Genomic DNA, 548,032 nt, shown 5'->3' on the forward strand with positions numbered 1-548,032 from the left:
GTTTACTCAAGATGACGACGAATATGATGCGTTTCAGCCGGTTGCAGCTCGTGGCTCTAAATTTCGCGGGTAGATTGCGTCATCAACATGCATTATCGCGATAGTGCAATAGAATTAAAATCTCTATCGTAGGCCAATTTTGTATCGTTTATATCGCCCATTACTACACTTTCTTTACATTATCACATAACTCATCAAAATATATAATGTCATAATTTACCCGTTTGTCTGCTTTTTTCAAGTTTGGAGATGTGATTATTAAATCAAACTTAATTTTGACCATTTTTTAATAATACATTTTCTCTATAATTTATTGTGTGTAGGTGTGTAAAAGTAACTAATCCAATTAGCTGTTTTATTTTGCAGTACGAGTCACTGATCTGATAATCTCTTGAGACTGCGCTCTACTAATCCCCTTTAGTCAGTCTATCTCTCTCTCTCTCTACTCCCTCTCTCTCTCTACTCCCTCTCTCTCTCCACTCCCTCTCTCTCTCTCCACTCCCTGAGTATTCACCTACCTCTAGCTTATGTTTATTTATGAATGGGGAATGAACAGAACTGATTCCTCTTTTCTCCATCCTTTCATTTGAAGAAGGACCATTGAATCTCTGTCTTCGTATAGTATCTTTCTGTGTTCCCGCTTCAAAGCCGTCCTCCTCCTGGCCTCGTTCAGTTACTCTGGCTTGGCTTGTTTGTTGTCTGGGGTGACGCTGTTGCTGGGGACGATGTCAGAACACATTCAGCTCTCTATAGCCCTGTGTAGGATTGGCTTTTATACGGTAAGCCAAGCACACGTCTCCATAATTTGTCGTACATTTTATGCATGCACATGTTTGTGCATTTTCTATGATTTTAGTTATTTGGATGTTTGTCCAAACTTATTTTGGTGGAATTATGTTCTGTTATAATATCTTACAGGCTACCTGAAGCTACAGGTGGCATTCTCAACAAAATACACAATCTGAACGCTGCAATAGTTCTCCCATGTAGATCTGCATATGATTACAATAGCTGGAAGCATAGTCTGTGTCTGACAGCTTTCATGAGCTGGTAGCAAATAAAAAATGATTAAACTGTGGTGAATATAGCGCCTGTTCATCCCCAGTGAGTAGTGTGGCAGGTGTTTTTGATAGAAGTCACAGTGTAACCTTATACAGTAGGAAACAAAGCTGTAATCCTATTGTAACGTGTTCTTTGTTATGACTCTGGGTATTTTTCTTATTTACTCATCCAGTTTAACAGTTACTATTGAGATATGCTGTTTTGTTTCAATATTAGAAATGTAAAAATAACTTTTGTTGGATTTACCGGTAGTACCTGGAGGAAACATCATAGTATTATTGTTGCCATAGTTCCACAAACCTTTCCTCCATTGCCTAATTACACCTAGCAGCACCAATATAATTGCCTCTCTCGTTTCGCCACGTTTGAAAGCTGTGTATGGAAGAGCCTCTGTTCTCTTATTGGTCAACTTCACATTTGTGATGTGACTGTCGTGGAGGACCGATTTTTTTTTTTAAACAAGCATGTTTTTTTAAACATGCTGTCGTGACCTTGTGAAGAGTTGCGGACACTGTGTTGGCTTTCATCCACTATAACACAGCTATACAAGATTAAATGATTGATTCCTGTGTCCCGATATTGGACACTAATATTGGAAAATATGATTACTATTTAAAATATATGTATTTTAAATTCTAATTTGGGATGCAAATTATCGATTAATTCATTAATCATTAATTGATTGACCTTATCGATCGATTAACGATTAACTGATAAGCGGCTATTTTCCTGAGAATGTACATTTCTCACGGTATCAATAGTGTCTTTAACATAAAAAGCAAAATATTGCTTATATACTGAACAAAAATGCAAGTTATATTGCTCAAATGATGTTTTATAGTAACAGTTGGGATACGGTACAGAATGGCATTTATGTAGTTTAACAAAATAAATTATGCACAGAAAATTAAAATACATAAAAAATAATTGTGCACTGGCTCACCTGTAGCAAACATTAAGCAACATAAAATAAATGTTAAATAAAAATAATAAAGTAGATTAAGTCTACATATAATAATCTATCTGGTAAACTAGGCTATACTGAAAAACTTGAAACATTAGCAGCAGCACTTATTGATGCTTGGTCTGAGAAAGGTAACAGTAAGATTACTAGACCTGGAAACTTCAAATATAGAACTGAAGGGATGTCAATTTTCACAAATTCCCATGATCGATCGTAATTTAAATTAACGATCAATTATGCGTCTGCTGCAGCAGCAGTGCATATGGCCAGCATGACAGGGTTTGCTCAAAACGATATTTTACTCACCAAATGAATGAGAATGGCTTTTAATCCAAATAAAGGGCTAGTAGGATTGTAAAATGTTCCGATGTGAATGATAATTAAATTAAATTAATTATTTAATAATCAAATATAGCGACTAATAATACGTGTCACCAACGCCACCTCAGATGCGTGTGCTTGCAGACGTGCACTGAAAGCGACAATTAAACCCAATGAATTCACAACGATTTAATAAAATAGTGTTCTGATGTTATGTAATATGACAGTCCCAAATTAATCATCGTTATTATTAGTCGTGAATTGCTGCTTGAGCGGCGCGCGCTGAATGAATAACTGTTGAGCACTTTGCTAGCGCGTTATTTAACTCAAAGAAGCGCAACCTATATGAGATTAGTCAGATATATACAAAATAAACATGATATTACAAATTATATCTGTACAAAATGACGTGAATGCACAAGTGAACTTGAGTTGCGTGCCATGCCATTCAGAATGACTCATGTTGTGGACGCGCTCTTCCTGGAACAACGCGACACGGTAACTAAACCCAAATACTTCACAATGTTTTATTACACTATTGTTCTCTTTATAATGTTATGTAATATGACAGTCCCAATAGTCATTATTAGTCGTGCATTGCCGTTTGAGCTGCGCGCGCTAAAGATCACGCTTCAACCATTCTTAACCAAATACATCCAATATGAGATAAATCAGATATAGATAGGCGTACACATAATAACTATTACAACTTACATTTGCACAAAACAAAAGGCTGCGAATGCACACGAAAACTTAGTCATGATAAAGGTGTAAAATAGTCCTGAACATAACTCCGGCGCGCTCGCTTGTGTTTCGCGGTTGAGCAGCACGCACGCGCATGAACCTGCTTAATCGATGATCGATAAGTTTGATCGATTAATGTATTATCGACAATTAATCGATAGTCGATTAATCGTTTGCATCCCTAATTCTAATTTATTCCTGTGATGGCAAAGCTGAATTTTCAGCATAATTACTCCAGTCTTCAGTGTCACATGATCCTTTATAAATTATTATTTCTAATATGCTGATTTGCAGCTCAAGAAATTACCAATTTTGACATTTGTTCTGCCTAATTTTTTTTCTTAGGATTCTTTGAAAAATAAATCTTATGTAACATTTTGAATGTTTTTACTGTAATTTCAGTGTCCTTGCTCAATAAATTAAAATAATAATAATAATTTGAGAACAATGTTTTGAAAGGTTGTGTATATTGTAGATTTTTGTCAATATCCTATCAGTGTTAGTTTGTTTTAATGTTTGTTATATATTGTAAATCTTTCATTTTCAGGAGAGTCGGCACAATAAGAAATTGAAGGCAACAGGTGTGTGGCCCAGTGTGAATGTGGTGCACAGGCTGTGCGAGTGAAGGTCTTATTGCGTCTCATTAGTTTTCTGTAGGACCTTCATTGAGATGGCAATGGAGGGGAAAATCACATGCCTTCCATTTTAGCTGTGGTCTAAAATTGTGGCACGTGGCTAACGGTTGTCAGGTCTCTGGCTCTAAACGCCCCTCCCTCATTCTCAGTTTTCCGTATACTATACGTGCGTTTGCATGCGACTGCATGTGTGTTTACTCCGTTCTAATGTCAGTCTGACGTACTTATTTACACAAAACTGTTAATGATAGAACTCTACTGCTTTTGCATTTTTCTGGTGTTCATGAGATGGTAAACCTTTGTTCATTGTTATTAGGAGCACAGTTTTCCTGTACAGAATACCAATGAGATGTGTGTTAACTGCCTGTTTGTTCTAATTCAGGTGGTCTTTGTGCTAATAGTTTGACTGAAAGTAACAAAGTTTGCATTCATTAGGTTCGCTGAATAATGTTTTTAGGATTTTTTTTGGTTCTGATTGCTCAAAAACACACAGTGGTGATTATTAGGCAGTATATTTCAGGATGGTAACCCTTACGAAAAAAAAAGTAGGCCTATACTTCAAATTAATTTAATTGAGTATACTTAAGTAAAGTTTGACGTACATTCACATCACGTTAACGAAGAGGTGGAGTTACACTCACGGGATACTGCAATTCACATAAGTTCTAGGGCTGTAATCAACCAAAGACAATCTTGGTTGACTGAAGTCCTGAAATTTAGACTAAAAATCGACAACAAAAAAAGTTTTTTTTTTTTTTTAAAGAAATGTAAACAATAAATACTGTTTTGTAGCTCTTTAATGTGTCTGACAGATCGCCTCAGTTGAAGCTGCTCTTGAACCGATCATCTCTTCCTTCTAATTAATTTATAGCATCAAATAAACATGAATGAACATAAGAAGGAATGTTCACGAGTTCACACTCACAAATAAGTCAGATGGAATAAATGGTATGCATATTTGGCGTGCTGTCCGAGGAGAGGGCTCCGGGCTCGGTATTCGGCCCGAACCCAGAGTACTCCCCCCGTATTCCTGGCTGTAAAAGAGAGCCAAGGGTGAGGAGTCGGGGTGGTGGAGGGATGCTGGAAACTGTCAAGGAATGTTAGGTGAGTTGACAGAATGGATATATATATATGCTTCTTGTCATGCTGATTAGGGTAGACGTAATTGTTTGATGACAAGTAATTGGATTGGTTATCTGATCGTGCTCCTCCCGAACTTTGTTTATAAAACATCATTTGTTTTAACCGCGGAAAGGCGTCCGTACACTCCGCTTTTCAAGTTCAAATCCTCCCATGTTAATCTCTGTCTATGGTTAATCTACTAACTCTCCTGACTGCTTTGTCGGACAAAATGGCGGATGGCGAAGTATGATTGGGCAAATCGCCTGTCAATCAAGCTCCCTGCGAAGGGTCAATTGCGCTCCAGGTGGTTGGGCTAATCCCAAAAAAGTGAAAACTCCTTAACCAAAACAATCCGACTGACCCCACTGTCCTGCAGCGCCTCCCAAAGCTCCCACCTGTGCATGAGCTTGATGACCCTCCCAGGTTCTCGGAAGTCCTGGCAGCAGTACGAAGCCTCAAGGACAATAAGTCTGCTGATCCTGATGGAATCCCTGCAGAGGCTCTAAAGAAAGGTGGGTTTCTGCTCACCAAAAATCTCCACCACCTTATCCAGATAATATGGGCACAAAAAACTGTTCCATAAGGCTGGAAAGACTCAGGCCTCATCCACACTACTGCGTTTTAGTTTAGAAACGGAGAATTAAAACGAATACGATCTCCGTCCACACCAGCGTTTTAGCTGCGTATTAGAATTGATCTCCGTCCACATTAAAACGACTAAAAACGCGGATCACGTGACCATTCACCAACACTGGGCATGCGCGTGCCGGTGTAAACAGGCGCATGTAGGCAGTTGTAGCATTGTAAAATGCATTATTTACTTGCACAACAGCTGCTAGAAAAGACATCAACGTCAGTAACGCTTGTAATTCGTTATCCATGTTGCAGTCACTAACGGTACGTAGTCCAGGCTGTTTTTGTATGTTTTCTTCCCGGGGACGGGTCATGAAAGCCTGGGTGTCTGAAGAATCAGGGAAGGATACGTCATGACTGATGACACCCATTCATAGAGCCGAGCGCGAGCCTCTGCGTCATCGTTTCTAATGTCCTCCGTTTTGACCATCTTCACTAAAACGCCCTCCGGAGATGCAAAACGGGGTCGGAGCGTTTCTAAACTTCTCCGTTTTAGGTCTTCGTTTTTTCCGTTGTAGTCTGGACGGGAGGTGCAAACGTAGCAAAAGGTCTCCGTTTCTAAATGAAAACGCATATCCTCAAGTCGACCCTGAAAAGCTGTGGCATCAACCCTGGAGTCCTGGAAACAACAGCTGCCAACCGCCAGGCATGGGGCTCTGCATGTGGTCTGGGGGCCCAACAGATCGAATCACAGCGCGCCCAACACAGAACTGTGCTACGTCAGCGTAGACACCAACACGTCCAGCCACTACTGCACATATCCTCAGAGTCAGCACTGTGTGGCACGAATTTCATCCCGAGCCGGCGGCAATCACACGGCGCTAAACACAGAGACCGGAGCTTTCAATGTTGCAGGCAATAGCTTCCGGTAGAAAAATGACAGATGTGTGTGCAAATGATTTGTTGAAAAGCAGAGAACAGTAGCCATTCCTTTCAACATAAAAACAAGAGAGAGCTGCCACTGAGGTATAGCACCATCGATCTAGCCTGTGACATGATGTATGATTTGGCAACAGCCTATATACGCTGGTGAAAATTGGACCGACTCACGAATTTTTTAAAAGTTCAAGTTCAAGTTCAAGTTCCATTTATTTATAGAGCACATTTACTACCAGCTGACAACCGACCAAAGTGCTGTACAAAGATTGCAATAAAATATACAATAAAACAAACAATGATCACTTAGGATCAGTGAGTACAACATCCAATTACATATTAAAAGCTGAATAAAACAGATGAGTTTTCAGAGCAGATTTAAACTCAGATAAGGAGGAGGCCATTTTAATTTGGATTGGGAGTTTGTTCCACAACGTGGGGCCCGCTACTTCAAACATGTTTAAAAATTGTCGGGAGGTGCTCGTAAAGTGCTCGGCTCGTAATTCCTCTCACACGCTGCGAGCCGCAACCATGCGAGCATTACCGATTTCCAATCGATTTCTCCCGAGTTAAAAAATCGCCTGCGAGCTCGTAACAATAGCAAAAATCGCACCGTGTATTCCCGCCTTAAGTGAAATTGTTTTTCCTCCTGTAGCTAAACTAGTGTTTTTGTAGGTAGTTTTAAAAGACTATTTAGCAGACTTGGGCCAGTATTGGTTATTTCTCAGATTTAGTTTTAAGCTTTTGGTTTACCTTAAAATAATTGTGTAAATACAGTAAAACAATAGGCCTGCTGATGCTGACATTGAGAGCTCCATGCTTTCCTATGGCTCTGTAACATTAGGTTAATGTTTGCCTCCAGCTACTGTTTAAATTAATATATAGATTTTTTTTATTATACATTTCAAATTTTGCTCTGGACAATTTTTTTATGTTTGTATTCAACATAATACTTTATTATCTCAATTAAATTTACTGAAATTAATGTATATGTGACACAAAAAGGCTGTGTATTATTTTGGCTGGTAAAAAATCTGCTTGGCTGGTGGATTTTTTCATCTACCAGTCCCTGTGGCAGGTGTGACAAAAAGTTAATTTCGGACCCTGCACCTAGGGCTGGGCGATAAATCGATTTTATCGAATAACTTGAATGTGTAGTGTACGTCGATATGTTTGAATGAAAATCATTTTTCTCTATAATATCCGCAGACGCTCCCCTCTGGGCTCCCGTAGTTCCGGACGCGCTCGGCGCGTTTGCCATAGAGCTACACAAACAACATGGCATGAACAAGACCGCGGCTGCACAAGCACACCCGCCAAAAACATTTGCAAACTGAATCTGCAGTGCTGCCAACTCTCACGCATTCATCGTGAGACTCCGTTGTAGTTCAGACTCAACTGCTCAGCCGCAGTTGTCACTTTTCACACGCTCTCAAGCCACACATCCATTTTCTCGCGCAAAGAAAATCGCGAAGCAAAGAGGACACTGACACCGACAGAGAAGGTTACGGTACTATTAATATAAAACAAATTCTCAGCTCTCAGATTCTGTAAATTTAATTACAAAATTCATACAATAAACACCGTTTTGGCGCTTGTAAATGTGATGTGACAGAAGCTCCTGTGTGAACATAAATCCCACCTACTTTGATTTGATTGGTCATCTCAAATATTCTGTCATTGATGAGCAGTGACAGACCAATGAGGCTCGGACACACACACACACACACACACACACACACACTCACACACACACACCCCCGTCCTCTGTTTCTGACATGTGCTCTGTTCAGCGCCGCTGCGGATTGAAGATGAAGAACGCACTGAATCTGATTATAACAAGACTGAAGCGAACACTATTTCAGATTAGGTTAGGCATTTTGGTAGACCGACTGGAAAAAACAATAGCCCCGGGCTAGCGATTTTGCGAGCCCTGGGCCCTACGCAACTTGCGTAGTGTGCGTATAGGGCTGATCGGCTCTGTATACTGAAATTACCTTTTCCCTTGTCTGTTCAGACATGTCCTTTTAACCATTGAACAATATGCTTGTAAAATTTCTGATGCTTAAAGGGTGTGAATGCCCCTTTTTACAATATAAAAAATAAGTCTCTGTTGTCCATAGAGTGTGTATGTGAAGTTTTAGATCAAAATACCCCACATATATTTTTTTACAGCTTGTTAAAATTGTCTCTTTGAGGGTCAGTAAAAATGCGTTGTTTCGTGTGTCCCTTTAAATGCAAATGAGCTGCTGCTCCCGGCACAGAGGGCGGAGCTTCAAGAGCTTGAGTGTGTATTAGCAGCTCTGATTACCTCACACAGACAAGCACTAAGGCCCCGTTTACACGATGGGAAAACGCAGATATTTCTCTGCGTTTTGGCCTGTCATTTACACGAAATGCCGTTTTTATCCCAGAAAACGATCATTTCTAAAAACTCCGGCCAAAGTGGAGATTTCTGAAAACGCCGGTTATATGTTGTCGTGTCAACTGGGAGAAACGGGGTTTTAGGTTCTCTCTTGTCGATTCCGAGGATTCTGATTGGCTTGCATGGCTTTATCCTTCTCCCTACACTGCCGCCCATAGGTTTAGCATAGTTATAAAGGCGCTCGACGGCGTATTTATGCGGGTTGTGTGCACGATGTTATTATTGAAAACGGAGGGGGAGAAATATTCGTTTCTTTAAATACCCGGCTATGTGTAAATGTGGCCTGAAATGTCAGAAACTGTTCTGCCTTTTATGTTTAAACTGGAGTCGGACAATGATGGAGAGACTCAAGAAAAAGTGACAACACGTAGAATGCAACAGGACGCTTCTGAATGGTTAGTTGATGAATTTATGTAGCTGATGTGGAGTTAACTATCTTCAAGTCTTTGATTAGCATATTCTGTCATGATAATCTATAAAATCGCTCATGTGGGAACTGTTGTATGATGAGTGACATGCTATTTCATTTGTTTTGCGTACTGTATTGCATGTGAAAAGACGAATGCGACAGCTTGAGCAGACTCACAAATGTGCTCTACTACAACAACACTTCCTCTTCTCAACATTGACTGCGTGTTCACGAGGGCGGGGTTTATGTACATTTTAGGGTTAGTGACGTCACTAACCCAGGAGGAATGCCGTGTAGTCCCTACCAGCCGTTTGTTGCAGTCCTTAAAAAACGATTTCTTAAAAAGCAAACATCTGACTTTGCTTTGAACTTTGAGCATTGTAACTTTGCAGATGTTGTTTATGCTCAAACAACAACATTACACACTAACTAAAGTTAGAATCATAATCAACCAGCCCTTTAAGAGTACAAACATGCTTGGTTTAGTAAACCTGTAAGTTTTATGTTGGTATTCTCAGCATCACTGAACCTTGAATCTAGATTTAATCACAGTATAAACCAATTAATATAATATAGGCATTATACCTAATGCCAGCTGCCCCAATATTACTCAACTGTGATTGATTCAAAATGTCTATTATAACTTTATATAATTATAATGTCTTATTAGAACCCCAAATACTTGCTTGAACCACTTGATGGTGCCATTTAATTAATATGACCCAAAATATCATGCACTGCAATCGTTTCTGCTCATTTCAATACAGATGATTTGCTATCCTTGTTATTCTCTAACTTTTTTTTATTTAATTTTTTTATGAAATTGGTCAAACATTTTAGTCCAATTCCATTTTACTGGAAGAGAAACACTATACATTTTTAAATGCATATATATGCTATAAGTAAATTTAGTCAGCTTTTATAAGTGCACTGCTACATTTCTAACACACAAGGACTAAAAGCCTCAAAACACTCTAATAGATTTATTAGGGGCTTAAACGGGTTCATCAAATGTTTTTTCTAAAACATGTTCCATTCTTTTTTTATTGACGACTAAGGGTAATAAGTGTATCGGTTTAATCATATATACTTTTAATGTAAAGTTTTCTATTGCTTGTCTTTTTTTTTTCTGTTAATTGCCTGCCATTTGTTTTTCTAATTTCTGGCATTGCACATTCTTGTGTCCTTTCATCACATCTTTTTTTAAACAGCTTTTCGTCACATATTCTTTTCCTTGAATCCAAGAATGCAAGGATGCCATATGATGGAGGAATTTAAGCAATTTGATAAATTATTTCTTCAAAATAGCTTGAATGTAACTCTACACCCTTACTTCATACATTGGACCATGAATATGCAATTAGTCCCCACCAATGTTCACTCAAATTGTTTTTCTTGCTGAGACATTTTAGCCACCTGAGCAAAAACATTTTTTTATACCAGACCTGTATGGCGCACGTTCACAAAAAGTCGTTATATAATGAACTGAATATGAAATCAAATGTTTAAACCAATATAATATTACAATATCAGTTTAAAGCTGTAGTCCGGCACTTTTTTGGGTTTAAAAATATCAAAAAAGACATTTTTGAAAAAAAACGTAACCAGCCAGTGTTCAAAACGATCTGCTTGCCTTGCCTCGATTCAAAACGGTAAGCTTGTAATAATGATTTTAATTCCAGTGGTACTGGTGGATTTCCGCGGGAATTTCGAGCATGTCTTTGCGTCATTACGTCACTTCTGTACACATAGAGAAGGAGTCCCCGGCTAGCGTGTGTGGATGATGGTGGAGATTTAGCTTAGCACTTGGTATGGCGGATCCCGAAAGTTTAAAGCGACAATCACCAGTGACAACTGGAGATTCACCAGTTGTAAAACCCAAAGACTTAAAAATATATATATATTTCACGTTTTGACGTGATATAAGCAATCGTTAGATTTAATCAGCATGATATAGCTACTGCAATGCTTCCCCCCACCCCCCGAATTTGGTCAGAACAAAAGTGAATGTTACTTACTTGTTCAGATGACATTTTCCGATGAAAATTCTAATGTTGACACTTTCAAAAAGTATACTCTGAGATTGCTGATGACAGTACAGTATCCACAGCGACGCGGCAGCCTCAATACATTGTGTTCATCCACGCTGTTTCATGCCGATTTACTACCCACGCACAGTTAATAATTCCGCGAATAACTGCAATTGCAGATTTCTAACAGAGATGGCGACAAAGAGGAAAAACGACGGACTGCAGCTTTAAATGCTTCAATTTGTTTTAATATTAGGCTTTATTATTACTATGATATGATTGATTATATATAACAAACTGAAGCATTTAAACCGATCTAATAGCTAAATATTTTTTAAATAAATGTGAACGTGAATTATTTTAGTTATCCCAACATCCCTGAGCCCCCCCTTCCCACACACAAAAATCAATTTAAACTGATGCAACTGAGTTTGCATGATTCACCTGGTGTGTGTGCAATTGTAAATGTCTCTGAGTTTTGTTATAGTGCTGTCCCCATCAGCCTCTGGTATTGAGCTATTTGGTCCGCAAAAATTAAAGTGCAGCGACTTATTTGGCTCACTGCTGCTCCCACTCGCTCACATAATTCTCTTTCTATGAAACCTGTAAACTGCATTCATCAGTTCTAACCGTAGACTGTAAAAAAATATATACGTAGTGTCCGTGACGTCACCCGTAAGTTTCTGAAGAGGATTTTTGAAACCCAAAGTAGGCGGAGCCGACCTTCGCCATCTTGGCAGCGGATCACTCCCGGATAACTGAAAATGGGGTGGGATTAGTTGAGGTCACGTGATAGCTAACAGACAGCAGACAAACGCTTAATATAATTAAAACAGATGAGATAGAAAAAAATTCACATGAAGTTGTCATGAAGGGCAAAATTATCTATATAGACCAAAACCACTTTTTGTACCAGGCTGTAAACATTTATTTCTGCTGTAAAGTTGGGCATATTAACATGGGGGGTCTATGGAATTGACTCTCTTTTGGAGCCTGTGTTTAGCGGCCAGTCAGTTTAAGTCACTTCCGTGTTGGATTCAAGAGAGAGACTGGAAGGTTCTAACTCTATAGTGGTTGACCAGAGCACTGCAATTATTTCTAATTTAGTTCACAATTAAATGGATTTCCCCACAAAGTTCGTGTCTGCGTGGTTGAGACATCAGAAGTGCACGACCACGCACATGGGCAGCTTAGAGGGAATATTGGTCCCCACAGCCACTCAAATCACACCAGCTCGCACTACCCGATCCACTCGGTCAACTGTTGTAAACATTACACAATGGCAAGTGGAAATATTAGTTTAATTCAGCCATATATATGTTTAAAACAGAAATGTATTCAGAAGAGGATTAGCCTTTAGCTTGACTACAAAAAGCTAATAATGTGTTGCTAATGTTACAAAAATAAATCAAATTAACTAATTGCACATTTTTCTGTAATTAATCGAGATTAATAGCACTTAACATTTTAAAGTTTTTTATGGACCAATAAGTTCAATAAGTCGCAGGACCAATAAGTTCAAACCTTATAGCCTATTATAAATAGAAGTTAGTCCACATAAGTCAGCACGTTAATGTAGTATTGTTCGTAATCACAGCAACCACTTGCGTGTCCAGGTTTGAACGTGGACCTTGTGTATGAAAGTATCTGTAACATGACAAGCTGAAATAATCGCAAGATATCCTTAACGTGTACTGACAACTATCCTTTATTTAACCATATGTTCTTCATTTGGATGTTGATATAGCACCTGTAAAGTAACTTTCATTCATAATATTTCTCCTTAAAATATAAATAAATATCAGTATCTGATATAAAATTTCATACCATATTGTCCCTCATAACTGGTAGCATAATAAGCCTAAGCAAGCTTAATTGTTATACTAGTCCAAAAACAGGCCACGGTCATACACAAGCAAACAACAACAGAGTTCAGGGCTGAGGCAAACAGAGAAATCAAATTGAACATGGAGAGATTCAAAAAACCAAGACCCAACAAAACCAGGATACCAAGGCTCAGAAATGCTGTTAAGACACAAACAAGACGACTACTTCTATTTTTAAATGGCGGTTGACCACTATTTGTTGCATTACCGCCACCGCTGGACTGGAGTGTAGAACAGGAGTTACATTTTATCTATAAAATTAAATTATTTTTAAAAGCCCTGCATTCTTTAAAAAAAGAAAATTAAAAAATTAAAAATCTTCCCATCACTTCTTTGTAAAATATTTCTATATTCAAAGATAATTTCATTGGCCTCTACTTGAGCAATAAGCCTCTGCCTATCTTGATGATGATATTTCTGACAATGAATCAATACATGCTCTACTGTTTCTGGGCTACGCCTGAGACAATGCTCACAGTTACCATCAACATCGGGGGTGGGGGGAGGGGGTTTAGAGAGAATCTATTTAAATCGTAAATTTCCAGGTATGACTATGTATTAAAAATGTGCTTTTGACTTTCATTTATATTTGGATTATATATATATATATATATATATATATATATATTTATTTTGTCCTCGCATTCTTTCTTGTGTGACACACCTGAATGAAAGGTTCATTATGCAAGCTCATTATGCGGGCCATTGTCTTAGGTGTGAACCACTTACTATACATAATGGTGTTGGATCAGTCACGCCCCTGCGCATATTGCCTTCCCAAACAAAAAGTCCCCCATAGGGTTAAAAACTCAACCAGAACTTCTGAGTCCGTAGCGATTTTTAAGAAACTGCTGCAGACGTATCTTTTTCGGCAGCACTTTATCCAGTAATACTAACACTTTCTCCTCTATTCTTGTCACGACACACACAATGGAGAGACAGCAGATCCAAGTGCAGTTAGATATATTTATTTGGGGTAATCCGTAAAGCGTAATCCAGTCCAGGCAAGGGTCAAATACCATGTAAGCAATCCAACTAGAAACCAACCAGGAAGTGTGAGGACATCTAACAGGGACTCGACAACTAACACAGAAACAGCCAGGGTATATACACAGATCTAACAAGGTGATGGGAAACAGCTGAGTGTAATGAAATGATGAGTGACAGACAGAATGCTGGGAATTGAAGTCAAATGTGAAAGACACCGTGAGAACGAGGACCTCTAGTGACAACCCAGGGGAACACAACCAGACACTGTGACAATTCTATCTAGATTCTATCTATCTATCTAGATTTTATAGACAATTCTATAAAAGAGTCTGCTAAATGAATAAATGTAAATGTAAATATTATAGAGAAAACCGATTTTCATTCAAACATATCAACGTACACTACACATTCGAGTTAATCGATAAAATCGATTTATCGCCCAGCCCTAGGGGTGTGCGATATTGCGATTTTTGATCGTGGACGATTAAAGTGTCTCCACGATCTGCTTTTGAAGAAATATCGTAGGATCGTGCATTTTATCAGTTTGCATTTCTGGCGCCTCCGCCTCAACATACAATGTACAGCGCGACGAATATCCACATGAAATGCAGAGGAACGGGACACTGTAGTTCATAAAAAATTATTATTTGCATGTGCTTTAAAGCCTTGCCGGTTAAACATGTCATTCGCTGCTGATGCGCTGTTCTAACGGGCGCTTATCTGAGCGCAATACACCCGGCGCGCACATGCACTAAAAGCCTGTCTAACAGCGTCTGGTTACTGGACTAAGTTATCTTTCGAGTCTTATTGCGCTAATACTGTCAAATACACACAAGGTTTACATAAACAAAGTTGGTTATCTACAGTGAAAGAACAATAGAAAAAATTAAGAAAAAAATCTGCTTGTCAAATGCGTGTAGACTCGTCGCGGGCAGATCTTAAAGTGACAGTAGCCCTAATAGTAAACATGCTGCCGCTTGTCCTTAAAGTTACAGTTACCCAAAAATAAAAATTTTGTCATTATTTACTCATTATTTACTCACTCTCTAATGTTGTTCCAAACCTGTATTAATTTATTTCTTGTGCTGAACACAAAAGAAGATATTTGGAGGAGTGTGGCTAACCGGGCGGTTGCTGGTCCCCATTGACTACCATAGCAGGACAAAACTATTATGGAAGTCTCTGGGGTACATCAACTGTTTGGTTACCCACATTCCTCCAAATAACTTTTATTTTCAACAGAAGAGGGAGACTTATTCGGGTTTAAAACGGCTTGAGAGAATTAAAATTTTTGGGAGAACTATCCCTGTTAATAAAACAACAAAATACAAAGAGCAAATCCCTCACTCTTGATTGAGAACTTTAATAGTAGCTTTAATAAGAAGCAATGTAAAATTTATACAGTGAAGTCTATGTTGTGTTTTATTTTCATATTTGTTCATTTAGGCTAATTACTTTCTTCAATGCTGTTAAATACACCTGTAGCTGAAAAAATAAAGCACTGTTTATTTAATTTGTATATTAAGTTGTGTATGTGTATCTTTGTTCTTAATTTTTAATAACAAAGAAAATGACAAAGATTTTTTATCTTCGCCACTTTGGCCTAAATGTCTGGCATTCATTTTTTTATTTTATATTTTGTTACCTAAGGCTTTGTTTTTAAAATAGGGACATTAGTTTGTCTGTGATGCTCAGTCACTTGCAAAATAGTAAAACCAACATGAAAAGGAATTGTGATAAAATCGTGAATCGTGATTTTCCTGAAAAAAATCGTGATATGATATTTTTGCCATATCGCCCACCCCTACCCAGACCTGTTATGAACACTTTGGGCTATACGCTACTAATTGCCTCCAACAGGATAGTACAGCTATTTCATTTGTTTTATCCCTCCAGCATTCATATAAACTCCTTTATGCATGTACTCCTCAGTTTTGGAGGACAGGTGGGGCAAATGTATCAATAATCAGGTAACAAGGTGTGCGGGGTTAGACAATTGACAGGAGAGCACATGGCACAAGGAAATGCATGACAAGCCATGTGCTCACAACAAACAGGACTAGAACACAAGCACATGGCCAGTAAAACCAATCAACAGCCATGTGCTCACACAAAACGAGGCATGAACACGCAGCTAATGAAAACACTCATAAGCTACGTGTTCACACAAAACATGACATCATGAAAGCACACAGCCAGTGTAAAACACAGGCTGTGTGCTACACAGCACAAGACAAAACATGACATGAAAGCACACGTGGTCGATGTAAACACGAACCGCGTGCTACACAGGACACCAAAATAACACGCAGACGGAAGAGCGCGCGGCTCGAGCAAACTCGAAACCGCGCACTCATGTGACGAGACAGAGTGCACGAGAACGAGCGAAAGCTCATTCCGTGCGCTCACAACAGAAAACAAACACGCGGAGCATGGATGTCTGAATCCCGACACAGAACCGAAACCAAACTAGACAGACAGACGTGTCCAAACACCGTGCCCCGCACATATAACAAGGCACATAGACAAGTGAGTGCACGCCTCGAGCACGCTCAAAACCGCGCACTCAGACAAAGACGAGACAAAACCGGGAGTATCAGAGCTCTGTCACAAAACCAAGAAATGAACTAGACCGAAGTGACAGAACCCTGACAGTTATATGTGTTAAAGGTGACAAATAAGTGGCAGAATGGCCCTGCTGCTATAGAGCCAACTGTTTATTCAGGTCAGTGCAGTTCAAGAAATTATTAAATCAGACCAAATACTTCCTGAGACATTTATGAATTGCAGATTTGAAATCTCCTGTTTGAACCATGCACTGAAAACAGCTGTTCCTATTCTTCAACCAAACTGTCTGAATATGTGTCTTAATGCTGAGGGAAAGGCATGATTTTCAGTTTGAAATGGGTGGGCTTGGCAGTGAGGTCCCTGAATATGGTTTGAGTTTAATATTACATAAGCGTTGAGATTGAGCATTGTTTTTGAGACCACGGGTCCAAAAAAAGCAAGAAAAATAAAACAAAGGGGCTCCAGAAACTAATGTGGTGTGCAAACAACACGGGTCTTTTTATGATTAGCTTCTCTCTGCAGAGAGTGTAGAATTCTCTGTAGACATTAAATGGGTCCGCAGAAATACAGGACCCTGTTTTTTGAGGCCCATGTTCCGCAGTAATATTAACACTTGCTTAAAGGAATAGTTTGTTTACCCAAAGCTGATTATTTTGTCATCATTTACTCAACCCAACTCAATGTACCTTTTAAACTTTTTTATTTTTATTGTTGGTCAAAAGGTGAATTTTTGAAGACTGTCTTGGTCACTCTTATAATGAGAGTAATTGAGGACATGGCCTGTCAAGCTTAACCCTCTGGGGCCCTGTAGTAGTGCTGGACAGTATACCGGTTCATACCGAATACAGTTTTTTTTTTTTTTTTTTCGGTTATGTAAAGTTTTTTTTTTAATGATATTAATTTTTATACCGCAATACCAGTGCATGTCGCTTTAACAACGTCCGGAACGCAGCACGACAAGAGTTGCACTGGTGAGGGCAGAGCTGTATGGTACTGTATGGGTTATGGGTTTGAGCAGATATCCACAAACACCGTATTTAACAGTAAACACTGGTCTAGACCAGTGGTTCCCAACCTTTTTCCTTGGGGCCCCCCCTATGTACATATTTAACAATCCGTGGACCCCCCCCCCCCCCCCCCCCCCCCCCCCATATGTGTGTATATATATATATATATATATATATATATATTAGTGCTGGGAAAAAAATTAATCGCATCCAAAATAAAAGTTTGTGTATATATGTGCATAATTATTTTGTATATATAAATACACACATATGCATGTATATATTTAATATTTTTATTTATATATAAATTATTTATATTTATATATAATATAAATTATGTATAAATGTATATACTGTATATACATGCAAAAAAAATTAATTAATACATGCATATGCGTGTATTTATATACAAAATAATTATACACAGTTCACACATATATTATGCAAACTCAAACTTTTATTTTGGATGCAATTAATTTTTTTCCCAGCACTAATCCAAGGTTTATTTTATTTCAGATGATTAACATTTGAGGGCAGCAATTGTATTCATAATGTAAAAATAAAACCGACGTAATTTTACTTGAAGGCATTATAGCCTACTATTCCTGCCAAACTTTCATGGTTGCAGTTAGTGTTACTACAGTAAATCCATGGTGAATGTTGCAGATCTGGACACTGGATAGTTCATTCACGGCACAATGTTTCTTCCTGGTTTCCATGCGCTGTTTGATCCGTTAATAACGGAGAAATGTGAATGTTTCTCTCTAGATCTCGCAGCGATGTTATTACTTCTGTGGCAAATTCAAATGCTTTCTTTACTGGATCTCTTATTAGCGCTGTGTAGTAACAGCGTCGCATGATCACGATCGGCTCGCGCTGCACTGGTCCAAACTGATAAACGGTCCGTCAACCACACAATAACGAGCAGTTTCGTTCCGCTTGCATTATGTTTGCCATTTGATGTTGGGCGCTGTTGTGGTCGCGCCGGCGTCTCTTACATTAGGAGCACGCTTGCCACGCGCAACGCGCCTACATTTGAAATAACGAAATTGTAATTGAAATCGGCATTGTTAGCATATGATTTTTTTTAAACTTTGAAAAAATATTTTTATATAAAATTATTAGTAGAACATTTTATGCATCTTTATTCACCTCAAAGCATCCGCTCCCGCGCCCCCCCTGTGAACTCTGGCGCCCCCCTGAGGGGGGCGCGGACCCCAGGTTGGGAACCAATGGTCTAGACATTAGAATATTCACCATATTGGAGTAAACGCGCATACTAGCCTGCTTTTATACATTTACATTTATTCATTAAGCAGACTCTTTTAGCTCTCTTGCAACCTCGCACAAAGAATGACTGCATTTAAAAAACAATGGCTTTTTGGGATTTATTTTACAACACATCATAATCCAAATACAAAAAAGGACAAAAAAAGCACATTATTGAACACACTGATCACACCTTTGTGCCATTCCTGAAACATAGGTGTCATACATACCTGTCATTTCTTCATTTTACATTTTTTTCATTTTACCATGTAGGCCTACATGTACAAAGAATCATGTGAATGTAAAGTCAGCAGGACTCCATCAGTGGTCTCTCATCTGGTCCTTGTAAAAAACAAAACAAAACAAAAAACAAAACAACTGTGAACATGGGGATATCAAGATAAAATATAGGGCTGCATGATTCTGGGAATACATTTTTAGATTTTTAAAATTGCGATTTAAAAAAAATTTTTTTTAATGAACACCTTGTTGTGCCTTGTAGGCATACACGTGCAGTGCTGCATACAATAATAATAACAAGCCTATAGCAGCTAGGCAGCCTATACATCGTTAAACTCTTCAGTAACACTACACTAGAGTAAAAATATAATTGATTATCATTACTTCAAATGTTTACAATTGTTATGAGATTGGAGTAAAAACATGCGTTTTGCTTTTCAAACAGACAGCGCGACTGACTCAGTCACAGCGCGTGCAGAGAACATTTATTGAAGCGATGGAGCCGCTGAATGTGAAGTTTATGCATCAATAACACTCATTAATATAATTCAGAATTATTTCTTACCTTAAAATCTTTGTCTTCAAATCGCGTTCTTCTTCGGATGTAAATCCAATAAGCTCGCATGCCACTTCCAAACTCGACAAACAGCAGAGGACTGATGAGGTTAGGTGCTTTGTGTTTGAGGTAATGAGCACGATTTGCATGTCTATATCTTTTGCGCGTGTGGGTGTGGTCACATTAAAACTAGGGATGTAAATTTCACACATTCCCATGATCGATCGTCGTTTAAATTAACGATCAATTAATCGATTAATCGTTGGCCTTAATATTGCATATGCGTCTGCTGCAGCGGTCGGCAAATCCTGCTCAAAACGTGATGTTCCTCACCAAATGAATGAGAATGGTTTTTAATCTAAATAGAGGGCTAGTTGGATTGTAAAATGTTTCGATGTGATTATTAAATAATTAATTTAATTAAATTATCAATCAAAATTACTACTCTAATACAACGCGTCACCACCGCCGCCTCAGATGCGTGCAGAATGTGCGACTGTGGACGTGCTCTCCCTGAACACCGCACTGAAGACGGCAACTAAACCCAATGTATTCCCAATGATTTAATACAATAGTGTTCTTATGTTATGTAATACGTCAGTCCCAAATTATTCATCGTTATTATTAGTCGTGCATTTCTGTTTGAGCTGCGCGCGCTGAATGAATAGGCTACCGTTAGTTTGCTAGCGCGTTATTTAACCACATCCTATATGAGATTAATCAGATATTCAAAATAAACATAATATTACAAATTATAGACTTCCGGTTATGGCGGTACGGTGAGCAGACGCGTTCTCCTCGTGCTCAATTGCTTTTCAATAAATCCTGCATAATATTCCAGAAAGAGGTCATATAAAGAGACAAATTTGTAAGCGTAAGAGTAAACCACTTCAAACATGCCAAAAAAGGCGGCTAAGGAAAAGAAAACGTTGGAGAGCTGTGAGGATGCAGGCCAAGAGTTAGTTGAAGGGGAGCCATGCTCATCGGAGCAGACGCACGCTGATGTTTCCGCGGACGCCGAACAAGTCATAAACATGGATAATCCTTCAACAAAGGACCTCATGCTTGCCATAACCTCATTCAAACAAGACTTTAATACAAAAATTGACGGTGTACTGACGGAAATAAGAATTGTCCAAACGGACATTAAAGACTGTAGTGGACGTATCATGGAGGCCGAAATGCGGATATCTACGGCAGAAGACGAGATACAAAACCTGAAAGAAACTATCGAAAAACTTGAGAGCAAGACAAAAAACCTCAATAACAAAGTCGAAGACTTAGAAGGGAGGAGTAGACGTAACAATCTTCGTGTACTGGGCATACCCGAGAAAGTAGAAGGCAATGATACCTGCTCCTTTATGGAAAAGTGGATAGCGGATACTCTGAAGATAACGCCACCGGTTTTGGAGAGAGCGCACCGGATAACAGCGAGCCAAAGCTCCACCAAGTATCCGAGAACCATCATCATCAAGTGTTTAAACTACAAGGACAGAGAAAATATCCTGAAAGCTGCGCGGATACAGAAAGAGGTGATGTACCAAAACAACAAAATACGATTTCTTCCTGACCTGCCAACGGAGGTGTATAAGCAACAGAGGAGTTACGACGGCGTGAGGAAGCGGCTACGTGAAATCGGTCTGGACAAACACCGGATAATATACCCTGCGCGGCTCCTGTTGACCAATGATGACCGTACTGTCGTCTTCAATACTCCAGCGGACGTCAACAAGTACATCAATAAACTGGAGACAGTGACTGAGGATGACTAAATTAAGTATTGATGAAAACACTTATTAAACTTACAATCTCTTTAGATGTGGCAGCAAAAGAGGTATGTAGGGCCTAATTCTGCTGGAAACTATACATCGAACAACTTACAGACTTGGTTATTTTAAAACACTAACATACTGTATTAATAAGCCCTGTTTAAAGATTTATTTTATTTTGTTCTTCTTGGTTTCGTTTTAAAGGGCAATTATAGGTGCTTCTTAAGTGAGTGCTGTAAAGTGCGTGTAGCCTATAGGGGAAAATTTTATTTTCAGTTGATAGATAAACTATTTTATCTGGATTATTTTTTGTATATAGACAAGCAATTGAGCTGAGTTTCGATTTATAGGAGGAGAATAGTTCCTCAGTATAGCGTGGACCTATTCTCGATAATGGAGGGAAGTTATTTAGGGGTTTGGGGGAGCCTGTATGTTCTAGTGAGGCAGGCCTGGGGGCGGGGGGGTTGCTCTCTTCCTTTTCTTTTTGGGTTTTATTCCAATGGTACCCTTTATAGGTTTTTATTTAATTTTTTGCTATTCTTGCACTAAGGTTATTTACATCTTTTCATAGTAAACATGACATTAGAACAAATGACAGATGTTTTGGTTGAATGTGTATCTTGGAACTGTAGAGGCTTACGTAAACTTACTAAAATAAAACAAGTAATTGGCAGAATAAAACAGCTAAGAGCCAAAATTGTGTTCCTGCAGGAAACACACATGCTAGATCATGAGACAATCAAAATTAAGCGTAGATGGCCAGGTCAGGTACTGTCTTCAGCTTACTATTCTAATTCCAGAGGGGTTATAATTATGGTGCACAAGTCTGTTCCTTTGCGTATTGATAAAATAACTAAAGACCCCAAAGGTAGATTTTTGATTGTACAGGGAAATATTCTATCAACTCGGATTAATCTGGTTAATGTATATGGACCTAATGATGATAACGCAGATTTTTATAATGATCTATTTTTGAGAATTTCCACAATGTCCGGAAAACACATTGTGGCAGGTGATTTCAATTGCGTGTTGCAGCCCAGTAAGGACCGGTCATCTGGGATTGATAACACCCATGTAAGGTCTAGGAAAGTTTTACAACATTTTATAAAGGAACTCAACCTGGTGGACATATGGAGGACGCAAAACCCAATAAAAAGGGAATATTCATGTTGGTCGAGTACTTCTAAAGGATACTCAAGAATAGATTACTTTCTGATATCAGCTGAACTAATTTCATGTATCAGAGATTGTCAATACAGTAGTATTCTTATATCAGATCACGCTCTGGTATCCTTGACATACGTTGAACCAATGTTGAAGCATAATCGTACTAAATGGAGATTTCAAATATACTGGATGAAAGACAAAAGATTTCTTGAGTTCTTAGGGGAACAAATTGATTATTATTTTGAACATAACACCAACCAAACCTCAGCTATAATCAGATGGGAAGCCTTTAAGGCCTTTATACGAGGACAAATTATAAGCTATACGAGTAGGAAGACAAAAGAGAAACAGGAGAAAATTAAAACACTTGAAACAAAAATTCGCATACTTGAGGAAAAAAGTTTACAAGCAGGCCAAAATACTGATAATGTTTTAAAAGAACTACTATTGTTAAGAACCCAATATAACGAAAAAACACATGAAAAAGCAGCGGCCAATTTATTAAGATTAAAGCAACAATTTTACGATCAGGGAGAAAAACCAGGCAGACTTCTTGCTTGGCGTATAAAACAACAGGAATCAGAAAGAGCAATTACTAGTATTGAGGATGACAATGGAAATATGACTGTAGATCCGGTGGAAATTAATAAAACGTTTAGAAAGTTCTACGAAAAGCTATATTGCTCTGACTATAAGGCCACGAATGATGACCACTCCACGTTTTTTGATAATCTCAACATTCCTAAAATATCAGAGGAACTAAAAATTAAATTAGATAGTGAGCTTACTGCAGCTGAAATTATGGAGGCTATAAATGCATTAAAAGGTGGTAAAACAGCAGGACCGGATGGCCTGCCCATTGACATATATAAATATTTCAGTGATAAAATGGTTAGGCCACTCCATGATATGTATATAGAATGTTATAATAGTGGCTGTCTTCCTACTTCTATGAGAGAGGCTTTGATCATTCTTTTACCAAAACCAGGAAAGCCGAACACAAAGTGTGGAAATATGCGACCTATAAGCCTAATAAACACAGACACCAAAATAATATGTAAAGTCTTGGCAAAAAGGTTAGAGAATGTCCTGCCGGGCATTGTGGATGATGATCAAAGCGGGTTCATTAAGAACAGACAGGGATTTCATAACGTAAGACGTGTTTTAAATATTTTGCATTGTCAAAAAGAGGAAAAGGATACTGCTCTTCTCTCGCTCGACGCGGAGAAGGCTTTCGATAGAATCGAATGGGCTTATCTCTTTGACGTTATCGTAAAATTCGGATTTGGAAGTTCATTTTTACATTGGATCAAATTATTACATTCCAACCCCGTGGCTGAAGTTTTAACCAATGAGGTGATTTCTGAGCCATTTAATATTACAAGAGGATGCCCTCAAGGCTCACCATTGTCCCCACTTTTATTCATTTTGGCTATAGAACCGCTAGCAATAGCTGTAAGATCTAACAATCACATACAAGGGTTTACAATGGGGGGCAAGGAGCATAAAATAGCTTTATTCGCTGACGATGTAGTGCTATTCCTAAAACAATTAAACGTCTCTCTACCAGCACTTTTAGGTCTGATCAATCAATTCGGAAATATATCTGGATATAAAGTGAACACATCAAAGTCATCGTTAATGTTGCTTAATAAAGATAGTTGTCCAAATACATCACATTTATTTTCCTTGAAAATAGCACCTAGTTTTACATATCTGGGTATCAAAATTGTTCCCCAATTAGAAAAAATTATATCTACAAATTATAATGCTATTATGGAATCAACATCTAAAGATCTAGAAAGATGGTTATCTCTACCAATTTCATTGATAGGAAGGATAAATATATTGAAGATGAATATTTTGCCTAAATTCATGTATTTATTCCAAAATATCCCCTTGGCGCCACCAGCTGGAGTGTTCTCAAAGATTAACTCATTATTCAGGAAATTTATTTGGAACAAGAAATGCCCGCGAGTTCGTCTCTCTCTTCTATATCTTCCATTTGACACTGGAGGGTTAAAATGTCCCAACCTGTACTGGTACTATTTAGCTGCACAATTAAGAACAATAATGTTTTATTTTTCCTCTGGAAATAAACCATCCTGGGTGGATATGGAGTCATGTGGTTTTGCGTTGCCATTAAACCTGTATATGTACTCCGATAAATTTAAACATTTGAAAACAGTCACCACGCACCCCATTGTTTGTAATATGATTAGAGTATGGTATGAAGTTAGAGAGTACATGAAAATAGCTGACTCTTTATCCCAGTTTAGCCCAATTTGGGGTAACACACTATTCAAACCAGGGGTGAGGGACTCAGGATTCCGACTGTGGGTTGAAAAAGGTTTAAGCAAAATTGGTGATCTTTTTGAGGAGGGAACGTTGTTGTCGTTTGAGCAGTTATATACTAAGCATAACATTCCAAGAAAACATTTCTTTAAATACTTACAGATAAGGAGTTTTGTTCTTTCTAAGCAGAAACAATCATTAAACTTGCCAGTACTTTCTTCTTTGGAGGAATTAATGACCAAGAAATGCTATAATAAAGGATTAATATCAGTTTTTTACAACTGGCTTGCATCAGGGTCTACTGAATCAACAATCGCAAAACTTGAATTATGGAAGGTGGGACTGAATGAGGATATATCTGAGGATGAATGGAGACAAGCTTGTAAAAATTCTCAGAAACAGTCAAGTAACGTTAGCTTAAAACGACTTCAATATAATTGGTTGATGCAGACCTACATAACTCCCGTCAAACTGAATCGGTTTAATAATAATATTCCTGACACTTGCTTTAAATGCAGAGAGGCTCAGGGATCATTTGTACATTGTGTTTGGGAGTGCAACATTATTAGAGACTTTTGGGTGGAAGTGATTAATATTACTAAGATAATTTTAGCCTTGAATATTCCTCTAGATGCAAAAATGATATTGCTACATTTATATCCAAAGAATATTAAAATAAATCTGCAGCAGCGTAAATTTATAGATTTTGCTATATTACAAGCTAAAAGAATGATAGCTCTTAGCTGGAAAAGGTCTGATCCACCAGTTATTGGAGCTTGGATTAATGCCATGGCACAGTGTATGGCCCTGGAAAAAATAACATATTTTATTCAAAACAAAATGGGTGTACACGAAGAAATATGGAAGCCGTTTAATTACTACATTAACAACAATAATATTGGTCATTTATTACAGGAGGTGTAACTATGTATTAGTGTGTTTTGTGTTTTAGCTGGAAAATGTAACTTTTATGTGTAAAGTACAGTAATGTATATTTGTTTTTTGGGTACCGTGCAATAACTGTTTTGCAATTAGACTGATTCTTGTTTGAGACTGTTGTGTATTTCTATAAGGGAGAAGAGTGAGATGTGTTCTATGGTTGGGGTGGGGAAAATAAGGACGAATTGGAAAAGTGTTTCTCCATTATATGTCTTGTATAATCAAAAATAATAAACACAGTGTTCAAAAAAAAAAAAAAAATATTACAAATTATTTCTGCACAAAATGACATGAATGCACAAGTGAACTTGAACTAAGTTACGTGCCATTCATTCAAAATGACTCATGTTGTGGACGCGCTCTTCCTGGAGCAACGCGACACGGCAACTAAACTCAAATAATGCACATGTGAATGTTTCTCACTAGATCTCGCAGCGATGTTATTACTTCAGTGGCGAATTCAAATGCTTTCTTTACTGGATCTCGCTGTGTAGTAACAGTGCTGCTTGATCAAGATCGGCTCGCACTGCATTGGTCCAAACTGATAAACGGTCCGTCAACCACACAATAACGAGTAGCTCAGTTTCGTTCCACTTGCATTACATTTGCCATTTGATGTTGGGCAATGTTGTAGTCGCGCCAGTGTCTCTTACATTATGAGCGCGCTTGCCACGCACAACGCGCCTACATTTGAAGAAATACAATTTTGGTCGGCAGGAAAAATGGTCCAACCATTTTTGGTTGAAAATGCGTACCGAAAAACCGAACCGAAAGCTTCGTACCGAACGGTTCAATACGAATACGTGAATCGTTACACCCCTAATATCGATTCTTCTAAATGAGAATCAAATACAATTAGGAAATCAATATTTTTAACCCATCTTTACCCAACATGCATTTTTCAACAAGCAATTTGCACGTACAGTTTTTAATACAGTGTTTAATACCTAAAATGATTTGAAAACAAAATGACATAAAGACATTTTTTTTACTTTTGATTTAGATCTTTCCTTGATATTTGTACAGTTTAATGCTCTAAACATTTTAATTTTTAGTACCAACAAAATAGAATGAATAGAATGAGGCATTTATATAGCGCTTTCATATGTAAAGCGCTTTACAATCATATCAGGGGATCTCCTTAACCACCACCAGTGTGCAGCATCCACTTGGATGATGCAACGGCAGCCACAGTACAACGGCGCCAGTGCGCTCACCACACACCAGCTATAGTGGAGAGAGGAGAGAGAGTGATAGAGCCAATTCAATGGATGGTGATTATTAGGAGACCATGATTAGTAAGGGCCGATGGGTGGAATGTGGCCAGGATGATACCGGGGTTACACCCCTACTCTTTACGAGAAATGCCATGGGATTTTTAATGACCACAGAGAGTCAGGACCTCAGTTATACGTCTCATCCGAAGGATGGTGCTCTTTGACAGTATAGTGTCCCCGTCACTATACTGGGGCGTTAGGACCCACACAGACCACCCTGCTCACCCCCTGCTGGCCTCACTAACACCTCTTCCAGCAGCAACCTGGTTTTCTTAGGAGGTCTCCCATCCAGGTACAGTGGGCAACCAGTCTTGGGCTATAGGGTGATATGGCTGCTGAATAAATACAACAACAATGACTTAACTAATTATTTTCAGGGAGGAAGGAAGTTGACCTCCATCCATTTGTCAAATCTCTGCATACTATATGTAATATTTATTTATTCATGTGCATGCCCATTCAAAAGTAATTTTGAAACCTATGAGATAAGTCTGTGCTGAAAGAACTTAGAAAGCTTTTTGAGTTTAAGTTGTATGAAGCCATATGTTTTTTTTCTATATATTATTTTTCATCTAACCTACTATTTTTTTAAAGATATCACACCATTGTAAACAGATTCACAATATTATAAATCCACGATAGATAGATAGATAGATAGATAGATAGATACTTTATTAATCCTTTGCAGGAAATTAGATTTGTTAGAGTAGCAGCAACCACATTCAGTCCTCGCACACAGACAACATTGACCTATCTACCTGACAACATTCCTAAAACAAAACTTCAAGGGAAACTGAAACGAAATAGGAAGTAAAGGTGATATAACGGATGTGTTATCATTGTAGGACACTTAAAACTGCTGAAGTTGTTACAAGGGGGGAAAACCGTGATATTAGTTTGTTGTTTTGTTACTAGGGAGCTGCCATCTTGAACTTCAATGGTCCGTGACGTCACTGACATGGTAGGCTACCTTGACCGCTCCAGCAAAATGGCATCTCAAGAGCATGTTAAAAAATTGTGATCTGTCCAACAAGCGAATATAACACCTCCGATGCCATCAAGGACCGAATAACCTGTTTGCAAAATTTTTGCAAAATCCTGTAAACAAGTTCCACTCACCCCTTAGTTGTTATCGCGATGTTCACCTTCACTGTAGATCACCTTGCTAAATTAATCCGACATCGAGGATGCTATCCAGTATAATCAATATCCATTGACGACACCCGCAAGATTCTTGTTAGTGTGATTTCAGCCGCTTTCAAACGGTGTATGAGAGATGACGCGACGCTCCTTGCCAGTTTAAATTTGACAAGTGCAAACGCCTAAACGCAATGCACAGACAGCCAGCTGTCGCAGCGCGTGCACTAAACTAAATTCATCGTTTTATTGCATTTAAAGTGTCAAAAACACAAGGTTTACATAAACAGTTGGTTTTGTCTTAAGTTAATGTAAACATCCGTAAGAAATCGTGTATGAGTATCAGTATATTCTATCCCTGCATTACTGTAACGTTAGTTCTTAAAGTGACAGCAGTCTATATAACGGGTCAGCAACCTTTTTGTCATGAAGTGCCATTTTTAAGTTTCTGAGTTTATCACTGTGCCATAACCCCACCCCAATATGTATAGATACACATACACATTTTAAATATTCATAATGGCTAACATAGAAATTGTGCAGAACTTTAAATAGGCCTATTTATGAAGCAATTTTTAATTAAATGTTTTACTTTTGTCAAAATCCTTTAGTTTCATTGTTTTCAGTTTTAAATTACACTTTGAATAACAGATTTCCAATGGGTCTGTTTACGCCTGGTCATTCATGCGTTTTAAATGATCAGATAGGCTAGCTATCCGTTTTGTTAAAACTGTTCCATTTACACTGGGCAACGTAACTGTCTCTGTAAAACGAATATAAATCTAATCTTTAATTCCTGCACTATATGCAAATTTAACAGTGTTCACGTCAAAGAAAGCAAGATCAAAATCAAAGCGCGTCGGCTTGCTGAAGAGATGTTCAGCTACTTCTTTGCTGTGCTGCGTGCTGCGTGCTGCGGTAGCTCTGTTATCTGGGTACCGGGAGCCGTTATAAAACGCTCTTGCATGTTTCGTTTTTACCATTTTAGGAGTAAAATTTACATTTGTGGCTTCAACAACCAGATGCAATCTGTCCAGTTTTATCTGGAATGCGAATGGAGCGTCTGGCGCGAGTGATTTCAATGTTAAGTCAATTTAAAGACGCGTTTGAGGCGTTTAGCGCGGTGCGGTAGACGGGAATTCGCCTCATTCGCACGGCAATTTCGCTTTGGATGCGCGAATGGATTAAAAATGTTCAAGCGTCCAACTAGACGCAATAGACACGAATTTGACGCTCTATTCGCGTTTGGTGTGAACGCAGCATAAGCTGTCAGTTGTGTGCACGTGATGCGCAGTGATCGCACCAATGGTTTGTCAGACCTGCACGCTCTAATTCTAACACTTTAATAGTATGTATGACTCCTACCTTAATATAACAAGCTGTGTTACTATGATGAATGATCTCCTCAAAATGTAGATCTGTATGCAGGTACGAGGTACTTTATCTGAATGAAATGCATACATCTCTCTCACTTTTGCTCGCGTGCCAGCGATTAGTGCCATAGGTTGCCTACCCCTGCTATATAAGAATTAGTATACGTTTCATTCATTCAGTGAAGAATATGCAGTTTTATTATTTCATTTGATGATTCAATTTCTTACTCAAATGCTGTTTTTAGTGTTAACTTGTACAGTTCCCTGTCCATACTGTTAAAAATCAGTCAGTTCAGTTCAGTCAGAGTAGCAGTAGAGTAGTATGACATAGCCTAACGTTAGTAGCCTACAGTGGTACCTTGCCAGTGACGTCATCGAACACGGCTGCGCTCTGATAACAACAAATGTAAATTTCAGTATTGGGAAAAACTTCCTATATGTTTTGTTTTTAATATTATTTTTGCATTCATTTGTTTACAGTTTTAATAACCAACATGTTATCGAATTATATTTTGTTCGTTTCAGTTCCCCTTTAAAACGCACTGTACCACTTTATAGTGGAAGTGAAAAGAATAACTCCGTGTAACAGTTTGACAGATAAACTCTGACAGATTAGAAAAGAAAGGTGAGAACTGTGTTCCTGTGAATTCTCATTATCTTTGTGGCCTTTGAAATAAGCGCAGACAGCTGATGCCTGATGGTGAGGCCTGTCGTTACCATCACTGAAACAATGACAAGATTGGTTTTCATGCATTTTTTCCTAATTGACTGTTTTAGTGCGGGGTCCCTCAGATGAGTTCAGACCATCAGCTCTCCATGAGGATGGTGGGGGCACTTATAGTGGGTATTCAACTGCACCCAGCAAGAGTCTTCCGGAGGGCCTTTGATGGAAAAAGGCTGTTTGGAGCCTAGAGGCCACAATGGCTACCATTATAGAACCACCCCCACCCACCCACCCTCACATAACAGTCGATTTGGCATTTGGAAAGACTTAGAATAAGCACATTGAGTAGGATTTGTATGAGGGGTGTATGTTAAATTTGTACAGTGTTTGGGCTGTTTTTGTGGGATGGCAATGAAGGGTGAAGGGAGCTCGCCAGAACCTGCCAGTCCATGAAGGGGTTATGGCCATTTGCATAATTAACTGTTGATGCAAACTCCTCTTAATGAAGGTCCATTCAAGTCGCCGACCCCTGCACATTGAAGTCCATGGGAATGAGCATGCTCTTGTGTCGTAGAGGTTAAAATATTAGGCCTGAAACTGTCAGGGGCTTTTGATTTGCTTTCAAACTTTAAAGAAGTGGATGTGCCATATGAGGTTGCAGTAGAAGGCTGCAAACCGACCTTTGGCCAGATGTAAGTTTGGCGCTCTGCACTGCAATAACAACCTTTATTTAAACTAGAATTACACTGAAATCCAATCCCATTTTCATTTGAAGCTAATTTGAAAATGGACATGGGTATTGAGTTTTAATATTAGATTAAGATTCAAGATTGTATTTGCTTTACCAAATGCATTTTCATGATAATGTGTTCCTAGAGGCTTGAATATTTTCTTATTTTTCATTCAAATTCTGGGTCATCTAAGGATAGACTGGGAAAGATTTGGCTTGCTGAACAATAGCAAAAAATGGGCCATCCCTGAACTACTGAACATCACACAATAAAGAGCATTTTTTCCCCCCTTCAGAGTACACAAGAGGTTTTTTTCAATACTGTTTTTAATATTTTATGGAGAACCATTTAATTCTATGAAATTAGGGATGTGCCGAACAACCAATTTCATTATTGTTTAAACTAAAAATGTTCAACCTACTAGTCTACCTCCACAATCCACACCACATGACCTGCCTGGAACCACTTTAGCCGTGCGTTTCCCTGAAAATAATTGCACACCTTAGAACTTTGTCAGCCAATCAGATTCAAGCATTCAACAGCCCGTGGTATAGAGAGCCTAAGTCCCTCTCCTCTGCTTCCGGCTCATGGGACCTTATTTCTGTAAAAATATGTATGGTAGTCAATGGCGAGAGACAACTTATCTTTTTATTCCGTCTGAACTGTGCCCTGAATTACACATATGATGTTTGTCAATTTAAAAGATAATTATGAAAGTCAAGAAAGTTGCAGTTAGTCATAAAACAGAAGAGTAACATTTAGTTTTATGTGAAAATCGCTCAATGAACTACATCTCTCGTCTCGCACTATGTACGTCACCGTTGCTCGTATGCGTGCAGTCTGGTACAAAACACATGGCGTAACGTTGCGATTATAACGCAAGACTATAGAAAAAATTACAGACGTTAGCTTCAGAAAAGTTAGCTTTAGTAAAATTAGCTTCATTCATTGAGAAAAAAGGTATGACGTCACATGTGCACCTTTTGGGTTTGTAGTCTTGGTAATTAAGTATTTTCACAGTCTTATACCTCAACCGTTTTACATCAAACTGCAACTTTCTTGACTTTAAAATGTATCTTTTAAATTGACAAACATCATGTGTGTAATTCAGGGCACAATTCAAACGAGATCAAAATATTTGTTGTCACTCGCCATTGACTATCATACAATATTTTTTCCGAAATAAGGTCCCATGGTGGTCCACCAGACGGGGAGGGACTTAGGCTCTCTATAACATGCCCTTTAAGCAAGCTTAATGTCATATTTTTGTAATAAAATATCCAAAAATCACTTGCACAGTGTGAAATATTTCCTGCAGTTGTGTACTTACAATATCCCAAAAGTTCCCAAAGATCTTTAATTTCAGAGAAATTCCCATTTTAAATAATGGCTAGTCCCTGACTCCCTGTTCACTTGTCACCTGTCAATGTCCTAATATCCATGTTATCCCTGGTTTCCGGTCGTACAGCCATAGTAACCATGGCGACGTGGACAACTGCGTATCGCTCACGTTGTTTCGTTCAAACATTATGGACCATGGCAAGCAGACTTTGGGACAAAGGGAGAACTAAACTGAGGATCAATATCAGCGTGGCGGTTTCGAGATGCCGAGAGCTCCTCAACCATAAAAACTTAGACTTGACAGAGACGCCACGCTTGTATGTACCGTATATACCCGAATATAAGACGACCCCCCCCATTTCCAGACTTATTTTTGTGGAAAAAATCTGTTTTTCAACAGAAAATAATTTTATTTGAAAATTGCACTGATAATTCATTCTCTCTCTTCCAGCACGCGCGCGCACCTTTCTCTCTCTCTCTCGCTCGCTCGCTCTGTGTCTCGTGCGGCAGAGAGGACCAGCGTTTTAATTCAGTTAAACACAGATATAATGTTGCAAGTATAGCCGAAACAGCACAGATATTGTTTTTATCTTATGTGTATTTGATTTCATCAGACGACGGCTCGATTATCAGGATTTTTGTGCAGATTAACATCTTGGAAGGGAACATCCTGGTTTTGTCTTAATGGGTCGCGTTTCAGTCACTATTTCATATTAATTTGTTCTTTCTCCCTTTCCCCCCGTGATTTTGTCTATATCGCGAATATAAGACGACCCCCCATTAAAACCTCGTCTTATATTCGGGTATATGCGGTACTTTATTAGACAGGTAAGCAAATGTACATAAAACTAATCAATATTATATTCATGCAATGTTAGAATATGATCTGTATGTTAGTCTAATGTTGATCTAGCTTACTGCTCTTCTCATACAGACAAACTAACACATAGAATAACATTATAACTTTCACCTCACTCAAATGCAGTTTAGTGCGCTGCGCACACATTCAAAGCGCACTCACAGAAAAATTTATTTTAATGTGATTTTTAAACCCTTCAAGCGCGAGATGACTCGCGTGGTTTTATGTGCTGCACACACGTCCAAAACGTGTGCAGTGTGCACAGAAAAAGTGATTTTAATGTGATTTTAAAACATTCAAGCGTGAGACGTCTCACACGCTGTTTTCAGTGCTGCGGGCATGTGTAAATGTATTGGGCAACTCTTAAAGTGACAGCAGCTGCTGTCTCTAAAATAACAGTCAAGAACAAGAGAATTTTGTTGTTTGATCAGTAATTATTTGTAATGTGTATATTATTTATAAAGTGCAGTGCTATTTTATATTTGATAGCATTTTATGTACCTGAAAATCTAAAACACTGTTTATTTTAATCTTATATTTGTTCAGTTGTATCTATTTGTTGCGATTGCTAGTTTTTTATTTGTTCTTTAATTACGTTTACTTGTCTTTAATAAGGCTTGAAATTTAGATTAGTTAGGCTTGTTGTTTTTTCTATGGTATTTTTAAACAGGCAAAAGTTCCTTGTGTAAGTGTTCTTCAGCCTGTTGATTTTAGTTCATGATATTCAGCAATTAAATTCTTTTTCTTTCTTTCTTTCTTTCTTTCTTTCTTTCTTTCTTTCTTTCTTTCTTTCTTTCTTTCTTTCTTTCTTTCTTTCTTTCTTTCTTAATAAACAAAACATCACATCACTAGGGCTGCAACAACGAATCGCTAAAATTTGATTATTAAAAGAATTGGCAGCGAATTTCATTATCAATTTGTTGTGTTGCGCGACTATTACGCCACTCAGTCGCGGAGATGTTTGAGTAATAAATAAAAAAAGTTGAGTTAAGTGCGGAGCAGAGCTATAAGGCGCCGGACTGGACAAAAGCGAAGCGAACTCCGCAAGCGACACTGCGCGAGAGAGACCGAGTGTGTCCAAGAGCACGCGATAGAGACCGAGTGTGTCTGCGCGCGAGCGACAGTGCGACAGAGACCGAGTGTGTCTGAGCATTAGTAAATTGGTACATAGTAATATATGATTACTACAGTATATAAGAGGCATGTATGACGGCAAATCAATGCCAATAATAACCGAGCGCACATCGGATGCTGGCGTGCACAGTAAATGTCTTCCACGAGAGGATAACAGATCTACACGCGAGGAAACGGGAACTCGCAAGCTCATTCAAATCCTGCGTGCATGCATAACATCTCCTCTGCATGCAATACAAGCCCTAAATTTGCAATGCTAATAACCATGGAAATGCGTCATTACAGTCTGTAAATATCTCTTAACAACACCATGCAATCACTAGTAAGACTTCCTGTTTCTGGTAAGAATCTATTCTATATTATTAATGCATTAAATCACATTTCAATAAACAAAACAAATTAAGTGATGTCTCATGTCTCAAGTCAAGTGAATTATATATACGAGTAATTGGACAGGCGTCCAATCACAATTGACTTCAGGAAAAGGGGAAGTAACCAATGACATTTGAGGTTATTAAAACAGTAAGTCCCGCCCCTCGACTGCCAAAAATAAGTGTTCGAGCGAGCAAAAGCAGCAGGCGAGAGCAGATCAAGCGCGAGAGCGTGGGGAATGATCATGCGCGGGGTTTGAATGAGCTCGCGAGTTCCCGTTTCCTCGCGTGTAGATCTGTTATCCTCTCGCGGAATTCCTTTACTGTGCGCACCAGCATCAGTTGTGCGCTCGGTTATTTTAGTCATTGATTTGTCGGCATATGCATGGAAGTTCGATAAATGGACAACAATATAAAGAAAAACAATTATTAAATTCTTACCACTGAATTGGCATACTGTGATTTGAATCAGATAGACAGAAGATGAAAACACTTTCTTGTCTGTCCCAAGTAGGCCTACCACTACAATGGGAATATTTTTTCCACAATTTGCAGCACTTAATTATTTCATGTGTTTTGCTCAATATTAATATAGGGGAAAGATCTGTTAGTGTTTAATGTTCAATTATTTTGTAATTTAAAAGGTTTTCTGGTACATGTGAATTTTTTTGGGTACCTTTGTGCTGAAAAGTAGAGCCTGTGGTTAGTTTGATGATTGGCCAAACACCATTAAAGTCGGCATGAAATCAAAATTGACCCTATTTACTTTGTTAGCTGATATTACTAGTCTTGTGGTGAACAATTAATCCGTGCAAGTTAATACACGGAAAAAAATTGTTTGCCGAAGTTATCTTTAATCAAAGTCTGAAAAGTTACTTCCGGGTCTGGAATGGGTCTTTTTCTGATGACATAGGCTTGACAACTTGGGTTGGTTAATCGCTTAACCACTCCCCTCAAACCGTTACTCTGCTATGAGCAGAGATGGAGAGGAGGAGCGCTGAAGTAAAACCCTGCCCTCTGTTCAATATTCCGTTTCACTCGGAAATGCGTCACAACACTTGAGAAAATCGTTTGCAACTTCCGGTTCACGCGGACTTTAAGACAAAGTTACTACTCAGTGGCGGGCCGTGCATTTCACACCTAGGCCTTCAGTGATGTCCAACCTGAATTTATAGTGTAGCAGTGCATGGACATACTTTATTATAGTTAAATTCCTGTTTTTATTTTGCCCCGGCAGTTGTCAGTAACCAAACAGTAGTCTGTACCCATTGACTTCCATAGTAGGAAAAAAAAATACTATGGAAGTCAATGGGTACAGACTACTGTTTGGTTACTGCCATTCTTCAAAATATCTTTCTTTGTGTTCAGCAGAAGAAATAAATTAATACAGGTTTGAAACAACTTGAGGGTGAGTAAATGATGACAGAATTTTAATTTTAAAGTGAACTATCCCTTTAATGCGGTGAGTTCGGGAAAGGCTGGGTAGAGAGAAACGAGCGAGTGAGTTCGGCTTTTGTGTTAGTGTACAGTGGTTCTTTCGTTACGATTATAAATTCAGAATCGGATCCTCCCTTGTCTTATCCTTTAATGGTTACAATAGTGTTAATGTTTGAAAAAATAAGTTTTTTCGATCATAAATTTACAAGTAAAATTAGGAAGAAAATCGTATTCACCACGGACAGAAATGGGGGCAAAAAATTCATTATTCTCTCCAAAACTACTAATTATTTTTTGCACAAAAATTCATCCTAATTTCTTTCCTCAAAAAGACTTAAATTACTTGGTTGTACAGGTTGTCTGTGCGTTTCAGTCCCAACAACCTTTTCTATTGCCATCAAGGCTAACTAATGTGCTGAAAGTCGAGTCTGTCCCATCGTATTTCTGGCACAAGTTTTAATTCGCTTTAGTGCTGAGAGTGTCTGCTCGACAGAAGCAGTAAACAGGGAAAACACTGCAAAACATGACGATGTATAACGTTACAGCTGACACAAGCTCTCACACAGATTTTTGAACGATATCAATGAGATCAGCGGGACTTGATCAGGGGCAGAGATGGCAAGTTCAGCAGCTGGAATTTGCTGAGGTGAAGTGACGGCTAACAGCAGACAAACGGCTAGCATTGACATAAGCGGCAATCCACCTGTCACTCAAGTGGCCACGCCCTTAATTATGCAGACCTTCAAGGTTTAATATAATTTAAACGGATGAGTTATTAAAAAAAATCACCCCCCTCACAGTTTTCATGAAGGGAAAAATTAGCTGTATAGACCAAAACCACTTCGAGTCCCAGGCTGTGAACATGTTTTTTTCTGCTGTAAAGTTGGGCATTTCAACATGGGGGAGATGCAGACTTGACTCACTTTTGACCCCAGCCTCAAGCGGCCAGTTGATGAATTGCCGTTTAATTCCCTTCCGTGTTGGTTTCAAGAGAGAAACCGGGAGGTTGCAGCTTGGTTTTTACCCGGGGCAGATCGATAGAGTTCCATGACTCTCTCGATGACTCCCTTATTCAGCTTACATGACTCGTAAGCTGAATAAGGGATTTTTTTTCGGTAGGTTTGAACCTGCTGGTGGTCGAGGAAGGAAAGAAACATTCATTTGTGGGTTGAAAACTATTAAATCTACAGGTATATATTTTAGTTTACACAGTTTGCTACAGATGCGGTTAGCTAGCTCTGACTACCAGTAACAATAGTACACGCTCTGACCATCCAATCAAAGGGCGTGAAAATGCTTACGTTATTGTATGCCTTCTAGATGGCCCTGGTGCAGTCAACTTGAAATCTTATTGGCTGATTAAATCTGACTAATTATCTGATTGGTTAAAGCAATAGTTTCATTGCCATTCATTTTAAGCTACAGGCGCCCGCACTATCGATTCTGAAGGCCTCGAGGCAGATATATTAGACCCTGGCAACACATGATGGCTGAAATATGATTGGATAAAAGCGCTAAAATAAATATACACTACTGGAAGCAGCGCAACCAAGAGGAAAGCTATAAAATTACGAGAATGGACTATTGGGAATAATTTAATACTCATTCATAAAAAAAAAGATATTAAAGTGTAAGTCAGTGATTCTGATAGTGCTTAGCCCAGCAGAGAAGGCCTTGCTGACCCTGACGGCCCACCACTGTTGCTACTGTATATTTATAAAGTAGGCCTAATGGCTGTGCACTCTTCAGCACAGTGATAATCACACCAGCTTGTATAAAAGCATTTAGCAAAGAGACTGAGTTATTGTAAACTAGCTTGAAAATATGAAACAATTATAATGTAAATAATTATAAAATATAAGAAATGTATATTACATTATATTAGGGGTGTAACGGTACATGGATTCGTACCGGACCGTTTCGGTACAGGACTTTCGGTACGGTGCACATGTGCTGTGACAACGAAACACATGTAAGTGCGCCTGTGTTAAGAGCGCTGATGCGCTCATCTGTGGACATTTCCGAATGCCTTTCTGTTAAAAGCGGGCTTTCCACACAAACAAACGTACACGTGTCATTAGTATGAGAAAAAAAAAATTGGACTTTAACTCTCGGGTCGGGCTCGGACATAAATATTGCATAAATAAAGATCACCACATACACGGCACACTCGCTTTAGCCCAGCCTCTAGCTAGCTAGCATATTGGTTTGAGAGTATTTTATTTAGTGGAGAACTTTGCAGCAGTATTTTATTTCTTATTCTTTTTTTATTTTATATCTTTTTTATTTATTAGCCTAACGTTATATTTTATTAAAAAGTGTGTTTAAAAAAGTGTAAACAAATTGTTAAAAATTTTTTTATAGTAAACAACCAGCAGTTTAATGTTTTGCATTTCTTTCCCTTACTGTACCGAAAATTAACCGAACCGTGACTTTAAAACCGAGGTATGTACCGAACCGTGATTTTTGCGTACCGTTACACCCCTACATTATATATTTCTCTAGCCTACTGTATGTGTTTATACTGCATGAGTAAATATAGCCTATATGCAATACATTTATACACATTACCATATCTTATCACGTACATCTATATATTATTAATTGTATTACTTAATATATTTACTAATATATCATATGGTATGTAATTTTATGTTGTCACATATTTATATATATATGAAAAGCGGCAATTCCTTATGTATCATTCAATATATTGTAATATATTAACACAATATATTATTCTGGATATTTTTAAATATACTGTTAAATCATTATATCGATCATTCATAGGGAATAATTTTATTTGCATAAGGGAAGATGGGTATGCAGTTAACCCTCTGGAGTCTAAGGTGTTTTTGGGGTCCTTGAGATGTTTTGACATGACCTGATATTTGTATTTTTTTCAGTTGCTTATAAACATATTAATGGCAAAGGTATAATTACACTCTATTTAGCACGAACATGGCTATCATAATATGTGAGCAATATGTATGTACATGTTTGCTTTTTTGAGAGAATATTATTTATGCGTGGTTATTCAAAAAACTCAATCTTAAATTGTCTGATATAAGACCACAAACGGCCAACTTCACATATTTCCACAATACTTTTGACTAATGGATGTTGTCGGCTAGAGTATTTACTTTAAAATGATCTGAAAATCATCCGGGCTAATCGTTCACATTAAACAATAGATTGATTTAAATTTTGTAAGACACTTTTTGTTTGGAAAGGCAATATGCAGGTGGGCGTGAATGATCCAACAAGGTCATGAATAATGTCCTCATTCACACCTGAGAGAAGACAAAGACCCACTAATGCTGCATACTAATGAGCTTTCATTCAGGTGTCACTGAGCCACAAGATAGAATGCAAAGACAACACACACACACACACACACACATATATATACATACACACACACATATATATATACACACACACATACATACATACATGTATATAAATAACTACAGAATTGGTTCAGAGTTGGAAACATCTTGAAAAAAAGTGAATTTTTCCACAAACTGTATGCTTGCAAATTGTATAATATCCAAGGTAAACATTTCTAGTAATTGTGCAGTTAATTCTCATTTGTATTTTCAGAAAGTTTTGGATGTAGGCTATCCTCTCCCCAAATTTGTCACTAATAAAAAACAAAAATAATTTAAAGAGAAGGTTTATATTGATCTTTTAAGATTTTGTTTGCACCTTGTAAATTAGGTTTTGATGTGGCAGTAAAAACTTTATAATCTATCCAAAACTAAATGTTGTCTTTCATATTTCGTCTGTAACATATTGTCTTTTATAGGCTAATATATTAGGGCATAAATGTTAATTTGAAGTTTAATATGTTGCTTATACAAAGACATTTTATTTCAACGTATTCAGTCGATTTTTACTCATCTCAGTAGGCAATATTGATAGTTTCATTCACACACAGACACGCGCGAGCTGTAGTAGCTAAACAACAACAACATGCGTCTGTGCCGTTCATTCATTCAAACACAGAAACGCTGGAGTAAACAACAGCATGTGCCGTTCATTCATTCAAACACAGAAACGCGCGAGCTGGAGTTACAACAGCATGTGCCGTTCATTCATTCAAACACAGAAACGCGCTAGCTGGAGGAAACAACAGCATGTGCCGTTCATTCATTCAAACACAGAAACGCGCGAGCTGGAGTTACAACAGCATGTGCCGTTCATTCATTCAAACACAGAAACGCGCGAGCTGGAGTAAACAACAGCATGTGCCGTTCATTCATTCAAACACAGAAACGCGCTAGCTGGAGGAAACAACAGCATGTGCCGTTCATTCATTCAAACACAGAAACGCGCGAGCTGGAGTTACAACAGCATGTGCCGTTCATTCATTCAAACACAGAAACGCGTGAGCTGGAGTAAACAACAGCATGTGCCGTTCATTAATTCAAACACAGAAACGCGCGAGCTGGAGTTACAACAGCATGTGCCGTTCATTCATTCATTCAAACACAGAAACGCGCTAGCTGGAGTAAACAACAGCATGTGCCGTTCATTAATTCAAACACAGAAACGCGCGAGCTGGAGTAAACAACAGCATGTGCCGTTCATTAATTCAAACACAGAAACGCGCGAGCTGGAGTTACAACAGCATGTGCCGTTCATTCATTCAAACACAGAAACGCGCGAGCTGGAGTAAACAACAGCATGTGCCGTTCATTCATTCAAACGCGCGAGCTGGAGTAAACAACAGCATGTGCCGTTCATTCATTCAAACACAGAAACGCGCTAGCTGGAGTAAACAACAGCATGTGCCGTTCATTCATTCAAACACAGAAACGCGCGAGCTGGAGTAAACAACAGCATGTGCCGTTCATTCATTCAAACACAGAAACGCGCGAGCTGGAGTAAACAACAGCATGTGCCGTTCATTAATTCAAACACAGAAACGCGCGAGCTGGAGTTACAACAGCATGTGCCGTTCATTCATTCAAACACAGAAACGCGCGAGCTGGAGTAAACAACAGCATGTGCCGTTCATTAATTCAAACACAGAAACGGGCGAGCTGGAGTTACAACAGCATGTGCCGTTCATTCATTCAAACACAGAAACGCGCGAGCTGGAGTAAACAACAGCATGTGCCGTTCATTCATTCAAACACAGAAACGCGCTAGCTGGAGTAAACAACAGCATGTGCCGTTCATTAATTCAAACACAGAAACGCGCGAGCTGGAGTTACAACAGCATGTGCCGTTCATTCATTCAAACACAGAAACGCGCGAGCTGGAGTAAACAACAGCATGTGCCGTTCATTCATTCAAACACAGAAACGCGATTCAAATTTAAACAGTCTTTTGCGGTTTACAGACACCATTTCATATCGCGATTAGAACAAAGCACTTACTGATGATCTACAGCTGGATCCGTTGTTAGGCTACTCCAGCACGTTTGAGGTAAAATTTCCAGGATTATCACAATATTATTATTCCTCACAGCGAGTGTGTTGTCCAGCTGTTGTGGGCGTTGACTGGTTTGCATGTGTTGCTTCAGATAATCTGCGTTTGAATAGCAGCGCGCTCTCGATGGGCGTGTCACATTAGCAGAGTAATGAGGTGAGAGAACGATAATGAGCACGGCTGATCTCTCGCTCTTTATATATAGATTACATAAACAGAGAATATTTGTTTTAGTTTTGAATTAGATAATTTAAAACTACACACTTAAATGATTACAGAGATATATAGCTCATGTCTGAGTGAATAGTATTCGCTGAGTTTTGTTTGAGTTTAGAGATGTGCTTCAGAAAAAAAGTTCAAGGAGACGGAGAGGCAGAAAGCACTCCCTGTTTACTTTCTTTATTTTACAAAAGCACAATGTTTTATTTTGATTGTAAGTGGACACATAAAAAACAGACATTTAACAGCTTATTTTTTCATATTTCTTAAGGCTGTATGACCAAAACTGACGGAGTATTTTAGGTCTATTTGGCTGCTATGTAAAAAAAAAAGAGCAAAACGCGCCCGCGCGTTTGCCGACCTCAGGGGGTTAACCCTCTGGGGTCTGAGGGGTGTTCTGGGTCCTGGACGTGTTCTGACATGCTCCTAACATTTGTCTTATTACACTGCATTCAGCACAAACTCTGCTACAATAATATGTCAGCAGCATGTATGTAAAAGTTTGTAGTTTTGAGATAATAACATTTATGCGTGGTTTGTGAAAATGACAATAAAAATGTCACTGAAATAAGGTCAAGAAACCCAAACTGATTATTTCTTCACATGACTTTTGAAAATTGTATCACATAGCCTAGAATATTTGCTCCAAAACTATGTGAAAATCATCCTGAATACTCGCACATTTTAAATCAATATATTGTCTTATCTGAATATGACATGTCTTGTGTAAGAAAGCTTTATGCGAGTAGGTGTTAACCGTCATGAATATTGAGTGTTTCACACCTGAGAAAGACAAAGACCCTCCCATAATGGCCCTATTAGGAGCTCTCAGGCATTATCATTACATTACCTTGCACAAAGAATGAGGAGATTTAAAAAAGAATGGCTTTTTGATTGTTTGGATTTATTTACAACACAACATAATCCAAAGATACACAACAAATGGCATAAAAAGCACATTATTTAACACACTGAACTAAAGACAGAGACTTAACCAGTCACACACCTTTGCCATTCCTGAAACATAGTATATACCTTTCATTTCCAAGGTGTTTGATTTTTCACTTTACCTCCTCATTCTCATGTTGAAGTCAGCAGGACGGGTACCTAAAAAAAAAATATATATATGTAAAAAACCTGTGAACATGCTGATATCAAGAGAAACTAAGGGCTGCATGATTTTGGGAATAGATTTTAGATTTCTGGTGAAAATTCCTTTTAAAAATTTACAAAATACACAAACACACACACATATATATATATATATTTATATATATATATATATATATATATATATATATATATATATATACATTTGTTGTGCCTTGTAGGCATATACCAGGGCTGAATAAAATAATAATAACAATAGTATAGCAGGCATCGTTAAAAAGGAACACTTCAGTAACACTACACTAGAGAAAAACATATTGATTATGTTACTTCAAATGTTTACAATCGATATGACGTTATGAAATGAGATTGGAGCAAAATCATGGTGCGTTTTGCTTTTCAAACGCACGTCGCGCGACTGACTCAAACTCTCACAGCGCGTGCAGGGAACATTTACTGAAGCATTGAGCAACAGTTCAATGGCAATGTGAAGTTTATGCAACAATAACACCAACTAATATAATTCAGAATGATTTCTTACCTTAAAATCTTTCTTGTCTTCAAATCGCGTTCTTCTTCTGATGTAAATCCAATAATCTCACAGCGTGTCTTCCAAACTCGACGAACAGCAGAGGACTGATAAAGTTCAGTGGCGCTTTGTTTTTGAGGTAATGGGCGCGTTCGCGCGACGCATGGACGATTTGTATCTCTATATGTTTTGCGCTTGTGGGTGTGGTCACATTAAAACTAATGAGCAAGGGTTAGAGAAACTGGATATCTTGTTGGTTTTATACAAATTACTTGAACAGAGAATACTTGTTTTCGTTTTAAATCAGATCATTTAAAACTACACACTTAAATGATTATAAATATATAGAGCTCATAAATGTGTGACAAGTATTCGCTGAGTTTTGTTTGTTTACAAACGTGCTCAAGAAAAAAAAGTTCACGAGACGGAGAGGCAGAAAGCGCACAACGTTTTGTTTTGATTGTAAGTGGACACATACAAAAGTAGACATCTCACAGATTATTTTTTCATATTTCTTTAGTCTGTATGACCATACATGACGGAGTATTTTAAGTCTATGTTGCTGCTATGTAAAAAAAAACCCAGCAAAACGTGCCCGCGCGTTTGCCGACCCCAGAGTAACCGGTTAATAGAGGTCCCTTCTCTATACACTCTACATACTGTAGCATTCTTCATGGCCATCGATGCAGCAATTGTTCAGCTACACAATGCTATGGTGGTATTTGAAAAATACATATTGTAATAAATACAAAATTAAAACAACCCAGCACTAATATCTATCCTAAAAATGTATTCTAAAGAAGGAAATCAAAAATAAGACAAAAGGATGTTTTTTCTTCCCATTTATCAGTTTGATTCATCAAGACAACTTGGTGGTGGTTGAGGAGATTCCCCCTTCCATGTATAACGATTAAGTTGGATTTGCAGTATAAATGTAATTTTAGGTTTGCGTCAATGCGAAATGAATGTCCTGTTTAGTGATAGACTGAACTTTGTGAACACACAGAGGCTGTTACTACATTGTAAATGCTGACATATGTTTTCATTTATTACATATTTGTGAAACTTTAAAAAAAATAATTTTAATGCCACTTGTTATTTAGTGTTAGGTTTTTGAAAAAAAAATTATCATAACTGAACATATGCTTAATGCTCTAGGCTAACACTTGTTTTTTGTATACATTCCATTATTAACGATTACAGTGGCCCATGAGCTTAAATTGTCACGAGGGATGGTCTCTATGAAGAAATCAAAGCGACCATTTTCTGCCAAAAGGACTTTGAATTGCAAATGGTCTTGAGTGCATTCTGTTATGTCAACCTAATTCTCCAATGTCACACAATGTATAAACACAGATTTATTATTCAGGGTTTCCCCATCGTTTTGTCTCAAAGGGGCCTAGAGATGCTCATTAAGGAGGAGTTTGATGCAAATGCATTAATGGAGGATCTTTCCCACACTCACCAGGGCCCATAGATTTGTTTCTATAAAAAATTGAGCACATCTCAGATAAATAGATGCTTTTTGAAAATGTCTGATTACTGATGTTAGAAACGGGCAAGTACCCTCCTCCACACAGCCCTGTTTTTGGGGTACCCCCAACCCCCTTGGCCCTCACACATTAGCTGCAGCACATTCAAAAGGGGGCCCTCTGGCTTTGATCCTCTAGATCAGTGCGGAAAACATCTTTTTGCTTACATTGTGTTGTGGAGACCAAAGTTTTCACCGCCTTATGCTAATACAGCCAAGCTAATCACCCTTCCCAATTACAAAATGCATATAGCCAAATGCTTCCCAAATGCCCAGCCCCTTCTCTTCTGCTACCATTGCTCCATTTCCCCCCCACCCCCCGCGTTGGGAAGGCCCCAATTGTCCATGAATGTGTCCTTGGTTTGTGAGGAACACGAAAAACACTAATCTGAACTGCTTACTTCCCTGTAATAAGATTTGACTATGTCATGGAATTTAATTTGTTCTTGAGTGAACCTCAGATAGATAAGAATACATTTTTTGTTAGATCAGGACGAAATGATGCAGCACCTGTCTTTTTTACCTTAAACAGCCTTTTGCTTGCAGAACATATTATATCTGTATAAATAAAGACCGTTTTAGATAAAGTCTCAGATTCAAACATTTGACATGAATGAGTTGATTTTAGTTTATAAGTTCAATCATATTTTTGATCTTGATATCATATCGATCCCCGCACAACAATACATGAGTGTTAGGGCTGTCAAAACCAAGAATAAACCAGACTGAAGTGACAGAACCGTGACAGTCAGTGCTGGTGAGAATATCAGCGCTGTTTCATCTGGCTTTAAACTAGTTTAAATCACGAGGCATTTAATTTGTGGTGTAAATGGAAGAACTCGAACGCTTTTCATTGAATCTCACAGCGCTGTTTAGTGGTCGCATTTGCAGTTTAATATTTCTCATACGCAACAGACATGGCAGTTATTAGATATTGGCTCCAGTGCAATGGTTTGCAACACACACATGCAGCATTATTTGCATAGTGCACATTTTATCAACACTTGTCAAACTTTTGTTATAATTGAGGAAAATGACAATGTGATAATTATCTTAATCGTTTTATCGTCCAGCCCTACCTGTATGACTGACTCTTCTGTGGAACACAAAACAAGATATTTTGAAGAATGTACTGGTAGTTTATTTTATTTATTTATTTATTTTATTAAAAGTACGTAAAAGAACTATGGTGTATTTCTGAATTCATACAATATTCTGAAGTCATACAGTACCTTTGCTTGGGGAATAGACAAATATTTTTGTCTTATTCATTGATAATCCTCCCCTGTTAAGCAGTGTAACTAAGTCACAGAGTTGAACCTCGTTAATTGTATCAGTTTGATTCATGAAATACAAAAGAAAAAAAAGACTCAAACATGGTTACTTCTCTTATTAACGAGACAAGGAGTGCTAGAGTGGATGTCAGTGAATCTTGACTTAATTTGGGTCTGTTCCTCATCAAATCATCAACTTTTTATATATTTATGATACTTTTGTTTACTTTTTTCAAAGCTTGAAAGTCAGTCTCCTTTTTTGTAATTGTACTGGTTTTATTCTATGCATTCTTTAAAATGTCTCCTTTTGTGCTACAAAGAGGAAAGAAAGTTATGCAGGTTTCAAATGACACGAGGGTGAGTAAATAATGACAACATTTACATTTTAAAGTGACTATTCTTTTAGTTCACATCACTGTTTCCACATCAGTGTGTATATCAAGGCAATTTCCAATCGATTCTGTGCATGGCGATTTCTTGAAAAACGGCCTCGTTGAAAATAACTGTACATGTGTATTTAAAGGTGAGCTGGGGAATGTACCCATCACAATTGCAAAGATCCACTGTGATCGGTGTGTGAACTGTGCCGCTTGCCTCTTATTGCTATATCCAGATGGTCCTGGTGGGGGAACAAAAAGTTCCCCTTGCCATAGGATCTCTCAATAGGCCGTCTAGACCAGCCTGAGCCCAGACAGATACAGCCTCCCATCAAATTAGCGTTTGTCAGATTTATGGTAATGGTCCGCAACAGCCTTCCCGTCGGTGACATCAAGATTTACAGCTGCGTACAACATACCCCCCCACCCCCCCACACATTGGCCTTATGCAGACATAGGGGGCTACAGCCCAAAGAAATGGCCCATTAAAAGAGAGCTTTCTGGTGAAGCTGAGCCACCCAAGGTAGGTCAGAACAATGGCTGCACAGGGTTTGATAATCCCTTGTGATGAGGCTGAAGTGTTTGTGGTGCATGTGGAGCGCAGCTCCAGTGGGGTGGGGTGGGGTGGGGTGGGGGGTGGTGGTGGTGGTGGGGGGGGGGGGGGGGGGACGGGGCTGTCGTGGGCCATGACAGTAGTTACTACCGCTCCATTGTCTAGGGGTTTCTCCTATTTTGGATGAAGGGCCACGGGGGCTAGGTTGAGGGCTTGAAGGGGAACTGAAGACACCCATGTATGTAGGTTACTTGGGTTCTTTCATGTGGCCAGCCACAAGTAACCTGATATCAACAAGAGGATCACCTACTGAGAAATATTTTGCCTGTCCTCAGTTCAGTCCAAATGTTTTCCAGGGCTTTTTTTAACCTCTGTCAGAAGACTTGTGTTAGGAAAGGGCTTGACGACGCTACATATGACACGTATATAATAGAAATGATCCAGCTCCATTGTTGTTGTTGTTATTTTTGTTATTTATTGGGGTGGTTAGGTAACACGTAATTTTACTGTATTATGTTCTTGCTTTTTAAGTATGCATTTGTTTAGGAACTTTGTTTCTTATACTGTATGTAAACTGCATAATTAGAAGCACAGAGTTTAAGCAGAAAAGTTTTGTCAGAGTAGCATTGCAAATTAAAGGAATTTTTTTTAAGGAGAGAAAATGGATCCGGACACTGTGGACTCGCAGCTATGTAGTTTCATGAAGCATTGTCCCAAAATGTGATGGAAACTGTACAGAAGCCTTGGCTTCTAATTTTGACATTAAGAAAGCATTGCTGCGTCTTTAACCTTTCATGTCGGTGAGGTAGCCTATTCAATTCAGAACATATCATTAATGAGGTAAATTATGGTCAGTTTGTGATGGATAACAGCAGGTCTTATCAGAGCCAAGTACATACAGTGGTAGCTAGGGGGAGTTGTAGCCCTACATAGTGAACATCAGCGAAGTGGTTCATGAAGTGTGGAAGGTATTTAGTGGCACAGGTTGCAAGTATGAAAACATACATTATCAGGATAAACATGTTGCAAAGTACTACAAAAGACAATGTCAACAGAAATTATAAATTCTTGTTGTCACACCATCAGAAAAAGTTGCAAAAAAAATGTATCTTTAAGTGGGCAACTGCTTGTCGCTGGGGCATTACCCTTAAAGGGACAACTTTGTACCCCATCTACCCTTGAATGGTTCATATTTATACTTTAGAATAGTAATACAGTATGTACCCTTAAGATATGCACCTTATTTACCCCTGCAAGGTTCAAAATTGTCCCTTTAAGGTTACTGCCCCAGTGACAGGCAGTTGTACCTCTAAAAGTAAAACATGTTTATGAAACTGTAGAAGTTTCTTCAGATCATTCATTCAGACAAATCATTTGGAGAATAGATTTCTGAGGAAGGAAAGTGTTAAACTTTTATCTATAAATGTATAGATTTATATACATTATATAATTTAAAATCTGTAATATAGGAAACATTGTCCATTTTTATTTTAAGTAGCACAGCGAACTTGATACTCTGAGTTTCAAAAGTAGTTGCCCTCCAGATTTACCCATCAGACACTGCAGTAAACAGCCTTTGATTTGTATGGAGACAGCAAGGTGTGGACACAGTCTCACTGGCAATTATTTTCCACCTTCCTCCATGGTGCGGCACTACATTGGCACAAACTCTTGCTCCATCATGGTCCGTATAACTGCTCCCCCCACCTCCGTCCCTGTGCTTGCCAACCCTCCGTAAGCCACAAACATCAACATTAAGAGTAACGGGATGAATGAAGGTAACCCCCCCCCAATCACCCCAGACAGCCACGGACTCTCACTATGAGCTGGAGTGTAGTCAGAGCCGTGTTATGACTGGTGTGTGTTACACTGCTGCTCCATCTGGGCATTCATATAAAGTACTGTCAATTCAAAGGTCACCTCTGAGCCCTGCAGACAAGTGTTGCTAGCGGGTGTCTGGGCAAGGAAGGGTCGTCGGCTGGGATGATAGTGAGGTCTGTTTGGGAATGCCAGGCTCAGACTGGTCTGCCTGGGTCTGTGTCTGCGTCTGGTGTCGATCCCAACCGCCCCTCCCCCACTTGCAAGCTCATTGGCCCTTACTGTAGTCTGTTTTGGATGCAATAAAAACAAACCTGACTGACCCCAAAACACCCTGAAAATGCATCAACGTTGTAATTAATGCAGTAAATGCTTTGCATAACTGGAGATTATGTGTACGTTTCAAAACTATTCGAGCACTTTTTGCAGTCTGAGAGACCCCAAGGTCCTGGTAATGCTTTAGATTTACACTTTGACTTCTTTTCAGAATTGGTTATAAACCAAATTTTAACCTGATAGCTCCTCCATAAAGTATTATATTACGGTACTTTTGTTTGTGTTCCAGATATGAATCAGGAATAAATGCAATAGTCTAAATGTCACTTGCTAAGATTTTCTGATTCCTGTTAAAATGCGAAGGGAAAATAATAATAGTTTTATTATTTGTACATACAAAGCACTGGGGTCTCTTTTATGGAACCCTGTTACCAAGTAAAATATAAAACTGGTAATTGTGACTGTTTAAAAATAAAAACAAAACTGCAGCTTAATTTTATTTTAATTATATTTTTTTAACTATAATTTTTTAATGCATTAGTGACAGTCACAAATAAACAAGTAGAAATAATTTTGCAATATAAAGTCACAATTCCGAGGAAGTCAATTCTGTGATTATAAGGTCACAATTACAAGGTAGGAGAGTCGCAACTAAAATAATTATGAGAAATACTCCATAATATAGAGAAATAAAGAGAAATAAAGTCACCTTTATGAGAAATAAAGTCACAATTACTTTTATTCTGAAGTGAAAACAAGCTTCCGTATTCTTGGACCCAGACAGTGATTCTCCACACATCATGAGGGTTGTGCTATTGGTGTTGCTTTTTAGTTGCTTTAGCTAAATGCCATATGAAGATAAATAACAATGTTTCTTAAGGCAGCTTTTGGATGGCATTGTCATAGCATCTGAGTGAAATATGATGTCCTTAAGTGAGTGTGTGGACCTGCACAAATTTTACTGCAATATTTTCCACTCTGCAGTGCTATTTTTATCAGATGTTGTTCATTATGGACTTGTCTTGGCATGACCTAAAGCTGCTTGGCTCTTTGCTGTGATCGATTATAGCTAGGCATTTTTATATTTGTTGGTCATTGCTGGCACAATTTTCTGCTAATAATTTTCCAATGTGCCGTTAAATCTAGAGCAGGTTACCTCCACACTTAAATTAATAGCAAGATGGAATACGCTGATCAGGCAAAGAGCGGCTGGCTTCAGCGTGCCATCTATTGAATGCGGGGAGATGATCTATGTCTTCACTTCCAGAGACACACCCTCCCGATCAGTGAAAGATGAACCTGATGCATGTGGCTTTAGAAAGGAGATTCATGTTGAGACTCAAGTTTGTGCTGAATTCGGTACCGCAGCCCAAATTACATACTCACATTTCACTTCGAAACATGTGAAACATTACTGCTGGTAATACTAGTTACAGATATTCTCGTCATGAACAAGTCAGATGCATTTTATTCATTACAGAACTCATAATGATAGGAAATGTGAATCTTGTGTGCTTTACATTTGTGCTGTAGTCCAAGTCGATAGTTTTATGCAAAAAAAGATTAGGGATGCGTTAATATAGAAATTCTGTCTGATACTGATACTGTAAGCAGATCATTATTTTTACGTTATAGATGATACTGACAAAAGCCTGATATTGAAATTCTATATTTTGTCTAAATTCATTAAATTCATATAATTTGAATTGCTACAAAATAAATTAGGCATAATGTACAGTATGAACAATAGGGGCCTAGATGTTCATTTTGAGATTTGAAAAAGATTACATTTATTATTGGTTATTAAAATATTTATTTTAAAATGTTAAATTCAAATTACATTTGGATGATGGCAAAGGTAATCTAAATGCACAATCCAATATAAGCTGATATGTATCCCATAAATGAAAAATAAATAATAAAAAAGTTTGTTTCTAATATCACCCAATAACCAATATAGTATCGATTTATTGTGTTTTCCAATATTTAAGTTGATATTTTCTAATAATCTTTCCCTTTGGTGTAGCTCATAAATCATTATTGTTTAGTCTATTAAATGAAAAACAATAATTTCCAGCCTATTAAATGAAAAACAAGAATTTTCAATGTTATGGATATTCAACATTTTTTATTAAAAAAAAAACATTGTGAAGATTCTTTCAAATGATTGTTGTTTTGTATTGCATGGTCCAAAATAACTACTGCTTTGTAATGACGTGAGGGTGATTAAATAACACAATTGCCATTTTTAGTGGTGCAGGAATGCAGCAATCCTTTGAGGTGCCAAAGTGTCACTGTCAAAGCCATGGCGATGGGCGATGCTTAGAGGTGCAGTTGGGGAAAACAGGATGGCATCGCTGCCTGACGCTCCAATGGCAGACGTCTGCTCTGTCTCCACACTCTCAGAGGGCAAATGAGTGAAATGTGAGCCCTGTTTGTCTGCGTGGTGCTTCCCTCGCTCTCGCCCCCTCATTTATTGGCTCTAAAAATACAAAGCTGTCATTTAAAATAGAGCAGACAAGTGAGCAACGGCTGGCCATCGCATGTCTGGGGGACAGACGGACCCTCAGACCCCCCTCCCCACCCAGCCAACAGTATCTCTATACAGTATGTGTCTGTAAGGATTAAGTCTTTCGCCAATAACCCCGCCGAGCGATCACTGTTGTCTTTGCCGAGTGCAAAGCGTGTTACTTTTCTCATGATGGAAGTCAGACGACTGTTTTTCTTTATAGGACAGAGCAGACAGGGTCCCCTTCACTCAGTCGAGGGGTCCATTCAGGAGAAGTTGGCAGGCAGGGAGTTGTTTTTGCAGTGGTGTATTGTTCAGCGTTGCTTCCATAAGGGCTGAAGATTCAATATTGTTGCAATACTGAGTGGATTTGGCCCAGCTGTGTTCTCCTGTCTGCTGTGCTGGAGGATTCTAGCGCTGTCGTATCTTTGTTTTGGTGCCAGGACCTGGATCTCTGCCAGGCCTTTTAATTATATCAGCCGTTTGATGTCTTTGACATCTTTTTTTTTAAAATAGAAAGCTGGGTGGGATAAGGGGGCCTGAGAGAATTTTTATTTATTTATTTTTTTGCGCACCTTTTAGCGAAACATTTCATCTGAAAATGTGCCACAGTCGTGTCACAGCTGTTGTCAGGCTGGAATATTTATACCTTTTAACGTCTTAATTTACATAAAAAGCAGTTAATCAGCTTTTACAACTGCCCCAACATCGGTGAGGTAATGTCTCGAAGCGCTCGAACAATTAAACGTGTCCTATATGAATGACTAGAGCCAAAAGAATCAATCAAGAGTTAGTATTTCTCAACATATAGAAACCTTTTTGGCAGCCTTAGTTCCAACCTGCCTTACCGGCACGAGAAAAATCCTGTCCAAACAGTTGTTTGAAATGCGACTTCTCGGACACCTGGGAAATCTTTTACTCTGCTCTACTGCGACAACATGGGGCACTGAAGTGTGTGGCCCTGTGCTCCTGTGGGCCGTGGGGTCAATGCTCCAGGACGTGCCTTCAGCAACTGATGTAAATTTATCATCCCATCTGAGCACTGTAAGTGAAGGTGGGGTGAATAGGGTAAATTCATCAGCCTCTTACAGAGCCAGATGTCCAGGTTGCTGTGTGACAAAGCAGAAGCATGTGCGGCCGACCGACTATGTAGGACGGCCTCTCTGTGGCAGTTCCTGTGAAGGAGGGCCTGTGAAAGCAATTTAGGCTTTTTACTGATGGAAGAACACCAGAGCAAATGACACATTTGTTTGCCTACAAGCCTTTCTCTGTAAGGATTCAGGAAGAATGACATAATACATGAGTGAGCTGTAATAATAGAAGACTGATCTTTGTGGCAGAATTTAGATGTTTTGGCCAACAACACTTTTGCTGTAGGCTACACAAACTCATGCAGCAAAAGATTTTCAGATATATTTTAAATGTATTCCAAAAAAGACCAAAAACATATTGCTCTTTTGTTTTTGTTTTTTGTTTTTTTAGGAATTTGCATGCATATAATTGATTTTGAACTTTTTTTTGTCATTTGTAATACACTTTTTTTCTATCTAAATATATTTATGTATAGTCCAAAATACATTTTAAATGTATTTTAAGTTTGGACATGTATTTTCTTGTCCCTTGATGTATATTTTGCTTTATTTTGGCATTTGGAGATTTAAAAGAAATATACTTTAAAATTGGACAAATATATTTCCAAAATCCACACTCTAATATTTATCATATATTTAAAATATAATTTGTCTAGATATAATTTTGTCTTATGGGAATTCAGAACATTTACATTCACATTCCAAGTGAACATTCTTCTAAAGTAGTATTTGTCTGTTTAAAAAGAAACTGCTCTTCATAAAGAGACTACAACGGGTTTCCATGTGGAATGAAATAATCCAGAGGTCAAGGCTAGAATCAGGTCCTGCCTAGCCTAGGCTAGTTCTGTCCTGCTATTAAAAGATATCTCTTTTTAGTTCTGTATACTGATCTCTCCACACCGGCTTTAACTGTCCCATTCACGGTTCACACTGCATTTGCCTCCTAATGTCTCCCAGCAGGCCTCCAGTCAGAGACAGTTATTCATAAAGTGACTGGTCTGTCTGCTTCCATGAGGACACACTCTTTCAGAATCCTGCCTCTCTCTCTCTCTTTTCCACACCCTCCTCCTTAAACAGACACAGACTGCGTTAGACTGTCTTGTAACAATCTATTTGACATGTTAGGGCAAGCAAATTCTACAATAAAGCCTGCTCTATCAAGCAATAGGAAAGGAGGTCTCAGCCACAATAGTTCACGAGTGTCAGTAAATCATCTAGTGTGTTTATATGCATGATTTTACACCAGTTATGCTTAATAACCTCAACACAACCTGTAAGGTAAACATCTTAAACATTATTCTTTTAAGGTAAAGGTCATAAATGGTTTAAGCAAAACTCATTTGGCCCTCTGAGATTTTTGCCCATTACCACAGTTTCGCTCCATATTTAAACACCTTTTCTGCCGTTCTGGTGGCTTATTCAACATGCGCATGTCTGTTTACAGAGGAAAAATATTATTTTTAAAACTAGCTATATTTTAATAATTTCATCTAAAGCATGTTCTTCACTGATACTGTAGTCTCCTTGGTAAACAAGCACACTTACCTTTGAAAGGCAGTCACAATTGTAAATAATTTTTGAAAAATGTGATTTCACACAATTTATATATATATAATTTTTTAATGTGCATTTTCGTATTCAAAGATTGCTAATCTGGACATGGGACAAGAGTTAAATGATAAAATCTGCACAAAAAATAATTATGTAAAAAAACAAAAAAATGTTTTTCCTAAAATGTTTTCTTGTCATCTTCATATATAACAAAAGATTAGAAATATTAAAACCGGTTAGTTTTAATAAAAACGCTGGGACATAAAAATGACCCGAGCTCAAGGAACACCGGTAAACGCAGTCACTGACAGAGCAATAGAGCTGTGTGGTAAATTTCATGTCCCATTTTGTCAATTAAGTCATTTCATTGTGAGTTCTGGAGGTCTCCTCCAGATGTGTTGCTTTCAAATCACCACATTAGTTCATCTTTCTCTGGTACTTCATTAGCATTTGTCAGCTCGTGTTCCTCAGTTTATTTTCAGACTGTCTGTTTTGGCAAACATATGCTTAAATTGTTCATTTTAGCCTTATCAGCACGCTAATGAAAAGTGCACCACTCATAGTCACTAACCATGTTTGTCTTTTCTTTGTTTTTGTATTATTAGTGTATCCAGAAATTGTGCTGTAAGGCCCCCCCTCCAGCTAGACCGGAGTATGATGTAGTATGCATTGGACTGAGCGGTGCCGGCAAGACCAGTCTGCTATCTCGCTTGTGCAATGAGATCAGTGATGGCACAATACCAACCACAGGTAATATAAAATGTCTCTGCAGCTTTGTACTGCAGCATTTTTTAAACCAACAAAACATGCTTTTAAATGGGACAAAAATAAGAAATAATTATATAATTAGCCGTGAGACCTAAAAAGACCAATCATTTACAAGTAATACAAGCCTCAGCTTCTGTTTCTCAAACAAATGTGACAAATCGTTCCAACAAATCGACTTAGCGCACTATTTTTGCAGTGCATTTACCTAAACCTCCACATTTGTACTCTGTACATATATCATATCTTCGACACTATGCTTTTTCAGTGCTCTGGAACGTCTGCAAAATCTCTTCATTGTCACCATGTGTGCTTCAGCCTATTTGACCGCTGAAATATGTTTAACGTTATTGCTGCAGGTTACCTCAGAGCCTGCCTTTGAACACTACGTTACTTTACCAAAGAAAGAGCACACTTGCGGAGGAGCTCTTGGTGCGTATGTGTGTCTGTTTTTGAAAACATCTGGGTTTTGTCACGCAGACTTTCTTCCTTGTGAAAAGACTGTTGATTTAATTTGAGCTCTTGGCGACAGGCTGGTGTATTCATGAATATCTTCACCTCTCGAGATGGACGACATCACTTCCGTTTTTACCAACAACACAAATGGTTATTTTTACAAGAGAAGACACAATTGTGTCAGGCTTTCTTCGGCACGTCTTAACAGTCGGAGTGTGATGTATACAGCACGCTAGACTGTACACAAACCCAGAATGTGCATCCAATAATGATTGCCCTTTGTCTTTGGAGCAAACACACCTGTCTCTATCTGTCTAGTGAAGCAGTAATTAGAATATAGTGAAGTGTTATTTGGAAGCTCTTGTGGAAATATGGTTATGGTTAGATTAAGTCTAGCTATGGTCAGAGCCACTGGTCTGCACTAGCAGACCTAGATGGAGCTTCTCACCTGTTCATAGTGTATTTACTCTCGCCTGCTGAGCATTTGATGAAACTTGTCTTATGAAACTTAGCTTTAAATGAGTGGTGGGCTTCAGAGGTTCAGTTTCACATGTTTTAGTTGCGCTAATCATTAACAAGGAGGCAGCCATTTGGTAAGAAACATTTTTATCAATATTATCTATCAATGTTGAAAGAATTTTTTTTAATTATCATTGTTCAAAACCGTTTTTGTTGCTTAATTTTTGTGGAAACAATGGTACCATTCAAATGTTTGCGGTCATATTAAAATAGTTTTTAATTAAAATATTTTTTTAATTATTTTATTCATCAAGGATGCATTAAATTGCTCAAAGGTGACAGTAAAGACATGTATAATGCTACAAAAGATTTATATTTAATAAATGTAATAAATGCAAATAAACGCTGTTCATTGAACTTTCTATTCATCAAAAAATCCTGAAAAAAGTATCACCTTTTCCACAAAAATGTTAAGCAGCACCACTGTTTTTAACATTGATAACAATATTACTACTACTACTACTACTACTAATAATAATACATGTTTCTTGAGCACCAAATCAGCATATTAAATTGATTTCTTAAGGATCATGTGACACTGAAGACTGGAGTAATAATGCTGTAAATTTTGAGATCTTTTCCATCACTGGAATAAATTACATTAATAGAATATAATTTTTAATAATATTTAGCAATACTGTTTTAACTGTATTTTTTTTTTTTAAATAAATGTAGCCTTGGTGAGCATAAGAGACTTCTTTTAAAAACATAATAAAAAAAAAATGTTTCCAAACTTTTGACAGGTACTATATATACAGTATATAACTCAATTCGGAAAGCCGCTTCTCAGATAGCGCACGAGTACTGAACTGAGTTCTCTTTCACGTCGTCTTGTTCTTAAATTAACAAATTCACACAAAATGATGTCAAAATGCCTGTCTCCGCAAGTTGCCTCGTTAAGACAGTCGGTTATGTCTTAAGTGAAAGTAAACGGGGATTATGCACGTCAGCGGGGACATGCATAATCCAATTTGTCCTAAACATGGCCAATTTGTCCTAGACATGCTTTATATAAAGGGCTTTAAAATAACTGGTAAGATATAGCACGTAGCCTATAGTAGTGGCTTGCCCCGTCAGATGCTCTGACAGATACATGTGCTGACATAGATACTTGTGCTGTTTAATGCGTTAAGATGTGGTGTTTTCCTCAGTGTATAACTTACATTTTCACAGGTATATTCTACATCTGAAAATGTTAGAAATGCAAATATTTCCATTTTGCTGTCAGAAATAGACGAGCATTCTGCAAGCAAGTCTCCGCTAAACTTCGCATACTGCTGTGAATGAGCGCCAACACGTGCCTATGCGCCAAACAGACGGAGCGCAATAGAATAGGAGCACTAATTCTAACTAGAATATTCATTTTGATAAACTATTTGTTGTTGGGCAATAAATGTGCCATACGAATATGCCATTATAGAATTTTAAACCTACAAGTAAGTGTATTTTCATGATAGCATAATTCGTAAGTGACTATTGCAGTCTTTGCTTTTGTTTTTATTTTAATTTTTTGTGAATTTTTGTTTCAAAGCTAGAGATTTTAACCCCCTTTTTTGCACATTATATATTGCATTGCCTACATTACATTCAATATAAATTAAATTTCTAGATGGTGCAGGTTAAAAGGTCCTTAACTCAATTTGTTAATGATCACAGCGTTATCTACATAGCGCAACTGATTGGTTGCTGTGGCATCAGTGGCCAATGAGCTTGCTGCTCAAATTTCAAATACTTGGCTTTGTTTGCTATTAGTCGTTTGCAGCATGCTTTCAGAAACCCTCCACCTTCCCCAGCTCCACCTCTGCTACAGGGGTTATTTCGTTATGTAATATGTGCACAGCAGCATGTCTGTGAATGTATTGGCTGTACTTGCTCTGTAGCAGCAGCAGCAGCAATAATCAACCGCAGAACCAATGGCAGCGTAGCAGATATTTTCCGCCAAGACCAGATACATTACATTGCCATATCCATTACCATGCCAATCTCACGAGAGTTGTCATGACAGAACTATATTTGTTTTCATAGCCTTCAATATTAACATTGTTTGTTGGACATTACTGGGCAGGATGGGAAATAAAAGATTTTTCTTTTATCCAAACAGATAAATGTAGAAAATACCTAGATATACAGTGCTGGTCAGAATTATTTGCCCCTTGGTAAATGTGATCAAAGATGGCTGTAAAAAATAAATCTGCATTGTTAATCCTTTTGATATTATATTTTAAAAATTTGCAAAAATCGAACCTTTCATTAAAATAAAATAATTGTAAGTTGGGGGAAAATCACATTATGAAATAAATGTGTTTCTCCAAAACACGCTGGGAACAATTATTTGCCCCCTTTCATTAAATATGTTTTCAACCTCCTATTCCCAAGATAACAGCTCTGAGTTTTCTCCTACAATGCCTGATGAGTTTGGAGAACACCTGACAAGAAATCAGAGACCATTCCTCCATACAGAATCTCTCCAGATCCTCCAGATTCCCAGATCCATGTTGGTGCTTCTTCTCTTCAGTTCAGCCCACTCATTTTGTATAGGTTTCAGGTCAGGGACTGGGATGGCCATTGCAGATGCTTGGTTTTGTGCTCAGTGACCCATTTTTGTTTTGATTCATAATGTGATTTTCCCCCAACGTACAATTATTTGATTTTAATGAAAGGTTAGATTTTTGCAATTTTTTAAAATATAATATCAAAAGGATTAACAATTCAGATTTATTTTTTACAGCCATCTTTGATCATATTTATTCTGACCAGCACTGTATACCGTATATCCCCTAACTGTAAGACCTTACTCAAAAACTTAAATCGATGTTTATTTAATTTGTGCTATTGCTTGTAAATTTTTATTAGTTCTTATTGTATTGCTGACTGTTCACTTGTCTTTAATAATGTTTGAACTTATATTAGTCAGGCTAGTAACTTTTTCTGTGGGAATGTAAATTGTGAAATTTATAGTGAAGTTTGTGCAAATTTTAAAATCATGTTTTCTTCCACAGGTTTCAGCATCAAGGCAGTGCCATTCAAAAATGCGATACTGAATGTGAAGGAACTAGGAGGTAATACAAACAAATAGACTAAGATTCATCATCTCCTCTCCAAGTACTGGAGAATAAACTGTTGCCATGCTAATCCAGTAGTCTCAGGGACAGATCTCTTAGTTTAGCCACCTGCACTCTAAGAAGTGGTGCTTACCTCAGTGTCTCCTACCTAGGGGTGTAATGGTTCAAATTGCTCACGGTTTGGTTTGTATCACGGTTGTATCTACTGTCAAATAAAAATTAAGAACATAAGTACAAATAATCTAACTAGAAGCAACAGCACAGATAAATACAATAAAGCAAAGATACACATAAAATATACAGTGCTTTTCAGGTATGTCTAACATTCATTTTCAGGTACAGAAATTTAATATAGTAATCAAATGTAAAATAAAATAACATTGCATATTTAACTGTATAAATGAAAGATTAATCCTTATTAAAGTTACAAGAGCTATTCAATCAAGAGCAGTGAGTGATTTCCTTGTATTTAGATTGATTACCAACACAGACAGCAGGAATATTATTGTGCTGTCCCTTTAAGATATAATGCACAGATCCAAAGTACTGATACTGTTACATATGCATTATTTCTCGACTGTATAAGTTAACTTGAGGCATAACAGACTGTCTGCTTGGATACTCATCAAGACGGGCATGTTGACATAATTTTTGTGTGAATTTGTCCATTCAAGCGCAAGACTTGAAAGAGAACTCAATATTTGCGCGGTGTCTGAGCATGTATGTGCTTCGGATAAGTACATCATCTCACAGTGTGCGCAATTTCTCTTTTGCGTCTTGCTCTCAAATGTTTAAATTGGTAAGACTTAAATGAGTTTAGTTTAAACTGAGATGGCAACGTGTGCGTGCTATGAACACCGGGTGATGACTACATAAATTATTATAGAAGCGCCATCAGATTTGAGGTGAACCGAGGTGCAAATGCGTGCCGAACTGCGTGTGGAAGTTCGATTCAAATTTTTTTTTTTACCGAGAACCGTTACATTACTACTCTTACCTCCCAGTAAAAAAATTATTTTAAAAAACTTAATTCAAGATATATTCTATACAAAAAAGAAGAAAAATGAAATTCCACAAATCTATTTTTAAAATGCATCTTATTAAACTTGTGAACGATTTATCCCTGCATGGTTAATTTAATTTAATTTTTTTGATGTTGTGTTTTATTCAAAATGTAATAACTTGATCTAGTGAAACAACACTTCTTTCTGATGACGTATAGTCTTTTTCCAAGCTTGCATTCATCTGCCTCCATTTTTGAGTGCAACACTCACATCTAAAAATCCAGTCAACAACCAATAGGCAGAAACAAGCCCTGCCCAATATTTACGCTCAAATGTATCATAATATGAAAGAAAAGATCTTTCACTACTTCCATTTCATTGTGATTAATATTTAAAGCAGTTTTGCTCAAATTTCGAACTTGAGTTCATTCATTCATTCATTCATTCATTCATTCATTCATTCATTCATTCATTCATTCATTCATTCATTCATTCATTCATTCATTCATTCATTCATTCATTCATTCAGATTTGAGTGCAGAGAAAAGCGCTGTATAAATGTAATGTAGACAAGACAAATGTGACCAAGACAAATTACAAAGTGTAGAAAATATAAGATATAGAAAATATGTATTTTTGTTTATTATAAATCATTTTTATTATATGCACGATACAAAATATTCTTCTGTCATAATTACGTAGCTGTCTCATCTCCATCGATTTCATAATCTGTTTTATTTTTTTTGAAAGACAAAAAAGAGTTCTGTTTTTTTTTTTTACTAGACAAAAATGCTGAATTAGACATTTCTGTACAATATAGTTAAAGAAGTTGTTTTAGTTTCGGTTTTTCACGCTTGTGAATAGCATAACACATTATTCATGTTAGACATCCATAGACAACTCCATAGAGTTTATCTTTACCTAATATACATTTAATATTTAAATTGTCAATCAAAATCTCAGTCTCCTTCAACCTCTCTATACACGGGTTTCTGTGCAACGTCATCACACAGATGCGCGCGCATCTAAGAGGCAGAAAGCAACAGTCTTTACGGCTATATCCAGCAGAAGCAGAGATGACGCGGAGCTGTTGTGCTGTAAACTAGCTTAAATGCATAGGGTATGTCATGTTTTTATTATTCGCAAACTTAGTTGGACAATTTCATTCTAGTCAACTAACTAACGTTTTACATAATGTTATATTAATATGCAAATGAAACACAAGCAAACAGATCCAACTCTGAAATTGCAGTTTATTATTGAGTCAACAAGAATTTACAAACAATGCGAAATCTACGTTAATTACAATGTTCTTTTACAGAACTCGGCATAACATATAGCGGTCTTGCCTCTTGGATGCGCGCGCATCCGGTATTGTTTGTATACAAGAAACCTGTGTATTTTACACATACGATAACCAATCTGACAGGATGGTTCATTTGGACCGGATACAAGGCCACAGGTACAATTTTGGAAGATGCTTGTTGTTGTAGTAGGACTGCTGAACAGAAAGAGGTCTGTGGAGAGAGAAATAAATCAGAGCCCGACTCTGTTTATGAGAATGTTAGGGGAGCTGCTCTTTGAAGTGATTTATATGTTTTGCGGGACGCGGGGGACATTACAGGTGCACTCTGTATCATGACAAGTGGCCCTACCGATGCAACAGAATCAAGAGCTCACTTAAAGAAAAACAACAGGGATAGAGAACACTGTAAACCATGGGGAGGCCTGACTAAATCTGAAATGCATATGGAGGGCCGTGAAATGAAGCTTCTCCAGTAGGTGAGGTCAGAGCCCACAGGGATGTTTTTAATGGATTGCGGCCTCCAGTGTTCTTTAAGATGAGGCTGATGTATCACCTGGAGCAGGACACATCTGCTCTGACTGAAAGTTTGCAGAGTACCTGAAAGGGAATACAGCTGTTAAAGATGTGTTGTGCATGTGTTTTTATGCTGCCCCATGAACTGCCGTCCTTTGGTCATTGATGCATATAACCTAGTGAGATGTCTCCATTCTTGGTGAAACTATTATTCTTAGGCTGTGCATCTAGATCAGTGGTTCTCAACCTTTTTGAAACTAAGGCCCAAAATATTTCTTCATTTAGATTTTAATATATTTATAAAAATAAAACAATTATTAAGACCGTTATTTGGTCCTTAGTTGGCAGTGCAAGAAGCAGTGCTGAAGAATGACATGAAAATACTGTACCGGATTGTTAAAGAACTGACTTGAACAAGGAGCAACGTTAATGCACCCATCAGTGATAAGAACGAGAAAATGCTGCTGACAAAAGAAGAGCAAGACCAGCGCTGGGTGGAGCATTTCCGAGAGACTTTGAACCAGCCTGCCCTGAGCCAAAAGAGCACTTTTGTTTCTGACCCCAGGGATTTCTCTCCAGAACTGCAATTGAAAACAGACACAATCACAGTTAATGAGGTACAGCAAGCACTAAAAAAATTTTGAAGAGCAGCAATGCAGTAGGTCAAGACCAGATTCCTGTAGAACTTCTAAAAACATGGCGGAACTAGTGTTGGACAGCAACTGACAAGCACACCTGACGAATAAATGTTGGGAAGAAGAAAATGTACCAGATGAGTGGTGCCAAGGCATGATTGTGAAGTTTCTGAAGAACGGAAACATCACTTACCGTAGTAACTGGCGTGGTATCACGCTACTGTCAGTGCCAGGAAAGGCCTTTTGCACTGTCCTGCTAGTAAGGCTCTGAGACACGGTTGATGCTTAAAGGGGACCTATTATGCCCCTTTTCACAAGATGTCAAATAAATCTCTGATGTCCCCAGAGTGTGTATGTGAAGTTTTAGCTTAAAAATACCAAAATATAATTTTTTACAGCATGTTTAAATTGTCACTTTTTGTGGCTCAGAAATGATGGCTAAAAATATACTGATGAGTTTAATAAAGTTTATTGTACATCACACAGAAGATGAAGCGTCAGTTTTACTCCAGAAAATCTCTGTAAGAACGGAGTAAACACAGTATAAGAAGTGTGTAAGTACATAAACGAATTTCGGTAGAGTTGAGGGAGCATTTTCTTTAAAAACAAAATGAATCCACCTCGTCTTCAGCAGCTGGCTCAGATTTCGGGCTATGTGGATTAATACATCCAGCCACACAACATCTATAACGCTTTGGAGACATTCTCGTCAGTGCAGCAATGGCGGATGTGTATAACTCGCTGTGAACTCGATCAGGGTGGTTCTATGTTAAAACGGCAGTGTATGTCTACATTCGTGGGCGGGGCCTGTGGCTGTTGTGATGTCACACCAGCCCCATGGCTGAAAACAGGTCGTTGGGAGACACTGCTTATGATTTATGGGGATTAAAAAAAAAGGAGTGAGTGGATTTTTATCACTATAGGGCACACACTGCCAACACACATTTATGTCCAAACACCATGCAAAAGTGAATTTGGCATAATAGGTCCCCTTTAATTGTGAGAAGATCTTGCAGGATTCCTGCATGGCCGGTCCTGCACAGAACAAATATTGAACTGTGAAACATCATTGAACAGTGTGTTGATTTTCAACATCCTCTCGTTGTTAATGTCATTCACTTCAAGAAAGCATTCGACAGCGTTCACCACTCTGGAAAGTCTTGAACATCTATCATAACTCAAAGTGTTGCTTGCAAACCAACACGGGAACATCTGAGATCTTTTACGTCGTGACGGGTGTCAGGCAAGGGAGCATTTTGTCACCCCTGCTGTTCCTGCTCGCCGTAGACTGTCATGCGGAGCACAACAAGTGGAAATGACTGCTGCATTTCATGGACAGACCCAGACAAAGTTGGCCGATCTGGACTTTTCAGATTATATTGCTCTACTAGCAGAGTCTCGGGTAAAGCTACAGCAAATTATCACTAGGTTACAAAGATTTGCACTTGAGATCGGTCTGCAACATCAAAAACACCCAAGTTTTGCACATGAGCGGGGAAGACGAAGATCTACTTATGCCAATTACAATTGCCAACCAGCTGCTCACTGATATAGACCGGTTTACATACTTGGTGTACAGCGTGATCACACAGGACGGTGACGCAGAGCCGGACGTAAACCAACGCATTGAAAAGGCAGCCAATTTGTTCCAACGGATGCACAACATCTGGATATCACCCAGCATTAGCACGCCACTCAAGATCCACCTCTATCCTCTATTCCTGATGAGCCGGTTTAGATTATGAGAGGCACTTCCGGTTTGGAAAAGTTCTACTGATAAAGACTGAAATCATAATCCTTACATACAATTCTTATCCGTCCGTTTGACTGAATGAGCTGGAAAATTTCCTTCATGTTCGATTTTCAGACGTCAGGAGACTAATGTAACGCTTAGTATTTTAATGTGATATGGTATAACAAGAATATCTATGGCAAGAGCTCTTTTTCATACTGCTACAGTGGAATACAAAGGAAATTAGAGAAAATAATCAAAAGGAAAAAATGCAGTGAAGGAAAAGGACAACCTATGCTGAGCATGTGTGGACTGCTCTCCTGATTAAATTTACGATATATCCCATGAATAATTTACTGGAATGCACTAAGGGTACATTGACACAACAACAATGTACTAAAAACTGAAAGGTTTTCCTTGACGTTTTTCGTGTACAGACGACAATGTTGTCTAAGCGATCCCTGTTCACACGTATCTGCGAAAACGATTAAAACGCTGTATTATACGGTACATGCCTGGCCAGTAGTTGGCGAGATTACTTTGTAAAGAAAAACTACGCACTTATAGACTGAACATGTGACATCACCGTTTTCAAAAAATTTTTTTTTGTAGTTTACACAGAAACAATGGTTCTCATTCACTAATAATTGCCTGTATTTGTAACTTCACACGAAAAATATCCGCCTAGTTCACAACACGTTTATACGCACATGAATTTTTCTTAACATCGTTCGGATGTTAGTGAATTTTGAGTATTCTAAATGAGTGGCTGCGTGCACGAGGTTAGTCATTTGCATAAAACACAGTCAAACTGTCAAATCTCCATATAAGGGCTTTCCACATACACTTTCCTTACAGCCTTTCATCACTGTCATCAAACATGCTGCTGTTTGCAGACGTGCTCTTGCCCTATCCTCGACAAGGCCAAGCGTGCCATTCTCACCAGTTCTCACAAAAAACACCTTTCATACAGACCCAGAAAAATAATATGACTCAAGTAAGAGTAAATAAGTAGTTTGCTGAAAAACTACTCAATTTACAACGTTACTACTATTACATAGTATTATTTTTCTGTTTTTAGTATTCAATCATCTCTGCCCTTTTTGATCCACTTTAAGCAACTGTAGTGACTAAGTGGCTATAGCAAGTCAAAGAACATGATAAATGTCATCTGCTGGTCTAGACTGCACTTGAATTTAAGCAGCAAGAGAGAGGAAATTTGATATACCCTCATAATGTATTTTTGTGGATGTGCAATATATCGGTACTATATCAGTATTTGTTTTAATTAATCATTTTTGGTTGATATTTAATTGTGCATGCTCATTTCCCTTATTTTTTATGTTTAGATTACATTTACTGTCATTTAACACTCATTTTAAGATATTTTTACTAACACTGTTAAATTCAATCTTATGCAAATCTCTAAATGAATATTGATTTGTTGTAGTGCCTAATTTCACTTGTAGCATTTAAAAGTACCGGTGCTGATTTTTTTTTTATTGTGTAGGCTGTGTTTTTTATTTAGGATTTTCTTTTACAGAATTTAGCCATATGAAAATTTTTATATCTACATCACTAGATATTGATACATATAGACCATTTTTTAAGACTTCCCACATTAATTCTGTAGATTTGATTGCATGTAGTTTTTCAAAGTAAACTAGGTGCAGGTGCAGTCTACTGTCCCTCCATTCACCCAGTGTTTCGGAAGGAAACATCCCATTGGACCTGGCACAGACACTTACTTAACCTAAACTACATCTGCAAAGCTAACTTAGTTGTGGAGCGGAAAAGGCAGAGGAGGCTGACTCACTATTATGACTGTGTGTTTCCGCTGCTAAATTGAGTAATGCATTTTTTAACACCCTCCCATGTGTCCGCAAAGCTTACAACTGTCAAGCCCTTCCCTTCTCTCTCAAGAGCCAGGAAAACTATATTCTGACACCATATCTGACTTGCACCAGGCTCTCAAACCCACTCATTATAGTAATCATATAGTATTTCATGTGTTGTGTAATTAATGTACACTACCGTTTGGGGTTTTTACGTTTAAAAAAATATAGATTTTGAAAGAAACCTCTTATGCTCACCAAGGCTACATTTATTTGATAAAAAAATCCAGTAAAAAAGTAATATTGTGAAATATTTTTACATAAAATATATATATGCTAACATAGTAAATGTCTTTACTGTCACTTATGATCAACTCAACTTAATGCTTCCTTTCTGAGTAAAATTACTAATTTCTATTTTTAGACTACTTGGTTTGAAAACCTTGTCTTTTGTGGCAAGACCCTGCAGTCTTTATTTAGCAACTATTATAAAAGTCTCAGCCCTTAGAGTTAAAAAGAAAAAGAAAAATGTAATGACAAGGTAATTGCAATCTCTGTTTGGAGCAGAGGCTAATGCTTGAAAAGATGGAAAAATGTCTCACTCCATATGTTGTGGTGTTAGTGAAACTCCTTTCTTAACTAGTAAATGTATAGTCAGCATTCACAATTAAAATGTAATTATCCAATTTACTTCATCCATAATTCTTTAATTGACCTTTGGTCGTCAAAAAAAAATCAAGTTTTCCCACTTGTGTCAGTATTCATCCCATTAATATTATCACATCGACATGATTTGCAGGCGGCATGAGAATGAACACATCTCTAAAGATTGGTGCAGTATAAACTGTGGAATGACAGGATGGATGAATGTGAATGTGAGCGTTCTGAATGTGAACAGTGAGAATTTGCCATAGTGACATGTCGGCAGTTTGTCACACAGATCGTGGCCTAAAGTCTGTTATCCTGCTGCGGTTAACAAACTGCTTCCCTCATCCGTGTAATAATCCGCCCTGATGGCAAGAGGCAATCCGTGTCGGTTACCCCTTTGACACAAAGGCCAGCGATGCACGGTGTGTGTTAGCAGTATGTCCGTTAGGTGTGAGGCATGACTGGCACAGTGAAGAGGCATCTGTTAATGGAGTCTGTGAATGTGCCCTCTCCAGTGACATTGACGTCAAACGAGATTAGACGTGACTTTATGTGTGATGATAGCCCTTGCTGTGAATGTCAGACAATGTTATTCATTTCCTTACCACTTCATTTTTAGGCACAGACCGAACAGTGTCCTGATTGTTTTTTGTTTTTTTTTACTAAACTCTTAATGTCAATGACTGAATCAGCATGCGTATTTCAGTGTGTGAGTAGTTATTAGAGCCATCTGTGTTATCACCCTTCTTGTACTTGAGTATCTTACAGTCAGGTGACCACTTAGATTTGGAAAGCATGAATTTTCATACCATCTGGATAAAAAGGAAATTGCAGTGCTTTGCATTCTATCTAAATAAAATAATGTTTTGAATGATGTTTTTCTTATTTTATTTTGTTCTACACATTTAGGGAAACAAATCACAGTACAGTGGGGTCCAAAAGTCTGACCACTTTTGAAAATGTTTCTATTTTGCATTTTTATTATGTTTATTTTATTCATATTATAATAAAAAAAACTGCTTGAAACTTTCAGTCATTTCAGTTCTCTTGGATTTTACTCTTGGAGCTAATGTACTTTATGAGTGTTAGTCTTACTAGCTTTTAGCTAAAATGTTAAGCTTAAATGTTATATTGTATAATTTTTGCTGTTCTGCCACTCCTGCCAGCTCTTGTGTTAGTTTTATGAAGTTCTACCAGAAAGACTCGGGAGGCAAAATGACGTAACAAAGCATACATTTATTATCAGCCCAGCAAGCAAGTATTGTGATATAAAGTTCTTTGGCGTAGGCCCCGTCCGTAACTCTCAATCCGATGGTAACGGATTCTGCATTTCCTGCCTGAAGGGCGAAGGCAGGGGCGCAGCCGACCCCCTGGGAGGTATGGGAAGGGACCATCCTGGTGGTGGTGGGGAGGATGGAGGCGAATGTTGGCGTCAGCATCTGCAAACTCAGACATGTGTAAGGACCGATCTTTTATACTACGAGTATTAGAATATGATTGCTTAGATGAGAAAGTAATAAGTGACGTAACAATTGAGTCTTCCAGGCAGAACTTGCGCTAAAGCTTCCATTTCATGGAGTTAATGGAAAACAGGTGCTCTGTAACTGTCATTATTCTCTCTCTCTCTCTCTCTCTCTCTCTCTCTCTCTCTCTCTGTCTGTCTGTCTGTCTGTCTGTCTGTCTGTCTGTCTGTCAGTCAGTCATTAAATAAATACTTGGAGAGGCTGAAGTTTTGAGGAAGATGTTTCAAATTCAGATAAATTTAGATTTGTCGGTTATCTATTTTCTTCTGTTCTGCACATCTGAAGAAGGATGTACCATTTAGAACCCTAAAATGGGTATAAAGGAAATTATCCCAGGTTTTCAATGTAGTCGCAGACGTTTGGACTGCACTGTACTTTTTTTTTAGGATGTCCTGCCAGGGTTGAATTGCTTCTGCCAAACCAAATTAGTCTGTAGTCAGTGGTTTTGTCCATTATTCTTAAATATTGAGTGCTACAACTAGTAGTTTGCAATGGCACATACTGCTGTCAGGGTTTTTTTATGATTACACACTAATGCAACGCTAATGACTAAATGCAATATGTGGCTACTGTTATTCTATTGTTATTTGGTTTCCACAAAATTCCATTAGATAGCAATGGTGATGATGACATGAGGGATGTCGATATGTCTCGCATTTTCAGAGGGAAGGTCACTCTTTCTAAACCAGCTGGACAGCAGATGAAAAGTAGAGTAAAAATAGATTTCTCATTCTCTTAATCATTCTCTGTTTATGAAGAGTAGGCTTTGCTGTCTTATCCTATCCCCCTGCAGAATCATATTGCCAACCATTTCATTGGATGACAATTTTGAATGGGTGCTCCATTTATTTAATTCATTTATGCATCCATTTATTCATGTTAAAATATCGTATAGTGTTAACTGTAAAGAAAAGCTCTTCTGATTAGCTGGAACAAGATATCACAATAACATTTTTGATCCGGCATTGAGGAGGGGGTTGGGACAGCATTTTCAAATGTGATTGGTCAATTGGTTTGCATCACTCGTCCATGTTTTCTATCTTTCCAGTGTTCCAGAGCAGAACAGAAATCTCAGTCAATTTGCACCACTCATAAACACTATTACAGTCTCTGTTGCATGAAACATTGGCTTTCTCTTTTTTTCTCCGCCAACCAAAAAATGTGAACTGACCAAATTTAGTCTGAAACCCAAGTTACTTTATAATAACTTCTTGTTAATAAGATTTAAATGCAATGAAAACATAATTTTGTGAAATATTATTATAATTTAATAGAACTGTTTTCTATTTTAGTATATTTTCAAATGTTATAAGAATTTTACTCATTTATATTTAAAGGTGACATATTATTATGCCCCCTTTCAAAGTAGCTTGTCAAATTTGCCCCTTTTTGGGTGTGAGCAAAAACGTGCCACTTTTGTGTCTGTCCCTTTAAATGCAAATGAGCTGCCGCTCCCCGCCCCATTCAGAAGATGGCCGATCTTTTAAACGAGCTTCAGATACTGCGGCAATAACAAAACACGCAAATAATCGTACTCATCCAAAATCTCAGAAATAACCATTAGCGGAATGCAGCCTTACAGAGTGACTGCACCTGGACGTTTCTGAATGGTTAGTGGATAAATTTAAGTTGTTACATTGATTCATCTCATTGACTTTCATGCACCGTCATGTTGAACTTTTACACAAGACAGTTCCCTGAGGTCTTTATTAGACCGCTCATCTGTGACAGTTTTGGTCAAATAGTGTTCTGTGCTTGTCCGCGCAGCCAAAGACCGAACAATTTGCATGCTTTGCTCGAACATTTGCCATTACGTTAGAACTGGTTACACTGTTGTCGCTTGCGAAAACCAAATGGTGGCGCCGTGGGTGGATATACTATATCCAGATTAAGGGCACATTAAGGGATGGTAATAATATAATCTTAATAATTATAAGATCCCCTTCCTACGTCAGAAGGGGAGCGAAATCTGATATGCTTATTTTTTGACATGCTTGCTGAGAAAGGCTTACATAAACAAAGTTACTTGTCACTTTTCACGTTTTCTGGGTTGGTAGATGCACTGGGGACCCGGTTATAGCACTTAAATACGGAAGAAGTCCGATTTTCATGATATGTCCCCTTTAAAGAGAAAAGAAACCCAAGACTCTGTTATGCTTGGTTGTTTGTATTGTCTGCTGCCTGTGGTTAGATGGTTTCGAGCTAAATACCATAACCTGGATCTGAGCTGTGGAAAGGCATTTCGAAACTCAAGCTTTCTGATGTGAACCAGACTGAAATGATTGACATTTAATGAGTTAAGATGAAACACTATACCATGGAGATGTGGACAGACAAAGCAGCCAAGACAGACAGTTTCAACATATCTGCATCTTTTTTGGCAGGTCAAGATAACAGGTCCTGGGAGAAGTAGATTGTTTTTGCTAAATTTCATTTTTAGTCTCACATATGTCTTACATAATGGTGCCCTGCAACATCATGTATAGCGTGTACCCCTTTATTCTGTACTGAAGAAACCAGAATATGTCTTGAGATGCTTCACTGAAACATCAAGGACTGGTTTTCTGAGTATGTTTCCCCATCAAATTTACATTTGACTTTCTGACAGAGCCATTGACCAATAGGTGGCAGAAGATGTCAGTATGATGATAGATGGGTATGGGACATGTGCACAGATCCAAACAGATGACCAGGTCTATTTGCTATCTTCACCCACTCAACACAACAGAAAACTCCTCAGAATGTACATATTTCCAGATAATTTTGTTTATCAAGAATTTGTCTTATTTGACTATGATTTCATCTAGCAGTAACTTAAGTGTAGTGTACAGCTTTGTTGAACATTTCTCCATGTTTAAATCCATTTAGAAGAATTTGACTGATTTGCCCCAAAATCAGTGCTGAAAAAGGAGAAGTCATCAGATGCTGCCTGAGATTATATTTGGCAGACACTTCTACTTACTTTCACACTATGCAGTCAGCTTGTGTGTACTTTGTTGCTGTTATTCCAAGTGTGTTTTGGGAAACAGCAAATGTCGTGAATCATCTGGACGAAGTCTGAAATGAGGTTCTTACAGTATGTACTTGATGTACACTATAGTTCAAAAGTTTGGGATCAGTAAGATTTTTTTTATGTCTTTGGTTACCTAGGCTACATTTATTTTATAAAAAATACAGTAAAACTTGTAATATATTCAAATAGAAAACCGTTATTTTTTAAAAAGTAATTTATTCCTGTGACTGAGCCATTACTCCAGTCTTCAGGGTCACTTGATGCTTCAGAAATCATTCTAATAAACTGGTTTGGTGCTCGAGAACCATTTCTTATTATTATGTTGAAAACAATAGAACGTATTCACAGCAGCACTATCTTTGATTGTTAATGGGAATAAAAGCGAGGCTGTGAGGGATAGACATCTCTTCAGTGGGTTGTACTATTTTTATGTAATGTGTTTTTTAATTGTTCTGCTGACGAAACACTGCAAACATATCTTTTCAGTAGATTTCAGTAGACAAAAACTCCAGACTTGATGTAATCTAGAAATTATGATTAATCCAGAAGTTTTATGCAGCTTTTTACAGCGGATGCCATTGAAAACACGGTCTATCCGTCTCAGCCTCGCTTTCATAACTGTCATGGCGCTGCTCTGAATAAGGCCTATTGTGATACTTGAAATTTCTGTGGAAATATATTATGTTTTTCAGGATTATTTGATGAATAGAAAAGCATTTGCTTGAAATATAAATCTTTTTTTAACATTATAAATATCTTTACTGTCCCCTTTGATACATTTTATGCATCCCTGCTGAATAAAATTAGTTTCTTTAAAAAAAAAAAAGCTTTATGCCCTCAAACCTATGAGGTTTTGTGTAAATGAAGACGAGAGATTAGTGGATGATTCACCTTGTGAGCATGTTTCTGTAGGACTCATTCACAGTGATCTTGCACCCAAGGCGTAACTACAGTAAGAGGATCATTATTTCACAATAAGCCCTGATATGGTTTTCCCATTACGATTGTCTGTCTGTATTATCCTGCTTATTACATGGCTATTTGCCAAATAAATAAATGAATTGACATATGTGTTGAAATTATTTTGTGATGTGAAAGAATTAGGCAGTGCAGCGCTGCAATGTACAGCTGTGGGAATCGGTTGTCCGACAACGATCAAATATACAGTTTAGCAGTCATTCTACATAAGCATTCGACTGCAGAATGTCAAAATCAGAATCAAGTGTTCCAGAGTCATGTAATAAAAACAGCTACTGTGCCATGTAAAGATATGCACATCAATTTATAGCACTAAAAAATAACCATATGCGGACTCTAAACCAGCAAAACATTTGAGTTGGCAACCAAGAGAAACCCAGATACATTGTGTAGTTCCTAAAAAGTCCTGTGCATTTACTCAATAGAGAAACTTGCTGCAGAACCTTGTCTTTCTGATGATAGACTGACTGTTTATTTCTAACTCTATTCAGTCTCTTCGAAATATATGTAGGTAAATTAAGCAGACATTTCTGTGATAATACAAACAGGTTTGTACATGTTTGTCATACATGTGATGACACCGATTTGTCTCGACAATTAATTATATGTAATCATTAAATCGCTTATTATATAATGGAAATACATTTTCTCATTTCATTATCTACATCTGTACTGTATTCATTTGCACTTATTTTAACTGTATTTAATTGTGTTTAATTGTAGTTTAATTTCATTAGTGTTTAATAGTATATTTTTGTGAATTCTGTGTTTGTGTTGTTAATGTGGCATGTGTTTTTAAGCATTAATGTGAATGTTATTTGTCACCAGTGTCAAAGACCAGTGTTCAACTCAAACTCTAAATCGGTTGCTGAATTACTAGAATCTTGTTGCAGACGCATGAGATGGCAGAACCAAATCATTGAGATATTTGAACTGAACTGTTTGAAAACACAGCAAATGACCATACTGTCGTTTCACATCTCCCCAGGAGACTTGTGTGCTGTTATTTTACACTATTGCAAGTCAAACAAAATTCTTATTTTCTGATGAGTGTGATTTAGTTCTTGCAGTTTCCGCTAAACAATGTTGTTTTGAGACTTCAAGAACACTTTTTTTTCTACAAACTTGCGTCAAGATCTCACCAGATTTGTTTACAGTTACATGACTTGACTTGTGGTCTGATGATTATTGTGACTGAATAATGCTTGATGATTTATGTCCTTTTTTTCCCCTTTCATATTTATTTTGGCTCCAATCAGACAAAGTTTAGTATCCTAACCATAAGGGATTCGTTTTGAAAGATTTGAAAACTTTCGAAATCAAGAGGAGCACTGTAACAACATAATATGATTTATGTCATAGACTTTTTTTTTGAAAAAAAAATAAAATAAATTTATTACATGATCTGTTCAGTGAGACCGCCATGTACATAAATATTTCAGATTTGTGCAAGACCAAATCTATGAATGTGAACCTACTAGCATCAGAAATGAAAGACTTGTAATGTCTTTAAACCAGGGTTGTGTGCCATAAAGTTAGAATGCATTTTTAAATTCCAATTCAATTCCTCAGTTTGAATTGAATTTTAATCCAGGTAGCAAACAGGATACAGAATTGCAATTTGAATGCAAGGAAGTGAAATAAAAATGAATAACTTTTTAAGTGAGAGATCAAAGTTTTTCCATACAAACTATTTAACATGTTTGCAAATAAAGGGAAGCAAGGCTTAAAAGCCTTGAAGAATGGATGTTGGATGGAAGGATACCACCTATAATTATTTTTTATTAAATTCATAAATTTCTTCATATTTTTTAAGTTAACTTTTGTGGACCACAGTTTTTTACAGAATGCATTATCTGTGTTTTCTTTTCATTCTTCCTGTCGTTTTGAATTAAAATTTCAATTCATCTTCCTGTAGGGCGTAGCTAATTCAATTCAAAATAAATAGAAAGGGAGCCAATATTTCACTTTTGATTGTTGCTTACTTATCATCGTATATGAACAGAGGGTCACATGGTACATCATTACTATTTCCCATTTTTTTAGGAGCTGAGACCGTCAAGAAATACTGGAGCCGATATTATCAAGGTTCCCAAGGTGTAGTGTTTGTCCTCAATAGTGCTGCATCAGATGAAGAGATGGAGGCTGCCCGGTCTGAGCTCCACTTGGCCATGCAGCATCCTCAGCTGTGCACCCTTCCTTTCCTCATTCTCGCCAACCACCAGGATTCACCAGCTGCCCGCTCTGTGTCGGAGGTATGGTAACTTTCCACACCAAATATAGCTCTATGTTAAGTGCTGACCATCTTCTCTGTGATTCGCTGCTGTTGAGGGTTGCTGGCCTCTGTTTGTACACACTCTCTGAAGTGTTTGGACTGAGCAATGGGAAGCGTGGTTTTTGGAAAGCGTCCTGTTGCCATGTAATAAGAGCTGATGTTTATGGTCAGTTTTGGAAGATGACTGACCAGGGCTGGGATAGGATGTTGTGTGGAGCTCCCCCTCCCAACTGCATCACAGATCCAGAGCTGATGGTGTAAACATGCTGTGACGTGGGCTGCCTGACTAATAGTCTTTTTCCACACGCTGAGAAAACCCGGTAAAGTTTGTTCTCCTCAGGAGGAAGTATGCTGCAGGAGGCACTTGAAGTTGTCCAAGTATGTATTAAATCTAGACATGGACATAAGTATGACAGTTTGGTGCTGGAGCTATGCATCCGAGACAGGAAATTATCAATCTATGTACATACCATGAGTACACATTTTTACAGGTTACCAGAATTTAAACTTTGACGTCACATTTAAGTTCAACATGCTAGGCTGAATATTTGGAACAAGAAGTAATATTTGTAGTCAATCACTGATAAATTATTAATATAATTAATAAATAAGATGAAAATAAATAATATATATATATTTTTATGTGTCAGCAGTGGTATAAAACAAAGTGCTGTTTAAAACCCACTAGTGTCACATTCATTTCATGGATTAATTGTATAACATTTTTGCTTATTAAACTACGGTAAATAAATTGTGGATGGTACCTGTTTTTTTTTTTTATTCTCCTGAAAACTGCCTAATCCTAAAATCCTAAATCATATTGATAATTTCCCTAAAATCCCTTTAAACCAGTCATAATGTAAACATTTGGAATGTCTCAATAAACTGTGCTGGGGTATACAAATTAAAGCGAGAGAAAAAGTGCTTTTTTATGTGAAGGAAAGACAAGGCATTGTCAGCCCAACTGATTCCCATCGTTTTTGTGAAAATCACATTTTGTTAGCTTTTTTGTTTATTCTTGATTATACTGATAGTTTCCGTTAATCTCGCATTTGGTACATTTTAGCCAGCACAGAAGCTGTTGTCTGTGATTCAATTCAAGAAACCAAACAAATGCCTGCTGCTAACTACAGATTATATCACTGGTTGATAAATGTGACTCATAATTGGAAAATGAAGGCCTGGAAAGCACATTTATTTCGCTGTTCTTATATGTATATACAGCATGTTGCCTCAAAGCACAGGGGGCTGCAAGGGAGTGCTATTGTGTCTGCTGTAAATTTTAAATGAAATGACATTTAAATAAATATGTTAAAATTCTAAAAGTTTGTCGGAGCCGATAGCCTTGTGTGCAGCACTCCGACATATAGCACGGTTGTGCTTCGGGCAAGCCAAATTCGAGTCCCGGGCTCTCTCTCCTGACGAGTCTATTCTGTCCCATCACAATAAAGGCAAACATGCCAAAAACTTTTCAGATTAAAAAGGTTTTTAAAAAATTCACCAAAATTGGCATTACAGTTTATTACAGTTTCTTTCTACTGCCTAAACAGAAATCATGAAATTAATCAAAATTATTTTATAACATTGACAGACATAGTTTTATGTTTCTTTTCAGGCTTATGGTGCGTTCACACCAGACGCGAATAGCAAAGACGCGTTACGCGCGTAAAAAAAATCCTGCGGCGCAAATGAGGTGTAGAGTGCATGAATGGCGCGAATTGAGCGTCTGGCGCGTTACGCGCAAATGATTTTATAGTGCTTTTTGTGCATTTCCGCGTTTGACGCCTGCCGCCGGAGTTGAAAAATCTGAACTTCTGCGTCAATTCGCGCCAACCGGAGCCTGCTTGCTGTTGTCACGTGGTGAAGTGACGTTATAACGAGTCATTAATGTATTTTAACTTATATGTTTCATATAATAGAGCCGAAGCTATAGATTGTGAATTTAAACATTTCTCGTTTACCAGCAGCAAACATCAGGACGACTAGCCGAGTTAAGGCTGTTCCAGGCGGGTTACATGAGCGCCCGGTGATCGCCTGGGTCTCACAACTCCGAAACGTCAGATCAAATTTTTTAAATAGGCGCTATCTTTATAAATAAACCACAGATTTGAGCTTTAAACAACTACATTCTCGACTGAACAACTCTTAAAACTACATTTCGTGACACAATAACAGTAGTATTTTTACATGTCGCCGCCTTTCTTGCAAACAGACCACTGCCTAGCACTTGCCTCTCCCACAAGAAGCGGATTTCGCCTCGGACGCGCGTCAATTTTGCTTCAAACGCTTGCTTTTTACGCATTTAAAATGCATTCAAAATGTTCAAGCGTCAAACTAGACGCGATAGACGCGAATTTGACGCTCTATTCGTGTTTGGTGTGAACGCAGCATAATACACCTACGTAACAGCTCCCTTAATGGTGGGTGGAATTAAGAAGGTAATATTTTCCAGATAACATTTTACACCCATTTATAATATTTGTATTTGTCACACTGCAAATGGGTCTTTATTTGTGGAAAATAAAACATAGATACATAATAAAAAGACACTTTAGACCTATGTATCACCTCAATATTTTGCAATATTGGTTTGTTGTTTTTAATAGAATAATCTATTGTTTGAAAAAAAGTCACCAATGTCAGGCTTGACACAAGTTCCGCATATAAAGACTACTTTGGGGTTTGGGTGCAGATTCAGGTATAGTAGTTCTCAATAACTCACTCCTAAAAAACATTACATCATGTAATTTGTAAATAAAAGCTTTAGCGTAAGTTCTGCCGGGAAGACTCAATCGTTACGTAACCGATTACCTTCTCGCTATTCAATAATGCTCTAAATACTTGTAGTATAAAAGATCGGTACTTACACATGTCTGAGTTCGCAGATGCTGACGCCTTTATTCACCTCCATCCTCCCCACCACCACCACCAACATGGTCCCTTCCCTTCCCCTCCATCCTCCCCACCACCGCCAGGTTGGTCCCTTCCTATACCTCCCTGGCTGCGCCCCTGCCTTCGTCTTCAGCCAGGAAATGCAGATTCCGTACCTTCGGAATGAGAGCTACGGACGGGGCCTACGCCAAACAACTTTATATCATAATTGTGCTTGCTGAGCAGTTAATAAATGCATACTTGTTTCAGTATATATCGGCAATATGTCAAATGTCGCATTGAAGCTTTGCTTACAGTTCACGCTGCTTATGCATGCGCTGTGAAACTGGCTTAAGTAAAGGGAAGAGCATTTACTCACTGTGGTTGCATGTGAAAGTGACACCTGCCATCTTCCAGTGTGGTTGTGTTCGGTGTGGGATGTTTTGGCTAGCTACCTCCACTTTCTACTTGTGTTTCACTGCTAGACTCTCTCAACTGAAGAGGCATGTATTGTGGTCGTAGTGAGAACTCAATTGGCAGTGAGAGAAGGAGCCTGCAAAGTATTTCAGACAAGCCTGTTGCCAACTCTTGACATAAGGAAATATGCTGGAGAGATTTTTGAAAGCTTAGGCCCTGACGATGGAAATGAGTATCACACTATACTCGAGTGTGCATTGTTGTGCAACAGGCATAAAGTAATTACAAACATTGTCTGGTGGAATGCATGAGAGGATTTTACTGACAACTACTAATGAAAAATAACAAAGACTTAGACGCTGGTTCCCTTTGATTTGTGTAGTGTATAAGCCTATAGGGTTGTGTGCTCACCCGGTCAGCAGATACCCTGATATTGACTAACAGCACGCGTGACATGTACTGTGTGAGTGCATGTTGAGGAAACTCTTGTATTTGGTGTTGACTTCACTCAGTTGGTGGTCAACCAAGAGAGACCACACAGACCCCTCTTTTGTTTAAGCTCATAAATGTGGTCAGTTGCATCTGATCAGCGCAAACCACATTACTGGGGAGTTTGCCATGTGTTGGTCTATTTTTAGAAGTTGAAGTCACAGCGCTTGACCTCTTTTAGCTGTTTGCAAACACTTCCAGAGCCACGTGAGTTTGGCTTAGAGAGGCAGTGAGCTCTGCCACAGGCCTTTTATTTGCTTGCAATGTCATCTCTATTCCTGTTGTAGGCATACTGTGTGTCCTGTCACAGTGAGTCCCACAGGTCGATCCTCACTTATCTCTGACATACTTGGCAATCGCATTGAATGGGATATGACCTGACTTAGTTTACATCTGTGTGTGGAAGAGAGTGTCCTTTAACTGTCCTAGATATCTGAGAGAGGTGCAGTGTTTGATTTGTCACCTCTTTTTGTTTCGTGATTTTTGTTTTTTGTCTTTAATTAATGCATTAAATTGTATCTTTGAAGTCAAACATGCAAAGATTGAAAGCATTAATTTCAACTTTCATGCTGTGTGTGTGTGTGTGTGTGGTGTGTGGTGTGTGTGGTGTGTGTGTGTGGCAAGAGAGAAAGAGTGTGGTTGTGATTGACCCATCAAAGCAGAGAGGCGGAATAGCAGAGCAGGATATCCGAGACTGGTTTGATCCCTGAGAGGGGAACTGGCATTTGAGTTGCATTTCTCGCTTCCTTCTTCCTCACCTCTTTTTGCCCCACACACTCCTTTCATTTAAAAGATATTTAAATGTTTACATGTTTTATTTTGGATCTTGTTCCACATATATTTGAAGCAGAAGTGCTTCACATTCTCTTGGAGGTTTTGAAATGCTTGCACCTGAACATTTCAAGATTTGCCACAATAAAAAGCTTCAGATAGTTGAATCTTAGTTCAAACAAACCTTTCAAGCATTACATGCCATCATAAATAATCCAGATGTCTTGTTGAGGTGCTTTCGTGCAGAACTTGCATACTTAATATTAAATGAAAGATACTAAATGTCTCTCAGTGCGTGTACAAACAAATTGTTTGCTTAACTCTTCATGTGAGAAAAGGGTTAGATAAAGATGGACAAGCTAAGTAAGAATATTCATTTTTGTAGATTAATTAAACTTTCTTAATTGCTGTGCACCATGAAATCTGATTTCATTATAATAATCAAATTCTTCTCAGGCGTATTTGGGGTTGTAAGATGTCCTCTGTTTTTGTATAGCAGGTGTTATTGTGAATTTGTGGTTAAAAGAACATGATCCAAACTCATGAGGTTTACCGCAAAGGCTCAGTCACCTGCCCAGTGAGCTGCAGAGACTAAACACCCTTCAAACTCTGAGTCATGATGTATAATCAGCAGGTCATCACTGCCCACTGAGCAGCTACACAACTGACTCTGATTCTTTACTCAGAAGTGCCACTGCCATCTGTCACAACTGACCGGATTTGAGCTTTCATCATAAAGTCGAAGGCTAAAATTACAATTGAACGTTGTGACGTTAGCATCTTAAGCCGTTGAGAAACTTTTCTGGACTGTGGTTGATTCACGTCACACTAAATGCATTTTACAGACAGACTGGTTTAGATGTTTTGTACATTGAAATAATTTTTATGCTGATATGTAACAGGTATTATTTTGTTTCTGGTAAATAGTTTTAAAGATAAGTTGTGTTTAGGTTTTAGCAGCATAGCAGCACCCAGTGTGTACACTCTGCATTCTGTGTTGTTGCAAGCTAGTTATTAGTGCTGCCCGGTATCGTTTTATGGCATAATGTTGGCGACTTCTCATTTTTACATTGCCGCAGTGAAGTTTAAAAGACTCGTTGGACCTGTAAAGTCCTCACTAGGGCCCTGTGTGCAACTTTTTTTTCAGGAGGGAAATATTCATGGGACGGAATTCCTTGTTGACACCAACCTCCTGCTGTTGGGGCCCAAGGAGGAAGTGAGCAGAGAGAGGGGCGTCATATGTTGATACAACACCTCAACAAAGCACGCTGTGTGGATGTTTTCCCCCAATGCACTGTTTCTTGTTTTTATGAAGGTTCCCTGCATGAATGCGCAAATGTTGGGCTGAGGAACTGATCTTAGGATAGAGAAGACATCGTATTATCAACTGTGAGGAAATCAACCGTAGTTCCACACAGAGTCTGTGCTGATGTTCTAGAGGTTACATCACAGGTCTGACAACATCAACCTGTAAGCCTCCAGATCAATTTTGGATGATCTGATCTAGTGGTCAGCTGATATCAGATGATATTTAATTTTTTTTTAAATCATCTGCATCTCCCGATAAGTGATGGAAGCTGGGCTTTTACAGTGGCTATGTTTACATGCACAAATTTTGTTTCAATCAGAGTTAATTCATTCCGATTGATGAATCTGAATGTAATGTTTACATGAACTCTAAAGTGATCGGGTTGATGTTCGCGTTTGTCACAAGCATAAAATAGTAATTGAGTTTTTGACATTTGCACACTGCATGAATTTACAGAATTTCCCGCTGTTTGCACATATCTCCTACATACTTTTCAATTACTGGTCTTAATTAGGAGACAATGAGCATATGAACCTTTGTGCCGTGCTGATTTATTTATCACGCAGTAAAAATGCCCCTACCCGTGCCCAAAAGTAAAACCAGCCGTCTGTGGATGAGAGTATGAAACAAGGACTGATGGTACGTTGTCCTGCTCCACTTCACAGATGATGAGTGGTAGAGGAATTTTAGTATGACACAACAGTCATTTATGACACTTCATTCAACAACAACAACAGCTTGTTCCACGCACCATACGTCATTATGCCATTTCTACGTCATTGCACATGCGCGGTACTTTCCTTTTTCGGTTTTCAATCCAATCAAGTGTTTACATGTCCTATTGATCGGATTAGAAAAGAAATATAAACCAACCCTTCCAATCCGATCGAGCTCAGTCGGATCGATTAAGGCGTTTACATGAGAGAACCCATTCTGTCTTCATTAGTTTACTGTCTGTTTATAGTTCTGTCTAATGAATTAGCAGCAAACAAAGAAATTAAAAGGTGTGTGAAAGTATTATAGTGTTTGCTTTTCTATTATTAGTAAAAGAAGGGGTAAATACATTTCATGTTTTTTTTTTTTTTTTCAAATATTCAATCAGTTATTACATAAAGTGAGTATTTTAAAGCTGCATGTAACTGCAAAAGTTTAAAACTTTCCCTACATTCAAATATATACACTTCTCTAAAATAAAGCAGCACATCATATGAGTAGTATGTTTAAATTTTCAATATACTGTCTGTATGAAATTCAAAAAAGGCTACAGGTACCAAGAAAGTTGTTCCTCATGGTCAGTAAATTATTTTCTTGATTGGTCTGGGAATGTACGATTCAAAGGACAATGTAGTATGTACAAGGAATTGATATTACTCATCTGTATTTCTTCAGAACATACTTCATCAACGGTCAAAAAGTGCTTTCTTAGTTGAAAACAGTGCATAAGTATGTGGCTTCGGACACAGCACTTCTTTAAGCACAGTAAGTGATAGACTAGTATCTATTGCTATTGATAGTAATTGATAGCAAGTAGGTAGTCTGTTGATGTTCTGTGGGTTAGGTTGGATTAGCATTTAGGCTACCAATATCATATAATCACTTGCATTTTCATCTGTCTGTGAATGTGGTTCGAGTAATCACTGATTACTAATCAGATCACTAATCATTTTGGACCCTGTTTACACCTGTATTCAGTGCTTTCGATCGGATCACCCAAGATGAATATTAATACCAAGTGTAAACAGTCCAGATGACTGTACAAAATACTCTCTGTAAGGAGTGAATTAGTTCACATCTGGTTTCAGTAAACCAAATTTATAACTCATGTTGCTTACCAATTGAATTTGTGACAAAGTAAAGCAACTGTGCCATCAAGCTGCATTCAAGCTCTACCTTTTGGGACTTTTATGTGCTGTAACTTTCAGCCAAAATATGTGTTTGTTTACAGAATGTGTTGTCTACTTTTCATACTAGAAAAAGCCTCACGACACAACTATTCAACAGTTCAGTTTACAGACCCCGATTCTCTCCCACCTCACGCACCCACTGCCTCAAACACATAATTAATCATAAAGATCTGCTGTGTTTGACATTCATGTTCCCTGAGCAACCAAGTGTGTGTCATTTGTTTCCAAAAGATTTGTGTGGATGTGGAGATTGCATGAATCCAGCTCTTTCCGTGTGTGTTAGCTTTCTATTCTGGAAACTTCAAGTCAGAAAAGTCTTTGTTTTTCTGCACATCTTGACTAGTGTGGACAGGATTTCATTCCAAGTCTGAAACATCTCTTCATTTGTTAATCAGATGTGGATAGTGTGATTCCATTGGCACATGCAGAAGAATATTTCCTGTCCTATCGGGTCTTCTAGCAGATGTTTTTTTTTTTTTGTAGAGTACAGTCCTGGGTGGTAGTGTTGAAGTGAAGCCATATTTTACTCACGCTATGGTACAACCCTTTTTAGAAAGTCGATATTCATTGTTTATCACTTGTTTGTGTATTTATATCTGCACAGGTTTATTATGTGTGTGTGTGTGTGTGTGTGTGTGTGTGTGTGTATACTAGGGGTGTAACAGTTTCAATTTCCCACGTTTTGGTTTCCATCTTAGTTCTGTGCTTTGAGTTTGGTTCAGTAAATATCTGGTGCATTATTTTTAGTGAAAGATTTCTGAAAATTTCTGCAGACAATGTAGACCTAGCAATAAAGACTCTTATTAGTCACCAATGGTTTAATTTAGTATTCTTTAAATATTTTTAATTAAAAAAATAATACTTTAAGTCTCTAAAAATGGTATCATTATGACATTTTCAGAGATTTGTTGTCATTATCTGCTTCTTTTTGATGATTTTTGATTGTCCATCAGTTCCACATGTAGAGCAGATTGAGACATCCTGACATGGTGGGAGTCACTAATGATTTTAGTCAAAAACCTTTTATTCTATGGCCCTTAGAAGAAACAATGAGTAAATACCACATTTTCTGTTTTTGTGTTACAGATTGATACACTATATTCTTTAACAAGGGGTCTTTCTCCTCTTTTGATCATTGATCTTTTTGACCCTGTCTGAAGAGTTGGATTTTTTTTGTTTTAATCTCTGTTGACCTGAACTGATTTGGCAGTGGGATACACCAGACGGAACTGTCTGGTTTTCCACTTGAATGAAGAAAGGGTTAGAAGCTTTAATGGTGGTCTGGTTGACTACAAACTGGCTAGTTGACCCATCTAATGAGGTAGTCTAGACTAGAGCAACATCCCCTCTCATATGGTAGTGAAATGGTCTAACTTTTATGATATGAAGTAATTTGATAAATACAAAACTGTAGTAAATGGTTTAGGTCATTTCATCCCTGTTATAACTGACTTGGAGTTGGTGTAGAATTAATTTATAAAGATGAATTATTATTCTCATGGTTTCACACTGACATGTGATGATGAAGTGAGGGTCAGTCCAATACATTTGATTTAATAATGCACTTTTCATTTGGGAACAAATCTCAAAGTTCTACAGAGTACACATGGCAAAAGTAAGAACAAATAAAAATAAGAATAAGAAAACATAAAAACAGTTAAAAAATATCATTGGTTGTAGCTTTTTTTTTTAAAGAAAAGTATTTAGGCCTTTTTTAAAGGCGTCAACTGCCTGTGGAGCCCTCAGTTGAGTTCCACAGACGAGGGGCAGCAGAGGAGAAAGCACGGTCTCCCATGGTCCAAAGCTTGGTTCTGGGTGGACGGAGGAGATTGCCATTTTGTGAACGGAGGTTTCTGGTTGATGTTTGCTGGGTGAGAAGTTCCTTGAGGTAGAGTGGAGCATTTCCATGGATGCACTGGTGGGCGAGGAGAGTGATTTTGTAGTAAATCCTGGCGGAGATGGGGAGCCAGTGAAGTGCATGAAGGATGGGGGTTATGTGGTAATATTTGCGCACTCTCATCAGGATCCTAGCAGCACTTTTCTGTATGTGTTGGAGTTTCTGCAGACTCTTGCCAGGGATCCCGATGAGAAGTGCGTTGCAGTAGTCCATGTTTATAAAACATGTTTAGTAAAGCCAATACACAGAGCAAAAAATATGTAAATGGTCACACAACATTCATTGGATCACTTGAGATGGATTAACCTATGAGTCTCTGAGTAATGCATAATAGTCTGGTTCACATTTTCACCTTTCAGTGTAACAAATGGCTCAAGTCCTTTCCAGTATCTAAGGTCTTTTACATGAACCTCAACAATAATTGTACACATGAAAACAAAATATGTTCCCTCCAATATTTAAACCAAACCTGTTAATAATAATTATAATAATAATATAACAATGAACAATTATTATAATGTTATATTCACTAGTATTACCATTTCCATATTTTTAAGTGGGTGGTCTTAGTTAACTATTTTGGATCCCTGCTCAGTATCATCCTCCCACAGGGTTACATTTCTTAAATTCACCAGATGTTGAAGGACAGTTGGTTTCATTGAGCTATTTTGTCATTGTCGATTCACGTGTGGGGAAATGGATGTCACAGGTCAAACCTTCATCTCTGTAACTCTTCTTATGGAGATCTAAGAGTCTGTTGACACCTATTCACCCAGATCCGTGCCAAATTTTAACCTTCTGACGTGAGCATAAATCCTTAGCCGTGTATACAATATATGCAGCTGTGCCTTTTGCGTGTTGATTCTTTTTTTCTTTTTTTAAGATAACATCAGATAAGTGGGGGCTGGTGCGTATCAGCTGCAAAAATCCTGATCGGATAATCCCTAACGTATGCAGAAAGACAATATAAATATAATTTCACTAATAGCCTATCACTTCCAATCCATCCTTCTGTCCTTTTAAATGTCTTTTTTTAAAGAGCACGTTCGGCCGTTTATTAAAGCATATATCCAACATGGGTCTTCCGTCATTTTTAATTTGTAGCTGCTGTTAGAATGGTAGCTTGGTAAATTTTTTGGCGATCAAATATTCAATATCTCTATCTCTTCACGGAGTGGATGCGGCAAAAACTAAAATGATCAGCTGGATTTATTTGCAAGCAGTTTCTTTAATGAACACAAACTTAAATTAACACTTCTCAGGTAATCAGGGAACAAAAACACGGTAAACAGAACCACTATTATGAGACGAGATCTGACAAAGAATGTAACAAACACAGGACTGTAAATGCAAAAGAAGTAGGGACTAATCAAGATCATTAGATGTTTAGATACAGGTGTAATGAGGGCAGATCAAAAACCATGGCAACTAATGAACTGAGACAAAGGAAATAAGAACTATAGGGCTGTACTATATGTCGTTTTAGCATCGATATCACAATGTGCGCATCTGCAATAGTCGCATCGCAGGATTGGCGACGTCAAGTGTAGGGATCGTAGTTGATCTATGGTCAGCTGCCCCCCGATTCGAAACGCATGTGATTCACGGATTACTTGCAAAGTTTAACCGTCATAGAGTGAAAGTTTGTCATTTGAAAGTTTATCATTTGTATGTGCCTTTTAAGGCTATGTTTACACGGAAACAATCTAAAGAGAAAACGCAAAAGTGGCGTTGCGTTATCACTTTTTATTCTGTTTAGATGAGCGTTATGGGGGGGAAATCTGCGTGCATATGGTGACGCAAAAGTGTTTGAAATTCGATGTAGTATGCACTCCAGGCGGCTAGGTGGCAATGTGAAGCACTGAAAGTGAAAGAGACGCTGACACAGTTTTTCATGTTTAAATACGGTAAACTATTAAGCCCCAAAAACGTTGTCGCCGTGTAAACGAAAGGCACATCCGATAAAATATTTCTACGTTTTCACCCGCGAGCGTTCTCGTGTAAACAGGGCCTAAGTCCTGCCAGTTTAAACATCAAGCGCAGACCAATGTGCTACATTTCTCTTCAATACGGTATGGAAATTAAATTTAATGGGAGTGGAGGATTTTAACTGTAACAAGATGATAGACAGGGCAGTTTAAATGGTGACAGGACGCACATAACTAAGCTACTGAGCTGTTTGTTAAAGACGCAATTATGATGATGTCCCAAAGCTTGCCTAATCTTCTGCTACACACTCAAAAGAATGTACTTTTTCTTCACAGAAAGATTACTTTAGTTTAGGGCATAGTATAAGTAGGCGAATTGTGATGCAGCATTAGTCGGATTTGGTAGCACTTATTGAGCCAGGAGTAATGCAAAATATCATCAGGTGTGGTCCTCAGACAAGTGGTCATTTATGATGACTAATGCACAGTTGTTCTCTTTATACCCAATTCTTTTTTATGCTTTATTCTTCATTCAATTGTTCCTCATTTAGAACCTCGACAATACCACAAATTAATCCCTATTATTTGATGAAAAGTAAAAAGCAAAATTATGTATATTGCCGGAAATTGTTGTTCAAGTGATTGTTTTTCTTTCTGTGGTGATAAATAATTCAAGAGCTGTTATCATGATTTTCTAGGAAGTTTTGTTTGATTAGATTGATTAATGTTGGATTTAGTTTTGCATGACTTCATCAGGGGACTAATTCGTTTCTAACTCTGGAAAAGTCGTCAGTGGTTTTAAGTGTACCACAATTTTTGCAGCATTGTTCAGGTGCTTAGAAATAATACGTCAGTGGTTTTGAGTTTGCTGCAAGAGTTTGATTCATGATTTGGTCTATTTCCAGGCCCTCAATGAGAAGTTGACACATAAAGTGATTGCTTTACTAGACCTAAAAGTTGTGTGAATATATTTCAACTGCAGTTTGATCTGGTGGTCCAGATATTATTGCAAAAATACAGAGAATAAAAAATGAGAAAATTAGGGCTGAATTGACATGTTGTAACAATGGCAGGAAATGAACCATTTTAGTTTATTTGGTTTATTTAAGATTAAACAAATGTGGTTCATCTTTAATTGATGTTTAGATATAATTCCTGCATAAATATATAATGCAGAATTGTGTAAATAACTCAGCTTCATAATGTGTTTTGTATATCTCAACCTTACCTCACTGCAATGTAGATCAAGTCAAAAATATTTGTTTTGATGCTTTCCTGTAGTAATTAACAAAGTGTTGATAAGATGCATCATCTAGATCACTCATTTTTATTCTTTCATGTTCAGGATGTGGCATCTCCCTTAACCACACATGAACTGCAGAAACAAGATGTGAGGGCTTCCTCGAAGTGCTTTCTCATTTGGCATTCATAATTATATTCTCGGCTTGTCTCCACTTTCCACAAGTCATCCAGATGCAAAAGGCTTTATCAAGATGAGGTGTTTCGCCAGAACATGCCGGCCTGCGACCGCTGCGTCTAGACTGTGCTTTTCGCATCAACAAAACTGGGATATTTTTTGTGTGTTTTTTTTTTTTTTACACTGGAGGATTGGGGATACATGCTGCATGTAGTGAGAATGTTGAATTCCATATTCTATAGTTCACATACCTGTGAAAAAGTGATGTTGAAAGAAAAGTTGCAGGTTACAAGTGGTGCTTTTTTAAGCATGTTTAATTTGATTATTGATGAAAAGGGCTTGTAATGGTCAGCTTATTGGAGATGCTTTTGTATATTTGTTCACATACTGTCACATACTTTTTTACTTCTTTTTTTTCCACTTTTTTTTCCTCCTGTCACTCCCTTGCAGCCCCCTGGGGGTCCCCAGACCCCAGTTTGAAACCCCCCAGATCTAGATTAATCCTTATGGCTCAAATTCTTAAGATCTTAACAAATTCATATTATTGCAAAAAAGTTTGTGTATGTTTTGAGAAAAGGAAAAAAAAAATAAGAATATTGTAGCCTAGGTTGAGCTTTTTGTATAATGTGTTTGTATAATTGCATGACTTTTTTAAAGTTTGACTATAAAGACCAGGTTGAATTGCATTTATTGGCATTTATATCATATTTCATTTTATAAGTTTGAAATAATTTATGAAATAAGTAGGTTATGGTGCTTTGCAGTAGATTGCAGATAAGTTCTGCATTTTTGCTAAGTCTGTCCTAAAATACACTTGTTTACATGCTCATAGAGTACTACTTTACTGCTCTAGAATGCTTCCACTGCACATTTTCCAGGGTTGGTTTAGGCCTGTTTCTGGCAGACCTCCCGCGTGGTCATCATTGATCTGCCATGCTGTCAGGTACCATCAAGCCAAAGCAGGTGCCATGTGACATATCAGGGCAGCTTGCCAAAAGCTAATTGACTCTGATCTGCACTAATTGCAAACATGAATCCTATAACAGAGCTTTGGGGAAGAGCCACCGGCACTGATGAAAGCACCTGGCTTTGCTGTGTCAAGGGCTGGCCAGTAATCAGTGCGTCCGGTGACCCGGGATGAGCAAGGGCAGGGCTGTAGCTGTGTCTCTCCTGCCAGACCTGGTCTACTGATCTTCTATACAAACCTTTCCAACACCGCCGCATCCTTTACACTGACCTAATCGGGCAGTCAATTGAGTGGCTTTACATTGTGTCCTTAGAGATGCAAAAGGTCATAGGAAAAGTGATACACTAATTTCTCAAAGCTGACACCTATATTTTATCGATTAAGGAAGCTGAAACATAAGGCTAGTCCTGTAAATGGCCAGTTGACACAATATGTACATACTGTAAGCTTAAATCACAATTCTAAATTAAATTTAGAAATTAAGGACAATTTTTATATTTTAGGTGTTGTGACTCGTGTCGCTGCCTGTGCCGATTATTTTAAATAGTTCTGCTGTGTGAAAAATACATTTTTGAAAGTAAAAAAAAAATCTATCTCTTTTTTGATATGAGGTTATAAATGTTGCATGCATAACTTACCTTTTTATATATTTTATAATCTTATTTTATTTTATATTTTATGATTGTTACTTAAAAAAAATTACAAAAAGGTGTACATTTGTAATTCATGCAAACACTTCTGTCTTTGCCTGTTGTGTATGGAAGCATATGGGTAGCAATATTCAATTTGAAATGTAATATGCAAAATGACAATGCAATAGGCTATGTAAAATGACAATGCATTTCTGTATTTAAATTTTCCATTACATTTGTGCAACGTTTGGTGCAAAAATATCTAATTTACATTTGCCATTTCATACACTAGTTTTAATATGTAAATTGAATAAATTTAACACTTTATAAGTTGCAAAATTAAAATATTACAGAAATTATTAGATATGTTTAATATGTTCAAGCAAAAACTGTAGCAAAATTATCATTTAAATGTTATTTTTCTTAATTGCATTTACACTCACAGTTAAGTTACTTGCGACTGCATTTTCATTAAATGTCCTGCAGTGAATGTAGCAGAATTCAATGTGCAAATTGAGAATGCATTCCGAGCCGATAACGTTCCCACCCCCTCCCACCCTGTCAATCACTGCGTAAAGTTTGCGCCGCTTCAGCCTAATGCAAAACGTTGGCAAAATAGGCTCAATCGTTTTTATTTAGTTTGCGATGGTTTGTGCTGTACCTTTTTTTGTTTGTGCTGCTTCGGTTTTTTAGATATTAAAATAATATTTATAGGTCATTCTAAGGTCACCCAGCCCCCCTCATTCTCCAAATAGTCTTGTTCGTTTGTGCCGGTCAAAGTTTTGTTTGTGCTGCTTCGGTTTTTAAGATATTAGACATTTAATTACAGGTGAAGACGTCACCAACCCCCTGACCTGCTCCACATTCACCCAAAATAGTCTCGTTTGTTTGTGCTTCGTTTGTGCCGGTAAAAGTTTTGTTGGTTCTGCTTCGGTTTTTTAAATATTAGAACGAATTATAGACGTATATGACGTCACCACCACATTGAGAATGTTTTATACAAAAAAAAAAACATCATTAACACAGTCCAGCATCAGACAACAACAGCGCAGCATAATGTTGCTACCAAACGGGTGTCTGCGCCTGATAAGGCAGAAAATGATCCCAGACGTTCCAACATCGTACTGGTTCTATCACCTGAGTTTACTGTTTTAAAGTCTTATATGATGTCTACTTCTCACAAAAAATCATCTTTGAGGGTTTTTTGTCTACTAGATATCAGGCGATGAACAAGACGGCAGGGGTAATTGTGGTGAATGCACCTTTATTTCAGACGGTAGAAAATATACAGGAGAAACGCAATAACAGTCTTCAGTCCACAATAACAAAACACAATACCAAAACTCCTTTAGGAGATGAAGAAGATATCACACAAAGCATGTAGGTCAAACTCTAATGAGACAAGACAACGAGAATGGATAGAGGATGTTTATGAATGGTCCATAATTTACGTGGTGAAAAGGGACAGGGGATAGTCTTTAGAATTCTGGTGAATGGGACTGCTTTGGAGGTGCAGAACCAGGCGGAGGCGTGACAGTACCCCCACTCCTCACAGACCGCTCCCGAGGTCCAAGACCCCCGATACCATGGCCGGCCTCTTCCACACGGTGCAGGATGATCAGGATGAGCAGTGTGAAAGGTAGTTGTTAAGGCCAGATCCAGAATGTTTTCTCGAGCCACCCAAGATCTTTCCTCCGGTCCAAATCCTTCCCAATCCACCTGGTACTTGAGACAACTGATGTCCTTAACCTTATAAATTGAGTCCCCAGGAGTGGGTTTCACCATCACCGCCTGGCTCTGTAAAGGAAGGACAGCTGTGAAAGGACTTAAGCAAAAAAACATCAAAAGTAGGATGGATCTTATACTGTGCTGGAATTTGTAGTTTGTATGTGACAGGATTGATTTTATTAGTGATGAGGAATGGACCAGTAAACCGGGGACTTAACTTCTTTGATGGGAGCCGCAGCCATATGTCTCTTTTTGAAAGACCTTCTGCCTGGGTTGATATTTAGACCCGTAATCTACGTGCTGCCTCTGCAAAAACGAGATCCGAGCCACTATAGATTCTGTATTGCAATGCAGACCTTAAATATACGCGCTGCCTCGGCAACGCGAGATCCCAGCCACAGAATCTTTATTGCACAGTAGAACTGTTATCTACACGCTGCCTCTGCAAACGCTACACAGTCACCACACAGTCAATGTGTCAGTGGTCTCCAACTTGATTCATCAGGGGGTTCTGAGATTGCGCCCTCTATCCAGATTGGCGCATCAGATCCTCCTGTGGTCCCATGGGAAACTTTTATCTCTCAGAGCAATGCACGTCCCAGGGGACCAGAATCAGAGCGCAGACATCCTGTCGAGGCAGGGGCTGAGGGCCCGGGTAATGGAGACTTCCCACCGAGGTGGTGAAGCCGATATGCGAGAGGTTCGGCCCAGTGGAAGTGAATTTGTTCGCATCTTGAAGGACGTCCCACTGTCCACTGTGGTTTTCTCTCACCCATCCAGCCCCATTGGGGTTGGATGCCATGGTACAGAAAGGCAGAGGCTACGCCTGTACGCTTTACCCCCGATCGCTCTGCTCCCAGGAGTTCTGGAGAGAGTCTGTCGAGACGGGATCAGCCTACTTCTAGTAGCCCCGTACTGGCCGTACTGGCCGAGTATGGTTTTCAGACATCATAGCACTCCTGGCAGGACAGCCTTTGCAGATCCCTCTGAGGAGGGACCTGCTTCCACAGGCCGATGGCTCAATATTCACCCTGACCAGGCCTGTGGAAACTTTGGGCATTCTGCAGGCTTTTCATCCTCCATTTCACGTGACGGCGGATGAAGAAATACTTAATTTGCTCTGCCCTGTCAAAGCTCTCAAGATTTATTTGCAGAGGTCTTCTTAATGGCGGAAGTCAGACCAGTTGCTGGTCTGCTTCGGGTCGCCCAAGAAGGGGCTCAGAAAGTGGGCTCACCAAGGCTGCATTTTTGTTTTTTTTTGTTTTACATATACATATATTTATTTAAATACAGTAAAAAGCATACTATTGAAGTATTATTACAACTTAAATAACACATTTTTTAAATGTAATTTATTTATTTGATGGCAAAGCTGAATTTTCAACAACCATTACTCAGGGTCTTCAGTGTCATGATCATGCTGATTTACTGCTCAATAAACATTTCTTCTTCTTATTATTATTATTATTATTATTACCCCTCTGGGGTCTTTGGTGTTTTCTGGGTCCTGGAGGTGTTCTGACATTTGCGCATATTTGTGTTACTTGTGACATTTTCATGGCTAAAGTCTTATTACACTGTATTCAGAACAAACTCTGCTACAATAATATGTCAGCAGCATGTATGTACAAGTTTGTAGTTTTGAGATAATGACGTTGTAACAAGTTTGGATGTTATGGGAAGAAGGAGGCGGGAACCGGCGAACATTCAACAACTTTTAATAAATAAATAAACAAATACAAAATGAAAGTATAAGCCAGCAGTCCCTCGCGGACGACTGCTGGCTACAGAAACAAAACACAACACAAACACAGGCCTGTCCTCTCTCGTTCTTCACTGTCGTCGCTCCTCCTATATGCCCCCGCTCCTCCGTGAGAGATACGAGACCGGTGCGTCGCGCAGGTGTTGCTCATCAGTAATCACGCCACCGGTCTCGCGCCGCTCTCACGTCCCTCGACCTCGTCCTGCTCGCCACAGACGTTTATGCGTGGTTTGTGAAAAAACAAAAAAAGATTGTCACTGAAATAAGGTCAAGAAACCCAAACTGATTATTTCTTCACAAGACTTTTGAAAATTGTATCACGTAGCCTAGAATATTTGCTCCAAAACTATGTGAAAATCATCCTGAATACTCATTCAGATAAGACAATATATTGATTTAAAATGTGTATGATATGTCTTGTGTAAGAAAGCTTTATGCGAGTAGGCGTTAACCACCATGAATATTGAGTGTTTCACACCTGAGAAAGACAAAGACCCTCCCATAATGGCCCTATTAGGAGCTCTCAGAGGTATTCATTACATTACCTTGCACAAAGAATGAGGAGATTTAAAAAAGAATGGCTTTTTGATTGTTTGGATTTATTTACAACACAACATAATCCAAACATACACAACAAATGGCAAAAAAAGCACATTATTTAACACACTGAACTAAAGACAGAGACAACCAGTCACACACCTTTGCCGTTCCTGAAACATAGTACATACCTGTCATTTCCAAGGTGTTTGATTTTTCACTTTACCTCCTCATGCTCATGTTGAAGTCAGCAGGACTGGTACCTAAAAAAAAAATATAAAAAACCTGCGAACATGCTGATATCAAGAGAAACTAGGGCTGCATGATTTTGGGAATACATTTTAGATTTGTTCTGGTTAAAATTCCTTTTTAAAATTAACAAAATACACACACACACACACAGACATATATATATATATATATATATATATATATATATATATATATATATATATATATATATATATTTGGCGGCGCTTTGTTTTTGAGGTAATGGGCGCCTTCGCGCGACGCATGGACGATTTGCATCTCTATATGTTTTGCGCGTGTGGGTGTGGTCACATTAAAACTAATGAGCAAGGGTTAGAGAAACTGAATATCTTGTTGGTTTTATACAAATTACTTAAACAGAGAATATTTGTTTTCGTTTTGAATCAGATCATTTAAAACCACACACTTAAACGATTATAAAGATATAGAGCTCATAAATGTGTGACAAGTATTCGCTGAGTTTTGTTTATGTTTAGGGACGTGCTCAGAAAGCACACCCTGTTTAATTTCTTTATTTTACAAAAAAAAAAAACTTTTATTCAAATTTGTTTAAACGGTCTTTATATACCAATACATAATTAAAATGCAAGTACTCTGAAATAGAGAGTATAAAAAACTGAGTGACTCTAGTGTATTTAATCTTCGATAAACACAGCTCATTAATTCCATTCACTCCCACCTAAAAACGTGGGCAGAGCCAGTAATAGTGGCGGTAGTCATGGCGACGGAGAGTGACAGTCGCGCAAGCCAATCACTTGTTTCGTCCCGGTAGGAATTAATGAGCTGTGTTTTTTGAAGATTAAATACACTATAGTCATTTAATTTTTATACTCTCTTTTTCAAAGTATTTACATTTTAATTATGTATTGGTATATAAAGACAGTTTAAGCCAATTTGAAAAAAAGTGCTTTAGACAATTCTTACCTACCCAACCTTTAATGAAACTTCATTGAATTCCATAAATCATCTTCAGCTGTCTCATAATTAAGTCTCTCCTGTGTAGTGCTCCACCATATCATGTGGGAATTAGTTCAGGCGTGTTCATGGCAAACAAATGTCATCTCACCTACATTCAGCAGTTGTGACCAGACACTCATGAAAGGATTAGTCCTCACTCTTCTAACCTTGTGGCCTAGATTTTTAGGTAAGGTTGAAGCAAGGTACTTTCACATACGTGATTACGTACAAGAGCTCAAGTCGACTTATTCTAGGACTTGCCTGCATGAGATTGAGTGTAGTTTGGCCTATAAATCCAAACCATCCGTCTCTAGTGTTACTCAGCCAAATGATAGGTGTGTCAACAGTATTATCAACGTGAGGTAACTGCCAAGGTATAATATACATTGTACATGTTAAGTTAATAGCAAAAAGCAATGAGCTCATCCCAAGGGTAAGAAATACTCGGGTTGTATTGAAAGTTAAAGGAATATGATACTCTTGGCTTCTTTAAGTTGCAACATGGTCATCATTGTTAAAGTGTAAGATTATATGTATTAAATATAATTATTACATAATATGCCTATTAATTAAATAAAATTATTTGCAATAAATTGCGACTTTGCTGAATAATATCCCTCAAAAATATACTTTTTGTGGCAGACCAGTAAAGCACTGAACTAACAACATAAATGGCTTTAAAAGTCGAAATATTGTTTTATTTCAAAATCATTAAACATATAGGTGCTGACACGTTAGCTATAGTTCAGCAAAATGACATGAGCAAAATAGGTCCATTGTCTGTTGTCAATAGTGGAGCGATACTTGAAGCACAGCTCATACAGAAGTCACTTTCAAACCTAACTGATTTTTGATGGTAAACATGGCAAATCCTGTGACCAAATTGTATGTTGCAAAATCTGTGTGGGGAAATCTTTCACCCTCACGCAAAATTCCTGTATCTCTGGATTCATGTTGAAATTACTGGAATTAGATTCCACTCTCAGTCCACAATGTAATGTAAACATAGATTGTATGATTACATTTTTTTTTATCTAACTCACCTTGAATGTTATTAAGACTGTGTCAAGTTAAAACAGTTCAAAAAAGTTTTAAAAGGATGTCAGAATCTTATGTTATGCAAGTTTTTTGTTGTTGCATGGGTCAGGGATTCATCGTTTTTTATTACATTAATTAAGTATATTTAATTAATAATCTGACAGCCATACTTTAGACGGTTTGCGTGAGTGGCATGGTTTAAACATTGAAAGGGTTAAGTAAGAGTGTGAAGGTGTAATGAATGCACAAATTCTTGGCAAAGCTTTTTTTTCGTAGGTGTAGCTACATGAACAAGTAAACTGTCTGAGTTTTGTAGACATGGCCACAGGGCAGGAGGAATTACACTGTCATGCAGAGGATATAGAGGTGCTGTGATATTCAGTCTGTCACATATTTGAAATCCTTCCAGGTGGAAAGAGGTATGCTATGTGGGATGGAGAAGGTAATCACTTCACAAAACACTTTAATATAAACAGTCTGATTTCTGAAAAATGCCTTCAACAGACTACATGCATTTTTATGCTTTCACGAGTAATTACTGAATGACTGCTGAAGGACAGGCTTTGAATCTGTCCAGCAATCTAGAGAAGGTTGAGGTACCATGGGTGCCACTCTCCCCTTTAACTATGATGAGGTGCTTCATTCATCAAACTTTCCAAAGAAGGCTTAGTAAATTTTCACACACACAAAAAATTAAATAAAGCAGGTACTGCATCATGCTAGCTTAATGGAGAGAAAAAATAAGTAAATCGGTGGACAAATTCACGCAGGGCGCATTTCAATATGAACATATTCATGGTCCTTAATCTAAAACATTTCTACAAGCTATTTGATTTTTCTAAAAATAAATTACAGTTGATTTTGTGCTGTTGCAATTTGACAAATGTTTTAGTAAGTAGCTAAAGCTATTTTAAAAAATGAAATAGGGTAAAGCCATTTAAAAATGTTTAGCTAATTTTAAGTCATGTCATGAAATCAAACTAGTTATACTTTTCAAACAAAGGCTTAACTCTAGCGCCGCAGGGTGATTTGTACTGTCTTTGTTCATCATGATTTAGTATTTCCTCAGCGGTTTCCAGGAACCTATCTATGTTTTTTGCCATTATAAATGTGACCAGAGCGGTACTTTCTGTATGGTTAGACTCAGATGACAATGACTACACCAGCCTGGGATTTTCAATTCACATTTATTTGTATAGCGCTTTTCACAATTTACAGTCGTTTCAAAGCAGCTTTACAGAAAATGCATTAATCCACATTACAATTTAGAGTGATCTGTTATCAGAGGTAACCGTCTAATTTATGTATTTTAGAAATGTACATATACAAAATCAAACAATTTAAACATCTGAAGTCTTCATAAAAGGCTGGATCCAAACTGAAGCTGACATACTCTCTTACCTCAGGATAAGCATCCCAAGATAAAACAGAGAAGCAGATAGAAAATAATTAGCTTAGCTGCTGTTCATAACATTAAACAAAGGATAATCATGTGCATTTGATCTGATACAACTGTATAAGGTTAGGAGATGCATTATATGAATGCTAGGCTAAAGAGATGCGTCTTTCGTCTATATTTAAACTTGGAGACGGAGTCTGAGCTTAAAAAAAAAAAAAAAAAAAACTCAAACCAAGAAATATCCAAATAAAAACACAATCATAATATCATTTAAGGTACAATATTTAAGAATTTTGTAATAAAATCACTTGCACAGTGTGATATACTTACAATATCCCAGAAGTTCCTAAAGATTTTTAATTTCAGAGAAATTCCAATTTTAAATAATTTTGCCGTCCCGGAATCCCTGTTTACTTGTCGCCTGTCAATGATGTAATATCCGTGTTATCCCTAGTTTCCGCTCGTAGTACTGCCATAGCGACAAGCATGGACAACTGCGTAGTGCGTAATGTCTAGCTGCATGCTGTTCTTGTTTCGTTCAATCATTATGGACCATGGCAAGGAGACTTTGGGACAAATGGAGAACTAAAACGAGGACCAATATCAGCGTGGCGTTTTCGAGACGCCGAGAGCTCCACGTCCTTGACAAACTTTGACTTGACAGAGCTTTTATGTGTACTTTATTAGACAGGTGAGCAAATGTACATAAAACTAATCAATGTTATATAGTTCAACATGATGAAATGTTAGAATATGATCTGTATGTTATTCTAATGTTGATCTAGCTTACTGCTAGTCTCATACAGACAAACTAACACATAGAATAACATTATAACTTTCAACACACTCAAATGCTGTTTAGTGTGATAGTCTTAGACCATGTGTAACAGCACTGCGTTACCTCACAAGTTTCATTCGTCTAATAAACTGACCTGTGTGAGTAGCAGGGGTTGCACGGCTACTGATTTCTGCTAGTCGATTTTTTATCAAAACATGCTACTATAAATGAAAATACATGAAATTATTAATTCATAGCCTAATGCAACAATTACATAAGTAAACTCTCAAAACATTATAATTATGACATTACATATTTAAATTTTCATGTAACAGAGTAAAGCCAAATAAATAGCCGTTCTTGCCTTTCATTTCAGACGCAATGTCCGCTTTTAGGGGACGTTCACATATCGCATCTTTTCTTTATTTCTTTATTTCAAATGTAGGCGCTCGGCAAGCGCGGTCATGGAGAGCGCAGTTCATGGTTGCATAGCAATGACAGACGGCATGGGAGCGCAAGCACTTGTGGAAAGGAGAAAGCGGTGCTTTCCACACGTTTTTAGACGCAATATGTGAACGGCCCCTTACAGAGTTGGCAAATTACGATATTTTTATCATCCTTGATTAAATACTTCCACTCATCTGATGTGTAGTGTATGTTGGTGACGTTCGCCATTTTTAATTAATTTATGGTTAATGCATGCTCCAGTAGTCGATTGATTCCCGACAGCGCCGACTAGTGGTTGAACTAATAGATCTCTCAACTACTCCACTAGTCTATACAAGCCCTAGTGAGTAGTAATTCCGCACTTGCGGGTAGTCCGGTAGAATGAAATGTCCTTATTCCTTTATATCCGCGGGATTTGCTTGTGGCGCTGATATCTGTCTCTTATTAGCAATCGCACCCTGCTTCATAACCACAGTCATGATAAAAACATAAGCAACAACCACCTTCCTCAACTACCGTAACACTGGAAACCGTAAGAGGGGCAGGTATGACAGAGCTTTTCGTTCCAGATGCTAATTATCCCAATCGCTTACTCCCATAACGAGGTAGTAACCAGGCAAAGGGGAAAACCAATCCCACACTACTACATAAAGAACAGTATGTGCATTAACATTTAAAATGTGCAAAAAGAGATCTATATTTTTAAATGAATTGCCACCCCAGATTGTAATTAGTTACTTTCATTAGCATCTTTGTAACTGTAACACATACTGTACCTGTACATATACAGTAATGATCATGTTTTAGAATCAAAAGTTTGCTCTTTCTATATAATAATGCCTAATTTATTTTGATTCATTAAAGATATATCAGTTTTAGGCTAATCTCTCGACTTTTCCTATGGTTAAAGACTTTAGGCATTCAGAATATTTACTTTTACTATTACAAAATTGCTGTTTGAAATCAGATGCAAATATATCCACTGTTGTGCGATTACTGAGCAACCCAAATAACACAGACTTCCCAAATGCTCCCTATAAATGCTTGATTAATTGAATCTTTGTGAGCAATAACATCTACCGACAGCGTCAAACAAGTCCATGCTAACCCCTTGTTGTGTACCAACAAGTCAGTCAAGCTGTTTCCTATTTATAGTTTTAAGTGGAGCAATGTAGATTACTCAAGTGTGAAAAGATACTACTTCAATGCCAATATAATTAATGACTGGGGCAGACACATTCACTGTGAAGATAACTGGATAAGACGCAACAGTTTCTCTTAGCTTGTTTGTTTGTTTGTCTTTGCCCATCTTTTGTCACTGACACTCTGTAGCCCCCACTCTCACCTTTCACTATGATGCTTTTTAGGACTGTTATCACTGCTGTGATGAAAGCCACTGTTGATGCTCACGTCCCTCTCGTGCGGCAGACAGGAGATCCTGACAACGGACAGGTCAAGACTGCTGTTCAGAGGGAATTAGAAACATCTGTAAACTGACCTTGCCTTGAAAATAATTTTCATGTTTTTTCCCCCTTTCTTTTCAAAAGTGGCAAAAGAGTAATGTATGTGTTGTGTGAGATTTTGCATTTTGGTGGATCATTGAAGTCAAAGAGTCTGTGTATTTTCCATCAACACCTCATTGCACAGCACCTCTCTCTTTCCTTTTGTAAATTGAAAGACAAAAGATGTGACGAGCCATCTAAGTTCTCCAAGTGTCTTTATATTAGTTTACAGAGGTTCTCCATTCACCGTAACTTTAAAACTTTAAGGGAGAATTCATCACTGGTAAGATGGGCTTTTAGTAAAGCTTGAATGTTATAAATTTTTTTCTTTTTTTAAACGTGGCTAGATGACTAGAGAAAACATAAAAAAGGGTTGTGGTATTCCTATTTGCTAAAAACAGGAATGTACTTTTGATATTGGCACCACACCTTGGTCGATACAACTGTTTGTAGTTGGCGGGAATACATAAATGTCGAAGTTCGATCTGCAGTTATAACAAACGCTGTCAAAAAATCTGCCGCATGCCGCAAAATTATGTTTTTCGTCCTCCCGACGGACTTTTTCTCTCAGATAATCTTATCCTTTTAATATAAAATTAACAATGCAAATTTTAAGGAAAATGTGCACTAAAACAAAAACCAGGATGGATTTGCCATAGTAATATTACCATTATTAATATAAATTTATTCTAGGCTCTCTCCCAGCCACTTTGGTGGCACTTTTCTTGATCTCATTTGCACTCTTTCATCCCTACTCCATTTTTTTGGACTGAGACACTTATGTTTAAGAATCTATGGCCCTTAGCAGTGAAAACAGAGCCTGGGAGGACCGGCGGAGAGGCATGGAATGCTTCAGGCGAGTAGAGAGCATTAAAAGTTTGTCATCTTTGTTGTCTGGTACATTACCTCTGAATGAGGCCCATGGGAGTCTAGGGGCACAGGGAGAATGCACTCTGCCCTCAGAGACACAAAGGCCGACATGGTCCTCCACTTCTGTACTCACACACTCAGTGTCTTCACCTCTGCTTTGGGTTCTTCTCTTTCTCACCAAAGCACAGAGCAAACTTTACTTATATAGGCAACTTGAACTTCCTGACTCCTGTCTTATATGTTGGGGGTGATGAAGTAATTACATCCTTATGAGGAGATCTGTTTCTCTTAAAAGGGTTCATGCTTGTCTAGTTTAGTTGTGGAGTTTATTTAATGTCAAAACTGAATTCATTGCCTTTGTAGTGATTAATTTGATTCCAATTTCATCACTACATCAACCTTTGAATGGTTTTATATCAATACAAACAATTGATAAATGTGTACAAAAAATAAATAAATATATATATATATATCTACACGCAACTGTTAAAACTTTGGGTTCGGTGCCGCAGTCTTTGTTGTAAAAAGGTTGTAAAAACAGTAGGTAATATTGATTTCTTATTATTACCAACGTTGAAAACAGGTGTGCTTTTTTTGTGAAAACTGATTTTTTTTTTCAGGATTCTGTGATGAATTGACAGTTCAAAAGAACAGCATTCATTTGAAATAGAAATCTTTTGTAACATTACTGAATAAAAAATACTGAATAAAAGTACTCACTGACCCAAAATATTCATAGTAACAGAAAATGTTTTATATATATATATATATATATAGAGAGAGAGAGAGAGAGAGAGAGAGAGAGAGAGAGAGAGAGAGAGAGGGGGGGGGGAGGGATTTCTTCTCTATTATTTTTTTTGTACGTATGTATTCGATTATTCGAATGAATTATGGATGTTATTCTTTGTTTTTAGTTGTTGTTTTTCTTTTAGTTTTTGCCCTATTATTGCTTGCAAAGATGATATAGAATATATTATGTATAGCTTCTTTTTGTTACTTTCTTGAATTTTTGTTAAGGCATTTGTATAATTATCCAAGACTAGTTTTATCCAGTATAACTAAACAGGAAGACAAATCCCTCCCCCTCAACACCCCCGACCTCTTGAGGTTGTCATCAGTACAAGAGCAATGTAATACACCCAAGTAATGGCTTGGCCCCTTTCTCAAGTGTTGTCGAAGCAATGCAGTCTGTCACTCTCTCAGTAACCCCTTAAGTTCCTGCTCATGTCAGTGAGTAAACATTGAGACGCACTGGCAACGTGATATGAGCACTTCACTCCCAGAATTAAGTCACAGCGTTCTGTGGCAGTGCCCAGGAGATGTGTCTGGGCTTGTCCTTGCGACTAGACTTCTCCGTGTTGGAAACATCTTCTGGAAAGTCAGACACCGTCTTATACAAGGGCCATGTTTCAGGTTTCTAGACTCAATATTCCTTTTAGCTTTAGCTAATATTTTAAACATAAAGGCCTACCATAAACATAGCAGGCCATTATCAGTACTGTATTACATTATTCATATATGAAAGCTTGGTGTTCTAGGATGTATATATATATATATATATATATATATATATGTGTGTGTGTGTGTGTGTGTGTATAAGTTTTATTTAACATTGCTCATTAAATACTACATAAATTTAATAATTAAATGTAAAAATAAAACACTGTAGTCTTCATTGTATGAATTAAATATAAATTGAATCATAATAAAGATACAAAAGTGATTCAGTCAAAAGCAGTGAGTGATTTTCTGATTTTTCTTGTTCTTTCCATTCCGTGCGCGTTGTTTCTCTCTTGCTAAAGAAGCTAAAGCACCACATTAAGAGCTGCAGATGATGTGGTTATTCTAACATTTTTAATCTGTCATACATAAATGGCTCGGACCGTTCAAACCAGGATTGTGACAACGTTTTTTCATCTACAACTTAAGGTTTGAATCAGCTACATTTAAGAAATGTAACACTTTAGAACATCAATTTTTGGACATTTGTGAGTCGATGCAAATCGGCACGAATCCATCCATCCATCCCAAATGCATACATGTAAAAAAAAATTAAACATCAACACCTATCAATCAAAACAGATTTGTTTAACAGAAGGATCCATCTTTTATCTCCACTACACAATGTGCAGCTTAAAGCATTGTTATCATCCTTAGGGATGTGTTGAGTGGTGGAAACCCATTGTCTTCTGCTTCAGTCTGACAACTCTTTCAATGATGTAGTCACATGCTTTTAAAAGTAATGGTATCCTCCGCTTTGAAACCTTCCTACTGTAAATGCCTCTAATTCTTTAAGACAAGTGTTTTCTTGATCACATTTATTTCTCTGAAAGACTGTTGTTGGAAAAACTACTACATTAACCCACCTCTGCAATAACCTGTGTGTTACATCAATGCCATATATCCAAAGCAGATGCCAGTAAACAAGCGCTATCAGTAAGCCTGGCTCTGGGCGCATACCTGATTACATGGTTGAATGTGATGACTTCTTTAGTAAGATAAATAGATGCCTGGAGGCCCACACCTGAATCCCTGTACAACGATTTACAAACACACATACCTGGGAAGAGATGTTATGTTGAACAAATGTTTGGAAGTCCCACTAAAAGTTTTGCAAAGTTTATCCTTCAGATCATTCATGAACATCTGAAATCCTTGTGCTAAAGATGCTTTCTGCATTCACATGTAATTGTAAAAATTCTGTGCGTTTGGAGGACCCATTCCTTTGCTAATCGAGTACTGACTTAGATTGGCTAGTCTTGATTCATCGCTCAAGGATTGCTCGGATTGGGGTTTCTCTCACCAGTGAGTAGCGGGAAATGGAAAACCAGAAGTGGAGTTGGAACTGAGTGATTTCAGACGATGAGAAATACGTCGCTCCACTCCACTTTTACGTGGGATTTCAGATTGTTTGTTGCTTGACGACACCCAAAGCTTGGTGCTTTGGTTTCTTTTGACTTTGTGTGGAGGAGAAGAACTAACTGACCAATTTTGTCTTAAATGTAAGTTACTCAATATTAACTTGTTCATGTTCTTGCTGCTTGTTATTTCAAGAAGTAGTAGTAGCAGTTGTCGTAGTGGAAGTAGAAATGTGTGAGGTTAAAATACTGCTCAGATGTTACTATAGTTTTGTACAAAGTCTGGTTATGTATATCGACCAATTGATTTATGATCCATTCAGGTTTGTCAGTGATTGCCATTTCCATTCTGCTATTTGTATTCATCCAGTTCCCTGTTGTGTTTGTTTGGGTATGCTCAGCATGTCATTAGCCACTTAGGTTAATACAATAGCCACAAATAATAAAATTATATACTATTATTTTCCGTCCTTACTTTATAAAAGAAAGGAAAGAAGACAAATCTGGAAAGAAAATCTGAGAACTGAATACAAGGTATTACCAGAGCAGGGTCACTTTAGTGTCTTAAATATGTGGATTATGAAAAATTATTGAACCCAAAGAGTGTTGATTATTTGTGTTTTAATTGTCGACTTGAAGTTAGTTTGTCCTTTTAGAATGGGCTTTTATTTTTTTGTCTTTTGAAGTTGGAACAGAGCCTCTCCTCAGCCTGAACTAAACTGAGTTCCTCTTCTTGTCAATCAAGACTTCAGCCCATTGGCCACATCTCCTTTTTAGCATCCAAATTGCTGTCAACCTATAGAGATAATTTCTCTCATGCTGCTACTCTGTTTGGATTTCTATAATAGCTATCAGTAGATACCAGAGTTAAGTTCAACACACTGTCTGTAGACTTTAACCCTGCCCTGATACTAGTCTTTAATCAAACTATATAACTAGACTAGACACTCCACCTTGTTCCTCTCTGAACTCTCACTCATGCAGGTTAAAGAACATTTCTACTTACCTCACTCATTTCGTCTTCAGTGATTCATCATTTATTTTATATTTTATTTCCCCAGATTGTTCATAAATAACACGAGGAATGAAAATGTAACAGGTACGTAAGAAAGTAAACTGGATATTTAAAGCTCAAGTAAAGCACCTGAAATTGAATTGTTACTTCCTGTTGTGATAATTGCCACTTATGCATTGTGAATGTTTTTGGAAGTCAATTTGTTCAAAGAACACAACAGCATAAGTTTACTTTAACTAATAGTTCTCTAACATAAATGCTTTGTAAATCATATTGTATGAATAATATTGTAAGTTTTTAGTTCTAATCTGGCTTATGATTATACAAAACTATATATATACATATAAAATCCTTAATCTTACACAAAAGAAAGAAATAAACATTTCACAAAGTTTAGTGTGCATGACTACATTTTTCTTTTTTTTTCTTTCTTTTTTTAAGCTTTAGTTATACAGTCACAAAAGGATTGATATTTCAAAAAGACACCAATGTTTTTTTTTCTGTCAACAAAGCAACTATCCTTGTATATGCTCAGATTGTGCCATCCATAAATTTAGTTTTTGTTAATTAATTAATTGCTAATTTTTAATATATTTAGGTTGGCTGTGATAGGCATTAACTTCAACACTTCCTGGATCATTGTTAACTAATTATAACTAAATTAAATGTTAACTAAGATTAAAATGAAAACTGAAGATATACAAGTTAATGCTAATTCAAATACTATATAAATAATAACAGTATATGAATAATACTAAAATAACACTGTGACTGTTCTGGACCTGCTATCTGTGACACATTTGTTGAACATCCTGTTTGTGATGCTGGTCTACTTAAGGGGGTCAATTTTTGTCTGGTTAGCCACTGCTGGTAGAAAAATGCAAAAACTTTACCATCTGGTTCATACTAGAATATGTTTTTGATGACCCCCTGCTGTTTTCTCAGTAGTGGGTCAGCCTACTTTACACATTCTTTCTTTGATTTTTCTTTATAGTGTGAAAAATGTGTAGCATGTTGATCGGAATGCCATATTTCTGGTGCTTGGCTGAGTTTGGATTGTACCAAGTAACATTTGTACCCAGACAGACCACCCAGACACAAAGGTGACGTCCACCACCAGCTCTATGTTTCAGCTGATGTGGCCAGATTAGATTAGACTGAATCAGCAGCCATTATTACCCACAGTGAAGAGCCACAGGTCTATGTTTGTATGCTTCTGAGAGCCAAAGACTGTTGAAATACAGCGTGTGTTCAAGCATTTTCCGATTTGTTCTTTGTTCAGTGTAAGCTTTGTGTTTCGTACAGGCTGCCCATGACACATGCTTTCTGGGGCAGAGCATATGCATTCCAGGTGCTCTCACTCAAAGGAAAGTTGAGTTTCCTTTCCACAATAGTTCTTGTAATATTATACATCCTGGTAATTGTCTGTTTTTCAGAAAATTTAAGATGTTATGACCGCTTGTAATTCAGGTACAGTGCAAGCAATACAAGGGGGTTGAAGGCTGCCATTGTGCAATAAAGGATGTTCTGACATTGTACCCTGCAGGCCAATTATTTGATAAAGCTAACCAACATATCACTCAGCTACACCTTTGGAGGCAGCGTTTCAGAGCAGTCAAGCTATTGATGCCAGTATCGTTGTGTCTCCATCCTTTTTTCTCTCTTTCTAATCACTGTAACTAGGCCACAGGACACTTTGTATCCCTTCCTGCAATTAAAAGCGTCTGAACATGTCCAACAAAAGCCAAAAGTCATGGATTTTCTTTGTATCAAATTAAAAGTCTTTGCAAAGGTAAAAGCAGACACTTATCAGTGCTTTTTAGCAAACTTGCTTGAGCCATCTTGCTTTTTAATGTACATTTAGATCATATACACTACTTGTGTACTCCTCGTGGCATTTGCTACATTGAAGTAATTGAGATGATTGTCCTTTGACTAAGCATTTTCTCTTTTATCCTGTAAGAGACATGTTTTCTGTTGTCTGCCATACACTTTAGTGTAGGATTACCTGTAATTGGAATCGCTTTTTCTCTGGGGCATATATAATGTTCTTTCTTTTTTTTTTAGTCTGTAAGAAAAAAGCCACTTTAAGAACCGCAGATGATATTACCGGCAGGATGTTGTCCTCATATGCTGAGCACAGTATTATCTAGCAGTGGCGTGAGTTTCATTTGAACGTTGGTGTGAGATTGTCTAGGAGTAGAACATTTTTTAGTTTAGGCTAATTTCTGTTAGATGTCTGGCTGTTTGTCACATGTGTATGATTTATGAATTTCAATAGTAACACTTAACAATAAGGTTTCATTTGTTAACATAAGTTAATGTGTTAACATGAACTAACTATGATCAATACATTACAGTATTTATTAATCATTTAAAAAAAACACAGCTGTTCATTGTTTGTACATGTTAGTTCACAGTGCATTAACTAATGTTAACAAATGCAACTTTTGATTTTAATAATGTATTAATAAATGTTGAAATTAACATTAATAAAGATTATTAAATGCTGTAGAAGTACAGTTCATTATTAATGTTAACTAATGTAGTTAACTAATGAAACCTTATTGTATAGTGTTACCAATAAAATCAATATTTTCTTTTACTTTCCTCTATTGCTCATAGATTTTAGTGTTTGATTTTGTGTGTACTGACTTAATAATTGCAATAATGTTTGTATTTGCTTGTCACATAAATATGCTGTGATTAGAGTTTATTACAGGGATAGTATACCCAAAAATTTTAATTAATTTACTCACCCTCATGCCATTCATGTTCATGTTTTGTGCGGGTGTGTGTTGTTTTGGACCCCACTGACTTACACACAGTTAAACCATTCCTTAAAATAGCTATTGTTCTGCAGAAGAAAAAAGGACATACAGGTTTGGAATGACATGACGGTAGGTAAATTATGACATTTTAATTTTTTATCATACAAAGTGGATACAAGGTGCTTTATGTGATGTGATACAATTCAGGTACTTGAATGACTCAAAATAAATAAATAAATGGGCTGTGTGCTCTTATTCAGCAAGTATGAATTTGAATGACTTTTACATTGTTTGAAAAAGGTTCTGTATAAAATAAATGCTGTTTATTTGAACTTTCTATTCATCAAATAATCCTGAATAAAGTATCACGTTTTCCACAAAAACATTGCTCAGCAACTTTGTTGTGGCCAATTAGTTTTTACGCACCTTTTACGTTATTTTCAGTGTTTATAAACACTGCATAATTGATGTGGACAATTCACTTTTTGTCTACACTATAAAACATTTTATTTTTCATGTCTAGCAAAAAACAATAATTATTATTGTGTAAATGTACATAGTTAAGCCTTCACAGATATGGATGTCTGCTAGTCAAGCTCTTGCTTTCTTTTTGCAAATTTGTCTTAATAAACTGTCTGAATTAGTGATGCCCATAATTAACCGTTAACCGACAGTAAGAATTTTGACCGATTAATACTATCAGTTAAACGATTTAAAATGTAATTAAAGTCATTTTAAAGAGATTTTTCAAGAAATTTTGAAATGCTTCACTGCATGGTTAAAAAATACGCTACACGTATAAATGAGAGAGAAAACCAGATAAGTCACATTTTATTAGGCTATTACATTCAGAAATAATGTATACCAGTAAATAAAGCAAAATGTTTACAAACATTTGGAACACTATAAACATACCATAGCTATAGGCTATTTTAGTTCCTCTCACTCCACAACAAATCTTTTACATTTGATGGTATTCATAAAAATTATAGCTATATAAACGAACGTCGGGCTAGAACAAATTCAATTAAAGCGAAACTGAAACAGTAACTGGCGTTGGGCTCACTCTTATTCGCAACTAATTTTAATTTGCAACGAAGCCAAATGTTGCCATATTCACAATGTATTTGGATGCTTATTATGTAAACTAGCCTTTGTACTTTACTCGTGTTCCAATATCGACGTAAAACATCCTTCACATGCACAGAAATATGCTTGGCATAACACCACAGAGGGGCGGAACATCACAGATTTTACTACAGACTATATACAATGAGCAGTGTACCTTTTCATATATTTGGTTTTCTGTATTTTATTTTGATAACGAACAGGCTGTGATGTCAAGTTAGCGATATGTTGTGGGTGTATGTGAAGCATCTGCGTGATCACCCTGTCATTTATAGTCATATACAGTGCTCGAAGTGGGCCTGTACACACCGGTACACTGTACCGACACTTATGTATTTTAATCTTAAGTGTACATTAACTTTTCTTGCGTACCACCACTTCTCACGTATTGTTGGTGCTTACCACTCAGTCAAAGCGAGAGTACCGGCACTTTTTTTCCACTTCAAGCACTGGACAGATTAGAGTGAGACACAATTTGATTTTTATTTGTGTACACTCACAATTAAAACAAACCATTCTGCTTTTGTAAAATTATTTAAGTAAAATATATTTTGCAGATTTATTCCTTATATAGAAAGGATTCAATTCTGTTTTTCTCCGTTCACAGAAGCGCTGCAGGTGCGTGATGTGATGAAAAATGTACATGTTCTGTTTATGCTGCTATTTTTCATGTAAAACTAAACTAGTCCATTCTAATTTAACATCTTGTTGGTTAACTGTAAATGATCGGTTAACAAGCTTCAGTTGTCGGTTAGGGGATAAAAAACTAAATGAACATTCCTAGTCTGAAGAGATTGTTATTCTGAAATTCTTCTGCCATTGATATGTTTCTGCAACGGGGGGGTTAAATCCTGTTTTACCACCTCTTAACACATTCATACACACTCAGTGGGGAACATTTAGTGCAACATGCATCCGGGCCTCAGGGTTTCTCCATTTTCCCAACAACTAAAATGTTCCTTTTTTAAGTTTCAATGTTCATCTTCAGGGCAGGAAAATACCTTTTTGAGATGAATGCAGCCAAATCAGATGGCTTGGTTCCATCTGTGTCACCCTGGCCTCCAGCCCTCGTAGGTTATCCTTTTCTCATCCCAGGCCTGCGTAAACAGGCCCTTTTGTCGAAGCCATTTTGAGTGTGAATAAATGGCAGGCAGCTCTAATATTCGTAGCATGAATCAGATCCACAAAGTTTTTTTGCACTGATAGGCTTCTTTTTTTATGTTGAAGATGTGAATGACCACAATGACCATAGAAAGGGTGCTTCCTAAAATTAATTTAGCTCTTTCTTCCTTCTCTAATGGTGACAGTGATAAATTAATTTAGCCTCATGTTAGTTACATATGTAGTCGCTTACACTAGGGGTTTTCAACCTTTACAGACCCAGGGACCACCAGCCAGACTCTCAGCCAACCCAGATGCATCCAGTATTTTAAAAGTAAGTTTTTAAAAAAAACATATGTTAATCTTTAAGAACATCATAATATAATATGTTGAATGTTGAAAAGATCATGTACAGAGTCAGAAATAAGTTAGAAATGCCAAGATTTATGTTTCATGTAGAGTATTTTATGTGATTTTTTTTTTTTGCCGCTTACATTTGCTAATTATGGTTGAATAAATTCCAATCGGATATGCACAAAAATTGGATTTTGACTGACATTCTGAACGAGGCTTCTGACTTGTTCTTGTGTTGAGCGTATGGCTTTGGGGTTGTTCTCTGGGCTGTGTGCCCTTATGTCTGTGTTCGGGCATGGTGTCTGGAAAAGACACCATGCCCCTCAAAGGCTTTAATTAATTAAAATAAACAAAATACATCTTAAATAAACAAAATACAACTTAAACCTTCCCAAATGGGGGGAAAATACAGTCCAGGAAAGTAGCAGCAGGACTGGAGCAAGGCTCGACAAACGGGCAAGACGGGCACAGGACAGAGAACAAAATGAGAATAAATGAGGAAGGTAAGGCAGGTAATAAGGGAGGATAGGTGGGGCAAATAAACCAATGACCAGGTAACAAGGGAATGGGGCAGAGAACTAGAGACTGACAGAAGATCACATGGCACACAGACACAAACAAAAAGCCATCAGACATAACAAACCTCACAGAAACCATGCATTCACACAAAACCGCACACAGGACAAAAGAGCACTTGGCAGACAAACACCACATCCGTCATGTGCCCAAACGCTTATTTTATATTACCTTTAACCGGTTAATAACGTTATTTTATCGTTCGGTTTAATTTCTTTCTTTTTTTGTCAGTCAACCAATCACAAATTAAAATAGAATGGCCTATGTAAATGTGATCCGACATGAGTGAAATGCCCACACACATATATGCTGGCATTAGATTTTGGATCTCAGGAGTTTTTTCGAGGATATGTCACCAATCGTTAATAAAGTATCATGAAAATGAATGGCAGGTAATATCGAGAGTGGTGTGTGTTTTCAAACCAGCGAAAATTGCAGGTTAGTGTTGAACGGTTACTATGCAGGTTTTTCACCAGGTAATGTCGGAGATTTGTTTTGTCAGCCATTAACGGTTGCATCTGAGGCAGTAAGTTCAGCATTACGTTTTCATCAACTTACAAGTTACATATTCATTGTTTATTGTTGCTATGTGGGCGCTATGTGTGCATTTTTCCTGTAGTTTAATACAATTGGTCAAAATATTGTTATAAAATATGGAGTGCTATTGACAGGCTGTATTTACACTCACAACACAGACATAAGAGCGCACGGCCCAGAGAACAACCCCAAAGCCATACACTCACACAAGGACAAGACAGACACATCAGTATACGGTTCCTGTCACCAAACTAACCAAGCAAGGTGACAGGACCCTGACAGTTTTTATTTATTTATTTAAATACATTTTAAAATGCAATTTATTCCTGTGATTCCATTACTCCAGTCTTCAGTATCACAGGATCCTTCAGAAATCGTTCCAATATGCTGATTTGGTGCTCAAGAAACGTATTATCAATGGTGAAAACAGCTGTGCTGCTTAATATTTTTGTGGAAATTGTGATACATTTTTTTCTGGTTTCTTTGATAAATAGAAAGTTCAAGCAAAACATTTATTTGGAATAGAATAATTAAACAAAATCTTAAATATCAAGAAATGGCATCTAATACATTCTCAAGTTATATCAAGATACAATAATAGAATCTTGGGAACAGCTTGTTTAGACTGGTTGTCATTTAGTCATTTATTTCTGTTTGTACATTGTGAACCGTTGAGTCTTGTAGTGTGAGGTGATGTTCAGTTACTCATCGTACACAGATTCCAAAAAAGCCATCAATGCTCCGTCAGTCGTCTCGCACGTTGTGTATGTCAGTGTCAGATGTGACGCTAGTGGTCCGCACTGACTCTATGGGTGGGAGGGATGTGTTGGACATCAGGCAGGTAGGGGTCCGAAAATTCTGTCCAACACTGGCATGGATTCATTCTTTGAAATGCTGGCTTTTGTCTCTATAATAATAGATTGTTTAATGAACTCTTACAATCTAGGTAAGTCAATGCAATATAAAAAGATTTATACTTTCAAATACATTTTTAATTATTTTGTAGTATTTCATTATTGGAGAAAATATTATTTTACTTGGTTGACACTAAAACAAATTTAATTTGAATTATTTTAATTACTGTTTTGTAATGATTAGTAGCACAATTTTTATTATATTGTTTTCGCCATTTAATTCAGAGATGATATTTGAATTAAGTGTTCTAAACAATAGTAGTTAGCAGAACTACTAATTTAAACATTTCATAATTTTGATTATGGTTCAACTATGATTCAAAATTATGAAAAGCAGTAAAACATTGTTATTATCTTTGTTCAAAAGGAGAAGTGAACACTGTAAAGAGAGCCACTTTCTGATCATTTGGTTTCAATTTGGATTAGTCAATTTGTTAGGAATTATTATTTCAAAGTCTAACTGCAGTGAGAGGGATCTTAGAAGGTTCTGTTGGATATGCAAACCAAGTGATTATACAAGAAAACATTAGCAGTTTACTGTGTTGATGTAATCTTAAGACCAATCGCTAGGTGTATAGACAAAGTTTTCTCTTACCTAATTTATTTATATATGAGTTATATGTGTTTGTGAGCAAAAGCAAAAAGTACCTAAATAAAATTATATATTATGTAAGAATGTGATTTGGGAGGTTAAGCCTATATAACAGTCATAGAACACAGAGAAGTCATTACTTAAATGGGTTTATTTTCTTCAACAAGTTTCCATCATTTGCCTTTTACTTGTGACTTTATTTCTTTTGTGACTTTTTGACCTTAAAGACATTTGAAATGCATTTTAAAGCCCTTTTTGTTGTTGTTGCTATTGCTGCCCTTAGTGCCCTGCGTACGTTTGTATCGTAAAGTATCATTGTATGGACATTACTTGATGAAACTGTTTGTCTCACTAGGGAAGACATAAGACGAGAAAAGAAGAGCATAAACAAACCGCTTCTCAACAGGCTACTCGGTATGAATGTGTCTCTCAGGGATGGTCCAAAGCATGGTGGGCTACAGCCGTTATCTTCTCCAGATTGTTCTATTTTTACAGATTATTTTTGAGGGAAGGAAAGTGCTGTGATTTTGTTGGTGTCCTGAGAAGAGCGGCTGGCCAGCTTTGATTCTCTATAAACATTGAGATTGTGCAATCATCGCTGCTGTTCAACACCAGCGACTATTTTCCTCATCTCGGTCCTGTTCTATAAATATGCACATGATAGAACCATGAGGAGTATGTTGTGATTTTTATCAGGGTAAATCTATGAAATTTAGTCAGCACTGTCGTAGTTTCAAAGAGCTGGAGCGTGCTGCCAGATTTCAAGTTATTTAGAGTAATTCAGCAGATGTCAGTATGCTGAGAGCCCTTTTGCATTGAGTCGTGCGCTAAGATGAGCACAGAGCCAAGTAAGTCTCTCTCTGTAATTAAGATATTTTCCAAAAAGGTATTTTGGCAGCCATTTTCGAATGAGGTCATTGTTCAATAATAAAAAAACTCTCAAATAGGTCGGGCCTCAGCCAATGGAAATACGGGAAATAGTGCATTACGTAATCCAGTCAATCATGTCTATCATACCATTACCATTAACACCACATCCACATTAAAAGCAACATTCAATGTTGTTTGCTACCACTGCCAAATGCCTATAACAAAGCTAATCACGTTTTCTTGTGTGTTTTCCTCTGTAGTTTTGTCACATTCAAAAGATGTCCTTTTGTTGACTCGTGTTAAAAAGCTGCAAAGTAGAAGTGTCATCTAAAGGTAGACAAAGGTGTCGAAGCTCATCAGAGTATAAAAAATAGAAAGGTAATGTTGACTTTATTTCTTGTAATTGCAACTATATCTCACAATTGTGAATTTAATTCAGGGGTGTGCACGAATGGTCGAATATTTGTTGTTTTGCTGGCCGTAAATGCAGTGAATCCATGATAAATCCTAAGCAAGCAAACTAAATGCATTGGGTGGAGCTGTGGAGCATGTAAACAAGTTGATTGTATTTTATCAAAGAATAAATTTGTCGTCTGCCTTTAGTTTGGAATTACTTTGATCAAAATGATCTTACAAAATGGAATTACTTTTGATCAAATAGGAATAGATCTGCTACGGTGCTGCTGCTGCTGCAGAGCTAGTACGGAGACTTGCTAGTGCCAATACAATCACAGACATTGCTGTCAGAATTTAAGACATGTTGCTGCTGCACATGTAACATAAACGAAATGACCCCCATAGCAGATCTATACAGGTGGAGCTGGGGAAGGTGGAGGGTTTCTGACTGCTAACAGCAACACTACAAGTATTTGAATGTTGAGCTGCAGCTCGTTGGCCTCTGATGAAACAGCAACCAATCAGCTACGCTTTGTAGATAATGATGTGATCGCTACCAAATGAGTTAAGGACCTATCAGCCTGCGCCATCTAGAGTTTCATACCAGGACTAGGTATAACCCCGAGTAGACGTGCGTATTCGGTAATGCGATAAATCGCGGTAATGGATATGCACGATATTGTTATCGCGGGCACTTCTAAATACCGTGAAAAATAATAGATCCGAATTTAGATTTTTAGAAAGCGCACGCATTAGCTTATTTTTCATCAACCGCTTAAAAAAAACACTGCGTATATGCGCAAAACACGTGGCACTCTGATGTAAACAATCCCCACAAAGCAGAAGCACTGTGTGCATGCTGTGCAGTTCGCAGCTGCGCGCTCTAGTCTAATGTAAACAATCCTCACATGGAGAAGAAGAATGGTGGAAGGAGGAATGGTGCCGAGGATTTGTCCCCCGTCTAAAAGGGTAAAGTCAGAGATTTATTCGCCAAAAATAGTTTTTGCGTGTCTGATACGCACTGCAAACCGCTTGGGTAGGATTAGGGGTGTGGAGTGCGTGTGTATTACACGCCATAATAAAGTGCATATCATATGCAGGCGAAAACTGTGTATCATATGCACGCAAAAAATATTTTTGGCGTAAATGGCACGAGAAATAAAATTCGTGCTATAGGTACACAGCAGTTGGTCCGAAATTGTAGGATGAGCAAGCCAACCTTTGATATGTTGTCAACGTGTGTCCACATTCCTCTCCTACGATGACACGACGTTTCGTCTGGCCATTCTGTCCCTTTGCAGATGCGCGTCAGCCCGTCTGGGTTTCTCTCGTCATTAAACCGCGGAGACATAGCCTAATGCCTCAGAAAATCCGGCCTGTTTACATGACAGTCGCATTATGAACGAGACCTTTAACCGATTTCGAAATATCCGAAAACATGCATTTTTTTCCTGTTTACACTGTCATAGGACACATCCGATCTGTGTCACATATATAAGCAAAAAAATCGGAATTGGGTCACATTTCACTGACAGTGTAAACGAGGCCATAGAGGCATTCCAGCATCAGGCAAGGAAATCAATGTTGTTCATTTGCAGTTTGCACATTATTCTCTTTGATATAATTGCTCCGTTTACTTTTATATTGTGTATTGTTTTATTTATATTTATTTGCATTTAAATGTTTGAGGTAATTTTTGTTATTTAAAAAGTTATTAAAGTTGTTATAGAATCATTCATTGTTGATTTTTTGCTCTTAAATCTACTTAAAAATAAATAACAAAAGTAGTTATTTTGCAGTTTGCACTTTCTGTTTGATACAGTTAATCCCTCTATACATTTGTATTGTTTTATTGATATTTATTTGTATTTAAAATTTTTAGGTACTTTTTGCTATTTAAAAAGTTATTGAGTGGACAACACTGAAGTTAGGTTATCTTTTTAACCTCTTTCTCTTGTGCAATTAAAATATTGTGATAATACCGTATACCGTGATAAAAAATCAATCAATTAATCGCAGCATAAAAATCGATACCGGTACATGCCTATCCCCGAGCGAGCCGAGAAGATAACTTCTCCGATAGCAAAATTACCTTGAGACAAATGCTTCCTTTAAGTTATGTTCAAGGAGACAGGTTTACGAACAGAAACACAAAGCGATGTAAGAAACATCTAGGTTACTAATGTAGCCCTAGTTCCCTGAGGGAGAGAACAAAGACGTTACGTCAGAACGACTGATAAATTGGGATCTCACCTGAGGGCCTCCTTCAGGGAACGGGGGTTACAGTAATAACCTAGACGTTCTCTATCAGTCAGTCACGTTTGACGTTACGTCAGAACAACTGACAAATTGGGATCCCTACCAAAATGCTGCAATTGCTACCACTTCCAGCACCCAACGTAAGCCGGCTAATCCTCCCGCACCTGCTGGGGTGGAGAAAGAACAGGGCTTTAACGCGGAGAGTCGATCACTACTGTTCCTAAAGGTCCTGAAGCTCTGCATGTGGTCCACGTACAAGCGCAAAGTGCGAACAGGACAGAGCAGAACGAGGGCTGGGTCTATCTCCTCCAGGGCCAGCACTTGCAGGTTTACCACCTGATCTCTGAAGGAGGTGGTAGGAACCTTGGGCACATATCCAGGCTGGGATCTCAGGATCACGTGAGAGTTGTCAGCCCGAATTACAGGCACGGTTCGTCTACCGAAAGTGCCTGCTGGTCCCCTACCTTCTTGACAGAAGCACACGCAGTCTGAAGCTCTACTGACTGCAGCGACTCGAAGGGCGTTCTCTGCAAAGCTGACAAGACAAGGGAGAGGTCCCCGGAGGGTACAAGGTGAGGGCGGGGAGGATTTAGCCTCCTCTCGCCATTCAGGAACCTGATGATCAGGTCGTGCTTTCCTACAGACTTAACAACTACTGCATAGTGAAGTGCATTGATATCCACGACATACACTTTCAGATTGGAGGGAGACAGCACTTCCGGAGGTCTTCTTGGTGAGAACACAATTCGACGAACCGTTTCCACTTTAAAGCATTAAGCCCTCCGTGTCCCATCCAGAGACCACACGTAAAGGTTCCAGAGGTCTGGACACAGCAGCCATAAGGAAAGCAGGTCCTTCCTCAAAGAAATTTGCCAGGGAGGGCCTGTCGGGCATGCCCTTTGCCCTTGGCACCCCAGCCAGTTGTGAAGGCATCTGTTGAGACTGGAAACTTTTTCTAGGGACTTTTTAAATCGTCTAATCATAAGCTTGTTCAGAAATGGTGACAGAAGTAATGATTAAAAAATAATGTCTTTCTCATTAAAGTTAATTTAAATAAATGATTAATCGTTTCTATGAGCCCAAATATTCGAATATTTATGAGCCCAAATATGCCCATCTCTACTTTAAATCTCACGAACTGCAACTTCATATCTCAGTTGCAATGTTTACAGTTATCTTGCAATTGCAATCTTATAGCTTGGTTAAAACATTTCGTTAACACTTTAAAAAAATGTCTCATTTGTTTAATTTAGTTAATTAGTTATATTAACTAACATGAACTAACCATAAGCAATTCAATTGTTACTGTATTTGTTAATCTTTGTTAACGTTATTTATTAAAAATACAGACATTGTTTGTACATGTTAGTTCACAGTGCATTAACTATCCATCCATCCATCTTCCGCTTATCCGGGGCCGGGTCGGGGGGGCAGCAATCTAAGCAGAGATGCCCAGACTTCCCTCTCCCTAGCCACTTCCTCTAGAACTTCCGGGGGGGACCGAGGCGTTCCCAGGCCAGCCGGGAGACATAGTCTGTCCAGCGTGTCCAAGGTCTTCCCCAGGGTCTCCTCCCGGTGGGACGCGCCCGGAACACCTTCCCGGGAAGGCATCCAGGAGGCATCTGGAACAGATGCCTGAGCCACCTCAGCTGACCCCTCTCGATGTAGAGGAGCAGCGGATCTACTCTGAGCTCCTCCCGAGTGACCGAGCTTCTCATCCTATCTCTAAGGGATCGCCCAGCCACCCTGCGGAGAAAGCTCATTTCGGCCACCTGTATCCGGGATCTTGTCCTTTCGGTTATGACCCAAAGCTCATGACCATAGGTGAGAGTAGGAACGTAGATTGACCGGTAAATCTTTCTTCTCCACGACAGACTGGTACAGTTAGGTCCATATATATTTGGACACAGGCACAATTTTCATACTTTTGGTTCTGTATACCACCAGAATAAAATTAAAATGAAACAATCAATATGAATTTGAAGTGCAGACTTTCAGCTTTAATTAAAGGGGTTGAACAAAAATATCAAGTAAACATTTTAAGAACTGCAACCATTTTTATACACAGTACCCCTATTTTCAGGGGCTCAAATGTAATTGGACAAATTAATATAATCATAAATAAAATGTTCATTTTTAATATTTTGTTGAGAATCCTTTGCAGGCAATGACTGCCTGAAGTCTGGAACTCATGGACATCACCAAAGACTGGGTTTCCTGCTTTGTGATGCTTTGCCAGGCCTTAACTGCAGCTGTCTTCAGCTGTTGTTTGTTTGTAGGTCTTTCTGCCTTTAGTTTTACCTTCAGCAAGTGAAATGCATGCTCGATCGGGTTGAGATCAGGTGATTGACTCGGCCATTGCAGAATATTCCACTTCTTTTCCTTAAAAAACTCCTGGGTTGCTTTTGCAGTGTGTTTTGGATCATTGTCCATCTGTACTGTGAAGCGCCGTCCAACCAACTTTGCTGCATTTGGCTTAATCTGGGCAGACAGTATATTCCTATACACTTCAGAATTCATCCGGCTGCTTCTGTCTTCTGTTACATCATCAATAAACACCAGTGATCCAGTGCCACTGGAAGCCATGCATGCCCATGCCATCACACTGCCTCCACCATGTTTAACAGAAGATGTTGTATTCTTTGGATCATGAGCTGTTCCAAGCTTTCTCCATACTTTTTTCTTCCCGTCATTTTGGTACATGTTGATTTTAGTTTCATCCGTCCAAAGAATGCTTTTCCAGAACTGGTCAGGCTTTTTTAGATGCTTTTTGGCAAAGTCTAATCTGGCCTTTCTATTCTTGATGCTTACGAATGGTTTGCACCTTGTGGTGAACCCTCTGTATTTGTTCTCGTGAAGTCTTCTCTTGATTGTAGACTTTGACAATGACACGCCTACCTCCTGGAGAGTGTCCTTCACTTGGCTGGATGTTGTGAATGGGTTTTTCTTTACCATGGAGAGGATCCTGCGATCATCTACCACTGTTGTCTTCCGTGGACGTCCAGGCCTTTTTATGTTGCTGAGCTCACCAGTGGATTCTTTTTTTCTCAGATTGTACCAAACTGTTGATTTGGCCACTCCTAATATTCCTGCTATCTCTCGGATGGATTTATTTTGTTTTTGAAGCCTAATGATGGCCTGTTTTACTTGCATGGAGAGCTCCTTTGAACGCATGATGTAGGTTCACAGCAATATATTCCAAATGCAAATACTACACTTAGAATCAACTCCAGACCTTTTACCTGTTTAATTAATGAATAAATAACGAAGGAATAGCCCACACCTGTCCATGAAATCACTTTTGATTCAATTGTCCAATTACTTTTGGTCCCTTGAAAAAGGGGGGGTGGCTCTCCCAAGAGCTGTAATTCCTAAACCCTTCCTCCAATTTGGATGTAAATACCCTCAAATTAAACCTGAGAGTGTGCACTTTCAGCCCATATCCATTAAATAACTATAGCTTGAATATGTGTTGGTAAATACCTGAAAAAAAGAAAAATTGTGCCTGTGTCCAAATACATATGGACCTAACTGTACATCGACCGCATTACTGCAGAAGCTGCACCGATCCGTCTGTCAGTCTCCCGTTCCATCCTTCTGTCACTCGTGAACAAAACCCCAAGATACTTAAACTCCTCCACTTGAGGCAGGAACTCTCCACCAACCTGAAGTAGGCAAGCCACTTTTTTCCGACTGAGGACCATGGCCTCGGATTTGAAGGTGCTGATTCTCATCCCAGCCGCTTCACACTCGGCTGCAAACCGTCCTAGTGCATGATGAAGTTCCTGGAAGGGGCCAACACGACAACATCATCTGCAAAGAGCAGAGACGAAATCGTGTTGTTCCCAAACCAGACACCCTCCGGCCCCTGGCTGCGCCTAGAAATTCTGTCCATAAAAATTATGAACAGAACCGGCGACAAAGGGCAGCCCTGCCGGAGTCCAACATGCACCGGGAAGAAGTCTGACTTACTGCCGGCAATGCGAACCAAGCTTCTGCTTCGGTCGTACAGGACCGGACAGCCCTTAGCAAAGGACCCCGGACCCCATACTCCCAGAGCACCCTAGACAGGCTGCCACGAGGGACACAGTTGGATGACTTCTCCAAATCCACAAAGCACATGTGGATTGGTTGGGCAAACTCCCATGAACCCTCCAGCACCCTGTAGAGGGTATAGAGCTGGTCCAGTGTTCCACGGCCTGGACGAAAACCGCACTGTTCCTCCTGAATCCGAGGTTCTACTATTGGCCGTATTCTCCTCTCCAGTACCCTGGCATAGACTTTCTTAGGGAGTCTGAGAAGTGTGATCCCCCTGTAGTTGGAACACACCCTCCGGTCCCCCTTCTTAAAAAGAGGGACCACCACCCCGGTCTGCCATCCCAGAGGCACTGTCCCCGACTGCCACGCGATGCTGCAGAGGCGTGTCAGCCAAGACAGCCCCACAACATCCAGAGACTTTAGGTACTCAGGGCGGATCTCATCCACCCCCGGTGCCTTGCCACCGAGGAGTTTCTTGACTACCTTGGTGACTTCAGCTTGGGTGATGGACGAGTCCACCTCTGAGCCCTCAGCCTCTGCTACCTCAAAGGAAGACGTGATGGCGGGATTGAGGAGATCCTCGAAGTATTCCTTCCACTGTCCGACGATATCCCCAGTTGAGGTCAACAGCTGCCCACCTCCAGTGTAGACAGCGGTGGTAGGGCACTGATTCCCTCTCCTGAGGCGCCGGACGGTTTGCCAGAATCTCTTCGAGGCCAGCCGATAGTCCTTTTCCATGGCCTCACCGAACTCCTCCCAGGTACGAGTTTTTGCCTCCACAACGACCCGGGCTGCAGTTAGCTAGGCCTGCCGGTGCCCGTCAGCTGCCTCAGGAGTCCCACAAGCCAACCAGGCCCGATAGGACTCCTCCTTCAGCTTGACGGCATCCTTTACTTCCGGTGTCCACCACCGGGTTCGGGGATTGCCGTCTTGACAGGCACCGGAGACCTTACGGCCACAGCTCCGAGCGGCCGATTCGACAATGGAGGTGGAGAACATGGTCCACTCGGACTCAATATCTCCAGCCTCCCTCGGGATCCGGTCGAAGCTCCGCCGGAGACTCGGCCAAACGTTCCCAGCAGACCCTTACAGTACGCTTGGGTCTGCCGAGTCTCTCCAGCTTCCTCCTCCGCCATCGGATCCAACTCACCACCAGGTGGTGATCAGTTGACAGCTCCGCCCCTCTCTTTACCCGAGTGTCCAAGACATACGGCCGCAGGTCAAATGAAACGACCACAAAGTCGATCATCGACCTACGGCCTAGGATGTCCTGGTGCCACGTGTACTGATGGACACCCTTATGCTTGAACATAGTGTTCGTTATGGACAAACTGTAACTAGCACAGAAGTCCAAGGTAACACTGTCATTGCCCACGTGGGCGTTGAAGTCCCCCAGTAGAACGACGGAGTCTCCAGTCGGAGCACTTTCCAGCACCCCCCCCAGAGACTCCAAGAAGGCCGGGTACTCTGCACTGCCGTTTGGCCCGTAGGCACACACGACAGTGAGAGACCTATACCCGACCCGTAGGCGCAGGGAAACGACCCTCTCGTTCACTGGGGTAAACTCCAACACATGGTGGCTGAGTTGGGGGGCTATAAACAAACCCACATCAGCCCGCCGCCTCTCACCATGGGCAACTCCAGAGTGGTGAAGAGACCATCCTCTCTCAAGGAGTGTGGTTCCAGAGCCCAAGCCGTGCGTAGAGGTGATTCCAACTATCTCTAGTTGGAACCTCTCAACCTCACGCACAATCTCAGGCTCCTTCCCCGCCAGGGAGGTGACGTTCCACTTCCCTAGAGCTAGTTTCCGTGTCCAGGGATCGGGTTGTCGAGGCCCCCGCCTTCGACTGCCGTCCGATCCTCTCAGCACCGACCCATTACGGTCCCTCCTGTAGGTGGTGGGTGGTGTAAACCTTTACAGTTTGTAATTTTTTTAAAGGTTACTTTCATCAGTTTTCTTGGATCCTGTACCCAGTTTATTAGATATATTTATGAGTATATTGAAAAAACATTCACATGCACATACAAGAGCAAATTTCCTGTTTTAGCCACTTCAGATGTTTGTATGTTTTAATAAGGTGTTAGACTCTTAAATGGGTAAGGTCTATTACCAACATGACTGCATGCAGTTTAAGCTATCGCAGAACTGTTTGATGTCTTTTATAGGAACCTTTGTGGCAGTTCAACATGACATTCATTTTGACATACTCACTCAGCAGTTCTATGCATGAATTTTAGAAATTTTCCATTTAATTCCATTTTGTGTTTGACTCAACAAAGGTGCTGCTCGTCACTCAAAGATCAGATGAGAGTGATTTCAGATCAGATGAGAGTGATCAGATGAGCCTATTTCACAACGTTTTTGGCAGAAGTGATGTGATTAAAGAGGCATACGGGTTAAAAGTGCCATTAAGACTATGTCTAAGTCCCAGCTGGTTGTTCATTAAATGTGACGTTCATATGTGTTTGCTTGCATCTAAAACATTACTTGTTTGAGGGGAAGTAGTGGTTTTAAGAGGTGTCTTAACACATTAATTTAAAGGTACTGTACATGTTGTGCCCATAAGAACAAAGGGTGTAAACAGGCAGGTTCTGGCAAGTGTCCTAGTCTTACACATGGCAGATACTTCCTCTAAATACAGGATAACAGCTCTACTGTAGATACAAATATAGTGTGTGATGACATACACATAATATGGCCATGCACACCCTCAATTCATGCTCAGAGTCAAGTGCCTATTAAACACCATTTGCTTCCCCAGAATACAATAACATCTTAAGAAAGAACCACAACAGCCCCTGTTGGGTGTGAGAACAGGCATTTTGCGTGTAGACTGATGGGTCTGTACTTCCTTTTTGAAACTGGGACATCCAGAAATCCACCGTCTCGTGTGTTTCTCAGTCAACACAAGAGGAGACACTAATGCAAGCATTTGGGGTTGGGCCTTTCGCAAACTAAACAGTCATGGATAGCCAAGTTGCGTTAGTTATACATTGTCTTCTAGTGGGTTAACTTACATCCACTAGAAGACAATGGGCCCTATCTTGCACCCAGCGCAATTGACTTTGAACACCGACGCATGTATCATTCCTATTTTGCACCCGCGCACAGCGGACTTTTCCCTCCACAGACGCACGTCGGTAAATTAGGGAATGAACTTGCGCTCGCGGGGGCGGTTCAGCGCAAAGAGAAGGCGTGTTCCGGCGCAAAACTTCCATGGTGCTATTTTCCAGTTTTAGAAAGCAATTGCGCCATTGACCAGGGAAAAAACAGTCTAAAGACAGTGGCGCGTTGCGTGTTAGTGATATGGTATTTTAAGGGCGCGTGTTTGGCCATAATGTTAACGCGCATCCACTTTGATTCTCTAATAGGCTATAAACAGATGCAGCAGTTTTCATTTTTGCAAATCATACATTGTTACAAGGAAAAATATTAACACACGAGGGAAATCATTGTTGTGTCCGTGAAGATGTGAAAAAGATCTATCTAGAATAGGCTAGATTAAAAAAAAATCTAGATTAGGCTAGCTACACATTTACTACCCAAATTATATGCCTGTTTAACCGAACCTAATTTGGGTGGGTTTCTCCCATCATCCCCAATGTCACTTCTCTGTGTTTTACAGCCCTGACGAGAACGTCGGTTTCATCGGCTGTGAACTGCTCCTGTCGTGCGCTGGCAAATCCGCCGTTATAATAGCAATCCGCCATGGATCAAGCGCACTTGCTCTTAAAGGGAATGTGAGAGGACGCTCTGATTGGTTTATTTCACGTTACGCCCAAACCACACCTATGAATAATGAAGCTACTTCAGACCAACCCCTTTTAGATTTGCGTCGGGCGCAAGAGTCATTTATCCCGCTGGGAAAATAGCAACAGCGCCGGGATCCGCCCACAAAGTTACTTGCGCTTTGCACTTTGACACTTGCGTTTCAGATCGTTAAAATAGGGCCCAATGTCTCTTATGTTTGCCAATGCTGCATTAATTTGACCAAAATACAGTAAAACCCCTATTGTGAAATTGTTTTACAATTTAAAATTATTTTCTATTTAAATGTTTTTACAAAAATAATTAAATTTCTATGATTTTCAGCAGCCATTCCACTGGTCTTCAATGTCACATGATCCTTCAGAAGTCATTCTAGCATGCTGATTTGCTGCTCAAATTTTTTTTTCTTATTAATACAGTTGAAAACATCTGTGCTGCTTAATATTTTTGTAGAAACTGATGCTTTTTATCTTACTGACCTCAAACTTTTGAACGGTAGATTACATCACTAATTATAGACATGCTAACCAGAACAATATAATGGCAAAAACACTACTTCATCAAGACTTCAGTAAATCCCACATTTTTTTTAATTAGGTATAAACAGTTGACAGTGTGCTTTACATTGGATGAAAGGATGGAGAACATTTGACACAAATAGGTCTTTCTTAGATCTTTATTGTACATCCTTTTTTATACCATGCAGATTTAAACATTTGTTTTTCTGTGAATTATTATTCAATGTTTTTGCAAGTTCTGCTTATTTATCATCAAGATAATGTTATCTAAGATTTTGCATGAGCAAGGATGTAGGGGTGTAACTTCCTGTCATGATTCAATAAAATGTACGATACTGAACTCATGATACGATACTATAACATTATACAATTACTATAAGACATGTGGTAATAAGACATGTGGTAATAATTTAACAAAATGTACTTTAACATAATGGGTCAGATGCTTTCTTAACTTCTGTTTTCTCACTGCTGTCGTTTTTGTTGTGCGTTTATTTTGTGACAGAGGAAAGTGTGCAGCACATATTCACATATTGATCTAAATGCCACTCTCAGCAGCGTGGATGGCATCAGGGTGTTCGCTATATCGCTGCAAAGGTATTTTAACTTCTTATTACCGCTAAGCAAAGAGCGAAAAAGAACTTCACTGGGAGTATTTCGGGGCATTTAAACCTGTATAGATTTAAACCTGTATAGGAAGGTGTCCTTCAAAATGTATAGCGTTGCTTTCTACATTTGAAGACCTGGGGGCGTATTACAGAAACGTTCTGTCTAAGATCTGACAAGATAATTTAGGATTTTTACAGAAGCAAATCTTAAGTTTATTTAGGATTCTTATCCTATCTTACAAAATCTTACAAAATCTCATCTTATCTGTAATTAGGAAATCTTAAACCCCTCCATCGAGTTCAGTAATCAATCAGGTCTGTTACCAAGCAACCTACGATGTACAAAGAGCTGCTGTGAAGTAAAACGGAAAAACTCTAGATATTAAAATGAAGAAACAAAATAAGTGGTTGTAAACGAAGTGGGAAGGAGGCGGGAACCGGCGAACATTTAACAATTTTAATAATCATAAAATAATAAACACAAAACTAAAGTAAAGGCATCAACCCCTCACAGCCGAATGCCGCCACATATAAACAAAACAAAACATAACATAAATAGGCCAGGCCTGGTCCTCTTTCGTCGCTCCTCCTTTTATGCTTCCGCATCCTCCGTGAGAGATACGAGACCGGTGCAGTGCGCAGGTGTAGCTCATCATCAATCACACCACCGGCCTCATCCTGCTTGCCACAGTGGTGCTTTTCATTAAGGCCATGTCCACACACTATATTTTTCTCTCCGTTTTGGCCTTCCGTGCACACTGAGATGGTGTTTTAAGTCAACGAAAACTTAGCTTTTGGAATACGCTCTCAAAAGCGGATGAATTTGAAAACGCCGTTTTCGCGTTGTAGTGTGGACTGTGAAGCCGGAGGTATTTGAAAACGATGACGTAAGTTTAGTCGTGATCCATGTTGTACCAATAGATAGTCATGAAAGTAGATAGTCATTCACTTTTACACTGTTGCTAAAATGTTACTTTGCACACATCACTTTGCATTTTCATATCACATTAGGCTACTGCAAAGATGACAGAAAATGTAGGCCTACTCGCATTTGTTGTCCTGCGGCATACAGGAGAGCAGTTTTAGACAAAACATATGGTGACTGAGTGTGACCTGGATGCATCAGTGAATGGTGAGATATTTTGCTAAATAAAATGATCCTGTTAGAAGAATTGCGCGATAATTTTATTATTTATTTTTCCATCTGTATCATCTCAGAGATCTTTTGTGGGTTTTTACGCATGCGCAGTAAAGGTGAATTTAGCGTTTTCAGGCGGTTTTTTTTCAAAAGTTTCTCATCCACACTGAAACGTCCGAAGCGCCTGAAAACGCTAGTGTGGACGGAGAGCGTTTATAAACGAAACCACCGTTTTCAAATGTCTCTGGATTAATGTAGATGTAGCCTAAATTAAGTTTTTATAAGCTTGGTAGAAAAGGCTAAGTCTAATCCTTTTATTTCATAGGAGTCTGTAATTATTTGTCAGAGTTTTGTCATTAAAGTGCAGCACATCATTTGGGTGTTCACCATCACCTTTCCACCATCAAACATCACTGTTCTTCATCTTGTATCATTAATAAATGTGACCTCATTCTCAGACAGGGCTATTATTATGTGATTTTTACAACTGGCTTTCAAATTATTTTGAAGTTAGGACACCATTGGTTGTCCTAAAGTCAAGACAGTTTTTTGTGGAGTTCGGATGCTTCTGTAATACCCCAAATTTCCTATCAATAGTTAGGATAAGATTATGCACTTAAGAAATGTCATTTTATAATTTAGCTTTTGTCCTAAATGAGGTCCTAACTGAAATTGCCATGGTTACCAAACAGATAAGATAGGATTCTAAAGTTAGGATCTTTCTGTAATGCGCCCCCTGATGTGTAAATTGACTCTTAAGTCTAGGCTATATTTTTGCAGGTATTTAGTTGCTTGTCAGTCTACCTCTGGGTTAGGACTTAATGTGGAGGGCACCGGGCAAGCTGTGTGGGCATCTTGCTTTGCTGTTCCCACACGTCTCTGCCGGACACGGATGAACCTTGACCCCTCAAGGTCCTCACCATGGCGGGAAGAAACTCCATTCAGTCACCAATTTCTATTCAGTGTCGCGCCTGTATTTAAAAGCCTGACTCACATTGTGGTCAACGCCTCTCCATTGTCTAGCCAGCAGGCGAGGTCAGAAGACTGGCTGCTACAGGCTAGAGCAAGACTTCCGAAAGCCCATTCACATCTGACCTGACCCCCTATTCAGTGCTGAGTCATAGGGATAAAACGCTGGGAATCTGGCTTCTCTCTCCCAGATCTTTTTTCCATTGGTGTTTTTCTGTTTGAAGAGCAACCAAAGTGACAAATTATATTCTTAAGAGAAGCATTTGTTTCTGCTCGGGCATGGGGATGTTTAAGATGCAAATGCTTTTTTTTTTGAGAGAGAGAGAGAGAGTGAATGGTTTACCGTTTCAAAAGGCATCGCCATGACTGTTTTGTGTAATGCTAAATGGCTGGATAAGACTGACTAAGGCTAAAGAGGATGTTTGTGATACATTTAATGGTTACATGTACGTGTCAAATTAATTAAATAAATTCTTTACACTACACAATGTATGTAACTGTTTTTTTTTTTTCAAAATTAACTAAATTTAAATAATACATCAATACATCATCAATCATCTTTCCAAAACATGTTTTGTCTCACCCTGATTTACTATGGTACTGTAAGCTTATTATAAGTGTTTATATTTTAGATCTGACGGAATGGTTTTCTCAGGAAATAGCACATGTGTCACTCTCGCCTGTGCATGTCTCGTCATGTCCATAAATAGAGAAAAGACGCTCTGGCTACTTTAATGCGTGTATGGTGTGGGAGAGGAATAGGTTAGTTGTTACAACGAGCGAGAAAGGTTGACAAGGAGCACGATAAATCTCCAACCTCTGAGGCGTCACCCATTTAAAAAAAAAACGCAGAACAGAGGGGAGTCTGCTGGCAAAAATAGTTAGTTCATGTTAGTTAATACATAGACTAATGTTAACAAGTGAGACCTTATTGTAAAGTGATATCCAATGTCCTTCTGCAAAATGCATTCCGTTTTTGTTTTTTAACTGCTACAGGGCCAAAGGTTAGATAATGTACCTTTACGTTAACTCTTATGATTTGAGGGCTGGTAGTTGCATGTTTTAACTTAAATCAGGATTTACAGGCCCACACAGTCTGCTTCTGTGTTTTTATTTGTCCATTTATGATATGTAATATCTTGGTCTGTCTATCTATCGGAACTGCGTACCTTCTAGTGAATCCACCAGTCTCAATAGCTTGGTATATGCTGACTCTGTGTTTTTTTACTGGTGCACAGACATAACAATTTAAAGAAATCATGTACACTCTGTTTAAGAAATCTGCACAGATGCAAGTTTAATTTGATACATTTGGTTTAGGGATATAGAGTAGATGAAGTGACTAATATATTCTGGAAAACAATATGAACAGGTTGTGATACTTCTGTACTGTGGTAATATCTGTCCTAGATGATAAAATATGAACCCCATCAGATATGATTTGAGCCACTGAGAAAAATAATAATTCTTCATTACTTTCTTTTGTTCTTGGACTCTTATTCCCTGCTCCATCAATATCCATGGGCTCACTCGCTATGTTTTCAATTTACTGAAAACAGTCACCCCATATCCCCCTCCCCACGTCCCAATTCTTGACTTTGTCATGCTTAAGCTGTTGACAAGACTACAGTGAGGTAAGGGCACACAAAAAATAGAGAGAGAGAAAAAAAAACAGCATGCAAGCCCAGATTTCAGATTGAGGTCCCAAGATACTAGGTACAGGAAAGGGGTTGGGGCTTCACCTCAGAGTGTTTTAAATCATCTTGAGAGGATCTCTTTGATTTTCTACATGCTGTGTGTGTTGAGAGACGCTCTGTTGCGCTTCTCTCCTGTGGTTCACCTGTCAGTGCTGGGAAAGTAAAAAGTAGTTGGCCAGCGAAGGGAATAGGAGAGGGTGGTTGGTGTTTTATCTCCTTTCACAGGCCCCCTGAGCCCCATTGTGTGGTCTGCTGTGCCACCACCCAGACCTCCTCCAACCGCTAGAGAGGGGCTGTTCGGGGCTGGGCTGGTCTGGAGAGGGTGCACACAGATGGATTCTGGATGTGATGGCTTAAGGAGGCTGCCAGCTCTCCCATTTAAAACCGCGCAGCGCAGATGTTAGCTATTGGGGTGATTTTCCCAGTTTGTAATGAATGAGTCACTGTAAATCTGTACTAAGTCCAGACAAGCAGTGTCACAGCCTCTGCTTCCCCATAAATGGTGCTGGGGTTGCCGGCAGCGCAGGGGTTGAGACCCAGTCATTGACCCTGCCAATTATTTACTAATCCAGGCAAAGAGGGTTTTCCATTATACACACAGAGCATGTTTGCACTGCCTTATTTCACTTTTATAACAGTTTAGCTGCAGTGACAACAGATCACAGGCTGACACTGGATGTGGATATCCATAATTTAAAAAGTAATAAACTGCCCCTGATAGTTGCACAGATGTAGTGGATGTGGCATTTGCCTGGGAATTCAAAGTGCCCTTCAGACTTTTGAGCAGATATTGAAGTAGTATTCATGCTTGTGCGTAGTTTTTTATGTTTAAATGTATGTTTAAAAAAATATGTACATTACTGTCAAAAGTTTGGATCAGTAAGGTTGTTTAATGTTTTTGAAAGAAGTCTCTCAGAGAAGGCTGCATGTATTTAATCAACATTAACTGTTTAAAAATATATATATATTTTGAAATGTAATTTATTCCTTTAATGGCAAAGCTGAAATTTCATAGCCATTAATACAGTCTTTGGTATCAAACAATACTTCAGAAATCATTCTAATATGCTGATTTGCTGCTCAAGAAAGATTTCTAATTATTATCAATGTTGCAAACAGTTGTTTCATTTTCAATTTAATGCATCCTTGCTGAATAAATGTAATTAATTAAAATCTGGTATAAAAATAAAGTAAATAAAGGTTTTTTAAAAATGTAAAAATGCAGAAAGCTTTAGGGGTAGGTTTCGTGTAAGGGGAGAGAATATACAGTTTGTACAGTATAAAAACTATTACGTCTATGGAATCTCCCCATTTAGATAGCTAAGTAAACATTATAACCTTTTAATGCCATGTGCCGTTTTAAATTCAAAATGTTGCTTAAATGATTAGTGCAGAACTGATGCGGTTGCTTGTGAAAAATATTACAAACGGTTAATTTGTCAACCGTATATACAGTACGTGTATATACAGTATATATATATATATATATATTTATATATATTAATGTATAATATATAATAATGATAATTTTATAATATAATTATAATATAATAATATTAATTAATTAATCATAAAACAGCCCCTGATTCACAAAACACTGGTGCAATTTACCGTCACCCAAAATATGTGACACTCAGAACCTAGGATGGAGTTTAAAATGTACATAAGTTGCATTATATATGATTTGGCAGTGCAGAAGTGTCACTGGTGCTTCCTCAAAAATGTTGGGTATATGACATCCCTCAATGGAATTGTATTGTTTTATGGACAGTATGGCACTCATATGTTTCACCTACCACATCATGGTGGTCTCCCATATATTTTTGGAACAAGTTAAATCTGGTAGTTCACTAAAACAACAGCCAGTGGCTTTGGTAATCATTCAATCCCAGTGAAAATAGAGGGGGGAAAAAAGCATAAATACAAACATTGGGGATTGTAAAAATAAAGAAAGAAAGGTCAAGCTCTTCTCTGTCCAAAAGGGAATATATCTGAGACATCTTTTATATGCATTTGTAGTCGCTGCTTATATGGAAAGTACATTATCACAGTCCCTGGGCCTTAAGTGCAATAGCATTGTTCTGAAGCCTTGGAAAGGACCACGGTAAGTGTCCCTGTGCCGTCTGGATTTATGATCCTCTGGAGGACAGCTCTGCTCTGGCACTGGTCATTTGGCTTTTAGAAGAGTGAAGAGAGAATCGGGTCTGCTTTGAACTTTCACAAGGCTGCGCTTTTTGGGGAGCTGCTCTCCCACATGAGCGGCACTGCTCTCCCATATGAGCGGCACAAGACAGTAAATCTCTAGCCTGTGCGGCACAGCACTGCTTAAAGTCTTCATTTGTTGCCCCGCAAGACCTTGGCGGTGTTCCAGTGAAGCATTGGGCTTATTGATCTTGGCTAGGGCTGCTCACTCTCCTCACTGGGATTTTGGGACCTACCTTAGCATCAATGCAAATTTATAGGGACTCTCACTTCACCGCTCACGGCCAACCTCTTGGCCATTTCAACAGTTGCGCACACCGTATATTTTATTGTGCAAGTCCATTTTTTTTACTAACCTCCCAGAAACAATGAATTCCCCTTAATTCAATTAATTCAAAAACAATGAATTCCCCTTTGACAATAGAATGTCAAATGAGTAGTGTACCCAAATATGCAGTCTTAGGGAGAGTTTTAAAGAGCAAAAAATACCCAGATGACCTTCTCCATTCTCCAGGATTCTAAAGTGTGCATTTGATAGACACTTTACTATCCCACAAGGCTACAGGAGAGGAGTCGTGATATACGAGAGTCACTGGTCATATGACAATGCCCAGATGTACTATGTGCAAATTCTATTCATACTACGCAAATCCACACTATATAGAAAATACATTTTAAGCTTTTTTATCATATTTATTTTGAACTTTCTATTTATCAGAGAATCCTGGATAAACGTCTAGGTTATGACTGTAACCTCTTTTCCCCGAGAACAGGGAATTCGCACTGCTCGATTGACGCTTTGGGGAACGCCTCAGGTGTGACAGCTGTCTGAAATCACTATCAAACCACGGCAATCCTATTGACCGGCAACAGCCCATGACATCATCACTGTGCGACCCGGGAGTATAAAAGGGGCGCCTTGCAAACATGACTTTCACCTTATCGTCTGAAGGGACTGTTTGGTAGGCAGGCCCCGAGACATGGCCAAAAGACGCAGTGTCTCGTTCGCTGTTCTCAGGGAACAGAGGTTACAGTCATAACTTGGACGTTCCCTTGCATTGCACTTGCACACGACTCGCACTGCATAGATTGACGCTTTGGGGAACAATATACCAACGCCACCATGCTAAGGGGAGTGCCAGAGCCACTCACCATCAGGTCACACTGGGCTGTCAGTGACAGCATTCCCTACGGTCATAGCCCAATCTATAGGCTTCACAGGAAAACCACCATACACTTTGTTAAATGAAAGGCCTTGGACCACAGGTTCAAATTAGAAGGGGTCCCTTCTAGGGAATGTGGCTAGGGAACCCTAAGGAGCCCCAGCCAATCACTATGCAGGGGAACATACTTACCCGAAATGCCACCAGGAAAGCCTAACCTGGCGTCACTAACATTGGACACTTCAGTCTGGCCAACTTCCTGTCTGTCCGAAGACAGAGCCTCTGGACATTTGTCTTTTGATAAGTCTTTTGGGACTGCGAAGCTTACAGTGAACCACTCGGCCCGGATCTCAGAGACGGGGTATCCAGGAGAGCATGACTCAGCATGGCGCTTACAACCCTTGCCAGTGAGGGGAGTTTCTCTGCTCGATCCACAGATCTATCCAGCGCTTGTGTTTCAAAGCACAGAGGAGCCCTGGAAAGGCCTGAGGACTGATTTAACTTGGAGGACTCACGAGAGGCCTATGACCGTCTGACCAGACTCAGGAGGCAGAGTACTCATAGTGACCCTCAGTGAGGGGAGCACATGGCCTGACTGGTAGGCAAACCAGGCTGTTGGCTAAAAAAGAGATTCCGAGAGGGAACCAGTTGCAGAAAGTGAACACTTTAATCGTGCTAGGGCGCAAGCTCGCCTTCAGAAGCTGCCTGCTAAGGCCAGCTGAACTGATAGCAAGCGGCCACTAGCTGCCAGAACCCAGTATCGCTGGGAAACTACTTACAGGGAGGCCTGGTGAGGCCTACTACCTGATAACCAGTAGGCTGGCTACCTAGTGCCCATACTTGGCCATGTAAGCCGTACTACCTGATAGCCAGTCAGGCTAGCTGTCCAGTTTCCCATATGTGGGAACTCGCCTTCAAGGAGGCCTGGAGAGGCCTACTAGCTGATAGCAAGTCTATTCTGCTACGAACACAACACCATTGGGAACCATACTACACCAACTCAAATATTGGGGCCACCCACAGGAAGCCTCTTGAGGCTGGCTACCTGTTCGGAGCTTTAATGTATTTCCCACAACGTTGGGACTCTCTTCCGAGGAGGCATGTTAAGGCCTACTACCCGTCAGTGAGTCTACTGCCCAAACTACTAAGAGGCAAGCTGGCCTAAAGAGCCCTTTTGGGGGAGGAGATCCATCACTAACGCCAGAGACAATTTATATAAGAGACATGCCACTTCCTCAATTCTCAATACAACTATATAAGGAAAACCCGTGACGGCAAAGATGGCGGTTGTATACACATGTCCTGCCCCTCCCGCTGGAAAGCCAATCATCTGCTTTTAACAGTCAAGCTGGGAAACATTTAAGCCTATCGTCTGACGCATGCGCACAGTTGAGGTTTTGCCTGTTGGTGTCGTGAACCCTTGCGCATGCGTAGTAAAAGTATAATCTGTGGGGAAAAAGGCGTTTTAAACCTTATTTTGGGGCAAAGTCATCAAACTTTTTCAGCGATTTTTATTATATTTTACTTCTGTTTCTATACATGCAGTTTTTATGTCCCGGTGACCAGTGAAAGTGCAGTTCTGACTCTCTGCCCATTCATTTAGACAGGAGCCTGGTCTTGTTAGTACGAAATAGCTGCCCGGAGGCGTTGCCAAGATGACGGCCGAGTGGCACGACTTGCCTAAAAGGACTTTGCTAACGCTGTTTGCGTTTGTGCTGGATCACCTCCCTCAGATCCCTCTTCTTGCGGGAGTCCCGCCTCTTTTGTGACCTACACACCGCGATGGGCCAGGCCCTCCGCCTGTCTGGGTGTGGGCACGGATCTCAGCGGTATACAGGTTTTAAACCCCGCTGAGCACGCCTTTGCCTCACTGAATTTCGAAAAGTTCAGAGGGCGAAACCGGTGAATCGAGGAGAAAGCCCTTCTCTTTCTCCCCGATGTCGGCCAGGTTAAGCCACAGATGTCTCTCCGTGGCCGCCACCGAATGTCCGATCGCGGCATCAGTTTGTTTAGTGGCCCGGAGAGATAGATCTGTGGTGCGGCACAGCTCAGCAACCGCCTCAGGGGACATCCCTGCCCCCTGATCGAGATCCCCCAGCAGATCGGCCTGGTACGCCTGCAACACTACCATAGTGTGCAGGGAAGCACTGCCCTGACCCGCTGCCATGTATGCTCTGCCATTCAAACGCGATGTTGCTTTCAAAGGTTTGGATGGCAGGGTTGGAGCTCTGTGTCGATGCCCGCCCGGATGCAAGATAGTCTGCAAACATCTCGTCAATGGGCGGCATATGAAGATCGGGAAGGAATGGAAGGCTCACCTGAGCTGGTGGTTTATGGCCGGGGGGAACCTGACACCTGTCACGCCTGAGGCGTTCCCCAAAGCGTCAATCGACGCAGTGTGAGTTCCCTTTCGAAAGGGAATGTCAGTTTACACAAAAAATATTAAGCAGCACAACTGTTTTTGACATTAATAAAGAATTGGTTCTTGAGCATCAAATCAGCATATTAGAACGATTTTTGAAGGATCACACATATGACTGTTTCTTGTGTTACCTTTCAGTTTAGTCTTGTTAATCCCCTAGTTAGTTTCTTTGTTTACTCATTAGTCACACCTTTGTCTTTTTTAGTTCCCTGTGTATATTTACTGCCTGTTTTTGTCCAGTTATTTGTCGGTTATCGTCTTTGATTGATGTATGGTTTGATGTAGATATTTCTCCTACATGTTTTATTTGTTCATTTAAGACGGTTTAATGATATTGCTTTCTTTGTGTGTGTTGATTACCACAACATGCGTGACAGTTATTTTTAAATGTAATAATATTTAACAATATTACTGTTTTACTGTATTTTTGCCTTGGTGAGACTTCTTTCAAAATCTTACCAACCCCAAACTTTTGAACAGTACTGTATAGTATACGTATAGTATACATTCTCCACTGCAACAAAAATATATTTCATATTGATGACACTGTTCATTTAGAGTATTTTAGAGCAGGATGTTTGAATTGCTCCTCTCAATTTGCCTCATTGTGAGCCCCAAAATCAACAGAAGAGCAAGATGATAAAAAAAGATGGCAAATTCTAACTGACTTCTGTTTTAGCATTAGCAACACTCCTGATCAAGCATGTTTATGTAGAAGTAACTATTACAGGAAAGCAGGTTGTTATTGGAAAGTATATTACTTACATCCATAGACAATGAAGAGTGTAGAAAGGGGGGACTGTTTGTATTATCTTCTTGCTTAAATTTAGTTTTTACATGTTCACCTCACCATGCTTCACATGCTGCTTGACTGAGGAAACTGAAGAAATTAACCTGTACATTTTTATAATTCCATTGACCAAGTTGATCTCTGTTTCAAAATTGTTCTTAAAAGATTGTACCTTCCCAGTCTGCGACCCACCTCCAAATCTAGGTGTTTGCTTCTTTTTAAATGTGTCCAAAGCATTAGATATTGTCTGTAAGTGATATTTTATGGGGCCTCTTTGAAAGCCATGTGCCTTGCTAAGCACATAACTGCAGGCTCTTTAGACATAGAAAAAAAAAAAAAAGTGAGACCAGCTCAATTTCATGGTAAGTGCATCTGGCGATATCTAGACATTTCTTTCAAATGTGTTCTCCACAGCTGACTGATATCTTCAGGGAGAAACTTGTCACATAGAGTAATTGGCTTTCTGATATCTGAGAACACAATTATATGCCCAAGGTAAAGGCCTGGAGATGTTCTTCAGTTGTTCTTTTGAGCTCATTTAAACACAAACCTAATGAATATTGCAATTGAACATGAGAATCCAGACAGTTTTTTTGAGTCGTACTCTGACATATTGATTATTCATTTTCCTTTTTCAAACGAATAAACCATGAGTTTAACAGATATTTATTTCCCTCTGGAAGTTATGCAGCCCAGCCATATAATTCAGATCTACAGTACTATGCACCACTATCCAAACACACCTCAACATATGAACTCATTTATGTTCATTTAACTCTGACTGGTGCTATGAAATGGTCTAGTGGCTGTTTGCTTGGGCAAGTAACCAGAGAGTTTTGTGGTTTCCAAACCCACATGGAATTTATCCATCGCACCCAAGAGAATGACATGAAACCTGAATTGCCTTGGTAAAACCCCAAACCTCAAGAATGGAAATGAAAAGACATTCATATCTGCAGCTGACTGTGAAAAACATAAATAATGGTGAGAACTCCAGAGAAGGACTGGATCCATTGCAGCTCGCTTTGGCTAGAGAGCAACAAGAGGAATTACAATTTGGCTTCTGGCCACTGGCCTATTTGTGCAGGCCAGACTCCCCATTCAGCTCATTCCATGTCTGGCCCCTTTGGACAGCCCCTCACATGACCGTGGTGGATTATGTCATCTCATCCTATAGACGGGTCAGAAAATTCTAGCTTGTATAAATGGTTGATACAAAATATTTATGCCACCTTGCACTCACTGTATAAATGTGCATTTGCTCTTTTGTTTTGTGCAATGAAGAATGACAATTCCCTATTTGTGTTTTCTGAAGAAAAAGACGTGACACCTGTTAAGACACTGATTCTCTCTGCTCTTCTCTTGAAAGCATCAAATGTAATAGTAATCTCTGCAGGCCAAAAAGCAGCAGGGCACACTCTGCCCCCTATGTAGTTATCAGTCAAATGTGGGCCAGTCTTAGTTATCAACCACCCTTGGACACATGACAAATTAGCATTTTGTTGTATCAGCTGGCTTTAAAACAACATGTCATGTTGATTTTTTTTTAATGATTGATTTTTCTTTCATATCACTCCCTCTCTGTCTCAGTGTGATTGTGTGGTGCCTTTGTAACACCGTTGAGTGTCATTTTAAAATGTATTTGCTAAATTTGAATTGAGGGAGCAAACATTGTTTATTTGTGTTTTTTCATTCGTTGTTTTTTTATATCAAAAGAACGGTAGATCTTTTTTCTGTTTATCCATTTGCTACGCCTGAACTTTTTATTTTTAAAAAGCAGCCTAATTTTTGTCCACTCGCCCAATGCATTTTTCTCTGCTACAACCTGATCAAAAGAAACCCATGCCCATTCTGGCGCCTGTGTTTTGATCAAGAGATTCAGTACTCTTTCAGAAGATGTGTAATAGCACCCGTTATCGTATAACAGTGAAAATCCGGAAAGCCGGACATTACCGGCAATGGCGGGAAAGCGTTTTCTCACAAATTACGTAAGTTTTCGTCAATGGTGGAGAAAGAGTTAAAATGCATTCTAAAAAACTAAGTAATTCGTAATAGATATTTACTCACGGTATTTTGAAGTACCCACGATAACAAGTTTGTGCATGTTCATTATCGTGATATATCGTATTACCGTATACCGTCTAATGTACAGTTCCGCATTTGGTGCAAAGGAAAATGTACAAATATAATCAACTGATATTCAATTCAAACAAACTTTGAATGTTGGCTTGACAAACTTGTTTGAGAGTTTTGTGGAATTTTTTTTAAAATAACTTGAAGATTGAACTTTTATAGTCCAGGTAGATAAAAACGGTTATCGGGATAGTACAATTACAATGTACAATGTTGTTTTCCTCTTGTTGTTCCTCCACTCTGCCTATTCTGATTTTAAGAGACATTTAATGGCAGTAGACAACTTTTCAAAGCTGTAAGCTGCTCTCTGCTCTCTCCTGGAGGCTTGACTGTATGACCCAGTGGTCATCCCTCCCAACAGCCATCTGCCACCATGACGCAAGGCTTACCATGTCCACATTGTCACGCAACTTCAAACCAATGTGAGCTCAGCTAAAGGAAACTGTTCTATGTTCTGTCACAGTTTACACTTAATATTATTCATTTATGAGAAAGAAAGACATCCTTGTGTGTTTGTTTAAATGGCCTAAGAGATCCAGTGCAAACCTTGTGTTCACCAGAAGGGGGCCTGCCTCAGACAGACATGCAGTCGGACAGACGGACTGGTAAGCCAGCAGGCCCGGGGCAGCTCCTTTTACCAAGACGGATTTGTTAACACTGTTTGGGTCGGTCGAGCCCCGGGCTGAAGTGACCTAATCTGTCATTAAACTCCTGTTACACTATGAGCGAGGCACAGCTCAGTGCCCCCTAAAGACTCTGCTGGAGGAAAGATGAGACACAATCTTCTGACTCACTGAAGTAGGCTGTCATGAAAACAGCAGACACTAATAAAACTCAACATGGCAGAGTTAGACGCCTGCGCTGCATTGCAAAACCAAGTGCTACATTTGTGATTCTTTTCGAATAGAATTCAGTTACAGTACTTTGGACAAAAGACTCATCACACTGAACAGTTTTGTTTGGTTTTTCAGGTCTTTCTGTCTGTTATGAATAGATTAGCAGCGAGTGTCCATCATGCTTGCCAATTGCGAAATGATAGACGTAGTTGCATCTGTTTGTTGTAGCAACTTATCCTCTTACTTTATGTGACCATTAACTGTATTTCCTTGTGCTTTTATCTGCCAAAACATTGCAGGTTATCTCATTTGGTTAGGGACATCTGATGCTGTATCTCTTTTGTGTTGAGGAAGGTAGATGGTTGATAACAGATTATGATCTCTGTGTATCTCAATGTCTATGGATATCATGGTTTCACCACGTCTCCTATATTGTTATCTCAAATGTTCAAACAGATTTTTTTTACACTTAAATATGCACTGCTATTCAAAAGTTTAGGGTCGGTAAGATTTTGTAAAATGTTTTTGAAAGTTATTTATGCTCAAGGCTGCATTTATTTAGTTAAAACAGACTCATTATGAAATATAATTACAATTTAAAATAACTGTATTTTTATTTTAACATTTTAAAATGTCATTCATTTCTGTGATGACAGCTGAATTTTCAGCATCATTAATCCAGTCTTTAGTGTCTCATGCTGAAATCATGCTAATAAGCTGATTTGCTGCTCAAGAAACATTTCTTATTATTATCAATGTTCAAAACAGGTCTCCTGCTCAATATCGAAACTGTGATCTTTTTTTTTTAGGATTTTTTGATGAATAGAAAGTAATACAAGAACTGCAATACATTATAAATGGAATTTTTTGTGACATTATAAATGTCTTTACTTTAACTTTTGATCTATTTAATACTTCTATACTGATTTTTTTTAAATAGACCACAAACTTTGAAAGGTAGTTCCCTTTCGAGGGAACTCGCGATGCGTCGATGTCGCTTTGGGAACGCCTACAGCGTGAACGTATCTGAAGCAGCTGTGTCAACTTAGTCCAAAGGAATGAATGAATGAGCGCCACGTGCGGGTGACGTCATGACCAGGAAGATACAAAAGCGAATCCGGTGAAACCGGCACTTCAGCTTTTTTGCCTCAGCAAACAAATCTGTGTACTGACTGTCTGTCTATTTACTGTTGTCTGTGATTTATATATATATATATATATATATATATATATATATATATATATATATATATATATATATATATATATATATATATATCTTAGGAATATGGCGAAACAATTATACAGGCTGTGTGCTTCTCCCTGCCCGCGTTATTTAACGGGTGGGGACACACACGAGCTGTGTGTAATGTGTTTGGGAGTGGAGCATGCGGTGTCAGCCTTCGAGGGGGCTGACTGCCAGCATTGTGAGATGCTTCCGCTTCGCATGCTCCGCTCCCGTCTGTCACTCTTCGAGGAGAGTGGTCAGGCTCGCGATCCCCAGGGTGCAGGACCCGCTGTTGCCGAGGCAACACGGAGAATGCATTCCTGGGGATCGCAAAAGGATCTCTCAGAAGGGTTGGAGACGGGTCCGAGGACCTTATCTCCTTCCTGTCCTGGGAGATCCAGCGCTCTCTCTCCGGTGTCGGAAGCTCCCTCTGCGGCTTCTTCTGCCCGGGTAGAGAGCACAATGCTTCAGTGCTCTAGCTCCGAGGAGGTAGATGTACTAAGCATTGGCAGTGACACAATCACTGGAGAAGGGGACTCGCCATCCTCTTCTCCAGCATATGAGGAGCTGGTGGAAGTGATAACTCGTGCTGTGGATAAATTACATATTGAATGGCCAGCCGAGAAAAGGGGCGCGCGTCCGAAAAGCAAATTAGACGAGCGTTTCTTATCTTCTAATATTTCGCTTCCACCACGAGGTCTTCCATTTTTTCCTGATCTTCACAGTGAGCTGTCTAGATTGTGGGATAAACCGTATTCTTCTCGGCTCTTTAGTCCTCAAGTTCATATTTATTCGGGGATTAGAGGGCTGAGAGAGCATGGTTACGAGTCGATGCCTCGGGCTGAACAGACGCTCGCGAGTTATCTGTCACCCGGTTCAGCATCGTCTCTGGAGACCTCGGCTTTGCCCACTAAGCCATTAAAAACGACATCTACATTAGTGGGCAAAGCATATACGGCAGCAGGTCAGGCTGGAGCGTGTCTGCACACTATGGCACTGCTCCAGGCATATCAGGCTGATCTGCTGGGGGATTTGGATAAAAGCTCGGTTGGTCCCGAGGAGGTTTGAGAACTTCGTCGGGCCACAGATTTATCTCTCAGGGCTACTAAGGAGACCGCCAGAGCAATTGGGCGGTCTATGGCAGCCCTTGTAGCCACTGAGAGGCACCTCTGGCTGAATCTGGCAGATTTAAAAGACAAAGACTGTGCTTTTCTGCTGGATGCTCCTGTCGAGCCTTCTGGTCTCTTCGGCGACTCCGTCAATTCGGTCGTCGATAAATTCCAGGAGGCTAAGAAGCAGTCAGAGGCGTTTAAAAAATTTCTCCCTCGCCGAACCCAACCCCCTGGGGCTGCTGTGCGTGAGCAGTCCCAGCCGTCAGGCTCCTCATATAGAGGTCAGCAAAAGGAAAGTGTTGCGTCTCGTGCACCTCCGCAAAAATACTGGAAGCAGACGCAACACTCTCAGTCGAAGTCTTCAAAGCCGAAACCGGATCTGAGGACCGTTCTTCAGGCTAAGAAGGCTCAAAAGAAAGGGTCCTGATGCCAATGGCGTCAGACCAGTGAGGGCAGCCCCACCCGGGGGTGCAGCGGGTCACACCTCAGTATACGGTGTCCGTTCCACCTCGGTGTCCTCAGGGGACCAGTCTGCCAACCCCGCCACCCTTGGTGCTTCGGGGCGCAGTGGTTCCCAGCGAATGTCTGGCGTCGGACATGAACCTTCTGAGGGGGGTTAAAAAAAACAAAAAAAAAAACAGTCAGTTCGGGTAGTTCCTGCCGGTATGTTTCCCCCGAGGGGCTGGTTCCCTTAGTAGAATTTCTGTCAGAGTGAAAGATCCTGCCAAATATTTCTCAATGGGTCCTGCATATAGTAGAGAAAGGATATAGAACCCGTCCCGAGCAGGCTCTGGTGATGGAGCAAGAGGTGAAAGCTCTGTTAGCCAGGGAGGCTATAGAGCAGGTGTATCCACCCGACAGGGAATCGGGTTTTTACAGCCGCTATTTCATTGTTCCGAAAAGGATGGGGGGTTGCGTCCCATTTTAGATTTGTGACTCAAATCAGATCCGAGGACTGGTTTGTTACAATAGATCTGAAAGACGCTTACTTCCATATCTCCATCCTCCCTCAGCATAGGAAGTTCCTGAGGTTTTCTTTCGGGGGCAAAGAATACCAGTATCGGGTACTTCCGTTCGGTCTAGCACTATCATCCCGCAAGTTCACGAAATGCCCCGCCCCGCCAGGCTGCAGGGTACCTATTCTGAACTACATAGACGACTGGCTGATTCTAGCGGAATCAGAGCAGTTAGCGGTTCGGCACCGAGGTGTTGTTCTCGCTTATATGCGGTGGGGTTGGGGCTCAAACGCCAAGAAGAGTGTGCTGTCTCCATTTCAGAGGACCACTTTTCTTGGTGTGGTATGGGATTCAGTCACGATGCGGGCCGTTCTATCGCCCGCTTGTGTAGCTGCTATCCTTACAGCCATGAAAGAGCTAAAGCTAGGCCAGTCACGCACTGTAAAACAGTTCGAGAGACTGTTGGGTGGTGCTCCGTGCCTTGGTTATGTGGAGGAAACATTGGTTCCTGTCCCGGGGCCGGTGTTGGGAGCTCTTTGTCATCGAGTTGTATCTCGACAGATGCTTCCCTCACTGGTTGGGGAGCGGTAATGGAAGGCTGCTCAGCTCAGGGTCTGTGGAGGAGTCATCATCTCTCTTGGCACATAAATTGCCTGGAGATGATGGCCGTTTTCAATGCGTTGAGGCACTTCCTCCCAGACCTGAGGACCTTGTGCTTGCCGGAATTATGCTCTCTGAGGGCAGTGTATATTCCGGGGGTACATAATATTGGAGCAGACGTCCTGTCGAGGCAGGAGCTGAGGCCAGGGGATTGAAGTCTCCACCCTGAGGCGGTGGAGAAGATATGGGAGTTTTATGGCCAGGCTCAAGTGGACCTGTTTGCGTCTCATCACACGACGCACTGTCCACTTTGGTTCTCCCTTACTCACCCAGCCCCCCTGTGGCTGGATGCTATGGTACAGACGTGGCTGAGGCTACGGCTGTACGCCTTTCCCCCTGTTGCTCTGCTCCCAGGAGTTCTGGAGGAATCTGGTTTGCGGACCTGATTCATCTCCTAGACGGTTCTCCCTTGGAGATCCTGATCAGGAGAGACCTTCTGTCTCAGGCCGGGGGCACAATATTTCACCCCCGACCAGAGATTTGGAAACTATGGGTTTGGCCTCTGAGGGGGCCCAATTCGTAGAGAGTGGTCTCTCAACCGAGGTTGTTGAGACCATTCTAAGCTCCAGAGCTCCCGCTACAAGGAATTTGTACACTTTAAAGTGGAGATTTTTCACTTCTTGGTGTCACCAGTGTCAGTGGGATCCGGTTTCCTGTTCAGTAAACACAGTACTGGAGTTCCTGCAGGAGCGCTTTGCGTCAGGTTTATGTCCGTCCACCTTGTAGGTTTTGTGGCGGCTATTGCGGCTTTCCACACCCCGGTGGGTGGTACATCTTTGGGTCGAGACCCCCTGATTACTCATTTCCTTCGTGGCACCCTGAGGCTAAGGCCTGCAACTTGCACTAGGATGCCGGCTTGGGATTTGGCTTTGGTTTTAGAAGGCCTATCTGGGGCTCCGTTGAGCCCCTAGATTCGGTCTCAGAAAAATTTCTTACTTTAAGACTATTTTCCTCCTAGCCATTTCGTCCCTTAAGAGAGTCGGAGATCTTCAGTGCCCCTTGTTGGTCAGGGCTCATTCTACTAGAAGTATGGCGCCTCTAAAGCCTTAATTTCTGGGGTTTCTCTCCAAGACGTTTGTGATGCGGCGGGCTGTCCTCCCCGCTTACATTCGTCAGATTTTATAGCCTGGACCTGGATGCTGCCCCAGGGTCCCATGTTCTTAGTGCTTAGTGTTTTCTGGATGACAGTATTACACTCAGGCATTTGGAACTATGGCGGTTTGGGTATTCTCGTTCCCAAAGCGTCATCGACGCATCGCGAGTTCCCTCGAAAGGGAACGTCTCAGGTTACGTATGTAACCATAGTTCCCTGAGAAAGGGAACGAGACGATGCGTCGCACTGCCATACTTCCTGCTTTCCTGTGATTGTCTTGCTTCGGCAATTTTATGCTGAAGTGCCGGTTTCACCGGATTCGCTTTTGTATCTTCCTGGTCATGACGTCACCCGCACGTGGCGCTCATTCATTCATTCCTTTGGACCAAGTTGACACAGCTGCTTCAGATACGTTCACGCTGTAGGCGTTCCCAAAGCGTCATCGACGCATCGTCTCGTTCCCTTTCTCAGGGAACTATGGTTACATACGTAACCTGAGACGTTTTTTTTCTGTACTGCTGTGTGTTATTGAATTTTCTGTGGATACAAGATTGATAGTACAATAAGGTGTAATTGTCATTTTGCTCATATGCAATTTGGTTCATGTTTAAATGTATAGTGATTCTTACAATTAGGGATGCACCGATGTGAATATTGTGGCCGATACCGATAACCGATATTAATATTGCTGTTATGGCCGATACCGATATTTACCGATGTCGATATCTCTGTATAGAAAACACATTTTTATGATAATCAAATAAAGAGCTATTTTCCAAAACACTTTTTTTTTTTTACTTTTGTAATTTATTTTCAGAAATGACTGATATTGGGCACCTTTACCTGTGTGTACCAATATCAGTCATTAATAATTTGTATGTCCACTCTAGCCGCGACGCGACTGCGAGTTGCATACAAATCAATCAAAACCCAGAGCCAATCAGAACGGCGTGTGGGCGGGCTCTCGTGTCAAGTGCACAGCACCAGAGAGTAATCTTGACGGCAATCGCAAGAAAATGGATAAGTAGCTACATAATCAAATTCACAAATATTACACCATTTAAACAGTATTCAAATACATAGGCTACTGAGTTACTAAAACAATCTTTGTCAAATAATACATTTGTTTCTTCAGTTTGAACGTTCTTGTTTCCATTTGTTTAATTTCAAGATCTGAGGTGAATTATCCATTGTTGCTTTTACAGCTACAAAGCTGGAGCACTAAATGATATTCAAAGTCACATTACACGCTTTTAACATTAAATAAAGCACATAAACAGTGCCTGAGATTATCATTGCCACACGTTGTGTTTGTTGTTCCAGCGCGACGTCGCAGAAAAATAGAAACAGTTTCTAAAATAGAATCGTCGCGTGTCGCCGTCGCGGCTGGTTAGGACATAAAGCTCTGATTAACATTGAAAATATACCTTTTATCGCGTGTCGCGGCATCGCGTGTAGTTAGGACACGGTGTAATGACTAGTTCGCGCGCCCACAATGAAGTGCTCGCCCCTACACACAAACCCGGGTTCAAACCTCGCCCCGTCCAGCACGGGAGATATAACAAATGTTGATCGTGTGCCGGGTGGTAGGGATGGCTGACGCGAAACAGTCGTTCCGAAGCTTTGCGAGATCCCGAAGCGCAGATGATTCGAAACACTGATCCGAAGCGTGATTCAAAACACCCATGTCACGTGACTATGGCCAAACGAAGCCTCGAAGTGTTTCACTAAGTGTTTCATCAGGTGTGATCCGCCGAATCAGCGTTTGATTGACAGGGTCGGGAACAGACCACACAAGCGCACATCTGTATAAAAGTGAAATCAACGCATATTGACCTCGTGGGTTTTTGTGAGAGTAGTTTGATTTTGAGATAGCGGATTTTTGGTGATATAGTGACATTTATAGTGCGATTTGTTTAGTTATATTTAGGCTTACATTTAAATTTACACAACACATTGACTGATAGGCTAGAGGCACAGAGTATACATATAGTGACACATTAATAGATACATAGATATAAATATATATAGACAGCTAGATTAATAGATAGATAGATACATATCTAGATAGATTTGGATAGATAGATAAAATGGAGGCTCCCCAGAAGAGATGCCGTACATCTGTGGTGTGGGAGCATTTCCATTTAGAAACCCCAAATAAAGTGAGATGTGTGTATTGTGATCGGCAGCTTGCCTACTGCAACAATACATCATCCATGATGCGCCATTTGAGGAGCTGATGCCACAGTGGAAGTGAAAAAATACATCAACGATGCGTATTTGCCCAGAACTCATGATCCACTAACTTACTGGAAAGAGAGAGCAGTAATCTTTCCTCATTTGTATGTCCTGGCTAAAAAATGTCTTTGCATACCAGCAACAAGTGTCTCTTGTGAGGATTTTTTCAAAGGCTGGAGAAATTATCTGTAAAAAAAGAAGTAGGCTAAGTCCTTCCACAGCAGAGAAATTAATATTTTTGAATAAAAATATCTAAAAAAGTGAGACATTGTGGCTTGATTTATTTTATTAATATTCATTTTGCAGGACCAAAATAACATTATGCACAGTGATGAGCCTAGGTTACAAGCTTCACATATTAGAAAAATACAATAATAAAAAAACAACACATTTTTTTTAATGGCTCGTCAAGGTTGTTTCAGGATCAACACCTGCAAGTGACCACTAGGTGTCACCGTGGAGACGGGTGTCGGATTGATTCGAAGCCTCGAAACAATATGAACCATTTGGTTCAACTGTTTCATTGCTTCACGAAGCCTCGATCTGCCCATCACTACCGGGTGGTGCCCACTATAAAGTACGCACCACTACACATAAAAACTGTTCCCACAGTATCAGTTATTCCCCTCGCTCTGACGAGAGACGTGATAAAGGGTGCACCCTCTGTAAAGCGCGCGCCCCTTCACACGAGCGCTGTTCACAGCTGAAATGCGCTCGTGCAAAAACAAACATCCCCGCCCCCACACGCACGTCAAATACACAGGAATGATAATCGGCCTGTTCACATCGGCCATATTTTGACATCGGAACGATACCGATGTGTAAAACAATGACCATATCGGCCGATATTATATCGGCGGCCGATATATCGTGCACCCCTACTTACAATATATATTGTTTCAAAGCAGCTTTACAGAAAACGCATGTTTCAATGATGTCACTAGATTCTAATGAACGGGGAATTTAGGATTAAATCAAGGCCCTAGTGAGCAGCCAGGCACAGTTGAAAGTTCAGAAAAAAAACCCAGTAGTTGTGATCATCTGTAGCAACAAAATAATGTAATATAACATTAAAATATTATACAGGCCTGCAAATCTGTATGCATTTTGTGTAGCAGGTTGCCTTTTGACCTCCAGGTACGATTTGTCACTAAACTGAGCAAAAAGCTAGTGACGTCTTTCAATTTGCATTATGATTGATGTTGATATAGATCTTGAATAGCTTGATGATACGGTAGTGAGTAATGATGTATGTGTGTAATGTGAAGCAAAGCATTACACTATTGTGGTACTGGCAACGCTAAGGCAGTAAATACAGGTTGTGATTGTAACCATTGCAATAAGGATCATGTAAGTCCATCCGTTATTGGCATTATCTGCTGTCAAGTGAGGCTGGGTCCAAACTCGGGCTGGTAATGTCTTTAGTTACCTTGGGATGGGCATCCTGCGGTAGAAAACTGCTGTTCAAATTTCAGAAAGATGATCATTTGCATTTAACATTTCATCAGAAATGACTGAAATAGTAGGTTATAAGATGCATTTTGTAAAAGTTCAGCTAAAGAGAGGTTTTTAATCTAGATTAAACCTGAGTGTCTGAGCCCTGACCATTATCAGAAAGGCTGTTCCTGAATTTTGGAGGCAAACGCAAAAAAGCTTTACACCCTTTGGTGGACTTTGATATAGGCACTGTCAATAGTCCAGACTTTTGTGACCTTAAATAGCCTGATAGTTGTTGTGTTAAGTAAAAAGGACATCTAATGTTTTTCTTCATTAAATGTGATTTTTATTATATGAATCCTGCAAAACTGACAATGTCCTTGACTCCTTGCTATAACTTAGTCTTGTTGTGACTTTTGAGCATAGGCTGCATGATATTCCTTGACTTGATCAAATTTAACAGATGGTTCTGATCTGCTAGTGCTATAATGAAGTGCTGACATAAAAGTATAATCAGGAAAGCTTTGACAGAGCACAACGATTTGACATATGGTCCTTTTAATCAGCTGTTGCTATCAGTTTTGTATATACCAATACATATTAACCAAATCTGCATAGTTTCCCTGCTGCACATGAACCTCACATTACACCGCCTGGACACAAACACATTTCTGCTGTTCTGTGAGGAATGTTTTGACCTAATAAGTAGATACCAAGCTTTTTACCTTTTTACCTTTAAAGGTGAACTATGCAGGTTTTTTACCTTTACTGAACAGCTTCGGAGTCATTGAAATGGTTCTTTTTTTCGGGTTGAATGGTGGTCGTCTCGCACCCCCCTATCGTCTGTGAGCGGAAAAACCACCCTTGCAACTTTGGGCCGCCGTCCGCAGCGTCAGGAAGTAGGCCTATCGCGTGATATCAGGTCTCGCGATGTAACAAATTGCTTTACGGCAAAAAAATCTGCTAAAATTCTGTCATTATTGCGCTCCCTCACGCTGTTCGAACCCGAATGAAGAAGACGTTGTAAAGAATGTCCCGTCTGCTTTGATGTCGCTGATACTAGCTCAGGTATCTGAGAGTCGCCAACAAGTTTTTCGACAGTGTTGTCAAATATCTATTCTGAAGCTGTAGGGGGAGCTCTATAGAGAAACGTGCGAGCAAAAAGCCAGAATACAGCGAAGAAATTCCTGAAACTGCATAGCCCTGCTTTAACTATTTAGAGATTATTAGAGGATTTGTTCCGAGAAAAGAAGTCTTATTGTTATAGTAAAATATCCCTCATATTATGTTTTAGGGTCTCAGAAACAAGGCCATTTTAATAGCTTGAATATCTCGACTTGACAACACACTTCAAAGATCCTCCATAAAGGATTTGACTACATACTGTATGTTTGGGGTCTTGACCGTCTTGTGACTTCTGATGTAAAACATGATTAAATGCAATGCATTTTCACATTATAATTATTCTATTAAGTGTTTTTTGCTGGGGTCAAATATTAACCCCAAACAGAAATAACATCATAAGAATGGATACTGATCACCTGCAAGACAAGTGCATGCATACTTTAAGATACAACATAGATACTGGCTATATTATTATTACTACACACTGTGTAGTAATAATAATATAGCCTTAATGGTATCTGTTTCCTGGGTTCTAATACGTTTAGAGGAACCTGAAGAATTTGAAGGCAAAATGAAAGATTAATTTCTATCCCAAACATAAAAACAGTCAAATAAATCTCCTTTCAATTTTCGGTTATTTTTTTAAACAGCATTTCATTTTGAATTTGAGTTATTGCCTGCTGGATTCTCACCAAATCTGCACAATCATTTTAGGTATTTTGGGAAGACAAGCCAAAATTCTCTTGGTGCTATTTTTGGAGAGCAGTCATAATTAAATATTTATTTATTTATTTATTTTTCAGATACAGAAGTACTTTGAATTGCAGCCGCTGAACCGAGGGAAGCGATGGATTCTTGCAGGCACCACAACGAACAACATGGAGGCTGTGAGGGAGAGTTTCAGTCAACTCATCAGCCTTTTGGAAGAAAAGGAGGTGCTACCTAGCAGGATATGATTCAATCAAACTTCAAAGTGGAGAGTGGGTTTGAAGTGTTGCTTGCTAGAAGGAATTTTTTGGACCTCTCCTTCGTCGTTGTTTTATAACCCACTGGAGACATAGATGCAAAAAGCCACATGTTTTGATGAGCTGACTGACATATTTGTCACCCTTAGGTCAAGGGCCACACATATGCTGATTTAGTAGCAGGTGAACCAAAGTCCTTTAAAGAGATACGATTTTCACCATTATTTGTAAAATAATGTAATAAGCTATCTGATAAGCTATATGTTGTTTATTAGTTGGTTTGTCATGTGCTATGTGTGTGGAATTTATGTAAATAATATATATACACACAATATGATGTATGGACCAATCCATATTTCTTATAATGGCTCAAAATCAGAGCATTCATTCCGCAACTTTATGGAAAAAACTTTATTATATTTTATATTATATTATTGTATTTTTATTATTATTATTATTATAGAAAATCTAGTGTTCCTTGAACTCTTTATTCTTTCTTCTTTTTAGAGAATGTTAGAAGGGCTTCAGACAAAATGAGTTTTACGTTCTTTTTTGTTGTTCGAAAATAAGTCACACCCATTTACTTGGCACTGGTTTGAGCTGGAATACAAACTCTATCAATCAGTGTCCGCAACAGCTGCATTTGACAAGTCCCTGTCCGCCAGGCTTAAGCCCTCCAACTATCTGTGGAGACTCCTCCCCGTCTGCCACCTCACTCTTTGCCCAGCCACGCTCTGCGGCCTCACCCCCTGCTTCCTGCTGGTATTATCCAAATTCCTCTCCACAAATTTAGATTCCTGACTGCGCACCTCTCTGATGTGCATTTTGTCTCCGGACTTGTTTCAGAGTATAGTTTAGGACTCACACATGCTGTGTTTCTGTATATTTATAGTCTTAACCTGTGTATGTTTTGCCCGCCAATTGCCACTTGATGTCTTATTTTTGGGGTAAACCATTTGTACTGCTTTTAAATCAATTTGAGCACATGTACCAGTTAGATATATCACGTGTTCCTTAGTATACCCTCAACCTACAATCCTCACGGCAACAGTTTACTTCAAGGTTAAATATATTATCATTAGTTAATCTATAAGGTGTGAACTGCACATTAGACTGTTTTTAGAGCATTTATTAATCTAGGTTAATGTTTGGTTAAATAGATACTATTGTTAATTTTATGCTTGTTAATAATATATGTTAAAAATGTATTGTTGAAATTAACATTTTTATTAAATATAAAATTATTATAAACTATTTGCATTTATTAAATGCTGTAAACTTGTAAAAATTGTTTGATGTTAGTTTATTCTAGCTATGACATTCATGTTAACCTTATTTTAAATGATCACAATCTCACATTTGAATCTGAGTGTTGTCTTCAATACTATAAATATCAAATTATTTGGAATTATTTATTATGTGGAATTGTTTATTATTACTGACAAGAGCATTTAAGTGTAAAGTACATCTGATATGCTGCTGGTTATTTTTAAGCCATTGGCTTCTCAATAGCTAAATCAAAGCAACCCAGTAAAATAATCAGACTGTCCATCGTATCATTGCTTCCCCATCTAATCTCTGTCTCAAACACAAATTTCATGCGCTTGTGGTCTGATTTAGATAAAAAAAAAGGGGAAGTTAACGTTTCTCAGACTGGGTTCCTGATCCAGCCAGGTTGATTTTTTTTTCTCCCCCTCTTTTCAAACTATACACGTTGCTTTGATACAATGTCTGTCACGCAGGTTGCCCCTGCGATTCTTTGATCTGCTCTTCCTCTGTCTGCGGCTGACGCTCTTCTCTAGTCTGCTGCTCTTGTCTATCCGCTCTCAGAGAAAGCCCTTTGCCCCTTCTTTCTCTGGGCGCTCTGCTTCCCTTTGGTCACGCTAATGGAGCCCACCCTCAAAGCAGAAACGCTGCAGAAAACCAGTTTGGCCTGTTAGAATTGGCTTGTCTCTCCGAAGAAGAGGCCCACAGACAGATTGCACAGGCCCTAAGGCCAGGAACTTATTAAATGCCCCATTCCTATGCTCCGTGCGACACTATCTGAATGTCAATAATGTAATTAGATACACACCGTGACACCTTGCAGGTACTGAGACAAACGCATCCCAGCTTTTTTGTTTTTGTTTTGTTTTTTGGCTTCAGTCTTGCTCTTTATCCCACCGAGCGCTCTTAAAACCCTCCCACATGGGATGTCTTTTATAATTCCAGTCTTAACTCTATTTGCATATCATTTTTCTCGCTTGGCTCAGTTTCACACTTGCTGTGTCTAGACAGAGATTATTTTTAGTTCCTTAGCAGGAATTCACCAGCAACTGACAAAGACTTGGAACAGAGCGTGGTGATCTTTGTTAGGATGACTTTTGAGAAGGAGGGGAAATGCTTTTGCTCGCTCTCCTCTTAAAAGTCTTTTCCCAGTTGTGTTTGCTCGCCTCATCATTTAAGTCCTCTCAGTCAGAAATGGTAATGCGTGACTCGCCGAGGAACCTTTTTGTTTACAAGGAAAACAAAGCGTGTTCGTTGGTGTTTTCTCAAACGGCGAATGTTTTGCTCTCCCTCAGTCTAAACAGCCGAGTAATCTCAAGCTTTCACAACCTGTTGAAGGGGCTTGCCCCTGTGGAAACGCAACAGATGTTCCCTTGACATCCATCTGGTCCTCGTGATCCAGTGCCGTGCCACACTGTGAAGGGTTTTTCTTTTTGAACAGTTTCAGCTTGTCCCCAGTCAGGGGGCCGATCTCCCATGTCTTATGCATGACCGGGATACAGTGCCACCGGTGACTTTACTCAAAGCCCCAGGATTAAAAATAAACACAGTAGTCTCTCCCACCCTGAGTCGGTCTTGACAACGGGACTCGGAACAAAAGCCAGCTAGCGAGATCTTGTTTGTGTTCCCGTATTTGTGTTTTGAAGAGAGGAGGAAATTGACATACGGCCAGGGTTAATTTAAAGTTGTTTTCCCATGCATGTCAGGGTTCTCAGCATGGCACCACACACCTTCTCACTAAAGCAAACAACATGTGTGAGCTATCAGTGATATCAGCTGTAGTGGGAAACCCAGATAAGAGCCAAATATTGTAGGATTCGTTCACACTAAAATGTAAATCATGTCACTTGCGCATCCTCCAGTTTGTTCTAATCTCATATGACTTTTTATTTATTTGTGGACCATAAAGGGTGAAGCTTTTGTGCTAATTAATAAAAAAAATACATTAAAATGCAATTCACACTTGGAATGAAAAAACATCCCACATATTATAGTGGCACTCCCCAAAATAAATTAATAATTTATTATATTTGTTAAAATAATAATTTTACTTTGAATTTTTACCTTCATTTCTTTATTCATTTATTTTTTAGAAACCAAAGATTAAGATATGTATACATAATAATAATAATCATTTTACAGTAATTTTTTGTATTTTAGAAAATAAAGATTAAGATGTGTTCACTTTTTCAAGGTGTAAAGAATATATATGTTATCTTACCTGACTTGATGGATGACATCACATGACATTTTGTGATTAAATTCAAAACATTTCTCGAAAACGTTTTTTTTAAAAATCATATAAAAGAGATGTTTTCACAAATGTTTTTCCTTTATCACACTTATTCAGTAAATTACTTCTCAGCTTTGAATCTTATTTCATCACAAAGTCATGTGCAGTTTAAATTTTTTACTTAAAAGCCACAATTTCAGACACTTGAAATGCCTGGTCATTGTTTACAGTTAGTTTAAAAAATACTAAAACTGAGGAAGAAAAAAAAGAGAAAAGATGAAGTAAGTGGACTAGTTATGATGACATAATATTCTGATTCTTCTACCGCGGCCCATGTTTTGTTATAACCAATGCCGTTTACTCTGAGTAGGAGTTTGAAAGATAACTTCACTTGCTTGCGACACTGGAGTGTCTGTGAGCTGCTCTTTTTGGTTCATTTGCAAGAGACAATCTAATGACACAGACAAGAGGTTTGGTCACTTGGCTGAACAGTCTCCATTGAGCTTGTCATTCAAGCTTCTGTTTGTGCTCCTTTGGAGGATTTCTTTCTCCTCCGTCCTCCTCTCATCTCCTCTCTTCCCATCTTATTTTCTCTCTCATCTTTTGGCGCGATGATGGAGATGTGTGTCCCAGGTGGCCCACTCATCAAAACACAAGGGATCTGGCTCCTTATTTCAGACAAAAACATCACACTCTTTGTTGTCCAAAGGAAAAGATGTGGATGAGGATTTACCCTGGAGAATCTGCCCTCCCCATTGCCCACCAAAAGCTGTCTCCGCCCCCTGCTGTCAAAGAGAAATGTCAATCAAACGAGGGCATGAGGTCTGTTGAAAAGGTCATCGAGTGGTGGTCATTGCAGCCATTGTGTTCCTTGCATGAATGGAAAGGACAATCCAGGTTATCCAACTGACCTCACTTTGGACTAACTCCCCCTTCAGATATACTGAGAGGAAGATTTAGACGTCCAGACGCAGCGCCTTAATAGTTCATGTAGCAGATCATGGTGTCCTAAAGAAGATAAGCATGTCATCATTTTTGAGCAAGTCTTTGAGGTTTTTAGATATCCATATGGCACATTCCATGAATACACATAGTAGCTATCCCTTTTTTTACCTTTTATATATTCAGTATAAATTAAGTAATACTTTATATCCCACCTTAGATTAACCCTTTCGTCTGTATCTAATAATTAAAATAATTTGAAGTGTTAGGCTATAACATTTCTTAAAATTGTGACACCCAAAAAATAAGATTATTGGATCCTTTCTTCAGTATGTCAGGGAAAACAACTATTGTAATTATATATATATATATATATATATATAATTTCTATATAACTTCCCTTTTTTGTTGTTGATGTAATTGATTTAATGTGTACTAAATACAATTCACAAAATCACACACAATGTTCAAATGTTTTTAAACTATATTTATATGACTATATACCCTATAGTTTGAAGACACGCATATATTTTGGTAGGCCTAACATAAAAAAAACTTTTTTTTAAAAAACTAAACTAAATTTCTAAACTTTTAAAGTTGGCAGTCAACTTTTCCTGAATGTGAATTACCTTCTTTCACCGACTATATGTTGCAAAAAAACTTTGGGGTCTATTTTTTACCTTATTAGTGGTAATTAGCTTATATTCACTATACAAAAACTGGGGTCAGTAAGAAATGTATTATTTTATTCATCAATGACACATTAATATGTTCGAATGTGACAGAAAATGTAATATATATATCATAGTTTAGTATTACAGAGCACAACTTTTCAACATTTATAATAAGTAATAATAAAATGTATTAAAATAGAAAACAGTTATTTAAAATTTTTAATAATATTTCACAATATTACAGTTTTTACTATATTTTTTATCAAATCAATGCAGCCTTGAGCATAAAAGACTTCTTTCAAAAACATTGAAAATACTGACCCCAAACTTTTGAACGATATGGTGTTTGTTTCAGTAAACAAAATTCAGTAAATGCTTTCCTCTGTACACTCACTAGACTTTTATTTACACACCAAGCAGTTTATTTATCTTCCTATAATGTGTGTTCAAGTAATTATTTCTCACTAATTACTTAATTGTTAAAGCCAAATGTCATCCCATATGGAAACATTTAACATGGCATGAGACCTCCGGTGACATGGATTCCTTTGAAGAGACAAATAATCCCCATTCAAAGAAGCACCGAATGTAAATCATACCATGGGACACTCAATTAATCGTTTTTGTCTTGTAAATATTTGATTACTCTATTGGATTTCCTCTAGGGCTGTGCTCCAAGCGCTGTAGGTGGATTATTTCATTTTGTCCAAACAGTTTACACCAGGCCACAGCTTCACTTACGACACTATGTGGGCAGCTACAGCTCAGAAATACACGAAACTGAGGTTTAAAAGAAAGAGCAACTTCTTCGTCATCACAAACTAGTAAACACACAGTTTCCCAGGATGCAGGACACCTGGGCTTTACTAATTAAACTGAGACTATGACGCTGTTTAGAGTACATCAGGTGAACAACAAGTCACAATTTTGCAATGACGCCTCAGTGGACAGGAAGTGGACTTTCTCAAAACATGTTTTCAAATGCAGGCTGAAGGAGCCACAGCAGGTGTGAGGAGATTAAACGTAGGATAAGAGAAAGGAGGCAAAATACAGTGATGCTTTACTGTCGCTCTGAAGGCGAGCGAGGGGATAGATAATGAGAAAACGCTCAGGGTGACAGACAGAAAGTGGGTTTTAAGGGGGAGAGGATTAGGGTTAAAAGTCACAAAGGTCACACAAGAAACCAGTTCACATCCACTCTGCTGATGTCTAAAATACTAATTGAAGGCACGGGAAAAGATGTCTAATTAACAGCAGAAACATTTATTCCCACGTCTCATCGAAAGTGATTTCCTCATCTCTTGCTGAAATAGAAAGACGGCTATAATGTTGAACTTTTAGCCCAATTAAACAGAATTACTCATTCACTGAAACTAAGAAGTGCAGACTATACTTTTCCCACAATTACTGATTACAGCATCAAATGTATCAGAATATATTGAGTAATATATCTCTACACAAGGATACCGTTTTGTGGCAATCCTAGTTGTTTTTTTAGGATTTACCCTGCAGCCACAGGACGACAGGCTGGCAGACTATTCTCCAGAGAATTGAGCTTCTCAGATCAGTAATCTGTCTGGGAATCCCTTCTCACCATAACACAACTGGGTAACAAGCTGTGCTTTAGTTTTTACATACACCACACCGTTCAAACGTTTGGGGTCAGTGAGATAAAACAAAATTAAATAATAATTAATATGTTCCTTCACCAAGGATATTGATCCAAAGTTTGGGGTCAGTAAAATTTTAAAATAAACAAATGTATATGTTCATTCAGCAAGGATACATTAAATTGATCCAAACTGAAGGTCATATAAGTAATATATAAATAAATGCTTTTCTTTTGAACTTCTTATTCATCAAAAATCCTGAAAAATCTATATCACTGTTTCCCCAAAAGAAAATACAGCACAACTGTTTTCAACACTGAAGCCTGGAGTGAGTAATGATGCTGAAAATTCAGCATTAATAAATAACATTTTAAAATGTATAATCTAGAAAACCGTTTTAAATTGTAATAATATTTCACAATAATACGGTTGTATTTTTGATCAAATAAATGCCATTTTGAATCCTGTCAAAAAGATTCTTAGAACTTTGTTGGCGCTTAAAATTGGAGCTGTGGACATCCTAAGGTACCTTAGTTACTGTCTCACAGGTTGATGTCTATACAGACGTGGACAGACTGAGTTCTTCAGGCATGTCAGGCTGTTTCACATACACAAGATTAAGTAGCAAAAGTGACATCCAAGACCAATCGGGCCACCCAGGAGGACTGCAACCAGCGGAAAGGCTGTCAGAGCCCCCCTTTACACCATTAATCTTCAAGCTTCTCCTGTGCTGCCAGCTCGCATCTCCTTCAAACGGGACAGGAGAGAGAGGGAGGGAGGGAAATAGAGAAAAGTAAAGCCACTCTGTTTTTCTCCTTTTGCTTTCCCATAGATTAACTCTTTGAGAGACAATGTGTTACTTATCACTTGTGTTTATTAGTTTATCGGCACAGGTTGAGTTATAATGTTTATATATTATAAGATATACACAGTTTTGACATTTAGACATCCAAAAAATAAAAACATTGAAAGAAAAAATACATCTAAATGCCATTTATATTTGCAGATAAGGTGAACATTTACATAATTTTACAACTTAAATTGGCATTTTGGCATCATTCTAGCTGATCTCACATTTAAAAATGGAAATGAACGTGTTTATGTCCAAGACAGGACAGCCACATTCACGCCCCTCTCTGTGGTAAAGTGTAGATGAATGAATGGGCCTCATTAAAGCAAAATGGAGATTCCGGCACTGAAGTGTGGGGATGGTCCTTGGACCTCAATTCTTTCAATGATCAATAGGAACTTTCATCTCATCCTTAGAGAAGATTCCTGGTCCCTTTACAGGCAACACATATACAACCTAATGGCAATGAATGGGGAAATGCAAAAGTAAAAGAAGGATCCAGGAACTGATAAATAGCAGAAAATGAGTGTGTTATGCTGTGGCATGCCTGAAGTCCCAAGAGAGGGCTGTCTTGCTTTAGTCCAGTCCTGAGAACTGAGGAGGAAATCGACCCATCTAGAGAGAGCCTTTGAAGAGACCTGAACTCAAATTAAGGGACATGCCATGGATGCTTGCTTCTGTTTTTCTTCTATTGACCCTTTTTTTCTATTGTTGAGATATATAATATCTTTCAAGCTTAAGCAACCAATAAGGAGTCAAATTAAACTTAATGAAAACATGTGAAAACTAATTTATGTGTTATGCATGCGTTGTAGGCCAATATTAAATGCTTCAAATTTCCCCCAAAAGCATAAGGAGACTTTTTAATCAAATAAAAGTTGCATGTTTTCAGCAGCATCATTTTAATCTTATTAATTAGGCTTTAGGCATCTCATTTGCTGCAAATGTACCATTTTTTGAGTGCTTTTAATTATTTTTTAAATGAACTGCCTTTCTATGGACATAAACAGAAATGTTATTTGCTCTCAGAATTAGCAAACACTTGTCACAAAACCCTATCATATGATTAGTTGTCATGTTAAAAAGTTGTCATGTTGGAAAATCATCACCTGGTGATAAACAATTATTAACACGCCTACGAAGTTATGGAGAAATTGTACTTTTTGTGCGAGTTGGCACCCATTTGTACAAAGTATGATTCATTTGATGCATTAGGTAATTATATTAACCTTTCTAGCAGCCAAAACTAGGGCAAATAATGCAACCACATAAAACAGTGTGAAATCAAAATCAGGTGTTACAAAGTTATTAGCTCAAGGTGTCATATGCTCTGTGTCAGTAACAGACACATCCAGACTCAGAGGTGATGTAATTTTAAGCTGAACATCACAAAGAATTTCAGTCTCTACTCTCACTTCATGAAGATAAGAAATACGCATCGCTTGCGTTTGGACGCTGTGTGTTGCCGTACACTACTCAGACCATCAACATGGCGTCTTCAATGTCACTCTTTGGTTTAAGCCGAATTATCTCTCTGAACTCAGTCACAAAAACATTTGTGAATCCTGCCAGGTAATAACCAGCCATTCAAATAATTGTTTTGCATTCACGTATTTAGATGCAAAGAAATAACGCTCGGTCGGTTCGTTTATCTGGTTTGAGTTATAGTGTTAGCCGGTTAGCTAACTAACGTTAACTGTCAGAGCCATCTGTTAATTCTTTAGTTTTAAAAGATGGCTGTTTGACGCACATCTTTTGTGGTATCGTAATAGATTGTATCTTCCCTCCTGTGTTCTTAACACGTTAAGTTACACGGGTAACAACTTATTATGAAAGTCAACCAAACAATAGGCTATAACCTGAGCTGTGCCATTTATAACAAAACGTTATAGGAATGAAACTGGCTAATATTAGTGATATATTGTTCTAATTCCTCTATGCTGGTTTATTGATTGTTATTGTCAGATCAGCTGTCAGTGTGACTGTCATGTGTAGCTGACTGTTAGTGTGAAGGTTGTTAGCCCGTGCGTCGAATGTAGGCTGCAAATACATAACGTTAATTACATTTTAGGCTTCATAACATAACATCTATGAAAACACAAAGCAGGCTAATCTTTGGAATATGACAATACAGATGTTTCTTTATCTGTTACCGAAGTTCTGGAATTTGCAAGATAATTCTCACATCACATTGTTGTATACATCTGACAGATTATGTTGGAAATTGTGCTGCTATCCTCTACTACCGATTTACTCAGTCCGATATACTTTAAAACATGCCATTAGAATTATTACAATAAAGCTAAACCTCTAATGTAGTCAAGATTTTTCTCATCTTAAAGTCAGCATGAAATTATTATTATTATTTGTTTTTTTTTGATGGAATGGGGCAGTATTTATTCATTTCGTACATATTTTTTTTTTTTTAAATCTAGCCTATATCTTTAATCAAAATAACTGGCCTTCCTTGTAAGGACATCTCTTCTCTGATGACATGTTTACTGGTGTGAGGGCATGGCAACCTGTCACTCACATGACATCACAGCAATGGCAAACCACAACCATCCGATCAGTTCCCCATGGACAGAATCAAGTCCAAAAGATTATTGCAACTTCTGTTTCATTCATGCTGATAAACGCTGATTTAAATGGTCTCTTCCGTCCGCTGAATATCAGATCATGACACAGTAGGCACAGTGCTGACCCTATATGATGTAACTACTACTTTTTATTTATTTAACTAAGATTTAGGTTCTGAATGAACAACATACTAGACAATGAAATGCAAGCACATATGCTTTGCTGATCTTCTTCATAAATAGATATGATCTGAGGAATTTTAGAGGATTTGTAATTCTGTTAAATTGTTGACCTTGTTGTTGCTGAGTGCTCCAGCTAGTTGAGCTGCCATAATCACATTATGAAATAAATGTTTTTTTCTCCAAAAAACGTTGGCCACCATTATTGGCACCCCTAGAATTTTTATTAGTAAAATATCTCTGAAGTATATTCTCATTAATATTTACAATTTTAGCACACCAGGGTGACTAGGAAAATTAAATTGTCTAGCTATGACTTCTTGTTTCACATCATGAGTATAAATATGAGGAAACACAAAGGCCAAATTCCCTTTATCATCCCTCACATTGAGTAAAACCAAATAATATAGTTCTGATGTGCAGCTAAAGATTGTTAAGATTCACAAAACAGAAACAGAATGTCCATTTGATTTCCACCATCAGGGCAATAATGAAGAGGTTCCCATCAACAGGAAATGTTGCAAATCTGCCTGGAAGAAAACGTGTGTCTATATTGTCTTAATGCACTGTGAGGAGGAACATTTGAGTGGCCAAAGAGTCTTCAATGGTTTACAGATGGAGAATTGCAGAGATTAGTTGAGTCTTGGGGTCAGAAAGCCTACCGAAAAATAAAATAATAAAGGGTTTCAAGAAAAATCCTCCTCCCTCATCCAAAAACAAACTCCAGCATATTCAGTTGTCAGACAAGACTGGAATTTTAAACGGCACAGGGTTCTGTGGTCAGATGAAACTAAAAAAAATACTTTTTGTCAGAAAACACACCAGATGGGTTTGTTGGTGCAAACAGGGATAAAAAGTACCCCATGTACGATTAAATATACCGCTGGATCTTTAATGTTGTGGGCCTATTTTTCTGCTGGAGGTCCTGGATACTTTGTTCAGATACATGGCATCATGGATTCTATCAAATATCAACAGATACAAATCACAACGATCCAAAACAAACATCAAAATCAACACAAAAGTGTGTCACTGAGCACAAAATGAATCTTCTGCCATGGCCGTCCCAGTTCCCTGACCTGAACCCTATAGAAATTGATTTGATTTTTTTAATGAAAGATCAAAAGAATAAACAATGCACATTTATTTTTATAGCCGTCTTTGATCATATTTACCAGATGTGCCAATAATTCTGACCACAACTGTAGCTGCCCGGAGGCTCTGCAAATATGGCTGCAGAGTAAACCGACTCCTAGATTCTGGTTTGACTCTGGCCCCCTCTCTCTCTACACTTGATTTTCTGTTGATCAATAAAATCTGGCAAAGGCCAAAAGCATTTGTTTGTGCAATTCAGATTTTTTTTTGTCATGCGTTTACTTTAAAATGCACACACTTTTTGCACTCGCCCTGCACGTTCCTTTTCTATATAATGTTATTAGTTGATTTTAATTGTCACATCACATTTGGTTGCATAACACGTTGGGCCTTATTCACGAAACATAAGCAGAGCGAATTTCTGTTTAAATAATTTGTGAAACTGTTTAAATCGTTGCATTCAATTTATTGCACCAGTTTACATAGGAACATATTTCTGAATGATTAATGCAAAAATGCACTCTTATGGTGTTTAATGAATATGAATAAGATCCATTAAAGTGTTGGACTGTGGCCTCTTGTCAAAAAGTCAGTAATTCGAATCTTGTCCAAATGTAAACGCAGATTTGTTTCCTCAACTGTCGGCTGTGTGTCGTTTACTTAATTGAAATGAGAGAGATCAGTAAGCGATTCTGAATTATTGTTTGTGAATCGTGACAGACCAGCTACTGTTCAGTTTCAAAGGCTGCGACTGCAGACTGGCAGGACTACACCAATGGCTGTTTGTTGCTAACTGGCTTATAGTAGCCTGCCAGAAACTCAGCAGGCAGAATTAATGGGGGCCGAGGCGAGAGATGTGTGCCTTCCTTTCTCCTCTCCCTCGACACACATCCTCCTCCTCCAAAACATTTCACTGTGCTGTTGTTTATGCCCAAGTACAGGTTTTTGTGTATGTGTCTGCTTGTTATCTCTATTATTTTTTAAATTCATCTTCCTGTTTTGCAGGTCAATAAGCACGTCAGGATGGAGGCTTGCAGAACAGCAGGGACGGGGATCCCAGCTCATCACTGTGGATGAGAAACTGGTATGAACGTTGGCTGTTTTTTTTATATTTATTTTTTGTTTTTTTTTATACTGTGTTTGGTTTTGGATTGTACTGGGTCACAATTCTTATTTGCTTTTGTAATTCTGTAAAAGTTCAAATTCCTTAGTACTTAAAAAAATAATCATTAAAAAAATAGTTGGAAATTATACAGATCAAAAAGACAAAGGTATTTTGGTGTGTAAATATTTCCTGTATTTTAATTTATATGTATATATATATTTTTATATATATATATATATTATGTAATATATAATATATAGATTTTACACAAATATTTAGATCACGATATATGTAGATTATTTTTTATTAATAATAGATATTTTTTAATAGATGCTGTTGTGCACAGGGGAAAACATCCTCTCATAAAATCCATCTATACTGAAATGGAGATTTGTAATCTTTTTTTTTTTCTTCATGTCCTTGTGAAACAATAATGACCTTGTTTACCTATGAGACTTCAGACACTGCTGGCTTGAATGTGTGGGACAGGTTTGGCAGAGTGGGGTGTTTGGGTGGACTCTCAGTCTATCTCTGATTGTGAGGGGGCAAGTACACCCCGCCTGGTTGAGGGCTCTCATTTAATAGTAGGGGCCACTCTAAAGTAAAGCTGCAAAAGGGCCCCCAAAAAGAGGGGATTGAAAGAAAAAGGGGGAAAAACAGTCCGACAGTAGCAGACTCACAGGAAGACGGCGGCTGTCCTTTTATAATTGGCCACAGAGCTTTCATTGTTGTTCTCAGACGAGCTGTGCCCATTGAGCGGGATAGTTGGTTGTGGTGAGGACTACCTGTCTTATTCAAGACATTTTAGAGAGCCGCCTTATAATAGATATTCATATTTTCTGTAAATGTCATCATACCATTTGCAATAGTGGTAATGTAACTCTTACACAAGATTGCAGAAGGAAGAAAAGAAACAATATTTTTTTTCTATTATGGAAGTACTGTATGGACAGCCTATTCTTTTTAACTTGTGTGTATTTATGGCATGATGTCTAAATAAATTATATGGAAAGCATATGACTACAGTATTGTCTGAATTGAAAGCATCTTTTCAAGGGGTACAATTTAGGAAGTAGTTTCTCCAGAACTGCTCTGTGAAGAAGACGTGCAGGTCCTCAGTGATCTGAGGTCATCTCAGAATGTCTTGTAGAATTTATATTGGGTGTTTTAGTATTTGACCTGAAATAAATTCTACAAGACAATTGGATCTCTTAATTTTCATGGCTTACCCTGTAATTTAACACAGAAACGTGGAGACATGTTGACCAGGATTGACGTGGAAGGGACTAGGGAGAATGCATCACAAAGAGCATCAAATTCAGCACAGACAAATTTATCATTTTTTTAAACTAAAAAAGTGCTTTTGTTTAGTTTTTATCTCAAATCAAATTTGAATGTGGGTCACGTGATCACAAAATGGATTTTAAGAGTGTGTATATTCATCATCATACTTGACTAAAATCAGCAGTTCAAAATATAATTGATCATATTGTTGGTTGATTGATTGATTTTGATTGACAAAAGGTCAAATAAATAAAGAGAGAATTACATTTTACAAAATCAAGCTCTGGTGTTTATGAATGATGTTTCAGTCTACAATTTCTGAACATCTAATTTTGAAAAGGGAAATATAAAAAATCTTGAGCTCTAGTAAAAGTGCTTGCAAATGTGCCACTTTGCAGTGCAGTCAAATGTGTGGCATTGCAAATGACGGTAATTAAGGTCCTGCGTGATTGTGGCGAGTCTGGGCACTTTCACCCTCTGGTGCCTGCACTGACTTGCTTTTGTTAGTAATTACAGTTTGATTAAGCATGCTGGGCCACGAGAAAGCCTGCATGGCTGGCCAGTGACACAGAGCTTCACAAGGAATGTCTGAGCCGTGCAAGAGCTCATATAACCAGAGCTTTCTGAATGAACTGTGCACGAGGATCAAAGCTGCTTGTGAAACTCCTTTATATCTTTATATACTCCTTTTTTTATAATGCATTGCTGCTGATGTGTAATGCTCATTCATGCCGATTCTGTTTAATATGAAAGACCATTATAAGTAAGCCATATGTATTTCCCTGAAAGCATAATCAATATGGTTCTGTGGTGCTGTGAAACACTGCATTGTTTGAACATCCTGATCAGCCCAACACACGCCAACAGTGGCTCAACCAATGGTGTGAGTTTGGGATGGAGTCTGTTTGGCGGCCAATGGCAGACAGTGGATAGTGTTCACGTTATGTCATTTATTTGCTATCTGCTGCTAGTGGTCTAGAAATTACACACAGTCATTTACTGAAAGTGCATGTATTTGCATGTATATTGAAATGTTTTTGCAAACCATTCTGCATATGAAAATAAATGCAAACAGCAGTGAAATTATGTCTAATTGCAAGCAAGAGGCATTTTGTTTAGCAGGAGCCGCAAATTGAATGGACTTGTTAAAATAGCTGTCAAGCGTGTATCGTTTGTTAGAGGCTCCAAGGTAGACAGATCAAGATCCAGACGTGATTCTGTCCTCCTCCCCCTTCCCCCTCTTTCCCTTCAGTGTTCATCTCAAGTGTCTGTTTTGTCTAGTTGTCCCCTCATACCAGGTGCTTGTCCGAAGAAAAAAAAAACCCAAGGCCGGCAAGTAGGTTAAAGGATATGGCTCTTTAAAGAGGATCTGACAAGAGGCTTTGTGTATTAGTCACTAAATGGTATTTCATTTGCTTAACACTTAAAGTAACCTTTAAAGTGCCCAACAGCACCTTTGTGTGGCAGAGGAAGGACACTTGCACCGGCTGTAGTGCACGCTGTGTTCCTCACTTCTTTTACATAAGGGTCAACACACTTTTTCTTGGCTGCTCATAGTCTAAAAATATGAATGCTAATGTAGCTGTTTGGCCTTTAGTAATAATTATAATTAGGTTGTCTGGCTCATATATAAATCTTTTATTAATTGTAATTGCCATTAAGCCAGTCACAATAACTACTTTGTTGGGCGACATATTGTACCAGAAATAATTGCGATATGCAATATTATTGTCATTTCAAGACCATTTTATGCCACTGAACATATATTCATAATATAACTGCATAAAAATGCAAGTAGGCCTACACAATTTCAAATGACAATGAACGGATCTCTTAAGAATATTTCGATACTGGAATTAGTTTTTAAAAATAATAATAATGTTGAAAAAAATAAACATTTGCTAGCAAAAAGTGCAAAATAATAAGTAGGAAAAAACAAACACTTGCACTGCACAAAAGGCACTTATATGGAGATTTTCCATCTACAGATTTTTCCCTGACCTTTTCTCAGTAAAGTTGCACACTATTGCTAAAAAACAAAAACCCTTACCAGTCGCACGTCCATGAACAAAGGCACAAATGCCTCAACAGGCCATATCTGCTGCTTAATCTATATATTTTGATTATTATGATTATATTATATTATATGACAATTAGAAAATAGGAAGGGTCAAGAGGGAAAATAATCAATGTTCTTGTTGTTTTGTACAATATAAGTTTCATAATCCCTTTTATGATGAACATTGTTACGTTTCTAAAAGTTACTTTTCTCATCTTCTTTAAAAAACAAAATAAGGCAGGCATCAATACTGGATAACAGTTCTAAGCAAAACAGTTATAAGTATAATATTTTGTGACCTATGTGGGAATTTAAGAAGAATATGAGAGGTTGTACGCAACAATGATCTTACCATGTGTAAGAGATCATGTTAGACATCCTTGTTTTTATATTTAATAAATGATCAAACATATTAGTAATAACAATGAACAGTTTTTCCAAGTAATGTAATTTATAAGAGAAATCCAATCAGAATTTACAGTTCTGATATATAATTTTTTATGAAGAGGGATCTTAAACATCTGAAGGTATAGTAATGTTTTTATTTAAACTTCAGAATTTAATATAAGAATGGGCAATAATAATGGTTCATTGACTTTTTTTTTGTGCAAATCTTGTGTGATTTTATTTGTATCATCGTATTAAACATCGTATTTTTTAAGTCAAACTTCTTTGACAAGTTTCGTTATCAAAACCTGTTTCAAATGTTTTTTAATAATCAATATTATTTATAAGTAGCAACTGATTTTGTCACCCAATCAGTAAACAAATTGTGGCAAGTACTGATGGGATCTGATCACCTATCCATTGTCACCATCATCAGTGGTTGTTGGCTTGTTTAAAGCCTGTATGTAATAACCAAAAGTGGTGATTATAGTCAAATTGTTACCTCACAATCAGACAAACTATTTCAGAACATTAACTCTGGTCCCAATTCATTAACTAAGTCCTTAAAATGAACAGATTCAGGGGAACATTGTTCACAAATTGTAAATCAGTAATGGCATTAAAGACAGGTCACAGGTCACTGTAGAAAAGGGTGATTTCAAAATATTTTCAATGCCACAGACATCTTGTGTTCATTGGGTGTTTTGCTTGTTGACTAGTATCTAAATCATTTTAGCAAATTGCTTCCTTCAAACTATTAGATTAAATGAGAGACACATTTGTTCAGAGGGCATATAGTGTTACAATTGAAGAACATCATGTTGCTTATGCATTACACAATAAGGTGGATGGATGCCCGTAAAACATTGAAGACAAGTCCACATTTAAACACTTTTCGTGTATTCAGAGTATTTTCGTGAAGTTGAAGTGTATTGTTTCTCACATAGTGGCACCAAACAGAATTGAAAAATAATTCATCTTAATCTACTCCTTTGTCCCTCATAAAATAGATTAAAACGATCCTTAAAAATATGTTTAGGTTCTAAATGCCTGGCCAATACAAGATTTATTTAGTGCATAGAAAGATCTTCCTAATGTCTGCTGATCCGCAAAGATGTGCAGATCTCTCTTTCTCATTTGGAGAGTGAATTCACTTGTTTATGTTACTAGTCTGTCTCTGTTTATCATGTGGATCATCCGTCATTGGTCACAAATTGGGTTTTAACCAGAAAGTAAATTTCTGTATGTGGACACACCAACTTATAATGTCTTACCAAGTCATTTTTGTTTTGGATGTCTCCTAGCAGATTGATAATTTTCCCGTGTTTTCTTTTCCTTTTATTAATCACTATTCAAATGATTCTGAAGGGATTGTGCTGGAACAGGGATGGAGTATTATTATTAAAAACAACTAAATGTGAACTTGATTTATATAGATATACGGACACTACAGCCTTTAGAAGTCCTTGAGAGGTTCCACCTGTAACCCTCCAATACCTTTTTTATCCAATTTTATTGTCGGTCTGAGCTTGAAACATGCCAGTAGGCCACACATGTACATAACTTGGAGTCCACTTTGTCAGAAACGGCCATCAGTGTATGAATCTGCTGTCGAATGTGTTTGGCGAGACTATTTGTATTTCTCATTCTGAATATCAGAGTGATCAAGCAAAAGTCAAGAAACCTCTCCTGAAGGGACTGTTAACGTTTAAAAATGTCAGTTTTATGAATTTGTGGTCATCACATTTGCTTTCTAATCACTTTAGAATTCAAAAGTGGCACCTCAAGAGCATTCTCTTGTTCTTGTAGCTCTGTTCGTACACCAAATTCTTTCTTGTTTACACTTCGGTATCGGTCTTGTCGGCCACACTTGGCTCTACCAAGCTGCACGCAGGGCTCATTCAAGCAGTCGGCCCCACAGTCTGCCGCTCTGAAAAGGCTCTCATGCTCTTTATTCACAGAGGAGCCAGAGGTGTCAGAAATATAGACACGCTTTCACGTGACGGAGACTTTGCCAGTCTTTTCTCCCTCTCTCTTAAGCCTGGCATTCTGTCTGCACATACAGGTATTGAAGGGCTCATTGAATAGTGTCAAACTTCATAGTTCTCATTTTGCTTCCTGTACATGCAAGGAGAAAAGTGCAGTGTTTTTCTTTTGTGGTCCCTCTCTCTGGCCTAATTTTTCTTTCCCCCTTGAAGCACCATATTTAAGGCACAGTCGCTTGCTTTGTCTATGCGCCTTTGTGCATTCGTCTGTTGCTTAGATCACCCTCGTAGTTTTTGTTGTCCTTAATGTATGCAGGCAAGACTAAGTCTAGACTATTTTTTTCCCCATTTTTTTTGCAGGACAATGAAAAGTATTTCAGTTTTTTAGAAAATATTTAAGATATTATTCGGTCTGAAGGTAGGGTATATATGAAATAACTAATAGTATAATCAAATAGTATTTAATTAATACTTGTAATATCATTTATCTTAACCAGAAATGTATATTGTGATTTAAGCGCAGACGTTTAAGTCTTGAATGTCTGCTTAGACTAATTGTCATTCTGCTCAGCAGTGTCTTTGAACGAGACCCCTTCCTCTCTGTCCCTTGCGCTAAACATTTGTAACAGAAACATTAATTATCATGTTGAGATGCTTGCCATTTCAACTTTCAAGCTAACTGAATCTGATCCTAAGGTTGGACATCCAAATCATGGAAAGTTCTGACATTTTGCCAAATATTTGTTGTCATTCAGTTACTGGTGTGGTTCTGAGCTAGTGGTTTAAGTAATCTTTGACAGTTTTTTAAGATTTGTTCATTATAAAGCCAAACATATTTTCCCCCGTTTGCTCAAATTATCCTGTAAAATGGAGCGTATGGTACTGTATTTTCTTCCCAGCCTGCTGGAGTGTCACGTGAAGACTTTGTGTAAGTCAGTGTTTGGAGGCCCTTTGTTCACAGTTCATGCTAAAGAACCTCCTTTATATGAATCAAGTGGCAGATGATAGACAATGATGAAAATTTGATTCTTTGAAGTTGTAATAGCCATTGAAATGTGTGAAGTTCCTGCATTGAAAAGAGGGCTGCTCGTAGGATTCACAACCTTGGGTGGCTGCTTGCTGGGAGGTTCGTCTGTGTGTTGTTGCCGACTTCCCATTGCTGGTCGCTAATTCCCAAAGGAATTGGACTCTCTTTGCCTTTCAGCAGCAGACTCCTTTAGCTCAGCAGCACCACACTAGAGTCTAGGACCATGCAGCATGCTACTGTACACATCTTTCAGATCACCTTCTTGTAACAGTCCTCCTCTCTTATTCTTTTTATACAATAAACCATGAGCACTGTTAAAGGGGTCATGACAGGGATTATTTTATTTTAATATATTCCTTGAGGTTCTCTTATAATGTTAATAAAGCTTTTTGCTACAAACAAACAAACACGCATATAAAGCCTATACATTATTATTATTATTATTATTATATGTGGAAAAACAATTGTTTTCAACCCTCATTCTGCCCATCTGTCTGAAATAACCCGGAGGGGTGGCTCCTTTAAGGCTTTTCCATAAACGGCCACTGTTATGATTGCCTGACGTCATTGCATAGGAAACTGTATCAACGCCCACTCGCTATTGCACACGACCAAGTGTTTTTTAAAACATTATCCATATAAAACCATTAGGGGTGTAACGGTACACAGAAGTCACGGTTTGGTACGTACCTCAGGTTTGGTTTCATGGTTCGATACGAGTTTGGTACAACAGGAAAAGGCAACAAATCCCCAATGCTAGGTTTCTTTTCATTTATTATAAACAGGCAGCAGTGCAAATTACAGTTTGCCTAGCAGCATTGTCCCCACTGAGGTAGTTGTACTTTGTATGTTTGACTGAATTGTTTGCTTGTCTTTGTTTCTTATTGTATAGCTTCTTACTTTATACTTAAAACTGACATATAATAAGAAGAGATAGGGTTGTGTCAATTCATTTTATTGTCCATACACTGAAGATAATCTGAGTACATATGCACATATTGCCTGCCTGAACCTCATTGTAAAGTTTTATGAGTGACGTTATCAAGAGCGCTGCTGTACCATTTGAGTTGCATTACCGTGCGCTCCCCCTTCTGGATTGGAGTGTGGATTTCCTGTAACTGACTGTGTTCGTCGTCTGACTGTATGCACCGAACCGTGACATTGGCACAGTGTTTTTTTCTCATGCAACCTCAGTAAAAATTCCGGAGCAAAAGAATTATCTGACCTCAACGGTCCTCTGAGAAATCTAATCCAGTCCGAATGTGAATGTCTGTGGTTGCTGATTCTAATGCTTCTCGTGTGTTCACATTTTAATATCAGTGTCAGGTAAGAATAAGATACTTAGTCTAAGATTTCGCTGCTCACTTATGCAATTGCACAAAAGAGCTAGATCTATTACAGATGTCATGATTGAAGTGAAATAAATGAGAAGTATCAATTGTGGCATTACATTTACAGTATATTTGCTCATGTTATATCATATTTCTTATGCGTGGTTTTCAGCATTGAATATCATAACCAATCACGCCCGTTCCTGTTGAGCTTATGAATGCAGTGTCCTATCGAAGGCGTTTTGATTTGCCACGGCGGAGTTGTTCAGTGCGCTATGCACACTCACTGACTGAATTCTAAATCTGCATTCGGCCAAATTTGCTAATCATAAACAATAAAGTGCGGAAAAGAGTCTAGAGATTAATTTTGCAGTATAGACCACTCAGTGATTATAAAAGGAGTTTTTGCAAAAGTGCATAATTCACATTAGATTGAAGTCATCATGGCTTCAGTGTTCTTTCCCCACTTTCTTTTTTGCTATTTATTCTGTTTGAATAACCGTTTTGTTTTTCATGCTACTGAAATAACCAATGTGAAGCCTTGATTTTCTAATCTGTAAAAGCAATAAACAGTTATTAGCCTGTTTTGTCTGTAGCCAGAATATTGACTTGCTTTTCCCTGCACAAAAACATTCTATTAATCATCAATAATGATTTTTGTCATATTGCAGCTTCACCCTCTGAGGTCCTGTTTTTTTTTTTTAGGTTATTTACATTCTGCAATTTTTGTGTAAATACATGTACATGAGCAGCATTAGATGGTCTGTGTAAATAAACAAATGCATGTCAGATGCAGCTTCTGTTCCACCTTTGCTGTGTAAAGATGTAAAGTGTAACAATCTATAGTATTGTGATTGATTGATTGTAAAGTATTTGACATAAAAAAAAGATACATTTAATAAGGTAGTTGTAGCAATGGTAAATGTTCAGGGAAGGAGGTGGGAAGTGGCGAACGTTCAACGTAACTTTTAATTCTAAAATAAACAAATAACAAAATGAAAGTAAAGCGGTAGCCCCTCACAGACGACTGCCCCATATAAACATAATAAAACACACCATAAATAGTCCAGGCCTGGTCCTCTCTCGTCCTTCACTCTCGTTACTCCTTTTATTCTACCGTAGCTCCTCTGTGACGGACTCAGAGCTGGTGTGGTTCGCAGGTGACCTGTCATGATTGCTACAGTTATAAAAATTGCCTTCAAAATTGCATTCATTTATTAATTTAACCTAGCACTAATATTGGTGTGTATTAAGACAATCCAGTTTTAATTGATTTGGGTAAACTCTGCAATCATTTGTAACTGCCCTGAATGTTTCACCTGCTGAGATCGAAACCTTCAGGTTTAATGTACTATGTTCAATTCAAGTTTGCAGTGTTCTTTTCGCTTTCACACCTGAAAGCCCAGGATTCTGACCTCTTGCTGGAGACCTGCCGTGAAGATCACAATAGACTGTCTCGATGCATTTTGAGAGTGTGAGAAATTAGCTTGTCTAGACAAGTGCACGTCTGCATTCAAAAAAGGAACTATTTGGGCTTTTATGCCCTTTGGGGAATAGTACAAATATGTGAGAACAGCAAAGCTGCTTTTTATGCCTTTTTTATGAGAGCACAAATGTGAATCTTGTTTCTGGCAAACCACACATTAAAGTGTACCTTCGCCGATTTTCAACCTGTTTTGTATTGTTACAGTGTCCGTAGTATAAATGAACAGTGTTACCTGGACTGAGAAATTTGTTTAATTGTCAGCAAAAGTCTTTTGACAGTTTCAGGGCTTTCGTGAAGTCTACAGATTATACTGTTTAATATTTGAATTGACAGAGGGTTATTAACAGAACAGTTATTGTAAGAGTAAAAAACACTGAAAATAGTATCGTTGTTCTATGTCTAGTCTTTAAACAGCATTAGGGCTGCACGATATATTGTAATATCGCAAATGTATATCGTGATAAGCATATTGTAATGCCTTGCGATATCTGAATGATTTTAATAGGCTACTTCAAGATGTTGTGAAAAGTCAGTTTTAGGTCGACGCATATAGCAGAGAATAGACTGTTACTTACGCGTGACTTGCTTGGTTTTAGAGTTAAGAGCAATAAGCTGCAGAAAATGACTCATTGCGGTACTGCCGCTGTCTGACACACCGAAGCGTGCGCACAGAAAGCCTCCTCTCAGACAATGTGCAATCCCAAACGGACAGAACAGTAGTTTCGTGCAGTTTTTCCACTCCATTTGTGTTCGTGGTAATCCAGTTTGAAATATTTTGAGGTTTTTTAGATTTTCCGTCGCGCCGTTCTCTCCATGTTTACGATTCTTTGCAGCCTTTAGCCACTGCCTACAATGCGGTGGATACTTCACTGGAAAAGGGAAATAACTCACTCCCACTAAATGTTTACTCTTTAAATTCTTGAACCCGGGAACAATACAAGGCGACTCCATTACAACTAAAAGTTTGCGAAGAAGCATTTCCCACTAAAGCAAGGCGATATTTGACTCTGGTCAAGCATATCCATAGCACACTGTTGGGAGTGGCCTTGGACGGTAACTTGCCCAGTGCATTGTGGGTGTTGAAGCCCAGTTTGCCAGCAGTGAAGCACCCCTTTAACTCTTAGGATTTGATGAACAGCTTATGTAGTCATATTGTACCCGTATGAAAATGTTCTCTTATCTCTCTCATTTTGTCAGGACATCACAGCTTTGACTGGCGTTCCCGAGGAGCATATTAAGACGCGCAAAGTCCGTATCTTTGTGCCCGCCCGCAATGCCATGCAGTCCGGTGTCAAAAACACCCAAAAGTGGAAGATGGATTTTGACACCAGAGAGCGCTGGGAGAACCAACTGATGGGCTGGGCCTCCTCGTGAGTGGGCGTCATTATGATAAATGTGCTTTTTCAATTGCCGTATAAAATCCATTGTCTAAATAATTTTTTTTATTCCCAATCCAGCGGAGACCCCCTGTCCAACATGGTGCTTGCTTTCAGCACTAAGGAAGAGGCTATCGCTTTTGCAGAGAAGAACGGTAATCCATTTAAATGATTTTCCACTATCGTGACCATATTTTTTAAACACGACAATCTTCCTATTAGAATTGCATCCAAAAATGTCTCTTGAGAGGGAGGATGCTTAGCTTTGAAAAAGGAAATGTGTTTGTGTTTGTGGCATAAAGATTTGCATTTATCCTCACCCTGTCTTCTTCGGCCTGGTGTTTACACCGCACATCAGCAGCAGTGGACATGTCCCAAATCCAGCCTGTAAGATATACTTGGCTGAGCCTGCTCTGCGCCTGTTTATTTTTACAGGTTGGAGTTATGATATAACAGAAAAGAGGGTCCCGAAGCCGAGAGTGAAGTCATATGGAGCAAACTTTTCCTGGGACAAAAGGACCAGAAGGTCGGCCAAGTAGACGTCCCATCTCTGTTATCTTTAACAGACCTGTAAAAATAATATACTCTATGTATCTAATAAACTTTCTTTACAACATCTGTTTGTTTTTATTGTGCTTCCTTTACCAAGTCTGGAGATTACTTCACGAATCATTGTAATGACACAATATCCATGGTAGTATTGAGCACTGAAGCTGTTGTTTGTTCTAGCTGTGTGCTTTGAAATGTCATCTCCGTTTCCTCAGAAAATAATTCTTGTCAGGTGGTTTGTTTTTTCCACCCTTCAAATCCTCTTGAAGACAGTTTAGTGTTAATGTTTCTGAAACGGCAAGATGAGGTAAATGTCAAGCTTCAAAGACTGAATGCGGCTAGATATGTTTACTCTCATGCTCCTCCAGGGATGAGCCGAGATGAGGAAAACACCTGTCTGCTCCAAATGATGTTCAATTGAAAAAGCAGCGATCGTCTCTGCTAGCACATTTGCACAGTAACTGTTACTACTCAATGTTCATTTTACATCGCATTACAAATCTACGTTATCTGGAATCATTAAAATGTGGTTTAAATTTTTAAGCCTTGAAAGTCAGAATGAGTGACTGATGTGTTTAACCTAACTGGATTGATCTGGACATGGCACCATTGCCTTATAATGGCGTGCATGTAAAAGAAGTAATTGGTGAGTGACTGAAAGTTCAAGAAAAGTGCAACATCCAGAGAAGTTCTTCTGTGCAAACAGAAAGGAGACTTGTGAGAGAGACCACACAGATCATTGTGAAGGACAGGGGAAATGAGCACAAGATGACTTTGAGGAGCTCTGCATAACACTGGCCTTTAGGGAAGAGTGGCACAAACTGCAACACAACAGTCCCCCGAAAGAACAATGTTTGGAGTTTGTCAGGATATGATGTGAATTGTGAGGTCAGACTGGAGCATTTAAGCCATTCATTTCTGCTTTATCATATTGTATGGTGTGATTGGTTTTCATCAGCAGAGAGAACCAGTTTAAATCTGAAAGTTTTGTCCTTATGGGAACATTGGCATGATTCAGTTTAAAATGATTTTCCTACTAGTTGAATTGTGTGGGAAAAGCTCTGTGTATTTTCTGGCTATAGATTAGATTTAGAACAAACCTTCTTTGGGTCAAACTACAATTACATACAAAATAATGAGAGTAATAAATCGATGGGTACATGTTTTACCAATGGCAGAACTCAATTCTTTAAAAAATCCACACCACTGGCCAATTGATATGTATTTTTTTTTTATTGATTTCACTCTTAATATCTGTACAAATACATCAAACTTTGTATATACATATGACATTTACATAAAAATACAAAACTATATATTTATAACTGAATTTTGTTTTTATCTTGAGATGTCTGAAAATAAAAATGCATTTTGACAACAAAGTGAAAACAGTGAAAAAGTGAACATTTTATATATTGATACGGAGTCCTCTTTATGACCTTTTCTTTAGCTCTGCAAGAGCAATATAGAGCAGAATATTGGCAAAAACAAGACAAAAAGTTGCATGGCACGGTTTTCTCAAACAAGTATCACCCACTGCTAATTTCTGTTCTATCGCAGAACTGTTGCTGTCGATGACGGATCGCATTTTGTACATCAGGGGTTTCCTATATGAGAAACGGCTCATTTTAAATGTTATCCTGCTGCACCATATCACAAAACATTGAAGAACGTTCAAGAAAATCCCTTTGGTCAGTTACACTGAACTGTAAACAAAACCAGAAATATACATGTACATTAGAGTGACATTTTTTTTCCTATGCATTTCCATTTTTTTCCAATAAATAAACTCACAAGCTAACATGCAGGTATGTGTGAAATAAACATCTGTGATACAGAATTGACATTGATAAGCATTTATACAGCTCAGGGAATGCAATTTACAGCTTGCAGAAGACTCACACTTTACATGATAGCATTTTACCTCACAATAAATAACACTGCTTCTCTTTGGACAAATATATCTCTCGGTCATAATAAAAGAAAGAAAGAAAAGGGAAAGACAACACAAGTGATAACAAAATAGCATGATAGACAAGTAAGCCAGACACTGTAAATGTATAAATTATAAAACAGAACACTGTATAAATAAACATCAAGCAGACTGAACTACATGTATACTTCTTTCTTTTTTCTCTGAAAAATAAATTAGCATACACATATGTACAGTGTGGACATGATTCCGTGCCCTAGGACTGTTCCACTGGTTGATAGGGCTTTATCCATCCAGTACAGGTGATAACTGGATATAAGCCATGTAGTCCTGGTCTTCCTCATCGTCATCTTCCTCCTGGTCTTCAGTAATGGCTATATGGGAGAATACATGGTAGCTGTTGCATGAATATAGACCACAACGGCGCAGAATGTATGTGAGTATTTGTCTTTTTATCCCAAAGCCTCTGACAATCTAGTGGGTTTTAGGCTACTTGCCAGCTTGACCAGGTGCTCTGGCTCCCAAAATTATGCGACAAGATGTACATAATAAAGGAAGTCACTGGTGTGACGGGACAGGGCTGATCAGAGGCTTTAATGGTTCAGGTCTGTTTGGCAGATTTCCGAATCAAGACCAAAAAAATGCTTTTGCATTCTACGACTGGCTGCTTTTTTTTCTGGTTTTGCGTCTATATCCATCACTTTGGATGCACTGTTGTGCACCGGTCGACCGTAGCTACGTGGTCAAGCAATGGCACAGTTCTGAGGTATATAATATATATATAGGTATATATATATTCTACATAAAAGTTTACATCAAAAAAATGACACAGGCAAAGCAATGAAACAAATAGTCCCTCACAAACAAATAGGACAACACGATCACAGCAGAACTGCACACACTTATTCACCTTTCTAATGTTAGATGTCTATCAGCAGAGACTGAGAAATAATAACAATCTTGTCCTGCAAACTGTAAAATGCTGGAGTCATTCAAACCATGAGGTGATCATAAAGTTGGTCCCTTGAAATGATACCTTAAGGCACGAGAACATTAAGGTACGCGATTCATTCACATTGATCATTTGATTGGTTTGCTAGCACAAATTGGAATGTAAGTATTCCCTCTCTTTGATGCTGCATTATTGATAGCAGATCTAGCTTCATAAGTTCATTCTCAAAGCTAGTTAACCATCTGTCGAAATAGGTAGTCAAGTTAACTTTTAAACAATGGCACCAATGTTACAATCACCTTATGTGAGTGTAAGGAAAAGGATTCGTGTCTTTTCAAACCCTCAGGGCTATTTATGTCATAGTGCATTTGAAATCATTGATTACAGCCAAACGCATGAATCAAACAAAAAACAAAATTCATAAAACACTTACATAATAACCATGAATATGGAATTGACAAGTTGATATGATTATATAAGTCTCTACATTTACACTATAACAAAGGGGGAAATATGAACTCAACCTGCTGGTCAGTAACAGGTCAGAGCGAACTAGAAGTCAAACATGACGATGTTCACTAACTGCAAAAGTTAGTCCGCACATGTTTTCTTGTTAGTTAAACGAAGAAAATTAGTATGTCAAAGGACTCCTTGAAAGAGCTCTTTGTAACATTTTTTTTATACATTGTACTCATTGATTTCCATTGATTTAGTAGGTTCTTTTTTTTAAATAAACATTTTTTTTTCCTTTTCTTTTTTTTCTTCTCAAGAAAATGCAAAATGAATGAAGCCAGCCAAAGAGGACATGCAAAGAACTTCCAATCATAAGTCCTTTCTGTAGCTTAACTCTTAGCAGCAGGAAGGGAATGAAGAGGCGTTATTTGGAGGGGTGGGAGGTTTTGGGGAGGAGGTTGCTGGGGGCAGCATTGGATTGTCTTTTAAGATGTATTACTTACAGTTGCAAGATCCTAAATGCTTAACCTCCAGGAGAACCCCCAAAGAGCAAGCGGCCTGCTTCATGGCGCACTCGCTGGGATACGTGGTGTTGTCGCTGGCGCACACGGCCTCCTCCGAGCGACTTTCTGGGCATGACTCCACACAAACTGAACAGCGCCCGCGACCCATCTTGGCATCCCATAGACACTTCTTCCCTGCGCTGCACTGGATATCATCGCATGACTTGGCCTCTGTAAACACAACAGAGGAAAAGAACCGTCAATTTCTACTGATAACACTCCAGTGTTTCATACAAAGAAATACATAAATGTAGTTGTTGTTGTGGAGAGCTGTAGGCAAGTCACGCTCAGTTTGTTATAACACACGAGATGATGTTGCCAACATCAGGAAACAATTAGACACCAATGACTTTCCTTTGCAAGTAATAATCACAACTGGGATTGTTACGAAAGACTAATGGAACTGAATGCATTTGGGATTTGGCCACTGTTGCATTATGCACTGTGAACCAATACCCCACCAAACTGCACTATTTCTATACTTTTAACTTTTCTCATTTAAATGAAACTTCACAACTCCAAGGAAAATTGATGTGAACACTCACTGATGCATTTCCCTTCGTATGCCACTCCAATGGATCTACCGAGCAAGCACGTGGCTCTCCTTAAATGGCACGCGCTGGCGTAAACTATCCCATCGTTGCCACAAAGGTACTGGTCCGGAGATGTAACCTCTGGGCATATGCGGTTGCATGTCACACAGTACGCGTTGTTTGTCTGGTCCACCACACAAGTCGAACTTCCCGGACACAGGACGTCACGGCACGTCTCTGTGAAGATGAGAAGGGAAGACTGTATGATTTTCAATGACCTAGTTGACCAAAATGTTTCTTTATTCTTATTTTATAGTTGAAATGTATGACTTTATTTAGTATAAACATCTATTGTAAGTACTGCAGGGTTGGATAAAAGTGCTGAAATCTCTCTTATGATTAGACCGTTTTTTTAGTGTGTGTGTGTGAAAGCAGTGTTACATACTTTTGCATTTGCCTTGATACTGCACCTCCAGATCTGGGTGCCCTTTGCATTTGGATTTCAGAAGGGCACATTCATCTCGGTATGTTTTTCCGTCTGAGCCGCACACCGGCCCCTTCCAGGTGATATTGGAGCAGTCTGGGGCGCAGACGCAGCGAGGCTTACTCCTCCTGTTCATTTTACATCTCTTCCCAGGGCCACAGTCCACATTATCACATGTCTCTAAAATTCAGAGAGGCACACAGGAACATGACATTTAAAAGCAGCTGAATCTAATTTAAATATTTTTTTAAATTATTATTATACACTCATAGCACACATTAATAATCTATTATTAATTCATTGTATTTATTTAGGCTATATTAAAGCAAGAAAGTGTGAGAGATGAGCACGGGGACACTGCGGCACAGTTTTCATGCATAACTTTTTTTTATGATTACTTTTTTAAAATGCATGTGATAAGTTTTTATTATATATAATAGCAACCATATGCGTATTAGACGTTTCCACCTGAACAAACGAACATGGGATTCTACCTTTACAAGGTATGCAGTTTGGAGCACCGCCATTGAAGATCATCCACCTGAATAATGTGCTGTTTGGCACATCTTCCTCGGTCCAAGATGTACCGAGCCTCCCACTCCGGCAGCATTCCTCTCGACTCATCCCAGGCATGTAGAGGACCTGACATCTCCCGTTCTTGCCTTGCTGTAGCCAGCAGTTACCAGCTGTAAACAAAAAGAAAAAGAGCCAGTCGTATTAAAGTCTGAAGCCAATGACCCAGACACAACACGTGCAGCCTGTATTAGCTGGAGCTCTCTTGCTCCCCCTCCCCCGCTGTATTTTGTCTGATTTTTCCCAACGTAATGCGACTATTTTACACTTGCATGCCTTCACCCAGACAACTCAAGGGCTCTGGGTCTGGTCGGGAATATGCTTTTGCTGTCGTCGATTGTGTTATGACCGGACAGAGATTTATTGTCTTAAATGAAGTGGCAGACTGTCAGACTCGTATACCTATTTAAACAATGTGCATGGCAGTCTAGACTCCAGTTCCTCGAGCGCTCTGTGCCAACTGTCTGCGCTCATCACGTTTCACCACACTTACAGGAGCATTACTAATGCTGCTTTTACCAACACAAACGCATTTATCCGCTGCTCATAATAAGGTTCAGATATTTCTTTTTAACTGTCGGGTCAACCATGAGGAGAATTAGTCGTGTTTATTTATTAAATTAGGCATTCGCGCCGGGGATAGCCTACCAAGAGCCAGACAATCCAATTAAATCATACAGTCACGCGAGCTTCATCAAACTTTGTTTAAAAAAATGATCGTGCCCTTTTAACGACAGATACGCACAGCGATTCTAATAATTAAATACATTTTTTTTTTTTTTTGCATTATGTCCACTGATTTTTGAAAGCCAGACGAGGTAGGCAGTCTAATTTCACTATTTGAGAAAAAATACAATCGAATGTCTAATGCATAAAGGTTTATTTGAGAGTGTGTTAAATATGCATCTAAACAAAACAATCATTCTTAATATTATTGCTAGACAAAAATACTATCATATTGATATTAAACATTTTATTCATTATTATCAAGACAAGAAATGCATCTCGGTGCCCTCTAGTTTTGACAATCTTGACGTGAGCATTTATTTTAGATAACGATGCAATTTTCTGTTAAAATGTTCATTTCTTAATTTAGCCTAGTAAATTCGGCTGTTCTTTTCTTTTTTAGATAATGGTGCATGTAAGGACGCACCTGTCTCGAGGATACCAATGCAGGCGCGAGCCAAGAACAAAACTTTACAGTTGTCTAGTATTTAAGCAGCTCTCTTCATTCTAAAGGAATACTTTCATTCTAAAGGAACTGCAGCCCAACCCCATGTCTAAAGCATGTCAAAGAATAATTTTGAAGAAACAAATATCGAAAAAGTGCACTCACCTTGCACTTTTTGATCTTCAATCAAATAACATAGCCATAAGAGTAATAAAATCATTCCCGGGTGGAGGTGCTGACGCTTTAGCATCCTTAGCATGTTTAAAGAGAGAAAGAGTATTGAGACGAGCAGCGCAAAAGTAATCTTCTTACTCAGTCAGTGCTGAATGAACGCTGCTCTCAGAGTGCCACCTCTTTTTAAGTGTATAAGGGGTCTCGGGCCGACTGTCTGTGGTGTGGGCGGGCTTCCTCTGTGGGGGTGGGGAGAAAGACTTTTTTCCCCCAAGTTCTTTCAATCCAAATCAGGTGACATAGCTGGTTGAAACTTTCTCTTGCCTCTAAATCACATCAGAGTTTTGCAGAATACTAAGTCGCAGGAAGCATAAATAAAACGGTCCAATTTGTAGGCTATCTTGTAACCAAGAACCAGATATCCTTATGGATATCCAGAACTGATCAGACGTGGATGTGACTTTACAATTACACAGGAAAATAATATTAACATAAGCAGCAGCATTTTTAAACTCACAACCAAGAGCCAGTTACCAATGAATATTGCATTTGTTGTGTTAACAAAAGGGAACATGTTTGTAGGTGAATGGTTAGATAGCCTATTAAGACTCTATAGGCGGGTGTGAATTACACAAATACAACTGCATATTGGTAGCCTGCGACAGTATCCACAAACCTTTGCGGAGATGGGAAATGTCACAACTTTCTAGGCCATGACAGGTCTGATTAACAGTAGAGGGTGTTAATTTAATACAAGGTTACTGCTGAAAGGTGATCTGAGCAAGGAGACAATGGATTACAGAATAAAAGCGAGAAAGACTATTATTAGACGAGACAGGTGTTGCGGTTTCCCTTCGGGATCACAATCTATATCCCATTCAATTTCCGAACGGCGGTGGCGCGAGGCAGACTACACGGAATTCATTTCCATAGAAGTGAGACACGCGAGACTGACTGGAGGAGGATGTTGCCTCTGTGCTGGAGGCGCACGCGCGACCTCTTCTGCAAGATTCTTGAAGCGCAGAAACAGACGTGCGCGCGCACGCTCAACTTCAGTCAGGCCATTTGCTACATGTTGTTAGTTTAGAGGACGGGACACGGGACGGGAGTAGCCTATTGTATGTTGAAGGACAACACACGAGATTTCGGAGTATCATGTTTCTTTATTTTAATTTGATTCGACTTTTAGAATGGTTTTATTTTTATTTACATTTAAGCAAAACCATAGAACAAACGTGTGTATAATAGCCTATTTGCGACGAATAGGCTACAAATTAATCTACAATGTCTAAATTGGCTATTTGTAAGCCAAGTAGCCAACGTATTTAAAATTACTATCTACAAGGCTATGTAGCCCACTAGTTATAACTAAAGTAGGCTATAAAGACCATTAATCGATTAAATTAAAATTCCAGTTTGTTTGAAGATTGCTGTAGCCTAACTTTTATGTTACTTGAAAATGATTCGCCTATGTTTTCCATTGAGAACTGACGCGGTTCTGTCCTCCATTTCTGACAAGTTCACGTTTGTAGACTAAAGGCCTACATACAACTCCAGGAGAGCATAGCCTGTACGGTTAACTTTTGGCACAATCAGACTTTATACAAAGTCTACTTCCCAATACTTTGGCAGTGATTTCATTTTAATATTAGGCTATGATCTGCGTTTGACATAAAGTCTCAGGATCTGATCAAAGCATCAAGGCTAATATCTTTTGTTCAAGCCAAGAAATGATAAAACATGTTACACGCATTTCCACCGGCTGTCAGCTAAAATATGAGCCAACCGGATGACAAGCATAGCCTAATGAGTGTATCATTAGAACAAGTTCCCTAGCTGCAATGTTTGTCCCGGGTCACGTGGGGCACGTTGAGGCACCATTGCTTGGTTTCAAAAACATGTATCCAAAACAAAATCCGCATGGTGTCTCCCCCCTATTTATTCAAATATTATGAATAAATAATATTTGGTAGATATAATATTTTGTTGATGTTCTAACTACCAATATGATGTCCTCTGTTTCCAGATATGCCAAATGATAAATAAACCTAGCCTGACTTATTAAGAATAGTAAAAATACGGTGGAAACCAAAGTAGCCTAAATAAAACAAAAAATACTTTATTATTATAATATAGCTAAAGTCACCTTAGCTGCTTTTGTTAAGGTTCCTCAAGCTACAGTATATCTTGTTGTCGTCACCTTAACAGTTTTATTGAATATTAATAATATGCTGACATCTAGTGGCAGTGTAGTGCTTGTACAGTTGTTGCTAACTTTGCATTTTGACACAACATAGACATTATAACATAGAGGTTTTGGAGTTATTTGACAGCGACTCACAAAATAATACAAAATCAAAACGTGATTACCTTAGTCAAAGATCAGATCAGGAACAGAATGTATTATTAATGCCTCCAGTATCCACTAGATTGCTCCCAAAATACTGCAAACATGTTTTAGCTCAGACCTCAGGAACCAGTAAATTACATTAACCCAGCAGGTGAATTTTTCAACCATTCAAAACAAACATAATGTTCTGATACAAACTGTTCTGAAAATGTGCAATAAAGGCACATGGGAAAGGTAAAAAGGTCAAGATTTGAGTAATAGTTCCAATCAATTAAAATAAAAATATTTAAAAAAGAGGTTACAACAATAGAGTTCAGCAGCAGCGTTTAATGAGGTGCTGGATGTTCTTGTGCTTTTTTCCACATACTTTCCACTCGTTTCTCAACCTCTTGTCATGACAGTTCCCATCATCTATCCCGTTTTACCATTTAAGGAGTAAGCAAACACAGAGGAAATAAGCAGGAATATCTGATATCTGATTACAGTGGCATGCATGTTCTGAAATGAGGAGGCAAAATTCATATCCCATGCAGTTACACTTAAAAGAAGGTTTATATAGAAGGTTACTTTACATCACATCAAAAAAATAAAATAAAAATATATATATATATATTTACATAAACAATGTAATTTATGCTCTATTTACTAAAACCAAGGATAAATCTCGTCAAGTTGGAGTTTTAAGCATTTTTATATTCATTCCAAAACAACAACTGAAGGCAGTAACATTTTAAACAATATATTTTATTTGTGAACTGATGTTCAGCTGTTCTTTTTCAAGTCACCATTTGGATTGTGACTGTGCAGTTCTGGAGTAACTTTCAGTTAACCTTAGAATAAAAGCAAACTCTTAGAGCAAAATTTAGACTCTAAATAGTATTTTTGCAATTGTACACTGAGCTCAAAAAGTATTTATTAAACAGTGAACAAGCTGCATTCAAAGCCCTATAAAATCTGTGGTCGCTTATTCCATATTAATGCGCTAGGAATTTGCTTGGCACCTGCACACAGCAGTTATAATAATGAACTATATTATTTGGAGGAATTATTATTAATTCTGATAATAATAAATGTAACTGTTTATTGAACATTTGTGAAAAACATGTTGTCAATATACAACCTAAAAGCACTTACTATCATTAGTGTCAGTCTGTGGATCATAGAGGAAATGCCTCACAGATAATTTCCAGTACTTTTTTTCTTCTTCTTCTTTTTGTGATAATATTCAATAGAGTTAGTTCGTGTTTCAATAACCTCTGCTTAGACTCGCTATGCACTTAACACACTGTTTACAGCCTTGGGAAACATTTAAAGTCCCCATGTGGTCAATATTTTAAATCAAATGTAATGTAAATTAAAACTCATCTTTGATCCCCAAAAGGACATATTTAAAAAACAAACAAAAAAATCCAGTGAAAACAATTTCCTCATGCCTTAAAATAGCTTGAATGGAACTCTACACCCTTGCTTCATTCGTATACGCGGAGCCATGAATATGCATATTAGTCCCCACCTCCACTCACTCACAGCTTGGACAACCTGATCCACTCTGTCAACTTTACTGTAAACGATACGTTACACAATGTCAAGTGGAAATATTGGTTTAATTCAGCCATATAGCCTATGTTTCTACCAGAAAAGGATTCAGAGGAAGAAGTGGAAGAGCGAATTATGCATGCTTGTCTGCAAGTCGAAATCTCAGAACGGTACGTTTTATGCAGGGCTAGACATTCACTTTTTTGCTCAACAGCCACTGTGGAAATAGTGGTTTTCTTTCTCAACTGTTTACGTTTACTTAAAACATAACTGACTGCGTGAATACCGGCATTTTGACATTTTATGTTTATTTAACTGTTTCGCGCAATAAGCAGCTAAAAAGAACTTAGAGGCGACTTTATGTATGCGCACTTTGGGTGTGAGCACAAAATCTGCAGGAATTAGTAAAATTATTAGCAATATGCACAATCCCGTGCCATATAGTTCAAGCCCTAGACTAGAGACAAGTGAGTGAGAGGAGGCGGATAGGCTACTAACTCGCTGTCGGAGAGATGAGAGAGCTAGAAAGCACTGCTGGTATTGTGTATCTATTCTGCGGGAAATGAGTAGGCTATTAGAAGCGTTTCTTCAGATATTTCAGAATCAGATAGCTATGTAAGGGATAATGTATAGCGAGGCGGTTGTTATAGCGAATACAACTCCAGACAGGCTGATTATGAGCCCGACCCACTGATCTATATAATGACATTGATTAGTGAGCCCGACGCGAAGCGGAGGGGTCTTGAATCAACCTGAAGGGAGTTGTATTCGCTATAACAACCAACTCGCGATACATTATCCCGCTTATTACATGGCTACCTACCAAATAAATCAATAATTTGACACAAAATATTGATTTAAAAATGAATTTATTGATTAAAAAACTATTTATATGGCTTCCGCTAAAGAAAATAGTCCGTTCCGTCTCTACGGTTAGAATCCTGCGTCCATGGCAACGCTCTGTTTTTCATGGCAACGGTCTGTTATACTTAGCAGCGGTCTGTTATCAAGAAATAACAGACCGCATTCTACATTAGAATTCAACCAAGCCATGTAATAGTTATATATAAAATTCAACCCGCCAAAGTGGCTAGTGACTGCGTTACAAGCACGCTGAAATACACCTGCATTTGGCTGATGTTAATGTCAAGCCCTGGTTTTAGGCTATACAGCATGTTAAAAACACCACATAGACATATAAACAACATTAAAAACTTAACAGTACAAGTCTACTTACAAAACCACAGGTGATGCTCAAATAGTCAACAACAACTGACTGAAAACCCAATATAAGGGAGCACACGAGCACCAATGTTCATGCAAAACTGTTTCCAAGAGCACCATCTAGTGGATGATAAAAGGAACCACAGAAGTCTTCTGAACAGTGTTTCCAGCAGCCATCCAAACCGCTTTATCCTCTGTTGGGCCAATCCCAGCCCTCTCTTATAATTTATGCAACATTGTGATGCAATAGTGATATAATAATACTAATAATATTTGAAGTATAATATGCGGTTATCAGAATATGACTCTGTGTGTGGGTGTAGTAGGTCTTGGTGTTTCCTGCATTACTGTACTCTACTACTTGGCACAAGTTTATACTTTGAACTACGGTCCCAACATTTAAATTAAAATCAGTTTGAATCAATCTACTTACAAAACTTCTGTATATATCCATAACTAAATTTGGTAACACTTCATTTTACAGTGCCCGTGATACAGAGTAATTACATAATTAAGTACTTAGTAGTAGATGTTGTAATAACATGTAACTACATGTACTTAACATGTAATTAAGTTATGGAACAGCCTGTACTTACACATTGTAATTACACACATGTAATAGGCAGCTACTGTTACACATATGTAACAAGCCGGGTCAGTTACATATGTGTTACCAGCTTGGTACAATGTAATTATATAAGAAAGTACTTAGTACTACACAATGTAACATAAAGTGTATCAAGACTGTACTTAAGTGTACTTCATGTGTATCTACATACCTTATCCATCTGTACTGTAGTTTGGATTAACTCACTAGTTCACAGCATAAATACATGTAGTAGCTTCCAAATTACATTGCAATTACACAATATTACACAGGGATAAGCTACGTAAAATAAAGTGTATCAAGAATATACTTAAGTGTACTTCATGTGTATCTACATACCTTATCCATCTGTACACATGAAGTACAATAAGTACAGTCTTGATACACTTTATTTTACGTAGCTTATCCCTGTGTAATATTATGTAATTGCAATGTAATTAGGAAGCTCTACATGTATTTATGCTGTGAACTAGTGAGTTAATCCAAACTACAGTACAGATGGATAAGGTATGTAGATACACATGAAGTACACTTAAGTACAGTCTTGATACACTTTATGTTACATTGTGTAGTAACTGACCCGGCTTGTTACATATGTGTAACAGTAGCTGCCTATTACATGTGTGTAATTACAATGTGTAAGTACAGGCTGTTCCATAACTTAATTACATGTTAAGTACATGTGGTTACATGTTATTACAACATCTACTACTAAGTACTTAATTATGTAATTACTCTGTATCACGGGCACCGTAAAATAAAGTGTTACCCTAAATTTATTATGTATAATCTTTTTTTTTTTAATTTTTTTTTATAACAAATTATTAGTAGCCAATATACAAAATCATCTAAGAAAAGCTGGGTCTTGGATTTGTTCAAAGGCACTCTTTCAATTTGTCATAATCCACAGATGATGCATATGATATCAGCTACAGCTACATTAACCCTTAATGTTATTAAGGTCTTCAAGCTGGATTTATTAAGTCTTTAAAAACTGCTGAACGTGCCTCATGTGGCTCTTCTGCTGTATACATTTTGTCAGAGGCAAGTGTGTGCATGTGTGTATACCTATGTTGGGGAAGAAATGAGCTAAATCTGACCAAAAAACAAAATACTAATACAAACGGGTGGGTGAGAGTGAGTGAGTGAGTGTGTGTGTGTGCGTGTGTGTGTGTGTGTGTCAAGGTAATGACTACTTTAGACTGGTTGCCTAACAACTAATTGTTACCTGTTTTGTGTTTATGGAACAAAATACAAATACCAAAAACTGATTGCACAATTTCCCAATTACCGGTAGTAATTACACTGTGTGACATCATACCAAAATAATAACAGACTAGTGATTTCATCTCAGCAGAGTAACAAGCTTGGTTTGCCATTATAAGCTGAAAAAGAGTTTGCCTTATCTGACATGATTTTACCTGGTTACTGGTAACGTGTAAAGCATAACAGTGACTGTAAAATATGTATTTTATTTATGGGAGTGGCATATGTTGCATTTTGACAGGTCATTGGACTTGTTTTGGCCTATTTTTTGAGTGGTGTTTGAGCTGGTTTTGTTACACAGACCTGGCTATCCTGTAAACAGCTAACCTAGCTAGTTATTTTTATCGTTTGCCTTTTATTCAATTTTAATATTCAAATGTTAGTGAGAAGAAGAAAAACAATAATAATAGAAAAACCTTAGATATCAATCTGCATATCTGATGAACATTGGTTACGCTAATCTTTAGTAGCTTTTTTAAAGGCATCGTGAAAAAAACAGCTCAATATTTAACAAAGAACATACAGACCTGAACCGGAAGCAATGCAACATGTTTTACAGAATAAGGAAGTTTGTTGCGCATAAGCCATATGCATTCAGCATATTTATTACCAATGCAACACTTCTCCTATAGATGGCAGCATTCATCAACATTTTAGACTTCAAACATAAAGGAAACAGTGCTGTTTAAAGAATCATGGCTTTGCGTTCAAGTGGATTATTAGGGCAGTCAGATGAATGTTAATAGTTATGCTGATATGGAGGCTGTAGTGATGAGGTAAGGAGCACTGGACACTCCACTGACTCCTACACAATGTCATCCTGATGCTCTTTGACTACACATGGTCCCACAGCATTGATCAGGGAGCTGAACGATTCCCATGCTGTTCCACAAGGATCCCATTTCTAAGGAAAAACAAGCTGAAATCAATCTCTGTCAGCTGTTGGCCTGACAAGGTCAATAAAAGATAAACCCCACCATAAGAGATACTAGTCTAGACATTGCTTTCATGATCATGTATTTCAGTTGACGGAGTTTCAGATCAAAAGGTTGATGCAGCTGCAATAAAGTTATTAGTCAACATCAAAAGATGAAAATTAGATCACTTGTGACAAGTTGCGAGGAGGTGTTCTGAGTCTGACAGACCAGCAGATCAAAGTTAATATTGCTTTTGTGTGACAGTGATTTTAGGACATTGATGTAAGATAAAACTAATAAACACATACAGGGGTGTACTAATCTTTGATCAGCAACTGTTAGAGAAGTGTCAATCAAAACCTGCAAACATAGCCAGTGTCTGATTGGCCAGCAGCCAGAAGCTCCTAAAGCGACACAGCAGAAAAAAACCCATGAGAATTTCATGTGAGCATGAGGACATTTGCACATGCACAAGAAAACTACATATGTATGAACTGGAAATGGTAAAGAATAAAGATGCGGTCACATCAGACAAAAAGATAAATTTTCCTATTTTCAGTAGTGCAGTAATGAAGCGCAGCCTCACACACACAGAAGTCACTTTCAACCCAAGCAGCTTTCTGTTGGTAAACTCGGCAAATCCACATGATCAACTTGAACCTGTTGCAAAATCTGCATGCGGGAACCAAATCAGCAAAACTGCACATAAATGTTGCTAATTTGACGGCATTTTAACACGTGGACACAAACATTTTCCTGAGCTCTTGTTAAAGTTTACCAATATGCCAACATTTCCTTGTGCACATTCGAAAGCCTCAAGTTTTTTCCTATTTGAAAATGTCATTCCATAGTAACACTTAAATAATGAAACAAAAAAGTAAACAAAAGCAAATTCAGTCCATTGTTAAAATAAATTCTGCACCATCATTTCCATTCAATTACTAATACAAAAGAACACGAGAGACACGATTTTAAAATTACAATACATCTTCAGTATTTGTACTACTTAAACGTTTATCTCTTTATATCTGTCAGGATGCTAGCTGTGCATGACTCTTGAGCTCTGGATGTAGCCTGTAGCATTGAACTAGCAGGGACAATGGAGTCTGACCGTCACAGGCACTATTGTGCCAGTTCCCCCTCAGGGTACATTATTAGGTCAACCCAAGCCGCGACTCTGAGCATTTATTTGCACTATGGACAATATTGACAGGGAGCTATGGCTTGCGTCATTGATTTAAATTTAGGGAGGGAGCAACGGGGCGACCATCGTATCAGGGTGATTAATTAAAAAGCAAACGTCTTTTAGCACGGCTGGCTGATTCGCACTGCAGGGTGGAACGGTGCGGATTAGAAAAAGGGAAAGAGAAAGGGAGGGGTGCATTAGATTCGGGATACTGGACATCCGCTTTTAGCTGCGAGGGAAAATGGATGAAAAACATTAGGCGTTCGTGCGCTGCCTAGTTTTGACAGCTTCTGCTCCAGGCTCCTGGATTTCTGACCCATTACTGCAGCCCTGTGTGGCATCTAGTTGGTGCATTATGTTCCATGTCATCTCCCATTTGTCTCAATGTGGCTGATGTCTATTGAGAAAGCCAGTCCTGCTCCAGACGTTTCATATCTCAGTCCACTCAGCCAACGATAAAAATGTATGGATCAGCTGCATTGTTGTTCCTTTTATCATGTGCATTCAGTTGATTTGACAAACTGATCAGATGGGACAGTCTACAGTGTAGTGATGGGGTGAATCTACAAGGCCAATGTTTTTTTACAGTTACTTACAACTTGAAATTTAACAGGAAGGCCATGTGCCTGCAGACTACTTACAGACGTTTTGTGCTTATTTCTATTTGCTATGACATTTTTTTTTAGATTGCACAGTATTACCCTTGAACTGACGATCAATGGCAATTTGCTTACTTTTGTTTTTAAAATACAGATTTCGTTTTAAATTACAGCAACTAAAGTAAACAGCATTTAAGGACATTAGAATATCACTAGCTTATCTCTAGAAAGGTCAATGTATTGAGGGCCTATTGATCTCTGACGAGTGACAAAACGCCGTGTGATAAGCATCATTTTGAGGTTCCATTAAATAATCAATGTAGTAAAGACTTTTTCTCTTTTTTGGCACATGCCCTGTGGACTTCAAAAGGTCAGTGTTTGTTAGTTCATTGGCAGAGTGGTTAATCAATCAATACAACTCTTGGCCGGGAATGTTGGCAACTACACACACGCAAAAAACAAAAAGAAGCTGCTTCAGTAGCTGGGTAAAACTGCCACGTAATGACAGGAACAGGAATGGTTAAATCTTATTTCTGATAAATAAATCATCAGTTGGAGTCTGACATGGTTCCGAGTGATATTATTCAGTCTCTCACTTAGAGAAGAAGGAAAAAAAAAAATCCTGGAAGAGAATATATGGTTTGTGCAGTAATATTCATTATGTATATGCTTTAATAGCAGTGAGAGACCGCTGAAGTACTATAAAGGCCATTAACAGAGGGCAAACCCTTGCTAATGGGCTTTTTCAGACTGTGATATGTCATGCACTAGAGACCAGAGAACAAGCTTGACTACCATAAGCAATTTCACTATGGAGGAGAGCTGGCCGTCATGTCACAGGCACCAACACTTTGACTGGCAGCATGCACAAGTAGATCTTGACAGTATAGACTCAATACAATGTCCGGACGATGTCACAAGATACAAACTCATGGGTCATTGTGTGAGGTCTAAAGTTTGTGATAGTAAAAACTACTGTTAAGAAATACCATAAAAGTCCCTCAGTCCTGAGATGGTAAGCTTGACATGTTTTATGTGAATTGCTGCATAAAAATAAGTAAAATGCAATCATTCTTTGGTGGTAGTGAGAGGAGGGTATTTTAAACCAACATTTTTATCAAATAAATATCCGCTTAAAGGCCTAATTAGTTGCTAAAACGTGCTATTTACATTAGTATGCAGTGACTTCTTCTAATAAAAAACAGCTTAAATATACTTATTTCAAGTGTTATTGAAAGAAATGCATAGCAATATTGCTTTACTGCCTAAAAAATAATTCAGGGTGATTGGGACACTTTTTTTGCCTTTGAGATGTCTTGGAAAGGACCAATAGACCTGAATTCACCCTATAGCTAATTGTGTTACTATAGATATTTTTTATGGAAAGTAATGTGTTGTTACTTTTGCATTACTTTTTCTCATCTGGGCTGGGCTTGCTTGTTTGTTTATTAACAGCAATATATATATATATATATGGGGCTATTTTTGGTCAATGTAAAGGCCCTTTCATTGGATCATCGAAGGTCAGCAGCAAAGACATTGATTAACATACTTAGTGTTATTTTACTTATTTTAGTTATTGCGACTTTGCGTTATATCCAGAGTTTGCGTTTCACTGTTTTTATTCATTTTAAGGAATACTGAATCTGTTTTTGTGCATGCGAGAAGAATAAATGCATGCTCACATTTATTCTAGAACTACAAAAAACATTTGTCATTACACATCGCACACAACACCTCTGCATTACACCCGATTTCTTTAAACATGGGAACGCTGTCAGTCAATAAATGGTTATTGTTATACAATAAATGGTTTGTTAACGCAAAGTGTGTAATATAGACACTTTAGTATAAAATATGTCCATATAACCAGTAAAGTTGACTTCACATTTCCAATAGTGGATGAAAAAATATGCTATTTAACAGTAGCAATGTCCTGTAATGACAAATGGATAGATATTAAAATGGGATCAAAAATGGGATTTGGAATGAGCAGGGCATTGAACTCTGTTATTGCCTGTAACGCATGGTTAATGTGTTAGGAAACTATATAAAATTAAGTTAATAACATGCTATCATAATTCATACAATACAATAAAATAGTTCTGTCCTTTCCCCAATGAATGCACAAAAACACTTCACCACAGTGTAAATAACTCATTAAAAAAAGAACGGGGTAAACTGCTAAAATTGTTTGTGTACATGTTGCAGTTCATGGCTTTGTTGACATGTTTCCAATAATGCTCAGGTCTATAATTAAGGCTCTTCCCACTGTGATGCAGGAGAAGAGGTCTAATCCATAATTAGCTCTCCAAGTAAAGCAAATGCATTCTCATACAATTAAAGAATGAGAGAGAGAGAGAGAGAGAGAGAGAGAGAGAGAGAGAGAGAGAGAGAGAGAGAGAGAGAGAGAGAGAGAGAGAGAGAGAGAGAGAGAGAGAGAGAGGGAGGAAAGCAAACACACAACATTCATAGTGGCCCCCTGTGTGAGCTTTCTCATTAAGAACTCAAACTGCTTCACTGGCTGCTATTTAATGGAATTGAATTTTCTTTGATTGGAGTTTGCCATTCTTGACACTGAAACAACAACATACGAAGGATGTGTTAGTGCGTGCTGAACCAAGAAAACTAATAAACTGTATAATTAAAGAAATTAAGTGTTGCATGGAGAGAACTGAATAGGGACTTCTCAGGGCGTCTGTTCGCTAGTAAATTGTGCCGTGGCTTCAGAGTGGGTCACTAATCACAGCAGCCAAAGGGTGGCACTAGAGGCCCATTGCCTCCGAGTCTAAGACAGCCTTCAGGGAGAGGAATAAGATGCTTTTCTGCCGGAGGTCAAGAGGAGTGAAGAGGTGGCCTCCGTATACATGTATCCCCTTGTGTTGACTCAGGAAGAGGACCACTGGCAGACAGACATGCTTTTTTGACAAACATATTCTCAAATACCATTTTCATGTATCTAAAATACACATGCTATTCTGGGCAGAATAGAAATTGGAAATGGTATGCGAGAGAAATTCTACATTTTATTCGTTTTGTGAGCCACTGACCGGCATTATCCAAATGAAGTCACACAGGAGATTTTCATGGCATTTACATTTATATGTCTAAATCTATATCTACAGTGTGTGCATAATTATTAGGCTAGTCAATATTCAGATTTTTTTTTCAAGCACATTTGACCAATTGCAAACCAGTTCAGTCTTAATAACTATTATTCATTTAGCATATAATCATTAATAAGTGATATATAATTGTTAAGTGCTGGAAGTGAAAGAAACTTATATTCAGATGTGCATTAAGCAGGATTTATTTTTTACATGTAAAATTGGCCAAAAAGATTGAACTATTTATGAATGAACAAATTATGAAATGCCCATGAGAAAGATGAATTACTATAGAAATTGCAAAATTAAGGTTGACCACTGGAAAATAAATGCTCATTTGGGCAGCAGTGTCACACACACACACACACAAAAAAAAAAACAGGTTGAGAAGCTATATACTGGATCTGTTTATTTATTCCACGTCTCTCTGGAATACTTGATTCTGATTGGTCAGTTGCAGCACTAATATTCGCCGTCATCCATGGAAACATAAATCTATCTATCTATCTATCTATCTATCTATCTATCTATCTATCTATCTATCTATCTATCTATCTATCTATCTATCTATCTATCTATCTATCTATCTATCTATCTATCTATCTATCATGTCTGTCTGTTGAAACTCAAATCACTATTTGATTTTAAATCAATATAATAATAAATTTGTAAGTAACTATGTAAGTAAGTAATTTTTAAATAACTATGTTCCACTCTACACTATTAACACTAGAAGTGTTGAGTCAAATATAGTTATTTAAAAAAAAATCACCTAAGAAATCCAAAAAACAAACAAATATAACAATTAAAAGCATGAATAAAAAAAGCCAAATTCTTTACTCTTCATTACAGTACCAATACACAGACACATAAATCCAAAGTGAAATGTTCACGCGCAGGAATTGGCTGGCTGATGCTTGTTTTCTGTAAGAAGAGTGAATTGTCGGCATATGGAAGAACAAAGAAGCTGTCTAACATAATCTTTGGTGTGCTGTTTCCTCTTTGTCCAGCTTTGAAGAGATCAGCAAAATGTTCCGTTTAGTATAGTTTTACAGGTGTAATCTAAACGCACACAGTTGCAGAGTGGATTGTCCATTATCCTCATAAAGCAACCGAGCAACTATAATAAATCACAGGCAAAAGATCTGTCACTATACAAGCACCATGAACAGCACTGGCATATCACATCAGGTTAATGCTCTTTGTTGAGGCTAATCTCTGTGCAATATCAGCTTCAAAGATGTGACAGACATCCCACAACCTGTTGCCCGAGGCTAGGATTTGTGTCTTTTCACACCCATAATTCCGTGCTAGGTGCACAGTACAGGACCGAGCATCCTTGACTGACTGTCAAATTGCATATGTTTTGGCACATGTGTGTAAAAGATAAGTACAATTGTCTACAATTTGCAAATAACTAAATGCACATGGCTTGTTGATCAAAACTGATGAGCTGATTCTCAGTGAAATTGTCAAACTTTTCAAAACTTCTAAACATTATTTTATCATGTGAGCCATCAAATGCTAAATTATCTATTCAGTCATCAAAATCTGTCACACATGTTTATTCCATCAATATCTGGCATGGAGTGTTTGTAATGTCTGCCATGGCAAATGGCCTGCCATTGTAATTAAATATGAATCACAATCAATTAACCAATCAAGTCTGGAAGCATATACTGTATGTATATGGAGTTTACCCAGGAAAGTCACAAAGTCAAGACAAGTCAAGAATATTTGTATAGCGCTTTTCACAATACAGATTGTATCAAAGCAGCTTCACAGTATTAATTAAAATAATAATACAACGTCCATGTTTGGTAATGCTAATCAATAGTATAATTCATTGATTAATTAAATTGAATATCCCCAACTGAGCAAGCCAAAGGCAACAGTGGCAAGGAAACGAAAAACTCCATCAAGTGACTTAATGGTGACCTAAAACTCCATCAGGTGACCTAATGGTGACCTAAAACTCCATCAGGTGACCTAATGGTGACCGAAAACTCCATCAGGTGACCTAATGGTGACCTAAAACTCCATCAGGTGACCTAATGGTGACCTAAAACTCCATCAGGTGACCTAATGGTGACCTAAAACTCCATCAGGTGACCTAATGGTGACCTAAAACTCCATCAGGTGACCTAATGGTGACCTAAAACTCCATCAGGTGACCTAATGGTGACCTAAAACTCCATCAGGTGACCTAATGGTGACCTAAAACTCCATCAGGTGACCTAATGGTGACCTAAAACTCCATCAGGTGACCTAATGGAGAAAAAAAAAACTTGGGAGAACCCAGACTCAGTCGGGGGGCAGTTCTCCTCTGGCGGTTATGAACTAGAGGCCGGATTTAACTGTAAGATTAAAAAATGTATATGAATGCCTGGCTGAAGAGATGCGTCTTTAGTCTAGTTTTGAACTGGAGAGCGAGTCTGAGCAACGAACAGTATCAGGAAGGCTATTCCAGAGTTTTGGAGCTAAATGTGAAAATGCTCTCCCTCCTAATCTACTATAAACAAATCTATTTTTGAACATGGAGGAACGTCACAACCCTAAACAACAGTAACTACAGCAGTCTACATTTGCATTTACACAGTTAATTTATAAATGATAACTGATCATTTCAGTTCAGATAACATTATAAATGTAAACTGAAAATTTGCAGGTGCTTGTCGTGGAAGAGCAACAGGAAGTTCATAATAATAATAATAATAAATAATAATTTGTTACATTTATATAGTACTCTTTTCTGAGTACTCAAAGTGCTTTACATATGGAAGGGGGAATCTCCTCAACCCACCACCAATGTGCAGCATCCACTTGGATGGTGCGACGGCAGCCATATTGCGCTAGAACGCCCACCACACACCAGCTTACTGGTGGAGAGGAGACAGTGATGAAGCCAATCAGTATATGGGGATGATTAGGGGCCATGATGGACAGGGGCCAATGGGCAAATTTGGCCAGGATGCCGGGGTTACACTCCTACTCTTTCTCGAAGGACATCCTGGGATTTTTAATGACCACAGAGAATCAGGACCTCGGTTTAACGTCTCAAGAATGTGTGGTTGTGGTGTAGACATGGGAAGACATAATAAAGTGTGTAAAAATTAACAAGCAAATATGAATTAACATTTTCACAAACATTTCTACTGAACTGTATAAATATAAATTAATTTTCTTTTTGTGTACTTTTGATATTTCCCAGTAAAATTTTACCTTGAAATTTGTATCTAAAAAGCTCAGTGTAGAGTATAAAAAACAGTCAGTGTCAAAAAAAAAAAGTACAAAAAACCCCCCCATGGAATTTGTATATAACAAACAAACATCTACTTTGGAACAGTGTGGGTCACACAATGACCACATGATTATTTTATTTTGGTGGCATTGGCCAATTTACTGACACAATAACTAGGTTTAGAAGAATTAATTTAATATTTTGGGTAAGCTACTACATTTTGCTGACATGCAATAGAGTTCTGATGTTCATGCAGTTCCGAGAATGTTAAGATTGTTTCGAAAAAAATGTGCCAAAGTGATTGAGAAAAACTGTAATCATTTGATGCACTTATTGTCAGAGGTGTGGACTCGAGTCATGAATTTGATGACTTCAGACTCGACTCGACAAAATGTACAAAGACTTGCAACTCGACTTGGACTTTAACATCAATGACTCGTGACTTCACTTGGATTTGCGCCTTTTGACTCGAGAAGACTTGCTACTTCCCATGAAAACTGGGGGAAAAAATGTTCACACGGCCGTGCCGCTCTCAGTTTATCTGCATCTGTGAAAAAAATGTGCACCACCTGTATGCATGCAGAGAGCACGCGCGCTGCCTGCACGACATCCACTGCATTTTGATTCGACAGCATCTAAGCAGACACATTGCAAGACAACCAATGAAGCGCAACAAGCAACAACGCGCCAGTTGGCAAAATGATACCGGGGATAGGCTATAAAAATTACGAGGTAGTCGACAAAAAACGAGTTGCAATTTGCAAAACATGCGGGTCGAAGATTTCAGACGGAGCTGCCACAACGTCCAACTTTGTCCGACACCTGAAGTTGCACAAAGAAAGGTACGTTTTCTTTAAGCACCTTATCGGATGTACCGTAACTTACTAGCTGCTGCATATTTACTGTATCAACGAGACAGTAAACACACGTCTCCCTTACTGGTTCATGCTTACAAAAATAGGGATTTTTGAACCCGGATTAGATGAGGTACATGAGTGTAGCACACTCAGATGGAAAACCTCGCCAACATCATGTCAACGTCCGTTTTAAAGTACCATTTCTACCTTGCTGCTAGACGGATAAACACAAATGTATATCTCAGTCTCTCCAACACACATGAGACAAAAACAGGCCTTCCAGTTTTACTCTTTCAATTATTCAGTTTCAGAGTTGCTGGTGTGCTGCCTCATTGAGGTCGTTTATGTAATTTTGGTTAATCATAACTAATCTGAACTGTCGCTGAAGACATAAAATATCACAATTAAACAATGAATGAGGCAGCAGTAGACCTGCAAATACAAGCATTTTTTTGTGAAAATAAAATTTTCTGTTTTTTACTGTATTTGATTAATGTCATTGTATAAAAAGAGGTTTAAATAAATACAAATCTCAAACATGATTTGTAGAAATTTAATTTCTGTGGTAAGAGGACTTGAAATGACTCGAAACTAAAATTGTAGGACTCGACTTGAGACTTGTTGGCTTTGACTTTTGACTCGACTCGGGACTTGCCTCATCTTTGACTCGGGACTCGAGGGCAAAGACTTGAGACTTACTTGTGACTTGCATAACAATGACTTTGTCCCACCTCTGCTTACATACACGTTTTTACACTGTACTTATATTTAAATACCTACTTCTGTAATTACATCTAGAATTACACTGTTGACCCATGCCGTACACCTCATCACACCCTAACCATATTACAAAACCTGTCCCTAACCAAAGCTGCGTTTGATCCTAGGTGGGTCAGAGCTGCATATTTTAGGATGGTTTTTATGTGCCATTGTGTCTTGACACAGAAACAGTCTTATCTCGACTATTTAAAGTCACCAGGTGATGTATCACTATAGTATTATAATCTATAGTGATGTATCACTATAGTAAACTGTATGATCGCTATAGTCATGCGTGGAAAATTTGATGAACATTGGAATATAACTGCTGTTGCTTTGAGCTACAGATTTTTGGTTACACTGATCAATCTATTTAACATTCCGCTGATCTCTCTTAATAATGTTTAAATGATTATTCAATCAGCATGAGAGGAGGCCTATAAATACGTAGCCGACTCGCCTGTGTTCCTCGACAGTTTTTTTTTTTGCATCCCTCCACCACCCCGTCTCCTCACACTCGCCTGGTTACCTAACCAGAGATACGGGGGAGTACTCTGGGTTCTGGCCACAATACGAGCTCGGAGCCCTCCCATGGCCAGCGTGGCAAATACGCATACTCTTTTACTCTATCTAATCATTTGTAAGTGTGAACTCGTGAATTAGTTCTGAAAGTTGGATTGGTCGGTATAGGGATGGGATTGTGATCAAGAATTCTTATGGAAAGCATTTATGAGCAGTATGGTTGTAGGGTGCAGATTCACCCACATCACAGAAAGAAAAATAAACCTTTGATACCAGCAGATAACTGATCTCAATTACAGAAGCCAAGAATTTCACACCATGCTCACGGAATCTTTCATCAGACACACCCATACCAAGTACTAGCGTACCTGAGCAGTAGACTGAGACACACTGATGAGAGCCAGATGGTTATGGGTGAATAACTGCAGAACAGAAGAAGGCAAAGCTCATATACAGTAGGTGAAAATGCTCTCATTCAGACCTTTTCACATTTACACTATTCCACTCCTGACACTAAGACGGACCTACTATTCACCCGTCAAACTCTTTCTTTGGTTAACAAAATAAATATCTTTGAATTTTTTTTAGTTATGTTTAATATATGTTATTCCATAATTAAGCAATTACTTCTTGAAGAAAAGTGCTTAATGCTTGTACATGTGTATTTCTTCATATATGGGCACTTTTGGTCCAAAATAATCTCTCCTAAAACACACTTTTCACACACTCAATAGTTTATTTAATTTGTCTACTAATTATGTCTACAAATAATTTCATTTGTCTCCAAATGTGTATAACCAAGCGTCTGTCACGTTTCAGTGCAAATACGATGAAGAAGAATCAAATAGAAGTGTTTTTATTCAAACAAAGTCAACTTAAATAATCCACAGATGAGATACTCTACGCAAGGACAAACACGCAAACAATACCGGACAAAGAACTGAATGCAAGGAGGAACTTAAATATACAGAGATAATGAACTGAATACAGAGACAGGAGTTCCATTAAATGCATGTCCATGACAACTGATTAGAGGTGGGAAAATAGGAAACAAAGGAAACAGGTAACTGAACAGAAACTAACCAGTGATGCGCGGGTTGATCCAAAATGAGCGGGTGCCTGCGGTCACCCGCGGTTACCCGCGGTTACGAGTCATCCAAAAATATTTTTAATGATATTCGGGTCGCGGTCGGTCGGGTCATTTGAAATAAAGATGCCAATTAAACCTTTGTAATTTATATAGTAGGCCTACTAGACACAATGTTCTATGAAATACATAGGTCTACACTTTATTGTCTGAATAACTGCGCGAGGATGACGCACGAGCTCAGTCAGAGATGACAGTGGGAAATCCTTATTTACCTGAATGTTGAGCGCGTTATTAACTTTTGAATAAAAGCTGACGCGGGACAAAATGCCCGATTTCCCAACACGTTGAACTGAGCAATGCCATTGTGCCATTTTAATAGGCTACTTTTAAACGCATATAGCTCAGTAATGTCAGTTTTATGTATTTGCTGAGAGGGGGCGGGGTTTTTGTTGGGAAAGTCGGGGGAGAGACGCACACTTCGATTAGACTGGATAAACACATGCAGCATCTTAATTGTTAAGAAAATGAAACGAAATAAATGAATAAATCAAGCCTTTATTACAAAACACTAGGCTATCATACAGCATTCAGAAAAATGCGCACCCCTAGTTCCTCCGTCTACGGCCCAATGACGCTACGATGAGCATTTACTAGCTACTTTAAAAAACGCGGGTCAGGAAGCGGGTCGGGTACAATATTTTCTTTCTTTTTTTTTGCGGTCCGAGTTGCGGGCGGGTTATTGAAAACGTCGGTCGGGTGCGGGTTGTTTATACATTGACCCGCGCATCGCTGAAACCAACTAAAAGTCCATAAAAATGTAACTAACGTTAAACTGAATATAATGGTGACATGGTGACGAGGGGCTGGGACCAGACCTTGGCAGGAGGGACCAGGGCGGGGCAGACCAGTGGTGATGGCAGGACCGGACAACACTGTAGGATCGGCCTAGGCGGAGCCGCAGCGACGGGCCAATGAGGTGGAACCAGGGTGCCGATGGACTGAGGCGACTCCAGTGTGACCAAGGCGAATCCAGAGGGAAGGAGGACCCCGACGGAGCGAAAGTGGTGGAAGGACGAAGAACAGCGAGAGGCCCGGAAGTCCGGGGCGCCGGCACAGCGACGCCTGACCAAGGTGGAGACAAACGGACGAGGGAGCCCAGTGGAGCCGTGAGGACTACGGTCCCATGTGGAGCCAAGGTGGAGCAAACTAGTTGATGGGCCAAGGTGGAGTTATGGGAATGGCGCCCGGAGGCGAAGCCAGGGGATCCACACACCGAGGCAGAGCTGGTTCCCAGCAGATCCGAGGTGGAGCCAAGTTACAGTTTAATTCCAACAGTGGAACCGAGGGACTAATGGGCACCAGTAAAGACGGGACTGATATATATGGGCAAATATGGGCACAGGAGATGGAGAAGGGAGGCAGGGTGGGTGCATTATCCACAGCAATGAAGTCTTTGAGCTGGACAGGACAAGCGGCGATGAAAACTTTTGGCTGGACAGGGCCAGCAGAGAAAGGCTGTCATCCTCCTCAAACTCCTCTCTATTTCCCACCGACTCAGATGTAGAAGTCGGCACACAGACCTGGTCAGACTGCGCAGAGACATTCGGCCTTAAAACGGACGTGGCTTCAAGTTCTGGCTCCGTTGCGGGAATTGGCATTGTAGTCTCCAGCGTAGTCTACAGTTCTGCGGTGGGCTCAGGCTCCTTTCCTGCCATGGGCAAGTGCTTGGGCTCTGCAGTGGTCGACAAAGCATTGGCTGTGCATTGCCAGCGCCAACGTGGCTTCAAGCTCTGGCTCCGTTGCGGGAATTGGCATTGGCTCAGGGTCCGTGGCAGGCGCCAGTGCTGTCTCTAGTTCTGCGGTGGGCCCAGGCTCCTTTCCTGCCGTGGGCGAGTGCTTGGGCTCTGCAGTGGTCGACAACGCATACATCAGCTGTGGGTATGCGCAATGCAGACAACGGAGGATCGCCTCTCTCAAGGTTCCTTTTCCCAGGTCTGGTAAGCCAAAGGGAATGTAAAACAATACTGAATGCAAGGAGGAACTTAAATACACAGAGATAATGAACTGAATAAAGACAGGTGTTCCGTTAAAATGAATGTCCATGACAACTGATTAGAGGCGGGAAACTAGAACAAAGGAAACGGGTAACTGAAGAGAAACCAACTAAAAGTCCATGAAAATGAAACTAAAGCTAAACTAAACATAATGGGTAACAGCATCAAAGAAGAATTATTCTGTCATTTCAAAAGTCATAAACATTTCTGCTCTAATACCATTTCAACATGTTAGATAGTGTACTGCATTCCATGGTGATTCCATTGGATGCTGCCTTCACGTGCTATCAGCAATTTCCTAATTCCCTTCTGAAGTCGTGATTATGAGCTTGTTGCATTAAAGTGCTTTGTTGTCGGAAAGAAGAGGAATCATGGACGACACCAGGTTTATTCTTGCCTATTTATTAGGAAAATCGTATTAAATCCAAAATTATATTTAGCATTCCATTAATTGAAATGCAGGCTATTTCCACTGAGTATAAAACATACAATATGCTTCAAATTATCATTCATATGTACGTAAATATGTACTACTTTAATGACAAGACAAGGCGATGTGTCTGTTGTGGATAAAACTATGAAAAATACCAGTCACAGCCGCAATCATTCACCCATCACCAATGTATCAAGTTTATATAGTCCGTACAACTCGGGAACTTGGGTATCAAAATGAACCCTGAGCTTCGTAGTGGTAAATACGACTTGAGAGGGCATTCATGTCAAATTTTTAATGAGAAAACTCGTATTTAATTCCAATAGCCCGGGAAGATGGCATAATTTCATAGTTAGCACTGAATGTATCATAAATACGTGCATATTTGACAAAATTACAGCTTGACAAACAATTAAAATATTCTCTTCTCACATTATATTTGACTTCACTGTTGACTCAGTTTAAAAAAAAATAAAAGTACATGTGAAAGTTCCATAAAATGTAAAACAAAGTTATTCACGTTTGGACATCCATAATTTTGGAATGGTTAGAATATATTGAAATGGTTTATAATAATAATGACTTTTCATAGTGTATTTGCAAGGTGTAAGATTAAAAGTCTGGGTCTGGTACAAGGGTAAAACAATAAAAACTATAGGCTACCTAATAGGTATTTGAAAAGTATCAACAAAAAAAATGACGGAGGGATGCTACAACGTTTTAGAGGCCATACTGTATAACAAAAAGAAAGAAGTTGAAATCTGTTCGTTTTAATAAACACCTAGGTCATACTAGTGGCCAAAGTTGATGAAACCCACCCACATATAGTATCCACTCCTTCCTTTAAATAGTCATGTTGATAGTCTGCAAGCTACAAACTGTATAGATTTTCCTAACATCAAACAGATAAAGGTCAGATTGTGCCAGAGGCTCTTCTGACCCGCAGGCTCCCTGCTCCCCTCCCCTCGTGTGCTCTTAATCCAGAGGAACACTGAGGCTTCCAGCACAGATTAGTGGTGTTAGCCTGCAGGGCTTTCGACTGGGCTGCCGCCTGAAAACAGATCCCTCACTGTGCCCATGACCCCAGTGCTGAGATGTGGATAAGTGCCATATGGTTGAAGGTGGGTCCATGGGGTCCAGTTCCTCGCAGACAGCTGGCCCCGCTGGCCCTCCTAGGCGGCAGACCCCTCATGTCAGAGAGCAAAAACATGTGCCGTAGCAAGTTAGCTAAATACTGCAGATATAGATTAGTGATCTCTGGCAGGGGACGATGCTCTTACACAGGGCTGGATTCTAACAGAGGGAGAGGAAGAGGCTTTGAAATGGAGCAAAATCCCTCTCTTTGTCATTTTAAGTACATGTAGTCATGAGAGGATCAACAATTAAATCATGGCTCAGAAGCAAAAAACACTGAGCAAAGTGAAAACACAGACACTATTTGTTTCTGTTCGGACAATTTTACATTTAGCGAAGATTATCCTTATTCAAGGAATATTCAGGGTTCAATACAAGTTCAATAAACAGCACTTGTGAAAAATCTAGGTTCCAGTGAGGCATTTTCAATGGAAGTGAATGGGGTCTGTTACAATAATCAATGTTTAAAAATTATAGTCACGTTAGCATGATTTAGTGCGAAAATACACCTACTAATCTATTCTGTTAAGTTCCAATTTTACAATCCATTTCAACTTCATTGGCATTACTACATAATGCCTAAAATAATAATTATGAGAACAACTTTGCAGCTCAAATAATACAAATAAGTTTTAACAGACGAATTACAGCTAAGTGCTTTTATAATACACATTTCTACTTATAATTTTTTTAAGCGTTATATAACATTATGCCACAAATGCTGCTGATTGATCTTAACTTGACATCTATGGGCTGTCCTTTTCATTGTCTTTTTGAGTTAATGAACTATGCATTATGTAAATGTAAGAGTTGGCCTGAAATACAGTGTAAAAGCATCCGTCGGTGTGGTGGCTGCATGCAGGATGTGTGAGCAGTCGCTGAGTGTCATGAGCATATCAGTCTAATTCCAGGGTTGCAGATGTTGTCTAGATTGGATGTGAGGGATTAAGATGTAACCCAAGAGCTCTTTGAGTGAGTACGGCATGGCTGAATCTGCTTCTAAAGACCTGGTGGCAGGCAATACTGGGCAATCTGCCAGGACAGTATTACCAGCAGGGCACTTTAACAGGGTTTTACAGCTGGAGGGAATTTATAATGAATTTCAGAGAAGGGCTTTCTTTAAATGCTTTACATCAGTCCTTGTAGAGAAAACAAGTTGCCTTTAAACTGATATAGCCTACACAGTGATTGTTGCTTAAAGCAAAAACTAAATTATTTTATTTTTTGGGGGGGGAAAAGTTTTCATTGATAAAATGCTGGTAGAGTAAAATTAATAAATAAAGGAATACATTCTAATCTCTTGATACGATTGCTTCCTGGATTGCATTGTATTATATTTCAGAGGAGAGGTGCTTCATACTACGGATTAGATCCCAGGGAGAGGTAATTTCCTAAAAGCACTCTGAATTATTTGGTTATACAGGTGATGTAACAGTCGCAGACATGAATCCGATTTCTAGCTGTGAAGAAATAGGGAATCAGGGTAAAAGCTGTCAGACTTGAAACAAATAGATGGAAGATATGTGATATCAGGTTGGCCTATTAAGGTTTAAACAAAGCTTTTGCTGAGATGAATCCATCTGAAGATGAAGTGAAGGAAAACCGGAAACGTACCATGAAAACAAAATTAAAACAGAATATAAAAGAATTGCAATAATCACAATGAAATGTAATTACAGAGAGATGGAACCAGCACAAGACAAATATCTCTATATATGTGACTGGCATCTGTTGGGTGGCTTGATGCTCCCACATATAGTGAAAGGAGATTATGTTCCAGCATAAATGGAGCTTTTACTTTTTTTAAATTTTTAAATCCAGCAGGCCTAATCTAATCTTATCCCTCCCCAATCCAATTTTTAATGCTGGCTACACACAGGATTAGAGTGTTGGAGTTTGCTTTGTAGGCCATTTGACTGAAATGCAGCATCTGTGCTGGTTATTGAGGGATACAAACTCAAGAATGAGACTGAAGACAAAAAGGGATGACACTACTGTATATAACCAGCATGTACTGTATTAGTATCCTGCATTTACAGGTATTTCAACCAATAATCACACTGACTGGAATCTGCTTTAAATGGCCACAAATTGTAAGATACATTACTGATCAAAAGTTTAGAGTCAGTACGGTAGAAATCTTCAAATCTAAATTGATCTAAAGAGACAGTAAAGTCATTTATAATTTCACAAATTATTTTTATTTCAAATAGATGCTGTTCTTTTGAACTTTGTATTCATCAAATAATCCTGAGATTCCAAATATATTAAGCGACATAACAGTTTTCGACATTGATAATAATAAGAAATGTTTCTTGAGCACCAAAGCAGCATTAGAATGATTTCTGAAGGATCATGTGACACTGAAGACTGAAGTAATGAAGAGCGGATGAAAATCCAGCTTTTTCCATCACAGAAATAAAGTGATTTTAGACTGTAATAATATTTCACAATATTACTGCTTTTACTGTATTTTTGATCAAATAAAGGCAGCCTGGGTGAGCATAAGATACTTCTTTTTGTTTGTTTGTAATAATTCCAATGGCGTGACGTACCTGTGACCTATTAGATTCAACAGAACTACAAGGGGTGGGGTGTCCAGTAAATGGCCGCTACGCTACACAACTTTGCTAATAGAGCTTCATGGTAATGAACAGAATGGAAATGTGCTTCATTGCATTTCTTCGTACAACTAAACTTTCACAATCAGGCCATCCTCAGGCTGTTTACACAAGCTGTTTATGCAGTGATAAGCCCAGGTGATGTCAGGTTTGCATACTGAATAAATATTTGCCTGCAGACTGGCAGCTGTTTGTCAGGATGCCATTAAGCAGCCGTGTTGCAAAGCAACTTTCTGCTAGAAGCTCGGCATTCCCTCGTCTCATAGCATCAGCTCCATCATTACATATTCAAATACAGCACCAGTCCAGGTGGGCTCGTATGAGTGAGTTCACAAAAGATCACCGCTTTTAGGAGCACACTGGCACCTGTTCTTTTAAATCTGAGGAATCAGTTTAAGATTGAATTGATTTGAGTTCAGATTGGTAACAGATTTGGCACATTCATTAAATTCATTGCATCAATCACTTAAACCGAAAGCTTAATGGAAATCTTTGGTTAGTATAAGGTTGCCAATATTAAGATTCTCATCTAATTAATTATATAATAATATATCAGATAAATTACAATTAATAGCATATCAGTGTTTGCTAAGCCTCAAAATAAAGATAATTCAGAGATGTTAATTGTGGCAGATGAAATGACTGAATGGACAAAACGTGGCTTTAAAATATATATATATTCTAATTATATAAATATATATATATTTCTCTATATATTCTCTTCTATTTTCATATTATTGAACATTTCACTTTTCGTGAGTATTTTTCACCACGGGTACTTTGTTTTTAAGATATTTTAAGTTAAAAAGTTCAAACAAATTAAAACCTAATTTAAAAAAAGACATTTTTTTTTAAACATTTAAACAAGAACATTTACATTTTCCATAAAAAAATGGTGTTTTCCCCACACATTGTTTGATAGATGTTTTTATATTTTTTATAATATGTATCTATAAAAAGTAAGAAGAAATCTTAGAAAGATGCTCATGAAGTAACATGTTATTCAAGCAACATGTAGTTATTTGGAGCAAGTCTAATGACATAAACAATGACACAGAAAATCACACCCCAATTGTTTAGGATTTACATTTTATACACAGGTTGACCAGAACATTAAATAGCTTTCTTTCCTGACCGCCTCCCCACAAACCCGACAAAACCTCAGCCAGGGCTGTTTAGCCATTCTGTAAATGGAACATAATGCTATTGAAGCCCTGTACGCAATGGGCCATGAAGCTGCCTCCAGCCTTGGTGAGGGACGTATGCCTGCTACACTGGGTATATCACTAAGTAGAGACATCAGAGCCCAAGTGTAAACATCATTTGGACACTGCAGTTTTTCCACTCAAATGGGTCTGATGTTGATGAAGAGAGACCTCCTTTGAAAGCGCAACGATCTGCACTGTGGATGATCGATGCTGCCGGGAACGGACAGTAATTATTTGCGTTGCTGAGTGGGGGTGGCTATGCTTAAAGAAATGGAGCAAAGTTCTCTGTGTTTTATCGTCTCCATCTCAGCACAGGCTTTTTTTATGCAGAAGATAGCCGTATTGTAAAAGCAAGCTGAGGGAAATGGCAAATATGGCTTGTGTGGGGTTGTTTTCACAGGGCACATTAAGTTACGCGATGCAGGTTTTTATAGTGATGCTGTAGATTCTGACTACACATCCAGTGCGGTTGAATGTTTTAGTAGTAACATCCAAATCCATGTATCCAAATTGGCTCTAAATTAATTCAAGAAAATTAAATAATAAGTGTGACAAAAGTGAAGTAACAATGAATCAAATCTACATAAGAAGCTGTAACAGAACAGAGGCGAACTGAAAAGAAACCAAGTCAGTCTGATGAACATGCCAACATCATTACTAATTTAGCTTGAAAACCCCATCTCCACATGAATGGAGAGAGAGAATGCCCCATTGCTCAATAACGTGATGGGAAATTGAAAGGAAACTTTTGCGCTCCTGTTCAAAGGCTTTGCATCTCCGTATAGAGGTGCACATGGTTGGCAGGTACTGTCATCAACTGGTGACAGAGTGTGTTTTTCTGCTTGAGGAGACATCTCACTCGTGGATCTGCAAGGGACAAAATATAGATTCTGCCTTAGAGAGAGAGAGAAAGAGAGAGAGAGAGAGCTGCGCTTCCTCTGCTGGGTCATTTCAACCATGCAAGGGTCACTTTATCATAAAATTCAAAAATCCAGTCAATTTTATTTAATCAGCTGAAATGGCAAAGTGTTTTCCAGATGATTAATCAAGTGCTCTCTCACAGAGGGGGCTTGTCTGCCAGGCAGACCCACTCCGCTTTCTGAATCATTTCTGAATCACACAAAAAAAGAGAAAAATATAAGAATACATCGCAACGCAGTCATTGCACAACAGAACCACCACCGCTGCTAATGAGCGAGGACACACTGCATACTGAAGGACAATATAAGAGGCAATGGCGTGCTTTCTATGGAGCCTGTGTTGCATTTGTGCAGCTTTTGAAGGCGTATTTGTGGTTCATTCTGTTGACCTTGAAAGTATCAGTTTTACACCTCTCATACATTTTTTGTCTTTAAAAAAAATATACATCTTTGACTGAATCAGACTGATATATATATATATATATATATATATATATATATATATATATATATATATATATATTATTTTTTTTAAGTTAAATGATGGATTGTACTTATTTTTTCCATAACCTCACCTTTATTCTTAAATCATTTCTTTCAGTACATCTACTGTATGCCGTACTGGAACAACTAAAAAGCACCAACTTCAGAAAATCACCCAGTCACATCACTATGGGGACCCTTAAGTGAACATAATTGCACCCGATGCACGGCAACAGCTTGGATCAGTAATAATAGTGTTTTTGCACAAGTGCTGTGCCAAGGCTGGGGCCATTCCCGTCCTAGCAGTCTCTCCGTCTCGGCTCCAATTTGATCAAAGCTATTAAAGGCAAAATAACAGAAAATCAGCGAGACCCAAAAGGAGAGAGAAGTGCGCAGTGGAGGATTGTCCTGCTGCAGCTCTGGCTGTTTGATGGTTGTAGCTGTATACAGTCCAACATTTCTTTGCTGCCTTCTCTGCTTTTGATGTTGCTATTTTGGAACAGGTGCACATGAGTTATTCAGAAAGGACTGAATTTTTTTTGATGCCACACACTGGATAGTTTATTATATTTTCAGAGGACATGCACACTACAGAATCTTACTCCTAATTAGGTTACTACAGATGGATTTCTCAACCAGAACAATATTTAAACGCAATATCCCAAAAGTATCATACATTTTTTTTAAATAATTCATGGTTTCCATAAAAAAAATGCACAGCAAAATCTGCATTATTCAGCACTACAGTCCTCGAATTTGACTTGGCTGAAGGTGAGAGTGCATATATAGGCTACAGTCCAACAGCACTGGGACTTTTCACTGTTTGTATCACCTCACTTGTTCATGTTTGTATGGGATTTTACAGTGAATCTTGCTGAGGTTACAACAATAGGTGGCGACAAGTGACTTTCTTTATGAGCGAGTCATTTCAATCATTCACAGCCGGTGCGTTCAAGAATGCTGATTATTCAGGAATAAAGCATTTATCATTTTAGGTTTCAGAACGGTGCTTGCGAGCGCCCTACTTTGAGGCCTGTATGCGCCCTCGATACACACTTTTGCTTCGCAGCACACTTTACCTGACAGTCAGAGCGACATTACGTCATGAAACTGTGGACTCGGACTTCGAGGAAGATCGCGAGGCCTTAGGGTTCCATTTGAGACAGGGCCTCCCTGCATCCTATGTCTATTTCCATACTATAGGCTATGGTATACGTAAAAAACAGCATGTGAGCCAAGTAGTATGTCCGGATTAATGGTGTTCGCAGTAGACCCAAAAATACCCAGATGACCTACTACTTCCGGCGAGATTCTGAAGTACGCATTTGATGGACACTTCACTATCCCATAAGGACGTGGGAGATGATTTTTGAATTCTTTGCATGATGATATTTTTCTAGGTTCCCGATTCATAGTGCACAACGTATATATATATATATATATATATATATATATATATATATATATTTATTTAATATATTTCTCGAGTGGATACACTCTGTTTGACCCTCTTAATGGCTGTTTTGCTATTTTTAAAATGGTTAAAGGTTGGAGCTGAGCAGGTGCATAATAGCTCACCTTCAAACTTCAAAAATGCAAGAGAAGGGGGGAAACTTTACAATAATACATCATAATATGGCACACATTAATCAGACTCATCTGAAAGCCTAAGTGGCCCACTCTGAGAAGCTTCGCCAGCACTTTTCCAAAATGTCCCCTGGGAATTCTAAATACTACCCACTCATATTCCATAAAACAGCAAAGTATGAGTAACATTATCCATCTAAAGCAGGAAGATAGAGATGTTTAGATCCCATTTTGTTAATAGCATATGGATGGTATGGTTAAGTTATTATCTCTTTGTTGTGCTGAGCCGGGGACCACTGCCGCCATGGAAACCTCAAAAAGCATTAGCATACCTGGCTAATATTTCTGTTATTGAGGAAGGTTAAGAGCCCAAGTGCCTAATGCATCACAGTTATCTGAGAGCTGTTGCAGATTCTTCGCACAATGCTTTTGGTACATATAGAGCATATGGCTGCCAGACTACCGCTGTATATTGTGAAACATAGCTAATAAGAGTTATTATCCCACACAATAATTAGCTCAAATTCACATCCTGGATCACAGACAAACAAAGAAGTCTAAAGTAACTCTACATATTGGTCTTGTAGGTAAAGGAGAAGGAGGGTTAGACCTGGTGTACTGCATGGGACTAAAGTCTGGAAATCAGAAAACACCTCACCACTTCATCTCCAGCCTCTGAGCAAGGTCAGACTCACTGAGTGTGTAATAAATAGGAGCTAGTCCAAGAGCCATTATCTTGCCTCCATTGCGCGAGGAGTGCGGTGACCTGGCATTCTAACAAATGGAGGGGAAAACTCGGCCTAGAGATGTAAATCCCTCCTCCGGTTCCCCCATGAATAGTATTGCTCAGAGGCGCTGACCCGAATGGGAGTGAACCTCCCAGATCAGAAATGACAGGGCAGGGGAAGACGGGGCTCCCGTTAGCAGAGGAAAGGCTGTGTAAAAAGAAATGATGATTAGGAAGAATAAATGAGATGTCACGCTGAGCAAAATATTACCATCAAACGGACTTCCTTGGTCGGGGTTTGAGTGACAGCCAGCATGAAAAATGTGGGATGTGGAGTCTTTGTCCCTGTGTGGGTGAGGAGAGAGAGAGAGAGAGAGAGAGAGAGAGAGAGAGAGAGAGAGAGAGAGAGAGAGAGAGAGAGAGAGAGAGAAGAGAAAGAGATACTTTTATCTTGGTAGAATAAAGGGGCATCAAAAAACTATAGTTTCCTGTGAGGACTATTGATTTCATTCTATGATTTGATCGACAGTAATACTTGCAAGTACACCGTTCGGCACAATACAAATACTGGTATGAATCTCTAACAATACAAAAACCTTTAAAAAGGTTGATGCTCATTCATCCATTTTATCCTCTTACAGTAACACTCAATATTGTATTCGTATTGACCTTTTAACACTGCTGTATAGTCATGGGTCTGGGGAATTACTAAAGGTGCTGAAGCTTGGCTTGTGTAAAAACAATACACGTGGGAGATCCCCAAGGCTTTGTTCAGACAGGCAGCAAATATCTGACATTTTGGCATATTATTTGGTAAATCTTTTTTTTTTTTTTTTAGTTTGAGATGTTTGAACAACTAAAAGAAATAAAAGAAATTCAGATTTCTTTTTAAAGCATATCTATACACAGAATATGCATGTTTCCAGCTAGGACTGACTCATCTTTGCTCACTGCTTCTACATACTGTATACAGTAGTATCTGATGTGGACATGTACTATGGAAAACGATGTACTACTGTATCTCTGAACACACGGATTTGATTTCAAATTGTGCCAAATGACAAAGCTTAAAAAACAAATCAGATTTTTCTGCCATTTCATCAGACCTTTATTTCAGCTTGCCTTTGCTGGACAACCACAGCAATGTTTTAACACATGACATCTGTCATAACATATTTGGGAAATGAATGCGCCTTTTTGCTTAGTATTACTTTAACAATTGAAACTGCTTATGAAAGCTAAATTAACTAGTAATCCTAGTTTTTCATTTGGCTGAAACCTCTCCATCCTTACTTGATGAGCTTGCAGTGTCTTTGTGCAATAATTTGACTTTATAATCCCAGAGTTTAAAAAGAAATCATTATGAATTTGTCCAAATGTATGTTACAGAGATGCTTTTTCATTTTTGTGAAAACTCACACACTGTGGATTACACCCTCATAACTTGATGGCCTCCGGGGGGAGGGGGAGTCTTGGGCATTTTTAAATTGATCCCCATTTCATAAAGTAAAAGCCATTTAGTTATTAGATGCTTGGAAGAATGTGATTGCAACAGATAGGAGCAGTTTGGCAAGGAATTAAAAAAATGAAGGCTAAAATCTCAGGATTTTGTGCAGCTGTAGAGGAGCAATATGCAGATGGGTTTCATCCCAGGAATTAGCAGAGCTGTTCAGTTGCCCTCTCTCCATGTTGTTATTAAATCTCCCCAAGAGCTGCAGGGAGAAGTGCATTAGGAGTGCATTAAACCACTTCATGACACATTTATGGCATTTTCCTCACTTTTGATTTGTGTTCCCCCAGATGAGTGGAACTTCCCACCATGTGACCGCTGCTGGAGCCATGCCAATGACAGCACAGAGTGGACATATGGACACTGAGCATTGTGCTTCAGTAAATGGAATGAAACAATCAGATCTTTCATAGCCCACCAAAAATTCAAGACCGTTTCTTGAAAACAGGTGTCCAGATCTATAGCTGTGGCTCAACACTGAAAAAGGTCTTTGCTGTTTTGATGATGTTTTTATCATACAGCAGCTTCTTTGCATTTAACTTAACACAATAAATCAAAATATCATTCAATTTCAAATCAGTGTTGTTATTAACTACACTAGATTAACTAAATCTGCAAAAAATATTTTTGAACTAACTAACTGAAAAAAGTTAAGAACTAAAACTAGTAAAAGCAATATATAAATAAATGAACAAATATTTAAAAACATTTTTAAATGCTTCTGGTATATTCTATTATTCAAGCAAATAGATCAAGAACGCACAATATTATAGTAACCATCACATTAAAGAATTGTTCAGCTGGTGCTAAACTGCTTCCTGTCATTTAGGTTGATGGATGACTAAAAGCAAAAGATAGCCATGTTGTCTGGCCTTTCTTGATGCTATCATGCAAGAAGCCTCTGTAGAGCTGTTCAGAGTGAGTATCACGTTACACCAACAGTGCCTGACAATAGATTGTGGCTGGACTGACAAGACCTTAGGGAAGATTTGATGCCCTTTGTCACCATATGGCTTCAGTCGGGACCCATTGCCTATTTACATAATGGATTGGAACAAATTAAATTAAAGGCATACAGACTTTAAATGATTTTCAGTGAATTTTCTTTTTGTTTAATTTTGTAGTTTGACTACAGTTTTTTACACTGATTTGTGCACTATGTTTTTTTTTTTTTTAAATGAGCACTTTGCATGTAAACGGTCAAAAACATTTCTTGGTCAAAAGCAACGTCGACTTCATGGTACCTACAGTAAGAAGCAGTATTTTGTCATCCCTGTACACAGCCAAGAACCTAGACATGTATGCCATTTCCCCAAGAGTTTTTGTTGATCTACCATGTATTTTCATGCTCTAAACCGGGTTCACACTGTACTATTTTGGCCATGACTTGGCCATCTGAGACAAATCCAAAAAGATTCAAATCTGAAAGACAAAATCTGAAGTCTTTGGTCGCTAGTTTGACATGTTCACCAATAGCCGATTAATGACCATTGCGATCTAATTTTAACACTGACAAAATTCTGGCAGTAACAGAAGTTGAGGCGCAGTCCTGCAGTGTGACTTCTATGATAACCATAAAATCAAAAACCAACCGGAGCGCAGAACCTGATGACATAATGTGAGACAACAATAAACCACCACTTGCTCCACACACATAGTCTTTATTATTTTCTTTCATTTACTTTTCAATGATCAAAATGAACGCTAGAGATTGTTTTTGTTAGCTAGTTACCATTTCTATCCTGCATGTAAATGCAGCTCAGTCACAGTCTTCTTGTGTGCGTCTGTTTTTAACATGTCTTGACTGCCGTACAGTCTAACATTAAAGACATCTGAGATCCAGACTGTTTGTACAGTCTGACAAGCCACAGTTGTAAAGGACTATTATAAATTGTACAGTGTGTACCCGGCTTTAGTTGCCCTGGCCAAATATCAAGATTTTGCAGATGGCACTGGCTTTGTCATTAGACATTCATTTAGATATGTACACCTGGAAACACACTGGTCAGGATATTCATTAGTCTGCTTCATTTTCAGGCCAAGGTCAAGAGTAATATGAAAATAAATGCAAAAAACACAAGGGGCTTGAAGTGGAGCATTTTTTGATCTCTCCCCATGCAGGGTCTCTTATCATGGTCGGAATAGCCACAAGCCTTTGGTTCTTCCTCTCCCTTTTATTCTGCAGTTGTTCAGAGGCTTCTTAAGGCTTTTGGGGGTAATGAATACCTCTTGAGCGAGTCGAGAATCTCCTCCATTTACTGTTGATTGTGTCTGCGGAGGTACATATGAAGTACCGACAAATTACATGCTGTGTTATACATATTGAGCTCCATGCAGAATCTCCGTATGCCCCTTCAAATGCAGAGGGAGCTGATTTTAAGACAAGGTCTGATCTTGCTCGAGTTTATTCAGCCCCAAATCCTTTGACTGGATTACTGTTATTAGAGTCGTGGTCACGCACGCTGTGATTGAGAGCTAATCTACAGAATCGCAGCAGGAGGAAACACAAAGAACAAGAGGAGTGATGTCTAATCAAGCCGCTGTACCTGCAGGTTACGACCACATACACTAGGATTTAAAATAGCTCTTCAGTTACATAGAATATGTGTATCTCTTGATCACTGCTATTTGAGCACATGGATGTATAGGTCATTCTAGTTTTGCCGCTTTAAAATAAGAAAGTCAAAGTCAACAATATCACTGTGTACAGTCAGCACCATATCTTCTCCACCAATGAGTGACGCGACACAATCACAAAACAATGACTAATTCACTAATAACTAACTGCCACAATAACAATAACATATACCGCCGCAATCCATATGTTATGTTTAATATAACATACAGTATTGAATTTAAACACACACAAAACAATATTTTTAAGACTGCAAAACAACAAAACTAAGATAAGTTTCACACAAGAAGTAAGTGTGCGAGTCTTTTCCTTATCTGACTGATGGCTAATATACAAGAGGAGCGGAACTTTAGTCCAATGAGATTTCAGTGTAAGCGGGGCTACTCGGCACGACGGGAAAAAAATCAAGCAAAATGTATTGACAATCGATTTCTATTTCTTTGGCATAATAGCACTGCCCACAGTTACATGTAAAACTCTATTTAACATAGAAGATTATTATTTGTGTGTGTCTGCTTAGAATACGGAGTTAAGCCAACTGAAACATTATGCAATTTTTGTATGAGCATATTTATAAGGCACTGAGTAAATAAGAGAAAATAAGTGACAATAGCTTAATAGATAACTGAAACATTACATAATACAGGAATAGTCCAAGACACTTTATTTTGTAAATCAAAAAATATTTCCTTCATACACTGAACAAAATTTTAAACGCAACACTTTTGTTTTTGCCCCCTTTTTTCATGAACTGAAATTAAAGATCCAAGACTTTTTCAATGTACACAAAAGGCCTATTTCTCTTAAATATTGTTCACAAATCTGTCTAAATCGGTGTTAGTGAGCACTTTTCCTTTACCAAGATAATCCATCCACCTCACAGGTGTGGCATATCAAGATGCTTATTAGACAGGATGATTATTGCACAGGTGTGCCTTAGGCTGGCCACAATAAAAGGCCACTCTAAAATGTGCAGTTTTATCACACAGCACAATGCCACAGATGTCGCAAGTTTTGAGGGAGCGTGCAATTGGCATGCTGACTGCAGGAATGTCCACCCGTGAATTGAATGTTCATTTATCTAGTATAAGCAAAATATATAATTTTATAATATAATTTTGTTCAGTGTATGATGCATTGAGTCTAGGCTATGAAATCCCAGTGTAGTACAAATTCCTAGTCTGGATTTCAGACTGTCCTGTCCCTTTCCCAAACAAATCTTGTCATAAGACTGCATAGAATGCTACATTGTGTATCCTTTCCAAAAGCTTTTTGTCCAGCTCACTGATCTTCAAATCATATATCCTGCAAAGAGCACAAGGGCATGCAGGGGTCAAACATTGCTCTTCTGCGAATGACACATTCTAGTTTGCGCACTGACCCAAATCTCACCACCAACATCTCACTCAGCAGGACCAGACACAGCTGTTTAAGAATACATATCTTTATTTAAATAAATAAATAAATCAAATAATACCAAATACAGTGTAAAACTGGGATGTATACAGTCTGTCTGTTGTTTCTTATGCCTGCTACACAGACTGTGAGATTTCGGTAATCCTATAAGATCATTACAAATCACACTGTACGACATGGATCTAATAAACTTGGGTACGACATGTATGTAGACTGTAATTGTAGGCTATGATGCAAGTTAGTATAGAAGAATAAAACATAATCCGCTAGTGGTAAACAAATAGAGCAAGATGAATCGACTTTGGTAATTGTGGATTTTATGTGCGTTGAAAAAAAGAGAATATGGTCATGGCTAGGGAAAAGAGGCGAATTTGGCATGCCAATCTTGCAATTGGAGCTTGAGGTAGTTTTAAGTTTTAGCGCCATGTCGTGTTGATCAATATGCCATTCATGTTGCATTTTTATTAGCTAGTCATATTGACGCTAAAGGGTGCCATGTGCGTTGGATGTAGACGAAATGTAAAAAGTGTCAGTATATGACGCCCTAGGATGAGAATGCGTTAGATGATCATGCTAAATTTCTGACAGTGTCAGAAAATGATCACAGATTATCTTTGGTCGCAAGAACGTCAGTCTCTGAACCTCTCTCACTTTACAACGGGCCACCGTTTAGGAACCACGACCACATAAATTGCCATGATTGGTCATCTTTTGTCTGGGACATCCCAAAATTGTACAATGTGTACCGGGCATTAGAGAGTAAGCTATGCATTCCCGATAAATTGTAAATATTTTGATCATAAATATTTTAATTATTTACAGACAACTCACCTTAAAATGTCTACTTATTGCAGAAATATTAAATATGAAATAACCTGACCTTGAAGACAGAGATTAATGGAGACATTGTTGTATTTGGTCTCACATATGTTTTAAGTTGATTGTGTGAAAGGGTTTGCACTGGCACTTGAGGGTTTCAGAATTTATCTGGACAAAGCTTTTGATACTCTAATCTGCTTTAAACTGCCATTGTCTGGAGCGTATTAGATTTATCACTGGATGTGCAGATGTTCCATTGTATTTATAGATATAGCACTTTGATTCTTCGCTAGCAAATATGCAGCTATTAATACTGATGGTAATATAGAAAAGTATATAATTACATGTCCAAACACACTTTTATTCAGATAAAACCCATTTGGAGAGTCAATACTGTACAAATATCTGAATAAATTAGAATTACAATTATCCCTGCTCTGTCATATTGCAGTGCACTGCATTTTTGCCTTTGGGTCTTGGTATGCATATCAAAGTTGAAGTCTGAACTTCAATAAAGCACTGACCTAGCAACAACAAAGAAAAACAGTGACAAACAGATATGACTGCTATACAACCTTTCAGCGCGCAGAGAAAAGCCTGTTTTGTGCTTGAAATTTGACGAAATAGGTCCATCAAGATTTCAAGGTCAGAAAGTCTTGAAAAGGTTCAGAATTGCTCAGAGTTGTTGAGCTATTCTTTTTTTCTCATTAATAAACTGTTATGTGAGAAGCATGGAGCAAGGCTAAAAAATCTCTCTGTATCTCTCTCACACCATCTGGGTGAGTCCTGGTAACCAGACGTCTGCAGATACAGCAGATGGCAGTATTACTCTTGTGGTCTACATGTTTTAAATATAACTTTAAATCTTATTCTTTCACACAAAACTTATTACATCACAGAGACAAGAAGCTTTGCTCACTGACAGAATCACTCTTAATGATGAAAGACCAAAAATCAAGAGAAGAGGTTCAAAGGTTAGACAACGATGCTCTGTATGTAAACAAGATTGTTCCATGATCTCTTTATAATGATGATATCTTTATTTGGAAGGAATATGGACAAAGGGAAGGGAATCGAGCATGTATGGGGAGGTAAATGCATCCCTCTAGATGAATAACCAAATGATGAAAAGTACATCAAGTGCTTTTCAGTAGCAGCCAGTAAAAAAATGAAAGCTTTCAAACGGCATTCTATATATTTTACTCCACATCATAAGAAAGTGATTGTAAATGCACAAATGCACCAGGACGCGTTTTCATTTGAAAAGCCCTTCGGAGATAAATGTCAAAAAAAAAAAAAAAAAAATTCTTTATATTGCTCAGTTTGAGCAGAGTATCATGTGGTATCATTTCATATCTAGTGCTCTTTTCATTATCTTATTTACAACTAACCCAACTGAATTTGAATTCCTTAACATTATTAAAATTGGAAACCACAGTTAGGACAAATGAGAATTTTGTATATGTTAGCAGTATCAATCATAAATGACACCCATGTGCTATCCACTGTTTACTGTGAATGAAAGGATCCTTAATGTCAGATACTGCCTTCATGTAAATGCATTATAGGCACTACTGTTATATTTCAAGAAAGCGTTTTAGTCTGTGCCCAGTTTTAGTGCCTAACCTAAAAGAAACATTGAAAGTTTTAGCATTGATATTTTACAATTATCCTCATCTACTCTACAGTACATGACGCTAAATCATGATAGCACATAAATGATTACACAAGTGCCATTTAAATCACAGTACATGGTAAATTATGTTAAAAATAACAACAAACAACCAAAAACCCTGCAAAACCAAATTCCACCTGCTCAAAACGCACCCGATAGCTCTTTTCTGAAAGTGCACTGTGCAGGAACATTTCACCAAGTGCCTCTGTGAACCTTATCTGGCACTTTCCTCTATTTAAAAGAGCATAGAGAGTGTTGTGCCAGCCAGTCACTTCAGACCTGTGTCAGAAATATGCATTTACAGTTCATTATCATCTGTAGCAGATACAGTAATCAGTGCTGCCATGGAGCCTGCTAGACATTTCACTGTGTTGTGTGTAAACTGTTGACAATGACTTGTGAAATTGAATATTTCAAATGAAAAATAGACATTCTACAAAACATGAAACCTAATCAAAATTCATATTTTATTATATAAAAAATCATTCACATCACAATGCATGCGAGGCATTTCTTATAAAAAAAAAAAAAATAAATGCTAATCAGCTGACCTTCCTAAATATATTTTTATTTGCATTGACCTAATTTTTGCATGGCCTATGCCTCATCAATAGATGCAATCATACAAATCCAGTTGAATTATTCAGTTGGGTGGACTGCTTGCAGTACTGCTGCAATACTGTGACCATAAAGCCTTTTTCTCGCAGGCTTCAATAAAGAAAGACCCTCCCACAATACTCTGCATCTTAAGATGCACCACATCTCAAGTGTTTATGGCTTTTTGAAAGCAACACATGAGAGACCAAGATACAAACAGATAAAATATTGGAATATGTCTTTGTGATTTTTTGTGTGTTTGCTCAGACACAGCTGGGCATAATCCATGTCTGCATCGCTAAAGGCAGAAGTCATGCTCTTAATCTAATTCTATCTAAATTGTTCCAAAAAATGAAAGAAAAGTGCAGTAATTTGCTCATACTTCTGTATACATGAATCTGCGCTCTTCAAAGACAACAAAATGCCATCAAATGAAGATTGGTGCCTTATAATAAAGCCATTTTTCCACAATGAAGTAATTTTCGGATGGAGACCAAAATCAGGACAATTTTCTTTGAGGTAGAAAAGACAAGACAATGTATTGCTTCATGCACATTTCTTGTTGACTATTCAGGGCTGCGGGGAAAAAAACCTGGAGGCAATAATTTCGTCCATGTGGGGTCATCTGTAGTACACTCAAGCAATTATGGGGATGTAGCAGAGGGTGGATGCCTGAGAGCTGGCCAGACTTTGATCGTATGTGATCGCAAGAATCGCGACTTTGAGCCATTTTTCTGAAACACAAGATACAGATACAGGAACAAGTCTTTTTATGTGCGCTATTCAGCAGGGCCATTTACGGTTACAAATCACTACTCCACTAAGGCATCACTTATCAATAGGTTGTTGATGATTTCACACACTGTCTGTCATTAGGGATTTTATTTAAGACCATTGGAATCTTTATGCAGCAGCAAGCTGATCGACACAATGACACATACAGTATTTAAGAACCAGTTCAATATACATTCCCTTTCTTTAAATAGTGACACAAGACACCTAATTGAACTGATGTATCGTATGATGGTAACAAGAAAATACTTATGCAATCCAACTAAGCAATGCATGCTGGGTCATTTCCAAAGAATAATATATTTACAAACATGGCAAGTCATCAAAACAAAAACAATACTTTATATTATATAGGTTTAACTAGGTTCCTTACACCTGTAAGTATGTCATGTAACTTCAGGCCTATCCTGTTTAAAAGGTTTAATTCTTGAATATAATGTAAAAAAAAAAAAAAGGACATTACAAAATGTATGTTTGCAACTATAAAAATGCACAAACAGTAGGTAATTTGCCCTGGAATGTTTTAACAGAGGTTGTGTGAGAAAAACACAACATACTTGTCAGATTCAGAAGGGATTAAAATCGCTACGTCCATAGAAAAAATTTCTCTAACGTCCCCCTGAAAATTGGTCCTGTCCGAATAGGACTAATGACAATGATTCTGTGAAATATTACAATAAATATAATATAAGTAATGAATGGTACGCAAATTATGCTTTGAAGATTTGTGTGTAAAAAATAATTCAGTTTAATAAAGTATTTTTCCCTATAAATCTTCCACATAAGACAGAAACACAAAAGCACTGATGGGTAAAATGAGATTAAACCACAAAGCTCTGAAAACCTCAGTACCCTCATCCTGTTTATTAGGGCATCACGGATCCATCATTAGTTCAGGGTGTAATTCACTCAACATGAGGGCTCTATATTGCTTCTTGTCTACAAAATGGGTGTATTTTCAATTAGATTCCTCAATGGCTACTAATTAGGCTTACATTAATCAATACTAGTATCAATAGAATGATGAGGTCTCTAATCCTGGTCCAGGATTTATTTGAGGGGTGAATTTAAAGACCTGCTGGTATGTTTGACCTAGGCGTTAGGGGTCACTGGATGGGTCAGGGGTGTATAAAAACACTAAATCTCAATGGATTGTGTCAGCTTACTTTGCTTTGATTGAAAGGTTATGCAAACGACCTGTTTTCCCCCCAAACAAACACTTGCCTGAAACTCTTGCCTAAATATAGATGAACAAGTCCGAGCCACCCAGATATGGTTAAAAGAGCGTGTCTATTCAGCTGCATATTTCTGTCTCATCTTCATCTCTCTATTGCTTGTGGCTCAAAACCTCCATGCGATATAGCAGTCTGGCTCTACGACCTTTCCCATTAGCAATCCTCAATATCTTTGGGTTGGTGATGCCCACTATTCCCACCGGCTGATGGGATCCAGACAGTTTGCGTGGTCCTGTCAGCTGAGTTTTAGCTTCGTCCATCTCAGACAGACTGCATTGTGGATCACAGCCCCGGCCGCTGGTAGATGTGGTAGCCGCAGCGAGACAGATAGTGCCTTCTTTCTGAGCTGGAGTCAGTAAACCTGCCCCTTCCTCTCTGGGGAGGCTGCTTGCATGGCTCTAATGTGCCGGCTAAGGACTCACATTCATGACGCTGTAACCAGATCACTGCACAGGCAGCGCTAAAAAGCTAACAGTCTCGACTGTGAAGGCGTCTGTGGTCAGACCCCTCCTCTCTTATCTCAGTTTCCTCCGCAGACTGAGTGGAGGAAATCTGCCTTTATTTGAGTGAGACAAATAAATGGTGCAACGATAAACCACATTTTTTTCACAGATGTTTTGAAACGAAGCCTAGTTTTCTAAATATATATTACAATTATATTAAATATAAAATACATTAAAACATATTTTTTAATACTTCATCTTTCCATAGCACCACTAAGCACATTGTTATTCGTGTCCAAATTCTTGAAATATGTTCTGTACAGTGGTTTAACGGTATATATACATATATATATATATACAGTATCTCACAAAAGTGAGTACACCCCTCACATTTCAGCAAACATTTTAGTTTATCTTCTCAATGGACAATACTACTAATAGATTTTTAGAGTAGTCAATGTGCTGCTAGTATAGTAGTATATATTTACTGTCCTCTGAAAATAACTCAACATGCAGCCATTATTGTCAAAATAGCTGGCAACAAAAGAGAGTATACCCTAAGTGAACATGTCAAATATGTGTCCAAAGTGTCAATATTTTGTGTGAGCACCATTGTTATCTAGCACTGCCTTAATCCTCCTAGGCATGGAGTTCACCAGAGCTGCACAGGTTGTTGCTGGGATCCACTTCCACTCCACCATAATGACATCACGGAGCTGCTGGCTGTTAGACACATGACGCTTCTCCACCTTCCGCTTGACGATGTCCCACAGGTGCTCAAAAGGGTTCAGGTCTGAATACATACTTGGCCACTCCATCACCTTCACCTTCACAGTACCTTCAGAATGTCACAGTACATGTTGGAATCCATGTTTCCCTCAATGAAGCGCAGCTCCCCAGTACCAGCAGCACTCATGCAGCCCCAGACCATGATGCTACCACCACCATCCTCGACTGTAGGCAAGACACAATGTTCTTGGTACTCCTCACCAGGGCTTCGCCACACATTCTGGACACCATCTGAGCCAAACAAGTTGATCTTAGTCTCATCAGGCCACAAGACATGCTTCCAGTAATTCATGCTCTTGGACAGGTTGCTTTTAGCAAACTGTTTGCGGGCTTTCTTGTGAGGCAGCTTCAGAAGAGGCTTCCTTCTGGGACGACGGCCATGCAAACCGACTTGTTTCAGTGGGTGGTGTATCTGAGCACTGACAAGCTGACCTTCCGCTTCTGCACCCTCTAAAGCAATGCTGGCAGCACTCATACATCCGTTTTTTGAATCCAGCTTCTGCACCTGACGCACAGCACGAGGACTCAACTTCTTTGATTGACCCTTGCGAGGTCTGTTACGAGTGGAACCAGTCTAAGAAAACCTCTGTATGCCCCTGGCCTGTACTGTAACTCAGTTTCATGGTGTTACCACCGTCTTCTTATATATGGCCTACTGTAGGTCAACTTTGTGGAGAGCAACAATTCTAATTCTCAAATCCTTAGAGAGTTCTTTGCCTTGAGGTGCCATTTGAACATCCAGTGGTCAGTATGAGAGAATTGTACTGAAAGCACAAATTGTAACTGCTCTAAGATACACAAATTTGTATGGTCCTGTCAAGCAGTCAAAAACATGAAAATTATGAATAGGACATGTGGCTTTGCATGGTTAAATGATGTACAGCTATTATCATTTAAGGTGTATTCCCTTTTGTTGCCAGCTATTTTGACAATAATGGCTCCATGTTGAGTTACTTTCAAAGGACAGTAAATATAGACTGCTATGCAAGCACCACAGTCAAGACTTGGAAGTAAACGCCCACTGTTATGATTGGGTAACAGTTTTGCATATTAAAATATTTTTTGACATCTCTGTTTGTTTTGAAAACTTCCGATGTTGAAAAGTATCTAGTTACATAGTTGAAACATTTGGCAACAATGTGAAACATTTGCCAACAATGTGAAACATTTATGCGTATTACATATGCTTTATAAAGGCCTGTTCACTACAAGGATGATAACTATAACGCTAGCGAAAAAGATATAGTTCTAAAAATCATTGTTAATATAAAAGAAGAGATTCAAGCGAATGGCTTATCAAAACAATAACAAAAACAGCATTCTCTATGGGCTTTCTTCTGTAGCCCATAAATTCAATGCTTTAACAACATAAAATGCCGAAGCAAATGAAAGAACAGCAAATCACAACTATTACAACTATTCAGAGTTTGACTGCGGCTACAGTATAAATACTCAAGTCACTACACATCAAACGATCTGTAACAGACAAAGCAATAGTGACACACGGTAAAAACATTAGGCTACTCACTTGGTGTGTTGTGACATTGCTGTTGATCCAATATGGTCATCACTACATCATCTTATATTTTCAATCTCTTTAAAAAGCCTGCAACAAGGTGTCTTGTTTAAAAATGAACCCGCAGTAAAATGAAGCAAACAAATGATCAGTGTCTTACTGATGCGATCAGGAACTTTGTTAAAAATAAAGTTTATCAATGCTTTCTTAAAGGGATAGTTCACCCCAAAAATGTTAATTTAGTCATCATTTACTCACCCTCATGTTGTTCCAAACCTGTATTAGTTTCTTTCTTCTGTTGAACAAAAAAGAAGATATTCTGAAGAATGTTAGTAACCAGACAGTTGACAGTAGCCATTGACTTCCACAGTATTTTTTCCTACTATGGATGTCATAGCTGTTTCCATCACCCTGTTTTTTTATTTGCACTTTGAAGTATCGCATCAGAAACAAGTGATGGAAACGGCAAATTTCAGAAAAAAAAAATCTCTAAATTCACAAAAACTTTTTTGCACTCGCTTGAGGTGGTTTTAGCGAAAAAGAGTTCATGCGAATAGTGGGAGATGGAAACGCATTTACCGAATAAATTCTGATGTAGCGAACCCATGTGACTAATTCGGCTGTTTTCCGCTCTTTTATTTTACTCTTGGTTACTAGGTTACCAATATCACAGTCATCTGGGTGAACAACTTGATGGAAACGTAACTAATTTACATTTGTTTTTTTGCAAACTTTGAAAAGATTCGCTTCACATTTGGATGGAAACAATGGCTACTGTCAATTCTCTGGTTACCAACATTCTTTAAAGATTCAAACACAAAGTGAGCCACAAAAGGTTGCAAAAGGGAAGAGAAAAGTTGGCACTCCAAAAATTGAAAAAAACTAAATACATTTTTGTTTCTATTTTTTGAGCTATGTGCCAACTTTTTTTCTTCCTTTTTTACAAACATTCTTCAAAATATCTTCTTTTGTGTTCAACAGAAGAAAGAAACTAATACAGGTTTAACACATTTTTGGGTGAACTATACCTTTAATGTTAGAATCACAAAGAAGAAAATGCAAAGACTGTTTATCCACAACTTGGCACTAGAAAATGTCTTGTAAGCCTCAGAGGCATCTCCATGGTTTTGCTGCTGGAGTAATCATGTGTATTGTATTTACTACTACATGACATGCCTGAATTGGTGGGCAGGCTAAAAAGGAAATTATAGAAGTAGGCGTTCATTTTCTTTTGCAGAAGCGTTCTTTCATTGCACTATGACGTAATGAGACAAAATCCAAAACGAGTTCCAAACGAGTTCGCCTACTTCTATAATTTCCTTGGTTTCAATAAAATCTGTTTTTGGACTAAAGAGGAAGTTTTGGAGGAGTTCTGAAACTTTCAGAATATTTGTATAGTACAATGACCTCTTATATGTCAAAAGATCAAGTAAAATTGAGAAATTACCCCTTTAAAATTTAATTTATTCCTGTGATGTCAAAGCTGAATTTTCAGCATCATTACTCCAGTCTTCAGTGTCACATGATCCTTTAGAAATCATTCTAATATGATCTGATTTGCAGCTCAAGAACAATTTCTTGGCAACACTTTACATTAAAGGTTTATTTGTTAACATTAACTACATTGGTTAATATGAACTACAATGATCAATAATTCTACAGAATTTATTAATCTTAATGTTAATCCCAACATGTAGTGTTATGAGGTTGGTAGGATGAACCCAATCGCAGACAGCAGATAACTCAAACAGGGGTTTATTCAGACAAAAACAGAAAACAAAACCCACGAGGGGGCAAAACATAGACAGGTAAGGGACACTAAACTAGGACTTGGTAAATAACTAGACAAAACAAACAGTATATACAGGATCAGTACACTTCTTCTTAAGACATTCACAGACAAGGTACTCACGAGTGTGACAGAATTTGACACATCAAACAATGAACCGGCACAGGACAGCAAACACATGGGGATTATATAAGGAACACTAATGACGAAGACAGGTGAAACTGACTAGACAATAATCACAAGACGAGGATAACAAGGGGGTGGGGTTACGTAACGAGACAACACAAGCACATGGCCCAAACAGGCCATGTGCTTGCACACAAAACATGGGTCTGTCATGATCCTGCCTCAAGACCAGAGAAAATCAAGGACATGAGGGCAGAATCATGACATGTAGCTACTAATACCTTTTTAAGATCAAAAGTTGGCCTTTAAAGCACTGTGAACTAACAATAACATGACCATTTTTATTATCCAACAAAGGTTTAAAAAAATGAAATTGCTAAAAGAATGTATTGCTCATTTTTTGTTCATGTTAGTAAATGCAACTAATGCAAAATTTGTGCATCTTAATAATTTTGAGGAAACCATGAGCATTTATTTGAAATAGTAATTTTTATAACATTATAAATGTCTTTACTGTCACCTAAAAGTTAATTTCTTAAAAAAAAAAAAAATTGAATGAGTTTATTTATATAAGTTTAAACAGTATAGGTATAGCCATACACACACACACACACACACACAGTATATATATATATATACACACTAGTCTAGCAAAATAGTGTAAATGAGACAGTGGAATGGAGCAACAGAAATATTTTCTAATATATACCGGTAAGCCACTTCTGTTGGGGTCACATTAAGACTAGTAATTTAGAAAGACTTGTAAATTTACTGTTTCACAGTGCATGTCTAACTTGTGTGTCTACACATAAGATACATGGCTCTTTGAAGAAGGTTTATGTGACATTTCAAGGTTATTGGAATAAGGCAGCTATATGCACATGTCCATTAATAGCACAGCTCAGTAGGACAAACAAAGTCTGTATGACTTTCATCATATCAAAGTGTATATTTTCATGACGAACAGAATCTACTCTCTCCGTGGACTGTGCCTGCCGCCCTCAAGGAAAGAGGAAGACACTCTTAGCGCAAATCTGAGCCCAGATTCACAACAATGTATTGATATTCACCTCCTCCATTCTCCTAGTGAGTATAGAGTATCAGTCGCCTCCAAGGTTGGCGCCAAGCTCTGTCTTCAGTGAACCACAAACCAGAATTAATTGCAAATCAATCGAACAAAGTACAACTGATCAGTAAACCAATTAGTAACTTAAGCTGGTCATCCTGGTTTGGTTTACCTCACACTCCTTAGTGTTTTTTGGTAGCTTATCTCATGATTTTCCTTGAAAACATCTCTTTTGCCCTGAAAAGCAAAATGAGCATCATAGAAAGTGGAGTACCATTTTAAAATAGAGACGAGTAAAGATTTCAGATTCCGGCATTTTTTCTCCCCAGTATTTGCAAAAAGGCTTTTTAAGATTTGTTGGTATATGAAATAATTTTTTGTTCTCACAGTTGCATTTTTAATTTGTAGAAATTCTCAACTTAACATATATCAACTTAAGCCTTTGAATATTTATACATTTATGAATGGATTTATTTTCATACTACAGTATATTCATTAAATATGCTCAAAATCTTAATAAAAAAAAATCCTAAAAACGGGTGTATGCACATGAATCTATAAAAATACATAAATGAGTTAAAGGCAATTTATTTAGTTAATGTAGCACCACGGCTAATATAACTGAAGATTATTAAGATGGAATTCTAATTAATTATTTGGGACAGAAAATGCAAGCAGGCTGGGAGGAAAAATGGCTGGCCCAGCTAATACCATGATGCACCATCTTGAGGCATAAGATCTTTTAATGTATTCTCTGGCTGTGCCTGAAAGGAGGAAAGAGCGAGCTGAATGGATCCATTAATTTAATTGAAGCAGGCCCTGACAAGAGATAAAACATCTCCCACATCTCTCCAGGCCGCTGCTGGCTTTATAGTAAACAACCAATGATCCATAAACAAAACCAGGAGAGCAGGAGACCCACTCTATAGAGACTTCAAGGCCACAAAAATATGACACGAGAAGAGGAGAATGGAAACTGAAGAGCCCCCCTTTCTCGTCTCTCCTGAGCCCTACCTGCGTATTCAACCTGGATAGGGCTCATTGTACCGTCTCTTTGGGATTTTTGATGTTAATAATTCAGTTTCTGGTCCCAATGCTGGTAGCTGTCAAAAAGAAACCTGCGAGTGGAGAAAATAGCAGGTGCTCTTTCCATGGGGAGAACAATGCATGCGTTTCACCTTCAGGCATGCAGGCCATATAAATAGGCTTCAGATGTAGCACTAATACAATGCTATCTTTCATCTGAATGCTTAGGTAAGTATAGGTAACATAAGATTAAATGAAGGAACTCATTTCATTAACTGCTATAAGAGAAATATAAGTGGAAAATGCACCTACTTTCAGATTCATATAGAGGCCTAAAAAAAAAGTATCTTTCTCGTGCCGTTTATTGATGGACGCATGTCTCTTAATACATGCTTTCATTAGGGACAAAACGAGAACACAAAACCAACTAGAGGCCATTGAGTCGGGAGGCACCTGTTCCTAGAGCACATTACAAACACTACAAAAGAAAGAAAGAGCCACTCGCGGCGGTCTGAAATATTTGCCAAATGTGAAGGTCACTGGTTTTAGTCTAACATGTTCTATCTTGCTCGAGAGAGAGAGAGAGATAGAGGGAGAGAGGGAGAGAGAGAGAGAGGGGGGGGGGATCACAGCGCTAAAACGTATGTGGAAAAAAATAGGACAGAGCTTTGAGCACTTCAGGTCTGGTAGCATTAAAGTGTTCGCACATCTGCTTGAGATAGAGTTTCTGTGTAAGTGCTGGACTAAGGGGAAACAGTGTTTGTGCACTGCTAACCTTGTGACAGGAGAGAAAGAGTGGAGAAATCTGAGCTACTCATCGTTCGCCATGGCCATGCAGAGCTTCTCGTTTCTCTTAATTGAAAGTTTGTGTTTTGGGGGCAAAAAGATGGCTGAAGAAAATGAATAATGTAAGAGGCTACAACTTTGTCGGCCGGATCGCACGAGGATAGCACTGCGCTGTGCTCAGTGAAAAAGAATCAGAGATGCAGGTGCATTCCATCATTTCCTTACACTGTAAATATGTAAAGGTGCACTCACACTAGACTTTGAGCATGCAGGATGACTTCAGACACGGCAATGAATACAATAACAAATAATAATCAATTCAAAATGATACAAATAATTATTTATATTATTGATCTTCCTTACTTAAGGTGAACGATGACGCAATTTTCTTCTAGAAACAAACTTCTTGTATTATTTTCATGTTATCACTGTGAAGCTTCTTTGATACAATTTGTATTGTAAAAAGCGCTATACAAATTAAGGTGACTTGACTTGAATTAAATACATTATCGCTAACCAGATTTAATGTAAAACTAATTATAATAGATACAAAATTTGAAAATGATTATTTAATATATGAATTGCTAAAAGGATGTCAAACTAAATATATTATCGCTAACAGGATATGATTTAATGCAAACAACAGGATGGGTTGTCAAACAAACAATTCAACGTAGAGTGCACATCCAAAAAAAAGAGAAGAGTTTTGAAATAAGAGTAATGAAAAACAACAACTTCCTGCTTTATCAGTCCTCAATGACCTTTAACCATTACGCTTTTTGTTTGGGTTGTTGTTTGAATTACATTTGTGCATTCAATAATTTGTTGATGTCTTCTCTTTAATTATTGGATTGTCCTTGCCTACATCAGGTGTGAGGATTTGCTATGTGAATGCAAAATCCCTTGATATATACAGCCGTGGTGAAAAGTTAACATTCATACAAAATGCCAAATTTATTATTAAATTACTGTCCTGATATTTTACATAAAAGATATTTACTTACCAAAGATTAAAAGATTAACTGATGCTGCAGAAGGAAAAATTATGCATTAAGCCAGGGGGTTTGAACAGGATGAAGATGTGTAGATTTTTCTTATTTTTTGTAATACCTTTTGTAATGGTTGCGTTTGAGTCTCTTAGTTGTCCTCAGGGTGAAAATATGGATCTTAAAATCATACAGTCACTGCTGGAATGGGTTCAAATATGCAAAAGATGCTGGAAAATCAAAGAATTTGCAGGACCTGAGGATTCTTCTGAAGAACATTGGGTGGTTGTGCATTGCTCAGGAAAAACAAACAAACAGCTGTAACACAGTATTACGAATCAAATGTAAACTTTTGAACATGTTCATTTGTTATAAATTCAGCTTTTTTTGTCTTGTGGATTATATGTTAAGATCTTTTATGTAAAATATCTTATAAAAAGTACTAAATAAAAAATAACATGCATTTACAGTAACTTATTTGACTTTTTACCCCTTTATAGCTTAAACACCCCCTTAATAAATAAATAAATAAATAAATGAATGATACAATATAAAAGGAAATGGCAAAAAAAGAAGAAAAAAAGAAGAAGAAGAAGATAAAAACACCAATACCAAATACACAGATCAATGGGTAATTTCTTTTTTTTTTTACAGAAATAGTAACAACTCAAAGATGAAGGTCAGATTTGATAGAGTATTTCTCAGTCAGGGCGAGAAAGGGGCCGCACCTTTTCATATACAGATATGACGTCCTGAGGCTCTGAATATCACACGTTTATAACTAGAAAATTTGACATCTCCAATCCATTCATCATACGAGCAAGGCGTGTCTGACTTCCAATGTATCCCTTGATATTTATTGTTCTTATTGCCTAACAAAGACATAAAGATTCATAGTAGCAGATAAAGCAGTGTGCCTGTTTTTCATTACGTTAATGTCAAACAAACAAATAAAAAATTCCAAATGTTAAAATGATTACGAACAGGATATCAAACAAATAACAATAAATTCAAAATGCTAAAATTAATTATTTAATATATCATCGGCAATGGGATATGATCTCATGCAAACAACAAATACTGATATAAAATCAAAATGTTACAATTATTATCACATGCATTTGACAACAGGATATGATGCAACTGAACATTTCAAACTGATCATTATTTCTTTCAGTTTGTTTCTTCGCATGAGCTTGCGTTTCTGCTCTACTGCTTGGGTCTGTCCATACTGTATTTGACCCAACCATGGATTGAAACAACCCAACATGCTTTAGAGTGTATATTAATACACTTCAATACAATTAAACTCTTCTTATAACAAAAAATTAAAAGTTATGTATACTTTTAAAGATTAAAACATGATCAACTGGCTCATGGTTTAGGCAAATTTCTGTGCAAAGAAAACTTAAATTCAATGAAATACAGGGCTGCGAGTAAACTTGGCAGCAATGAATTGTATACGTTCAATGCACTGCTTTCAAGCTCTTTTGAAGTCTCTGCCATATAATATAAATGTATTTTATCCACGTTTTTCAAAGAAATCTAAAACTATACTTTGTCAATAGTTTTGAGATTACAAATGTCTCATTGTCATTTAGCTGACTCAGACTTCTCAGAAATGATACACAGAGCTGAAAAAAGGACCTTTTAAGTGCGTAATGGTATCGCCTCAAGATCATTTGCTCAGTTGGACTCTACTTAGTTACCTAAAAGAAACTTTAGAATATGGTGGTGAATCAATAATGAAAGTATTTTCCTTCACCATTCTTATCTTACATACGGTATGTCCTGCTCAAGGTGCAATCTTCAGAATTAATGGTTGTTCATGTAAAGAGATAGAACAGCGAGGATTAAAACACTCTTTTAGTGGCCGTGGCTGAGAAGTTCATATATCTATGTTAAGTGCCCTCAAAAAAGAAACAATGTCTCTCTTATGGCTCACGCACACTGCCTAATAATCTTTTTTGGGGTCTCAGCCTGTTATGACAATTATAGGTTCAACCAGAGTCCTGTAACCTTGGCTAACAATAAGGTGGATGTATTCTCCATTATTCCAGTCACAACTCAGACAAACAGACACACACAAACCTTTTAACCAGCATCTCATTAAAAAAAATTGTGCAAGTAAGATGATCTGCCAGGTAAAAAGTATTTATTAAATAAATAACGCAAGGACATCCACATCTCAATAACATAATATGTGGAAATGAGTGCAATTCATTATTTTCAATCATGCAGAAGGTATGTTATTACTGACCAACACTATATTAACTAGGTTCATTTAGATCAGTTTAAGATAATCCAATGAAAAATAGATATTGTCTTTAATTACATATCACTGTGATAACATTGATATTTTATCAGGAGTGTAAACACTGTTTTAAAAAAGCTGAAAGCTGGCGATAAAGTACATGTAATATGTGATGATTTGACTCTCTTATCACACGCTGTGCCTGGGAATTCTGCTCGTTTCTGCATTGAAGGGGAACAATGGGTTTGTTTTTCAAATCTGATGCCGCTCCTATTCGCTATACAATAGCGAGAGACTCAATGGTGTGAAAGGATTTCCATGTTTAATCATTGTGTAGCCTGTGCAAATATTACCTCTTTCCTAACAAGAGGAGAGAACACTATTTTCCTGTTTACACTTAGGCCAGTCATCACCAATAACCCAGATAATTTGTGATAATATATATTTGGTGCAAATGTTTCTATTCCCTAAAATCAATCTCATCCAACTTGTGATTGTTTTATAACAAAAAAGGATCTGCAGCACTGCGGTAGATTCAAAATGCGAATCCTGAAAGCACTCATCATGAGTTGATAAATACAGCTTATATCTTCCAAAAGACGTTGATGATGCGGTTATGTTGTGTAAAAACCCTCATTCTCTACCTGTTTGGCTGCTAATCTGATTAGTCGGTGTGACACCTTGAAGCCCTATCAAAAATCAGATTATCAGATGAACTACCATCATCCCCTATGACTGGATGAAAAGGTGAAAGAGATGTAACACTGCGTTTATTCATCTCCTCGCATCTGTGCATGACAAAGACGAGCGAGAGACACAACCACTGCTTCATCTGATTGTGGTAAGGTTACAGTTTCATCGATAAAGAGAGATACTATCGGCTAGTGATCTGTTAGTTGTTATGAGAGCGTCAGTTGCCGTGTGTCGTATCTTTGATCAGATATTTTGAAATCTCTCAGGAAGCTTCCCGCCCAGCTTGGCCAGCAGATATTTTAAAGCCGTCAATCAGAAGCAACCCAACAGACATAAAACAAGTCTAACTGAGCTGATTTGAACAACATCAAGTGTCTATCTTTTCAATCTTTCATTCTTCAGAGAGAACTATTTACATTCCTAACAAGCACATTTGCCGATCAGGTCTGTTGGTTTGTTGTATTCGCTATAACAAGTATACGGTCCAGGGAACTGAAAATGTTCACTTTTGGCCATAAATGTAAATCCTATTTGGGCGGGAGCTGTGTGTGCACTCATTAAAAGGATTTTTTGACCATTCTTTACTTTTATGCCCTGTGAACAAAAGCATTCGGAGATGCTGAGAGTAGCAGCCATGATTGAAAAGCAATGAAAGGGTCAAAGACTTTTTGTCAGAGTGTCTGACTTATTTAATCACAATGAGTGGTGGGGAAGACAGACTTTGATTAAGCCAGGCTCACCGATCGATAAAGTCCTTGAACTTGCATAAGTCATTGCTGCCTACTCACAATATTACTGATAGCCTATGTTTTATTCACAGGGGTCTGAGATCGCGTAACCCCGCACCATGCGCACCTGAGTGAATTGCCCATTGATAAATAGTACCGGATTACTCTATTTTTAAGATGCCAGATACATCCCAAAATTGAAAGGCTGACTTTGCAGCAACACACCTCAAGCCATGTCAAAGGCAGATAAACCACTCATGAATGTGTTTTTTCTTCTTCTAATAAACATCTCAAATCAAAGTAGGATTTTAGTGCGTGACTCAGAGAGCTCTCGCCATCCACGGAGAGGTCATGGGCAGGCTTCTACAGTGCAAGATATGCTGTTGTCAGGCTGCTTGGAATCAAAAACTTGCCAGGTCTGGCTTCTTGATCTGTACTTTAAAAAAATGCTAAATTTACTCTCATTGATTAAATGTAGATTGAATGAAAAGAGCAAAAAAAAGAAAAAAGGAATTGACACAACCTGCCATGGTTCAGCTCTCTTTATCATTGTTTAGAACAGTGTTACAGATTCAATCTCCCGAGCTTGGAGGGAGGCCGTGAGAGTCAGCCGTGGGCCACAGACGCAAGGCCAAACCCCCAAATGCGGCAAGATCGAAAAAAGTTGTGGGTCACGGAGGAGGCAGCCTGCAGCCTTCCCCTCTAATCATTGACGCAGTGCTAAAAGAGTGAGTTTTCACAGCTGTCTCCGGGTCTGACCTGGAATAATCATCAAGGAATACCCCTCCGCAGACCAGGCCATTGTTGCTTCTGAGGAACACGACGCTGCCCGTCTTTTCAATATGACCCGGCAGATGGAGGCTTTCTCCTTTCATGTTGGGAGGAGGCAGAAAGCCACCTGAGTGAATTGCCGAAAGCACCTTGATTTGGTGGATACACTGGCAAAGAAACATCTGAGAGGGTGTCTGTACAAAAAAAGCCCATGCCGAGTCTTTCACCTCATTTGTGGCCTGATTCATGTTCATATTTTCCAGAAGTTTTAAAAAAGAATATTTGCATAAACATGTTGTTTTTAGGTCATGAGCTATGGGTTCAGACTAAGGACAGGTCCACAACATCATTAGGTGAACTAACAATGACACTTCTGAAGAAGGAAGCAAAGGTTTGATCAGCACATGATGGGTTGGCATGATTCACAGTGGATAAAGGAGAGACTTATACATGTATTTATATCAGTTGTATATCAGGGTTGTAGATCTGTACTGAAAGGGGAAAAAGAAATCCAATTCTGAATGCAAATAATAAAATGCATCTAACCATATAATCATGCATAGTGAGTCAACTTTAAAAGGGAGCAGAAATATGTACCATTTTTACATCAAAACTCTATATTGATGCAAATTCATAAGCCACTTGATAATATGCTAATATTAATACAATATTTAGCCCACTGCCCTTACTTGTGCGAATCAGTGTGTACTATATGCATCACTAAACAAACCCTGTCTTGCACAGGAGATTGTAAAAAGTAAATTTAGTGAAGTAAATCAAAGAAGTGAAATTATTTTGTGTTATAATTATCCCGCATTCCAATATTGCAATCGCCCTGCTGAAAAACAAAATCAGTGAAAACCAGTCCATTGGAAAGCTGGTCAGTTTAAACATTAAAACACTGGCAAGACCAAGGTCTTGGTTTAAGATGTTACTTTTACTCCACAGTAAATGAGCATAGACACAATAAGAACAACATCTACAAAGGTCATAGCAGCCACTGTTTCACAGGAAATAAAATAATTCAGTGTCAGATTTATAGAGAATGTGTTGTAAGTTGTAGCTGCCACACAGGCACCGTCTCATATAAAGAGTGACGTTGGGCATTGTTCAACAATCTAGCATTACTTTGTGATGGTTATTCAGTCCCTACTGCTGAACCGTTCACATCCTTCGCCTGAAAAGCAACATAATTAAAAAAAAAAAATCCCTGAATGTGTGTGCAGGTCTGTGTAACAGTAAGAAAGAAACTGAGCGAAGGCACTAAACTAAATAAATAAGCACTCAGGAGGCTTACAATGGAAGGTAATATGCCCTTTGTCAGTCTGCATTCCTCTTTGTGATTCACGGGCTGTTTGGCAAGTGGGACCCACTTGTAAAACAGAGTAAACGACAAGAGTCTGCTTTCAGAAAAATAAAATCTCTGCCGTTAAAGAAAATTATTATTATTTTTAGCTCAAGATTATCAGTATAATCCTTGTTTGAGTAAGAATTTATCCTGATTAAAAATAGATATAAATAAAATGGACATAATAAACAAAAATGCTCCAAATAAAATGTGTTAAGGGGTTTAGGGTTGTCTTTAACGTCAGCGTATGTAATATTCAAAAAACAGTCTCTTTAAAATACAATGATGACTTGTATATAGCTGAAGAAAAATGGAAGTTCCCACTGATACAGTTATGCTACTGTATATTACAAAGAGGTCTATAAAACCTGGAGAAAGCTATCCATTAGCATTCTCATTCATCTCAATGGCAGTCACTGGACTAGCTCATAACCCCCCAAAAGTACATATCCGGCCATCTTTGCTCATGGGCACTCAGTTGTTATGTGACTAACGAAGCAGACAGTCACTTGTATTAGCAAGGACAATAATTAAATACTTGTGATATCACTAGAAAAGAAAACTATCAGAATAAAAAGATCATTTTGAATGGCCATCAATGGAGAAAGACACTTAGTCATCCTAACGGTGTAGCTATAGCATCTACCACCAGAGGCAAAGGGAACAATGCTAATGAGCTAATTCCTAACTCTCTCATAGTAAAGGTGCATTCTTTTTTTAAAAAGTCGTCTTTGACTTTTACTGACAACTAGTGATGCAGATGAAGCGGCTTGCAAAATATTTTCCGCCATTGTTTAAACCCATTATTAGCCATGATTATTATATTTATAAGAGTGAGTATCCAATAACAAAAGTGATAGCAAGCAATTTTCGGCTGGCCAAATGATCCATTTTTATTAGGCTTCTAATATAACTGAAAACCCACACATGTGTAAATGATTTTGAAAATATTTTTTAAAAATGAATGAGGGGAAATCACTGCATTAATACAATTATTCGACTTATTATTATTATGGATTTTAACAGTTCTGTTTGCGAATGAAAAGAAAGCAGATCAGTTTTAGACTTTTTTTTTCAATTTTGCCAGACTGCGGCAATAAATATTTTTAGACAAAAGGAAAAAAAAGGTAGCAAAAGATTAAATAAAACAATCACAAAGAAAAGGTAGCTTGAGCTGTGCTGGCTGACTCATTTGCAGCATCCTCTCTATTGTTTTACTGGAGAATTTGTAGAGCCATAGTAAAAATGGCCTGTACCTATAGATAGCACTGTAAAGTCTTTATCTCTCTTTCTTCTGCCTCTGAAAGGATGTGTCTGTCATCTCATGGTCACTGTTTAACTGGCTACCTGATAAAGGCAACAATCAGGGGACAGGGGAGACCCACAGACTGTGCATCCTCACACAGGACATGCCAGTAGGCTATGAGAACACCTCCCACGGTCCCTCTTGATGACTGAGAAGGATGGAGTCTCTTTAAGGGAAACAAGTGGAGACTTTGGGCTATGATAGACAGCCTCTACAAACAAGCCCTTTGAGAGAGTCTCCGTTTCCCCTCAGGTCAGCCTGACAAAGGGGGAAATTGGACACTCATTTGTTTGGACACATCTCAACACCTCAAATGACCAGGCTGATAAGAAGCTGGCCCTCTGCCCAGTTATGACCTGCATGATTCTAGATGGATATCTACTGCGAGGTAAAGGTCCTTTCCAGAAGCACTCGTAGTGAGGGTATATGTTCTGAAAGATTTGTTTTCATCTGCTACATTGCATTTTAAAATGCCGGAGAGAAGACAAAAAGGAAACTATGGCTGAATTACTGCTATCAAAACAAACATTTCAAAGCCTGATTAAAACCTGTTTTAACTGCTGTCTTTACTGGGTAAAGGGCAGTGTGGTCAACGTTGGATCTGCTTGAAAGCACAAATCTAAAATAGTCTTGGATGCAAGGTCAAATACAGCAGGATGGCCACCTGTCTCGTATGTCTGCCAGCCTTTAATTGAAATGTTTTGATAGATTTCCTCGGCAGGTCAAATGTAACACTCCCTAAACAAAGGTCAAACTGGGGCTCCTAGCAGGAGCACTCCAATACTTTATGGTGTTTACTAATTTGCTTTGCAAGTTGATTTGACCACGGACTCCACTGATCTTCCCTGGACTCCATATCAGCAGGGTTAATGGCCACCAGGTCACTTCACCAGATAGTAGTCTTTCATTAAAGCGCTTCATTTTATTAGTCTCGTTGACGATCAATGGCAAAAAAATAATTCATCTTTTTTCCTGGGGGCTTACAGATCAGAGGTGAGAAAATAAAAAAGAGGGCCAGAACGGGAGCAAAAGTTTGATAAATAAAACTCCATATTCATTCTTCAGATGTCACAAAGGTCTCCAATTTATTGACTGAGAGGCATTTAGGATATGAAGAGGTTTTGTTTGAAATTCTTTTGGATTTTTAATGCCATAATGGGATTAAAAACAAATATATCCAAAGGTCAATATTTCTAACACAACCTTGTACAGATTCATAACAACCTCATGCTGTTTTTGATAGGAAAAAAACAAGTGTAAAAAAGAATCCACTTCAAAAGACAATGTTTTTAAATACGCTTCCAAATAGTAAATACTTTTTTGTAAATATGAGATGACAGATATAAAGAAGCAGGGGAAAATGCATTGTCTGTTGTTTTTTTTCCCTCACAAACAAATTCTAACATTTACATTCTAAACTTACAAAGTTTTACTGATCAAACTTTTAATTTGTTTGACATATTTACAGGCTCTATTTCACAGCTCTATCTCCATCCACTTATTTTATTGGGACTATAGCTCTTGTACAGATGTAGTGGAGCCCTGAGGGTGACTGCCATTCATGATATCAGCTGTGTAATTGAGCCCCATGTTCCCTCTGTTGTCTTTAAAATGAATCAGCTGCTGCGAGCCATAAAGATGTAGTGTGGCTTGTTTGAATGGTCATGCTTGTTTTCAGGCCTTCTGGGTGGGTGTGGAGAGGGACACACACATGTGGAGCTACAAGCCTGGTGGCCCTCTCATCAGATGGAATTGCTTGTAATTTGCCTTTTAAAGGCACCTCGTCCACATAATCAGACGGCAATTGCGCCATTGTCATGTACAGTGGGTGAATGTGAGCAATCTCTATTGTGATTCCCAATTTGGCAGAGTGGATGGAATGATACACTTTGCCCATAGTTTGGAGGGGAGAAATTCTCTGAGCATAAGGTTGGTCTCAGAGATTGGCTTTGTCAAAATGGTCTGATATTCTGACATGTGCTGCCATGATTTTTTTACTCATTGCATATATATGCAATGTGTATATCTCCAAATAATGTAGAAACAACAAAGACAGTATATTTTAAATATTTGTTTAATATTTGTTTAGTAAAGAATTACTACTATGAATGAAGGCCAGTACCACCAAAACAAATAATGATGCCTCTATTAAATGGAATTTTGTTTTTCAATTTCTGGGGATAAAATGGGTAATTATAGCCATTCAACAATTCAGTATAATTGAATTGAATTGATATGATGAAATAATTGAATACGCATTCATTTTCAAGAAAAATTTGTAATAAAATGACTAGTTAAAGAACCCCTGTGGTGAAAATCAAGTTTTTAATGTTGTTTATATGTATATGTTGTGTTTTTTCAAAGTCAAAGTCAACACCATTGCAGAGTATTTTCTCCTTAAAAGTCCAGTGAACTAAAGACAGTCTCAAAAATGAGGTCTGAAATTGCTGGTGTTTCTTACATCACAAACAACCTTGTAACCAATCACGTCAACGTGCGGGCATATCGCATATTTAGCATATCATTAACTATGCTCTAAAGCCGGGGAGTCTCAAGAGAAGCCAGGTTATCCCCGTATAATTTCTGTTAATATGAAAAATCGGGTACATTTAGCAATATAGCGCGTGAATTACGTGAACTGTGTGATATGCCTTTCTCCACTGACGTTGTTGACCAAGTTGTTCAAAGCGTTTTGTAAGGATGCTGATTTTTATGACGAACAGGAAACATGAGTTGTGTAACATTAGCAATACTTTATTTGCTATTTGATAACGTAGTCAAGCCAAAGGCTAATCATATTAATTACCGTTATGTGTCTGACATTGTAAAGAGTGATACCATTGTGCAGCGTTTACCTCAGTTGACCAAGTGAATCTCTGAGCTGGTGTGAGTGAGCAGAGGCGGGGCTAATTTGCATAAACTGTAAATAAAGGATTTTTTTTTTCACAGGAAAAAAAACATTTAAATATGTTATTCATGAGTTTTAAGGGATAAAATGATTGACTAGGGGGATTTCTACAAGATTTAGTAGTGATATTTTTATGTGAAGATTGATCCTCTCGAAACAATGTCAATATCGCATTTACAAGTATTCAAACTTGTGTTCCCACTTACACCCGTGTGTCTTAATCACTGAGACAGGCTTGTTACCGACAGGATCCAAAACAGGTAGTCAGGTGGAGTTTGCAACGGACGAGCGTTCTACATGTGGGTCTTGCACGTTGCGGGAATGAGCGAGGCTGATCAAAAGATCATGCGGACCATCCTCAGTCAGCCGCTCTCTCTAGCTTCACGGAGCTGGTGAGCAGCGCACAGATAGCGTAATCATATACTGTAATACTAGCCAAAGGATTTGCTGAAAAGACATTAGCAAAACTACTTCAGGAAGTGAAAAATCTGATTAATTATTTTTATTTATTTTAATTAACGCGTTAATTATTTTTAACGCGTTAAACAGCAAAAATGTATTGCAGCAATTAACACTTTCATTTTGACAGACCTATTGTTTAAGAGAGATTCAAAACTCAGAATGAACAGTCTTGTTTGTTATTAGGCATTCACATACACCAGGCCTACAAAATAAAACGCATAATGATGTTGATAAATGAAAACACAACTCACTCTAATCCTATTGAGCTCTTGAGATTAACAACCAAAGAACACGTCCTTGAATAAAAGTGCATCTGCCACTGGGGAATTAGGGCTGGGGGAAAAGGGCAAACTATCGGAACAAAGTTTATATGGTGAGGACGTATGCCACCGTGCAGGGGAACAATGGTATTAACAAGCCCCTTCTGGCCCATATTCAGACTCTAGCCATGTGGCACATGAAAGGAGAGAGTCCTCATCCCTCCCCGCAGCCACCCATGCAGCAATGCATTGTTAGCACACAGCAAGGGACGGGATGACTTGTGATCCACTCAGTGGTGCTAGAGCCATGGCTCTCTGTGAATTTGTATCCTGGACCTGGTGATTTTAGGTCCCAGGGAGGTGGTTCATGACCCTCTGAGCACACCAGATGGGCACACTTTATTTAGATTGGATCTAGGGGTGGAAGTAGTCGCAACTGTAGGACAGCTCAGTTATAATCTGACATGTAGCTTTCCCCTCCCTCAGCTCAAAGCAAAACAAACAGTGCTCTGGGCTATTGAAGATGATCTAGTGTTGCTTAAATCTCCAATGAAAACATATGTTGTCATATATCGTTAAGGATCTTTACTTGATTGTGTGTACTGAAGAATCAATCTGGCATACAAAAGAGAAAGGAATGACAAGAAGAATTACAAAAGGACAAATAATTACGACACTGGTGTTTAGAAGTTTGAAATAAACTGTGACAAACAAATAAATCATTCTGGTTTAAGTCTACCTTGTCTCACTCTAACCTCTACTTCTGTATCATTAATTTTAATAATAATAATCATTATTTTTTCATAATAATTTACTAGGTTGTTCAGATCAAAGTCAGCTAAAATTTAATTTACAATTAAAACTAAACATTTTGAATTGATAATTGAAATATGCATTTAGAGGCAAAAAGTACCTTGATTTTTCATTCGCAAGACTGTTAGCCACTGCAGATTCTATTTGAATCATTAGCTGTAATCTATCACACATTGCTCCTTGCATTCTGTACAGCTTACCATGTCTAATTAAATCCTACAACTTTACATTCAATCACCTGTGGGTCAGTCATCTTTTCATTAGACACGGCAGACTTTCAGAAAAAAAGCACTTACTGTATGGGATTCCCACAAAAAAAAAAAACTTCAAGAAACCTGTCACAACACCTTGAGCAAGCCGTGCGGATTAATGGCGAGGCAAAAGTGAATGTGACGGTCCTGTCTGAAGAGAATATTCCTCTGAGAGCCAGCAGTGACCAAATACTCTACTGTTGTGGTGTTAGCTGAACATTGATAAACGACTGCCATTGACTGAGATGGGTGAATTGGGCCAAACCTCATTTGATGAACCAGAAAATGAAATGATTACTATTGGGTCTTATTGACTGGACTGGGTGGTACACTTGCTGTTCCATCCCTCCCAAAGGTTAATTGGACTTGAACCCAGAAAATCAAGAGGTTAAGCAGGGTCAAAATGACAGCAGGCTCATTCATCACAGCCCTCAAATTGCTGCTAATCAGATATGTCAAGGGGTTCTTGATGATCAAGCTCCACTATGCATAAATGTTGTACATGTTGGCTGTTTTATGCCTTCTGTGATTGATTTTGATGATTTTGACATCATTCCTGCTGACAACATTTATACAGAGATGGGTCAAAAAATAAATAATAGCACTCAAATAGAGCAGCAGAGTAGGATGATAAATGTTACATGATCATTTGTGATGTTATTCACACCATGCTCCATTCACTGCATAACCTTGTAGCTTCATATTCAGTCACTTTTGTCTAATATTTTGTCAGAATCTCTGAGAAGACAGTAAAATGTGAATCGAATGGAAAGAACTGCTTAACATTCTAAGGTGGTGGACTAAAAAGATGCTGAACTCAATTCTACTTGATCATTGAACTACAAAAATGAACATTCTTATGTCATTAGAGCAAAACTGAATAGCTCCAGTCCTGGCTGCTGATTGGTCAATACAGCGTTCCATCTGTGCTAAAACTCTCATAGCTGAAAGTTGTTTTCATTGCATAATAAGCACATTCAACTTTGGGAATTGTATAGTGATAGTCTGACCTTCACTAATATGAAATAAAAAGTAATGATTCAAAACAAAAATACCATCTACTACAGTAGTATACCATTCAAAAGTTTTGGGTCAGTAAGAGTTTTCAAAATGACAAAATGACAGTGATGACAATTATAATGATACAAAAAGATTTGAAATAATCATTAACATTTATTGTGGTTTACACAAATATTAAACTGCACAACTGTTTGTAACATTGATAATAGCAAAAAATATTTCATGAGCAGAAAATCAGCATATTATAATTATTTCTGAAGGATAATGTGACACTGAACACTGGAGTAATTATGCAAAAAATTCAGCTTTGTCATCACAGGAATAAATTACATTTTAAAATATATTAAAATAGAAAAGTTATATTAAGCTGTAATGTTACACAAAAAAGTGTTATGCATAAAACATCTTTATATGATGAATAGATTTAAATTAGACTTTTATTCACATATTGATCAGTGCACATAAACAGAAGCTCAACGAACCTGGTTGACGCACGAGAACAAATCTCTTGCGGAAGCTCAAACGTGTTGCGTAACACGAGAATGAACCTCATTGGTTCTCACATAAGCTTCCGTCTACCAACTGATGTTTGAGTTGATGAAAGTTTATATGTGAATAAAAGCCTAAATTAAATCTGTTCATCATATAAAGCGACCGTGCCTCTTCAGAAAATTCATATGGAATAGTTTTGCAATCTTTTTATGAACTTTTTGAAGCGTTAAAGTGTCAATTGCGTAGCTTTCTATAGATGGACTGAAAGTTCTCAGATTTCATTTAAAATATTTTCATTTGTGTTCTGAAGGTTAAAGAAAGTCCTATTGGTTTGGAACAACATGAGGGTGAGTACGGTAAATTATGACAGGATTAAACATTTTGGGTGAAGTATCCCTTAAAGCCACCAAAATGAAAATGTGCCGTTTCATGAAGAGACCGAGAGACAGTTGCTCATCTCATATATGATGCTGCAATTGACAAAATGACTTTGTCACCATGACATGGAAAAAACAACAACAACAAAAAACTGCAGTTTCATGGCTGTAAATGTTCTTGATTCACCTGCCATTGGCAGGATGTGGTTTCTTACAGTACATGCTGGCGTAGTGAAAAAGTCTTTGAAAGGTATGTATCACGATCTACCCTCATGACTGAGAGATTCTGTTTCAACATGAATCTGTAACAGCTGGTGGTACCCTGGAAAACCTATCCCTCTAATCCGGCAGCTACTTATTACTTCCCATTAAACCTTGGAGGATGATCACATGCATTGATTCGCAAAAGTCAAATACAGTAAAAATGTGGAATTTGTCAGCTGTATGTGCACTGACCGTCCGATTCTACCTGGAAGAATTTAATTTAAGGAAGACCGCACGTGGTGCATGTTGCTGGTGATCCCTGCTGAGTGTGACATTCTGATTTCACGCCACCCCCCCCCCCCCACCCCACCCCCCCCCCACCCCACAAACCCACCCTGTTCACTGGAAGCCCACGTGAACAATGGCAGGCAAAGCTCCCCTAATTAGCATGTCACATCCAGAGCACATCCCCACTCCTAGCTCTATGGCACTGTGCCGCACGGAACGGGCTGTCATACTATCATATAATAACAGCGTTCAATAGTACGACTGAAAACACAATGCTGCCTTTTACATACAGTACATGGATCATTGTACTGCTCTGCCATGTTTGGTTTTGACATGTTTTTCTACAAAAAAACATGCTCAGATGTCATAAGATTTAAATGCGGAACTTTTTTTTTCTTGTCCATTCAGCCATTTCTGTCTTTCAGAGGGGATGGCAGGGTCAGTTGAGACCTTCCTTCCCATCAGCCTTTTCTCCTCGCTGCCATCTGCAATCAGATTGTTAGAATGCCAACTCAATCTGCCGGCCTCCCTTGAGTGCCGCTCGCTCAAGCGTGAGGAGCCTTCTCCACTAGCAGTGGATGTCCCTTAACAACACCTAGTCACTCAGCCGGGATCGTCTAAATAGGGGGTGGACGGCGGCCTCACACCCCAGCATGTCAGATGAACTCATCGGTGACACGCACTGACCCGGGAACTGCCACTATCAGAGGGACAGGTTGAAGGGCAAAGAGGGGATCTTGCTGTCGCTGACCTGACCCTCAAATCAGCTGAGGGGGAGAAAAAGGAAGGAAACAACTCAACTAAAAATAAACAAGTCCAAAAAGGGCAAAGGAAGGCTACGAAGAGACTTGATCAATGCAGTTATAGATGCTCACCACTAGATGACACCATGATTGCATGGAATTTATTGATTTATTAAAGTGATCATCCATTAAACAGGGGTTACCAATTATTACCAGGAAAATACAGAGGGCTGCAATGATATCTGTATTAATGTGAGCTGGGGAATTTTGGGATTTTTATCAAGGGGAATGCATATGAATCTGTGATCCGGTCAAAAATCCGAAAATGAACGATGTCATTTCATATTGCTGTTGCAAATGATTTACAATACTGCAAAGGCTTACAAGTCAGATCTCTAAGAATAACGGTAGGATTTATAAAAAAGAAAAAAAAAAGAAAAGATTTTTCAGTTCACATCTTCATTCACTCAGCAGGTAAGAGATTACAGAGAATATGCACTCACTTTATTGTTGGGTGCACTTAAGTGGAGTGTTCCAAAGCATATAATTACCTTGTAGGCTTCTGGCCCTGAAGTATATGTGGAGAGAGAGGCTGCGTATTCATGAGACATGGGGACCACTGTGGCAGCAGATTTAGTCAGCCCGCTTCTGCCATCTTTTCACCCTCTTTTGTGTTTTACCCCTGTTGCCATGGAAATTAATTGAATAGAATTTCAGACATCATTGTCCAGGTGGGAATTTCATAGCACTGGCCGACATTTTTCACAGCTTCAAATGAAAACAAGACCTTTCCAAGCTGGGTAGGACATACCATGCCGGCTGATTTCATGCCGAAATATATCTTGATTGGTGTAATTCATGGAAAACTTGTTATGGGCAGGTTAGTGAATATTTGAAAGTTTTAGGATGATTTAATCTCATAGACAAAATAGAATAAAATATCAAATCATCATTAGAAAAACAGCTAAATGCTGCTTTGTATTTGAAAGCCAATGCATGTGCAGTTATTATGAAAGCTTCCAAATTAATTAATGAACAAACAATAATAAACAACAATATATGCTATGAATTATATAATACGAATAAACTAGTTGAATTACACACATATTCATACCACACACACACACACACACACAGTTGTTGTAGTTGTGTAACTCAGCATTGAGTTATTTTTGTTCAATGCTGATATATTGAACTCATCAAAATGTCTTTAATATCTTAGGTTAGGCTAATAGGGAAGCACGATTTACATTATGAGGCACACTATTACTGTTCTGACTGACATGAATAATAGATCTCCCCCGCCCCCGCTGACAAAAAGGCAGTTTGAACGAAAAGTAAGTTCTTCTCATGAAATTGCACAATAAACATTCACACATTCACCCGCGGGTGAACTCTAGTTAAAAAGATAGATTTTAAAGAACAACACCGAGTGATCTTTAGTCATGTAATATGTCTGGCTTCACCTATATGACGAGGAGGTTAATTTCCATCGCCCTGAGACAGAGAGTCAGTAAAAGGTTAAATCTGGCAAATGCACGAGTTGTAGAAATTAAACTCCTTTTATGCAGAAAGCCAGCACATGCAGGGTGCTTCAACACTTAAGCTCTTCCAATCCCGTTCCATTCTCTGGATGCTCCATACAAAGCAATCCATTAGTGTCAGCTTTGCCTGTGATTTTAAGTGGACACCTGTACATTAAGATTGACATTTTAGTACAGCTCATCTCTCGTGTCATTTGCTCACACTGAATCTCAAATGTAATGGAATTTATATTTCCAGGTTTAAAGAACTGGAATTATATCTTTGATTACTGTGGAACGACACAAATATAATACAGTGCTATGCATAAGTTTAGACACCCATGCTAAAGTTGCCTAAAAAGAGGAATAAAAAATCATCTTTTGGAAATTTATCTTAATGCCTTAATTTAAAAAATGAGGAAAAATCCAACCTTTAAGGACACCAATTTTCTTTGTGAATGAATAATGTATCGTTAAAAAATAAATGTTCTTCCTTAAAATACAGGGTGCATAAGTCTGGACACCCCTATGTTAAATTCCCATAGAGGCAGGCAGATTTTTATTTTTAAAGGCCAGTTACTTCATGGATCCAGGATACTCTGCATCCTGATAAAGTTCCCTTGGCCTTTGGAATTAAAATAGCCCCACATCATCACACACCCTTCACCATACCTGGACATTGGCATGGTTGTATTTCAGTTAGCCTAACAGCTGGTTTGATTTGCATTGAAAGATGATCTTATGGAAAGTACCCCATGTCAATCTCCAGGTATGGTGAAGGGTGTGTGATGATGTGGGGCTATTTTAATCCCAAAGGCCAAGGGAACTTTATCAGGATGCAGAGTATCCTGGATCCATGAAGTAACTGGCCTTTAAAAATAAAAATCTGCCTGCCTCTATGGGAATTTAACATAGGGGTGTCCAGACTTATGCACCCTGTATTTTAAGGAAGAACATTTATTTTTTAACGATACATTATTCATTCACAAAGAAAATTGGTGTCCTTAAAGGTTGGAGTTTTCCTCATTTTTTAAATTAAGGCATTAAGATAAATTTCCAAAAGATGATTTTTTATTCCTCTTTTTAGGCAACTTTAGCATGGGTGTCTAAACTTATGCATAGCACTGTATACTATACATTAATTATTTGTTCTATATGTTTATTTACTCTTGTTGGAGTTCCAAACAAGAAAATAAAGTTATTTTTATTTGCTATATCAACGATATTGGAATCAAAATTAGTGAGAATAAAAATAATTGTTATGCCATATTGCTTAACACACAAATAATTAATTGTTCAAGACACACATATATTTAATGGTTTTTAAAATGTCAAAATAAATGCATATTAAAGCATAAAATATAGATAGAAGTCTGTGTATCTGCTTACAGGCTTAATACCCCATGGACAAGCAGTCTGTGGTCCACGTGTGTTTTCATTAACAGAGTAACCAGGCCAGATTACAGATTCTCATAAACAATGTCTCATCTATGGGAAATTTCAAACACTGAAAAGTAACAAACTCATAACAATCTCTAGAAACTTCTTTAGAATATAAACATTAAGTTACTGTATTAACACAGAGACAGACTGAACTCTTCAAAATTGTTTGTGAGCTTTTGGACAGTCTTTATTGAGCCTGTGTCTCGCAGTGTAAACACGGAATTTGCATGTGATGTTATGTTTATTAAGTTAATTCGGTAAATTTCATAATCTTTTGCAGTTACATCTCCATTTTAGAAGCATCCAGCGCTATTTATTCATTTTGGATATTGTAGTTTTTAAGATTTTGCACACTACTGCATTTAAACACAATTTAACTGAGTAAAGTGATGCACACACAAAGCATACACAGTTCATAAGATTTAGACAAGGTTTGTATTTATTAACATTATCAAGAAGCTGATACCAAGATGATATAATGTCTTGGCTGGCAGACTGGGCTGCTGATTGCAAAAAAAACAAAAAAAAACACCACCACAGCTTGAGATTAAAATGACGTATGTTTAGACTTGTGCATGTAAAACAGGGTCCGTCCCTCACCGAGTACTAAGTAGTGATACGCTGAACGGGACAGTGGGGTTCAGTAACTTCTCCATATTAATTAGAGGCAACAAATGAGGTTCTGTAAAGCACCTTGCATCCACCTCCTCATTTCCATGCCATAGGTTTTTGGTTACAAGGGTTAAAAAAGAAAGAAAAGGGAAAAAAGAGCTAAGACAGAGGTGTAAGCGATAAGATCAAATGAGGGGGAGTCTACTGATCCCTCATTACCAGGCTAGGCGCTGCTTTCTCTTCAGGCACATTATAGCAATGAGATTTAGGCCTGAGTGTCCTCCCTGATAAAAACCCACAAAGGGAATAAACCCCACAAGCAGACCCAGTCAGCTCATCTCCACTCAAATTAATTAGACCCTTCTGTAGTGAAGCCTCACAGGAGAGCAGGAGCCTGAAGTCTGTCTGATGACTGTACCTGACACGAGGCAGGACAGAGCCTCCATACAGACACTGAGAAGATTGCATTAGGAATACTGTGAAGATTGGCCATGTTGCAATTCTTTTCATTCTCTTATATTTATTGCTTATATCTAAAATAGTATCTTGTTTATGAGCCTTGTTTTTTAATGTCACATAAGTACAAGGTTCTCATGTTGTTTATATATATCAACTGCTTGATTTTCTTATTTCGTCGCAAAATGCATCTATAATATTGCCTAGTTCTTTATATAAAGTTGGATAGCCTAGGGCAATATATACTATAATATATAATACTATACTATATACTAATCTGCTAAATGCGACTATAAAGCACAAAGATATTAAGATATTTGAAACTTTAACCTTTTGTAAAGCTGCTTTGAAACAATATCTATTATGAAAAGTGCTATACAAATAAATTTGACTTGACTTGAAAATTTGACTTTTTCTGAGATTATTCTTTCTTTTTTCTTTTCTGATTCCCATAGCATGGAAAAATAACTGATGAAAAGTAGAATAAATGAACAAATAATGTTTGCAACAAAAGGCTAATTAAGACTTTTTAAAGACATATTTCAAGGAAAATGCATAAATTACACAAGCAAGCTAAACAAAAAACAAGGCAGTATTCTGCATCAAATATTGCGTTTTTTCCCCCTATGAATGTGATCTGTATATGAGGAAACAGACCCACCTGACCAAATCAACCCAAATGTAAGCTAATTTGTTTTGCAAAACACAAACATCATGTACAACAACAAATGGCATTTCAGTTAGACTAATTATGGATTATTCATTAGACTAATTAAGTCCTCCTCATTGGATCATCTGATAGTGTTGGATTAGATGTAGCGCCTCAAAGGGTGTATTCATAGATGAGGGTTAGGATTAGAAAGGAAGTTAAGGATAACTCTGGATAAATAAAGATGGAATAACAAATTCATCAATCTAGCAACGATTGCAGAAATAATCTAACGACATAGGTCACACGTGTGATTAATGAAACATTTGTATGCCAATTCCATATGAACGATCGGAAGTTGATAAATGGGGCAGCTGAAAACAATCATCAATAAAATATCACACCCCTAAAAATTCAAAGTTTAGAAGCCTTGCCCCTAGAGTTACACGACATGGAGAACTTCTTCAACCTGGTCAAGAAGAAGAAGTACTATCATGGAAAAAGAAAAATTGATCTTGAACCAAAAACACCTGTTAACCTTGTAATTATAATTGCAAACAATAAAATTATTATACAACTAATAAAATAATTATTTTTTAATGACATGGATAGGCACACAGGGCCCTATTTTAACGCAAGAATCAAACGCGAAACTTTGTGAGCGGATCCCGGGCCCTGTTGCTATTATACCGGCGGGATAAATGACTCTTGCGCCCGACGCAAATCTAAAATGGGTTGGTCTGAAGTATTATTCATAGCTGTGGTTTGGGCGTAACGTGAAATAAACCAATCAGAGCGTCCTCTCACATTCCCTTTAAGAGCAGGCGCGCTTGTTCCATGGCGGATTGCTATTATAACGGCGGATTTGCCAGCGCACGCCAGGAGCGGTTCACAGCCGAGGAGACCGACGTACTTGTCAGGGCCGTAAAACACAGAGAAGTGACATTGTATGGGGATGGGAGAAACCCACCCAAATAAGCTTCAGTTAAACAGGCGTATAATAATTTGGGTAAATGTGTAAGCTAGATTTATGCCTATTTTTTTCACATCTTCAAGGACACAACAATGATTTCCCTCGTGTAATGTGATTGGCAAAAATGAAAACTGCTGCATCTGTTTAGATTAGAGAATCAAAGTGTATGCGCGTTGTTCACACGCTACATAATGGCCAAGCATGCGCCCTTAAAAATAGCATATGACTAACGTGCAACGCGCCACTGTCTTTAGACAAATTTTTTCCTGGTCAGTGGCGGAATTGTTTTTGTAAAATGCAAAATAGCACCAGGGAACATTTGTTTGTGTTTGTGTTTCTCACACAAACCGCTCGTTTCGTGTCTTAGGCCATCAATGTGTACTTACATTTACGAGTCATTAAATCATGTTTAATTTTGACTTCTCAATGTGCATGCTCTTTGAGGTGGACCCCATAGACCTGCATGATATGACTATCAGACAACAACGGTTTGACCTAAAAATATCAAAATTGAAAATACTGTGGAAACAAAGACACCTACATCTTGGATGCCCTTGAGGTAAGCTAAAACATATAAAAAATTCATTTCAAAGTGAACTATCCCTTTAACATATTATAATTTATTTCAAGATAACCAATCAGTACAATCAAAAGTCTTAATATTTCACCTTTTTGAACACTACATATTAAATTTTACATATACATTTTTTTTTTTCAGTTTTAGAGCTTCAATTAAGAATGGGATTTACAAACGATTAGTTCTTAGTTCTTATTCCTCCACAAAGATGACTAATGGACCAGGATTACTAAGCAAGTGGAATTTTCACTTGGGAATGGCCATAATACAATCAGGTGCTGTGACGACAAGAAAAAGAGAATTCAATCGAGTTTGTTGTTACAGCATTCCTCTTGAGTTCATTTTGATAAGTGAATGTTTTCGGAGAGGTGCCTTGACTTTCAATGCAAAGGATTTTCAAGAAGAAAACACTGCCTCATTTGTTGAAGGGGGGCGAGGGGGCGCTGGCTTGAATTTCACGGTTAGAAAACAGTTACTCTCAGAGCTATTTAGATCTGCGATTACTGCCTACAAAGTAGTTGTAATGAAAATGCAACAAATCACCATGGACTATCCCCCTCCTTTTGTCTGCATTTTTATCGTGAAAGACCTCCTCTGACATTCAGCATCCAAGCGCAGAATAAAGGCAGTTTGTAATGTGTGCAGAATTGCCTTTTCTCTTTCCTTGTAGTAGTACTTAAGTGTCATGTTAAGCCCAAGGCGAGGGAGACTCTCAATCACCTGCACTGGCTGGATTGTTGTGTTTACTGTATTTTCCTCAATAAGCGCTGCCGAATCCCATCTCTTATCAGTGCATAAAGTCTAACAGATTGCTGACTCAAATTTCCCCTGCCAGCCATGCTGGTTTTTGTCTATTGTTTAGCCTGACAATAGATTCCACATACCCTACAGCTTGAGTTTCTGTCTTCTTTATTTGCGGGGTATCACCCTCAATGCAAGTAACAGCTATTTGCACAACGCAGGCTCAGCCCAGAAGAGGCTCTTTATAGGGGAGAGGGTGCAGACATGCCAAAATTCACTGATGCTTTTAGCCGTTTGCCATGAGAGTTGTCATAATAGGTTTTTTTTGGTCATCTTTTTGAGTTAAGAGATGTAGGAGACACAAGTAGAGATGTCTACAGTGAATCACAGCCTTAGTCTTGACAGAAAAAAAGAAAAGAAAAGAGGAAGCAAAAGCACTGACGACTCAATAAGCACAATTGGTACAGCGTGTGTTTGTGTTTTGCACTATAAACGGATACATGCATAACTAACCTCACAAACGCATGTTTTAAAAGAAAGAACAAACTGTTCCGATGGCAAATATTTTTCTGATTTACTGTAGATAATGAATAACACAATTGGACTATGTCAAGTTTTTTCACAAAGTCTTCCATTTTTAGCTCACAGTTTCTGATACAAGATTCTATCTAAACCCTTTTTTTGTGCCCGTAATCAATTCAAACATAAGCAAAACCTTCTCAGTGATCTCACAGCTGAGAGGAGGTGAACATAAGTCAGGTTGTCCCAACCGTAATGCTGCCAGCGGGCAGTGTGAGGCGCTGCGATGTTGCAATGCTGTCAAAATGCGCTCGTGTGATATTTGAGAGAACATCCGAGACCTTAAGGACAGTCGTGACTCGTGAGATAGACAAACTCTAAATTGATTTTACAGTCTTGGCGTGCATACAAATGTGCTGATGTCAAAGACTGACAGAACACACATCTTTATTCATTGAAGTTCCATTATGTAACTTCCTGTTTAAAGTGAAGAATAAAAAAATATGGATTAAAAAAATCCCATTTTTTTAAAGCTGTCTTGAAATGATAGCAGATTGTTAAGTATGTTAGGGTAATTATGAGTCACCGAAGAACCAGAACTTGAGCTTCATCATTGTTAAGAGTAGACACAATTTGCTGGGTAAATATATTCCATGTGTATTCATGAAGAGCAAAGCTTCAAACCTTAGCCTAAACAAAAGCAGTTGTAAAATGTTGCAATTTTCTGTGCTTTTTGAAAGCACAACCATGTTCAGCCCAGAGAACAAATCAGATTGGGGTTTTAAAGCTTTGTGTTAAATGTAGTGTAATGCATCCTTTTATTTGAATAGCTGAATATATTTCTAGTGCTATATGAATGGAAGTTTTATTTTCATCTGCAAAGATTCTGACAGAGTTATTATGTTTCATCTAGCTCTTAGGGTTAGGTACTCATCCTTACAGGAATAAGGAAACGGGGTCTTGGGAAACTGTCATAGAAAAATACTCTTTTTAAAAGGTGCCAGCAAGAAGTTCAGGATGACCTCAGGTTAGTTCTGATCTCTTGTCTGGGGGCAAAGGGTCAAAACCAGCTATTCTACGAGTTAAAAGACTTCAGAAAAATACACAGCTCTTGGGAAAGCAAAAAGATGACTACTGGTGCATGTATTAAACCACAACCACAGAAAGAAATGAAAAATTACTAGTATAGACTCTTTCTGAAAGGCACAGGTAGGGATGCACCAATATTAAAAATCTGTCATACAGATCAGCAGATTAGAATTTTTTTATGTTTGGCCAGTCAGTGATAAATGGACAATATTAAAATGTCTATATAAATGAAAAATAATCACACTAAAAAAAAATCTATTTAGCCATCACATCATTATATTGTGCATTGTGATTTGCAATTTATTATTAAATGTTATTAAATTATTAGTGTTTTTAAACATCAACTTTAAGTGAGTGTTGTTGGACAAATGTAATCTATATATAAAAATACAGAAAATGAGCATGAACTATTACATATTTAATTTAAAGACAAAAATATAATCCGATAATTGATATAGTACTGATACATTGTGCACTCCAGGGCATCCAAACAATTAAATCGGTAAAGAACAGAGAATAAAAAACACAAAATTGTAGGATTTACTTTGAAACTATTTTCACTCTGAAATTGCTAGTAAATTTCACCAATAAATGCAAAGAAATGGCAAGTACCCCATTCAAATGTTTTTTTTTTTTTTACAGTGCATATCAGTATATATTAAAAACCTACTCCATTACTATTGTTATGCAGCTCTACAGAGGCCCTTCATAATGCAGAGGGCAACTGCCTGCTCTGCCTATAGTTACTATACAGCATTTAATAAACAGCTTCTAATACCAAATTCTGCTGAGGTGAGATTTAGTGTACCGACGTGTATCGTGATGTACAGTATATTTTATCGTGGACTCTGTTTTTGGATACGTATCGTAACGTGACTTTGTTGCTGATACACAGCCCTAGCTGACATGTCTTACATGCTCTATTCGAAACTGCTATTTTCTCATGCACTGGTCAACTGTGGTTTGGAAAATTCAGAACAAAATACAGACGTATTCTCAGACTAATGAATTTTCAATTGCAGTATCAGGAAGGAACAAAGAAGTTGATAACTGCCACCACAGGGGGGCTGGTTATATATGAGCAGCTTGGCGTGGGAATTTAGAAAAGTGGGCAGTATAAGAACTGCTCACAATGCGGTACAGTACAGGTCTAATGACCATATCTGAGAAATGCCATTTTAAAGGCAGTGCAACCTATGCAGGATTCAACATGGCAAATATTTGACACAGTTTAAACCGTTAACTCCTTATCACAGTCAAAACATTACCTGATAAAAGGTAATTATCTGGAAGTATCAGTCATCTAGATCATTACAAACTGAGGAAGTCAAGCCCTGCCATTGAAAATACAGAGCGGAGCCTTTCCATGGTGGGATGGGGAAACATGGTTGCCATGCATTCAAGGCAGTGTGTGCCACTGCCATCCACATTTAAGCTAAAACAAAATATCTCTGTAAAAGAACAAACAATTCCACTTGAATAAATTAAAGTTTGCCGATGGTAAACAGAAACCAACCATGTATTGTGTTTATTAGTTTCTTTTACCATTTTTGGATTGAGAGAATCCATAGTTTAGGTGAATTTAACTCAGAGCTAGACAAGTGCAAGCTAATGTTTAACACAGACAGAAGTGGGGAAAACAGATTGAACTCCATGTGGATAAGCAAACTCAGTTAATTGTATTGGCCCGGGTAGCTCTTGTTCACAAGTCTTTAAGCTCAGCTGCACACCAACAATTGAGCATAGGGGAGATGGCATCAAAACAAAGACATCCATCATGTTGTTCAAACCTTCTGTTTGATTCATCCCAACATCTCACTGAGATGATGAGGACTCAGTTTCTTCCTTTCAAGCGTAATAAATCACACACTAGTTAATACTGTAGTCCCTCTGAAAACACCTTATGTAAGATACAAATAATTATAAAAAAAGAAAATGCATTTAATTAATTATATATAAAGGCAATTATAATCTTAATTAAGATAATTACATATATTGCCATATTCCTGGTAATTGTTCTTCATGTGAAGTTGGTGTAATAAAATGGTTTCTCTATCTGAGACATTTGCCTCTTCTTTGCAGTCTCTGGGGCATTTTAAATGTCTGCTTGCATTCCTGGCCAAACATGAGATATTATTTGCTTAGAATGAGAGCAAATCAATGAAGTCAAATACAAAGAAGAAAGAAAAGCCTCTGAGACAGAAGACTTCATGGGCACCATTAAAAAAAAAATGTTGTGTCAAAAATCTTGAAAGTGTATTGAAAATCCAGACTTATACTGGTTGTTTTGTATATTTTATGCAAAACCGTAATCTTATAGATGCAATTTGACGATCATCCTTTGAAATTATTACACAGACAACACCCCATGGGTTTCAGTGATCTGGCAAACACCATACCTTTCTGTAGTTGAGTGAACATTACGATGGGAGTACAACTAAGGGTATGTTTACGTGTGTATTACTGATGTGTTGATTTATGCGAGACCGTAAACGCTGTGGGATGAGAGACATTTTTTTGGAAGAAATTACAACAAAAAAGTTCAAATTTAATTTGAGTAAGCAGTTATATTTCTTTAAAACAACAGCACATATTTTGGTTTGACAATGCAAAGTCCATATTTTTTCTTTGTTCACAGACAGACTACTTATGTAGAGCATTAAGTTATGAAAAACATTTTTATATTATCAACTTGTGCCAGACTTTGATACCTGTCAGTGATCTTTCAGTGGGTAATTTGTTTCCTAGGCTTTATTATTTTTCAGAATAAGACAAAGAGGGAAATGAGCACTGAAGTTATGAGCGAAGGCCAGTCTATGCCTCCATGTCATTGTGAAAGACAATGTGATTTTTCCCTTTAATCACCTTAGTGTTAAAATAACTAATTAGCTTCTGTGGCTCACTAATGATCTGTTGACAAACACATAGGATAAGGCATTTGAGTAAATAGTTAACCATTTCTCCTCCCTTATCTCGTAAGGACAAAGGGTAATTAGAAACTGTTGTGTGTATTAAACAATATCTTGTGAAAAGGAAAACATGCCCTGACAGAGGGATTTGTCTCAGCAAATACTCCTGTTCAGCAGTGTGTGAATCACTCTAGCGTTTCTTGACATTCTTCAGATATCTGATGAAATAGTTTTCATCTATTCACCTGCCTTATTACAATGACAGAGAAATACAAATTAAAAGGCAAAAGCAAAAGATGCACATAATGAAATATTTGTTCACACTGTTCCTTAAACGTGTCCTGCAAACACATATTTGGCATCAATGGTAATGCAGTAAATGTCATTATTGTTAATCAAACAACAAAAGACAAAGATAAAATCAATCACTGCTCTTGAATGAAAAATAGTTTTAATAAGGATTAGTCTATATTTAATCTATACAGCAGTGTTATTTTACATTTGATTAGGCCTACTTTATTTAATTTCTGTTGTTGGCTATTAGATATTGAAAGCCACTGTTAGTATATAGGCTACATCTTCCTGAAAAACTGAAAGCACTATTTAATTTGTTTGTTTGTTCTGTTGTATTTTTTGTTGGTATTGCTGTAGGTTAAATTATACTCCTTTGAGCCTGGTTAGTACCTGGATGGGAGACTCTTGGGAAAATCAAGGTTGCTGCTAGAAGAGGTGTTAGTGAGGCCAGCAGGCTCACCCTGTGGTCTGTGTGGGTCCTAACACCCCAGTATAGTGACGGGGACACTATACTGCCAAAGAGCGCCGTCCTTCGGATGAGACGTTAAACCGAGGTCCTGACTCTCTGTGGTCATTAAAATCCCAGGATGTCCTTCGAAAAAGAGTAGGGGTGTAACCCCGGCATCCTGGCCAAAATATGCCCAGTGGCCTCTGTCCATCATGGCCTCCTAATCATCCCCATATATATACTGATTGGCTTCATCACTGTCTCCTCTCCACCAGTAAGCTGGTGTGTGTTCTGGCGCAATATGGCTGCCGTCGCATCATCCAAGTGGATTCTGCACATTGGTAGTGGTTGAGGAGATTCCCCCCCTTCTATGTAAAGCGCTTTGAGGTCTCAGAAAAAGCGCTATATAATTGTAATGAATTATTATTATTAATTATACGGTATGTATATGTATTGCTGACTGTTTACTTGTCTTCTGTAACTGTTTTGAGGTCTTTTACTGGCATTAATTAACCCTTAATCACTGTTTGGGGTCAGGCTGACCCCAATGGACTTTTCCTTCATTTTTTAAAAGTGTTACCTTCATCTCAGGGGCATGAAACTCTGTGACTTTTCCTAAATAATCTATCTAAACATGCACAAAAAAACTGGGCTTGATTTGGTTGTTCTAAAGGTGTGTAAATTTTTTTTTACCGTTTAAGGTGTTTGGGGTCAAAATGACCCCGCATTGAAAATAAATGGGAAAATGAAAAAAATGACTTTTTTTTATTTTGTTTGTCAAAAAAATAAAAGTAAATCCATTATAAATCTGAAAATTTCTATAAATAAACCAAGGTCTGGTCCTAGAGCATAAATAAAAAGTAGAAGGAACTTTCTATCTTATACACACACACAGACACACAAATGTATGTGACTGCAACAGAGAGCATTTTTACAGAAATTGGCCAATAAAATAAACAAACCTGGCATAAATCAATTTTTTTTAACATTTAAATCAAGGTCTGGTCCTAGAGCATAAACCCAAAGTGGAACGAACTTTCTATCTCATACACACACACTGCATATTATAATAATATTAACACACACTGATAATTCTGCAAAATCAAATAATTCAAAATATATATCAGAAAACAACAAAAAATTCTAACTCTGACAAAACTACAGATTTTTTATGTGTTTCAAAATGTTTAAATAAATATTCACAACATATATATCATACATTTGTGAGGAGAAGTTGAAGCATCAAGAAAAATAAAGTTAAAATGAATGAGTCTCTATGGCCCTCTCTGGATACATGTGGTCATTGAACTTTCATTCCGTAAATAGGTAAAAAAACTAAAAAATTTCCACAAAAACACAGCATAAATGTATAGTTGACAAGTAAATTTAAAAAATGATATATAGTTTTCCATATAAAAAATGTATATTTCCTTATGCAATCGCTCTTTAAAATGCTTGGGGTCAGTCTGACCCCAAACATCTTAAGTGTTATCCTTTTTTAACAGTGATTAAGGGTTAACCTAGTATTAGTTTTTACTGAAGTATTGATAATTGTGAAATTTCACTGACATTTAAAATGATTAATATCATGAAATAAGACTGAGCACCAATAATCGTGTTAAAGGTGAACTATGCAGCTTTTTTACATTAACCGAACAGCTTCGGAGTCATTGGAATGGTTATACTACTTTTTTCGGGTTGAATGGTGGTCGTCTCGCACCCCTCTATCGCATGTGAGCGGAAAAAACACACTTACAACTTAGGGCCGTTGGGCCGCCGGACGCGGCGTCAGGAAGTATCGCGTGATATCAGGTCTCGCGATGTAAAGAATTGCTTTACGGCAAAAAGAAATCTGCTAAAATTATGTCATTATTGTGCTCCCTCACGCTGTTCGAACCCGAATGAAGACGACGTTGTAAATAATGTCCCGTCTGCTTTGATGTCGTTTATCTACTAGCCTCTGGTATCTGAGAGTCGACAATACGTTTTCGACAGTGTTGTCAAATATCTATTCCGGAGCTGTAGGGGGAGCTCTATAGAGAAACCTGCGAGCAAAAAGCGAGAATACAGCGAAGAAATTCCCGAATCTGCATAGCCCTGCTTTAAATACGTGATTTCTGATTGGACGTGATTGTATTGTTCAGCTTAGTAAATAGTCAGTGCACGAGAATAATAGCAAAACAGCGAGCAAATGAGTCAAAACTGTACAGATTGAAGGCTGTTCTAATGTTTCGTTATCTTACCTGAGTGTTCCTTGGCGAATATTTCAACATTAACATGAGCAGAGTGGAATAAAGAAAGTGTTTAGCAAAATTCAGTAAGCACGCACTGCTTTGTTTATAATTTGTGCATCTGCAACGTCGGTTTACCTTTTTGAATGACGAATATACTGTAGACGAATATATCTGCAGAAATAGACAGTTGTTTTACACGCAGGCGCAGAATGCGCATTTTAGCTGACAGTCGGCTGTAGTTCTCTCGGTTTTCTCAGCCTTTTTCCTCGACGCGAGGCGACGCGACAGTCGGCTTTCATCAGCGCTAGTTCTTTGTCGTCGGTTTGGTGTGTCTCAGGCTTAAAGTGGACTCAAAATAAAGTGTTACCTAAAATAATATTCATTATTTTTATATTATTTTTTACAACGATCACAACCACCAATAACATTTTTTTAAATAAATAAAAAAAGAGTAATGAAAACTGCATTGGACTGCACATTTTACAGGGCAGTTAGCTTGTTAAGTTGTATACGGTAAATAAATACATAAATAAATAGAAAATTAGTATTATTTGTTGGACTCCGCTCCCATTAAAATGGATTCAAATATGCTGTCATTTTGGCCAAATGTTTCACAGAGAAATAAAGCTAATCCTTAAGATCTTAGACAATCCTTAAGATATTCCTTAAGAAAACAGCAAATTGACACAGGAAGTTCTTAAAACAGAACAATCATGTCACTGATATCCCCTTGATAAAACAGGAAGCTGAACCATTTTCAGGAAAATCAGCATGAAAATGCAAGCTTCCTGTAGCATCAATATAGGTCACAGGTCACCTTTGTGCATTGTCTGCGATCTTCATCCACCAAGCTGCATTGCAAAAAGACTTGTAGTGAATGGCAAAGAGATGGCAAAATGGGAAATGACTGTAATTTGCTCAGGAGCCCCACAGGCTGAGAAATGAAGTGAAAGAGGCACAGAAAGCTGCTTGGACTAGAAGAATTACACGTCCTGGTGATTACAGTTCAATTATGATGATTTTTGAGAGTGTTTGCACAGTAGAGGGATCAGCAGAGAGAATTACATAAGGTTGGCCTATATGCCTCTAGTCTACCCTTGACTCAAAGTGACATGCACTAACTCTTGGTGCTTATCCATCAGGGGCTAAAGAATTGTTTCCCTTCCCCGCCTTGGTCACACCAACCAGAACTCAACCTCAAAGCTATGGGAAGTGCTTTATCCCACTGAAGGCACCATTAAGACTGAAGTGGAACCCCCACATTTTATTGGCTTTTTAGCCTTTTACACAGAAGCCTCCATTAACACTGATGGCACTCAAGAGTCCGTCTCCCAACTCCCTGGTATGGTACAGCGTCATCAAACTATTGGGTCTAAAATGAGTCCTAAGCAATATCAAGTACAGTAGACATGCTATTGTAGATGCGCAGGGGGAGAAAACGCATAGTCAAAGCTCTAGACTTGAGTTATGGTTACAGCTATCCAACAGCATCTAATCAAGGAAAAGGGATTGGCATTCTTTAAATTTGCTACACCATCACCAAGTGTATAAAATGAAACACTGAAGGAGTTCACACTTGGTATACGTTTGGTTCGATTAAAAAAAGCTCTGGTGTGATTGCTCTGTTAGTGTGGTTCATTTGAATAAGCTTAAAAGCTGCCATCTTTCTCTGTGCACACCAAACAAGCAGACCAAGACCGCTGAAAAGATTGATCTTCAGTCCGCTTTGGTGCAGTTCGACTGAAATATGAATGCAACATGGATCAAGGACATCTAAAAGAACCAAAAACAGGATGCGATGTCACAAGATGCAACCCTAAAAAGGACATAATGCTCAAGCCTACCTGCTTCCTCTCAAAAGAGGGATGTTACCCATCACAATTTGGTTCAGGCATCAGAACCGCCATCTGCTTGTTTGTTTGCCTGTTTAGCATGTTTTCGTTTGTGTGTAAGTGATGGAGGCATTCCTAGCGCTGTTTTGACTCCTTTACACATTTTAAAAGTTCTTTGTGAGTTCTAAGTTGGTAAAAATACCATAATTTGTATGGACATACAACGAGCAAGTTTAGCCCAGTACACAGCATTGTTTTAGATGTTCGGTAAGTTCCCTCGCAAAATAAACGGCATAAAATATTTATTTTTTTGCATCTTTAGGTTTGGTGATAGAAATGACAGCGTGGACGCTAAGCGAACCAGGACTACATGTATCATTTTCTTTTTTGCTTTGAAGCAAAAGAACCAAGAGAACTGAATTACAAGTGTGAACACACCCAGAAACACCTGGTTTGAGAAAGGCTCCCCAAAAAAACATTACAACTAGCAATGCCAGGCCATGACAGAAGGAAACAAGAAAACAAGAAAACTCACTTCTGCCTTTTCAAATTGTCAGTTGGCTACTGGTGTTGATTTATACAATCAATAATTCAAAAAGTTGCTTATTCATTCTTGAATTGGCCAGCAGCCTCAGCAGCTTCTGCCAGAGAATGTCAGCTGCAGACTGGGACTGACATGTTGCACATGAAGAAATGTGACATAAATATTTCAGAAATATCTAGCGCTAGCCAATGGCACCTTGGCAAAATGGGCCACCGCTGGACAAACGGCGGCTTTTATTGGCCATCTTCTTGCTTATTATGGAGAGGAAGGCATATATCCCGAGCTCCCTGATTGTTATCAGCTAATAAGCATGGCCGACTGAAATCTTTTCAGAGCAAATTGTTGAGGACATCTGGCAACGCTTTCTCTGTGATGCACAGACCGCTGAATGTCCCTCTCGAAAAGGTTGGCATGGCAACATCTGACTGCTATTCAACAGCAGTACAGTTTGAAAGGTTTAGGGCCTAGTTGAAAATCCATTTGGGCCACTACCTGAGTATTTTCCCGCAGCATTCTCATGTTGAAAGTGCAGTAAATCTTACCTTCCCAAACCCCCTAGATATGAATCGATGACAGCTTTGTTCATTCAAACTCAATAATTATTTTTCCCCCTAGTGATACTTGTTTGTGAACCCAAATTGCATGACCTTTGGGCTTTCCATGGACAATTTAAAGGCCCATTTTACTGACCCGTCAGTACGAAATGTTTTGAAATATATTTTCCAATCAGCACCATGAAAAGATGAGTAGTGAATCAATAAACGTCCAAAAACGTGGCAGCTAGTGGATGGAGATGACACAATAGTGCACAAAGCAAAGCCAAGGACAGAGCTGCTGTAAGGCCGGAATCTACATAATAGGGCACAAATAATACCACACCATAAAAAGCGAAAAGACTTTCTTTTTATAAATCTTACTTTCATAATATTTCAATTTCAAATTGCAAGCTTAGGTGAATCCCCCAAAATTCACTTAAAGGAGAGGTAGTCTATGTAAATATATTTGACAATGAAACTGTAAATGTGTTGCATTGGTAATAAACATTATTATTTTCAATAATTATAAAAAAACAGCACAGCAAAAAAAAGTTACCATGAGTCACACAATTGTTTTGTTTTTCATTAATATGCAGTTAACTAATACTGAAAATAATTCATTTGATTTCCCTCATTTGAGGTCATTGTAGCATCCCAATAAGGTAAAAAAAAATTCTGATTTTTCGAGAGACGGCACCACCCCAGTGCTCAGGTCTGCACTACACATGTAAATGACCCCTGACACTTCAACTGGGAAATGAGACACTCCACTTACAGAATTATCTGAAGTGTGATGCATTTCAAGATATCATTTCATCTACACTAGCTGAAAGGCACCAAGACAAGAGTTCACATCCACCACAAACCTTTGGTCACACATATCAAAGCTTCACCTACATATACAGAGCTGCACAAAGACAAGGGAGAATTGATCACTGGCATACATAAAATAAAATAAAAATTGGCTGAACTTACATTTACATTTTACACTTTGTATCTCATCCATATATCCTCTCATCTCATCTATATATTTTAACTGTAATATATTGCACTTTCAATGGGTTTAACTGATCATGCACTTAAATGAACAAGCAGTCATATGCCTTTTCTACAATTTCTTTTTCCTTCTTATTTTTCTCTGGAGAGTCTGACCCTCTGGACCACTAATTACTCTGATGTTGCCACTTTAGAGCCATAATGATCCTATAATGCTCAGATCAATATGAGAGTAGCACTACCTTTTTAGTCTGGTCTAAAATAGAATGTGTAAAACAGCCTCCGTTCTTCTTTTGGCTCATAATTTCTCCCCACATTTCCTCTCAGGTGTTACACACATACATCTCAGAGGCATGGTGCTTTTAGTATTTTAGCAGGTAAAACAGAAAACCTGCTGATAATTCTTACAATTTATGTTAAGATGTTTATGACCTGTAGTTAGTTTATTTTAAAATCATTGAAAAATTACATCAATATCATTTTGAAATCAGTTTCAAAATACTAAACTAATGTTTGCAGTGTAACCAACTTCTCTTAGGTGTTGTAATCTTTGTCTCTCCATGTGACACTCTCCCATCAGGATCCATTAGTCCATTCAAAATTACAGCAATTAATACTTCTGCATTAAGCCCTGACAGGAATTATTTTCCTCTAATGAGTTACCAAAGTGCAGAAATGTCTCACCAGATTATGTGACTAGCAATTATATTTTCAAGAACCCAAATGCCTCAAATGAAAAGAAATTCTGACTTTTTCTGACAACGATGTTCAGTCTAAAACATGTAACTTCAACTTGAAATGCCACATAAACCTACATGTACACTTTTAAATTTTACAAAACATCACCATGGAGCAACATGCATGAACATCTACTACAAGATTTTAAACACTGATACATGCTGATGTCAAGTTTTGTCTGATTTATGTAAATAAATGTTACTATCAATGTTACCAAAGTGTTTCAAACCCCCCAAGCTCGTTTTTTTCAGCCCAGTTGCCATGGCAACCTCCATTCAGCCTGTTTATTAAGGAGGAGTCATGTTTAATTGATCCACTAATGCACTGCCGCGCAGTCACTGGCTTGCAGTCTTTTGTTTCCAGGTCATATTCTAGGTCCAGGCATTTGCATAAAAGCATTACATTTTCTGAAACCAGTCATTATTAGTAATTTTCCTCCTTATCCGCTGGTGATGACTGCAGTATAAACACAGATTTATGAACAGTAAATATTACGTGGTTGAGGAAATATTATATTGTTTTGAGGGTTTTTTTTATGTTTAGTAACAGTGGAAGCAACACTGACTAGGAAGTTTGTACGACAGCCAGCTCCCTGCTAGGGAGTTCTGTTGTAATCAAACAAATACTCTCACTACGTAGGATACAAACTACCAGATACATTTCAGTTTCACCAAATCCCCAGGCACATGTACTAAACAATGTCACAGCACCATTGTGCTAATTATGCAGTTCTCAACATGTAAAATGTTCTGTGAGGGTTGTTTGGAACATGAAATGCTGTTTATACACGGCACTGACATCTTTCTAAAAAATAATACACCAATTATAATTGAGATCCAGGGGGTTTATTTACAATAAACATTCATTTCACTTCCACCTGATTCTTATTCATAGTAATTAAGAGATTCATCATAAGAAACAATCTACATGTAACAATGTAACAAAGATAACAAATAATAGAAATGAGACAGTTCTGATTTCAATAGTGCCATGCTCAAGATTAACAAATTCTGAAAGTGTTTGCCATTTTAAAATTATTGGTATGATTCCTTTTCTCAACTAGCCAAGAAACTGGCTTCAAGGGATAAAACCAAGTTTAACTTTTTTTTTTTTTTTTTTTTGAAAATTGCATTTGGTAAACAGGCAAAATAAAACTAAATTATCCTTACTGCTTACAGGTAGCAGTGCATTTTATTACTGAACTAGCAATCACCTATTAAAACTTGAAAGACCTCAATTCCAATTTTGACTGTGATTGATTAGGCAATATGAATCAATTATACATCAAACCCCAGCTTCAAATGTCTGATCTGCATAACTCCAGTAATGTCATTTCACATGTTAGAGACATGTCAGTGTTTCTGAATTTCACTTGAGCCCTCCAGCACTGGACAGTTGTTTATGGCCACACGGGACCAAAGCAACAGATGTGCTTTACACACTGCCAATTCACATAACACTCTACTGCTTGAGCCCAGGTGTGCAAATACACAGCAGCTGAGGTCAAGACAATCCGTCTCCAAAGATAGTGGACACTGGGCAAGTAAACTTTGTTTCATGATAAAGACTAATTCAAACTGCTTTCAATGCTATATCTTCTTTGGAAGAAGTGTAAGGGTGCTTCCAAAGACAGGTCTGACACATCTAGGCATTTTTCCTCAAGAAAAAAAGGATAAAATAGGACCTTGAAAAAAAAAAGAGAGATAAAACCTATATTATTTAGTTTATATTATGTACAACCATGTGCTTTAGCTAAGGAGTTTGTGATATATATCGTAAAGGAAAATATCATGATTGTTGTTTTAATGATGTGCGATCTGACAATATTGAGTATGTCCCTACAATTTAATATAAGTAATCATTTTCACATCTCAGCATGATTAAAAATGTGATATTGACTTTTGTATGACCTAATGAATGATTCAATGACTCGCTCATTAAGACAGTCAAATGCTTTGTTCCTGAATGAATCAGCCATTTGAATGAATCGGTTGAAATTCAATGGGTGCTTCTCAGTTCTTATTTGTGCATCCTCGTTTTCTTTCCTCACTTCCTTTCCCCACATCTTAGCCTAGGGCTGTGCGATATAGCTAACAAATGTATCACAATATAAATGTTTCATATTGTTCGGTATCGATAATTATTGACATTTTTTATAACCTTTTTTTTTTAAAGACAAGTAGAAAAGTTGGAATCGAGTTTTTAATCAACATTATTAAAGGCCATGTTGCAGGTTAACCACCACTGTCGATTAATGGGTACATAAATCACTCAAGATATGTATATCATTTTTAAAATGTCTCAAAAACGGTCTTAAATACCATTTTTTTACGTTTTTGGTATTAACGTTTTTTTTCACGCAATTCGGTGATGACGTCACGTTGGGGAGAAGTGGAGGAAAGCTAGCCTGATGGCCGTCAAAGCCGATGAAATGCATGGTCCGAGGAGAATGAGTGGAGAGTTGGTGAAGTGTCCTGGTGAGCTGCTATCATTTAGCAACGCAGCAATGAGATAACGACACATATTTTTTTTACTGTCATTGAATAGCACAGAGTGAAAAATCAACGTTTTCTTTATAGTGGCGGTGATCATGACGTTAGTTCAGATAAGTACCGGTAGCCTTTGTCATAGTACTGGTAAACTTTGTCTTTGTCATCTATAAATAGAAGGCTTCGTGCTAGCTATATGGGCGTTTCTAAGCGTTTCTCTTCCTCCGGTGAAAATGTTGTTGCAAACGTAGGCGCCGCGCGTCTGTCGCGGTGTTTGGCAGGTGTTCGCGCGGGCGGTGCCGTCCCGTGGAAACTGCGCTGGAAAGCTTGTGCTGTAGGGCAGTGAGTGAGTGCGTTTTGGTCGCTGGTCGAGGAGCTCACCCCGCGACCAGATGTGACTGAATGCTGAATGCATGCTGCCTGAATCCGTTTGTGCTGAAGATAGCATACACACATCTCAGGATCATGGTCCCCTTCAAGCCCGCACGCACGAGTATGTTAATTGTTTGTTTACTTTTTTCACGAAGTCTTATGAACCAACTTAAACAGTTATAGGTGTCTATAGATGTGTTGTATAGACAATGATCATGTTCTATAATCTGCGCTATCTGAATACTCTCGTCTACTACTCGTCTCTTTAGTTACTCTCAGCGCTCTCACGGCGGGCTTTGGTAAACTCTCTCCCCAAGGTGACGTCATGGAATGCGTTGTGGCGGAAAGGAGAATCGTTGGCGCTGTAAGATAGTACCTACTTTTTCGTATTATATTCCGTTTTGTGATACCCAACAACATAAAATACAATGGATAACAGTTTAAATGTTCATTACCAACAAGCAAATTGCACAAATTCGTTGAAAAATTTAACCTGCAACACGGCCTTTAAGGCAAACAACAAATTATATTAGTTTTAGCTATCAAAAACTAAATTAAATTTAAACAAAATTATCTTCTTTATGTCTTATATTAAGATAAAAAAAGTGTTAAAGGTACACTGTGTAGGAATTTCTCCCATATAGCGGTGAAATTGTATTTTGCATTCAAACGAATAGTGCTCTAGCGCCTCGCTTTTTCAAATGCGTGTTGCAACTGTGGTCGCCGTTATGTAAAAGAAGGTATGACAACATGTCTTCAATCACACTTCATCGAGTTTTCTTTTGGGTGATGAGGTTCGTTATTTCAAACAAACTGCAACTTGACACACAACGAACAAATTAATATTACAGTATGAATCACACAGACAGTAAAAAGCATCAACTATGCTAATTAGTATAGTGATACATTCTTCATTCGTTTATTTTCCAATGTGCGTGCATTGTTAGACATCATCATCAGGTGATTCAACGGTAGGGAGAGGAAAAGGTAGATTTTGTAATTTTTTGGTGACGAGGATTCCTTCTCCTGTGGCTCGGCGTAACTATCCTGCATTATGAAGTACCGTGCAGTGCAGCCATTCAAATTTGGCAGGACAGTGACAAGCGCCTGATCTCTTTGTCCGTTTCAGCTGGTTTCAGTCACGTGACACTGGCTCTGAACGAAAACGCGTTGAGATAAGCTAGTGCTTTTTGTCCCTGCTATTATAGTTTTTCAAAATGGCGGAACGACATGGAAGCCTCCTTGGACTTATCCGTCCAATGTAAATAAAGATAAGAAATTCTTCGCTTACGAGGATAAGTCAGATCATTGGCAGATGTAATTTTACACCAATGAGGACATATTTATGAATAAAGACATTGTGTAGTTTTTTTAAGTATTTTATTAGCTAAAATCAGTGTACCTTTAAAAAAAACTCTTGAACTTAAATAAAATGTTACAAAATGTGTGCAATGTAAAAGTGTAAACGTAGAACGATCAAGGCATACTTTTTCAACATCTGTAATAAGTAGGGCTGGAATGGTTCACGAAATTCAAATTCAAAGCACAAAAATAATGAGTAGCGCAGTTTTCATTCCGCTTTCATTGCGTTTGCCATTTGATGTTGGGCAACGTTGTGGGGGTCAAGCCATCTTTAACTTTGCAGTCCACTTACGAATCACGGTCGAATGGAATGCACCTTCAGTCAACATGATGTGGAGAGCGCAGTTCAACGACAGATGCCACGAGAGCGCAAGCGCTTTGGAAAGGAGGAGAAAGCGGCCCAGCCGTGCTTTCCACGCGTTTTTATAGTAGATGCGATATGTAAACAGCCCCTAAGATCTACGGGCGATGCGCGCATTTTAATGAAAATATCGCAAGCTATATGGAATTTTTTTTATATCGTTACCAACAATGGTATACCGTCGATAAATACAGATACCGCTTTATAGCCCAGCCCTAACTTAGCCCCACCCCCTTAGGATGCGAGGGAAGAATACACCCGTGTATTCTTGCTCATGACTCCTCAGGAAGCTTCCTCGCTCCTCGCCTTGTTGCAGTGCAATTACAGAATCGAGATGCCTTTCAAGATGGCTGAATTTGATCGGTTTTCAGGTCACAGGCTGGAGGATGGAGGAGCGAGAAAACGAGAAAGCATCAATTCATCATCAAGAGTATTGAGAAGCACCCAATGACTCACTCATTAGCAGTGACTTGCTCCCTCCTACTGGCAGTTTTAATTTCACATTTAAAGGTGCTGTATGGAGTTTTTATACTAAAATGAATCCATTTTTTATTACCTGTGTGTGAAGGGGTTGTAATCTCACAATAAAATGATCCACTTGGCGGGTTTTGCTATTACCTCTGAAAGCAAGTATTCCTATTTCTATGTGATGCAGTATGAATCATTATAATCATTATAAATTATCGGATTTGCCGCAAAATCCAGTGACGTGACTGAGACCTGCATGCGCGCTCCCGAGCGTCTCGCCTCGTCTACTGACTTTGCACTCAACAGCGACGACACTGTAACTTTATGACATGGAGTCTGCTAATACTAGGAAACGACTAGCACAACACAGACTCCAACACAAACTCCACATAATAAAACAAAACAAAAGAAAGCACGCGCACGAGCACTCGCTTGTAAACGTATTGGTTGCAATCTGAAACATCACCGCTAAGATGCCGCTGAAAACTCCATACAGCACCTTTAAAGAATCTTTTTTTTTTTTTTATCATTTAAAAATATAAATATTCAACATTTTATGTTTAAAACATCAAAACTTTATTCATGCATTTGTAACTGCACGTTAAATGCTGTCAGCATTCTCTGTGTGTGTAAATGCATCTAAATGCACTGCAAAGATGAATTGTTAATTTGATTGGTAACCACCCTATTGTGTCTTATTTTAATTTAATTTGATTAAATGTAAGAATTTGAAACAAAAGGTAGCCTACATTTTGTTGCATACATTTTATCAAGTTAAACATGGCTTTATAAACGTAAAAATGCCCACAAAAGGTAAAAATCTATTTAAACTTATTGAAAAGATCATTTCTCTGCTGCAAACTAACCACCATACAGAATATGAAGAATATTTAGGATATTTATAAATCTTTAGGAGTCAGTTGTCAACTGCAGTCCTAAACCTGCCAAGGTACCAACAATAAACACACTCAGCAAAATATCGTCTTAAGATCGAGATATTTCGAGATATAAAATATTAAGATATAATTTATTCTTCAATATCGCACACCCCTAGCTTTAGCTTCAACCCTTCCCTTCAAAGAATAATACAAAGTGCAAAAACGTCAACATCCTAAAACTTTCTAATAGGTTTCCTCTTCTTTAGTTCGACATAATCAAGAGGTTTTGTAGCCTAGGCTAATTCGCTTCAAAAAAGTGACACTGACATCAACTTTCATGCTTGCCTGCATCAGCCTATATTCATAAGCTATACAGACAATCATGAAATTGTCTTGAAGAGCATGATCCCAGGTTGAAATATTAATTACACAAGTCAAGGGTACGTGAGTGGCTAATTATAGTTGACAGATTGCAATAAATGTCTTGTAAGTAAATGTTAGGTTTAATGTCTTCATTTCCAGAAACCACAATTACACATGGTTAATTTACATCTGTGCATAATAACCATGCAACGATCAAACAATATTAACATTATTAGTGTTTCATTTTATATTTACACAATGTAAAATCATGAATAATTCCTACTAGTATAAATGGCATCTACAGTAATACAAAATTAAAAAACACTTTGATTGATCTGTCTGTGGATTTCTGATTATATGTGCAGGATTAATGTGTTATTCTGTTTCTTTCTTTTTAATAAAGTGTCTTATAAGTTGTGTTTAGTTCACCCAAGAATGAAAATTGTGTCATAATTGACTTCTTGTTCCAAGCTTTCTTTTATTTGTAAGACAAAAAAGGTTTCATTGTTTTTGGTCCATACAATGATAGTCAATGGGGTCCACAATAATGATATGTTTCAAAATATCTTCTTTTATTGTTCCAGGTTTTGAACAAATTCTCATTTTTGACAATCTCTACACTGGCCACCAAAATTTAAGACCACATTAAAGATCATATTGAAAATCCAATTAAAACCTGAAAATAACATTTTAATATTTTGGGAAAAAACAATTGTACAATGAAGGAACTATTAACTATTTTCATAAATATTCCAATAAAGTCCAATACATTAAAAATAATTTAAAAAATCAATTAAAAAAATCAATGATCATTTGGAATAAGATGATTTAAATAAGTAAACTCTGTCTCAATAGTTTATTTTTTAATTTCTGTAAATTATGTTCTCAATAAATTTTAATACTAGCCTAAAACTAAACTTGGATTTGTATTACTGTTTTCCGATGGCGCCAGAGGTGAAGGAACAATGCTTTTATTTGTTGAATTCGTATTCCTTACACCCCTTCTTTCAAGCCCAGCACTGTTAGTGATTACTTTTGTGTCTACGGATGTTTGAGTGACAGAAGGATAAAAGCCATATAGATGTTGCTTTTGTAAATCTTTAAAAACAAACTATAGAACCCTGTGGCCGGACACCTCACAGCCCTTTAATAGGTGCAATTATTGCTTAACAGCCCATGGTTATACCCATCATATGTCATCCTATGTTAAAAATGTCAGCTCTTCGTGACGATCTATTGCCAAGCTAAACAATCAATAAAAAAAATGGTACATTTAGTGAACGGGGGTATCAGATGTAAAATCAATACTTTTCAGAATCACTCCAAGTGAATAGAGTGAATCTGAGTGCTTGCTTTATATTAGAACTTAACTTTTAGAAAAGTCCCACAAGTATTTCAAAGACGATTCCCAGAACAAAGCCTGATTAAAATGGAAAGATTGATCCATTTAACAAGGTTCAAATGGGCCATTGATTGTACATTGGTGAGAAAGTGATAGATGAGAGTGAAAGATGTGAACGGCACGTTTCTGATAACTGGACATTTCTGTTCCTTTAAGGTCCATTTGAACAATAGGTAAGACTCTGAGACGTTGATTTACAGAAGACGGTGAATTGAAGAGGGACCCATGGGGACACTGGATGTCCCAAAAAAGAATCTTGGGCTGATTGCAAGAAAGACTGGCCTGATTGTACAAGATTTTTGGGGAGTATGCAGCACTTGTCCATGATGCTTCTACAATAGGCCATAAATACATGGGGATAAGGTGGAGATCCTTGACCTAATGTGATGACATTTCCTTCACTGTCCTCCAGGACACTGGATAAAAGCAACAAGGTATCTCTAGAGATTGAAATCATTTTGTTCCACTGAGATATAGTACCGTAATCATGTTTTAATAAAAACTAAACCGTATACTTTTTGCTGAAAATCTGACAAATAATCTCAAAGACAAGTTTTCAAATTCCAATTTAGTACATGTATTTTATGCTCTCATAATCAAAACTGGACCATGATGCTGCAGTACAACACAGGTTTGGAACACCACAAAAGAAAAATATATTTTAAACATATGATATGTGCTCCAATGAAGAAAGAAATTCATACAGTATTAAATACTTTGGGGAGAGTAAATTATGTCAGAATTAAAAAATTTGGGTCAACTATTCAAATTCTCTATTTGTTCAGATATGATCGTAGCAAATATCTGAGGACCAAATAGATCATTGGCATTTCAGTAGAGAACGTGATCGTTTTATTTTAATTTTTTATCTGTTTGAATGAATGATTCAATGACTCGCTGTCTCGCTCATAACGACTTCACTTGTTTCATTACTGGATGAATCAGCATTTTTGAATAGCCTACATCTCTTGAATGAATGATTCAATGACACATTGTTTAACAGTCACATGTCGCCATCTACTGGTGTAACAATGTAACTGATTTAAAGTGTCAAGTTACTTTTAAAAGGTAATTTGTTCCCTCCTTTGATTGCAACCTTAGAAATCAGTGTTTATATCTGAACTGTAAAATTGTATCCCAGTTCATCTATGATCATTTGAATTATTTTAACACAGAAATGTGGTTGAAAAGACTTGTGAAGCCGTTTCTTACCTAAACACGACTCTGCTCTCTCTGGCTCAACACAGTGCCAACACAAATCAGAATGTCCGCTGTGATTGTACTTGTCAAAGGTTTAATAGACCTAGCCGAATCATTGTCATTTATGAATAAGATCACGTGGGTGTTTGAATCGAGATCACAATATTTTAACAATTAATCGTGCAGCTTGATTTAAGTGTACAATTGTTTACTCTTATTTGTTCAAATGACAAATAAACCTAAAACCAAATATCCTTAACTAAATCTGACCAATGCTGCTACCTAATGCCTGGTTCAGACTACACGATTTTAGCCCGGTTTTGGCACGATCTGCCTGATGAAGGCTGTTGAGGGGATTCGTAAACGACATTGGGCGTCGGGATGCAAGAACCGATTGTTTTTCCCCGTATAGTGTCATGATGAACTGAAAACCGACGCCACGTCTGCGATGCTTCACGACGTCACGCCAGAAAGACATTGACCAATAGGAGCACAGAAGCTCTTCCGTACACAACTTTCAAACATGCCAAAACAAAAGAGACGATAGTATTCGTGCAATGGAGGAAAGATTTGTGGAGCTATGGCAATACTCCTGCCTTTATGATGTTTCCTCGAGGGACTGCCACGACAGAGTGAAAAAAGATCAACTATAGCAGATGCGCTTCAGCAACCCGGTGAGTAGGCTACATTTTATTTTTACTACTGGCTAAAAATAAAAATAAAAATATTTTACCTCAAGTCTCTGGGGGATTCCATACTGTCCTCTTTGTGCAATCTAGGAACGTGACCACAATCAGAATTTCATTCTTTTCGGGGCTTTTCTGACAACAAGACATCCAGTGCAAAACACGCCACTTGGTAGCCATTGTTTGTTTACTCTCACAACAGTGTCATGTCAGTCGATAGTTCCGCCTTCTTGATGGCATCACACGTCTGACACGTGTAGTTAGGAGTCAAAATCGCATAATCTGACATAGTGACTATAACAGACAAATATTGTGAAAGTCTGAACTCGGCATAAGGAGAAGAACATCATTACAGGATTCCTGTTACTTTTATCAGTTCTGAGGGAAACGTACATTACACAATGTACACGGACTGTAATTTGTGCACCAGTGTCCTGTCCACTATTTATACATTTCAACAATGATAACATTTAAAGTGTTAGAGGCACCATGTTGTTTAGCCATAGGAAGTAGCTACAAGCTAAATTAACTTCTGTTTTCAGTTCACTGATTCACCTAAACAAATGCAAGCTGCATGCGACATGTTTTACATACAGTCTATTTCTGAGCAAGCCACAATTTAAAGCACTAGGCCAAATTACTGTTATTGAAATGACCCGAGATGAATGATACCTGCCTCCCCACTTTCTAAAACACAAGTTAATTAATTTGTGCAGAAGACTCTATGGCATCTGTACAATTGCTCGGGCCTGATTTCATCTAGTGCAGCCTCCTGGCTTTGAGAGCACTATTAAACATTCTCATATGGAGAGAAGGGAGGAGAATATAATTACAACCAATGTGTTAGTATCAAGTAGGACCTGAGGAATGTCATTTAGGTCAGACAGCCATTCCTTAATCAGATCTGCCGTTTTCTTTTTTAATCAAGGCATACAATCATTGGCCAACGTGTCGGGTTATAATGCAGAACTGTGGCCTAATCTTTCACACTCACATTTTACTGCCTTTTCTGTGTTTAATCTTCAGTGCTGTCAATCACAGCCAGGGTTGATTACTGCAGTATTCGACAGTGTGTTCCTGAGGAATTAAATAGGGACATGACGTGAGTGTGACATTGGAGGTCTGGCAACTGATATGCAGATTTGCATTGATACAGTGTTTCCGGACCCACCCACAGGTTCAAATCATAATTTTGTGCTAAGCCGTGAACTTGTTACTGTGCAACCTACAAGCATCCTTGGTTATCTGATGACGCTTGATGTAACTTAAGTGACAAGGACAAGGGCAGTGTAAGAATGCATTAAACATAAATATTTGATTTCTTATATTCTTGTGTAGTGCTTGTGTTTTGTAATGTACATACACTTTTTCATTCACGTTTTAAAATAAACTAAAATGCAACTAAAATGATCAGAAAAAAAATCATTTTTCATTTAAAAGATACAAAATTATTTTTTATAAAAAATGTTTTTTTCATATTATACAATTTTTTAAAATAATATTTGGTTTAAAATACACTTCCATTCAAAAGTTCAGGTCAGTAATGTTTTTTTTTTTTTTTTGTAAATTAATTCATTAATTCAGCAAAGACATTAAAGCAGCACTCAGTAGGTTTGGAAATGTCTTCGCTGTTTTCTCGCAGGTTTCGTTTTAGAGCTCCCCCTATAGTTTCGGAATAGATATTTAAGTAAAACCATTGGCAACTTTCCCCCCTCCCATCTTCTCCCTCTGGTCACGTGCATTTGTTTTCAGAGAAGCCGCCGGCGAACGCACGGAGCCATGTCAACTGAGGTATGTATGATACTCAGAATGATATCATATAAATGTACGTGTGCAGTGCCGTACAGCAATTCGTTACATCGCGAGACTTGATATCACGCGATACTTTCTGACGCGGAGGCCGGCGGCCAAAAGTTGCAAGTGTGGTTTTTCCGCTCACAGGCGCTCGGGGGGTGCGAGACGACCACCATTCAACCCGAAAAAAGTCATATAACTATTCCAATGACTCCGAAGCTGTTCGGTTAACGTAAAAAAAGTTACTTAGAGCACCTTTAAATTGATCAAAAGTGACAGTAAAGAAATTTACATTGTAAGAAAAGTTTTTCGAACTGCAATGACTGTTGTTAAAAGCCAAAGGAAAAGTCATGAACTTAAAGGACAAGTTCGGAATTTTACACTTAAAGCCCTGTTTTCAGATCGTTTCTGATGAAATAGAACGGTTAAGATTGAAATTTGGACTCATGCTGCTGGCCCGAGAATTTTCGGTTTCTGTGGTAGCACCTCCACAATGGCTGCATAGGTGCACTGAAACAATCCTTCCTAAAACGCGTTAAACTTTCGTTTACAAAGACGTGAAACTCACCGAGTGGTCAGGGGTGTTCACTGATATGCTCACACAAAAATCGCTGCAAAAGATGCTTTCCAACAGGTTTTATCATAGTTTTTGTCCAACTCCATTGACTTGTATTGGATGTGCTGTGAGGTACGGTATTACAAAAAAACGATAAAACCTGTTGGAGAGCATCTTTTTCAGCGATTTTTGTGTGAGCATATCAGTGAACACCCCTGACCACTCGGTGAGTTTCCCGTCTTTGTAAACGAAAGTTTAATGCGTTTTAGGAAGGATTATTTAAAGGATTAGTTCACCTCAAAATGAAAATTTCCTGATAATTTACTCACTCCAATGCCATCCAAGATGTCCATGTCTTTCTTTCTTCAGTGGAAAAGAAAGTTTTTTGAGGAAATCATTTCAGGATTTTTCTCCACTCAATGGATTTCAATCACAACCAACATGTTGAAGTCCAAATCAATGCAGTTTCAAAGGGCTTTGAAGTGCTTCAAACGGCTCTGCACGATCCCAGCTAAGGAATAGGGTCTAATCTAGCGAAACAATCGGTAATTTTCTAAAAAAAATAATATATATATATACTTTTTAACCACAAATTGTCTTGTACCATCTCCGATATGCGCTACGTATTACGTCATCACTTTGGAAAGGTCACGAATTAAAAATAATAATAATAATAAATTAAAACATTGTCGTTGTCCGACGATTTTGAAGTTGGAGGAGAAAATTAGATACATTTTTTGCTATTCACTACCTTTTTGAACCGGAGTACACAGACAAATAACTTCGTGATTACGTGATGCCTGGCGCGTCGCAGACCAGCACAAGACGATATATATTTTTTTTTTTTAGAAAATGACAGATCATTTCGCTAGATTAGACCCTATTCCTCAGCTGGGATCGTGCAGAGCCGTTTGAAGCACTTCAAAGCCCTTTGAAACTGCATTGATTTGGACTTTAACATGTTGGTTGCGATTGAAATCCATTGAGTGGAGAAAAATCCTGAAATGTTTTCCTCAAAAAACTTAATTTCTTTTCCACTGAAGAAAGAAAGACATGAACATCTTGGATGGCATTGAGGGGAGTAAATTATCAGGAAATTTTCATTTTGAATCCTTTTCACTAATCCTTTAAGGTAATAAAAAATTGATAATTTCCATTTAATGAGCAGTAATCAGATAATATGGTGAATCTGTAACATACTGATTATCATCTCTTTCTATGAGTAAACCGATTATCATCCTATGCCCCATTTGCTGTGCAGTGACTTGATTTACCATTCTCTGATCTATACACTCTGCAGTCCTTCACATGTATGCGTATTCAGGAAATATATAATGGACGAAAAAACAGTGGTACATTTATCTAATCGTCCTCAGAACACCCCACTGCGCTGTGCAATCAATAAACTTGTTTTAGCCAAAGCACCTTTTCTAGTGACTCAGACATTAACCCTCCATTAACTATTTCAGAGGCTGTTAAATGCACCTCAGTCAATAATGCTAATTTGAAAAGCTATTGTATAAGCTGTTAAGAAATGTGTATTCATATTATGGTAAAGTGGCAATCTTTATTATAGGCTATTACAAATTGCAAAAAAGTCAATATGGTGAGGGGAGATATTTCGCATCGTGGTGAATTATGGTGGCGGAGTGGAGTTCTAGGCACTAATTTTAGTGGAAGGACAGCTTTTCTTCTCCTGGTCAATGCATTTTAGGACACTGATATTGAAGTGATGGGGTGACCCTCTACTAGGCTTTAACCTCAGCCTGTAATTAAGCCAGATGGAAGATAATAAATGTTCTGCATAATTGAACATTACTTTACTGATGGTTTCAAGCACTCATAAGGGGAACCTACCGGGGTCAAAATTAATGTCCATCATGTACAAAGTGTAATCAGCTTTAAACATTGATATTCTGTAAGGCAAAGGGGATAAATGAAATACATTTTTGCAGTCCACTGTAAAACGTAAATGTTCCGGTAAGAACTAAAAGATTATTCCACATATTGTTTAGTTCTGGTCGTGGTCAGTAGTAGTGTTCCAGTCATGCTAAAATTCATAATATAACATACGGATACTGTTATCTACAATTGAAGAGTGCACGCTACAGAGACAGTATAACATCTGACAGGTGAGAGACTTTTTTTTTATTTCGTAAAAAGTTACAAAAATAACCTTAGAATAATGACACTGACATATAGCCTGACATGATCTGACCGCAAATGCACATTTTCCTTAAACCGCATCTGACAGAAGAGTCAACAGCTTTCACGCAGGTCTTTCAAAATAAAAGTCTCGCATCAGAAAAACATTTAGAATTACGTTTTTAGTTGTTGTTTCTTTGTTGTCTTAATTAAAACTTGTAAAACTGAGAATATTTTAGAGCTGTACTTGTACACAGAGACATGGACAGTAGTAGTTTTGATGAACTAGTCATGTCTTTTTTTGGAATGTAGCAGGTTCTGACACGTAATGACCCATAGAAAAACTTTACAAATAGCTTTTCTGAAAAGCTAAATATAGAGTATTCCTACAGAGGTGAGGAAGCAATGTGCCCTGCATTGGTGTATTCACAATTTATAGTGATTGATTACAAATACATATTATAGTGATTAGGCCTACATTCTTAATCAGGAAATCCAACTCACTAGTATGAACTGCTGCCTAAGACGCAGAGTCCCAATGTGCAAATAAACAGATACAAGAATTCCTACCTGTATGTGTGCGAATGTTGAATAAGTGTTTATCTTGATAATATTTTATTTTTTTATAATTATTATTGTTATAAGTATCGGTCTATTATATGTCTATGCAAATTGTAACTTGTAATTGCAGATTGTAATTCTACATGTACATTTCCTTTTCGAGGACAATAAATACATATTTGGCTGGTTGATCTCGATACCATAAAAATTCTGGTGAAAGACACCTAGAACTTCGTGAACCACAAACACAACATTACCCACAAAATAATATTTTATTACACAAGATAATGATTTGAAGGGATGGAAATCATTTTGGGTGAACAGCCATAATAGCATTTTGAGGTAACAACAAGTCAATGCTACGGCATCACAGAACAATTTCAAAGCGCGTTTCAGAAAAGCTATTTGTAAAGTTTTTCTATGGGTCATTACGTGTCAGAACCTGCTACATTCCAAAAAAAGACATGACTAGTTCATCAAAACTACTACTGTCCATGTCTCTGTGTAGCTCTAAAATATTCTCAGTTTTACAAGTTTTAATTAAGACAAAATAGCTCATTTTAGCCTGTCTGCTGCTCATTGTGAGCTTGAGATTTTCATTTACGGTTCAAAGAAGTGCTTGTAAAATGGTCACTGAAAAATTCAAGCCCAATTACAGTGTCAGTCTGTCGGACAAATTGCCCTCACTGAAGGCTCTGTGACAGGTGCATTGTGGAAGAATTGATTCTCACCGAGGGATAAGTGAATTGTCATTACGTGTCTGTTTCTTATGACATCTAGCTGGATGTCCTCTGATTCATACAAGTAGATTTGAATCACTGGACTGTGCGAATGAAAACTCATGCAAGCGTCGGCATTAGCGAAGGGAGAGATAAAGGCATCCACTTCACAGGTCAAGAGCTAAAGCCTTAGAAAGGTTACAGATCAGAAGAGAGGGTTAAAAGATTTGTAAAGTAGACCACAAAGGGAAAAAAAACAGAAGGAGTGGAGGAAAGAAACAAGCATGCAGAGGAGACAAAACTCAGTGATCGATCACAGTAGAGGGGGGCGACCCCAAACCCTGACGCCTGACCCGTTTAAAATGTGGCCATCATTGCGGAAGCCACACGTCGTGGGAGATCAATAGAATACCTGCAGGCTCCATTAGCTTGATTAGAGAGAGGGCCGAGCTCGAGCGCAGGCTCCTCTGAATGCAGACAACTTTATTCTCCGGATTATATGGGATAAGAGCTGCTTGGCTTTCTAGACGGAGGAGAGAGAAAGAGCAGGTGGCAGTAAAGAGAGACTTGGGCCGCTGCTGAAGTGGAGACAGGTAATCCGGCGGACTCTTGGCCAGCAGCTCTTTCAGCATAAGGTGTCCCTAATTGGAGTATCAACCACACGGGTCTTGGCAGAGACCTCTAATCAAAGACCACAGATTGAAGCATTTGCTGGCAACTACAGAGATGAATGAATGTGGCAGAAAGAGAAAAAGCTAAAAAAAAAAAAGTGTGTAGAATCTTCAATACAGTACACTACACAGTTCAATACTTGTCTCCCTACGACGAAAAAAATCTATGAAAATAATGTGGGATTACCGAGACGAAGCAAGTTATTTTGTGAAGACACTGAAAGTTACAGTATACCGAGTACAGCAAAATAAATAATTACTGGGTCAGACAGGATTTCAGGAATGTTAATGCTCAGCTACAAAGAGATGCAAAAAAGGGGGCCAAAAATGAAATGTGATTGCTTGTGATGATTAGCTTATATAAGGTGTTTGTCAGTTAATGAAAATAGAAGAAGTGATCGATAATTTCTTTCGTATTGTGATGCACTACCATCTGGAAAAAAATGTAGAGTGGGGACCTGACTGTGTCTATCCGTTGTTGATTGGTTGGAGGTAGATTTGAATACGAGCTTGCAGTCGTTATATTAGTTCAATATATTCGGTATATTACCTGGAGAAAGCTAATGATTAGCATTCCAATTCAATTCGGAGCAGTAAATGCCATGACTTATCACTCTGGAACTACATCAAAATTACATCATCATGACAACACTGATTGGCTGATGACACCATAAAAGAACACAAAGACCCAAAACCTTCACAAATCACCATCCTTGGCTGAGACACGAAGGCCCGGTTTCACAGACAGAGCTTAGATTAAGCCAGAATTAGGCCGTAGTTCAATTAGGGCATTAAAGTAGCTTTTATAAATGTGCCTTACAAATAAAAACATTACTGGTGTGCATCTTGAGACGAAACAATGGCACTGACATATTTCAAGATAGCTTAAAGGGCACATACTATGCCCCTTTTCACAAGATGTAAAATAAGTCTCTGATCTTCACACACATGGGGACTTTTAGCTCAAAATACCCAACAGATCATTTGTTACAGCATGTTTAAAATGTCACTTTTTGGGGCTGAGAAAAATGCACCTTTTTATTGTATCCCTTTAAATGCAAATGAGCTGCTGCTCCCAGCACAGAGGACGGAGCCTCACGAGCTCATGGTCAGTGGCAGACAATCATCACACAAAAGATGAAGCGTCAGTTTTACTCCAGAAAATCACCATAAGAGCAGAATAAAACCTAGTACAAGTATTTAGTGCGCACTAAAGTCTTAACCATAAACTCTCTCTCTCACTTTCATTATCATCAACATACACAGCGAGCGAATTACACAAAACACTCGTTACAACTACTAACAGTAAACACATATATACACACCTTTTCAGGGGTTGCTTAATAAATTGGTAAACTTTATATCTGTAAAACAACTCAGATGAAATGTAATAAAATGCGCGCTCTCCGTTTCATAACTGCCGTGATCAGTAACGTTAGGCCTATCACTCTGGAGACTGTAAGCTGGATCACGAATAGTTGGTACAGATCTATCCTCGAGTAACAACGAGAGTAAATGACGACTGTTATGTTAATTCTTATCCAACAACAACACCTCAATCGCTTAGAAAGACATTCTTGTCTACAGCTGCTACGGCGTCTAAACAATGGCGGACTGTGTACAGCTCATTCAGGGTGGGTCTATGTTAAAACTGCATCCATCAACAGTCGTAGGAGGGGCTTGTGCAAAAGTATGTCACATTGCCCCGAATCTGAAAACGGGTTGTTCTGAGACAGTGCTTGTGATTTATGGGGATTTTTTTTTTTAAAAAAGCACAATTTTAAATTCGGTCATCATTTACTCACCCTCATGTTGTTCCAAACCTGTAGGACTTTCTTTCTCTGTGGAACATAAAAGTAGATATTTTAAGTGACTGGTCAATACAATGGATACTCATACAGGTTTGGAACATAATCAGCATGAGAGAATGATAAAAGAATTTAAATTTTTTGGCTTAACTATCCCTTAAAGTTCTCTACATTCTCCACTCTCGGGATTTTTTAAATAGGGCAAACATATTAGGCTAGTTGTTTTCAAAAAAGAAAACATGTCATAGAATAATCCTAGACATGGTTTAGACTGTATTAGATCTCTTTCCACTGCAACAAACTCTTTTTAGCCTAAGAACGTAGCACTGGCGCTCTTGCAGAATGTTATCAGTATTGTTATTGATCTATTGAAAAATCATTGTCTTGGATTTCTAAAACTGTAATGAGTAGCCTATGTAAACCAGCTATGGATGAGCTGGTCTTTCTGCACCTATTTTCAGTACCCTTAGCTACCTGCTATAGCACAGTTGATATTAAGTGAGCTGACCAATCACTTATTTCATAAGTAGTATTTTTTAAAATATAGAACTTAAACAGAAGAACGCATGTCAGGTGATATGTTTCCCAAAGTGCCGTCTTATTTTATGTGGCAGAGTTACATGATGACATTACTGTTTTACCTCAGACAAACAATTACCTGCCTAAGTGAGTAATCTAAGGATATGAAATCATAGCTTTCCTTCCTGGGGGGATATGGTAAGGGGAACCTTCAATGTTTTACACAGGCCCTCTGCCAAAACCCTGCATCGGATCACTTTTCTGAGGTAGCAGTAGAATAAGAACTGGTGTATGCTATCACTCAGTCAGCAGTGTTTATGATATTAGAAATCATCCAACTTACTATACCATACAGAAGACAATAAATCAAAGCTGATTTGATGTGATTTGTTTGAAGGTTAACAGAGTTTGCAGATGTGATAATGGAGTACTATATTAAAAGGGTTTAGTCTTTTTATACTCTCTAAGCAAAAGAAAGTTATTTAATTCACTTTATAACAAAAAATCATTCTTCCATTTAAAATAATGACAACTAAGGATTTTCAAAAACATATGCTCAAAAGGTAAGGTACACTTGTACTGCTTTAATATAATTTGCTTTATAGAAAGATGTCCACGATCATTTCTAAAGCCTGTATCCCATCAGAGGCCCCTGAAGCTCAGCAGCACTCAGGTTCTTTGCCGGCCAAACATTTAGACATCAATTGTTACATCATTTAAATAGGTCAGAAGTAGCGGCCTCTGCCACATAATAAGCTGAAGAGAGATGTGGTTCTTTCAGTCCCTCCACAAAAGTGTTCTGGCTCTTTATTCTATCCTGAAACCCGATCGGACAGAAGACAGAAGACTCATACAATCAAGGATGACACTAAAGGAACTGCACCTCTGAAGACAGACGGTAACTCACAACTAATGAAGGGGAGAACATCACACAGGATAACTAGTAAGATCCACTGTATTAATTAATCATACACTTGAGCTATTCATAGAACGGTTTGCACCAATAAAAGTGTAAATCTACTGATATTTAGCCGTTTTATTTCAGAATTCCTTACTGTATCTAACACTAAACAACTTTGTATTCATTCCTCAAAATGCACTTGATTTGTAAATGAGGAAATTCGAGTAAAAATATTATTCTGTCTGTGGAACAGACCCCTAATTTTGATTATTTGTAGCATGTGTCCTCAATCATTTTAATTAGGCTGTGACAGCTTTGTTATAGACTCCAGAGGAAATGCTTGAATAAATGAATGAATAGATCAAAATGTGAATGAGCAAAAAAAAGAAAAAGAAAAAAGAAAGACTAAGAGAATCACATGACATTAAAATAATTGATTGTTTTTGTTCTTGGTAATATCTGACACCGAATAAACGTCAGTTACACCAGAGCTGCATGGCTATATGACTAGTCCAAGCAAAGGAAATTAAGTACACTTCATTAGAAATACAATAACCCGGCGGTGACAAAAGTCCAAGGTCTCCTGCCAAGAGCAGGTGATGATGGGGAAAGGGTTGATCTATGTTGGTTAGAGACGCTAGTAGCGATGACCATGAGGCCAAGGCAATCTCATGGGTAATGCCAGCGCTCAAAGGAAGCCAACTGTTCAGTGAGCTTGAGAGCGTGATACTTGTTTCTTAATTAACCTTCTGCCCCCATCTTGCATCATGTATTGCCGAAGTCTTGTCAAGTGACAGACACAATGCAGCTCTTTTCAACCAAGCCCCAGGGAATCCCTCTTAGTGTTTGTTTATGAACCTCAGGCTTCAGTTATTTTATACAAACAACATGGCAGATCCAAGCCGGGATGCCTTTTATGGTTGGGAATCGGAATTGGGATTGCTTAACTTAAAAAAAAAAAAATATTCTATACTGAGTCCGACAGTGAAGACAACAATGACAGCACACAATCATCACTAGACTTTTTTGTGACATTTTCCAATGCAGGACACTAGTCGCCTTTCATATCAGAGATGAACGGGACTAAGTGGGCCTAGTTCAGCTGCTCTGGTGGAAACAAACAGAGGAAGAAATGAAAGCATAAATTCATCTTATTTTCAGTGCGATTCCAGGTGGCTAAAAAGACACAATGAGCTCCAGAGCCCTCACAGGAGGCACAACTAAATAGTCTGCTGACACAAAAGAAAGACCAGCACTTCACGAATAAACCTAAGAAAGCTGTTGCAAAGCAAAAGCAATCTACAAAGTGCTGATGACCAGGTGGAAATATATTTGGGGGATAAATAAAACGTCTGTGGAGCCCAGTGTGTAAAAGCAATGGAAAAGGGGGGTACATTTGCAAACCCTTGATAACAACGTGCCACCCTGACCTAATTTCACCTGGGACGCAATTGATGAAAAGTACTAATCAGTAAACACAATGTGGCACCCTTTGACTGAGCACATCTGCACTTTTGAAAAAGGCTCGAAACAGTGACGGAAACAAAGAGCTATTGCTGACATATACTTACAAGCCACTCTTCATGGTGCTCCTTTGTGTTCTGTTTAAGATTTTAATATCAAGTATCGTGCAATTGTATCTGAAACATGGCGCTGGTAACACCAAGGTCACGGGTTTGACTGCCAGGGAACACACTGCAAAAATTATACTTTAGCTTGTCATTCTGGCATTACCCTTTCCACCTTAACAACCTAAGAACAACATGTACCTAAGGGTAACATAAACGCACACTAACCCTTAAATGCACACTACAATGAAAAGGAAAAATATAATGAGTGAAATAACCAACAGTGGTAAAGTATGCAGTGCTATTGCTTATTGTTCGGGCACTGGAAGATCTTACATATAGGGGTGGGTGATCGTTCCAAAATTTCATATCACTATATATAACAAACAATCACAATCCATGATCTGAATCGCAATCTTTCCAATTTTGAGAATGGACTGGAACAAGCCTATGAATTTCTCTATTTGCACAATTTAAAACACAGAGTTCAACTTGAAAACACACTGCATGAAATAAATATACATTGATTCTTATTAAAACTGCAAAAGTTATTCAGTCAAGAGCAGTGAGTGATAACATTAACATTGTTTAGGAATTTGCATTAGGCTTTAAGACCGAATTCATAGATCTTATATGATGACATGCATCTGATTTCTTTCCCAACTGGACATTTTAACATATTATTGTGCTTATTTGACAGTTTAGGTGCGCGTCTAAAATCCCAAGTACACTTTGCTCGTCCGTGTTCGTCACACAGAAAGCACGTGGAGGTTAGTCTCTTTTGCAGTTCAATGCGCTTTAATAACTCTTTTTAAAAATAAACCATGGGTGTTTCTCAAAACCAAGAATGCAAAGAACGGACTTGTGGTCTTGGGGAGAATGCTCTTGCTAGTTGTTCTAGGAAGAATGAACTCACAAGGTGACGAGCACACAGACCGCTGCTGACAGTTTGAGACGATGTGTTCTTTCTGGTATTGCGCAATAATCCCCCCGCACAAACGCCCTCTGCAGTACCCAAACATAATGAGAATTATTGACGATACCAGCCAGGCTTTATCGCCCAAGCCTACCCTCAGCTCAAGGGATTACTCTAAAACTGTACACTACAATGTAATGTATATTCATAACAATAAAGCAACGCCTGTCTCCTTTCATTCTGCTTCTGTTGTTTGTTTGTGTTACATCACTAGCCAACGGCGGGAAAAAACGCCGGTAAAAGGCAGTGGTCTCTTGACTGTGGGGGCTCGCAAGCTAACTTAACACCCGCAGGTGCTTATGGAGATTCTCACTTCCGAAAACGTTTGAGCACATTTTCGATTCGGCATAAATTTTCGTAAAAATGCCAATATTTAAAATCTACACAGTTGATTTCTCGCATCAAATGTCCTCAGAAGTGAATTAGTGATGAAGTGTAGAAAAATGACTCTGTATTGACCTGCCTCTCCTTCCTCGAAATCTGAAATGAATGCTGGGATATTTCAGCCGTCAAGTTCACACAAGTTACCAACCGATGCATCCTCGGTAAAATGGACGTGTCAAGAACACTTCCGGGATTTTTAACCGTTCTTGCCATAATGCAAACTTGTGTATTGGGACGGTACTTGGGCCTCAAAAGATGACGTTTCACAAGAACACAAGTACAGACAAGAACACAGATTGAGAAAGGCCCCATGTCTGGCAGTAGACTGTGTTTTACAACAGTCACGTTACATTATTTGACTGATTTGGATGCAAGTATGGACTTTTAAGGAAGGGCGAAAGAACACCATATTAAAGGAAAGGAACGGCATTGATCATTTTATTTTCGTTTTCATAATCGGTGGAAGCCAAAACTAAACCAAAACTAAAATGTGATTAAATCGCACAGCCCCCTACAGCTGCTGAATTGTTTTTCAAATGCATCACTACACATGAAAGACACCTATAGAGACATGATATACTTTTGCCAGTCAGCACAGACATCTAGTAGGCAGATCATCATTGCAGCATTTTAACATTATTACGAGGACATAGATCACGACCTCTAAGATTTGCTTGAAAAGTAGACTGTGGATGTCTTCAAGATCGATCATGATATAAAATCATCAGATCGCTCACCCCTAATTTTACATTTATCTCGCAGCATCTCTATCTGAGTGAGGTGTTTGAGCTGACTGATATTTCTCAAATCTACTTTCAGAATTCTTGCTTTCTAAAAATAGGGCAGCTGATATCCCTTACATAACCATAACCACATGCTTTTTAAGCTTCTGTTCTCCAAGGGATGATGTCCAAAAAATTATTTCCCACTCATTATAACTGAGGATGAGGATCTGACCATTAGCATTCATAAAATGAGCAATTTATTCAGATTTGTTTTTCAGAAATGTTTTTTGTGCAACCTTTAGGACAGTGGTTCTTAACTAGGAGTGTCAGTAGACTTCTAAGAGGGCCTCAAGAAAAACAAAAATAATTTTAAGAAAAAGGCATTAAAAGAAAAACAAATCAAGATTTTTTTTATTTATTAATATCCTCTTTTTTTTTTCTTTGAATAACAAGTATTTCCACAGTCTTGGGAAAACAAGGAAGCCTTATTTTGACAAGTGTGACAGACCGGGAAAGTCATGTAAATTAATAAAATCTTAAATAAAACTCTATGAGCACTTTTATAACAAATGTACATTTTTCTAATTATGCCACACTTAAAAAACATACTTATATTGATAAATCCTTTATCTTTAGTTTGGTGCTTGTTAATTCATTAATTAATTAATGACTGGAAAAGTCAAAGGGCCTTCGAATATTCTTGTGGACAATGGGGGGCCACGGAGGTTTACCACCTCAGTGACAAGCTTTTTTCCTGAACGTTTGTAAACTGATCAAACGTACACAATGAATACAAGTCGATTTGGATTAAGGTGTCTGCCAAAAGCACAACTGTAAATGCTTCTGCATAACTAACAGTAGCAAAAAGTTGCGTTTAAAGGCCTTGTCAAAAAAGATAAGCTTCTAAATCAGCGTGCTTAAAGACTGAACAAACAGTAATCATCACTCAATGCAAGGCATGACTCTGCGTTTGTCCCGTGCAACAAAAGCCAATCTCCTCATGAGGACCGTCCATTGACGCTAAATAGCCAACCTACTTAATTCTCTCCTCTCCCAGCCGAACAGTGTGGCAACGGCAACAGACAGCACTCATTTAAACAACAAAGCACATAGACTTCCATTCAGACTAAAGCTGTCCTCTTTCAAGCATGTATTCTAAAGCCACTTTCTGTTGCCCCCATCTCAGTTACCCCCTCAGTGGACAGAAACCGAGTCCACACAGAGTTGAGCAGTTCGTGTGAGGGAGTGAATAGGGTGGCCTCTCTCTCCCGATGAAAAAAAGGAAGAAGCAATCATTGAGCCCAGCACACCTGAGGGGTGCACCTTTCGTATTGTCTATGGTGGGCTGGGTGGAAAAATAGCCAGGCGGAGGAGGAGAAACATCAAACAGGTGCGGAATGGGCATTGTGGTGTTTATGAAAGATTCTTTGATAAGGATAAAGGTGCCGCTTGAACTAAAGTGATTTCAGATGAGCTCATTGTTACAGCTCTTCTAAGGTTCACTTTTAGCACCTCGCAGGCAAAGACTTGTGTTTCTTGAGCTGCTCCATTGACAAAACCGTACATGTGTTTGTTGTTAAAGGTAAGCCAAGCTGATTTACTTCTCTGGCTCGAGTGGTGCGCTTTGCCGTAGGTTGATGTGACGGGTGCGTTGGGCTAGTCGCAGACGATATCGCATTAGGCAGATTTCTTGACGTGATTTTTCCAGTAGAAGATGCCAGTTTAATTATGACATCTTGGAAATTTGAGCGAGAAAGATAAAAAATTAGTCTGTCAACATTAGCTCATTTCTCCACTAGAATGTGTTATGTTGCAGATTGTGTTTAAATCTAAAATAGCTTCTATCAAGTTGGGGTAAGAGTCACTTACCAGATGTCTCAGGGCATCATGACATGCTTCTACCATCATTTTACTTCATTTAAGCGGAACAATAAGTGAGACACAAAGTTAACAGTTATTTAAGTATTTTAAAAAATGGAAACTTTTAAAAAAAGTATAATGTGGATTGTTCATGATGGTTATTAAGGACAAATGTGCACAAAGCTTTGAGATAAGACACTGGTTCAAAGATGATAATATTTTAAATCCAGAATTAGAAAATATAGATCCACCTGTGAATGTATTGTATTGTACATGCCATCTGATGTTATTGGATTTAGAGGCACTGGTTTTGTAACACTTCTAACCAATGCAATCTTCAGTTTGAAGCGCACATTTACTAAGTGAATGTTTTCATAAGTTGTAATAGATTAATGTTGAAGCAGGCTTAATGAATGTGTACAATACAAAAACAAGCAGACAGAAACTTATGCACAATGAAACACCTTGATTATCTGCTTCAGTCGGAAACATTTACACCCTTTAAAAAAAACTCTTGTCATACTTTGATTTGGAAGTAAAGGTTGTTACTTGTGGTTAATTGACAGGGTGGGAAATTAGCACCCGCCACCAGCCAATGGCGGGTACTTTTTCAAAGTGGCGGGTGACTTTGCCTTGTATACCAGCCACAGTGGCGGGTGCGAACTACTAGCGATCGTCACTTCAGTCGATAAAAACCTGAATCCATGGCAATTCGAGTGTCTTTTACAGGCGAATTCTCCTGGAATGCCCCGGGGATTCCCCTGCGCAGCACTGATTGGTTCGCGCAGTTACGCCACTCTGCCATTGGTTTGTGCAGTTCCCAGTGACGAGCCAATAGCGTGCGAGTAACGTAACATTCTCATTTTCCACTAGATATTTTCCTCTACATCTCATCAGCAATTTCGATTTTGACACGCTCAGCAGCAGCTGACCACTAAGGAGCGAATGTACAGTGACATGACATAACTGCCAGATTCAAACTGTGCTTTCACGCAATGGCTGGCGCTGAGCCAAACACGGACGCTCAGTGCTTGTCATATACAACATAATGTTTATTTTAGGTTTCAGACATTTAAATACATATAATTTATAGCAGAATAATAAATGTATAGTTTGTAAAATACACAATGGTGTCTATGGAAGCAGCAATAACAATCCATTCAAATTTATTTGCCGACGTGTTTTATTCATATCAGATACACAGTCGGCCCTATTGGCCCAACCCTATTACTGAGAGATGAGTCCATTTTTTTTTTTCATTAAACATGTAGGCCTACAGTTACTGTAGAATATGACCAAACACAATTTTACCATGGTATTGCAGGCTTTTTTTCACATCACTTTTTATTTTCCTATATTAATCAAATATGTATTAATAATAATAAAAAATTGTGTATTGAAGCAATTCAAAATATGCTAGTGCACGCACTTTTATACATTTGAATTCCGGAAAAAGTGGCTGGTAAAATTGGGCATCCACCAGCCACTGTGGCAGTTAATTTAGTTAATTTCCCACCCTGCTAATTGACCACATAGGGGACACCAGACTGAAAATGGCTGATGTACAAGCGGGTCAGTACTCTCATGCAATTAATTAAAAAAAAAAGAATAATATGCCGGTCTTGTAATTTAAGGATGTCTTTCTATAATATGCTCTGGACAATCTCAATCACTCTAACTTATAAACTCTACTCTGATTATTCACACAGTGGAAAGAAAATTGAAATAAAAGCTACATCCAATTGCTCACTGAATGAGTTATCAACATGTTCATTTCAATGTTTTTAACCATCTTTTAAGAATCTAACAGGGTGGAACGTTTTAAAGACCAGCCAACTAATATCACAGAATTTATAAAAGACTTGCTCATGTTTGTGTTGTTGTTTTCCCCACAAAAAATTACATCACTTCCTAGAGGATGATGTCATTCTTGCACTGGCTTTTGTTTTGTTTTTATACTAACAGGATGAAGAGTGAAAACAAGAAAAAAAATATAACCTCTATAAAAACGATTACAAAGTTTAAACAAAATTCCTAAGAAAATATGTTTTGCTTGCATTGTGGCTATAGAAAGGATAAAAGAGCAAAAAATTCTTAATACATTTTTAGGAACATGGAAAAAATGTCAATATCCGGTCATATCCAAAAATTAAAATAGTTTAAAATGTAACATCTAATTGTGATTAAAAGTAAACTAATATATTTTACAAATTTAAATATTGTGAGTTTAATATTGTATCCAACATACAATAAAACACATAAAAAGAATAACCCATAGGCTACCTAAATACAAAATCAACACCTTAAAAGAAATATTAAACTATTCAGCAACTACCTCTAGATGCTAAACAACCTGTATATATATGTATTTACAAAAAAAATAATATATAGATTTTTTTTATTATTTCCCAGCTTAGTAAAGACAATGGCCTTATTTGTTGTTCATGAGAAAAATATCTATTATAATATCTAATATGCTATTCACATTCAGATTACTTCAAACCCCCAGACATCTCTGATATTTCATGGATGGCTATGTCACTGTCCTGGAACCTTCTCTCTCGATTCCACCGTATAGCCTACAGTAACCAGCATCTTTATGGCACTACAGATGCTCTATTTTCTACTACTGTCCTTCATTCCCAGACTGGACAGTAGTCAGTTTTATCACCTGGTTGGAGATAGAGGTGGAGTGATAACCAGTGAGTGGCAGATGATCAGCAGAAGCAGACATTAACCAGATGGCCATAGGTCAACTGACCACTATGGGAAAACAGCAAAGGTGATACCGCTCAGACAATACTTCGGTCCCTGATTAAGAAAGGTGAAGGTCGCTGGAGGCAAACATTTTTCATTCTCACATCGGGGCTATTCTCCTACTTTCCACAGTGTATCAGAATACAGGATGTTCCATGGGTTGTGTTGTCTCACAACTGTCTCGTCCCCAATTCAAACCTCCTGTGGGTTACGAGGCTGATATACGGTTACGGGGGGGGGGGGGGGGGGGGGGTCACTGACACCAGCCAGGGGTACAACCTGACAAACTGATGTTACTAAGTGAACCAAAGGGAGAAAAAATAAACTGGAAATAGAGGAAGACAAGAGAAATATGACATTGTGATAAGAGTTTTATCTGCTCTTCCACACAAAATCCCCTCCTCCTGTTGACAAACAGATACATAGTTTCTCATAATAGCTTTCTATGCAGTCTGTCTGTGCAAAAGTACTTGGTGTGCAGTACAATGGACTGATGAATGGGAACTCATAGTGCATTTCACAACATTTATCAAACACGCTCCATGTCAAGACTGCATTATGAGTTCAAAGGAATTCTCTGTATCCCATTACATTCACCATTGTCATGACTTTATGAGCCAGGTTTTACAGACGGGCACAAAAAGAAGCTCATCAAATTATTGGCTATTTACCACAAACAGTAATTTGCGCAACAATGTAATGCCATTCACTCTATGACTAGCCCAGTATTGTGTATCCATGCTCATAATTAGCACTACAATTGTCAAATTGTCCTTGAGGGAACCTATTGTGCAGTTTATTTTTTTATTTTGCTGTAATATTACATTATTAATAAGTATGGAGATATATTTTCATATTGTTAAACTAATTAGACTCATTGAACTTTGGCTGATATTACCGCAGGTTCAAATTAGGTACTTTTTGGTGTGTACCAAATAATAATTATTAATAAAGTTTACTAATGTAAAATTGGCATTGAAGGAATATAGCTACTTTTAGCCATTTTTTATTATTATTAATTATTTATATAGAAAACTGTTAATTTTATATTTGAAACTTAAAAATATATTGTATCATATTAAAATGTCACTATTATCTCGTTTCACAATTATGAGGTACCACAAAGCATATTATAGTCAACAGAAATCAACACTTTCTTTTATTTCACCGCAGAAGCTTTCCCGTGTTAGTTGAGGGGTATCCGAAGACATGCACCTGCCCGAATTGTGAGATAAATGGAAATGTTTTAATACACTACAAGTCTAAGCCTTGTAAGCTAATACGCTTGTAGTATTAAAGCAGTATGACGATCATCACACTATGAATTCATCACTCAAGCTCTTATTTCCCACACTTTTGTGCTCCACCCAACCCCATACTGTACATTGCTTTAAACTTGATATGTTGGAGGTGAACAGAGAGATGCGCCCATAAGAACAGATATTCAACAAAAGGTCAGATCATCTGAGGCTGATACTACAATGCGAAACAAAAAAAAAATCTACACCAGGTGCCTTTTTTGAATAAAGAGCAGCTAAAAAATTAGTACAGCCTGGCCCACATACAGTACCGTATACAGTAAAGTCAGCTTCTGAAGCACATCAGTATAGGTTTTGGGTTGCAGAGGAGACTGGTATTGAAATTTCATTTCGCCTCAGTGCTGCCATTAATTGCTTGAGGAGACACACAGAGAATTCTCTTACAAACTGGTTACACATCTTATACCCCTATCCTCTCCATTTTTTATGATGAAGTTTAAGCAGGGTAAACTGCTGGACACGTCTCTTTTTTCTTTCTAATTACTTGCCCCATACTGTGTACTGTACCCCATTACATACTAATTTACTGTGCGGCTATGCACCTCTTGTAAAGCTGCTTTAAGATATCAGTATGAATTTCCTAAACCGATAAGCTACAGAATATACAGAGTTTGGAAATAGTTAATATTACTCAAGGATTATTTTAATTGTAGTTGAGGTCAACTAGCCAATGTAACATTTTCTGATACCTGTAATTCAATTCATAAACGTGTGTGTGTATATATATATATATATATATATATATATATATATATATATATATATATATATATATATATATATATACACACAAATAATACTATTTTGTTTGTATATATATATATATATATATATATATATATATATATATATATATATATATATATATATACAAATAATACTATTTTGTTTATTTGATGTTTGTGATGACAGAGATTAGGGAAATTACAATAAACCATCAGAAATTCAAACTGCAGAGTGAGCCGGTGATTAATCTAGATTTCGCCTTTTTTCATTTCTGTAAGCGGTTTACGTGAACATTAATCATGTTTCACACATTCATCTGTTTGATCCGTTGGCTGCGGGTGCTGTTCCTCGCTGTGATTAACCTGAGTAAAAAAAAAAAAACTGGCCTAGATTTCCTTATGACCTGAAATCTACTACTGGATGACTCATAATTTAAGAGATATATTTCTGTAACTGATAAGGTCAGTCTTCATTATGTACAGCGGAGTTAGGATTGGAGGCAATAATGTATTTGCAAACTAAGGTCACAAACAGTTTTGTAATAGCTAATTTAAGAAACCTGTGCAATATCCACTTGAGGCTGTATGCCTAACTTGGTTCTGTTGCACTGATGGTTCATAGAATACTGGTTTACAAACAGGATAGTCCTTAAAAACAAAGCGACTTAAAAATGAGGAGAGCAATAGAAGCAATTAAACTAACAATAGGATTTTGCAAGAACAATATGCAAGTGCTGGGACCCTTCCTAGTTTAGTCTAACGCATTTTATATTTTGTTTTTTTAAAAATAGATATAGAATAAAAAATGTAGTTCCAAACATATATGATAATAGTTCCTGAACTATATATAACAGAAGTCACTAGCTGCATTTACATGGACCTAAATAGTCCAACTGTACCCGGGCTAGAAGCACAGTCGGAATAAAAAAAAAAGTTAAACATTTTCTAATACGATCAAGAGGACAAGTAAACACTTGATCGAATTGAAAACCAAATTGACTGTGCATGCGCAATGACATAGAAATAGGATTACTATTAGTAATCCCAGCACTCTTGATTTGACACACGCTGCTGTCCTTTACTATCTAAATGTGTGTGGAACAACATGAGCTTACCTCTACAAACACAGCACAAGACTTTTATATTGTTTATATGGTACTTTTAACTATAGTCATACCAGGCAATAATAGACCAGATTTTGCTATTACAGAAAGCTCTAAGAAAATACTGGCCTTTAGAATTCCCTCATCTAAAAATAATCACCTTTTATGAAGAGGACTATATCGTATAAATTACTAATGTATTGAGTTACATCCCTCAAACCAAAGAAGAAATATGCCAACACTGTGCTTATGCAATGCTATGCGTTTCCATATGACTAACTGGACCAGTCACATCACAAAGATATAACCTTGCTGCATATAGGCTGATCTCTTATGCAGATAAAAAAAACATTCTTTATAAAATAGACATCATTACACCTAACCCTGTCATAAAGTAATTGACCTGCAACTTGTGCCAAGTACATGTGCTTTACGGTAGTGACTACACTTGGTGCCTGAGGGGTATAAATCCCATTCAATTTTAATTGTTTGTTGATTAAACACGATGCTGTCGATGAGATGAGATGAGATAGCATTCTCTTCCCTGCCATTGTATGCAGATGTGTGACAGGGTTTCATCTGCCTAGAAGTCGATCCCATGCCCCGGCTTATGTGTCTCATCACGGCTGTGAGTATCTCTTTCTTTTATCTGTCACTTTGAGTTGAAGAACGACTGGATATCATTAAGCGCTGCGGCTATACTTGCTTCCTTGCGGTCTTGACACACTTTCTCTGACTTTACTGCATCAATGAAATCAGTGTGTGGCATCTTATACTTTATAAAACACATATAAAAATCCTTTATTTTTTTCACTTTGCCACAGGGTTGAAAATTATTCAAAACTGAAGTAAAAGACCTCTTTAAGTTTAACCCAAAGTGAACTGTCTGAAAAGAAGATCCCAGTTCTCATTGCATTTGCATTGTACCTGGACATAATCATATATTGATTATCATTTTAAAATGTAAGCAATTTCTTTATTTTAAGAAATTCTTTACAATATGATAACACTATGCCTGTGAATAATTTGTCTACGTTTGAAATTGCTGCAATCGAGTTTGTTGATAAATCTTAGGAGAAAAGAAAAGAAACATGTGGCTTCTAAACAGCGATATAATTCAGGTGCAGTGTGTGGCAAAGTTGAGCAAAAATGGACATGGTATACATGTAAAAAAATAAAATAAAATAAATGTTTTTACAGGCTTGATAGGGAAGATGTAACACTAGTTTGTCTAGAGTGCCCATTTCATCTAGCATCTTACAAAAAAATAACAAATAAATAAATAACTTGTGAGCCTCCTTAACATACAATCCAGAAAATCCGCCTATTACTAACACTGCAAGTTCCTAATATTCCCCTACCAATCTACAAGTTGCACAGAAAACCATTTGTAAAACAGTGCTCGAGTCTGGTAGTGCTTCATATACCATTTTCAACAGACACGTTTCAAGTGTCGTCAGAATATATTAGATTAACTTTTTGTGCTTAGTTGAACTCGCTTGCTAGTCATACAGGAAATTGTTGCTTCAATGAAAGCTATCTATTTCCATTAAAAAGTAGGCAGTCAAATTTCAGGTAATACACAGTGTAATTGACAGCTACAATAACAAGAATTATTTCAGACCCAAGGGCACAGTGTTGTGGCTGCCTAAGTGATTGCCTATATGTTAAAAATACAAGTAGGCTAATTTTGTGGCGAGCAGAGGTAAGCAGAGTGGACACCTGTAAATGCGACTGGAACAAAGCATTTTGTTCAAGGAGAGATGCAATAAACATGGGGAACATTGAGTATGTGCATGATTTTTATCACTGCAGGTGCACTTTATAAAAAGATGTCATAACAATTTTCTCTAGAAAACGTTGCAGGATTTTTTGAATTTGCCTTCTAAACCCTATGTCGAGTTTTTACAAACCATAATTTAGTGCAGTGCTTCACCCTAAAATAATATGGAGCTATTCAATTAAATTAAAAATTAATTTTTAAAAAAAATCCTCTTATTACATGAATTAAGGACAGGATGTGCTTTAAAATGTATGTAGATACATATATTTTTAAAAAAAACTTTTAAGAAATGTTTCTTCAGATTTGTACAGTTATGGGTTTAAAATGCTACATTTAACTATTTCAATTAAGTAGACATAGTATGTTATCTGGGGAGGTGACTAGATTATTTTAAAGAGCAATTATATGACATATTTACATCATACAATACTGTAAATACATGCATACACTAGTAGTGTTTGGCATGCATTATACATAGGCTATATTATACAGGGACAATGGGTATCAGAAAGTATAATTTTTACATTTTTTCTATAGACTTATAGGTCTAGTGCACCCTTCACTCTAAAAGAGGATGAGTTAATTCGTAACATGTTTTCTGTTATGACTATTTTAACAAGTTTTTGTCATTTTGTGTGTAAAAAAAAAAAGCAGCAGTGTCCCCAACACAATACATGTTTATTATCATCCAATCACATCGCTGCCTTGTGAGGCGTTATTCTTTTTACAAGCAAGTTTCCTCTTGCTGAAACTTTTCATCATTGGTGGATATCTTTGTGGAGGTAAGGAAAATGTCTGTTTTTGGTATAAGAGGATTTCAAAATGTCTTTTTTAATAATTTGAAGGGCATTTTATACATATACGCGGTAGCCAGAAAACTGCTTCATGAATGGATAATGAATATAACAGGCTAGCTAACGTTAGCCAGCTATATTAGTTACGTGTATTAACAAATGTGTCTTTATTTGCACTCTTGCAGCTCTGAATGCAAGATGTCCCTGATACGCGAGAGGCTTCATCTCACCAACCCTCACCATCACTTGTCTGCTCTGCACTTGAACAAATGTGTAAATAAAAATGATTAATGTTTAACTTTATTAACTCTTCAGGAACTTTTCACACAAGCAACATTGTTAATGTTTAAAGTACTATATTTTGATTGTTGACTTTTTTATTTAAATGAAGCAGGATTAATAAATTCTATATAAACTACATGCAAGTTTGTTGTTTTTATTGCATTCAAGTTTTGTTCAATTGGATCAAAAATAACACATATGACACAAATTGTATAACTATAAAAATAAAAATGACCAGTTTCTGTGTCAAGAGGAATAACATTGGTTAAGTCTAAAGTAACAAAATGTGTTGTCCTTATCTAGACACAAAGGTGTGTAAAGAAACAACACAGGTTGTCATTTATAAGAGTGTTGGGTCCAGACTCTTTTCTTCTGATTTTAATCAATACCCTGACAGTGTGGCTTTTGTGCTCTGTCATCTATTCAAATGTGTCCCTCCCTTCCTGCATAAAACTGTTGAGAGTTTCATGAAAACAAATGACGGGGGGAAAAACTGCCACTGTGCACTAAAGTCTGCCATACGGTGAATGAGAATAATATATGAATAAAGGTCTCAGTGGACTTTCTGGATGGTAAAAAAAGAAAAGAAAAAAAAAACCTTAATGTAAATTACCAGCTTTACAATGCACAGTATCTATTAGTGTAAAACTGATAAAGTCTTTAACCGGTCGTTATAGACAGTCAAGATGCACTGCATTCAATAGAAAGGGCCTGTGTGGTTTTTCTGAAAGCTGAGCTCAATGCATCCATAGAGGAATACACAGAGAGAAAGAAAGGATTACCTCAAGAGGAGACAGAAGAGAACAAACACAGGATTTTAGGTGGTCTCCTAACAAGAATGCCACAGTGAAAAGCCAGGGGCTGAAAATAGCATGTTAACAGCTCATGTCAGTCAGTTGTTGACAAGAGGCCTGCAATCTCTCAGTGTAGTGCCTATCAATATTCTAAACACAGCTCCTTCAGTAGAGCAGCTCAAGACAAGACCCTAACATATGTACAAGAGTCCCCTCTCCACAATAAGTAGACCACCGGCTGTCTACTAAAGGGCCTTTACAACTTTGAAGAAGTTAAGGGACTTCAGTCTACTAGTCAAGATGCAAACAAGTTTGCCCCGACAAGAACACCACATTATGAGGAAACTTACTGGCAAAAACAACCCAGGCAAAGTTGCTTGTAAGTTAACATTACAATAATAATTGTACAGGCTATAAATCTTTTTGGAAATCCAATGCTTGGTTTCTAGTTTTAGACATATTTTGCAGGGGCAACAGTTGTGTGGTGACAATTACTAATAGCATCTTTGAATACGGTCTGCACATTTTATGACCAGAGAGAGCCATAGTATCCTATTTTACTTCAACCTGAGTCATTGTGCTCCTTAATGTCAGACCAATAGAGGACGGCATTTATGTCTCAGCAGGCAAATCTTTATCTCTATTAACACAGCTGCAATTTTTTGTCCATTTGGACCGAGCGCTGAGAATGTCTGTTGTAGCCCTGTGTCTTGGTAGCCAGTTTACTTTTTGACATTTAGCCTAAATGAAAATCTGCATCAAATGTTAAAGCTGTTTCCCTGGTTACACTCGAGGCATTGCTGCTTTAGATGTTTTTGCTTTAAAATAGTCATGCTAAGATAAGATATGTTGAATGTCATGTTGACAGTGACTGACGTAAGCACAAGGTGTAATTTTAATGTTGACATTTATGACATATTGCATGTGTCAATGGGGGTCTGATTAGGATTTACCAGTTGTCGTCAACCAAAACGGAGCATGTCTCTTTAAAATGACAGTGCTCATTATTACCTTGTTCAAACAAAGACTAAGTTGCTGCATTTTCTATTAGGAACTTGTTATTTAGAGCTGGTTCTCTGTCTCTTCAGCTTTGAGTGATGAGAAACTCTCCAACATTTCATTATCTCTGACAGGGTATATGCAATATCTACCTATTTAGGTGATATCATCTCTACTACTGTCTTCTGAACACCATAATTATCTCAAAGAAGATGGAGGGCTGTCTTCAATGAAAACCGAGTCAAATTGTAAAAGCACACATACTTTCATGTCAAGAAACCTTCGCTTGTAAATTTCTTTCTCTACTAATTTCTACAAACAACAACAGCCATTTTATTAACTTCATTTCGTCTCAAGCTAAGTCCAGGATATGGATGTCAGTTTACATACATTCCCATAATAATTTGTTGTATAAATTAGGGGGTTAATCACCAAAATGACATGTGGACATTTTCCTGTGAAAAAAGAATGTCTTCATGCCTTAAAATAACTTAAATGCAACTACCGGTATATTAAATACATCCTTGCTTCATTTAGTATACGCGGACCCATGCATATGCTATTGTATTTGTATGAAAAAGGGCTGCAGACGCACGTGTACACATTATGCTTTTGCACCACGTTTTTGTTTGTAACTTTGCAAAACATTAGTAAACCAAAGTTTATATTTATTTAGAGCATAAGGTCTCGAACGAGTCCAAACACAAAATAAGACAATGTGTAGATGTAAACTTCCGCAATCTGATCATGGCGCAGTGTTTTCCAACGTTATTTGAAAGTTCAACCAATAAAAACTGGATTTTGGGTGTGGTGGATGGGTATAGACGAATCCGGCGAAACTACCGGAAGTAAGCGGGCGCCATAACTGAGCTGTTGCTGGGTAGCTTTGCGCCATTGCCTCCTATTGGTTTAGTTGCAACTTGCGTCCACTGGAATAAACAGCCCGCGATTTACGACTGTCACTAACGTGTAACTTTTATAATGTCGAGTGGGAAAACATGTTCCGTTATCAATTGTTTCAATGGCGGCGGTAAAATTTCAATTTGGATGAGTAAACGTTGTGAGTTACATAAAATATAATAAATATGTAATATAGTGCTCAGCAAAATCTCCTCTCTAGCTATTTTTTTCTATTCAATTAACATGCTATGGTCATTAATGGCTTTCCTGAGCTAAATGTAACGTTATGTGACACTGTTCTGCTGTTATATTGACCTCTTTCCATGTTTAAAAACACTAATTTGTCGATATTATGTACGTTATACTTTCTAGCTGTACCTTACCCTTGCCTTTTGCAATGTGAAAATTAGATAAATAATGGACACAAATGAAAAACAGGAATTCGTTTATTTGATGTCATTCATTTATTTATTATTGCCAAATGGACAGATCTTTTTATAGTTTCGTTAGCTAACGTTTGCCTAGATAACATAGTTATTGCCAAACTATTTTCATAAATAATCTGTAAGATCGTTTGTACCTTCATCTGTGACTGGAGGCCACTGTCTAACATCATCAACCCAACAAGTCATTCTGCCTGGCTGTAGCTGTCATCGAGGGTGCGTTATCACGGAGGTTTGTTTACATACCGGTAACAGCTCAGTAATGGCGTCGCCACAAGATGGCAGCCTACACAGAACGCTCGTCGGATTCGTCTATAGTGGGTAGGGATGATGTGAAATGCTGTGACACGGAGTGACATGACATGCTGCTTGGCTAAAGCTAATAGGACTTCTGCGAACGATTATAACGCAGGGTTTTCCAAAATAATTTGAAAATTCAACCAATAAAAATTAGATCTCGGGAGTTGTGAGTGAATATAGGTGTATTAGGGACTATGTGCAGAGACTAATCGGACACCGTTTTACAGCTGGGCGTGCTTGGATTGGTTTGATCGCTCAGATTGACAGGTTTTGATTTACACCTGGGTCATATATCATAATTCATATACAGGTGGGTAAAGCGCCATAGAATATTTGATCAACCAGTATCTTATTACTCGTTTACTTTTCTATGTAGGCTACTTTTATTGTGGCGTTTACACAAGTAAGTATTTCTGATGTTCAGTAAAATCACTTGTTTGGAGGGTTTTTTGGACCCTTGGTTAATTATAATTATGTTTGAAAATAAACGGCTAGCCTACCTAATCCATTCCATGTAGGGGTGCTCAGATTGATCGCTACAAATCGCTATCGGACGATAATCGCTTGATCGGCGGTCTATAAAGGCCGATCTCAGAAACCGATCTCATGCTGACGACGCACTTAGAGAGAGGTATGGCATGAAATGCAGCAGAGCAGTCTCAATCTCTGTCCGGCACGAGTAAAAAAATTATTATGCTAAAGGTGAGGTACAATTCATATTTCTTTATTAAATAACTTCAAGTAATTTGAAAGCTTTCTGTGAGATGAAAATTCTCACTATACCACAGACACTGCTTCCTGTGATCCACAATCGGCAATATCTTATAACAATGCAAGCTTGCTTCATTTTTTCTTGTGTGCCTGCTGCACGTGTTTTGCGCATGAGCCTCAAACCTTAACAATGATGACCTTGCTTAATTAAGATGTATCGATTAAATTATTAATGACAATTAATCGAATGCCGATTAATGCGATAAAATAAGGGACGTTGTCATCCCTAGTTCAGAATCAAGCACATCTAAATTGATCCAACAATGTATGTCATACCCAGTATTAAAAAAAAAACTGAACGCTTATCTGCTGAGTACAGCTTATGTAGTTTGAGATAACTACTTGAAAATGCAAATTAATAGATCATAGAATATTTTAAGCTATTCAATAATGGGCAAAGGCGACTAGGTGAGTGACTGAATAACACTTAACACTGTCTGACACTGAGCCTAATGTAAAAAGTGGGAAAACTTTAAATGGAGAACTGCCATGTAATATTTCATCTGAAATCTAATTGCTATCGTTATTTTAACCATTATTTAACCCAGTAAGATAACTGCAGTTGTAAAAATTGGAGGTGGATATTGTGACTTTTTAAAGAAAGTGAGTCAAACTAAATCTTTAGGTGAAACAGTGAGTTCATTTAAGATCTAAAGAAAGGATAAAAACATACATAAACAAAGTAAAAAGTAATAACCTTTCCATTTTAAAATAGCAGCATAATTTAAATAGCTATGAGAGTATGATTAGCATAATCCATATGCAAATTAGAGTATGGGAAAAATACTGTAGAGTTTAAAATAGAGCTGTGTGATATAGCTAAAATGTTCACGCTATAATATCTCATATCGTTCGGTATCGATAATTATTGACATTTTTATAACAAATGTCAATATACTCTGTAATATAGCATTTCGCATACGCTGGTGATTCAAACTATACTACATTTCTATAGCTTTCCATGTTTTCAAAGAATTTGTATTTTCTATTTTAATACACTTAAAGTCTGAATCAAATGAATGAGCTGTGCCACACACCAAAACTACACACTCTAATGATAACCTTGCTTAATCGACTATTGATACGTTTTATCAACAAAATGATTATCATTTAATCGATCCTTGATTAATTGTTAGTATCCCTAGTTCTAATAATTTTTGGATTAATCGATTATCAAAATAATTGTCTGTTGCAGCCCTAGAGACACTTGATGAGAAATTAATTAGACTTCACCTTTAGTCAAGTTTCTTGGCTGCAAAATTGTTTGTGTGTAATATCATTACTATCATCAGATAAACGGATTTAGTCTCTCTCTACTGGGACTACTAACCAAAAATGTAACATTTTCACAGACTGCGATGATGCACTTACAGTTATTAACATCTAAAATCTAGCAAAGTTTTCACACTGAAAACAAAACAATTCGCCTTTGGCTAAGCCACGCCCTAGCATGTAGATTGACCAATCACAGCGCAGCCAAGAACGAGCTCCCACAGAGGTCCGACACTTTTTCACAGTGCTCCATTGACTTTAACACAGGCGGATCATATTTTTGGTCTTGGCAGGCTATTACCGTCGTAGTTTTATCAAAAATATGGTTAAACGTTGTGTCATTTGTGACACAGATACGCGTTTCCCAGAGAGGTTGGAGGGGGGTGTCCGTTTTTTTTAGGAAAATACTGACAAGTGTCGTTTTTTGGATTAAACTGTGTGGACGTCCTCAGTCAGCGAAACCCCTCAGGGATCAACAAGCACACTTTTGTGTGCTCTATTTTAGCTTTTAACCTTACTGTGAAGTTATACTAGTTAGACAGTTTTATGCTTTTAGATTATGATTTCGGTTCTCTACCCTAATTGTTGATAACTAGCACACGCTGCTAATAAATACAACTTTATACTCGCGTAAGTTAGTCCGTTTGCTTTATAATAACGATTATAGAAGTGAATAGAGACCTACCCAGCTTTGCATGAACAGTGTTGCTCTTGATATTGTTAGTCCAGACTCCCAGCCTCCGTCTCCATTAGGATATGCAGTGGTTCATTTTTTGACTGTGACCGTAATGCTTTTGCCTCTATTAGGATCTTGTTGTTGCTTGCGTTTCACCGGTATGTCTTGAATATAGCCTTCGAACGCATACTGCAGCCACTTTTGCCTACTTCTATCGAACACTTTATTTGCTGCTTTATAAAAGTTTGATAAAATTTCAGCAGGAAGAGCCGTCACAGCATAAGCCATGTTGATACCAAACCAGGGCCCAGATGAAGTTGTCGGAGGTAGCAACATTAACTAAGGGGGGCGGGGCTTAGCCAAAGGTTAATTGATTGCTTTCAGCTAATTCACGCCTGCGCGATAGGTGGCGCTGACCGAGAATACATTTGTTCCTCGTGTAACGTGTATCTATCTCGTAGATTTTTCCCGTTTGGCTTTAAGCTCCGCTGCACGTTATACAACAGTAGCTGCTAGATTAAGATAAATAGTTTGGTACAACACATAAACCATCGAGTGCGTGTAAGTAATGGAAAATGGACCCGCAATGCTTCCTGGGTTAAAGTACACAGTCCCTTTGTCCGATTTTCAAATAACGTTACTTTTCTTCAAATCAAAGTTAGTAACGTTAGTGTTCTGATTCACCCCGTTTTTGATTGGTTTGGTTCATGGCTTATGAAGATTTTGTTGAAATCCCAATGGAAAAAATACTTTCGGAATCAAGTATCAACACCGCAGATGAAATGGGTGTCCACTCCACTGTTGAACTAGCAGGTGGCTAATCATGGTTGATCGACCGAAAACTTAAAATGTAATGATTCATATTCTATGTATTCAATATCATGATAAAACCTACCCCGATAAAAAGCATCTCACGGAAACAAAGCTCACGCATACATTTACACAACGGAACAGTCACCAAAACAATGCATATTTTAGGCCTAACGTTACTTCTCTCCCTCACAGCCCGAGAGCCTAGTCCTGTCAGAAATTAAATATGGCGCTACCCTGACTAAGGTCTATAGGTAGTAATATTAATATCGAATATATAAGTTCGCTTTAACAACTCGACCAGGAAAAAACAAAATCTTATTATAACTTTTAGGCATCTCTCTTACCTTTTGACCAACAGGTCTAGCAGCTCCTACTTCACTCGACGCAAATTGGCGGCTGCGCAGTAAAGGCGGGTTCCTCGTAGTTTAGCTTTGATCAAATTGGCGGTAAATCTTTGTATTTGTAAAATGTACACTGTCACTGATTTTATGTTTCTTACGTTTGGCGATCTCCTTCTGTAGATCTAGATACTAACTTAATTAATTTAACCTCCACGCACATTTTACCAGTGATGCGCCATGACGCAATGCTCTGACCTGTTACAGGACTAAGGTAGGCCTATTAGATTTTTATGAATGTAACAATAATTGATTTTTAAATACAGCAATGTCTTGTCTTCAGTGTTTTGATCATAAACAGTTTACAGTTTAAAATATCTGATGATTAAATGCTAATGGTGTACAGCCTGATGAATTGTTCTAATATCATAAGCTTTCATAAAGTAAAAGGATACAATGGAAAAAAAATAACAAGGCATGATTTAAAGAGGAATAAAACAAGACTGGATAATATTAATCTCACACATATTCATATTTTAATGATTTGCCTTGAATCTGTCCTGTGATAGTTTTGGGGAAAGTAGCCTAATAAAATAATGATGTAAGAATATTAATATTGGCTGGAATGTAGGCTACTAGGGATGCAACCATACCATTTTTTTCAGAATCGATCCGATCCGATACCAAACATTCTGAGTATCGACCGATACCAATACCAATCCGATACCAGCACAGTTTTTTCGTTTTAATCAAGTAGAATTTCTATAACTCTGGTGAACTGATAATCACTCTTTTGTGTGTTAAACACAATCTACTTAATACAGACAACTTCATTATAAAGAAAAACAACAAATAAAAAAAATATTATAAACTAGATTAGTGGATAATTCAGCAGTAAAATTTAGTCTAGAAAAATCACAAGTGCACAATAATTGTATTAAATCTGAACATGAAAAAACATTTAGTGGGGAACAAACTATGAGACAATAAGTGTAACACTAAATTTGGTAAAACGTTACACATTGCTCTTTGTATTGTTGTAAAAAACATGAATGAAAAACAAGATAACAAAAATCTTAAAGATTAATTATTATTTTATATAGCCTAGGCCTACTATAAAATTGAGACATGTTTTAAATGTATAGCACAGCTGTTTAATGAGGCAGCAACATATGATAGATAGGACAGAACTAGAAAGGCTATTAATAATCGTTCATTGCGTCACTGTATTATGATATGAAAGGCCCCAATACAGTGCGGCACGCAGCGCTTATGCGCATCGCGAGCGCAGAATGATGCGCTTGAAGCAACACAGCGCGCAGCGTTTCGAGTCCGCATTAAAAAGTTCAAATCACAAAGGAACGACATATTGATGCGTTGTGTATTAATATTAAACAGTATCAATCTATCTATGCAATAGTTTATTGAGCATTTTCTTTTAACAGTTTTAAATGTCAGTTACTGTGCGCGTGAAGAACAATTATAATGCTCTGACTCTACTCCAGTGTGAGAGACACCCGGTAGAAAGTAACATAATTAAGGTACAGCAATAAAGTCCAGCAAGATAAAGTTGTTTAAAGGGATAGTTCACTTTGAAATTAAATTTTGATATGTTTTAGCTTACCTGAAGTGCATCCAAGATGTAGGTGTCTTTGTCTCCACAGTAGTTTCAATTTTGATATTTTTAGGTCAAACCGTTGTTGTCTGTCAGTCATATAATGGAGGTCTATGGGTACAGACTCCAAGAGCATGCACAGAGACGTCCAAATTAAACAATTCCCCATCGTTAGTGCACATTGATGGCCTAAGACACGAAACGAGCGGTTTGTGTGAGAAAACGAACAGTATTTATATAGTTTTAATCTATTTCAAGCAACCACGTCCTAGTGATCTGTTTACTTAGTCTGCGCAAGCGCCGTAGGGCGCCGGAATGCTCCGGAAGTGCTCTCTCGCGTATGTACGTCACTCATTGTGTACACAGAGATTTCTGCAGTATTACCTTTCACTGAGAACATCTAAAGTTATTTAGACGGAAAAGAAATCGCAATGGAAGACGATTTTGAGACATCAACAGACAACATTGAATTTTTTTCACAACCGTATTTATTTTAGGGATGGCGAAAACTAATAAAATTCTTGACCGACCACCGAGCCTCATTAGCCGGTTGAAACCGGTTAACCGATTAGTTTAAAATATGCTACGCTATTTGAAATAACAGCCATTTCGAGCCGCGCCTGCAATTTCACAACTCTGTCGCATCTCTCCACCGCTCTGCCTCCCGCTCTCTCTCACACACACACACACACACACACACGGCGCCGGCGCCGCCCTTCCCCAACAGCGTGAAACATGAGTCCCGCAAACGCGGCGCCGAGGAGCTTGTATGTAATCGGCGGACAAATGGCTCCTTAGTTTCGAAATGGTTTGGGTACAAGGTGATCGCGTTGAAAATAAAGGCGTTTGTCTAGCATTAGAAGCTCATTTAAAACATTGCTCATTTCAGAAAATGACAGCTCCGAACCGAAGAGACGCCGCTTTAGTTTGAGGTAGTGCTAACAATAATAAAGAAAGATGATGATCATCATCACCTTATCTGTTACCACTGAAATGTAGATGTAATGTATTTTCATATTTAAGCGCTGTATCACACAAGTTGCAACTTACGTTACATCTGTCATTCTGTTTGGTGAAATGGTCCCACACACTACTATTTTCTGCACGCATCCTCCTGTCGTCTGCCCTGGCTGGCTCTAACCTCGAGTGTGTTGTAGCCTTTACTTTCTGCAAACCTTGTGAGCGCGCGATCCCAAACGCTGTGACCTCGCGCTGAATGTTTTTATTGGTTTATTAAGTACAAACGGGCGAGTTATGAAAGATTGAGTGAGAGGGATTTGTTCACTTCACACAAAAAGATATTGGAATGAGATGCTAACTGTAGTAGCGTTTAGTCCACTGTCTATAATAGACTAATTTAGAGATCACTTTTTTTTTTTTTTTAACCGACTGCTGAAAACTTTGATCGGTTAACTTTGATACGGTCAACCATCGGTCAAACGGTCATCGGTTAACATCCCTAATTTATTTGAACCAGAATATACAGATCAAGAACTGAGAGCACTTCCGGAGCATTCCAGCGCCCTACGGCGCTTGCGCAGACTAAGTAAACAGATCACAAGGACGTGGTTGCTTGAAATAGATTAAAACTATATAAATACTGTTCGTTTTCTCACACAAACCGCTCGTTTCGTGTCTTAGGCCATCAATGTGCACTAACGATGGGGAATTGTTTAATTTGGACGTCTCTGTGCATGCTCTTGGAGTCTGTACCCATAGACCTCCATTATATGACTGACAGACAACAACGGTTTGACCTAAAAATATCAAAATTGAAACTACTGTGGAGACAAAGACACCTACATCTTGGATGCACTTCAGGTAAGCTAAAACATATCAAAATTTAATTTCAAAGTGAACTATCCCTTTAATGCAAAACCATAGACCTTTATCTACAGATCAGGTATAATTATAGTAACATTGAATCATCTTGGAGAGAGTTTTTCATCGTGTTGACCGTCGTAACCGAACGCGACGCGCTGCTTGATGCTGAATGGAGAATGACTGACAGCCGCAGCGGAGGGAAAAGTGTACGTGATCTTGAATTTAATGACTTACTTAAATATTAATTTCTATCTCACATTAAACTATATAATGGCTTCAGAACGCTTATAATATAGTGCACGGCAGCTTTATGGTGCTTTATAATGTTTCTGTGCCTTTTGTGGGGCTTAACAATAGCACAGAATAGTCTTCGCACAATATCGGATTTGGATCGGCCTCATCTGACCGATAGCCTACCGGATCCGGCAAAAATGGCAGAATCGGAGCCGACATTAAATATCGGATCGGTGCGTGCATCCCTAGAATGTAGGCCTACCCACTAATTTGGGGCATACTGAGATGTAAGAAAGCAACAAGCTTTCTGACTGTTAGTGGTTGTGTAGTCTTTACAACAACCATTGTAGCATATTGGATAGTATCTAGAACACAGGTCTGTTTCACAGACAGGCTCAGATTAAACCAGGATTATGCCTTTGTTCAGTTATGGCATTTAATTCGCTTTTATAAATATGGCTTAGAAAAACATCACTGGTGTAAATCTTGAGACAAAACAATGACCATGACATTTTGACTGAGTTATATCATCATTACAAGTTGTTTTCAGTTAAGACAACGCAAACATGCATTTTGGTCTGGGACTAGGTTTAAGGCTTGCCTGTAAAACCAGGGGAAAGTCTTGTGTAACCAGACCCAGATCCGCTAGAGTTCTGCTTGTTCATGCCTCAAGCATTTAAAGCCACTAATCTACACACTTTAATTTTTCCTAAAGTACTTGCTTTTTCATCTCAGTATTTTGAAAGCACATCTTTGTTTCCAGGTGGAGTGAGGAACCCTGACTGCCGGAAATTGATTTATAGCCAGCCAATCAGAATGAAATGGGCAATTTTTGGAGGCTGAGACTAGATAAAACATACTGTACGTGAGAGATAAAAGGTATGGAGTAAAGCACTGTTTTTCATTTTGTTATCCAATAAGGAAACGGATTGTTATCCAATTTGCTGCTTATGTTTTTGTGTGTAAATAGTTTGTGCATTTTACATGCACATGTGGCTTACCATGTTTGTAGACAGTGCTGCTAAATACTCATAAACGTATAGCTTTTTAAGCACAACAAACACCATGTTGTTTGTATTAGGAGCTTGGCCTGATTATATGCGTCATACTCTGATTAGTTTTCCAGTGTGACGGCTCGGCCTTGGACCGACAGCTCTTGAGTATCCCAGGAGAGCCTCACCTAGTTAAGGAGGCTTATTAGATTTGTCCTATGAGAGGAACGGAGAGTAGCTGAAGAGAAACACGGCATATGGACATAGACTTGTGTCCTGCCTAATTACAGGCATTATCTAATTTGCTATTGTAAGGTACTGTTGTGCCATCTTCCATTTATTTAATTATGCTTTTCACATATTGGCATAGGGGCCATTTGGACAAAATTTCCATGCGGAGGGGGTTTTACACGGTTTTTAAAAAAATCGGTCTTTTCAGGAGTGTGCTGCAATTTGTCAAGCAATTAGCTACACTAATTAAATTTTTGTACCTCTAATCAAACGAATATGCTAAAACATTCTTGCTGCTGCCAGTCCGATGTCTGTTCACATTTAACTTGATGGTTTAAAAGAGGCTCCTACTCTGGCTCCCCTCTCCACTTAATCACCTCATTTGCATTTTATATTGGTAAATCAAATTAAGCACCCGTAGCTTTTAACTTGATTGACTGTGGCCAGGTCCACTCAGATGGGACTTTTTGCAGAAAATTAGACCAATTTTAATGTGTGCAGAGCCTAGTTCCCCGCATTCAGCAAATCACATTCACTCAGCTAATTAAAATGATTTTGCCCCCTTTATGTGTGTACGCTAGCATGCGCGTTTGCCAGAGGTTTTGATAGATTTGCCCACCTGGTGTTGTCCGTATCCTTTTCATGATTTTATGACAGAGAGTTGTCGTTTCATCTCCCAAAGGATGGGGCCTAGGCATCAAACGCAAAAAAATATATAAAAAAAATAAGTTGTGGCACTCAAGCCGCTTGCTGTGACTGCATTTCTATTATTTTAGGAATCAACAGTGAATGATCTAATCACTATTGGGAATTTTTATTCAGATAGAACATAATGTTTCTTTAGAACATCAAGCTATCGATTCAAAGGCACAAACAAAACTCATGAAAATGTAGTACCGGTACATTTAAAGTCAATTGAATTAAATCAATACAAACATTTTTTGCATACAAATAATGCATATTATTTTCTTGAATCACAACATTATTTTTAAAAAACACCACATATTTGTACATGGCCTCTACAAAAAAATCATGATGAAGGGAGGCTGTAATAAAAGAACAGGGAAAACGAGGAGAAGAGAAAGAGAGAGAGAGAGAGAGAGAGAGAGAGGGGGGTTGGAAAAATGATGTGTTGAGGGAATAATCCTGGGCAGGCGCAATGGATGCAGCTCTCGAGGACGAGGCCTTGTGCTGCTGCCCGCGTGCTCCCCGGGATGTGACAGTCAGCTTAATTGCAGCTTTTAGGATCATTACTGCTAGAATGTGAATGTCAAAATGGACAAGGCTCTCAGCCCCTTTGACAAACAAGCGCCTTCCATTTTGCAGCATGAGCAACCAAAGATATGGAATAAGAAAAAAAAACACACAATTCAATAATGTTTCTAGCCTAAGCAAGCTAAAAATTAATATTTTGTTCATGCACAAAAAAAAAAACATTGATCACACTAATGGAAGTATTCATTTTCATTGGATGGATTAAGACTGTACTCAAAAATGTACTAGATGTTTAGGCTAGTCCACAAGCTTTTTGTTTGTACGTTTTATTTTTATTTTGTTGATGCATGGGTTTTATATGTCTGACATTGTTGACTAAAGATATTTTAAGGTTTTAAAAAGGCTCTTATAAGCTAATTAGTTCATATGTTGTAATTTTTGACCTTTTTACATTAGTATACCAGAATTATCTTTAATCACTAATTGTTTTTTTTATATATATTAACTTCTATTTTTTATATTTTATATTTTAACATGGCTCATAAACCACATTTTGTAGCTTTTTATTGGCAACATACTATTACAATAGAGGAATCATTTGCTCGGGTAATTATTGCTTTTGTAGTACAAAAGCAGTCCTGTCAAACTAAAGTCTCTGAAATAATGTATAGCCCATATACTGTTGAGTATGCAATACATAGGTTGTTTTTCAGATGTAGAATTTTTTTTTTATGTAGAAATTCAGATGATAAACAAATACGAGTGAGTGATACGGTGTTTAGCCCATGCTTATCAGAGAACCCACTGCCCTCTACCCATCACATAAACTGAAGAGGGCTGGAATCAGTGTCTCTTGGTAATATGCATAATCGCTGAGGTGCCCATTCAGTGGTTTCCAGTCAAGCTTGTTTTTGTTTTTTTGTATGTTTGCAGAGTGTTTTTGACAGCAACTCATATCGAAAACTCGCCTATTGCATGTGACAAATGTCAATGTTCTCTAGATTTCTACAAGCTGGAGAGCACAGAGGCCAAGTGTGTTTTTGTATTGTGTTGTATGAGAGCAGCCATGATAGTCATAAACAAATCAAAAATGAATGCGTGGATGAGGTAACACATTGTTTTGTGTGTGCGTGTGTTTGTATATTTAGAGTTGGACTGTTCACAAGTAGATCTTGCATTCTAAAAAGATGCATCAACAACAGCTTTTTTCACCAGTACCGTATTTACTGAAGGCCGGAATACACATCATGACTTAAAATCAGAACAGATTTTAAAACGCTTGGCGACTTTGTAAATAGCTACAGAGGGAAAACTGAGATTATACATTAAACAACCTTAAACGACGATCACACACTGCCAGACTTTCAAGACGTTCCAAACACAACAAACTCGTTCAGAAAAGTGTCACATGGCAAGGAGACGCATTGCAATTGAAAATATGACATCCTCTGACTGGATGGATTCATTGTCTGAAGCTACAAATTTAAAGTCTCCGCCCATCGTACACTATTCCATTTTTCTGTGAAAAATGCCAACTCTGTCTGGCCAAATTCTGCAAACTGACTCTGTCTTTCAGCAACTATTTTTGACCCATCCAGACTGAAAATCTGTACCAAAGTTGTGTAGTGTATTCCAGGCTGTGTACTGCGAGAGGCCCTTCAGCTCTTCATTTCAAGAGCATTTTCCAAACCTTCCACAACACTTTCTTAGTCAGATTACTGAAACATACTACTCCCTAGGAACTAGCCAATGTGGGCATAATCTTTTTTTGTGCGCTATCAAGGAACCAAACTGCTCAATTCCCCAAGTAGTGCTTCTGGAGTGCAACGGTGCAATGATTCTGAGGCAATGTGCAGCTGAAGGGGTGTAGGTTAAAAGGAGGTGTCTTTTGGTTGGGTCTAAATGGTCCATATGTAAAGCTGTTTGCGATGTTAAGTTGCCCTTTGTGTGGGCGTCTGCAAAGCAAATAAATAACGTCCCATAATTTGCAGCATGGCAACACGTCGCGTGGGGAATGTGCAGGTGAATCATTTGCATTCGAGATGCCCGTCCGACGTAGTCGTTAATCTCTTTCATGTGCACTCGTAAAGGTGCCAGTGTGATGGAGTCAAGGCAGAGCGGCTTATTGGTGGACAGGTTAAATACTAGGACACCCATGACATGCCTGCTTTCCCACACTGGACCTTGAACCGGGCCGTCTTACAGATTCTCCACGTCATTATTAGGAAGCACATTATCATGTCACAGGGAAAGCAGTTTGTCCTATTAGTGCCTTAATTAGTTGTGGCATCTCTGTTTAGATGTCTGGAATGTGTAGCTCTTAATTAGTTCATTACACCCGCAATGGTTAGAGTTTACCGATTGAGTTAACCCCCACTGTGTTAAACAGGCAGGTCTGCTATTCATTATGATGGGTGTATGCACTGGTTAAATCATGTTGTGTTGATTGTTATTGGTAAACAATGATGTATATAAATAATGGCTCTTTTGACACACGGCAAGACTTTTTTGACGCATGCTCTGGTATTGTTTAGCTCTAAATGCTTCTCTTGTGACATTGCCCTTGTTGCCTAACAGAAATATTGATGGGATGATTATTTGGGATAATTTATATGGATCCTCCAGGAAGATGAGGGGTTGTATTCTGTTATCGAGTCACATTTTCTGTATCATTGGACAATTATCCTTCATTGAAAAATCTGTCTCTGCACTTTTGCCTTGTAGCCTAATATTTTTTGGTCCTTTTCCTCCCAGGGAGAATCAGTATTAGATTCAATATAAACACTCATAATGGGGGTAGTAGAGGATAGTGCAATCTCCAACATAATGCTGGTGTGCGAGACCCCTCACACTCTGACAGCTTGAGCAGCCTCATGGAAATATTTCTTTTGAAGACAAATGACGGCAAACGCCTCCAGAATATCTCGCATCTGAACCCTATAGTCTTTACAACCTAATATGCCTCTTATTCTCTTAAAGATATTGAAAACATAGTGTATCAAGTCAGTTTGCGCACACTCACAAATCATTTTTAAAATGTTCCAGGATTGTTTTACGTTTAAATTTCGATTTTGTGAAGTTGAGATGTGAAGCTTGTGGGAATCGGTTAAGAAGAAACATTCCATATTTAACATAGTCATACCTAGCTTGGGGTAAGTGAGTTGATTTAATAAGCTGATAATTTATTAAACTTTAAAATTGTATAATAAAAACAAATACAAATCAAATAAAAAAATGTTTTTACCTGCACATCATGTAACCATTAATTGACAATTAATTGAACTTGTGAATATGTTGTTCAGTTATTGAAATATTAACGTAAAACTCTAACATAATAGTTTAGTTCAAAGGGGTTCAGGTGACAAAAAAGTTTGCCGATCCTTGAATTAGTGTTATGAGTTGAGACGGTAAAAATATAGATAGGTAGACAGATAAAACCATTGATTGAACGATTGATTGAAGGATTTTCTCCCTGAGAAATTATGCATCAATGCTTATGAAAGCAAAAGGCAGCAAATTATATATGCAGTATTTTAATTAGTTGTCTTAAAAGAAAGACAACAATGCAGCTTTTGTAAGGAAGTGAGTCATTAAATATACATTGCGTCTGTATATAAATTATGCTCTCGCTGGAAAGACTGTAAGGTTAGAAGACACGGTTATTTCAGTTTTAAAACGGCGCGATCACAGAGACTGCACCTCCACGAGACACTGTCGCCCTGCATCATATTCTGATTATTCTCAAGCGGGTGAGACAGGATAGCAATTGACGGAACTGATAGTAAAAGAGGGCATCGGACAGTACGTGGAGAGATAAGACTGATTGTGTGTTTTCAGACATCCTCACCTGTGAGGCCCAGGGGCCCCTCTCTTCTATTGAGAGTCACTCATAGACCTTTCTCTCCTCTTGGGGCCTCCTGATCAGTATAAGCATAATAATCAGACTCAAATTGGCTGTGAGGGGGAAAAAAGGGAGACTATTGAGTCACAAAGCATTAGTGCATGGCTGTCCCAGTCGACTGCTTCCATGAACAAATGATTAAGGTGTACTCTTTATACATTTTTTATAAGTGCTATCTCTGTTGGATATCAGCCAAGCAGGTCCAAGTAGAATTGGGTCTTTCCACTGCTTTTAAAACAGACGTTATATAGTCGACTTATAGGCCTCCAATTACTCATGTGATTTTTTTTTTTCTTTTTTTTTTTTCTGAAAAGCCATCCCATTGGATTTCTAAGGAAGCATAGTGTTTTGTCTCCTGTTAAAGAGACTGACACCGGAGCAACGTGACTCTTGTCATTGTGGGCTTTATCGGTGATCTTTCTCTGGATGTGAAGGGCTTTGCCCTGCCACCTGTTCAGGCCTTCAACTTCTCTGAAGCTGCATATCATGATTTCTCATCAAAACTGCTTTCGGACATGAGATTTATAATGCCATTGCCGTGGTATCATTTATCCTAATGATTTATGACTTGCATACAGTTATTTGTAGAATTGAAGTCAAATATCAAGTGGATAGATCTAATAATACTGTAGGTTTAAATATTGATCATTTGTTTTTTGTGCATGTTTTATTTAAGTGGCTATTAGATAATGCTTAGTGTGTCATTTTTATTTTCCTACAACTACTATTAAAATCAAAGAAAGCAGAATGCTACTTGCTGGAAGGACCTTGTGAAGTAATCCCAGAAGGTGTTCTTTGGTTGAGTTTCAAACATATACTTTATAACAGAATTCAAGGCACTTATTCACATCATGCCTAATCAAAATAGAAACATTAAAAATAGCTACAACACTGCACACTGATGCATTTCGGCCTTCAGCCAAAAGAACCATAACAGAGGGACCTATAATATAATATACCATTATAATATAATATACCATTACTGGGGGAACTATAATATTGTTACCCATTATAAAGAAGAAGAATACTATTAATACTAGTATTAATATGAAATCAAATTAATAATATTCTATTATACTTTATAATTGGTACAATATTATAGGTTCCCCTGCCATGGTTCTTTTAGTTTCTCCCAACACTACAGAGTAACTAATTACATCTACAGCTGCGACTCATTTTGTACCTGACACACTCTGAGGAAGGCTGAAGGACGAAATGCATTCTGTTGTGATTAGCCATGACGTCAGTAAAGGCTTTATAACTTTTTTCGACCAAAAGAAGTGCCTTGGAATCTGATCTAAAGTAATTGTGGTAACACTTTACAATAAGGTTCATTTATTAAACATTATTTAATGTATTAACTACACTGTAAAAAATAATCCAGTGGCTTAGTAAATTTCACAAAAATAAAGAGCTAAATTAACTTAATAAAATCTTTTGAAATCATTTAAATGATTTTTTGAGTGGATCAGGTTAAAAAAAATAATTAAAAATCCAACAGGTAATTTCTCTAAAATTTACATATATTATTTAAGTTTATTTAATGAAAATAAATAAGTATTTAACAAACTAATTATATTTGTAATATACCCTTAATATTTCTGGTGAATTCTAATAGAAATATTTGATAATTATTTACTTGTACTGATCTGTTTTAGAAACTAAAATTATTAAGTATTTCCTACCAATTTTCCTAAATAAAGTTCCATCTTAATAAACGACAGTAATATTTCGCGGCTTTAGTGATCACGTGTGCAACTCCGCAGAAAACAAAGGCAATCTGCTTTCCTCAGACAGCAACGACTAGCCACACTCCTCGCAACTCTGCTCTGTTAGCGAGCGTAAGTCAGCGAACTTTATTAAAAAGTTATTAGTTATTAAGCATTTCCTATAACAATTGTTTTTTACGTCATCTTGAAAAGTTTAACAAGTTTCGCGGCTTAATCGAAGCCACCTGAAGGACGGCTTTCCTCAGCAACGAGGCCCGCACTCCTCGCATATCCTGGTATGTAATTTAGCCAGCTATGTTTGTAATACTTAATTCAGAAGTGAATTATTTAGGATTTCCTAACAATTGTTGTTGTATTTTGCATCATCTTAAAAAGTTTAACAGGTTTTGCCGCCTAAGAAAGAGGCACCTTTCACTGAAGGACTGCTTTCCTCAGCAACGACGTCAACAGCATTCCTCGAATATCCTGTAAGTAGTCAGTTTATAACTATGTATATTTGCAATACTTTATTCAAAAGTTGATTAAACGTTGACCGTGAGTACGTGTACAAAATTTATTAATATTACACTTTCATTTAAAGCTCACTTTAAAACACCATCGAGTATTTGTATCATATTCCGGTCGCGGTTTAAAATGGTTTCAAGTCAAAAAAAGATTTTGAAATATGTCATTTTTAGCATTTTATATGAAGCTATGAGCTATGCTAAACCCTTACCTTTATTTTTTATTCATATAAAAATACCCCGAATTGCACGAAAAGAACACACAAAACACATATACCGTAAAACTTCAAATAATAGCCCGGGCTTTTATTTTCCCAAATCGCCGAACTGCACCGGCTTGTATAGATAGGTTTACGATGACGTCACATTTCTTGCGCATCTCATTACGGCGCCATCTTGTGTGTCAAGTGGGTCAAGCGTTTGTGTTACGGAGCATGATAATATCCTGAAGCAATGGGTCACAACTGTGTTGTGTGGGGCTGTACGAATCGTGCTGATCCCGACACGACGAAGAGACAATATTTCGATATTACAAAAGTGATTTATCACCAAAGAACAGAGATGGAAAGGCTTTTCGTACAAGAGATGTAACGTTTGGCTGGCGAGAATAAACAGAGAGGGCTTCGATCCTGACCCAAACACTATAAAGTCTGCTTTTTATTTCAGGGAAATTGATAAACAGCTGAGTTCCTTTAATCGCTCCGTGCCTCTGCTCTCCATCTCTCTCCTACACTAAATTAGTTCGGAGCGTTGTGGTGGTGTAGTTTTTTTACCCAGATGGTGTTGTCTTGACACTGACTCTAAATGTATCGTATAATAAGGGCTGTGCAGATATCAGCCGCCTGGCTACAGCGATGTGAACCGTCAATGCAGGGCTCCAGACTAACTTTTCCACGAGGGAGAGAGAGCAAGACAGCGCTTAGTTTGGAGACGGTGAAGTCTTGTTTACACTTTCGCCTGGCTACAAAGAGAGAGGGAGTGCGCGCGCGCGACCGGCTCTCTCTCTCTTTCTGCTCGTTCTCTCAGTTAAACATGCGCCCTGTCACAAGCGCAGCAGTTCGTCTACATTACTCACCGATCAAATAAGACTTTGGCGGGACAAACATTCACTTTGGCGGGCGCTAAAACAAGTAAAATGCAGGAGAATTAATGCGTGAATTTAACCGAGTAACGTTAGTAAGTTACATGACCATGCACTCTCACAAATACGACCACATACAATTTTAACTCGCACATTCTCCAAAAATGGTCGCAGTCGAATGTGTCCCTGTAAATAACCTTAACCTTGTCGCCAGGTTTGGAGGAATTTGTCATTGTTATCTCAACACAAGAGTCAAAAATACTTAACCCTCTAAGCGCCAAAGTCGCAAAATTGCGACAAGACGTCATACTTAATAAAACAGGCTGTAGATCCTAATATGGTGTAATATCTCGTTTGTATTCCCTACCACTAGATGGCAGACATCTAATACTTTGATTCAAGACCAAAATTACGTCATGTTCCTATTCAAAGTATTGGAGAAAACAGCAGAGCAAGTGAGCGCTCGTGTCATTGATGCGGAAGCAGTTCAGTTCAGAGCGTCTGAGTAAATTGTGAGATTTGTGAGAGAAAATCATCAAATGGCTAATAAAAACTTGTATCGTGAGGATGTGTTGCAAATGTTATTCGCCGATTCTGACTCTGAAGGGGAATATTTGCCTTTTGAAAATGACGATCGCGCTTCTCCCGGTAACGTTACATCTTTGCCGCGAAATGATGCAGCTCGCGCTTCTCCCGGTACATCTTTGCCGCGAAATGGTGCAGCTCGCGCTTCTCCCGGTACATCTTTGCCGCGAAATGGTGCAGCTCGCGCTTCTCCCGGTACATCTTTGCCGCGCAGTGCTGACAATGACAGTAGTCCGAGCTGTGCGCACTCGGCGCGCGCGCGCGAGGAAGATCTGGCCGCGCCCGCGCTGCTCGTAGCAGGAGCAGAGGCGGTGTGACACGGGGCAACCAAACAGGTCTTGTCTACTTGTGTTTGTGTGTCATATGAATAATATATATATGTTATATATATATATATATATATACATATATATATATATATATATATATATATATATATATATATATATATATATAATCAGAGTGCCTACTGTATGTAGTAAATGGAAAATCTCTACAGCAAAAGGCCAACCACTAACGTTACCTGCATTCGGTTTGTTTCTACCATTTATTAGTAATGATTTACACAGTTTGTTTACTACTTACTATTTACCTGAGCATTCCGTATTGTGCAATATAGCATACAGAAGGTGAGGGACATTTTGGAGGAAAGAAGTGCTGCATTTTATCATTTAAACTTGTGACTTTTCATGAAAATTCTATAATCCAAGATAGCCGCCACCATATGACGTCATAATATGCAAATTAGATGTGAAAATGTAATCCCTACATAAACTTTGGGTCATCCTTAATATTTCTCTAATTTACAGAAAGTCTCTATCTTTTATCACTTTTAAGATATAGCCTTTTCAAATTAAGATGTCAAAATCGAACGTTTTAGGAAAAAAAACTCTGGCGCCTAAAGGGTTAAAAGGCGGTTAACATGCATGACAGCTTTGACACACAACATGGCGGCGCGCCGCAGAGGATAATGGGTAATTCGAGAAACGGAAACCCATCTATAGGAGACAGGCGTCTATATGAGACAGGCCTTTAATTTAGTGTTGAGACTTCACCCTGCGCTGCAATATACATTTAGCTTTACATTCATTTACAGAAATCAGCTGGTTGAATAAAAATTGCTGCTGCTATCGGATTTTCAGATGATATTCTCAATTCAGTTAACGGACGCTCAGAGATAAAGTGAATTCAGACTGCATTGCAGACTAAGCAACGATTGTATTTAATTGTACAGTACAATCATAACATAGACATGATCTTAATTCCATAATGTCCTTAAACATAACAATATTGCCTGCCATAAACTGACAAAGTGCGTGTCCGATAACTCGAGTTGTCATAAACGCCGCACGCGCGCGCTTCTCGTCCGGTGTGCGATAACGCGAGTTGTCACAGACGCTCCTGGTGTGAGTTGTCACCGCGTGGAGAGCGGAATAAAACCATGTCGGAGCCGTGATGAGCCGCACACGTATGCAGTGTAAATGAGGGGTGATAACTCGAGTTGTCACAGACGCGGCGCGGTGCTTCTCGTCCGGTGTGTGATAACTCGAGTTGTCATAGACGCGGCGCGGCACTTCTCGTCCGGTGTGCGATACATAGACGCGGCGCGGCGCATCTCGTCCGGTGTGCGATACCTCCTGCCTTGCTTGCGCTAACAGCTCCCGCCCAAATGCGCAGGGCTCTCTTGCGTGCCCATCTACACCATATAACTGGCTTAAACAGACGATCTGACGGGTTTTAGAAGATTAAATACAACCCGAAACTAAAAAAAGACCCGGCCTCTATTTGAGACCGGCCTTTATTTATCCAAACCTGTAGCCACACCTGGCGTGTAAAAGAGACAGGCGTCTATTTGGGACTCGGCTATTATTTGAAGTTTTACGGTACTTCAATCGTGCATTTAATAATAGCTTCTTGTTTCGGTGAAGAAATCTCACTTTCGCTTTGTTTATCACGGATATCCAGTATGAGGAAGTGTAGACAGGACGCGTCATGCAGAAGAGGTCAGGTTGAACACGTGAGAGATGATTGACAGCTGTTCAGCAAATCATAGAGCTCCGAGGTCAAATCTCACGCGATCCAGGAAGAGGAGACACATATCTAGCTCCGTTCGCTGTTTGGCACTTTAGATCGCTTAAATCACTGGAAACTGAATAGAAATTTGTATTCTGTATGAATAAATAGTTTACTAGATTGTGATAATTATTCATTATTTCTCCAAATATGCGCACCATTCTAATAATTGCCCGGACGGATTCTTTAGATTTTATGTATTTGAACACAAATAAACCGGAGAAAACGAGAATGAATGTTTTATGAGTGATGATTTCTATTCAAAATAACGAACGTTACAGATTAATTTATTTGCACTAGCTGGCATAAATTAAGAAATAATGTCACTGCAAACCAGTTTAATCATAAACAGTGGTCAAATATCGAAACTGGAGTTTTAAACCTTCCTAAAAAAGCTAATATTGTCCAGTTTAAGTAAGAGTGTGATGTTTTTAACTAGTAATGAAATTAACAAAACACGAATCCAGGATCACTGGTGATCCTTGCATAGAAATTAAGTTAACTCACCAGTTTTTTTTTTTTTTTTTTGGAGTGGGTTAACGTTAGTACTATTTGTATCACCGTTTATTGATCAAAGAACAATCCCTTTCTAATTGTCCAAGCTGTCAATCACACTGCGCCAAACTAGGGATGGCGAAAACTAAAAAAATTATTGACCGACCACCGAGCCTCATTAGCCGGTTGAAACCGGTTAACCGATTAGTTTAAAATATGCTGCGCTATTTGAAATAACAGCCATTTCGAGCCGCGCCTGCAATTTCACAACACTGTCGCATCTCTGCCTCCCGCTCACACACACACACACACACACACGCCGCCCTCCCGCTCTCACACACACACACACCGGCGCCGCCCTCCCGCTCACACACACACACGCCACTTTTTAAAAATTCCCTACAGCGCGAAACATGAGTCCCGCAAACGCGGTGCCGAGGACCTTGTATGTAATCAGAGGACTAATGGCTCCTTAGTTTCGAAATGGTTTGGGTACAAGCTGATCGCGTTTAAAATAAAGGCGTTTGTCTAGCGTTAGAAGCTCATTTGAAACATTGCCGCGGCTCATTTAAGAAAATGACAGCTCAGAAGAGACGCTGCTTTAGTTTGAGTTAGTGCTAACAATAATAAAGATGATGATCATCATCACCTTATCTGTTACCACTGAAATGTAGCTGTAATGTATTTCCATATTTAAGCACTGTATCAAGTTGCAACTTACATTCTGTCTCATTCTTGTTGGTGAAATGGTCCCACACACTACTTTTCTCTGCACGCTTCCTCCTGTCGTCTGCCCTGGCTCTAACCTCGAGTGTGTTAGCCTGTAGCCTTTACTTTTCGCAAACCTTGTGAGCGCGTGAACCCAAATGCTGTGACCTCGCGCCAAATGTTTTTATTGGTTTATTAAGTACAAACATGCGAGTTAAGAAAAACTGAGTGAGGGATTTGCTCACTTCACACAAAAAGATCTTTGAATGAGATGGCTTACTGTAGTAGCGTTTAGTCCACTGTCTATAATAGCCTACCGACAACTTTGATCGGTTAACGTTGATACGGTCAACCATTGGTCAAACGGTCATCGGTTAACATCCCTACGCCAAACACTTGCCAAAACACACTGGACACTTGCCAAACCTCGTTATGAAATCAATGACGCTGTTACGCTGCACAACGAAGCTCTTACTGTATTTACATAATGTTTGAATTGGTAAAAGCATTAGTGAGAGTGCAGAAACTGTTGCAATGATAAGATCTTCATTCATGCGATCAGCAGGCTGTCTAGGCACCTTTCGATTACGATTCAGAGGGTAACGATTAACGATTAAAAAAATAAAAATAACATTTATTCTTGGTACTTTTAAAGCAAAGTATTTATGATGACCCATAACGAACGAACTTCCGATACTTCCTATATTAATTTTGTTAATAAAACAAATGGAAGTGATTTGGCAAGTCAACTAAGGTTTTTTGCCAGCATATGTCCCAACATTGCAAAGAACCAACAGGAAAATAAGTGTACCTGTACTAGTTAGCAGCAAACTTGTAGTAAATTAATACAAACTTCAGCATATTCTGAATCTCTAGTATTCCATAATAGACTTCTAACCAACATCCTCTTGTTATTTGCAATGAGCAATATAATCCTTCAGACAAAAAAACATTTTGCTGTAGCAAAATCACAAACAGTTTTCGTTCAAAAATAGAGAATTCTGTACCAGCAGCTCTCACATAATGCTTGTGGACTTACCCATATTCTGAATAATTGGTAACATATAAAGCCGCTCTTATACACAACTAAATAATAAAGAGTCATGACTTGAAATTTTTGCTGTATACCACAAACAAAAACAGCTTATACAAAAAAAGTGAATGAACATCTGCAGAGAGTGCAGTCAAAATGTAACTTTTTGTGACTGGCATTGCACATATTGCAGGGCAGTAACAGATCGGTTTACGGCATATTGATGTGAAAACTAAACGATACAGAAAGCAGCTCTCATACAAAAAATACTAAATGGGTAACATTGAAATTGCCAATTATCCATACGTTAGCTTTTAACGAAGATGGTGCCATTCAAATTTGCCGCTCGGCCATCATGCGTCTGTTATGTGCGCGACTCTGTTGTGTGCACGCCAGACTGTCCACGCACTGCATGTCCACTTTAGAGTTCCGCCTTTTTTTTTAGAAAATCAATTTTTGACATTTGTGAATCGATTCAGAATCGTCCACGTCCGCATCGCGATGCATCTAAGAATACATTTTTGTCCCCCACCCCTACTCAATGCTCATCACTGCAACCTTTTATCTAATGAGAAAAGATCTAAATACTTACTAAAATACTGCTCTCCACTTGTGTTAATTATCTGAACGTGCTTCTCCCGAACCTTGTTAATAAAACATCATTTTGAACGCTCTGTTTGAAGGGGTGTGTCTGCTGTGAGACTTCAGTGTAAACACCCACTGTTGGGATTGGCTAACATGCTTGCATATTAAACAGCCAGATTTACATATGGAACTCTCTCGAAAACTTTTACTGTTACAGCTATTATATGATAACTATTATACTTCAAAACTATGTGAAAATCTTTCTGCGTACTGATATGAACCAAGCGTGCCGCACAAGCCCGACTCCGGCGATCCGCAGCCCTCCGGAGCAGATACGCAGAGCTTCTATTTTGCCGGATGGCGGAGAGCTCCACAGCAATTCAGCACTTATATCGCGCGATTATACGTGAATTTGCGAGATCTCGTGGGTCCTCGTGACTTCAGCTGTCAGTCATGGCCGCAGCCGTTCCGCAACAAATCCAGACCTGTTGGGTATTGAAGGAGGACGGAGCCGACCCGCAGCGGAGCCGATCCGCAGCCTTTCCACAGTTGGTGGAAATCCGAAATACCGCTAACCAATCAGACCTCAGAAACCACAATAACCAATCAGAATAAAGAGAAATGTGTTTTTTCACATCTTCAGTTCAACTCAGTTCAGTCATCATTTTCATGATCGATCGTCGCCGTCAAGGCCGCTTACTCGAGTACTCTTGCCCATTCCCTAATAAATAATGCTTTGATGTTTTAAACATAAAACATTGAATACTGATATTTGGAATTATTTTAAGAATGAAACAACACTATAAATGTGAAATTAAAACTACCAGTAGGTTGCAGGAATGAAACATCGTTGTGCGTTTCTCAGGCACTCAAAACAATGCTGTGGGTTTTTTTAGAGCAATTGTATTGATTCTCAAAAACAAAATAACTATATTCTCTTAGTTTGAAGATTCCTGTAAGAGGCTTTGTTTGATTTAAACCCAACCGCTTGATGGCAGTGTTATATCAGAACACGTGTCACTCATAAAATTGAGGTTAAAGCACTGGAGCCACATGAGCTCGATGTCTTTCCCAGCATTATGGACTTATCTTCTGAATAACCAACAGAATTTTCATTTTTGGGTGAACTAATCTTTTAAGCCAGTCAGTTAGCACTCTGTGGTAACACTGTTTTTCATCCCTTTTCTAGTTGGCGACTTATGGGATGGCAATGTAAGCTCTGCACTTTTGTTGCTCCATCTAAAGGTGCTATTCTCAAGCATTACCGGCTGAATCATGGTACCTTTGGTCGTGGATATTCAGTACCCTGTCTTCATTTAAACTGTCCATGCTCTTTTAAGACCTGGGGTGGCCTGCGTACACACTTGTATCGATATCACAATTCACAAGAAACTGAAGAGTGTGAAGTTGTGCAATCTTTCAAATGTAAAACTTGTGACTCGTTTTATTTCGACACAAAAGACTACTTTAAACACATCAATTCCCATTTGAAAAGTCACGAAACTATACAATGTGTTTTTAAAGGATGCGATTTTAAGACAAACATATATGGAACTTATGCAACACACAGAAGCAGAAATCACAAATCCTATTCATGGAAAGATTTTAAGATCGATGTGATTGCACAACAGCCAGCTTTTACTGAGAGTGAAATCCACTCTCCAGTGTCACATGGTCATTTGGACATTGATAACACAGAAGAGTTGGGTTGTGAAAGGGATGCTTCAACCAATTCAGTGAAAAATATTGGTTCTCTCTTGTTAAAACTGGAAAGCATCTATAACGTCTCTGGAAAATGCATTGATGACCTGGTGGAACAGCTTCAGTTCATTTGCACGTCATCTACTCAGTATATTCCGAAGTTAGTTGATGATTTCTTTACACAAAATGACTGTGCTGTTGATCAAGGTATTGTCAGTGAATTAGTAGACAAACTGTGTCACTCTAATCCTTTGAATGAAGCCTTTTGTCCTAATGGTCCCTTTTGTTCAAAATTTAAGAGAGAAAAATATTTTAAAGAAAACTTTAATGTGATTGAGCCAGTAGAGTATATTTTGGATCGAGAGGAGAATTGCAGCTTTCAGTATGTGCCTGTTCTTCAAACATTACAGCACTTGTTGAATAATCCAGAGATTCTGAATTGGATACTAACTAAACATCCAAACACTTCTTATTTGGCATCCTTCCATGATGGTAAATATTTTAAGCTAAATGAATTTCGTACTAAAGAAGATTTTAGCATTTCACTTTTACTTTACATTGACGATTTTGAAATCTGCAATCCTCTTGGAACTTCGCGAAAAAAACACAAAATCACAGCAGTTTACTGGGTTCTTGCTGATGTACCATCTGAACTGAGATCACAGCTAACATCAATTTATTTGGCTCTTCTTTGTAAAGCCAATGATGTGAAAACATTTGGCTATGCTTGTGTTCTGGAGCCTTTATTGAAAGATCTCACAACATTGGAGAAGGAAGGTATTTTTTTGCCTCAAGTTGGTCGGAATATCAGAGGTACTGTTGTTTGTGTTGCAGCAGACAATCTTGGTGCTCATTCTTTAAGTGGACTTGTAGAAAGTTTTTCTGGACATTATATCTGTAGGTTTTGTATTGGGGACCATTCTGATTATCAGCAGAAGGAAGTGCGTTCAGGAGCTTTTCCACCAAGAACAAAAGAGAACTATGATTTACATGTTCAGACTGTAAAAAGAGATCCTGCACTCGTGCACTGTTATGGCGTGAAGAAATGTTGTCCCATAACTGAGAATTTAAGTTACTTCCATTTTATTACTGGGTACCCACCGGATGTTCTTCACGATCTTTTTGAGGGCATAATTCCATTGGAACTGGCATTATGTCTTAATCTGTTCATCCATAAGCAGTATTTCACCTTGACAGAACTTAACAAGGCCATAGTTAATTTTCCATACAGATGGACTGATAAAACTGATCAGCCCCAACCTATCCCAACAAACTTTGTCTCTCACAAAAGGATTGGTGGGAACGCACATGAAAACTGGACATTATTACGACTATTGTCATTCATTATTGGTCCAAAGATTCCACTGAATGATCCAGCCTGGCAAGTCCTCATGAACTTAAAAGACATTACTGAACTTGTGGTATCTCCTCTTCATACAGAGGAAACAATTTGCTACCTGGATACACTGATATCAGAACATCGTCACAGACTGTTAGAAGTTTTTCCAGAGCAAAAACTGACTCCAAAGCACCATTTTCTGGAGCATTATCCAGACTTGATAAGAGGGTTTGGACCTCTGGTTAGCCTCTGGACTATGCGCTTTGAGGCTAAACATAGCTTTTTTAAGCGAGTTATCAGATACACAAAGAGCTTCAAAAATGTGTTGCTGTCACTTGCCTCAAAGCACCAAATGATGATGGCGTACCATTCACAGGTGAATGCTGCAAAACCTGCAACATGTGTTACTAAAGTAACACCACTTCCATTAGAACTGCTTGATTTGGAAATACAGCAGTCTTTCAAGAAAGTTTATCCAACACAAACCACTGTGAAAATGACCAGTGCAGTAATACACCATGGAACTAAATATTCTGCTGGGATGGTATTGCCCTATGGGTCAACTGGTGGACTGCCAGATTTTGTTGAGATTTCACAGATCGTTATTGTTGACAGCAGTCTCAGTTTCATTGTGAAGTTACTCAATAGCTGGTATGATGAACATTTTAGGGCATTTATGTTGGAGAACTCTGGGAAATTAACCCTGCTACAACATTGTGAACTTGCTGACTCCTATCCCTTAACAGGATACTTTGTGGGAGGTAAACGCATGGTGTCATTGAAACGTCACATTGTTTACAGGTGTTAGGTGAAAAAACTATGAAAAGAGACTATAAGAAAATACTATTTAAAGACTCTTTAAGTCCAACACCTACCTTCATTCAGGTTATTTATGTTTCTGTTTTTGTCCAGATGGATTTGGTAGCCTTGAAAGTTGTTTTAGAACATCGGAGTGAGAAGCTTACACTGTCCTCAGGAATACCCAGCACTGTAGAGCAGTTACATGAAACCGTGAAGGAGACATTTGGAATAGTTGAGGATTTTACCCTGCATTACTTGGATGAGGACTTTGGTGATTACTTCACACTCCATTCTACCGACCAGATTAAACACAAGGGGACAATCAAAGTTGTGATCATTCCGTCAATAGTCCTTACATTTACTGCTCAAACTGAAAATGAGACCGGTGCAAGCTCTGCTACTGACACAAGGCCAGATATCCAGACAGATGTCATATCAGTGTCTCCACAAGACAGTGTTATACCATCCCCTTTTGGAAGCGCTAATAGGACATCATGGCCAGATGAAATTATCATTCCATGTTTCTCTGCGGCAGCAGAGGGAGTACTGAAGAATGCCAATGAAAAATTTGTTAAAGATGGTACTTTGCTAACTACAATTCAGGTCAGGTCTGAGATTTTGGAAAAATTGGCAGACTACATGTACAGCTACACAGCCTACCCCACAGGACGTCAGATCAGTGCGGTGGCAGAAGCTTTAGTCAAAACCCACCCGTGTCTGGCAGAACCAGGCAGTCATACTGGTTGGACTGGATGGATGTATAGTCTTAAGTACAAGATGGGAAATTATAGAACAAAGCTCAGAAATCTTGGATTTCCTGACGTTACCTGCAATTCATTAAAGAGCAAGCACCCTGATGACAGGACACCTGCAAGGAATATAAAGAAAGCTCGGAAAGGAGAAGTGGTGTTTCTTCCATGCTATCCTGCAGGAGAGCCGAAGGAGCAGCAAGAGGTGGACAGAAACCAACTAATTGAAGAATCAAAGAAGAGAGACAGTACAGCTATCAAGGACTTGATGTGCAGAACTTTTGCACATAGAAGACATGATGTCATCAGCCTCCAGATGAGCATCAAAGACATAAAGGAGAGATGGCCTGCCTTGTTTAACGTCTCGCAAGTAAGTAAATGGAATGATTTCAGCAATTAAAACCCTCAGTTTTGTCAGTATTACATCTAATTCAAAGTTTATGCTACAGTCTTCAATCCTTTTCATCTCAACGTGGACTTCAGTTTTTGCTGGAATTGAATTACCATAGCTTTTACAGGGTTATTGTTTATCTTGTCATCTTACTTTAAGATCAGTGCAGAGTTTCAGAGGATCACTACAATGAATCTTGAGCCAAAGTTTATGTCGATGTTGGACCTCCATTCTCCCAAACTGCTGTCGTTGTTCCAAGTGAAAAAGGGTGCTTTGGGAGAGCGACTCCGGGCACAACTGAGTATTCTACATCAGGTATTTGTATTTAAAAAACACTTTAAACACTGAAAAAAATGCCTTTCTTACAGTTTTTTTTTTCTTTTTCTTAAAGTGCAAATATCTAAAAATTATTTGAAAAAATGCTAAATGACATAAGATATTTAGTCCTGTTTCTTGAGGAAAACTATCTAAATGAAGTGAATTTTGCTTAAAACAAGTAGAATTATCTGGCAGTGGGGTAAGAAATTAACTGAAACAAAACAAGCTAAATTATTATTATTATCTTGTTTTCTAAGTAAAAAGATTTACAGACTCAAATTATGTTTAGACCTTTATTTTGAAATAGTGATGAACATGAAAAATCATGAAATATTGGTTTTCAAGATTTCAATAATAACAATCATAATCTATTTTTGGAGAGAAATAAAGGTATGAAAGTGTTAAGCATAAAGAACAAACATTAGATTCTCTTCTCTTGTTATGTTGTGGCGAGATATAATCTGTGTTCCGTTTTGTTTTTCATTAAGAATAGTCAGGGATGATTCTTTCGGATTAATCCAGGGATTCTGGTTATTTCGGCAACACTAATAAAACAAAAAATACAAAGAGAAAATACACTCGTTCTTGAAGGAATAACTGCTACCTTCAGACAATGTTTAAAGGTTATGTTATTAATGTTTGCAGGTTCCCTATTTGCCTTAGTATAATCCAAAATATTGCCCAAATGGGTGACTTTTTTTAAAAATGTCACTTTTCATAATTGATCTACTCCACAATAATTTGCCAGTGTTTAAGATTTAATTACAGATTGGAAATGTCATTTTGGGGTCTATGTCAAAAAAATGGGACTGACAGTTAAGGGGTACAGTATTTTGAAACAGTATTTATTAAAATTGATACAATTAAAGCAAATCTCTACCTAAATGTGCAAAGTAATGTTTTATTATTTGGAATACCTTCTGTTTTACAGAGTGGAATCTCCATTCAGCAAAAACGGGAAGTTGTCATCCGATGTCTCATTGACTATCTGGGGGAAGATGCATGTGACTTGATCAAGGAATTTGAGGTTAGTTCATCAGTTTTCAGTAATTTTCAGTGTTAGTTTTGAAGTTTAAATTATGTAATTGCTGCGAGACAAAATTCAGTCCGTTAACCAATGGGCTTTATGCACAGCTGCACTACTTCCTGAACTTCAGGCAGGTCCTTTGTTTCCTGTCTGCCATTATTGGACAAACTGATTAATCCAGGTGTGCCTGACCACCTGGATTAATCAGTTTGTCGAATGAGTAAACTTACTTAATTTCTTAAGAGTGTGTTAAATATATTATTAATTTTAATTTAAATTAAGTAATATTTTTGTTTCTTGAAACGGATCAGTTTAATTCTCCATCCTCAAATAGTTTGATAGACATTTCACAAATATGTAAAGTGTATTATAAATAAATAATTGGTTAGTCAAATAAATTATTTTAGTGGAAAAAAAACTCAAATATAACTGTACATTTTAGATAAAATTAACTGTTGGATTTTTAGTCAATTATTTTTGGTATGTTTGCATTTGGCAGACGTTTTTATCCAAAGCGACTTGCATTGCATTTCAAGGTACACATTTACAATCTTACCAATTCTTGCTAGCGCTGAGGCTCTAATGTTTGAGCTACAGGAAAGCTAATTTGTACAATCAAGTAAACAATATTCAGAGACTTTATTAAGTTAATAAAGTTAAATATTACTGTACTATTTACTACACCACATAATTATTTAGAGGGTTGAGTGTGAGGGTTAATGCAATGCGTATTTTTTCAAATATTGCTATTTTGTGTATTTGTCACTTTCTTGTAACATTCAGGTTTGAATGTTAGCTCTAACCAGTTATCTTTACAATTTGCCTGTAGGATTCAGCTGATCTACCCGTCTTTGTACAAGCAGAGTTGGCAGAGGAGGTCATAAAAATCTACATCCTTCGGGACAATGGGGCAGTCAGCGATGTAGGAGTTGTGGTTGAGGGCATCACTGTCCTCAACAATCTTGGGAGTCTTAGCAGAGCCTGCTGCTATCTTTTGGGACTCACGTATGCGTTGGATTTGAGATATCCCAAGAACCACAAATACTCACTTGAGGTGTTCCAAAAACTCTTTCTTGAGCTGGATCCTTCAAGACTCTCTGTTAAGGTTCAGAGGTTAAACAATTATCTTCTTTCATAGTTGCTCTTCAAGATCATCCCACAGAATGGGCATTCCTGATGGGAGTGTTTCTGTTATTTGATTAATTCTGTTGATGGGATAGTTCACCCAAAAATGAAGATGTTGTCTCAAACCTGAGTTTCTTTCCTCTGTTGAACAAAAGATATTTTAAAGAATGTTGGTTAACAGACAGTTAACAGACGGTTGCCATTGACTTTTCATAGTATATATTTTTGTCCTACCATGAAGGCAATGGCAACCTTCAACTGTCTGTTAAGCAACATTCTTTAAAATATATTTTGTTCAACAGAAGAAAGAAACTTATACAGGTTTGAGACAACTTGAGGGTGAGTACATTATGACAACATCTTCATTTTTGGGTGAACTATCTCTTTAATATTGATGCAAGTGTTGCTTTTTTTTATGGTTTAATGTTGAGTGTGACTGCAAATGGCTGGTATGCGTGATGTAGTCATTTCTCTTATGGCTACTTTAGATTTTCAAATTATACATGCAATCTAATTGTATATTAAATTGGATGAAATTTTTCACAAGGTTTAGTCATTTCTCTTATGGCTACTTTACACTTTTGAATTTTGCAATCTATTTAATATTAAGCTGGATGAAATGTTTCATAGGTTGATTTTAGACTGTCTAATGTTTAATTGACAAATAAATGTTCAATTAAAAATGTGTTGCTTGCTTTATTTGGTTTTATTATAATCATTGTAAAGTACTAAGTAAAGGGTAAATAGTGTACAAAAGTGAATGCAACGCTTTGATAATTTATAGTCCAATATTAAGTCAAATTCACTTTTACATTTAGTAAATATGGCACATTTGTTTGGTTAAATTTCATCTAATATTTCAATTATATCTACTCAATTTTTTTAGTTTATTTAACATAGAATTATAGTTGTGGTGTTTTATCATTTTGATTATATCTAATTAATTTTATTTCTCATATAAAGTAATTCAGTTATTCAGATTTACTAAATTTTTTAATTGACATTTACTCAATTTATACAGTATATTTCATTGATTTCACAGCTTTAAAATTTACTCAATTTTTTTGAGTGTAAAAATGTTTCACCAATAAAATTGAGTAAATAATAGTTAAACTTTTTACAGTGTAACATGAACAATAAATTTGTTACAGTATTTATGAATCTTTGTTAATGTTAGTTAATATGAATAAAGCTGTTCATTGTTTGTTCATGTTAGTTCACAGCGCATTAACTCATGTTAACAAGATTTTAATAAAGTATTAGTAAATGTCGAAATTACCATTAACAAAGATTAATAAATGCTGTATAAGTGCAGTTCATTATTAGTTAACGTTAACTAATGTAGTTAACTAATGAACCTTATTGTAAAGTGTTACCGTAATTGTCTACATATTCACTAAATAGAAACTCACAGTCAAGAGGGGTGCCAGTACTGATTTCACCCAATAATATAAATTTGGTCATTTGCTCAACCTCATGTTTTTCCAGACCTGTATGACTTTCTTTCCTCTGCAGAACACAAAAGATATTTCGACGAATGTTCGGAACCAAAAAAAAAACATTGGAGCACTTCCATTGTATTTTATTATTATTATTTTTTATCTCAAAATGTCTTTATTTTCCACAATAGAAAGAAAGTCAAACCGTTTTGGAACAACATGAGGGTGAGTAAATGACCAAATTTTCACTCTATTGTTCTAGCACAAAAAAATGTAAACAGAATGAGTCATCAATGTCATGCAATTATATTCACTGGTAGCGCACAAAACATACACAAGACATTTAGTCCGATAGTTGGCATAAGGAGAGTCAGGTGTGTTTTAGAGCTATTTGATGATTTGGTTGATGCCTAGAGAGGATTTGCGTTGCCTTGGTTTCTAAGATGGTATCATAGGGAGGCTTGTGGGCTGTTTAATGCATTGTAAGCTCAGCGCTTGAGTTGCCATGACAAGAGTTACATGTGAATTTATATAAGGTTATAAGTCTGTGTGATCTCATTTCTGATAAGAGGCGTGTAATGGATATTCTGCACTGCAGAAACTAATTTGTGGTTCACATAAAGTAGAATTAAGTATATTATGATAACTACATATGAAATTTTGTGTATTAATGATTTTTCATTTGAGAATGACACTTGCCAGGTCATCACATAATGTATCATTGTTTGTGTGACAGTAAATAAGTCTTCATTATTTGACCATTTATTTCATAGTCAGAGATCAAATCAGAGTACCAAATATGTTTCGTCTTGTTTCTTAACCACATCACAGAACTTTGTTTTTGAACAATTTCAAAAACAGTTGCACGGTTTTCACTAAATGTTTAATTCTTTCTGAAAATATAACTTTCAGTCACTGTTCAAAAACACTATTGCACTTTTTTCACAGAATATTTTTTTTGTTGTGTATAAAATATATCTCTTTTAGTCTATCACTGTTCGAAAACACTGTTGTACGTTATGGTGTATGCATTAAAAAAAATTATATATATATATAATTACACTGAATTAAAAAACTGTAGATTTTTTTCTATTTTTCTATTATTTTGTTTTCTTTAGTTATTCTGTAAACCCATGATCTATAAGTTCTCATCAAGACAAAACTATTACAGGGGTCCTGTTGTTTGAACCCGAACATAAAGAAAACACAAGGTGTCCTCGTATAGATGTGAGACTTAGACGCTTGTCTTCGTATAATCATGTGCCCCTTGACCTATGATAGACACTTCTATCTCTTTTATGATTTTAAATAGTTTTAGTAATATTCTTCAGATAATATTTTTACATTGTTTTACACATTTACAAAATGTGGATAAACTATCTGTCGGCATCTAAAAGGGACTTCCAACGCAGTTACTAGTAAGAAGCCTGCTTCCTAAATAAGTGTGTGCCATATCCCTATATAAAGTTCAATATACCATGAGCAGATGTAGAGTTGAGAAATAGAATTGAAGTGGGAGAAATTTCATTGACTTTTTACATGAATGTGTCCGATTTCAGATCTGAACTTAATGTTATCTGTTTACACTAAAAATAGTGTTTTGATCAGTGTAACACATTGATTGAGCTGAATCAGTTATCACTATCAGAGTAGAAGTTGTTTAAGGTTTCCCAAATGTTTTAATTTAGTTCTCATATATTGCCTGCTGACTTGCTATATGGAATGCTCAAAACTGTAATCTCTTTTAATCAATATAAACATTTTTGTTTTGGTTACAAAAAATACCCTTCTTGCCTTGAACACTGCACCACACTTAGCATGAAAGCTCTTGCTATTGTCACGAAACGAGTAAACCAAACTCGACACCACCAAGTTTCCTTCTCTGTCAATGTCATTTTATGCCATCATACTCCCAATGAGGCTGGTTTGACGGCTTCTGCCCCCGGAAAAGAATGACAAGTCGGCCCAGGGGGCTGCTGTGAAGAGATGGGCTTTTCTGGGCCTCTTTTCAGCCCTGAGCGTGATTCCCCCGTGGATCTGTAAAGCTCAGTTCACAGGACGACGTACCTCTTAGCATCCTTTTTTTTCACACGTGCTATGCTGACAAGTAACACTTGGAGTGTCCTCTTCATCGACACATTCCAAAGAGGATCGGGCTTAAGCAGCACCTCTCTCTCTCTCTCTCTCTCTCTCTCTCTCTCTCTCTCTGCTGACAGACTCTGAAAGTCTCCAGAACAGCCAATGTTGAAAATGCCAGGTTTTCTCAGACATTCTGTCCATCCAAACTCTTAAAGGGATAGTTCACCCAAAAATGAAAATTCTGTCGATACTGTTTCACCCTCATGTCTTCATGTTTTTTTTAGTCAACTGAACCCTACTTCAAAATATCTTCTTTTGTGTTCATACAGGTTTGGAATATATTTTTTGGGGGTGGGGGGACTCCCTTTAAGCACAGTTGCTGTCAAAAGCAAGCCGATAGTGCAGCTCTTGATAAGATTGATCAACTTTCCATCCATAGATGATTTTCCACCTGTTGTTTCAGGTCAGGAACATGTACTGTTCATATGTTATCTATTTTGGTATGGACGTATAAATGGCCAAGTAGCACAGCCTCCTTGACCAACACTTGAGCAAGAGATAAAAAAAAAGATACTGTTCCCCTGCTTTCATACAGGATTCCTTGTTAATTTAAAAATAAAGGATAGTTTACCCAAAAATAAAAATATTGTCATCATTACCTTGACTTTGTTTTTTTCTGTGAAACACAAAATATGTTTGTTTTTTTAGTCTGGGCTGTCAATTAATGTCAGTTAGCTTTGATGTTGTTTGTATCCCAATGCTCTTCAAAATATCTTCCTTTGTGTGTCACAAATAAAGTCATACAGGTTTGGAACGACATGCGAGTGAGTAAATGAATTTTCATTTTTGGTTTTCTATAATGTTACTTTTAAGTCAAATTCTTCTAATATACAGTAATATTCGTATAAAATTACAGCAAAGTTCCGTCAACCATCTGCCATTGGTTGCCACCGATGAACAATTGTGGGTTGAGCTCACCAGCCTCCCTGGTGTTGTGACTCTGTGGTCAGGCTTTGGACCTTGGGGAGGGATTGCTTGCCCGGTTCACAATGCAATCGGGTCTCATCCAGGAGACTGTGATTGTTCCATGGAGCCTCCTCCAGGTACAGTGCTGCTTTTGTTCCAGTAAGTCAGCAATCTGAATGCAGTCCGGGAGGCTCGACCAGCTTTGGGAACTATTCTATCAGGATGCTTTGTGCTACCCAACGGCCTTCTAGCTGTAGAGGACTAGAGAAAAGAGCTGGCATTTTAAACAGGGGATCGGTGCTTCGCAGAGGTTCGATGCCATTTAATTAGTTGCTCAACAAATGACCCAAACAGTGAAGCACCACAAATTTGGCTGCATGTGTTTCGCTAGATATTACTATTTTCTATTTGCTTTGCTTGCACGTGTTATTCTTCAATCATGGTCACATTCCCAGCTTTTCTGACTCACCAACATGTGACTATGAATCCCAATGTGCAACGAGCCACAGTTCCAGGTGAATGGACCTGGCTGTCATAGGTGTTGTGCTAAAAGGCTATGCTTTTATCGACAACAACAAACAGTAACATGAAAGAATTTCACATTATCAAAACAAACAGTAAAAAAAGAAGAAAAAATATAGGCCTATTTGGAAAAACAAAACGTTGATTACTTCTGAATTAAAAAAAAAAAAAAAAAAAAAGCTAAACGCAGAATGTGCTAATGGTAATCTTTCTTGTTTTTAAATTAGGAAGAAGCTGATTAAAATATTTGTTCATTTATATGAAGCCTATCTATACATCAATTATAGATATTGAACACTGGAACAGCTATTAAAATAAAAAACTATTTACTTGCTTGACAGGACTAAATTACTTTTTAGAGTTCTGTAATAATAGGAAATGATTATGACATTCACAAATGAGTAAAGCTTTGCATGTTTAGATTTGTCTTATAAGGACTATCATTGAATATGTCCTAACGTAATGTTGACATAGTTTTTTTCTTTAGAACAAAAGCTTTAGAACAAAAGCTTTACTTTTTGTTCTAAAGCAGTAAAGCTTAACCGAAAGGCTAATTAAATTTGCCTTAATTTACTTTTAATTGGAATGCAAATAGAAATGGCAAAAATAGCTATCTTAGTTTGGTAAAACCACCCTTGACTGTCTTTTTACCTTTAAGTAAAAAAAAAATGTATTTGCTACAAAAATGTACAGTATAGAATAATACCTAGGTATACAAAAATAAAGCATTCATGCAAAGGTAATTTACATTATTAGATAAGCATGTTAAGCATCCAAATTATCTCGATTTGCAGCAACTGTCTGCACAAAGGAAAAAGCTCAGTGGAATTATGCCCAGAGTCATGGGCCATGTAAAGAGCCATTGTCAAGGTCATTGTACCAGCAATTGGCATGAAAGTCAGTAGAGTTGTATATTGATGTTTAATTTTGTTACTTAATTGTTTGTACTTTAGCAAGCTCGCTGCAGATCAACATGAATAACATGGTGATTCTCTTATAGACCAGTCATAGTCACTGTTAATCTAAGTGATGAAACACGCCATCTGCTGAGGTTGCTTTTCTCATCTTTCTCAATGCTATATTCAAAGACCATCGAGTGATTAACTTACTTTCTTAGCGTTTAAAAAGTAAATGCTAATAACATATTTTTCATTTTTGGGTGAACTGTCCCTTTAAGGGTGATTCAGCTTGCAGTGCTGGTAACCACATTATATGATAAAACGATCATCTTGCCTCTGTTTGTGTGATATATTATTATAATTGCCAAACCTCAAATTGACATGCGAGAAACAGGCTACAAAATGGTCACATTTAAGAAACCCCCACGTGTCCGACCGTTTACTTACAGTACACGTCAAATGTTTATTGATCAAATATTCCTGAAGATAACTCTACATATGGCGTTGTTCTTACATCAGTCTTTGACCAAACGACAGGACACGTCAATTATGATAGATCATTCGGAGTCGACAATATTCTTTTCTTCCTTTTTACTTCTTCAGCAAGTAAAAGTACACAAAAGTGGCATGTCTTTCGACAATAAATAATAAAATATTTTGTAATACAGGAACAAAACGAAACCTCCAGAGCTAATCAGTCATATTAACTTAAACCTATACACATCTTTGGGAAAGAAAAAAGTTCTTGGACGGACACAAACACATGAAATTCCCACACAGCTTGTGGCAAAATAGAGGTATACCTTGTTGCAATGCTTTAGTTCTTGAAAAGAGACCATATAACAAAACTAATCGCAGTAGACCTCGGCTGCCATACTACCCTCTTTTTGTCCATTTCGATCTTTTTATAGAAACAGAATAAACAGTCTTGGTTTCATTATAGGCTACTCACGTTGCGCACACAAGTAGGCTATATGTATATATTAGACTAAGTTCTCTTGCGTCTTATATCCGTAGAGGTCCATTGATTTGTCATAAAAGTGGAAAAATGTGGAGAGGTTTTTGGCAAAAGTGTAGCCGACCAGGTCCACGCGGCTGCGGAGCACTGCAATGATCATGTCAAGTTCGGTGTGTAAATACGTGCGCCGGTTGGATCCACTTTCGCTGGAGTTTAAATGGTCTTTTCGCAACACTCGTTGGACTTGCTCGGTTGGAGTGTGTTTAAATCCCATGATTGTCATCACAGTGTATAAATACAACCAGGGGTTGTTTCGATATAGAGGCCTCGTGCAGTTGGTAAACGGGTTTTTATTCAGGAGCGGCCCGAAATGACAGGGATGGAAGAAACTTCTCGAGCCTCTCTCTGAGATTGCTTCCCGGACACGTCCTTTCCCAAATTTCAGGTGCAGGAGATAATCCACTCGCCTAGGCCTCTATAGGACTTGCTACCATGCTGTTTGGTGTGTCTGGCAGTTGCGAGGACATTGACGCGACCTCGCTCCCTGTGGAGTTCGAGCCTGGCCCTCCTTCAGAAAAATTCACCTAAAACGGAAGAGTTAAAGAGTATGTTATTATTATTGTTTGATCAATTATTCATATTATAATTATTATGAATTGTATTAGCGGTGGTTTTAATACTGCTACTGGTATTATATCTTTACGCACAGTTTTGCGCACTCACCAGTTGCTGGAAAGCAGGCTGGTCGATGTCACTCTGCAGTGCGAAGTCACTCAGGACTTTCCAAGGCGGTTGGTAACTCTGCACCTCCACTTGGTTTGCCTGCAAACCACCGTCATGTCTCTCTGGACTAGTCGCCACCATTGGAGTCCCCGTCATCCCCTGGATGTTCTGCAGATGACCACGAATAATTTATAGAAGTTCGATGTTCTGAGACCATAACTGAAATCGCCATAACTACAAGACAAGACCTTAAGGTTCTGAATATAGCCTAAATACAAACTTTATATTTAAAAAGAAAAATGTACATGCTTTAATTAAGATATTTGCAACGATATCAGCAATAGACACGCGTGAATTGACTCATTAGAAATTAAAGACATATGCAATACGGAGTTAGGCTATAGGCTATATATTTATTATATAGCTATAGCCTAACCAATATTTATAGCCTCTAATCTTACCGTTTTGTCGTTGGGTTGCTGCTGCTGGAGTTGTTTCATTAGTATGCTCCTCTTTTTGTCCTTGCAGCGCTTGTTTTGAAACCAAACCCTGATGACTCTCGGGCTGAGACCCGTCATCTCAACGAGCTGCTCTTTCATGAGGGCGTCGGGTCGAGGGTTGGCATTGTAACAAGTCCTCAAGGTATGGAGCTGTTTTTCGTTTAGGACTGTCCGGACGCGGGTTGTTTTCTCAGGTTGCTTGTGCACGTGAGGTCGAAGCGCAGGCTGACGTGCCGAAATGGGCTCTGCTGCAAGAAAAACCAAACGGAGATTAATAATTGTTGAAAGCAAAGTGATCTTATATAATGTTCTGAATGTGTGAAGATTGCGAATAGGCCTATATGTCCAGCGGTCAAACAAGTAATTTAAACAAATATGTCGGAGGTACCAGAGGGCCGATCTAAGGTGGATGTAATTATGTGAAATAATAATAACAATACATTTAAAAAATCACTGAAAGACGGAGTGTTAGTGTTCTCATATTTTCCATATATTTGTTGGTCTTTTTTCGAGACCGAGGTCGAGAGGAAATCTCTCCATATGCGTACAAATAGCCTACGTTTTAGACATTTATTTCTTCCCAGATGCAATTCTTAATTCTGCGTGTATTGGCGAAGAGAGTTTCCTTTTAATTAACTTGAAATGCAGCCATAGTTTGCAATCCTTCTTCTGGAAATTATATGTTCCTGCTGAATGCAATAAATTTGGAGGGCGAGTATGACTCAGATAGATAGGTTTACGACACTTAATTAAACCAATCTGTGCATACCTCTGAATTTTAAATAATCAGGTGCGCGCGCAGTGCAGCTCAAGACATGACTTGAAAACATGTAGGCTATCAATAAACCTGCATTAACAACTGATTTTGTGCTGGTTTGCATTATTGAGAATATTAAAAAATAAAGTGGATTCATGCAGTGAATATCGAACAGCAATAGCGCGTGATTTGCGAGTTAAACGCGTAAGACTTATTTTAGAGGGCCTTTAAATGTGAAGTATCAACAACTCTGATTTGTAATATCAGTTTAATTTAATAAACAGTTATTTAGAACATCTGACAAATGCTCTTACAGTAATCGCATACCTACATTGTTATTGTATTCTATTTATAGGCCTATAGCATTACAACATTTAAGATGAAATGTCATTTTCTAAATGTGAAAAGATCTCCTTTATTTCTCAAGTAGCCTAAAGCTGAAGCGTGGTTGAACTCTAATCAGCAGAGAACATCTATTTCATGTAGGAATTGCTTATAAACGGACAAACAGTAAAAACGAGTAATGCTGTCAATCCACCACACTCTTGTGCTTGGCTTTTTAATAACATAATTCGCGGATGGTTATGACACAACATTTATTAATCATAAGTTTTAATCTCTTAAAATATAATGCCATGTTTTTTCTTTCTTTTTTTTTTTTTTTTTGTCTTGAACGAGTTCTTTTTTTAAAGGTTCATAAGCTTTGTGTCTATATAAATTCCCCCAGACAAATAGGCTAATCCCCGAGTCCTTGAGTAAACAACGCTTTGTAAGTTGTAGAATAGTATGCCTACCTGCCATTTGTAAAGGTCTCGCCGGATGTAATGGGCTTAATGGGTCACCAGCACCCATTGTTGCCCGTTCCACCACGTCATGGTCGGCCCTGCAGAAGAGCCCGTCTTCCCGCAGAGCGAACTCATCTCCCGGGATGAGCTGCCGACTACACGCCACACATCTGAAACACTCAATATGATACACCTTCGAGCGTGCTCTCATCACGAAGTCATTCTTGCTGAAACCAATGTTGCATTTAGCACATTTGATCCCGTATAACCTGAAAAAAGAGAAACACAAGTAGGCTACATTATAATGTGTAATGTGTTTGGTTAAAAATAAACGGCACCTAAAGATTTCAACAGCTAGCCTACTCGATATGAGAACAATATAAAAAATATTGAATATATGAAATTAACCATATAACCGAAATTATAATTGTAAGAACAACAAATGCAAAGGATTAAAAAAGACAACCACATTAGAATTGACTTAATTAAGTCGGTCTATGATTTAGTAAATATCAAAATTATTTTGTAATTATTGTTAGCCTATTATTATTAATAAATAACAGCATTCATAATAATTAATAATAAAAATAATAATGACCATTCTCTTTGGCGTATTATTAAACAGTGGTGTTTGTCCCTCACGCGTGGCCTCTTAAAATAATGCTACATTCTTACTATCAAAAAATGTATTTCAATATTGCGATGAAATTTCGTGGAGTTAAGCTACATGCGGCAACACTGCATATGAACAAAGCCCTACAATAATTGTGGAGTAATTGCACTGCAGACTCATTTAAGACCAGAGATTAGCATATAGGTGCTGTCCAGTAGCCTACAAAAAAATGAATGACAGCATGCTGCCGTAATGCACCAGTGAATAATGAGAGGTTACTGTCATTCAGACATCCACACTCGAAAACTAAAACATGACCTAAATGATCTGCGTTACCTGATGTAGTCCCGTTTACAGTAAGTTTTTCCGTCTCGGACAAAACATGTGCAGGATTCGTCCAGATACTGGTTACATTCTGCACATTTCAAACACGCCGCGTGCCACTCCAGATCCGGGGACACGCGCAGAATATACTGGTCATGGATTTGATTCCCACAGCCGACACACAACGAGATTAGACGCTTTTCTGATTGAAAGAGAAAGCATAGGAAATTTAAATGATGTAGGCTAAATATATATATAGCCTATATATATTTTAAATGTAATTATAGGCACTATAGCCTACAATCTTGTAAGTTTTGAATCGCACCAAAAAAAAGAACAAAAAAAAAAGTTTTGAATCGCCCTAATTTCCTAGTGATATAGGCTACTATCAATTTGTGGGTCGAAAAAAAAAGATACTATTACATTTTTTAAAAACGATACTGGATGCTGAAACCTGTATGACTTCAAGTGACCGAAATAAAGAATATGTTAGGCTACATTAGAACCGACATATCTAGCCTAATTGTTCTTATTCATGATGATAATAATAATAATAATATGCATTAAATGGTTTGGAAAAGGCCCTGTTTGTAGTGATTTAAACTGAGGAAGAGTGATATTAGCCCCTATGAGGATCTTGTCACGATCCCTTCGGTCTATTGACAACTTTGAAACAAACTTTTAAAGTCATGCATTGATCGGCAAACAGGCATGGTTCATTGTAAATCGCCAGTTTTAGCAGTAAAGTGTCATCAGACACATATAGACATTAAGGCATAACTTACTTTTCGGTGGATCCCCCATGTCTCCCATGTCAAGAAAGTAAGGCGGTGTTAGGTCCACTTTAAAACCGGACAGAAGGCCCTTAGTGCCCGTGTTTTGATCTGTGAAGGTGGGAAAGTGGACGAGGGTTCGAGGTGTTGCAGGACTTCCCGGAATCGAGATGCTTGCGATTAGAGTTAGGGGTGTGTGTTGAGCTCCTGTGCTTGGTCACAGCATTGATGGGCCACTCTTGTCCCTATCTCTCTCTCCCTCTCTCAAACTCCGTCGGCTTCGGCTCTTCTCTCTCTCTATTGGTCTGACGTAGGACACTCATACGTCACCTTTATGAGAAGCTGATTGGTTATGGAAAGACGACCAGCTGTTAGGAGCCCAGGCCGACGAGTTGTTGCATTTTACTTTAATTATTTCATTCATACATTTTTCTAATTTCTGTCGTTTTTGACGAATTAAATAGACCCGAAAATTTTTGAAAGTAAAAAAAATTATAATAATAAAAAAATCATTGTTCATAGCATTGCATATTTAAAGTAGCCTATATAGGCTAGCCTTGGCTACTTTAATGTTTATCTAAACCAGTATTGGATATGCTAATTTGAAGCAAGTGTTTTAAGTTATGATATTCTAGCATTCAATTTTTTAAACTTTTTTTCAAAATAACACAATTAGGCTCGTAGGCTGCCTATTATTTCAACAATATTCACGGCAACTGAAATAGGCATCGTACAAATCGTGCAAACTGAAACTTCTTGTAGGATATTTTATATCAAGTCGTTATGATAAATAATGCATTATATGAAGTAGGCTAAATGATGTAAATATAGGCTATCCTATCTGTGTTTTGACTGGCGGACATGTGAGGTGGATCTCCCTCGACCAGTGTACAGCTTTTCGCAGGGAAAGGCGCACATCCGTAGGCTATAGGCTATATTTAGGCAGTTGCACACATGCAGGGGTGCATAACACGATTGAAATCGATGGCACATCGCAGGGTTTTCGCTATTCAAACTAGAACGCAATTACAGCACATAATTGCAGATAATGACCGTTTAAAACTGCGCGAGGCACGTGGTAATAATATAATCTCAATGTAAGGGATGGATTGGTTGAACAAGCAGGTATAATATAGCACAGAGTTGACAAATCTCCTGAACCTTTTACATGGCAAGTTTTACTGATTTTTGTTTTATTTTATTTTTGTACTGGAGTTAAACTATGAGCTGTCACTTCAACCCAAATCATTTAGATTAACATTTGACTGTATTTTGGTTGTTTATTTAAAAAAATACTTTATAGATGTATTTTGAATCGTTATAAATGTCTTTTAAATTGACAAAAAAAAAATGTAAAGTCCATCTTAACGAATCTGTAAGTCTCCAATTGACAGTGATGGACAAGACAAACCAAGTGGCCGAAATATGACAGCAGGGTTGCAGTCAGCAGAGCGTCGCTATAACAGACACAAACACGCCCTCTTGTGTTAGCAACATGACCCAAAGCAAACCCACCTAACAAAGACATATGGAAACATGGGCGAGAGCTTGCATTGTTAATTCTCTAATCTGCTCAAATATTAATAATAATATGCGTTAATAATTAATTGATCATTAATACACGTTAAATGGTTCGTGCATCATCGAATAGTCTATTTGAGAATTAAAAGCTTATTTGAAAGAAACATTTCAAATGATGAAAGCATTGTTTCTGCTAGGTTATACTCATCGTGTTTCTGTCTTGGGATTACTAGATATATCGTATATGTAAGATCACAGTTACACAGCTGTATGGTTACATTTGGGGAAAAACTATTTTCACTGGTCCTTGTTAGTGACAATGCCAAAATATTCTTTAAACCCCAGCATGTTACTCCACTATTTGAGCAGGAGAACGAGATCTCAGCGAGACCGATTTGAAACGTGTGTGAGCATGTGTGTGGCCTGGTAAACCCTACATTATGGGGACAAAATGTCCCCACAAAGATGGCAATATCTGAAATCCTTGTCCTTGTAAATCATAGTGATGTTTTTTGAAAATGCAGAAAGTTTTCTGGTAGGTTTAGTGTAATGACAGCGTATACAGTGTGTGTGTGTGTGTGTGTGTGTGTGTGTGTGTGTGTGTGTGTGTGTGTGTGTGTGTGTGTGTGTGTGTGTGTGTGTGTGTGTGTGTGTGTGTGTGTGTGTGTGTGTGTGTGTGTGTGTGTGTGTGTGTGTATAATAGTGATGGATGATTTATAGCAGCTTGCATTTGTATAGCTACAATACAATGTGACCACAATTCATCAAATCCTTACAACATTGTTTGAATGAATCCTTATATACACTGTGTATTCAGTTCAACATCAAAAAGTGCATCAAAGGGAATTACGTAACAAGAATAAAACCAGTTGTAAAGGTATATTCTTCAGCAACATTGATTTTAAACATTTCCAATAAGCAATTTGTATATTTTGCTAACTGTTGTTGACAGATTTTTTTTTACCCTTATGATCAATTAAAGAGGGACAATGTATTCATCGACATGTCACGATGGTAATAAGGTTTTTTTTTTTATGTGGGTGCTGGGATATGCTGTTTTCTTGTAAGCAATGCTCCACCCAAATCATCAAATTTCAAATCTATAATTACGAACAGCCTAATCCCAACCCAAATCTAGGATGTTCAGTCTTATTATGGTAAAACAAACACTCTGATTAATTGTGGACTTACCGGTAATATCCATGGAATGTTTTCGATCATAATATGACAACTTTACTTGTGCATGTTGATTTCAAACCTACGAAGATCCATCAATGATCTCAAAACAATGATTATTTGCTTTAAGGCTTAAAGTATTCATGTTACTCTGTGTCATACTCTTAACAAGAAAACCTACAATCCCTACTGTATGATAATCACTGGATAACATCTCAGGGAGGAGCAAAACAAGACACATTTGAGGATTTGTTTTTTATTTATTTAATTGGTAACACTTTACAATAAGCCCTCATTTGTTAACATTAGCCTAGTTAATGTATTTACTAACATGAACTAACAATGAGCAATACATTTGTTTCAGTATTTATTCATCTTTTATCATGCTATTTAAAAAAAAATACTGTCATTGTTTGTTTATGTTCATTCACAGTAATATTAACAAATGCAACTTTTAATTTTAATAATGTGGTAGAATTATTGTTCTTTCTTAGTTCATGTTAACTAAATAGCTAATGTTAACTAATGAAACCTTATTGTAAAGTGTTACCAATTTGGTTATATATATATATTAACATTACAGCCTTAACTCTTTATATAATTTTTTTATTTAAGTTTCTAATTGTGCTAATAATAACGAAGCCGATAAATGAAGATGATGTTAGAGCTAGCTGAAGGATTCAGATTTTTAGTATCCCTTTGCTTGTCTGAATAGAAGTATGAACCTTATCATGACCTCATTAACCTCCAGTTTCATTGATCACCTTCACCAGCTTGGCTGAATTTGGGAATGCCTCTGAGGGGTAATGGAGGATAGGGCATAACCTGAAGGATGTGTGCTATTGACAAAATACAGTTTATATAATGTCATTCAGTTCAATAGAATGCATTAGTTCCCTAGGTATGGAGAGAGAGAAAGATAGAGAAGAAGCGAATCTATTTTGTGATGTGTTGCTTTGAACAACCTCTCGGCCTCTCAGACTGAAGTGCTTGGATGCATGTATTCACTTGGAAAGGTACCTGTATATGTGTGACATTACTATAGGGTACCAGTTATAGATTTTTTTAATGAATTGTTTATATGGTTGCAGTGTTTTGTTCTCAAAGACCGCGGCGGCGTGTGCTCTCTCAGCCATTTTCAGGAGTAGAAGTCTCAATGTGCTTGTAAATTTAGGTGGTTAGATTTGATGCAGAAGTCTCCCTCAGCCACAGTAGCCCGGTTCTTACAGCTCAGCAGGAGTCCTTCGAGATGAATGGCAGGAGCAGCATTTCAGCTACTTTGTGTGTGTATGTGCGTGTGTCATCATTTCTTTAGACCTAATGCTTTCTTTTCTAGCTGAGATCTCTTCACACTAAGCAACTGTGTGTTTGCGTTTCAGTGTGTGCGAGTGTGTCTACGCTAGATTTTCTCTGCCTTTAAAAATGACTCGTTGTGATTACAGTTTAGCATGTTCTGAGGAAGAGTGCTGAAAACACACACATTTCAGCAAGAAAATCACAGAGCTTTAAAAAGAGGCTTCTGCCCCCTCACAATGACAGAGACATCAGTGATTTTGTCATTGTTAGGTGCCGTATCCAGTGTATTTTCTTTCCATTTATGGAATTTTTTAGAGGAACACTAAGAAGATAGCTGCTGGATTACACTTTCAGGAGAAAAAGGTACAAAAGCTGTCACTGGGGCGGCACCATTTAAAAAGGTACACCTTTTTACCTAAAGAGTGCATATTGGTACCAAAAGTGTACATATCAGTACCTAAATGGTACATATTAGAACCTTTTTAAAGGGTATCATCTTTTGCACCATTTTTTTGTGTGTATGCACCTTTTTGGAACATTGTGCTTTGTATTTTTATTATTAAAATATTAATTTTCAATTACTTCTTCATTGAAATGGGTGAGTTTATGTTTTGCACTTCCATCTTTTTTTTCCACTTATCTTGCAAATAAATATCACAAAAGTTTGGTATAATGTAATTTTAGGCTTCTACTTTTGTTTATTTGTCTATTACATTTCATGCATCGCTGCAGAAAAATGATAGACCTTTTGCTTCTCTAATTAACCTCCTCAGTCAGATGAGCCATACGGGTATCAGATTGTTCAGTATCTTTGGCTGATACTAATCAGTTCACTTTAATTAACTCCAACAACAGCTATGGGCTAGAGTCTGTCGCTGGTTTGTTTATAATACTCAATTGAATGCATGAGATGTTTTTTCTTCTTCTGTGCTTTCACTTTTAAAAAATAAAGGGGGTTTTGCCATCCATGGTTCCATTCAGAACCTTTAACATCCAGGGAACATTTCCATTGCATAAAAGGTTCTTCAGTGGAAAAGATTAGATTATTATAATGTTCATCGCACAAAGAAAAAATAAACCTGTGTACTGCAAGGTTCTTTGGGGAACCCAAAATAGTTCTTCTATGGCATTACTGCAAAACCCCCAATTTGGAAACTTGGAAATTTAGTGTTCCATTAGCAGTTTTTGTCTTGTATATGCATCAGAAGCTGCAACGTTCTGCACCTTGTGGATAGCAATAATATTCACACGATCTCAGAGTAGCTGCAATGTACTGGCTGTCAGCCATATTTATATCCGAGCCGGAAAGAAATGAAAGCTGTTTCACTCACTGCCCACCATGAAGACCTTGGCTTTAGGTCATTTTTATTTGTTACTCAAGGTAAAAACGTTTTAATGAATGTAATTAAGACCAGGCAAACTCTTTAGGCAGAAATGTGTCCTGTGTTTTGGCTATTTTACTGCGAATAACTAATTATCATCAACAGAAGTGCTATTGATGCATTATTTGTACCACTGAAAACCTTTCAGCTTTGAATATGGTGTCAGTGATACTTTTCTTGAAGTCAAGGCAAGTAATCTGCTCCTCTTTTGCGTAAGACGTCTCCAGACGGCCTTATCAAAGTCTTTTGTTTCTATTTAATTTTGGCTGAATTTTCAGCTGTCAGAATGAACGGCTCACACATGAGTCTGTCCACTCCGTGTCATCATTGAGAAGCCAGAGGGGTGAAGATCTCATCTGGGTCACTGTGGTCACACAGAGCCACAGACCATATGGTTGCCTTAGTCATGGCCTACCTGAAGCAGCAATGCTAATCACTGAAGACAAGTGCCACTTGACACCAGAGTGACAGATGGTGTTCCTGGGTCTGTGCGCAGGACTACTGCCTAAACTCAGCACCAGCACCACAAACCTTTTCGCCTCGGCTTCGGTCGGACTGAGAGGCACAATGAAGGTGATGATGTGTCAGAGACGATTATATGTGATGCTTCCCACCTCCTCTTGTTTTGTCCCTTGGCTGGATCTTTGCCCATGGCTATGGCTGACGGCAATGTTCAACGCTCTTAAAGGCATTTCGTACACAACAGCATGGAAGAGCGAGTTTGATGCACCAACAGCGAGGATGTTCAGATGTCTGTAATAAGTTTATTATTTGAACAGTGTCGATTATTAATAGTGATTGACAAATGGATTCAAAATTAGATTTAAGTTAGTTACTGTATGTGCCAAGGCTCTTCTTTGGCCCAGTGGTTTTAGATTTTATAGTACCACCAATGGGTGTGGATCCATGAAGTTTATTTAGAGCTGTTTGTTACTGTTTGTTTGTTCCGTGTCTCCATGAGCCATGCAGAAATACTATACAAGTAAACTTACAATGAGTAGTTGAGTAGTAGTATGAGTACTGACATTGGTATTCGCCTTATTAGTAACCAGACAAGGCTAGTCATGTGATCTCAACATGGCAGCTCCTGGCAACCTGCTTTACATATAGAATTAAACCGCCTTTAGGCTACTGAGTCTCATGGGGCCAAACATACTTTGTTATATTTTTCAAAAATGTGTAAAACCTTTTAGATGAGTTAAAAATGATACATTTTTAACTCATGAGGAATTACTCACTTTTAACTCAAGCTAGATGTTGTATGATCTGAAATGGATAATCCAAGGCACACGTCAAATTCAAGTAGTTAAAAAGCCTTTATTAAAGTGCCTATTTTTTTAAAAGAAAACATTTTAAAAAGGAAAACAAATAATGGGCTGCACACCCACATGTTTTGGCAAAGAATGCCTTCTTCAGGGTACCATTATTTGTTTTCTTTTTAAAATGTTTCTACTTTGGAACAGAACAGCCAGTTTAATGAAGGCTTTTATAACTGTGAACTGGAAGTGTGCCTTGAATTATCTATTAGAACTTCTGAGCATACCGGATTTATTTTGTTTTTTTAGATATTTTATTAAGTGTAATTGTAATTTAATAGCTTATTTTTTAATGATGGCCAAATTGCACATACTGTTCTTCCTTCCTCTTTGTTGCTGAATTATGTGCTGCGTTTGTCTCTATCATTAGAAGTACAATTCTAATGTAAAGAATTTATTCATTCAGCCCTCGAACATTACAGCATTGATGCTGTCACATCGCGCATGCAATAAATGAAACATGACTTATTGAATATTCATAACATATTATCGATGCAAATTTCAGCTGTATTGATAAAACCATATAAAATTATGTCCTTAATACATATTCATATCTCAGTTTAATGACTCCTGAATATTCAGTTATCTTCTAGACCACTGGTTTGTCTATCACTTTCTTGCTTTTTCCCATCATAACTCTAGTGTCGCGCTGTCATAAACATGACACGTTCATTCAACCTTCTCAGAGCCGTCTCTAATAATTTTGTACCAAATGCTGAATCAAACTGATATGTTACATCAAATGGAAAGCAAATCTTCTTTCTTCATCAGATTAGCGGGGATTTGTGGGTGTAGTAAATGGGGGTTTTGCTGTCCTCTGACAGACCGGGAGGAGCAGTAAGAGTGCAGCCGGCTGATGTATCAGGCTGAGGGAGTGGTTTGTTTGTTGTGTGGCGCCGAGATCTTCTCAAAAGCTCTCGGTTTGAGTGGCTGTCTAGGCATTACGGATGATCTTCCTGCAAGGTGATCATTCTCTGCTAGATGCTGAAGAGACCACCCCTCCTTGTCCAGTGTGTGCTGGACATAATGATAGAAATTCAAAGGTCGTTTGCTATAATGTTTCATTAGGTGTACTTGGAGATGCATTGATACTTAAAAATTCTTTCTGATACAAATAAGCCAATAGGCCTATTTATTTTCTTGTTATGGCCAATAACCACTAAATGGCCAATATTAAAAATCCTACTATTTTGTCTTACAACCAAAAACTAAAATCAGTTGTTTTAAATTGTACGAGTGAATTTAGGCTTTACAAAATTATAGTATATGCATATGATGAATTAATATTCAATGCATATAATGGATAAATGTCCTCAATCAATGCATTCATCTAGAACGATGGGTCCCCGTTGTCCACAACAATATTCGAAGGCCCCATGGCTTTACCAGTTGTTTACCAATTTCTACCTGAATAAATATTTTAGGGCTTGGCATAACTGGAAAATGTATAAAAATTCCCATCAAGTAGTATTTTACTAATTTAGGCTATATGTGACCCTGGACTATAACCACTCATAAGTCGCACGGGTATATTTGTGGCAATAGCCAACAAAACACTGTATGGGTCAAAATTATCTATTTATTTTATGCCAAAAATCATTAGGATATTAAGTAAAGATCATGATCCACGAAGATATTTTGTAAATGTCCTACTTTAAATATATCAAAATGTTATTTTTGTGAGTGGATGCAGCACAATCGCCAACAGAAATGGACACCTTTTAAGGCGATTTTCTCAATATTTCGATTTTTTTTGCACCCTCAGATTCCGATTTTCAAATAGTTTGAATAGTTTCCGATTTAAAAAATTTGAAATATCTCGGCCAAATATTGTCCTATCCTAACAAACCATACATCAATGGAAAGCTTATTTGTTCAGCTTTTAGATGATATATAAATCTCAATTAAAAAAAAAAGATATGACACATAAGACTGATTTTGTGGTCCAGGGTCACATATTACTTTCCAGGGCTGCGTTTCCCAAAAGCATCGTAAGCCTAAGTTGATCGTAAAAACGATCGTACGACTGATCTTAATATTATGGTCTGTTTCCCAAAAGCATCGTAGCTTAAGTAGCACTTGAAAATCTTCGTAGAACTACGAGTGCTCTGGAGTAATCGTACATCCCCAAGTGCATCGTAAGAAGACAGATTTATGAGTTCACCTGCAGGACAACCGGCAGATTACACTTTTATCTAGATTTAACACACTGCAACGTATATAATAATGTTTTTATTGTACTTTATTGTACACTTTATTTTACTTGTTTTTTGTTTACATGAATTTATAAATGAAATAATTAAAAAGGGAAGAAAAAGATAGAAATACACACCTAAATTAAATGAATTAACAAAAAAATATATAAAAGAAGTAATGTGGAAATATAGGGATGAATTCAAAAAAATCTGTCAATAACGTGCACGAAAACCAGCCATGTATTGGCGATTTCTTGGTTGGCCATCATGTGGTCCCATGCCATCTTAGTCGTCGTCCTCCTCTTCCACCTCCTCATCTTCCTCCCTGTTAAGTAAGGGCACTCTTTAATGTAATCTTTTTGAAAGGTATCTATTTTTTTTCCAGGCATTTTGTCAGTACCTCCGCCTGTAGGTGCTTTATATAGACTTGTCTTGATTGCTAATCCACAACAGATGACGATTATATAGGTTAAACGTTCAGGGGTGCGTTTCCCGTACAACTATATAGCTCGTTGCTTAACTACCATAGTACGATGCATCGTTGGAGAAATCAACTAGCTAGTCAAGACTGTTTCCCGAAACCGTATGTCGCAAAGTATCGTTCAACCACGTTGGTTTATGACGTCTCGCACGTGGTGGACTAATAAATTATTTTAATTAATCTGTTTGAGATCGAATTAACGCTAAATTTTGTCATAAGTTACAGACATGGCATCTGAAGACCATTTCTAATTTTTCTCAGTTATTTTGCTTTATTTCCAGACTCAATATTTGGCTCGTTCTTACATAGTAGAGCACGTTCGCACATGCACACAGTCTTCAAAAACGGTGTTTTAAATCTCTTGACAAACTAAAAGACGTAAATTACATTTGTATGTATTCTAAATAAATAACACGGGTTGCACTGAATGTCAGCTTGCTTATTTTGCTAAAGATAAGGATTTATTCAGTCTATATCTCATGTAAACTAGAAACTATGCTTCAAACCACAGCTCGAGAGCTGTCGTTCCAACCACACAAGTTTGCGATGCTGTTTGCGAACGTTCGTTGGAACGATGGTTTCGAGAAACACCAAATCGTTAAACTATGCTGATAACGACGGAACTTGCGACCATAGTTGACTAAAGGCAAGTTCACACTACAGGATTTTAAAACGTTGGGCTGAACTGTGCAGTTCACACTACATGACTTGCTCTCTGTGAAATCAGGAGTGTTCAAGTTGTTGAGCTGTTCACACCACACGACACAACGTGATTGATCCGCAACAGGAGGTAACTCACTACACGAGTTGACAACAACTCTGTCACCCAACGATTATATCTTGGCTACAAACCACGTTTTGTCATGAAAAATCACGCGATAAAACGAACCGAAAATGATTCAATACAGCACGCGCGCCACCCAGCGAAGAAGAACACAAGTACACAACACGCGAGTCATTGTTTGAATATAGACGTCAGACAGAAATTAGTGCTGCAAACTGTTTGCGCGATGATTTGCTCTGAAAAAAAACGCGTATTTTCCATAGACAGTATATAAACGGTATTTTCCCGGTGACCTCAACCTATGCCTTGCTCTGATTGGCTGTAGCTCATGACATCACATGTGGTTGAGTCGTGCGACAGCTCCGGATATCTAGCATGCTAGATATTTTTCTGGGCTCGGCGACGCGTCTGCGAGCGTCTTTGATGCGTTGTTGGCTCTTTCATACTAACAGATTGGCGCGCGTTCATCGGCCGCTAATCCCCCGCGATTTGCACGCGATAACAACCCGATCTGTCGGCGAGCTCAAGATTTGCAAATCGGGCTTAAATCGGGCTTAAAATCCTGTAGTGTGAACTAGGCATTACGATGCTTTCGGGAAACGCAGCCCAGAATAGGAATCCAAATAAGGTTATATTTCAGCACTTCGCAAATGGACAGCGACTCTTAAGTAGCACGTAGAACGCGTTCTCGCGCGTTCATGTTATGCCTAGTTCACACTACAGGATTTTAAGCCCGATTTGCAAATCGCTGAGCTCGCCGACAGGTCGGGTTGTTATCGCGTGCAAATCGCGGGGGATTAGCGGCCGATGAACGGCCGATGAACGCTCGCCAATCTGTTAGTATGAAAGAGCCAACAACGCATCAAAGACGCTCGCAGACACCTCGCGGACGCATCGCCGAGCCCAGAAAAATATCTAGCATGCTAGATATCTGGAGCTGTCGCACGACTCAACCACATGTGATGCCATGAGCTACAGCCAATCAGAGCAAGGCATGGGTTGAGGTCACTGGTAAAATACCGTTTATATACTGTCTATGGGATTTTTTTTTTTTCAGAGCAAATCATCGCGCAAACAGTTTGCAGCACTAATTTCTTTCTGACGTCCATATTCAAACAAAGACTCGCGTGTTGTGCACTTGTGTTCTTCTTCGCTGGGTAGTGGCGCGCGTGCTGTATTGCGTCATTTCCGGTTCGTTTTATCGCGTGATTTCTTCGTGATAAAACGTGGTTTGTAGACAAGATAGAATCGTTGGCTGACAGAGTTGTTGTCACCTCGTGTAGTGAGTTACCTCCTGTTGCGGATCAATCACGTTGTGTCGTGTGGTGTGAACAGCTCAACAACTTGAACACTCCTGATTTCACAGAGAGCAAGTCATGTAGTGTGAACTGCACAGTTCAGCCCAACGTTTTAAAATCCTGTAGTGTGCACTTGCCTTCAAGTGCATTTTTGGGAAACGCTCGTGGAATTGCCGCCAGTGTTCGTAACCTTGCACGTAGAGAGCGCTCTTAAGAGCTAAAATACATCGTTATCGGGAAACCCGGCCCAGGTCTAGAATTCACACTTGAGAGGATGAATTAAAATAAGAAATATCTTGGTATTAGCTTATTCTGTTTTTATTTTAAATAATTTTACCTCATCTTGAGGCCCCATAGTGGGCCCCAGCTCCTTGGTTGAGAACCTCTGATCTAGAAAGCAAAGTTGAAGTGCGATCATTTCCAAACTGCCAGACTAAAATCCTTAAAAACAACTAAAAGACATCAGATACTTACCAAAGAATTAGATAAATATGTTCATAGATGCTCTATGTGACCTTTAACTTCGTATGTGGAGCATTTTTATTGTTCAACTTTTAAATGGCTTACAGCAGTCCCATATTTTAAGTGCCAAATGCCACTTTTAAGAGGCCCTTAAAGTGACAGCAGTTAAAAAGATTTTTCCAGGACCTTTCCCCCTCTCATTTCCTTACCTACCACAAAGTGCATGTACCTGCAGGTGATCTGAAGGCCTGTAGTGTGGCAGGGCACTGAGAAGGAACTACAAGCTGAGAAATGAAAACGTTTAGCTACATGAGAGCCCGGAGCAGTACATTAACATGACAGGCCATCTCTTGTCACGTGTCAGGAATAGTCAGGCTGGCCTCCCAGTCTTCTGTGGAAGAGAGCGAGTGAGTGTATGAGGGAGCTGGAGAAGAATTAGAAAGGGCTAATCCCTCACAGCGTTCCTCCCAGCCAACGGCAAGCCTCTTTCATGCTCCATGTAACCTTGGTGAAACTGACACCTCTTTCGTCCTATACCTGCCCTAGGCAGTGGCTATCTTGTCTTCTTTTCTTTTGTTTGGCCAAGGCAAAAGATAATGGCAGAGGGTTTGTGTTAAGATGATGGCTTCATTCAGTTCTCTGAAAACTAATACATTTTCCATGGTCAAGACTTGTGGTTGCCTATTTATGTTTCAGCAAATTAAGCATCAACAGAATATGTTACATTTCAACATTTCACTAATGTACTGTAAGTTATTTTGATAGGCTTGGGTTTGTAGGCTGGATTATCCATGTGCAAAAGGTTCAAAACATAAAATAAGATATTTTGGAGAAAATGTTAGACCACATTGACTTTAACTAAAACATTCTTCAAAAAACGTCTAGTGTGTACCACAGAATAAAGTAAGTCATAAAGGTTTGGAACAACATGAGGGTGAGTAAATGCTGCCAGAATTTTTGGGTTAACTATTCTTTTAATTCCACACAGCTAAAGGAATTCAATTTCACAGTGTGAATAAGACTGAAACCTCATTGACTGGTTTTCATAACCCACACAGAGAACAATTCTGTAATGAGTGTCATGTTTCGTGCTAAATACGCATCAGACTAAACTGTAACCTAATAGTTATACATTTTGGCTTTTTCCCTGGCGACAGCAGGCCCACAGCACACAACAAAAAAGACATACCTGGCATTCCAGCCTTGTCTCCACTTTTCCTAAGTGGATTGGAGCATATCCTATCCCAACATTCTGCCATTGTAACCAAGTGTGAAGTTGGCCCTGCAATGCCCAATTACATCCATGTGAATCCTCCATGAGGTTTTGCCGCAACCTTCGTCATGGTACAGTGGTGGTACAAAGAACATCCTAAAGAAGGATGACCATGCTGGAGATGTCAGCAGCATGAGAGATGAGATCTATGAGAACTCTTCCACCACCTCCTTGTGAGTGGTTACATACCCTTATTTGAAAAACACAAGAGGCCAAAGATCAAGCAAGGTATCGAAAGGCACAAAGTGATGCAAAACATCCATACCCTCTTAGAGGAGCAATGAACCCTGAAAGCATTTCTGTACAAGTACAACTGACATTCAAAAGTTTAGGGTCGGTAAGATTATTCTCTTATGCTCTCCAAGGCTGCATTTATTTGATAAAAAAAAAAAAAAAAATACAGTAAAAAGAGTTAGAAAACAATTATTTTAAATTGTATATTTTAAGACATAAACAGTATATATTTATCCCTGTAACGGCAAAGCTACATTTTCAGAATCATTACTCCGTCTTCAGTGTCACATGATCCTTCAGAAATCATTCTAATATGCTGTTTTTGTGCTCAAGAAACATTTCTTATTACTATCAATGTTGAAAACAGATGTGCTGCTATTTATTTCAGAATTCTTTTAAGGATAGTAAATTCAAAAGTACAACATTTATTAGATGTTTATTATGTATTTATTATTTATTATACATTTATTATGTACTAAAAACGGGAAAAGTTTTTCCTTTGCATTTCTGAAAGGATCTGCAAAATGACTAAAAATGCTGTATTATGCATGCAAGGTCACTTTGTAAAGAAAAAAAAAGAGGCCTATAGACTGAACACGTAATATCCATGTACATGACAGGACACCGTTTTCACAAACTCGATGGTATCGTTTTCAAAAACTTGCATTTTGCACTTTGAAATAAAAGTTTGCATTTTCAGGACCCCAAAACATTGTTGTCATGTAAATGAACGGCCAAAACACATACAATTTGTTTCGTTTTTAGTTGAAAATAGTTCACTAAAAAACAGAGTTTCTACCATCACTTAAACTTGTGTAGGTCAAATTCAAATTACATTTTATTCCCATGAAGACCAGAGATTAATTTAAATTATTTATGATGGCCCCTATATATATATAAAGTGAATGAAGGCTGGGGCTGACAAACTCCAGAATTATAAAATAAAAAAAATTAAAAGTCATCCATGCAATATATTCCAAGTAGTCTGAAGTCATGTGATAGCTTTCCGTGAGGAATGGACCAACATTTAAGTCGTTATTCAATATTGAAATGATAATTGACATGAGAGTGAGTTTATGATTACAGAATTTTCATTGTGAACTATCCCTTTAATTAAATGTTTCTTTCATGCAAAGCCACATGCAGTTTAAGCTATAATCATATTTTAATCTAATATATTTGTGTTTTTGAAAAACTCTTTATATATCATATAGCACATAAATAGCAAAAAATTATTTCAATGCCATAGCAAGTCATAAATACGCGTACCAGACATATAGTTATAAGAATACTGTAAATTGCCCTCTAAATAAAGTGTTCGTGACAATTATGAAGAATCAAGCAGTGGAAATTACTCTTATGAGTGGAAAGGTAGATGTGAGCACTGCAGTACTCCATAGGGAGGCAGGCAGAATGATCCTGTTTTCATATGCTGGAGTCATTCCCCTGCAATTATCTTAGTGAATGGGGCCCACGGAAGGTAATTGCTTTGTTTTTCAATTATTTGCTGAGGCTCTGGTAATTTACTTCATTCTATGAAATATGCCAATTAGACATTTTAATTACAGTTTTCACTGTATCACTTCTCCCTGTCTATGAAAGGATGTAATACAGCTATTAGCTAGACACGGAGGAAAAAATTACTTGCATTTCTCAAGCAGATTCAAATTGGAGAGATTGGCTTTTTGCAGAGCTTTTCTTTTTCTTTTTTACCCACATCATCCCAGGAAACAGACAACATCTAGACAAAAGAATTTTAATTTACCTTTATTTTTATTAGAACGAAAGACCCGGCAGTATTAATGGTTTAGCGCAGAACTGCAGACAATAATAATAACAAGCGAAAGACAGGTTTGTTTTAAATGTATGTGCATATTATCTTTGTATGTAATAAAACACTGGAGCATTTGTGTTTAAGAGTGTTACATACAGGTGATCTGCATATGAATATTTGTATTTATTGCATATAATATGATTTATGTGTAGTACACAAAATATTTAGGAAAAATATTCCTTTATTTTTCTTGACTTACTCGAAATGAGAAAAGGTCATAAGGTGTGTCCGTAAACCCTGTTCCTTTGAGTACATGAAATCTCCCACTCATTATTACTGTGTATTCAATTGTCCTTGGGACTGCAATTTGATTTAATTTCTAAGATAAGTCCACAATTCTATTCCCCCTCCCACTTGCTCTCCCACCAGTTGGATTGGGTGAGTGTGTGTGTGTGTGTGTGTGTGTGTGTGTGTGTGTGTGTGTGTGTGTGTGTGTGTGTGTGTGTGTGTGTGTGTGTGTGTGTGTGTGTGTGTGTGTGTGTGTGTGTTTTTGTCCTTATAGGAGCACTTAGGCGTCTAAGAAACAAGCATCTGTCTTGAATATGGCCATCTCTGCCAACCCGCAAGGGCAGTGGAGAGCATCATATGTCTTGAGGAAGGACTACAGAACTCTTTGTCTATTCCTTTGGTAACACGGACTGATGAATGATTCTGATCGCTGGCTCTGAGTAATATATAAAGTCATCCTACAATGTACCTTTGCACTAAATTACGCTCACACAATAAGGTTTGACAGGTGCGGGTACTTCACTAGGCTCTTTTTATATCTCTCAAGCATCAGATGGCCTCCATTTATCAGTAGCCAACCAGTCAGAGATTTCTTTCTCTCTTTTTTCCTCCTTTTGTATTTCCTCCATCTACACAAAATGCTGGTGTCACGGAATTGTGAGTCGTAGATGTCTTTGCCAATGTAAATATAAAGACTGCCCCAGCCATGTAGTAATAAAGGAAACGAATATTTGAATGAACACTGATTTTCTGTTAGCATGGCACGCTAACAGGGAAGGATGTAATTGTGTGTCTATTTGAAGCTGTTTGGCACTAAGCTAAAGGGCCTTGCTAGTGGGGGTGTTATGTTATTGTCAGTGATCCATTAGCAGAAATTCAGGAATAATGAACATGTAAACATTTTGGTAATCTTTGGACTGAGGTGATGGGCTGAATAAATGAAGACCTTTTAGAGCCCCACTCTCTGATAACATCTCTGAAAGGAGTATGAAATCCAGTTCAGTTTTGACAATTGAACTTACTTACAAGTGTTACAGTATGGAAACACTTCTAAGCATGCAATGTATTTTCTTTTGTTTGATAGCTAATCTTTTAAAGAGACATTTTGGGACAAATAAATATAAATTGTCTTCCAGACAAATTCCAAATGTTTTGCTTGTTAAACTGAGAGATGTCTTGTTGATGCGCGACATAAACAACGTGTTTCCATTTCAATTAGTCAATCAAGAAACATTTCTTATTTCTTAATTTTAATTTTGAAAACAGCTGTGCTATTTAATTTTTTTCAGGATTCTTTGATGAACAGAGTTCAAAAGAACCGAATATTATTCGAAATAGAAATATTTTGTAACATTGCAAATGTTACTGTCACTTTTGATCAAATTAAAATGTCCTTGCTGAGTAAAAGTATTACACACACACACACACACACACACACACACTTGTCTCACTCTATTAGTGAGGACATTGCATAGACTTCCACTGATTTTTATATCTGGTTAATGATATTTTCTATGGCCTTAACCCAACCGTTACACCCATCACAGAAACATGCAAAACACTAGATTTAAATACAAACGAGTTTCTTTTTAACTATTGAGTTTCTGTATGTCCTCACTAGTCAGTTGTCATAGTGCGTGTGTCATTTTTTTCCTTATATTTCTCAATTCCAGAATTCTAAAAAAGCTATCAGCAGTGCCTCTGAGAAAAAAAATGACAGTTCGTTGACTTCTGGTGGTTGTGTGACGGGTGAGAATCTGCAGGTTACACTCAATGGCCCCTTCTTGAAAAAACTGTCCTTAGGGCTTCAATTAATCATCATAGTCATTAGACTTGCCTGTCAAGCTGTGAGGCCCTGTGTGCTCAGTCAAAGGGATTTGCTTTTAAGCTAAACAAATGTTAGCATTATGTATGTTGAGCTAACAACCTGTCTAAGAAAATAAATGCAGCTATAGCTTTTAAATTTTAGTGCAGATATCACGCTTACTTAAGGCGAGCGGACAGATCGTGTAAGATATCTGTCAGTGCAGCTGTGAACAAAGCGAAGTAGAGTTGCTGCTTTTCATTCTCTTCATATTACTGATAGAATGCTAAAGCTACACAGCCAATTCTATGATGTCTTTTAAAAAAGACAATATAATTGCTTTTGTTGTTTTTACCACTTATTTTCATTAATTCATTCATTCGTTCGTTCGTTCGTTCGAAAGGCAAACATCATATGTATCCTGAGACAATGTTCATGCACTAGGTGAAGGTCCAGTAGTTGTTGTGTAAGAGCCACTCACGTCCCTTCAGGGAGATTCACTACAGGAGGTTGTAGAAGGTCTTAACACACATTCTGCCCTTTACTTTTCCCTTGGCCCTGCACTAATGTCTTGTTTTAACCAGGCCAAGAAAGGCTTTTTTTAAGGTTACTCTTACTCTTACTTTTGTTGCTATGATGAGAATTATTCATCTAATGAAGAGGTATTGAGATGCCATATAATTGTCTTAAAAGCATGTATTTCTAAAGCAAATTCCTATTTTATTTTCTATATCATTTATATTCCTTGCATTATTATTCCCAGGAAATGTCTATGAATATAAATGTCTATGGATGGGGGTAAATGGTTTGGTCTGGAATTCACTTTTCAGGTGTTTTGATCTCAATTCTTGCATATGGGTCAGATATGTTAATCAGCTTACATCACTTGGTATTAAAAAAAATAATAATGAAAAAAACATAATGAATTTCCACCTTCCACATTGTCTGGCCACCTCATTTGGAGTACATACAGCACAAACCTGCTGTATTGTTGTATTCTTTCATTCTTTCTCTTATTGTATATGTTTCTCATTTCCCCTCACTGCTGCTGTCTGTATTTGTTCATTTGTCAAATCAGATACGGCAGGCAAAATTCTGCTTGGTTGTTGGTTCTTACCGTTCCACATCTATCTTAGGGGAGCAATATGTTCATATACAGTACATACTACACTACAGTTAAAGCGTTTGTGGGTCGGTAAGATAAAAAAAAGTTATTTACTTGATCAACAAACAGTACTTTTTGTAATTAAAATTTTTAAAATACATTTTTAAATCTCTTCAAATTGAAAAAAGTTAATGTATTCTTGTAATGGCAAAGCTGAATTTTTAGCATCATTACTCCAGTCTTTAGTGTCACATGATCCTTCAGAAATCATTCTAACAAGATGATTTGATGCTTGAGAAACATTTCTTATTATTATCAGTGTTGAAAACATTTATGCTGCTTAACATTCTTGTGGAAACCATGATACATTTTATGATTTTTTGATGAATAAAAAGTAAAAAAAAACAGCATTAGTTTGAAATAGTAATAACATTATAAATGTCTTTACTGTCACATTTGATAAATTAAATGCGTCCTTGCTGAAAAAAGTTTTTTTTTCGCCCTTAAGTAACTATAATGTACATCAGCTTTTTGTAACTTGTATTGTAGTTTATAACATTAGCTTTAACTGTAGCTCAACTGTTTCAATTTATAATTAGCATGGCAAGCTATAGTTGTAAAGTAGCCACAACACTGGCCACGTATTTTAATGCAAATTCTTGTCAGTGTAAATTATGCCACTAAACACTGCATCCATTCCATTATGTGCACAGAGACAGAATGTATGAGGATAAAGCAATATCATACCTTAAATTAAGTCAGGGGTTATGCCCCATATCTAATTGAGCGTTGTAAAACAAAGTCCAGGCTGGCAGAGTGGTAGAGTGCTGTAGGCCGCAGGCGGACATTTGCAGCAGTGTATGTAGCCGAGGTGCAGCCCTATAACTTACTGACTGGGAGGTACTTACTATATAATGCAATATTCCTGCACTGCAGCATGCCATTTGTCATTTGAAGCGGGACACAGATTATGGCTTAGGGCAGTGCATCTGTCCTGCAAGTAGCTAAAAGCCTCCCCAGCTGAGCCTGCTGATTTAGCCGCTGGAGCAGAGGTCAACGCCCCCCCATTACTCCTCTCCACCTACTCTCGCTCTCTCTCTCTCTCTCTCTCTCTCTCTCTCTCTCTCTCTCTCTCTCTCTCTCTCTCTCTCTCTCTCTCTCTCTCTCTCTCTCTCTCTCTCTCTTTATCTCCCACCCACTTCCACACCCTAACCCACTGCTAGTCTGTATCTACATTCAAAGTGCTGCTCTGTTTGCTAATGTACACCCCCTAGCTTAGCACCCACTTAGCAACGTCCCCTGATTTCCTGTGACAGTCCCTGCTAGCTAAGCCCTGTGTCTTAGCGGGTGACTAAATGAAACATATTGATGTCCCACTGGGCTCAGCCCTTGTTGTTTTGACAAATCCTCCTTTGGTGTTGATCAATCAGGGCTTCTCAATGGGGAGTGGAACGCTCCCAATATTTCATTCCCTAGCGTGCTTGCACACGGGGCTGCAGGGTGAGCGGGCGTATTCAATTTGGGCTCGTAAGAGCTGCCCGTTCAGTCTGTCCCCGTAATGCACACACGTCTCGGGATGAAAAGGAAAGGAAGGATCATCAGCCCCCCTCTCACAATGCTGACATAAGTTACAAGCGAATATTTTAATTAGTGGGGCGGCGCACTGTGATAATTCACTGCTCTTCTGTCTGTTTGCTTGTTTGTCATTGTGAGCTTCTATTCATTGCATCTGGCATCTGCATGCCCTGCGAGGAGAGAGAGGTGGCAACACAACCAGTATTTAGACTCCAGGGAAAAGAGGAATGTATCTCGACATTGTTCAGTGATTCAGGATTACAGACCAGGACCAATAAACAGTACACTAATAATACAGACACTTTCTTTCGTAGTTGTTGGTTTTATAGTGTGTGTGTGTGTGTGTGTGTGTGTGTGTGTGTGTGTGTGTGTGTGTGTGTGTGTGTGTGGTGTCCAGGTAAACCCTACGTTATGAGGACAAAATGTCCCCACAAAGATGGCAATATCTGAAATCCTTGTCTGTGTGTGGACATTTTTTGGTCCCCATGAGGAAAACTGCTCAAAAATCAGACTAAATTATGTTTTTAAAGACTAAATGTAAAGTTTTGTGTGATGGGTAGGTTTAAGGGTAGGGTTATAGCCTAGAAATCTACGCACCCTAAGCAGCTAATTTTATTTAACTCTTCGTTGGCGTGCGAGCTGGAAAAAACAAACTCTAGTCAGGCCTATCACATCGTGTATGGAGTCGGTGGGCGGACTTAACATAATGACGGCAGAGTTACGACGGTTCCACGCTTGAATTCCCTGCTACTTGAAAATGTATGGCTGCTGCTGGCGAACAGCGGTCTTTCGAATCGGCTTTGCCGCGACTCTAGAAGACTTGGAGTTCATTTTTTCTTTGAGAAAAGAACAAAGAACGGCAATAAAAAGTCATTCTTAAAAAAGGAAGATGTGTTCAGAGTTTTGCCGACCGGCAAAAGTTTAATCTATCAACTCCGCTGGTGGGAAAACGCATGCATAGTGACTCTGACTACGTCACTACATTGTTGCTCTGGTTGGTTGTAGCGCTATCCTTTTGCTTGCAGAGGGAATTTGAAAGACAACCGTTTATCCCGCCCCTCGGAATGAGCCCTGCCAAAGTCCCTAATCTCCCCATAAAATATGAAAATGTTTGTGTGTTTTGTCGTTAAACCTATTTTCACATGTTAAGAGGGTGTAACCATAATTGTGCGGTCAAAAAATACATATTTAAGGTCATTTAAAAAAAAAAACTGTTTTGTTTGGTGTTTCTTTAAAGATATACTCCACCCAAAAATTTAAATTAGTTTACTCACCCTCATGCTGTCCCAGATGCATATGACTTGCTTTTTTTAGATGAACACAAAGATCTTTAGAAACATTTCTCAGTCCATATACGGTAATGCAATTATAACAGACTTCCAGTGTTGCCAATTCAAAACCCACCCAAAACGAACACAACGGTAATCTAATTCCAGTTGATGAATCACTCTCTTCTAAAGTAAAAAGATAGGTGTGTGTAAGAAAAAATATATATATTTTAAACTTTTTCTGACTATAAACCATTCCTTTAAGCTTGAACTCATTAATCAACAATCGTTGATCAGAAGAAATGATGGTTTATAGTTTAAAATATTAGTATGTTCATCATCTGGGGTTGAATGGATTACTGTCGTGTTCGCTTTTTTGTTGTTTTTCTAGTGTCAACTTTGGAGGTCCATTGATTATTTTTTAGAGATGGAATGCTTTAAAAAAAAATCTTTATTTGTATTCATCTGTGGTAAGTAAATGATGAGAGAAATCAAGCGTCAGTTCTGGCAGGTCATGTTAGTCAATACGACGTCTATCACTGCATACATATATAAGCTTCTTCAGTATTATCAGCAGCTATCGTGTTTCTCAGGAGCGAATAACCCTCCGCCATCCTCAGCTCCTCTTCTCGTCAGTCAGGATTTGGTATTCCAATTCCCCTTGAATCAGACTAAATTCTCGAATTATGTTGTACTTTAAAATATTGATTTAATGATATCTGCAATACATTCATGAATCATGTTGGTTCTGTCCTGTTTACCCTAAGGGTTATTGCTGCTCTTATCCATGCTAGGCTGTATGAATGCGCAGGAAGTTCTTGCCCAGAACAGAACCATACTGCCAATCCAAACTGTATGCTAATGGTCAATCGTATAGTGGTCCTGACAGAACTTTAATTTTTGACTTTATTATCCCTTAAAGTCTTTCAGGTGCTTGCTAACATGACTGAAAATATTGCACATTCATAGTGGAATTGAATTAAGTATCATCAGGACAGACATACATCTGCGGGCAAGTAGCAACAAACCCACTGCAGCATATAAAAAGACAGATCACAGTATAAGTCTCGATTCAAACCTTTAATGTTATGAAACAGAGCGCTATTTCCAGACCTCACCGTTCAGCAAATTTTTTGTGTTATTTATCTTATTACCAAGTTGGCTCAGAGCCGATTGTGAAAAATTTGCCGGAGCTGGTGTCACGTCGACAGGAAGTAATCAGGACTATAAATATTTCACTTGGAAGAGTGTTGCCCGAACTAGAGTACTGTTCTGTGTATCCCCATTATTTATTTACCTACAGTCTGTTTGCAAGAGCCTCATAATCCTGCAGCACTTGAGAGGATGGGTCTAAGGAGCCGTAGCACTGGGGAACAGTTGTAAGGGGCTGTAATCAAAGACGTACACCCCCCCCGTCACGACCACCCCTATCGTTCCCTCCCAGAATGTTAATAATGTCAATCTCCACCTCCCAATCTGGTCTATATACCTCCAGAGTCTGAGCGATGACTTGTGCCTTGTCCCAGACCACCTCAGGCCCCTTGCTGGCCTTTGCTCTCTCTCATTGTTCTCCTTCATGTCAGGCGGGTATGCAGTGACATGCCATCTAGCTTGTTAGCGACCCATGAGTTCAAACTGTTGCCATCTGGCAGTCTCTGCTGGATGTTCAGTTTTGTTTTGTTTTTTTGTTTCAAAAAGACTGAGCGTGGAGCTCACACAGAGATATGCTTGAAAGGGATTTGGTTTGGAGTAAACTTTTTGTTACTATTGTTATTTCCATAAAACCTTTTTACACAGTATACTGAATAATCAGTGAATGACAAGATTGTGTTTTTGCTGTTTTTAAATATGCATTAAGCATTAGGGAAACAATTGAACCTGTTACTGTTGCTTCACTAAACTGTTTTCTGTGCTGTTTAGCATGTTCTCTGACACATTGATGTCACATGGGCATCCTTCTATGGTCGTAATTTTGCGGCTAATATTTGCAGCATATGCAAGTTCAGTCCAGACCGCTGCATCGACAGTATTTCCATAAATTTGCGTAATGCAACAATTTTACGTTAACAAAAGATAATTTAGAAGTCATATTGTTGTGTTTTTACCTTTCATCATGCTGTGCTGATTTTCATATAAATGTCTTTTCTAAGGCACTCAGGTTTATGCCGAGCATTATGTTAGCACCGAGAGAGAGAGAGGGAAGAGCTTTAGTGGATATTCATTTATGGCCTGCATTTTAGGGGGGGAGCTTGGAAAACAATGAAATATTTATCATGGAAAGATGAATGGCACAGGCAGGGAGAGGGCACTAAATTATAAAGGAAAGGTTAGGATCTAATTGAATTAGGATGTGTGGAGAGCACGAGCTAGCCAACTGCAGGGGTTCACAGTGGCTGCCACAAGTCTCCCCATCACTCGTCTGCCTCACTGGCTCTCCTCTCTAATAAGAGTTAATGCATAGTAATAAATCACATTACAAATTATTAAACATTTATTTGTTACAAATGGAAAGATTTTAGCAGGGAGCATTTGTACAATGTACATTAATTTAAAAGATGCTGCAATAAAGAATGACTGATTTTGAGCTGAGATTATGGATACAGAGAGACAGGATTAATCATCTTAGCCGTTATAATATCATTTAAAAACATTATTTCTCTCTTTTTTTTTTCTTTTTTTTTTGAGACCAAACCAGAAATGCGTTCCGAGGTCCACAACTCACAAATCAAAACTGTTTCATGGAGTTTTTGTCTAGTTAATTATTTATTTAATTTTTTTAAAGATGTTTTAGCACACTCTACTACTATTCATCACAGCCTTTTAACTTGTGTCAAAAATGAAATATGTCTGTCCTGACTAAGGTCTATTGGCATTGATTTTTGGCCAATAACTGATAGTTCCAAAAAGCAACTCGCAGTGCAGATTAATCAGTCAATCTATCATAGTAACTAGTATGAAAGTTATTTTGCAATTCCAAAGGATAGTATTTTTGTACAAACTGCATGCATTATTTTGTTTTCATTATAGAATAAAAAAATTATAATTATAAACTAATTGTCATTTGTGTATAACAGATTTAGCCAAACAAAATACCCGCATAACCTGCTTAAGTGCCCCTGGGATCCATGTTGCCCTGGTTGGGAATCCATGATTTAGAATATTACATTTTTCAATAGAATTTTCAGGCTCAGTAAACAGAGGCAGACAAAACAAGATGGCACCACTTTGTACTTTTTAGAAGAACATATTTTCAATTCTGTCCATCCCTCCCTCCCTTCCTCAGGAATAACCTCATTAGAATTGAGGGAATCTGATTGTGTATTCCCGTGAGATTAACATTTTACTGGTTAATTTAATTTGAGGGGCTGGCAGAGCAGAGTAGCGTTCAGAGGGGAAGAAAGAAAGAGAAGTGTGCATCCATCTAACAGGTGGCTGAATCGACCTCAGCTGGTGCCACCTCGGCCTCTGACACCGACCTTGCTCAGAACAAGCTTAGCTTATTCTCTCTCTCTTCTCCTCCTCCTCTTTTTCCCTGTCTTTCTCTCACTCCACTCGTCTCTCTCTCTCTAAACAAATAACACTTCTGCTTTCAAGGGGGAGAAGATAGAAAGACACTAAAAGGGAAATATGTTACAGTACTTGCGGTGGCGGAAAGCATTTGAGGATGAATAATTTCTCCCTGTCTCTGGAGAGACGTCGCTGTATTTCTTTCTCTTTTTTTTTCTTTTAAGGAGAGGGCGGATTTACATAAAAGGAGCAGCGACCACAGCGGTCTGAAAGAGCCTCTAACTGGTGGGAGGATTAAGTGTATCACTGAATGGAATTATGTTGTAAATGACAGGGAGGGGTAAGGACCCCCTGGGCCTCCTCTCTCCCCTCCTCGGTGTCGTGGTCCCATCTGGTCCTTTAAAGAATACCTAGCGGTAATTACCCCCAGATGGCTTAGGGGCTTTGCACAGGCCGCCCGACCAGGTGCCAGCAAGTCCTGCTGGGTCGCCGTATTCACTGCCAATCCCCAGCAGCACCGCGAAGTGGACCAGGGCTCACCAAGGCTGCTTTAAAAAAAAAATGTATAGAAGCCAAAAACTATGGTATAGGACAGGACATCGGAGAGGGAGGGGAAAGGTGATGGATTGGACAATATGATGTTATTTTGTATGTTTCTTTTTGGACCATGGGTTGGACAATATGATGTTCTTTTTCCTTTGAACTGTTTTTTTAGAAGGCCAAAAGGCTACACAGCAGGTTTATTTTGAGCAGAGGAGATGTATGAATTTCATCAGTTCTCATGCATGTGTTGCCACTGCAGACAGACTCATTTGTAAAGCAAAGTGTGTCTAAATACTGAAAAGCAGCCATATTGCATTGATCTGTTTTGACTGACCAAAAACTAAGATAAAGAGAGGCAAGCAAACTGAAACCTATATTGATTACTCCGCTATTTTCCGTCAGGCTCTAATACTGTACCTGAAGGCATCTGTGTTTGCCAACAAGTCTGTATGAATGGTCTCAAGTCACTGTAACACAATTCCATGAAAAAGTGCAACACGTGAGACATTTGTGCCTACAGTATGCTGAAACAGGACTTTCAGTTATTTTATTAAAGGAATAAGTCACAAGAAGACTTGCGATATCGCTGTTTTATCACGGATATGTGCTATTAGGCTCAGCTTTACATGAAACCCTTAAAATCACTGTATAACATGGACTTGAGTATTGCTTTTACGAAATAAAAAAAGACAAGCATTTGATTAAAACTTTACTTTATAAAATTACATAACATATATTATAATAATATATAAAATAATATATATATTATATAAATCTATTAAAAACTATAAATTAGGGATGCACGGATATGAACATTTCACAACTCTGTCTCGTATTCTGTCCAAACACACCGTGCCTTCTAAGTCCGGTGACTGTAAATGCGCAAAAACTGTTTTCATTGCAGTTTTACAAAATATTTATTTTTCGAATTGCCTGAAAAACTACCTCATGTGAGCGTAAAAACTTTTTTGCGATAAATGGGAGTTTTTGCGAAATTGACGTGTTTCCATTAAGCGTATTTTCAATTTCAATTTCATTTGCCATCACTTTGACTCTGACCTTTGGGCCAATTTAGTCATCTATCCAATGCAAAATGATTTTCCTCCTTTCTAGTAAAAATTCAAAGTCCTTAAAGGGGTGGATCACCCAAAACTGAAAAGTCTGTAATTAATTACTCACTCTCATGTCGTTCCAAACCCGTAAGACCTTCATTCATCTTCGGAACACAAATTTATACATTTTTGATGAAATCTGAGAGCTTTCTGACCCCCTATAGACTGCAACATTATTACCACTTTCAAGGCCCAGAAAGGTAGTAAAGACAATGTTAAAATAGTCCATGTGACTGCAGTGGTTCAACCTTAATGTTATGAAGAGACGAGAATACTTTTTGTGTGCAAAAAAACAAACAAAATAGCTTTATTCAACAATTTCTTCTCTTCCGTGTCAGTCTCTGACACCGTGTCCTAACTACACGCGACGCGATAAAATTCCAGCGACAGCAAGTGTGTCTGTCCACACTAGACGCGACGCGACTGAGACGCTACACGTCAATCAAAAAATCACAGCCATTCAGAACAGCGTGTGGGCGGAGTCTCTCTGTGAAAGCGCACTGCTGGCCCGCACTCGCATTGGAAATGGGTAAGGATATAATCAAATCAAGAAATAACATTATTAAAAATCCAAAACATTAACAAAATATACTCATTGACTAATTTTGTTAAGAAGTACAGTTGTATGTTTGCATAGAATTCAGTTTGAACGCTATATTATATGCTTTCAAAATCTGAGGTAAATTATCCATTATTGCTTCTGGCACAGTGACCTATTTTTAACTAAAAATAAATAATGTGTACTCATAACCAGTGTAATTTCTTCATATGACAATCAGTTTATTCGATCTTGTTCATAGGGAAATTCATATCCATCCCGTCTGTGTGGGCGGATTTGTCAGCCGCGACGTCGCAGAAATAGGAACCGTTTCTAAATTAGAAACTTCGCGAGTCGACGTCGCGTCTGGTTAGGACAAAAACTCTGATTAACATGGAAAAGATACCTTTTATCGCGTGTCGCGGCGTCGCGTCGCGTGTAGTTAGGACACGGTGTGATGCTATGCGCGTAGTAAACACAGTACAGCACTTCCGGATTCTACGCCAGATCGTGACTCCATATTAACATCACAGGCATGTGTCGTGGTGACGTGACATGAGTTTTTTTTCCCTTTAGGCTATGTTTACACGGAAACGATCTGAAGAGAAAACGCAAAAGTGGCGTTGCGTTATCACTTTTTATTCTGCGTTTAGACAAGCATTATGGGGGGGGAAATCTGCGTGCATATGGTGACGCAAAAGTGTGTGAAATTCGATGTAGTATGCACTCCAGGTGGCTAGGTGGCAATGTGAAGCACTGAAAGTGAAAGAGACACTGACACTGTTTTTCTTGTTTAATACGGTAAAGCTGCTGCTTTAACCCTCGGTGCTCTTCGCGTGTCGCTCAAAAATGACAGATTTTTTTTTGTTTTGTTTTTTTGTCAATGAAATTAATGCTATATTTTAGTTTGATAATGTTTTGTTATTTTCCTGTACTGGTGCATGCCTGTGACGTAAACACGTACGCGACGCCTTCACAGTCTAGCAGACTTTTGCGTTTTTACCGGTTTTACCCTTTAGACGGGAACGCGATGGTGGAGCGTTTTTAAGATTTCCACTCTGGAGGGTGGTTTCACTTTTTTGCGTTTTTAAGCCCCAAAAACACCGTTGCCGTGTAAACGAAAGACACATCTGATAAAATATTTTTACGTTTTCACCCGCGAGCGTTCTCGTGTAAACAGGGCCTTAATCGCAGTCTCCCAGTAAACACAAATTACAACTTTGTTGTTGGTTAAAGACTCACAGTGAGTGTTTCATCAATAGGCAAAGCTGGTAAGATAAATGTTGAACCAACCATTTTAACAAATAAAAGTGTGATATTGTGGTAAATTGTTCATCATTTAGCTTGAGAGGCATTTTTCAGTATCAACAAGATTTTTATTAGAATAAAGGAACCGCACACTTAAATGTTCCTCCATAATTAATTGAACAGTGTGACTATTTAACGTATTTAACGTGAACTATTTAAGTTCACACTTATTGTATTTAACATCCCAATCACTCAATAGACATAACGAGCCTGTAACATCATTATGATTCTTCATATAAAAATGCACGCACACAGACTTTATTAATATAATCTGACCTGTTTTATTATCGGATCTCTCAATGACTCTCTAAATTGGCTGCTCTGCTTTTGTCTACAGCCGTGTGTGCTGAAGTATATTTTATGCAGGGTCCCTCCTCTAACAGCAAATGCTATTCAGCCTGCTGGTCGCAAGTGAATGCTGCTCCTCTTTCTGTAAACAATAGACGCTTGACCCCTGCCACAGGCTCACATAAAACTCCAGTGCCTCTCTTCAACAGTCTGCTGCCTTTAACGTTATTCATAGAGAGAGAGCGCCGTAACAAAGGTATGATTTAGATGCCTTGTTCTGAGATTCACTCGTGCAGGACAGTCATGTTGCTGATGGATACAGTTTAACGTCTGTGTCCGTTTCATTTTGTTTGCTTTAATTTAGCAAATATGGCAAATACAGATTCTTGTGGTAACCCTGATTGGGTTTATTTATTTACACACCAAAATTAGTACCATTATTTTACACTTTTATGTCCATGGGGTTATTATTACTATTATTATCAAAGGTGCCATATATATAATAATTATTTATTTAGATTTTTTTATGGGAACTTATATGTCCCTGTTGTTTTTTATTATTATTACCAATCAAAGGTGCCATATCACGGTATTTACAAAATAGTTGTTGTTTTTTGTTTTTTTTTAAATTGTTTTTATAGGAACTTGTATGTCCCTGTGGTTTATTATTATTATTATTATTTATTAATCAAAGGTGCCAAAGTATTTTCAACATAGCTTTTTGTTATATTGTTTATGGAAACTTGTTTTATTGTTTTATTACTGTTTACGCAAGAAGAAAAACACTGTGGGATTATTATTATTATTATTATTAATAGACTTTTACCGTATTTATGGTTATATAATGGTTACATTAAAACTGTCTTACGATTTCTTCATTATTTTTATTTTTTTACTTTTGCTAAAACCCCTTGTATAAATTTAGCTGTTGTCCAGGTTCAGACTTTCAATACTAAACTATTATAAACACACTATATTGGACATTTTTATTAGACAAATTAAATAAACTGGTAAGACTGTGAAAGTGAGTCCGCAGGGCCAAAAGTGCCCATAGTTTGCATTTGTCTAAGATGGAAACAGCCATTCAAACCAGTCTTGACAATAAACCAACTGCTGTGTTTTAATTCTGCTCTTTACGATGGTCTATTTTCTCACTGTACCTTATGTGGACCCAACCCGATCACACTACCAACTACCATGTGGACTAGACTTTCAGTCATTAAGCCATTTGCTCAAGATGCATGCAACACTTTGCTATTGCAGGTCAACAGAGATGATACCAAGGCACCTTTTATGCTAGCACTCTCCTGTATGGCTGCAGCAAGGCCGGAGGGGGATTTGAAGGAGGCAGACTCCATCATTGCTCTAGAGTGCTATTGATTCTTTATTAAGCCAGTGAGCAGTTCATAGGGGGATCTTTGGGTCCCCTTCACGCAGTCATCCTTGAGAGGAGAGTGCCGTTTATCTGTTGTGACAAAGTGCTGGCTGGACTGGAAAGATTTTTGTTCAAAGGTGCCCCTTAGAAAACCTCAAGCACCATTGTAATTGCAGGGTGTTGCAAAATTTATTAGCATCTCTACATTTTTTAATTTATAATTGGAAACATCTTACGTCAAGGTGTAATATTATTTTAAGTAAGTAGGCATTTAATTTGAATGTTAATGTTAATGTTTGAAACCGAGACATAAATAAAACTGAAAGAAGTGCTGGCCCTTTAAAGGGAAAGAGTGTGTTGTTTTCCCCCCCTATAATCTATGATGGATGCCCTAATACCATAATACCTTGGCATGCTGTTGTTATTTTTCTCAATATTTTGCAGCACCAGAGGTAGAAGGAGGTAATCTCATGTTGGAAACAAGGGATTGCAGGAATTAAAAGCCAATCATAACAATAAAATACACATGTATTTTACTATTGCTATCACTCAACGAAATACGCTCGTAAGTGTAATACTTTTCAAGGATTAACTTTTTCGTATAATACATGAAGGAACTGAGCAGTTCACAGCCTTGCTGCTGTATTACATGCCTGAGGTAACGTCAGGAGAAAATCCTTTTTGTATTATGCATCATAGCTTCTGGAAGAGAAAGTGTATTCAAGCAGACTGATTAACTTAGATTGCAGAGTGTGGTGTCATCTGGAACAGCGCAGTCAAGACTCGCCCACCCTCACACTCCATTTAGTGTCAGCAGAGGCTGGGGAACCAGTGACTGGTCCTGTGGTGTCTGACATATGCTAGAGCAGACACCAGCAGACAGACATCCCCAATGGCCTTGCCCTGATTATTGAATATTGGAAGATTTTTCCCCCTGCTTTGAAATAGTAGATGACAGAATGGGAGGAGCGACATGTCATAAAACAAGTGTGTCCTCTCTGCATACATGTCATTGTGCTTCTGAAACAAGCTATCAGTGTTCATTTGTTTGTTTGTTTGCATTTTCTCTTCTCCGATATATATTCTGTCCACACATGTATAGCCATCAATATACAGTATACATTCAGCATTTCTGCATTGTCAATGAAATGTGTTTTTTAAATTAATATAAATATCTAAATATAAATTATATATTTTTTTATGATAATTATTTTTTTTTAAATAAAACATCCTTAAGATCTGCAGTTGAAACTTTGCTGTTGTTGATGTGAATGGGGGCATTTTGAAAATGTGGGTTAATTAGTCTTGAAACGTTTTCTCTGCTGCAACAGCTGTGGCATAATTGATAGAGTGCTATTTACTTCACAGAGTAAAATTATGCATGCAACACACTTAAAAATATACCATTATAGCTGTGTAGTAATGTTGAAAAGGTTGTGTCAGTTACATTTGCGTGATGTAATTAATGCTACCTACTAGACTTGGGAGGGGATCAGCTTGGCATGACCATGGCACAATAGATGGAGAAAAGGGGATAAGCACACTCACAATTAACGCTGGAAATGGACGGCTATGATTTTGGAGGGTTATTCTGTCCATAAAAAATGTAAATGCATTGGATGTGTGCTTGTTTCGGGTGAACCTGTTCAGCATTTTCACTGAGCTTAGTTTTGGATGTGCCAGTCATCTCTACTGGAATGAGTGCCACTGATATCTGGTTTTATGTGGGATTGTTATCTCCCCGTTTGGCTGGTAACCGATTGTATTAGTGGAACTTGGTGTTAAAAGAGTCATGAAAGAGCCGTGCTTTCACTTCTGGAGTTTAGCCAAAAATGAAACAAGTTGCCATAAACGAAATCTAAAATATTTTCTTTACATTTGAATGACAAACACACACACAAAATGTTTTCTTTTTTGTTTCAGTCTCACATTGCCTGATCCCTCAGTTGGTTCTGCCGTGTGTATCCATTAACAAACCTCTCACTCCCTTAACATCTAAGACACAGAAGACCTTTTTTTTCTTGCAACTGTTTTTCCCCCACCGTTTCAATTTGAACTTCATGCCAGAGCTTCAGGAAGGTGAAGGCAAGGTGGGAGTCTTACAAACGCAAGGTGCAAGCCAGAAAAAAGGGAAGAAGAAAAAGAAAACCACACACGCCATCCATTGGTCTTTGTATTGATTCACAGGGGTGTTGAAAAGGTCTTTGGTCGTGCCCTTACCAAAGCATACTAATTTGCTCGATCAAGTCTGTCAGAATATCGACTGGGAGGAGGTACAGCGCCCGCCATTGTGTTTTCTTCAGCGGGGAGCCGGTCTGTGAAACAGGATTACCAGAGGTCACGCAGGCAGTGAAAGGATGTCCATCACTTTCTGTCTGCTAATACAAAGGGGCGGGAACTGGGACGTGATTGAGATGTTGAAGACAAGAGGAATGGCAGTTTCAAAAAAGAAAAAAAGAGAAAAACATCTCTTGCATGCAAATGTCTCACTGTTAATGTATTCATAGCCATCTCACGGAGCTTTAATCACAGGAGATGGCTGGCTTACAGTTTCCTGTTGTATTTCAGGCCCAGAAACAGAAGGGTGAAATCGAACACTGCTGCCGTGTTTGCTGTAGCAAAAAATTGAAATAAAAAAAATAATTTCAGCTTTATTTTAACATTTCATAAATTTGACCTTGACATGCAACAATGAGTCAGTTTTACATCATAATTAATTCCTTAAAATCATCAGCTGAAAAATGCAATTTATACAGTCTAAATGTTTTAAATTACAGGAAAACAGAATGACCTCACTTTAACATTGCTGAGTGCTACAGCATTTGTCTGTTATGATGAGCAAGATGAAAAATCTCTTATTAGAAACGAGAGTAATGATTCTGACGTGAAATATATTTGATGTAAAAGTTGCATGAAAGGTCTAAATTTCAACAACAGAAAATTACATTTATTTTCATTTAATTAGTTTAATTTATTTTCGCCACTTTCATGAGTTACTAAATTGGCTTGTACATTTGATGCTTAGGAAAAACTGTCAGAACTGTGAAGAAAGCTTTTAGGTTGTGAGGGTTATTTGCAATTAATTAATTTTTCATAAATTTAAATGTTTATCATACTGCTAAAATCTTCTGCATTATTGCTATTTGAGATGAAAAAAAAAAAAAAGATGAATAATTAATTCTCTAAGACAAACATCCAAATTTCAACATGCTGTATATTATAGATAAATGTTTCACAGTCACTTTGCCTAACTATATGTTCCCCATGAACGTCGGGCTCTATAAATAACCCATTGTGTCTGGACTCCTAATGTTTCCTAATCTCTGCACTCTGCTGAAACTCTACGCCACATCATCCAACAAGCCTCTTTGCTCAACAGTGGTTTTTATTATACCCATTATTATAACAAATATCCAATTATCTATTATCTTGTAGATCTGATTGTATACCTCTTTGTGGCGGTAAGGTCAAATACTCGTGGAACATCTGCCTGTGCTTCCTGTCTCATCTGCAGCCCTCGTGGCCGGCAGCCCTTTTAACCTGATCACATAGGTATTTTGCTTTCATTCCCCCCCTGCGTTTTGTTTGTTTGATTGGCTGAGCAGGTGTTTTATAACCATTGGAGACTTCATTGCGACCCTGTCTCTGAGTAGTAAGCAAATAGAACAAGCAGACAGCCAAGTCATGCAAGTGATTTCTTTCCCTCAATGGAACCATCTGGTGACTGAGCGAAAGAAAAAAAAGGAAGCATAGGTCCTCAGTGTGGTTGTTTACCTTTGGCTACATAATTGTGTTTCGAGGAAAGCGTGAGGTCATGGGGGAGGCTGACAGTCGGTTCGGCAGGTTTCAAGGGCTTCGTCGGTGTCCTTGTTTGCTGCCGTTTCTTATGTAGGATTTAATTATTGATAGTGTTATCATAGTCTAAAAATTGTACTTAATGTTTTAATCATTTATTTTTAAATTGAAATAAATATATTTTGTTTTTACTATCCGAAGATACGTTTATTTATGTGCTCTCTCTTTCCTTTGTTAGACGAGTGTCCATCAGTCAATTAATGTTGACTATTGTTGTAACTAAAGCAACTGTGAGTCCAGCAGATCCTGCTCGGAGTGCTGACAGTGGAAAGATTGAAATGTTTGCTTTGAGTTTTTTTCAGTGGTGTCAATAAACATTCGGAATAGACATTCATCCCTCCTCGTACTGGGCAGACGATTACGCCACACTACTACATGTAATTATGAAATTGATGATAATTACTGAGTGACTCGTTAATCTCTCATTAGGCCATTGTGGATAAACTCAATGACATGCAAATCAGTTTAACGAGAACAGAAGAAGAGGATAAATACTTGAAAAAGAATCATGAAGTGCAACTTATTAGCTGTGGGAAGACATACGATATTAGCTGGAGTAAGACACATTTGAGCGAGAGAAAAGCATTTACATATGAGCAGAAGTCAAATGATTTTTTAAAGAAAAACAGTTATTAGTTTAGCTTTGAATGTTCATTTAAAATGGAGTGGAATGTTCGTTTAAAAATGCGGATTTCAATTTCTTTTTTTCTATATAGGCTACTGTGAACTGCAAGTATTTGGACACTTAATTATTTACAAAATTTAAATTAAAAATAAGATGCCAAAGCAAATGGCATCTGCAAATGGATGAGGCTAGAGTTTTTCTCAAAACTAACTTTTCCTTTATTTTTTTGACTGGTGTCAAGGTGATTTTTAGGGGATATATAAAACCAGATCCCCTCAAGCGTAATGTTGTTCATCACATTAGCTATAGACATGACCAACGTTTGAAAACCACAAACTGCTTAAATGCTTAATTTGTAAGTATTTAATGTTTTATAAATTAAAAACAACAAATGTGTACTAATACACATTAACTTGTAAATTCTGTATATTGTAGAATATTATATAAAGATCTTAATAGGCGAGCACATTTTCTGTATGCATGTTGGAGGTGTCATTTTATGGTTGAAATATTGAGCAATGAACCCAGCATTATGCTTTTACAGATGTATTATATGTGTTGAGTTGCATCTGAACAGGAATGTTCACCTGAACACTGCTTGACTGAATCTGTAAGCCCTCAGATGTGTGTGTGCGACAACAATTCTGATAAAAGCTTGACTCTCATGGCCTAATTGATTTATTTACAGTGATCCGGTCTTAGTGGGAAGCCCCTTTCATGTTGATTGATCACCGCAACATGCAGCAGATTTAACAGCACAACAAACCTTTTTGTACTAATGACCCAGGAGCATTAAAGCTCTGGGGCAATGTCTCCATTCACGCAAAAGTGTGGATTTGCAGCTCAAGTGAGAGAGGGGACCTGGTTTATGTGTTCTTAAGAAGCTGCCCATAATGAACAATTTCTCCTAATGGCAAATTATCCCTGTTTCTCTTTCCTGAAGCCGAGGCCCCTGTAAATTGATGTATCTGTCCTCTGAGGGTTTCACCGTCACATTACGGCATTTTAAAATATTAATATGAGAGTGCATTTAGCCAGGAGTAGCGAGGCACAGCTACACTCCCTTTGCTTTCATGTAGGTCACAAGAGACTGACTCCCTCTCTTTCTGTCTGTTACATTTTGTCTCTTTCTCCATTCCTCTCTCTCTCTTTTTATCCAGCTAATTCAAATGTTCCCCCATTATTTTTATATATATATATATATATATATATATATATATATATGTATGTATATATATATATGATGATATATATATTGTGTGTGTGTGTGTGTGTGTGTTTTGTTTGTTTGTTTTGCATTACTATTTTGATTTCCTTTTATTACAGTCATTCTCCCATTGGCATTCAGTAAGCGATGGTGGCGGTGCCCTCTTCCCAGCCGTGGCCATCTTGCCAGTTCAAACGCTGATTAAAGCAGACTACGTGTCACATCCTGTTACAATATGAGCCAGAATGTGGAATCCTGGGAGATTTGAATAAAGAATACGGTCAGATTTTCTCTCCACTGAGTCTGAGTGGATAAATGTTTTACATGCCAGTGTTGACCGTTGCCATTGTAATCAGAACTGTGAAGGACACACAGGGATTCACATATAATTGTACAATTAATGATGATATGCTTCGAAGTGTTGTCATTTTAATTGTTATTTAATGTTTTATTGGCAGTTTTAAAAAAAAATTATGAAATGGGGTTTTCAATGTAAATGGCAAAAGGACACTGGGATTAAAATCTGAATAGCTATTACTTGAACAAACCCATAGAAACTTTTGTTTGTAGCCTAATTTAAACATATCATATTTTTGACTTTAATAAACCCAGTTATTTTAGAGTATTATTTCACCATATTTTTTCACATGCAGCATTTTTTCAGTCTATATTGTATACGTTAAGAGCTTGGATTGTTTATAAAGACAATAAGTTAAACAAATGTATTCATTTAAGCCTTTGTCTTTGCATAGACTGACATGTTCAATATTTACTTCAAGGTCAAAGAAACTCCATATGGCAAAGGATCGGAGATGTCATAAAGAGGGAATATGTCAGGGGTTGTAGTTTATTGTGAATCACTGTTGACAGAATTGCTGGGGCAGCATGATTAAAAATTGATAAGGAAACATTCATGCGTTGTGATCTTCCCTCACCATTTTAGGGAGATAGAAATACAGCACATATGGTGCTTTGTCCCAGTATACAGGTTTTTAAAAAGTAAGAGTGGTAATATCTCAAGTTTTGATAAACACGTGTAAACAGTTACATTTTGCTTTTTGAGCTTTGAAAGCAACTCAAACTTGCTAGAAGCGAAACCTTAGAGAAAGCAGAAGAGGATTTTCTCCCCTATGAGCTCAAACGGGGCGGATTCAAATCTCGCACAAAGACACACACAACGATAGTGTCATAATTATGAGTACATCGTGTATAAGCCGTTCAAAATCTGAAAGAAAAGGCTTGTTCACACTAAAAACAATATGGTAAATATAAAAATAACTATAACGATAAATATATAGTGTCCACTACGCGCGTCTGCCGCTTTAAGATCATTAAGGCCCCGTCATTAAGGTCATTAAGATCGTTCACACCAAGGACGACAACTATAACAATAACGGCACAGATAAACAATATTTTTGGAATCAGAACGATTTTGTTCCAGCTGATAAACGATAAAAACAATGACAGTAGAATGTTACCGTTGGCTGGTCTGGACGCTAATATAGATGTTATAGTTATCCTGAACGGACGTTTAAAGTCTGGTGGATTCTGATTGGGTGTCATTGTTTTTTATCTTCCATCAGGTGGGAAAAAATCGTTCTTAATGTGAATGCAACATAATCGTTTCTCTGTGCCGTTATCATTATAGTTGTGGTGTGTGCTATACTTTTATATTTAGAACCATTTTTAAAACGATATCTCTACTGTTATCGTTATCATCCTTGCTGTAAACAGACCAGAAGAACTGCAATTTCTACCAACTATTTGTTTACTTTCAAAGTGTAATGCTTGAATCTTGACATTTACTCATTGTTTTCGATTTATTTAGAAAACACACGAGAAGTGTATGGTAAAGTTTTAAAATTGTTCTAAATATAAAAGAATGACAGAGTCCACAACTATAACAATATTATAATATTATTTTTATTAGTTTCTCTCGTCTCATATACAGACTGGTTAACACTGCTTCTACAAACACGGTTGTTGGGTTTTGTTGGATCAGTGTGTTATTAGCATTTCGTGTTGGCTGTTGGATTTCAAATGTCGGGAAACATTTAGTAACTGTCATTTTCACGCTGCCTCAATAAACACCAACAAGGGTAACACACCGATTCAACACAACCTAACAATTGGTATGAGTTTGTGGTTGTTTGAACTACTGTAGCCTTGAAACATACAACACATGCATAAACAACAATAATAAATCATCATCCATTGTATTCCTTTTGCGTTCCATTCTCATTCAATACTACTAGTAGTCCTTTGTGTACAATGCCGTGTTGTTTCTCTGTCATGTAAAGGCAGTTTAGTGTTTGCTTTTATGAGGTACACATGGCAAAGTGCATGCAAACAGAAGAGTGTAATATGGTAATCAAATTAGCACAACACATCAAAGGTCCTGGCTTTTTACAGCGCCATTTTCAGATCACAATTCACAACGGCAAGAGCCAATACAATAAAGGGCTTGGCAGCGTAAGCGATGATCCTGGCAGAGGACTTTAGAGTGGAGCAGTGTTCAGTGAAAAACATCATATCACTCTAAATCCACTTTCACGTTAAGAACATCTTCTATGAATATTTATTTGGGAATACTGATGAGATGTCAAAAGCAACCATAACACCTTTGGTGATGATGTGGATTTTACATTAAGATGCAATTCTCTTTGCAAATTAAACTTGATCATAACCATAAAGGTTCAAAGGTTTAGGAAAGAAATTTGAGCGAATCAATTCAAATTGGCTGCAGTTGTCCGTAACACTATCAATACCTTTTAATAATGATCTTTACAAAAATGATACATTAAAAAAAGATAGGTATATACATTCAAATAGTTTGATATTTCATATGCATATGTGTACATAAACTGAGCATGTAAAGATCATTGTAAAATGATTTCTAAGTTGTGAAAATTATTTGATAATAATGATTATATTTATAATAATAGTTGTTAGAATATTTTTAATAGTGTTTAACAGCAGTCAAATGGTTTGATATCAAATACATACATGCATTTAATTGATCAAAAGTGACAGTAGGCATTTTTTTATTTCCAATAGATGGTGTTCTTTTTAAACTTTATATTCAAAGAATCCTGAAAAAAATCACAATTTCCACAAGAATATTAACTGTTTTCAACAAAATAATAAAACTTTTTTCTTGAACAGCAAATCAGCATATTAGAATGATTTCTGAAGGATCATGTGACACTGAAGACTGGTTATGATGCTGAAAATTCAGCTTAGTGTCAAAGGAATAACATCAATGGTGACTCAAAGTATTGCAAATAGAATGAGATCAGAGAGAGATATTTTATTTTTGTTGTTAAATATTTGAACTAAATTACTACACAATACATGAATGTGTAGGCCTATACATTTCCTCAGAACTGACATTCATTTCATAATCACATTAAGAATTATTACCAGCACTGTTAGACTTTGCCGTAATTTTACAGTTACTTACCGCAAAAAAGCCCAGTAAAATACCACTTATATTATTTACGGTTAACTACTGTAATATGCACTGCATTGTGGGTATTTTGTGTGAAATTTACAGTAACTTACTGTATATGGTAATTTACAGTACTTTACTGTTTACGCAAAAGCAGTAGTGCTACTGTAAATGAAGAAGACAGATTTCTTGAAGTGTGTAGGCTTCTTTTGACAAGGCCTGCCTCTCTGCAGTATATATGAATTGACATATATGCAAAGCACTATACAGGAAAGAAAAAATAAATAAATGATAATAAAAAAATATATATGAAAAAAATAAATAAATACAAAAATTATCAATACATTAATAAATTAAAAAAAGATTTTAAATACAGAAATGTTGGCCCTCTGAAAAGTATAATCATGGTTATATACTAAATATATTAGTTTCACCTTTTAATTTGAATTACTGAAATACATGAACTTTTGCACAATATTTTTTATTTTTTTATATATACTGTAGTTGCCTAACTTGCCTAATCATTGCCTTATAATTCACGGGATGACTGCACTTGTGTTCATTGTGTACACAACGTGTATTAGGCTACTAGGGCTATATGCATATTGTATTAATGTGTTAGGCCTATTAAAATGTCATATAAAAATGTTTTATAGTTTTTCCCCTGTGTTCTGCAGATGAAAATCATGAATCTGCATTCTCAATAAGCAATGCACACGCTGGATGTTTAAAAGTTAAATAAAAAACACGTGGATGGAAGGATTTATTTTAATCCTATATAAATTAGTCATTTTTATATTAGCATTTTCTCCAAAAACTGGTTCCCATACATAGACATTAGACCTTATTTTTTATAATTTTATAAAATTACTATTTTAATTGTTGCTCGCGTGCAAAGCCCGCGCAACAGCCTCGCAGAATGTAAACAGAGGTCTGTGTGTCAAGCGCGCGCTTATCAGACGTCCCTGCTGAGAGTGGATCGCCACAGACGCCAGCTGTGAGTTTTTCTGAGGTAAGTAGGCTACTTTAACTGAACAAATTTCTTTTATGTTACTTTTACAGCGTAAACTATTACCAATATCAATTAAATATAGCTAAATGTATGAAGAAAGTAAATAATACAATCTAATAGGCTATTATTACTAAAAGCCAAAGGACAGTCTGAAGGAACTTGGTTTTCCTCAAAAACTCCCGCTTTCATATCCCATTATGTCTGACTGCCTTTTCCAGTCGATGGACCCAATTTAGTATTTACACAAACAATGGTTTTCCGTAATTTTTACGACCAGTTAAGGCATATTTTACTCGTCATTTAAAAAAATACCGTTAATGTGTGTGACGTTAGGCTATTTTGAAGTTACCTAGCGCGTTTTTTTCAAAGGCACTCTCTCGCGCTGTCGATTTATGCAGGCTCGCGAATTTCGGGCTCGCGAACAAATGTCCTCTATTGAGGACAATAAAGAATGAATATGAATGTGAAATGAATATGAGTCCTCTCATTAACAAAGTGTAAACACGATGTAAGAGATGTATTGGACCGACAGCTGCAAACTATTTCTGAAGTGACAGCTAAATTTACATAATAGTATCATACGTGCTGGATTCACTCTGCACAGGACAGACATGCTTAAAATAGTAACGCTTTTAACGCAATATAAAGGCAGGCTAATAGATTAATTGATACATTTTCATTGCAAAATATTTTAGAAATTCTATGCTAATTATTGGTAAAACGGCCCCCCTATCCCTTCCTCCTCTCCCTCCTGCATGTTGTAGGCTAAAAAGTTATATTCTCTTCTCTCTTTTTTCAGTGTCGATTGTCATCTGATTGTGTAAGTGATCAATCTAGCAGTCATAGATCTGTGATTAATCATGTTCATAACATATAGTCATTAGCCAATAATCATCGATGAAAAAATAATGTTTTTTCTTTTTCTCTTTTGTCTGTGTCAACAGGAGCTAACTACAGCCCAAAGGCTCTTTTAAGAGCCACAGCACTGAGGGTCTTTGGCTTTGTAAGTAGGCCTATATGTTTTGAGTAACTATCAGATGCATTATGTGATAATAGAGCCTTGCAGGCCCTACGCTTTCTTTAATTTATTCATTTAACCATTATAAATGTGTCATATTTTGGGCCCTGGTTTAACGATCTAAACGTATGATAGGGCCCTTTATGTCAAATTTATAAATTAATATAAATTGAGTTATAATAATACAACACAATCAGGAAGAATAAGTTATCAATCAAATTAAATCAGAATCAACAAAATTCATACTTCACAACACTGGAAAAAAGTTGTTTGCAACTTCTGGTTCACTGGGACTTTAATGAGCCTCAGAAGTGGCAGGAATGCATTTAAATTCTTGATAACAGTGTTATGAGATTAAAGTCAGCATTAAAATCAAGATTGACCCTATTTACTTTGTTAGCGCATATTACTAGTCTTGTGGTGAACAATGAATCCGTGCAAGTTAATACACAGAAAAAAAATAGTTTGCCGTGGTAATCTATAATCAAAGTCTGAAAAGTTACTTCCGGTCTGAAATGGCGTTCTTTTTCTTTTTCCCATGTAGGCTTGACGGCTTGGGTTGGAAAACGCTTAACCACTCCCCTCAGACCGTTATTCTGCTTTGAGCGAGAGATGGAGAGGAGGAGCGCTAAGGTAAAACCCTGCCCTCTGTTCTATATTCCGTTTCACTTGGAAATACGTCACAACACTGGAGACAAGTCATTTGCAACTTCCGGTTCACGCGTACTTTAATGTTTTAAATAGAAGGTTTTGATTATAAAAATATAAAATGATTTAAATAATACTTTAAAGGGTTAGTTCATCCAAAATTGATAATTCTGTCAGTAATTAATCACCCTCATGTTGTTCCAACCATGTAATGGCGCTTTTCCACTGCACAGTACCAGCTCGACTCGACTCAGCTCGTCTCGGCTCGGCTCGCGTTTCGCTCCGTTTTCCATTGCATATAGTACTTCCACAATAGTACCTGGTGCTCGTCATAGCGACGCGACACACACCCGCTACCCACACACACAGGACAATGGAGGAAATCGAGTGTATGCTGTTTTACATAATATTAGTAATGGGTATATCACGCAATCTCTGGCAAAACTATTTAAAAATGCCGGGGTTATTCAGGATACTCCGTCTGGCGCGTGCAATGATGGCGCAGTGAATAGTGACGATTCTCGCTGACCAATCAGCAGTCTCCCGTGTGTCACGTCACGTTTTAGTATCGCCTCAGCTCGCCTCGGCTCGCTTAGAACCTCGCCGGAGGTGATACGAAAAAAAGTACCTGGAAGCAGGTACTGGTACAACTTTTACACAGTGGAAAACCAAACAAAGTCGAGTCGAGGCGAGGCGAGCTGGTACTGTGCAGTGGAAAAGCGCCATAAGTCTTTCGTTCATCTTCCGAACACAATTTAGGATATTTTTTATGAGAGCTGTCTCACTCCACCATAGGCTTTCAGAGGGAATGAATCTTGCTGGCCCAGAAAAGTTATTAAAGAGATTGTTAATATATTCCAAGTGACTACAGTGGCTCAATCTTAAGTTTATCAAGCGACGAGAATATTTTTTGTTTGCAAAAAAAAACACAAAAATAACAACTTTATTCCACTATTAATTTCCTTCTCTCTGGGCCTCGAGTGAGTTCACTAATATAACTGTGCAGCGCGTCTGTGTTAGAGGGCCGCTTTTAAAGATGACTACTGTATGTGTTAATATGAAAATGTAAGACCTGTGTTTGTTTTAAGATTCTTTTAAGGATCAACCCTGAAGAGGTTGTGCACGGCCAAAGTTGGCACAAGTCGAAAGACAGGAGGTGTTGTAAAGAGAAAGGTGACTGCCATCAACTCCCGGGTAGCAACGTTTCTGCAGAGGCTCACCGAATTTGAGTGGAGAACATCAAATTAGGTACGTTTCTTATGCAGGGCTGGACTGGTACAAAAAATTGGCCCGGACAGGCCACCACAATCAGTCAGACACCAACACCAGTACACAATTTTTGCAGTTCCATTAAATATTTGTCCCTGCTGTTCTCAGGGTGTCCGTGAATCCTTTAAAGGACAACTCCGGTGAAAAATGAACCTAGGGGTAATTAACACATGGTTACCGAGTAGATCGTTCTCTGGGATGCGTTTTCATGATAATCGAATGTAAAGAGTTTTATCTCTAAATACAGATTAGCTTATAACGCTAGTATATGGGGCAGAGAGTAAGTTAAAGTAAATCGCTAGTTAATACCACTAACAAGGCTCAAAATAGCCTCACACTACCACGGTAGCATAATGAGGGTCCCTACATGCAAATCGAAGCATTGAGAACTTTGTAAGTGTACAAACAGTTTAATAAGAAGATACTTCTTATTTAGATGCTAAGTGATTTGAACTGTGACTTGGAATCTTCTGTTGTTTCCGGAAAATAAATAAATACAAATAATAATACAAAAATGAACAAGTCACAGTTCATATCACTTAGCACAGCGCTCGTTGCTCGACTTGTCGAGACTGTTTTCCAAGATGGCTGCTGTCTGTAAACGCGTAATGTACTGTCTTTATTAAGTATCTTCTTATTAAACTGTTTGTACACTTACAAAGTTCTCAATGCTTCGGTTTGCATGTTGGAACCCTCATTATGCTACCGTGGTAGTGTGAGGCTATTTTGAGCCTTGTTAGTGGTATTAACTAGCGATTTACTTTAACTTACTCTCTGCCCCATATACAAGCGTTATAAGCTAATCTGTTTTTAGAGATAAAACTCTTTACATTCGATTATCATTAAAACGCATTCCAGAGAACGATCTACTCTGTAACCATGTGCTAATTACCCCTAGGTTTATTTTTCACCGTAGTTTTCTTTTATAGGAACACTCCACCGTTTTGTGAAATAGGGCTTATTCACCGTCTTTCGTACATTTAGATAGGTGGGCAAATGCATTTGTCTCAGTGCATGCATTGTTTTAGTTTGACAGGGTCGGCGCTTGCTTAGCTTAGCATAATGAATGGAATCATTTGTTGCCAGCTAGCATGTACTGAGTAAAAGTGATAAAAAATAAAACACCTAATTACTACTGCGTATTCACAAGTACAAATAGCATTGCAGATTAAGACTATGTGATTTCCAAGGCAGATATTGACTTGGGACTATATCATGGTGAAGCACAGGCGAAGCACTGCTACTTGGGCGCAGAGATATCACGCAACACATGAAATCTGTCAACTTACCGGCGTGACCTGCACCGAGTATCTTCGCTTTTGGATTGTGTTGAGTTTATTTCAGTCGGCATAGGTTGGCATATTCCCCCACACTCACACCACCAGTTTGTGTTGGCAACTTGGCTCTCATCCTCACGTCCTCAGGTTGTTGAGCGATCGCAACCTCCTCCTCCTGTTGTTCTATTTCCAAAGCACGCAGCTCCTCTTCTGAAAACTCTGGTTCATAGAGGTATGGTTCTGGATCTTGACTGTCTGAGAAGTCACCCTCTTCGTCTCTCACAAAATCAGCCATGTTCATCGCCATTTACTATGTCTACTGTAGGAAAAATAGCCAGCTACTATTATGTTGACTGGGATTTCATGTGTTGCGTGATATCTCTGCACTCAAGTAGCAGTGCTTCACCTGTGCTTCACCCTAATATAGTCCCAAGTCAAAATCTGTCTAGGAAATCGCCTAGTCTTAATCTGCATCGCTATTTGTACTCGTGAATACGCAGGCCACAAGAAGTAATTAGGTGTTTTTTTTATATCACTTTTACTCAGAACATGCTAGCTGGCAACAAAAGATTCCATTCATTATGCTAAGCTAAGCTAGTGGCGACCCTGCCAAACTAAAACAACGCATGCACTGAGACAAAAGTCTAAATTTAAGAAAGACGGTGATTAAGCTCATATTACATGTGCGGTGCTACCAAATCTGGTGCTGGTGCTACAATCTGTAGAACTTGCTGTTTGAGTGTGTTATGTCCAAGGATGTATTTGTTTTGTTTTTTTATTTATTTTCCCCTTTCTCCCTGTTTCTCTCTCTCTACTTCCCATAAGCAGAAAGGAATTGCTGCCACCTGACGCCAATGATCGGGTGTAAATCTGCTGTGATTGGAGGAGAGGAAGCTTTGGGGGCAAAAGCAGCACCATTCCTCAGATCAGTTATTTATTTGTAAACTTTTGTTGTATTGTTCTTTATCATACAAATGTATATTGTTATTTATTTGGGATTAGTAGAGAGGTGGGTGCCATTTCCTTTTGATTTAATTTCCTCTTGTTTTAGCTGAGAACTGTTAGTGTATTTTGTACTTGATTTAAAAAAAAAAACATTTTTTTGCGTATTGTCATGATCTGCTTTTATTTGTTATGCATGAATTTCTCTTTTAAATGTTGCATCACAATAAGTAAATTGAATGTAATTAATTATGATAGTAAATAATAAATATGCTGATGTACATGAACTCAAGTAACTTTTTTGGAATTTATTCAATTCAATAGCATTAATAGTGTAAAATAAATGAAAAATAAGTTGCAGTAAGGATATTGTACTGTAAAATAAAACTGCGGTAAGGGCATCATACTGTAAAATGAAATTGCAGTAAGGCATCTTACTGTAAAATGAAATTGCAGTAAGGAAATCATACTGTAAAATGAAATTGCAGTAAGGGTATCTTACTGTAAAATGAAATTGCGGTAAGGGTATCTTACTGTAAAATGAAATTGCGGTAAGGGTATCTTACTGTAAAATGAAATTGCGGTAAGGGTATCTTACTGTAAAATGAAATTGCGGTAAGGGCATCATACCGTAAAACACATTTACAGGTAAGCTACTGTAAAGTGGAACTTACAGTAACTTACTGGCAATAGTGCTGCCAGTAAGTTACCGCAAAAATACAATAAAATGTCTAACAGTGAGCACAGTTTGTAATTAAACAATTTGTTTGGTGAAGTCCAGTATATTCATTAATGTGCTTGTGTTTTGACATTATATCTGTCAGCCACTAGAATCTAACAGTGTGATAAACATCCTTGCTGTATCTCGGGGAGATGGACATGGAAGCATGGATGTGGATCTGACAGCGGCCCCGCCGTACTAAATAATAGAGTGGGCACTCAGCTGGCTGGGGAAACTTATTAACAGGGGAAGGGAAGCAGATGGTATGAAACTTGTCATTTGGCAAAACAGTACAGAAAAAGTAAGAGAAATTAACTCAAGCAGTCATCACTCCCTATGTCTTGAGTGTTTCGTACAACACTCACAGGAGGTGGGATTACTGTCCGTATCACGGAGGTATTCCCTGTTCGCTTCTGGACAACTCGTTCCTCGTGTCACCATTAAAGTTTCAGGCGGCGCGTGGCTGAAGAATCCGAGGCGGTTGTTCTACATGCTGGGATCCCTGAAGAAGCACTGCTGGAAGGCAGCCATGGGCAACAGCGTGTCACAAACGGAGTCTCCAGGTGCTGCCCTGGAAAAGACTCGTGTTCAGTTAGCACCTTGAGGGACTCGGAGCGTGTTCACTTTCTTCCTGCATGAAACAAATTGATCGCGGTACAAGACGATTCGTGTTTCTGTGAAGCTCTTCTAATAGTCGAGGCACCTGCATAGTATTATAATACGCATAATAGAACAACGGTTGCACGGCTATTGTGCCAGCGGAAGAACTACAACACTGATTTAAGGCCTTCCTTTTAAATGCAATTCAGATCATGGCAACAGTTCATCTAAAGTGCTGGTCTGAAAAGAAAGCCAGCCGTGATGCTGACCCCCCTGTGCTACACCTAACCTTCACAGTAATTGCACCGCACTCACTCAAGCACGGTTTGGTTTACACCCATCCACAATGGTGCTTATGGAAATATCTCAATGTGTGGCACACATAATATCTCTTAATTAAAGAATAATTTCAAATGTCCACAACGCTGCTTTTCATGCAGACATGAAATGGCTCTTCTTGTCCCGAGAGACTTGAAGTGGTGTTTTTATCTGACTCTGGCAAAAGTGAGCGTGTGTTTTCATTATGTAGTGGGCCACAAGGTTGCTAATGGATTTTGAATTTTTGATTGGCATGACTGTTTGCTGCATCTATACAGTTTCAGTTTGAGTTGCTTTGAAAGCATGTCATTCGCCTACTTTGCGGTTAATTATGAATTTGAATATCATAAATTAAAAAACATGATCTTTTATGGGGTTATTCTGTTATATGCTCTGTTAAGTTTATTTCATCTCTACATAAAATACAACCTAAAAAGGTAAGAGTTTGTCACTATGCAGTTTTTCCAAAAACAGTAACTGTAACTGATCTCAGTAACTGAGATTTTATAAGATTGATTTACATTCAATCAATTCATGTATACATCCTCCTGAATAACCGAGACGCTGTAAGATTGAAGCTGTGTGAATGGTCCGAGTCTGAGTCTCTGAGTTTGTGCTGATGAGACCTGACAAACAAATGAGGGTCTCTGCATGGCAGGAAGCCACTCATGAACAACACAACAGCATCAGCTGCAGTAACTCGCCGACTGCACCGATTAAAGCATATCCCTTTTGACAGGACTAAGGGTTTTTGTTTTTTTGTCAAGGTCATGCATGCATTCGTCCAGTATTGTGTTTTTCAATACCAGCGATTGTTAGAAAGTATTTGATTTTTACATACATACAGTCTCCCTGATGTAATGTATCTTGCATCACAGCCGACATTCCTCTTAAGCTACCTGTGAAAAGAATTATATACAACTGATTGTTGGTGAAAAGCCTGTTTTCTTTCTACAATATTTCTACTCACACTTTGCAATTTGTAAGAATTCAGTAGCAGAAAAGACATATCAAGAACAAGAATATTATGGTAAAGAAGCAAAGATGTGCAGTTTCTTGTAGAAAATGCTTTAAAATTCTCATCTTCATCAAATGAAAATGTGAGCAGCAAGCATTTAAGAATTAATTTCAAGAATTTTTAAATAGGCAACATCAACAATAACAACAACAAAAAAGGGGGGGGGGGGGGTCTAATGTTTAGTGTTTTTTAAAGTTACCCCAATAAGAAAAAAACAAAGACTAAACTAAACTGAAAAGCTGTTTTATGTCTCTATCCACAGTTCCGTATTATTCATATTGTTGTCAAAGACTTAAACACACTGGCATCCCACATGTTCTCATAAGCCCTTTTATAAACCACTGCAGAGAGAATGTCAAAAGTTTCCCAAGACAAGACTTCCTGCTGGTTGTCATGAATTTTGTCCACTTTAAAAGCAGAAAGAGAGGCAGAGGCCCCCGGTAATCTTTCATTCTTTTCAGGTGTTTAATTCGTGGAAGTTACTATGGAGACTATCTGCAGTCTTACTGATCTAGCCTTTACTTAAAAGCTGTCATCAGGGGAAAGTCCATTTGTAAACGTGTCTCCAGCATACTCAGAGGGACATGCACAGCTCCCCTCACAGACTGTCTTAACTATTAGTCTAAACATAACATTTGTCAGCATGTCATTTCAGCACCTTAGAGCAATTGCTTTAAGTTTTTCTAACATGGCATTAGAAGCCAAGGGTGAGGAGTGAGTCCTTTTTTCCCAACAGGAGGATGTCTGTTCTTTATCAGGCTGTCCTCATATATAAAACCTTGAACTAAGTTAGATACAACTTTGACTTATCTCTCAGAATTTGATTGTCTTTTAAAAGGATAGTTCACCCAATATCCTGGTGTGTGTGTGTGTGTGTGTGTGTGTGTGTGTGTGTGTGTGTGTGTGTGTGTGTGTGTGTGTGTGTGTGTGTGTGTGTGTGTGTGTGTGTGTGTGTGTGTGTGTGTGTGTGTGTGTGTGTGTGTGTGTGTGTGTGTGTGTGTGTGTGTTTATGTGATTTAGGAGGACACAAATTTGTATTATGACATGCGTATTACACTGGTATTACATCTTAAACGTGGTTTATGAGGACATTTAATGAGTCCTCGTAATTCAAATAGCTTAAAAAACATAAAAAAAACAATGTTAAAAAGGCAGAATGTTTCCTGTGATGGGTAGGTTTAGGGATGGGGCAGTGTAAGGGGATATAATATACAGTTTGTACAGTATAAAAACAATTACGCCTATGGAGAGTCCTCATAATGTAGTTGCACCAACGTGTGTGTGTGTGTGTGTGTGTGTGTGTGTGTGTGTGTGTGTGTGTGTGTGTGTGTGTGTGTGTGTGTGTGTGTGTGTGTGTGTGTGTGTGTGCGCAGTAAAATGTATTAAAAAAAAGAAAATATTTTTGACAAAAGCAGGATGACCAGTTGTAGACCACCTCTAAACCCTCACAAGCCATAAGTGAGGATCAAGACTGTTCATTCCCACCGCTCCTCTGATAGCCAGTTGTTATGTCTCACATCCAGCTGTTGCCTTCATCTGTTCGTTGACATGGCTTTGAGACTAGACAGCAACATACATGCATGACTTAATGTATTGTCATCCATTAATCTAATATAACCTTAATACTGTTGTTTGTTATAGATATATAAGACATATAAAGCATACAGATGTTGTAAATAAATGACCGTTGCCGCCGGGTGGCATTTCTGTAATGCAGTCCGCTCAAAACAAACATTTGTCTTTATTTCTAAAAGAGCAATGCAAAATGTTAAGCATTTCATTAAATTATAAGTACACTGTTTAAAGTGAATATTATATAATATAATAATAGTATGTAAATATGTACATTAGAATAAAATATGTAAAATATTCTATATCAATTGTAAATTATCTTGATAAACCGATTTCATCCACTATGGTCTTTCATTGATGTGATGATATAGATATAAAAGAAAGTTGAGAGTAGAAGTGTAAGATATTAAGAAGAACATATCAGTAAAAGCGCTGCACTATCATCCAGTTTTCCAGTTGACATTTAGATTCAACAGTTCTGTGCACACACACATCATTAGTCCAGCAGTAATAGATGTTCTGCATGAACCAGACACCATTTCCAGCTGCATCAGACATTTTCACTTTACATTTTATACTTAGTCTGATGGGCTGATATTGAATCTCACACTCGACAAATGCAAATGCATATAAGATTAAAGCTCACCGGACACCCACGGACTATAACCTTTTAGTGTTATAAAAGTTAGTGTCATATTTTGAGTTTTGAATGTGCTCACTTGAGCAAAATGTTAAAGAAAAGGCACAAGTTTGCTGAACTTGATGTTCATTTCGATTTAAAGCAAATGTTTTAAAGTGTAGATTTATTTGTGTTAATATATAGCCTACTGTTAATATAATTAATAATGGTTAATTGTTTTTAAAAAATTAAACCGCGTCTGTTGCATACTCAGGGCCATAATGATTGTCTAATTATATTGGAACTAACACAGAGCTTTCATAATGAATAATAATTAAGTCAACTAATTATCCAGAGAAGAATGATTAGCCTTTCTCTGACACTCATGTCCACTCAAGTCTGCTTAATCAATATCACAAACTTCCTTAGATGAGATGGCCACTGGTCACTACTGCTCATTAAGCAATATTGATCTTTTGTTTATCGTGTAGCAGATCTTTCATTTACCAAGGTAAAAAAAAAATTTGGTTTTCAAAATCTCTAAATTTGTGCATACATCCTCTTATTACAATATACTTCACTGTGCTGTGTCTCTTTCCATTTCCTTTTACCTATTGAAAGGAATGTATTTTGGGTAATATGTGGCATCATTCAGTGTTGACCTCCCTGGCATTCATATTTTGTTAAGGCCCATTGTGTGAGATGTTTTGATGGCTGTAGGTGGAAGCTAGAAATAGCATGTGGTTCCTCTAAAGACCCCGCATTCTGAGAGGTGACATCATGCAAAACAAACCTCACGGGTCATTCTCAGGTGATCCACAACCCAAACCACCGCCGTCGCTCTCTCTCGTTTCCAAGCACATCTTCTATCTTCTCCAAAACCAAATTAAACATCCTAGACGTAAACATCTGCTTTAAAGGTGAACCGATTGAGACTGTTACTGAAATTAAATATCTTGGAGTATTGCTTGATTCAAACTTGACCTTCAAAAAACATAAAAAAAATGACAACAATTATTAAATACAATTTGGCAAATTATAGACAGATTAGATCCTCTCTATCAATAGAGGCTGCTAAGATATTTTTACATGCCCTTATTTTCTCACACATCGCATACTGTATCACCTGTTGGGGGCAGGCTAGTCAAACAACAATTAGGCCCTTAGAATCCCTGTACAAACAGGGCCTGAAAATTCTTGACAAAAAGCCACTCCGGCACCATCACTGTGACATACTACATAAGTACAATCTATTAACTTTTGACAATTTTAGAATATTCTCAAATTTATGCACAGTTTACAAAATCTTAAAAGGTCTGGCCCCCACCTGCTTGCGTGAGTTTGTCTGTTACCGTGGCTCTGTGAGGACCACTAGAATGGTTTCCGCACATAGCTGCACTGTGCCCTTTCGCTATTCAGCATTTGGCCAGGCAGCTTTTTCTATCAAAGCTGTGACACAATGGAACACAATTCCAGATAATATAAAATCTTGTGACTTGTTTGGGGCCTTTAAAGATAATTTAAAAAAACATCTAAAACTTTCACAACAATGCATCCATTAACTTGTCAGTGGGTAATTTTCCTTAGTTACATTTCCTCATTACATGCAGGGTTGACGTAAGGGTCGAGAAAGGGTTGTGTCTGGGCATACCACTGTATGTTGTGATTATAGAGTGTGTGTGGGTGTGTGTGCGTGCGTGCGTGCGTGTGTGTGTGTGTGTTTGTGTGTGCGTGCTAGTGAGGGGCATCAAATACATGCTATATGTTCTTGAATAATGTTTGATGTCTTTTGTTTGATATGCCACATATTTTTGAATAATGTTTATATTTTAACCTGTGCTGTATGTATTTATGCTGCATGTATTTGTTATTTATTTGTACACAGGGACTGCAGATGTAAATTAGCCTAAGGCTAACTCTGGTGTAATGCATCAAATGTTTACATTTATGTTTTTAATTACACATGGTCCCTTCTAAATAAAATATCAATCAATCAATCAATCAATCAATCAATATCCGCTTTAAGGAACTGTCACTATTGGCTTTGTAATTTAACACATGGAGGAGGAGGTTGAAAATGTAAGATTTGTACACAAGGTGTTTCAAGTATGGAAATCATGGGAATCTTCCATATTCAATCATTGGAGATCAAATTATATAGACCCTCTAAGATAGAGAGATAGCAACGCTAACCCTGACAGTCACATTACAGGTTGACAGTGTGGTATGTCTCCTGTCACGTAACAATGTTTCAAGCCATTCCCAAGGTAACAATCATATAGATGGATTTGCCTAAACTCAAGGCTACTTCTCTTAGATTTAATAGGCTTTGGATCTCTTCCTTAGCTTACTAAAGTATCCGGCTCAGTTTAATATATGTGATTCAGATGATCCTTAGATGTTTGCCTCGTTTGTATTTACATTAAGCAGCTCTTAAAGCGCGCACAACATTTCGAGTCCTCATCGGCTTAAAAACGTACGGCATAATCTATACACTCCTCACAGCTTTGATCTGAATCTAAACGTCAAACATTTGGACAAATGGCATGTTATTCAGTAATGCCAATTGGTGTGTTTTTAATACAAATATATGTAAACGTCTATTATTGTCTCTTAAGAAAAAAAAAAAGGGGGGGGGGGAAGCAAGCATGTTTTTCATCTACATTTTAATCATCACAAAACAGGAATCTGTTGTGCTTCAAAAACAGTAGTCTTTAAGTAACTGAATTATTAAGTGTTTATGATAATTAATAAAATGTTCAAAAGACGCACAATAATAAGCCATGCTAAACAAGTCTAATAGCATTGTCCAAAACATGACAATTAATGCATTTTTTTTGATCAGCGTAGGAGTAACAATAGCATCTTTAATAACAGAGCATGTTTATGGGGCATATTTGGCTGACTTCAGAAAGAAAACCCAAAACACATAAATATGTATACTTATCTCAATTATTCTCTGGACCTCTTTTTCATATAAGGGGGAGGGGGAGGGGGGGGGGGGTGACAGCAAGGCAAAACAACAACATAATTAAGCCCCCGCCCCCCATCCCATCACCCCACTGCACTGCCCCTGTCATATTTAGATCAGATTAGCTGTCCCTCTTTGCTGTCTGTTGTCTATCCTGCTTATAGTGTCCATTGTCTGACACCAATATTTAGTCTGGTGTGAGGTCTCAGGAGGTCATCATGGACTTTGTGTAGAAAAATATTGTTATGCATTATGTGCAAAAATAAAAACTTATTTCTGACAGCAAATTTAGTTTCTCTGTCTTCTATTTAATATTATAGTGCAATACATAAATTAAATAAATAAATAAATACATAATAACAAATCTAGATCAAATCATATCCCATCAAACCTACATTTTTAAGTTTACATTTTTAATAATTGACTAAGCATGCATGGAAAGTAACTTTATTTTTATGTAATTTATGTACAGAACATGGTTTAGAGGTATAGACGACGGTCTCGCAGTCCGTGCTATCATTTAGGCAGGGTTGTGAATATCACACAGAAGGGCATCTTGATCTGTGCCCCTTTTGTCATATGCGTTGTGGCGGCCTGGATGCTTTCAAACAGCCGAGTTTCCGTGATCAGATTATGAATCGTACTTAATCCTCCCCGATCTGCCGACGTCTTTCTTGGTTCAATATTACTAATGTACATTCTATTGGCTGCTTTTGACAGATGTCTAGATCTCCCTCAATCCGATTCCACATAATACTTTCACTGCCATTAAATCCACACGGGTGGCCTCTTTGGGATCCGTGCTATCTGAGGACTTGTTCTGTCGGGCTGGATGTGCTTGGACTGGGGCAGTGCTTGATCTCTTCCGCAGTGATGCATGCGTTTGCAGACACAGTGTCCTGCTTTTAGCAACGCTGTGATTTCCAGCATTTTGCGCAAATCGATATGAGGGAGACATAAATCTGCCAGCGTGTCAAGACGAATGTAAATAATGGTTAAAATGGAACAGAACATGTTCCTTTTCTTATGCGGATATTCTAGGCTATAGCTTAGAACCTGCTAGAGACATAGTAGATAGGCTAATAATAGTTAATAAATAACAGACCATTAGTAGCCTATTATTATTACGATTGTCGTTGTTTAATCATGTTTATTATTTAATATAATTTAAATCAAAGTTGTTTGTAGCTAGTATTCAAGATTAAAACTCAAATAATTTTTTTATATAAAGATTAATGAATAATAATAAAAAACTCAAAACCAAAGCTGTAAAATAGTCTACAATAATTGGCTATTCACATTTTATTTGATAATAATTTTAATAGCCATTAATTATTATAATATGAACCTTAATATTAAGTATCCTTTAACTCTTAACTTATAAAATAGTATTATTTAGCCCTTATATAGACCTATTATTTAACATATATGCCTATTCCACAAAAATATTATGCGCGCTCAATAACGCCGTGCTATTTTACCGTAGCCTATGCTGTTTTATTAAGTGAATACAAACGAAATCATTTCTGGATATTTTAAGAATAAAGAGGAAAAAAGAAAAACTAAAATTATTAAATAGGCTACTAATATAGCCTATGTTTAAATAATGAGAAACGTGCCTTGTCGAAATATAGCTATCACTGTTAGTGCGGGGAAAATAAACAACATTAGGCTATAGGCTATAAAAAAAATTCACAGCATAGTCAAACTTTTTTTTTTATTTTTTTTTTTAATCTAAACAAATTAAGTCGTAAAATTAAGTCGAATCAAGTACAAAATATTAAGTCGCTTTAATTTAAACAGTTTCGTGCGTATTATGAAATTAACTGGGGTTAAAAATAACCTAACTAAAAGCGCTTCCTAACTAAAATTTAGAAACATTATAAGCGAGTAAAATCTCGAAGATTAATGCAAAATGAAGAGATGAAGCTATCCCCGACTCAGAAGCAAAATCTCTACTTTCTCTAGAGGCAGGCATACATACTGTGATGAACGGGAGCCCCGTTTGGCTGCTGTCCTCCTGTTTTCACAAATGTCCCAAACAGTCGTTGTCAAGTCGTCTTGTACGGACACATAATTTGTGTCATGTGCAGGTGGCCGATTGTGTGATATCCGACAGGAGCATTTCAATGGTGAAGCCTCACTCCAATTAGGGTCCCCTTTAAGAAATTCATGTTAGCCAGAGTTTCAAAAAAAAAAAAATCTTAAACGCATAGAAATATATATTTTCCCGCCCATTTGCAGCCTTAAGTTTAATGCAAATAACCCAAAGAGCAGATGGCAGTGCAGAAGAAATGTGGGTTTGGGGTGACAGTTGTGTCTGCGTGTGAGGAGCCTGTGTCATGTAGTAAGTGCTACATTTCCCCCTGGTCAGAAAAGCAAAACATTCAAAGAAGGTGTTGTAACAATCGATTTTGGAATGAATTTGCTTGATGCGTGTTGTCGAAATGAAAGTCTAACTGCAACCTTTTTTTTAACTAAAAAGCAGATCGGGCGTTATTGGTTTGTCACAAGCGCGAACTCTTCTGCCATCTAGCGATCAAGCAAAAAGAGGATGCTTTGTTCGTTGAGTTATTTTAAATTACTCTACTGCCATCTAGTGTAATTACGTAGAACATCGTCTGGTGCACGTCTGAAAGTGCGCACTCTAGCCTGCTGGTGTGAACTTCACAAGTCTATTCTCTGGAATTTATTAACGATCAGTTTAATTCTGAATTTTAGTCTTCACATCCATTTAAAATGACTGATTACTTAGGTACAGCAGTGTTTGGTGTTGTCACTGAGCAGAGGTTCTGGTGTTCTTGTACAGGCGGGTGGTCTCCAGTGATGCTGGTGGGCCCCTCTGATGATGTTTCACTGGAAACAGGGGTCCCTAATGATATCTTGGAGGGGGAAGGGTTTCCGACAATATGGGCTTCTGCTGAATGTGTGGTGGTAGGGCTGTTAAAGGCTTTAGCTGCTGTCCTGTTTTCAACATTATGTATCGGCATCGTACGTACATCTTTCAGTGTTTTTCAGTGTACAATAGCACTGACTAAGTATTTGTTTGCGGATAGAGAGTGGAGTTCACCTTTAGCTGATTTGCTCAACCTGAAGGAACACATTTTCACATCTTTTTAATGGAGCAGAAGTGGAGTAGAATTTAACATTAAATACAAAAAAAGGAAATATCATGGCTAAGAAGAATTTCAGTGTTGCTTCCAATCATTGTGTTCTTGTGTTATCAATGTTTACCTCCAAAAAAGACGTGCAGCCATCATAGTTTTGCATCAAAATGTCCTCATGCTAGGAAACTGCTGCAAAGAATATTGCACCTGCAAGAACCATTTACCAGATCATCAAGAAATGAAAGCTTTAGCATAAGTTCTGCCAGGAAGACGTAATTACTACGTCACTCATTACCTTCACATCTATCCAATCATGTCCTTATACTCGCTGTATAAAAGATATGTACTTACACGTTTGAGTTTGCAGATGAGCTCACAATTACCTCCACCCTCCCCACCACCACCAGGATGGTCCTGTCCATACCTCCCGGTGGGGGGGCTCGGTTGTGCCCCTGCCTTCGTCTTCAGGCCGGAAATGCAGATCCGCTACCCCCGGATTATGCACTGGACGGGGCCTAAGCCAAAGAACTATAAATAATTGCTTGTCAATAAATTAATGCTTGTTACATCATTCTATCTCCCGAGTCTTTCTGGTAGAACTTCAAGGAGAGACATCAGGACGTCCCAGAGTGTCCAGCAAGTATCAGAACAGTGACTTCCAGCTACTGAATCGTGTCACCACCAGTGAAGAGCTGCTCAATTCTGGCAGCACTGGTGTGAGTTCATCTGGTGTCAAGAAGGGCAGCGAAGGAGCCACTTTGTAGTATGTATCACCAGGATGTATCTCCTCCAAAGAATGGGATCAAAGCGTCCTGCAAAAGTAACTTCTCCCAACGATTCAGGAGCAATTTGGTGATGATCTGTGTATTTTCCAGCATAATTGAGCACCATGTCACAAGGCAAGATTGATAATTAAGTGGCTTGGAGATCATTGAAATTTTGGATCCGTGGCCAGGATCTTAATCCCATTGAGAACCTGTAATCAATCCTCAAAAGGCCAGTGGACAAGCATAAATCCACAAATTGTCAGTCGGGATTTGGCCCAGAAGCTGATATCCGGCATGTTGGAGTGTTATTGCTGCAAAGAGTGAATTGCAGAGGTTATGAAGAAGAAGGGCCAACACTGTAAGACTCTTTGCATTCATTATTTTTGCTCTTCTGCCAATAAAAGCCTTTAAAACTTATGAAATGCTTACTGTTATTTTCCAGTATAAAACATGTGATAAAAATAACCTACACATACTGAAGCAGCAACTATGTGAAACAAAATTTGTCAGTGGCAGTGCCAATAGTTTTGGCTATGGCTGTACACTTAATACAATTGTGAGAGATCCATAACATACACTCTCTTATTTGTCTGTTTTAGGTTTTGTTGTTAGCCTATGTTTTTGTGTACATTATCCTGCTTTTTTGCTATTTTAACACAAAGCTATCAAAATTTAGCTAAATTTCCATCCATCCTCCAAACCGCTTGTCCTCTGTAGGGTCGCAGAGAGCCTATCCCAGCATCTCGGGTCGCGGATGTTGGACACCCGGCCTATACAGATGGCCAGTCCATCACAGGTGAGATCAATTAGTCAGGGAACATTATTCTCAGGTCAGCATATGGTAATCTCTCTTGTCAGATGATGACAAACAATTTGGACAAAACGGAGTCTAGGGAAAGATCACTGGGAAGGAGAGTAAAATCATATTGAGTTGGCGGTCTTTATAACTAAATGCGCCTCTATCTCCCTCTTGTGGTGTGAAGAACATGGTGCTCTGTAAATGTTTTTCTAATTAGTATCTACTGAATGAGGAATGTATTTTCACTGTAACTGCTTGCAAGTTACTTTTGGTAGCTACTATTACAATCAGGATGAATTACTTGGGCTTTATGATTTATTCTCTCATTTGCAGCATTTTGTTTAACAACTTCCTCAGCCTCTGCATTACAGCGTAGCCTACTCAAAGAAAAATCTGTCATTTTCACAAATTAATTTCATGCCCTGATATATAGAATATTTATTTTTCAATTTGTTTAAAAAAAATACTTCCAATGTATAATCCCTTGCAAGTGACATGCAATATGCACTGCAATAACACTGATTTCTGAATAATAAAAAAAGGTGTATGGCTATTGTGTGATTTTGATTCTACAGCATTGTGTAGTTCATTTGTAATTTGCTCCCACTTTATGCACACAGCATTGATGCCAAGAGTGGCACGTAGGAATGGGTAATACTACTTATTTTTTACAAGGCCGATACTTTCAAGGCAAGTATCGCGGATAACAATACCAATACCCAACTGATCTTTTAAATTATTTGTATAAATAAAATAGGTAATTCTAGCCACTTAACATTATAGTTTTGAAAGCCATGTTTTTTCATGGTCTAACTGCCAATTATACGATTGTTTTTGTTTACACAGACAGATTGTGGTAAAATTGTACCCTTGCTTCTCACTGCTATTTGTCAATGACAATGTTATAACCTTATTCAATAGCACCATTCATTTCTAACAGGAATGAAAATGAGGCTGTGAGGCATAGAAATACAGTCTGTTTAATGGATTGTGTTGTTTAACAACATAGACTGTTCAGAAGACAAAATGTTGTTCAGGGGGCAGAAAACTCAGTTAACAAAAACCCCATAAAACAAGTTGTGAGTTGTGAAAATTGCAGGAAATTATGAGCCTGCCATTCAGACTAAGTCTATCCCCCACAACCTTATTTTCATACACCTAAAATATGGCATCAGTCAATCTAACCTGACTAAGGTCTATAGCTCACATTTCAAACTGAAAATTAAAATCAAAGACAGAGTAAAATAAATAAAAGTAGCGGCTATCAAATAAAATGAAACGATTAAGTAAATGATTAGAATGAAATAGTACAGATTAACTAATAAAAAATACACATATAAACAAATCTAGCTATAGTCATTCAAATATTTTGAAACAGAATAAACAAATTCAAAACTTTATTTAACGGTCCTTTAATTTATAATAGAGATCGGGTACGGAGGAGATCCTGGCGACAAGTGTCAATTGATGGCTGTAAATGTATCCAGGCAGACAGGCCTGCTTCAATTTATTGACACGTTAGGTATCATGTAGCATTGTGTTGGTCCACTGTCTTTGACTAGAAAACCCCTAAATAGTTTTGAGCTGGCTTTTTGCTGGACATTTTTTCTGGGATCTGGCATCCCTGAACATGCCCTGAGCATTAGGCTACTGCGCATGAGTTTAAAACTGAAACTAAAGCGCAGCGTTTACGTTCAAAAAGTGCTAACAATGTTCTGACTTCTGAGTGACACTGTTATATTGGAACAAAATAAACACTCTTTCTTCTCTTTTGAAAAGAAGGTAGGCTATACGTTTTTCTTGAAACACGTTTCTTGACGCTTACGATATTATTGAGGCTCGCTTTTTGTATAGCCTACTGGATAGTGTTGATTTCCCTGACAACTGAAAGACGCCATCGGCAGAGATGGCGAGCCCGCAAAAGGTACGTTTGTTAACAGTCATGCTAAAACCCATTTAACTGTATTTTTCTTTATTATTTATGGGCTTAATGTCAGGGCAGTACGTTTCAGATTTAAAAAAATAATAATTATTAGGCTATTTTGACTATTCTGCGCATATAGGCTAGGTAACTTAGGCTAGCTATTATTTGAAGTTCTTAACGCCTGTTTAATAGTCGACTAACGTGGTGACAGTTTGCTCAATTTAAGGTGTTAAAAAAATCTTACATTTGATTGTCTGCACATACCCTGTTAGTAAGTCATTTATGATTAGGTTATTACTTTCAAATTCATTGCAGATATTTACTGAAGTGAGACTTACGATTGATCCAGCCACAATACCGCCACATTCAGTTCCAAGCCTTCTTCACGGCAAAACAGTGACACTTGGACGTGATGGTGCATCTACAGTTGCCACCGGGTCATTCCAAGATATTGATGATATTTATAGAAAGTGTATAACTATGCGACCAACATATGATGGAAGTAGTAATCAAAGACAAGACGAGATGCGTCTGAGGGACCACACTGCAGCAGGTCTGGGACAAGCTCAAAGTTACTCTTTAATAGTTCAACCAGTTCAGGTTGATGAAGTTATAATGCATTACATAAACGAAAAGAAATCTAATGAACTTCACATAATAGAAAATAGGAATGCAGTTTCCATAAATCAGTACAAAAGTCATGTGACTTTTACATCCAAGACTGGTAAGAACATTCAAGCTCAATTTGCACGAGAACAGTTTATAACATTATATCAAAAGACTGCAACAGGGCTGCAAACTAAGACATACGTTAACAGTCCAAATATGATTGCACTTTGCAGTGCAGAGTTTCCAGAACTCTTAATCAAAACAGTTCAAAAGCATCTGGAACTGACCGGCAGCTTCATTATCCTTGAAAGATTAGACACACTTTTGAATGGCAGTGCACAGCAGCACAGAACGGGAAGAATGTATCCACAGCACCAAACCCCAAGAAAAACAAAAGATGATGACATACCTTACAAGCAACCTGCGAAACAAGAGAAATCAACAGACCCAGCCAAAGATGAGACATGTCCAATTTGTTTGGATTCAATCAAGACATCGGATTGCACAGTTTTAAGTAAATGCAAGCACAAATTTTGTAAAGACTGTTTGGCTAGGGCTTTCCAGTTGAAACCAGCCTGTCCGATATGTGGAGAGATATACGGCGATCTTACAGGGACGCAACCAAAAGGAGGAACCATGACTGTCTCATGGGACAGCTCTTCTTTACCTGGATACGGAAAATATGGAACGATCGTAATTACCTACTATTTACCAAGTGGACATCAGGGGGTGAGTATGAATGCAATGAAGTGTAAGACATTCTTCTGCTTTGAGCTGTTCAATATGACAACAATCAGTTACACCTCAGGGTCTTGTGATTACCTCATACTCTGCAGAGTGAACACCCTAACCCAGGCATGGCGTACATGGGGGCGTCCCGCATAGCTTACCTCCCTGACTCAACAGAGGGGAACAGCGTACTGAAGCTTCTGCGGAGGGCGTTTGACCAGCGACTCACTTTCACCATTGGATGTTCATCTACCACTGGACAGAACAATGTGGTGACCTGGAATGACATTCACCATAAGACGTCTCGTGATGGAGGACCAACGCAGTAAGTAAACCGTTTGGGTGTTGTCAACATTTCAGGTGGTTACCTCATCTCAGACAAGCCCTTTTATTATCAGCATCGTTTAATCTTAAATTATAACTATAAGTGTTGTAACTATGCTTTTTTCTTTGTAGTTATGGTTACCCAGATCCAGAATACCTGAAACGAGTACAAGATGAACTGAAAGCAAAAGGAATTTACTGATTTTATGATCTTAACTTTGTAATCAATACAAACACTATATGATTATAACCAGCAGTCATAATACAAAAGGTTATATTGCAGTCTCATTATGACCAGCCAATTATAGTATTTTTTATTTATTTATTTTACAGCCACTTTATATGTTTAACACAGTTTAGGATGTACTGTTTGAATTGCCATGTTTTAGTTGGTAACCTCGTTTCGCTCATGCTACTTTATGGGATTAAAGAGTAGGAGAAGACAATCACATTCTGTTTTAACTGTAAACCTTATACTTTCAATACAATAAAGGATCACATCTACAGAAATTAGATTTTAAAGGCACAGTATGTAAGTTTAGCTGCTAGAGGTCACTTAATCAAAACAATAACAAAGGTGTAGTTTGATGATGCCGTGAAAGAGTGTGGAATCATGGGAGTTGTCACCGTCACCTCCACAGCTGATGAAGCGAATGCTAATGAGAGACTCCTGCGTGTCACGTCTCCAGTCCCATGGAGGAACTCCGGAGCTTTTATTATCCTTATAAGCGGCAGTCTGGCGCTCCTTTCATTTAGTTGTTTATTGTTACTTTACGATTAAAGTTACGTTCAACATTTGTCGGTTCCCTTTTTTCCTCCCTTGAACTTTGTTACAGTAACGCTTGATCACTTAAAATCATATTATTTTATATCATTCTAATGAAATAGCCGCAAGTGCTGAATTATTCTTCATACAGGTCACTTTATTTGACAGATTAAAACTGTGGGGTAAGGCAGCGCTGTTTTACTTGGTCGAAACAATCATACGATAATACATTTGAGTAAGTTATGTTATTACTCTACTACATTGCAGTAAGCTAGATCGATATTAGAATATCATAGATGAAAACTGGATGAATTGTGTTGCTAAAAGGAATGCAATTAATTTTTAAACATATGGTATGATAGAGAAAATGCTGCATTACAAATAAAGCTCTTACCGGTATTTTGCTGTTAGCCACTAGACAGGATAGCGTTGTCTCTGAGGCACATGGTACAGACATGTTACTTAGTAAATTGAGAAAATGAGATTCAAACAATAAGACGAACCGTTTTGAGCTATATAACAATAGTTATCTGTTGATAAAGGTATCCAAACAGTTGCTCGCCTATCTAATAAAACACATTAGAGCGTCTTTGGTCTTCCCATGGATTCTATATGACGTCATTGACAGGCAATGCAATGGGCCGTTGCACTGGTTAAAATAGCAGATTTCACTTTGCATGTCAACTTATTCTACCAACACTAACCCCTTATTCTACTACCCCTAACAGTCTACTAATACTCTAAGAGTTACCGTAGTTGAATGTTGGTGCAATGTTACTTAAAGTCAACAGAATGTCTAAAGGCGAACGTCAAAATAAAGTTTAACTGACTTACATGTGCCAAATATCCTGGCTTTTGGCCAGTTAGTCAATGGTTGACCTGTCCTAACACTGATTTGCAGAGCTATGGCTTAATTAGTAACATATATGATTTTGTGAGAAAAACAACCATAGGAACACTTGGAATATTTTTTATTTGTGCTTCAGAGGACAGACACTTGAAATTAAAGTCCTCTCTCTTCCACAACGTTATACTAAATTATTGTACAAATGAATGCACCGGTTCTTTCAGGCACCTTACGGTAGTTAAAAATGTACATTTGCATTGCATTTGGAAACTGATCAAAGGTGAGTGGGGCTAGGCGGCACACTTCAGTGTATGAACTGCTATTCTGCAGTATTTAGGGGTTCACATCTGATTTCAGTTATAAGGAAAAAAAGACAAAAAAATAAAAATTATAGGCAAATTTGAATTTAATGAACATAAACAGATACATAAGCTACTATTCCATAACTTGTAAAAAGCCAAAAAGCTCGATCTGTTCGCAAAATAAGGAAAAAGTAAAAACGTACTACAGAAAATATTTGGCCTCCTGTGTTGCTGTGGCATTATTTACATATATACAGTATTTTCACATATGACAGTATTGTCAAATTTGCCATTAAATCCTTATCTATAAGGCACCAAATGCTAATAGCATGATCTCTCTTTTTTACCAATTTGTGCAGAAAATGTACAAAACTATACAAACAGAACTATAACGAACAGTCCATAACAATGAAGGTAAAGTAATGAAAAAAGTTTTGAAACAATTATGATATACAGTTATGTGTACATACATGCATGTAAGAACTAACCCCTATTTTAATCCTTTAAAGAGATTTTTTATTAACTGATCAGATTGTGGATTTGAAGGAATACTCATTGTAACAAATCTGATTTACATCCCTTTTTTAGTAATGACAAACTTGACAATGCGTAATGAATATGTAAACTTTCACTTTAGATTAAACGTAATATTGAGCTGTTGCCATTCAATCAATAGCATCTACAAAGGAATAAAATGGAATATATTGCAAGTGAATATTGTGTGGATTTACCAGTATTTCAGAGTCCCATGGAAAAATACAAAATACTTTTCTGCACACAAAATGATCAATACTACATTTGACGTGCCCATTTTTTAATAAAACCCATAATTCTGCCCATAAGTGAGAAAAGTGTTGTGGTGCTACATCTTGACTATGTAAAAGTTGCATTTCCTCAAATTGATGAATTTGAATCAAATGTGTTACCTTTATGCACAGGTTCTAATATCTATTTTGGGTGATCGTTCTCAAAAATGATTTAAACGACTGAAAGTAAAGTTAACAACCACACAGGTGTCTAAACATCACTATAAATAATTGCAAAACATGAACAGAACACTCACACATTTGAACCTTCTGTTAATACATTACAATGTAAAAACAACAAGCAGCAAACACGTATTCTGCCTTAAAATCACCTTACAAAAAAGATTTATATTGAAAAGACAATTTACAATTGGGTGACGATTTTGTCCATTATCAAAAAATTCTGTAACCATACCAAGGAAAACACGTTTGTTTGAAAATGCCAGGAAAGCAGCATGCATTTTATGTTTAGTTGTTGCTGCTGAATATATAAAGTGTTTCATTTTTTTTTTTATTTTAATCTTTTATATAGTTGGTATAGTCACTCACCAAATGTTACAGCAATAACTGTATATTTAAAATGATCAAGTTAATGAAGTGGCAGGTTCGGTAAATCTGGGCAAATTCTAAACTGAGGCCTTTAGAAATTGTAAACTGACAGCTACTTTTAAGTAGCATGACATATAAGCTGTAGCACAGGGATTTTGTTTTACTCTACATTTGTCAAAGCTCTCCGTCAGCTGGAAATGCAGTCAAAATCAGGAGTTGCTCGCTCGTGTTCAGCACTGTCAAACAATAAATACATCTGTCTTTGAAAGGCATTTAAGATTATATGGAAGTTTGAAACTATCATACATTAAGAAAAATAAAGTGCATATACAGTAGACACCTTTTGTATACACAAATTAATGTACTTTAACAAGTACAACTCTTAGTAAACAAGGTCAAATGGTGCATATCCACACAGGAATATTGTATTTTCTCCAAGAAAGTCTCAAAATACTGTACTTCTTCAAAGTGCTTTCATTTTTTCTATCTTTACAAAAAATAAGTAGTCCACCAGTTGAACTGAGAGACATACCATGCTCTTTCAAAATGTACCTTGTATTTATAAACTTAGCAAAATGGTAATAGTTTGAATAGCCAGTGTAAATATGCATGTATCCCAGGGGAACAGTATAAATAGTGTATTTTGAAGATTGTGAATATCCTTTTTGTTGTATGTCTGTGTGTGTGTTCTGTGGTTACCAAAAAATACATGGTATTGGCCTCCTACGCTCAAATGTCCAGCTTTGGGAAAGAGGTCAAGGCAGCGGTATTGTGTTCAAAATCTTTCATCCAGTAGCCGTTTGATTGCCGATGACTCGCAGGATCTCCTTATGAATACCAGGGTCCTGTGTGTTTATACTTGTGTCACCTACCTGTCCGTCCTCATAACTAGTTGACAAGTGGTAAAAAAAAAACAAAGAGAAAAAGGAGAGTTTCGGTTTAATTTCAGTTCAGTTCTTCTGCAAATAACTCATCAGATCTGCTGCTTTTTATGTTCTGATTGTCAGTTCGGGAGATACAGATTCAAAGTTTTTACAGATACACATTGAGCAACACAGATATATGCTGATATAGATTTAAATGTACTTACACAAAGAAAAAACGTGTGCAGACATGATCTGTATTTGGAACTACCCAGATGTCACCATGCTTGTGCAGGTCTGGAGATGTAATAGCTGTTATATAAAAGAGAGAATATTATCTTCTAAAAAAGATTACAGATGAAGATGTAAATCTGTGTAAAGGTAGTAAGGTCAAACATGAACCTTCACATAAGGCTATGCACTTCAGGTTGCGGCTCTGGAGAAACTGGGGGTTCTGGCCTTTCTTCTGTGACTGAAAGCAAAAGAACATTTGTGGACCAACAGGTTTCAGATACCAAGTGTTTTTGATAAAGCCCTTGAAGAAGAAAGTCATTCAACTAATGATTCTGTGTCAGGTACAAAAAAAACAACTAAATACATTCAATACCTGCAAATTAATATTGGTCTTGTTGGCAGCAGTTTCATCTTTTGAAGCAATTTTCTGCTGTTTTTTATTCATCCCTATGTGGAAAAGCCACAGTATGAATAAAAACAGCATATTCACATGTAACACGTTTTAAAAAATATTACTTTTGTTTTATTGTGCATATAGTCAGACAGAAAGTACAGGAAACATCAGTATCAAACATCTTGGAAGATTTTAAAGACCTGAGTAGCCAAAGGATATGCTTGATAATGGACTGAGATAGATTCCACTCCCATAGATAGCGCCATGGAGCTAAAAAAAACAAAAAACAATGATTTAGTATGCAAACTATGTTTTACTTTTTCTCAAAAGGTGAAGTGTGTCTGCTTAACTAACCAGAAACTTCATACGGTTTCCATACACCACACACCGCTCCGCACATTTTGTATGTCTTTCTTATCTGACACATTTAGTGTCTCAATCAGCTCCCTAAATTCAAAGGTCATGAACAAGTATATCATGTACATGAATTCGGGCACTGATAAGGACAGTAAAGGACACTGGCTCACTACACATTGGGACAGTGATGACTCTATTTTCAGCGACATGACAACGTTTTCATTGTACAACATCACTCTGGTATTTATGAACAACAGCAGAACTTTAAAGCTCATTACATACTGTAGGCCTATATGTGAAACAAATCGATAAATGTTAGCAAGATTATGTTATTTACCTGTCTAACGATGCATGTTCATGCAGACATAAAATTAAATAATGGTTTGTATTTTTAAAAATGTCTATCGTGTGTCACTGTGTGAGTTCCCAAGTGGAAAATAAATATACTAAAAAGTATTTGACATGCATTTATTTTATGCTAAGTATATTACAGATATATTTACATATGTATGTACTTAATATAAATACCCTGCAATTGTACTGTTGGTATACTAATTTGATATACCGGTACTTAAAGTCTGCTAAACTGGAACAACTAATTTTGTACGTAATGCACTTTAGTTATCCAGAAATAGTGCTGAGGTCCAACTAAAGATATACTAAGTATATTTGATTGTGCTAAAGTGGAACAATTGCAAATATACATTAAAGGTTGAGTAGGTAAGAATTGTCTAAATAACTTTTTTTCAAATTGGCTTAAACTGTCTTTATATACCAATACATAATTAAAATGTAAGTACTTTGAAAAAGAGAGTATAAAAATTGAGTGACTATAGTGTATTTAATCTTCAAAAAACACAGCTCATTAATTCCTACCAGGACGAAACAAGTGATTGGCTTGCGCGACTGTCACTCTCCGTCGCCATGACTACCGCCGCTATTACTGGCTCTGCCGACGTGCGCGCAGTCGCGCACCCGTTTTTAGGTGGGAGTGAATGGAATTAATGAGCTGTGTTTATTGAAGATTAAATACACTAGAGTCACTCAGTTTGTTATACTCTCTATTTCAGAGTACTTGCATTTTAATTATGTATTGGTATATAAAGACAGTTTAAACAAATTTGAAAAAAAGTTTTTTTAGACAATTCTGACCTACCCTACCTTTAAGGGCCCAATTTTAACAATCTAAGCGCATGGTCTAAAGCGCACGGCGCAAGTGCACTTAGGGTGTCTCCGAATCCACTTTTGCTAGTTTAACGACGGTAAAAATGGCCGGCGCGTTCGGTGAATGGTTTAAAAGGGTTGTCCCTATTCTCTTAATGATTAATGGGTGTATTTTGTGCATAACGTGCGAATAAACCAATCAGTGTCTCATCTCCCATTCCCTTTAAAAGCCAGTTGCGCATGCGCCATGGCGGATTGCTATTTACATGGCGGAATTTGCAAACGGAAAGACTGAACAGCGCGCAAGCCGACCATCTACGGGACAAGCCGGATTTCACCATATCTTGATGTACACTAATAATATTTTACATTGTAATACATTTTAATATTTGGCATGTTTGTGTGCTGCTGCGCGTCCCTGTCTGTGTAATGCACATTCGTTATGCACCCGCCTATAGGCGCATATTACTAATGCGCTCTTTAAATAACAAAAAAATATGACTTACTTTACTTTATTGTTTATTTTTACAGGGACAATGCAAAATTAAGAGTAATTGCACCAGAGTTAGCTAACAGCTAGTATATTGCACCATTGACTTTAGACCAGGTTTCAGTTGGTCAATGGCGCAGTCTATTACAGTTGCCATAAAATAGCAACGCACCAACAATGCGCATGCCATGAACAGCACGCAAACGGGCAAACAGATGGGCGCAAATGAATTTGCTATTTTTAAAAAATGGCGCAGGACGTGAAAATGATAACTGCGTCGGTCTGAAACTAGCAACAAAAAACCCCCCGCTGGCGCCACATTGTGCCGGGTGTATGATAGTGCCCTAAATATCTTACATTTAAAGACGGATATTATACAGAGTCCCTACTAATAGTGATATTAAACACCACTTACTATTAAGAAATGTGCATTGCAATAAAGAAGAACTCCAAATAAAGTTTAATCATAAGATTTATATCAGTAAGTCTAAAATGATATGTCAATAAATGTTAATGGATTTGTAGTATACTTCGTATGACATAAATGTATTTTGAAATACATTTTGGTATGGTTTTTTTCACTAGGGTTGGCTCGTGATTTATGTTATGTGCTTTAGAAATTCTGTTAAGGGAGCATAGTGAGCATCAATGCTCCCATGTTTTTACAGTGCATTGCTGACATGGCTGACACCCTGATCAGTGCCCTAATTACTGAACTAGGGAGCGGATTGAGACGTACCCTTGGTTCAGTTCATGGAACCCGCACCTAGTGAGCTGATGATCTAAATCAGGTGTTCAATAAGGGAGACATACCACATGTGTAGAGAGTAGTGGCTCCCCAGAAACAGTATTGAAAAACATTGTCATACACAACTGACATTGCAGATAGTTTTTTCTTCTTCTAATAAATAAATCTCTTACAGAGTGTTCAGAAAATTCACCACTAAATTATTAAACTACTAAAATTTCACAAACTATTAAAGGGATAGTTTTGTCATCATATACTCAACCTCAAGTTGTTCCAAACCTGAATGGGTTTCTTTTTTTCTGTTGAACACAAAATAAGTAACTTTAAGATAACCAGACAGTTGACGGTAGCCATGGAAATCCATAGTAGGAAAAAATACTATGGAAGTCAATGGCTACCGTCAACTGTCTGGTCAAACCCGTACAGGTTTGGAACAATTTGAGGGTAAGGGAGGGTTTCATTTTTGGGTTAACTATCCCTTTAAGTTCTTCCTTGCATATATTAAGAGATGTGGTGTAAAAAAAAAACAAGGCGCCCATTGGTCTGCTCCGATGATTTCCACCCAAAAATGAAAATTCTGTCATCATTTACTCACATTCGTGTTGTTCCAAACCCGTAAGACTTCCGTTCATCGGAACACAAATAAAGATCTTTTTTAAATCTGAGCCAGTTCTGTACTCTCTATTGACAGCTACACAACTACCACTTTGACTCAATTCATATGAATTATTTGATCTCTTTATGAACGTTTTGAAGCGTCAAAGTGGTAGTTGCGCAGCTGTAAGAGGAGGGACAGAACGCTCTCAGATTTAATTAAAAAGATCGTCATTTGTGTTCCGAAGATGACGAAAGTCCTTTGAACTACATGAGGGTGAGTAATTAATGACAGAATTTTTTGGGGGGTGAACTATCCTTTTAAGATGTTTACATAAATATACTACCACATTATATTTCCACAATAAAACCACTGGCTTCATCCAAACTTCATCCCAGTTTAATTGCATTAAAAACTGTATCTGTATCACAATTAAAAATGAGTACCTGAAGCCTTGTGTTTGATGCCACAACCAAACCATTCCTCAAAATGGAGTGCCAGTTTTCTATGTGTGATCCACTGAAAGTGATAGAGAGAAAGAGAGAGAGAGACAGTTTGTCTTTTTTTAAACTGAAGAATTAACAACCACTGTTCTCAAGTCAGCAAGAAACTTCACACCTGTACAGTTGTGCTTTTAAATAAATTTGTGCAAAAGACAGATTTGAAACCTATTCTATGATTCAAGCACTGTTATATGCTTGAATCTTATTGGTTGACGAACGTTCTAATGTGTGCAATCATTTTCAGGGAAATGCACGACTGACGTATTTACGTCTATATCACTTCGCCAAAAAATATCAGTTATTTCAAGAGGTCCTTAAAGCCTACAGCAGCAAAATAACCAAAACCCTGACCAAGCAAATAAATATAGTACATTTTTAGAAAAAATTACAAATTATTTCCATGCTTTTTGTCACATTAAATTACGCTTTATTAAATGCGGAAAGCAGCACACACTCTTTTTCTCCCATTTTCTCTCCCACACAGTAATTACGGACACACTCAGTGTTGTCAGCGCTGCTCTGACGATTTTATCAGTAAAATAGTTTAGCAAGTTAAAAGCTACATGACATTTCTCACTAGCGAGGTAATAACGGCGCTGTTCTTGAAGCAGATAAACTTACAGTTTTGCTATTAGTAGAGACGCTGGTGCCGAACACTGTTGAGAGACGTACAGACTCAGGTAATTCACACACGCTTAATTCTCTCTCTGCTATCAATGGCTCAAGCCTCCATTACTAGCTCTAAAATTACGTTTTGGAATTAGCAACGGAGGCGTGGGATGAGATGAGTAAGAAATTAGTCCTACACACAAGAGCGTTTTAAGGATAAAAACCTGACAGATGTCTTGAAATACAACATTTGAACACTGTCTTGAGGTGTGGTAACCGTACTGTGGTAACACGGAATAATTGACTCCGGTTCGTTGAATTATTAGAAAATAAATAACGCATAGCTCGTTTCTCGTCGTGGCCGCATTACCACATCGGGTGTGCATTATTTTCGAATAATTCAATGGCCCATCGTCAATTATTCCTTATATATAGTTTGCTGCACAGCTGAATCACAACTGAACTAGTTACGACAGCTGTAACTGATTTCCTCTTGTTGCGACAGTGAAAGGCACTTCAATTTTAGTATATTTAATATTAGAGGACATCACAAAGCCATGAAGAATATAAAGTGAGAAATTGTCATTTCTGATAAAGTAGGTGTTACAGTGCAAACCTGGCTTGTGGCTACAACATTTGTTCAAACACCCCCACAGACCATTCAGACTGCCCGATTCACATCGCACACAAAACTGCCAAGAGCTCCAGCAAGACAGATACTTTGAGAGCAGCTAAGATACATTTTACGTAAGCCCTGTTGTACCCTAATCATGAATTTATGAATTTGTAATGCTGTGGGTCAAATTTGATTTAAGGATAAAAAAAGCTCAGTTTCTTAGGTGTTTAAAATGGAACTTACTGAAAAGCAAAGGTACTCCCAAAGAGGACTTTGGCAGCTCTAAAGTTGGATTCTTTGGCTGGCGGACTGCTGAGCAGGAGGAACTGATGGGGTGTGTGCATGAACTTCAGTTGCTGTTGTGATAGAAACAAGATATAAGAGCATATACTTGAGACGCTAAGCCTAAATCATTTTCTCTGCTTAAAACGTTGAAAAGTTTCACAGTGCCAGTTAATTTAAAACTCTTTTCAAAAATACAGAAGAACTGAACTGGCTTCTAAAAGAGTCATGGTTCTCTCTTAGGGATGTAATGCCAGCAATTCAATGAAAGATTAATCATTATGCGTCTAAACCAGATGATCTTAATCTAGATCAGACACATTTGCACATTCTTGTGGCATTTGCAGAAAAATGTATGGAAATCATAACAAATGCTTAAGATAGATACAAGACTTACTCTAGTAACAGGAAGCTTCACTATGTGTGATCTGTTACTGGATATCACCCTGTAAAAAAATTGATTGATCAACCATATACTCAACCATATACAAACCCTCCGCTGCAGGACTGTAGATTCATTTAAATACTGTATATGCGTGATTGAATGTCACATCATCATATACTGACTGTCCAAGGTACAACAAAGATGGATGCACACACTCTCCATGACTATGTAATTAGAGCTGTTAAGAGAGCTGACTGTCACATTTACACCTCATTAAAATGCAGGAGCGGAGTAGATAATGATTGAAGTGTCATTCAGTCATACCACTGCAGTAGTGGGTGAGCCAAAGGATCGTGCTTGTCCATTTGTCTCTTTATCTCCAGATATGGAGCCTGTGCAGAAGAAACAGCAACGATTAAAATGTCAAAATGCTCCTCCATTAGGAATCAAAGCACCGGCTGATTTCTCTGAAGACTTATGCTATAAAAGATACAGGGATTGTGATTTAAACAACCAAGGCTATCAATTCAATGTGTGAAATATAATATTTTGCAGAACATTTGTTTTTACCATTGCCGTAAAAAGTATATAAATACTTATACAGTATACATTTATAAAATATTTTAGTATATTAAATTGTAAAAAAAAAAATGTAAAAAAAAAGATGGCTACCATTTATTTCAAGGTTTTGTAATTATACATTTAAGTACTGAGTAATATTAATTCACTACATGTAATTACTTTAGGGTTAGGGTTAGTTGCATGTAATAATCATGCATAATTTATAGTTATTGTTGCTATAGCAACTACATGTAATGTGTAACAAGGTCACTGTAAAATAAAGTGGTAACAAATGAGCATATTCAATTATTATAAAAATGCATTCATAATATAGCATACATAACATTCTATATATTATATATTTCAGTGTCATTAAAATAGTTTGATTTCAATTGATTGACAGACTTAAAAATAACGTTAACAACCTGTTGTACAGTTCTGGTTGATACCTGGGTCATTTCTCTGATAGAGGTGATACTGTCAAGTGCTCTCATCACTCGGTCATAGTCCTTTTTCTGAAGAAGAACCCAAACACTCAATGTAATATGCCTTCATGAGTAGCAGCATTACACAAAAAAGACGGGTAAGGTAAAGCTAAATGCTCTTAGTGTTTTAAGTACCCTGGGGTTGAAGGCAAGTGCTTGTGAGTCATTGGGATCCACCACAGAGGGATATGGCTCAAAAATGACAACTTTTCTCGGAGACTCCAGTGCAGATCGGCACATGGAGACCAGTAGGTCTACAACCTGTTGTCACAAACAGAGATTGTTAAGCCATTTGGTTAGAATGTTCTGTACAGAATGACTGTATGAATTCTGTGTTTGTTTGTGTACCTGAGCACCAGTGGCAATCTCATCAGCAGCCTCATTCATGACCCCTAGAGTTTGGAAGGCGAATACACACAACTCTCTCTCACACACTGTGGGCTGCAGGACACATATAAACAAGCTCATTAGAACAGTAAATTATATTATTAATCCTGGATTTATATAATCACATGTAACATAAATTGGCTCACTTTTAGTTTGACAACTATCCGCAAAATAATATGGCACAAAAATATGGAAAAAAAAGAAAAGAAAACTATATTTGATTGTGACATGAAAGCATAATATGGAGTGAGCATAATTTCTAAATGTTTTCAAGTTAAAATAAACTCTTTCTATTTTAAACAGAAACAGAGGATGTCTAATATGAAAAATAGAAAATATCACAGGCTGTGTTCAAGTTCAAGTTTGCTTTTTTTGAAATAATTAAGATTTTAACTCTGCAAGGATGCATTAAATCGATCAAAGTGACACCAAAGAGCGAAGACATTTATTATGTTACAAAATATTTCCATTTCAAATAAAATATTATAATAAAACTGTTTTTAGCCGGTCTAGGAAAACTTTAGAAAACATTGGAAAATCTTACCAATCCCAAATTTCTGAAAAGAAGTGTATACTTTTACATACTCAGGAGTAAATATAAGAGAAATCGCAGGTGCCTTAAATGATTCATTCACACCATTAACCAATCCAAGATTACTTGTAGAGCAAACAGACTCACTCTGAGCATTGGTCCATTTTGGAACACATGAGGTTCATCGCAGACCACACAGAACTCATTCAGTACAGGGATACGCTGTTCTGCATACTCCATAGTCTGCAATTATAAGTCAAGTAAACACATGTAGCAACCATTCAGTAGCATTTGCCTCCTCTATAACAGTATGACAGCATTAGCGGCTACCACAAGAGCTCTACCCAAACCTTAAAACAAGCAGGACAGTTCATCCCAAATTAAAATATTTTAATCATGTTTGGAACATTTGGAATGACTCGGTGAGTAAACAATGTTTGTTGCAGATTCAGTGTTCACAAGAATACTAATGACTAGAAAATGTCAACTACTGCAACCAACCACATGCCCTCAAGCTCAGGTTGCTTCAGAAAGAGGATGTTGCATATATTTGCAAGTAAAAGACTGTTAGACTGTAAAATACTGTTTGATTAATGAAATGAAAAAGGCAAAGGGGGAAGTGAAGATATTTATTTTTACCTGAACAAGGAAGCCTCTGTCTCGGACTGGAATGGATTTGGCTCCGTTGTTTGGCTACTCAAGAAGACACAGAAAAATAGTTTGAAGTCTCTCAAAATTTTGTTAGCTAAATACACAAAGTTGTTTTCACTGCCTCAAGTAAAACATTACATTGTGGGACAAAATGTCTCAACTATTACATTTATCACTCTGCAAGATCTTTTTTCATAGATCTCTCTCTCTCTCTTTGGCCTGTTAAATTCACTCATCTCTGCCTGGTCGGAGCAATTCACTGTGAATTTGTGTTTTTGCTGTATATAAATTCTGTTAAATAATTATTTCATATCCAAAACACTCTCGTATCTCTGACCAAAGCCGAAACGAACAGGCAATCAAATTAGGCAAATCCTAAATATGTAATCCCAAGCATCATTACCTGAGGTGTGGAAGATAGTGATGGGGCCAGGATGCCGATTAGCCCTGAGGTAAGGGAGAGGCGTCTGCTCTCGGTGACAGGCTCTTTAAAGATGTCGCTTTTCTTGTCGCCCATTTTGGTGCTGCTGGAGTAGGACCTGCTGAGCAGACGGTGGTGGTGCTTCAGGCCGTCCAGCTCTTCAGTCCGCACACTGCCCGAGCAGGAGCGGCCCAGGAGCCGGTGAGGCTTTAAAGCACCGCCATCGCTACTGCCAGCAGCATGTTCGCAGCGAGGCTCGGCCACGCTCGACCGCGGCGACAGTTTATGAGGCCGCAGTGGCGGGCAGTCCTCTGGTTTCACAGCGGTCGAGCAGGGCCTTGGCAGCAGCCGGTGGGGCTGCTTGAGGGGCTGATGTTGCTCCATCCGCGGGTCACTGGAAAGGGAGTGACCCAAAAGCTTGTGCGACTTGCCGACACAGCCGTCCATTTCTGGCTTCACTGTGCTGGAGCATGTTCGCCGTAACAGACGGTGGGATTTTGACACGCCATCCTGCTCGGGTTTGAGCTTCTTTTTGCTCTTCACACAGCCAGGAGGAGGGTAGCTGGGGGATCTGAGTTTGCACAAGCACAACACATTAATCACACTATGGGAATTATGGAACAAAAAAGATGTAGTGCAATTATGCTTGTGCAAATCCTGCACATTTCAGAATGCTTTATTGGCTGATTCACACCAATTTTATTTTTCATGTTGAGGTCTGCATAGTTCGCAAAGGGAATGTTCCTTTCTTCCGCTAATGAACTATAGTAGGTCATGCCTCAGTTAATGAGATACAGAGAATTAGGCAATGCTGACAAATTGCTTTACCGTTTTCTGCCTCATCTTGTTTTTCATTTCTGTTTCATTTTATTATTCATAAAAAATCCACAGGTAGTAAGGCATTCAGGTAAGATGTCCTCTTTATAACAAGCTAAATTTGCGAATCCATTGCCACATTCTCAAAATCTATTTTCTCAATATTACAGTCCAGTTCAAAACTGCTTGCCACCTTGGAGTCTTTCCAGTTCAATGAAACATTTGTGTGAACTGTTCCTACAGTTTGATGACCATTCATTGTCCGTTATGTCTCAGACTCAAGCTGGTCTGATGAACTCAAAGATCATGAAGCTAAAACACTTGCTGGCATAAAAGTAAATGCTGCTCCTGAATACATAAATGCAGCCTAAATATATGGATCAATGTTTACCAAATTCACAATAGTGAATTGCTGATTGGCAAACAAATTTTCTCCAGTACAACAGAGGGCAAAAACATATTTCTCCATTGAGGATTATTCAAAAAGAAGCCTTATATTCATATTACAATTACTTTTTGCAAGGCACATATTTTTATAATATTTCATTACAGAAGCATGGTCAAACAGAACAAGTTTTAGAGTAAGGTTAAAGCTGTCTAATGTTAGCAATAAAAATAATTCTAATTAGATTTTTGATTAAATATTTAAAAAATGTGCTGCGATGGCAAAGTAATTGCATGTACAAAGCAATAACATCAATACGTAAGAAAAGAAAAGTTTTTGAGCTGTAAACATGAGCGCTTTACTGTGTGAGGTTAATTAAATATTGTTCACCAGAACCAAACAATTTTCTTGGTGAACAGGCCTTTAGTCCTGGGTTTAAATGCACTTCAAAGAGGGATAATAAACTCAGGATTGTCCAGTATCGGTGTAGCTGAGTGACTTTTTTCTCTCTTACCTGCGTAGCGTTGAAAAAATGTGCAGGGGAGACTTCACCTTCTTCTCTGTTTGCTTTTTGCCATGTGGGTTGATGAGTTTATCTTTGCTCTGACACTTCCACTGCTGTGTGACAAAGGTTTGCATTATTCTGCCAAGAGAAAGCACACTCATGAAGTTAAACGGACCTAGAAAATCTGATATAACACACACACAAAAACTAGTATTTTCTTACTTTTTCAACTGATGTCCAAGTCCAAATCTGTCTTTTGAAGACACTTGAAACACATCAACAGTGGGAACTGGAAAAGGGACATGAAATTCACCATGAGAAAAAAGAACAGTATTGCAAAACAAAGTACCACATAATGTAACCGTTTGCTACAGACGTTTGATTTAGCCATCAAAGCATTTGAGAGGTTTTTAAAAACACTGGAACAGAAGGTCACTCTGAAATGAGCCACTTATGATGAGTAATATCTTGGCAGGAGAACAAGAGCAGGCATTATAGCTATGTCCAAATAACTTTTCTCTCTGTCTCTTGCAATCTGAACTGAAGTAGCCATGTTCTTGAGTCAAGCTATTTTAAACAACTCTACAATCAACAGAGACAGCTCGGTGTAAGGGCACACTCTCACCAACATGAACAATTCATTTATGCATTTATGCATTTGGCAGACGCTTTTATCCAAAGCGACTTACATTGCATTTCAAGCTACACATTATCAATTCTTAAATTCACTGTATTTATGCAAAAGAAACAACAGAAACCCCATCTAACAAGGTAAGTGTGCCAAACAAGTCTGTGGTAACGGAATCTCATCTGATTGTATAGTCTTAAATTCAGGCTTACCACAGGGATGTTGGTAAGCCTGAATTTACCTCTGCTTTTATTTGTTTATGAATGAAGTTCAATGTAACAAGGACGATCTCACTTCAATCAAATAAGTTGATGGCTTGGTTTTAATTTCTTGCCAAACAGACACAAATTCAGCACGTGTTCAACTAATTTTGAGCATATTAAAAGTATTTTTACAATGGTTTGATAACAGTCATCTACAATTGAACATTGAGAAGACAAATTAATTATGCTGTGGGAATCAAAACAGGACAGGTACGGCAAGCATTTTATGTGAACAACTTATTATAAAAGGTAGTGCAAGTTTCAAATTTGAAATATTTAGCTACAATATTGATGACAAATTCTCATTCCAGGAAAATTTTGACATTTTAGTAACGATAGGAGGGTCCTAACCATTGTTTGGTTTGATGATCGAAAGTATTTTAACATATAACATTGTTTCGTGATATGGCAATTTAGCAAAAATAAATTAATACAAGTAATTTACGAAGGAAATAAGATCACCGGCCAGAAACAAAGTATATAGAGAGAGCTGTTTTCACACTTTGTGGAAAAAAGCCATAAAGTGTGAAAATAAAGTGCCAATTGCAGTATATTCCAGCCCGATCTCATCCCAAGGTGTCATATACTGACGCTTTTGACATATCGTCTACATTCAACGCACATGGCACCCTTTAGCGTCAATATGAGACGCAGATAGATATGGGCCAGAAGGCGCCTCCTAGCAGTCTAAACCTACCCCAGACCTAAACCCAACCACAACCGAACAAAGCTCTGTGCGTGTCATATTGACGCTAAAGGGTGCCATGTGCGTTGGATGTAGACGAAATGTCAAAAGTGTCAGTATATGACGCCCTAGGATGAGAATGCGTTGTATATTCAGACCAAACCCATCCCCTCCACTCCTGTTTTGAGGCCCTCCCTTCGGGGAGCAGGCTGCGTATACCACTGGCTAAAAAGAACATATATAAAAGATAATTTGTTCCATTGGCGGTGACGGTTTTAAACCAAATTCTTAATTGAGGTACTATTTACTTTTATATATTTATATACTCGTTTTATGCACGTTTTTAATGGGGACAAATGTGTGTTCCATGAGCTTTGTTATGTAAGTATTGTGGTATGTAAGTGGATGTACAGTATTGTCTGATAAGATGTATTGTCAAAGATTCTGTCCAGGAAATCTGAACAGACAAAGTCAAACAAACAAATGTGTCTAATGTTGTTAACAGCACAATGATTTGCATGATCTACTTAAAGAGTTGTTAACTGCATTTATGGTTAGGGTAAATTCAATTAAGTGTTTCTCAACATTTCTTTACCCTCACAGCCCCATCTCTAAGGCTCAAGTGACCCTTTATTTCCATTATTATAGAATAAGGAATATCCGAATAGAAAAAAGTTTTGAAATGTCAAAGTTTGATCACTGTTGCCAAAAATCTACCTCTGTTTGGTGTCTTTCTATATGTGCAAATATAATGTAAATCACACAAATTGAAAGAAAAAGTACAAACATTTTGTTCTTTAATAAGTACAGTAACTGAATGTGCTATCCTATTAATAACACGCACAACAAACCTCAAGATGAATTATTTTAACTCATTCTAATTTTTAACGGCACATTTTTATTTTATAAATCATGACTTCTGTTCTATAAGTTTAACTATGTAAAATCTAAATCTAAGTACCCATGACTGGGAATCAAAGCAGTATATGTTTATAAGATAACTTTATAACAAAGTTTGTTTGCTTTTCTTGTGTATGTGTGTGTGTTCCAGTATTTCCATACATTATCAAACAAAATAATGTTTTTGTTTTGTTTTTGGTAAGGGTTAGGTTTAGGATTTGGGAATAGAATGTGAAATTTGCACAGTATAAAAAGCATTGAAGTGTCCAACTCGGCGTGTGTGTGTGTGTGTGTGTGTGTGTGTGTGTGTGTGTGTGTGTGTGTGTGTTTGTGTTCTAACCTGGTCCATTCAGATATTGTGTGAGGGAGCAGTGAAGCCGCACAATAACTGGTTCACTCCGGATCACATCCCAGGCAAGTGCAATCTCCTCCTATGAACAAATGCTGCATTTCAGTTTCACATAGTATAACAGACACACACAAAAATAAATAATATATAAATAAAAACTATATGGTCATCGTCATTCATCTTCAACAAGACACTGAACAATAACACTTACATCGAGGAAAGTGACATCAATGTGTAGGTCGATGTCCACATCATCAATTGCACCATATTCCCTATATTTTGAAGGGGAAAAAATACAATTCCTAATTTCATCTTGGACAAAATCATTTCTGATAGTGAGATTATAATCTTTGTTTACAGCAGCTTTTATAGTACATATTCATTAAGACTAGAAAATCACAAGAATATATCACTCAGCCAAATATGTTGTTGACAAAGCTTTTAGGGATTTGAAGGGAATTCACAACAAATTTAGACATGATGAAGCAATTCTCTTTGTTTATGCAGACGGCTCACAAAACATTTTGCTGGAAAAATTGACACAAACTGTCATTTGCACACTATTTTAAATAGGTTGGGACAAAGAAAGCAAAATAAGACATGACTGTTTTTTATCAAGGAGGTTGAATGCAAATTTTCTACTGGTCATCATCCAATACCCTGTGACGTACCGGTGAGTTTAAAAAGGAAAGTCATCTCAGATGAAGAGCAAGAGATTACATTTTATTAAAAAATAACTTTGTTTTCTTGGGAATAAAGCATGTTGTTATCGTTCATTTCATTTTTATTTAATGTTAGAAAAAGATTTATTAAGAAAGATTGCAGAATAAAATTTTAAACCAGATGAATTTATTTCTTAAATGAGTACGCAGGTACACTTGATGTTGAAGGGATGCAGCTTGATGCTCCAGCTCTGCTGCTGCGCTTCTCTCAAAGCATTTATTTCTCATAAAACCATTGTGATGAGTTTGTAGCGTTGCTCTGGGCTAACTGTTACCATGGTTACACCTCACTCCCAAATGCAGCCGCTGTGCCTCAAAAGCAAGAGGTTTGAGAAAAGAATAATCCTCTTTGATCTGTCTATGCAACAGCTTGCATACAGCATATAAACACACACTCGTGTTCAGAGACATGTAAACACACAAAATTACACATTTACTAAGGTAAAAGAAATTCAGAGCAACTTTTTTTTTGCAATTTTGCATTTTCAATTAATTCTACTTCAACGAATAGGCAAAGGAATTTAGTGGGATGTGTCCTGGAATTATTAAAAGGGGCCTCACTGAACCCACTCATAGAGACTGCGGCAAAAATGACCCAGGTCATTTTTCAAGCAGAACACTGAATAAATACTCAAAATGGTTTTCTGTCCATGACTCAGGGCAAATGCATCCCAAGGATCACACACTAGACAGGATATAAAACGCACACTTCTGCTGCTATGAATAGAGTCTTTTATGCTGTTCTTTCATTTGACGGTCTGCTGTTATCAAAAGCAGCTTGACAAGATAAACTTTCAAGGACGAAGCTTTTAATAGCTGTCGCCGCATGAAACACCATTCAGATTGGCAGATTTTGCGGGGTGAATCACGTTCGTGTTGACAATCTGTCATGAGTTATTTTTTTCATCCGAGTTATTAAGCACAAACACGAGCACATGTTTTGCAGTCACAGCATTCTTAACAGCGCCAGTTTCAAATGTGTTATATCTTGCTATAAATTTGCTGATTGCAGAGCACTGAGATTAGGTAAAAGCAAGCCTCTACGTCAGGATAAACACCACAGCAATAATTACATCATTACAGCCCTATAATCAAACAGAATCCGCTCAGACTCTCACAGACCGTCCTTCAGTTGATCACAGAGCATTTCCCCAAATGACAGATTGGAGAAATGGCCACCTGAGGGTTATGGGACCTGGCTCAGGCAGAGGACGTCCTTGAGAGGGTTAACTGTGCCAGAAAACTAAAGAACGATTACTCAAGATGTCGTTTCCTATAAAACACTTCACTGGTGGTGGAGGAGAGTTCAGGAAGGAAGTCACAATTCCAATACTTTTTTTTCTGAGCTGATGACACGTTTGCACATGTACATAATGCTAAAAAAAATGTTTCATTTTCAAAAGTTTTCTCACATCAAGAAAAAAAAAAATGGCCAGTTACCTGAGAGATACTGCATGATGGCCATATAAGTCCCTCACGGCTGCCAAATCAGCCTCCAGCTGGGGGTGTTTGTGAAGCTCTCCATCATAATTTACCTAGACAGATAAACACAGAGGTCAAAGGGTGATACACAGAGCCCAGGGTTACAGAGTACAGACAGCAGCACCTGAGTATTTATTCTAAAATGAATAAACAGCACTTCTCCGCTCATGATTGTTTCTACCTTGTGCAAGTGAGTTTTTAATCAGTATAAGATCCAGAACACTTCAAACTAGCTTCTAGACATCAATCACTGTTGATGACTGTGGCTCTGCACTCTCTTAACAATCAATACACATCATACACTTAGATTACTCTATTATAAGATCAGTCTCTTTAGACTGTGTCCAAAATCAACTGTCTGGATTTCTTGTGAAAGAAAATGACTTTAGACTATTTGATTTTTTATCTCTGATTACTTTTATTTTCCTTGATCCTTTTTCTGATGCATCACTGAACTGATTAAAAGACCTTATTTCTCAAGAGATCCAAGGGTAATCAAAATATTTATTCAAACCTAGTTGGTGGATATGCTGCACAAAGTTAACAGGATTAACAGGAATGTGAAACTGAACAGGCAATTTATGAATGACAGGTTTAGAATAGCTGCTCTTAACTACTAAGTATCTTAAAAGTGGAGTATTTTGTATTTGTTTTCTTTGAATATCTAAAAAGTATTGATCTGGGGTGCGTTTCCCGACAGCATCGTTAGCCAACTATGGTCGCAAGTTCCGTCGTTATCAGCATAGTTCAACGATTTGGTGTTTCCCAAAACCATCGTTCCAGCGAACGTTCGCAAACAGCATCGCAAACTTGTGTGGTTGGAACGACAGCTCTCGAGCTGTGGTTAGAAGCATAGCCTAGTTTCTAGTTTACATGAGATATAGACTGAATAAATCCTTATCTTTAGCTAAATAAGCAAGCTGACATTCAGTACAACCCGTGTTATTTATTTAGAATACATACAAATGTAATTTACGTCTTTTAGTTTGTCAAGAGATTTAAAGCACCATTTTTGAAGACTGTGCATGTGCGAACGTGCTCTACTATGTAAGAACGAGCCAAATATTATTAAGTCTGATAATAAAGAAAAATAACTGAGAAAAATTAGAAATGGTCTTCAGATGCCATGTCTGTAACTTATGACAAAATCTAGCGTTAATTCGAGCTCAAACAGATGAATTAAAATAAGTTATTAGGGGCGGGACGTCATAAACCAACGTGGTTGAACGATACTTTGCGACATACGGTTTCGGGAAACAGTCGTGACGAGCTAGTTGATTTCTCCAACGATGCATCGTACTATGGTAGTTAAGCAGCGAGCTATATAGTTGTACGGGAAACGCACCCCTGCTTGTTTGCCCATCACAGTAACACCAACTCAACCAATGGAGTGAGATTGGGGGCGGGACTATCTGCTTGTCCGACCAATGGAAGACAAAGGCAAATTCGTAAGGGAAACCTGCCATTATTAAGCCTGAAATATATGGTCTGGTCTTTACATAAAAATTAAATAAATTTGGCCAATATTATGTACATTGATCGTGCTTTAGTTTGGTGGATATAAATGAATAATGACGTTTAGTCTTTTTAGATATTCTGCACAACAGAGATCAAGAAAATTCACTGGCTGTTCTGAAGTTCAGAGAGAATATGCCAGCATGTGTCATGGAAGAGTCTCCCGGAGGCTTTGAGATCATCAGAACAGCAAAGGATTGCAAAATTGCCACATTACAGTGAGCAAGAGCCAGCGAGCATTCACTGCCCGACACAGGCATTAGTGCATGAATCTTCATCACCTCTGGTCCTCACAGGGCACAAAGCTCACTCACTCACTGACTCCAGCTTTATGGATTTGCTCCAGTGGATGGTCAGACTCATTGGTCACATGATTCATTTAAGCACAAGCTGTGTGTGCAAAGTAACAATCATTCTCATGATGGAAACATTCTCAGAAGAGTGAGGGACTAATCATTAACAGTTAAAGAGAGTCAAAAAGTTTTTTATATGAGCTGCAAACTACTTTAAGTAAATTTACCATGAAATGAAAAGTCTTAAGCCCCAGGTGCTGCAGGTTTGAAGCTGGTTTTAAAGCTGTAAGACCTTAGGAGGTTTAGTTGCAGTGACCACGTGAAGTTGAGGTTCACATGGGAAACAGGACCTTGCTTATCTCCAACTCTGACACTTAAAAACTTACTCTGAAATTTTGCCTTTTTATGGCAACATAAATGTTGAAATATTATTACAATTTAAAATAACTTTTTTATTTAACTATTTTAATATTTTATACAAATGTAACTGGCTCAGTTCCTTTATCTCGAGCAAGAGCAAACCAAGACAGAAATGCTCTGTACTATAACTACCAGGGTCGATGGGAGGACTGGATTTGCCTAATATTAAACTATACAAGTGGTCTGCACATCCAAGATATGTTTGTGATTGGGTTGCTCTTGATAACTCTTCTACGTGGTCAGATCTTGAACAATCATTTTCAAATATTTTGAAATATGCTATCGGTATGTAATCACGCCAAGGCTATACAGTTCAAAACTGTCCATAGGATGCATATTTTACCAAACCGTAGACATGCATTTAACAATACCCTTTCACCTCTATACACTGAAACCACAAATTGGTACTCTCTCTCGCTGTCTTTGGTCATGCAATCAGTTACAAATGTATTGGGCCAAGACCGTTTCTGAAATGTGTAATATCTTTGATGAGGAGTTGGTAATGGTCCTATTTTTTATGCTTGGTGAGCCTGATACAGCTTTGATTTTATCAAAAGAAAAAACACTGTATAATCTTCTTATGCAGCTAGGAAAAACATATTACTGAGATGGATAAGTGACAAGACCCCGACTACATCGGGTTGGCACAAGATTTTGATTAAACTAATTCTGTATGGAATATTTAACTTGTCTAGTTAATGGTCAGCCAAACAAGTTTTATAGTGTCTGGAAGCCCTATATCAATAATCTAGGGATTGAATTGTCAACTATTCCGTGGAAGGGAATTTCCATTCATGTGCCTTAAGTGATTACATAATGGTTTTGAAATTGTAATGTACTGCAGTTATAGATTTAATGTTTTTATATCATTATTTTTTACTTTATTTTTTTTTATTTGTTTACCTTGATGACCTTTTTTATGTTTTTAACCCTTTAAGTGGCCTAAGATAAATGTGCTCATTATTATTTCTGTAGCATTTTTATTGTGCGTTCTACTAAAGTTGTAAAATGTTCAATAAATATATTTCAAAAAAGAAAAAAAAGTGATTTATTCCTGAGATGGCAAAGCTGAATTGTGGGTGGTTAGTGGATAAGACCACACATAATACACAGATAGAAATGTTATGTACATAAAATGTAGTGACTCAGCTGAACTTACCTGTCCAACATAGTAGAACTCCTCAGAATCATTGTCACCCTCTGAATCCTCCTCTATAGCATAATGGCACTGGAGAGATTTCAAAAGCATTAGTCACAATACAAGCGATTCATTGTTGTTCCTGAAATTTGAAATTAAAACATATTTTATAATAAAGGTTAAAAAAAATACAGTCTTACCGAGTTTTTTTCAGTTTGAAGTTTTGATTTAATAGACAGACAGCTGGTGCCATCATTATTTATGCGTATTTCTAAAGTAAATGCACAGATGTGTGAGTATGACATGATATTGTGAACTAAGAATGTCAGATGGAACAATAAACAATCTTCAGTTTTTATGAAAAAGACCATTAATGGCATAATTTCTGTGACAGGCCTGATCATGTCCAGAATATCCAACCTGCACACTCATCTAACTTCCTAACCTGTTTTGTGCAGATCGTATGATGTGCATGTTGACAGCAAAACAATTGTTTCAACTTAATTACTGTAGATCTTACTACAAGGCTAGTTGTTTTTGTTAATTCCACTACAATTCCAAACCACAAAAGCCTAACATTTTTGAAGTATCACTGCTCAGAATCACAAATCTCCAAAAGCTGGGATAACATACTGCCTAAAACAATGTTAAGACAACCGTAAGGTCTTGACCACTGTAGTGGTACTTGAATTTCTTTATGACATATTGACATTTCTGAGTAAAACTGTATTGTTTATGCAGTGGTCTGAGTCAGAAAACATTTTAAAACTGACAAAGTGTGCAGAGATCAGCAGAATGCACAGGCTCATTAGTTGTAATGTACTAAAGACTGTGTCAGAGGATGTCAAGACTTAACATTTTGGACTGGAAAAATATTAGGTGTGCAGGATAAGCTTCTATTACACATCTAACTAACTGCTGGAGGATATCAGTGAAGATCGCTGCTGTTTTGCCACTTTGTTTTGGCACATATGTCTTGGTCGGTCCTAAAAATAGGAGCAGAAGACATGCAGTACAACTCCAGGATAATTTATTTCCAGGATTACTGCCAGTGTAATCAAAGAGCTCTAAAAACAGAGAGGGACTGGCTAACACTATGTGAATACTGCAATAATAGGATGATTATCCTAAAAAGAAAATGTTCCACTGCATTACAAAGGTTTTTTTTTTTTGGACATACACTATGTTCCACAGTTTATTTTTATAAATACTGTCAATAATTCATTCAGCAATCAATTATTAAAAATATAAATATATATAAAAAAAAAAAGGAAATTAAAACAGTTAAAAACAGATATTTTAAATATTTAATATATTTCAAAATATTACTGTTTTTACTATATTTCAAAATCAAATACATGCAGCATGAGCATCATAAACTTATTTCAAAAACATAAAATTATACAGACCAAACACTTTTGAACGTAGTGTTAGTCTATACCATGGCTATATTTGAGGTGGCTTTTAGTCCAATGTAAATGCCATATGGTGATCATTCTGTACCATATTATCAAAGTATCATGGTGCTACCATCTGACACCATCACGGTACTATGCTACACTGTAAAAAAAAAAAATCATGATTTGTTATCACAACTTTTTATCTTTTGTCAAATCAACTTCGATAACTAATGTGTGAAGATAACATACTATTTTGAGTTTATGTTTATTAAACCATTCTTCTTCATTGTATTAACTCAATTTTTTAATTACAACAAACTAAAGGTAACAAGGTAACTTGCTTTTTTAAGTTAAACCAACTTTTTTTTTTAACAGTGTACTGCCACAGTACTTTTTTTGTAATGATCGGTCTACTGACTCTCATTATTGGCAGAGATAAAGGATCAAACTCTGAGCTAACTCCAAGAAATCTGATCATGTAGTAGTGGAATCATGGCATGGGCGCTAGTTCAGGGTTGGAGCAAAAATATTCAGCCAAAAGGGCCTTGACCAAAGTTGAAAACCACTGAAATATTTCTGTGAAGTACACTCTGAATCTAGAACGCTGCTGGTTTCCTTTCCCCTTAGGCGTGTCTTTAAAATGTCTGTTCGTTCAACTTTTTCGTTCAACGTTTTCTGTAGCTGCAGCTGTTTTATGATTTACTATTAGATGATAAGGTATCTTACCTGTTGCAATTCTATTGAAAATTACTGGTATTGGATCCCTGGTGACTAACACTTCATCGTCGTTTTCAGAGTTAGACACATATGTGTTATCTGAAATGACAAAGACAAGCAGGTGGGTAACAGTTTCATTTGTTAACATTAGTTAATGCAATAACTAACATGAACTCACAATGAGCAATACATTTGTTACTGTATGTATTCATCTTTGTTAATGAATAAATCCTGCTGTTCATTGTTTGTTCATGTTCATTCACAGTGTATCAACTAATGTTAACAAATACAACATGTGATTTCCATAATATATTAGTAAATGTTTTAACATGTATTAACATTAATATTAATAAATGATGTAGAAGCATTCATTTTAGTTCATGTTAACTAAAGTAGTTAATTAATGTTAACTAATGAAACCTTACTGTAAAGTGTTACCAGCAGGTGCTATTGAAACACCAAGAAAACTGAAGACCTGAAGAAGAACTAACAATGTAATCAACCTACCAATGAGTGGTAACAAAAACCAAACTGCAGCTTATACATAATTAATAGAAAAGCTCCAAATGAGAGTGAATTGAGCTTTGCCCTTATTCTACGGTTTCTGGACAATTATCCACTATTTGCAAGTTAACACTTCCCATGGCATTTTTTGGCAATGTTGCCTAAAATTGTGCCAAGCAAATTCCTCATTCTTATGCAAAGCTGACTCTCTGCCACTATGCTGTGAATCAGACTAGACTAGCCTTAGTCCTTCAAAAAGGGAGGTCTGCATCTTTTAGGCTTTAGATTTTATCAAAACATAAAATGGCACTCTTATACTTAGAGCAATGCCACAGCCACAATGCCACAACAAAATGAAATTAGTAGGCTAAGTCAAACTGAATATAGATTGCACTAGGCAACTTCTCAAAACAGCTAACCTAAAAGTAAAAATCCAGTGTAATCACTATAAAACCCACTGAGCTTTAACATTGTGTTGTGTCATTAAGGCTGATAAGATAATGAAAACAAACATTTTGGTTACTTGAATGTAATGTGCCATTATAATTATGTGATGGAAAAGAGACAATGGGAAAGTCTTAGGAGTATTAAAAGCAGCTGCGGTAGAGCACTTCATCACGCTGAAGCTGAGAATGATGCAGTTCAGCTGGTTTATTTTTATCAGTGGTATCAGTTCCCAGTACAGAGTAGACCCAGTGTCGTCTTTCCTATCAGACCAGTTATATATTGAGTAATAGACATTTTGAACTATTTTTTTTATATTTGAACAGAAAAGTGGACTGCCACAGTGTTGCGGGTGCTTGTCAGGGTGTTGTAATAATGTTCTATTAGGTTGTCCTGAATGGTTCCACACTGGTCCAAATAGAGTCCACCCACAAGTCTCTATTGTCCAGTTTACACATGGTATTAGATGCATTTTTGTTGATCACAAGTGGATGAAGCTAAATACAGGTGTAAACGGGGTCTAAAACATTTTGAGCTTGTCCACTTTCGACCACTTCTAGAGGTAGTCGAAAACACATTCGACAGTTACGTAGTGTAGATGCTCATGTGGTTGAATGCATTCCAACAGCCACAAAAGACCGCCTGCTCTACGACTGACCTGCATAAACATTATGTGAAACATGCCAGTCAGACGGGATTTAAACTTTGTCAAGTTTGGTTTAAAGATGAAAAATATATCAAGCACAATATTCTCGCACCATTCCTGATTCTAACGTTCTCACCGCATTCATCATGATCTTTGCGGAAATTAGAGCAGAAACGAAAGCAGCTCTCTGCTCTCTGTATGTTTTTCCGTTGTCTCCAGTCGCGTTCATATGTAAACTGCACAAGCTAATTTCGTCCATCAGGTCGAAAGATCTGAAAAAGCTCATACATTTACCCGCCCAGAGAACCTCCCCACGAAGAAATCAGGACAGAAGTGGTCGAAAGTGGACAAAATAGACTGATTAAAACACCAGGTGTAAACACGCATGTCTGCCTCATCTACTTTTGATCCGATCTAACAAAACGCATCTAAATACCAGGTGTAAACAGGGCCTATGATATTCTGGTCCCTAGATCTAGCCTATGTCCATACTTCATTGAAAGTCTACGGCATTTCTTGGAACAATCTGCCCAATTTGAAGAATCCTTTGTTTAAAGCACCGATGTTCCAGCATGAGTTACAAGGTAAATTTGAATATCCCTAGGGTTAGGAATTTTTCAAATTCCCAAGCAGTAGTAATAGTGTTTATTATTGTGTTATGATGTTAGTGTTAGTAATAGGTCCTTATTGTACCGTAACAGATATAAAATCACTCTATCTCAATGGTATGGGATGACTGGTGAGAGCTTGGGGGTATCATTTATCCATTTATCAAATAATCCATTACTGTTTGTTTGTGCAATACCTGGATAATCATCAGAGACATGAACGGAGTAGGACACCCTGCAACAACAACAAAAACACAAATATTAACATTAGACAGGATATGTAACACTGTAGTTCATTATACTGGTTCTCAGACACATTCATGCACGGTAGCTGACACATCACACAGAATCAACATGCAGAAACAGTTTGAATATTAAGTTCACACATATTGTGACAGACACCTACTGGAGCTACACTAGTACACTTAAGACCAGATGTGTTTCGTTATTTGTTGGCACCCGTTTCAAAAAATAAAAAAAGTCAAAAAATTAGACCACCAGCAAAAATGCTCATTTTGGGCACTTTCTATTTTATTATTTATTTAATAAATTGTTTTGTTACAAATTATATTATTAGCATGTAAAATGTATATACATTTACCATACAATTTCCCCACACAGGTTTTGCAATGGGTCTAAGTTTGTCATGAGGATTTGCTGTGTTCTCCAAAAGAATGCTGCTTGGTATGAAAGTGACTTCTGTATGAGCAGTGTTTTATACGTACATGACTACACTGTTGACAAATAGACAATGGACAGTAATTTCATCCCTCTTTTGCTTTAATGACAGCAGCACTCAACCTGCATGAACTCTACAAGATTAAAATTTTCACGAAATGTTGGGATCCCACTGAACCTGTCCATCGCTCACAGAAACCCAAATCCAATACCCCCGTCTACTTGATAGCTCACAATCTAAACTGTTCACATAAAGGCTTATGAAAATATTTAAATAAATGATCAGCTAAAAAAAAAAAAATATTTTATGTTTTGGTGCAGTGCAGAAATGTAATGCTGTGAAGACAGAAAACCCATCTAGTGTTGACACCGGAAACTTTAAATAGAAGCAAAACTGCAATTAAAAAAAAAAAAGGCTCAAAAAATCCTCTCACAGTTACACAAAGGTGCCTGACAGAAATGAGCAGATGGAATATATAAATTCCAAGTGACAAAAGAGATTTTGCAAACGAAGAGACTATCACTTCCCAGAAGGGTGCTGCCCACATGTCTTGAATACAGCTAATCTAAACACTTAAGTAAGAGGTAATTAAGGAAAGTGTAGTCTCCATTTCACGCAATCAAGTAAATAAGGTTGCAAAGAACAGCGTTGACAACAGGACACTGTCTCCTGTGAAGTACCTTGAATTAATGTGGAGATAAAGTGGCTTGCTAAAAAGCCTTATAGTGATCAGCCTGAAACTACCAAAATCATATTAATTACTTCGATATAGGCTGATATGGCAACTGTAAAATATAATTCCGGTATACAGGTGACCTTTATGTACCGGTCGCTCCATTGCACAATGTGAGAAAAAAAGTCAATGACCTTATACATACCATTAAAAATCATGGTAAATAACTGAATTTTAAAAAACACACAACCATACTGTATGTAGATTCTGACTACTACTGGCACAGAAAGTGGTACTAGCCCATAAGGAATTATGTGATGACAACACTGAGAATAGAGATTGATTCAGAGGAAGTGAAACCCCTCCTGGGTCTTACACAGGATGGTGCCACTCACAGAAAGCATTATTCACAATGACACCTGGTATTGTTTAAAAATGACTTAGATTGTGTTATGCATGATGCATTTTTTTTTTCTTTGGTCACATGAACATATTTTTCTCAAGCAGAAACCAACCATCTGCAAAATGCCAATGACTTTGCAAAAAAAATGCATTAGGGTGTATGAGGTTCATGCTTAAGCTCCATCACACAAAGCATTCTTAATATTCACAGACCTAAAAATGCATATTTGCCCCAATATTTAATGTATATTTATATCTAAAAATGTATCAAATTTATTTTTACGGCCAAACATCAGTTTTTTACAACTGAACTTCTGCAAAAATATAACAATGTTTTGTCAAGTAACCAAAGAAATGTGGTAACGTCTAAATTTACTTTTTATTCAAGTAAAAAAAAAAAAGTTTACCTAATTATAATGACTGAAAAAAAAACCAACCCGGGAGTCATACGTAAAATAATTTTACATGTATTATTGCATGTTTCACAGTCATACAGTATGTCCAGTGATTTGCGCTAAAGGAGTGTTCAGTTTTATCCGAACCAGATGAACATGAATCTGGCAAAGTCTTAAGTTCATTGTTGTATATGCATCGCGGCAGTTCGGATTTTTTTTTTTTTTCATACATATGAAGCAAACATACTTTTTTTTATTAGTTTACAATTCATGAACTATGGTAAAAGTCTATCGAGGTCATAACATAGTATTGTGCAAGTAACCATGCAAAAATAAGTCTTTTTGAATCGATAATCTGCCCCGGTTATCATAATTTTTTGATAAGTGACAAAAGTTGTTGGTGTTTTATTGCCACTGGTGTTTATTTCAGCAAGAAACTGCAGTGAATTGTTTGTAATAGGTATGTTTTTGGAGTTCTGCAAACATGTACTGTAGGTAGAGGCACGTTTTTCCAATGAACCTAGGTAGGAAACAACCCAAGTACTTTGGGTTACACCAATGAAAGTCATTTTAAGGGTCCAAATAGTGCTTTAAGGTAGTAAGTGTCCCTTTCTAATGTCAAATGTACAGATTTTCAGGGAACAGACCACCAATTATCTAAATCCAAAATGACAAGGTAATTAGGCTACAGCTAGCATCTGGTACTGTATCTCCTGCCCTGGTTGGCTTGATTCTGGGGTAAAGAAAGATGAAAGAACAACAGCATTATAAATCGCTGACAAATGGGGTCACATGCCAAGACAGAAGCTTCTACACCTGAAACTTAAGAGAGAAACAAACCATTGTATGAAATGCATTGACTTCAGTGAAAGCAAACAACCTCTACATGGTCCAACATAGGAGAGCAGAACCCAATGGCAGGTCTCAGCAGTGTATCTATATCATTTTTCCACTGCCTGTCACACTGAGAGAATATTTCCCTTGTGGTTTGCATAGAGGTCATATGCAAGTAGTACTGCCACAAGAAAATAACTGCAACTAGACATATGTGTAATGAAATCAAGGTTCAGCATGATGCTATAATTGTCCTGTTCACATAGGCTACAGTTCAAAGTTGTCACCACCAGTAGTCTAGCAACAAACGCCTACAGAAAGAAAGCCAAAAGTTGGGCAGCTAATGGCAGTGAGCAGCATGTAAGCATCAGTTGCATACAATTTAATTAAACTATTTAGTACTACTATACCCACATTAGCACCTACCTCTTATATAGTCTATGTATTATATATATGGTTGACCTTATATACATAAACACCCACACCGACATTTTGTAAGCAAATATTAACGTATCTGGCTTAGTTTGTAACTGTGAACTTTGACGCTGTGGTTTATACAACCTTAAACTGGCATAAAAACCGTTACAAAAAACCAACGTAGTGTGAACATGGCAAACAATTTCTGCTTTTGATGCTTTCACTTTCTGCAATACAGAACACCATGTTAGTCCGATCTCAAAATATTAATGTAGTAGCCTATTTCCTCATCTACTCCCTGAGTTAATGGTTTACATCTTTTTGATGTAGTATGCCAAATCACTCAAAGTTTATTTCCAGTGGTCAGCCAGTATCCGCATCTAATGCAACAACATTTGTTTGAATTAGAGCTTGTCACAATTTAGCCCTCATGGTAATTATGCAAATTCAGTTATACCAAGATGATGAAATTCAAACATAATTTGTGTTGATCTCAGCCATGATGGATTATTCATGAGAAACTACTGCATCTCTGGGATTATGGGCTTGTCTGTTCTTTTCACTGTGTGAAATATCTTATACCTATTTAGTAGTTTGGTAACATCAAACAAAAGTGATCGCTGTGCAAATATCCATCTTTGAAAAGTTTGTTGTATCACATGTCTGGGTTATCTGGCATATCTGATATTAGAGCTAAATTGTTTTCTGTGAAGAAAATACAAAAAAGGTGCAAAATACGAGGCCATATCTACATTACAAGGAAACGTGGATCCATCGGTGAAAGATGTTGAGTGCAGGTTGCAGCTCTACAAACAGGAAATGTGCTACTTCCTCCATAAGCCAATGTGCAATGATTTTTCATAGAGAGCCTGCCAGCTCATTTCCTGCTTGTAATACAAGGCACCTCCTCTAAGAACAAGAGTGACATTTGCAAACAAGTTCAAACATAAAAATGACAAGGAACTCCCTGTTTTAAATTCAGGACATCTAAATGGATTACAGTGAGCAGTGTTACAAATTTACTGCATGTGCACAAATAAATAAATATAGGTGAACGTATGTGATAAAAGTAGAAAAAATTAATAATATTTTGAATAATTGACAAATACCTTCATGTACATGCATTAAATGTTTGCATTTGGTGTTGTTAAACACATGAAGAAAATAACAAATCAGTAATAACTATAATACAACCAACCAGTTTCAACCAACAGTTATTGAAACGTGAAGACTTTATTAAAATCTTTCGAGGACCTTCTTATCGGTACTGGTAATGCTTCAGTGAGCCAAAAGTGCTTTCCTGGACAACTCATTTTTTAATTAACATATTTATCCTAAAATTTGCATGACTATGGGGTGTCGGCACAATACCAGTGCTTGTTTCTACCAAGGTCTGGTAGCTTTGGAGATATTGCTCATCAAATGGCCTCAAGCTAAAATTTCAGGTATCTCATCTGACTTCATTGTTAAATGAGGTTGCGACTCAAGCCTCATTTTGCCAAAGAAAAACGGCTGTCCATCTCTCATTTCAATCTGGTGGAAAAGTCTAAATAATATGTTGGTATATGAGGGTTTGTAGTAAACAGTATGAAAAGACTGCCCTTTCAAGAACTAGAACAATGGTGTTCTTCTCATGTTTGTGCATTAGACACTAGAGTGGGTAAGACGAAACGTGCCCACTTGACGTCAAACTTTCACAGACTAACCCAAAACCACCCCTAACTGAAAGTATCATGAACTTCCGCAAACTGATTCTTAACTACAAGAAAGTAAAAGAGATCAACTTTTGTTCATAAAAACAAACATTTTCAAAAACAAAGCAATCACTTATTGTAGTGTCTTACGTCAATACCAGTTAAGATTATTAAGAAAATGACATTCTACAACACATAATCAGTTCTATATAGTTGTCCAAACAAGACAGCAAGCTACATATCAAATATCTCCATATTTAAACTTGACATCAAAGACCATCTACCAAATCTTCACAGCTTTCAGCTAAAAAAGTGTGAACCCTAGAGTGACATGTAAAAATAAACCAACCACACTTGAACACACTGGCATTCATGATCAATGGAGCGATGAGAATATGGTATATTCAAATTATTAGTGTTTTCCTTTTAAAAGGCATTGTGAACAAAAAAAAGAAAGTTTCTTTGTGCTCCAGGTTGATTTCTAGCATAAAATAGTGAGTTTATTCTTTTTATATGAGGAATAGCAGCTAAAAATAGCTGCCTATTCATCACTGTAAAAGGTATTTGTCAATGTCTAATATGTCAATGAAAGAGTACAGGGTAATTAATTAGGCCTATATGTAAATACAATCTATTGTTAATCACAGTGCAGCTAAGAGACTGCATGCTTCTAAAGGTGGTACATATTTATCAATGCACAGGATTTCACAAGCACTGCTGACCAATATAAAAGTGAACAGAGACCATGGAAATTAGGTTATTGTCCTTATTGACGGGGTATAAGGTGAAAAGAGAACATATATCGTATACATGAACCTCAACTGAACTGACTACAACATGCTCAGTCCAACCTTGCTCATCACGACCGAGACACCTATTAAAGGGATAGTTCACCCAAAAATGAAAATTCTGTCATCATTTAGGCTACTACTAACCCTCAAGTTGTTCCAAAGCTGCATGAGTTTCTTTCTTCTGTTGAACACAAAAGACGATATTTTGAAGAATGTTGGTAACCAGACAGTTGTTGGTAGCAATTGACTGAAAAAATACTATGGAAGTCAATGGTTACCGTCAACTGTTGAACCAACATTCTTCAAAATATATATTTCTTGTGTTCAACAGAAGAACGAAACTCATACAGGTTTGAAACAACTTGAGGGTGACTAAATTATGACATTTTTGGGTGAATTATCCCTTTAAAGGCTTATTTTGTTTACCCCCACCCCTAATGAAAGTTGGCATTGTTTTCTCACTGTAACTGTAACTTTCTTCAGTATAGCACAAATGAGATGTTAGGCAGGATGACAGCTTCACTCTCCTTTCACTTTCATTATTATATATATTCTTTTTTTTCTTTTTCTTTTTTTTTTTAAATGAAAGTGAATGTGTTATTCCGCCTAACTGCTTCTTTTATTTTCCACTGAAACAACAAAGTCAGGATCTGGACAACACAAGGGTGATAAAATGATGAAGGGATGTATTTTTGTAAACTGAGTAGCTACTGACAAATATACTTATAATAAACAAACAACTAAAAACATAACCCAAGCAGGCGTGAGAGTGTACAGCAATTGTTTACATTGATAGTAGCTGTCTATGTTATATTTACCTTTTGTGTCCTTTTATGTAGGTGAACGTGAAGGTGGAGTCAGAGAATCTAAAGTCTGAAACAAAGAGACAATTAAGATGACACAAACTTGGGGTGTGTGAAAAATAAAACACACTGGACCACAAAAAAAGTCCCTTTCAACAAGTGTAACGTTAGTCTCCATAGCAACATCAACGGGGAATGTCCACTGACAATGAATATACGAGAATCAAACTGATAGCCTACCTAGTAAATGTGTAATGGTCTACAATATTAACGCATGGGCTACTTGAAAAATCATTCACATCACAAAGCAACACCTGACAGGCATGGTAATGCTTTTATAATGATGATGATAAAAGCAGAATAGCTCACGTTTGTGCTAGGCCCTCGGATGCAGTTGATTATTGCATAATTTATAATGTCCAGGAAAGATTAAATTGCGGACGCTGGAGCACATTAGCCACATACGTGTTTTTGAACATATCGGGCTTTTGTGTGAAGGAGGATATAAAGCCATCAGCGGTGAGGCTGACAGCCTGTCAATTGTGTTGAGCAAATCTATGGCAATTGTTTAAAACGGCACTCTTAATGAGAGACAATGGAAACTCACCAGAAAACAGGCAGTCTTTCTCTGCCTTACACCTTTGAATTACGATGTCGACGTCTTTTTGAATCCTCTCTTGCCTTGAACACATCCCCATGAAATAACATATACTAGAATGGCTTCTCTAACTAATGTTCGGCGAAACAAACGAATCCTTTCCGCTTGCAGACGCGATGGATGTGGGGTGGAAATACGTGCTTGGAGGTCTGCTGTAACAATCCCAGGTGTGTCACGCCAACCGACACCGTTTCATCTCGTCTAACAATAGCCTCGATCGCATGAGCACAGCGGACAGCTCTTCCTCGCGACAGCTTTCATAAAGATATCACTTTTACACCGGAAGCATCTCTCAGCCGTCCTTCTCATAACTCTGCTGAACCCAACAATGGCGATGTCGAAAGCCAAGCCGAGGAGCGCAAAAAGATATCGCAAGTCTTAAAGTAAAACAAACGCGGGCGTGAGCAGCATCTGACCGTTACCGAAGAGCTGAAGTTGCACACGGGGGGGATCAGTGTGGGAATCCTGTGACTGCATCCACGAGATGAACCCGGTGGGATATCGGGAATCACAACAAGGCGGATGATGTCATGGACGTGTTTTTCTCCCCACGCGCCCACTCTGCTACTGTCCAGCACTCTGGATCTGCTCAGCTATAGACTACAGGCTTCAGATTGAGAAGAAACGCGGTATTTAGCCGTGGAATAAAAAGCCGTTATTTACGAATTAGCAATTCATAAGGATAGGCTACTGATTTCTGAGCAATATCACACGAGCAACACTGTTGTAGCAACACCGTTCTGATTCAAAATGTAACCGGTCAATAAACATTAGCTACTACTAAAAATCAAGTAGCATCATAAATTAGTGTGTCACCACAAATATAGTGTTGGTAGCACAATCTGATGGGTAGTCTAACATTATTTGGCAGAATATCACTTGAATATTCTGAGAACCAGAAAAAAGTTTTGTACATTTTGTATTTTTCTTTATATTATCCTCTGTAGTGGACACCAGTAGCTACTCAGTTGTTAAAAAAAAACACACAAAAAAAAACATGAAATTACATGTAGCCTATAGGCAAAAACAATGAGATTTTTTCTTTTCACTCACTAATATTTGTTTTTTTAGGTTTCAGTTTTTTTTTTTTTTTTTTTAATACAAAATTGTATAAAGAGGATTCTCAACTGTGAAAGATATAATGGAATTATTTGATATACCCTTTTACTTTATATGCAATATGTAATTGTATTTGTACAGTATGCCGAAAGCTACAGAGAAGCAAATGGGTGGCTGCAATTCACAAAAATAACTAAACTATCCAGGCAGCGAAAGGTGGATTTGCCGTCATCATTTTGTGTCAATGTGCTGAATTTAGGGGTTAAATCGTACCCAGTATTGCTATTGTATTGACAACTCATCAATTAAATATTTATACCATCGTAATTTTGCATTTAGTTGATGTTTTTAAATAAACACTGACAAAAAAAAATAATATGATATATAACATTGATATAAGTGAATCACCAGGATTTAGACCTACCTATATTTGTATTTATATAAAGCGAAAAGAGAAGAAAATAGCAGTTACGATTTTTAACATATGTCTAAAGTTTAATCTGATGATAGTGTTTTTATGTGAGGTTTGTGATACTGTCCTCTGTTGCCTCTTCATCTTAAGAATGTTTTATAAATACGGCCCCATGATTTAAAAAAACGGGGTCACACTATAGTTTAGGGTCCAATACTCATTATTAACTATAATAACTACGACTTTTTCCTCAAACTCCTAATTACTGCTTATTAATAGTTAGTAAGGTAGTTGTTAAGTTTAGGTATTAGGATTAAGCGAGAATATGGTCATGCAGAATAAGGCATTAATATGTGCTTTATTATAAGTAATAATAAACAGCCAATATCCTAGTAATATGCATGCTAATGCAACTAGTTGATTGTGAGAATTGTAACTAAAGTGGTGATTGGCTGCCGTGGCTGGAGAGTACACTTTTTTGTTTTTTGAAGGAGTGATTCCCAAAGCGGCAAATATGCTGAATGATTAAGCCCTGAAGACAAACTTGAGTTTCAACATACATATCCATCCATTCCAAAACCTTTGATGACATCCAGCCTCTTAAACACACTACAGGTGAAACTCGAAAAATTAGAATATCGTGCAAAAGTTAATTTATTTCAGTAATTCAACTTAAAAGGTGAAACTAATATATTATATAGACTCATTACATGCAAAGTGATATATTTCAAGCCTTTATTGGTTATAATTGTGATGATTACGGCTTACAGCTTATGAAAACCTTTTCACAATATTACATTTTTTTATTTGGGGTTCTCATAAGCTGTAAGCCTTAATCATCAAAATTATAACAAATAAAGGCTTGAAATATCTCACTTTGCATGTAATGAGTCTATAGCCTACTAGTTTCACCTTTTAAGTTGAATTACTGAAATAAATTAACTTTTGCACGATATTCAAATTTTTTGAGTTTCACCTGTATAGCATGCAGGCCTGCTAATAAAGAGCATCAGAGTGCAAATAGTATGTTCTCTCACAGACAGTTATCACTGTGAACCTACTGTGAAATTAGGATGAATTAACTGATCATGAGTTCAGCAAGAAGTCAACTCAAATGATGTGGGTCTCCCCACAAAAACAGGAATAGCCTACAGCTGCTCTCTGCGTCTATCCGCCTGCTCCATTCGTCCATTTTCTTACAGTATGTTTATTTTAACACAGTGCTTCCTGGGCCTCAATTCCCCTTCAAAATATGTTGCATTGAAATTCACCAGGGCTCTTTTATCATCCACATAATGGTGAAATCATCGAGGAGCACTGAATGTTGATGACGGTGCAGAGAGAATCATGAGCAAAGTTCTGCATTGCACATCAGCAGCGCTGATTCCATCAACATTGCATTGAGATGAGGTGCCATTTAGGTGAAAGAGAACATGATGAGATGTGTTCGTGTTTGTATTCATCAGAACACGCACTAAATCCTCAATCACACAGTGTATAGAAGGGGGAAATACATTTGAGGCTCAATGCAGGAAGATGTATTTTCCTGCCACTGCAGTCGTCAGGCGAGGCCTTGCCTGCCTCAGCACAGCTGGGCTAGTGGGGTCTCCTTGGAGCAGCTCCAGATTGGTGAGCCACCAGCCAAAGTCCGGATGGAGCTGTTAATCAAAGTGCCACTAACACAGCCATCCATCTTCAGGCTGGACGGGCTACTGTGGCCTAAACAGCGCCCCTCAGCTTTTCCTCTCTGGTGTGAACAGAATCTCAGTTTCTACCAGAAAGACTCGGGAGATAAATTGATATAACAGCGTATATTTATTAACAGCCCAGCAAGCATGAATTTATAAAGTTCTTTGGCGTAGGCCCCGTCCTTAGAGAGCAATGCGAGGGTAGCGGAATCTGCATATCCTGCCTGAAGACGAAGGCAGGGGCGCAGCCGACCCCCCCTGGAGGTTAAGGAAGGGACCATCCTGGTGGTGGTGGGGAGGATGAAGGGGAAGGTGCCATCTGGGTGGTGGTTGGGGAGGATGGAGGTACTTGGCAGCGTCAGCATCTGCGAACTCAGACGAATGTAAGTACCGATCTTTTATACTGTGAGTGTTAGCACATGATTGGTTAGGAGAGAAGTAATACGTGGCACGCTGATTGAGTCTTCCTGGCAGAACCTACGCTGAAGCTGTCATTTCATGAATACAAATGCTTGATGCTAATTAAAAAAAAAAAAAAAAAAATTAAAAAAAACTATTTATTATTGTTCATAATTGAAGTTGTTTGTTACAATTTCAATCAGCTGTGATCAAAGATCAATAAAAATGATAGTATTGCTGTAAATCAATGTAAATATGCCGTTTCCCTTACAAAAAAAGGTTAACTTTTTATTGTAATGGTCCCTTTTTTAGCATTCTGTTGACTATAAGTAACTTTGCAACTACATGTCAACTAACTCTCATTAGAGTATTAGTAGACTCTGCTTAATATCTGCTAACTCTTTATTGTGATGCTCCTCCAACAGACATTCTACTGACTGTGACTTTGCAACTATGTCAACTTATTCAAACCCTGGCCCTACCAGTCTACTAATACTCTACTAACACTCTAATGAGCGTTAGTAGACATGTAGGTGCAACGTTACTTAGTCAACAGAATGTGTTAAAGGGACCATCAAAATAAATTGAAACCCAAAAGAGTACTGTGGCACTACCGTGGTACAGTGCATCAAACTATTATACTATCATATTCACGTAACATGTTATTTCTACTTAAGTATACATTAAGTAACATGCTATTACCACATTTTTCTGCATGAGACAAAGAAAGATTGTATACTACAGTCTGGAATGAAACTGTTCATAATGTAAACATGAGAAGAATGATGGGAGTAAGCACAGCGAGAGAAGAGTGATGAAGTGTGTTGTGATCTGTTCATATTGATTGCATGACTCATTCCACAAAGTGTGTAAGAGCTTTGTTGTTCTTTAGATAAAATGCAATGTTTAAACAATGTGCTTGAGGTGATCGTGTGTGTCAGATTGATTGTGGACTATGTGGAAACAGTATTTCCTTGCTAACACTTGTTTGCTAATATTCAACATGACTTTTATTTTTATTTTAGTTATCTGCTTAATAAAGATGTTCAGTTGATATTCAGAATGATGTGGGTCTCCCCCAAAGATCCGCTATCAAATAAAGCTGTTTTATGAGTGGTTACTTTTGTGACAGGTAGGATTCACTTATGGAACGACATTAAATTCTATAGAATCTGCAAAAATAATACTGTTGAAAGCGTTAGGTATGACCAAAGCCATTATATGATTGTTTTAAGAAGCACATGTGATTCAAGTTGACAAGTTGGCTTTCTCCAATGATACAAATATGCTAAGGTAGCCATTTAGCAAGTTTGTCTTCAGGACTTAATCATTCAGCAGACTATTTGCTGCTTTGGGAGTCACTCCTGCTTAAAAAAAAACTGCTAGCCTAATAAATTTATATTTGACACATATTTAATGTATTTGCCCTAATCAACAGCACCCAGGAAATTGGCTTTTTGAAATATGTCATCTTTTCTTTTAATAACCTTTTTGATTTTTTTTTTTACAAGAAACTTTATTGCCCTAGTATGTAATGGGAATTATGATTAGTTATGAGTATCCTCTTTCTGCAGGAAAGGTTTGTGTATGTGTGTGTGTATGTGGTCCTCGTAAACCCTATATTGTGGGGACAAAATGTCTCTACAAGGATGACAATGCCAAAAATCTTTGACCTTGTGGGGACATTTTTTGGTCCCCATGAGGAAAACAGCTTATAAATCATGCTAAAGTGCAGAACCTTTTCTGTGAGGGTTGCGTTTAGGGTTAGGGGATAGAATATACAGTATGTTGTACACAGTATAAAAATCATAATGTCTGAAGTCCCCATAGAACATGGAAACCCAATGTATGTGTGCTTGCATATATGGCGAGGACACAAATATGTATAATGACTTGGTTGTACTCTGGGGGTACTCACTTTACTCTATCTAATTATAGGTAAGCGCAAACTCGTGAATTGACTTAAAAACATACTAAACCGTTTTTTTTTTTTTTTAAAGAACATTAGGAATCTGTGATTTGATGTCTCACAAAATTAAGAGTCTAAGGATGAGGAGATCGGTGGAAAATTGCCACCCTTTATCCAAAACCAATATGTTGAAAGAGCGTTTAGACCCCAGATGTGCAATGATGTCACAGTTAGGTGGGCAAAGAGCCACTCCTTACCCAGCGGGTATGCGTGCGTATAATGCAAAAGAGATTCATTTATTTGCTCGAGATGGTCTCATTTCCCTCCCCTTCCTTCCTGCAGACTGACTCTGGAATGAGACCAGCATTCCAAATAATATCCATGACTGCAAGTGACATAATCCATTAGCTTAGCTTGCAGGAACCACCAATCTGTGACACACAGTGAGGAGACAAAGACATTGATCGATCTGGACGATTCCTGATGGAGCTTGTGATACTGTATACAATGTAAGCTGTAAATGACTCCTAAATGACTCATCTCATTATTTTGACTTTCCTGCTACTTTCCCTGCATGTCAACCTCAAGAAGTCTTGATTCACATTTAAAGTTCATGATCATCTATAAATCAGCTTGACCTTTTAGAGGGAGTCTTCATTGTTTTGTTTTAGCGAAAGGTATATATTGATGTTTCTGTTCATTTCCAAGTTCAAATAACAACAATCAGACAGCTTTGGACAGTCCATGCTATTTTGTGCAAATGCACCTGTCTCTTGGTAATATGGCAAATACTAATAGTGTGTGGTCAAATGCATGTTTTAGGTAAGTAAATCATCCTTTATGTTTTTACAAAATTGTCCATTTTCCTATTTAACCTATGACGTTAATAATTTTGCACATTGTTGGGCCTATGTATTTCAAGGTAATAGTTAAATTACAATGTTTGCTTTTTTGTTCATATTGTGTATGCTGAACAATTTTACTATTACTATTTCGGGTCACCACTGTCAATTGGCCGTGAAGCAAAACCAGTTGAAATCCACTGCCCTAGTAACCTTTTATAATGTTACTGATATAACAATCAAAACATTCACACAACCTTGAGTGACATGGCCTATATCAAAAACTTAAAAGTGGACACCTTAAAAGTCCACAATTAGTTTCCGCTACACTTAAGTTATTTAAGCGAATTCATTACAGAAATGTAATTAAAATAATAATAATAATGTTAGCACAGCATTGTATTTTGTCTAAAAAAAAAACTTCCATCACTTGCACCTTGTAACTAGGTTAAAATCTGAATATAAAAACTGGCTCCATTTGAGGTTCTGAGGACCAAAGAGGGCACGCATCAAGGAAGAACAGGAGATTTTAGGGAAAGTTAATTTGCTGAATGACAGAAAAGTCTTTCTTTGAAAAAAGAACAAAGGAGATTGAGTAGGGGCAGGACTCCCAAGGGGGAGGCATGAAGTCAACTTCACATGCTAGAATACTTATAAGCGCGAGATAGCAAAAAGAAAAATGTCAAGGGCTGTTTCCCTCTGGACTACTTCGTGCTTAGCAGAGAAACATGTTAGTTTTAGAAGTTTATTTTGTCAGAATTAATGGTCATTAATATCCATGAATTTAGCAGTGATGTTAAAAATCACACCACCCTAACAAAAATAAGTATACTTCAAGTTTATTTTATTATAAATGGGTTTAAGTATATTTTTAGGTAGGCTTTATGTAGTAATTATACTAATATCAATGTACAGTACTAGTATTTCAATAGCCATACTTGTCTAAATTGGCCCACTTTTTAGTAATGTAAAAAAAAGGTATAATTTTGAGGATCCTTTAAGTGTAACAGTTACAGTACAGTACACAACTAGTTTACAACTGCATTTTTTTGTACTGCAACTATACTACGTAGCCTTATTCCTCCCCGATTTCGCCAAGTGCAACATGTTTCTTGATCAACATCTTTGTTGATCCTGGAACAAATTTCCAATCAACCAATCAGATTTGGGGGACAAGTTTACAATTAATGTCAAGTTTATGCTTAAACCAGGGTTAGGTGCTTCTACATCAGATTTATTCATCTACTTCCCTCTGATTTTATGGATAACCAACTCTTCAAAATCAGGATGTGATATACTGATAGTTAAAGGGCACCTATTATGCAAAATTCACTTTTACATGAGCATATGTTTTGGCAGTGTGTGTACACAACCATCTTATAATGATAAAAATCCACCAAGTGCTTTGTGAATGAGGGACAATACAAAATAGGTTTTGCTTAAAAGTTGTTACTCAAGGATGGATCAGTCCTAACTGTTCGTGATCCAGTTTATAATCTCTGGAGCAATACTGGTCACGGCAGTAATGAAAGGGAGAGCGCGCACTTTATTACAGTTCATAAGAGTTGTTTTACAGACATAAAGTTTACCGCTTTATTAAGCACCCCCCGAAAAATGATAAAGTCTGTATATATTTGTTTACTGTTAGTTGTAACTTGTGTAATTCACTGTGTATGTTGATGATAATGAAAGGGAGAGATAGAGTTTATGGTGAAGACTTTAATGCACACTTCTTTACTTTTTTATGCTTACGTGATTTCCTGGAGTGAAAAACGCTTCATCTTTTGTGTGATGTACAATAAACTTCATAAAACTCATCTGTAAAGTTTTGTCCATCATTTGGACGGGGTCCGCTACAACTGGCTAGTTTTATACTGCAAGTATACTTAGCCTATAGTCTTCTCTTCATTTACTTTTTGAAACTTTTGTTCTATACATGAATTGCCTCAGGCCTTCCATTAAGTTCACTCATTGTGTGGGGATCACAGATGTCAATTTCTTAGATACTTCTATTTCAATTGTGGATAACCAAATAGTCTCTTCCCTCTATAGAAAGGAGACAGCTAAGAACAGTCTTCTTCATGCCAACAGTGCTCATCCAATGCCCCTGAAACGCGGTCTACCATATAGTCAATTCCTGAGACTTCATCGTATCTGTTCCAGGAGAGAAGACTTTGAGTTGAAAGCCCAGAGCATGTATATGGACTTTAAATCACGGGGTTATCCCAACAAGTGGCTTGATACTGCTCTTGACAAGGTTTCTAGAATACAGAGAAAGGAGGTGACCAATTTGACCAAAGACACAAAAAATAAGAATTTTTCTTGTATTTTCAAATCCACATATAGTCCACTTAGCAATGATATCTTCAAAGTGATCCTCAACTATTGAGTGTATTTAATGATCAACCACTTTGTGTCTTTTCCAGGAGCTCGAATTTGAGGGACAAACTTGTTCATGCTGATACCCACATCTCATCTCCAACCACTCTTGTCGATGCCCAGGGTAATTTCCCATGTCACAACTGTTCCTCTTGTACCAAGTATGTTAAATGCAAATTATTTACACATCCTCGTACATTAAAAACATACAAGATCAGACAATTGATTACCTGTAAAAGCACACATGTGATTTATATCATCATTTGTCCATGTTCACAACTATATGTTGGGAAAACTACACGTGCATTACGCACAAGAATGATTGAACATACTAGTGCTATTAGAAGACAGGATGATACATCCTCAATTTCTCGTCATTTTAAGTCTGCGAACCACTCTTTGGCTGACATGAAGTTCCTGGGCATCGAGAGGATCCTTCCCCACAGGAGAGGTGGAGATAGAGACAGAAAATTACTCCAAAGAGAGGCCTTTTGGATTTTTGAACTTAAATCCCTATTTCCTGAGGGTATGAATGAAGAACTTGAACTGTCATGCTTTTTGTAAAATCTGATTATTCTCTGTAGTTAATTGTATTCAATCACTTATCTGTGAAAATTGGATTCAGCTAATTGATCTCAATTACTGACTTGTTCAAAAGGGGTGAATCTTGTTTGTTAAAGTGAGCACTGAGGAAAGCATGTGCTGAAACGTTTGCTCGCCTTGTCTGTTTTTAAATTCACCTGCACTTTGCACTTTATTAATAAAATAATGTTTTCGTAGACACTTTCTGTCTCAATTGGATCAGTGTGTGGCTAGCCACTCTCTCTACTCCTACCATTGGCCTGGCTCTACGCACCTGAAGTAAATGGACTCATAACAAAAGGATACTTTTCTGGTTGGAGCGCTACATATCCCTCTATGTTCCATTAGTAAACTTCATTACTTTTATGCCATTTAATATTTGATGATCTTGTTGTATTACCTGTGCATAAGCAATACTTATTGCGTTTATTTCTGCTTCTTCTTCGCCTGTGTTTAAAACCCGAGATTCTGTTCTTTTTCAGAAGATGTGTCATACCGTACCATACCATAACATACCGTAAAACAGTCACAACATGGATTGCCGGGAATTCCATGAATAGAGTGGTGCAGGTATGAAATGACTTTGAAGGCCAAAACGCGGAAGCGAGTTAGCATATTTGCACTTCCAGTTCCATCGTCCCGAAGTCAATGGGTTTTTTGAACGGGGTTTTGGTTAAATGGCTGAAATAAGGTCTGTGGTGAATACATGCTCCAGAAACTGTCACATTTAATCTGTGATTTTTTAAAGCTGTTACGTGTCTTGAAAAAGGCGGTAGATAGCTAACATGTGGCTAAATGGGACTACAGAGGCTGTCGAGGAGATTAAACGCCATCACGCCGAACAGGTAAGCTCAGTCCGCTTTTACAGCCTCATTATGCTTATAAGTGTGCTCTAATAAACTATTCTAACATTCTGGGAAAATGTTAGATAAAAACTGAAAGAGTTGTCGGAAGCTTAGTGGTGGTCGTGGCGTTGAATTTGTGGGACTGTGGTGTAGTCTGTTTATACCTTTAGCTTTCATCTTCTGGCGACTGTATATGCTGCCTTCAACATTCATAAAAGTTCTGTTCATCTGTGATAATTATCTTCAGGGCCTCATTAAGACTATAAGGGGCCTCTGAGCATTACATCTTCATCCACCTGAACTATTACCTACATTTATTCAATCTTCTTAACCACAAATAGGTCAGTAATTTAAAATATAGGTCTATACAAATATCACTGCATGAATTACATATTGGCACATAGTCCGAACAGTGGAATGTACATTTCCAGAAGAAAATGTGAATGGTGCTTGCAGTGGCAAAAAACACGACCCGGTTGCTAGGGTGTTCTTGGAGTTTGCTATAAAGATGCTAAGGTGTTCTGGGTGGTTGCTAGGGTGTTCTGGGTGATTGCTAGGGTGTTGCTAGGCAGTTGCTAGAGTGTTCTGGGTGGTTGCTAGGTGGTTGCTAGGGTGTTCTGGGTGGTTGCTAGGGCTATGCTAGGTGGTTGCTAGGGAATTTTTTGTGGTTGCTATGGAGTTTCTAGGCTCCATAGCAACCTAGGAGTTCTAGGAGTTTTCAGGGCAGTTGCTAAAGTATTCTGGGTAGTTGCTATGGTGTTACTAGGTGGTTGGTAGTTGTCACAGATGGTTACTATGGAGTTTGTAGCATTTTCTTGGCATGATTTAGCACTTAGCTAATCAATATTAGCATGTAGCTATTCACTGCTAGCATGTGTAGCATGTAGGAAGTCCTGTTTGCTAGCATGAGTCAAAAGAGCCAACCCCCATCTCTATACGATGTTTTGATGCAGAGATATTGGTCTTGCAAAACGGTTGCTAGGGTAATCTGTTTGGTTGCTAGGGAGTGGCTTGCAGCTGCCAATCATGAAGCTCCAAAGTCAGTGTGAATGTATAAACCAACCCCCATCTCTATACGATGTTTTGATGCAGAGATATAGGTATTGCTAAACGGTTGCTAGGGTACTTTGTTTGGTTGCTATGGAGTGGCTTGGCAGCTGCCAATAATGAGACTCCAAAGGCTGCTTGTCAGTATGAATAATATAAACCAACTCCCACGCCTCTGTGACATTCAGAATGGAAGATATCCTCTGTGGATATTGGTTGCTAAGGTGCTCGACAATGGTTGCCAGGGAGGGGCTAGGAAGTGTTGAGGTGATTCATGATTGGCTGTTTGCTGGCCCGTGTCAAACGAGACCACCCTCATGTTTCTACGACTCTTCTATCCAAAGATATCCATTGGATCTCTTTCAATGGAAGTCTATGTCACTCGTTGCTAAGGTGCTCTAAATGGTTGCTAGAGCTTCACAATGATCCCGAGAAACTGATTGGTTGTCTGAGTAAAATGAGCCCGCCCCCTTGTCTCTATGAGACTGTGATCCAGAGTTATGTTCAATACAAAATCCCTATGCAATTTACCATGGGAAAAACGCATGCATTACATGGGCCGTCCTACACCATAGTATGTCAATGGGGCAACTTTGGGCCGCTCCTGCCCCCCAGGGGTGCAACTTTTACCCCATTGTGAGGTATGTTCTTACAGAGCCTGCCAGCCTCTTCAAATGTGGTAAATTTCACATTTCTACGAAATCCTCGCTCTGAGCTATGACTCGTCAAAGTTTGTCGCGATGTTAAGTCTATTTTTCTGCGACTTTTTCGCCCCTGGGGTGAACACCGTACCCCCGATCTCTTATAAAAGTAATAGCACACCATTCCAAACTAGGCCGCACGTTTTGACACCTCATTCATGGGTCTGTGACAAAAACTGCGGGAGGAGTAGCGCATCAAAATTTCGGCGGGATAAAAAGAGCAATAGCAATACTGTTGCTTGCAAAAAGATTCAGAATTTTGTAGTGAAGTGAAATTCAGCGCACGGCATTTGCGCGTGATAGAAGAGTGCGCGGTGGCCTATATCGGCTGACAATACCATACTGTCTATGGACAATACAGGGAAGTTATTTTTTTGTGGTCAAGCAGCACTAGGTAACTTTTCAACCTTCATAATATATTTCCAAGTCTCTTGTGATGGTACATCGACTTACAATAGGTTGAATGACACGTCTGCCATAGCCTGACGGGGTCTATAGCGTTTTTAATCGTACTTTTAAACTTCGGGTTTCGGGTAGTAACCGGCGAACAAAGAGAACTACAAAATTCGACTGCTTTACGGCATGTCACTTCCACCACTCCTTAAAATCGGACGTGCGAGCCAAACTAGCGTTTGTTTGCCAAATGTTATAGTCATGGCCGAAGCACCATAGAAAAGCAAGAAAGCAAAGGTTTTGTTGGAGGAAAGCAAAAAAGAGGAAACGAGAAAGTGATCGCATGAAGGCAGAACGAGGATCAACATTGGGTTTTCTCACTGGCGTGAGCTGAAGGAGGAAGAGGGGTGCCCGACCGATGCGGACTTTCAAATATCAAATGAAAGCCTATGTCTAAACGGCGTGTACAAGTTTGGTAGGGGCTACAATCTTGCAAGTAAATATATAAGATGTACAAAATCATATTTTAGGATACCTAACATGTGTGATATTTGTTTATTTGTCTTGCCTCAAGCTATAATGCAAATCGATTTATAAAATTTGCAGATTCATCTATGGTAGCTTGATATTATAATATTGACGATATATGGTTATCAGCCTATCTACCACTCAAACATTGCATCGAAATATCATATAGATTCAGTAAAACGTAACCAATAGACTAGGCTACTATAATGACGCTGGCTTGTAAACGTGAGCATCGCGATCATTTGTCGTTTGAAAAAAAGTAAAACCCATGAAATTATATTCATATGACATCCTGAAATATATGCCACTGTACCTGGGATGAAGACATTTCACACGCGACGCAAGCAGAACACCTGCATGTGAACTCCTCCTACAGTGTTCAGGGCTATCATGGTTGTCAACAAATGCACGTGCATGTATGACAGAGTTTACGACAGTAGTAGAGGACAATACTGTTTCCCAACTGTAGGGGGACCCCGAGAGCGAAAGTTACCAGTGTTACTTTAAAGAGACGGTTCCTCGTTAAAATAAACGCTATACCGGTAATTTTCAAGAAAAATAGAGACAGAAACAGTAAACGGCTTGAATAAAGTTTGGATATGCTTCATAGAAAGCTATATCTCCATCTTATGTCTTGATAGGCTAGCCTACTGTGAGTTGCTAGACGCAGCACATCTTTCTCGCGCAGGATTTGAAACGCCCGCACATGCATTCACAGCAAATGGATGAAGCGCAATTGGGACTGTCAACTCTTTATAAAATGCCGTTATAATTTTTTCCATCATCACTGGCCCGATGCCCTCACTCAGCCCGGGGGCCCTAGTTATGTCGTCATCAGAGCTCGTGCAGCCGCTCTTGAGAAGCTGCGCTGGCTGAGTCCTCCGGCTGCTCTCTAATCGCTCTCGCTGTCCTTTCATGGCATACGTCACAGTCACGTCGCGTCGGCGCTGTCTCAAGTCGGACAACATTTCTAACCAGCATTTTAGCAAAATTTCATAAGCGGCCTGTCACGTGATTCTGATGACGCATGCAATTCTGATGGAGTAGAGGCAGAGAGTGAAAATCAGATTGAGATCAAGGAGGAAAGTCCAGTGTGCTGGTTTAGAAAGGTAGGCTATAAACAGAAAATCAAAACATTTGTTGGACGTGATCCATATGTGAAGAGGAGCGATTTTTCTACTGAATTGATTTTTCTTCCTGCCATCGAGGCGGTATATAGGCCTAGGCTATAAAGAATGTGAAGCTGCCATCACGCTTTGCTGAGTTCTGGTCGGGTTTGTATATCGCGCTGGCTTTTTTTTTCCAGTGAGTTCAGGGCAGTATTTGGATTTTTTGTCATGATTGTGAAAAATGTCGCCATTGTAGGTCATTCATGCTGCTTTGAGAATTGCCTTAGAAACTCACATCATCGTTCAGGAAGAAAAACTTTTTCGCCTTTTCTACGTATAAAACACAAAGGGAAGCAGGTTGAGGAGGTGACGGGAAGGTAAACAAGCTAGGGCGCCTGGCGGGGAAGCATTATTGTGCCATAAAAGATGGAAAAATATTTCATTGGCGGGGAAAAAGTTAAGTAGATTTTATACAATGATAACATTCAGTGTTCAAACACTGTTATATGTGGAACAATGTTTATACATTAGGAGGACAGTTTTTAGAAACCAATAAACAATGTAATATCTAAATCTACTTTGGTGTCAAAAAGTCTAAGATTGCATTAAAAATCTGGGATTTAAAATGTAATTCAGACTTAGAAATACAGAAAGCTTTAGGATTAAAGATTTAAAGATTACACGATACAATAAAATATTGTATTAAAAATAGCATTTTGTCTGGTGGTCTTTTGGACCCCACTCAACGTTTATAAGCCTACTCACTTTTTCCATTCTAGAGGTCCTGTCAAAGAGTTTGTACCCACCCACACAGCTGCCATTTAATGGTTTTGTCTGATGCGTGTAAACGTCACATCCAAAAGTTATTTATCTGAGGTTTCACCGCAGTCTTGTCAAAAATGCATACATTTTAAGTTGTGCACAAATAAAATATTGTATTTATTTTTATTTTACTGCCCATAGGCATGATGTCACACTTTCTTCTGCTGACTGGTATTTCACATTGGTTTTGTGGCTTTTCATCACATGATTGTTAAATGGAGAACAGGAAATGGGTGAGAACTGAAACTTGTGACATTTCAACAAGTGTCTGCTCATTTGTAATAGACAGTTGAAGCCATGTAGCCTCAGCCTATGCAAATCATCCAATTGTTTTTCCAGCTTACAAACTTAAATGTTACCATTGACCCAAATTACAAAATTGAACATATTGGTTATTACTTTTTATCTCAGAGGACTGTAGTGTCTTTAACTGACAAAGTTGGAAGAAAATGTGTAGCCACTGTAACTAGCTATTGTTGCTATAAATGTAAACCCCTCCTATCAGACTGCTGACACCTGGCAGTATAAAGGATAAATATTTGCAATATTCATGTGTTTTGTGTTTACAGACATTTTTTTCAATAGTTACATCAACCTGTGTATTGTGATAGCCAGCATAGTCTGCTGGCAAACCGGCTACAACTCAAGATGGTCACAACAGCTGCAGTTTCATGTTCAGATAATTTAGCAATAGCTGAATCATAGAAAGACACTTACAGAACAGAAGTGTTTTGTGAGGAGATTGATGTCTGCCAGCGATTATTGAACTCTTGGCAGGTAGACTGAGTTGGCCGTTCCCAGGAGACTGTGGCCACCATCTGGACTGGAAAGAGATGCAAACAATCCCCCCTTCACAGAGTCTGTGCACTCCCTGTCTTGCATTAAGAAGTAGAAGTTAAGTGGAACTGAAAAATCAAATTTCCATTTGTCTATGGAAAAATGATAATGTGGCAAACGTTCTAATCAGGCTTTCTCAGGCTGATGAAAATAATGTTGAGTACTGTCCTCCACCAGAACGACATCTCGTCATTACATTCTCCTTTTTTCTCAAAATCAAAAACATCTTAACAGTCCCTAAACTTTTAAACTGTAATGTAAATTGTATCATTGTGTAATAGTTAAATATCTGTGGAAATATTATATGGAAGCCATGGCTCAATGCCATGAACAACATACAATAACAACACAGTTACCAAATGATCTGAACAAACAGAAACAAAGATGATAAAACTGCTAGGTCACCCCAAATAGTTTGGTTAACCCTTTCATGCATGAATTATCAGTCAGGATTTTTTTCCTATAGGGTTTTTATTACTCTCAGGGCATAAAAAACTAAAAATGTTTTACACATTTTTCCAAAGAGATTTTCAGATGTCCACTTGAGTGGACAGCATGCATTTGTGGTTTAAACTGAAGAGATACTGTATTAAACATAATACAGTAATAACACAGCAATATTGTGTGAATGTAACAAACCAATCAATACAATTTTATAAAATCACGTGAAAACTAAAATATATTCAGAACATGAGGACGTGATTCCATCAGAAATCTCTACAGCCTGTCAACTAAGGTACAGTGAAAACCCATCAGATGCTCCCTTAAGTCTACCTGAGTATGTCAATTTACCCTATTAGCTGATAATTCTGATTATGTTCAAGATGAACACATTTCTACCATAGATCTCAATTCTTATTTGTGCATCCTCGTTTCCTTTCCTCGTGTCTCAGCTCCACTCCCTGTAGGACACGAGGGAAGGCTGCAAGGAAAGGAAACGAGGACGTAGGAATCGAATGAAAGCTTTATTATTGGAATACTTGATCACTCGAGCGACACTTCACAGCGTCATCAGCAAATTATCTGTTGAAGTTTGGTTATTTAAGAAATTCATAATGAATAATAAAGCAAGATACCCTGTTGAAATATGTGAGATGTGCAGTTTATATAAACTGCAATAAAATTATATAACTATACAATTATTGTGACCGATGTGAAGGGGGAGAATTTACACGTGCGTCACGTTTAGTCAATAAAACACTTCCGCATTGGATACACCTGTGTATCCCTGTATCCTCGCTCATAGCTCCTCTGGAAGCCTCCTCACTCCTCAATCCTCGTGTTGGCCTCCTCGCGGTGCAATCGTTTATACACTGTCTATGGGTGCAATTAGAGAATTGAGATGTCCTTAAAGATGGCTGAGCACGATCGGTTTCCGGGTCATAGGATGGAGGACGGAGGAGACGAGGAGGGATATTGAGATCTAATATTGAGATCTCTTCAATCTAATTTGAAATGAGTAGTGTTGGGGTAACGCATTACAAGTAACATGCATAACACAATCAGATTACTTTTTTGATGTTACGTGTAAATACGTTACAAGTAACGTGCATTATGTAATCAGATTTTTTTTAAAATGTTATGAGTAAAGTAATGTACAAGTAGGCCTATGCATTATGTAATCAGATTTTTTTAAATGTTACAAGTAAAGTAATGTATAAGTAGGCCTATGCATTATGTAATCAGATTACTTTTTGATCTAACAAGTCATTCATTACAAGTAATGTGCATTACATAATCAGATTACTTTTTGATCTGAGTAATGCATTACAAGCAACATGCATTGCGTAATTGGATTACTTTTTGATCTAACAAGTAATGTGCATAATCAGACTACTTTTTTGATGTAGGTTAAGTAATGCATTACAAGTTACAGGTGCTGGTCATATAATTAGAATATCATGGAAAAAGTTGATTTAATTCAGTAATTCCATTCAAAAAGTGAAACAATGAATTAATTAATTAATTAAACAGACTGATATATTTCAAATGTTTATTTCTTTTAATTTTGATGATTATAACTGACAACTAATGAAAATCCCAAATTCAGTATCCAGCAGATGACATGGCTCCCCAAACCATCACTGACTGTGGAAACTTCACACTGGACTTCAAGCAACGTGGATTCTGTGCCTCTCCTCTCTTCCTCCAGACTCTGGGACCTTGATTTCCAAATGAGATGCAAAATTTGCTCTCATCAGAAAAGAGAACTTTGGTCCACTGTGCTTTATTAAATTCAGAGTCAACGCAGCTGTCTACCAGGACATTTTCAGAGCACGTCATGCTTCCTTGATTTTCCAGCAAAATTTTGCACCTGTCCACACTGCCAAAATAACCAAAACCTGGTTCAATGACCATGGTATTACAGTGTAAGTACTGTGTGATTTCATGTAATATTCTAATTTTCTGGTATTTATAATCGACACACAACGGCTTGCCACTTGGTGGCAATGAATAGGATGATGCACCAGGGTCCAATGTAGAGGTTGATTTACAACTATACCATCAAAACTTATGCAAATGCAAGAAAAAGCTTTTTTAATAGCTGTCCGCTGTAGTGACCTCTATGCATGAAAGGGTTAATATAAATAAGATTAGTAGCCCTGACAGGCAATATTGGTGCATGAGTAAATTGCAAAATATTTACAAAATATCTGATGTCTTTATTCACAAGGGCAGAGAGTCAGAAAAATTCATGATTGCTTTTTTCATATACACTTTAGTTAACACACTTGTGCTTAATTCTCAGTAAAATTAAATTACAATAATATCAGTGGGAACCTCAATATTTACACAGACAATTCAAGTAAAATATAACAACAGCACTAATACAAGTTATCAAAGAGGCAACTTTTTTGAAATTCTCAGATGTGAGTTAACATGAAAATATTCACAGCTGAAAGAATGATTAAACATAACCAAAAGACCTGAAATGTCATGATGATAAAAATCTATATTTCAAATTAAAGTGTGCTAATGTTTTTTTCTTTTCTTCTTCTTCTCATTATATGATTGTATTTCGAATTAACAGATTTGTGAATTAGTAATTCAAGTATTTATTGTGAAGTCTCGGTCAAAACAGCTGCTTTTGCCACGTCAACTTGTGCTTTAACCAATGGTTGGTGGGAGGTGGGACTTCCTGTTTTTCTGTACAATGGCCTGGCAGATGGGGGTGATAGGAGTTTGTGAAACCTGTTTGGAATTTTTGCAAATCTATTTCCTAGTAGCACTGAAATTACACCCTTTACATTCACCAATATAAATTAATAAATCAATAATTGATTTAGAGAAACAAAAGAAGAAAAAAAAACACGAATTCCACAAATACCTTTTAAGTCACAAACCAATTCAAACAAAAGCTCACTTTATCATTCACACAGTGTGTGATATATATGTTGACTTATTCCATCAGATTAGGCAGAGTGAACAAACTCTTTAGTGGTTTGCATTATCACCTTATAATCATAGCTGTAAGTATAAAACTATTTTCGCAATATTGGAATCAAAATATATTATACAAGGGATGCAGCTATTAACATAATTCATCATTCTTACAATTAGGCTTTAAATGTCTTTAAAAAGTCATAAAGCACAAAGTTTGTGAGATAAAAAGTTCAAAGACATAGTAAAAATACCTTAAGCCCACACAAGTCCACCGCAAATCTGCAGATGCCTTGGTTTGTATAAAAATCAATGTGCAACAAATTCTTCATCATAGAGATCCTGTATCCAACACATATAAAAGCAATGCAAAGTCTATGTACAATTAGAGTCCGCCACAGTTTGGCATCTCACAAACATGCAACACGTGCAGATAACTCAGACGTCATACCGAAGTCCGCGGTTTTCTGATGACTAACTGAACAGGACCCTCAGAGACCGTTTTAATGAAGTTCCAGGCATCATAATGCATAAGGCCTTGCAAAGACCTGCCGTTGATGGCTAAAAGTTCATCTCCGACATCAATGACCCGGGACTGCTCAGCAGCTCCTCCTGTGTGGTGACAGAGAATACACAATCTGAACTTTCCACTTTTCATTTATTGTGCTCAGTGATGGGCTGTGATGCACAGATTACACATTATGTCTCCCCCTAGTGGACATCTTTATATGTTTGAGTAGAGCACTCACCACAAAAAATGTGTTTTATGTAGAGAGGTCGATCTCCATGGGCAGATGATTTGCCTCCATCTAGACTGAACCCTAGACCAGCTGTGGTCTTCTGTAACTCCACACTCAAAGCCCCGTCTGGCCCCACTTCCACACCTAAAAGACACCAAGCAGCCAATTAGGAGCAGAAAAGGTTATTTTTCTGGAGATTGTTGAATTATAAAATTCACAAAACCACAGCCATCAAATTAATGACTGACAACGAGTTAATCTTTGCCATGAGAGTGATAATGACTCCAGACACTCACTTGTTTTATGTTCCCTGATGCTGACTCTATGGCCAGGAGAAGAAGCCTGAAGAGGAAGTTCTTGTCCAGTTGATGTTGGCTCAGTGTTCTTGTCTTTCTGGATGATCACTAATGCTTGTCTCGGCAGTCTGGTCTGATGAAGGCAGGACAGCGCCTCTCCGTGCGTGATCCCACTCAAGCTGGTCCCGTTTATTGACAAAACCCTATCTCCTCTGTGAATGGTACCTTCCACACCTGCCACCCCTCGAGTGAACACCCGATGGACCTGTGAGAAAAGAAAAGAAAATATATATTTCAGTCTAACTTAGTTTAGACAGTGAATTAGTTTAATAATCTTAGTTGATTCTATATAATACTACTGGTTCATTTAAATACCACAAGGGGGGTGACAATGTGTAATTAAAACCGATACTGAAAATGGCTACTGAATTTTCCATTTATTTATTATTTTAAAACAAATAAAAGGTTTTGCTTACAGTAATAGATTTCTGTTCGAGATCTACTCCTCCAGCGATGCTGAAACCCAGTCCAGATCCCTGCTCTTTGGTTAAGATCACAAAGTAAATGTCATCTTTAACCTAGATAAAAAGATTAATGAAAGACTGGTTAACCTTTTTGAAATTCTAAGAAATATTATGAAGCTATGATTAGGGCCCATAAAAATAATGACTAAAAATACACTGACAAAATAAAGTAAAATAAGAGAAAAAAGTGATAGTCAAGTAACAATTGTGAGCTTTATAAATATTAATATGCCAAAACAAAAGCATTTCTGTAATTGCTTGATCTACACCTGAAGGCAAAATCTCCCTCATTCCTTAAAAAGAAACTTTTTCAGAATGCCAGAGGGTCTTAATGCTTAAAATATTATCTTCTTAAACTGAAATGAAGCCTGAAGACCTGATAAATTACCTCTGAAAGAGTTTTTGTTTCCTGTATGAGACTGGTCACATTCACTTTGGTTGTAAGGGAACACAGAAGATCTTGCACTTTATTTTGGTCCAAATGAGAAGATTCAAGGTCTTTCAAACTGTCACAGGAGACAAACCAATATCAGCTGTAAATGTTTGTCCTAGCCAGGAATGTGTCTAAACGTTATATTGATTGTTAAACAAAAATATTGATTGTGTTCAAATTTTTATGAGGAACATTTATGCAGAAATCAATGACAGTGTCATACAACACAACACTGAAATAATTACTATGATATGTGCTGAAATACAGAACCACGCCACTAAAAATATAACAACAAAATAAGAAAAATAAATACAAAACTAGATCTATTTGTTTGTTGAGGACACGTAAACCATTGTAATCCATCTACTATCAACTTTACACATATTCTTTTCATTGCACATTATAACCAGGTCTTTACTCACCTTATAGACCAACATGATAACCCTGTGACCTGGCCTTCATGTTGCTCTCCATTACTGGTTGAACCAAGAGCCGCAGTGTCAACACTGCTCACCCTGGTCATCACAGTGCACTGCAGGCTGTGTGGTGCTGTGTCTATGGATCTGCAAGGGTGGATTTCCAGCTCCGTCTTAAAGATCACATTTCCAGGGTCACTGGTAAAATCCTCAGAACACAACTTGTCCAGTTCAGGCATGCTCAGTGCCCTTATCTCTCTCAATTTGGAGCGTGACAGGCCTCCATGGGCACGGGCATTGCGGGAGCGCAGTACTGGTGGCATGTTTACGGTGGCCTGGTTCTGAGAGGACTTATTTCTTACCTTCTCTTTCATAACAGCTTCTGTGGTTTGGTTCAAAGGAGTGGATTCAGAGTTGGTGGAACTAGAAGACAAATTCTGTGGATATGGTAGAGATTGAGTTGAGCTCAAACTGTCTACACATGAGCTGAAACTCCTCCTCAAAGAACGACTGTCACTGGATTGACTGCTAACAGATCCAGCATACCCAGAAAACCTCCGGTTTAGAGGTGACTTGGAATTAATAGCATAAAACGGAATGTCTATACACCTAACGACAGATCGATCAAAGCTGGCAAGATTCTCAAAGGACTGGATTCTTTGACGAACTGAGAAGGGGTTTGGGTCAAGAGACCCACTGGTGTCTGTAGAGCAGCTCCTGCGTTCTAGTCCCTTTAGGTACAGTTTGGATTTGTTTGACTTGAGACTAGAAGCAGCATCTTTATTATTTGAGTTCCTAAAGAGACTTTCATCCTGGCCATTGCAATGCATTTTCTCAGCAGTTTCATTTGCCTTATTCGCACCACTATGTTGTGGACAACTAGATGAAGTATTGGTTGATTCTAATGGGATTGTGTGACTTCCAAGAGAGGGGTCAGAATTTGATGCCTCCCAGTCGAGTTGATCAACCGGTACTGAGGCCAAGCTTAAATGACATGCATTCACGACTTCCTTGCGCATGAGCACAGGTGTAGATGATGAAGAGGATGAAAGTCGTACCTCAATGAAAGTTCTTTGAGTGCTGACAACAGTGACCTCCGATTTCAAAACGGGCTCCTTTAGATCCAAGACTTGCTCCTTCTTGGAAGGCTTGAGTTCTTCTTTGGTTGTGTTGATGGGATTTGCCTTCAAGATACTGGACACAGCTGGCTGACTTTTGTCAGTTTTACAAGAAGAAACCCTGATCTTCTCAGAAGGTCTGGTTAATTTAGGGCTAACAGTTGGTGTGGTTCTTTTGGAGTGGAGTTTAGGAGACTGACTTGGGGAGCTGAGAGCTTTTTTCTGTACTGGACTTTCAGCCCTGGGTGATCTAGTGATAGCCTGTTCTTGGTCTTTGGATTTACTTTTAATACTTAGACCCTTGAGTTTAGAAGAGGTGTTTGACTTTTTATCATCAACTTTGAGTCTACTTCTCAGCAGGGGCGAGACAGGAGTGTCATTAGGGGTTTTTGTTCCTAAAGATTTGACACAACACGTGGTGGATTTACTCTGGTTCTGGGAGAGGGATGATTTCAAGTCAAGTATGGGATGAACCGTCTCTCTCTCCTTATCTTTTGGAGCAAGCGTAGAGGAGACCTGCTCACTAGTTTTGCCACTGGTATAATTTGATGCCTTGGGCTCTGACACAGTCGACCTCAGTGGAACTTGTTCAGTGTTAAGTTTCTCTGAGAATTGGGATGCATCTGAGAGCAACTTAGCAGTCCTCTCTTGACTTCTCGGGGTGACGTGGCAGTTGCGTTGAGTAACAGGGGAACAAGTGACACCTGGTGTCTGGCAGATTTGAACAGGCTTTAAAATGGTTTCACATTTTTCATCAGTGTTGCAGTTTGATAGTATTCTCTGAGATGCACACATTGTCTCCTGTTGTGTGGGAGCGTGTCCACTATCCCCATTTAAAAGAACATCATCTAAAACTTGAGGGCAAAGCATGTCAGGTAACTTAAGGAGTGAATGATTGTTCTCTTGTGAATCCTTGTCTTGCACTGAGGGTGATGGAGAATTGTGGCAATCCATACTAGCAAATGTCTTGTCAACAGTATGGCTACTGTCAATGCTATTTCTTTCTTGCAGAATACTGCCCTCTGATTGGCTGAATACGGGCTGACTGACAGTGCTGATACAGAGTTCAACCTCCTCTTCATCCGAGTCAGTGTCCTGAGGACCCTCACAGTGACCTTGAGACATCTCTATTTTGACAGCACTGTTTGCAGAGTCGCTCTCAGAGTCACTATCCTCCACCAGACTGTACATACTTGGTTTCTCTCCATGGTCTTTCTCTAGAGGGACAACATCCTCTCCCAGATTACTAAAGTTTCTTGAGTAACTATTTAAAAATGTCTTTCCTACAGGAAAATGGCAAGCGTTGTTCCCCACATCTAGTGCAGAGAAATCCAGAAGGTTTGGTTGTGATGGCGTTGCAGTCTCTCTGTTATCTACTTTACTGCACTCTTCTGTTGCAATAGTGTCTGTATAACCCAATACATTTTGGTCTTTTTCTTGGCTTTCTGATGAGTTCAGTTCAGCTATTACATCATCAATATTAGAGACAGGCATGCTGTTGTTGTGGATTGCCTGTTTTGCATTTGTTTCTGATGATGGACTTTCTTGAGCCACAACTGAAGTTTTGTCCATATGATTCCTTTCCTCTGGTGGAGGTCTAGGTGCCTCCAATTTTGATGAGCCTTCGCAGCCAGAGGACATAATCAAGCTAGAAAGTTGATCTACAGCTGCAAATGTGGACAAAAATACAACATGGTTAGACATTACAAAAAAACCCCGTAAAACTTAAAATAATAGCCGAGTCCCAAATAGACACCGGTCTCTTTTACACGCCTGGTGTGGCTACAGGTTTGGATAAATAAAGGCCGGTCTCAAATAGAGGCCTGGTCTGTTTTTTAGTTTCGGGTTGTATTTAATCTTCTAAAACCCGGCAGATCGTCTGTTTAAGCCAGTTCTATGGTGCAGATTGCGCACGCAAGAGAGCCCTGTGCATCTGGGCGGGAGCTGTTAGCGCAAGCAAGGCAAGCAGAGTTAGCGGAGGCCGGAGAGGGAGAAGTGGAGGAGAGCGACGAGGAGGAGGAATTCGCCAATGAACTTGTAGTTGAGGATCGCGGTGATGATGATATTGATGAATAGGGTCATTTTGTATCACATGATTGCAGTTGTTTTACAGGGTAGCCTTCATTCTTTCTTGATGATGTGTTTCGGGCAACAAGTTCATAGGATCGATGGATATTACCAGTAACTTGTATTTAGGGATGCACCGATTGATCGGCTGGTGATCGGAATCGGCTGATTTTCACGTGATCGGCCGTAATCGGTGACCGGCCGATCACTCTGACCAATGCCGATTTTTAAAACCGGTCAAAGAGAAGCGCGCGAGCTTCAAGCAGGAACGTCGCGTGAGCAGCAGTGAATCGCGGGTTTCGGCGCCGAGACTTTTGTAGCAGCTGCTGTGACGCTGTACTACAAACGCTTCCAGTAATACTCCGGCGGCTGCAGCTGCTGTGATGATGCATTTACGCTGACGCGCCATTCACGGTCGTTCACGCGCCTCTCACGTTTGCCATGTGAAACTGTCGTTCACGCGCCGCTCGTTTACAGTGTGAAACGGTCGTTTAGCCTGGCTGGACATGTGGCAGATGACAGAAGAAACAGACTATCTGGGGACAAAACAGAAATGCTTCTGTTCGCGAAGAAAATCCTGCCATTGATGTACAAGTGATTGCAATAGGCCTGTGTGTGTGTTAGAAATATATTTATACTACAAGGCTATTTATTTTATTTGTTATTTTATATTATTTTATTGCCATTACCTATTTGTCCCTGTTTTTATACAGAAGTGTGTGCTTGTGTGTGTTAGAAATATATTTATACTACAAGGCTATTGGCTATTTATTTTATTTGTGTAATTTTTATATTATTTTATTGCCATTACCTATTTTCCCTGTTTTTATACAGATGTGTGTGTTAGAAATATATTTATACTTCAAGGCTATTGGCTATTTATTTAATTTTTATTTGTTATTTTTATATTATTTTATATATGGGGGGGGGGGGGGGGGGGGGGGTATTGAATGTGAAAAGAAGGAAATGTTTTTTTTTTTTTCATAACACACTTCACTTTAATGTGTGTGAATTTCCCACACCGGGAGTAATAATTTGTTTGAATGTTCTATATTCTATGCAAAATGTTCTATTAAAGAAAACATAGACAAAAAACATTTGTGTGTGTTGTAAAGTGGTTAGAAAAAATTAAATCGGAATCGGCTAAAATCGGTATCGGCAGGTCAAACTTGATGAAAAATCGGAAATCGGAATCGGCCTAGAAAATTGAAATCGGTGCATCTCTACTTGTATTGTTCAGCCCATGGCTGTCACATCGTTTCGTTTTTTTATGCTGCCAATAATCTAAAGGGGGTCGCACACCGGACGAGAAGCGCAGCTCCCCGCCGTGTCTATGACAACTCGAGGTATCATACACCGGACTGGTGCTCTGTCAGTTTATGGCCAGCAATATTGTTATGTTTAAGGACATTATGGAATTAAGATCATGTCTGTACTATGTTATGATTGTACTGTACAATTAAATACAATCGTTGCTTAGTCTGTAGTCTGAATTCACTTTATCTCAGAGCGTCCATTAACTGAATGAATTGAGAATATCACATGAAAATCCGATAACATCAGCAATTTTCATTCAACCAGCTGATTTTTGTAAATGAATGTAAAACTAAATGTATATTGCAGCACAGGGTGAAGTCAGTATATACATAACAACGATTTGAGACAAATAAATGTACATTTCATATAAAACTACTATGTAAATGGCGCTCTGTGGTGCGGAAGGATTTTGAACAAGGTCCTGAGTCATTGCTGGGTGCCGCGGACAGACGCTGAATGGTGCCGCCGGTGTGTGTACACTCATAGAAAATAATGTGTTCAAATTTTAAAGATGTGGCGCTGCGCTTCTCATCCGGTGTGCGACCCCCTTTAGACATACGTTAATAGACTAATTCTTACATTAACTGATTTGTTAAACACATTTGAATTATAAATAAAACATAATATAATGTGGTAACCTCCTAGTGTCATGCTTTCCGTCTATCAGCCTATGCTATTTGGATCGTTATCTCTAGGCCTACACTCAATGAACAACATCTCAACACTAAATTAAAGGCCTGTCTCATATAGACACCTGTCTCAAATACAAGCCAGTGCAGTTCGGCGATTTGGGAAAATAAAAACCCGGGCTATTATTTGAAGTTTTGTGTCATATATATATATACTTTTTTTATTTTTTTATTACTACAAATGTACAGGTCAGTTAATCAACAATGGTCATCACATATGACAATTTCAACTTCAAATCAATAATACGCAGTTAAAAACCTTGTAAAACAGTAAAAGAGAATTAATGGATATGACTCTACATCAAGATAAGTCCTACCATACAAGTGCACCACTGAGGACAAGCTACAAATTGCCTGTTTTATAAATCAACATTCCACTGGAAAATATTCATACTAACCCTTTTCCAGTCTCCTTAAAATATGCGTACATAATTGCATTAAAAGAAACCCATAGCAATACCCTTGCAATTCATTCCATAGTCTGATATTTCACTTGTTTTGATTCTGTTGTCCATTAGTGCTGTTCAAAGCCAGCAAAACAGAACCAAACCCTGTGGAAAACTTTGGACTACTATAAAACAATTTCTTTGAGCAAAAAGGTGAGTCTCACTCTGAACATACCCAGGGATTGATGGGATACAAATCATTTTTTTAACTGTTTCCAATGATGTAACACTGGCATCCTGGAGGCATATTTCCTAAGACTTTATTCAGTTTTACCTGAAGCAGACACCTCTGAATATTCCATTCACAATTTCCTGAAATATTATATACATTCAAAAGGTACTTCACTGGACATAACTGAAAAACATAGACCTTATAGTGCACTCAACATGTGAATGTTATTCTAAATATTACACACACAACTGATAAATGCTCATGCTTACATAAATGTATATGAGCATATGCTATATATGATGAACATGATCAATCATATACTGTATAAACATGAGATGACGGCAGGTTTAGACAGACAATGACAGACGCTTGACATTAATACACTATATTTCACTTGTTCCTTGAGGCTATTGCTCTGCATGATGAGATTCAAAAGCAGTAAGATTAGGAAATGTTTTGAGCAAAATTTAATTTTAATAAAATTGTGTCAGTCAGAGCAATAACACCAAATCTAGATACTAATTGACTAACAGCCTCTAGGAAGCATTAGCGCTGTTACTCTACACATCTACGGTAGGAAAGTAATCAATAGTCACCATTGACAAATAGCCAGCAGCCTGCAGTTCCCTTTGAGCTGGAGAAGGGTACTGCCAGAAAGGGGAGGCCTGTAGCACTCCAATCTCTTTAAAGCAGCATGAGAAAAGACAGACTGATCTCTTTATTGCAGTGGCAAATCTACCTGTCCTAATGGTCTTTTTTAAAGACCTGTTTATCCTGATAAATTGAGATATACTGTTTAGGAATCAGCTTTGATTCTGCTATAGCACCATAGTCTGCAGCAAGCGAGGAGGGGACATGGACAATATTTTAACAAGCCATCTAGACTATAGCATTATGACACTATATAGAACACAGAACTGACTGCTATTCTTGATGATAGCAAATTCATATGTTGATTTTTAGATTGGCTATGTAAATGAGTATATGAGTATATTTTGCCAATGTAGTGTACAGAAGATGTTTGATCAGATTAGGGAAAATAGCTTAGTTGTGAGTATACAAAAGTTATGTTGTAAGGAGCTGTTTATTTAAAAAAAGAAAAAGAAATCCCTCGTGCTGATTCAAACCCCTTATGACTTTCTTTTTTTTCACAGAACAAAAAAAAGATTCATTTTTGAAGACTAATTTATATTCAATTACAAAAAAACAGAGTCAACAAGGATGCAAAAGTACGGTACCATAAAAGCAGTCCATACAACCTGTGCACTATTATAAATGATTTGTGAGAGTAATCATATTGGACCAGTTTTATGGTGCTGTTATGGTTAATTTGTTTCTTCTGTCTCCTTGTGTGTTCCACTAAAAAAAAGAAAATCATGTGGGTTTGGGACAACATAAGGGCGAGTGAATGATGAGAGTTTTCATTTTGGTGTAAAAATTTGAAGGGTTCACCCTTCCTTTGGAACATTTAAATGAGCAGACATACATTGAAAAACAAAACAAAAAATCACCAAAGCTATAATCGACTTATTATCAGTTACCTTCAAGAAGCAATAGATATGCTGGCAACTCACCTGAGACTGGCTTCTTAATCTCTAAGTTTAATGTGATTGGCAGGTTGTGCATGATGCCACAGATCTCCTGATAGGTGGATGTACACACCGGGGTGTCACCAATTGTTACAATCTCATCACCAACGCTCATCTTCCCTGAGGCTTCCTGAAGGAATAGATAGGAAAGAAATGGGTGAAATACATTCATCAGATTTAAGCTTCGAGCACAGATTCAAGCACAAACAGCTGTGTGCATTTGGACACCTGCCTGGCACCAAGTATCATATAAACAGTAGGTATGGGAATTGTAAAGCATTTAATGGTTAAATTGATTAGTAAACTAATAAAAACAAATTAATGCTATTTACTTTCCAAAATGATGGGATCATTTCAATGGTAAATTGGCATTTTTCTTTTAAAAAGTGTCTTTCTTGGGTGCATCGGTTAAATGTTAAAAAGCATCACAATCAATCAAAACATCACAATTTCCAACCTACCCTTTCCGCAACACCTCCTGGTCTCAGCCCTGTGATCAGCACCTTGAGTGGAGCGGACTTAATCTCCAGATCCAGACCAAAAGACTCGGTCTCACCACGCTGGAGCACTATTGTCTCAATGGTGCAGACCCCTGCTAGCTCGCTGGATTCACCCTTCTTGCAGTGCAGCATCCTGCAGGGCGGCCGTGTGCTATTCTGTGTCACCTGGACAGGGGTTGCTGGGAGTAAAGGTGGTTCTTCACCCTTGGCCTTTTGTGGAGGGCTGGGGCACTCAATGCTCATCATGCTCTTGACACGAGTCACGGCTTTGTGCTCCAGCTTGGGTGAGCGTTTAACCTCCAGCCCTTCTCGTTGGGGCTCTTTCTTGATGCCCAGGTTTGTTCCTCCGGCTGCCTCCACACAGCGAATGGGCATGAAGGGAGATTCGGCAGCAGGAGGGCCGCTAGGTCCTTCCTCAGATTCAAGCGAGCTGCCGTAGATCGGAGTGGCTGGCTCGCTGCCGATCTGTCTGTGGCTCTCGCTGCTATCCTGGCTTTCATCATCGACTTCAAGAGATGATGTGGCTATAACAATACCTGAGTCGTCCTCCTGGTGGTGATGGTGGCCGGCCTCTGAGACCCCACGGAGACGGCGACGGAAGGGGCCGCGATCTTCTTCAAGACCGGTCTCGTCGTCACTGGGCTCATCCTCATAGCAGATGACCCGCCGCTGACGGAGAAGTGGGCTACGAACAGAACTCGGGCTGCTTCCCACGCTGGCCTGTTGGGCCGTGTCTACGGTGCGACCAGCCCTGCCAGAAGCTTTGCAACATTCTGGGGTAGTGGGACTACTATCTGAACCTCTAGTGGAACCATCCCGAAAGACTGTTATGATAAGAGGACAGAAAAACACACTGTTTTAGTGACAAACTGTGACTGATCTTTTTATCAGCATGACACTTTAGATTCAGTGGGGTTACCATGCGACTGAGGTGCTGCTGATTCCTCCATGGACGTAATACAGCTCCTGCTACAGTGCAGCATGTCGTCGTCACTGGATCCCATCGCCATGGTCTCAGAGAGGGAAGATTGGCTGGGTACATCGTGAACTGAGAAATACTGAGAGAGCTCTGCCTCTGAACTCAATGAGCCTTGCTGTCAGGGTCAGATGAAGTCATAACATTAAATCTTTCTGAAGATCAACAACATTTAGAAGTGTGCAATCAATGGCCCCAAAAAAGTATTCGGACGCTTAAATCAAACTTGAAAAATGTCTCAATGCCACTGCATTAGATACAAAATGCTTTTCTCAGAAGTAACTTCTGAGCCATTTTTAATTATCAACACCAGGGTTTTTTAGGTGGTAGTAAAAAGTCCTAATTTTCAACACATCTTGCTTTGTCATTTGAAATCTAGCAAGAAATGCGTTTTTGTGGAATTTTTTACATATTTCTTTAAATGCCATATGGTTTGGTAGTTTGTTATATAACACAAAGACATTTTCATCAAATTTCAAGTACCGTTAAATAAAGAAAAGTTTTATGGATTTGGAGAAACTCTAAGTCTATTATCTCTGACAAGTTGAGTCCTCTGTAGACTAAAGCTTCTAGTTTACCCTGCTGGCTGGCTCTAGGAATCTCTTCATGGTCCAGCTGAGAGCAGGATTACCCTCACCCTGCTTGACTTTAACCGTGGGAGATGGACTCTTGGACGGCAGACCTGCAATAGAGAGCACAAAGAAAAATGTATTGTACTTCTTCAACTTGGAATCTTGCTGTGGTACAAATCACTGTTTTCCAGTTACTAATCAGAGAATACAACTGAATGAATGTACAACTGACTGAACAAATATTTGGAAACTTAATATGAACTACAAAATTCAAAGCCAGAACCGAGCTTTTCAGAATTTGACTATTATTTATTTTCTTTTTTACTAAAAGTCAAGTCACCTTAATTTATATAGCGTTATTTACAATACAGATTGTTTCAAAGCAGCTTTACAGTTATAATAGAAAATGAATGCAACAAAGATTGTATACAGCAGCTCTAGAAGAAAGTAATTGTTTAGCTAAAAATCATTAGTTATTAACTTAGGGGCCGTTTACACGACACTTCACCTGAAAACAAAAAAGTTTGAATGCGTTCTGGACGTTTATTTACACAATAGTGGCGTTTTGGTGGCCTAAGAAGCAAACTTTGAAGTAGGTTTAAGTGCAAGTTTAAGCTATAAACTGAAGCATGTGGCTTTTAAAGCCCTGAGAAGTACAATCAAAAGTGGCTGCAGTCAGACCAGGGCAAAGGCACTTTACCAAGTGTGTGGGAAGAATGATTATCCCTGTGCGTGGAGCGAGTGATCACTTCATCCATCTCCTGTTCAGACACCTGAGGGTGAGAGATGACGAGAGCCATTGAATCTCATGGACCATGCAAAAACATTGCTATTTCCTGAGCTTAAGTCTAGATTGAATATCAAGTATAGTGTCTTGATCTGATATTTACCTTCAAATGAGGCAAATGACAAAATAACATTTCTGACCACTAGGCGGCACTGTGATTTAAGCAATATAAACTGCCTAAATCAGCTTCATAATTCTGCTTTATTAAACTAAATGTACTAATTGTAATCATACTTTGTAATGTTGGCCTGGACATGACTATCAATGTAGACTCTTAAAAAATAATTATTATAAATTCAGACATTAAAAAAAAAACATTAAGAAATGTATGATACCGTTTCTGGCATTTCACATTAAAGAATACGGATTACAGTTAAATAATGTAAACCATTTAGCCTAGATGTTTTGATACTACACTTTTGAGGACTCTGCTTGAAGATCCCTATTTGCCGTTATACAACTAGAAAAGGCCTAACTGACTCGATGTGAGATCAGGTTTTACCAGATCTATTTCAGTTGACTATTATTGTTGACTTCAATGGAAGTCTTTCTCAATTCAACAAAACCAATTAAATGTAACATAATAAAAGAAGCGCTTCACATCTTTAGTGCAAAAAACTGACACTTCACGCTGCAAAAACTGGCTTAAAACCTGGTTGTCTTTAACAACAAATCCACCCAAGGAGCAATTTTACAGCTCATCTGGAGCAGTCATGAGCCTCTACAGTCTACAGGAAGATATATATATATATATATATATATATATATATATATATATATATATATATAAAACTGCAATTATAAAAACCCATCTGCACATACAGGCTACATGCAGACAGACACTTAAAACATGTGTAAAACATGTCAGAGTTAAAGGATTAGTTCACTTTTAAAATGAAAATTCTGTCATCATATACTCACCCTTAAGTTGTTTCAAACCTGTATGAATTTCTTTCCTCTGCTGAACACAAAGGAAGATATTTAGAAGAATGTCAGTAACCAGACAGTTTTTGGTTCCCAATGACTGCCATAGTATATTTTTTTCCTACTATGGCAGTCATTGGGAACCAAAAACTGTTTGGTTACTGACATTCTTCTAAATATCTTCCTTTGTGTTCAGCAGAGGAAAGAAATTCATACAGGTTTGAAACAACTTAAGGGTGAGTATATGATGACAGAATTTTCACTTTAAAAGTGAACTAATCCTTTAAGTAATTAATGACCTTTGTGTGAAAGGCTTCTGACCTCGTGTCACGCACAATATGTTAAGCTAGTCCTAACATTGCTCCGCTCACGCTGGCTCTCATTTATCAGGTCGAGTGAAGAGTCAGCATATTCCAACCACTAAAATCTCCCGCTGTATCCCACCCCGGCGCACATTTCTCAACATCTTGATTCATTAGGTGGATGAAAACCAAGTCGTGCTAGCAGAAGGGGGGATAGGAATGTTGTTTACTTTTTGTCGGGCTTCAATGATTCATACTAGGCGCATTACAGCTTAACAGGTGTATGGTACTTTTGATTTCCACTTGCAGCAGTCTGGCAGAGCAAGAGGCCCTTGTGACTGAAGGAGTGTGAGCACATCACCAAACTGATGTTTGAGGTGTATTTATTCATATTGGACCAGTTTTATGGTAATAATAAATTAAAAGGGTGATGAACTGAGAAATCAAATTTTTCTTGAGCCTTTGACATATAAGAGGTCATCATACTATAAGAATATCCTAGAAATGTCAGAACTGAAACATTCCTTGTTAGTCCAATAAAAGCTTTTATTGACACCAGGCACAGCGAACGACAGGTTTTTCAAAGTGGGGATCTATGACGTCAAAGGGTATCCTCAGCAGAAGAAGATCAACGCCTACTTCAACACTGCCTGTTTAGCCCCGCCCAGCGATTTGTGCATTACATGAAACTCATTATAATATGCAAAACAGTTATCCAATCATAGCAGTGGGCGTTTACTTCCAAGTCTTCAATGCGGCACGCCCATAAAAACCAAGCGTTTCAGGAGCTAGGCTCAAAACCAGGGTAGAAAATAGCCTATTACTTATTCATTTTGATGTTTTTAAATGTAAAAACCAAGCGAACGTCATAAGTTGACCTCAGACAACAATATAATTTTTTTTTTAAAGCCAGTTCATGACACATTTAAACCAGGTTCTGAAAACCTAGTTTTTTTCTTTATTAATATTTCTATGGACATAAGATATTTATTTAAATTTAGTTTTTCATTGAGCATTGATCCTAATGAAGTTGCACCCTCTGAACTAAACTATTAACTACAGGGGTTTTGCAATCTCAGTTGTTAATGAGATAATAGTTTATAAATACAGCAATTTCTATATTGATGCTTAATAAGATACCATGGTGGGGCTTCACATGCGTCTGTGTTTTACTCTTACTTTGGGGTTTGGATGTCGGCTGATGATGAGGCTGACCGGGCCGGGTCCACATTCACTCAGGATAGCATAGGCTTCACTCAACGCAGCGTGTCTCAGGCTCACAGAATCCACCTCCAGAAGCTGGTCTCCTCGACTGATACACAAATACACACATTAGCCATTATAATCAAGGATTGGATTTAAAAAAAAAAAAAGTTTTTAGGAGAAGTAATGTATCCCCCAAAACAGTATTTTCCATAGAGAAAAGGATTTTCACAAAAATATTCAGCAGCACAACTGTATTCAACATTGATAATAATAAGAAGTGTTTCTTAAACACCAAATCATCAAATTAGAATGATTTCTGAGGGACCATGTGACACTGAAGACTAGAATATTGATGCTTAAAACTCAGGAATAAATTAGATTTTAAAATATATTAAAATAGAAAACAGTTGTTTTGAATTTTAATAATATTTCACAATATTACTGTTTTTACGTCAAATAAATGCAGCCTTGGTGAGCATAAAATACTTCTTTTAAAAACATTAAAAACAATCTTACCAACCTAAATTGGCTAATTTAACATCAGTCTGGACCTGAATGTACTGCAGAGGAACATCTGATATTTTCTGAAAGCTGTGGGTGGCATAATAACTTAACGCTGTCTCACCATGTTTGGAGTGAACCCTAGGTATTTTTAGCCGATTTAAGAGATTTATTAGGTTTATATTCAATAATCACATCCAAAATATATTTAGTTCCTAGACCATTGAGCGAGAGAGTATAATATACACCGTATGATAACGGAGATTACTGTTGATGTATGCGGTCCAAGGGTATTTTAAGTGTCAACCCAACTGCATTTGTTGTAAAAATAGACATGTCGAAAGTGTATTACAGCCTTATCTCTCCCTTCAGACAGCTGCAACCACTTTCTCAACTAGATCCAACATTCAAGACCACAATCTCTTGCCATAAAGACCCCCATTCATGGGTTTCTGGCTCTTATTGCACATTCTTTTTCAGTCTGTGAGGTGTTTCATCTAAACAGGAGTGAGAGAGAGCGCACACACACACACACACACACACACACACACACACACACACACACACACACACACACACACACACACACACACACACACACACACACACACACACACACACACACGCACACGCGCACACTCACATGCACACACATTTGCATGTGCAATCCCAAATGAGGATTATTGGATGTTTTACACATTAGAAAAAAAGAATCTGCTGCAAACATGTGTACAGACACATCGTGGGCTCTGTAGGGAAAATAAAGATCTATGTGACTGTTTTCCCTAGTGGGGTCTCATTCCTGCCGCTCCCTTCCTTAATTAACTGTAAGTTAAGAATTTAAGATGATTGCTCAAAGGGGTCCAGTGTCTGCTAACTCGGACAAACCAGCACCATTCACTCTTAACTACATGGAAAGTTTAGGACATTTCACTGCATTAGCCATGGAGGAGTCTTTTTATGATTTTTTCTTAGAAAAGTACCTGAACTAAAAAGGCACATTTTTCCACTGATTAACCACTGTTAAACATTGACAAACTGAGACTTAAATAAGAAATAATGCATTTTAATTTGACCATTGAGCACATGTACATGAGACTTGGATTTGGGTGGGAACTGAACGATATATAACCAAAAGACTACCTGAGTCTGCCATCCATTTTGGCAACAGAACCCGGCGCCAAGCTGTGGATGTAGATCCCAGGAGCACTGTTTTCCAGTGTTAGACAGCAGGCACCGATACCCAGCCCCACACCTGGCTCTAAAACACACAAAACATGGCCAAATTCTTTAGTTCACTTCATGCTGGATTTCTGAGTCTTATTTCTATTGTTTATCCTGGTTAAAAAGTGTTATAGATATTCTGACATAACAGGTGGGAAAGTTTTAATAGCTCCTCAGACACATCCAAAAACTGCTGAGGTAAAAGTACCCACTGAACCTAAAGGAAATCAAGCCCAGTGTCTTTAATTTAAAAAGACTTATATTTGCCTACAAACTGCAATAATATAATTCATGTCAGAGAAATATGTGGTGTCCCTGAACTAAATAAGTTAACATAACTCAAATAATGAGAAAGCTGCTTGGAGGGTCTATTTATTAGCATGACGATCCAAGAATAAGAGTTTTTTTGGCAGGACGGTTTATTTGGACACATTACGAGCCCTTGACTAATACACACATTCATACTGAGGCACAGGTGCGTGTCTATTCGAATAAAAATAATGTTAAAATAATTCCATTTCCTTGGAATAAAAAAATATTGTGTGTCAATTTCAAATGGCAAGGAGTATTGCAATAACTTCGCAGCTGATAGGAAAATTAATATGGACCTAATGTTTTCGTCTCAAGATTATTATGGCCAGAACAATAAAATGTAAAAATACAAAATTTACAAAAATGTTACATACAGGTGAAACTTGACAAATGTCAATATCATGCAAAAGTTCATTTATTTTAATAAATTCAACTTAAAAGGTGAAACTAATATATTATATAGACTCATTACATGCAAAGTGAGATATTTCAAGCCTTTATTTGTTATAATTTTTATGATTTTGGCTTACAGTTTATAAAAACCCCAAATTCAAAATTAGAATATTGTGAAAAGGTTTTCATAAGTTGTAAGCCATAATCATCACAATTATAACAAATAAAGGCTTGAAATATCTCACTTTGCATGTAATGAGTCTATATAATATATTAGTTTCACCTTTTCACCAAGTCTGGGGTCAGTACGATTTTTGTTATGTTTTTGAGAGAAAAAAAGAGATTTGATACTAACTAGTAAACTGTTTTCAATTTTCATATATTTTAAAATTAATTTGTTAAAATTCAATTTAATGTTGTAATGGCAATGCCGAATTTTCAGTATTCAGTCACATGATCCTTCAGAAATCATTCTAATGTGATGATTTGGTGCTAAAGAAACGTTTCTTATTATCATCAGTGTTGAAAACAGTTGTGCTGCTTAATATTTCTGTGGAAACCGTGATAAAAACAAATTTCAGGATTCATTGATGAAAAAAAGCTCACCATTTATTTGAAATGTATTTTGTAGCAGTATAAATATCTTTACTGATAATTGATCAATTTAATGCATATTTCCTGAAAAAAGTATTTTCTTTCCAGAAAAAATCTTACTGACCCCAAACTTTTGAAACTGCACCTCACTGCATTTGTTTTTATCAACAAGACGTGACTGTACCTTTGTTTAATGTAACCTCCATGATAATGCGATCTTTGGGACCAGGACCCCTACGAGAGTCCCCCTCTTCAAAGCTAGTAGGGACTGGAGTCCCACCACTGGCATTTGAGTTTGGAGAGCTGGATCTGCTGAGCAGGGTTGGCGTGGGACAGGGTGTAAGACTGGGGCTTCTCAGACGGGTCCTCACCGTTAGGGTAACTACCCCCTTCTTCAGTTGCTGAAAAGGAGGAAAAAGCCATCCATTAATGCTGGATGGGATTAACACCTTAGAATTCCTAGGAATTTCCTTTTTTCCAATGACGGTAAAAATGATTCAACGAAATGGGCCAGAGATTAACTGTCTGGAGCCAATTCTTCTGTGAGGATTCATGCACTGCTACAGGTGTTTCTGAGGATGACTGAGCAGTTTACCTTGAAGGTCTGAATGGCCTGCTGGTGCGTGAGGCCTTGGAGAGACTCTCCATTGACCTCCAAGATCTCATCACCTGAAAAGTGAGAAGAAAGAAATGTCACCAGCAAAAAAAAAACGAAAAACGAAAATCCTGCCATGTGGTTGAGTTCCACCTGCTTTGATGACAATTGTTCCAACTGCATTATAGCAACTGTTTCATGATCAGGAGTGTCCGTCTACCTTCTTTCAGCCTCCCGTCTGCTGCAGCTGCTCCATTGGAGAAAATGGTCTTGACGAATATACCCATCCTCCCCCGGGCTGAATCCTGCCCACCGACAATACTGAAGCCTAGACCCTAGACACATTTAAAGACACGGACCATGAGCCGGGATTTACAATAGTACAAGTGGTGACGTATCTGGTAAATGAAATGGTCCTTGCACAGAGGTTTCATTGTCCACCTCTATATCCCATTCATTACTATTCAAATCACAGAGTGACTCACCCCTAAATAAATAAAAACCAACAGGATCAAAGCAGTTTATATGTAAAACGCTACATATGTGAACCCTCATGGTGACCGCATGTGTTGTCCCGGGTGCAGGGCCTCCCTCACCTTGCCCTGTCCTTTCATCAGGACAATGTTGGAGATTATGGATGGCTGTGCCAGTCGCCATGGAGACTCTACTTGAACAGTGCTCAGGGAACGGGCCGATTTCTTCACGATTTGATATTCCTGAAGAGGATGATAAAAGAGGTTATGAATAAACAATGAGATGATAAAATAAGCGTTATATTTATTGTGTTTAACTGTGAGAAAATAAGCAGCTACCGCCAGTAATCCGTACCTATGAAATGCTTTGTTAAGGTTTCTCCTCATTTGTAAGTCACTGGATAAAAGCAACAGCTAAGAGAACGTAAATGTAAATGCTATTGTGCTAATGTTATTGTAAAGAAAAACAAACAAACTGAGACTATTATATTAGATAAACTATACTATATTTAGGCTTATTACAGGGCTCTCTGGAATACTTCATTCTGATTGGCCAAGAGAGGCATTCTGTGAATAATGAGTGTGTGTGTGTGTGTGTATATATATATACACACACATACACTTTTGAATAATAACGCTAAATTGTATATTTAACTGTTGTCCCTTGGTTCCCCCCTCCCCACCCACCTAATTAATTTATTTTACACAATATCTGATCATCCTATTAGGGTTTATTTTGCAAAAATTAAATGAAAAATTAAAATGTACATTGTCCTTTTACTTGTGTAAAGGACAAGACTACATAGTACTAATATAACAAAAAATGAAGCTCTGATGTAAAGTTTAAACTATTCACACATCTTTCAATTTACTTTTGACAAGCATTGTAATTAGCACAGCACTTCCACCCAAATGTAAAGACTGGGTGAGCTGTATTTGAAGTGGCCATGCAACATAATAAATTTAGTTTTGGGGCATCACAGAACATGGAACTGGAACCATGTACCTTAGACAGTGAGGCATTCCAAGATTCCAAGAATAATGGTTTAAATAAGACAATAAATCAAACCGAATGAGCTGAATGCTGCAGCTACCTGTCGGATTCCAACTGTATCCAGCTGCTGTGGGAGGGAATGTTTGCGTCCTCCTCGCGCTGGCTTTTCTGCCACGTCACTTCCTGTATCACCATTTTCCACGATAAGCTCATCATCTTCGCCAACAGACTCCAGGCGGCTCCCTCCACCTAAACATAACAACATAAAGACATTAACTTGAAATGTAAACACTTAATTCAGTCATTTATATTCACAGCAAGAGAAGCTGATCTCCATGTCTGAATGTCTCTGCTGATTAACGTGCATAATTAAAAAAAAAATCTATGTGAACAATTTCAATACTCCCTGATCTGGTACCAGCATCTATCTATCATAGTGGTGGGCGATTTGACGATTTTATATCATGACCGATTTTGTAGATGATCACAAACTACTTCGTAACTAATCGTGACCTTTTATGTCCTGGTAATAATGTTAAACTGCAGCTATGATCTGTGTACTAGATGTCTGTGCTGACTATCCAAATTATATCATGTGTCTCTATCATGTGTCGTTCAACAATTCAACAGCAGTAGGGCTGTGCAGTGAATTATGACTTTGGCTTCCAACGATTATTAAAGCGCGATAATTAAAATAAAATTTGTGCCGCATGCTGTTCCTTTCATTTAAAACGGTGTGTGCTTTCGCCCCTCCTTAAACTTAACTTACAAATCAGTAGAATTATGTAACGGGACTGTCGTAAGATGCAGTCTACTGCGGGACATGCTTTATTTTAAAAAGAGTTATTAAAAGTGCATTAAACTGCGAAAGAGACTGACCTCCACGTGCTTTCTGTGTGACGGAGCCGAACGCGGAAGATCAAAGTATACCTGGGGTCTAAACTGTCAAATATAAACAAAAATGTGCCAAAATGTCTGTCTTGGTGAGTATTTACATAAAGACAGTCAGATGTGTCTTAAGTGAATAAACAGTTGGGAAAGAAATCAGATGGGTGTCATTATATTAGATCCATGCATTTGTTCTTAAAGCCTAATGCAAATACCTGCTGCTGTTCCATTCATGTTATAACTGACTGAAAACTTTAGCTTTAAACTTTAGTTTTAATAAGAATCAATGTATATTTAATTCATATAGTGAAGACTGTGCAGTGTATTAAATGGGTTTAATGACTATTTTGACAACTGATTGTTTAATGCAATACTGTGTTTTAAATTGTGCAAATAGATAAATCCATAGGCTTGTTCCAGTCTGGATATTCACGATAGTACGTCTCAAAATTTGGGAAGATCATGATTCAGAACATGGACTGTGATTGTTTGTTATAAGATCGTGATATGAAGTTCTGGGAAGATCGCCCCCCCCCTAATCTATCATAAAGAAATTAGAATTGGTGGATCCACCCTTGGCCATAATCCAATACAGTTTAATCTCATTATAAAGTTTTCATGCTCAGCACAGTGTTGAGACTTGATTCAACTGGACATGTTTGACCTTGGGATCTGCTACGGAACTTCATCGGTGTGGGGCTTCGGCATCCTTTGGGACCCCCACGTTCCTCCGGTCTGTCAAGATCTGTAAACTGAAAGACAGGAGGCAGAGGGAATTAGGGCACATGTCTTGAACAGAGAGAGAGAGAGAAGACATCAGACTGCCTCTAAATGAAAAACAGTGGAGAAAGCAAATGGAGTAAAAATTCCTCTGTTTCATGTGACATTTCCTCTTTAAATGGTAAGCCATAAACGTTTGATTGTCCTTCACTGTGCAGGACTGTAGGGAATGTTGCACACTCAAGCTGGTCAGCGCTTTCTTATTTTCACAGAGGGAGATCAAATCTCATGTGTACTTGAAAGCCAATGTATTCATGGAGACTTCTTGGAGGTGTGGAATGGAAAGTGATCCACTATGAACCAATTAATGTGTAAAACCCTAAACAGTGCAGATTTGCAAAACTAATTCCAATACATATTAATTTACCATCTATTGCTTTTGATTTCTCCTTGTAGTTTCTGCAAAGTTTAATAAAAAATAAAAAAAAGTTTTCCAACACTCCCATTCAAAAGTTTGGGGTCAGTAAGGCTACATTAATCCGGATAGATTTGAATCCGAATGGAGTTTTCGTTTCAAAAGGCTCTCGCCCACACTAGCTTTTTCGAGCGTTTTCCAAAAGTTTTCTAATCCACACTGAAACCTCGGAAAACACACTAAATTCACCTTACAGTGCATGCGTAACCCCTCATCAAAGCTCACTGAGATGATGCAGACAGAACAAGACACAACCAAGTTATCACACAATTCTTCTGGCAGGATCATTTTATTTAGCAAAATATCTCACCATTCACTGATGCATCCAGGTCGCACTCACCATTATATGTTTGGTCTAAAACGCAACTGCGCTCACGTTTTGCCGCAGGACAGCAAATGCAAGTGAATTTACTGTCATCTTTGCAGGACTGTGATATGAAGAGTGTGCAAATTAACACATTTTAGCAACTGTGTGAAAGCGAATAGCACATAACAGGCACAATACCGGTATAAACATGAATATCTATGGGTTCAATATGAGTCACATGACAAAACTTACATCATCGTTTTTAACTAAAACTAATCAGCTGAGCTGATTTCAACATTGATCATAATAATAAATGTTTCTTGAGCAGCAAATCATCGTATTAGAATGATTTCTGAAGGATCATGCGACACTAAAGACAGGAGTAAAAATGCTGGAAATTTAGCTTTGCCATCACACCAATACATTACATTGAAAATGTCATATAAACATAGGAAAATGGAAAACAGTTATTTAAAATGATATTAATATTTCACAATATTACTGTTTTTACAGTACAGCCTTAATTAATAAAAGAGACTATTTTCAAAAACATCAAAAGATTTGACCAACCCAAAACTTTTGAACGGTAGTGCACATTGATGTTTTTGGCAGCCCAACATGTGCAAAATGTAATAATAATTGATGCTATTTTGTTTTTAATTAGCATGAGACTATTGTGTCTATCTTTGGTTTTATGTGGTAACCACTAAATGTGCAAAGCACTTTACAGTAGAAAATTCTGGGTCAAATTCAAAACGTTCTGCATGCTTAAATGATCACTAATAACTATAAACATAAAATGCAATTAAGTCATTATGTTAATTAACTATATAGTCAACATTACATGTTTAGAAGTCTTTGTTAGCAGATATTTAGCCCAGGCAAAATTCTGCATAATATAAGGTTGATTTAGAGTTGTTTTATATTTTTAGTGCATTTATTTTTGTAATAGAGGTCAGTGGCATTTGGAAGTCAGACAACCTCTTATGTTATTATTGCACCACTTTAATACTGCACCTCCTTGGCAGTCGTGAAAAAAACAAACAAACAAAAAAAACGAAAGCGTTTTCCAACCCTTCCAAACGTCTTAGCTTGAAGAATGAGCTTTGATTTATCACACAGCTCCTGAAACAAGTTTAAACAGCAACATGTAGCGGAAAGATTCACAGCTCTCTTTTCAGGCATGCAGACAGGAAGCCCTTCCCTCCGTTGTCAGAAATGAGATCTGTCTCCTGCATGAACAAGCTAGACTGCGCTGTTGCAGGTGAGCCAGTGGGCTTCCTCAAACCCCACACCCCCGTGCCTCACAGGACTCAACGTGACAGTCACAGCTGCGTTCTCCTTCCAGATCCTTCCCTTTCCTATTCCGATGAAAATGTTCCCTTTGTCTCATGAAAACCACTGAGCCTGACACTTCAGAACAGATCTGGAGACACACCTAACACTGTCAGCACTGGACGCCCACATAATAGCAACCGCTCATCGCCCTCTTCTGCTATGGCAGGCTGCTGAAAGGGAGTGTGAGAACAGTTTGGACAGGTGTTTGGATTCGGAACGGAAGACTGAAAGGGGAAAGCAAACATATGGCAAACTGAAACATTTATTGGCCTAATTACACTCCCAGTTTTATTTAATGATAGGGCTCTCACACTTTTAGACCAATGAATTTCCATTGCTTTGCCTTTTCCAGGCATACATTATTATTGAATAAGGATTTTTAAAAACCCATTTATCAAGATTAAAATCTGGCTGGTGAAATATTTGAACGCAGGCCATACTGAGGGGAAAATAATTAGCTGATCACTGATGCATAGTTGTTCTTGCATAATGCAACCAACAGCTATGAGTGAAAGCCATACACGTGTGAATGCTGAATGAATGCTGCTGCACAATCCTGCAAAAGATGAGCAGTGTATTCAATTTATGGATATTCTATTCGATCTGTCAGCTTGTTACTGAATGTAAATGAGGCCCTTTGTTATAAAAAAAGAAAAGAAAAGAATTTCAATTGGTCATTTAATTCCCAAAAAAGCAACAGGCAGTGACTACAACAACAAAAACAACAAACTTTTTTTTAGAGCGGATGTTGTAGTTGCTGTAATTTCAGAATTTCCCATGACTTTTCCAGGTCTGGAAATGTTAATCACAATTTTTCTTCTACATTTTCCAATGTGATAACTGAATAGAAAGCCACAATGTGTCACTTGAAATCACAGGACCTATGAAAAAATAACATCTGCAAAGAAAGTTATAATAAAAGCAAACATAGCACATGACAGGAAGTCCTTCTGAAAAGTACCAGGTCAATAAATCATGGGAAACTATACTGTTTATTCCTCCTTCAGTCCCCATCACTCTTTAAGAGCTCCCACTCGGTCATTCATTAGAGACTAAAGCCTGGAGGGAGAGAACAGCTCACTGGAGACTAGAGAACACAGGATGAGAGGAAACTACAGGCTCCTTAAACCTCATCATCATGTCCCATAAGCCTTTATTTACAAGTATTCATCTTTTCAGCGGCGAAGGGAATCCTATTGATGTTTAACTAGGCTAAGATGGTCTTTGTCTAGCGACACAAATATTCTCAGTAGGGCTGGGCGATGTGGACAAAAAAAAAATCATATCTATGTATTTTTTGGCTTCTACTTTTTTCTATTTGGATAAAATATTTCATATCCTGCCCAATGTTGTCCAACAAACAATGTTCCTATTGAAAACGATAAAAACAAATATAGTAATAATAATCATGTAGGCTATAATATTATGTGCAAAAAATGGCATTGCATTACATTCTAACATTGCAAAAACATTACATTCTACAAACAAAAACAATGATTTTTAAAGTCGAAGTTAAATTCACTAAACTGAAAATGAAAAAAAAGGGGAACACACATTCCCTAATCTGAGCTTAGTAATTATATTATCCTACATTTGATTACCCAATTACAACGGTCGCTTTACAGTTACTGCTATGCTATCATAAAAATACACTTGTAGGTTTAAAATTCTACATTTGGCACATCTAATGTACAGCACAGTGGCGCTCGTTCACTGATGTCTGAAGTTTAGCGAAGACTCGCTTGTATAAGGCTCGTCCACTCCTGACAGCAAAATGGAAATATTTTCATGACTTTCTAACATTTACAAATGGAGATTATATCTGTGAAATATAAGTTATGCACTAAGAAAAGCACTACCTCTCAAACACATTAAACAACAGTATAAGACGATCTGATCAGCAAGCCGCTTTAATCTATACACATTAACTATATCTATCTACCTGTCATCTACAAATCCATCCATCCACCTACCTACAGTATCTAACAATTAAGAGACGTACATTTAGTGCTATAAATGGAACTATATACAGTATCACTGTGGTGTTTGCTATTTTTAAGCTTAAACATTGTCACTATAAGTAAATTATTAATAGGCACTAGATCACAAAATAACATTGGTCAAAAGTTTTTTGTTCTACAGTAAAACAAATCCAAGCTTTAATGCCCCAGATTCACGGCTATGTTCAGCAGGAGCCGTGGAATGCTAATGTAATCAGACAGCAGGCGGGACGGTTGCTCTTTTTCATTTCTTTTATCCCGAAAGCAAGAACGTGTATGCAGTATAGACGCAGTGGGGGGCGGTGGTGAATGACCCACTTTACTCTGCACCGCAGAACATCTCAACCAGAGCACCATGGGCGCTGCTCTACAAAACAGCCGCTCAAGAGTTTAACCCTAATACGTTGAGTTGTGTGGTCCTGTCAGTGTGCCACTGAAACGGTTAATGGCCGGCATTAGCCTTGTTGTCATCACTGATCACCAAACCAGCGCGACGTCTCATTTTGTATCGATTAAACATTAACGCTGTGTGGCATTAGTGATTTGATGCACGCCTGCTTGCGCAGAACAAATGAATAATTTGTTATCTGTGATGAAACAAACAAATGCTGATCCAATGGCTGCTTGGGTAAGCAGTGGCACAAATATTTTTCTGGCAAAACAACAGATAAAACCTCAAGAACATAAATGGGGCCCTGGCACACAGATCAAAAGAAGCAAACAGATAAAGCAACTGTGCTATCTTTAAAGCTGTATTTTAAATCACAACATGCTGCGGGTATTTCGATTTTCCTAAAAAATATATGGAAAAGCTTGTTCTTATCAGACAAACCATGGAAGAGCATTCGCTTTTTATCAAACACCTCAACAAGGCGGCAGTGAACGTTTAACGGAGAACGACTACACATACTCGCACTAACAAACAGATTATTATAAAGCACTGAACATTTAGCCACAAAGCAAACTTTTAATCATAAACACTTCTACCAAAAACAGAAAACAGTCCTCTAGCTCGTTCTGAGGGCAGCTGAGGCAGCACCAGATCAAAGTGGCAGATAATCAAGATGATAGGCGGCAAGCATACGTACCAAGTCCTGGGTGGGCAGTGAAAGACTGCTGGCCCTCACGTCCTCCACGTCCGGCTCCATATTCTCCTTCTCCTCCCCGGGGGAGGGAGAGGCGTCCGGACCAGAGCACGTGCTCACTAGGTCGGGCAAGCTGGTGGACGGGTACTTGTGGAAGTCCACTTCGGATTCATCCTGGGAAAGGAAGGAAGAGCAGAGAGCATGTTGTGTGCCGTTGAGCAGCCTGCGAGTATTTTTAACTTTATCTCAGAAAGCCGAGCGGCGAGCCCATCAGCGCTTCACTCTTCAATTTTTTAGCTGCTACAAGCATCTGCCTGTGACATCTTTATGTGCTTGAACGGCTGACACACTTAATACGAAGAACACATCAAGAACAGCTCATGATTTGTGTGTGAAGAGACTTCCCCCTGTGCAGTGACACACACTTATTGATACACAGTAGTATAAGGCCAAACTCACCCTGCTGGCCACCACCAGCTGCACGAGTCCAGCAGTGGAGCGCAGGATGGCTACAGCCTCCTGGTGTGAGAGTCCAACAAGCGAGTGACCGTTTATCATAAGTAACTCATCTCCTGCCTTCAGACGGCCATCTCTGAAATAAAAAAAGAAGCAGAGAAACATGATCAGGACATCCCCTTATATATATATATATATATATATATATATATATATATATATATATATATATATATATATATATATATATATATAAAAAACAAGCAGCATACACTCCTCATGTCACGTTGATGCTAGCTAAGTGAAATGTTAATTGGATGTCAATCAGGAATTGATTGGATCACTACAAGAGGTTTCTATATGAAGGTAGCTTGATGACAACCAGAGAAAATGACAACCTGTGATTATTCCTGATGAAAGGCAGGGGTTTTCAAACTGGGGTCTGTTATTATTGTTGACTAAAACAATAATAAATAAAAAAAACTGAAATAAAGCTGAAAAATATATAAATATTAAATGAAAAGCATGCAGAAAATAACAAATTTTAAGCACTAAAATGACTAAAACTGAAGAGAAAATAAATTAGAGCTAAATATAATATAAAAATATATATATATATATATTAACTGTTTTTTAGTAAATACCTAAATGTATTTGAACCAAGAGAATACAGAACATAATTCAAACTAATTGTATACTTAACCAGAGGTGGAAAGTCCAGGGGTCAGAAAGTAAAAGTCCTGCCATATGTTTATTCCACCCATGAACTCAGTCATGCAGCTGATTTCACTAATTAGTTCTATCTCCTGGCTGAAAAACTGTGCTAATTAGCAAATCCAGGTGATTGGAACAAAATACTGAGGAGGACTTTTACTGTCTGAACCTGGACTTTCCACCTCTGTACTTAACATCCTTGAAGCCCATTTTTCATGGGAAGAGAGCAGGAATTATCTACTCTTGGAGATTTAAAACTTTCTAAAATAATTTCTGGATCATCCACATGCAATTTGATTATTTATTTGTCTAGAAGGTGCAAATATCTAAATGATGCAAATGCAATAGCTATTGTGTTCAGGGTGAAATGAAACCGCTTTCATCATGCTTTATCAAGAAAAAGCACAAAGCAGTATTCATTTCGTTGATTACTAATTCGTTTTTGTCAACAACATTTTGAAAACGATATGATAACTAATAAAAAACAGTTGTTGATGACAAAAACTATAATGGTAATCTATTGACCTTTTCAACGAATGAGAACAAGATGAAAATGTTAGGGAGGGACAATTTGCGAAGAGACTCTTTGCGTGTTAGGAAGGTTAGATGTGCACATGCGGTGGGTTAATAGGATACATTTGCTGCATGACTTTAAAAATGTCAACATCTGTGAGAAAGAGAAAAACAGACATGCGGATAAATTTCCCATTTGATGTCAGGAAAAAAAGGCCATTTGTAAACCATATGGAGTAACGTAACAATCTCCGCGAAAACAAAGAAATTTACAATACAATACAGGGCTCGACAATAAGGACTGCACGGTGGCCCGGGACAGTTGAAGGAATCATTTGACAAAACTTTTATCATGCATTTGCATGGGATTTGCCAATTTAAATATTAAAGCAATTTTTTAACTATTCAAGTGAAAGAAGACGTGAAATAGAACTCAATTAGATATGGTACCTCTCTGACAGCGTAAAAGTGCTGAATTGAGTTCTGTCAGGACCACTATCGTCAAATACGATTGACAATTAACATTATAGTTTGGTTTGGCGGCATGGTTCTGTTCTGAGCGAGAACTCCCTGCGCATCCATGCAGCCTAGAATGGATAAGAGCAGGGAGAGCAGCAATAACCCTCCTTGGGGTAAACAGAACAGAACCAACATGAATGTATTGCAGATATCACTGATTCAAGATTTTAAAGGACAACATAATTCGAGAATTTATTTTGATTCAAGGGGAATCAGAAAGCCAAATACTGACTGGATGAGAGGAGGAGCTGGGGATGGAGGAGGGTAATTCGCTCCTGAGAAATGTGATGGCTGCTGATAATACTGAAGGAGCTTAAATATGTATACAGTCAGTGATAGGCGTCGTATTCCTATAGGTGGACGTGGATCAGCTGAGAGTCAGCTGATGCGAGCTTGACTAAAGTGACCTGCCAGAACTAACCCTACGCTTGATTTTTCTTTCGCTTCTTATTGCGCTTAAAAGGACACATACACACAACAACAATTTCTAACTGCCTGTTTTGGTGAGTATTCATTTAAACAGAGTTGGTTATATCTTAAGTGAAAGTAAACAGTTGGGAGAAAACCGGATGTGTATCAGTGGAGCTGTGCATTAGTTCTTAAAGTGACAGTACAGTGTCCTTAAAAACCTGATCCCGTCCCTAATGTTAATTCAAATGACAAAACACAAAGAGAAAATCACTCACTGCTCTTGACTGAGAAACTTTAGTAGCTTTAATAAGGATTTATACAAGGAAGAATATGCACTATTTTACATTTGATTACTTTATTCAATTTCTGTAATACTTCTTACCTGAATACTACTGTTAGACCTACTTGACAAACTTAAAGCACAGTTTATTTCTTTTGTATCTTTGTTCAAATATATTTATTTGTTTCTTATCTTATGTAGATATGATGTCTTATGATATTTAGTCAACTAAAACTAGACTGCCATTCATTTTTTTTTCATATTTTAGTAATCTGAATTGTTATTTTACTATGGCTAAAACTTAATTTAAAATTCGCTGTCAAAATTAACAGTGCCATAAAGACATCTCTGTCTCTGCTACATTCTTCCATTTCCAAATGTCTTCAGACAGTTTGGATTCTTCCAGCCTGACCACTCAACTGAGGCTTCATTACGATGAACAGTGTGCAGTGAAGAGAGAAAGATTCAAAATCTGAAAGCCTCTCACTGGTCAAAATCCTCAGGGCTTCAGTCACAGATGAAGGAATCTGAGGTTATCTCAGAGTTAGTTGTTATATAAGAGCAGGAAACTTCACAACAACCCACATCATGCTGCACTGATGGCCCTGAATCTGACCACCTCTTGTGCCACACTAAAAAGAAAGATTTGGAAAGCAGCCAGTTTGACCAATATGCATGATTCATGTCTATAGGTTTCTCAGAAATGGCCTCCATTAAAACTATGTGGGAGGAAATGCAGAACTGTTAAATTATAACAATAAACCCTAGTGCTGGTCATACCAAAAATAGCCTGGTATGACTATATGCGCTGTGGGGGAGCTGTGTATGTATGTATGCATTTTCCAACAGATCTGCAACAACTAATTTTTTTATTTTTTTTTGGGGAATGCAAAGCCACAGGGGCTAATTTTCCTTAAACACATTTATTTAATTTAGCACATCATCTAGGGGGAGTAATTCCATTTTTATTTTTTTGAGACAGCAAGGGTTAATTTTAGCTTTTGGCTCATTACCATCAGGTTGTTGTGTTTCCCTTTAAACTTTGCCAAAGTGTGCATTAATGAATCACAAAGGGAAGCAAGTCAGCAAATTCCCCATGTTACAGCTTAAAACACAGTTTAAGGGCCAATTCACATTTAGACGGAGAGGGAAATATTTCTGCAGTATTAAAAAACACCTCACAATTGTTATTGTGTGTTTGTATAAATTGAAGGGATATACAGTATCATGTTAGAATCCTATGCTGGCTTTGTCTAGCTTTGCTAAATGACAGCTATTTGCTATTTGACAGCGATATTTCACCGATACCTGGGTCATGATATGATAATATCCTAAATTTGGTTTAGTGTAGATTTATTCAAAATTCTAATTTTCCCTCTCAAAATATCATTATAACTGATGTGATACCAATATTTATTTTTAGTTTAACAGTGTCTGTAAATATTGAATATTTTACTGTGCATGCTCATTTCACTTGCTTTTAGATTACTATGTCATTATCTAACGCTTATAACATTAATCATTAAAACACCAATAATTTAATAACACCGTTAATAACTGATGTAAGCAAATTATCCATTATCGGGCATAACATGGACATAATTATCAGCTTATTGGATTGGCCACAATTTTAATATTGCGACATCCCTAATTATATAACATCATATTTTCATTTATTTTGTATTTTAGATGAGGTTGGGACTTTGCTTAAGTAAAACAATAAAGTGTACATTGACTTAATACATTGTAAATGTACGTACAGTAGCTATGTCTCCATCCAAAGTTAGGAATTTAACTTATGCGCAAAACTGGAATATCGCATAAAATATTTGTGAATAAAGCACCGTTTCCATCGAGTGAGCTGAAGAGCTCAAGAGCTGAATAATATTAATATCACTTAGTAGAAGAAATCAATGTATATAATAATTTAGTCAAATAAATGTATAAAACTTGCATCTCAGAGCACGCAGATGAAACGCAATAAAGTGATCTTGCTTTTCGGAGGCAGATGCTGCTGCTTGGGAATGCAGTCATGTAAGACAGTTGTGTCAGGTAATTAAACCAAACCACTTTGACAACAGTCTTTTGCTCAGGGGTTTTAAGAACAACCAAAACAGCATTTCAGATGCTGTGCAACGAGATCGGTCCGCTGGTTAGTCCAGTTATGCCGTTCCTTCGAAAAATCAGAAGGCTGTTTTATGAGCATAGAGGAATCTATTTAATAAATGTGTTTTCATCATAGTTTATGCGTGTTTTCTTATCGGATAAAAAGTTTTTTTTAGAACTCATGCACATTTTGGCATTTCCATCCAGAGTTTTTTTTAATGAAATATCCAAAAATGTGCTTAAAAATAGGTGGATGTAAACATAGCTATTGACTCATTATTTCCAAAACCATTCAAGTAAATAATATAACTAAAAGTGATGATTCTTTGGCATTTGAATATCACAGTATCGTGATGTAAAATGCTCTGAAATCATATTTTTCACTATCCCTACACATTGTTAAATTAGACAGTAGACATAATGTCAACAGGACAGCAAACGCTAGCAGTACAGAGCATTATGACTACAACTACTGAAGCTTCTGATACCTTTGAACTCATTACCGTACATATGGCAGCGTGACTGGATATTTTATGTGCATCCATATATGGGTGTCACAATGCCTTTGAAGATGAATGAGTATCGCAGAGGGCACTCAAGACTCTCTGACGCTTGCATATGTATGAGATGTTGATTGAGAAGCATCACCACGGCACCTACCGTTGCCAAGGCAGCAGCTGAAAACCTTTGCTAATGAAAGCCGTTTACCTCTGTGCAGCTCCTCCCTCCTCCACGTGGGCCACGCTGATCCCGTGAGGAGAGCGTTTGGACCCTCGCCCGCCCGTGATCTGGATACCCAGTCCGTCTTGACTCTTCACCATGTGCATCTTCCAGATCTGGCTGCCCTCACAGGGCTGTAGATGAGAAGAGGGGAATATTCATCCGTATGACGGAACAATCAGGAGTGTGCTTTATTAAATGACACTAGATATACCAAAGCTGTTTTGTGGCTTTAATTTGCATTGCAGTTCTCAAACTGTTTCCCATTTTATACTGCATTTCATGCCAAACAAAACAACAACAACTAATAATCTTTGAACAGACCATTCAGCAAATTAAGACACATTATTGTTTATATAATTTCAGTGAATGTATAGCCTAAGATAAGAAAAAAAAAAAGGTTTAGAAAAAGTTAAGCGCATTTTCCATGATTTTCTTTTTCTTTTTATCCAGGCTTACTTCCTCCGTTGGAAAGGCCATTTATCAGAAGAAGGGAAACTTTAAGAGCACATGTTTCTGACAGTTTCAAGAGCCATTTCTCTCACTGTCTGAGCTGCACTTCATCAATCACTATTACTGTTCATTAATGATGAATTCAAAAACGGATTCAGGTTCATTAAATAACAGAACCAAATTTTAAGTGACAATGTTTTGGATTAGAGGGGTAAAGCTAAAATATATTTATAATAGATTATGCACTTTGTTCTCACGTCCTGTCTGTTCTTGAATAAATTGTTTTTTTTTGTGTGATTTTTGCCTATTATGATGGCTGCTAAACAACTAAAAAAACAGGACATTATTCTCTGCTTTTGAATGAAAATCTAAAGAAGTGACAGTTTTATTATGAGGTTAAATGAACTTGATCCGGTTTCTCAACTCCATATTGTAGAAAAAAACAGACTTCTTCCTAACTGTACTTCATATGTACAATATGGTTTAAAAGTCCATTACATACAATAATGTCATAACATTCAGAGTGCTTTTACCCAGTCAGGCTTCAAATGCATGAATTAATTTCAGTCACTGAGCCATTTATATCTATTGTGCTTGACATCAAAGCTTTTCTAACAGTAACACTAACACAAAAGCCCATACATTTTCAAACACCATTTTAAAGACGAGTCATGAAATCAGCCTAAAAATATATATTTAAAAAAAAATATTCAGAAATAAAGTATTACCTTTAGCATACTAATTTGATCTTACATAACCTTTCATTTAGTTCATTCTCAGTCAACAAAGTAAATAATCATATTGTAATTCAAAGCTTTGTTTTATGTCTGTATGTATACAGATTTTTTTTTTCTTCAAATGTTTATATATTTTAATTGTTTCAATCACCAGAAACAATGGCCAACATCAGAAGGCTTACCAAAAAAGGCAGAGTACATAGTGAAACAAGTGAAAACTGGGAAGATGTTCACAAGATGGAAGATAAAAAAAGGGGGGGGGGGGGATTCTTGACAGATGTCAATCTTGCTAACATTTACTTTTTAGGTATTAGCTAAATATACTACCATACACAAGCCTGGAGTCAGATAGATTTTTTTTTTTTTTTTTTTTATTCAGCAAGAACGCATTCAATTGATCAAAGTGACAGTAAAGACTTTTACACTGTTGCAAAAGATTTCTATTTCAAATAAATGCTGATCTTTTGAGGTTTTCATCCATCAAAAAATGTTTCTTGAGCACCAAATCAGAATATTAGAATGATTTCTGAAGGACCATGTGACACTTAAGACTGGAGTAATGATGCTGAAAATGCAGCTTTACCATCATTGGAATGAATTACATTTTAAAAATACACTGCCCGTTCAAAAATAATAAAATAATAATAATAATAATAATTCGCTATTTGGATTTAAGGCAAATGATTAAGAGTAAAGCCTTATTTCAGTGATTATTATGTTTCTAGCATGTTATATGTTTGGCAACAGTTCTTCTAACCCTAATTGATGGAGTGTGTTAGCCTAGAAATCTAGACGCACCCTAGCGGCAGCAAAATTGCAGCCAGGGCAGTCTAGCAACTCTCCATAGACCTTCTAGCTGCAAAAACCTAAATTGGGTCAGGCCAATCACGTCGTGTATAGAGTAGGCGGGGGCGGGCTTAGCAAAGAATGGCGGCTGCGGATGGAGAACAGCAGTCTTTTGAATCGACTTTGGCCGCGACTCTGGAGAACTTGGAGTTAAGTTTTTCTTTGAGAAAAGAGCAAAGAACGGCACTTGGAGTTAAGTTTTTCTTTGAGAAAAGAGCAAAGAACGGCACTTAAGTCATTCTTAAAAAAGTAAGAAGTGTTCAGAGTTTTGCTGGAACGGATCTTTGCCACTCTGACTACGTCACCTTCTTCATTGCTCTGGTTGGTTGTAGCGCTATCCTATTGCGTGCAGAGGGATTTTGAGAGACAACCGTTTATCCCGCACCTCGGATTAAGCCGCGTCTATGGAGAGTTGCCAGACTAAACATCTTGATGTAAGTCTGGCTTGCCAGGCTAGGAGTGTGTAGCTTTTCATTTCTTAAACAATCATATTGGAACTTGGAAGACACATCATGGCCATATTCCAGATGACAACGACAAGATTCATTAGGCTCAAATTGTGAAAGAACGGTTGGGATTCATTGAAAGCCTTTGGGATGTGCTGGAGTTGACTTTATAGAGGACTTGACTCTTGCATTGCGAATACGAGATCTTGACCAAAAATGTATGCACCTCTTGATGGAAATAACATCAAAACATTTATTTCCGTCAATATTTTGTATCCTACATGTTTTAAAAAAAATGAAAAGCTACACACTCCATCAATTAGGGTTAGAAGAACTGTTGCCAAACATATAACATACTAGAAACATAACAATTCCAGCAATAATTATCCAAAGCATTTGCCTATTTAAATCCAAACAGCGACACTTTCACAATATTACTGTTTTACTGTATTTTTGATCAAATAAATGCAGCCTTGATGAGCATAAGAGACTTCTTTTAAGAACATAAAAAGTACTGACCCAAAACTTTTGAACAGTAGTGTATGTCTGATTATATAGCCTAGATGGAGGGTGCTGGAGGTTGAGAAACCTGCTTGGAAAAACTCAATATTTTTGCAATTCCGCTTGGTGCCTCTTGTGGCGCAGATGCACACTTCACCTTTAACACTCTTTCCTAAAATGACAGTTGGGTTACCACACACCTCTAAACTACAAACATGCTGCAACTGGTCCACATTTACTTTGAAATCTGTCTAGGAGAGGGGCATGTTCTCAAGGAAAGCCTGTCGGCGGGGTGAATCACCGACACGGGATATCTCACTGAGATGGTCTGCTGCCTCACTTCTCACGTTCTCACGCTTTTCCTGTTCACTGTCAAAATAAGCTTAGACATCCTCCATCTGGCATGTTCCTACACAACATGCTTGCATAGACACATTAATGCTACTAATTACTCGCATGGTAAGCTCACTGTATGTCTAGGAAACTTATTCACATTTTGGAAAAAAGTGTATTTGAGAGGGAACATGCCTACAAACTGTAATTAATGTTACACGTAGATTATGTTTCCTGTCAACTGGGCAGTAAAGTCAGTCATAACCGATTAGTCATCAAAGATTCTCCAGATAAAAACACTATGACTTTGATATTGTGGTTGGTGAGCTACAACATAACGGTGACATACACATTCTGGATAAGTTATTGCATTACTCCAAGATAATGTGACTAATTTCAGTGGCTCGATGAGTTATTGTCAACTTTAAAATTATTTTTGATTTGCTTGTAAAACTGCCATTATGTAACATGATTTTAACCATTTAGATAATCCATTGAAAATTAGCAGATTTTCTCTTAAAAGGATATTTCTTATAGATAGTTGCTTCCCTCAAGCTCGAAAGGATTAGTTTTTCCAAGATTGATGCTTCTAAAAAAATTGATAAAATCTGGGTATCCCCTTGGGTATTTTTTTAAGAGTTGTAAATTGGATTGAGCACTTATGTAAGGGTGCTTTCACATCTGTAGTTCGGTTCATTTGGTCCGGACCAAGGGAGAAAAATTATACTTTGTGGCATTTTTCAGGCGTTTTGGTTCCTTTTCACACCACACTGATTGCTCTGGTCCGAATCAGTTGATGAAACAAACCAAAATGCAGTCAAGTGACAACATCCACATCACTCGCTGGCCTGATGGGTCTTGAACGTATTTTCATAACTGCACTTCGATTGTCAGAATTAACGTGCGGGAAAATTCCAACAGAACTGACGGAAGTAAACAAAGAGGAGGAAAATCCGGTAGACAACACGCCACTTTTTACTATGGAGAAACGACTTAGTGGGCTGATTGTATCCCTGGTCATGGTTTATTATAGTTTGTCTACACCACTTTAGGCAAACAATAACATTTGAGAATGAAGCGAGGATGCGGCTTGAAAATAATGTTTTATGCAATGCACGCAGCGAGTAACTTCAGGAGGAGGCGGCGCATGCATTAATGTTGCTAACAGTGACATAATGCACAGCACCACTGACTACGGCAGCTTGTTTAGTCCAAAAATGCGCAGTTATTTGGCAGATGGGTCTGTTCGAGGTCGGATCACGTTCTCACCACAAACGAACCGCTCCAGAGTTCGTTTGAAAGCGTACCGAGACCACCTCAGTACGCTTTTTTGGTCCGCTTTTGGTGCGCACCAGAGTGCAATTGCTGCATTCACACCTGCCCAAACGAACCGCACCAAGGGGGACAACAACAAACTCTAGTGTGATTCAATCGAACTAAATGAGGCAGGTGTGAAATGGATAATTGTATATGTTCACTCCGTTTTCAATGTTTTACTGAAGTTGCCCGGGATTAAGTACCGGTATGTTTTTTGTTTAATTCTTTATTGTATATGGCTTTGTTTAACGTGTATTTTATTTTATTTTATCTGGTGCGTGTTCGGGGAGGTGGGGGGTGTTTGAGGTGTTCTTTTTGTGTATGTTTATGTATACTATACCTTTTGTATATATTATGTGATACTTTAATTTTATCTGTTTTGTGCAAGTATAAAAACTGTTAAAAATGATTTTTATATATACTGTATATATATATATATATATATATATATATAACCCACCTCTAGTCCTTCAAAGAGCGTGTATTTGCTAAATCTCAATGAGAAAACTTTTTTTAAATATAATTTTAAATGGAAGCTAAGGACACAGTTATACAATTAAGCATATTGATTCAGTCTGTTGTCCTTTCATGTGGCTTTCCGAAAATGGCTTGTTGCAGAATCTCATGGAAACCGCACCTTGTCGGTCTTTGAAATCCTGTGTGATTGTTCAAAATCAGACACATACAGCTTTTTTAGGATGATCCCTCCAAGCAGTTCTTCCAACCACTGGCACATGGATACATCTATAGGAACCCTTATGGTTATTTTGAGTGAGACCCTCAGTTTAATTAAGGTCACAAGACTTACATGCTCCAAGTAACACTAGCGGTCCCAATGGAGAATCAAATCAGAAACATATGCAGTTAGCCGCACTGTGGGGTCCAAACTTCTAATTACATGATGAGCATCAACCAACCACTCTTTCATCCTCAAAGCAGAGTCAATGGCAAATGTTTGAATCTGTGGACTTAAAGTACACTTCCAAAGATTTTAAAGTGTCCTCTTTTCTGTTTGTTTGCTTGTTTATTCAGCACATTTTTATGCTGACATTTTATGGCCATAATCTACGAAGCCCCTAAAGGGACGTGGTGGTGGAAAAAATGTAGGATGGGAGATTTTTTTTTCCGGAAATCTTTTGCGCTCCCTCGCAAAAATTTTGCGTTCCCCGAGAAACTTTGCGTTCCCTCGCAAATATATTTGCGTTCCCACGCAAAACTTTTGCGTTCCCTCACAAAGTTATTTGCGTTCCCAAGCAAAACCTGTTTTGAGCTCGCACAGACACTTCCTGTTTAATGTCCCGCTGGCAGTGCTTCAGAGCTCCATACGTTAATGGAGCGTTTCATAGTGTTTGAACTTGGACTCAAATAAAGAAATCGGATCAATAACTTGTGAGCTAAACGTTTTTAAAAAACAAATTAGCCTTATTTACAATCACAGTAACGTAGGGCTACAACCATATTTCCATCAAAACGAGCTTTATAATACAGGCTAAATGGATCTGAGCAACTGAGAGTCTATGAGAAAGTCTGAAGGGACAGTCTGCAAAGTGCAATATCACCCAAAAACGTGACTACAAAAACAGTCATTAACTTAAATGTTACAAACTGTAGTGCCACCCAATTCAGTTTACACATCAATGGTATCCCACAAGTTTGTCACACTGCTTTTGCACATTTTATATTATGAAAAATATTCAATAACTTCACTGTAAGTCTGTAACACACCAAATTTAGTTCACACATCACTGCTCTAATGTAAATAGGCTACAACACTTAGTTTTGGAAGTAATTGCACATAATAATTACTATGTGATGGCATTACACTGTATAACAGTGTGAAGTTATTGATAATTTTTTTTCTAAAAAGGGGGAAGTTGTTGATTTTGTTTCACAATAAATAGGCCTAATTATAAAAATATATATTTTTTTTTCAAACTAAGTATTGTAGTATAACCAGTAGGATAGCAGTGATGTGTGAACTGAATTTGGTGACAGTACAGTGTGTCACGATAAAGCTATTGAATGCGTTTTGGGGATTTGCACTATGTAGACGGCCCCTTATTCGGACTTTTCTCTCAATCGGCTGTTTATAGACAAATTTATATTATAAAGCTCGTTTTGAGGAAAAGTGGGTTGTAGCTCATTGTCTACCTAATGTGATCGTAAATAGATGTCGTTTGTGTTTTAACAACGTTTAGCTCACGAATATCCGGGAACTTCTATGTGAATATAGCCCTATTGCCCACTTCACGAATTCCTTGAGTTAAGCACTGACCACATTTCTTTATATTTGAGTCCAAGTTCAAACACTATGAAACGCTCCATTAACGTACGGAGCTCTGAAGCACTGCCAGCGGGACATTAAGCAGGTGTCTGTCTGAGCTCACAACAGGTTTTGCGTGGTAACGCAAATAACTTTGCGAGGGAACGCAAATAACTTTGCGAGGGAACGCAAATAACTTTGCGAGGGAACGCAAATAACTTTGCGAGGGAACGCAAATAACTTTGCGAGGGAACGCAAATAACTTTGCGAGGGAACGCAAATAACTTTGCGAGGGAACGCAAATAATTTTGCGAGGGAACGCAAATAATTTTGCGAGGGAACGCAAAAGTTTTGCGAGGGAGCACAAAAGATTTTAACTGATTCGCGGGCATCAGCCGCTATCAATATGCAGGAGACTCCCGGAACTTCCTTGGGATGTCTGTAATTCTATACTGAAATAATATCGGCATTATAATTATTTTTCATATTTTGGTGGCCCCTCAGCTCTTGGTGCCCTACGCACAGCGCGTGATGCACGTGCTGGGAGCGACGGCGCAGACAGGCGGTATGGTGTAAAGCTGCTGTTTAAATGCGTTCTGCTTTTCTGTTTACAGAAATGTTCTAATTTTGGAATAAAATATTAAGTGACCTTTTTGTCACTTGTAATGATTAATATCATGGAATGGTAATTATTGACTTTAGCCTGGAGTTATGGCTCTCAATATCGCAATATATATCGTTGGGGGAAAAAATATTGCAATGTAATTTTTTTCCAATATCGTGCAGCCCTATATTAGAATCTACTATTTTTTAGATAACATTTATAAATTGTAATATTTTTCATATTTTATAATATATATATATTTTTTTAAAGCCTTAATGGATTCATGCATTCATTCAATTCAGGACATAATGCTATTTGAATAACCAATTCTAACAACAACTATTAAAACAACAGTTTTCTTGCGGTTATATTTCTTACCTGACTGGAAGGTTCACTGCTTATTGACTCAGTTTTGTAGCTTTCAGACAGGCGTGAGTGGGATCGGCTGGGTAGGGTGGCCGTGCTCCCCGCCTTCAAGCGATTGGAAATCCCCTCTGAGGAGCCAATGACCGGAAAGTCATCGGTCGGTGTGTCCTGAGGGGTGCTGCTCTCTGGGGAACTGACCTCTGCCTCCATGGAGCTGTAGCCATTCTCATGCTCAAAGTCCCGGCCATCTTTACTGTCTTTGCTGTCACGAGTGAACGAGGAGCGGGAAATAACCCCAAATTTGCGGGTTCGTTTTCCGTTTTGCCCATTCTGTGTGGGGCTGCCAACAGGCACGTCGGAGACATTGCGCCGGTGCTCTTTAGAGACGTCCACGCAGTTGCCCCCATTGTTGCCATTGCATGGAGGGAGAGGAGCTTTGCGTTTGATTCTTCGCAACATGATCAGGTAGATGCAGCCTCCATTCCAGCACTGGTCCGCCAAGTAACTGTGGGGAAAAAAAGAAAACAAACTGCTAAAACACATGATCACAATGTAAATCAACTCGTTTGGTAACAAAATAAACACATTTTCTCACATTATTAGGGATTACTGAGCGGTCCATCAAATCAAGCATTTACACATTAAATACACTAGTCAAATACGTTTATGAGTTTACAGATCACACCCAAATGACCCATTTTCTTTTGTGGAACACCAAAGGAGATTTTTTAAAAAAATATTTGTCCACACTTTTACATGTAATGAAAGCGAATGAAGACTGGGACTGCAAACCTAAATTAATAATAATAATTAAAAAGTTGTCAAAACAACTTTGCACTTTATTCCAAATCTTCAGAAGCCTTTATTTAGAAATGTTGACATCCACTGTAGCTCTTCTGCACTGCCTGGTGCAAGACAATATAACATTGCTGCTGAACTTTCAGCTTTTTTCCAGCACGGAAATACATATTCAGATAGAAAACGCCGGTTATTTAAAATTTTTGGCAAAATTCTTTCAAAAACAAAAACATACAAATCTTACCAATCCGAAAATTTTGAACGATAGGGTATATCACCTTTTGTGTTTTATAAAAGGTCATATAATAAAAGCATGTGAGTTTAGAACAACATGAGGGAAAGTAAATTAAAGAATGTTATTTTTGTGTGTGTGTGTGAACTATGCCTTTAAACTGTATAATTCAGAGAGCAAACAAAGGAGCTTCTAAATGTCATAGTTAATGGTTATGGATTATCTGGGAATTTTTAAAATAAGGATGGGCATTGGGCACTGATACAAAAAATAAGTCCAGCGCATGTTTTACACCATGTCTAGACAAGTCCAAAGACAGATTATGACAGAAGAAACTGATATTTGGCACCTCAGGGACATGAGATCACTCCGCATTAGCTGACGCTTTTCTCTCACATAATCCTCATAAAGAGTGATTGGATTGACATCTTTAGCTGTATACTGTACATTTTTGACAATCTCAGCTGGTTGTGACCTGAAATATCATTATACATTAACAAGTTAAAATGATCATAGTTAATCATTTCTGCTTCTTGTTTTGCAAAGTTTGGTTTTAATGATTTCATATAAAAGGTGACAAAGCACAAAGCATGAAGGATCTTGATTTTGGCTTTTTTGTTATCGATTGATCTTACTCACCCTCTTGTTGATTCAAACCTGTGTGACTTTCGATCTTCTGTGAAAAACAAAATACGACATTTTAAGAAATGTCCATGAAACGGAAATCCTCTTTTGTGTTCCACAGAAGAAAGTGATACAGATTTGGAATGACATGGAGGTGAATACATTTTTGGGTGAACTATCCTGTTAATGCATTAAAACAGGACAAATTAAAATGTAGACAAACTTCAGAACAACCATCCACTCATAAGAAATGTAATATTAGGTCAAAAGAGCACACACCTTGGGTGTAACTGACGTCAGGGTCCCAGGGTCAAATAAATGCACAATTAGGGAAACACTACATCCAGTGGCGCTCACAGGTCTAATGAACTGTGGCTGAGTGATATGTTTCGCCAGTTTTCCTGGCTTCCAATTCTACAAAGGCATGGGGGAGTGGACTTTCTATGACAATGTGCCCCTGACTAGACATACTGACAGTGCTGATGTAACACACCAACAAAGCATTTGCTTACATCCCCTAAACAGCAAGCCAGACAATGGAGGAGATACTAAAGAAAGAAACGAAAGAGAGAGGTGTTTTAGAGAGAAAGAGAGTGATTAAATGTGTCATGAATGGAATATCATAAATATATGCTAGTGTTTTATTTTATTTTACCAACTGTCATCAACAGCAGTAGGCCTATATTCAGTCTCAACACCCTTACAAGTCATAAAGAATATCACAAAAATTAGTCTAATGACAGTATTTATTCACGTGTGGTTGTTTGATGGTTGGCATTGGCACAGTGCCATACCATCAGTAAAATACAATGCTACAGTATATGCTACAGTTAATCACCCCTTTAAAGACTGCATGTTTCATGACATACCTCACTTAAAGTGGTAGTCAGGTATATGACAACCTCTGAGTTTCAGCTCAAATCATCTGTCAAAATGATGCATTCTGCACTCTGGACAGCTGCTAATGACAGAGCGAGGTCAACGGAGTCTGTTGTTTAGATGATTACAGAGCCTGGATGTGCAGGCATACCATATGAATTCACCATCAAGATTGGCAAGAGCGGTTTCCAAATAAACAAAATGCATGAAAGCTTCTGCTCTGATCCTCTCTGGAGATCAGGATCAATGAGGTATGCAAATTAACTCACATTAGATCTCCTGGAACTAAAACATGCTGAAAGTACAGAAAGGACTGAAAACTGGCAAGTTAAAAATACAACAAAGTGAGGAATGTTCAGGAAATGGCAAGTCGATGATGATGATCACAATTCCCCAAAGAAGATCGAGGCAGGGTATTTATGCAGTATCTGACAGCGTGCTTGCTTGTAAGATTCAGACGTTTTAAGGGAAGAAAGCACATCTGTGGAATTTGTTGGTTTGACAGCAGCTGTGGTCTCGTTTTTGTTCAATGGGAGAGAATGGACTTTCGGCGTCTAGTGTTCCTTTTTTGTGGCGTTTCTTTCCCTCAGTCATCTAGCTGATAATGAAAAGTGTCTGACCTATTTCTGTCATGATCCGCTTTCCTTGAGCTTTCCTTTTCGATAAGAACAAAGTTTGCAATGTTGTGGAACGCGAGACAAAAATCGTCCCACATGAAAATCAACGGAAAAAAGGAGAAAATATCTCGACATAACTCAACTGAATCTATCTTGGCACAAATCTGCCACATGTAAAATCCAAATCTGCTTTCCTAGATTCTGGTGATAGTCCCAGTCTCATTGGCAGACTGGAAAAGCTATACTGCATTCCAAATGATGCAGATAAATGACACTTATTGTGATTAAAAAACCTATTGTGTGCTGCAACTCCATTATCTTAGCCCGTAAAACCTTTAAAATACTACTGATGATTTATTTCCCTCCAGATAACATTTGGACAACTGCGTGCATGTCCCAACACTTACATTTTGCCAACAGAGGGAAAAAAAGATGAAAATATTTGAGGATATTTTGTTTGTCTTTAGAATATTTAAAGTCATGATAAAATGGGAGTAGTGACACTAATGGTAACAAAAGTTAACAATGAGATCAATAACATGTATTTAGAAAATAGACAGGGTGAATTTTTTATATTTAATGCAGACATAGCCTACAATTCACTTAAAAATGAAAATCCCATCATCATTTAGTCACCCTCACGTCATTCCAAAGGACCAGACTGAAAAATAGGAGTGAAGAAAATAAACCTGATATGTCATATTTGATATGCGAGCTACAGCGGAGACATCAGTAAATAACATAAATTTAGTCTTTATTATATGGCTTCAGAAGACATACAGACCGTGTTTATAAATCTCTAATAGTACTTTTTTCCATAATTTCTGAACTTGACTTTCATTAGATAGAAAAACAGCCAAGATATTATTTAAAATGTCACACTTAGTGTTTCACGGAAGAATGTCAAAGGGGTTTGGAGCAACATGAGGGTAAATTATGACACAATTTTCATTTTTGGGTGAACTTCCCCTTTAATGAAAGGGAAAATTAGTGTCTTAAGTCTGCAGTGAGTGAGTCTGACCCTACATCATGACATCACATACATAAATCACGTTTTAGAACCACAGTCCATGTCATTTCTTAATCTTGCTAGACTGTTCAACTCATGCTTTGCCAACCCACACATGCGGGATCATGAGCAGAGGGCAACATAAACATTACATTACCACACAATAAAGTGATATAACAAGACCCTGTAATGACGCTCATCAACCTCATATCAATCAAAAGCCATAAACTCCTTTCATTCAGGCCACTGATCAAACATTTAGCCAACTACCATCTGCATCTCTGAGCCAGAGTGATGGATGTAAACCACAGAGCAAACTGCAGGGAACGAAAAAGTTATCAGTGGAGGTAACTAAGGAAAGAAGGAACATGGATGCAGATGAATGGTTGAAAAAAACTTGTTCAGCTCTGTCGCCGTGGTTTGCTATCTCAGCAGGTGTGTGCCATGCACCAATGCAACGCTGTCAGACGATCGCCCACATCAGTGTCCCACCGACGCAGACACGCTCATCATTACACCCGAGAGAAACAACTTAAGTGAAAAATGAGATAAAAACTTGCCATTCTAATGACCTGTCATGCAAATCAGCATTTGATAAAGACCAAATAATAAGAAAAAAAAAGCCATGATCTCAGCTCTGGCATGACAACAAGGAATTTAAGCTGCTGTAAAAGCTAATGGGTCTCAGAGAAACCCAGCAACAGGCCTCCATTGCCTCTTTCAGACTTAACCACAGCTGCAGTAGGGAAATCCATCTATTCCAGCCAAACACAATTGAAGCAGAATGGCTGAAACGGTCTCGAAATGGTGCTCTCTGAGCAATGTGGAGTGATTTGTTGTAGTGGAGGACGCCCAAGACCTTTCCCATACAGGGCAGGCTAAATAATTCAGAACTATGTCTACCTCCAAAGCACATTTGTTTTTCTACAATCTTGGATTTAGCAGACTCCTCAAAGTGGCGCGTATGCGTGGATTGTATCGTAGGCGCAGATGTCAGGTTGGGTAGATGCTCATTTATATGCACACCTGAAACCTCCAGAAAAGTCTTTTCCCATGGCTGTGAGCCAAGCGACTACAGATGTGAATAAAAGTTTGCACCTGGATATCATATGTTGCAACGGATCCTGCATACTCACAAGAATAAACTGATACTGTGACAGGCCAAGTAAGGAAATCCCATTTCTTGGGTTGGATTTAGATACTTTTCCACCTTATTTGCCATAACCATAACGACTTACACAGAAATACCATTGAGAGTTAGCTTAGGATAGTTTGTCACATTATGACATTGGATTACAGGGGGACAAGAAGAATGCAAAGAACCCTTATCAGATTCAGAAGCACAAAGAGCTGTATTGCCAGGTGTGCTTGCACAAAGGAACTTTTTTTGGTAATGAAGCTTCCAGTGCATACATATGAACAAATAAACAACAACAACAAAACACAGGATAATACTTTTTAAAATAAATTATAGCTGCAAGCAGCGATGACAGGCCGAAGCCAAGCCCTGGCGCCACCGCTACCCCGGTGGCTTTATGGCAACTGTGCTTGGTGGACAATATGCATTTAAAGCTTTTAAGTGTAAAAGGACTATGTCATAGTTGTTTGAATATACCACATTTACTGCAGGCAGTAAACTGATAGAATAAGATAAGGCCTTAGAGCCATTTGGCAAAAAATTCCAAAAGCACAGAGCAATGAATTAGTTAAACAATAAACCATCAAGTCGGTTAAATACTCACACGCAATTTTTGTGGGGACTCTTCATAGACGTAATGATTTTTATACAGTACAAACTGTATATTTTCTCCCCTTACACTAACCCTACCCCTAAGCCTTCCCATCACAGAAAACTTTCTGCACTTTTACATAAAATAAATAAATTAAAAAACACTGATTTATAAGCCAGTTTCCTCACGGGGACCTCAATTTAGGTCTGTGTGCATTCAGGTTGAAGTCTCCAACGGGATAGAAAAATGTACACACACACAACACACAGGTAAAGGTTTACACAGGTAAAGTTACAAAGGGAGTCTGTGCACTGTCTCTCTTGCTTCCCCTGAGCCCAATGAGTTGTAACAGACCCCCTAAAGCATGCAGTGGGTTTGGTGGGGGGTAATTGAGAATGAATCGGGAATGATGAATGGGGAATGATGAGAATGAATCGCGCTATGATTGGACGTAATTGGTGGTTATTAGGGCTGTGCGATATTGAAGAAAAATGCGATAAGCGGTAACTCCTTAAATAATGCGATATTCGATATGCGATACGATAATGCTTAAAGTGTGTAAAATAAACTTAAATTATCTTTAAAATATATTTAAAATGATATAACCTACATGTGTTTCACATTCTTTTTATGACAAGAAAACATCCTTATAACTTCTGAAAGTGAACATCAGTGTTTTACTGTAGCATAATAAGTGTTATTTTAACATCAGTGTAAACCTCAGGCTTCAGGTTATCCTACATTAGGTTTATTTATTAAAACATACTGAATCATAAAATATAAAAATAAAACATTGCTTAGTTTTCACTGTATGAATTAAATATATCCTGATACTTATTAAAGCTAAAAATACTTTATAAATGTCTTTTGTTCATGACCCCATTTATTGCATGCTGTTGCGATATGCATATTGCGATATATACATTTGCGATATTTCGATAAATTCAATATATTGCGCAGCCCTAGTGGTTATGATCGGATATGATTAGTTTGTGCGATAAATCCTGTTTTTTCATGCACATTAGTTAGTCTAGGGATGCACCGAATATTCGGCCACCGAAAATTTCCGGCCGAAAATGGCCCAAAAGTGCATTTTCGGTTTTCGGCCGAAAGACTTTTGTCACCGAAACAATACGGCTGAAATGTTGTGATGACGCAAACAGAAACCGCAACCTGCACGTGCTTGTCTGAAGCAACATGTTGTCTCAACACAGAGTAAAAGACGTACTGGCTATAGGCAGAAGAATTGTTGGCCACTTTAAACATTCTCAGCTGGCCTATTCCCACTTGCAGTCTATGCAAGGTCAGTTTGGAACACCAATAAAACGGTTCCAGCAAGACGTGAGTACGTGGTGGAACAGCACTTTTTACATGTTGCAAAGCCTCTTTGCGCAAAAGCGAGTCTTGGCTGCATATAGCGCAGACCACGAGCTCCCCGCGACATTCACTTCACACCATTGGGTCTTAATAGAGAACATTCTCTCTCTTCTTGCCCCCTTTGAGGAGCTAACTAAAGAGATCAGCTCCTCTGATGCATCTGTAGCGGACGTTATTCCTTTAATCGCAGCACTAAAGCATCTCCTAAGCAAAGAGGTTGAGACGGACCACGGAGTGAAAACAATGAAAAGTACACGCTTATGCTGAGTTCACACCAAACGCGAATAGAGCGTAAAATTCACATCTACCGCGTCTAGTTTGACGCTTTAACATTTTGAATTGCGAAAAAAGCAAAATAGACGCGCGTAAACAGCAAGTTAAACATTTTAGTTTGAATTTTATTTTATACTGTGCATTGTTGCAATGTGCTAAATAAATATTTGCATAATTTGTAATTGATTTATTCTTTGAAACTTTAATATTAATTTATGCAATTGCAATCCCTTGTATTTTAGTAAAGTTAGTACACAGTCATAGCCATAAATGCAATGGTACTAATAATTGACATAATTTCTTTTAGTGTTTCGGTTTTCGGCCTTGGTTTCCTCTTTTTCGGTTTCGGCCAAGAATTTTCATTTTTGTGCATCCCTAAGTAAATCAGTCTTAATTAACTAAATTATGGCCTTAATGGGAAGACACATTAAAAAAACACATTAAAAAAACACATTAAGTAAGTAAACAACTCACCCACTTATCACTGCTTTATGTCACGTCACATCAAAATCAAACTTGTAATGGCCTCAAAAAACACAATGACTGTGGGGGGGTTTTAGTGAGCAATTAGCTTGGTGAGATTTACCGTAAACACATCGATCGTGTCTGTGACGCATTTAACAAGCTTGATGATTGATGATCTGAAAATAAGTTGACTATTAAAAAGAACAGCTGAACATCAGTTCACAAATAAAATATATTGTTTAAATTTATATATATATATATGTTAAACTCCTTTAAAACACTAAACTTGATTATATTATTTATACTTGGTTTTAATAAATAGAGCATAAATTCCATTGTTAATGTAAAAATACAAAATAGAATTGTATTTGCTTTCTTATGTAAAGTAATGTTTATTTAACCAGGAAAATGTGACAACTTTAAGTGTAACTGGGACATGAATTTACAATACATGCACACACAAAAATAAAAATTCACATATGGCAATACAAAATAGATATTAGGTGACCACTGACCACATTTATATGAACTGATTTCTGGTTTATGGACTTTTCATATCAATGATTATTATGCAATGTATTATTATTATATAAGCGCTTCTATCCAGATGATGAAAGAAGCTTCAACACTCTGTGTCAAATTATTTGTATGTATTTGTAGGGTCTGATAAAGGTCAGGTAAACACATAAAACAATCTATGATCAGAAAGGTCTGATTCAGCACATAGGCCTATACTCAAGAACAAAACACTGACATTTCTCCAAATACTATTTTAAAAGTATCTCCCTAACTGCATCAGTGGCTCTTGACAGGTTTTGCTTCAGGATCCAGATTTTACACTGGAGTCTGGATGTAAAAAACGGGTACCAAGTACCAACACAAGAAACTGTCAGAGCATCACATGATTACCTTGAAGAGAACAACATGTGAATGAACAGTCACATTAATAACAAGCACTAGAAAAATAGGATTAAGATTAGGCTCATGCCCTGCATTTGCTGCAAGAAAAAAACAGACGTCACAAAAAGTATAAAAACTAAATAATATTTAAAAAAATATTAGATTAGCAAACAACAAATCTTATTCTACAAGCTTAGATGTGCATGAACACTCAAGGAAGACGTTCAAATGCAGTATCATTCAATTCATGCAATAAATCACATTAGGTCATTTAGTGGCCATAGAATTATTTGGACTCTTAAAATTTGTCAGAATGCATAAACAAAAACTCAAACCGTAAAAAAAACATGCCAGAGAACTAACTTTTTAGTTTTTAGGATTTATGAACTTTATGAACTCACTGACTAAGTTCACACAGGTCTGGTGTCCTAGCAGATGTATTGTTTAAAAAAAAAAGAAAAAAAAAAAAAAAAAATATTCCAAATACTTAGTGGTAATTGTATAAAAGGTTAAAGCCTAAATGCAACTTCAAATTGTTTACTTGAAGAGCATGACCCCAAAGTTCTGGATCCATAATAATCTTTTAAATACTGTGTGAAATTTCTTCCCTCTTGCCTCCAGGTTCCTGAAAAAAGGTCTTTACTAAGAATCCAATAGCCAATGCTGGCCAGGAATTGAGGAAAATCATGCTCTCACTAGGCTGATTAACTAATGATTTGGATTACAAAAAGAGCTCAAAATGAGACCAACTTGTGAGGAAAGACCAAGGAAATAGAAACATTTGTAAATCTAAACGGACTGAAGGGTTAAGAGAGACAAATGATATAATCCAAGCTAAATTCTAATATGCACCATACACTCTGTTAATAGGCCAAAGGTCTAATGAGATGACCTAAGCAAGGGTCAAGCTTTTAACAAGAGCTTTCCTAAGACATTTGAAACAGTTATGTGTTCTGTAATATGAAGTAGAGAGAGGCTACTGTACTGATCATATATTCACAAACTCAAAACTTATACTCAATATTATTAAATGATTCGCAAGGAATCCTGATTTGAGCATCCACCTGTGATGTCATAATGTATGCTTCTTCCACATTAAAAGTAATACAATTCCAGACTCAATTTAAAACTAGGGCTAACTCACTATAGGTTAAAACTGAAGGCAAAACGGCAGAAATTCACAGATGTAACTGTAGTAAAGACATTCCACGATGCGGTGGAGAGCTAAAGTTATAACCTCAGTCAGCAACCTCCCCATGAACAAGCCTACAGAGGGGAAACAGAGCCCACCACAAGCGGCTCTGCATTTGAACACTCTCAGATGGAGAGACAGATGTCAGGACAACACAGAGCTTCTCATTTCTTCTGTGTGCAGTGTTGCATTTGTGTGTGTGTGTGTGTGTGTGTGTGTGTGTGTGTGTTTTAGTTTTAGTTTTAGTTGGTGGGTAGTTGGGTTAACAAAATAGTTTACTACTGGTAGCTCTGAAATATACGTTTTTTGTTCAATCAATGACCGAAACAGATGTTTCGACTGTGTTCAGCGTTTATTTCGTACACACAACATGGATAAGCTACAACAGTTAAACATGTCAGCTGTGTGGGCATTTAACGTTAACGTCACTTAACGTTACATTTACCTCAAGAAAGCAATTCATTGGCCATAATCTCATTAGTTCGAAAAAAACGTACTCTAGAGAAGAGCATTTTGCTAAATATATGCACTGTATTACATATTCACTATATTTTTTACTTAACCTGTTAGTAACGTCTCCATTATTTATGTATAACGCCGGGTTCACACCGCACGCAGAAGCGACGCGGAAGCGGCGCGGAACGGAGGCCGCTTCCTTTCGGCGCCCATGTTAACCTATGGTGTCGTTCACACCAGACGCGGAGCGGAGCGGACCGGGCCGCGCGTGATTTTCCGTTCCGCGCCGCTCCCGCGTCTGGTGTGAACCCAGCGTAATGAATAAATCTGTCATGAAAACAAGCCATTACCGTTTATTGTCGTTTAAATGTTTACTTCACCAACAAACTGTAGTAGTAGGCTGACAATTATATTAAAAAGTTCTTTATGTGGAATTTAAATGTACAACTTGAGTGTTGATTATTAAATAATAATAAATTATTGAATATTTCAGCCAAGTGTAGGCTATATCCTGTTCTTTTGGTTTCGGCCCAGAATTTTTATTTCGGTGCATCCGTATGTTTTTCTCAATAATCCTTAATGAATAGAAAACTGAATTTTTTAAATAAAAATATTTGGAAACATTTTAAATATATTTAATGTCACTTTGGGTCAATGTAATGCATTGATGGTGAATAAAATAAAATTTATAATATTAATTTCTTAAAAAAAAAAAATTAAATACTGAGTGACCCCAAACCTTTAAAAGGTTGTTATTACCAGACACTGAAACAGGGAACCGTATCCCCTCACTAAGATTAGAGAGACAGATGGCCATCCACCTCTAAACCAGTTAGCATTGTAGAAAGCCACAACAAAATTGTTTGTTTGGAACAGAGACAGCAGTCAAACAACCCAAACATGACCCAACGGCTCTTTAAATAGAGCTTAGTTACCAAAAAACCTGTTCCAATTGGCTGCTCAAATCTATTCCTCCCTTTGGGGGCTCAAAGGAATTCGGGAATACACTCATCTCCAAATCCTGACAGTGTCCTCTGAAAGCATTGGGATTCTACTTTTCAATGCAGTGCGAAAATAACTCATAAAGAATGTCAAAAGAGAAGAAAAGCATTATTATTCCACAGAATATGGCATGTACAACCCCATTCCATTCTGTAAATGTTACTGAAGTCTCAGGATGCAGAATTGCAGTAATACATTTTGTGGAGGGAATATTCAGTGCAAAAAGTTGACCAAAGCACTTTTTGTTCATTCATAAATTCGAGTCTGTGTCAAGCCAGTTTCAGATAGCAATTTAAGACATGCGAGGACATAGAGTATCCCTCTTTATGCAGTGCTGGAGGGGAGCTTATGTGACTCAGAGATAAGTAGATTTATAGTCCCTATTTACCCAGCGCTTCCTCAGAAATAGAACACTTCCATTCACAGAGCAGCACTTGCGGTAGCTGAAGCTCTCCCTTCTGTTTATGAGTTCAGATAAGACCAACAGGCTGCATGAAGACAATCACAGTGAAACAAATATAGGCTAATGGTGAACATATATCAAAGTGGATTAGGAAACATTAACACACAGCTTTAACGGTGTCATTAAGTGCCATTTAAACCAAAGTCAAATCTTATTCATTATCAAGAAATAGCCTATTCATTGTTACTTTCTGCCAGTAATGAGATGTATAGGATCTGGGTAAAGAATGAATGCTATTGGAATGTTTAACCTGCATGTCCATTTCTGCAATACACATGGGAAGACATGGTTTCATACCAAGGAATGCCAGATATTTGTCAAAACAAGAAGCATGAAAAGTTGTTAAATGTTGTTGAGAACTGATATTGACCTTAAATACCATTACAGTAGCAATAATTATATGATAGCCTACATGTCAGCCTATGCAACAAAAAGTGAACTAATATGACAAGATAATCTGTAAGATTTATATTATGCTACTTATTGCTCCAAGAAGCTGTAAATATCATGTCTCACGTCACTAACAGCAAGCACAATCCATACAGTCATGCCTATGAAAATGCGGATACCTGAAACGTTCACTTCCACCCCTTCATCATTATTTTTGCGGTGAGGTCAGTTCCTGACAGCTGGCACGCGCTGTGTGGGCTCCTGTGAGTTCAATAATCATAGCAATCATCCGTATAAAGTCCCTGAGCGACTTCGCTGTATGTTCATGAAAACGTTTCTAACAGCTCGAGCGACTCGCCTCTTTCATGTGATCTACTCAGAGCTTGATTAAAGTCCATGGCTGCTTTTTTTTCCACAGGACAGCCTGTCGATACGGACAGCGTGTCCGTGCCTCTGAGATTGTCAAATGAAAATACAGCTCGGTTCGGCGCTCGCAAACTTTGCACGAGCGTCAGGGATCCATTATCCAGCGCGTTGCATCTCGGCGGTTGTGACTGTTTGGATCGTCCCGCCCCTTCTTCAAACTCCCAACAGAAGACGCTCACGGCGAATCTCAGATACTGACTGACACCAGAAGGAATAGCTCCACAGTGGCAGTTTTTTAAATCCTCGTGAACTTCCTTCTTAAACAGCATTTGGATATGATTACGGTTCCGATTCCATTAAAATTTGATTAGAATACTGATTTGAATGATTTAGAAGTGTTCATTAAGTAGGCTATTTACTAAAAAAGAACCGGGTTATAATAAGCAGACTCGGATCCAGCTTTGAGATGCAAGGTGGGCCGGGGGTGTTCCTTTACTTACTAGATGCATTTTATAATTTTTTCCAACATAAATAACAATATATGAAAAAATATATATATAAAAAATCCTGATAACAAATCTTGTACCAATTTAGTCATTTCAGATTTTATATGAAAAGGGGCAGGTTTTGAAAGTGACTTGTAACACTGCTATACTATTTTTAGAAGCATAATTAACTTGTTGTATGCCCCTATTTAGCAAATTTTCCTGCTCATTTTATAAAATTTAGTCACATATTCAATATTGCTTTTTCCATTACACCTCCAAATGAATAGCACATGTCTATTATTAATATTAGACATTAAACATTAATGAATTATATATGCTTTTATAGGCTCTCTGTTGGGGGCAGAGATTAAAATGATTAAAAGAAGAAAAAAATTGCAGAATGTAATAAAAAAAAGTTTTATTTCTTAGAAGGCCTAAGTGTAAAACATTTTTTTTATCTGTAAAATGTTCAGTTATTACTGGTTTCTGATACCAAGTGACTAAAAAGCATGATCTTCCCCAAAATCTGGAGCTGAATTGAACATCGCACCAATTTTATGATTGGTTGTTATTTGATGAGGGGTCAGGGTGGGCCAGTGAGGGGCCAGGGTGGACCAAGCTCCTGATTAGGTGGAGCCAGGCCTGTTATAACAGTCTTTCATTATGAAATCGGAGTGGTGGCACTGTAGATTCAGTAGCTGTGATTACAGTAGTTTAGTACAACAGTAGGCCTATGGTGATGCAAGATGCGAGAACCAAGTCACCATAAAATCAAAACTGACCATTCGTTTTGTGGAATATTACAGTATAAATGATGTATCCATGCACATCATTATGTTTTTGAAAATGAATACCTCATAATCTTTAATCAAAATACCGTCCCCTACCTCGTGCAACAGCATCTCTTCACTCCAGATGAAAATTTTTCTTGTTCGAGAAGCCGTTTCCCTCTATACATCAATTGGGAATATATATATATATATATATATATATATATATATATATATATATATATATATATATATATATGCTGAACCTAATGTAATAAAAATCATTACCACACCAAATTAAGAAAAAACCAAGCGGACGCCAACAAGTGATGAACCTGGCTGGGACATTGTTCAACATTGGACATTGCTTATTGTTCAATGTCTAGCCGTCAGTGGTGTTGCCGATGACCCGAAATGTGAGTTTTCCGTTTATTTGAACATCCTGATCATATGAGTTTTGAGTATTTGCAACGCGTTTATGTATTTGGTTGCGTTGTGAGCTTTTGCAGCACATGCTGTCACACAGATTAAGATGTTTGCTTAATTTGTTTTTTTTCTATGTATTTCCTTCAGTTGCAGTGCGCTGAGCTGTCCGTACCTATCTATATCTATCATGAAGATATAGGCCCTGACATACAATGCCCTTTGGGTTGCTGGTCACTTAAAACATGATTGCAAAGTCGAGATTCTCTGATCATGTTAAAAAGGATAAATGAATGAGATTACAGTTGCATTTTACTTGATTTTGGAGTGTCATTTGGAAATACAGTAGACAGTTCCTTTCACTTGGCCTGTGCAATACTATAGTTTACTGATACGGAAAGTATTTAACAAAGGATTTGGGTTTTGTGTAGTTGTAATATCATAGCTAAAAAAAAAAAAAAAAACTCTGGTTTGGTTGACTGATGTGACCTTGCGCAGTGCCAGTCATGCTGGAAGTGAGCATTTACCTTCATGATTGAGTCACTACTTTGATATGATGTTTTAATTATCCATTCAGACAGATTTCAGACAGAAAAGCATCCTCACTGTGCTGTCCGCCCTCCTGGCAGGATTATAATATTCCAACAAAACAGATTAGCCTATAACAGAAAATACGCTTCATCACTGCATCATTTACTGTTGAAGGGAAAGGCCACTAGGTTATGAAAAAAATAAAACAAACAAATAAATACCAAAAATCGTAACAGACTGCACCTGAGTCTGCACTGCCTGTGCGTTTCCTTCTAAAGCCTCTTTTCATTATGAAAGACATCCGGCGGGCGGCGGGCAGCAGTCTGGCACACATTCTTTACATAACTCTGAGGGGTTTGTGGTGAAATGTCCCAAAGACAGTAGCATCATTCACTGCACCATAGCCTTCCACAATATTCACAGACTTGAACACGTCGTGTCTTCTGCTGTTGCTGTTTTGACCATAGTAAATTAGGTATGATACACAAAAAGTAAAATTAAGAAAAAAGTGACCTTTTTCTTAATCTCTCACAATCATATTCATACAAATGCCACATATCTGGATGCTGCCTGGTGCTCAATTTTACTTAACATAGTTTAATAAAATTTTGTTCATTACATTTCGTGGTGTTTATTTCAATAGTGCAAGTAAAAGGATTTTTGTGTGGAATAACTAGAACGTTTTGTACTACTGCCCTCTAGTGGACAAAGCCACAGCTGTGCAGCCTTTTTTGTCACCACAAATAAATGTCTCACAGATATGCATGTGTCCTGAGAAATCATACCTTGACTCAGTAAACAGCAATAAAAGAAGTCTACAATCTAATAAGCCAATCTGAAAACTAACCAATCAGAAACTCTCCAGAAATCAGTGCTAAAATTAAAATTGAAAAGGGTTTCATATAAAATTAAAACATGAAAGAGTTTGAAGAACAGAAACCCTGTGTTCTGCCTTTAAAATGACATGTGTAACTTTTCTAATATATTCACTTACTTACAATTCAATTTTGTAATTCCGCAGACTGAGCTAGGATCTTAAAATTGTAAAGAGGCACTGTCATGTGAGTGCACATGGCCTAGATCAACCTTGCTCAATAAACCACCACTTTCCACAAAACAGCCACAATGGGCATGATTGAAAATCACAGAGCCAGACATGGTGGAATGTAATTTGTGGGGCTTCAAAATGGTTGGTTCCACAAACCAGACAGTATTACCTGAATATCCGGATTGAACAGAGCTAATCCTCCACCCCATCTGTGACCAGAGAAATGGGGGTTCCATGAGACTTCGTCTTATCCTCATGGCACGGGGTTTATGCACAGTAGATGAATGACTTGATTTTGAACCCATGTCATACACGCATTTTTCCAATGAAGCAAGTGCAATTGGGAATTTGAGACTGATAAAATACTTAATAGCATGTGCTGAAGTTATAACTATATTCTGTCCATAACATTAGGCAGACTTACTGAAAAATTATGATTTCTGAGCAGTATTATCTTTCATCTCAAGATTGAACAATTCTACACTGTAAAAATGTTGGTAATGTTAACAACAAAAAAATGCAACAGTTAAAACCTGATAATTGGTTAAATTTGACCTTACATTATACAGTGGAAATCGTAAATGGTTTAACATCACATTATATGGTATATTTATGGGGGGGTTATGGTTATAGTTATATATTTCTGGTTTCTGAAAGTAAAACTATGAATTACCATGTAAAGCGGAATGGAAATTTCCAGAAACTCCAACATGACACATCATCTCATAAGATTATATTAAACAGATTTGATTCTTCTTATTTTTGTTATGGTAATGTTTTTTGTGTTATTATTTATGATATTTAGTTCATTTTTACTGCATTATTTTAGTGTTGTATGTTACTCTGATGGTGTTTTGTCTTTGTTTGACCCTGTGCACGTCAATATATTGGTCATGTTTTCTGATTCATCATGTGGCTTTCTATTGTGACACACTGTCACTATTAAGACCTAGTCTGGCTAGTCTTACTTTTCATATAACTGACATAAAAAAAAGTTATGCCGGCCACAGTATTAATATGGTGGTTATCAGCACATTTTAAGGTAAGAAGCAGGTCTTGGTAGTTCAAGTAGATTGGTATATTTACATAATGTAACTTAATGAAATATACTATTGAGGCATTCCGTAATAACGCAAACATTGTCATTTTTTTGTTCGGTAACCACAGCTGTCAGCTTTTACCATCAATTTAACTGGATATTTTTTACAGTGTAATATTTCATATTTTACATTTTAACATGAATGGCCATTTGATTCATCCAAATGTCTGACTAAATTTCTATCCTTGGCATTTTAAACCATTCCGAATGCATATTTTATTTACACCCTCACAATCTTGGAAGTCCTCCGGTTATAATTAAGAAAATGAATTAAAACAAAACATTTGATCTGATGATTACAAGCTATTTTCAATCAAGGAATATTCTTGTACTGTTTTAACTAAACCACAGTGCCTGATTTGAGGTTCTCATATCCATTACTGTGGGAAAATGGCACCAATCTCTTCACTAAAGACGAAAGAGTCAAAGCTTTCTTTTGCTTAAGAGAAAAGTGCAAACTCAGACATAGTTAATGCCAGGGAAAAGATGGCAGTCTTTCTCTCATTCATCCAAGCGGCAAGTTAACTACCACAAAGAGCTGGCGTGCCAATTCAGGACTCTGAGAATCAATTTAAAGCAAACAGACTAAAAGGCTTTGATCTTTACACTGACAGGAACTAGGCAGTCTTACAAGTTAAAATGTGTAATGTTTCGTCGTGGTTTTGATAGGACAGATGGAGATTTTAATACAGTCAATCACTTTGACACAGTATATGTCTGTAAAAACAGTTGTGCAGGGAAAATGTACGGTTCATAATTCACTCTGTGCGGTCCTTTATTTCTTCACACCTCTGTTCTAGACTCCTAAATACTTGTGGCTTCTGGATGGCAAAATCTTTGGAAAAATCCTTTAAATTAATTTTAGATTCAAATGGAAGTGCAATTCAGCTGATCCTAGCTTTCTAAGCAAACAGGTATTTTCTTTGTTGCAGTAAACCTAAGTAAAGTGTATCGTTCTTAACCTTGTTTTCTCCAATACTCTCTCATTGAGCACGTGGAGAACACTTTGCATGGGCCGGTTGGAGCAGTGCCACTGATCTATTTTCCAAGCTCCCCACAGACAGATGCTGGTCCAGGCTGTTAAAGCGGGGGAAGGAAAAGAGCGGGACCAAAATTACAAGAAGACACATTAAACCAACAAGGCTTTTTGTGGTGAGCTGCATTCAGGCCCAGAAATTTTGCATTGAAATCATTAACATGAAAAGCACTTGATGAAAAAGAAAGTTTCCATCATGTGTCTCGGTTTTTGTGTGTGTGTTTGAAGAAGGCTTTGGTCCATTGCTTTTTGAACCGTGTCCAACCCTCATCTCTCCACTCACACCAGACCTTCTACTCCAACAGTTCTCAGTGTTTGCACCCTTACAGATTCAGGCCTTACCTGAGAGAGGAAATAAGAGTAATGCAGTAATGAGCGAACATAACCCTGAGGCAGACTCATAAAACTCACTTGAACTGAAATTTAACCAAAGGTTTGTGTGAGTAAAGGAAGGAAACAGCTAATGGATGGCTGGACCTCTAAAAAATGAGTCTGCGGTGTCTTCAGTAAAGATTGGATGGCAGACTTGACTAGCATGAATTTTCAAGTTGGTTAATGCAAGATTGTGCGAGAAGTTAGTTTAGAAGCCTAGTGGGAACACCAGCAAAGGAATCGACATGCACCGACATTCAAAAGTTTGGGGTCAGCACTTTTTTTGTTTTTTTTTTCTAAAGAAATTAATAATTTGATTTTGCAAGGATGGAATAAATTGATTAAAAGAGACAAATACATTTATAATGTGACAAAATATTTCTATTTCAAATAAATGCTGTTCTTACAAATTTTGTTACTATCATCAAAGAATCCTACACATTTTTTATCATGGTGTGGCAAGCAGGGCGGGGCCGAGAGCCATGGGAACGGAGCGAGGCCGGTGACGTGAGTGCTAATGAGCGTCACCTGCGCGCCACACCAGTCTCGAGTCCCACGGAGGAGTTCTGGAAGGACTGATGACAGTGATGGATGAGAGAGAACCAGGCCTGGACTATTTTGTAGTATATTTATTTTGATATCAATTTTTATGTTGAACGTTCACCGGTGTCTGCCTTCTTCTTCCCTGAACTTTGAACATTGCTACTCAGCAGCATAACTGTTTTCAAAACTGATAATAATAATGTTTCTTTAGCATCAAATCAGATCATCATATAATTATTTCTAAAGGATCATGTGAAGGACACTGAAGTCTGGAGCAGTGGATAGTGAAAATTCAGCTTTGCCATCACAGGGATACATTACATTTTTTCAAAATTAAAATAGAAATATTTTAAATTGTAACAATATTTCACAATATTATGGTTTTTACTTTATTTTTGCAGCCTTGGCATAAGAGACATAATCGTATGAGAAAAATTGTATAAGAGAAAAAAAATCGGACCGACCCCCAACTTTTGAACAGTGTGTGTGTGTGTGTGTGTGTGTGTTGATCACTAGCTATGCTAATTTCCCATATTAGATATACAGTAGTCAACATTTGAAGTGGGTCAAAACCTTTCATCAAAGTTATACATGAATTTTGAACAATACCCATTCTTGTCTTAGGACAACTTTGATGAACTTTTTTGATCCACTTTAAATGTTGACTACTATTATAAAATAACTGCTTCCGCTCTTGTAGAGGTGCAATTTAGAATTTAGACATGTCTATCGGCATCTTGAAACATACGATTTTAATTTCTTCGTTTTTAACTCAGTTGTGCTTGCTATAAAGCATATATAAGCATATGAAAAATTTAATCGCAAATATCACCATATGACATAAGCATGCAAGCACAAGTGACGTACATAAATCTAAATTTTCCTGCCAAGTCCACGGATTTCTTGGTATAAGAAGCTTATACCAACAGGAAACAGACTGATCTCTTCAATCAGAATAACAAGAAGAAATACAGCCGTTGTTTCTCTTCCAGAGACGTCTTGACATGAACAGCTTTTCTTTAGCTTGAGAAAATAATACGTCTGTTCTTGGTCAAAACCACGTGCCACTCCCAGGAACCTCCTCCCTTTCTGTATCCTGCTGTCCATCCGTACAGGAATCAGTTATCCCAAACCAGATTCTGTGTGAACACTGCAAAACTTCCTATCATTTATCAGTCACACAATACAACCCCTAATTATAGAGCTTGAGTTACAGGGATTGAGTCAACCCTGACCACAACATTCACAGGACATTACAAGGAAATAGTCTTCAACTTGGGTATATATATAGGACTGTATAGGATATAAGTGATATAAACACTCTAGAAATAAGAAGAATATGCTAATGCATGTTTTGTTTTTTTTGGACGTAGCCAATTGGGCAAATTTATGCATGCACTATTTTGGTTTCCAGTTAAAATATTTATGCCAGTTCTTTTGGTCTAATTTCCCCCCCAATTCCCTAAGATGTGGTTACAGAGCCTAAAAGGTATAGTTCACCCAAAAATGAAAATTAGCCAATCATGAAGCCATCCCAGGTGCATATGACATTCTTCTTTCAGACGAATACAATCGGAGTTATATTAAAACATGGCCTGGCTCTTCCAAGCTTTATAATGGGAGTGTCACGTTTTGGTTTTGTTCATGTCATGTTTCTGTGTCTTGTCATGTGATTCCCTGTTTGTCATGTGATCCTGCCATGTGTCTGATCATTGTTCACAGGTGTCCCTTGTCTTGTCATTAGTCTGTGTATTTAAGCCCTCATGTTTGCCACGTGTCTTTGTCAAGTATTGTTTCCTATAGACCACTGTTTGTAAGTCTATGTTCAAGTTCACCTCTTGTTTTTTTAGTTCATGCCATGCTTTTGTTTTATGTTTGATCTTTTTATTCTTAATAAATTGCACTTGGGTTCTCATATCAACACTTGCCTGCAGTGGATCCCTATTACAAGGAGTCAATGGGTATATTTTTGTGGAAGTCCACAAAGTGCATCCATCCATGATAAAAGTGCTCCACACGGCTCTGGCGGGTTAATAAATGTCTTCTGAAGTGAAGCGATGCATTCGTGTAAGAAAAATAGCCATATTAAAAATTTTATTGACTAAAATAACTAGCTTCTGGCAGACGACCGTACGCAAGTCGACTTGCGTCAAAAGAGTAACCCTTGAACTTGACGCACAACGTAATAATGAATACGGTTGCCTAGCCCTGTTTGTTTGAACCGCGAGAGGTGTCAAAGCTTACGCTACTACTACATCTTACGTCATACATTGTCAAGTGTTACTCTTTTGGCGTAAGTCGACTTGTGCATGGCCATCTGCCGGAAGCTAGTTATTTTAGTCGATAAAATATGTCTATTTTTCTTACATGAAAGCATTGCTTCACTTCAGAAGACCTTTATTAACCCCCCGAGCCGTTTCAAGCACTTTTATCATGGATCGATGCGCTTGATGGACTTGATGAACCAAAAAAATATAACCATTGACTGGAAATATTTTTTTTATAACTCGAATTGTATTCGTCTGAAAGAAGAATGTCATATACACCTAGGATGGCTTCAGGGTGAGTAAATCATGGGCTGATTTTCATTTTTGAGTGAACTATCCCTTTAAGCTTTAAAGAGATAGTTCAAGCAAAAATTAGAATTCTGTAATGTTTACTCACCCATAGCTCCAAACCTGTATGACTTTCTTTATCCTCTGCAGAACACACACACACAAAAATATATTTTTAGAAACTATCTTAGCTTTATTTTATTTTTTTGTCCATACAATGGACGTCAGTGGTCACCAAACATGGTAACCAACATTCCAATTTCTAAATATCTTCTTTTATGTTCCACAGAAGAAATTCATACAGGTTTGGAGCGACATGAGGGTGAAAAAATGATGGCAAAATATGAATTATTGGGTGAATGTACTCTTAAAAATTGCACTGTATGGTCATTTAGAAGTCTTTTGCATGTGCATTTACTTCTGCCTGATCAAAATCAAAAAGATTTAGCTGCAATGTTACTATTGTAATGGGTGGCTGTATGTATAAATCACAATGATGGAGATTACCAAAGAAAAAGCTTTAATTTGAATTAAACTAGGAAAACACTGGAGATTGCAAGGAAACAAAACAAAAATTCAAAAGAGTCCATAATTGTGACAGGTTTGCAAACTGAATTACAAATCTGGAATTAACAACATTAGCAGCTAAAATAGCTCTTAGAAAACCATAGTGCTTTTGAAAATGAAGAAAAATGGTGCAAAGGATTCCAACATGATTTTTTAAAGTCATTGGCGACTTGGGGCACAAAAGTACTGGTAATGTGACACATTTTCCAAGGTTCTGTTTGCCAAGAAAGGAAAAGGCAAAAAAAAAAAAAAAAGCATGGCACTGCAACATGGTTAACTTCACAGTGCAGGTCCATCCTTTGTTTTAGTTAGACACAGACATTTGGCGGTCTAAGTGAAAGCTGAGCGTGTCAGCCGGTCCAGATGGAGGCCAAACAAGGACAGACACGAGACTGTCCACACCACTGACACATGCAGCCGTCTGTCAGAGCTGTCAACATGAGGAAACAAATAAGGAAAAGACCCACTGGCCATGATCCAAGTACCATGCTCTGGGGCAAAACTAGTCAACCCCGGGACATGCTGACACGATGTATATAGACACATGAACACTAACAGGAGGCCCTGTTCTCTCAGACCAGCTGTGAATCACCCTGATACCTAAATAAGAAGCTGCCACCCAGTCAGACTTTAACTCCCTGGGACCTTTCTTGGCTGTTTGTACTTTATTTTCGAATAAATGGACGGATTTTCTTTCACTATTTGCAGACCAGTGACATCAGTGCCAAATGGGATTCCCAAACTTTTTTGTCAACAGAACCCCTTTGACCTAAAATATTTTCCTATCATGTTATTTTTTTTAACATTCTAAAAAAAAAACATGTTTTAACAGTTCTCTGATGTTGGTTAATATTCACATGACATACAATTGCATTTTAATTAAAAATTATTATTATTTTTTTTTTTACATTATCCCTGCATAAGGTGAACTATGCAGTTTTTTTGTGTGCTTAATTTACCTTAACTGAACAGCTTCGGAGTCATTGGAATGGTTATTTGACTTTTTTCGGGTTGAATGGTGGCCGTCTTGCTTCCCCCTGGTGCCTGTGAGCGGAAAAACTACCCTTGCAACTTTGGGCGAGCCGCCGGCCTCAGCGCCAGGAAGTATCGTGTGATATCAGGTCTCGCAATGTAATGAATTGCTTTACGGCAAAAAGAAATCTGCTAACATTCTGTCATTATTGCGCTCCCTCGCGCTGTTCGAACCCGAATGAAGAAGACGTTTTAAAGAATGTCCCATCTGCTTTGATGTCGTTGATCTGCTAGCTCAGGTATCTGAGAATCGCCAACGAGTTTTTACGACAGTGTTGTCAAATATCAATTCCGAAGCTGTAGGGGGAGCTCTATAGAGAAACATAGAGCAAAAAGCGAGAATACAGCGAAGAAATTCCAGAAAATGCATAGTTCTGCTTTAAATCACGAACTGTAGTATGGGAAACCCTGACTTAAACTGAGATTATTTTTATTTTTATTTTTTTGGTCAGCTAGGGGTTTGCTAAGCCCTACTCGGACGGTATTAGTTTAACATGGAGAGGTGGGGTAAAGTAATTATTACCAGAGCTTCTCAGTGATTTAGTCCATCTTAGACATTAACAACTTGATGTCAACTCTTCAGCTTAAAACTTCATGACATTCCCCACAGATTTAAGTTTGGCAATGTACGATGCTATCACTGTCACTAAGTCTTTCACACAAGTTCAGTACCAAACAGGCAATGTTATCTGTGGTTCATTTTAGTTCAATACTTTTGACTTTTTAGCACGATTACAATGGAATTGTAGCAGCCCCATTTCCCATTGGCTTTTACAGATTGAGGGGAAATCTTAAATTAAGAGGGTACTCCACATACTGTCAATGGATTCCAGCACACTCAAATGACTTTACATGATGACAAGACGAAAGAGGAATGCTTTCAGTGCACACTTTTTCCCAAGTAATGAAATACAGAGAGATTTAAAGCTAAGACAAACTCATTAAATCAACAGCACGGGCTCGAATATCTGAAAAATTCAGCTCTATGCTTACATATTTTGTTAACCAAACTAATTCTTTAAGACAGACCGAAATAAAGCACAACATATTATATGCTGATTGTAAACAAATTCAGACATCTTACCTCGCTCCAGTGACGTCGACCCCGACCATCAGCTGTCCATTTAGTGACAGCAGCTCATCTCGCAGCTTAATATCTCCACAGTGGGCTGCTGGACTGTTCTTTTTCACTTCAGTCACCCAAATACACCCGACATCCAACACAGGGCCTTTATCGCCCTTCCTGCGCCTCCTCCTGACCCCTTTCTTCTTCCCCTCGGGGTCTCCAAAAATAGGAATATTTCCAAAGCTGAGCCCGAACTCCGGTCCATCTTCCTCAGACTTGTTCAGGTAGACCGCCTTCACTTCAGCATCAGTTTCCTCTCTAAATGGGCTACTACTGTACAAAGGACTCTCAACTTCAGCAAAGTTCAGCTGGATGTATTCCACAAGCTTGCAGATGGCAGCCTGGCAAACACCCCCTGCGCTCATCCGAGACTCATCGCCCTCGTCTCGGTCCTTTTCTCGAGCCCTGAGCCAGTTCTCCAGGAGGGGGAGATGGCTCAGGGCATTTTCTTGGGTGATAGGCATCCTAGCTGCTGCTGCTGGGCCTGCCTGGGCCACCCCTGCATGTTGAGTCAAGGCTCTCCAGTGGTGGCTGTAATCAGACGCATTAAAATGGCTTCACATTCCTCTCAAAATGACACACTGATCTCACAGACTTCAGATCCAGAACGCTGGCGTCCACTTGTGATACTCTTAGACCACAGAGGTCCATGATGTCATCCGCAGAAACAAAAGGAAAGCACGGAGACTGAGGAAGAAGGGCACGTTTATTCTTCGAGGGGTAACAAGAGAACGTGTGCCATTAGCTGGTCGTCTTGGTGCGTGCCAAATCTGATTTCCAATACCATTAAAGTGGAAAATAGCAGATCGTTGGGAGTTGAGATCTATCCTGACTCACAGGCGCCACAGACGTCCACCTAATCAGAAAGAAAATAAATAGAATTGCCATTACAAAGAAAGTCAGCAGGCATGGACTCATGTTAAAGCGCTGCAGTCATGGCTCATTTGCTGCTCAACCTCAGTACGCACAAGAACAGAAATTGGCGTAAGTATGACAACAAAGAAGGCTTCCTATATACCAGCCGTTTCATTTGACTGACAGAATTCATGAACTGGAAAAGGTTCCAATAATAGTCTTATGGGCTTTTTTACAGATGTGTCATTTGGCTGTTTATACAGACATTCAGTAGGGGTAGAATCAATGCGGTTGACATTATTCAATGCACAGTGACCAGACAGAAAGGAAAAGCAAACTTCCTTTCAGTTCTTATTCACCTTAACCTCATGGAATGTAACCTGACAATAAATGTTGAAACTGCCAGCCAGATGTTGTGATCGTGTAGCTCGAACTCTTGGACTGGCAGACCACATTTCTGGCATATTTAAGTATATGCTGTAGACAAAGACCACAATCAAATTGCTACTCTGGGGTTTTGCTCAAAATAACACAGCTTTGGCCTCTGTGAGCATCACACAAACTACTAGAGCTCTCTTATGAGAGCAAAATCCTTCTGTGATAAAAGATAATGGAGCATTTATGTGTAACAACAAATCAACTTCACATTAATGTCCATTACTAGGAAAAAAAACACAGATTAAACTGTGAGAAGATTACTTAGCACAGCTATATAAACAAGAGGGGGATGTATATCCAACTGTCAGCTAAAGCCTTATAGACCAGACCAGAAAAGTAAAGTGACAGCTAATACCAGAGAACAGAACCCCTTTCAAGAGTTTAACCTCAATAAGTCATATGCAGTTTATAAATGGCAATGCTAAAACATTTCTATCAACAACTAGGCATGCAATATGCAATCGTGTCATTGATAATATGAGTAATGAAAGAAACTATTGCATAATATGAAAACCTGCTTACAGTGAAGCTTTGTCTTTCCACAGGATGTGACATACTTATTTGTCTGTTAAGAGATTATTATACACACAACAGTTCCCCACAATTTACATTACATTACATTAAAAAGAAACCCAAAAATGTATCTCCCCTTAAAACACATTTATCACCATCTTCCTCCTACCTTTTTAACTTTTTTGAGATTTTGTTCCTTACTCCATTCAAGCGCATAGGCACTATGCTTCTCGCCACGTAGCGCTGTCACAGGGACACAGAAGGTCTGCAGACCCCAGACTCACCCTCCGAAAAGACCCACATGCAATAGGATTAGTCTCACCCCTCCCCTGTGCCACTTACACACACAATGACCTCCCATTTTCTCTTTGGTTGAGTTGCTGAATGGCCAGTTCAAGTGTTTATATTTCTGTCATCATGTCAATCATGATTATTGATGTTTTTGTTCCTCACATAAGAAACGACTCATTTAACAAAGCAAATGCAGATATGGAGAAAAAACACTGGCACACATTAAATGAGACTTTAGCAGGGAAAAGCTTTAAGGATTAGTTTACCAAACAAGAAAATGCTATCATTATATTCTGTAAAGACAATTTAAAAAAACAATGTTCTATTTCTCTCTCTCTCTCTCTCTCTCTGTGTGTGTGTGTGTGTGTGTGTGTGTGTGTGTGTGTGTGTGTGTGTGTGTGTGTGTGTGTGTGTGTGTGTGTGTGTGTGTGTGTGTGTGTGTGTGTGTGTGTGTGTGTGTGTGTGTGTGTGTGTGTGTGTGTGTGTGTGTGTGTGTGTGTGTGTGTGTGTGTGTGTGTGTGTGTGTGTGTGTGTGTGTGTGTGTGTGCGTGTGTGCGTGTGCGCGTGTTCCTTTGAAATGAATGGTAATCATCAGAAGCTACTTCCTGTCCAGCGACATAAAGTGTCTGCAAACATTCTTAAGCCAGTGACAACATCCCCATGAACAGCCTCATGATCAAGAAAGCTGTTGTTTCCCATTGAATTGACCCATATTGAAAGCCCAAGAAAGGGGATTAAAGCTAGAGGACACTTTTTGATATTCATTACATGGACATTATGCACTCGGCTTTATCCACTGCAGAAACACAATAGTAAATACACTGCATTTGATAGTGGGACAAGGAAACCATGTGTCACTAGTAAAAACCAAGACAAGACACGATCAATGCTGGCTGTAAAACCATGAACTCCACATGGTTGGAATAAATAAGCCTTTCATATTAAAACAAACAAGACTTTGTATTATGAAAATCTGTCGAGCATTGCTTTTAAGAGAACAATGAAAAAGGATTAATGGTCATTATTAGCCATATAGGACATATTTAATGTCTGTGCTTTGGTCTTTCAGAGTAATTAAAGAGTCAAGTTTTTTGTTTCGATTGTACTAGAACAATACACTTCTCCAGCTTAGCCAAACAATGACATAATGGAAGCTGAACCGCCTGAGCTCAGAGCTCTGTAAATACATTTAAAATAAAAAGAAAGAAATGAGAGAATATTTCAAAGAGAAACACCAATCCAGCACTGAACGCTAGAGTCCAACAGTATTTGTCACTCTGTTAGGGTGGTCTTTCAACTCCTCTTTGTTTTATTCATTAGGATCACATTACAGAGCTCTCTCATCATTTAATAGGACCGTTTATCGTGGACGTAGATGTTTTCATCCTGAAACTTTTCCTTCGCTTCGCATACACACATTTGATACACAAATCAAGCAAGCTCACGCTGTGAAGTGATTCCTGAAAAAAAAAAAGGAATATTTTGAAAAATGAACGCTGTGGTCGGAGAACACTGACTGACAAATAATAAAGTTGGATGCCAACTGTGGAAACATGAATTAAGTTGAGTTTTCCAAAGAAGGGCCGTACTGCCACTAATCACAGAGGTCTTGCTGAGAGAAACCGTAAACGGGTTCAGCCCTCAGGCCCACGTCAGTGCTTTATGATCTATAGCCATCGATTATGGGGTGGACTTCATCTCTTCTTTGATCTGACAAATGTGATTCTTTACGACTTAAGTGATGGGTATCATTATTGACAAAAAAATATTTTTTAGTTGCCAAAATAAATAGATTTTGCTCAACAACATGCATCTATTCATGGGACTGAGCTATTTGCAATGCTAAACAGTATGTTTTTTTTAGTAAATGAGGCACTAGAAGTACAGGATACAGCGTAGTTGTGTGATTGTACCCTAGTTCACACACGCTACTGTCAGATCTCCAACAAAGACTGGTTAATAGAGCAACAAATCGCAGCTTCAAAGTGGCTAAAAAGAAACTGGGTCAGCAACCAGCGGCATCAGACCATATTTAAACCACTCATTTTAATAGTCCTTATTTGAGAAGACGTAGAACACTGACTGAGAAGCATGTTGAGTCCAGAGGACCCCCCCTCCAAAAGCTATTTGTTATTAATGTAAATGCAGATGGACAGCATTGCGGGCAATCTGCTCAGGGTATGGAGCTCTAATCCTGGACTGAGGGTGGAGGGGTTATACCAAGACTGACCAAAATGTAGGGGGAGGGCTGCAGGTGGAAAGGAGGCAGAAACGACTTGAGCTTAAGTCGTATCCACTAAAAATCCACTAAAAAATTTAGGTCTGTTTAGATTTGTAGGTCTGTTAGGTTTATAGGTTTATAAGTCTATAAAACAATTTTCCCTCAGAAATTGCTTCACAAGTTTCACAAATTATTGCAAAGTGGCATTGAATTAAACATGGAATTTTGATGTAGAAAGACTGAAATAGTATTTTGTACAACAAACTCCAATAATCTTTGTTTTATTTAGAACTTTGAAAAAAAAATTACAGTGTAGAATGATTAAATATAATTACATTTAATTTTACAATTTTATTATCATTTTATTATTTAGTTTGTTATTAAAATATACATTTATATTTAAAATGACTATTTTCATTATTATATATCTTCTTCTTCTTCTTCTTTATTTCAAGAATACATGGCCTCTCGGCCCATAATTCCAAAGTTAAACTAGCATGACAGATGCTCTTTTTTTCATTCCATGATGTACTGTATGTAGAGTGCTAATTTCCATGCATGCTCTGACTCACAAACCTGTGACACATCAACACAAACATCACCAACAAGTGTGAGATCATTCAAATATTTCTTACGCAGATCTATGTACAAAAAACAGTCATACAAAAAGTGCTTCTCATCTTCAATTGTGGAGATATTACTTAGTTTACAATAACTACAGATTCTTTCTGTCATTGGTGTATTACACCATCTACCCGTTTCTATGGCCAAACAGTGTCCTGAGCATCTGAATAACAACAAAGATCGCACCAACTGTATATTATGCACAGATGCAATGTAGCTCTCCTGCACCACCTTCGATTTGCATTGTGAGTATATATTTAATTTATTATTATCTAAGACTGATGTGTACCATGCCCTTTGTGCTCTTTCTCTCAATCGTTGATTTCAAATGGATTTAAATATTCTTATATCACCCACACTTTGGGCCTCCCACGCACTAGAGAAACCATTGAGATACAATAAAACTCAAATGCGTGTAACCCATGTTTTCCTACCCACTTCATCTAACTGGAGGAGCATATTATAACATTTTCTTGGATACCGATAATTAGGCATGGTCACTAATTTTATCCAATACATGATGCACCTTTTCATATAGGTAGTGGATAATGCAAATCTACCCAGGTCGCCCAAAACAGCCACATTGCTCACACCTACTGATACACAAAAGCTTTTTACAGAAGGATAACTGAACATTCTCAATACACTCCACAGGCTCAAAGCCCCATATTTCAGATCCATAATACAATATGGGTGCAACCATATGGTCAAACAGATACAACGCTTGGTTACAGCTACATTCCTGCTTACGGACAAACCTTAATAAAGAAAGCATCGCCTTCTTTCCTTGGTTTGCTAAATGTTGTCTTGTTTTCCACCATGACAGTTTTGGTGTAAACCACATACCCAGATATTTATAAGCATTAACCACCTCAATATGTTCTCCAGCAAAATACCATGTTTCATTCTTGTTTAAAACGCCCCCTCTTCTAAAAACCATAACTTTAGTTTTATTCAAATTCACTCTCATACCATAATAGTTACAGAATATTTCAAGCTGTTCAATCTCCCTCTGCAATCCACCAACTGTATCTGACACATTGGCCATGTCATCAGCATACAACAAGGTCTGCACTTCTGTTATATTTTCAATCTGAATACCTTTTCCCTTACAATTTTCCTTTATCATCGTTATATATTCGTTTAGGAAAAGAACAAACAGAAGAGGACTTACCATGCAGCCTTGTCGCACGCCAATGCTACAGTCAAAATACTCAGTCAAACCATCAATTCCTTTCACACATGATTTAAGTTGGGAATACAGATTTCAGTACACAAAAAACTTTTCCACCGATACCATTCTTAATAAGTGTAAAGTACAAGAGACTGTGTTGGACACTATCAAAAGCTTTAGAGAAATCAATAAATACACAGTACATCCTTCCTTTTCTCTTCGTGATATATTTCTGTATGACTGACTGTAGGATAAAAATATTGTCCATTGTGGAATAACCTGACCTGTAACCTGATTGTTCTTCATAAAACCTGTTATTTACTTACACAAAAACGGTTAGCCTCCTGTTCAGAATCTTTGTAAAAATGTTGCCGAGTACATTAAGCAATGAGATTCCTCTATAATTTTCGACGTTATTTCTATCACCGCTTTTATATAATGGGCAAATCACGGCCTCACACCAGGCCTCAGGGAAGTCACCTGAGTCTAATATTTTATTATATAGAGAAAGCATAGTGGGACATAACATGTGTGGTGCTGCTTTAATCATCTCGAAAATAATACCGTCTGGGCCAGGGGCTTTTTCATTGCTCAACGACATAATAGTTTTAAGCAATTCATCATAAGTAATGACTCTCCAGAACCTCAAATTGCTTAAAAGTTTTAGCCTGATAAAAAGTGGCACTTTCATGAGTGTTCAGACAATTTACTACAACAGTTTCGAGGTCCTTATCCATATCAAATTTTGAATCGGACAATAACCTCATAAAATATTCTAACCACTTGTCATCCTTAATATTATTTTCTTTTATGTTAGATTTTCCATGACTTTTGATTTTCTTCCACAACTGTTGTGTATTCATGTCATTCTGTAACACATTGTCTAAAACATAAGAACTGTGCTGCTTTTTCTTACTATTACATACATTTTTAAAATGTTGCCTCTCGAGAACATAACCTTTCAAATTGCACACATTACCTGTTCTTCTGAATCGATTTAAAGCGCTATTCTTTACAAATTTTTCAGCTGAACAATCTTTATCCCACCACTTTGGTTGTTTAATTTTTGACGTAAATTTATTAATCAACGATTTTCCTGCTTCATGTAAACAATCTGTCAAAATCATAGTAGTTACATTATTATTTTCTTCTACTGCAATAAAAAAGTTATAAAAAAAGTTTTCATTCAATAAATAAGATAATCTTTGTAGAAATTGTCTCTCACCTTCAATTCCCCATTTAAATCTTATCCAGGGTCTAGCGAGACTGTCATTCTTCATTTTAATACTTGAATCAATCCTATTTGCTCTCATAGTGTACAATAATGGAAAGTGATCAGAAATATCCACCTGTAGAATCTCAAAATCCCTAACATGTGCAAATAGTTCACTGGATATTATGAAATAATCAATCACACTGCATCCAGCTGCAGACACAAATGTAACGTCACCATCAGTATCTTTTCCAACTCGCCCATTTACAAAGTGAATATTTAAACTACGACACATATTCAAAAGACAACGACCAAAAATATTAACAACCTTATCTTTTGATTTTCTATTCAATTTAAAATAATCATTGGTGTAATATTTTCCACATGCTATATATTCAGAATCATCGCACTCAATATAGTCACATTCATTACCTGTTCTAGCGTTAAAGTCTCCTGAGATAATTAATTGTACATCTTCCCCTATTCCAGTCTGTGTTCCCCCTGTCGTTTAAAATGTTTAGCAGTTCCCCATTATGTTTAAATATCTATTAGTCTCCCCAGGTGTCTCTGATTAACCACGCCCCTTGTTATCTTGTTTGCCTGTGTATTTAAACCCCTGTGTTTCATGGGTTCTTTGTTAGGTATTGTCCTACATGGATGTATGTTTGGTGTTTCTCATTCTGTTTGTGGTTCCCTGGTCTCTGTTATAGTTTTGAGTTTATTTTGATAATTAAACTATTTTACATTTGGATCCAGCTTTCTGTTTCTTAAGTTCACCCTGCGTTACAGAAGACCTGACCAAAGATGGATCCAGCAATTCATTTAATTAGGCTCCGGCAAGGCAAGCATTCCCTCGAGGACCACACTATAAAGATTTTTTGGATATTGCCTACCTCACAGACTTCCCAGACTTCGCCCTCATTGACTTTTACTGCCACAGACTCAATGACCACTATCAACACATACTCATCCGTGATGGTCCTCTGGGTTGCTGGTGGAATTCCTGAAATACGCCCTTCAGTTAAGTGGTTCATCTTACACTATGGGATTAGTAGAGATGGATTCTAACATGGCTGCCATGTCAGAGGTTCCAGCCGTAATGTCTCCCGAGCCTGAGCTTCACCAGTCCTGCCGAGCCTGAGCTTCTTCACGCCAGTCCTGCCGAGCCTGAGCTTCTTCACGCCAGTCCTGCCGAGCCTGAGCTTCTTCACGCCAGTCCTGCCGAGCCTGAGCTTCTTCACGCCAGTCCTGCCGAGCCTGAGCTTCTTCACGCCAGTCCTGCCGAGCCTGAGCTTCTTCACGCCAGTCCTGTCGAGCCTGAGCTTCTTCACGCCAGCCCTGCCGAGCCTGTGTCAGCTCCAGAAGATCCAGCTCTTATGGTTGTGGCCACAGCTATTTTGTGTGTGTGGGCAGCACACACATCGGCTCCAGCCCGCATACCTTCGCCCGAGATGGCCATCGCCGTTCCCGAGTCTCGTCCCGAGATGGCCATCGCCGTTCCCGAGTCTCGTCCCGAGATGGCCATCGCCGTTCCCGAGTCTCGTCCCGAGATGGCCATCGCCGTTCCCGAGTCTCGTCCCGAGATGGCCATCGCCGTTCCCGAGTCTCGTCCCGAGATGGCCATCGCCGTTCCCGAGTCTCGTCCCGAGATGGCCATCGCCGTTCCCGAGTCTCGTCCCGAGATGGCCGCCGCCACGCCAGAGTCTCGTCCCGAGATGGCCGCCGCCACACCAGAGTCTCGTCCCAAGATGGCCGCCGCCACACCAGAGTCTCGTCTCAAAAAATTTTTGGGGAAGGGCAGTAGGTACCTGATTAAGGCCTCAGAGGCCGGTCCGCCCTGGCCCCCTGAACTGTCGGCGCCGCCCTGGCCGCCTGCTCCGCCCTGGTTGACTGCACTGCTGGCGCCACCCACGCTCCACAGCCCAGGCCCGCCATTGCCATGTCCTGGACCCGTTCCCCTGCACGGGCCTGGCCCTCCATCCCTCCCCCAAGACCACCTCTGCTCCAAAAAAACGGAGTGGCACACTTTTACTAGTGACGCATGGTTTCCTTGTCCCACTATCAAATGCAGTGCATTTACTTTTGTGTTTCTGCAGTGGATAAAGCCGAGTGCAAAATGTCCATGTAATGAATATCAAAAAGTGTCCTCTAGCTTTAATCCCCTTTTCTTGGGCTTTCAATATGGGTCAATTCAATGGGACACAACAGCTTTCTTGATCATGAGGCTAGGCTGTTCATGGGGAATTTTTTTAGAGTGTGTATATATATATATATATATATATATGGCAGTTGATTCTTGATCCTGATCAAGGTTTGTTGACTGCATTAGAGTTGCATATCACTTTCCCATGTTCTTACAGACACTTTTGACCATGGAGATTATTATAGAATAGCTGAATGCAGCTTAAATGGCTTCATGCAACTTAATCACAACTAGTGAACATTTAATTATTTGTTTTCTTCAGCAGCCAACTGCTTGCCAACAGCTTTTCTCAATTACATTTCAATTCCTCCAGCATCTGAAGTCATGGTCTAAATAGTGGTCTACAATGTACAGTTAGAAAGAGAGACAATAAAAAGTTACAGAGAAAGAGAGACCAGTTTAGTATACAAATAGACTTTCAGTCTGTTCTATTACATCTTTCAAATAGAATGGTAGTTGCAGGAAATATCATCTGATGTATTTATTCTCATTGAATCAGTAATGGAAATTTGTGGTACTCCATACAGATTATTGCCCACATTTTGACCAGAAAACAAAACACAACTGTATTATGATTATAGACCATTAAATAAACAACATAGCCCAAAAAGGTAAGAATGGAGCCCTGCCACAAAACACACATGAGCTATTCAGATGGGGATGATTTAACCAAACTGACGACACTCCTCAGCAACAACAGATGAAAGGAGATTAAAGTCTGCCTGTCTACGGAAACAAAATGTGTTTTATCTGTCTTTTTAAATTAGTTACAGTATGTTTAGCTAGTATATTAGCTAAATGAGCTGCTCGGCAGCATGGCATAATCTATATATTTGGGCCAGGGAAAATTTTAATTCTTCCCCCTTGCATCCTTGAACGAACAGGTTAATTTAACTAGTTACAAAATGTGTGAAAAGTGAAGTCAGACACTTTCTGCTTCCCGTAGTGACCACTCACGTGGTGTTTGCATAGCTTACCACAGGTGAAGTGAAATAAATGCAACATTTGTCAAATACACAGACGTTTCAGATACGTATCCATTTAATACTTTATGTACAGCTAATGCCTGGTTCAGATTACACGATTTTAGCCCGATTTTGGCACGATTCGTTTGACGCAGGGTGTCGTGGGGATTCGTAAACGACAACGGGCGTCGGGACGCAAGATTTGATCGTTTCATCTCGTATAGTGTGTCATAGTGGGCGACAACCTACGTCGCGTCTGCGATGCTTCACGACATCACGACAAAAAGACTAGCATGTTTGATTTTTTTTCGGTCCTCCACGACGAGAGTGAGTGAGTGAGCGAGCGAGACAGAGTGTGTGCTAGTGAGTGTGTGTGCTAGGGTGACCACCTGGCTATAGAGAGCCTAAGTCCCGCCCCTCCGCTTCCGGCTCATGGGACCTTATTTCGGAAAAAATATGTATGGAAGTCAATGGCGAGAGATAACTTATCTTTTTATTCCGTCTGAACTGTCCCCTGAACTACACATATGATGTTTGTCAATTTAAAAGGTAAATATGAAAGTCAAGAAAGTCGCAGTTTGTCATAAAACAGAAGAGTAACGTTTAGTTGTATGTGAAAATCGCTCGATGAACTACATCTCTCGTCTCACACTATGTAGCCTACGTCACAAGATCCGTTGCTCGTATGTGTGTATTCTGGCTCAAAACACGAGTCAGGCATGACGGCGTAACGTTACGATTATAATGTAAGACTATAGAAAAAATGACAGACGTTAGCTTCAGTAAAGTTAGCTTCATTCATTGAGAGAAAAGGTATGACGTCGCATGTGCGCCTTCTGGGTTTGTAGTCTTTGTAATTACGTATTTTCACAGTCTTACAGCTCAACAGTTTTACATCAAACTGCGACTTTCTTGACTTTAAAATGTATCTTTTAAATTGACAAACATCATATGTGTAAATCAGGGCACAATTCAAACGAGATCAAAATATTTGTTGTCTCTCGCCATTGACTACCATACAATATTTTTCCGAAATAAGGTCCCATGGTGGTCGACCGGAAGGGGAGGGACTTAGGCTCTCTATATTGCTCTGTTGCAGGTCAGACCTGATTTCGCGGGACACGAGGGAGATAACTTACTATTATTATAGGTGAATAAATATTGATTTTATATTAACGTTAGATGTCTTTGCTAGCTTTATAAAAATGTTAGTCTATGACGGCGCTGACCGGCGCTGTGAACGTCACTAATAGCCTAATATAAAACTAATTTTAACAGCACGGGTCTATTCAATCTAAATAATTAAGTGAAAATAATAATCCAATCGCTAAAAAGCACATTTCCAAATAAACACAAATTCCATTAGGAAAGACTACAGATTAAATGCGTTCTTACCGGATTCAGTAGCTTATTTTTGTGTCTTTTCCATGCGTGATGGTGAAACTTCGGTGGCTACACAGCAATCTCCTTTTTTAGGGTCACCTGTAACTGGTTTTAACCATGTATATATTTTTTTCTCCCATTCCTTACGAACAAAGACGCTTTTTCTTCTCGGGAGCTCCGGATAGATCCATTTTTCTATTGCAGAATTTTTTTTTTTTTCTCAGTGTTTGTTTTCCCGAATTCCCGCTCTGGCTAGAACCAATAATAACGGCTGCGCACGTTCAGTGTTTTCTTATTAACTTTTTTTTTGTATAATTGTAATTTAAAAGGACGATTAAATAAAATGATGCAGACAAAATTAAAATGTGGGACACTGCTTATGACTTGCGGGACAAAGCTTCAAACTTCGGGACTGTCCCTCACCCCAGTGTGTGTGTGTGTGTGTGTGTATACGTGTGAGAGTGAGTGCGTGTGTATATGACATAGTATATGTGCGAGTGAATGTCTGCGACGGCACGCGATGACTGGTCAGAAAGCAACGTGTAGTCTGACATGTTTCTTGTCCACGACACGACAAGATTTTAGGATTCAAAATCGTGTAATCTGACACAGTGACTATCGTAACCGACAAAAAAATCGTGTAATCTGAACCAGGCATTAAAGGGACACTAAGTAGGAATTACTCCCATCTAGTGGTGAATTCGTATTTTGCATCCAAACTAATTTTGCTCTCCAGCGCCTCGCTTTTTCAAATGCGCATTGCATCTACGGTAGGCGATATGTACCAAAAAGCTTTGACAGGATGTCTACTTCGTCGAGTTTTCCTTCAGGTGAACAGGTGTGTTATTTCAAACAAACTGCAACATGACAACAAACAAACGAATGCTACAGTATGAATTACTGACTGTGAAAAACATGAAATATTGTAGTTATGCCCAGGGTGCGATTTGTGAAAAAAAACGGAGGGGGGTATGGGGGATGTTTTGAAACATTGTTATTCATAAAAATAAATCATGAGAACATGAACTTCATCACTGCATGTGCAGGAATTGTAAAATCTTTTTTCTTATTAACTGAAGTAGCCTAACGCAATATTTTTACTCTAATAGCTTATCTTTCCCCACACATATGAACTGTGATCATGCAATAACGTTAACTTTACATCGCGATGCTGAGCTACAGTGAAATGATAGAAAAGACATTATCTGTGATAGCAATTCGCCTCATTCGCTCAAACTGGAGTAGAATGAGGCTCGCGTCTACCGCGCCGCAGGACCTCTGGATGCGTCTTTACATTGAAAGACGCTCAAGAGTGAGTGAGTAATCATTTTAAAATAAAATCGACTTTAACCACGGATCCGTGATAAGTTTTGTGATCCGTCTCGCCACTATGTAGTAGCACTATGATCACTTTGAGGGGAGGATAAATTTATCCCCATCGGGGATAAAAAATAATTAAGCAGAGGCAGGGAAACATTGACCAGAAAGGGGGAAATCCCACGCATTTTACGTTCTATTTTTGACTTTTTTGGCGACGATGTTTTCTTCTCCTGTGGCTTGGCATATGTATGGTCCTTGGTCCATAATAACAATGCAATCCAGACTTTTAAACTTGCCGGTGCAGTTTCAAGCGCCTCTCACTGCTCTGCACCTGCGTTTCTGCTGGTTTCGGCTGGCTCTGAACGAAAACGCGTTGTGGAAACGCGTTGGCTTAGTACTTTTTGTCCCTCTCTGCTATTATAGTTTTGCAAGATGGCGGAACTACATGGAAGCCTCCGTGGACCTACCCGTCCCATGTATATAAAGATAATTAATTCTTCATTTTTAAGGATAAGTCAGATAATTGGCCGAGGTATTTGTACACCATTGAGGACATATTAATGTATAAAAATATTGATTTTAGATAATAAAATACCAAAAAAGATACTTAGTGTCCCTTTAATACAGCATCTGTAGAAACATGACAATGAGCATGGATTACAAAATAAAAGACATGAACACAAACAAAACCCAAAATAAACTCTGACATTTAAATTGTTCTGCATTTTTGATTAAATAAATGCAGCCTTGAAGAGCATGATCCTTTTTTTGAAAGAAAAGAAAACGTAAAAAAAAAAAACACTTACCAACCCCAAACTTTTGAGCAGTAGTGTATAAAATCAAATTGTACAGTAAACCTATTTCTCGATGTACAATGAACTTTTAGATAAAAAGTTAGTGATAGGTCTATTCATTCTCTGTTAAGCAGAATGTAATGTTTTTAATATCAAGAATACCTTTCATTAATTAAACTAAATGAGCCACTCCATCAATTAAAACAATGTGGAGTTATAAGTACTAACTGTTGTTATTTGCCACTTCAATGACCACTGTAAAAAAACAAATACTGCTGCACCTGAATAAAGTTATGCGTGAGGAATGTCAGAGATAATGCTGTTCATTGGTTATACTTATGGTTTAACATGAGGCAGCAGCCTCTGCAGTCGTTCAGTCGTGCAGTCTGGACTCTTTCACACACCTGCCAGCTTATTCAGTCCTGTCAGCGGACACATGGAGAAAGCCTGCTACAAAATATGGCATGTTCTTCACATCTCACCAGTCAACAAGCACTTTGTGGTTTACATCCCAAAATAGACACTAACACAAACATCTTTGGATTTTTCCAGAAAGACTTGACGGGTGTTTTCAAAACGCGTCTTTGCCAGTCGTTTAGAAGGTTACAATTAATTACAATTAATCGGAGCTCAAGGAAAGAGTTTGACTTTGAGAAGATCGTAATATTCTATTGCAATGCTTCAGAAACTGGAATGTTTTCTCTGCTTGCCAAAATACAATTTTTAGTTGCTACAAAAAAAGCAAAAACTGTATAGCAACTGACCAGTTCAATATTATATTGAAAATTGTGGCATCCCTAGTTCACACGGCTCTAGGCCCCGCCCTTATTGCCACAACAACCATATGGTCAGATAGACTACAAATATGGCTCTATGGTTTATATGCGGTTATAAATTGCATTTTTTCTTGTTTCCGGTTTTGCAATGTTTTACATGTGTCGACTACTCAAATAAAAACACTTCCAATATGACTGCACATTTGCGGCACGATAACCCAGCTAAACCAGTCCCAACAGTCCCTGATTGATTCCTTCCAGCACCAGAATACAAACTCAACTGGTTCTGAAATACACAAAAATAACAAAGGCAGTGGGGATGTTCATTGCCAAAGATTTGCAGCCGTTTTCTGCTAAACCGAAAGCGCTTGATCCGCATTAAAGGGATAGTTCACTTTAAAATGAAAATTATGTCATCATATAATCACCCTCAAGTTGTTTCAAACCTGTAAGAATTTCTTTCTTCTGCTGAACACAAAGGAAGATATTTTGAAGAATGTCAGTAACCAGACAGTTAACTGGTCCCATTGACTGCCATAGTATATTTTTTCTTTCCTACTATGGCAGTCAATGGGAACAGTTAACTGTTTGGTTACTAACATTCTTCAAAATATCTTCCTTTGTGTTCAGCAGAAGAAAGAAATTCATACAGGTTTGAAACAACTTGAGGGTGAGTATATGATGACATCATTTTCATTTTAAAGTGAACTATCCCTACTACCGTCTTGCACTTTTTTCAGTGCAGAGGTAATTCCCGACCTCTATGAAAAGACATGCAACAGTGTTGTAATTTGTATATTTATATAATATTATAAAATACACTAGGAATATGTACAAGTGGATTTTTTTTTGCTTACTGTTCCTGTCGCCTAAGCATAGAGTACAAAAAAACTGATGTGCCAATGCCAAGCCATTAGAACCGAAAACCGTGGTTAAAAAGGCATTTATTAAACCGTGGGCTAACTGTATTGTTGTATCCCTAATTGGAACAGCGAGGCAGGTGGCGTGAGTGCTAATAAATTATGAGCGTCACCTGCACGCCACACCAGTCTCGAGTCCCACGGAGGAGCTCCGGAAGGATAAAAGGAGGAGCGAGTGACAACAGTGCAAGATGAGAGAGGACCAGGCCTAGGACATTTATATTGTGTTTTATATATGCAGCAGTTATCCGTTTGAGGCTGCCACTTTACTCTCGTTTTGTTGATTGATTCACCTCCTTCTTCCCTTATCAACAAACCTTCGTTACAGTGGTGCCAAAACACGGGAGGAAGGAGGATCGCGATGTCAAAGAGCATTCGTCACTGTGGGAAATCCAAGGTGCCATCAGAGCCCGTCTACGGAGAGCCTGTTCACTCCCTATTAAGTCCTATTGTACTAAATTTTGGCTGTAGTTCCACCAGAGTTCCACTGGGGGCGATCGCCCCCGAGTGCAAAATGAATGGGAGTCTATGGGGCTAGACGGCTAAATTTGTCCCTTTCAGCCGATTGCCGTTGAGAAATCTCAGATTTGATTGTAGGTTTGGCAAGTTAAACATGGGTTATAGGTCGAAAACTGAATGAACGAGTACTTATGTTCTTTCGATTTCTTACAGTTTGAGTTGTTGTTGCCCATAACACGCTAGCATTCTGCTAATGAACGCTGATTGGTCAGTGAAGGACTGGTTACGACCAGAGATACCGCTTGATGGCATCATGGCATCCGAAGCGGGACCAGAATGTATTCTAGCAGAAACTCTTCTAGCACGTGTGTTTACCTGTGTCAGCTGTGCTGGCGATACCTCGAGAGAAAAGAAAGTGCAGAGCGCGAAAGCACCACAGTGACTGAAGGATTGCCGTAAAGCAGTATCTCTGGTCGTACGATGTGTATGACGTCATTGACATTTTGAAAGACTTTTTAAAGCAAATAAGTGACTCTAAAAAATCTAACACCCAGCAATGTGCAATTTCTTTGCATCTCCTTTCGAATACAACATTCAAATTACTAGACAAAAAATTATATCTTGAGAAAAGTGGATTTTGAGGGGTATAGCTCCATAGACCTCCATTCATTCTGCACTCGTCCTGTGAGCGCCCTCATGTGGAATCAGAGGGGAACTGCAATCAGTCAGAAGCCGGAAGTGTAGCGAGAGTGAACCTTCTCCCCTTATTAGACATTCTCTGGTGCCATTGAGCGTCCATGGTGGCAGACTCTGCTCACCACCACCCTGCTTGCCACAGTTGTCAAGGTTTAGTGTCACCTCTGGGGAATGATTCTCAAAGCGAAATTCAAACAAAGTTAAACAGTTTTTTAGCATTCAAAGACTTAAAGCAATAGCACAATCAAACCTGCCAATTAATGTATTCAAATGTTGTGAAACACTTACAGTGCAAAAGAAGAGAAAGAACGGCAGAATGTGTGAGAAGGCCGTGGGGGCTGGGAAGAGTGTCAGTGTAATATACGCAGATGTCAGAGGTGAGACACTGTAGGAGTGAGACCCCTTCATTCAGATTCATTCATGCACTCTCCGTTCTCATTGAGGACAATGAATTGCACTTACAGGGGGCTCTCATATGTAAATGAAACCCTACACAGGGTGCAATTCATCAAGTACCCATACTTGCCATAAAGACCAATATAGTGATGGCCATCCACAAATGAATGGTTGTTTTCAACATGATTTACAATGATGCCAATACCGACTGAAATAGGGAAGTAATGAATGGAAGGATTTTCAATGGAAGCTTTAAATCTGATTATTTTTGGGCCCTTCATTGGTAATATATCTGGTTTTACGTTTTTTTTTTTTTCTTTTTTTTTTTCTTTTTTTTTCTTAGGCTTCCATCAGTTTTTATTTTCAAATACTTATATATATATTCGACTCTTGTATAATGAGTTAAACACAGCATACACAGCATTTAAAAACTATAAATGTATTTATACAATAAGCTGTGTTTCTCCGAGCTCTGTTGTAAATGTCTTTTCACAAGTCAAGGGCTGAATGAAGTCTAGACAAGACAAAGTAAAGGTACCATTCTCTCCAGAGAGGTTAGGGAAGCCACTTGGAAAAGTATTAGTGGGTGCACTTACACTGATGTCAGCAAAAGTCAACAGGATAAACCCTTTAGATTTGAGTACACAAACATGAATGTGGCGAGCAGGACGAGGACGAGGGCCGTGGGAGGAGGGCACAAGGCCGGTGGCGTGATAATCAAGGAACTGTGCTGCCGTACCAGCAGGCGCAATGATATTAAAAAATTAGTGCCGGTCACGTTGGAAGTTACCGAGCTGGGGACTATTTTCAGGCGCTGCGTAATATCATTGCGCCTGCTGCACTCATGGTACGGCAGCACAGTTCCTTGATTATTAAGCAGGAATGAGAGTATAGTTCCTAGTCATATTGGCCTAGAAAATCACAACTTTTCATTTTCTGTCTGTATTAGTACACGATGTAGCGTAACTACAGAAGAGTCAAGTTTTAAATAAAAATATCGAAACTCTTTGGTCATTTTTTTGAGAGAGATGCTAACGGTCTAATCAGATTCAATGATCTATGCTAAGCTATGCTAAAAGTGCTACCGCCAGACCCGGAGATCGGCTGAATGGTTTCGAAAATGGTAAAACTCAACTGTTTAACTCTAGGGGAGTTGGAAAATAAGCCTATTTCCCAAAAAAAGTGGAGTGTTCCTTTAAGACCAAGTGCATTAGTCAACACCATTGCTGAGTATTATCTTCTTAAAAATGCAGTGCAACTAACAGTCTCATAAATGCGTTTTGAAACCGCTCATTTTCTACTGTCACAAACATGTAACCAATCCCTGTTCAAAGCGTTTCTAAGGATGCTGAACACTCCACTTTTCCCCCCCCAAAAAAGTGTTCCTTTAAAGCATATTAAAACACCTCGAATAGACAGGGGGTCTTTAAAATATATTCTGATTGATACGCATAAGTTAGTTGTTTTATTAGATTCCAAAATATTGATTTAATTTGGATATGGTAATCAGATCAATGCGTTTACATGATTAACATTGGGAAATAGGCTACCCAATAATAACCAAATTTTACTGTGCTTGTAAACAGTCAATTATCTCAAATGGTGAATAGGCTACTTCTGTTTATCAAATGCAAGGAAAAACGTAGCCACTTTTAAGGGTGAAAGTTTAGAAGATTTTCAGACTAGAAATTCTAGTTAGAAATAGAAATTCACAATTTAATATAAAATTCAACCCGCCAAAGTAGCTAGTGGGAATAACTGTGATGTATGCCACTGCTGAATTCCACCCGCGGGTGTTAAATGCATAGTTCAATAAAAATTATGTTAGCAATGCCATTACTGCTGTAGGTGCCCGTACACTTTGTGCAAAACATTTACATTTACATTTATCTGACGCTTTTATCCAAAGCGACTTACAATTGCTATATATCAGAGGTCGCATGCCTCTGGAGCAACTAGGGGTTAAGTGTCTTGCTCAGGGACACATTGGTGTCTCACAGTGGATTCGAACCCGGGTCTCTCACACCAAAGGCATGTGTCTTATCCATTGCGCCATCACCACCCATAGTCAACACCATTGCTGAATGGTTTCAAACGTTAATGGTCCACTGTATTTTCATATACACATATCTGACATTTTTGTCAGTTTATTGCACCCAAGCACACAGACCCATGCTCCACAAGAGAGAGATAAATATTTAATTTTCATACCAGCAAGGATCCATTCAAATGTGACTCCACTCATCTTTGAACTTCGACCATCCTTAACAACTCATTAGCTTCATTAAACAGATAACCACTCTAGCAAATTATATGTAAAGCAGTGCACCTATTATCAACCATACAAAACCTAATTTTCTTTATGAAACTGGCCATCCTTCCTTACTCTTTGCCTAACGGTGCAGCATGAGCTATAGAGATGTAATCCCCCAGATGAGAATTTGATCTAGGGGGCGGGTTGGTTCAGTCCTGTGGTCTCCCCTCTGGATGAGCCATGCATTGCTGTCGGGCGGGGTGCCAGATGCTGTCCAGCTTAACCCAAAAACAACAACTGTACCACAACCCACCGACACTCCCCTGCTCTAAGTCTCACCATTCTCTCTAGATGCACCATTACGGTATCTTATTTTAGACTACACACTGCTGTTCAGGACACCCTCTCCACTTCAGTGCTGTAACACTAAAGGTTGTTGCTGGTGGGTTCATGTAAGAGAAGCATTAAGACTTGGTATTTACATGATCTGTATAGCTATCAAGAAACCAAGCAGGAGTACGTTTCACAAAAGCATCATTAGCCAACATTGGTCGCCATTTCTTTTGAATTGTGTGGGTAATGATGGAACTTGCGACCATAGTTGGCTTTGGGAAACGCACCCCAGGTCAACAGCATTCTGATGCAGTGTGTGGAATATATATAGTATATTTAGTGTATAGTGTATACACAACTATATAGTGTGTACACAAGTGCACAAAATAATTACTGTCATATGAATTTAAAACTATACAAATAAAAAAGGATCACATGTCAGTGAAATATGATCGATAACCTTTAAGATGGATGATGAATAAATGGCTTCAAATGTCATATTGCAGATTGGTAATGATAGTTGAGACTTTTGGCTTGGAATTTTATCGCTTTCCCTATGACTCGTATACAACGGATCAGAACATGACTGGAAATTTGGGAATATGACATGAAAATATGAACATGTGTTGACAATCAGCTAACAAGTTACTGAAAAGTAATCAATCTGGTCAATGAGTGCAATGGTTCAATCTGGTTCAGAAGTTTAGTCATCATAATCAGCTTACTTCTTGTTTCTTACCTTATATAGGCCTAGTACTTCTGAAAGTGCATATTGCATCTAATATATACACAATGAGAGACCGTTCATTGTGTACATTAGATCATTGGATATTTATTATTTTTGGGATAGGAACAACGGTACAATGGTAATGGGAGGTCTAAATGCTGACTGCCATAACTGAAAACTGTGTGTAATTCTCCCACCAAAGCAGAAACAGACACAAACAAAGGAGGAGACTAAAGGCCCATTCACACCAAGAACGATAACTAGCCTATAATGATAAATATATTATCGTCCACACCAATACACACTATTGTTCTGTTTATTGTAAGCACATGCTGGAGTTATGCCGTCTGCCACTTTAAATGCTCATGCTCTCTAAAGCAGAATGGCTGTCAACAAAGCTTGACGTTAAAAGGCTAGTTCACCCAAAAAAAAGTCCATAAAGAGATCTAAAATTAGTAAAAACTAATCCATATTAATTGAGCGGTTTAGTCCAAATTTTTTGAAGAGACTCGATCGCTTTATATGATAAACCGATTTACTTTATTCAACATTGATCAGCGAACATAAACAGAAGCTCAACCGAAACCTGCTTGACACTCAAGAACAAAGCTCTTGCAAAAGCTGCGTAACACAAGAATGAACCTCATTGGTTCTTGGCTCACCGAGCGAAAATGCTTAAGCTTCAGTTTACCACAACTGATGTGTGAGTTGTGAGTGTGAGTTGATGTGAATAAAAGTCTAAATTTAATCTGCTCATCAGCAATCATGTCTCTTCGATGATTAGTTGATATACTAAGAGAGGATAGCCTCCCCTCCTGTAATTTTTCTCAACACGCCTAAGCGCTGAAAGTGAAACACTCGATGGTGATTGGCTATTTTTTTTTAAACCAACTAAGGCCCAAGAGCCCGGCTATGGATTTGCCTCCCCCTCCCCTTTTCTATCCCTTAGCAGTTGTAATTACATCGGCAGATTCGACACGTACGTTGCAAAAGAAAATCGGTGTCCTCTGATTTCATTCGATTGGTGTTACAGCGGGGAAATTACAAAGAAACTTCTCCCATTTTCACCTCAAAATCTTGGGTAGGCTGTGCCTCCCTGGCCTACCGTGACGAGCCGCCACTGGCGTTGGAGTCTATGTGGGGTCAGAAAGCTCTCAAATTTCATCATAAAGATCTTCATTTGTGTTCCAAAGATGAGCGCAAGTCATGAGGGCAAGTAATTCATGACAGAACTTTCATTTTTGGGTGAACTATGCATTTAACACCCGCGGGTGGAATTCATCACAGTTATTCCCACTAGCTACTTTGGCGGGTTGAATTTTATATTAAATTAAATAAATATATGCACAGCAGGTTTCAGAGTGAAGCACGGCACTTTAATAATTTACATGCGTGCAGGTTACGCATCACTTCCAGCGGCTCTGTTCACAGTAAATGCTGCTCCACACATACTCATTCTGCATGTGCTGTTTGTTTGGGTTTCAAATCATGTGCATTTGGAAATGCATATAAAGTCAGACATGCTTTGTGTTTCAAGTGTTGTGCTGTTATCATTTAAATGCGTGGAGCGAGTTTCCAGTTAACAAACTCCATCTCTGCATGTGCTGAGTTTGGATTGCATGTTCATCTGGGAATGCAACGGGCGGCATTTCACCAGATTTGTAACGTAAATCATTTATAAACTAACGACAACATAGGAGAATACATTAATGTTTCTAAATATGTGAATTGTTGTTCATACGATTTCAAAATAAAAGTGTAAACCCTCGCTCTAAGATTGCATGTTTTGAATGTCCAAATATTCTTGTTTAAGAAATTACAGTGGTTGTGGCATTTCTATTGTAAAGAAGTGGCCAAGCATTAAAGATAAAGTTAACGTCTGAATTAAATGTTGTTTACCCAATATTACACAAGGATTTGGTCATGCTGCTGCAACAACAACAATCAACAGGTCGTTGGCACCCTCTGCAGGCATTTGTTATAATACGTAATGTACATAAGTTGATTATGTTTATATTGTGTATTCATTGCATTATTTATTTTAACAGTGTTGTTTAAAGCCAAATGATTACTTGCTGTTGATACTTTATTGAATGGGGGGAATCGTTGTGAAAGTGATTCCAACAATATTGTTTCTCTATGCTATTATCATTATAGTTGTGGTGTGGACTCTGCAAGGTTTTTTGGTTGTTGTTTTTTTATCACATAATTATTAAATAATTCGTATTACTAAGTTCAACTGCATGATGAATATGACTGGTCATGTGATGTCAACATGGTGGCACACATGGGGGCGACCCACGCTGAATAAAACCTTTTTTTTCTTCTTCTAGAAGACAGACTGATATGTCATTTAATGTAATTATATAATGTAATTATACATAATTTCAACATATTTATCAAGCGCAAAACTTTTTATTTAGCTAAAATAAATAAATGAATAAATACAAATGCAGAGTGCACAAATTAACTAAGACTAACTATTCCAGTGCTGAAAACTGACTGTTAAATTACTCTTTTTAAAAGTTGGCATATTCACAAATGTAATTAGGCTACTTGGTTGAGGCTAAAAAAAAAAATATTTCATTATAATAATAGATACAGTAACTTGCTCTTATTTGGTAGTAATAACCCAGTGTGAATAAATCAGGATGGATAGAAAAGAAAAAAAAATCTCCCTTGATGTCTTAGCACAACCAGCCACAAGGCAAAAATGCGACAGAAGTTCAGTGAAGGGAGACTCAGGGAGCTCAGAGAAGCTTATAAACTATATAAAATAAAACTTACCATTCGTGAAACTGCATTAAAAAGTGTTAGCAGACTGTATTTCCGTGACCAGAGGAAATGTTAATCCAAATCAATGAAATTAGCTGCATTCACAAGTCGAGTCCTCATGAAACGCCTATAGTGATCTGAGAAAAGTACCGCATGTACATTTAACAGCTGAGCTGTTTTCGTCTGTGTTATATTGTAAAAAAAAAAAAATCGCCTCCCTTTTGGTCAACTTTGACAACTCTTTCACAAAGGATGCAGCAGTAACAGTAAAGGCTCAGTTTTAACACATGCACGCGATTCGCCGTGAGGAGTGACGCAGGGAGTGGGCGGAGCGACATCGCTGCTGCTGGATCTATCTGTAAACACCGTAAACACAGAGCTGTTAAATGCCATGTGGTAGATTTATCTTTTTAGAGCAGTTTTAAGCTTTAAAAGATTTCAAGTGGAATTGAAACTGTCAAACTGAAAGCCCATACAGATGTGCCTCTTTTTTTTACACTAACCCCCGAATAAAATGCATGTTTGAGCTGTTTTAACTGAAAGCACTTTCACTAACATAGGCTATCTTAAAATATCTTACATTTAAAAATCTACTTAAATGTCCCAATTGAGCTAAGGCTTAATCCTGGCTTAATCTAAACCCTGTCTGTGAAACCAGGCCTAAATGTCTGAATTGTTTGCTGTTAAAGGGTAAAGACTTTCTGTTTTTGTTCTAACAGTCAATATATTCGACTATAATGTAAATCTGTTATATTCTGTTTCATCATTAACAGCAACAATTGGATTCAGATTAGTTTTTTCTAACTGATTGAGTAAAAAGTTATTTATTTATACATAAGTGCATTTTTGGCACTATATTGAAGTATGAACCATAACCTCTGGGAATCCCCAGCTGAGAGTTTTGTCTGGGCATGGCAAATCAGATCATACAAGTCTTTTTTGAAAGGCTTAAGACTCCTAACTCTTTTTAAGATCAGACTTGCCCTGCATTTTATCTCATTCAGTATCACATGCCATAATTTAAATACACAAAATACCTTTTTAAAAGCAGCACTTTTGTGAGGAACTGTTAAAGTATAAAGTGATTAATTTTTCAAGGCTTAAAGGAATTTTGACTGTTTGTTTCAAACAGGAACACACAAAAAAAAATGTCTCGGAACAAAAACTTGCCAATATTTTCTTTTGCTTTCAAACACAATTGCATGTGAACATTTTTGTTTATGATTCAAATGGTGATTAGAAATATTATGATTAACGCAGGGCTGTTGATTTGTTAGCTTTAATTCCGCTTGACTACAATTGTTTCATACCCCCAAATGAACACTTGCCTATTTATTCACTTGCATTTTTATTTATTTATTTTGCTCATGAAAGTAGGTAATTCATAAATTTGTGATTTTGAGTCCCTTCAATATGGCACTTAATAATACAACTGATGGAGATGGAGCTCAAAAAATGTGCTCAAACTTTGGCTTCTATTTTACTCTTTTTTTATATACTTTTTTTTTACTATTAATATTTCACTATTTTACTACTACTATTCAAAAGGCTGTTCTGCAGATGAAGTATTGCACTTTTCAACTGCAGGAGTCTATAGAAACAATAGACTCACAGGCATTCTTGGGCCCAGGTGGTTTTGATTTGGGAGGCGCTTATGTGCCTTTAGGTCATTTATTATTTCAAGGGAAGTGAAATTAACCATGAAGACAATGTTGCACTTTCAGACTGCTGGACAACCACAGATTGACCACTGGTCCTGCCAAGTTAAGGACAGACGTTTCAGCATGTGAGGGATACATTTAATCATAAAGGAAACATTTTGAAATGGAATAGACATTAATCGAAAACTGAACAGGCAATGCATTTACAGAGTACTCACCCCTTGATTTTATTTCTGCATTTTGTTATACTTCCAAATTGTAGCATGTTCAATAAACAATAAATTCAACACAAAGCAATCACCCACTATAAGTTCATGCTGTGCACATATTCCTCTAGCAGCAACTACATGAGTCGTCTTAGTTATGTCTGCATGAGCTTTCCACATCTCAATTCTTCAACACAAATTCACTCCATCTCTGCCAAATTAGAAAGTGTTGGCTTGCAGCAGGTCATACCTAAAAATATTCAATTGGATTAATGTCTCAGCTCAGTAGGAACCATTCCAGAA

At 38.0% G+C, this 548,032-nt stretch overlaps 7 protein-coding genes and 2 long non-coding RNA genes across 31 annotated transcripts; 4 read left to right on the plus strand and 5 right to left on the minus strand.

Annotated features, from left to right (window-relative positions):
* The first annotated feature begins 533 nt into the window (after window positions 1-533).
* Window positions 534-150,711, plus strand: arl15a (ADP-ribosylation factor-like 15a). 4 transcript variants are annotated; one of them, XR_013796921.1, is made up of 6 exons: window positions 534-779; window positions 55,117-55,261; window positions 59,251-59,310; window positions 74,547-74,755; window positions 148,972-149,316; window positions 149,641-150,701. XR_013796921.1 is itself a non-coding variant. In XM_079607572.1 (6 exons), the coding sequence occupies exons 1-6, from the start codon at window positions 726-728 to the stop codon at window positions 149,668-149,670; spliced, it is 630 nt and encodes a 209-aa protein (XP_079463698.1). In that variant the 5' UTR covers window positions 534-725; the 3' UTR covers window positions 149,671-150,702. The 4 variants fall into 4 exon arrangements, 3 of the variants coding, with proteins under 3 accessions (XP_079463698.1, XP_079463700.1, XP_079463699.1); XM_079607572.1 differs by having other exon boundaries at window positions 148,972-149,103; window positions 149,641-150,702; XM_079607574.1 differs by lacking the exons at window positions 148,972-149,316; window positions 149,641-150,701 and adding an exon at window positions 87,707-88,409.
* On the minus strand, window positions 74,764-78,162 carry LOC306995728. The gene is made up of 3 exons (XR_013796922.1): window positions 78,026-78,162; window positions 77,643-77,849; window positions 74,764-75,166 (listed from the first exon to the last, which is right to left on the minus strand). It is a non-coding gene; the product is annotated as an uncharacterized lncRNA (long non-coding RNA).
* Window positions 150,712-157,976: 7,265 nt separating the features above from the next.
* Window positions 157,977-173,218, plus strand: ndufs4 (NADH:ubiquinone oxidoreductase subunit S4). The gene is made up of 5 exons (XM_079607591.1): window positions 157,977-158,280; window positions 161,568-161,646; window positions 172,424-172,596; window positions 172,684-172,757; window positions 173,038-173,218. Exons 1-5 carry the CDS (start codon window positions 158,198-158,200, stop codon window positions 173,139-173,141), a joined length of 513 nt encoding a protein of 170 aa, XP_079463717.1. The 5' UTR covers window positions 157,977-158,197; the 3' UTR covers window positions 173,142-173,218.
* A 42-nt stretch (window positions 173,219-173,260) lies between these two features.
* On the minus strand, window positions 173,261-304,629 carry fsta (follistatin a). Of its 13 annotated transcripts, XM_079607576.1 has the most exons (10): window positions 304,493-304,629; window positions 281,482-281,517; window positions 274,225-274,307; window positions 245,088-245,218; window positions 210,684-210,757; window positions 178,564-178,755; window positions 178,031-178,249; window positions 177,598-177,822; window positions 176,993-177,223; window positions 173,261-175,458 (listed from the first exon to the last, which is right to left on the minus strand). In XM_079607576.1, the coding sequence occupies exons 4-10, from the start codon at window positions 245,138-245,140 to the stop codon at window positions 175,370-175,372; spliced, it is 1,083 nt and encodes a 360-aa protein (XP_079463702.1). In that variant the 5' UTR covers window positions 245,141-245,218; window positions 274,225-274,307; window positions 281,482-281,517; window positions 304,493-304,629; the 3' UTR covers window positions 173,261-175,369. The 13 variants fall into 13 exon arrangements, with proteins under 13 accessions (XP_079463702.1, XP_079463712.1, XP_079463709.1 ...); XM_079607586.1 differs by lacking the exons at window positions 245,088-245,218; window positions 274,225-274,307 and adding an exon at window positions 187,777-187,871; XM_079607583.1 differs by lacking the exon at window positions 245,088-245,218.
* Window positions 304,624-378,127, plus strand: LOC306995732. Of its 2 annotated transcripts, XR_013796924.1 has the most exons (4): window positions 304,624-304,760; window positions 308,923-309,038; window positions 338,857-338,970; window positions 377,790-378,127. It is a non-coding gene; the product is annotated as an uncharacterized lncRNA (long non-coding RNA). The 2 variants fall into 2 exon arrangements; XR_013796925.1 differs by lacking the exon at window positions 338,857-338,970.
* On the minus strand, window positions 336,906-342,387 carry isl1a (ISL LIM homeobox 1a). 3 transcript variants are annotated; one of them, XM_079607589.1, is made up of 6 exons: window positions 342,093-342,387; window positions 341,320-341,509; window positions 340,380-340,639; window positions 338,790-339,076; window positions 338,329-338,496; window positions 336,906-338,189 (listed from the first exon to the last, which is right to left on the minus strand). In XM_079607589.1, the coding sequence occupies exons 1-6, from the start codon at window positions 342,118-342,120 to the stop codon at window positions 338,073-338,075; spliced, it is 1,050 nt and encodes a 349-aa protein (XP_079463715.1). In that variant the 5' UTR covers window positions 342,121-342,387; the 3' UTR covers window positions 336,906-338,072. The 3 variants fall into 3 exon arrangements, 2 of the variants coding, with proteins under 2 accessions (XP_079463715.1, XP_079463716.1); XR_013796923.1 differs by having other exon boundaries at window positions 336,929-338,189; window positions 338,329-338,585; XM_079607590.1 differs by having other exon boundaries at window positions 336,931-338,189; window positions 338,790-339,073.
* A 23,302-nt stretch (window positions 378,128-401,429) lies between the features above and the next one.
* On the plus strand, window positions 401,430-404,163 carry LOC306994940 (E3 ubiquitin-protein ligase DTX3L). Of its 2 annotated transcripts, none has more exons than XM_079605974.1 (4): window positions 401,430-401,561; window positions 402,019-403,041; window positions 403,149-403,366; window positions 403,498-404,163. In XM_079605974.1, exons 2-4 carry the CDS (start codon window positions 402,184-402,186, stop codon window positions 403,565-403,567), a joined length of 1,146 nt encoding a protein of 381 aa, XP_079462100.1. In that variant the 5' UTR covers window positions 401,430-401,561; window positions 402,019-402,183; the 3' UTR covers window positions 403,568-404,163. The 2 variants fall into 2 exon arrangements, with proteins under 2 accessions (XP_079462100.1, XP_079462099.1); XM_079605973.1 differs by having other exon boundaries at window positions 401,438-401,703.
* Window positions 404,164-405,367: 1,204 nt separating this feature from the next.
* On the minus strand, window positions 405,368-439,282 carry parp8 (poly (ADP-ribose) polymerase family, member 8). Of its 2 annotated transcripts, none has more exons than XM_079605962.1 (26): window positions 438,628-439,282; window positions 438,036-438,090; window positions 431,530-431,567; window positions 429,140-429,229; window positions 427,214-427,284; window positions 427,035-427,103; window positions 423,606-423,700; window positions 421,655-421,715; window positions 421,435-421,525; window positions 418,841-418,907; window positions 418,628-418,756; window positions 416,895-417,483; window positions 416,480-416,533; window positions 415,988-416,083; window positions 415,270-415,362; window positions 415,057-415,182; window positions 414,886-414,951; window positions 414,200-414,267; window positions 413,888-413,936; window positions 413,452-413,564; window positions 411,927-411,999; window positions 408,327-408,396; window positions 408,106-408,179; window positions 407,901-407,970; window positions 407,726-407,810; window positions 405,368-407,523 (listed from the first exon to the last, which is right to left on the minus strand). In XM_079605962.1, the coding sequence occupies exons 1-26, from the start codon at window positions 438,716-438,718 to the stop codon at window positions 407,421-407,423; spliced, it is 2,586 nt and encodes an 861-aa protein (XP_079462088.1). In that variant the 5' UTR covers window positions 438,719-439,282; the 3' UTR covers window positions 405,368-407,420. The 2 variants fall into 2 exon arrangements, with proteins under 2 accessions (XP_079462088.1, XP_079462087.1); XM_079605961.1 differs by having other exon boundaries at window positions 414,862-414,951.
* An 18,238-nt stretch (window positions 439,283-457,520) lies between these two features.
* Window positions 457,521-523,070, minus strand: pdzd2 (PDZ domain containing 2). Of its 3 annotated transcripts, none has more exons than XM_079605850.1 (24): window positions 522,491-523,070; window positions 498,182-498,674; window positions 490,292-490,437; window positions 485,044-485,176; window positions 484,588-484,758; window positions 479,324-479,411; window positions 477,872-478,020; window positions 476,901-477,020; window positions 476,525-476,639; window positions 476,305-476,378; window positions 475,894-476,110; window positions 474,330-474,447; window positions 472,659-472,791; window positions 470,167-470,239; window positions 469,473-469,576; window positions 468,838-469,012; window positions 467,880-468,742; window positions 467,404-467,548; window positions 460,027-462,805; window positions 459,560-459,677; window positions 459,124-459,225; window positions 458,648-458,912; window positions 458,361-458,495; window positions 457,521-458,223 (listed from the first exon to the last, which is right to left on the minus strand). In XM_079605850.1, the coding sequence occupies exons 1-24, from the start codon at window positions 522,994-522,996 to the stop codon at window positions 458,057-458,059; spliced, it is 7,389 nt and encodes a 2,462-aa protein (XP_079461976.1). In that variant the 5' UTR covers window positions 522,997-523,070; the 3' UTR covers window positions 457,521-458,056. The 3 variants fall into 3 exon arrangements, with proteins under 3 accessions (XP_079461976.1, XP_079461977.1, XP_079461978.1); XM_079605851.1 differs by lacking the exon at window positions 522,491-523,070 and adding an exon at window positions 510,756-511,157; XM_079605852.1 differs by lacking the exon at window positions 522,491-523,070 and adding an exon at window positions 500,103-500,120.
* Between the last annotated feature and the right edge of the window lie 24,962 nt (window positions 523,071-548,032).

Source organism: Phoxinus phoxinus (assembly GCF_949152265.1).
Source record: "Phoxinus phoxinus genome assembly, chromosome: 3".
Classification (NCBI taxonomy): domain Eukaryota; kingdom Metazoa; phylum Chordata; class Actinopteri; order Cypriniformes; family Leuciscidae; genus Phoxinus; species Phoxinus phoxinus.

What these genes read in the sequence shown, in the direction of transcription:
- ndufs4 (XM_079607591.1), top strand. Translation starts at nt 158,198, where the DNA reads ATGGCGTCTTCAATGTCACTCTTTGGTTTAAGCCGAATTATCTCTCTG. An exon ending in ACATTTGTGAATCCTGCCAG is followed by an intron (nt 158,281 to 161,567) that starts GTAATAACCAGC and finishes CCTGTTTTGCAG; the next exon opens with GTCAATAAGCACGTCAGGAT. An exon ending in CGCTTTTGCAGAGAAGAACG is followed by an intron (nt 172,758 to 173,037) that starts GTAATCCATTTA and finishes TTATTTTTACAG; the next exon opens with GTTGGAGTTATGATATAACA.
- parp8 (XM_079605961.1), bottom strand. Translation starts at nt 438,718, where the DNA reads ATGGGGATGTGTTCAAGGCAAGAGAGGATTCAAAAAGACGTCGACATC. An exon ending in CATCATGCAGTATCTCTCAG is followed by an intron (nt 421,716 to 423,605) that starts GTAACTGGCCAT and finishes TTCAAAATATAG; the next exon opens with GGAATATGGTGCAATTGATG. An exon ending in ATTTTTTCAACGCTACGCAG is followed by an intron (nt 417,484 to 418,627) that starts GTAAGAGAGAAA and finishes GTGCAAACTCAG; the next exon opens with ATCCCCCAGCTACCCTCCTC.
- isl1a (XM_079607589.1), bottom strand. Translation starts at nt 342,120, where the DNA reads ATGGGAGACATGGGGGATCCACCGAAAA. An exon ending in CATGGGGGATCCACCGAAAA is followed by an intron (nt 341,510 to 342,092) that starts GTAAGTTATGCC and finishes TCTTTCAATCAG; the next exon opens with AAAAGCGTCTAATCTCGTTG. An exon ending in AGCCTGCTTTCCAGCAACTG is followed by an intron (nt 338,190 to 338,328) that starts GTGAGTGCGCAA and finishes CTTCCGTTTTAG; the next exon opens with GTGAATTTTTCTGAAGGAGG.
- LOC306994940 (XM_079605973.1), top strand. An exon ending in TACCAAGTGGACATCAGGGG is followed by an intron (nt 403,042 to 403,148) that starts GTGAGTATGAAT and finishes CATACTCTGCAG; the next exon opens with AGTGAACACCCTAACCCAGG. An exon ending in CGTGATGGAGGACCAACGCA is followed by an intron (nt 403,367 to 403,497) that starts GTAAGTAAACCG and finishes TTTTCTTTGTAG; the next exon opens with TTATGGTTACCCAGATCCAG.
- pdzd2 (XM_079605850.1), bottom strand. Translation starts at nt 522,996, where the DNA reads ATGCCTATCACCCAAGAAAATGCCCTGAGCCATCTCCCCCTCCTGGAG. An exon ending in AGCAGCACCTCAGTCGCATG is followed by an intron (nt 468,743 to 468,837) that starts GTAACCCCACTG and finishes TTATCATAACAG; the next exon opens with TCTTTCGGGATGGTTCCACT. An exon ending in TCGAACAGAAATCTATTACT is followed by an intron (nt 458,913 to 459,123) that starts GTAAGCAAAACC and finishes CTTTTCTCACAG; the next exon opens with GTCCATCGGGTGTTCACTCG.
- fsta (XM_079607576.1), bottom strand. Translation starts at nt 245,140, where the DNA reads ATGAATACGCAGCCTCTCTCTCCACATATACTTCAGGGCCAGAAGCCT. An exon ending in CAGGGCCAGAAGCCTACAAG is followed by an intron (nt 210,758 to 245,087) that starts GTAATTATATGC and finishes TCACCCACACAG; the next exon opens with GGACAAAGACTCCACATCCC. An exon ending in CCAAGGAAGTCCGTTTGATG is followed by an intron (nt 178,756 to 210,683) that starts GTAATATTTTGC and finishes TTTTGTTTACAG; the next exon opens with CTGGTAACTGCTGGCTACAG.
- arl15a (XM_079607572.1), top strand. Translation starts at nt 726, where the DNA reads ATGTCAGAACACATTCAGCTCTCTATAGCCCTGTGTAGGATTGGCTTT. An exon ending in CTGCCCGCTCTGTGTCGGAG is followed by an intron (nt 74,756 to 148,971) that starts GTATGGTAACTT and finishes TTTATTTTTCAG; the next exon opens with ATACAGAAGTACTTTGAATT. An exon ending in GCCTTTTGGAAGAAAAGGAG is followed by an intron (nt 149,104 to 149,640) that starts GTGCTACCTAGC and finishes TCTTCTTTTTAG; the next exon opens with AGAATGTTAGAAGGGCTTCA.